Source organism: Bos grunniens, chromosome 10 (genome assembly GCF_055505025.1).
Source record: "Bos grunniens cultivar Pamir isolate PY7600 chromosome 10, Bosgru_T2T1.0, whole genome shotgun sequence".
NCBI classification, from domain to species: Eukaryota; Metazoa; Chordata; class Mammalia; order Artiodactyla; family Bovidae; genus Bos; species Bos grunniens.
Genome location: NC_141174.1, coordinates 58,825,375 through 59,336,406, shown reverse-complemented (window position 1 = coordinate 59,336,406; position 511,032 = coordinate 58,825,375). Strand labels below are relative to the sequence as shown.

The window sequence follows — 511,032 nt, the reverse complement described above, 5'->3', positions numbered from 1 at the left end:
TGCAACAAATGCTATTAAGAAATAACCAGAACTCAGTACTTGCAGTCCTGTGTTATTGGGTAATATATAAAGAAGGTTATTACAGTAAATGATGCTCTTGAAAGAAATTTTCTCTCAAGGCACTTGTGTCTTTATTGAACCCAGTGCATAAAAATGCATAGTTTTGGACTTGTGATGAGAGACATTTTTGAATGAACATTTTAACTCATTTTAGAGTTACCTAGGATATTCTGATTTATCGTGGTAGTTAGAATTCTTTCAGTAAATTTTCCCCCCAGCTTTATTGAGGTATGATTGACAAATTACTTTTGATATGAATCTTTTATTCATAATTGTTAGGGTTTGGAATTTAAATGAATGGTCATATTGAGTATAATTGTAAAGTCCTAAAAGTAAATTTTAAATTGACTATCCTACTGCAGTTTTAGATATGTTGGTATTGCACACCCAGCAACTTTTGTACCTGTTTAAAACTACTGACACTAGAAAAACATTTAAGTTTAAATCGGAACTTTGATAATCTGTAGGTAGTAGATTTAGTTAAACACTTGAACTAACATCTAAACTGTTCCTTTTCCTTTAATGATTTTTTTTTTGTTTGTTTATGTTGATTTATTCATTACAAATGGTGATAATATTAGTACCGGATTGTGGCCATTAATGGAATCAGCTGTCCTTCCTTAGTACCCATTTGACTATGTGTGACATTACTTATAAGCTTGTTTTCATCATAATATCACAGCTCAGACAGGTTGAATCTTGAAAATGAAATGGGTTGACCAAGATTTGATATATCTAAAACTTCTTTTAAATCAAAGCATAATTGAGAAAGTCCTGTTTTAAATTCATTGAAAGTATGCTTCACTTTGAAGAATAACTTTTTTTTTTTAACTTTCTAAGCTTCAGTGTTTTAATAAAGTATATAGTAGAAATAAGGTTGTTAGTGGATTAGACTATATCAACTGAAGTAAGTACTTAAAGTTTCAACATACTGCTACCAAGGCATTCCTAAGAAGCTTTGTTCTGTGTCACCTGAATCAAGTATATACTTGGTTGAAAATTTTATATGCTCTTAACTCTGTCTCTCCTGCCCCAACCCAGCTGATGTTCCTGAAACTACCTGAACAAGTGAAGCTATTGTTCTGTGAGGCTATATCTCATTATGTGTTAGTTCAAGAGTCAGCTCAAATCCTGTGAGTCCTTTCTGGCCCACGGTCATTTCTTTCATAAATAAGCTATTTTGCAATTTTTACCATTTTAAATGCCATACTACTTTCTAGTATTTCTTCTCTTGGATTTATGTATAGCAATTAACTGACATTGAATAAATCATAATACATCTCTAGGCCTCAGTTTATGAGTAAAGTGATTTCTGAGGTTCTCTACCTTCAACAAGATAAACATTGCTGTCATTGGGGGTGAATCTCTTTTTTAATAACCAGCATCTTAAAAAGTATTAGACTATTTAAAAAGTTATTTATTTTGCTAACTGGTCTTAATTGGGTTTTGAGTTGAGAGTTAGAACCCTTACTGTATCCAAAGCACTAAAATCATGGTCCACCCTCAAAGCATGTGTGTGTGTCAGATCACTTTGTTGTCTTAAAAACCTGATTGTTACCTCTTTGAGGCCTGACACTTAGTGTGAGACAAAATATAGTGTTGTGGGGAGACTTCTGGGCAGAAGTCAAGGGACCTGGCTCCAGATCTTTTCTCTGCTCCACATCATCAAGGGATGTGACTGCTGCCTCTCTGGACATTGATTTTCATGTTTGTGAAATGAAGGTGAGTTGAGTAGTCTAGTATTCCCATAAATGACTTGGGGAAATTCTTGAACATTGACGTTATTTGTAACTTTATCTTCCTGGGCAAGTTTCCTAGAATATTAATGCCATTTGAATGAAGACAGTCAAGTAGTAAAGCTGTTAATGTTGACTGTAAGCTATGTGAGTGTCACTAGGAGCTAACTTGGGTCCTTAGTCTACTGAGATGGGGGAGCAGGAAAAGAGAAGACTCCCCTGCCTTTTTACTCTCACGGTTAACACTGATGTCATCCTTCACACCAGAGCCCAGATTTTAAATTCTCCATTTCTTTGCATCCCTGTTCTTTAGAGGAAGCAACTTCAGCCTCACAATGGGCAAATTTAAATCCTATTTTATTTGGATTTTATATTTAGTGAGCAAATTCTTAAATGTCATTTTTGACAGCAACTTGAGTCTTCTACTGAGAATGGGAGCAGTGTAAGTATGAAAGTGATGAAAAAGAATTACCTGGGCTTCCCTGGTGGCTCAGACAATAGGGAATCCACCTGCCATGCAGGAGACAATATAGCCTTGACGTACTCCTTTCCCGATTTGGAACCAGTCTGTTGTTCTTTCTAGTATGTTGTTAAAATATAATATTGTTATTAATAACCAGTCTGTTGTTAGTATAATAACTTTTCCTTTATCATGCTACTCTAGTATGGAATTTTTTTTTGTATGATACCTTATAATTTAAGCTTCCTACTCTATTGTCCTATGCTTGCTCCCTGAAAATATACCAGAATCATCCTATTGATAAACCAAGACTGAGTTTATTGCTACTATATTTGGTAAAGACAGTCATTACATTGATAAGTCTTAGTAGTGTCTCAGATAGACTCAGGTTATGGCGTTCTTTGGGGATTCTCTTTAAGGTGTTTATTTTATGTTTTATTTGAGGGCTTGTTTATGATTGGACATATTAGGGTCAAAGTGAAAAATCATCCCAAGTAAACAGTCATTCAGTGCCATTTATTGTTTTCAGAAGGAAGTATATGGTTTGCTGAGGGTAAGTTGAGTAGTCTAACATTCAGATAAATGACATTGAGAAAGTTCTTGAACAATAAAGCTGTTTACAACTTTAGCTTCCTGGGCAAGTTTCCTAGAATAGTAATACTATGTGAATGAAGACAGTCGAATAATAAAGCTGTTGACGGTTAACAGTAAGTTAACTGTTGGTTTCAGTTCTCAGTATGGTCCCCTCATTGCCATTCTTTGGCCTGAATTGAAGGGTTCACAACTGGGAATGTGATCTCATGATCTTAACGGCAGAACTTCAAAACTATTTGTAGCATCATGGTCATGTGTCAAGTTCCCCACATGGTTGTTTCAATATCCATAAGTGTTAGATTTTTTTGTTCTTTTCACTTGATCATTTTTAAATCACGTGGATGACAGCTGCACGTCATCTATTTCATAGATAAAACTTGTAGTCTGTAAAACTTGTCACCCATCTGAGCCACTATATAACGAAAACCAAGGGAAGGGTTAATGACCAGAATTTGTAGTTCTAATGCATGAGCTACATGCTTGCTTCAGCAGCATATATCCCAATGCATGACCCAAGAGTGCCCCAAATTAAGCTGGAAGAACAGATGTCATTTCTGATGTAATGAGCCTGCAGTACCAGATATGGGATTATTAGCCAAATTACCCAATTTTGTAATTTTTTCATTAGTTTACCAGGTCTCTTAGGTAGTAATAGTGATGCCAGAAAGTTTTACATGGATATAAGCTGCTGTTGTGCCCTGCCTGCGCCAAAAAGGACTTGCTCCTCCTCAAGACACCAGTTATGTATATCTGATGGGCTCATTCCATTCAATTTTCTGAACCTTTTGGGTGATGAGTACCTTGGTGGAACTTTATAGCCTTGGTGGCTTTGTTTAGCTCACCTGTGTCTGCTTTTCTCTGAACCATAGCATTTAAGGTGTCTCCCTACTTCTAGGCCTTTTAGAAGATGAGGTAAAGAGTCCAGAGGAGAAAAAAAGCAATCCAGAATTCCCCAGGAGTTGTTAGGGTTTCAGTTCTCCAGTCAAGGCCCGATTCTCCTCTTGATTAAGTTATCTAATCTCTAAGAGGGAAATTGATGAGTCAGAATGAACCCTGCATGATGTCAGGCTATCCTTAGGGCAGGCTTCCATTTACCAAGGTAACTATCCCCATCCATAGAATGCAGGTTGTAGCCAATAGGCTTTTGTGTTTAAGAAGTAATTGTGTTACAAATTGAATTCTGTGTTACAAATCTAGCCATTGGTCGGGCTACCCAGTCATCTGTTTTTGGTCAAAATACCCCTATGAGTTGTCAAATAGTTTTTTACGGTTTGGAGGCCACCTAAGAAGGCAGTGGCACCCCACTCCAGTACTCTCGCTGGAAAATCCCATGGATGGAGGAGCCTGGTGGGCTACAGTCCATGGGGTCGCTAAGAGTTGGACACGACTGAGCGACTTCATTTTCACTTTTCACTTTCATGCATTGGAGAAGGAAATGGCAACCCACTCCAGTATTCTTGCCTGGAGAATCCCAGGGACGGGGGAGCCTGGTGGGCTTCTGTCTATGGGGTCACACAGAGTCGGACACGACTGAAGCGACTTAGCAGCAGCAACATGAAGACTAGTCTGGCTCCAGGTGATGTAAGGGTCAATAGCTTTTTCTTTTTCACTTAAAGAAGATCCTTTAACACTTCAAGTAAGGTCAGTATCAATAAACTCTTGTTTGAGAAGCTCTTTATCTTTCCTTCAATTCTGAATGATAACCTTGCTGGGTAGAGTATCTCTAATTATAGGTGTTATTCCTTCAGCACTTTAAATATATCATGCCACTCCCTTTTGGCCTGCAAAGTTTCTGCAGAAAAATCAGCTGATAGACTTATGAGGGGGTCCCTTATATGTGACTCTTTGTTTTTCTCTTGCTGCCTTTAGAACTCTCTTTAACTTTTGCTATTTTAATTACGTATGTGCTTCCTGTACCTGGGTATCTGTTTCCTTCAGGTTTGAGAAATTTTCAGCCATAATTTAATCAAATACATTTTTGACCTTTTTCTCCTTTTCGACCCCTATATAATGCAAATGTTAGTATGCTTGATGTTGTCACAGAGGTCCCTTAAAGTTTGTTTTTCTCTTTGCTGTTCTGATTGGATTGCTTATGCCTTGTGTATCACCTAATTTGCTATTAATTCCCTCTAGTGTATTTTTCATTTCAGTTATTGTACTCTTTAATTCTGACCAGTTCTTTTGTTTTCTAGTTCTTTGTTAAAATTCTCACTGTGTTCATCTACTGAAGTAAAATTATCATTTTTATTACATTTGCTTTGAACACTTTATTACGGAAATTATCTCTGCTTCATTAACTTTTTTTTCCCCTGAGTTTTTTTCCTTATTGTTTTGCTTGAAACATATTCCTCTGTTTTCTCATTTGAACTTTTCTGTCTCTATAAAATTAGTTAAAACCATTGCATACCCCAGTCTTGATGGCACGTCCTTGTGTGGAACCTCCCTCTGTAGTCTTCGCATGCCCAGTGGCTTTAGTGAGGGAGCTGAACCTGGAATGAACACTGACTGTATCTCCCCCTAGGGTGTGGTGGCAGCCACAGTCTTGGTGGGAGGTAGGGCTAAAGTTGGAGGAGCTAGAACGAGAGCCAGGTGCAAGCTGGGATTTCTCCTAGGCCATCACCATCCTGTGGAGGAAGGGGGACTGATCGGGCCTGAGGTTCCAGAGCAGGAGCCCCGAGGGAGTTGGGTTTCTCCCAGGTGTGCTGGCAGTGTCTGCCGTGGTTAGGGGCGTGACGGGCACTGAGGGCTTGGGTCTGCATTTCTGTGCTGGTTTCCTTTCCCCTCCAGTGGACGTGCCTTGGTTAGAAGCCAGACTGGGGCTGGAGGGGTTGGTACTACATTACTGAGCTGGTTTCACTCCCTCCCAAGTATATTCACTGATGCACACACTGGCAATGGCTGTTTCCGGCCTGGTCAGAGGCAGGGCTGGGGCCCAAGCAAGCTTCATTTTCTTCAACTGTACACACTCTCCCTGGCAGCCCCCACCTTAGTGGGAAGCAGCACAGGAGCAAGAGGGGCTGGAGTAGCAGCCTGGTGTGGACGGGGTATGATAGGGTGGTCCTGGGAAGCAGGCGAGAGAGCCCCAGTCAGTTTTTAGTTTCTCGCATCCACACTGACTGTGAATAACCAAGTCTGTGCACATGCCCTTGTGGAGTCTTGGTTTTTTACCGTCCTCCAGTAAGTCCCACTCATTTTCTAAGGGGCTTGTCTTCCTGGGGTTGGACCTTGTGGCTGGGATGCCTAATACGTGGATTGAACTTCTCACCATCCCCCACCCCACCAGGGAGGATCCTTGAGCCCGTGATATCTCTCTCCTTTCCTATGTCCTGTACTAGGGGTATGGGTCTCAACCAGACCCCTTGCCCTTCCTATGAGACTCTGTGTAGATCTTTTTTTACAGCCTAGGTGGTAGAAAAGCTGTCCTGCTGCTCCCCAGGTAGATTTCAGTGAGAGTCCCTCTATATGTAGTTTTGAGGTGTTTGTGAGAGGAGGTGAACCCAGCGTCTTCCTACTCCACCATCTTGGTCTCTCCTATAACTATACGTGTTCTACTGGTTCTGTTTCTTTGGAGGACTCTGACTAAGTCCAGTGGCCACAGTGGCCAATATTTTCTTACTGTGGTGAGTAATTTCATGTAAACTTTACAACATTCCATGCTGGGGATACCAGAGATGATCCTTAGTTCAGTTCAGTTCAGTCACTCAGTTGTGTCTGACTCTTTGTGACCCCATGGACTGCAGCACACCAGACTTCCCTGTCCATCACCAACTCCCGGAGCCTACTCAAACTCATGTCCATTGAGTTGGTGATGCCATCCAACCATCTCATCCTCTGTCATCACCTTCTCCTCCCACCTTCAATCTTTCCCAGCATCAGGGTCTTTTCAAATGAATCAGTTCTTCCCATCAGGTGGCCAAAGTATTGGAGTTGCAGCTTCAGCATCAGTCCTTCCAGTGAATATTCAGGACTGATTTCCTTTAGGATTGACTGATTTGATCTCCTTGCGGTCCAAGGAACTCTCAAGAGTCTTCTCCAACACCACAGTTCAAAAGCATCAATTCTTTGGCTTACAGCTTTCTTTATAGTCCATCTTTCACATCCATACATGACTCCTGGAAGAACCATAGCTTTGACTAGACACACCTTTGTCGGTAATGTTTCTGCTTTTTAATATGCTGTCTATGGTGGTCATAACTTTTCTTCCAAAGAGCAAGTGTCTTTTAGTTTCATGGCTGTAGCCACAAAATCTGCAGTGATTTTGGAACCCAAGAAAATAAAGTCTGTCACTGTTTTTCCATTTATTTGCCATGAAGTGATGGGACCGGTTGCCATGATCTTAGTTTTCTGAATGTTGAGTTTTAAGTCAGCTTTTTCACTCTGCTCTTTCACTTTCATCAAGAGGCTCTTTAGTTCTCCACTTTCTGCTCTAAGTGTGGTGTCATTTGCATATCTGAGGTTATTGATATTTCTCCTGGCAATCTTGATTCCAGTTTGTGCTTCAACCTTACGTGATTTGTGTCCAGATTTCTCCCAGCACCTCTTTTCAACTCTGGATCTAATTGCTGGCATTCTGTAAAAGCCTCTTTGAGCTGCTCCAAAAATTGGGTCTTTGGGCATTTCATGGATGCTAGGATCTTAGCAGGAGATGCCTGTGTCACATACTGGCCAGCTGGGGCGTTTTGTTGAGGGTTAGTCATTTTGGAGATGGGCCCCACCTTTTTTAATAACCAGCACCTTAAGTTTTAGACCACTTAAAAAGTTACTTATTTTGCTAACTGATCTTAACTGGATTTTGGTCTGAGGCCAAGAACCTTTATTGTATCCAAAGCACTCTGAAACATGGTCTACCCTCAGAGCATGTGTGTGTGTTCAGTCGTGTCTGACTCTGCAATCCTTAAAGCATATTTGCTGTCAGTTTATATATCAATGCTCTTATCTTTAAATAACCAACAAGCTCTGGTGAGTGTATTGAGTTCTGCCATCTAGGCAAATTTTGTCTCTTGCAAGGGGTCATATTCTAGAGACGAAGTGTTATGGTGTATCTCCGTTGGTGTTTTTTTTTTTTTTTTTTAATGTAAGTCTTAAGATATGATCCATCAACAGAGAAAGTTTGTTTGGATTTTCTAATGAATTAATTTGGAGAATAGATAGTTCACACACAGAGATTAAATGGTCATAAATCTTTCCTTCTCCAGGTAATAGAAGAGTTGTGTTGTTGTTCAGTTGCTAAGTTGCAGCCTCATAGACTGTAACATGCCAGGCTCCTCTGTCCTTCATTATCTCCCAGAATTTGCACAGATTCATGTCTGTTGAGTAGGTGATGCTATTTAACCATCTCATCCTCTGCCATCCCCTTCCTTTTAGTAAAAGGCATCAGGATCTAGCATCAGGATCTTTTCCAATGAGTTGGCTCTTCACATCAAGTGGTCAAAGTATTGGAGCTTCAGCTTTAGCTTCAGTCCTTCCAATGAATATTTGGGGTTGATTCCTTTAGGATTAACTGGTTTGATCTTGCAGTCCAAGAAAATAAGAGCAGCATCGTTTAAAATATTATAACAATGAATGGAACATGTGGAAGAGAAAATAATAGGATTTCATATGGAGTAAGCCCACTTGCTCAGAAATGTGTGTTTTCAGCAAGCAACAAAGATTATGCAGCATGAGACACATCACGAGGCTTCAATAGTACATGAACTGAGAACTTCCAGATGTTCAAGCTGGATTTAGAAAAGGCAGAGGAACCAGAGATTAAATTGCTAACATCCGTTGGATCATCAGAAAAGCAAGAGAGATCCAGAAAAACATCTACTTCTGCTTTATTGACTATGCCAAAGTCTTTGACTGTGTGGATCACAACAAACTGTGGAAAATTCTTCAAGAGGTGGGAATACCAGACCACCTTACCTGCCTCCTGAGAAATCTGTATGGAGGTCAAGAAGCAATAATTAGAACCAGACATAGAACAATGGACTGGCTCCAAATTGGGAAAGGAGTACGTCAAGGCCATATATTGTCACCCTATGCTAATGCTATGCTAAGCAGCCCACCAGGCTTCCCCGTCCCTGGGATTCTCCAGGCAAGAACACTGGAGTGGGTTGCCATTTCCTTCTCCAATGCATGAAAGTGAAAAGTAAAAGCGAAGTCGCTCAGTCGTGTCCGACCCTCAGCGACCCCATGGACTGCAGCCCACCAGGCTCCTCCATCCATGGGATTTTCCAAGCAAGAGTACTGGAGTGGGGTGCCATCGCCTTCTCCGCTATTGTCACCCTACTTTTAACTTATGTGCAGAGTACATCATACAAAATGCTGGGCTGGATGAAGCACAAGCTACAATCAAGATTTCCGGGAGAAATATCAATAACCTCAGATATGCAGATGATACCACCCTTATGGCAGAAAGTAAAAAAGAACTAAAGAGCCTCTTGATGAAAGTAAAAGAGAGTGAAAAAGCTGACTTAAAACTCAACTTCAACTCATGGCATCAGGTCTGATCACTTCATGGCAAATAAATGGGGAAACAATGACAGACTTTATTTTCTTGGGCTCCAAAATCACTGCAAATGATGACTGCAGCCATGAAATTGAAAGATGCTTGCTCCTTGGAAGAAAAGCTATGACCACCCTGAAGAAGTGAAGTTGCTCAGTCATGTCCGACTCTTTGCGATCCGGTGGACTGTAGCCCACCAGGCTCCTCTGTCCATGGGATTCTCCGGGCAAGAACACTGGAGTGGGTTGCCATTTCCTTCTCCAGGGGATCTTCCTGACCCAGGGATCGAACCCAGGTCTCCCGCATTGCAGGCAGACACTTTAACCTCTAAGCCACCAGGGCAGCCCCTAGATATGACCACCCTAGACAGCATATTAAAAAGCAGAAACATTACCGACAAAGGTGTGTCTAGTCAAAGCTATGGTTTTTCCAGTAGTCATGTATGGATGTGAGAATTGGACTATAAAGAAAGCTGAGCACTGAAGAATTGATGCTTTTGAACTGTGGTGTTGGAGAAGACTCTTGAGAGTTCCTTGGACCGCAAGGAGATCAAATCAGTCAATCCTAAAGGAAATCAGTCCTGAATATTCACTGGAAGGACTGATACTGAAGCTCCAATACTTTGGCTACCTGATGGGAAGAACTGACTCATTTGAAAAGACCCTGATGCTGGGAAAGATTGAAGGCAGGAGGAGAAGGGAATGAGAGGATAAGATGGTTGGATGTCATCACTGACTCGATGGGCATGAGTTTGAGCAAGCTTCAGGAGTTGGTGATGGACAGGGAAGCCTGGCGTGCTGCAGTCCATGGGGTCACAAAGAGTTGGACACCACTGAGCGACTGAGCTGAACTGAAGACACATCATATTTAAAGGAGACCATGAAACAAAATTCACAGAAGCCTTCACTGGGTTAAATGCTGTAACTATCAGAGCAGTAGGTTTTGCCACTAGGTCAAAAAGAAGATTGTGGTAAACCTTTGACCTCTTGATTCCCATGAAATTAAGTCAAGAACATTAAAAGCTTGTACACATGGCTATTGTACAAATAGGCAGAGAGATTTATTAGTAACTAGGAAAACCTAGAGTTAGACACTGTCAAAGAGTTCAACTTTGCTGTTGTAGCACAAAGACAGCCTTGGACAATGTATAAAGCAAGTTGTGTAACTGCATTCCAGTAGTGCAGTATTTATAAAACAGATGCCTAGATAAGGACCTTTTACTGGAGAATATAGTCCTTTAATATTTATTGTTGTTACTGATATATTTGGATTTCTTTCTACCAATTTATTTTGTGCTTTGTAAGTGTCCTGCCTTCTTTTTTTAAACGAATAAACTTTTATTTTTTTTAATTTAAATTTATTTATTTTAGTTGGAGGCTAATTACTTTGCAATATTGTATTGGTTTTGCCATACATCAACATGAATCCGCCATGAGTGTACACGTGTTCCCCATCCTGAACCCCCCTCCCACATCCCTCCCTGTACTATCCCTCTGGATGTCCTGCCTTTTATATACATATTTTCTCTTTTCTTTTGGATTGATAGAGATTTAAGAATTAAAAAAAAAAAATTCTGTCTTTCTTCTTTGTTGAATTTGGTGCTGTTTTAATTTTTTGTGGTCCTAACAAGCATGTTTAACTTAACAAATTCGAAATCACTATTTTTGCCCACCTCCCAAATTATATAATTAAAAAATTTTAGTTCTCTATATTTAACCCCACAATTTAGATATTACTGTTGTTGCTCTCTTATACAGTCAATGTTAATTTAGGTTTCTCCATATAGGTTCCATTTATTTTGCCCACCGTTGGGTTTTGCATTATGTACCATGATTTTGGGCCTATTTTACTTCTTCCTGAATTTTAGAAGCCAGTTATTGGACTAATTTTTTAAAGGTAACTTGTCTTTTTTCCTCTGACTGCATATATGACCTGCCTTTTGTTGTTCTGTGGTGTTTAGGTGTGAATCTCTTTAAGCTTTTTAGAATTCATCCAGATTCTTAAATCTGAGGATTTGTGCATTTTATCATTTTTGGAAAATCTTCAGCTGTTCTATCTTTGAATATTGCTTCATCCCTATATTATCTATTAGCTCATTCGAACACTGTTACTAGAGATATGTTAAGCATTATCCCTTTGTTCTCAATGTCTATTAAATTCCCTCTTAATTTTTTTTGTCTCTCTATATTCTTTCCTTATTCAAGTATTATTTTTTCAGACCTATCTCCAGTAGTAATTCTTTCTTCAATCATGTCTAATCTTCTATTTCATCTCTTCATTGAGTTTCTAAATTCAGTTATGTTTTCATTTCTATACACTTATGAAATCTGCCTGTTCATATTTTAAGTACTATCTTTTGAATATATTCAGTGTAATTATTTCCAGTCATTGTGAGTCAGATGTGCTTGTAATCTGTTGAGTGTCAGTCCTGCATGCTAACTTGTTTCCTTCTGTGCCTAAGAATTTTTGATCTGAAGGTCTTATTTATCTGTAAATCTTTGGAGGCCTGGCTTTAAGATATGTTCCTCTAGGATTTGCCTTTATTCCTGCCAGTCAGTTGGAGTGTTTAAGCTAAATTCTCACCATGGATTTTTTTTCCTACGTAAGGGAAGTACAGATTTTTGTCTTTGTGTGCAGGGCCAACATGTGGATGGAAAGTTCCAGAGAAGACTTTTCCTTTCCCCCAGAGTGAAGGTAAAATAGACACATTTTCTCATCATGTCTGTGTTCATCTTATCTCTGAGGGAGTTGTTGGCAAGTCTCGTCTCATCTGACCTGCCATCTTAGGGTTTTTCTCTGGTGCCCCTGTTTTTATAAGGAACAAAATACTGGAAACCAGACCTCCCCAAGGTGGGCAGAGTCTTCAGTGGCAGTTGTTAGCTGTAGCACCTAGCTGTCTCATGGATTCAAGTCTTTGCTTTATGTTTGGCCTGCGGAGCATTTCTCCTTAAATGCTCAGCCATAAATTTAAAGAAATAAAAAACATTTTGTCTGGATCTTTTAGATAACTGTCTTGGGAGTTTTTCTCGAGTTATGCACTCCACTGAATTGTGTAAAACAGAAGTATTCTCCTATTCTTTTTGATATTTTGTAGATTTACACAAAAAAATCTCAAAGTAGTCACCATTACTTTAGCCGTGTTTTGAGAAAATTAAAGATGAATAAAAATGTTTTATTGTGGAAGATCATTTAATTATAATATTTGGCACCATCTTTATGCTGAAGCATAAGGGTGATGTCACAAACAACAGAACTGAATAGTTTAAATTTATAGATGCATCTATAACTGTGTGATGCATTAGTGTGATGCTTTTGTTCTTCCCTTTCATTGTTAAATATATTATTAAATCAGTTGGGTTTGACAGATGAATGTACATATCTAAGGAAATGTTGCTGCACCGTTTCACTCAGTTAAGCTGTGATAACTGATAGTTTCAAATGATAAATTCTACTCATTTTAGTGAAACTTTAAAATCATGCAAAGTAGGTATTAGACCATGGGCTCACAAAGAGTTGGGCACGACTTAGCAACTGAACAACAACAAATGCTTTCTATTATATTAGCTCTTTATTAAATTTATAAAGGTCACAGAGTGATCTTTCATGAGATAGAAGAGAAATTGTAGAGAGAATACTTGGAAGTTATTGTGTTAAAATCTTATTTAGATAAAAATCTATGTTTTGCAGCAGAGGATGAAATAATTAATTAACTTGGTAAAGATAAATTTTGTTTTCCCTTGAAGAACACACATTTGTAATTAATTTTGTGCCTCAGGTTGGATTGACTCAGCAACAAATTGTCAATCCCCATTGTTTGATGCAAACCTCATTTATTTGAATAGAAATGAATAAAGCAAGGATTCTAAACTTGTGATATGGGCCTCAGAAAGTTTGAGAGCCCCTGAAATTACAAACAGTTTGTACATATATATTCCTACAATTTCCTGGGGCCAGCAACCCCTTCGTTGGCCCTCACATCCCCCTGGTGCATTTGTGCAGTGCAAGCTGCATAACTGTATGTGGTGGTTAGATTTCCTAAAAGCTTGCATCCTGTAGTTTGAGAAACTGAAATAGATAAATGAAAGCAACATGATTTGACGTATTGAGGAAAGTCTGTCTCATGGGGATGATAAATCACGTCTAAAGTTTAAGTTTCTAAATCAAACTTACACGTTATCTTCATCAGGTTTGTTAAATATGGAGATGATAAGAGTAAACTCTCAGAGTAAAACATCATTTTTTAAAAAAGGTATAGTTAATTTACAACGTTGTGTTAGTTTCAAGTGTACAACAAAACTCCCTGTGCTATATAGTAGGTCCTTGTGTTTACCTCTTTATATATAGTAGTATGTATATGTTAATCCCAAACTCCTAATGTTTTATTATGATGTATAAATAATGTATAATATGCATTATTTTTTGTTTATACTAAACTCCTTTGGGCATGTGTTTACCTCACCTGGGAGGAGCTATTCATCCCAGGAGAAGTAGCTGTCTTACAAATCTTTCAAACCTTGCCGGATTTCTTGACCAGGTTTAAGATACACTATGTTGAGTAGCAAATAGGAAAAGGAGTATGTCAAGGCTGTATATTGTCACCCTGTTTATTTAACTTATATGCAGAGTACATCATGAGAAATGCTGGACTGGAAGAAACACAAGCTGGAATCAAGATTACCAGGAGAAATATCAATAACCTCAGATATGCAGATGACACCACCCTTATGGCAGAAAGTGAAGAGGAACTCAAAAGCCTCTTGAAGAAAGTGAAAGTGGAGAGTGAAAAAGTTGGCTTAAAGCTCAACATTCAGAAAATGAAGATCATGGCATCCGGTCCCATCACTTCATGGGAACTAGATGGGGAAACAGTGGAAACAGTGTCAGACTTTATTTTTCTGGGCTCCAAAATCACTGCAGATGGTGACTGCAGCCATGAAATTAAAAGACGCTTACTCCTTGGAAGGAAAGTTATGACCAACCTAGATTGCATATTGAAAAGCAGAGACATGACTTTGCCAACAAAGGTCCATCTAGTCAAGGCTATGGTTTTTCCTGTGGTCATGTATGGATGTGAGAGTTGGACTGTGAAGAAGGCTGAGCACCGAAGAATTGATGCTTTTGAACTGTGGTGTTGGAGAAGACTCTTGAGAGTCCCTTGGACTGCAAGGAGATCCAACCAGTCCATTCTGAAGGAGATCAGCCCTGGGATTTCTTTGGAAGGAATGATGCTAAAGCTGAAACTCCAGTACTTTGGCCACCTCATGCGAAGAGTTGACTCATTGGAAAAGACTCTGATGCTGGGAGGGATTGGGGGCAAGAGGAGAAGGGGATGACAGAGGATGAGATGGCTGGATGGCATCACTGACTTGATGGACGTGAGTCTGAGTGAACTCTGGGAGTTGGTGATGGATAGGGAGGCCTGGCGTGCTGCGATTCATGGGGTTGTAAAGAGTCGGACGTGACTGAGCAACGATCTGATCTGATCTGATGTTGAGTAGCTGACTATTTTTCCAGCTGAAATTTCAGATTGGCAAAGAATGTGTTTACTGGCTGACCACAGTCTTCACAATTCCTCTTGTTTCTTCTCAAGGGGAGTAACTAATACATCTTTTAAAGAAAGCAAGCTAATGTATTACCCTAAAGAAAGGAAATTCAGGGAGAGAAGAGCAACAAAAGTTTTGTGTTCCAAATATAGAATAATGTGACTGTAATTGGCATAAATTGATAGCTAGCTATTTTGTTTAAAAAATTGTTTTAGTATCTATATGGCTGAATTTATTTTTTTTAGCACGTTGGATGGAAACTTTGCTAAACTGTATTTCTTTTAGGATCCTCTAATTTTTTTGTTCCTGTGTAAAAAAACCAAGTATTTCTTATCTGGTATTTCACGAAAGAAACCCCTCCCTTTAAAAACTTGTAGGACTTATATAAACAAGTCGGAAATAACATCTTTTTCCTACCCAGGTCAAAATGTTCTCATTTTTCATCTTTGCTGGCTAATAGTGGACTTCTTTCAGAGTTCATGTACATAAAAAGTCCTTGAGCAGTGGTGGTGAAGCCTTTTGACAGTCTTGTTTTCCATGTGGCAAAAAGAAAACCGGTTCCTGAGTTGTCTCTCCTTGAATGAGGAATGCCCTCTGCTTATTCTATCACTCTCTCAAAAAGTTATTACTCCTTCAGGGATCAGTTCACAGCTTCCCTCCATCTGGAACAGATTGTTCACTGGGTAGAATTCTCATTGTGGACGTCTTTATGACTGTTTTATGTACTTGGTAATATACTCCCACTGATTGGTGTCCATTTCATACTTGTGTCTGCAGTTTATACTTAAAGGTAAGCCCATAACTTTCTTAGCTTGTGTCTCTACCATCCATTCCTCCACGCTCCCTTTCACCCTGTTCTCTCTGACCCCCAAAAGCAGAGCTCAGGACAAAACCTGATGAGTAAGTAATTTGTTTGGAAGTGATCCCATTGAGCAAGGATGAGGAATCAGGGGAATTGAATAGGAAGGGAGGGAAAACTAATACAGTGAAACATTATCAAATTTTCCATTCTTGTGGGTCAATAGTGCTCGGTATTAATAGGAGATTTAAACGTGTCTCTGAACTATTTGCCTGGGAAGCAAAAGGGGGAAGCATTTGTTCTCTGGTTTCTGCCTCCTGTTGGTTGAGGCTGACCCATGCAAGTGTTAACTCCATAAGGTGGGACCAAAAGGATTTACATCAGTGCATAAGAAGTGTTCATTAAAAATTCACAAACCTTACAGGCCCCAACTCAGTTTTGAGTGCACAGCATGCACTAGTGACTGCTGAGTTATATTTCTGAAAACATGGAAATAGCACAAATAACTCCTAGTTATTATTCCTAGTTCCCCAAATCTGCTAAATAAACAAATAGGCTCCATTTTATTTTGTGATGTTTTAAACAAAGTATTGTTCTGCTGATGTTTTCTCTGGTGTCCAGTATTTTTCCTACAGAATTTACAAATTATTATCTGCAGAGCAATTTAAGGTCAGTAATTATGAAAAGGTGTCACACATGTAATACTCCAGAAATGTGCCACACGGGCATGTTTTCACTTTACAGCATCACTTCTTAATCATTTAAAAAGATTTTTATTTTTGAAGAAAGTATAAAGTGAAGTGAAGTCGCTCAGTCGTATCCAACTCTCTGCGACCCCATGGACTGTAGCCTACTATGCTCCTCCATCCACAGGATTTTCCAGGCAAGAGTACTGGAGTGGGTTGCCATTTCGTTCTCCAGAGGATCTTCCTGACCCAGGGATCGAACCCAAGTCTCCCACACTGTAGGCAGACGCTTTACCGTCTGAGCCACCGAAAAGACTTATAAAAATAATACAGAATGTTCCCATATACCCTTCATCCAGCTTTCTCTCAGGTTTACACTTAAACAGAAAAATTAGGAAATTAACATTGACACTCTGCTATCAACTAATCTATAAACCTTATTCACATTCAATAATGTTCCCATTAATGTTGAAGAAATTGTTCTGGTCCTGGATCTATCTAGTCCAGGATCATGCATTGTATTCACTTGTCATGTTTCTATTATCTCTCTAATAGTCTTTCATGACCTTGACACTTTTGTAGAATGTCCCTCGTTTGGGTTTGTCTAATGATGTCTCACATTTGGACCGAGATTTTGCAGTTTTTGCTAAGAATATTGAGAAGTTATGCTGTGCCCTTCTAACTGCATTCCATCGGGGTGCATGATGTCGCCATGTCTTGTTACTGGTGACGTTCACGTTGATCGCCTGATTAGGATGTTGTATTGATGCTTTTGAACTGTGGTGTTGGAGAAGACTCTTGAGAGTCCCTTGGACTGCAAGGAGATCCAACCAGTCCATTCTGAAGGAGATCAGCCCTGGGATTTCTTTGGAAGGAATGATGCTAAAGCTGAAACTCCAGTACTTTGGCCACCTCGTGCGAAGAGTTGACTCATTGAAAAAGACTCTGATGCTGGGAGGGATTGGGGGCAGGAGGAGAAGGGGACGACAGAGGGTGAGATGGCTGGATGGCATCACTGACTCGATGGACGTGAGTCTGGATGAACTCCGGGAGTTGGTGATGGACAGGGAGGCCTGGTGTGCTGCGATTCATGGGGTCGCAGAGAGTCGGACATGACTGAGCAACTGATCTGATCTGATCTGATCTGATGCCAGGTCTCTGCGCTGTCAGGTGGCTGTTTCTTCCTTTGTAATCCTTAAGTATCTTGTAGGGAGATACTTTGAGACTATGGCAAAACCATGTTTCTCATAATACTTTTTGTCTACTAATTTTATTATCCATTGATGATGATTCTCTGGAACAGTTACTAGGTACGGTGTTTGCCTAACCCTGATTCTCTGTTTCCATCACTTCTTCTGCATTTATTAATCGGAAGGCTGATTTTCATCAATTGGAGTATAATCAATCACTATCATATGGATTGTTTCGCAAATATCAAAATGTACGTTGTTCCTATCTTAAGCTCCTTCCAGTTGGCTCCTGTATCCTTTCAGCACACCCCTATCATTCTTTGAGCACTCCTTCCTTTCTGGCACCAGGAAATGTTTGAGGTGCATCTCTATTTTTCCTGTCCCAGTCTGGGATCCTGCCATTTCTCCAAGGGGCTTTGGTTCCATTTATTGGAGAGTGGTATTTAGAAACCAAAATTGTGGAGTGAGGTGTGCTCATTCATTGCTTCTAGGCCCTCTCAGAGGATAGAGCTGGAAAATATATGTATGTATATTAACCCATGCACACACACACATTTTCATGTGTTAATATTTTCATAGCTATCCATCTGTACACATATTAAAAAGTATGAGTTCATATGCTGCTGCTGCTAAGTCGCTTCAGTCGTGTCTGACTCTGTGTGACCCCTTGACACCTCCAATTCCAATCCAGTACCATAGGATTCATTTCAGCACTTTACCTCCACTTCCTTATTTGCAATGTCTTTCTTTGATAACAAGAAACCTGGCTCCTATTCATAATATATTTACTTGTTTGTTCACAACCAGTATTTACAACTTGACTAAGTAGAGTACAATATTTGTGCATATTTCTTTTTACTTCTTTTTTAATAGATAGTCAAAATACTGCATCTGAGGATAGTTCTTCCTTTTCCACCTCCTTCAAATGGACACGTTATCCATCTGTAATCCTGTTAAGTTCATTTGTTATTGCTCATTCCATTTGGGTTCTCCCCACCTCCTAGTTTAATCATTTATTTACTTTGGGGTGTGTGAAACATTACATTGTTTTAAATATCAGAGTTATTTAAATCAAAGTATACTCAGAATACTTCCACTCCTCCCATCACTACCCTGTTTCTCTTTCCCCATTTGTTTCTGCCCTGTTCCCAATCACTGTAGGTAACCAATATCACTAATTTAGAGCTTGTTTTTTTGACATTTTCTTTGTACAAATGAATAGATACTGAATTCTATATATGAGTATTTTATATATGTATATATCTTCTTTTCTTTCATGAGATGAGATAAAGGTGTTATGTGTGTGCATGCTCAGTCGTGTCTGACTCTTTGATTCTCCAGGCAAGAATACTGGAGTGGGTTGCCATTTCTTCCTCTCCAGGGGCTCTTCACAACCCAGGGATCGAACCTGCATCTCCTGCAGCTCCTGCATTGGCAGGTGTGGTCTTTACCACTCAGCCACCGGAAGCCCTAAAAGTCAGTTATTCAATTTGGATGAATTTTTCAAAGAGAGTGCTCATGTTTGCTCAGTTGTGTCTGAGTCTTTGCAACCCCATGGATTGTATTCCACCAGGCTTCTCTATCCATGGAATTTTCCAAGCAAGAATACTGGAATTGGTTGCCATTTCCTACTCCGGGGGATCTTCCAACCAAGGGATTGAACCCGTGTCTCTTGACAGGTGGATTCTTTACACTGCATCACCTGGGAAGCATATATATATATACACACACACACACACACACTACACACACATAGCTGATATATATATATATATATATTTACATATTCCCATCTGTCTTGTATGAAAGATAGCATACTATAGATATTCTTGCATTTTGCTTTTTAAATTTGTTTTTTCTGTGTGTCCTGGAAAGAAATCAGTCCATATAAATTGGTCTTTATTCTTTTTTATAGCTGCTTAGTACTTCATTGTATGGATATATCATAGTTTATCCATAGGAGATTTTAGCCACCCTCTGATGTATGGCATTGAGCTCGGTTGCTTCTAATATTTTGCAATAGTGTTGCAGTGAAAAACCTTGTAAACATTCATTTTGTATTCTTGGAGAGTTATCTTCTTCAGAAGATTTATCTATCAGTAGATTCCATTAAGTACATCTATAGATTTTGTTAAGTATTATCCAATTTCCTTCTAGAAGAGTTGTACTAATCTTCATTTTCACCAGCAATGAGTCTTGCCAACCTAATGTATTACCATATTTTCTTCTTTTTTCCAGTCTTATAGATAAGAATTTCAGTCTTGTTTTAATTTCTCTAACTATAATTTTTTCATACATATAAGGACTGTTTTATATTTTTTGGGTAAATTGTCCTTTCTCCCTTGATTTTTAAAGAGCTCTTTACACGTTAGGGATGTGTCTGTTGCAAGGATTTTCTCCCATTTTGTTAGTTGTCTTTCACCTGTGTTTATGGGGTGGTATTTTCCCCCACGCTTTATATTTATTTTTATGTGGTCAGATTATCTATCTTTTCTTTTACTGCCTCTGTATTTTAGGTCGTTGTCTCAACACTGAGATCGAAGAGGAATTTACTTATTTCTAGTACTTGTATAGTTTTATGTTTTACATTTATATAAATCTGATACATTTAGAGTTTATTCTTTTGTATGACATGAAATAGATCTAACTGTACCATTTTTTTTTCTAAATGGTTACCCATTTGTCCTGACACCATTAATTAAAAAGTCCATCTCTGCCTCAGTGAATTAAGACATCACTTTTATCGTATAATAAATTGCTCAGTGTCTCCTTTAAAAAATTAGTTTTTGTTCTTTTTGTTCTTTGTCGTGGTGTGGCTTGTCTTATGCTGTCTGTTCATTGCCTGTGGCCACAAATAGCATCCCAGATTGGTGTTTGTTCTTCTGAAAGTATAGTTAATTGTTAATTATTGCACCAGTAGTCTTGAAAGCTAGAGAAATGTACCCTCTGGCTATGTATTTATAAAACACTGTTACCCAAATTGAACCCAAAGCTATGAGATGTTGCTCCTTCTGTCCATATGTTATCAGTATCTGTTATAATGTAAAATCATGAGGCTGAAATGAAGCTTTCTAAAATTACTCTCAGTGCTACTTTGGAAGCGCTGTCTTGAAACCTTGAAGAATGACCTCAGGAGCACCAGCTTTATTAGGGTTTGTTGTCTTTGGCTCCTTGACTTGTTTTCTTAATTCAGCTGCTGGATCTAGGTAGACAAACTGTAATACTGCGATTACTGCCAGAGTAGAGTCATTAGAATTATGAGGTCATTTAACTTTTGTGTGCACCTGCATCTGGAATCCAAAGTTGCCTGGCAACAATGATATCCTTGTTAAAATACAGAAGACCTGGAACAAAATCCAGACATTGTCCTTCCAGAATGACTTTAACATTGAAGTGAGGAAGAATGCCATCTGACAGACTCCTCCTGTTTTCAAAATAAACAGTGAACAGTTTGGAGAAATAGATTCGTGAAGGCTGTTGCAATATAACCTTTCCCCATTTTCTAAGGTGTTTAATTAGTACTGTAGGTCTGGCTTTGCTTACAAAGCACCCTGAATTCTTGGTCTTCAAATTTCAGAGTGTGAAGAAAGTGCTGGAAAGCCAGAGGAGCCTTAATTTCTTGTCTTTGTGTTGTTCTTTTGATACTGACTTCTTTATTTTTTTTCCCTCTGTGTTTTGGCCACACAGCATGCAGGACCTTAGTTCCTCAACCAGGGATGGAACCTGTTCCCCCTGCAGTGGGAGCACAGAGTCTTAACCACTGGGCCGCCGGGGAAGTCCCGATACTGACTTAAAGTGAAGAAGAAAGGCGCAGTGAAAAATGAAGCCCTGGCGCTAGTACAGTGAATTTTCTTTTACAGGCATGTTATTCATGATCTTGACCTCCAGAGGGAGCAAGAGGGTTATAGTTAAGTAATACTAATTCCTGAAAAAAAAAAAGATTTCCTCTTTCTCCTTGCCTCCCATCCTCTCCCTCCTCTCTTTTTCATTTTTCTCTTCCCTTTGTCTTTTCCTTCCACCCTGCATTTTGAAGAATGATGTGCTCCTCACCAGTTTCTATTTTCCTGGTACTTTAACGTGACATTCACGTAGGTTTCCCTAAATCTTTATTAAGCCTGTCTGTCTCCAGGTTGTCAGACATCCACTTCCTGATGATGGAGATCTCTTACTGTTTCAGGAGAGTGATTCTAAAGGAATCTAGATGGAAATGGGTTTCCGTAGGTGGGGTTATTTCTTTGGAAGTAGTATATTCATCCTTTCACCCCCATCCCTCCACTCTGCCACCTCCCCTTATTTAGTGAGAGGAGGCCTATGCATTCTTCTCCCCTTGCTCCTACCCAGCAACAAAAACGTCTGAGTGTATGGTGAAAAACCAGACCCAGAGCTTAGGTCTTTTTCAACAGTTAGACAACCCAGCCTCCAGGTAGCTTCTGGCTGAGAGGTTGGTCCATAACCAGCTCCTTTTTTGAGAATAAAGGGAGGACGTGCTTTGTTGCTTGTTGGTCTCCTGCTTGCGCAGAGCATTTGCTCCATGATGATAGGTCCCAAATGTATTTGTTGCTTTCTCTGGTATAGACGTCTACAGAATGCATGGCCTAGTTCCAACATACACATGCTCGCTCTCCTCTGTGGTTATCACTAAAATCAAGTGGGTTTGTGTTGCCTGCATCTGCACCTTAAATCTTATGCTGCCTCTGAGAGCTTGCCTTGAGAGAGGTTTGGATTGGGTCAGGATTTCTCCTCCCTGTCCTGACATGGCTTGGCCTACAGAAGCTTCCAGCCCTGGTACAGTCGTGCATGGACCGAGCCTTTTTTCATCCCAAGGTTGGGCTTTATGTACCATCTGTATGTTGGTGATTTCCAAATTATTATTATCACTTCTGACCCCCCATTCTTAGTGGCCTGTTGAACATTATCCCTTGGATGTCTAACTGAAATTTCAAATTAACTAGATGCAAAACAACATCTTTGACTTATCCTACCCCAAACCTGTTTCTTCCCCAGGATTCTCCATTCCAGAAGAGTGGACCACTGTCTGTCTGTTACTCACATAGGAGTCATTCTTGGTTTCCCATTGTCTTCACCCCTTACCTTCTAATTCATCAGCCAATTCTATTAGTTCTCCTTCTGAAATATTTTCCACACCTGCCTACTTTTCTCCCCCTTTCCTGCTCTCTCCTCCACTTCCACTAGGTAGCAAGCTGTACTTACCTGTCAGCTAGACTGTTAAGATAGCTGCTCAACAATGGAATGTAACGATTGGCTCTCTGCATTCCCTTGAGTCTCAGCTAAGATGTCACCTCCTCAGGGAGGCCTTCCCTGACTGCCCACCATGCACTGCCCACGCCTGCATCCTGCCTCCTGCCTTTCACTCTTTGTTGTTTTTGTTTAGTCACGAAGTTGTGTCTGGTTCTTTGCAACCCCATGGACTGTAGCCTTCCAGGCTCCTCTGTCCACGGGATTTCCCAGACAAGAATGCTGCAGTGGGTTGCCATTTCCTTCTCTAGGGGATCTTCCCAATCCAGCGATCAAACCCGCGTTTCTTGCATTGCAGGCAGATTCTTTACCACTGAGCCACCTGGGAAACCCACCTTCCACTCTTTATCACGACGTGTTTTTAATTTCTTACATTACAGTGACCATAGTCCGACACTGTCTTTTGTTTCGTGTTTGTCTCTTCTAACTAGGTTTTAAGCCAAGAGCAGAAGGAATCTTGTCTGTTTTATGCCTCACTGTGTCCCTAGCACCCAGAACAGAGCTTTTATGTAGTAGGCAGACAATAAATGTTTTTTTTGAGAAATGAATGAACTGATTTTTCTGGCTCCTGAGAAGCCTGGATGTCAGGGTGACATGTGTGTGGAGGTGCCACCAGCAAATCAGGAAGTTGTCTCCTTTCCTTAAACCTTCATTACATCAGGTGCCAAGAATATTTCTGAGGTACTATTTGTTAACTAGCTCAACCACCAATACAGGAAGTAGAAAAGATAATAATTGTGTTTCAGATTAAGCTCTTTTCATGCAATCATGGAAATGCATCCTCTCCCTCTGTTGCCTTTAGCCTAGTTCAGGTGTATCCAATCTCAGCTGAATAAGGAAAGCTGGTTTGTGTTTCTTTTAAATCCTGAGCCCATGGAACTGGGGGTGGTGCCAAAAGAATATAAAAAAGCTTCTTTCATGCCAGAAAATGGAGAGTGGGCTCTGAGAGGGCTATGTTGGAATGCTCAGGCTGCATAAAAATACTAAGATGAGTGCTAGGCAGTGGAGTTCTCACCATCAGCTGATGGTCTGAATCACTTGTGGAACTTAACATGGCTCTTGGGCTGCTTCCCAGGCCCGTTGAGTCATACATTCCAAGAGCTGGGTTCAGGAATCTGTACCTTTTAAGTTCTTTAGATACTTGTGGGACAAAGCCAAGTAAGAGCCTCTGGACTGGTGCAGAGGATGAGCTCTTTATCTCATGTTAGTCACTCAGTTGTGTCCAACTGTATGTGACCCCATGGACTGTAGCCCTTCTGGCTCCTCTGTACGTGGAATTCTCCAGGCAAGAATACTGGAGTGGGTTGCCATTTCTTTCTCCAGGGGTTTTTTCTAACCCAGGGATCCAACCTGGGTCTCCTGCATTGCCGGCAGTCTTTACCATCTGGGCCACCAACTTAGTTCCATAATTTCAAGGAACTAATTGTGTTTTTTATCCTAGCTTCTAATTTTTAAAAAATTGGAGTACAGCTGATTTACAATATTGTGTTAGTTTCTGCTGTGCAGCAAAATGAATCAGCTATACATACACATATATCCACTCTTTTTTTAGATTCTGTTTCCATATAAGTCATTACAGAGTACTGAATATAGTTCCTTATGCTGCACAGTAGGTTCTTAATAGTTATCTGTTTTATATATAGTAGTGTATCTATATCAGTCCCAATCTCCCAGTTTATCCTACTCCCTACTTCCTTGGTAACCATAAGTTTGTTTTCTACATCTGTGACTCTATTTATGTTTTGTAAATAACTTCATTTGTACCATTTTTAAGATTCTACATATAAGCAATATCATATATTATTTGTCTTTCTCTGTCTGACTCACTTCACTTAGTATGATAACCTCCAAGTCCATCCATGTTGAAAGAATGAGTTGATCTATATAAACTTGGAGAGATTCTTCTTAATATTTTGTTGCTGTTATTGTTTTTATTGTCCTTAGGTGGGGAGATGAAGATGCAGATAAATATCTGTGGTAGATTCTATTTTCATTAAAGGAATGTTAAACATACTGCTCTCTGACTTCCAGTTTGGTCTGGACAAACTGCAGCAGTTCAGGAGATCAGCAGGTGGGAGGAGCGAGAGGTCAGGGGGTCGCTCCCACACCCCTGCCCATGCCCTCCTTGCTTGGCCCTGGTTTGGGCAGCTGGTCACAGCTCCCTCGAGGCAGCCTCTCTCTCACAGCCATGAGCCTGATATAACGCCATTCCTTCCTCTTGCCCCTTAGGCTTCAGGGTGGTAAACGTCTCCTGCTATTTCCAATTGCTGGTTGTCTTACATTCCCTTAACCCTGCCCACACCTTTTGTGAAACCACACCATTGATAAGCTAATAATGCTCAACCACTAACCACCCTATACCCTGCTTTTTGGTGCTGGGCTGTGACTTTGCAAATTACACCCTTATTTGGGACTGCTCCCCACCGGTTCTATACCTGTGGGGTGCAACAGGGAGCCTTCAGGGGCCGAGGGACCTGGTCCTCCCCTAGCTTACTCTTCTTGTTCCGGGGCCTCACGACAGCCTGTCGCCCCGCAGCGGGGTCCAGCCTTCTGCCTTTTTCTGCCACTCCTAGGACTGTCCTCGGTGCTTTGAAGTGCTGGGTTATAACAACCCCAGGCTTTTCCCTTTATTCCCTGGCCCCAGGAGTGTCAGCTGCTTTTTTATAGTTACTTTTCTGTGTTACCTCACAGAGTCCTTTCACATATTCAGATCTCTAGCCCTTTTTTCATGAGAAGGAGACGGCAACCCACTCCAGTATTCTTGCCTGGAGAATCCCATGGATGGAGGAACCTGGTGGGCTACAGTCCATGGGGTTGCAAAGAGTCGGACACGACTGAACGACTTCACATTCATTCATTCATTCATAAAACACAGAAAATCTATTGTCTTAAACATTTTTTTTCCATCTTAAACATTTTTAAGTGTCCAGTTCAGTGGCATGAAGTGATCTGTTTCCCATTGTTGGAAAACACATCTCCAGAACTTCTTGATCTTTAAAAACTGAAACTCTGCGTCCATTAACCAATAACTCCCCTACCCTACTCCCCCAACCCTGCAACCACCCCTCTACTTTCTGTCTGGATGAATTTGACTACTATAGATACTTCATGTAAAGATTTCTGACTCTTTAAATATTCTCTTTATTAAAATATTTGGCCTTGCTTCTGTTTTCCTGATTGGACTCAGATATATCTCTGTAAATGGTTCCTTCTTTAAATAATTTTCAATTAAACTTGTTAAGGGTTTCCCAGATGGCGCAGTGGTAAAGAATCCATTGCCAATGCAGAAAACGCAGATTCTATCCCTGGGTTGGGAATATCCCCAGGAGAAGGAAATGGCAATCCACTGCAGTATTCTTGCCTGGAAAATTCCATGGATAGGGGAGCCTGGTGGGCTACAGTGTATGGGGCTGCAAAGAGTCGTATATGACTGTGCACACATGCACAGACTCCTTAAATGAGTCCGCTGATTCCTCCTGGGATCCTGACTGATATATTTTCATGGTTAGATAACAGTTGTTAAAATAACAGTAAAGGTGAAAGCACTTTTTAAAGTAAAAAGTACTATGTGTGCTAAGTTGCTTCAATTGTGTCAGACTCTGCAACCCTATGAACTATAGCCCTCCAGGCTCCTCTGTCCATGGGATTCTCTAGGCAAGAATACTGGAGTGGGTTGCCATGCCCTCCTCCAGGGGATCTTCTCCACCCAGGGATCAAACCTGTGTCTCTGAGGTCTCCTGCATTGGCAGGCAGGTTCTTTGCCACTAGCGTCACCTGGGAAGCTCCCCAAACACTGTGTATTATTACTAGTACTAGCAGGGGTAATAGTTCAAAAGAGGCTTCTGCAATGTCCCTTGAAGCACCAGCATGCAGGGAAGAATGATGACAAACACTAGAACATGACTGCAGTCTCAGTTTCGACAGACACTTCATGGCTCTAGGCCTGAAGGTCAGAATGAAAAGCCAAGATAGGAACTCTGTCCCCTTTCCTGAGAGGGTGTGGGGAACATAACAGAAGTTTCATATTTATACTCACAAATTAATGTGAGGAAGAAGCTGGAGCGTCTGTGTCCTTAAGTGATATTGAGGCTCTGGCTTCAATCAAGGCAAGGCTCTGATCCCAGATGTTGGTCCCCAGCGATTCAGTGACACTTCAACATCCTGACTTAAAATGAACAGTCTGGTTGCTTTTCCAGGGTAATAAATGACTGGAAAATCCCCAAACACCAGCCAACTCACAAAGACCAGAAAATCCTGTAGCCATATCCCTGGCCAGAGATTTCCCTTCAGGGCCAGGTCCCCCAGCCTCTTTAAGAGGAACCCTCCTTTCTGCTTGGGTCAGCTGCTACAATGAGGCTACAGTGTCTCCCAGGGGCTGTAAAGGGATGAGAAGGCTGGGCCAGGAGGTATTGTGGGCCAGTCCAGTGAGGAGAGCCTTGGCTTCCTAGACTAGAGTGCCCTGGCTGGCTGGAATACAGTCATCCCCTGCCAGGAAAGAGGGCCTCAAAACACCAAGTCGGAGGGAGAAGAGTGAGGCGTTTCTGGAGCAGCAGTTAATCAAGAAAACCTGGGCAGCAAGGGCAGGCTCTTGCTTTCTTCTGTAACTGTATGACTGGCTTGGTTGGTCTCTTTGTACTTGGATGGGGTAACCGTGAGAAAAATCTCATATATGTGAGTTTTGTGGCCGGATGGTACAGGACACCCACACGAGCTACTCCTCCAAAGTCCAGGAGTTCTGTTGTTGCTGCTGTTGTGCTCAGTCGCTCAGTTGTGTCCTACTGTTCACAGCCCCCTGGACTGTAGCCCGCCAGGCTCCTCTGTCCATGGAATTTTCCAAGCAAGAATACCAGAGTGGGTTGCCTTTCCTTCTCCAGGGGATCTTCCTGACCCAGGGATCAAATCCACGTCTCCGGCGTCTCCTGCATTGGCAGACCTATTCTTTACCACTGAACCACCTGGGAAGCCCCAGGGCCTATAAGCCCCCAAAATTATTTGCAAAATTGTGTGTGTGTGTGTGAGTGTGCACGCATGAGGATTTGGAACAATTTTCTGGGGCCTGTAAATGTCATCTGATTCACAAAAGAGTCAGTGTTGCCTCTCTGCCTCTTTTCCCCAACCCCAGGTTGAGAACAGTCCTAGATTAGAGTCCCTGGAGGGCAGGCCCGTGACTTTCATCCTTGAATCTCAAACAGCATCCAGCGTGGTATGATCTGTGCATAGTCTTTTTGTGTTTTTGTTTTAAAAATAAAATATAGATTTTATTTGCCTCTGGAAATCTTAGTATTTTTGTATTTCTTTTTTCCCTGGAATTGTTAGCTATATATAAAATTGAAAAATGTTATTTTTATGGAAAATCTTATGGGCAATTGCAAGCACTTTTGTTTATCATTTAAAATTTATTTAAATTTTTTAATTGAAGTATACTTGGTTTACAATGTTGTGATAGTTTCAGGTGTATTGCAAAGTGACTCTGTTTTTTCAGGTCCTTAACTTGTGCAGTCTTTTAGTGAGTATTTGCTAAATTGAGCGTATTTTAGCAAACTTCAACTTCTAAGGAATTCACAATAAATACTTTTCACCTTGAGGGTGGACCTGTGATGGGAGACCCTTTCCAGGGTCACAATAACAGGTTCTTCTGTCTGTGGAGTGACTGATCCAACATGAGTCAGCATCAGAGGAGATAAACCCTAGTGTGAGAGACTGAATGCTAGTACTGGCTTCTCCACCAATACTCTATGCTTTTAGTTTTTCCTACTTTCTCATCTGAAAAATCATAGTCTCTTCCTCAATCAAGTTTTATGAGGAATCATGATAAAAATGAGAGGAAGGAATTTTATTTTAAATTCAAAGTCATGGTACTAGCCTAAATAGATGACATAGAAGTCGGGTACTTGCTTTCACTTCCAGGTTATCAGATCAGAGGAAAAAAAAAAAAAGACAAATTGAGGGAGGGAAAAGAGATGTAGTGAGATGATGTCACTAAGACAATTATAAAGTAACATGAGATAGTGTAGGTGAGTAGGGAAGAAAGGTAGCTTTTCCCTCACTTTAAGATAAAACAGTAGAAATGAGTCAGAACAGTGAAAAGACTATATATATCTTAACAATTATCATCTTCTTGCCTGGAGTTATTTTCTTCCTCATTTTAGTTATGACTCCTGGTATAAGTGAGAAGTTAAGATGATGGGATGGGATAGGAAGTGGATACCATATTTCATTGATTCTAAAAGGCACATTTTCTACCTTCTAGCATCTCTGGGGATCAGTTGATGGTGTCAGCTGGGCTCAGTGGAGATGCAGTTGTAAATAGTGCTCCATCTTGGACATAGTCGCTCATGTTGCCATTCATTCAGTCTAATTAAGTTCAGTATTGTTACTGAAGGTGTTGAGTTGCCATTTAAAAGGTCCTTAAAAAGATTACACTATGACTTGGCATTGAAATGAAAAATTACCATGTGTGCAAAAATTTGTGGAAACAGAGCAGCAGGTCTTCGATATGGGTGAAGCAGATATGTATGGTTGGAGGAATGAACACAAACTCATGGTTTTTGCAAAGCACCCACTGAGCACTTTCTGGATGCTAGGAGAGGAAGAGCCATCCCTGAAATAGAAGACACTGGTGCTGAGATCCATGATAGGGTTGCCATCACAAGCAACAGGAGAGAATGTCAACCCTTCTTGAAGGAAAAAAAAATGTCAAAGCAAAGAGAGGTTTGCATTAACTGTGGAGTCTATCGTCAAGCCATAGTTGAATGGACAGTGTGTTTTCTTTCGTGGTACATAAGGAAATGTGTGTCTTAGAATCAACGGTAAATGGTACAAATACATGCTTAGGATGTTCAGGGAGTCACTATCATTTTACAGAAAAGGAAGACAGAGCCCCAGTGCCCTTTGCTGGTGGGCTCACTCTTTGGAGATTTGACACAGAGATGGGAGACTGTTGGCCATGACTGTGAGAGTCAGGGCATCTGTATGTGGGTGAGAGTCCAGGTGGCTAATGAACAGGAGGTAGCATGGGTCTCAAGTATGGAGGGCAAAAACCAGTCCTCCTCTTAGACATGTGACCTTGAGACAGATGAGGGATTAAAAAAAAGGCATGGATTTTTATTTAAAGAAAATGTTAATAATTCTGGGGGTACTTAAAGTAAAAATTAAACCTAACCACTTAAAACAGTGTAGTAGTTTCATACCCCACCACAAATATAAAATATTTTCAAGTCAATTCAACTAGTAAATATTGTTTTGAAGATTATGCTTTTAAATTTGCCAAGCACGATTATGTATGTGTGTGTGCATGCTAAGTTGCTTCAGTTGTGCCCAACTCTGTTTAAACCTAAGGACTGCTGCCCGCCAGACTTCTCTGTCCAAGGGATTCTCCAGGCAAGAATACTGGAGTGGGTTGCCATGCCCTCCTCCAAGGGATCTTTCCAACCCAGGGATTGGACCTATGTTTCTTATGTCTAACCTGCATTGGCAGGTGGGTTCTTTACCATGAGTGCCACCTGGGAAGCCCATGATTATGTATAAGCAGGTTAAATTTTATATAGTTAGTCCATGATTAATATCCCCAAAATAACAAAATCACTTCAGATTAATAAAAGCACAAGAAAATTAATTATTGCACATATCTACATTTCTGCCAAATGTCTATTAGCAAACAGAACATGAACAAAAAGAATAGAGACTTGTGTCCGTATCCATCAAAAAACCCATCCCCACCTTGACTTTCCTCACATGTGGATGAGAAAGCCTCGACAATTCTGGTTCTTAATCCTCCGTCATGTTTATGATAGTTCTTAAGCTGCAACTCAAGAGCAGAGGTCCATGGATGGGCTCCAGTGAGCCTGTGTGCCTCTGAAATTATATGAAAAATCCTGAGTATTATGTGCATTTTGTTGGTAGTGAGTAGAGGGATTCTGGTTGTCATCAATTTCTCAAAAGTGTCCATTTTTTAAAAAAGAATAAAAGAATTCATGAACTGGTCAGCATTGTGGGTCAGTTGTGACCTGGCCCTGGGCCCCTCTTGACTAAGGGCACTTTGGCATGAGTTTTGGCTCAGCAGGAGGCTGGGTGAGACCCAACAGCATCTGAGGGTGCCTGTTGAGACACAAGACACCTGGAAGACGAGCTTTGTGATTCTGTCTTGATTTAGGGAATTTGGCTGCTCAGATGTCCCAGCTCTTCCTCAAAATAAACAAAGACAAAACACTGCATTCCTGTGCCATCCAGGTCTAATCTGGTACTTTGAGCTATTTTAAGTGACAAAAACCAGGTCCTAATCCTTTATTTTTCCTCTGGCAGGTCAGAGATACCCTGACTGTGATAAGGAGAAGCTTGTGGGTGCTGAAGGGGCAGAGATCCAGGCCACTTGCCAGGGGTGGTGACTTTTATGCTCCAATTTGAAAATGTAAAAAGGTTAGTTTGGATGGATTCTCATTGAGTCCCATGGAATTCCTCTGTCTCCTGGGCCTGGTCTGGCTTACACTGATGCTCAGCTTCTGAAAGTTCCAGGTTAAGAGGGCGCTTGAGAGCTAAGACTGACCCACACTTAACCCAATGTCAGAAATTATTGAAGAGCTGGTTTAAAACACAGATTTCTTGAATCACCCCTAGAGATTCTGCTTTAGTAGGGTGTCCTGGAATTGTTACATTTGTTTTATATATATATATATATATATATATATATGTTTTTAAAAGTTTATTTGTTTTTGTCTGCGCTGGGTCTTTTGCTACTGCATGCAGGCGCTCTCCAGTTGGTGGCAAGCAGGGGCTACTCTTTGGTTGTGGGCATCTCGCTGTGGTGGCTTCTCTTGTTGTAGAGCATGGGCTTTAGGGCTCGTGGGCTTTAGAAGCTACAGCTCGCAGGCTGTAGGGCACAGGCTTAGCAGTTGTGTACATAGCTTAGTTGTTGCCGGGGTGGGATCTTTCCAGACCAGGGATTGAACCTGTGTCCCCTGCATTGACAAGTGGATTCTGAACCCCTGGACAACCAGGGAAGTCCTTATGTTTGTTTTTAAAATTAGTATCTCCAAGGGATTTTGAGAAAGGGACCCTGAAGGGTTTTATTCTTCCAAAAGTTGTGAGCTGAAATGAAGAGAAGGATATCTGGGCCCTCAAGCATTCGGTCCTTCTTTGATTCTGTTGGGTCTGGGAGCTCTTCTGCTTGTCTTCAGAGAAGGGAGCCCAGGGCCTATTTCTACCTCCTTCCAGATCTGATGTGAAAGCCAGGATGGCATAGGTCCTGGGGCCATGGCTCCTGTAGGCTCTGCAGCTGGGAAGCTCCTGCTCGGCCCTGCCACCTCCAAGATTTCAGCTCTTCTTGCCACAGACAGAATGCCTCCCCAGGAAGGGTGCTGAGTATAACGTGAAACATCGTGGCTAAATCCATAACCAAGATTTGTCTGATGGGGGCTGCCTTTTTCCCATCCCTGGATCCCACCACGGCTGTGCACTGAAGACTGAAGAAGAGAATGTCCTAGTCAGCAGTTCCTGTGGAAAAGCACCAGTCGCAGAGTACTGTTATTCATTCATTCATTCACTGAACAAATACTTAATTGCTTACCATGTGCTAAGCACTGTGTTAGATTCTGAGATTCAGGGGTGAACGTGAATCATCCATGCCTCCATGGAGTGTTTCCCCCAACAGTGTGAAAGACACTGAAAGACATCTCTGAAGTTTCTCCAGGGGCAGGGACTTCACCCTGATTTTAAGAGAGAAAGGGAGTGGCGTAGAGATAGATCTTGAAGATGATTTTGCGTTGCAAAATGACTGGTCTCCTCTCACGTCGTCTGTTTATTTGGGGTAGGTGGAAAGGAAAAAGCTGATGGGGACTGCCAAGTCGCCCCCTCCCCCAACATAACACTGAGCCAGCATCAGAGATTATCTAATTTATTTAATCATTCATTCAATCAATCAATTGGTTAGTTAATGACAGTTGTTAAGTGCTAAGAAGTATCCAGCATTGTGGGAGTTCTTAAAGGAATCCTAAGTCTGGGATAGGACTCAAGGTAAAGAATTCTTCAACAGCTAACTTTTAACCTGAGACCAGAAATAAGAGGTATGAAATGGAATAGATTGGGTGGTATGCTGGGGCCTGGCCAAAGGGGCTAAAGCTGATGTAACACGATCCTGCAGGGGCCTCTGGAGTTTTGTCTTTCTACTTGTTGATATGTGATCTTGAGAAGGTTTCCTACTTTCTCATCTGGAAAATGGGGGACACATTCAACCTGGCAAGGCTGCAGCAAGGATAGAAAGCTGCCTTGTAAAAAGTAGCTTTCCAAAAACAAAATGGTATGAGTCCTCAGGATCTGACAGGTCAGTGTACTCACTTGAACGTGACAGACTGTTTGGGCAGGAGCCCAGATGGGCCCCTCCTTCGCTTGGACCCTCCTTCACTCCCAAAGCCTTTCTGTGTCAGGGAAGGAGGCAAGCCTGCCCTGTCCCCTCAACCCTGGCCCATGTCTGCTCAGGATCATCCCTGGGCTCAACCAGAGGTGGCATTTCCTCCAAGAGGCTGACCAGCCTCTGCAAGTTTCCCTTGTTTCTGGGTGTGCTGTCGCTTTCATTTACTTTTGTGATTTCTCTGACTTAATAAGATTGTAACTCATTCATTTTGTTGATTTTTAAAAGTAAGTTTGGGTAAACAACAAGGACCTGCTGTGTAGCATAGGGAACTATATTTGATACCTTGTAGTAAATTATTATCGAAAAGAATCTGAAAAATAATATACACACACACACACACACACATACATGTATTTATCTGAATCACTTTGCTGTACACCTGCAACCAAGACTGTAAATTAACCATGTGTTCTTTGAAAAAATGGTTAAAAAAAGTAAGTTTGGGAATAACCTGTGATTAAACAAGCCTGCATTTTTTATAACATTTTATAAAATTTTTTATAAATTTTATATTAATGGAATCTGTGGACATTGATGAAGCAACGTGACATTTGTGGCATCGTGGAGCAGGAATGGAACCTAGCATTTATTTAAATTTTATGTATTAAATACCACATGGAATACAAATGGTCAGTGGAAATGCTTTGATGAAATGAGGATCTGTCTGCTCTTCACTCTCTCTCTCTCTTTAAAGATTGGGTAAACACACACATGCAGAATTTCTAGATTGGACCTGATTGTCTACCCTGAAGATCTTGTCAACTTTATGAGGCTTTATATAACATCCCTCTTCCGTGAACAGGTGTACCCTCCCATTAGCAATTCTCCTTCTTGATTCCGTATGTATTTACTAAGATTTAGTCAGGGAGGAGATTTCTCTGCCTTAATGATAAGGGGTCATAGGAAAAAAAAATCTCGGCTGAGTCAGGGGCCCTGAGTCCTAATGTTGGCTTAGCCACCTGTGTGTGTGTGATACCACTGGGATGCAATTGAGAGCAAGCAACAGAAAACTCTACAAGGAGCATCTTACACAAAGATTAATTTTTTCCCCGTAACGAGAAGGCTAAAAGGAAGAAGTAACTGCTTAATTCAGCTGCCAGCTGAATGATGTCTTCCAGGTACCCCATGTATTTCCTTTATACAGTCCTTAGCATGTGGACCTTTTTTTTTTAAATGAATGCTTCAGATTTTAAACATTTTCTAGCAATTCAAATTTACTTTTATTTATTTTATTTTATTTTTTTATTTTGTTTTTTAACTTTATAATATTGTATTGGTTTTGCCATATATCAACATGAATCTGCCACACCCTGTACCATCCCTCTGGGTTGTCCCAGTGCACCAGCCCCAAGCATCAATTCCAGAAAAATAAATGACCCAATCAAAAAATGGGCCAAAGAACTAAATAGACATTTCTCCAAAGAAGACATACAAATGGCTAACAAACACATGAAAAGATGCTTAACATCACTCATTATCAGAGAAATGCAAATCAAAACCACGATGAGGTACCATTTCACGCCAGTCAGAATGGCTGCGATCCAAAAGTCTACAAGCAATAAATGCTGGGGAGGGTGTGGAGAAAAGGGAACCCTCTTACACTGTTGGTAGGAATGCAAACTAGTACAGCCACTATGGAGAACAGTGTGGAGACTCCTTAAAAAACTGGAAATAGAACTGCCTTATGACCCAGCAATCCCACTGCTGGGCATACACACTGAGGAAACCAGAATTGAAAGAGACACATGTACCCCAATGTTCATCACAGCACTGTTTATAATAGCCAGGACATGGAAGCAACCTAGATGTCCATCAGCAGATGAATGGATAAGAAAGCTGTGGTACATATACATAATGGAGTATTATTCAGCCATTAAAAAGAATACATTTGAATCAGTTCTAATGAGGTGGATGAAACTGGAGCCTATTATACAGAGTGAAGTAAGCCAGAAAGAAAAACACCAATACAGTATACTAACACATATATATGGAATTTAGGAAGATGGTAACAATAACCCTGTATCAGATCAGATCAGTCGCTCAGTGGTGTCCGACTCTTTGCAACCCCATGAATCGCAGCACACCAGGCTTTCCCTGTCCATCACCAACTCCCGGAGTTCACCCAGACTCACGTCCATCGAGTCAGTGATGCCATCCAGCCATCTCATCCTCTGTCGTCCCCTTCTCCTCTTGCCCTCAATCCCTCCCAGCATCAGAGTCTTTTCCAATGAGTCAACTCTTCGCATGAGGTGGCCAAAGTACTGGAATTTCAGCTTTAGCATCATTCCTTCCAAAGAAATCCCAGGGCTGATCTCCTTCAGAATGGACTGGTTGGATCTCCTTGCAGTCCAAGGGATCTCAAGAGTCTTCTCCAACACCACGGTTCAAAAGCATCAATTCTTTGGCACTCAGCCTTCTTCACAGTCCAACTCTCACATCCATACATGACCACTGGAAAAACCATAGCCTTGACTAGATGGACCTTTGTTGGCAAAGTCATGTCTCTGCTTTTCAATATGCTATCTGGGTTGGTCATAACTTTCCTTCCAAGAAGTAAGCGTCTTTTAATTTCATGGCTGCAGTCACCATCTGTAGTGATTTTGGAGCCCAGAAAAATAAAGTCTGACACTGTTTCCACTGTTTCCCCATCTAGTTCCCATGAAGTGATGGGACCGGATGCCATGATCTTCATTTTCTGAATGTTGAGCTTTAAGCCAACTTTTTCACTCTCCACTTTCACTTTCATCAAGAGGCTTTTGAGTTCCTCTTCACTTTCTGCCATAAGGGTGGTGTCATCTGCATATCTGAGGTTATTGATATTTCTTCCGGCAATCGTGATTCCAGCTTGTGTTTCTTCCAGTCCAGCGTTTCTCATGATGTACTCTGCATATAAGTTAAATAAACAGGGTGACAATATACAGCCTTGACAAACTCCTTTTCCTATTTGGAACCAGTCTGTTGTTCCATGTCCAGTTCTAACTGTTGCTTCCTGACCTGCATACAGATTTCTCAAGAGGCAGATCAGGTGGTCTGGTATTCCCATCTCTTTCAGAATTTTCCACAGTTTGTTGTGATCCACACAGTCAAAGGCTTTGGCATAGTCAATAAAGCAGAAATAGATGTTTTTCTGGAACTCTCTTGCTTTTTCGATGATCCAGAGGATGTTGGCAATTTGATCTCTGGTACCTCTGCTTTTTCTAAAACCAGCTTGAACATCAAGAAGTTCACGGTTCACATATTGCTGAAGCCTGGCTTGGAGAATTTTGAGCATGACTTTACTAGCGTGTGAGATGAGTGCAATTGTGTGGTAGTTTGAGCATTCTTTGGCATTGCCTTTCTTTGGGATTGGAATAAAACTGATCTTTTCCAGTCCTGTGGCCACTGCTGAGTTTTCCAAATTTGCTGGCATATTGAGTGCAGCACTTTCACAGCATCATCTTTCAGGATTTGAAATAGCTCAACTGGAATTCCATCACCTCCACTAGCTTTGTTCGTAGTGATGCTTTCTAAGGCCCACTTGACTTCACATTCCAGGATGTCTGGCTCTAGGTCAGTGATCACACCATCATGATTATCTGGGTCATGAAGATCTTTTTTGTACAGTTCTTCTGTGTATTCTTGCCATCTGTTCTTAATATCTTCTGCTTCTGTTACGAGACAGCAAAAGAGACACTGATGTATAGAACAGTCTTTTGGACTCTGTGGGAGAGGGAGAGGGTGGGATGATTTGGGAGAATGGCATTGAAACATGTATAATATCATATATCAAATTTACTTTTAAAAATTTAATTTTAATTGGAGGATACTTGCTTTACAAGGTAGTGTTGGTTTCTGCTGTACAACAATGTAAGTGAGCAGTGTGGGGACTTTTAATCTTCATGCTTGTAGCTTTATTATTACAAGATGCCCACCCCCACACTAGACTACTCAGGCAGAATAAACAGAGAATCTAGTGTCTGGTTTACATTCCCAAGAAAACAGTTTTCCAAGAAACCCTCCTGGTAGATGCCACTGATCAGAACTGCCAGATAGAGACTCAGCTGCAAGGGAGACTGGGAAAATGTTTAATTGTTTCATCTTGTAAAGTGGAAATATCAAGGGATGAGGGGGCTGTATAGGATTAGTCAAGGGGCAGCCTCTGCCCTGGTGTCCTTGGACAATTTATGTCATTTTGGACACTGACTTTCTCAGCTATAAAATGAGGTGGTTTAACCAGGATCTAGGTGATCTCTGGGGCTCCTTTTAGTTCAAAAGCAGGAATTCTCAAACTTTAATGTGCATTCAAATCACCTGGAGATCTTGTTAAACTTCTGGTTCCAGGGGTGGGGTTGGGGAGGGTAGGGTACCCAAGACTCTGCATTTCTAAAAGGCTCTCCCTCAGGTGATGGCTGGATCACACTTTGATTTGCAATGTTCTGTGAATCCTTAGATATCTTTCTGCTTTCCTTAGTAGACAAACTAGCTTAAGGCAAAGACCATACAAATTCCTTAAGTTGCCTAGAGTGACTGAATTCTCGAACTGTGTGTGCACGTTCCTCCTGTTTTTCTCCCCTAGCGTTTCTAGATACAGAAGAAGTGAAAGAACTAGAGCCTCCACCTTAAAGGCAGTATAAGTAGTTAGAGACTGGGGCAGGGGAAAGAGCTTTTCTAATTGAATTTTCACAATAACCCTGTGAGGTCAGTGTCATTGCTCTCATCTCACACATGAAGAATCAGAGACTCAGAGTAAATTACTTTCTTAAGATTGTGCAGCTGGTTTGGATTCTAACTCAGGTCTCTGACTCCAAGGCCATGTTCGTACATTTCACTAGGCAACTTCTTACAGAGGCCCATGTGTGAGAGACAAGGATGAATACAAGTGTGCTGCCAGTCAATTTGGAGAAGGCAATAGCACCCCACTCCAGTACTCTTACCTGGAAAATCCCATGACAAACCTGTCTGTGCTGCTTAGTCTCAATTTTTCTCTCCAGCCCCATTCTCTACCATCCTCTGCCTATCTGGGGAGACTGACCTACTGCCTGGTGGCCTCCAGTTGGGACTGACCAGCAGAATCACCTCCAAGAGACTGGAGTATGGAAGAGAAGGAGGTTGAGATATATTTGTTCGTCCCTTACCCCGTGGTTTGGCAGTCACTCGTTTTCAACTTTAAAGCCACAACTTGGGTGCCCACTTTGTGCCTCTCACTGGTTCCTAGTAAGTACTCCCTGCCCCATGCCCTCGGGCCTGGGGGGTACCTGCTTCCCCCTCCTAATGGTCCCTGGGTGCCTCACTGTCCCTTCGCCCTGCCCACTCCTCTGTAACTGGTCCCTTGATTGCCTTTTTGAGGTGCTGCTTGTTTTCTGATGACATCGTGATTCACTGACTCATTTCCCAAAAATGTCCAGGTAGTGGTGTGTGTGTTTGTGTGTGTGTGTGCTTATTCAGGTCCAACTCTTTGAGAGCCCCTGCACTGTAGCCTGCCCTGGAACCCTGGAATTTTCCAGACAGAAATACTGGAGTTGGTTGCCATTTCTTACTCTAGGAGATCTTCATGATGAAGATATCCAACTTGCATCTCCTGCATTGGCAGACAGATTCTTTACCACTACACTGCCTGGGAAGCCCCAGGTAGTGGTAGAGATAGTCAAATATTTACTACAGACAGTAGCAGGAGATTTGGGAGGCTGCAACAGGCAGATCTTGGGGAGAAGTCAGGGCTTCCCCTAGGTGGTGACAGGTGGGGAGGATTTGTAGAAACAATGGAGACAGAATATTTGAGAAGAGTATCAGGCAAAGGCAAGGATTAAAGGGGCCTGGGGAGCTGCCTGCGTTTGAGGATCAGTTGTATAGTAAGTTGCCTGGGGTGAAACCAAATATGAGTGGCTTATGGTAATAAGAATGCTAACATTCTGCAGAGCTGTGTGTCACTGTGTTCAAAGTGCTTTCCTTGAACTCCCTCATCTCCAGCAGTCCTGGATTAGCCTTGTTTTTAGAGAGAGGGGGAAGTGAGCCACAGAGAGGTTAAGAACCAGTCCAGGGTCACCCAGTTCCAGGATTAACTTTGGTGGTCCGGCTGCAAGCCTGCCCTTGGAAGCACTAGGCTGCGGAAAGCACAGATGGCATCGACTGTTTTGCAGCAGGGCTGAAAGCTGAAGGGAGCCCTGTCTAAGAGAGGGAACCAGGGCATGCTGGGGAGCTGTGCTCTCCCCTTCCCAGAGGGGAGTTTCCGCAGAGCCTTCAAGTGTCAGGGCAGCTGGCTCTGGGTCGCGTGGCAATCAGATTGGTTAATGCTTTTCATCCTGCCGGTTTCTGTATGTGATGACAGAAGTCTATCTCTCCTTTCCACGTGCCCCAGGTCAGAATACTGTTCCTTTACCTCCGTGGCAGGGACAGGGCCTGGAGGAAGATGATGCCCCAGTCCTGGCAGAGCTCCTGTGTCTGCTTTGTGGGGATTTAGAGACAGCCTATTAGGTATTAGCATAATTGCTTTTGTTTTTAATCTGCTCGGAAATGAATTTCTTTAGCAGCCTAAATAGCTGCAATTGGCCAATTTGTTCTCTTTCTAGTTTCCATGTGGGAAAGTAGATTTAACCCGAGTCTAATTTTCTTTGTCTGTAAAATGGTGGCAGTAACACGCACCTGCTGGTCACATGAGTGCACGTGAAGGCCACGTTGCAGAGGCTGCCCCAAGGGAGGAGTTCACAGATGTTGGTGTTAAGTTCTGCCCCAATCCACCTTCTTTCTTTCCATTTAGTCATTGTGAAATGTTAGGAAAGGTATTGGAGGGTAGTTTCTCTCCCTTCCTTCCATCCTCTCCTTCCTTGACACTCCTCATTGGTGAAAACTTTCAAATATACCTAAATATAAGGAGACAGTGAAATGTACCTTCCTTATTATCTAAATTTAATGATATTCAGTGGCTTGCAACTTTTGCTTATCTAGTTCACTTTTGTGAAAGTATTTAAAAAACAATCTCAAATGGCATACATTTCACTTTAAATATATCAGCATGCATTTCTAAAAAAGATTATTTTCTTAACATAATGCCATTAATACACCTGACAAAATGGAACAATAATCCCTTAATAGCAAGTCATACCCAGACTGTATTCAAATATCTCCCGTTGTCTCGTAGTTGAACTGATTGCCTCAGGATCCCAACAAGGCAGGGCACAGAGGAGAGAGCAACCAGTGACACAGGGCCCTGTTTACAGTTCTGAGAGCTTAGGAATTTCTTTGCATTTTGCACAATGACTCAGCGTTGCTGGTAAAGTGCACCCTAACATTTGTGGTTTTGACTGTCTGGAAACAACTGCAGATGTCCATGACATTTAGCAGTGTCTGTCCAGGCATAAATGTTAGTCCTAGACCCTTGTGGGACTGTGCCTGGAGGGAGTGTCCAGTGAGAGTGTGCCTAGTTGGGAGCTGGCAGTTGGCTTTTTAGTGATGCTCTGGTCTCACTTTTTGCTCTTTCCTGATTTAGGATTTCACAGATTGTGCCATTGAAAAAAGATTGGAGTCATACATAGAATGATTGGGTTTTTATTTTGCCAAGTAGGGATATTAAAAATGATCTCCTATCACCCATTATTTCATAAAAGAAAGGGCCTTCGAATACTAAAAGAGCAGGACTGATATTATCTCAAAGTGTTGTCTTCTCTGGGAAATGATAGTTGGCCACCTGCTGTTGAGATATATGTATTATATATACATATGTCTGGGTGTGCAATGTGTGAACCACACGTTCCATGGTTCTGGTTTTCCCATTTTGCATTAACTGGTGAGGACTTTCTCATAGTTTGGTATTTGGGAAACATTCTTCCACTCAAAAGTTAGAAGAATGGATAGTAAAAACTGGTAAAATGATAAAAATGTCATTCTTATTTGAAAAGTAGTCCTTGAATGGGAGATGAAACTGTAGTAAAAGTTGAATACAAAGTAAGCTTGCAATGTGGGGCAGGCACAGGAGAGATGCCACTTTTTTCAACTATGGTTTGGGAAGCATGTTGGAGCCAGGTGTAAACATTTCCATATTCTCCAGTAATTCTGGTGTTGGATCAAGGGCTGCCAAGAATTATTTTCCTAAATCATTATACTTCTTTTGGCTCACAAACATTCTTGTTGATCTTGCTCACATTTTCCAAACCTACATTCCCATCCTAGTTCTGTAATACACACTCCTTGTCCATTGCATGAGACCCCAGCAATTTCCTACAGCCTGACACTGGCACTCACTGTGTATCTCTCAGCTACTCTGATCTGAGCTTCAGACCAATGATTCCACTTGCCCTTCCTCCTCTCCACACAGAGCTCCTGCTCAGCTGCCTCAGTCTGGCTCCCCTTCTTTGCTTCTGCATAAAGTGGAGAAGTTGCTCCTGCCGTAACCTGGGAGTTTTTTCTGACACATCCATCACCCCATATCTCCCCTATTACCGAGTCCTGAAGCATTTACTTCCAAATATATTCCCAGTTGAGTTGGTTATGCTGTGACCACTGCTACCACCTCAGTCTTGGTCACTGTTACCTCTTGCCCAGGTTACTGCAACTGTTCCTGTTGACCTCAAATCCCATCAGTCCATTCTTCACACAGTAGCCGGAATAACGTTCTTAAAATGGAAATTACATCATGATGCACTCCCTGTCCAGAACTCTTAGGAAATCTGGGACAAAATGAGAAAAAGATATCCCTAACATGAGCTACACAGCCCAAGTGGTCTAACTAGCTCCCAACTCTAACCTCATCTCAAACTGCCTTCCTCTCCATTTATCGTGTTTAATTGACACCTGCTGGATGTTGATTGCCTTGAACACTCAAGGCACTTTCCCGCTCCTTTCAAAGTTTCCCACACCCTCCCCACTCTCTGCTCTTGGCCCTCTGCACCGTGCTTCCTGAGGGCAGACCCTTGACTCTTCCTCTCAGTAACGAATAGCCAACATTCAGCATAGTCCTAGGCAGGGGGTGCTTGGCAAATCTCTGTTGACTAAGTGAATGACTCCGCCAATTAATACCAAAATTCTTCCCTCCCTGTAAAACGACAGAAAGGAGATGCTGAATATATTTTAAAAAGAAAAAACCCATATCTTTGCTAGATCGACCAAATTGGTATTGGGCCTTGAGTATTCAGACCAGTATTTATTTTTATAGTTATAATAATGGATCTTTTTGTAAAATAAATCATATTTTAAGTGAGTGCTAAGTTCAGTTCCATTTAATCAGCATTCCCCAAATTGCCAAGGTTCCTGTAAAGCTCCTGTAAAGGATTACCTCTCTGTCTTTAATAGGGTGCTGAATCTATCCATTTCTCTGAGAGACAGAGACCTATAATACATCCATTTAAAAAATCAGAGTGCCTTATTAATACTGGTTATTGAGAAGGCTAAAATCAAACATACTTAAAATGGCCCTGTAACTTAGGTTCACACTTCTATTACAGTTTTAAAAGAGAAGACTCAGCATATTTGTAGAACCATTTTCTAGAGTATTTTTCAATAGATTATATAATTTAAAGTTTTCTTTGATATATCAGAAATGAGATGTCCTCTGAGGACTTTAGGTCCACATTGAACTCCCCCTTTTCTAATTCCCTTTTAACACTTTGTCTGAGTGGCTCCTTTTTAGTACCATATCTTGTTTGCTGATTATCTCTACTTTCCGATTCAGCTTTTCACTACACGCTACTCTGGTCCCCATTTTTATTTTGTGGGTATGATTTATCTCCTCAACTATATTATAGGCGTCTTGTAAATAAGAAATCGGTGTCTCTTTCTCCTTATGCATCCCCAGAATAACAGTCAGGGCAGGCTAAGACATGTAGCGGTAACAAAACGTTCCCAAATCTCAGGGGACTTATTTCCTACTCCATTTGCAGTCTAGCGTGGGCCACAGGGAGCTTCAGATGATGTGGGTCATGGGTCTCTCAGGGACCCAGGCTCATGAAAGGCTTCATCTTGACACTTGCCTGATGAAAACATAAGAAACCATACTGCTGGCTTTTAAAGCTTCTATCAGGATATAGGACGTATCATTCCATAAGCATGTCATTGGCTAAAGCAAGTCACGAAGCCTTGCACGCCTAACTTCAAAAGGGGTAGGCGAGTGAAACCCGACTGTGCGCCTGGGAAGAGCAGACTCAGGAACACCAGAGGAGCTGCACTCAGTACCTGCAGAGCCCTGCTCGGTTCCAGGCTCATGGTGGAAATTATTTGTGTTTGACTGAAGATTGAAAACATCTGAATATATGTGAGTACAGATAAAGGAGAAGCCAGTTGCTAGCTGAAAATGACGGAAGTATTGTTTCAGTGTATCCCTTCTCCTAGTTTTAACTCCCCTCTTAACATCTGGAAATAAAGAAAAGCCCTGGGGAATATCTCAAAATAAAGAACCCAAGCGAATACCTGTCATTATGCAGCCAATAGCCACGTACTGGCAAGTGATCTGGTCTGCCCCCTAACCTTGTACACTTCTCTGCCAATGATTTGAAGGACTGCAGATGCTGACACAGAAAACACTTGCCAGCAAACACCATGAATCTGGGAGGGGAGTGAGGGATTTGGTGAAAGAATTATGATCTAAAACTGGACTCATGGGTTAGAATAATGGGTTCATTCTAAGGGATCATTGTGTGATGTTTGGGTCTAAAGACTAGTTTTGCATAACTACAGGATGGCAGAGCTTTGAACAACAGCATGTGTGAAAAATCTCCAAGGCTTTCTGTTGACATGAATCGTACTGTTATTCATAGTGGAATGGGGTTGCCAAATGAGCCAATGGAATGTCAGTTTGTTGGCAGGGACAGGACAGGGCAGGGACTCAAGGATTCTGCACAGCTAGAGTGTGGAGGCTTGAGCTCAGTTTGGGATGTCACCATCTGAGTAACCTTGGCAGATGAGCTTGCCCAGTGAAGAGTAATGGGGTTGCCATTGGAACAGGAACACTCAAGGACTGGATGGAAAAACTGGATCAAGTTAACCTAGAAAACAGATTGGATTGGGGAAGTACAGGATGAGGGAAGGCGAGGACTACCAAGGAGAAGAGGGAATATACTTTTGTTTTGCTGCTGAAGACAGAATAAGGGTAGGCTATAGGGACACAGATTTGACTCATGATTGGGAAAAGAACCCTGTGAAAGTTAAGTCTCTTGTAGGTTATATCCTTGAGGAGAAGTATGGATCCAAAGAGAGGAGTGAATGGCTATCCCAGCTTGCCCAAGACTCAGATTTTCAGTGTTAAAATCAGAAAAAAATCCAAGGCAAACCTGGATGAAGAGATCACCCTACCAAAGAGGATCACCCTTAATGTCATCTCAGGTCTCTTTCCTCTTAGAGGTTTTGTAATTTCTGGGATAGATACTATGTTGATTTTCCCAGAAGAATTTCAGGCAGAGCAATGAAATACAGTATTTTTGGTTTCTAATCTCTGATTAACTTAATCACATAGGACTTTTTCGTGCTCACTGAACAATAGTCCCACACTTGTATTTAAGATTTAATTATTGCTGCTCAGTTCATGCCCTAAAATTGCATCACATAATCAGGTGAACATTTCCCTGCAAGTTCAAGGTCATTCATTACATAAGTGAGCGTTTCAGAAACAAAGAGCTGCACCTTTCTTAGGAAATCACAATGGATAATTTCCTGATTGTTTGAATTGTTATTCTTAGAAAAAGCATGAAGGAGGTGAAAGGAAGTGCAGGAAGTTAAATATTTCCATTATAATAAAATTTTACTTAGCTTATGCACAATGAAAGAGCTGTGTGTATTTAACACATCCAAGTAAAAAGTTTATTCTTTTAATCATTTATTGTTATTTGTGCTTCTAGGATAAGTTTGTGAAATCAAATTGCAAACTTGCAGTTTGTTTATTCTTTGGGGTTCAGTGTTTGTGCATTTAGAACCAAGAACTCTGCCAAGAGGTTCTGTAGGTTTCTTGTGTTATTCTTCTTAATGATGTGTTACCTACCCGTTCTAGCTGTTTAACTTCAATAAAATCGTAAGTGATAGTTACCAAGGTGAGCCAACTTTCCTAAGTCTTTTCCCTTTTAACTTACTTGATAACGCTCTGTAAATAGAACCCTTTGAGAAGAGAAGAGTAACTGGTGAATGGGCTCTATTTTCATCTGTTTGGTGATTTATGGAGAAGAGGAGTCCTTTCAAGTTCCTGGCTTTGCACCCAAACCCGGAACAGAAACCCACGGAGGTGAGAGGATCATGGAAAGACTCTTGATGTGGCTTAAGGGAAGTGGTGATTAAAAGAAGAGAGGAGAGTAGTGGGAGACCAGCTGCTCATTGAAACCCATCCCACCACATGCTCCCTCCTGCTTTGGTTTGGCATCATGCCTTCTAGGAATTCTCCTTGAGTATGCACCTTACTCTTCTCCCTGCCTCTTGAACACATAGCACCCTCTTTTCTTGGACTTGGTGCTGTTCATTGTAGGTTTTAGTAAGTTTTAGACTACAGAGCCAGGAAAAAAGTCTTGTCATTCATGATAACAAAGGCAATAATGGTGAGTATGGTCTTGGATATTCTACTCCTTTAGGTGTCATCCATGCAAGTGAGGCACACACCATCTTCTTTGTGTAGCACTGTGTATACTGTGACTCTAGAGCCCCTGAAACTCTAGTTGGTAATATCACCTGAGTAATGCAGTGAAGAAGGACAGTCATGCATCCCCTGGAAGGCCTCATGGAGCAGAGATGCATTTGTTACTAGAACCTTCAACCCTACTCACAGTCTCAGCAATCTGTTATTGTAGTTCAGTCTCTCAGTCATGTCCAACTCTCTGTGACCCCATGGACTGCAGCACACCAGGCTTCCCTGTCCTTCACTATCTCCCTTGAGTTCAAACTCAAGTCCATTGAGTCAGTGATGCCATCCAACCATTTCATCCTCTGTTGCCCCCTTCTCCTCTAGATCTCGATCTTTTCCAGCATCAGGGTTTTTTCTAATGAGTGTCAAGTGGCCAAATTATTGGAGTTTCAGCTTCAGCATCAGTCCTTCCAATGAATATTCAGGACTGATTTCCTTAGGATGGACTGGTTTGATCTTCTTGTAGTCCAAGGCACTCTCAAGAGTCTTTTGCAACATCACAGTTCAAAAGCACCAATTCTTTGATGCTCAGCCTTCTTTATGGTCCAACTCTCACATCCATACATGTCTACTGGAAAAAACATAACTTTGACTCTATGGACCTTTGTCGGCAATCTGCAATCTGTTAAATTCTCACAAAGAGCATTCTGGAATATCAAACTGGGCACAGAATTCTATGCTTACCTTGTGCAGATTTCCCATTGATTTGTAAAGAAAGTCAAGACTGAATCTTTTGAGTGAATTCTTCCCTTTTGATCCAACATCTCTCTGAACTTTTTATAAATCAACCTAATTATAGATTTTGGAAATTCAGAAAAAGGCTCACTAAAGGTAAATAGTGTGTTCATCAGTGATAATTAGCTCTAGTTTGTTCTGCAGTATTTCAGCCATTTTTAAACACTCATGAGAATGTGATTGCCCTTTTCCTGGTATGTCTCTGAAGTTGTCTTAATGCAATAAAGGTGGATTCCACCCCACCCCACCCCCATTTCAAGTGATTGCTCACTTCTTCTCTCTTTTCTCTACTCATTTCTCCCTGGATTAACATCCTTGTTTCATACGCTTCATGCTGAGGGAAAGTGAATTTCTTCTCCCCATTTCCCTTGATTGGGATGGAGATGACATGTGGTTGTGTCAATTGAATGGAAACCTGCTTTCCAGAGTGGTAACCCAAAGTGTGAAAAGTTGAGAAATAATTTGTGGGATAAAAGAGGATGAGAGAGACTTCTGAATTTGGGGTCTGAAAACACAGGATGCGGAGGATGATGTGGATGAAGTGACTCCATATCACAGGACGGAGCAGGAAGGTGGTGTGTCTCTTGCGGCAGGCCCTTCTGTGGACCCTTTGTGGTGGGCTGTCACTAACCACCTATCTGTGATCCTCATGTCTTTTCTCATAATGGATACAACATGATCTCAGATTTACTGTGATTATACTTTTCAAAGAACAGTGTTTTAAATTTATGAATTTATTATGAAAGACAATGGATTGAAATTTATACCACCCATTGGGAAATTCTCCTTCACTACTATAAATAAAATAGATACCTAATGAGAACCTACATATAGCACAGGGAACTTGACTCAATGCTCTGAGGTGACCTAAATGGGAAAAGAATCTAAAAAAGAGTGGATATATGTATACATATAACTGATTCACATTAGTGTACAGCAGAAACTAACACAATATTGTAAAGCAACTCTGTGCTAAATCACTTCAGTTTTATCCAACTCTTTGCGACGCTATGGACTGTAGCCAGCCAGCTCCTCTGTCCATGGGATTCTCACAGTGAGAATACTGGAGTGGGTTGCTGTGCCCTCCTCCAGGGGATCTTCTTGACCCAGGGATTGAACCTGTGTCTCTTATGTCTCCTGCATTGACAGGCAGGTTCTTTACCACTAGCATCACCTGGAAGCCCTGAAGCAACTATACTCCAATAAAAATTAAAAACAAAAATTCTCCTTCCCAGGGATGCAGGGCATCACAGAGCTCAGTTATCTCCATGCCTAACTCCTTTCATATCTGCAGTGTTTTCCTATAGGCTACCTGTCAGTGTGATGCTCACATACCACCTGTCCTGTCATCTTTAATCTATCCCATGCCTGAATTGCACTATCAGATTATAAATCCATCCAAAGGTTCTTGTTTTATTCAAACTGGCATCAAGGCAGAATTATCCAAAGACAGCCAAGCTGCTCTTCCTTTTCTTGTTTTCAAAAAGCTTTATAATATAATAACATGCATGGTGTATAAATTTAGTTATTCTAGGAGAAACAATCTCCAAGTTGTTTGTTTTATAACCTTTTCCCTCACAGCATTATCAGATGCCTGAAATAAAGAGCTAACAGCAGCCTGCCCTTTTATTTCTACCCTTCTATTTCCTATGTGATTTTGTCTGTGTTTCCTATATGATTCTCAAGCACTTAAAACAAGTTCAGGCCCCATCTGTCATTTTCATTAAACCTACAAAATCACTGCGGGCGGCGTTTTCTCTTGTACACTAAAGTTTTAAATGAGCTATTAGGTCCAGTGTCTGAGGCAGTCAACACAACCATGCTGATTCCTTTTTTTTTTTTAAATGCCTGCAGACTGCACAAAGATCAGCCTCTCATCTCATTTGTATTTATCATTACACAAGAAGGTTTTGCCAGAGACAGCAAAATTTGCTTAACACTATCTCTTTGGTTCAGAGAATGAGTGTGTGTGTGTGTATTTTAACATAAAGAGAAAAAGTAGTAATGAGAAAATTTTCACCAAAATCATTTGGAATGTAGCAAGCCAGTAGTGTTCCTTAACATAAAGCCAAACTACTCTGATATGCTGTTTTCCTACCACATCCTACAATGGCTGGGTTGTAAACTGGGATTATGTTCTATTGATTTTGTGATCATTGTTAGACCCTTATGCTGATAATTAGCATTCTCTTTATGTGTTTGTGGATTACAGCTTTAACCCTGGACATATTTCTCTTCAGATGAATTACTTTGGGGTATACAGAAGAATTTCTGTGATTATGTATGTTAAAACCTGTTCTGCCATCACTTTTCTTTTTAACTAGCAAGTACTTATTGAGCTTACTCTTGCACATACGAATGTAACATATGAGGAGAATCTAAAACCCATGATTTGTGGTGTGCTCATGAACTCTTGCCTGGCAAATCCCATGGATGGAGGAGCCTGGTAGGCTGCAGTCCATGGGGTTGCTAGGAGTCGGACACGACTGAGCGACTTCACTTTCACTTTTCACTTTTCACTTTCATGCATTGGAGGAGGAAATGGCAGCCCACTCCAGTGTTCTTGCCTGGAGAATCCCAGGGACAGGGGAGCCTGGTGGGCTGCCGTCTCTGGGGTCGCACAGAGTCAGACACGACTGAAGCGACTTAGCAGCAGCAGCAGCAGCATGAAGTTTCCACATGGGTTCACATATGGATTAGAGGCACAAATATGAGATTATTAAAAAGAGGCATTTTTAAACCTGTCAGTGAAATGTTTCTGCTTCCTGTGAACAAGGACAAAAACAGGCACTGCCAATGAATAAGTTAAATAAATGTATTTAGTTAGGTTAAGGTCATGAAAAGTTGGATTGTGCATATTCCTTGTACAAACACACATATGTGCATATATACATGCACACACACACTTATTTAGATCAGTAGCTTTCAAACATATTTTATCTCTTAAAGTAGTAAAGACTGGCTGAAGGGAGGGCAGCAGAAGTCTTACCCTTTAAGCTCTTTATGCCACTTCCTGTCTACATCAAGTAGCCTGAGCTTAAACTAAAAAGCCCTGGCTTGGACTGTTAAATATACAAACATTTATCTTAAAATGTTAAATTACTACAGGAACTTCCCTGGCATCCAGTGGTTAAGACTCTGCACACTTCCAATGCAGGGGGCAGTGGTTTGATCCCTAGTTGGGGAACTAAGAAACCACATGCTGTCTGGCCAAAAAAAAATGTACATTAAACTATTACAGTTGCGATTGATTTACACAAAGATGATTCAGTACACAGACTTGAAGTAGTCCTAGTGGTTGATCACCGTGTTGCTTAAGTGATCTTGTTCTAACGTATTTGCTGCTCCTCCTTAATTCAAACCTTCCACTTCATTCAGCCTATTTGGTCTTCAAATTCTGCTGTCTCTGACAGTTGATGTTTTGGGAGCATAGCAGTGATGATGCTTTGATCCCTGAATTTCCATTAACAGCTATTGTAACCTACTCTTATCTCTTTGATTTTGGCTCTTTCCTCACCTATCTATTAAATGTTTTAAAACTTTTCTTTTTAAACTTTTTCATGGAGTCAAAAATATTTACTGTCAGAAGTAGGATCCTTTTGTAATTTTATTAAAATTGCTAGCTGTTCTCCACTGTGTGAGAAAACTCTAGCAGAGAGCTTGGCACAGTGGCTAGTATCTTTGCCAAACCTGATTGTAAATGGGAAGTTATAGGTTGTAAGATAAGTAGCTTCAGTGGAACTTGGAAGGTGAGAAGAAAGAGTGGTCTAACTTTGTAAAGGGCATGAAGGTAGAATTGTTGTATTTTCAATGTATTTCATTATAAAATACTCATTGTGGAAAATGTGAAATATACCAAGAAGTGGATAAATAAAAAGAGATGTAAAAATCATATAGCCCTACCACATAATCAACTACTTTTACATTTTGGTTAGTCTTGATGGGAGAGTAGAGGGCATGTGACAGATGAACACTGTCAATAAAAGTTGACTTGGGTGGAGAAGAAGGTGAGGTGTCTGTGATGGGAGTTTGAGACTCTGGCCCAATAGATGCTCAGACAATGTAAGGCAAGATTGGGAAGGAAGTTACCATTATAGTTTAGAGGATTCATGGGCTCAAGATGATAAGTGAAGTGGCTGGGATTTTAAAGCCCAGGGCAGGGCACTCCTCTGGTGGTCCAGTGGTTAAGAATCCTCCTTGCAATGCAGGGTGTTCAGGTTCGATCCCTGGTCAGGGAACTAAGAGCCAATAAACATGCCATGGAGTAATTAAGCCCAAGAGAGCCCATGTGCCAGAACAGAAGATATCACCTGCTGCAACTAAGACCCAAATGCAGCCAAATACATAAATAATAAAAAAATAAATGCATGCCAGGGCACTGAACCAGGGCTGAGGAGAGTAAGGAATTTGAGCAGAAGAAGCTGATTTGGAAGCAGGCTTGGATCCAGGACAGGAATATCTCCTCCACAGAATTTCTGTGGCCAGAAAGGGGGGATTCAGGTAACAGTAAGACAAAAATATCATATAAAAAAGGCTGACCTCGAGGCCCAGAGAGAAGAGGCAGTTTCTTCTCCAATGACCCAAAGTATGGCCTCCAAGGTGCAAGATGGTGAACTCATCTGGGGGGAAAAGAGGACTCCAAGGAATGGTGTCTAAAGCAGGACATTCGGACTAGAAATTCAGGGAGTTGGAAGAGGGGAGTAACTCTAGGTCTCTATAATTTATCATCCAAATTAGGACACTCTTGAGAACAAAGGAGTGCTGTTAATAATTGTATCAGGACAACCAGTGAAACCCGGGGCTGTCACCTTAGACACTTATTTTGTCAGTTAAGTACCTCAACAATATACAGTTTATGACATCACTATATAAAGTTTTGTAACCAAATTGTCTTTCGGACGATACATACCTAATTAATTTTTCCTAATAAATAACTGTGCTCAGTTCAAGATCTTATCATTTTTTCTTCTGAGCTTTTAGAAGAACCTCTGAACTAGCTTTCCATTCCCTAAGCTGATAGGTAAAGCCATTCTCTTACTCTTTGTTACCAGAGGGCTATATCTAAATCATTAGTCATGTCTTGTTCCTGTCTGCTTAAAATTTAGTGCTTTGCATAGTCCTTGAGATAAAGTTCAAACTTAGCATGGTATGCAGTTCAATGCGTTCGGTTCCGGGTGACATTCAGAACTCAGGAACCATGTTCGAGACTGCAGCCCTTCCTCTGACCTCTTCTCCCTGCTCATCCCTTTGTGTGTGTGGAGTGATGTTTTCCAGCCTCCATGCCTTGGTACTAGCTGTTCCTTCTGCCTGGCACAGCCTCCCACATGCTTGGCTCATTCTATCTTTTTTTTTTCTTTTAAAAACTCAGCTTAAGTTTCACTTTTTTTTTTTTAAAAAGAATCATTTCCTGATTATTCCCAGGCTAAGGGTGCTTCCTCTGTGTTCTCCCTCTCCATTGAAATATGTGCCAGCATATATTTTTTGTTAGAACTGTATTGCACTGATTAGTAACAATTTTCTGTCTTCTCAAAAAAAATGTATCCCTTTGAGGCTGGGGCTATTTCCTGTTTATGTTTTTCCCCCCCTCTTTATTATACCATCTAGCAAGATGACTCTTCTATATATTTTATTTTTTTAGAAAAGTATGAGCTTGAACCTATCTCAGTATTAATCTCTGAGAGATTCCCTTTGTTATTAACTGAATGTTTGTGCTTCGAAATTCACATGTTGAAGCCCTAGTCCTCATGTGATAGTGTTTGGAGATGGGGCCTTTGGGAGGTCATCATGATTAGATGAAGCCATAAGGCCCCTGTGATGGGATTAGTTTTATAAGAAGAAAAACCAGATCGCTGTTCTGTCTCCATGAGCAAGGAAACACCATGTGAGAATCAGGGAGAGGGTGGCTGTCTGTAGGCCAGGGAGGACCTGCACTGGAACTCAGCCATGCTGACACCCTGAATCCCTCCTTAGCCTCCAGAACTGTGAGAAATTAAATTTCTGTTGTTTAAACCACCTGGTCTCTGGTATTTTGTTATGGCAACTGAGCAGACTAATACATCTTCAGAGGAAAATTCTGTTTTACCATTTTGTTTGCTGTCTTGCTGTAGGAAACATTTCTTTTAGTTCCATGATAACCCAATATGTAAAAACATTTTTTTCCTTAATTAAAAAAGTAATATATGCTCAATGCACAACATTTAGAACATACACATTTACACACACAGAGGTGTCTACACACCCCACAAAGGAAAGATCCCCCAGAATCCAGTACATAGAATAACTTAATATTTTGGGGTTTCCTGAAACTCCTAGAGGAAAACATAGAAACAGAGGTCCTTGGTGTATCTTGGAAATGATATGGGGATATGATACCTAAATCACAAGCAGCAAAATAAAAAATAAACAAGGGCAACGGCTTCAAACTAAAAAGCTTCTGCACAGCAAGAGAAACCATCAATAAAGTGAAAACACAACCTATAGAATGGAAAAAATATGCAAACCATACATTTGTTAAGGGGTTTATATCCATAACATAAAAAGAAATCATAAAACTCAATAGCAAAAACATCAACCCAATTAAAAATGGGCAAAGGACCAGAATAGACATCTTTCCAAAGAAGGTGTGGTGTATAAACAGCCAACAGGTACATGGAAAGATGCTCAATATCACTAATCATTAAGACGATGCAAATGGATACCACAATAAGATATAGCTCACATTTCTTAGAATCACCATCATCAAAAAGACAAGAGATAAATGCTGGTGAAGATATGGAGAAAAGGGAACCCTTGTGCACTGTTGGTGAGATTGTAAATTGGTACAGCCACTATGGAAAAGAGTATGGAAGAGCCTCAAAAAGGTAAAAGTAGAACTACCATCAGTCAGTTCAGTAGAGTCACTCAGTTGAGTACAACTCTTTGTGACCCCATGGACTGCAGCATGCCAGGCCTCCCTGTCCATCACCAACTCCCAGAGTTTACTCAAATTCATGCTATCCAACCATCTGATCTTCTGTCGTCCCCTTCTCCTCTCACTTTCAATCCTTCCCAGCATCAGGGTCTTTTCCAGTGAGTCAGTTCTTCGCATCAGGTGGCCAAATTATTGGAATTTCAGCTTCAAAATCAATGAATATTCTTCCAATGAATATTTAGGACTGATTTCCTTTAGGATGGACTGGTTGGATCTCCCTGCAGTCCAAGGGACTCTCAAGAGTCTTCTCCAACACCACAGTTCAGAAGCATCAATTCTTCAGCACTCAGCTTTCTTTATAGTCCAACTCTCACATCCATACATGACTACTGGAAAAACCATTGCCTTGACTAGACAGACCTTTGTTGACAAAGTAATGTCTCTGCTTTTTAATATGCTGTCCAAGTTGGTCATAACTTTTCTTGAAAGGAGCAAGCGTCTTTTAATTTCAAGGCTGTAGTCACCATCTGCAGTGATTTTGGAGCCCCCCAAAATAAAATCTGTCACTGTTTCCCCATCTATTTGCCATGAAGTGATGGGACCAGATGCCATGATCTTAGTTTTCTGAATGTTGAGTTTTAAGCCAACTCTTTCACTCTCTTCTTTCACTTTCATCAAGAGACTCTTTAGTTCTTCACTTTCTGCCAACAGGGTGGTGTCATCTGCATATCTGAGGTTATTGATATTTCTCCCAGCAATCTTGATTCCAGCTTGTGCTTCATCCAGTCCAGTATTTCTCATGATGTACTCTGTATATAAGTTAAATAAGCAAGGTGACAATATACAGCCTTGACACACTCCTTTCCCTATTTGGAATCAGTCTGCTATTACATGTCCAGTTCTAACTGTTGCTTCCTGACCTGCATATAGATTCTCAAGAGGCAGGTCAGGTGGTCTGGTATTCCCATCAGACTTTATTTTTTTGGGCTCCAAAATCACTGCAGATGGTGACTGCAGCCATGAAATTAAAAGACACTTACTCCTTGGAAGAAAAGTTATGACCAACCTAGATAGCATATTCAAAAGCAGAGACATTGCTTTGCCAACAAAGGTCTGTCTAGTCAAGGCTATGGTTTTTCCAGTGGTCATGTATGGATGTGAGACTTGGACTGTGAAGAAAGCTGAGTGCCGAAGAATTGATGCTTTTGAACTGTGGTGTTGGAGAAGACTCCTGAGAGTCCCTTGGACTGCAAGGAGATCCAGCCAGTCCATCCTAAAGGAGATCAGCCCTGGGTGTTCTTTGGAAGGAATGATGCTAAAGCTGAAACTCCAGTACTTTGGCCACCTCATGCAAAGAGTTGACTCATTGGAAAAGACTCTGATGCTGGGAGGGATTGGGGGCAGGAGGAGAAGGGGACGACAGAGGATGAGATGGCTGGATGGCATTACCGACTCGATGGACATGAGTTTGAGTGAACTGTGGGAGTTGGTGATGGACAGGGAGGTCTGGCATGCTGAGATTCATGGGGTCGCAAAGAGTCGGACATGACTGAGCGACTGAACTGAACTAAACTGAAGAATTTTCCAAAGTTTGTTTTGGTCCACACAGTCAAAGGCTTTGGCATAGTCAATACAGCAGAAGTAGATGTTTTTCTGGAACTCTCTTGCCTTTTCGATGTTCCAATGGATGTTGGAAATTTGACCTCTGGTTCCTCTGCCTTTTCTAAATCCAGCTTGAACATCTGGAAGTTCACAGTTCATGTACTGTTGAAGCCTGGCTTGGAGAATTTTGAGCATTACTTTACTGGCGTGTGAGAAGAGTGCAATTGTGCGGTAGTTTGAGCATTCTTTGGCATTGCCTTTCTTTGGGATTGGAATGAAAACTGACCTTTTCCAGTCCTGTGGCCACTGCTGTTTTCCAGGTTTGCTGGTGTATTGAGTGTAGCACTTTCACAGCATCATCTTTCAGGATTTGAAATAGCTCAACTGGAATTCCGTCACCTCCACTAGCTTTGTTCGTAGTAATGCTTCCTAAGGCCCACTTGACTTCACATTCCAGGATGTCTGGCTCTAGGTAAGTGATAACACCATCGTGATTATCTGGGTCATGAAGATCTTTTTTGTATAGTTCTTTGCATGAAGTGTTCCCTTGGTATCTCTAATTTTCTTGAAGAGATTTCCAGTCTTTCCCATTGTATTGTCTTCCTCTATTTCTTTGCATTGATCACTGAGGAAGGCTTTCTCATCTCTCTTTGCTATTCTTTGTAACTCTGCATTCAAAGGTGCAGAGTTTCCTTTTCTCCTTTGCCTTTGGCCTCTCTTCTATTCACAGCTATTTGTAAGGCCTCCTGAGAGAACCTTTTTTCCTTTTTGCATTTCTTTTCCTTGGGGATGGTCTTGATCCCTGTCTTCTGTATAAAATGTCATGAACCTCCATCCATAGTTCTTCAGGCACTCTGTCTATCAGATCTAATCCCTTGAATCTATTGGTCACTTCCACTGTATAATTGTATGGGATGTGATTTAGGTCATACCTGAATGGTCTAGTTGTTTTCCCTACCATAAAATTCAGCAATTACACTTCTGAGAATACATCCAAAAGTAACAAAAAGACTAATGAGAAAAGATATCTGCACCCCACTCATTCCATCACTATTTACAATAGCCAAGACATGGAAACAATATGAGTGTCCATCAGTGGATAAATAAACAAGTTGTGCTATATCTATATCTATATATATACAATGGAATATCATTAACCAGTAAAAAATGAGGAAATCTTACCATTTGCAACAACACACATAGAACTTGAAGGTGCTATGCTCAGTGAAATAAGTCAGACAAAGACAAATAGTATATGATCTCATATGTGGAATCTAAACAGTAAAAATATAACTCATGGAAAAAGAGATCAGACTGTGGTTCCCAGAGGCGGGGGAGAGGTGGGCAGTGGAGGGGCAACATGAGGAAGGCAGACAAAACTTCCACTTATAAAGTAAATGCCAGGGATGCAACGTACAGTCCGCAGTCAGCACTACTGTATGATATGTAGTGAAGTTGAGAGTAAATCCTAAGAGATCCTATTACAAGGAAAAAAAATCTTTCCCTTTATTCTTTCTTTTTATTGTGGCTAGATGAAAGATGGATGTTATCTGAACCTACTGTTGTAATCATTTCACAATATACGTAAACCAAAGCATCATGCTGTATACTTTGAACATATACAGTAATATAGATCAATTATTTCTCAATAAAACTGATGTTTGGTTTCTAATATTGCATCATTGTACATATGTTATATATTATATACTTATGCACATATTCCACAAAAGTGAGATCATTCTTTATTTATCACTTTGGAGACTGCTTTTGATCCATAGTGGATATTCATATTCTTCAGCAACATCATTTTGGCTACACAGTTTTCTATCCGATAAACATGTAACTCAACTTTAGAAATAATTCTTGGTGTATATTCTTCTCTAAAATGATTAGAATTTTGTTGGTTTAGTAGTCCCCCCAATACAATGGGTATTTCTATGCCCATAAAGTTTAGTTTCTACTGGTTTAAGTCTGGCAGTTTTTAGCAAGAGTATTACGGAGAATCTTACAAATAATTTGCTCATTCACTGATTAATATACTGCGTAAGTATGGTTGTATTTCTGGAGGAGAAAAGTCAGCAGTATGTAGCAAGAATCTTAAAAATATGCATTACTTTTGTTCCAGTTATTGTACTTTTAAAAATTGATTTTAAGGAAATAATCATAGATGTGCAGACAAGATTTATATCATTGCAGCATAGAGAGTGAAAGAATGAATGTGACATAAACCATCAGCAGTGGAGAAATCATTGAAATAATTGTGGTCCATCCATAGGATGCAATAGTTTTCAGCCACTAAAAGCACTGTTTTCAAGAGTATTTAAGGATGTGGCAATTGCTTAAAGTAGAATAAGTTTTAAAAAGTTTACAAAGTTATGCATACAATATGTGATCCTAGTTTTACACAAAACCAAAAGTCTATCATAGAATGTAAGACAAAACACCAGAAGAGTGATAGTGTTTTCTCTAATACCTGGATTCCCACTAGTTTTAATTTTTTTCCTTTATCCTTCTCTGAATTTTCTAGGGTACCTATGGGAAACTGTTTTACTTTTATGATTTAAAAACTTTTAAGTAATTAAAAAACATTCAAGATATTTTATTAATCTTTGAGAAATGGAGCACCTTGTATTAGAATCATTGTTTCATTCTGTCAGATGAAATGCTTCAAAAGCAAACTGAGGACTTGCCTGTATTTATACATCTATTTATATATAAATGTATATATACTACACACTTGCCCTTCAAGCTCCAGGTCCCGGGAAATTTTCTCCACACCCTGCCCTAGCACCACAAGCACAAATCCAGTTTAGCCACCAATCACACTGCATTGCAATGGTATGTCTCTTTTCCTTCCTGGTCTATAGCACTCAGTAAAACATTGAAAGCATGAATGCAGAAGTGAGTGACTCATCGAATGCCAGTGTTGCTCAGTCTCTCTTTGAAACACCAGTATCTGAGCAAACCCAAGCTGGCACTTTGGACTTGGTGGAGTGATATCAGCTTTGCCCAGGAGAAAAGCGACTCAAGGTAGGATAAGGGCTGGATCGTGGCATGACAAGCTCAGTGAATATTTTTCATTCATGCTGTTTATCCTTGCTCTCCCTAGCTTTTGCATTCCCTATATAAGCCTTCACCTTTTAAAAAAAAATTATTTTTATTTTTGGATGCGCTGGGTCTTCCTTGCTGCACGGGCTTTTCTCTAGTTGTGGCGACTGGGGGCTACTCTCTCATTGAAGTGTGAGGGCTTCTTATCGCAGTGGCTTCCTTTGCTGCAGAGCACTGGGCTCTGGGGCTTGCCAGCTTCAGTAATTGTGGCTCCCGGGCTCTAGAGCACAGGTTACATGGTCATGGCACAGAGGCTTAGTTGCTCAGCGGCACATGGGATACTCCCAGTTCAGGGATGGAACCCGTGTCTCTTGCACTGGCCGGCAGATTCTTTATCACTCAGCCACCAGGGAAGCCCAGCCTTCACCTTTCTGAAATAAGAACTGTAAAGCAGAAAGGAAGCTGCCTGCTCTGTTGGTCAGCTTCCTGCATCATTTGGTCTTTGGCCTTGTAGTAGAGTTGCTCTGAGTTCACATACCGAATTGTCATTTCCAAGTGAGTCAGAGGAGGCTGCTGGGGTCCCTCAAAAGCCTAATGAAAGAACAGTCTTAAAGGGACTTCCTTGGTGGCCAGTGGTCAAGTCTTGGCATTTCTAATGCAGGGGACATGGGTTCTATCCCTGGTCAGAGAACTAAGATCTCACAAGCCTTGTGGCCAAAAAAGAAAAAAAAATCAACAAAAAAACAGTCATGTAGTATACACATTGAGAAGAGGGGTAACTGACTAACTTTTTTTTTTTTTTTCTGTGACAGCATAAGATAGGAGTAGGGCCAAGAAGCAGGAACCTTGCTAACAAACAGGGAGCCCTATAGAGCTCTGGCTGCTGCTCTCACGTGAAGAAACAAGAGTCAATGAGCAGATGGCTGGAGCACAGGACTCTTTCTGTTAACTTCAAATTCCATTCCTATGCTGTAGGACTGATTAATAGGACATGGGTCACATTCTGGCTACCAATGCCATGCCCACAACTCCTGCTGCTATCAGTGGGAATGTGGGTTCATAGCTGAGGGCAGTTTGGTTTCCTTGGATGAAAGGAGAGAGAGAGTGAGAGAGAGAGTGTGTGTATGTGTGTGTGTGTGTGTGTGAGAGAGAGAGACTGTATGTATGTGTGTGAGAGAGTGTGTGTGAGAGAGAGAGAGAGGGAGAGGGAGAGAGAGAAGAAAGGAGGGAGAGAGAGAGAGAGAAATACTGAATATTAGTCTTCTTTAAGAGGAAGGACTAAAAGACATCCCTGTGTGTTTGAGATGGTCCTTTTTTTGCTGTTGTTAATGGCTCTACTAATAGAAAGAATTAACAAATATTCCATCTGTCATAAATCTCATTTAATATTCATGCCTGAGGAACTGAGTTCTTGCCCTAATCTGGCTTGCTGTTACTTCTAAACCCCAGAGGAAGGACCATCCCAAAGGGATCTCTTCCAAATTGGAGAGAAGAGGGTGGGGGTGGAGACAATGAGAAGACTGAGTCTGCCTTCCAAGGAGTTTTAATTAATACCCCTGCCCTCTAGCCCTGAATTGCTTTGTGGCAAATGGCTCATCTTGGTTTTCTGAAGCTTACCGCCTCCTGTTAACAAAGCCAGTCAAGGTCACCGTGATTGGCCTTCTGTCTCAAATATCTTTCTCTGCCCAGCCAGGGCAATTCTCAACCTCTATTTTGTCTCCTGATAAGGCTGCCTTTCTGCATGGGATTCTGAAAGACTCATATTTGATACTCAACTCTGGCCTGGAGAATTCCATGGAGTATATAAGTCCATGGGGTTGCAAAGAGTCAGACAGGACTGAGCTACTTTCACTTTCACTTTACAGATTACTGCTGAGAAGCTATTTCCATTGTCCAGACACAGAACTGACTCCTTTTTCTATTTAGTTTAGGAGCTTTTTGTGGAGGGTAGCAGAGAATTCAACTTTATGATTTGGCAAAAACGAACTGACAGTAGATTTGTTATCAGTACCCTGAGGCATTGTAGGGCCTATAAAAGTGGTCCAGGCAAGGTGTCTCCCCTTCCCAAGGTGAACTTTAGTGTCAAGAACTTCCTTTCTTAATTAGTATAACTCGAAAATAAATTTTATCTTATAGGACAGATGCCTTACACCTTGTTTTTCTTCTTTAAAATTGTTTTAGGTATTCTTATTCCTTTATTTTTTTCATATTAATTTTAAAATTGTATTGTCAAATTACAATTAAAATTATTTTGGGTTTTGATTGCACTTTTGTCAAATTTATAGAATAATATGAAAAGAGTTATCCTCTGTAGGATATTAAGCTCTCCTCTTACATGATAGGTTGCTCCATTTACTTAGCCTCCTTTCATATTTTTCAGGAAAAGTTAATAATTTTCTCCATGAGAGTCTTGTACATATTATTCTAGTGAATAATTCAGTACCTGGTACACAGCAGATGCTTAGCAAATTTTTACTGAATGTATATTTTTGATGCTATTGTGAACAGAATGTGTTCAACAACATTTTTGTACTGATCTCGTATCTGGGAATCTTTCGGAAGTGTCAACTCTAATATGGTACATTTTTTTTGCATTTTTCTATGTATATAATAATATAGTCTGAAAATCAAACGTTTGTTTTCTCTTTTCAATCCTATGTATTTAATTTTTTTCATTGACTTATTTTACTTAATATGATCTCCAGGTCAGTGTTGAATGGAAAAGATGACAGGGAATCTGTTTCTTTTCAGATACTTGGAATGATAATTCCCTCATGTATTGCATCTGTTGGCATTTCGCCTTGGTAGTTTATCCATTCCATTTGTTGACTATAATATTTATTTTGAGCTCATTATCACCAGGGGCGTTTGTTTTTGTGTATGTTTTTTTACGGGACATCTGTGAGCCTAGGCAATTTAAATGTCTTTACAGGGAATAGCTAAAACATGTTTTCAGCAAAGTTATATATTTCTTGAGATGGGTTACCTGGGCCTGGTTACAACAGAGAAGAAAGAGCTCGCAGTAACAGAAAGACAGGTTCCAAGTGAGAGAGGACAAAAATTGATAGAGCAAGATCCTGGAGAAAGTGAGAAGCTAGAAGATGAGGAGCCCAGGTATAACTTTATAGAATATAGTAAGACTACTTCTTTTTTGTAACAGGAGGGAAGATTAAACTGGTGAAAATAACAGAGACTTTTTGAGTAAAGAACTTGAGAGAATCTCAAGTTTTCGTAAAAGTAAAACATAAGCTTGTCTTTATAGTTAATCAGTCAAACAGACATATGTCTGGGCAGATGAATGCTATTAGAAGTGACATGTGACAACAGGAAAAGTTAACAAGAAAGACTGTCAGTAGGGGTTAGAACCCAGTCAGGGTTTCAAGAAAGTGGCCACATGGGTCGCTTTGGTGATTTGTCCACATCACTATGAAACAAGGGGAAGAAAAGGTAAGAGTGTCCCAGACTGATGACTGACAGTCCAGCCATAGCTTGGGAAAGAGCAGTCTTCAGGTTCTGGAAAGTATCTTGTTTAAATAATTTTCTCTGGAGTCCAGGATGGATAGAGGGCAAATGGAGCCAGGACACTGATGAATGAGGATGCAAGAGAAGGATCTAGAGAATGGAGGCTCAGAGAAGGCGGGGACAGATGCAGCAGGCATGAGAGAGCTGTCGGATGATAAGTCAAGAAGATTTAGAGCAGGAAGAGGAATTTTTCAGCTTGAGGTTTTGGCGATGGAGTAGGTCACAGTGCTCAGCACACCAACAATCATTTGTGGTTCCTTTATGTCCTATCCTTGCCATCTGGAGGAAAAGTTAGTTGCTCTGAGCTGCAGTATAGGAGGCTCTCAATTGAAATTTCTTTTTCTGAAAAACGTGGGAATAGCCAGGCTTGCAGAACTACTAGTCTACTTTAAAAAAAACAAACAAACAGGAAAAACAAAGGTACATGTTAGGTGCACATCAATTTACAAAAATCTCCAAGGATTGTGTCTAAAATCTTCATTTTTAGATTTGGCTCTTCAAGCCCTTGCCCATAATTCCTGGAATCTCTACCTTCTGGTGAGGCGTCGGTTGAGGACATGTGGCAGATGTTACAGCCACTCCCTCAGAGCGGCCCAACCTCGCCTTGCCTCAGCCATGACTGGCTTTTTCCTCAGTGAGCCAGCTGACCCCTCTGCAGCTGCCTTTGGAGCGCTCCTCGAGTGGTGACTGTCATTGGCAACGCTGTGGCTTGGCTGTTGTCAGTGCCCACTGTGGTTGCATCTGCTCTCCTTTTCCATAAGATGTACTGGCTGGTTTGGTGCTTTACCAAATTGCAGTGGGCTCTGTGGGTCCCTGTCAGCATTTCTTTCCTTTTTTTCCTCTTGATCTGCGTTGTTTCTGGGAGGGGGTAGAACTTTGTCGCTGAGTCATAGCTGGCTGTGATGCAGGAAGTCAGAACAGTTTTTAACCTTTTCCTGTTAATTTGTAACCCCTACGTTACCTCCCAGTGAAGCTCTGAGGGTGCCTTGAGGGAAAAGATTCATAGGAAGGAATTGATTTAATGAGGAGGATAATAGCTGGGGATGGGATGTAATTCCTCGCAGCGTAGGCTTTCTGCCCAACTCGCAGTGGGGAGGGGTTCATACGTGCTACTTCACTGGGACTTGCTTTGGCATCAACATAAATGAGATACATGCAGGAAATGCAGAGATGAGATTGCATTCATTCTTGAAAAATTGTTTATTTGTGACTGACCTACTTAGAAAAAAATGGAGTAGAAAAAGAAGGGAATTTTGATGCAGAAAGAAAAATAAGATAATGGAAGGTAGAAATAGAAGACCACAGTGAAAAGCCAAGCAGATGGGCTGCTTCAGTTTGAAAATGTCCCTGGACAGAACTCCTGCTGGCTGTGCCCTGGGTTTTCCATTCCTGCTGACATTTCCAAGTCATAAGTCAAGGGGACATATTCGAAGAGCCATCTGATTGTGCTGGAATGTGCACGTCCGGGAAAGCCTCTGGGTGGGGTAGGCTTCAAGGTACTGAGATGGCAGCGCGAGAGTGGAACAGCAGGGAGGGGTGTTGGACAGGGTGGCCACTGCCTGTGGAGTCCAAGATCTCTCTTGTTTTTTCAAAGAAACTTTGGGGTTTTGGCCCATGAAGGACAGCCTGGTGAGTCACTTCTGCTGAGCTGGGGGTGGGAAACTGCAACTCTGTGCTCCCTTAGGATTCTAAAAGTCTTTAGGAAATTTGCAACCATAGATGTTTTTTATTCCCTCTTTATTTATTTTTTTAAACTTCACAATTAACAAAACCTTCCCCATTCTGTCCCAGGAGGATCAAGTCCTTTTTCTCTCCTTTAACCCACAATAATCCTTAGCACCATCTAGGTACTTTTCAGATGAAGAAGCTGTGGACTGCCCTCAATCCTGCCCTGAAAATCAGTTTTTCCCCCAGTTTAGGACCAATCCCTGATCAACTGCTTCGCAGTTTCAGGGCAGTCATGGGTTCATTTTTGCATGTCCTGATATTTGACATGGATATTCATCAGAAGGGCTTTCTCTCCGGAGCTCCTTAGGACTATTCTTAATTACTTGTTGCCAGATGGGAATTAATTACGTGATTCCCAGTGGTAAAGAATCCACCTGCCAATGCAGGAGATGCAAGAGATGTGGGTTTGATCCCTGGGTAGGGAAGATCCCCTGGAGTAGTAAATGGCAACCCACTCCAGTATTCTAGAAAATTCTGTAGACTGAGGAGCCAGTTGGGGAGGGGGGAGGTATAGTCCATGGGGCTGCAGAGAGTCAGACATGGCTGAGTACACATACCCAAACGCAGTGTTTTTGATGTGACCATGTGGCATGCTAATCTCTAGATAGCCATAGTTTAATTTTTACACTCTTACAAAGCAGGGATTATTATTATTATTCTCATTTTATAGAGGACTGAAATGAAATTCAACAGTGTCACGAAGGCAACCCAATGTCATGCAGTTTTAAGTGCCCAAGGCAGCCTTTGAACTCAAATCTGTCCTACGCTGAAGCCTAAGGTCCTAACCCCTCTGCGGAAAACTCTCAGTCTAGAGTCTGCCTCTGTCTCCCCTAAATTCCATGTGAACTTTTATGTACGTGTTTTTTTTCTGGGAAGAAGGATCATGGCCTATATCAGATTTTCAAAGGGACTGTGGTCCCACAAGGCACTGAATTATTAGAGTTGGTGGATCAGTTAGGATGTTCTTGGTTGCAAACAAAAGATAATCCACCTCAGGCTGGCCATGTGTTAGTTTTCATACACGATTTCATTAGGACTCCTGCTTCATTTCTCTGTTATGCTCTTGGTTCTGCCCTTCTTCATGTGTTGGCTGGGTCCTCTGGCTTCTCTTATTGGTACCAAAATGCCTGCAACAGTTCCAAGTACTGTTCACCACTGGAGCGTCTCTCAATCCCCACCATCCTACACCACTTGTGAACTTCACTCTGATTAGACCTTCTGAGGTCATGTGTCCCTTCTCACCTGTTCACTGGGGTGGAGACTGTGCACTAATTTGTTGAGGCCTGTGTTCCCTGCCCATTCCTGCATCAATCCCATTTGTAAAGAGATTAAGATTACACCGAGTGCCTGAGGCCACTGAGAACCCACTCCTGGGGCTGGGGGAAGGGTCATTGTTACTCAAACTGAGAGGGTAACAGGCAGGAAGGCCAGGGGTCTCCAAACGGAGGAAATAGGCTGCAAGTGTCAGACATTTTTTATCTCTCCCTTAAGTGGCAGGAGGAAACAAACTACGAGTGTCAGATTTTTGTCCTTCTCTATACAAAATTAAAAGGAGGTTTCTTTTTTCCTTTTCTCAAACCTTGGGCTGATAATAGCTCAACAAACCAGTATTCATATCAATTGTTTTATGGCTGGGGAATGACAGACCTCGTGCCATCCTATCTCAAAAGTGCGTATTGTGGGAGAGGGGCCTGGTGAAACTCCCTCAGCCTTGAGGTGTCTCTCTTATCTGATTAATAGCTTTCTAACAGACATAAAACATCCAGCTAAAGACTAGCAGGGGGGCATTCTTTCTGCCCCCTTCTGATGTCTATGTCAGAAGCTTTGCCTATCTCTTTTATACTTTAATAAAACTTTATTACACAAAAGCTCTGAGTAATCAAGCCTCGTCACTGGTCCCGGCTTGAATGCCTCTCCTCCGGAGGCCAAGAAACAAGGTGTCTTTCACAGCTCAGCAACAACCTTTCAAAACCACATTTCTGTTTCATCATGGTCCAGGGAGGGGTGAAATGGATGATGCGTTGTCGTCCAACAATGCTGATACAGTTAGTATTCTTCCTTGGATATCTCAAAGATCTTAGAACAAGCTCCCTAATCCAATGGGTCAGGATGAAAGCAAATTCAGCTTCTAGGAGGAAGTGTTTCGGCATTTCATTGTTCTCTTTGATTTGAGGAGTTTAATATCCTGCCTTCTCCCATCCCCAATCAGAGTCTATTTAGTGAGACAGGATGCCCTTACCAACTCGGGGATATTTCCTTTTGATGCACTTCTCATTAGAGCTGCTGCTTCTGAGAAGTGCTTTTATGCCCTGAGTTATAGACTCTTTTGGCATATTTTCCCACTTGTTTAAGAGTGTATAGTCTCAGACTCCAAAGGTGGGTGGGAAAGAGGAAGAGCATTTGAAAATGAGAATGTGAAGGAAGACAGCAGTCTTTCTATGAGAAACCAGAGTGATGACTGCATGTGTCTGAAAATATAATTATCCTCTTTTGTTTGCTTGATAGAGTTTTGATAGATAGAATCTTGACAGCTCTGTTATGAAATGTTAAAATGTAATTTAGGTTAAAAAATCATAATTATCTTAAATTATAGTCTGAAGTCATTTTCCAGGCTTTGATCCTTTTATCGTGTGTGAAACAGCAGGGGCTGCGGGCGCAGCAATTCCAGCTGCTGTGTTTGCATAAAAATATGAAGGAAGTGGTTGATTGGCTCACTGGATACCCCTTGGGTCAGGGGAGTTGATATAGGCACAGACAGGAAGCCAATGGGATTCAGCTCCTGCAAGGAAATCCCTGGATGATGCTCTTAAATTAAGAGCCAAGGGGGTATGGGGGTGCTTCCATATATTAGAGAATAAAGCCCAAGCTTCTTAGAGCAATATTCAGGCTCTTGAGGACATGGCCTTCAACCATGTTCTCAGGCTCCAGGAGATTCACAATGCAGTGGGGAAGAGTGTGGGCTTCAGAGTTAGATAGTGGACTCTTACCTCTCCATCTGGTTTGCTGAGCAATGCAGGATTTACTATTTTAGCTCTCTGAGCTTGTTTCCTCTGTTTCCTATGAAAAAGAAAAAGACACACTAACTTTCCTTGTGGAGCCAAATCATGCCAACACACCTCTGTCGTCACCTAGACATCCCCTCCCTTCTTCTCCCTCCCTTATATTCCCCTATTTTTATTTCCTGAGCTCTCTCCCTCACTCACCCTACCATTAAGCAGACTGGACATTCATTGGGCCAGGGGCTGCGTGTCTGCCCCTCCCCTCTTCATGTCTAGTTCCAATAGAGTGATTTGTAACTCGGTTTATGGTTAAGTGCTGGATACAACTTTGTTAAAATGGAAGTTCACTAGCATTTTTCATTATTCACTTGCTCTTCTTAGCAAATGTTGATAAAAATAAATAAAATACTGAAATAAGTCAGGAGGAGAGTGGGTGGGTTAAGGCAAGGCATGACTTCACAGCATGGGCGCTGGAGTTGGAAAGGCCTTCCTAAACTGCAGGCCTTGGCAAGTGACCTTTCTGTTTTCTCTGTAAAATGGGATGATAACAGGACTCATTTCACTGGGTTATATGAGAAAAAGCGAAGATAAATATAAAATAGACTTAGAGAAATATTACTTAACATGTACTGTTAATAATTATTAACAGTAATAATTAGTTCTGTGAGGTAGATTAGTGTTGTGAGGTAAGAACTTTATGTACACTCAAGAAATTCAACGAAGATCTTAAATTCTTTCATGAAATGAGAATGAAAGCAAGAGTGGAGAAAGGCTTTCTCTTCACTTTGCCCAAGGTAGAGGCCAAGATGCATCTCATTGGATGTCTCCCTCAGCCAATCTGAGCATTACTGGTGGGCAGTGGTCACAGGGACAGCTGTGCCCAAGCACACTGCTGCCTGTGTCCCTGTGTCAGGAGATTGCCAGCCTCTGAAGCATGGCCCCTTTTAACATCTTCAGAAGACACTTATCATGAAGACTAAATCCTGCATCCATATTCGTTAGAGTCAAAGATCAGTATTGTACAACAGACACAATGAGCTCATTGTAGCTCAGACAGCAAAGAATCTGCCTGCAATGCAGGAGACTAGGTTTGATCCCTGGGCCAGGAAGATCCCCTGGATAAGGGAATGGCAATCCACTATGGTATTCTTGCCTAGAGAATTCCATGGACAGATCATGGAGTTACAAAAAGTCAAACATGACTGAATAACTAACACACACACATAAAAATATTTAAAAGACATTTTTTATGAATGTTTTTATGTAGGTTAGCTCATTTAATAGTCACAGCAGTCCCTTAAAGTTATTCCTGTTTTAGGACTTCCTTGGCAGTCAGGTGGTTATGACTCTGTGCTTCTAATGCAGGGGCATATGGGTTTGTTCCCTGGTCAGGGACTAAGGGGGCTTCTCTGCTGGCTCAGCAGGTAAAGAACCCACCTGCAATGCAGGAGACACAGGAAACATGGGTTTGATTCCTGGGTTGGAGAAGATCCCCTGGAGCAGGACATGGCAAATCACTCCAGTGTTTTTGCTGGGAAAATCCTATGGACAGAGGAGCCTGGAGGGCTACAGTCCATGGGGTTGCAAAGAGATGGACATGACTGAAGTGACCGAGTATGTAGCACAGGGAACTCAGATCCCACATGCTGCATTGTGCAGCCAAAAAAAAAAAAAAAAAGTTATTTCTATTGTTATCCCAACATCCCAGACAAGGAAACTTAAGCACAAGGCAGTCAGGTAAACTGCCCAAAGTGAGATGGTTCAAGGTAGTGGAGACAGGATTTGCTCTTAGGCTGCCCCACTGTGGCCCCTGTGCTCTTCTCTACTGTCCGCAGGCCCTGCCGCCCCTCCACTCATGATGTTTGCATCCCAAGAGGTAGGTACCTCTGGATGGTGCCCAATCCACTGATACCCAAGTGGGTGCTCTTCACCCCAGTTGATTGACTCAGTCTCTGACCCGCTATTGAATGGTAATCAAAGTTACTGCATCTTTAGACTTTAAGGCCACAGCTATCATTTTGAAGGGAGAACCATAATTTAAAAGAGGCTTAGTGAAGTTTAATGAAAGGTAACTCTTCTCATGCTTGAGGTGAGTTGAAAGAGAATTCAATATAAGCCAATCAGTTGCATGAAATGACTTTGCTTGAGGCCTGCATGGGTCTAGTGAAGGCAACTGAATAGGGCCAAGTGCAGGAATGGGCAGGGACCCATTTATTTCCCTTCCTCCAACACACGGGACATCCTTACTCTCAGTCTTCCCAGACACTCTTCCCACTCTATGACCTGCCCACACACCCCCAGCTCAGAAACCCTGCACACCTGCAGGAAAGCAAAAACCAGTTTTTCAGTAAACACATTGCACGTGTTTATGCAAACCCCAGAGTGGAATCAAGCTTTGGAGGAAGAGAGAACAGTTGTTTACCCTACAAAGTTCTCAGATGCCAACAGACTAAGTGCTAATAATCCTACAAAAGTTGTTGTGGAAAACTGCTTGGCCTCAGGCCTCTGTGTACAACATGCTAAGACACGCAGAAGCATTACTCAACCAGGTGCCAGCAGGATCTAGGGGAGCTGAGATGCCCTACTTAGCTCTGCCCTGCTCAAGGTTTCTCTGTTCCCTTGCTTTTGACCATGGGGCTGTAAATTTGAGAGCTTACTGAGATGTCAATTTTGAGAGGCCAGATTCTGTATAATGCTGCATATGTGATATTCCAGACTTAAAACCTTTAAAATAAATGGAAGTATAAGTACTGGAAGGGCCAAATAAGGAAAACTATGAGCTAAAGAAAGTCTGAAACAAGATGTGACAAGCCTGTTACAAGCTATTCATAAATCCATTCTGATTCATAGCAGGAGCTAAAACAACCTGTGAGCCCAGGACTGCTGCTGGTTGAGTGAGAGTGCTGGCATGATGATTTGATTTCTTCAGCAAGGACAGGGCAAATGGAGGCCTTTGGGAGGGAGATTGCTGCAGCAGATAAAAGTGATCCTCCAAGGCCAAACGGTCTTTTGGCTGAAGAGCTCAGAGATTTGGTAACCAGAGTTGGACTGAAACCACAGAGTTGACTGAGGAAGTTCTCAGCCAGAGGCCACCTGGATAGACTTGTTAGGGGTGGTGGGCCCTTGCCTGCCTTCGCCCACACACTGCAGTGTGTCTCTGGAAAGTGAGGTTCCTAGAGCCCAGTTTTCCTTAGAGTAGGGGAAACTGTCTACTTCACAATTACCTAGACCATTTGTTAAAATGTGCATTTTAGGTCTCATCCTGGACTCCCTGATTGAGAGACTCTGTCAATGCAGTTGGCAAATCTGCTTTTCTAGAAAATACTCCGGGTGACTCTTTGTACTTAAACCACTGCTGAAGTCTATGGGCTTCCCTGGTGGCTCAGATGGTTAAGAACCAATGCAGGAGACACAAGAGACATGGGTTCAATCCTCAAGTGAGGAAGAGCCCCTGGAGAAGGAAGTGGCAATCCATCCCAGTAGTCTTTCCTGGAGAATTCCATGGACGGAAGAATCTGGCAGGCTACAATCCAAAGGGCCGCAGAGTTGGACATGATTGAGCATGCACACGCACCTCACTGAAGCCTAATCGACAAGTCCATTCTTGGGCTTTGGCATAAAATCTAACTTTTTTTTTTTTAAATTCAGAGAGGGAAGGATCTGTAATGGTCCAGGTTGGACATAAAAGGGTAAGAATTTGATGCATCTGAGTAGATTTACTTCGTTAGAACAATGAATTCGCAAACGTATTTTGCTGAGAAATTCTGAACATAGAACAGGTGACCAGTAATGTGTTTATTGATTTGTTATGTCACCACTGAGAGATACCCAGGTCCTGTGGCAGATTCTTGTCCTCCAAAAATTTTCACTATCCTTGATAAGTAAAGGCCAACACTGACAAAACATTTATGGATCCTGTGACATAAAATATAATTGGGTATTAGATTTCCTGAGGTAAATGTAAGCTGGATTGTGAAAAATTGGTAGTTTTGGACTTGAAGAAAGAGAACAGGACATGCCTGGCAAGGAGAATATAATATCTGGTGGCCAGAAGTAGAAGTGGGCTTGGGGGTTGATGGTACAGTAAGAAGACCTGGGTGACTTGAGTTGGGGGGTGGGAAGGTGTGCTGGGTGGTGCCTAGGATGGGCTGGGTCACCAAGGTCCTTAGAAGCAGGTAGACGAATGTGGATGAGAAAAGAGAATTACAGAAGCTATTGAAGGCTGTTGAGTAGCAGAGACAATACAATTTCATGGATCCAGCAGGGCTAGGAGCCTCCCTAAGCTGGGTGTCACTTGCATGCTCATGGGAAAAATGATATGAAGTCAGATACATTTGGGAAGAGTCAGTTCAGAATCTGCATTTGAGTTGGATGCTCAGGGAAGATGGGGCAGTGCAGAGCAATTCTAGGGCTTCTAGGCCCTGGCTGGCTGGGGAGAGAGGCACCAGATCAGCCCAAGATGACCGGAGCCAGATACAGAGTTGAGTCAAGGTCATGGGCTGTGGAATCTACGGTGGAAGTGGCCAGAGCTTCCCAGGCAGGGCAGGAGGCCAAAGCAGACATTGAAGCTAGCAAGTAAGGAAAGACTTGGCACAGCAGAATCTGTGGAATTAGTCTGATTATCCATGGTGAAACGAGGCTCATGGGATATGTTCTTTGGAAATTCCAACCAAAAGTCAATGTCAGGTCTTAAAGGGCCAGCCCTGCCCCCTGCATGGACATGGTTGGGGCAAAGCTCCACCCAGTTGTGGGTTATAGTTACGATTGGTTTTCCTCTACATGGCACCCTGGCAGGACCCATCACTAGTCTGCCCAGAGCTGCAGTGGTAAAGGGCATTGGACTATAGGTGTGCATGACTGCTTTCTAGGAAAGTCATGACGCTCAACTTCCTGGCGATGCTAGCCAGTGAGCAAACCTATCCTTTGAGGCCATCCATGTCATAGAGGCAGAGACAACTCAAATAATAAGGGAGATTTTAGACTGAAGCACGGGGATTGCAAAGATGCTTTTGTCTCCTTTACCAACTGCACTGGTTTGATGGTGGCTGCGTGGAGTCTGGGTTCCACAGGAAAGAGTGTACTGGTTGATCAGGGATGTTTGCCATGGGCAAAGGGAGAGGGAGTGAATTGTGGCAGCTCCTGACCTCCTGACTCATATGTGAGAAGACTGAAGCCCATAGATGGGGAGTGTGTGACCTGCAGCCGCAGAGCTGGGTAGAGCTGGGGCAGAGGGCAGAGCTGGGGCTGGACCCGAGGTCTCCCGACTCCTGTCTAGTGTTTTTCCTCTGGATCACACAGCCTTCCTTCTCTGCCTCTCTCCACAGGCTGTCACACTCACTTCTTTCTCCCAGTCCCACCCTTGGCTTTTGTTAGATTTTTTATTAGGAACTTGGCCACAGAACTGATTTGCACAATGGCTAAACTTGTTTCACATGTGATCAGAACTCTTGGGGAAGGATTCTAGGAAGAGGAATTGCAGATTGATTCAGAATTCCCAAGTGCTGAAGAAGCGATTAGCTAGGATGCTGGCAGGCATTCAGTGAGTGGAGGAGCAGGAATAATGAGGAAAGGTTTTTTAAGGTAGCAGCAGTGGGTCGTCCATACTGTTACTGAGCCGAAGATCAAAAATTGAAGTTGAAGGCTGTGAGCTGCTCAAAGTGGGTGGTGTGGGGGTGGGTGTGTGGTGAGGAGAGGACCTGAGGAGTGGCTGTAAGAGGCACATGGGCAGTGGCTCTGCTGGTATAGGATAGGCACACGGAAAACGTGAGCCAAAAATCCAGCCGTGTTTACTGCATCTCAGTGTCATAGTAACCCTGAAGGTGGCTGTGATTAGCCAGATTTTACAGAAATGGGAAATGAGCTGGGTCTCCAAATGGTTATCTCACTCATGCAGGATCTACAGGTGCCTGATTGCACTGTAGACCCCAAATCTCATCCCCTTCTCCTGGGAGTGAAAATGTCTTCCCAGGTACCCTACTCCTTAAGAGAAATAAAAAGCTCGTCTCTTCTGCTTATTGTCCTGCTATCCAGAGGGGTGAGAGGTGGGGGTGGGGTGGGGAGGACTTTCAGCTTCTAGTCTAGGGAACAGAAATCTAACCTTATTTCAAATTCCTTGAGTGGAGACCAGGTCTGTGTTGTGTTTGTTCTTGAGCTGTGTGCATGTTTCACCGACAAATTAACTTCAGAAAGAAATAGTATCTTTGAAGCTTTCATACCTCTCCATGTCATTTCTGTTAGTGGACCTCGTCTCCTCTCCCCTACACAGTTTTTTGTTTTTGCTAAAAGAATCAGTGATAAACTATTTGTTTAAAGAGATCTGCATCAACAAGGTCCTACTGTATAGCACAGAGAACTATATTCAAATCCTATGGTAAACCATAAAGGAAAAGAATAAATAAAAAAGAATGTGTGTGTATGTATATATATATACATAACAGAATCACTTTTCTGCACAGCAGAAATTAACACAACATTGTAAATCAACTATATTTCAATAAAGAGTAAAATAAAATAAAGAGATGCAGCCTGCTAAGTCCAGACTGCCCTCAATTGCTCGTGGCATTTGGAGACATTAGGTGTTGTTATTTGAAGCTGTTCACAGAGGCTTCCAGCACATGCCCAGCCAGGCATGGCCTCAGGGTAGACAGAGCTCAATTCCACCACTGCCCCCATCAGGGTAATAACAGGGTAATGGCTCCTGTCTCACTCTCAGCTTCAGAAAGTAAATCTGAAACTCTAGGGCCTGGCTGGAAACCACCCTGTCCTTCTCCTGCCAATTAGGAGCTGTGCCCTTGAGGCCTATTGGCAGAGGTAGTATGGCCACATACAGGCATTAAAAGCAAGCCACCTGATCGAAGCTGTCTGTTGCTGCTGGTGCTGGCTGCTGGCAGTGAAGGTGGAACCTAGATGGGGGCTGGTTAAGAGTCACCCCCTGCCCCCCATCTCTCTTCAGTCTTACAACCACACTGTGTCTAGTTTAACTTAGTCTAATGGTCTTAGAGGTCTTAGAGGAACCAGAGATCAAATTGCCAACATCTGCTGGATCATGGAAAAAGCAAGAGAGTTCCAAAAAACCATCTATTTCTGCTTTATTGACTATGTGAAAGCCTTTGTGTGGATCACAATAAACTGTGGAAAATTCTGAAAGAGATGGGAATACCAGACCACCTGACCTGCCTCTTGAGAAATCTGTATGCAGGTCAGGAAGCAACAGTTAGAACTGGACATGGAACAACAGACTGGTTCCAAATAGGAAAAGGAGTACGTCAAAGCTGTATATTGTCACCCTGCTTATTTAACTTATATGCAGAGTACATCATGAGAAACGCTGGACTGGAAGAAGCACAAGCTGGAATCAAGATTGCCGGGAGAAATATCAATAACCTCAGATATGCAGATGACACCACCTTTATGGCAGAAAGTGAAGAGAAACTAAAAAGCTTCTTGATGAAAGTGAAAGTGGAGAGTGAAAAAGTTGGCTTAAAGCTCAATATTCAGAAAACGAAGATCATGGCATCCAGTCCCATAATTTCATGGGAAATAGATGGAGAAACAGTGGCAACAGTGTCAGACTTTATTTTTTTGGGCTCCAGAATCACCGCAGATGGTGACTGCAGACATGGAATTAAAAGGCACTTACTCCTTGGAAGGAAAGTTATGACCAACCTAGATAGCATATTCAAAAGCAGAGACATTACTTTGCCAACAAAGGTCCGTCTAGTCAAGGCTATGGTTTTTCCTGTGGTCATGTATGGATGTGAGAGTTGGACTGTGAAGAAGGCTGAGCGCTGAAGAATTGATGCTTTTGAAGTGTGGTGTTGGAGAAGACTCTTGAGAGTCCCTTGGACTGCAAGGAGATCCAACCAGTCCATTTTGAAGGAGATCAGCCCTGGGATTTCTTTGGAAGGAATGATGCTAAAGCTGAAACTCCAGTACTTTGGCCACCTCATGCGAAGAGTTGACTCATTGGAAAAGACTTTGATGCTGGGAGGGATTGGGGGCAGGAGGAGAAGGGGATGACAGAGGATGAGATGGCTGGATGGCATCACTGACTCGATGGACATGAGTCTGAGTGAACTCTGGGAGTTGGTGATGGACAGGGAGGCCTGGTGTGCTGCGATTCAGGGGGTCACAAAGAGTCGGACACGACTGAACGACTGAACTGAACTGAATGGTTTTAGAACCACACTATGGAGTAGGGAGAGTCCATCAGTCTCATTTAACAGACAAGGAAACCAGGATACAGACGTATTAAGTGTCCTGTTCAAGGCTACATTGAAATCCTAACATTTATTTTTTGCTTTAAATTTGTTTTCTTTTCCAGTTTTATTGAGATGTAATTGACAAATAAAATTGTATAATTTTAAAGTGTACAACATGATGATTAGATATATGTATATATTGCAAAATGATCACTACTCTGTCTAGTTAATATTCATCAACTCACATAATTACAGTTTTTTTCCTTGTGATGAGAGCTTTTAAGATCTCCTCTTTTAACAGTTTTCAAATATGCAGTACAGTCCTGTTAACTGTAGTCATCATGGTGTACATTATATCCCCAGGACTTGTTTATCTTATAACTGGAATTTTGTACCTTTTGACTCCCTTCATCCATTTAGTCCACTTCCACTACTTTGTAGCCACCAATCTATTCTCTGTACCTAAGAGTTTGGTTTTTAGATTCCAAGGTGATATCATACAGTATTTGTCTTTCTCTATCTGACTTATTTCACTAAAACCCTAACATTTAAAAATAGAAACCCAACTTCTCCATGTCTATAGAGGTGATTCTTTAAATGAATAAAAATCACCAAATATTATTTTAATTACATCGCTTCTTTCTGGGAGGAGATACTTGCAATGCAAGTAAAAATGAAAGAAAAAAATTTGAATACTTTACTGCTTTTTTTCTGAGAACCAAATGAAGTCTACCTAATTAACTTAACCATATGATATGTCAACACTAGACTGTCTTGCTTTAAAGATTTTGCAAGTGTTACATATTTTTACTTTTAAAAGACTGAATCCAAAAGTCTTTGCTATAATGATTTTTTGAAAATTTGCATATAATTTTATTAAAAGAATAAATTCACAGTAGAAAACTTGAAAACTGCTATAAAGGCAGAAAGCAAATACCATCCTAAAGTAAAAAGTCAGAAATAACTGTTTACATTGCTATATTTTTTTCAGTCTGTTTTTTTAGGCTTAAACATGTTTCTTTATGCAAAATTAAGATTTTGCTTTATACAGTTTGGAGCCCTAGATGTTTTTCACTTTACATTACATCATCCTGTTTCCGTAACATTAAGATTAAAATATATTATTTTTCTCTTTTTGAAACGTTTTCTTCATTTGGCTGGGACATTTCTCTTTCAGTTGTCATGAGAATCTTCTAAATCTCTTTAGTGAAAGCTCTTCATCTCTCTAATGTCTACCAGTGGGAGGTGCCCCCAAACTCAGTCCTAAGGCCTCAGGCCCCCTCCCTTGCCAGGTGGTCCCATCAGGTACCATGGCTTCAGATACCATCGATCCAATGCCAACTCCCAAATTCTAGCCTCAATGCTAGACACATGTACAGCTGCCTGTTTGCCACCTCCACTTAGATAACTAATAGTCATAATTTATTATGCCTAAGAACCTGCCTGCCAATGCAGAAGGTGTAAGAGACAAGGGTTTGATCCCTGGGTCAGGAAGATCCCCTGGAGGAGGGCATGGCAACCCACTGTAGTATTATTGCCTGGAGAATCTCATGGACAGAGGAGCCTGGTGGGCTACAGTCCATGGGGTCGCTAAGAGTTGGACATGACTGAAGCGACTTAGCATGCAAAGCTAAACTCCTAATGAACACGCACCCCAGGTTCCCCTTCTTGGCAAATGGCAAGTCATCCTTGAGCTGTTCACACCATGTCTGAAATTTTCTGACTCTTTTCTTTTATATCACACAGCCAACCCTTCTGCAAATCCTGCCATCCTTGAACTTCTTGTGGGGATCATTTCACGATGGATGTAAATCCAATCATTATGCTGTACACCTTAAACTTATATAACGCTGTATGTCGATTCCATCTCAATGAAACTGGAAGAAAAAAAAGACCAAAGCTAGAGGAGGAAATAATGTCAAGCTGAGATGAGGACCAGACACTAATAAATCATCTGAGGAAAAGCAGTCCTTGGATATGGACAGCTATACAAGTTCAATCAGATTGCTTTTCTTCTGAAAAATAACCTCTCATGTTGAAAAGTCATCTATCATTATTTCTTGATAGTAATAATCTGATTTCTTGATGCTGGGATTAGTTTTCACATGTATTAGAGTTTCCATGATATACAAGCTCAAATTGTGTGGTTTGACTTAATGTGATATAAGTAATTGGTGTGGGCATCTTCTCTTTTAAGGGTAAATCTTTTAGTTTGTGTGCATAAAAACAAACAGCAGTAGTAAACAGAGTTACTATTTACTTTCTATTTCATTTTGTAAAAGTTTTATTGAAATATAGTTTATTTGCAGTATTGTGTTAGTTTCAAGTATATAGTAAAGTGGTTTATATATATATATGTGTGTATATATATATAAATGTATGACAATGAAAGTGTTAGTTATTCGGTTGTGACCGACTCTTTGCGACCCCATGGACTATAGCCCACCAGGCTCCTCTGTTCATGGGATGTTGTCCATATATATATCTATCTATACTTTTTTACATTCTCTTCCCTTATGGATTATTATAGGATATTGAGTATAGCTCCCTGTGCTATGCAATAGGTCCTTGTCGGTCATCTAATTTATATATAGTAGTGTGTATATGTTAATCCCAAACTGCTAATTTATCCCTCTGCCCCCACCCCTTTTAGTAATCATAAGTCTGTTTTCCCTGTCTCTGAGTCCGTTTGTTTTTCAAGTACATTCATTTGTATCCTTTTTTTTTAGATTCCACATGTAAGCAGTGTTATATGATATTTATCTTTGGCTTACTTCACTTAGTATGATAATCTCCAGGTTTATCCGTGTTGCTGCAAAAGGCATTATTCCATTCTTTTTGTGGCTTGGTAGTATTCTATTGTTAAATATATATACACATACTACCTCTTCTTTATCAATTCATTTGTTGATGGACAATTAGGTTGCTTCCATGTCTTGGTTATTATAAATACTATAGCTATGAACATTATGGTGTGTGTATCTTTTCAAATTATATTTTTCTCCAAATATATGCCCAGGAGTATTTTAAGTAGTTATAAAAGAAACCATCCAAAAGTAATTTGCATTCGCAGATGGAATTAGTTACATTAAATTGTGATATTACAGAAAAGTTTGCCTTTAGTCTAATACAAAGGTTATCTTTACATGAAGAGCAGAGAGACACAGAAGGAAGACAGCCATGTGAAGGTGAAGGCAGAGATTGGAGTGAGGCATTTATCATCAGAATGTTTATTTTTTAAAATTTCCGCATCCTCATATGTAATCTGGTGAATGCATTTTATTGTGACACCTTGTTATTTTAAAAAATAATTTCTGAATTTCTATAAAATCTCTCTTGATTAAGAAAAAATTCCTCCCATTTCTCCAGTTCGTTCTGCCTTTCAAGTTGTCCAGAATCAGATGAAAGTCACCCCTTGTTTCACCTTTACTGCAATCACCCTGGCTCACATCATCTGCATCTCTTGGTTGGATGATTTCAGTAGCTGCCTAAGGGGTCTTCATCCTGATTCTATCTTGGCTTCATGCCAGTTTACACTCAAAAGGATTCTAATCTCACTTCTAGTTAAATACTTGCATGTTCCATCACTGCCTCCATCCCCACCCCGCTGGCCCTCATCCATTCTGCTCTACCCACACTGGCATCTAGCTTGCTGTTCCCCCTGTAGCTTTGTTTGACTGTGTCCTAACTGGATAGATTTTCCCCCAGAGAGCTGCCTGTCTGTTTTCCTTTGCTTCACGTTTCTGTTCAAATACCATCTCACTTGTGAAGCTCTCCCTGAGTAATATTTATATACAGCATTCTCTCTACCCAGTACCTCCTCCCCACACTCATATTTGTTTTTATTTTCCCCATATTGCCTTATCTAGTTAGCATTTGTATTAGTTTCCTAAGGCTGCTATAATAAAGTAGCACAAACTGGGTGGCTTGCAAAGTGTGAATTTATTCCTTCCCAGTTACAGAGACTAGAAGTCTAGAATCAAGGTGTGGGCAGAGGTGGTTCCTTCCAAGGGTCTGAGAGAGTATCTGTTCATTGTCTCTGTCCTAGCTGCTGGTGATGGTCAGCAGTCCTTGTTATCCCATGGTTGATAAATGCCTCACTCCGATCTCTGCCTTCACCTTCACATGGCTGTCTTCCTTCTGTGTCTCTCTACCCTTCATGTAAAGATAACCTTTGTATTAGACTAAAGGCAAACTTTTCTGTAATATGACCACAATTTAATGTAACTAATTCCATCTGCAATGATCCTATTTCCAAATAAGTTCACATTCTGAGTTAGGGATTCAACATATCTTTTTTGGGGAACACAATTCAGTCCATAACAGCATACAAGGCATTTTATTTTTTTATTTGATTAATACTTGTCTTTACCCACCAAAAAGCAAGCAATTTCTTGTTCACTAATGTGTCCTTCATGCCTGGAACAGTACCTTGGACAGAGTAAGAAGTAAATAAATATTTTTAGATGAATGAATGATTATGAATATGCCATTTTCTAATTTTTTTCTCAACTTCTTGCAATTTAGTAGTGTTAGTCCATACTGAGTTAACAAGGAAATGTTATTCATTCAGATTTTTTTTTTAATTTGTGAAGGAAATTTGAAGGAAAGGATTCCCTGGTTCATTTGTGTTAAATATCAGCTAAGTAAGGGTTGAGTCAGAGTTTTAGTGAACAGTAACACCAGATCCCCAGCTGATACACCGCTGAGTTTCCCATCCTGAGCCAGTCCTAAGATCTGTCAATGCTGTGCATGTGTCTGGGCTGCTGAAGAGACATCGCTTATCACAGAGATAGGTGCCATTACTCATTTATTTTATGCACTTTAATCTTATTCTAGCCCCACACTGCCTGGTAATTTCCCTTCATGGTTTCCTTCATGGTTGGCTCTCTCTCCTACTCTTCACAGTGCTCAATTAAATTTTTTTCTACCCTCTTTATATTTTGTCATATTTCCTCTCCCAGAATCTAAGTAAATTTTACCTTCTGCTTCACAGATAAAATAGAAACCACCGAACAGATACTTCCTCAGCGTTCTGACACACACCTGCAAACTAACCTGTGTCCAAATTCACACTTTTTTCTCCCTTCCTGTCGTAGTATGAAAAGTGTGTCTCCTCCTGGCCATAGGCAAGCTTCTTCCATCTGGGACCACAGCTCCTGGCTGTCTTTTCAAGGAACACATTCCTGCAGTTATGCCTCCTCTTCTAGTATCTTTGAACATTCTCTTCTGTTGGTTCCTTCTTAGAAACATCTAAAAGTTATCATCTCTTTCATCATAAAGTATGTTCCTTTGATCTCTGGTTACCCTCCATCAACTACTTTATCTCTGTTCTTCCTTTATAGTCAACTCACTTGAAAGTGTTATTTGTAGTTGTTCTGTGTCCCTCCTCTTCTCCTAAGTACATTTCAACTCATCACAATCTGACTTTTAACTTGGTCAAATTAAGAAAAAAAAAAAAAAAGCCTTGTTGCAAAATAAACTCTGATATATTTTATGTTTTTTTAAAAAATTATTTATTTACTTATTTCTGGCTGTGCTGGGTCTTTGTTGCTGTACACACTCTACTGTAGTTGCTGTGAGGAGGGGCTACTCTCTAGTAGCCGTGCGCAGGCTTCTCAATGTGGTGTCTTCTTTTATTGCAGAGCACAGGCTCTAGGGCACATGAGCTTCAGTAGTTGCAGCACGTGGGCTCAGTAGTTGTGGCTCCCTATCTCTAGAGCATAGGCGCAATAGTTGCTCTGAGGTTTGTGGGATCTTCCCAGACCAGGAATTGAACTCGTGTCCCCTGCACTGGCAGGCAGATTCTTTATCACTGAGCTACCAGGGAAGCCCTAAACTCTGGTATTTTTGACTACCTATTTCTTGAAACATTTTCCCTCCCCATTAATTTGCAGGATATCTTCTCTTCCAAAAAGCAAATACTTTTTTTCTCCTTCAGGTTCATGTTCATTCTCTCTCTCTCCTTCTCCCTCCTCCAACAGCCACCTCTGCCCCCAACCCACCACCCTAGTTACTTTTTTTAATCATTAGCTGGAGTTCTAGTTCCAAATCTCAAGACTTCTTTTCTCTTCTTCTCTATAAGGGATACCTTTTTCCTAACTGTTATTAGTCTGCTTGGTCTGCCATAACAAAATACCATTGACTGGGTGAGTTAAATGACTGGAATTTATTTTTTCACAGTTCTGGAGGCTAGAAGTCAAAGATCAAGGCATCAGTATACTCAATTTCTGGTGAAGACTCTCTTCTTGGCTTGTAGATGGCCACCATCTTCCTGTGTCCTCACATGGTGGAGAGAGAGCAAGCAAGCTCTTTGTTATCCCTTCTTAAAAGGGCACTAATTTCGTCATGAGAGCCCCATCCTTATCACCTTATCTAAACCTAAGTACCTCCCAAAGTCTCCATCCCAAAAAACAATAACATTGGGGATTACGGCCTCAGAATATGACTTTTGTGGAGGACACGATTCAGTCCATAGTACAGACTATCCCTTAATCCTATTTCCCAAGAGTCTGTCCTTGGTTCTCCCCTCTTCTCATACTACACATTTCCATGGCTTCAGAGAATCCAGTGATGGTTCCCAACTCTGTATCATCATGCTTTTACTAATTATAAGTACTATTAACACACACACACATATATCTATATTTTTTCCTACTTAGGAGTTAATTTACCTTTTCCCCTCAAGTTTTTCATAGTTTCATAGTTATTGTAATGGCTGATGATAGAAATTTTAACTTTCTTCACTGATCCTGTATTATAGGTCATTTAAATAGTTTCTAATTTGGGAATATTATGAAAAAAAAAGTGAAAGTGTTAGTTGCTCAGTGATATCCAACTCTTTGTGACCCAGTGGACTGTAGCCCGCCAGGCTCCTCTCTCCATGGAATTCTCCAGGCAAGAATACTGGAGTGGGCCATTCCCTTCTCTAGGCGATCATTCCTACCCAGGGATGGAACCTGGGTCTCCTGCATTGCAGGTGCATTCTTTACTGAGCCACCAGGAGAGCCCGGGGATATTATAGATAACACTATGACATATTTTCAGATATATGTATATTTTTCTCATGTTATTTCTCTATAGAGTAAATTTTCAAGAGTCAAAGAGATTGAATATTTTTATAGTGTTTGATATATATGTCACTCCTTTGAATCACAAGGTCTGGAGGAGATATTCAAACATTTTTAAAGACTATTCACATATAAATCCATCTTTTAAGAAAAATGGCCTCCCAACTTTTTGCCATTGTTATAATTATTAATTAGTTCTTTCTTTCTTAGGGACAGAGCCTCCTATTAACTGGTTACCACCTATCAGACTTGGGCCAGATCCAGAAACTGAAAGCCACGCCGTATGGGCTTCGTGTGAGGGAACCAATCACCTTTGGAAGACTGGGAGAGGGTGTACCCATTAAGTCCCTCTATACCGTGAAATGCTAATCAACTTCCTATTTTTAAAAAGTATGAGATGATCAAAGAAAAGGCCAGTCACTCAGCTGAAGGTTGTTGCTTTGTCTGGAGTAAGAGTAAGCCAATGGCACTAATTATTAATGAAACTGCACATTGCAGTCGGTCCTGAGAATCTATGCTGCTGATGGATAATGCTCCCCCACTGCCTTTTGCTGAGCCTTCACATGCTTCTCTGCAAAAATCTTTAATGTTTGTTAATAACAGGTGCACATATCCTCCTTGTAACCCTGAAGGACTTGACTAGCAAAGCCAGTACACTATTGCTTTACAGAAGGGACATGCCACTTGACAGTTTCACCAGTGATAATATCTGTGGATCACCTGGGTCACCACACCTTATCAATTCTGAAGATTGGCATGGAAACCTATTCGAGAGAGTTCAGTTCAACAACTGTAAAATTGGAGCTCAGGGTTGATTTATTTGATTACTCGTTTGAAAAACTCAGTGTTTAAATGATCTGTAACTTTCACCTTCACTAGTTATTGGAAATTAAGTTCATTCACAAAGAACCTGGCCTCTAGAAAATTAGTCCCTATTGTTCTGTTCTAAACAATATTATTCATTTATGGGAATTCATCTCATATTGATCTCAAATTATTTAATAATGAAATCACGAAACGACCTAGACACAAAAGTCCTGAGATTTACAGAACTGGAGGCTCCACATTGTCTACTGGAACCTCTCATTTGATTTCTGTTGAGGTTGATTCTTAGAGCTGTGACCAACCCAAATGCGTTCATGTTTCTGTGTCATATTGACCCCTATGCAGAAGACAACAGTCCCCTCCTTGTATAATTCCCTCCCCTTGAGTGCTGATAGAGTGTGTGAATTGGTTTTAGCAAACTAAATATGGCAAAGGTGATGGGACAGTCACTCCCACAGTTATGTTACTGTTGTAAAGAATCCATTGCAGCAGATAGGAGAAATTCTCCTTTGGCTTTGAAGAAGGAAGCTACGACATGGCAATGAACCGTAGGCGGTCTCTAGAGCGGCCCTTAGCTGACAGCCAGTGGACCTGGCTCAAAAAATACAGACCTCAGTCTTATAGCTGCACAAAAACAAATCCTGCCCAAACCCATGTGAATAAGGAAAAGGACCCCAAACTCCAGAAAGGAGCACAACTGAGCTGACACCTAGATTTCAGCCTTGAAAGACCGTGGGCCAAGGATCCAGGTTAACCATGCCTTGTCTCCTGACCTCCAGAAACTGAGATGGTAAATTGGGGTGGTTGTAAGCCACAAACTTGGTAACAGAAAATTAATACAGTCTCCTCAGGGTAGTATGTAAGAGGGTGGGTTTAAATCTCAGCTCTTCTATTTATTAGCTATTCAGTCTTGCTGCTGCTGCTGCTAAGTTGCTTCAGGGAAATTACTTAACATCTCTGACCCTCTTACTTTAACTATAAGAATAGTACTTATTTCAGGGTGTTAAAGATTGAATGAAATAATGCATGTAAGTCACTTGGGATGGTACCTGACACATAGTACGTTCTTAGTAATGTTTTTTCTTGCCAACAGAGATTGGATATTTTTAGTTTCATAATGCCAAGCATTTTCATTATTTCTTTCCTCTATGTACCCCATGTTTGGAATATTTTTGTCCATTATATTAATTTATTAAGTAAACATTCATCTTCCCATCTATTTCTAACTAATCAGATGCTTAAGAGCATCTGATCAGCTTGAGATATTCTAAATAGAATATTTATAATTAATATAATTTGGCTAAAAGCAAAGACATTTGATGTTATGGTTAATGCAATTCCCATTAGCTTTTGAAACATTAGAAAGAGTGGTTGAATCTTGTTGAACTACAAGATTTGGAACCAAAATGTAGTGGACTGATGGTAGGTAGACCTTGAGTGACTTTCTGAAGTGAAGCAAGGGTAATCATGCTTTCTTTTATAAGCTATCATATTTGATCATTGTTGAGTGAGTGAGATTGTGGAAAGAAAATTTAAGTTTGAGTAAAAGGAAAAGGTGCCAACAAAGCAAAAAAAGACCTTAGATACAATATTAAAATTATTTAGGTACTTAATGCCTGGAAATTAACTTAAAAATTGTGAAGGTTTTAGGAATTATGCAGTGTGAACATTAGTGTTATGGTAAAGTGAATAAATGGCAACCCACTCCAGTACTCTTGCCTGGAAAATCCCATGGATGGAGGAGCCTGGTGGACTGCAGTCCATGGGGTCGCTAAGAGTCGGACACGACTGAGCGACTTCCCTTTCACTTTTCCCTTTCATGCATTGGAGAAGGAAATGGCAACCCACTCCAGTGTTCTTGCCTGGAGAATCCCAGGGACAGGGGAGCCTCGTGGGTTGCTGTCTATGGGGTCACACAGAGTCAGACACGACTGAAGTGACTTAGCAGCAGCAACAAAGTGAATAAATACATTCTATTTATGTTCACCATTTATATTTAAATGTTCTTATTTTATAACTTATTTTGTGTATGCTGTGCTGTGCTTAGTTGCTCAGTCATATCCAACTCTTTGTGACCCACCATGGAGTCTACCAGGTTCCTCTGTCCATGGGATTCTCCAAGCAAGAATACTGGAGTGGGCTGCCATGCCCTCCTCCAGGGGATCGTCCCAACCCAGGGCTTGAACCAGGGTCTCCTGCATTGCAGGTGGATTCTTTACCAGCTGAGCTACCAGGGAAGCCCTATTTTGTGTATAACACTCGTATTTGAGGTATGATTGCTACTCTTTCATTCAAACTTTATTTCCATTTTGAATATTGTCTTAAAAGCTATATTTTGTTGTATTTATTAGTATCAAGTCCTAATATATTCAGGTTTTAGCAAACACTTTTCAAGTTCATCATAGATTAATAGGCATTTGTACTTAATAGAAGTTTCTTCTTTAAGCTTTAAGTTAAACTTTAGTTTTTTTGCTTTAAGTTTCTGTAAGTTTCTTTTACACAAACCTAGCTAAAATTCTGATGAACAGAAATAGATATGTTATAAGGAACTCTGTCATCTAGTCTGAAAGTATATTAATTTATTAAAATGCAGAAAAATCTTAAATACATATGAAAAGTTGTTTAAACACATAGAATTTTCCAAGTTTATACTCTGTATAAAGTCAGAAAAACACCAGTTCATAGTATAACACACACATAGCACATGCAGCAGACACAATATATACAGTACCCACAGTATACACACACACACACACACACATACACACACACACAGATGGCAACCCGCATTAGCATATTAAGTTCTCTGAGAAGTTCTGCAAGAGGAAACTATTGAACTTTGCTTAGTTGTATTTTCCTGAAATTAATCTCAGAATCCTTCCTCCCTCTTCCCACAAGAAACCTTGACTCCTGATGACTTAGTGCTCCTTGAAAGGTACTTTGTGAATGACTGCTCCAGGAGATTTCCCCCCATGGAGTTAACTATTATATAGGATAACCATGAGATGCCCCCACATTTATGGGTGGAAGATACACACCATCATTAAAGCAATCAACAAATGAGAAACAATACCTCCAAACTATGTAGAGAACGTTGAGGATTATGGAGGGTACTGAAAACTTCCTTCTAGAGTCATATACATATAAAGCCAGATCTGGCCACAGGCAGTCACTGTACTGATGTTTTGTACTCATGTAGGTAGAAAGGTCCTGTTGGCGTCAAAGACGGTCATCTTCTGCAAACTGAGTCAGGAACCCAAAGAGGGGAGTTTCCCCGACTGGCACACTATCAACAGCTGTGGAGTTGACAGCACTATGCTTTCTTCATTCCTGGCCCAGAGAGCCAGAGGCAACTCCCTATCAGCTCGTACTCTGCTCGGTTTGTTTCATGAGAATCAGAGAGGAATATATTTCAGCATTTCAAGAATATTCAGGAGGGCATCTTACTTACTTCAGAGTGCTTACTCTGAAGAGTAAAAGGTTTTGTTTTCATAAGGAAGCTTTACTATTTGCTGTCAGGGTGCCAGACCATAATTCTGTATAAGCTTTCCTTAAGGTCTGATGGACAATTGTTCAGTTTAATTGACAGGGGCCACTTATTGCTGAAGTGAGAATAAAAGGTCTACAGTGTCTAGTCAGTTTTTATATTTTGAATAAAACCATGAGTTGCACAGAGTGACTTCTATTTAAAAAATAAAATATTTTGACAACTCCTAGATAAGCCTTTTAGTACTAAGTTACCTATTTATTAAGGTACAGAGAAATGAAAGAACTTGCTAAAAATAAGTATATTGATTCGGTTTACTCAACATTTGAATACAGGCAAAGTATTTTGCTGGGCACTTTGCCTATGTGCTCCATAAGCAGGAAGCAAATATAGGATACCTTCATTCTTCCAAGATAATTTCTACCCACTGAGGGTCTTATTTGGTGGGTTTTTGCAGGCTGAACACACAATGGAATCAACCTTTCTTCTCAAACACATAGAAATAATCAGGCTGGAAAATGGTAAATAGCACTAAATTAGTATTCTTGCCTGGAAAATCCCATGGACGGAGGAGCCTGGTAGGCTGCAGTCCATGGGGTTACTAAGAGTTGGATACGACTGAGCGTCTTCACCTTCACTTTTCACTCATGTGTTGGAGAAGGAAATGGCAACCCACTCCAGTGTTCTTTCCTGGAGAATCCCAGGGCCGGGGGAGCCTGGTGGGCTGCCGTCTCTGGGGTCGCATAGAGTCGGACACGACTGAAGCAACTTAGCAGCAGCCGCAGCAGCAGCAGGCTGGTTTCATAGAAATTTTAACATGTGAAAGGACAACATCTATTCAGAAATTAGTTTATAATAAAATAAAAAAATTTTCTTTATCTCTAATGTTGACTTGACATTTTCACCAGCCTCTTCTAGCCTTCTTAGTCTGGTGTTTTGAATTGAAACATCAGAGCCTATACTTTGAAATGCACACACAGTTTAAGAAACTGCATGGCTGATAGAATATTCCTGCCCTATCAGAAGTGGAGACAGGAGATTCCTTAGCTCTTTGGTTTGAGATCATTTCTAGAGAGTTGGCCATTTCCAGAGACTCAGGTTTTGGGTGCTGGGATCCAGATGCTGCCTCTCAATTATCAGAGGGTGGGTTGTGATGGGTAATTTTATGTGTCAATTTGGTGAGGCCACAATACCTAGATATTTGATCAAATATTAATCTAGGCATTTCTGTGAAGGTTTTTTTTTTTAAAGACCAGATTAACATTTAAATTGGTAGATTTCGACTGTTGTTTGTTGTTCAGTCACTAAGTCATGTCTGACTCTTTGCCACCCAGTGGCTGCAGCACTCCAGGCTTTCCTGCCTTTCACTATCTCCCAGAGTTTGCTCAAACTCATGTCCATTGAGTCTGTGAGGCCACCTAACCACCTCATCCTCTGTCGCCCCCTTCTCCGCATGCCCACAATCTTTCCCAGCATCAGGGTCTTTTCCAAAGAGTTGGCTTTTCACATTAGCTGGCCAAAGTGTTAGAGCTTCAGCTTCAGCCTCAGTCCTTCTGATGAATATTCAGGGCAGATTTCCTTTAGGATTGACTGGTTGATCTCCTTGCTGTTCAAGGGACTCTTAAGAGTCTTCTCTAGCACCACAATTTGAAAGCACCAATTCTTTGGTCCTCAGCCTTCTTTTTAGTCCAGCTCTCACATCTGTACATGACCAAATACAGACCACATCTGTACAAATAATAAATGTTGGAGAAGATGTGGAGAAAAGGAAACCCTCCTACACTGTTGGTAGGAATGTAAATCAGTGCAGCCATTATAGAAAACAGTATGGAGATTCCTCAAAAAATTAAAAATAGAGTTACCAACAATCCCACTCGTGGACATATATCTGGAAAAGAAGACTCTAGTTTGAAAAGATACCTGCACCCCAGTTTTCACAGCAGCACTGTGTACAATAGCCAAGACATGGAAACAACCCAAATGCCCATTAACAGATGATTGGACTAAGAAGATATGGTATTCATGTGTAATAGAATATTACCAAGTCATAAAAAGAATGAAATACTGCCCTTTTTAGCAACATGGATGGACCTAGAGAGTATTATACTTAGTGAAGTAAGTCAGACAGAGGAAGACAAATATTATATATATTACTTATATGTGGAATCTAAAAAATAATACAAATGCATCTATATACAAAATAGAAATAGACTCAAAAACACAGAAAACAAATTTATGGTTGCCAAAGGGGGAAGGGATGGGGAAGAGATAAATTAGGAGTATGAGATTAACAAATCTTCCCTGGGCTTCCCTGGTGGCTCAGTTGGTAAATAATCTGCCTGCAATGCGGGTGACCTGGGTTCGATCCCTGGGTTGGGAAGATCCCCTGGAGGAGGGCATGGCAACCCACTCCAGTATTCTTGCCTGGAGAATCCCCATGGACAGGTGGACTACAGTCCACGGGGTCACAAAGAATTGGACAAGACTGAACAACTAGACACATACATAAAATTCTTTGGTACTCTGCCTTCTTTACGTTCCAGCTCTCACAATGTAGGTGAGGGTGGTGCCAGAGGATGGATGACTGGATGGCATCACCGATGCAATGAACATGAACTTGGACAAACTCGGGGATGTAGTGAGGGACAGGGAGGCCTGGTGTGCTGCAGTCCATGGGGTCACAAAGAGTTGGACATGACTGGTCAACTGAATAACAACAACAATACATAAAATAGAGAAGTAACAAGGACTTGCTATATAGCACAAGGAATTATATTCAATATATTCTAATAACCTATAGAAAGAAAGTGAAGTTGCTCAGTCGTGTCCGACTCTTTGCGACCCCATAGACTGTAGCCTACCAGGTTCCTCTGTCCATGGGATCTTCCAGGCAATAGTACTGGAGTGGATTGCCATTTCCTTCTCCAGGGGATCTTCCCAACCCAGGGCTCGAACCTGGGTCTTCTGCATTGTAGACAGATGCTTTACCATCTGAGCCACCAGGGAAGCCTCTAATAACCTATAATGGAAAATAATCGGAAAAAAAAAAAGCTGAATTACTTTGCTGTACACCAGAAACTAACATGTTGTAAATCAATTATACGTCAATTAAAAAACCCAAAGAAAACAAAAATAATATATTTTCGTTCTTTCTTACACTGCTTCCTCTTTCTGATGTGTATATAGGATTATTTAGACTCTAATTTCACATACCGTGTTCTATAATCAACGTTTGAGGCTGCCCATTTTATTTAAATGTTGCTTCCCTGAACTTATTACAATTATTCTCAGTGATTCTGGTTAGATGCTTTTTTAACTTTGAGAGGATAAACTTCTCTTGCTGTAATACACTGAAGAAATCTTCCTGAGGTTAAATGAGCCCTTTCCATGCTTCTCTCCCTGGAGCAGACTTCCATTGCCCTTTAACATATTCCTTCCTTTGAGCTTTGGCATGCTTCTCTGTGTCCTTAAATCCTCTTATACTCCAGGAGCCCATGGTATGATAGCGGTGAGGTAGCTTAAAACACAGGACCCTCCAAACAGAATAGCTGCTACCACGCAGCACATTAATTCCTGTTAGAGTTGCAATGTAAGAGTCCTGCTTGCTCTGGGCAGGCAGAGCTCTCACTGTCAGGAGGCAAAAATAGTCAGCAAAGAGCTAATGGAGTTTGACACTTGAGAAAGGTCAGAAAGAGTCAAGAGTCAGAAAGAGAGGCAGTGGCTCCTGATGATGGCTGACGTGGGCACCAAGGAATTAATGGCAAAGTTGGAACCGGAAGGGAGAGCAAGGAGCCAGAAGTGGAGGTAGCAGGGACAGTAAAAAGGTGAGCATAGGCTGGATTTGAGTTCTAAATCCAGGCTGAGAAGACAGGGTAATGAGACCTGGAGGCATTTATGCTCGTGCCAAGTTGCTTCAGTCGGGCCTGACTAGTCAGTCTATGACCCACGCACTGTAGCCCGCCAGGCTCCTCTGTCCATGGGATTCTCCAGACAAGAATACTGGAGTGGGTTGCCGTGCCTTCCTCCAGGGGATCTTCCGGACCCAGAGATCAAACTCGTATCTCTTATGTCTTCTGCATTGGCAGGCACATTCTTTACTACTGTGCCACCTGGGAAGCCGCATTTACGCTTATGCTTCCTCAAAGAGCACTGGCTCTTCTGAGTTGATGTGAAGACTCCCATTCTCTGGGGATTAAAGGCTCTGATTGTACTGCAGCCAGGACAGGGACACTCTTCATACCATTAGTGATGTTTCTGATGACACATCTATGTCCTTTTCTAAAGAAGGAATTTGGATGTTCCTGGAGCATTGAATTGAACTGATGTGAGAAAGAGAGAGACAGAGAGAGAGAAGAGGCTGTAAGCTATCTCTGAAATGCATACTTAAAACTTTAGGCATTTATTTATCTGTTTGTCTCCAATCATAACATTCCATTTAGGAAAGGAAGGAGATCTGTTTCATGAGTCAGAAGTTTTAGTTTAACCATTTCATTTGTTATTCCTCTCACAGCAGAGGAAGGCAAAGTAAACTGTATAATGGAATAATTATATTTTCTTTGCTTGGGTGGCACCTTTGTTCTTTCTTAATAGCATTAGAACAAATTCAATGAAAACTCCTTGTATGAGCGCAAAGGGTAGCAGCTGTTAAAATAAAGACTAGATCTCTGCTCGTGGGAAAGAGGCTGTACCATCCACAGATAAGAGAGATACAGATCTAGAGAAAATGATTTTTGAAGCTTCTTTAAAGATATTCTTCCAACTTAATCTATAATTATAGCATTCCCCACTTATTTTGCTGGTGCTCCATCATTCTGTCCCCTCTAGAGAAGTATCATCTCTTCGATGAGGTATTTAACTCTCTTTTGCCTCCAGAGTTGCTGGGATTCCCACATGAACCTGCATAATTAGGGGCCCACAGAACATCTACATTCCTTCCCTCTTTCTCTCAAAAACGCTCATTCATTTTCAGTTTCCCTGAAACATCACACATGTTCTTGCCTTCCCTTCATTCTGCCCAGGCCCCAACACCCTGCCTCAGGGCTGCACACTTTCTAGAACTTTCCTGAGACATGGCACCTCTATCAAAATGCCTGTGGCCTGAGTTCTGGTAAACAAGGAAAGGCATGTGAGGACCTGTGGGCGAAAGAAGAGTTTTGTCTTTGTGCTTTTTGTCAGTGGGAAGCCAGGAGGCTGGCCCCTTTTCAACCCCTAGACTTTCTTTTTATGAAGATAATGATGATCCCAGAGTCATATTATTGGCCTCCCTGCAGGCACTCAGAGGCAGCCAGCCTGATGCTTTCACGTTCCTTTGCCTTTCATTTGAAAACGGCATGTTGGGGCACATAGACTTGGTCAAGATAATTTTAAGAGAAGAATTTCTGAATTTAATTAAATAATATTTAATAATAGTATCGTTAGCTCATTTGCACAGTGTATTGCAACATGCAGAGTCCTTTCATATGTATCATGCCATGTCATACTTGATATATTGGACCTGTCTTCAAGACCACACAGATATTAGAGCCAATGTTTTCCTCTATTTCCATGGGGAAAGGTGAGAGACACTGAGTATCTGCTCTTGACTCTTGCACTTGCCATCCTATTTTTATGCCTTTCAGTATAGACTAAATCCTTCCTTAATCTAGTGTCCCTCCAAAGCTTCTGGTAATTCTCCTGTTGATAGCCTAGCATTTAAGCTAAACATTAGGATTCAGGGCCTTATGCTGGCTAATATCCTTGTAAGAAGGTGTGTTTCTGTTGTGTTAGCAACCTGTGTAGCTCATTCTTAGTCTGGACTTGCAGCTAGCAAAGTCAGAGAGTGAAAGGAAAGTACAGGTGGGCTGGCCTACAGGCCATTCTTTCCTCTTCTTTTCGGCAACAGCTTGCATCTCAAACAGTCCCCCAAGAGGATTATTCACTGAAATTTTGGCATTTGGAAAATATAAATAGACTGTAAAATGGTATGGACAAGAAGGGAGGTTTTTGAACTAATATATGACAGAGAAAATGAATGACATTGAAATGGGAATTGGATCCATAAACTCAAACTGAAGAATTACTTTCTTTCTCCACTAAGACTTCAAGATACTAAATGAACTTTGTGCCAATAGCTCCTCAGTGGGCTATGCTAAGGAGCTAGGAAGCAAAATGATGGACAAAATGTTCATTTTAATAAAAACCTCTTTTTATTGACTATAACATACGTACAAAAAAATGTGCGTGCATAGTTCCTAGCCCTGCTCATGGAAAAGCCTTAGAAACAGTGACCAACCCAGTGGCTATGATTATCCTTGAAACCAAGGAGGACCCTATGGGGCCCTCAAGGTACAAAAGTCTTTCTGTGTCCACCATATCATGTTTTTAGGAAAAAGGCTTCGGCCTCCTATACCTTCCCTGAGTTCTGAAGGGCAGGTTCAACAGTTACTAATTAGGAGAGAGAGGGAATGCAGAAATAACAGTGGAGGAGTCAAGAAACAAAAGTGCAAGTGAAGCAGGGTCCTGGCTCTTCCTCAGAGGATATATGTAACAATACATCTCTGAGTTCTTCTGCAGTAAGATTCCTGGAACACTGCCCTATCAACCAATCAGAGGAAGGTCACAGGTCCTGCAGCCCTCCCTCAAAATTTAGGCTATAAAAACTCTTCCCTGAAAACCATCAGAGAGTTCAGGCTTTTGAGCATGAGCCACCCGTTTTCCTTGCTTGACCCTTTGATAAACCCTTTTCTGCTCCAAACTCTGACATTTCAGTTTGCTTCACTGTGTAAAGCCATGTGTGTTGGGCACACAGACTTGGATTCTGTGACATCCTTAGTGCCCAGATTTGTAGTCTTGAAATATCATTTCCACTAAAGGAATCTAGACAAATGTCTGTTTCCAGGTTTGGGATAGAAAATATAGGAGATGCATCTGGAACATCTAGTCATACTAGATAGCCATGCAGCTGTCATGTACCACCAAGGCCATGTCAGAAACACCCCAGAGCCAACTTGAAAAGGTTTCTATTAGCCAAAGGGCAAAAATATGAGCTTTAAAAAGAATAATTATAATTACTTGAAGTCCATCAAATAAGTTGAAAGCTGTGACCTCATAATGATATTTTTAAAAATTGACCTCTTTCAGAGGATGGTGGGGAACTAGTTTTTGTGAACACTGGTCGATGAAGAGAAAGAGTTATTTATTCTGTTTTTCCTATATGAATGGTATCATGGGGTACCCAAATAGTAGGGGAGGGAAAATGTGTATACATATATATATTTATTTGGTTGGGCTACGTCTCAGTTGCAGCATGGAAACTCTCACTTGTAGCATGTGGGATCTAGTTCCCTGACCAGGTTTTCAAACCTGGGTCCACTGCATTGGGAGCACAGAGCCTTAGCCACTGGACCACCAGGGAAGATCCAGAAAATTTATATTTATAAAAGTGTTCCAATGAGTGGATTAATAAGTAGAAAAGAAATGATAGAACTAGAATATCATCCTTTGCAACCCCCTTTGGATAATTAGGTCTTGGCATTAAGCACCAACAGCTGCTATCATCACAAAAAGAGAGAAACACACATACCACATGCTCTTGGTGAAAGAACAAATCAGCACCTACAGTCCTGCCAAGAGATCAGACCTAGGACTGACCAAGTGTCTGGACCCAGCTGTCCATTTGCAGGAACTAGAGAGGACAGAGGAGCATGGTGAACTGCCTGCTGTACAGTCCGCAGAGCCCCAATGGTGGGAGTTCTACAGGGCAGATTCCCAAAGAAGTTGTAAGAAAAAGGAAAGAGAGCCTGTAGAATGTAATAGACTTAAAAGGCATGTCAAATTTACAATGGGTAAAGTGTACTGTTGTACCCGGTACTTAGGTGATAAAACTACAATGAAACACAAATATGGTATGATTCTTTTAAAAGTCAGAGTAGCAGTTACCCCTGAGGAGGAAGATACATTGACCAGGATGGAACACATGGAGGGACTTAGGTGGTGGCTGGTAAAAAGCCAGTGGTGGCTCTTTCTTGGCCTGGATGGTGGTTGCTAAGATGTTTACCTCGTTCCAGTTCATTAAACTATCCACCCACTTTGCTTAGTCTTCTGAATCAGTTTTATAATAGAAAATTTGAAAGAGAAGAAGAAAATAAGAACAGCAATTTTAAAATAATTTACATTTCATGAATGCCATGAAGAACTTTGACAGTCAAGAGCAGTGTGTGTCAAGAAACAGTTTAATGGTAAAGAGTGTGGGTGTGGGGGCCATCCTGACAGGGTCCACATCCTAGCTTGGCTGCTTAGCAGCTGGGTAACCCTGGGCGAGTTACTCAGCCTCTTTGAGTCTAGATTTTCTCATCTGTAAAATGAGTGCATTATAGTTTATAAATCATGAAATTTAAATGCAATGGTACATGTGAATGTTTAGAATATTGCCAGGCACATATTAAGAGCTCAGTACCTGTTGCTGCTGCTGCTAAGTCACTTTAGTTGTGTCCAACTCTGTGCGACCCCATAGACAGCAGCCCACCAGGCTCCCCCGTCCCTGGGATTCTCCAGGCAAGAACACTGGAGTGGGTTGCCATTTCCTTCTCCAATGCATGAAAGTGAAAAGTGAAAGTGAAGTCGCTCAGTCATGTCTGACTCTTAACGACCCCATGGACTGCAGCCTACCAGGCTCCTCCATCCATGGGATTTTCCAGGCAAGAGTACTGGAGAGGGGTGCCATTGCCTTCTCCACCAGTACCTGTTAGCTATGCTGTTTCTTCCTGTTTCTTAAAACTCTCCTTATTTTCCTTAGTTTTCCTCACACACTGCAGCACTCTTAAAAAAACCCAGTGATGTGGGGGTGGGGATGTTGTCCCCTAGCCCTAGTTTGTGCCTCTTTGTCCTTCCACCCCCTTGCCCCCCATTCTATATTTAAAGACTCCCAAGGAGGAACCTGGAAAGTCAGGGAAGGAGAGAACCCACCTGGGTAGAGTCAGAATCTATTTAATGGTGAGAGAGAAGGGAAAGAGACTTTTCTTATTTGCCCCTGGCTCTTCAGTGTCTAGGATGGTATATGACACCCCATAGGCGTGTAATAGACTTGAAAGGATGGGTGAGAGAACTTGTAGAACATGATTTAGAAAGAGCTGTTCAAGTTGTTTTTCTTTCCCCCACAAAGAGTCTGAAGTGGTCCATGCTTTATTTCTTCTTCATTTTATCACACTCTAACATTTTCTAATTTACTTACTATGTTTACTTTTTTATTGTCTCTCATCCCCAGAATGTTAGCTCCAAGAGGTTAGGAATTTTTATCTGCTTTTTTATCTTTTCCACTGATGCATCCCAATACCCCAGAGCTATTGTGTGTGTGTGTGTGTGTGTGTGTGTGTGTGTATTCATGCATGTGCTTAGTCGCTCAGTTGTGGCCGACTCTTTGCGACTGCATGGACTGGAACCCACCAGGCTCCTCTGTCCATGGGATTCTCCAGGCAAGAATACTGGAGTGGGTTGCCATTTCCTCCTCCAGGGAATCTTCCCAACCCAGGGATCGAACCCATGTCTCTTGTTTCTCCAGCATTGCAGAGATTCTTTACCCACTGAGCCATCTGGGAAGCCCCACTAGAGCCATGCTCAATAAATATTTGCTGTATGAAATCATATCTCCAGGGTCCTTAGCTCAGTGTCACATGCCCTGCTTCCCCATTTCAGTGTTCATGGCTCTGTATGAGTCAATTAGTCTAAATGTTTCTCTTGGCAAAATGTGTATATTGCACTTGTTCTTTCTTCAGAAAGCCACTTGTTGACTCCAGCCCTACATCTGCCAACTGTCTTGCTGCTGCCCCTCGGAGTGCCTTCCTGCCCAGAAGATCCATTCATTCTGTCCCCTCTCCCTTTATGTTCTTCCTGTCATTGTTCCCATACCTGGCACCTTCCCATCTATGGGAACAGTGTAGCTGAGTTCATTACAGCAAAGCCTTTCTGGACCAGCCTCTTATGGGTAAATGTCTCTGTCTCCTGCTTGTCCAGTCTTTCGGTTTTCCTTCAAAGCACTTACCATGTGTTCTGTTGTTGAATACATGGAGCAGGAAATGGCCATGACAGTACATAACAAGATCCAGATATAATAAGGGAAGTTTGCGGATGGGGTGCTTCCCTGGTGGCTCAGTGGTAAAGAATCCACCTGCCAATGCAGGAGACACAGGTTGGATCCCTGATCTGAGAAGATCCCACGTGCCATGGAGGAACAGCCCATGCACCACAACTTCTGAGCCTGTGTTATAGAGCCCAGGAGCCACAACTGCTGAGTTCATGTGCCACAACCACTGAGGCGTCTTTGCCCTAAAGCCTGTGCTCCAAAACATGAGAAGCCACTGCAATGGGAAGCCTGTGTACCACAACTAGAGAGCAACCCTTGTGTGTGGCAACTAGAGAAAAAGCCCACACATCAACGAAGACCCAGCACAGACAAAAATAAAAAAATAATAATTTTTTAAAAGTTTCAAAATGGTCCACCCACATAAAAAAAAAATCTTAAAAAAAAAAAAGAATGGACATGGGAATGTGAGTTGACTTTCACATTGTCTCTGCCATAACTTTCAGGAAGGTACTAGGATGGTTGAGCTTACTAGTTTCTGGTTCTTAGTGGGTGCTTGGTAAATACTTTGTGAATGAATGGATAAACAAGTGGATAATAGATATAGCCTCAGACTTGGAGTTGGGTGGGTGTTTCTACAAGGTGAAGGATCAGAATCTCATTGAGGAGGTAGAGCAAGGAAATGGGGAATCCAAAGCAGAGGTGCTCACAACCTTAAGGAAACATGTAGTTTTAATATATTGAGGGGGAACACCCCATGGCTTTATCAGAGATGGACTAGAAGACAGGGCTTAGGAACTAGGGCTGTGGCCAAAGCCAAGGACTAGGACCTGTGGATGGTGAGTAGGAAGTTTGGGCCTAATGGGTGCCCAGTGGGCAGTCCTTAAGACACTGACTCTGACAGGCATTTATGAGGTTCCTGAGAGGACTGATGACTTGGTTCCATCAGAGATGTCAGCACAGCCTGCCCTTGACAGGGTGCTATAGAACATGGGGTGGCCTGTACTTGCAGACAGAGTAGAGTTTAGAAAGGCTTGACTTTGGAGCAAGGTCTTAACTTCTCTGAGACTTGGCTTCATTGTCTATAAATTGAAGATTAAAATACCTACCTTCTGTGGCTGTTTTGAGGATGAAATAATGTGAAATGCCTTATCCAGTTTTGCTCACACCTGGCTATGGGGGGAGTTTTGACAAGGCACACACACCTGGGACTGGCTGTTGGCAATTCTGACTTGGTAATTCTGGAGTATGTTCCAAGCATCTGTGGTTTAGAAAGTGTACAGATGGCTGCAAAAGTCAGGCTGACTTGAATAACATTGGATTGGCATAGTAAGGCAACAAGAAATGGTAGTTTCTTCATCCACCTTCTCCACTGCCATCACCTCCAACTCTTTCTCATCCTTTTCTCCTTTTTTTTCCCCTTTGGTATTAGGTGTAGGCATAAGTGGACTCAGTCATGGGATGTGTGGGGAAGCAGGGGAGTGAAAAACAAGTAAAGGCTGACAGCATTCCTGTTGGACATTGATTCTGGCAAATGCTGGATGAAAGGTACAAGACTAAGGTCCTGCCGCTAATTAGTCAGCTTTAAATGTCTGGAACAGTGAAAGTGAGGGTATGAAAGATGGTACTGCCAGTACTTTGTCTGCAGGAAATAACTCTTACACATGCTTTTCCAGGTTTTGTATAGTTAAGAAGAATGATATTCTGCTAGAGAGCTTTAGACATTGCCAAATAAAGCAGACCCATTTTAAGATAAAGGTTGTAGAGTGGTTTAATTTACCTGTGCAATGAAAATTTACCGAGTGCCTACGAGGTACATGCCATGGGCTAAGGACCATGGAGATATTTCATTCAACAAATATTTATTGAGCGTAGCTCTACAGTGTTGGGATGTATGAGTGAAAAAAGATAAAAAAAAAGCAGATAAAAAATCCCTACCCTCTTGGATTCTAATAGAGAGAGAGAGGCAATAAAAAACTAAACATAGTAAGGAAATTATAAAATGTTAGGATGTGATATAATGTTAAAGAGTATTTTATAAAAGATAGCTAACAGCAGTCCCCAGCCTTTTTGGCACCACAGACTGATTTCAGGGAAGACAATTTTTCCAAGGACCAGGGGTTAGGGGGCTGGGTGATGATTTGGAGATTATTCAAGCACGTAACATTTATTATGAACTTTATTTCTATTATTATTACACCAGTTCCACCTCAGATCATCAGGCATTAGATCCCAGAGGTCAGGGACCCTTGTTTAAGAAGATTCATTGAGTGAGTACTTGAAGAAGGTGCAGAAGTTTTACTATGGGGGTACCTGGAGTAAAAATATTCCAAGCAGAAGGACCAGTTAGTGCCAAGGCCTTGAGGCTACCAGAGTATGTCTGAGGAACAGCAAAGAAAACAGGATCGTCTCTGTGAAGTGAGAGAAGTTGGGTAATGGGGGATGAGTTCGAAGAGAAAATGGCCAGATAATGTCACATCTTTGGAGGAGGAAATGGCAACCCACTCCAGTGTTCTTGCCTGGAGAATCCCAGGGACAGGGGAGCCTGGTGGGATGCGGTCTGTGGGGTTGCACAGAGTCAGACATGACTAAAGTGACTTAGCAGCAGCAATGTCAGATCTTGAAGGATATTTCAGGACTTTGGCATTTACATTAAGTGAGATAAAACAACACTGAGGGGTTAGGAACCAGGGGAGGGAGGAGGCTTGGACTTGTACTATAACAGGATCACTCTGTAGCAGCATTGAGAATAGATTGTAGGAGGGCAGGGCTACAAAAGAGGAGACAGTGAGAAGGTTCCTGCAGGAATTAGGGTAGGCTCTCAGAGGGTTGGACTAAGACAGTGGCAGTGGAAATGGTGAGAAGCAGATATATTTTGGGGAAAAATTCAGCAAAATTTCCTGACAGGTTGAAGCAGGTATAAGAGAAAGAGTGGAATTGCTGACACTACATGTTTTGTTTTGTTTTGTTTTTTCGGTTTTGCCTAAGCAAAAGGACAGAGTTGCTTTTAAGCGGGGGACCATGGGTGAAGACATCTGGGGAAAAATACTTAAGTCGGCTTTTGGTCATTGGCTTCTGACCCTCAAGTGGAGGATACTGGATTGTGTGTCGATGGATAGGACATGGATTGACCTAAGGGCCTGGAATTAGGAGAAGCATCTGGGATGAAGGGCACATGTGAGATCCATCAAGGAAGAGATGGTGCTGAAGGCCGAGGACTGTGTGAGCTCATCGGCTGTGCAGATGGAGAGCAGGAGAAGTGCAAGGCCTGAGCCCCAGGCTCCCCAAGATGTCTGGAGGAACCAGCAAAGGAGGCTGATAAGGAACCTCCAGCAAAGTGAAAGGGAAATCAGGAGAGTGTGGTGCCCCGGAAGCCCAGGGAAGTGAGCAGAGAGGGAAGAGGGTGAGAGAAACCACACCAAACATTGCCAGAAGGTCAGGTTGCTGATGCTACTGCTGCTAAGTCACTTCAGTCGTGTCCGACTCTGTGTGACCCCATAGACGGCAGCCCACCAGGCTCCCCTGTCCCTGGGATTCTCCAGGCAAGAACACTGGAGTGGGTTGCCATTTCCTTCTCCAAGCATGAAAGTGAAAAGTGAAAGTAAAGTCACTCAGTCGTGTCCGACTCTTAGAGACCCCATGGACTGCAGCCTACCAGGCTTCTCCATCTATGGGATTTTCCAGGCAAGAGTACTGGAGTGGGGTGCCATTGCCTTCTCCAAGAAGGTCAGGTTCAGTTCAGTTCAGCTGCTCAGTCGTGTCCGACTCTTTGCAACCCCATGAATCGCGGCACGCCAGGCCTCCCTGTCCATCACCAACTCCCGAAGTTCACTCAGACTCAGGTCCATCGAGTCAGTGATGCCATCCAGCCATCTCATCCTCTGTTGTCCCCTTCTCCTCCTGCCCCCAATGCCTCCAACCATCAGAGACTTTTCCAATGAGTCAACTCTTCACATGAGGTGGCCAAAGTACTGGAGTTTCAGCTTTAGCATCATTCCTTCCAAAGAAATCCCAGGGCTGATCTCCTTCAAAATGGACTGGTTGGATCTCTTTGCAGTCCAAGGGACTCTCAAGAGTCTTCTCCAACACCACAGTTCAAAAGCATCAATTCTTTGGTGCTCAGCCTTCTTCACAGTCCAACTCTCACATCCATTCATGACCACAGGAAAAACCATAGCCTTGACTAGATGGACCTTTGTTGGCAAAGTAATGTCTTTGCTTTTGAATATGCTATCTAGGTTGGTCATAACTTTCCTTCCAAGGAGTAAGCGTCTTTTAATTTCATGGCTGCAGTCACAGAGGGCTTATAACAGACTGCCCTACTGTGCATTAGCAGCCTGCCCTGCTGTGCGCCATTACGCCACACCCTGTTACTAGCCAACAGGTCCCACTCAGCCATTGGTTAACACTGCAGTGGGCCCCACCCACAAGCAACCAACTGTCAATGAGCAACCATTAGTGGTCCTGCTCAGCCATTGGTTGGTGCTGCAGTGGGCCCCGCCCACAAGCAATAACTGTCAAAAAGCCACTGTTAGTGAGGGGATTTAGTCAGTGGTTGGTGGAGTGGTGGTCCTCAGGTAGAGAGTGAGGTAAGAAGCAGATCCTGACCTTCTCACTGGGGCCCTCCTTGGGCCAACAGGTGAGCTGGGGGTGGGTGTGGCATGTCCAGGGAAGAGTCTGGGGGCTGTGTCCTGCAGGACTCCAGAGCCCTCACCAAGGCCACCCACTGGCCAGGCCCAGGCTTTGAGGCAGCCGTAAACCTCTCCTCCATCCCTGCCTCTGTGACCTAATAGCAGCAGCCATCTGTATAAAGTGCAGTCTGTGGCATCTGACCCCGAGGAAGCCGCCAACTGAGATATGCCTCCTCTTAGCCATGTCCAGGACCCTGGAAGGTGAAAAGTTGTGCCTGAGGACCTTTCCCTTTATTGTCAGAACAGAGAATAACGTTCATTTGGCAGAGGTTTACAGGAACATGAATACCTGATCGTGACCTGACCTCAAGAACAAAGGATGTGACACCAAGAAGTTTGCCACAACTAACCACGCCCATCCCTCACCTTTCCTATGAGGGCTTTTCTGAAAGTTTTGTAGGAGTTTGGGGTTTTTAAGGGATGAGCCACTCACCCCTCTGCATGGCCCTGAGATTAAACTTTTTCTGTTACAAACTCTGACGTTTTGGTATCTTTTGGCCTTGCTGAGCATCAGGCACTTGCATTTCGATAACAGGTTGAGAAGTGACTGGTAAGTTAAGTCAAGGGGAGGCTATCTGTTACTCTGACAAGAGTGTGTGGTGTAGGGGGTAAGAGACAGTATGGATGAGTTTAAGAGAGGAGTGAAAGTGAAAGTTGCTGCATTGTCCAACTCTTTGCGACCCCATGGACTATACAGAATGCTAGAGTGGGTAGCCTTTCCCTTCTCTGGGGGATCTTCCCAACCCAGGGATCAAACCCAGGTCTCCCACGTTGCAGGCAGATTCATTACCAGCTGAGCCACAAGGGAAGCCCTTAAAAGAGGAGGGGAGGGGAGGAATTGGAAACAGAGTAGAGGGAAGAGAAGCAGCTAGTAGGGGTTGGTGAACAAAAGAGGGTTTTTTTGTTTGTTTTTGTTTTTTAAATGGGAGTGATTGTAGCATTTTTATGTGATGATGAGAATAATTGAATAAGAGGAGGAATTCTTGGTACTGGAGAGAGAGGAGTGGTGGAGCCATGTTCTTGAATAGGTGGGAAGGGATGGATCTAGGGCAGGAGTCCCCAGCCTCCAGGATCTAATGCCTGATGATCTGAGATGGAGCTGATGTAATAATAAAAAGTACACTAATAATAAAAAGTACACAATGCCGTGTGCTTGACTCATCACCAAACCTCCTCTCTCCAATCCCCAGAACCCCATCTGTGGAAAAATTGTCTTCCGTGAAACTGGTCCCTGGTGCCAAAAAGGCTGGGGACCGCTGATCTAGAAAATAGGGGGCAGGGTGAGGGGTGGCAATGGTCTTGGGGTGGGAGTAGGCAGGACACATATTGTTGTCAGAGGGTAGGTAGTGGACTGAGTCAGTGGATTTCTTTTCTGCTGGCTTAAACTTTCTCAGTGAAACAGGAAGCAAAACCATCACCTGAAAGTGGCAGAGAAGACATCAAGATGGTGGAGAAGATATCAAAGGCATGAGGAGAGTGGATAAGGTATTACTTGGTTGTCTCAGAGAGTACGAAACACACACAGTTGCTTTGCAGGGGAAGGAGCTCACTGATGTTCATCACCAGGAAGTTGAAGGAAGAAGCTAGAGGGGCAAGGAGTCATGATGACTGGCCAGGCGATTTCAATGGGCAAAAAAGAGAAGAGGGTGGGGGACAGCAAAAGATAGTAGGATCAATGGATCAGTGCTCCCAGTGACTGAAGGCTTGTAGTTGAGGCACAAGGTGAACTGGAAAACTAAGAGGTAAGGAGTCCAACACTGGGATGGATGAAAATGAGAATGTGGATGGTGTGGTCATTGTTCACCACCAAACATGGCTGGACTACACTTTTTTATTTCTCTTTAGAGTTAATATGGCCAGTGACTGGTTATGGAAAATGAAATGTGAGTGGAAGGGTTCCCTGTTTCTAGGCCTGACCCATAAGAAATTATCTTCTGTAATCCTATATCCTCCCTCTTTTCTGTCTGTCAGCTGTCTGCAGAGAATACAGCAAAAGAACCTCAGACCTGGGAAAGGACTGCACCTCAAGTCAGAGGGTCCCTGAATCACCACATGGAAGGCTCTCCACCCAACCTCAATATGTGATATGCCTTGAGTTAGAAAGAAGCTCAGACCATGCCTATTTTGTTAGATTTTGTGATATTTAAGGGAGAAGGCAATGGCACCCCACTCCAGTACTCTTGCCTGGAAAATCCAATGGACGGAGGAGCCTGGTGCGCTGCAGTCCATGGGGTCACTAGGAGTCGGACACGACTGAGCGACTTCACTCTCACGCATTGGAGAAGGAAATGGCATCCCACTCCAGTGTTCTTGCCTGGAGAATCCCAGGGACGGGGAAGCCTGGTGGGCTGCCGTCTATGGGGTCGCACAGAGTTGGACATGACTGAAGCGACTTAGCAGCAGCAGCAGTGATATTTATAAAGCATTGATCCTACCCTGGCTAAATCAGAAATGCTGAAATTATATTGATCCAGGAGGGTTTGTTCATGGGGGTGAGTGGTTGAGGGAGATGTCAAACACAGTTTATTGGAGGAGAGGCTTCAAGTGCCTAAGAGAACATGCTGGATGTTCCATTTATGTCCACAATTATCTGTGCATGAAATCACCAAGAAAAGGGGGAGAAACAGTGCAGGAGAGAGTGATCATGAGCCAGAAGCTAAAGGAATCCAAAATGAGCAGGTGCAGTCGGGGAGTGGTAGCAAGTGATGGGTGACTGCTTGAGATAAAAGCTCAGGGTTTTAGCAAGGGAGAATGGTATGGAGGCAGTTGTGCAGTCAAGGAGGACATGCACTCCATCTCTAGGCCCAGAAGAAGAGGGGGAAACATTGCTGCCATCTGGGAGGATGGCAGGGGAGCAGTGCTCTTGGGAAGGGCCCCAGGTGGAAGAAACATTCAGAGAAGAGGCTGAGGATATAAGAGAATTGCTGAAGGAGGACTGTGAATCCAGAGGGCACAATGCACCCTGGAGGGGTCTTGTGGTTTGAGGACCTTGTGATTGGAAGGTGGATATCGCATGAGGGAGGTGAAGAGCCTGATGGGAAGTCAAGAATAAGAGAAGTGGGGTGACCTGGGACCCTGGACTTCTTGGGGCCAGTGATACAGACAAGTCTAAAAAGCAAGGTGCAGTTAGTCCTAGGGGACACCCTGGACTGAGTTTTGAGTCCTGTCAGCAGATGCAAGGGAGTCTGGAGAAACATGGGATTAGTCCCACTCAGAGCCCCTTCTCCAACCCATAGGCTCCATCTTCAGCCCTGAGGATGGGAAGAAAGATGGTTCAGTGGAATAGGTCTAAGAGATGTGATAAAGATACTGTCCCACTCTCAGGATGCTCACCTTTAGAGAGAGAGGAAATGGGTGCTCATGCAACGATGCTTCAGTGGACAAACCAGAGCAGAGGTCATTGAACAGTCTGCTCTGTGCACATTATAGAAAGCAGAGTAAGCATGTTGTCGACCTTTGTGTGTGTGGCTGGGCAGCTGTGCATGAGCCCCACCCAGGTGAGTTTTAGCTAATTCCCTAAGCCCTGTTGTTCACCTGGACTGGACACTTGATAGAAATGCAGGAATTACCTCCTAGCTACCCCCTAGCTATACTGAATCAGTATCTGCATATGAACCAGATACCCAGATGATTCATAGGCACAGTCAAGCCTAGAAGCACTGTGAATGCATTTCTTGTTACTAGCAGGGACAAAGCAGGTGCTTCCAAGAAGAAAAGGCCAGTGTCAGAAGCAGCCCCAGGAAAGATTACGTGTTACTCATCAACCTTAAAATTTCAAGTTCAGTGCATTTTTTTTTTGAGCCCTGGCAATGTGTTGGATTCATGTGAACTTCATTAAAAAATAAAACAAACAGAGTTCTAACTTGCCTGACTCAAAAAACATTTCATTGTTTCTTTAGGGAGAAATAGATTAGAACAGACAAAGTTGATTATACTGATTAAGGAAAAAACAACTCTGAACTTTTAACCTGCATGAGTTGTCATTAGAATCTTGGAATCATGGAATTCCAGAATGTAGAGCAGTAGTTCTCCATGTTATCTGTATGTTAGTGTCACCTTGGGAGCTTTCAAAAAGCGAAAACCAACCAAACAAAAAGTCCCCATGCTGAGCCCCAACCCCAGATATTCTGATTGAACTGCTCAGGTGTGAGAACCTGGAGTCTGGGAGTATATAAGAGCTCTGAGTAATCCTAATGCAGCAAGAGTTGAGCCTTACTGGTAGAAATAGAATGCAAGGCACATGTGCAATTTTAAATGATCGAGTGGCCAAATTAAAAAGATAGAAACAAAGTATAGTTTTAGTAATATGTCTTACTTAACCCAATATGTCCAAAATATTCTTTTAACATGTAATCAGTATAAAACACTAATAATGAGGTAGCTTGTATTTCTTGATAAAGCTTCTGAGTCTGTTGTGTGTTTGCATTTATAGTACGTCTCAGTTCAGATTAGCTGCATTTTAAGAATTCAGTACTAGAGACCTGTGACTAATGGCTCTCGTGTTGGACAGTGCAGCTTCAAGGAAAGACAGTAGTGCCCGACCATGAAAGCTAGATTTACATCTCCGGAAGACAAAATGAGTACCCATTTAACATAGATGTGATGGTTCAGGAGACCATGAGGTATAATTCTGTATTATTTCCTGTTTGTCAACAGCCTCTTAAGGATCATTGCCAAAGTCACTGAGGAGGCAGAATTTAGAAACTTTGCAAAGTTTCTTCCATAAAGGGAAATGTTGTCTGGGATTTAAATGATATATACCAATCCTTCCGTGATTCTATATTAAGGTTCACAAATGAATATTGTGCTGAGTTTCTCAGCAGCTACGATACTGGGAAATACCGAGCTTCTACTGATTTTGATCTCAAAAAAAAAAAAAAAAATGCAGTCATTGACTACATTTTCTTTTCCTCTCCTGGAATCAACCAGTGTTAAGGACAAGCATCTTTCGGGATTTTCATATCTGTGTAGCTGAGTCAGTGTTGGAATCAGGGATGTGGAACGATAAAATTGTGAGGCTTGGCATTCCTGGCCCTATCCTCCTCCTCAGAAAAGAAATCTTACACATTGCCATACCAGCTGTTGAATACAATAAATATCTTCCCAGTGTTAGCATTAGATTGGATTCCTAGGGTCTGATTTTTACCATGGCATTGTTTTTCCCTACAGAAATTAGAGAAATCACTTAGCCATTGGCATATGTTAAACTGTAACCAGATCATGTAGCTCTTCTGCACCTGAGGCAAGTTAAGCAGAAAGTGTTAGTGACGTGTGCTGAGAACTAGGTTAAACGTATTTCTCAGGACAGATCACATTAGTTTCCTGATGCTGACAGGGTAGAATAGAGACACTCAGGAAGGTTGGTCATCCCCCCAACCCTGTCCCCTATCTGTCCAAGTGCTTCTGTTCATATTAAGGCCCCTTTTCACTTTTCACCAAAGTATCTTTGCTTCCATCAAAGATACTTCCTTCCCAAAGCTGACAATGGTTTTAAAAAAGAAGACACCCCAGATGGACAAAATTGATCTTTGGCCCATGTAGCCCCTCTTTTGTGCCCTTCCCTCACCTTTGCCAGGAATATTCCCTTCTCTTCTGAAGATCTTGGAGTATTGTGTCTGCTGTCAAAATCCTTCTCAGCAGAGAGTTGTGAACTTATTCACACCATAGAGTAGCCTGTTAACAATAAGGCATACATGACACATAGCTTCTCTCTCTCTCTCATAGCTTCTCTCTCTCATAGCTTCTCTCTCTCATAGCTTCTCTCTCTCTCATAGCTTCTCTTTATTCCCAAAGTAATAAAGGACTACCTGAAGAATATCAGGCATTGGCTAGGTAATTGGGGATTTTTAAAAGATGGATAATTAGAACTAATGGCCCCTGAAATAGCACTGTGTCTATCATATGTCTATCAAGATCAGGAAAGGATGAAATTGGAGAGTCTTCAAGGAAGTATATCTTCACAGGTGGTGCAATGGTAAAGAATCCGCCTGCCAGGGCAGGAGACGCAGGAGATGTGGGTTTGATCCCAGGGAAGATCCCCTGGAGTAGGAAATGGGAACCCACTCCAGTATTTCTGCCTGAAAAAGAGCCTGGAGGGCTACAGTACGTCGGGTTGCAAAGAATCGGACAGGACTAAGCGACTCAGCAGGAACAAGTATGAACCTGCAATAATGATAGGTTGCCACCAGGGGGCACTTAAGTGCCTTGATTGCGGGGCCAAACTATCAGACTTAACCATAGAGAATAAGCTAATTTTTACTTTTTAAAACATGTAGAATTTAAATAATATTACCAAAATTAGGTTTAAATATGATTCGTATTAGTAAGTTCTCATACAAATCAAAACCTAAGAAAAAATTTGCTACCTGCCTCACTACCCTTAGGCTGCTTTCATCATTCAGGGTAATCCTGTTTATAGCACCGGATGTCATGACTACAGTCCTGCTGACTCACACTGATTTCTTATTTGGGAACCATACTCTTTTATTAGGACGAGGGAGAATATTTAAAAGGATTTTCACAATTTCAACAGCCCAAAAGTATTCTGTACCCCTCTCTTTTCCTGTTCTACTGCTATATGGAATGGGAGGGGCAGTTTTCTGCATTAAAATGTGGGGATTATTTTGTAAATGTAATTGTGGAGAACAGTCACATGGTTTTTTTTTTAAAGATGAGGTAATCTTAGCTGATATCTGCAAGATGTTGTAGGAACTTTTCAGGCCAAATTACTTTAAAATCACGCATTAAGATGAGTGTGACAATTGTTAAGACAAAGTGCATGTGACTTAATCTATCTGAAACCTTGCAGTGTTCCCCTTGATTAGAGATGAGGCATAAGTGTTTTCTACTATGGATGAGTGTGGGACACACATAGTGAATTAATTTAAATGGATGCTGAAAGATGGTGAAGACATAAAGAAACCTTAATGTTTTGGTTTAGAAGGTTGCTCTTAATCTGGTTATGTAGTAGGGAGCCACTGAAGGTTTTTGAGTGAGGAGGATAATATTCTTGGAGTGTACTTTAGTGGCAAAGAAAGTGAAAAGAAGGGGAAAAAAAGCTGAAAGGCTTGGTGAAAGTCTTTAGGACCAGGTAATAGAGCAAATGTGGAGACTAAAGAGGAAGGAGGAATTAAAGATGACTCAGATGTTGAGCACAGGAGAATGATAACACCCTGAAAGAACAAGGAAGCTGGAAGTTGTTGAAGAGAAATTAACTTGACCTTGAACATGTAGAGTCTGAGGATCAAATAACATGTGTGAAGCATATTCTCATGTGAAGCACTATTTTCATATAATAAAACAATACCATTAATTGTACTTGGCACAAGTATTTTAAGGGCTTTGCTGGCAGCCCAGAGGTAAAGGATCAGCCTGCCAATGCAGGAGATGCAAGCAACATGGGTTTGGTCCCTGGGTCAGGAAGATCCCCTGGAGAAAGAAATGGCAATCCACTTTTGCCTGGAAAATCCCATGGACTGAGGAGCTACAGTCCATGGGGTCACAAAAGAATCTGACACAACTTAGCGACTGAATAACAACAACAAAGTATTTCAGATGGCTGTCCCAGATAGAGGCTGACACTCATTGTCATGAGATAATCTCTAAGTCCAGGAGGAAGAACCTCTGGGCTGAGGGAAATAGATCCTGGGCTTACTCATCAGTTGGGGCAGAGGAGAGAAAGCATGAGAAAGTAGCAAAGGGCACAGAAGTAATGTAATAGGTTACTCCAAAAAGCACAGCAGCTTGGAGATGATGACTTTCCTGTGGACAAGCACATGGATTTTCAAGTAGGACTGGCTGAGTTCAAATTTAGATTCCCTAATATAACTAGCAAGATTATCTTGGCAACTTACACTTTGGGTGCCTCCATTTCCCCATGTGTGTAAATGGGGCAATTAAAAGTATCTGCTCTTTTAGGGTTGGTGTGAGGATTACGTAAAATCATGCTTGAAAGCATTGAGAACAATGCCTGGAATACAGAAGAAATTCAAAGGCTATTAATGGTGCCAGAGGCTATAGAGGACTCCAGGCTAATGGGGAGAAGACAAAGACCATTCTTTTCATTTGGCAAAGGGGAGGTAAGGAATGACATTTTGGAGGAAAGTTTTCTTGGAGTGGTGGTAGGAGAGGACAAAGTTTGTGTTTAGAATGTTAAATTTCAGCCAAAATGTAGAGTAACAGTAATAGCAACAACAATCGGAAAAATGACTGTTCATTTTTTCAAACTTGCCTTCTGATGGGATTTGTTATAGAATTGTTTTCAGAATTTCTCATGCACATGAATTGAGACTGATAAAAAATAATAATATGTAAAAGTAGATATTCAACATTTATAACACTATGTAGTATGTTGCTTTCTCTCAGAAAAAAAAAATTAACAGTATAATGTGCCAAAGAAAAAGAAATGCAAGAAGGTAAAGTGGTTGTCTGAGGAGGCCTTACAAATAGATGAGAAGAGAAGAGAAACCAAAGGCAAGGGAGAAAGGGAAAGACATGCCCAACTGAATGCAGAGTTCTAGAGAATAGCAAAGAAAAGAAAGCCTTCTTATGTAAACAATTCAAAGAAATAGAGGAAAACAATAGAATGGGAAAGACTAGAGATCTCTTCAAGGAAATTGGAGATATCAAGGAACATTTCATGCAAGGATGGACACAATAAAGGACAGAAATGGTAAGGACCTGATCAAAGCACAAGAGATGAAGAAAAATGGAAACAACACACAGAAGAAATATACGAAAAAGGTCTTAATGACCTGGATAACCATGATGGTGTGATCACTCACCTAGAGCCAGATGTCCTGGAGTGTGAAGTCAAGTGGGCCTTAGGAAGCATTACTACGGACAGGGCTAGTAGAGATCATGGAATTCCAGCTGAGGTATTTCAAATCCTAAAAGATGATGCTGTTAAAGTGCTGTACTCAGTATGCCAGGAAATTTGGAATATTCAGCAATGGCCACAGGACTGGATAAGGTCAATTTTCATTGCAATCCCCAAGAAGGACAATGCCAAAGAATGTATGCTGCTGATACTGCTGCTAAGTCACTTCAGTCGTGTCCGACTCTCTACGACCCCATAGATGGCAGCCCACTAGGCTCCTCTGTCCCTAGAATTCTCCAGGCAAGAATATTGGAGTGGGTTGCCATTTCCTTCTCCAATGCATGAAAGTGAAAAGTGAAAGTGAAATCGCTTAGTCGTGTCCGACTCTTAGTGACCCCATGGACTGCAGGCTACCAGGCTCCTCCGTCCATGGGATTTTCCAGGCAAGAGTACTGGAGTGGGTTGCCATTAAAATAACATTCATTTTGCATGCTAGTAAGACAATGCTCATGGAAAATAGATGGGGAAACAGCGGAAACAGGAGCTGACTTTATTTTTCTGGGCTCCAAAATCACTGCAGATGGTGATTGCAGCCATGAAATTAAAAGACGCTTACTCCTTGGAAGGAAAGTTATGACCAACCTAGACAGCATATTCAAAAGCAGAGACATTACTTTGCCAACAAAGGTCCATCTAGTCAAGGCTATGGTTTTTCCAGTGGTCATGTATGGATGTGAGAGTTGGACTGTGAAGAAAGCTGAGCACCGAAGAATTGATGCTTTTGAACTGTGGTGTTGGAGAAGACTCTTTCGAGTCCCTTGGACTGCAAGGAGATCCAACCAGTCCATCTTAAAGGAGATCAGTTCTAGGTGTTCATTGGAAGGACTGATGCTAAAGCTGAAGCTCCAATACTTTGGCCACCTGATGCAAAGAACTGACTCATTTGAAAAGACCCCGATGCTGGGAGAGATTGAGGGCAGGAGGAGAAGGGGACGATAAAAGATGAGATGGTTGGATGGCATCACTGACTAGATGGACATGGGTTTGGGTGAACTCTGAGAGTTGGTGATGGACAGGGAGGCCTGGCTTACTGCAATTCATGAGGTCACAAAGAGTCGGACACGACTGAGCAACTGAACTGAACTGAAGACAATGCTCAAAATCCTTCAAGCTAAGCTTCAGCGGTACATGAACTGAGAACTTCCAGATGTACAAGCTGGATTTAGAAAATGCAGAGGAGCCAGAGATCAAATTGCCAACATTCATTGGATCACAGAAAAAGCAAAGGAATTCCAGAAAGACATCTACTTCTGCTTTACTGACTATGCTACTGCCTTTGACTGTGTGGATCGCAGCAAACTGTGGAAAATTCTTAAAGATATGGGAATACCAGACCACATTACCTGCCTCCTGGAAACCTGTATGCAATTCAAGAAGCAACAGTTAGAACCGGACATGGAACTGATTCAAAATTGGGAAAGGGGTTCTTCAAGACTGTATGTTGTCTGCTTATTTAACTTCTATGCAAAGTCTATCATGCAAAATGCTGAACTGGATGACTCACAAGCTAGAACCAAGATTGCCAGGAGAAATAACAACAAGCTCTGATATGTAGATGATACCACTCTAATGGCAGAAAGTAAAGAGGAACTAAAGATCCTCTTAATGAGAGTGAAAGGGGAGAGTGAAAAAGCCGGCTTGAAATTCAACATTCAAAAAACTAGGATCATGGCATCCAGTGGCATCACTTCATGGCAAATAAATGGGAAAAAAGTGGAGACTGTGGCAGAGTTTCTTTTCTTGGGTTCCAAAATCACTGTGGATGGTTACTGCAGTCACAAAATTAAAAGATGTTTGCTTCTTGGAAGGAAAGCTATGACACACCTGGATAGTGTTTTATTTTTTATTTATTTTTTAAAATCTCAGTTTTATTTATTTTTTACTTTAAAATATTGTATTGGTTTTGCCATACATTGACATGAATCCACCACGGGTGTACATGTGTTTCCCATCCTGAACACCCCTCCTACCTCCCTCCCCATCCCATCCCTCTGGGTCATCCCAGTGCACCAGCCTGAGCACCCTGTATCATGCATCGAACCTGGTCTGGCAATTTGTTTCACATGTGATAATTTACATGTTTCAACAGTGTTTTAAAAGGCAGAGATATCTCTTTGCAGACAAAGGTCCATATAGCCAAAGCTATGGTTTTTCCAGTAGTCATGTATGGATGTGAGAGTTGGACCATAAAGAAGGCTGAGTGCTGAAGAATTGATGCTTTTGAACTGTGGTGTTGAAGACTCTTGAGAGTCCCTTGGACTGCAAAGAGATTAAACCAATCAATACTAAAGGAAATCAACCCTGAATATTCATTCGAAGCACTGATACTGAATCTACAATACTTTGGCCACCTGATGCAAAGAGCTAACTCATTTAAAAAGACCCTGATGCTAGCCAAGATTGAAGGCAGAAGGAGAAAGGGGCAAGAGAGGATGGGAAGGTTTGATGGTATCATTGACACAATGAGCATGAGTTTGAGCAAACTCCGGGAGATAATGAAGGATGGGGAAGCCTGGCATGCTGCAGCCCATGGGGTTGCAAATAGTTGAACACAAGTTAGGGACCGAACAGCAACAATATGCCAAAAGAAAATAATTATCTTGTTCATTGCTGAATAGCATATTATCACACCTGGGAACTGTATTGGTGCATATTTAAAAATGTATTCTTAATACACAGTTTCTAAAACACTGTGTACTCTGAGATTAGAATACTTTCCCTGGAACTTATACTAGGTATAGACAAGTGATGGAATTTTTTTTTAAACAGATACTTTTTTTTAGGGGGGGACTTAGTCTTTAAATTCTAGTTGGCTCTATGTTAGTATCAAAATTTGGTTTCTTGGTGTGTAAACATTTACTTTTTACAGATTTCAAGACTTGCTTCATTTAGCAAATGTAAAATTAGAAAAATAACACAATCACACTTTTAGTAAATACCAAAAACTAGTTATACTACAATTCAATAAACCACTATAAACAATTAGGAATATTTCTTTCAGATTTTTTAACATATATTTCTTTTTATATAGTTTATATATATTTACATACATATGTATATATCCCATATATGCAATGTTGGCCCTGCTCTTTAATATAAAATTATGAATAAGTTTTAGTTGCTTATATAAGTTGCCTGGTCCCTGGTGGCTCAGTGATAAAGAATCCTGCAATGCAGGTGATGAGGGTTTGATCCTTGGATCAGGAAGATCCCCTAGAGAAGGAAATACAATCCACTCCAGTATTCTTGCCTGGAAAATCCCATGGACAGAGGAGCCTGGTGGGCTACAGTCCATGGGGTTGCAAAGAGTCGGACATGACTTAGCAGCTAAATAACAGTATTGTCACCAAAACCATTGCTTTAATTATTGTATAACAATTTATCATGTGTATATACTATGATTTATTACATTATTCTCTTCTAGCTGGACATTAGTAGTTTTTATTTCCATTTTTACTGTTAAAAGTTGTAGTATTTAACATATTTAAGGGTGTAGCTTTTTCCTATTTAATATTTTTCCTTTTTCTTGGAAGTTGAACTGTGGATCAAAAAGCACATGCATTTACATAGCATTTGGTATATGCTGCCATATTGTTCTCCAAAGCATACACACGTGTGTGTGGTGGGGGTGGGTGGGGGGTGGGTGTGTATAACTTAATAGAAAAAGATGCCTTGGTTTAGTTTGTAATTCTGATTTCTTGTGAGTTTCAAGCCTTTCCTAATTGTGTGCCTCTAAGGTTATTTGCTTGTTCAATGCTTTTGTGTTGCTGGTCTCATTTCTAGGAAACTGATTTTTTTGATTAAAGTTGATTTAAGGCAAATAGTTACAATAAAATTAGGTTGTTTATAGCTTTCTAATATTCCTTATATCCAATCACCAAAATACAGATTGCAATCTACAGCTATGCTTTTTACATGTAACCACAATATCAATGAGCTTTACCAGGTCTAAATAATGTTTGTACTGAATCAGAATAAACCACCTGAAATCCTTCCCTCAAAAAAAGCTTCAGAGGTCCTTGGAAAGAAAGATATCTTTATGAAGCAAAGTGTGATATAATATATGAGTGGCTCAAACAACTTACAGAAAACACTGGGACAAAATAAAGAAAAAAAAAAAAGTAATCAGGTTTTGACAGACTAAAGAAAATCTAAATGCCTTGGCATCTCATGCTACAAAATCAGTTATCTCTTCCTTCTGTGTAAACTGTACCTTTTCCCCATCAAAAAATACAGAGAGGGATAAATGGTGAGTCTGGGGGATGGAAAATGACAAATGAGTGGGCTCTGTATTCTAGTGTTTGCTCCCTGTTGCCTTTGACTCACTTATTATGTCCCTCTTGCCTTGATGTGTTAATCAGTCTGCAAAGAGCAGAAATCAATGCTAGCAAAAAAGCAGGACAAGGGAGAAAGGAGATTTCTTGGCGGTTTAGGGGGATATCTCATGGACTCCAAGGAGGGGATGGGACTAGACCTCAGTGAGAGACTCAGGCTCGGGGCTCTTTGGGAAGACCTCCTCTTCCCCAATCCCTATCTCAGCTTCTCTCTCAATGCCACCTTTTTTCCTTTCCTTATGGTCCTTCAGTCATGGATCCAAAATTCCTAGGAAAGGAACCAGTTGGCTAGTTTTAGTAGACTGTCTACTACCTAATCATGTGCCAGTTGATTACAGCTTGTAAGGGTGAAGACTCCAGGGTACAGAGACATGGCGTTTTCTGCCCTGACTATTTGGGTGTCGAGTGAGTCAGTTGAAGCAGTTTCTAGAAAAAAGATGCATGGCAAAAAATTAAATAGTGTACCTGCTATTCCTGCTCCCCTATTTTCCTTTCTGTCAGCTAACTACAACTTGAACTTTGCACAAACTCTTGGTTTACTCTAACTTGTCTGTTCCACCAGTGGGCTAGATGGTAGGACTTCTAACAATATACATGTGTGCTTATGACATGGAATCTTCTTTCTGTACATTTCCCTCTGTTTATTAATATAAGAAATGTTTTATAAATGCCTATGTATCTATCTTGTATGTGTATAGATAAATAACTATTTATTTCAATTGTGCCTGTGAGAAATGTCTCAAAAAAAAAATGTTCTTTTGTCAATTAAGTCCTAGAAGTAGTTAGCTAAACAAAGATAGACAATTTCTCTATTGCATGACTTCTCAGAGTTATTAGTGTCCTGCATACCAACAGGGGGAGAAGGCAATGGCACTCCACTCCAGTACTCTTGCCTGGAAAATCCCATGGATGGAGGAGCCTGGTAGGCTGCAGTCCATGGGGTAGCTAAAAGTCAGACATGACTGAGCAACTTCACTTTCACTTTCCATTTTCATGCATTGGAGAAGGAAATGGCAACCCACTCCAGTGTTCTTGCCTGGAGAATCCCATGGACGGAGAAGCCTGGTAGGCTGCAGTCCATGGGGTCACAGAGTCGGACACGACTGAAGCGACTTAGCAGCAGCATACCAATAGGAGAGAGAGAGAGAGAACATTAGTTTCCTAAATTTACTGAAATATACAGTGTGTGTATAAGATTTGAGGAATATATGTAAATACCTTGCATATCATCTAGAATGCAGTTTGAGAAATGCTGGCTTGGTTTCTAAAACAAATATGGATTTTCCTTTAGAAAAGGGAGAGAGCAAAGAATTGGTATTTTGTTAATATAAAAAGAGATGCTGATTTGTTAATATAAAAGCCACATGTATACCTGTGGCGGATTCATTTTGATATTTGGCAAAACTAATACAATTTGTAAAGTTTAAAAATAAAATAAAATTAAAAAAATATATATATATATAAAAGCTGAAGGGGAGAGGGATCAGAGGAAATGTGTACCTTTGGGAAAAAGTCAACCAGAGGGAACAGATGAGTTCCAGTCCTTAACGTTTTCCATCGACTTGTAAAGACCTCAGGTGAACCGTGAGCACTACTTCCTCTAGCATAAAACATTAGATGAGAACGTCACTTTTCTGGACACCAAGTGTATTTTTCATTCTGTTTGTAATGACTTATGAAACATTGTGTCATGAAATTTAAGCCCTCTTTGAAATATGTTTCTGTGTAAGTTTAGGGTCCAAGTATTGTTCAGAAGCAACAGTAGTTTTATCTACTCTTTCAATTGAATTGGTTGTATCGTTATAACTGGTAACTAGATCTTTTGACCTCCTTCTCTCTCTCTTTCTGTGTTTACCTGTGTCAAATTCTTTCCTTTCACATCAAAGGAAGGAGCGTTTTTTAGAGGCTACTCCTTTCACAATAAATTCCAGACAAAAATTGAAACTACTGTTTGTAACTTTTGGTGAGGCCAGCTAACAATGGATATATAGGACTTCTAGCAGGAGCCTAGAAGGCTGCACTGCAGTCCATGGGACATGACTGAGAGACTTCACTTTCACTTTTCACTTTCATGCATTGGAGAAGGAAATGGCAACCCACTCCAGTGTTCTTGCCTGGAGAATCCCAGGGACAGGGGAGCTTGGTGGGCTGCCGTCTATGGGGTCGCACAGAGTCCGACATGACTGAAGTGACTTAGCAGCAGCAGCAACAGGAATATTTATCACACCTTAAAAGTTAGCCTAACTTCACAGACAATCATTTCTTCAACCACTGTTTATAGTGTACTTATTATGGGCCTGGCTTTGTTCTAGGCGCTGGGGCTACATGGAGCAATGAACAAGGTCGATGAAACCCTACCCTCACGGAACTTCTGCACCTGTGTGTGTATAGACTGAGTACAAGTTAACAAGCAAACGGACAACATTATATCAAATAGCTGAGTGCTAAGAAGGAACATAAAGCAGGATGAAAGATAAAAAAGTGACTAAAGGTGCTATTTGGGTTAGGATGACAGGGAAGGTCTATTTAGTTAACATCTAAGCAGAGACTGGGAATAAGAGAAGGACTCAGTCACAAGGCTAGGTAAAGGAAGAGAGTTGCAGGCATCTGGGAAACAAGTGCAAAGGTCCTGAGGTGGACACTGCTAAGTGTCTTCCAGGAGCAAGAAGAGGCCACAGTGCCAAGAGCCAGGTGACCAAAGGAAAGAGACATGGGAATTGGGGCATGTGTGTGTGTGTCTTGGGGGTAGGTCTGATCATGAAGAATGCTGTAGGCCATAGGAATCACTTATTCTAAGTGTGACAGGACATAATAACTATAAAACATCAAGAACAGTATCATATACATTCTTGTATTACCCTTTCTTCCTTCAATCACCGTAGCCAAAAATTTCTTACACGAAAGGGAGAAGAAACACATGTACTATCTGGCAAGCAGACTGGGATTAGGGCCACCAGAAAATGGCAGCACTGCAAGTGTGAGAGCCGCAGTGAATGGGGGCCTTCCTAAAGGCACAGGCGTAGCTGCCGCTTGGAGTTCAATTTGTTGTCTATAAATATTGCTGTTAATACAACCCATTAACTTGGTGACAGAGTGAAGAAAGGCAAATTGCACCAGGTTGGAACTACCTAATGATGAGTCAGAACTGCTCTGTTCCTACCTGCACGCTTACAATGAATGGAGAGCTATTTGTAGGCACAGAGAGGGCTTGCTGGCACAAGCTGGGAAAGAGCATAAGTCAAGTGACACTCAAGACTTACTGGTGTCAGGAGCAGAGAGAACTTTTTCTGTACTCTCAGAAATCCACTTAAGATGTACAATAAGTCCCCTACATTATTCAGTGAATTAAGGGTCCACTGTTATACATAATTCTATTTCATGAAATGGCCTTAGAAAACATATTTTCCCTGTACTTATCATCATGAAAGCAGCAGTACTAATAATTTATTGAACACTCTGTGCCATGTGTCATGATTAGCAAGTCCATAATCTTCCAAGGCTGTTTCTTCAATTATAAAATAGAGCCAATACCATGTTGTATTAGAATGTAAAGGGCCCAGCAAAGAACTTGGCATTCAGAAAGCACTTGAGAAATGCAATAGACCTTGGGAAACAGTAAATAGGAACTGAGCCTCCTAGAATTATCACTTGAAGATTGGTTGAACTTCAGGGTAGTTTTTATATACTGCTTGTATTTGAAAAGTTGAAATTTGGCTATAAAATGTGTACAGTTCCTCGTGCTTCCAACTAAACATTCATTTCTATCCTTCTCATTCCAATAGTCCTGCCCAGTTTTAGGAAGACAGAGAAACTTAAGATTTGCTAAATACCTACCACGGACGAGGAGTTTTACATTATCTCATTTGATCATTTGATTCTCATGACATTGTAAAGTAAGCATTATTATCCTCATCCAAGAGTGGAGAAAGCAAAGCTCCTGAAAAACTAAGAATTAAGAATTTACCAATGGATAAAGTGCCAGAGATGGAGTTTCAACCTAGATCTGCTTGAATCCCAAACCTGAATTCCTTCCAGGACCCTGGGTAGTCTCCTGAGAACACATTACCATTAGCAACTACTCAGTGTTACACTAGAAGAATCCTCTGTAAACAAAACATGGGGGTGTGGAGCCAGGGGGTTGACCCTTCTGGCCTGGTCTCTGAATCTCACTGGATTCTGTGAATAATTAGTGTCTCAGAAATGAGGCCAGGTTTGCTGTTGATGATTGAGTATAAATCTGTTCTTGGGCAACACTGGAGAAAGATACTTCTGGCCTGTTTTTTTAAAATCAATTCCCCTTCCTGGCAATCTGGTCCAGAACCCTGCAGTCCCTACAGATGTCCTCATTTTGTGCCTCAATCCCCTTCAGGAGGGAGCCACCACCGCTCCTTAACAGCCCAACCCAGACATGAAGATGATCTTCAGTCCCGCTGTAGACATCTCTTGTATAAAATAAATAGCTCTAGTTCTTTTAAATTTCTCATAAGACCTATTTTCTTAGCCTTTCAAAAATTTTCATAACTCATGTTTTTTGGACACTTTTCAAACTTTCCTTGCTTAAATTACTGATTTCAAAATTGGGCATTTAATTCTAATAGAACTCTGAGAAAAATGAACTAAAGGACCTATCCCCTAGTCCAATAATGTCCATGCTTATGCTGAGCACTATTGAGTTTTTTCCCTCAAGTGGAGAAATACCAACTTTGGAAGAAAGCGTTGAAGTAGGAAATCAGGGATTTTTAACAGTATTTCATAGAGTTACAGATACTGCTAAGGTAATGGTCAACACCTCTACTTACCTTTTTTAATTCTAAGAAGGAACATAAAAATGAGTTATTTATTTTACTAGCATCAAGAACTTACAAGGATGTCAAATAAATGAATCAATTAAATGAACCTTACTATTATTTCTAGCCCAAGAAGAGCAAAATCCTTAGTTAATAAAACAATTTGGGACCCACAGGAAATTAGCAAATAAGCTAAGATAAAGACTGTATAGCACAAGTTTTTTTAAAGTTTTTTAAAAAGTATATAGATTTGAGTTTTTAAATTTTGGGGGAGTTAAAAGGGAGTACTTGGAATAAAGGAATAAGCTGCTTATTTACAAAATACCTACATATATTTAGCCACAGGGAAAGGCTTGTGGCTTACAGTTTGATATTTGAAGGTTTAGTATTTGATTGGGTTAATTGCTTTGAGGTTATTATCATCATTTCTTTAACATTTTCTTTCAGCTTATGGATTAGAAGATCTTTCAAAATTCTTACACGTGATGTTTTGTTGTATCTTTGATCTGTATTTTTTTCCTTTGAAAGTATATTTTCAGTTTCTTGGAGCCAGTGAAAAATAAAATGCAATTTACAGAAATATGTTATCTACCAAACTGATCATAATAAGCAGACAGATCTGGCTATAGATCCCATCTCCCACACTGACCAGCACTGTAACCTTGAGAAGATGATTAAAACTCTCTGCACCTTCAATTTTTTTGTGAGCATGAATGTATGTGAAGTTCTTAGTATAGGCTTGAAACATCTAACATCTCAAAAAATAATATTCTTGTATTTGTTCAGTTAATTTGAATTCTAATCCTTCAAAATATTAGTCATCTCACTATTTTAACAATCTTGTAAGAACATGAAATGTCAAATTAACAACCCTTTGAAATACAGTTGAAATATTGCTTCTTACAAAATTGAACTATTTTTCTTGCCTTTTTTCTGACTATATCTGAAAAATATTTATTATTTCTTTATGAACCATCATTAACTTGTGACATTTCCTCTCTTAGGACATTTATGTGTGCTTTATGTCTGTATATGCTTTTTTGCCAACCAGCATGTCTTGATTTTCATCTATAAAATAATCACCCCCAATCCCCTAATCATATGTTCTCTGGTAGCTCAGCTGGTAAAGAATCCACCTGCAATGTAGGAGATCCTGGTTCAATTCCTGGGTCAGGAAGATCCCCTGGAGAAGGGAATGGCTACCACTCCAGTATCCTGGCCTGGAGAATTCCACGGACAGAGGAGCCTGGCGGCCTACAGTCCACGGCCTCACCAGGAGTCAGACATGACTGAGCGATTTTCACATTTTCAATCATATGTGTGCCTCTTCTTTGCCTGTGGTTCCAGGATAGTTGTTTGTTAAATAAGAACTTCTATTCTCCTGATTTTATACCCATAGAATATAATTTTTTTCTCTCATAGAATTTTTTCTCTGACAATTTTCCTCAGCCAATTGAAAACTTAGGAAACATTGGTATTAAGTTTCTGGCTAATAAAAATGTACAAGTGGACAGTTAATACCAATTTTCCATTTTTCTCTACTAGTGGAAACAAAAATGATCAAACTGTATGGTAAACTGTTTCTTTGGTGGTCAACAGTGAACCAGGATTCCTGGTTCTGGACTTGGCCGTGAAACTGACCATGCTGACCCTGGACTCAAGTCAAGTCATTGTCTTTGGACAATGGGACATTAGCAAGTATAATGCAAGTGGAAGCTTGATAAGTGCTATCATACTTGGGTTTGTTTTCTCGGAATACTTGCTCTTGGAACCTAGCTGCCATGTTGTGAAAAAGCCCAAGAAGCCATAAGGACAGGCTTTGGGAGGAAAGGAATGAGGCTTCTGGCCGACAGCCCTAGTTCAGATCCCAGCTTACAGCCAGCATTAACTTGACAGCCTTGCGAGTGAGTCATCTTGGAAGTGGACTATCCATCTTCAGTGGAACTGCCCCAGCTGAGGCTATATGGAGCAGAGACAAACTGTCCCCAATGGATCCTGACCAAATTACAGAATTTTGGGCAAATAAGTGATTGCTGTTAAGTTGCTATGTTTCTGGGAGGCTTATCTGTGGCAGTAGATAACTGATCATACAATCATTCTCATTCTAGACTGTAAATATATCATCAAAAGAAATTGGCAGCAAATCGACTCAATGCTCTGTTGATGCTTGACAAATGTAAATCTCTCCCACCAAAGGCATAATTAGATCTTGAGAACAAGCAGGAGCTCAAGGCTTAGGTGAGCATCAATTGGCACTTTTCCAGTGGGAGTAATAATGTTATCTCTCCTCTTCCTCCTTCCTTTTTCCTTTTCTGACACATATTCATATGAGGGCCACTGACAGTCAACAAGACACACAAAGTTCCTGCACTGATAGGACATGTTTATCCTCCAACCACTTCAATTCTTTCTCAGGATGTCATCACCTTTGATGGATTGAAGTCTGACTTACTTTCTCACCCCTTGCTGCTGCTGCTGCTAAATTGTTTCAGTCGTGTCCGACTCTGTGCAACCCCATAGACGGCAGCCCACCAGGCTCCCCGGTCCCCAGGATTCTCCAGGCAAGAACACTGGAGTGGGTTGCCATTTCCTTCTCCAATGCATGAAAGTGAAAAGTGAAAGTAAAGCCGCTAGGTCGTGTCTGACTCGCAGCGACCCCATGGACTGCAGCTTGCCAGGCTCCTCCATCCATGGGATTTTCCAGGCAAGAGCACTGGAGTGGGGTGCCGTTGCCTTCTCCCTTCTTACCCCTTACACAATATTAAATTGTTGACAAATGACCAAAAAATGGCTGGGCAGCAAGAAAGAGTGTCATTAGCCCATTTTCAGAGACAATGACGGACACAGATGAGAAGAATTGAGATCTTACATATGCTACATTCATATTTACCAGATAATTCATCCACACTTATATTAACTGAGGGTGGAAAAGCTCTGTACTTTCCTCAGTGGGAGGCATGTCTCTCAATGGTCCTGTGACTCCAGACTTCCCTGTGGAATGTTTCCTGGCATCTCCTGGCTGTAAGGTACGGTGTTCTTCCATACTCATCAAGTCTGTGAGGCCTCCCCAGAGACCACACATGCCTTGCTGTGTGAGAGAGTAGGTGGATTTTCATAGCTGGGGCAGGCCTGAGCAGAGAAGCAGCTTTTGGCTCAAGCTGAAGAAGAAAATAAAATAGACGGAGATTCTAGGTTCCTCCTATGCTGAGCCAATGACGAAAAGGCCTGTTCTGGAAATCCCAAAGAGGAAGGAAAGAGTAGAAGAGAGTCTGTTGCACTATACATACTTTATTGACTCCCAAGCAGAGGAATCACCTGTCATTTCATCAGACAATTGAAGATTAAGATGTTTTTCTTTTTAATCTGTAGGAAGACAATGCAATGTAGTACTTGGAAGAATAGGTGGGCCCTGGGTCAGATGCCAGGTTCTTAGTTATCCTGACATACCGACAAATCCCATTACCATATAAGTTGTTAATATCACTAAACCTCAACTGCCTTAATGTATGAAACAGGGAAAATAATACACACCTCATGAGTTGTTGGGAAGAGCAAATGTGCCTAGTAAATGCTCAATAAATATTACCTGTTAGTATCGGCTACTAGGCCTTTCCCCAAACATTTAGCATTTTCCTTCCATTGACTGAATATGCTGTTAACTCTGCAAAGCACAGATAATCATTCTGACTATTCTACAGACAAACTTTTTTGAATGCATTCTGTTTGCTCATAAGAAACCTTCCAGTTGCAAGTTTAAAATCTTCTAGCTTTAGAATACCTTTATTTCATCTAAAAATACACATTTTTCAAGCCATATCAAAAGCAAAGCCTATTCTTACAGTGTAGAAGTGAAGCTTGTGAGGAAGCCTTGAGTCATCTCTGGCTGTGGGAAGATTTTGATCATGCATCCTTTTTGGAAAAGCCCACTCTCCACGCAGCAGTAGGATCACTATGATATAGAGAATCTTCAAAGAGGTTCTATGTTAAGATCTTTATTGTCAAGCCAGCCAAATTCATCTATATGCACACAGGCCAGTTTATTGACAGAACTGGACAATTCCCTTCCCATTCTCTTTCTCCCCCCACCATCCCTCACCCTCTTCCTGCCGCTTCTCCCCACTCTCTTCTTCTGCCATCATATTCTCCTTCTTCCTTTCCCCCCACCCCTTTCCCCCTCACTCCTCCTCTTATCATGTTAAGCCTTGCATTATTTTCCTTCTAAATACTTGGGGCTGCTGGGGTTTTGTTACCTATAGAACAAGCGACAATGAAAATCATCTCTGTAATCTTTCAACTTTGCCCTGTAAAAGGGAACTTGCCCCCTTCTACACTCCTTTCAAATTGTGCTATAAAGACTGAGAACTTTCTGAGGGTGTTCAATCCTCCTCCTCTTTTGATAACTGAGGCTTGGAAAGTTTGCCCTAGAAGTCCACACACATGCATATGAGACCCAGGGACTCAGTAACTGGAAAACTGTGTTCTCACTTTATAACCACTTTTTATCAGGTACTTCCATGCCCAGGATCCACACAGTGGGGATTTGCTTGTCAGTTCCCTGATCTTGATGTTTCCCAGTCCTCTTACTTCTAGGAAATGGCCCAAGTTGGGTGCCAGATAATGGCAGAGTCAGAAATTTCAAGTACTTGTTTTGACCAGAGATACCTAAAGGGTCCAGACTTTTCTGTTTATTCATAAGTCTGCTTGAGGAGTCAATGAGCAGTCAAGTCTGGCCTCTGACTTGAGAAGTGTCCAGATATTAGCAATGAGTCTGAGTCCTGGAATCTGGAAAAGTGCCATTTGCCTTGACTGAACAGGTGAGAAATGGGCAACTGATGGCTCTAGAAGTGAAGAAGTTTTAATTATTTTCATGATGGCATATATCAGTATTTAACAGCAAAATGCCATGGTTCGTTTGATGTAAGAAGCATGGTAAAATGATGGCTTTTTTTTAACAGATTGTCTGAGTCCCTGAATCACCCCTTCCCAAAGAACTGTGTCTTATTCCTCCCCATGTGCAGCCTTAGAGCTTAGGACAGCATCTTGGGAGCAAGTAGGCACAGAGCAAGTGCTAATTGCCTGAACGAATGTGTGCTCTATTCAAAGCTTCATCAATTGTCATATACTAAGTCATTTTTGTGATTAAGGCTCGTAAGTTTGATGTTGACAGAGAATTTAATGTCAGGTAAATCTCTGGGTAACAGATCTAACTCACCCATGCTCTTTCACTCTCCTCGGACCCAGGGTAATTTTGTCCTGGGATGTGGGAATATAAGTTTCTTGGATATCAGAGTTTGAGGGGAGACTCAAATGAAAATCATCGGAGAGGGGTCAAGGGGGCCACATTGGAGTCCTAAGATCACTGCTAAAAGTGGCCTAGGAAAATGCTCTTCCTGTCAATCATGGTACCTGTTACAGGGCTGGGAATTTGGTGGAATAGAGAAAAAAAAAAGAGAGAGAAAGTAGAAACTTATACTTATGTCCCCTGTGTGACTCTAAGGTTGATCGATGATTGACATCTGTGGAAAGGAAAAAGCAAAGAACCAGGACCACAAGAAAAAACTGAGGTGGTTTTCAGTTCCCTCTCGCGTACTTTCTTTTGTATATTGTCCAGACTTCTCATTGTATAGGTGGGGAAACTGAGGATTACAGTGGCTAAGCGATGTCTCAAAGTTATCTAATCAGCTATAGAGCTGGACCTAAAATCTGGTTGTCAGCTCTCCAGAACATCCTTGTTTCTATCAGCTTCCTATTCTGTCCCTCAGTCCCATTGTCAGAGACTTCCTCTCCCGGTCCCTCTCACCATTATCATAATAACAATCTGTGGAGAATTTGCCACATCCCAGGCACTGTGCACTTTCCATGTATTTTATTATCCTAACAACTTTATAAAGTTGGCACAATTATCATGAAGTTTAGAGAGGTGAAGTAGCTTTCTACAGCTATTAATAACAGTGAGTCCAAAGCTCATGTTGTTGAACACTGCGCCCCAGCATCTCTGCAAGGGGCTTGATTTGCATCTGGTCTCTGTTCCTGTGGAATCAACAGGGCTTGCTTTTTTTCTATCAATAATTCATGTTTGAATGTTTATTTGTTTTCTAGGGGCTTCCCTAATGGCTCAGTGGTAAAGCCTGCGCCTGCAATGCAGGAGACACAGGAGATGTGGGTTCGATCTTTGGGTTGGGAAGATCCCTTGGAATAGGGAATGGCAATCCACTCCAGTATTCTTGCCTGGAGAATTCCATGGACAGAGAGCCTGGTGGGATACAGTCCATGGGGTCACAAACAGTCAGACACGACTCATCAAGTGATCACACACACATTTGTTTTCTAAGGCTGCCATAACAAAGTACCACAAACTGGGTGGCTTAAATCACAGAAATTCATTCTTTCACAATTGTAGAGGCTGGGAATTTGAGATCAGAGTGTTAGTACGGTTGGTTTCTTTCAAGGCCTCTTTTCTTGGCTCCCAGACATCCGTCTTATTCCAGTATCTTTGATGGTCTTCCTTCTGTACATGTCTGTGTCCTAATGTCCTTATAAAGACAGCAGTCATATTGGATCAGGGCCCACCCTAAGGACCTCGTTTTAACTGATTACCTCTTTAAAGACCCAGTCTCCAAGTAGTCACATTCTGAAGTATGGGGGATTAGAACTTCAACATATAAATTTTGAGGGGACACATGTTAGTCTGTGACAGCTGATATGTCCCTTTTGAGATACTTTCATCTTGAAGAAATTCTCTTGGATACAAAAGCCCAAAGCAATAACCTGCAGTGGGTGGTTCCAGCACCAGAACAAATGCAATATGTGTTCTGTTTAGGAGGAGGAGGGAATAATACAGGTTTTAACTTCACTTCCCATTATATTGGCCAATTTTGACTCATAGATAACTGCATTTATGAATTATGAATTCTCAGGTCAACTTAAGGGACTTGGATTATCAGAAAAACAATTTACACAGGTAGTGCCTGTTCATCAGACCCTCGATTGTCAATATGTATTTCTAATAGTCATCCCTTCTGGAAGAATCTGTAACCATCAGAATTTAATGTGATTAACAGCAATTTTCACATTACAGAGGTATCTTGGGTAAATTCCCAGGGTCCAAGAACAACAGTCCCCAGAGCCGTTTACTGTTAGCTTGAGTGCTATTTGCTTCGTGTGCAAATAATCACTGGCTCCTGAATGAAGAGAGGCCAATTTCTCTTTCTCAGGAAGGCCCTCAAGTTCTGTTTATAAGTCCTCTTTAGCAGAAAATCCAGACTCAGAGAGCCTGCAGTTACCCTCTGACTTCTCCCTGTAACAAAGTAAAATCAAGCACAGGATGGGTAAACAGTTCACATGACTGGGCTTCAAGAGCTGCCCACCAACCCAGAGCCCCCAGAATCAGGAGCCAGTGAGGAAGCCTCGGGGCTTCTCCTGGCAGGTAATGTGGAGGCACAACATTCTGTTGTCCCCAGAAGAATGAGGTGCCAGGCTGCTGTGCTGAGAAGAGGTAGAAACCTCTTCCCCTCTTCTCTCCCTGCGTGTCCCCTCCTCCACTTGGCACCTGAACTTGTGGTTCAGGTCTGGCAGGTTGTGCGGATGGCATGGTATTTTATTGGACCCGTCAAACCTGTGTCCAAAAGGTGTCTGTTCAGTGATATCAACACTGACTGACGTTTCTTTTCCCTTACTTCCATTCCCTACCACCCCAAAAGCCCTGGCTTTATTTCCTTTTGAAGAGTACCTCGATTAAGGCTGTTACCTTTAATTTAAACCAATTCAATTTGTCATGATCAGTCACTCAGTTGTGTCTCACTCTTTGTGACCTCATGGACTGTAGCCCGCCAGCCTCCTCTGTCCATGGGATTTTTCAGGCAAGAACACTAGAGTGGGTTACCATTTTCTTCTCCAGGGGATCTTCCCAACCTAGGGATCAAATGTATGTCTCCTGTATTGCAGGCGTATTCTTCATCTGCTGAGCCACTGGGGAAGCCCCAAGATGACATCAAAAATAAAATTCCCATCCTTGGTATCTAATCCCAACTCTTCTGTAACTCAGTTTGCGACCAGCATGAGTTGCTTGAACTTGCTCACCCTCATGAGTCTTCCTTCTGTAAAATCATCTTGAAGTTTCCTTATAGCTCTGTCTCTACCGAGAAATGAACCAGTGTGTGGCTTATCTCCAAACTGAAGACTCTGGGAGACCCAGCAGTCCCTTGTCCCCACTGTTTGTTGGGGACTGTCAGTTGATTCACCCTGTCACTGGGTGAGGTCAGGGGGCAGGGGTGCCACTGGCTGTGGGCTCATCTCTGCCTCCCAGACAATCCTCCTGAGACAAGTCTGGGCTTTTCCCCAAATACTTGTGAAAGCAAGTCAGAGCCTGAGAGATAGGGTGGCCACAGGACAGGGGAGTGTCCACATTTGTTTTTGATCCCCAGAACACAACAGATGGACTTAGGATAACTTGGGATGTGTAAGTGAACATTCTTGTCAAGAGGCCAAAGAGGACAGTGCCAGAACCACTCTGTGCCAGATTGTGCCAAAGGCTGCTGCTTCCCCATGGGGGCTGGGAGGCTGAGGGCTGTGCGCTGCTCCAGCGAGAGGCAGATGTGTAGAAAGCCCCAGCATTTCCTCATTTTGTTCACAGCTTGTAGGTACCTCACCTAGCAAAGGACCAGCCATTCTTCCTCCCTTCTCTCTGTTCCTCCTGTCTTTTTTTTTCTCTTTGAAGAAAGCATTCATTTTCTCTTTTCAAAGCCATAACAAAAATGTTTATTGCTGTTTCTAAATAAGAGGGTCAAACCACAGTGAAAAAAATTAATTACTGCTTCATGGAAAATCTTTTCTGCAAAATAGTGATGTGTCTATGCATTTGAACACTGAATAATCTTTGTTGCATCATTGATAACTGTTTAATGTGCATTATTCAGAAAACCCGGAGAGATTAAAAATTTGAATGCTACATATTTTTTCGTATACTTGAGAAAAGTATATGAAAAAATATACTTTCTGTATACTTCCGTATACTAGATGTTTTTTAGCCATTTATGCTGTCACCGATGTACTCCTCATTTGTAAATAACATGAAATATTTGTTCATAGAGGTGGACGGGCTTTTCACATGATTCATAACCATCTGGTTATATAGCAGGAAATGAGATGTTTGGCAGATTTTTTTCTATCATTTTTTGGCCAGTGCTTCTTTTTTTTTTTTTCTGAAGAAATTAAACATGTGTTCCATGGCCTACGACCTGTAAGAGGCCTCATACTATTTCTCGGTATAGTCTCTAGGCTAGCAGTACACGTGTTGCTAGGAGCTCAGTGACCACTGAATACAGCTGCCTGGAGTTAATGATTCAGGAGCCACCATCTGTGCTGAGTTCTGTCTCCACATTTGCCACGCAGATACGGCCAGAGGCCAAGGCAGTGCTCAGGCTCACAAACCTACATCTTGCTCATCAGAAAATTTCCCAGGGAGAAGTCCAGATTTCGGAATGTTAAAACTTCAGGTGAGTCATTAGAGTCTCACCTTTGGGGAGTCTGTTGGCCAAGTTAGTCAGCCAGACTATGACACGTTAGCCACTAATATGTAACATGGCAAGCCACAGGGGCCTGACAAATCAGTTAGCTCCAACAACCTCCTTTTTTATATGCAAATCCAAGTTTCTCTTTATAGTTGTGCTGAAGAGACCATAATTTGTTCTTGGTAGTTACTGCTACTGCTAAGTCACTTCAGTCGTGTCCAACTCTGTGTGACCCCATACACGGCAGCCCACCAGGCTCCCCTGTCCCTGGGATTCTCCAGGCAAGAACACTGGAGTGGGTTGCCATTTCCTCCTCCAAGGCATGAAAGTGAAAAGTGAAAGTGAAGTCGCTCAGTCGTATCCAACTCTTAGCGACCCCATGGACTGCAGCCTACCAGGCTCCTCCGTCCATGGGATTTTCCAGGCAAGAGTACTGGAGTGGGGTGCCATTGCCTTCTCCGTCTTGGTAGTTAAGGTATTTAAGGATAAGCATTAAAGGCCTCTCATGTGTGGAACTGAAAGGATTTATCCTTTGCTTTGACTCCTTTTTTACTCATCCTGTGTGAATTTTCTTCTAGAAGGGGCCAATATTGGACTGGGAAGATCTGGCCTTTGGGTTGGTGGGTGAGGAGCAGAGAAGGATATGAGAGATGGCATCTTAATCTGCAAGACAGGCTGGACCATAGATCTAGGCAGGCTGTGCACTGAGCTGTCCACCCAAAAGTGTTGGGTAGGTTCTAGGTATATGATATCAGGAAGGAAACTAAGGCAAAAGGAAAGAGTTTCAAGGAGAGGATGAGACGCAGACATCCTGGGTAGGGTTCCCCTCTCATAGCACACAGCTGTGGACCCCTTTTCATAGGGTATCTGTGGCTTATGCTGTAGGCAGGGAAGGAAATGTTAAGATCAACAAATTAGCTCAGATGCCTCCCCTCTGACCCCACAAGATTGCACACAGGTTCAGACCTAGAGCTTGAAACAAAAGATGAATTTTTCAGAATTTTTGAAATATATAATGTGCATATAATAGAGATTTGCCAAGAGAATGCACTAGTCATAGCAAACACCCTCTTCCAGAAACACAAGAAGACTCTACACATGGACATCACCAGATGCTGAATACCTAAATCAGATTGATTATATTCTTTGCAGACAAAGATGAGGAAGCTCTATACAGTCAGCGAAAACAAGACTGGAATCTAACTGTGGCTCAGATCATGAACTCCTTATTGCCAAATTCAGACTTAAATTGAAGAAAGTAGGGAAAACCACTAGACCATTGAGGTATGACCTAAATAAAATCCCTTATTATTATGCAGTGGAAGTGACAAATAGATTCAAGGGATTAGATCTGATAAACAGAGTGCCTGATGAACTATGAATGGAGGTTCATGACATTATACAGGAGGCAGTGATCAAGACCATCCCCAAGAAAAAGAAATGCAAAAGAGGCAAAATAGTTGAGGAGGCCTTACAAATAGCTGTGAAGAGAAGAGAAGTGAAAAACAAAGAAGAAAAGGAAAGATATTTCCATTTGAATGTAGAGTTCCAAAGAATAGCAAGGAGAAATAAGAAAGCCTTCCTCAATGATTAATGCAAAGAAATAGAGGAAAACAATAGTATAGGAAAGACTAGAGGTCTCTTCAAGAAAATTAGAGATACCAAGGGAACATTTCATGCAAAGATGGGCACAATAAAGGACAGATATGGTATGGACTTCACAGAAACAAAAGATATTAAGAAGAGGTGGCAAGAATACACGGAAAACTATACAAAAAAGATCTTCATGACCCAGATAACCATGATGGTGTGATGACTCACCTAGAGCCATACATCCTAGAATGTAAAGTCAAGTGGACCTTAGGAAGCATCAATATGAACAAAGCAAGTGGAGGTGATGGAATGCCAGTTGAGCTATTTCAAATCCTAAAAGAGGATGTTGTGAAAGTTCTGCTCTCAATATGCCAGCAAATTTGGAAAACTCAGCAGTGGTCACAGGACTGGAAATGGTCAGTTTTCATTCCAATCCTGAAGAAAGGCAATACCAAAGAATGTTCAAACTACTGCACGATTGCACTCATCTAACATGCTAGCAAAATAATACTAAAAATTCTCCAAGCCAGGCTTCAACAGAATGTGAACTGTGAACTTCCAGATGTTCAAGCTGGATTTAGAAAAGGCAGAAGAACCAGAGATCAAATTGCCAGCATCCATTGGATCATCAAAAAAAGCAAGAGAGTTCCAGAAGAACATCTTCTGCTTTTTTGACTACGCCAAAGACTTTGACTGTGTGAATCACCACAAACTGTGGAAAATTCTGAAAGAGATGGGAATACCAGACCACCTGACCTGCCTTCTGAGAAATATGTATGCAAGTCAAGAAGCAACAGTTAGAACTGGACATGGAACAACAGACTGGTTCCAAATCAGGAAAGGAGTATGTCAAGGTTGTATATTGTCACTCTGCTTATTTAACTTGTATTCAGAGTACATCATGAGAAATGCTGGATTGGATGAAGCATAAGCTGGAATCAAGATTGCCAGGAGAAATATCAATAACTTCAGATATGCAGATAACACCACCCTTATGGAAGAGAGCAAAGAAGAACTAAAGAGCCTTTTGATGAAAGTGAAAGAGGAGAGTGAAACAGTTGGCTTAAAGGTCAACATTCAGAAAACTAAGATCAGGCATCCGGTCCCATCACTTCATGGCAAATAGATGGGGAAACAATGGAAACAGTTTCCTGGCTCCTCTGTCCATGAGATTTTCCAGGCAAGGATACTGGAGTGGGTTGCCATTTCTTTCTCCAGGGGATCTTCCCAACCCAGGGATCAAACCCGGGTCTCTTGCACTGCAGGCAGATTCTTTACCAACTGAGCTACAAGGCTTAAGAATTGATGCTTTTGAATTGTGGTGTTGGAGAAGATTCTTGAGAGTCACTTGGACAGCAAGGAGATCCAACCAGTCCATCCTAGAGGAAATCGGTCTGAATAGTCATTGGAAGGACTGATACTGAAACTGAAACTCCAATAGTGTGGCTACCTGATGGGTAGAACTAACTCATTGGAAAAGACCCTGATGCTGGGAAAGATTGAAGGCGGAGAGGAGAATGGGGCAACAGAGGTTGAGATGGTTGGATGGCATCACTGACTCAATAGACATGAGTTTGAGTGAACTCTGGGAGTTGGTGATGAACAGGGAGGCCTGGCGTGCTGCAGTCCATGGGGTCGCAAAGAGCCGGACACGACTGAGAGACTGAACTGAACTGATACTGTGTATATTGTCCAAGTATATCTTGTGTACTTGTAGCTGTGATGATTTGGTGGGGGATTGCGGGGGGCTGGAGTAAAACAATTTTTACATAGCAATCCTCTCTGAAGATGGCAGGAAACTGGAAGATTGAGAATAAAAGTCTCAACCAGGGACAATTGGCACCATGACCTTCTCACTGGTCACCTGGTTTTCCTGACTCTAAACCATCCTCCCCACTGCTGCATAAGAGAGTGCCTCAAATGGAGGTCTGCTCACTCTCAGGCTCAAAAAATGTCTGTGGATCTCCCCCTTACAGAATAAAGCCCAACCTCCCTGGAATGGTCTCCAAGTCTCTCTCTGGTCTGGCTGCAGTCCAAGTCTCCAGTCTTGTTTCCCACACATTCGCTCATCCCCACCCAGGATGGGCACACCCTCGACTCACAGGAAGCTGCTCATGGCTCTAGGGCAAGCCATTTTCCTCCACACCACCAGTGCTTATGTGCATTCATCCACTGATGCCCTGGCCCAACTCTGCTCTTGGAAACCTTACCCTCTCTTTATTCCTTGAGTCACAATCAACCACTCCCTCATCTACTCTCAGACATTACAGTGGGGCTTCCCTCTGCTTTGTATTAAATCCATCTGTCTGTGTGCATTTCCCACACCAGTTTGGTAGGCTAGTGCTTTGAGGGACTATTTGTAACTAATCTTTCATTCTTCACAGTCTTGAAAGTGTTCAATCTACTGCTTTCCTGTGGTGGACATCAGCCACTGTCTGAATGTACTGAATCTTTTTTTTATAGGTGTGCATTTATGCCTATCATTATTAACCAATAATTTAGGTTAAAGTAGAGCTACTAGTCTGAGTCAGAAAAGTTATCTGATCACTAGAATATTATTTCTAAAATATAACTATTATTTTTGAATATCTGCAGTTATCAGATAAAGTGCTGTTTCTTCTTGAATTGATCCTGATGAACAATTTAAAATTAAGATATTATAATAGCCTTAACAGTGCCCATCTATGTTTCAAATTCAATAAAATTATTTTTTATAATGACAACTGTAGGTTTTTTTTTTTTAAAGTATACTTGATTTACGGTGTTGTTAGTTGCTGGTGTACAGCAAAGGGATTCATATATATGTATGTCTCTCTATATATAGGGGTTCCCAGGTGGTGCTAGCGGTAAAGAACCCACCTGCCAGAGCAGGAGATGTAAGAGACGCAGGTTTGATCCCTGGGTCAGGAAGATCCCCTGGAGGAGGAAATGACAACCCACTTTAGTATTCTTGTGTGATATGTATTCTTTTTAAGATTATTTTCCATTATAGTTTATTATTACAAGATATTGAATACAGGTCCCTGTACTATACAGTGGGACCTTGTTATCTGTTTTATATGCAGTAGTTTGTATCTGCTAATCGCAAACTCCTAATTTATCCCTCCCTCCAACCTTTCCCCTTTGGTAAACATAAGTTTGTTTTCTATGTCTGTGAGTCTGTTTTTGTTTTGTATATAAATTCATTTGCATCATTTTTTAGGTTCCACATATAAGTGATATATGATATTTGCATTTGTCTGACGTACTTCACTTAGTATGATAATTTCTAGGTCCATCTATATTGCTCTTTTTTATGGCTGAATTATATATATACACACACACACATACATACACACACACACACATACACACACACACACACACACACACATACACACACACACACATACATACCATATCTTCTTTGTCCATTTATCTGTTAGTGGACATTTGGGATGCTTCCATGTCTTGGCTACTGTGAACAGTGCTGCTATGAACACTGGGGTGAATCTATCTTTTCGAATTATTATTCTCTGGACACATGACCAGGAGTGGGATTGCTGGATCATATGTTAGCTCTATTTTTAATTTTTTAAGGAGCCTTCATACTGTTTTACATAGTGGCTGCACCAATTTACATTCCCACCAACACTGAAGGAGGGTTCCATTTTCTCCACACTCTCTCCAATATTTATTATTTGTAGAAATTCAGTAAAATTATCAATACCTAAGTGGATGCTTCCAAAGTGTTTATCTAACTAAGAGAAGTGTTTTCTTTGAATTTTTATTCCAATTCTATTTATATTATTGTTTTGATTCTCACAGAACAAACTTTAGCCCAGGTTTGTTCTTGTCAAAATTAGTGAAATTGTTGAATCAATTTAGATAGAAATACAAGATTTTATTATACAAGGCAAAATAGAAGGGAATAAGAAAAGCGATAACTTTGGATTTGTTATTTCTTTTTATGCTCAAATTTTCAGGGAATATTGGTTCATTGAGTTAGCAAATATTCCTTGATTACACATTATTAATCATTTGAGAAGATTTCATCAAGACTTGTAGTTTTATGCTAGTTTCAGATAATAGTGATATTTCTGATAAGTAAAATAAAAAATATACTTTAGAGTTATGATATTAATGATTAGCTATTTATTATTTATCTTTTGTCAATTTAAATTAATAACCAGAGTTTAGTCATTTGTAGAAGCCAGCTTATATGAAATACATAAAAAACATGTCTATATTTTGTAAGTGCTGGTACATATGTCACTAATAATAACTAACACCTCCTGAATGCTTACTATGTGCCAGTCACTCTTCTAAGTATTTCACATTTATTAACTCACTTAATCTATTGTGGGGGGTGGGTTGCTTCCCTGTGGCTCAGCTGGTAAAGAATCTGTCTGCGATGCAGGAGACCTGGGTTGGGAAGATGCCCTGGAGAAGGGAAAGGCTACCCACTCCAGTATTCTGGCCTGGAGAATTCCATGAACTGTATAGTCCATGGAGTCACAAAGAGTCAGACACGACTGAATGACTTTCACTGACAATCTTTGGAGTAATTTAATTTCTATAGAATTTAGGAAACATGATAAAATTATCATTTTATTTTAGAGAAGAAATAATAGGCACAGAAAGGTTGAGCAATCTTCCTGAAGTCACACAGCTGGCAAGTGGTAGAGCCAGGGAACAAGGGCAATGCTGGCCACAGGTAGGGATTAACTGAAACACCATGGGAGATATAACAGAAAATTCAGTCTTTGCTTCAGGGATCCCATGGTTTAATAAAGAAATTAGACATGTACCCCAAATTCCAAGAGGTGAAACACACAAGGGACATTCAGTTCAGTTCAGTTCAGTTCAGTCGCTCAGTCGTGTCCGACTCTTTGCGACCCCATGAATTGCAGCATGCCAGGCCTCCCTGTCCATCACCAACTCCCGGAGTTCACTCAAACTCATGTCCATCGAGTCGGTGATGCCATCCAGCCATCTCATCCTCTGTCGTCCCCTTCTCCTCCTGCCCCCAATCCCTCCCAGCATCAGAGTCTATTCCAATGAGTCAACTTTTTGCATCAGGTGGCCAAAGTACTGGAGTTTCAGCTTTAGCATCAGTCCTTCCAAAGAACACCCAGGACTGATCTTTAGAATGGACTGGTTAGATCTCCTTGCAGTCCAAGGGACTCTCAAGAGTCTTCTCCAACACCACACTTCAAAAGCATCAGTTCTTCAGCGCTCAGCTTTCTTCACAGTCCAACTCTCACATCCATACATGACCACTGGAAAAACCATAGCCTTGACTAGACGAACCTTTGTTGGCAAAGTAATGTCTCTGCTTTTCAATATGTTATCTAGGTTGGTCATAACTTTTCTTCCAAGGAGTAAGCATCTTTTAATTTCATGGCTGCAGTCACCATCTGCAGTGATTTTGGAGCCCCCAAAAATAAAGTTTAACACTGTTTCCACCATTTCCCCATCTATTTCCCATGAAGTGATGGGACCAGATGCCATGATCTTCATTTCCTGAGCTTTAAGCCAATTTTTTCACTCTCCTCTTTCACTTTCATCAAGAGGCTTTTTAGTTCCTCTTCACTTTCTGCCATAAGGGTGGTGTCATCTGCTTTATGAGGTTATTGATATTTCTCCTGGCCATCTTGATTCCAGCTTGTGCTTCTTCCAGCCCAGCATTTCTCATGATGTATTCTGCATATAAGTTAAAAAATCAGGGTGACAATATACAGCCTTGACATACTCCTTTTCCTATTTGGAACCAGTCTGTTCTCTCATATTCAACTTGATTAGATTCAGTAGAATCTCTCATATCCAATTTTTATTCTAACTTACACTGTACCCCAGGCCATTTATTTTAGATTAAGAAATATTTACCAATCTAGAGAAAGGAATTTAGCATTGTTAAAAGTTTTCTCTCTTATTATTTTACAGTTCTTCACTATCACCGAACTCAACAGCATTTTTAAGAGGATGGAGCTCAACCTTACTCGGTCTTTCTAAAATATCCAATACATTTTTTTTTTAAATAAAAATCTGTCTTTTGTCATGGAATGGTGTACATATTATTTAATTAAATTACATAATTACAGCAAAAGCTGTAACAGCATAAATAGGTTTGGGAACAAACACAACTGCATCCTGGTGAGCATACAACTCACCTAGTGAGAGTGCGAGTGTATGCGTTAGCTAAAGAGGGCTTCCAGTGGTGAAAACTCAGCATGCTGGGGCATTAAACAATACGTTTAGGTAAAGAATAAAGCATGATGGTTAATCCAGGGGGCTATATAGATCTTAAAGAATACTTCTACTATGCAGTGATTTATTTAACCAACTTCCCATGTTGGGTATCTAAAAGTTCTTTTCTTTGTTACTGTTAAAAGTATCCATGCACATAATTCTTTAAGGTACTTTCTTACTGATTCCTGGAACTGGAACTATTGGGTAAAATTATATACCTTTTAAAGACCTTAAATGCACATTTTCAAATTGTCCCCCAGAAAGTCTTCCCTGAACTTAATATTTTAAAACACAATTTCAAATAATTAAGTAACCTTTTAGCAGGGAGTCTAATTAAGCAACCAGCTTCATTTTTCTGCTTGTGGTAGGAATTTAAGTCTGATTTTTAATCCTCAGTGACTTCACTCCTTTCAAGACATGGCAGAAAAAGACCTTCCCTTTGTTTTCTGAGACAATAGCAACAGTTCCCACAGATGACATTTATTTTTACCTAGTAATGCAATCTGCTTGGTTTTAGGATATGACCAGGTAAAATGAGCCAAAAATGCAAGATGAAGGCAGCTTGATTTTTAGGCTGTGTATATAGTTGAGCTTTGAATTTGGCTGACACAGTTTCCATGGTTTGGGAGTTTTTGTTGTAGCAACAAGTTCTTTGGGCAACAGTCTGTAAAATGCAAGGTCCCTCTGTGAGGAACATTTTGAACTTGGAGAGTAAAAGAACCAAATCAGGTGATGTCTTGGATGGATTCTCTGGAATGCCCATCCTACCTCAAGCTTAGGCCAAAAGTAAAACAGTCATCAATTTCTCTGTAGAGTTTTTCCATTGTTTGGAAGTTCCCCAGTGGGAACATTTAACTTGCTAATGTCAGCAAGGCTTAAATGGGGGGACACTGACAGAGGTACATGCTTCATATGATATGAAATCACTATATTACTCCAGTACTCTTGCCTGGAAAATCCATGGAGGGAGGAGCCTGGTAGGCTGCAGTCCATGGGGTGGCTAAGAGTCGGACATGAATGAGCGACTTCACTTTCACTTTTCACTTTCATGCATTGGAGAAGGAAATGGCAACCCACTCCAGTGTTCTTGCCTGGAGAATCCCAGGGACAGGGGAGCCTGGTGGGCTGCCGTCTATGGGGTCGCACAGAGTCGGACACGACTGAAGCGACTTAGCAGCAGCAGCAGCAGCAGCTCTCCTCTATATTGGGGATGGGGAGGTGGGCGTCTGAGGGGGCCAGACTTGTTCCTCCCAAAGCCGTTTGTCTGTGTGATCACTGGTGCTTGAGGCTTGGGAATGGATGATGGAGGACAGACTGAAGGGGGAGGGAAGTTCAAGAAAGTGCTGAAGATGAGGCAGAAACACGTGGCCCAACCAGGTTACCCATCATAGTTCAGTTCAGTCGCTCAGTCGTGTCCGACTCTTTGCGACCCCATGAATCACAGCACGCCAGGCCTCCCTGTCCATCACCAACTCCCGGAGTTCACTCAAACTCACGTCCATCGAGTCGTCATAAGAGCTGAGCAAATGTCAAGAACCAAGGAACTGGGTCAAAACGGTTTGTGTTGTATTTGAAGACTGTTTGCCATAAATCTAAAGTTTGATCTTAATGTATTTCAATTTGATATGCTAAAAAAAAGTACTGAATTAATGTAACAATCTTTTTTTTTAATCAATATTGTAAGTTCAGAATTTAACTGAAAATATAAAACCCAAATGATTTCTATATAGTAAATGGAACTGTAAAAAAAACAAAACAAAACAAAAAACACAGTGTTTGAGCAACCAGGAAAGTTGATAGGCCAGAGGAGATGAGATCTGGGCAAATTCTGCTGAGGTGACACAACATGCCCGTTGAGGCCTTTCCTACAGGTTTGGCTAAACCTGGGTGGGTAAATGCGCATATTTACAAAGTTGAGGAGGAAACGGGCCATAATGGCCTTGAAAAGAATGCCTGTAAATGGCAGTAGGAGAGCTGGGGAATTTTTTTTAATTCCAACTTTGCAAGAAGTGGGAGAACAGGAGAGTCAGAGGGACCTGTTTCTGGGAAGGCAAGTCATTCCTAATATCCACATGTCAGAGGGATGAGAAGGTTCTCTGAATCCCAAATTCCTTTTCAGTCTCTTTCCCAATTGCTTATAAAAGTTTGAAATGTCCTAATAGAAATTCACTGTTTTGAGGAATATGTAATATCTAAAAGTAGCTTTAAAATAAAAGATACAAAATAGGTAAATAAGATAAAATGAAGAGTGAAAAGTAGTTTATCATTGTCTTTAAAGTCCTTTGCAGTCTTTTCCTTCTTAGAGAAAACTGTTATCCTGATTTTCACGTTGATCATCACCTTGCTTTTGCTTAAGATTTTACCTTTTATGTTTAAACATATTGTTTGGTTTTACCTATATTTAAACTTTATATTAAGTGGAATTATACTATGTTCTTCAACTTTAAAAAATCAGTGGTATATCTTGGGATTCATCCATGTTCTTGGTTTGTGTGTGGTTCATTTGTCTCACTGCTATAGGTAAGTGTATTGAGTGAATATGCCACAATTTAAATTGTATTCTACAACTGATGGATATTTGTACTGTTTCTAGATTTTTGCTATCACTAAACAGTACTGCTGTGAATATTCTTTGCATAGGTCTTCTGGTGCATATGTACTAGAGTTTCTCTATGTTTATTATTAGGAGAGAAGATATAGAATCATAGAGCTTGTGCAACTTCAAATTTATTAGAAAATGCCAAATTATTTCCCAGAATGGTTGCACCAATTTAAATTTCTATCAATGCTGTACAAGTGTTAAAATCATCACCAATAATAGTTGGTTTTTGAAATTTTTAATTTTTGCTTTTCTCATAGGCATGAAATGCTATTAATAATTGTAGCACTAATTTGCAGTTTTCTTACTGTTACTAAGTTGATATTTTCAAGTTTATTTTTCAAGTTTATTTTCAAGATGTATTTTTTCTCTTGTAATGTTTATTCAAGTTTTGGCCATTTTCTTTGTTTTTTTATTTGTAGAATCTCTTTATCAATTCTGAATATTAAACATTGTTAGGTTATATATGTTGCAAATATCTTCTCCCAGTAGGTAGTTTATCTTTTTATTCTCTTTGTTGTCCTTCAATGTGTAGAATTACTTAACTTTAATATAGTTGATTCTTGCTGAGTCTTTCCTTTATGGTTTGTGTCTTTAAGCCTTATTTAAAAAAAAAGTTTTCTTATTTCATCATCATAAAGATATTCTATTTTTTTTCCTTCAAATGTTAAAGTGTTGCCATTCTCTCTTAAGTCTCTAATTCACCAGGAGTTGATTTTCACATAACCTGTGTGGAAGAGATCCAATTTGATTAGTTTTCCTTATGGATAACCAATTGTTCCAGAATCATTTTTTTTTAAAGTTCATCTTTCCTTTACTGTTCTGTAATCTCTCTCTGCCATAAACCACATATGTGCTATGTTCTTCATTATCCCTTACTCATACTCTATTGTTTTAACTAAGGTAGCTATATAATAATTCTTGACATGCTATTAGGTAAATTTTTCCACTCCCAAGCAATTTTTACCGAGATAATCCTCACTACTTTTAGTTCTTTGTACTTCCACATGCATTTTAAACACAGCTTAAATACGTACCCACACACTTACAAAAGGAAGAATCAAAAATAAATCTCTTGGGATTTTGGTTTGCTTTGCATTGTATTTATAGATTTTAGGAGAATTGGCATCTTTACAATATTGAATTAAGCAATTCATAACATGGTCTAATGCTATATTTATTTTTTAACTTTGAAATAGCATTTTGTGATTTTCTCTATGAAGGTCTTGCACATTTTTTGCTAGATATATAGCTCTCTATATTTTTATCAATTTTTTATTGAAGTATGGTTGATTTAAAATGTGCTAATTTCTGTTGTATGACAAAGTGATTCATTTATGCATATATATATATACATATATATGTATACATACATACATTTTTTATATTCTTTTCCATTATGGTTTATCATAGGATATTGAATATAGTTCTCTGTGCTATACAATAGGACTGTGTTGTTTATCCATTCTAAACACAAAAGCTTACATCCGCTAACCCCAGTCTCCCACTCAATCCGTCCACCAGCTCTCTTCCCCTTGGCAACCACCAGCCTGTTCTCTATGTCCGTGATGTTTGTTTATTCTCAATGTCTGTTTCTGTTTGTATTGCAGTTGTGTTCATTTGTGTCATACTTTAGATTCCACATATAAGTGATATCCTATGGTATTTGTCTTTCTGACTTACTTCACTTAGTATGATAATCTCTAGTTGCATCCATGTTGCTGCAAATGTCATTATTTCATTCTTTTTATGATTGAGTACTATTCCATTGTATACATGTACTACAGCTTTATTCATTCATCTGTATGGACATTTAGGTTGTTTCCACATCTTGGTTATTGTAAATAGTGCTGCTGTGAACATAGGGGTGCATGTATCTTTTCAAATTAGAATTTTGTCTGGATATATGCCCACTAGCAGGATTGCTGAATCATATGGTAATTCTATTTTTAGTTTTCTGAGGAACCTCCGTCTTGTTTTCCACAATGGCTGTACCAACTTACATTCCCAGCAATGCAGGAGGATTTTCTTTTCTTCACAGTCTCTTCAGCATTTTGTAGAATAATAATTCTACAAATAATTTTGTAGAATTTTTAATGATGGTCATTCTGATCTATGTGAGGTGGTACCTCACTGTAGTTTTGATTTGCTTCTCAGGTGGTTCAGTGGTAAAGAATCTGTCTGCTAATGCAGGAGACATGGGTTTGATTCCTGGGCTGGGAAGATCGCCTAGAGAAGGAAATGACAACCAGCTCCAGTATTCTTGCCTGGCTCAGCCCATGGACAGAGGAGCCTGGTGGGCTGCAATCCATGGGATTGCAAAAGAGTCAGATGTGACTTAGTGACTAAACAACAACAAATAATTAGAGTGTTGAGCATCTTTTTATGTGCATATCAGCCATCTGTATTTCTTCTTTGGAGAAATGTCTAGGTCATCTGCCCATTCTGCATTTGGACTGTTTATTTTCTTGTTACTGAGTTGTATGAGGTATTTTTATATTTTGGAGATTAATCCCTTGTCAATTGCATTGTTTGCAACTATTTTCTCCCATTCTGTAGGTTGTCTTCTCATTTTCTTTACAGTTTCCTTTGCTGTGCAAAAGCTTGTAAGTTTGATTAAGTCCCATTTGTTTATTTTTGTTTTTATTTCTATTGCCTTAGGAGAGTGACTTAAAACTCATTGTTATGATTAATGACAGAGAATATTTTGCCTGTGATTTCTTCTAAGAGTTTTAAGGAGCTATGTCTTATGTCTAAGTCTTTAAACCATTTTGAATCTATTTTTGTGTATGTTGAGAGGGTATGTTCCAACTTCATTGATTTACATTTTTCCCAGCACCACTTGCTGAAGAGACTGTCTTTTCCCCATTGCATGTTCTTGTCTCCTCCATCAAGATTAATTGACCACAGGTGTGTGGGTTTATTTCTTGGCTCTCTATTATGTTCCATTGATCTGTTTTTGTGCTGATATCATGCTATTTTGATTACTGTAGCTTTGTAGTATTGTCTGAAGTCTAGGAGGGTTATGTCTCCTGTTTTTTTTCTTTAGGATTGCATTGGCAATTCTGGGTTTTTTATGGTTCCATATGAATTTTAGAATTATTTGTTATAGTTCTGTGAAAAAAATGTCATGGGTCATTTGATAGGTATCCCATTAAATCTGTAGATTGCTTTGGGTTCAGTTCAGTTTAGTCACTCAGTTGTGTCTGATTCTTTGCAACCCCATGGACTGCAGCAAAGCAGGCTTCCCACACCTGGAGCTTGCTCAAACTCATGTTCATCAACTTGGTGATGCCAACCAACCATCTTATCCTGTTGTCCCCTTCTCCTCCTGCCCTCAATCTTTCCCAGCATCAGGGTCTTTCCCAATGAGTCAGTTCTTCCCATCAGGTGGCCAAAATATAGGAGTTTCAGCTTTAGCCCTTCCAATGAATAGTCAGGACTGATTTCCTTTAGGATTGACTGGTTTGATCTCCTTGCAGTCCAAGGGACTCTCAAGAGTCTTCTCCAGCATCACAGTTCAAAACATCATTCTTTGGTGCTTAGCTTTCTTTATAGTTAAACTCTCATATCCATACATGACTACTGGAAAAACCATAACTTTGACTATACAGACCTTTGTAGGCAATGTCTCTGCTTCTTAATATGCTGTCTAGGTTGGTAATAGCTTTTCTTCCAAGGAGCAAGTGTCTTTTAATTTCATGGCTACAGTCACCACCTGCAGTGATTTTGGAGCCCAAGAAAATAAAGTATTTTACTGTTTCCATTGTTTCCCCATCTATTTGCCATGAAGTGATGGGACTGGATGCCATGATCTTAGTTTTTTGAATGCTAAGTTTTAAGCCAACTTTTTCACTCTCCTCTTTCAATTTCATCAAGAGGCTCTTTAATTCTTCTTCACTTTCTGCCATAAGGGTGGTGTCTTCTGTATATGTGAGGTTATTGATATTTCTCCTGACAATCTTGTTTCCAGCTTGTGCTTTATCCAGCCCAGCATTTTGCATGATGTGCTCTGCAAATAAGTTAAATAAGCAGGGTGACAATACACAGGCTTGACATACTCCTTTCCCAATTTGGAATCAGTCTGTTGTTCCACGTCCAGTTCTAACTGGTGCTAATTGAACTGCATACATATTTCTCAGAAGGCAGATAAGGTGGTCTGGAATTCTTATCTCGTTAAGAATTTTCCACACTTTGTTGTGATCATGCAGTCCAAGCCTTTGGAGTAGTCCATGAAGCAGAAGTATATGTTTTTCTGGAACTCTCTTACACCAAGGCTGTATATTGTCACCCTGCTTATTTAACTTATATGCAGAGTACATCATGAGAAACACTGGGCTGGAAGAAGCACAAGCTGGAATCAAGATTTCCTGGAGAAATATCAATAACCTCAGATATGCAGATGACACCACCCTTACGGCAGAAAGTGAAGAGGAACTAAAAAGCCTCTTGATGAAAGTGAAAGTGGAGAGTGAAAAAGTTGGCTTAAAGCTCAACATTCAGAAAACTAAGATCAGGCATCTGGTCCCATCACTTCATGGGAAATAGATGGGGAAACAGTGGAAACAGTGTTAAACTTTATTGTTGGGGGCTCCAAAATCACTACAGATAGTGACTGCAGCCATGAAATTAAAAGACACTTACTCCTTGGAAGGAAAGTTATGACCAACCTAGATAACACATTGAAAAGCAGAGACATTACTTTGCCAACAAAGGTCTGTCTAGTGAAGGCTAGGGTTTTTCTAGTGGTCATGTATGGACATGAGAGTTGGACTGTGAAGAAAGCTGAGCGCCGAAGAATTGATGCTTTTGAACTGTGGTGTTGGAGAAGACTCTTAAGAGTCCCTTGGACTGCAAGGAGATCCAACCAGTCCATTCTAAAGGAGATTGGTCTTGGGTGTTCTTTGGAAGGACTGATGCTAAAGCTGAAACTCCAGTACTTTGGCCACCTGATGCAAAGAGTTGACTCATTGGAATAGACTCTGATGCTGGGAGGGATTGGGGGCAGGAGGAGAAGGGGACGACAGAGGATGAGATGGCTGGATGGCATCACTGACTCCATGGATGTGAGTCTGAGTGAACTCCAGGAGTTGGTGATGGGCAGGGAGGCCTGGCGTGCAGCAATTCATGGGGTCACAAAAAGTCAGACATGACTGAGTGACTGAACTGAACTGAACTGGAGTGGTCTAGTGGTTTCCCCTACTTTCTTCAATTTAAGTCTGAATTTGGCAATAAGGAGTTCATGATCTGAGCCACAGTCAGCTTTTGGTCTTTTTTTCCCTGACTGTATAGAGCTTCTTGGTCTTTGTCTGCAAAGAATATAATCAGTCTGATTTTGGCATGACCATCTGGTGCTTTGGGTACTATGGCCATTTTAACAGTATTAATTCTTCCAAAACAAGATATTGCTCTATATTTTTAATTCTTGTAAAACACTATATTTAAGATGCTTCAGAATTCTTTGTTTGTGTATTATATATCTAAAATTGTGAGCCTGAACATGCAGCACTGGTGAGAAATGATGATGATTTGAACTCAAGTAGGGGGGGTAAATATGGAGGTGGTGAAATTGTGTGTGTATATTAAAGATCAAGTCACCAGGATTCATGCTACAGTAATACAGTGTGATATTGACATCTATGTATTTGTATGTAAATGGGAAATTTTTTAAATAAGAGCTCATATTTTGAAAACTTTATCTTTGGCAATATTTTGTACCTAGGTCAGAAGTGACCCAGGGATAGAACTGTATCTCTTGTGTTTCTGGCATTGCAGGCATATTCTTTACCCACTGAACCATGTGGGAAGACAAAGTTGAAGTTTTGATTCTTGTTAAAATGCAAATATCTATGCTTGAGATAGCCTCCTAAAGCAGTCCTTCTAACAGTGTCATCTTAAAACTAATACCATAAAAAGTCATCTGTCATGCTTGTTAAAATGCTAATTATGACTCACATTTCCTGATACAAATCTTAGGATGGAAGGAGAAAGAATTTTTACTAAGTGTGCCAATGGAGAATCACATGGTTATCTCTTATACCTTTGTAAAAATTAGTTTCAATACTCTTTTCTGAAACAAATTTTCACAACAACAGATGCTTCAAATACTTGATATCTGGAGGAAAAACACTTTCTGATATGAGACTAATAGTCACCGATTCCATTTTCCCTGACTGCTCTAGTGGGGTGCTGCCAACGATTCTCACCTATACCTGTAGACTATATAGTCTCAAAGTCAGTGGTTGACTTGTTTTACTGGATTTTCTTGAGACCATCCAAGGAAATGCGAAGGAGGCTCATTTTTGAGTCACGTTTATAGAGAAACCATGAAGCCACAGAAAAGTTAAACACTCTTTTTCTAGGAGGGAAAAAAATCCTGTGTACTTTCTTATAAAAATATGTTTGAGGATAACTCCAATTATTCCCTTAGGAGAAATTCTTTGAAATGGATTTACTAGGATACAAGGTATAGATATTTTAAGACTCTCCATCCCCTAATAAAAAATAGTTTTATTGTCCTGATTATAGAAAAGATACTAAAATAAGATCAATGTTAGATATTTACAGGCACTTCATAAAGATTGAGGAAGAAATTAAAATTATCCTAAAGATAATTTAGGATATTATCTAAATTTTCTGCAACCCAAAGAAAATCATGGCTCAACATGTTCATATGTTTTATATCTTGTCAGATTTTTCTCTTATGCATATAAATATTTTATTTTCAGAAACAGAATAATCCTGTTTGTAAACTGATATTTTAAATCAATGTTATATTGTGAATCTCTTTCCATGCCTGTAAATGTGGGTTTTGGAAAAGTGCGTTGTAGTTTGTAGGTGTCCTATACAATGTGCTTAATGTCTAGCAGAACATCTGATACTAGCAACAAATCCTTGTAATCCTACCTGCCATGCTTGTAACTCCTCCTGGGCAGTTGACTGCTACCCTTGCAGAAAGGGCAGATATTAGGCATCCATATTTTATACCGTTTGTTCTTTCTTCAGTCTTTGCCAGTTGAGTAAGAGGTTCATAGAGGCCCCAGAGAATCCACAGGCTGGCCAGGGGACCTAAAGTTGTGGTCTCATCTCATAAGCAAAGGATGAGCTAGCTAATGAGATTCCATTTCTTAAGACTTTAATTTCAAAATATGCAGAAGAAAAAGCACAGCAGGAGAAGAATTGAAAAGTCATCTTAAACTGCAAGAATGGAAAGGTCATAAAGGGCTAAGCTTAGGGCACAAAGAAGCATAAACGGTAAGATAAAGATGAGATATGGAGATGGAAGAAGTCAGTTGGAGTTCAGGAAGAAGCAGTCAGTTCATGGTGGATCACTAGAGCAAAATTTACATCCTCAGTCTGCTGGTCCCTCCCATGAATCACCTCCCACTTGGACTGGGGGTGGCCCATTCTTACAGTGGCTCCTATTGTTTGATTTCTGTTTGATCTCATCTCCCTAGGATTCCAGATATTCTCACAATTCCATCCACTAATTCATCAACTCATAGATTGAAGTTTGAGTGAGTCTCTATTACCTGAGGCTAAAGAATATAAATAAAACAGTTACTCTGATCATTTAAACACAACAGTTACTTAAGGGAATGGATTTTTTATCTTAGGGTTATAGCTATTTCTTATGTAAGTATGTGTGTGCGAGTGTAAACTTTTTGTTTAAATATATTTCGAATTTTATCACAAAATGATCAGGAGGTTTTCTTTGTAGTTGAGAATATTATACATTTCTGCATATGCTAAAGAAATGTGCATTCTCAATTTGAAAGTACAATATTTTATTTTATTCATTTATTAATTTTTTTCCATTAAAAACTTTTATATTGGAGTACAGTTGATTAACAATGTAGTGTTTGTTTCAGCTGTACAACAGAGTGATTCGGTTATACATATATCTACTCTTTTTCAAATTCTTTTCCCATTTAGGTTATTTCAGAATATTGAGCAGAGTTCCATGTGCTATACAATACGTCCTCGTTGATTATATATTTTAAATACAGAAGTGATAGAAGTGTGCAGATGCCAATCCCAAACCCCCAATTCCTCCCACCACCTTCTCCTCTCATAACCTTAAGTTTGTTCTCTCTGTGAATCTGTTTTGTAAATAAGTTCATTTGTATCATTTTTTTTTAAGATTCTGCATATAAGCGATATCATATGATACTTGTCTTGGTCTATTGACTTATTTTACTTAGTATGATAATCTCCTGGTCTATCCATGTTGCTGCAAATGGCATTATTTTATTCCTTTAAAATTTTTTTTTTAATTTTATTTTTTAACTTTACAATATTGTATTGGTTTTTCCATATATCAAAATGAATCCACCACAGGTCTGAATAGCGCATGCATGCGTGCTAAGTCACTTCAGTCGTGTCTGACTCTTGGCGACGCTGTGGACTATATCTTTCATGTCTATGGGATTCTCCAGGCAAGAACACTGGAGTGGTTTGCTATTGTGAATATGAGCCACATTTTCTTTATCCATTCATCTGTCAATGGCCATTTAGGTTACTTCCATGTCTTGGCTATTGTAAATAGTGCTGCAATGAACATTGAGCTGCATGTATCTTTTCAAATTATGGTTTTCTCTAGATATATGCCCAGGATTGGGATTGCTAGATCATATGGCAGCTCTATATTTAGTTTTTTAAGGAACCCCCACTGCCAGTGCAGGAGATGTGGGTTCCATCCCTGGAGAAGGAAATGGCAGCCTGCTCCAGTATTCTTGCCTGGGAGATCCCATGGACAGGATCCCAGGATCCCAGGAGCCTGGTGGGCTATAGACTATGGAGTTAAAAAGAGCTGGGTATGAATTGGTGATTAAACAACAGCAAAAATACTGTTCCCCATAGTGGCTGCACCAATTTACATTCCCACCAACAGTCTAGGAATGCTCCCTTTCTCCACACTCTCCAGGATTTATTGTTTGTAGACTTTTTATAATGGCCATTCTGACTGGTGTAAGGTGATGACTCATTGCAGTTTTGATTTGCATTTCTCTAATAATTAGCAATGTTGAGGATCCTTTCATGTGCCTCTTGACCATCTGTATGTCTTCTTTGGAAGAAAGTCTATTTAGGTCTTCTGCCCATTTTTTGATTGTTTTTTTTTTTTTTTTTAATTGAGCCACATGATCTGTTTGTATATCTTGAAGATTAATCTCTTGTCAGTTGCTTTGCTTGCAAGTACTTTCTCCCATTCTGTGGGCTATCTTTTCATTTTGTTTATGGTTTCCTTTGCTGTGCAAAAGCTTTTGGGTTTAATTAGGTCCTACTGGTTTAGTTTGGGTTTTGTTTCCATTATTCTAGGAGACAGGACTAAAAAAATATTGCTGCAATTTATGTCAAAGAATATCCTGCCAATATTTTTCCACTAAGAATTTTATAGTATCTGATCTTATATTTAGGTCTTTAATCCACTTTGAGTTTATTTTCTGTATGGTGTTAAAGAATATTCTAATTCTTTTTTTTTTTTTAACATGTAGCTGTCTAGTTTTCCCAACACCATGTAATGAATAGACTATCTTTTCTTTATTGTATGTTCCTGCTTCCTTTGTTGTATATTACTCGACCATAGGTGCTTGAGTTTATTTCAGGGCTTTCTATCCTGTTCGATTGACCTATAGTTCTGTTTTTGTGCTGGTACCATATTGTTGTGATAAGTATAGCTTTGTAGTAGTCTAAAGTAATGGAGCCTGATTCTTCCAGCTCTGTTTTTCTTCTTCAAGATTGCTTTGGTTATTTGGAATCTTTTGTGTCTCCATATACATTTTAACATTTTTTGGTTCTAGTTCTGTGAAAAATGCTATTGGTAATTTGATAGTAATTGCACTGAATCTGTAGATTGCCTTGGGTAATAGAGTCATTTTAACAATATTGATCCTTTCAATCCAAGAACATGATGTCTTTCCATCTATTTGCATCATCTTCAATTTCTTTCATCAGCATCTTATAGTTTTCTGAGTACAGGTCTTTTGCCTCCTTAGGGAGGTTTATCCCTAGGTATTTTACCCTTTTTAATGTGATGGTAAATGGGATTGTTTCTTTAATTTCTCTTTCTGATCCTTTGTTGCTAGTGTATAGAATTGCAGCAGATTTCTGTGTATTTATTTTGTATCCTTCAACTTTAAAGTTATAACATTTTAAAATTAACTTCATGAGATATACTTAAAAATACTTTATATTTTTATTTTTGGTTTTCTAATGAGAAAGTAAAAGGTAGTTTGTTAAAGTCTTCACAACTATACTTTTTCTGCCCATCTTTTCTTCTTATATTTCCAGTTACCATTGTATATAATTTGATGTAGTGTTTAATTCCCTTAATTGATTTGCTATTTAATGTCAGTTCCCTTGATACTTTTTGTCTGATGTTAATAATATGACCACCTTGCTTTCTTTTTGTGTGTATTTTTTGGTATGTCTTTAGTCATCCTCGTGTTTTTAAGTTTTCTTTATCACGTTTTTTCCTTACATTTCTCTTATCAAAAGTATAGAGATTTTGTTGACTTTTTTGTTTGGACCTATGTGAATATCTCTGGAATGATTAGGATGAGTTCAGACACTGTCTAGTCTTCTCCAAGAGCATTTGATTTTCTTCCTGGGCCCACAGTTTCCTTTGGTGTTGAGTGTGAGCATATGACTGAGTTCTGGCTAACAGACTATGGTAAAAGTGAAGTGTGTGATCATTTTGCTCTTTCTGGTCTGCATGGCAATTCCCAAGGCCACCTTGTAAACCACACATGAATTGGCAAAGTCTCTATTAATCTGAGTCCCTGAATATCTGCATGGGGCAGAGCCCCTCTACTGCCAACTGGACTGTATGTAAGAGAGAAATAAACTTCTGCTATGTAAACCCACTCAGCTGCTAATATCATGGCAGCTAGTGTGAACTAACATAAGAGATGGTAAAGAAAGTGGGTTCTACCATAACAACAAAACTCAAACACAGAGTACTGTCTTAACAGTTGAGAAAACAGTGATGAAACTGATACTGGAAGTTAGAAGATGGAGACTCGTGATTCACAACAGCAAACTATTTGGGAAAATTTTTGTTAATGATAGTTTTTAAGGTAGATAAAGTGACTAATAAACCATAGTTCTATGGGTAGAAACTGAATAAAGAATATTAGAGCTGTATGCTAGTTGACAGTGACTATATTTTGTAAGGTTTTAGGAGCAAGAGCTCAAGCAAGAACTGCCTGGCTCAAAAATTTAAGAGAGACTAGAGAGAGTCCAGAAATTTGAAGCTTTTCAAGTAGGAAAAGTTTCCTGTCTTTAGAGCCCAGAGGGTGGGAATCTAGGTTGACAGAAGCAACTAAAGTCCCTTGAAACTCAGTCTCTTAAAAAAAAAAAAAGAAGAAGACTCAGTCTCAAGACAAAGAATTCATTAAGGGTGTGATATTCCCTCCCCAAATAGCCACCATTAATTTGAGGAAAAAGTGGAAAGGAGTTGAGTGAGGAAAAAAGTAAATTATATTTGAGAGTTATGTCCAGGAAAGAAATTCGGGTGTGGTTACTGACATATAGAACTTGCTGGAAGTAAGTATATTAGACACTATTAAGGGTTTGGAGAAAATTGGATAGCCAAAGAATCATAAGAACCTGGATGTCATTAGAAACCTCACTGACTAGAGAGGATGGTGGATGGAAGTGATATGTGTGATCGTAATATAGCAGTCAAAGACTAGGCTTTACAGTGGCCAAAGTGGCCAGTCCCAGTTGGAACTCTTTCTAGGCAGTTTCTGCACTGTTTCATAAAGCTGCTGTACAAGAGGCCCTTCTGTCCACACATCAGAGAATCCACAGCACTGGGAGCAGCCCAGGGCTGCAGGCTCTCTCGCTGCTGTGGCTGCACTCAGCCCCGGGCCTTCTGTGTATCTCCTATAGAATGCTGTTGATCTGCATCAGCAAAGAGGTTTCAAGGGAGCAGACCTCATCCATCCTACAGCTGTCTTTCACTGCCCACCCCCACCTCACCCCCTCAGCCAAATGACTAGGGTTCCCTGCAGTTCCCTTTGCTTTGTTCTTTTTCTTTTTAATTTTTAACAGCTTTCATGAGACCTAATTCACACAATATACAATTCACCCATTCAAAGTATACAAGTCAAAGATTTTTAGTATACTCATAGATATGTCCAACCATCACCACTGCAGATCACCTCAAAAGGAAACATGTACCCTTTGACTATCACCCCCTATGCCCCACTCCCTGCTCCCTAGCCTCTGCTGCTGCTGCTGCTAAGTCACTTCAGTCATGTCTGACTCTGCGATCCCAGAGACGGCAGCCCACCAGGCTCCCCCGTCCCTGGGATTCTCCAGGCAAGAACACTGGAGTGGGTTGCCATTTCCTTCTCCAATGCATGAAAGTGAAAAGGGAAAGTGAAGTCGCTCAGTCGTGTCCGACTGCTAGCGACCCCATGGACTGCAGCCTACCAGGCTCCTGTCCATGGGATTTTCCAGGCAAGAATACTGGAGTGGGATGCCATTGCCTTCTCTGCCTTCGCCTCTAAGCAACCTCTAATCTACTTTCTATCTCTATAGACTTCCCAATTCTGGACTTTCATGTGAATCATATAGTATGTGACTTTTTTCACTTAGTATAATGTTTTTAAGGTTCATCCATGCTTAGCATGTATCAATACTTCATTTGTTTTATGGACAAATAATATTTCATTAGATGAATATATCATAGTTTTTTATCCATTGGTTTGCTGATGGGCACTTGGGTTGTTTCTACCTTTTGGCTATTGTGAATAATGCTGCTGTGAACATTTGGGCTCAAGTTCCCTTTGCTTGAAAATTCCTGTTCTTTTCAATGAAGAAATTTCCACATTGCCACCTAAGGCTTTCCTTTAATTTGCTTCCCTCTTCAAGCATGTGGGTACCAGTCAAGATGGTAGAATAGAAAGACACGGAGCTCACCTCCTCCTACACATACTGGGTTGGCCAAAATGTTCATTCAGATTTTTCCATAGCATCTTATAGCCAACCCAATACATTAGGAATTCCCTGAAGTCCTGGCATATTGATGGTACTCTTTCCAGAGCTGACACAGGTTTTCCCCTATTTTAATATTCATTTGGTAATTTAGTTATGATCTGAAAGGGAAAGATTTTGCTGGCTTTGCTTTAAACATCTCTACTACTGAAGTCTATTCTTGTACTCTTACAAGAGGATAGTGAATATAAGTTAACTATTTTTTAATGACCCAAATTTCTCTTCATAAGCCTGAATATTCACTGACTTAATTACAGGTCCACTGATATTCATAATTCTGTTTATTACATGAAATGGCCTTAGAAAACATGTTTTCCCATATATATTATTATCATGAGGGCTTCAGTACTGTCTATTGAGCCTTTAGTATGTAATGAGTCAAGGATGGCAAATGGTAGGTGAGAATAATATTTATATATTTTAAGTCTTCTATGCTATAATTAGGACTAAAATTATACCAATATGATCTTTGAATAATTACAAATAATAATAAATTCTATGAAGGGAATTAACAGGGTGAAGAGAAGAAGGACAAGAGGAAGGAACCTACTTTGTTGGAGCTTTCTGGAAAGAATTAGCCAAGGAGAATTTACCATTTAACTACTTATTGCAATAAAATTGATTTAGTAAGATTAAAAAAATGTTTTAAATCTGAATCTTTTCATTAAATATTTGGGTGATGTTTCAGTGATGAAGTGAAATTAGCAGGCAAGCAGTTTTCAGTTTTTCCCTTCTGGAGAAAAGATTTTCTCAGTGCTGAATGAAGTAGATCCTGACCTGTGGGCAAGCAGGCCTTCCTGTGGTGCAGGTGGCAGTCATTAGCACAGTTCACAAGCCTTTCTGTCCAGGAACTTGGTGGGATTCTGCTTCACTGCCCTTTTGAAGTTGGGCGTGGCCACATGATTTGCCTTGACCAATGAGATTTGAGTAGAAGTGATATGGGTCACTTCCAGGAGGAAGCTTTGCCAAGCACCCAACTCATATAGTTCTCTTTCCAGCACTGGGTGGACAGGCAGCCTTCATCAACTTCGCTATTTGAGTAAGGATGAGCCCTTTGCCAGCCAGCTTCCAATCTGCAGTGTGAGCAACCTAGAAACCCTTATGTGTTAGGCCACTGAGATTCTGGAGTTGTTTAGCTTAGTCTAATTCAGCACATGAGGCTCAGAATATGGTCACTTTATAAAATCAAGAGAAGGCCATCCTTTCTAGGAGTTGTCTGTTCCCCCACATCTTTACACGTCTCCAAGTTTGGGTTTTCAGTGGCTCTTTCCTTACCTGGGTGCCCCACATGGCCATTGCCCTGTGAAAGAACCATGTGCTGCAGCCCTCCTGGTCTGGATGTCCACCCACCACGGAAGGGCTTCTTCTCACCTCAGCCCTTAGCTCTTCTTGCATGGACCTTGAGTCTTAGCCTCTTTTGGCTGGTGGTTTACTGGGACCAGAAGCATTAGTGCTGGAACAGAAACTGAGCTCCTGGGATGACCCACCCTCCTGTCTTTTCATTTCAGAGCAACTTTTCATCTCCTTCTCACCTGTAAGGGGACACTCCTCCCTGGTGGTTACTCTCGTTGTACCAGACTCCGAGAGGAGCTCAGTCTGCTGCATCCCTTTTGAAGGTTGCATGGTCTGTCCCCACCATCTCAGTGAATCATAGAATAGTTCTAGTCACAACCTTTTTTCTTCTGTATCAGCAGTGGGGGATGGGGGTGGGAATCCTTGCTTTACCAGTTTCACCTGTTTATCTAACTTCATCTTCCCTTTTTGTCTTACTAACCACTTCTTAGAGTTTAGTAATAAGCTTACTCATATCTGGAGAACCAGGCTATTATTACTGTATATGAAAATACATCTCTCACTCTCCTGTGCCTTGATACAGGAAAATTTTAAAAGTGAAATGCACAATCCTTGAGTACAAAATGCTTACAATTTTGTTGGAGAAAGAACTTGTGTGTGTGAAATAATGCATGAATGAAAGAGTATTACATTTTAGCATAGCGTCTATACCAATAAATTCTATGTCATATTGTTTAGACAGTTGGACAATTAAGAAGTAGCTGGTTAGGTGCAAACTGCATATGGTTGGTTTTATTAAGGTAAACAAACCTTGCTGAGGTGTTGAAGGAAGAAACTGTTGCATTCTCTTTCTCATCCTCTGGGATGTGAAGTAACAATAAAGCTACTGATTGGATTTCAGCAGACAGAGAGAAATAGAACATTTTGCTTCATTGCGTGACAAGATCTGTACTGAGACAAACCACTCAAGTCCACATGTGTGTACAGACAGACCAAGAACTTTAGTGAAATTGTTTTCTTCAATTTCTGTAAGAATTACTAAGAGCATAGTGAAGGTGAAAAACATGGCAAAATCAATCATTTAAGTTCAGATCCTTGACCTGCACTGTAAGGAAGTTACAGGCTGTGCCTCAGGGTACGTCAGTGGAAAGGCAAATGCAGCCATTTAAAAAATAATAATTTTATTTATTTTATTTTTGACTGTGCTGGGTCTTCATTGCTTCCTGGGCTTTTTTTCTAGTTGAGGCAAGTGGGGGTTAGCCTCTAGTTGCAGTGCACAGAGTTCTCATTGTGATGGCTTCTCTTGTTGCGGAGCAGGGGCTCTAGAGCACAGGCACGACAGTTGTGGTGCACGGGCTTAGTTTTGTGTGGGATCTTCCCGTATCAGGGATCAGACCCATGTCTCTTGCATTGGCAGGTGGATTGTTTACTGAGCCACCGGGGAAACCCAGGAAGTCATTTTTCTTAGCCTCCTGTGGATACCCAGATATATTCCAGAAAGCGTTCTCTCTTCTAAGGATTTGTGACTTGTATACCCTCCTCTTTTGGAAGTCCCCCACAGCATCATGCTGTTAAATTCATCCTTGTGGCTTTAATGTTATTGAAAATAGTGTTCCAAAGGGGAATTTCTCTTTCTCATTCTTGCAGATTTGAAAGTTTTCGTGTGTTGTCTTTCTCTGTAGCAACAATCAGCAAAGCCTATGGGAAAACAAAGTGTCTCCAGGAACAGGAAAGGAAAGTGTGAGAAAAAGCAGTTGTCATCACACTCCTAGCCTTTTTGAGCCATTAATTTAGTTGTAAATTTCTCCAGAGCAACTCCCTTCTCTATCCCTGCTCTACTCACTCATGGGAGAACAAAAGGTCATCATTTTCTGTAAACACATCATGCATTTTGACTTGGGCAGGACTAGCTTTCATGCAAAACAGCTGAAATAAGGAATTCCAGTCCATGTTCTTCTCCTCCAGGGCCATCTGTATTGGCTTCAGCCTGGGCAGCATTTAGCCCAGCCCCTTCTTCCTTTTGTTTCCTGAGGCTCCATGCTTGGCTCTCACCGGTGCTCTCACGGGCACTGCCCATGTTGTTGTGCAATAGACACAGTTTTGGGTGTTCCAGAGGTAGCTACCCACTCTTATTACCTGTCCCAGCTTTGCTTCCTTTATTATCTTTGCCTTTGAAATCTTGCATGAACTCTTATTATTAGCTCTCTCTCCTCCACCACCTTGATTCTCCTCAATTCACAGGTGGACTTGTGACCTCCGATCATTCCTAGGACTGACCCTGCATGCCCCATGATCTTTTTGATCCCATTTCCATGTCTCATGTGTCTGTGTAATTTCAATCCCTCCCCTTAGCTGTTCCCTCGGAAGCACTGCTTCCCCATCCCCTCCATACAGGTGATCTTCTTTTCTGAACTCAAGTATAGTGTTTCCAGTGATGGCTTTATTATCTTCTTTTGTGGGCCCATTGGACCCTCATCTACAGTTTCTTAAATTAACCTTTCCTTTTCCATCTCCCATGTTCCATTTCAGCATCATCTCTATTTCAGCCACATAACTCCCTCCTCCTAGAGGGCATCTCCTCCCCACTGCTCGAGCCCTATTCTAGGAATAGCTCTGCATCCTCTGGGCTCAGTGTAGGGCCACCCACACAGAGAATCTGCCCCAGACCACCCTCTCTGAGTAAGGTCCTCCTCTTGTAATCTCTCTTTTCACTCTGTTAACTTCCACTATAGCAGTTATCACCACCTATGATTATTTATCTTTTATTTGTCTGTGATCTGATTTCCTGAATAAATTATAAGTGCCATAAAGCAGAACCCAAGTTTGTTCTGTTCAGCACTAAATACTCCAAGAACAATGCCTGGCACATAACAAGAGCATCGTGATTCTGTGGTGACTGGATGGATGAATTTCCCTACCCCTCAGACCCTGAACTTCACAGACTTACTGACTTTCTCCTCTTGCTTTCTCTCCATATTGAATCTCAAAACTGTTAACTTTCTTGCACAAAACTTTGCTTCTTTCTGGATCATTATAGTTAGTCTTCTAACTAGTGGTCCACTGGATCTGTTCCCTTTACTGTCTTCATTGCTCATTACTAAAATATTTATCATAACTATTACTTTTCATTTTCAAAAATCTTTACTTGTCTTGCACCTTAGCCAGTCATTGTACCTTAGCCATCACACATCCTCCTGGGCCTTCTATCTAATCAAATTGCATCTCAGTTACACCATTTATACCTTGTCAACTTGTATGTGCCCATGTATTCCATCACATGTACCCTCCTCCGTATTTCCCTATCCATCAATAAGCCCCCACCTCCAGCCAGAGTTAGATCCTGCTCTCTCTGAATTCTCTGAAGATTTTTACTTATGTTCTTCAGTGACATATTACTTTCTTACTTGTACTGTGATTGTTTATGTATACATTGTTTTCCTAAGTGGATTGAAAATATCTCAACAAAAATATCTCACATGTATATTTTTTTGCATTATATTTACTCAGTGACTAGAAATTTTTATATCAACAAATATTTGCTTAATAAGTACACAGATGATGTAATAATCTCTAATGCAGATAAACTACACGAGTGGGATAAGACATGCCAGGCACTGTGAAGTGTGAGAGGGGGAACAAGTAAGATTCTGAGGTTTAGTCCATCATAGCTGTCCTCTCAGAGGATTTATCTTCCGTGGAGATGTTTCTCTTGAGGTCACTGGCTTCTGCTTTCCTTCCTTCTTCTTTGGAACTTTAACTGGCAGTGGGGACCTAAGCTCAGAGACCAGTGTCAGAGATGGAGTCTGAGGACTGGCTTCACATCCTCATATTTCACACCATTAGCTTAGCTGAGAGCCAACAGAGCAACATTTGAATGAGATCAAAATGACCATAAGAAAATTAGATCTGTCCTGGAATTAGTCTGATGGGAAATGGAACAGTTACCAATTTTTCTTTAGCTTCCTTTTCATCTCTCCTTCTCAGACTTTAAGGTCTAAGTTCTGTTCAAATTATAAAACAGAATTTTATTTGTAGTTAGAAAGGTTTCTGAAACCTGGTTGCTCTTTTTTTCCTTGAGGCTCAGAATCCTTTATTAGCAGAGCGTATAGCAGAGTGGAAAGCAGGTTGATCTCATGTACTGGTTCTGGTTAGTTGGTAGAGGCTTCCTGGAGTGCCATTTTTCTCAAATGATTTATCCTCTAGTATCCAAGTGTCATGATTCATTATAAATGTTTGCCATGGTTGCAGTAGGAGCGAGTGGGCACATATGTTCTCCTGTTTGGTCAACGTGTGATTGCTGAGCCCTTGCTGTGTGTCAGGGACTTTGCTGATCACTGGGGATGGGGGGACAAAAGGGAAGGAGTGATTCTGCTCACAGACTTGTGAGGAAGGCAGCCAAGTAAATTCTGCAAGTGTGAAGAGTCTTGAGATAGGAGAAGTTCATAGCGCTTTGGGAGTACATGATTGAAGAAACTTAAAATTTAACCTTATAAAATGAAAATTAATGTGTTACTTATGAAAATTAATAAGTACTTTTATGAAAATTATTGTGTTTTACTTATGAAAATTAATGTGTCCAGGGTCACATAGCCAATAATTTGCATAATTAGAATTTTTACCCAAGATAGTCTTCCTTCACAGCTTCTGTTCCTATTTATTATTGTGATTTTTCACATCACCTGAAATGGGAAATGGTATGCTAGAGTAAGTCTGTGCTGTCTCATGAGAGGTGATTGTGTAGTTTCAGAAATTTTGCACGTTTAAAAAAAAAATTATTGGAGTTTTATTCATTTAGAATATTGTGTTAGTTTCAGGTGTGCATTGAAGAGAAATTTTGCATATTTTTTGATGTAGTGTCAAGCTTGAAATCAGTCCGTGTGGGAGTATTTATACCAGAGAAATTGGCATCCACTCTAAATCAAGTTTTTTCACTTCCCCAAAGAGCTGGTTATTGAACATTTATTAGTATGCCACTGAATGTGCAATACTATCACATTCTTTAAAAATTCACAAAATACAATTGGATTTTTATAAAGATCCAGTGGATCTTCCCAGCCAGTGCTAGTGGTAAAGAATCTACCTGCAATGTTGGAGATGCTAGTTTGATCCCTCAGTTGGGAAGATCCCCTGGAGAAGGAAACAGCACTCCAGTATTCCTGCCTGGAAAATCCTATGGACAGAGGAGCCTGGCAGGCTAGGGTCCATAGGGTCGTAAAGAGTCAGACATGACTGAGCATGCACACACAACAACAGTGGATCTGAAATTTTTGTAACATAGGAATCATTTGGGAATGTTTGTTAAACGGGTTTGGGTTCAATAGGTCTAGACTGAGAAAAGAAATTTGCATTAAAAAAAAAATTCAAGGTGATTAGATGCTGTCAGAAATGAGAACACACTTCGGGAAATAAAGTTTTCAAGTAACTATTTCATAAGAAAAGTGCAGAGTGAACTCCCTAGGTCAATGTGTCCAACTCTGGCTACATATTAGAAACACCTATGGAAGACAATATACAATATCAATGCCTTGGTTCCACCCCAAACCGGATTAAATCAGGATACTAATCATGAAATTGATGGTATGTGCCCATCAATTTCTATGGACAAGTTCGGAGAAGGCAATGGCAGCCCACTCCAGTACTCTTGCCTGGAAAATCCCATGGATGGAGGAGCCTGGTAGGCTGAAGTCCATGGGGTTGCTAAGAGTCGGACACGACTCTTTCACTTTTCACTTTCATGCATTGGAGAAGGAAATGGCAACCCACTCCAGTGTTCTTGCCTGGAGAATCCCAGGGACGGGGGAGCCTGGTGGGCTGCCGTCTATGGCGTCACGAAGAGTCGGACACGACTGAAGTGACTTAGCAGCAGCAGCAGCATGGACAAGTTACTTCCCTATGACTGTTGTTGCCCTCCCTCCCTATGTTTGAACTTGAGTGACTACTGCAATTATTTATCTCAATGTGATCATTATATTTTGAGTATAATGGGTAGAGAGGTTGGCTCTTTAGTTGACAGGTTTCAGATTGAGAGAATCACACCCAATTAGTCTAATCTGTACCCAGATATAATTTAGAAGAGGAAATTCTGGATCTCCAATCTGAGCCTGACACTATAATGAGATGAAGCTATTGGAGATCATGGGACAGAAGGAGTATATTTTGTGTATGGGAGGATTGGAAATAAGAAATGATTGAAGGATGGACTGTTGTAGATTAAAGATGGCCATAAAATCTTTGGTACTCCTTCTACTAAGAATTGGGATCTGTTTTCCCTCCCTGTGGTTCTTGTCTATGACTGCATTACCAACAGAGAATGGCAGAAGCAACACTGGGCCAGTTATGGGCATAATCTTGAAAAGGAAATGGCAATTGCCAGCAGTTTCCTGAGACTTGAACTACCATGGAAGAAGTCTGCCATGTAAGAAGGCGGTAGAGATTCACTGAGATAACATGGGAGAGACCAGATGGGCCTGCACTCCCATTTGTTCCCATCAATGCACCAGGTGAGCGAGTTCAGGCTTCTTGCATCCTCCAAACCAGTCCACCTGCCAGCTAAAAACCATCCAGTAACCCCAGTTGACACCCCATGGAGCAGAAGAATCAGATGGTCGAGGCTTCCTCAGATTCCTATCCTTCAAAACTGTGAGATTTAATAAAATGGCTGTGGTTTTCAGCTAACTAGTTTGTGGTAGTTTGTTACACAGCACTAGATAACCAACACTCTCCCCTAGGTGATTCTAACATGCAGTCCAGACTACTTCAGAAGTAGTCCTACCTGGACACCTACAGTGATTTTTTTCCCTTAACCCCTTATCCATATATTATCCACCATTTACTTCATTTTTCAATTAAGTAATTATGTGGCAAAAAGACATGTCATGCATTTGGGAGAAATAATCCATAACATTCAGTAAAGTGTCATGGACTTATAAAGAGACCAAACACTGGAATATGAGTCTAGAAATCTTGAGTGTATTCCCAGGTTTGACATTACTAGCTCTTATGACCTTAGGCTGGTTGTGTATCTTCTTTCAGTCTTATTTTTGATGTTTGTAAAGTGAGAAAGTTAAACGACATTGTCTCTAAGTTCCCTTTCTCTTGCGGGATTTCTTGACAATATGATGGTGTGTAGCATAGTAACTATCAATAGCGAGAGATTATTTTCATGAGAAACATGCTACTCATTAATCTACTTTTGATCACCCCTGACTCAGTCTAGGTTTACACCCAATATCCAGAGGTGAAAAGCTTTGTGTCTACGTCACTAGCACATCTTCAGGCACTTAACTTCCTGTGTAAGTGTGCCAATCTTAAATGCATAAAGTTCAAGAAGAAAGAAAAAATGAAGTAGAGCATCCATTCTTTCATCCCATGAAATTCTGTAGACTCTTTGTCCTCCATGTGATTATGCTAGTCCAAAGACACTGTGCCATGGGCTCTTCCTGTGGAATGAGAGATACAGTAATGAAATTCATGTAGGTTTGGATTTACGATTTGGCAACAAATCCCTCTGAGTCTTCAGAACTTATCCACCTCGACTTAGTGACATGTTAAAAGCAGAAAGAAAGCCCTCTTTGTGTGAAAAACTGAAATATGCTCCATCCCAGGACTATAAATATAGTCACTCACTTCCTCCAGCTCCAGTTAAGCCTTGCTGACCTTTCCCAAAGTGTTCTTTCTCGGCCTCCAATTAATGGCAGAGGATCTAGCCCACTGCTGTTAACAATAAGCATTACAGTTGTCTGGAAAGATGAATAATGGTAGCTTCATGCAAAGTGAAACAGTCCCTTCAATTCCTTCATTTTTAAAATTCAGACATAACCTTGTGTAGAAGTTCATGTATTCCTAGTAGTTAAAATTAAAGTCAGACTTTTTACATACCACAGGGAATCATCTAAAGAACCTATCCCCACCCCATACCCACTCCCTGCCCACCCCTGTAAATCAAACCAAAGGGACTCCGCAGGAAGAATATTTCTCTCATCTTTTTCTCTGGACAGAAAGCAGCAGTACAAAACACGAACTGCACAGTGTTTGCTTGCCTTGGGTGGCAGCTGCTAGAATGCAACATTGCCATTTGTATTCAAGGGACCTTTTATTCCCAACTGCTTGAGCCAAGCCACAGGGCTTGCAAGAATGCTTGGGATGCTTCCTGTGAACTTAGAACACAAAGGCTCTGTGGTGTGGCTGTGAAATAGGAACCACTGAAGAGAGAAGAGATTAAAAGAACTTTTATTATGCTTGTAAGGCCATTGCCGTTCATGTACAGAGTATGTTGTGTATGCAGAAGATAGCTCATGTGTTTAAGAGGAGATATATATATATATACACACACATAAATATGTACATATATAAAATGTCTTTTTTTGGGGACAATTGAAGTTATTGTTTTCAATGTCTAACCGAAGAGTGTTGGAATGACTCAGTGGGCACTGAGCCATTATACCTATGATTGACCAAGTTCAACAAGGGAATCATAGAATTAAAGGAGCCTGTGTTTTTCTTATTAATGGTTAAACCATGGCCCCTGATAAGAGCTCTTCAAAGTTTACAAATAGGAAAATGGTCACTCCAGCTAGAAATTATTCCAAAACAGACTCCCTGTTTCACATAATACTGAGCGATTTTGGTATGCCAGGGGCTCTGATAGAAGTTGTTTCCTATGAAACATTCAAATTGATAAGTTTCCAACTCATTCTGTCTCTTTTCAAAGGGCTGTGAAAAGGTCACCAGTAGTACCACATGGTACAAAAAGTGAAAGGTGTGGAATATTTCTATTTACATCAAAGTCAGAGAAACCATCACACCTTTACCAAACCATGGTAAAGGTCTTTGAGATGACTAATGCCTGCAGTTACAGCTTCTCTTTCATTAACCAAGGTTGTAGTGAAAAGTGAACTTGAGTTTATAGTTCATGGTCCTTAGCTGAAACATCATAGATTTAGGTGTTTAGAAATATAGCTATAATACAAACAAGACCTTGAATTTCACCTGAAGTCAGTGATAGACTCTGTTAGCTACTTTTCCCCTTACGTATTTTTCCCAAATTATAGCTAGATTTAAGAGCAGTTTGGGGTAACGGGGACCCTGAGGATAGATTAATTTTCTTCAGTGTCATCTAACTGAAAAATAGTGGTCATATGCAAGTAGAATGGTCTTTAGGTGTCAGGTTGGAGTTCTTGGTGAGATTGCTTATGTGGAAAGGAAATGCCTCTTGAACACACTCTCTTTGTGAGCATGCTTTTAAGCTGTGTGATCTGAATAAGGTTTGTACTACAGTACTCCCCTTTCAGGTCTAGAGAATATCAGCAAAGTAAGATTTGCTTGTTTAATTTTATAATAGTGCTAAATAAGAGCAACAACAGCAACAATCTTTTAATTTAGAGAATCAAAAGTAGACAAGAAATTAGCAAAAAAGGATTGAAATTAAGATACAGTAATGGCACTGTTATTCAAATTGATCCAGTTCTTACTGATGCAATATTGAAAAGAGAGTAGCAGAAATGCTGCCTTCGGTAAAGGTTTGGGTTTAGAGGCTGAAACCCAGCTTCCTTTCCAGCTTGACCACATACACAGAGATGGTGCCTGATGTGGATCCCAAGGCTGTTAAAAGTAAACCTGTGATTTATGTTTGCTTTTTTTTTTTCTTCCTAAAGAGCTTTTAAGTGTGATTAATTCAAATGTAACTCAGAAAAATTCCCTTTTCCTTTTGCAGACAGAAAGGTAGAGGAATTCATGATGATCTGGAAATAAATTCATCAGTCATGAGGTCATTCTCCTGCTTAGACCTTTGCAAATGATGAGTTGAATAACCTTTCCCAGCATGAAACATGAGAACTAAGACCTGGAACTCAAAGACATCCAGGGCTCATGTTAATTGTTAACTTCATGATTTCCAAACACAGGGCTTACTCTTAAGCATCTCAAAAAAGTTTTTTATTGACAAAAGGGATGTAAAAATAACATGGCCTTGGATATACAGATCATTGAGCCTGGTCGGGGCACCTATTGAACTACAGAATCAAGGACTCAGTCAGTCTCTGGGAGGACTTGAATTCTGTTTCCCAGGCATGCTGGGGGTATGGAGAGTGCCAAGGAAGCAGGCAAGTCCAAGGTCTCCATGCATGGTGCTCCACCCAGAAGATACTAGCTGACAGATCTGAAAGTCTTGTGACCATTTCTGCTGCTGGCTTTTGCATTCATGAGCAGACAAGTCACAAGGAAAAGATATAAAATAACATTTATACCCACAAAACTGTTTACACTCACTCATAATTAGAGGACTACAATGAAATTAACATCAAGATACCATTTCTTGCCTATTTGATAGGTTAAAATTAATAAATTTGACAAATATTCGGTTGGTGAAGCTCTGGGGAAATAGGCATTCACATACATTGCTTGTTTGTTTGAAATAAAACTACTACAACCTTTCTAGAGTGAAATTTTGCAATACCTTGCAAAACTACATAGGCACTTACTGTGTGACTCAGAAATTCCACTTTAAGAAGTCTACTCCTAAATGCACTTCCCAACAATATGAAAATACATGTGTACAAGGTTGTCCACTGAAGCATCATTTATAATTGAACAGTATTAGAAACAATCTAAATGCCCACACATAGAAAAATGATTGAATAAACTAAGTCATTTACACATGGAGTACTATGTATCTATAAAAAGGAATAAGTAAAATCTATGAAGTGGTAGGTAGTAATTCCAGGATAATATTGTTGAATGAAAAAAGTGAACTCCAAAGAATATCTATAGTATTTTTCTTAATTTAAGAAAAAAAAAACAGAATATTAAGAGCATGTACATATATTTGTTCATTTACGCATAAGTAGTAATACAGCTTCAATAAAGCAGAAGGGAATGAGATTCATTACCTGTAGGAGGTGAATGAAAACAGGGTGGAAAGAATGTGCAATGGAAACAGAGTAGTAGAGACAAGGCATGAACTGCACTTCTCTGAATACACTTTCCTGTATAGCTTTGACTTCTGGAACTTTCCCCTCTCCCCCAGTGATTAATTAAATTCAACTAGGATGTTGGGAGAATCCCAGATAGAACAAGTGGTAAGAAAAGACTAACCTATGCAACTTTGGAAAACTTATAGAGTATATACTATAACACACACAGTTAGGCAAAAGAACTGTACATAGATATTGTAATCTAGTTGATAAATGTGTTTCTCATGGGGCAGTGGTTTAGCAATGCTAAAACTATGTGTCTATTGAGATTGAACAAAAAATAAATACATTGTGAGTAAAGAGAGCTACACTTATCAAAATGGCAACCCATTCCAGTATTCTTGCCTGAAAAATTCCATGGACAGAGGAGCCTGGTGGGCAACAGTCCATGGGGTCGCAAGAGTTGGACATGACTGAGAGACTAAACCACACCACTGCACTTCTCAAAGTAATTAATAGAAAAAAGTTACAAATAAAGAAGAGGGGAAGCCATAATTAACCCAGTGGTTAGAGCAGAAGGTTTCAGCATAACTTGATGACTCTTCGATATATATACATATTATATAATATAGATTACATATATATGTATACATACATACATGGATAAGATGAAGTAAATAGATTGTATATGTATGTGTAATGTAGATGCCAATGTTTTCTAGCTCATATTTCCTATACATGATATCCCAGTAGCAGTGAGCAAACTTAGCACCTGAATCTTGGGTCCTAAATACCCAATACTTCAAAAAAGGAACCTGAGTTCCTTGTAGAACTAGCTGATGCCAAGATGAAGTCAGAGAAAATATAAGATAGTGTGGAATATCTTGTGGGGCCAGAAAGTAAGAAGTACTCAGAAACTGAGGGGGACATGCTCAGATACAGAAACTTGAACGAGCTCTACATGGTAAAAACTGGGACAATTTGAGCAATAAAATAGTGATACTAACAGATTATACCCCATGAAATAAAATATCTATGAGTCCAAATTGATATAATTAATGGAATGAACAATTACATGGGTGAAAAAGGACCACTCTTCCTTGCAATAGGATTCCAATTAATAAATGTAGAAGAAGTGATGGAAATAAAAATCACTATTACACAAAGAATAATAGCTGTTGCAGGCAAGAACCATCACTGTGTGCTAAAATTATTGGATAAAATTATAATAAGAAATAAAGATTATTTGCATAATTTTAAAGTTTCTCTCCTAAAACTTTCTCTCCTACAGGGAAAATTAATGTCTTTTCAGTGGGAAACCTGACAGATGTCATCCTAACTAAATCACTAAAGTTAACATCACCAGTAATAAGACATATGGATATTGGGTACACCTTGATATGGTACACTGAGAAGGGCACAGCATACTTCTGTGGTATGTTTGCAAAAATAATACATAATTATGAGAAATTATCAGACAAACCAAAATTGAAGGGCATTCCACAAAATAAGTGGCTAGTACACTTCAAAGGAGAAGGAAGTGGCAGCCCACTCCAGTGTTCTTGCCTGGAGAATCCCATGGACTGTAGCCTGCCAGGCTCCTCTGTCCATGGGATCGCAAGAGTTGGACACAATTTAGCGACTAAACCACCACCCCCACCACACTTCAAAAGTGTCAAAAAAGACTAAGGAACTGTAACAAGTCGGAGGTAACAGTCAAGTGCAATACATACGGAATCCTGGATTGAATCCTGAACCACATCTTATTTGGATTTGCCCAGTTTTCCTACTTGTCTATAGATTAGTTTGTAGTATTGTGTTAATGTTAATTTCCTGGTTTTGGTAGTTGTGGTATGGTTATGCAAGATGTTAATGTTAGGGAATCTGGGTGAAGTATATCAGGAAACTCTGAGCTATTTTTGTAACTTTTCTTTAAGTCTAAAATTATTTCAAAATAAAAACATAAAAAGAAATCGGTGGTAAGAAAGAACAAAGGGCCATACAAGTAACCATTTTTGGCTTTTATTAGAAACCTAAAGGGGCAAAGTCTTGGATTTTCTCAAGTGAAAATAATACCAACCATATATAGTCATGTTTACCTTAATGTAAGTCATAATCAAAACTATTTATACTAAGAGAATGCCCTTAGCAAAAGTGACCCTAACAGTTTGACTAGTTTTTCCTTACCTGGTGAAACAGAAATAAGAGATAAACCAGAAACATTTTGTGCTCATGTCTCAAATTCTGTGCCCAGAAGTCATATGCTTTACTGCAAGGAAATGCCCTCAGGCTTTATTCGGAACCGGTGCTTTCTCAAGTCATACACAGCTCTATCAAGGCTAGCTCTCTGGTTTTCTAGCTCATAATAGATGAGCAGGAAGTAGTCCTGCATCAGATCACTACAGAAGCAGATACATAGTCATAAACTCCATTAATGTGCTCACCAGATCATAAGGCTGCTAAAATTTGTAAAGATAAAATGTGTTAGCCACAGTTGATTAGGTTTGCCTGTTGCCACTCTGACTTGTCCTCCATGTTTCACCTCCTGTCAGATAGCACTGGAGTGACTGCAGGCATTTCTGAGCTCCAGTTAAGTGAATTTGATTAGGGTTTATTGAGATATATTTGTATATTTTACAGTCACTTATGTGTCTTGTTGGGCTTCTCTGGTGGCTCAGACAGTAAAGAACCTGACTGCAATGCAGGTTCGATCCCTGGGTCTAGAAGATCCCCTGGAGAAGGGAATGGCAACCCACTCCAGTATTCTTGCCTGGAGAATTCCATGGGCAGAGGAGCCTGGCGGGCCACAGTCCATGGGGTCCAAAGAGTCGGACATGACTAAGTCACACACATGTGTCTTGTTAGTTGACCTAGAGTGGGAGTGTCTTGTTAGTTGACCTAGAGTGGGAGTGTCTTCCAGGAATATTTACACTGTTCAATTTGATATCCAATTTTGTACTTGTCATTTTGTATTCTTTTCTTAAAAAGCTTCTCCTTTCCTCCTGCTCAGCAGTGTCGATTTCAGGCCCCTAAAGACTTAAATCTGCTCTTAGCAGTGGCACTAATGTTTGAGGGAAGAGCTCGTTAGAGATCTTATAACAAGGAATTCAGTCAAAGGAAAAAAAAAACCTATTAATTTAATGCAAAGAAAAGATCAAAAAACATAGCACTTTGGGATTATTTAGTGGTGGATTAAGATTCAACTAACTTCAGTAGATCCTATTGTATTGAAGCATATATGATACCTGATATTAGTTGTAATGTTCCTGAGGCTTGAGGTAAAACTGAAAACTATTGAACACATGGTGTTTTTAAAAAAAACAAGATTTTTGTATAAGGATATAATACATTTGTATTATATAAATGTATTATAAGGATATAATACATTTGTATTATATAAATGTATTATAAGGATATAATACATTTAAAAGTATTTATTTTTAAAATATTTTAAATTAAAATGTTGATGGTTATACGTCTAAATTGTCAATGATCCAGAAGACATACCTAAAAGTAATTGTTCATTCAAGGATTTAGATGGCTTGGGTTTCACTGTAATTTGGTTAGGTAAAGCTAGAAAGGTGGGTTATGGCCCTTATTCTAAACATAAAATAGTGTGTTAGACCAATCAGTTGTTTCGGAAATCCCATACTCCTGACCTGAATCTATCCTGTGTGCACTTTTAGCACTGTTCCCATAGAAGCGTTGCAACGGTGGTGGGCCATTCTTAGAAAGCCCTGAAGAACCAAGATTTTTGTGGGGGCAGAGTGTTGTCAAAGAGGCTACTATGGGCCATACAGCCAAAAAGACACAGCCCTACTTGTTTAAAAAAAAAAAAAAGTCAAACAAAGTAGGGCAAATACTATTTCACTTATATGAAGTACCTAGAATAGCCAAATTCGTAGAGACAGAAAGTAGAACAGTAGTTGCCAGAGTCTAGAGGTAAGAGGGAATGGGAGTTACTGGGTACAGGGTTTCACTTTGATCAGATGAAAAATTTCTAGAGGTGGATGGTAGTGGTAGTCGTACATCAATGTGAATATACTTAATGCTTCAGGACTGTATGCTTACAAATGGTTCATGTTGATATATGGCAAAACCTATACAATATTGTAAAGTTAAAAAATAAATAAAAAAACGGTTGACATGGTAAATTTTATGTTGTGTATTTTACCACATTAAAAAAAGAAAAAGCAGCAATCAATTGTTAACACAGATTGACTGCATACAATGTTTAAAGCACTGTTAATATTACTTTACATATTATATATGTTGTATTTAACCAGTGCAATAACTCAATAAAATAGGTATTAGTCCCATTGTGCAGGTGAAGAAACTGAGGCCCAGAAAGTTTAAGGAACTTGGTGAAAGTCAGAGGATAAGTAAGTGATAGGGCCAGTACTCAACCCCAGGCCATATTCTAGAACTTCAAAATTGGACAGACCTAGATTTGATCACCAGCTATATACTTGGGTATACTTAGATATCTATGCTGCTGCTAAGTCACTTCAGTCATGTCTGACTCTTTGCAACCCCATAGACAGCAGCCCACCAGGCTCCGCCATCCCTGGGATTCTCCAGGCAAGAACACTGGAGTGGGTTGCCATTTCCTTCTCCAATGCATGAAAGTGAAAAGTGAAAGTCAAGTTGCTCAGTCGTGTCTGACTCTTTGCGACCCCATGGACTGCAGCCTACCAGGCTCCTCCATCCATGGGATTTTCCAGGCAAGAGTACTGGAGTGGGGTGCCATTGCCTTCTCCTAGATAGATACCTAAGAAATCTTTTTAAAAAAATGATTATCATTATTATTATGTAGACTGTGCATGGGAATTTGGTTCTTTTCTTTATTAACTTTTACCTAAAACTCAGTGATATTTCCTCCAGTGTAGCTGAGGTGCTAAAGCCATGATAAAGGGTCAGCATGGAATTGTGCCTGCAATTTAGGCAACATAGGAAAGAATTAGTTTGGGGTGATAATTTAAATGAGAAGGCAGCTCTTCTTTTTTTCCTCTCTTTAGTGAGCTTGTGACGAAAGTCACCTGAGCTGGCTTTTAGGGCCTTTTTAGCTGGTGTGCAGCCAGGCCTCCACACATACCTGGGCTGCATTTTGATGACTTAGGTTTACTAAAAATTCTTTGGGGCCATTTACAAGGGACCCTCTTGAATCACAGAGTGGATTTAAAGCATTCCAGAGCAGAAAAGCACAGCAGTAAAGTCAGCTACAGAGTCCCACCTTAATTCTGCTGTCGCCAAAGTTGGGGAGACAGTCCCCTGAGGTCCCTGGACTGGAGGCGAGGCTCAGCCTGACAAACCAGAGTCAGCTAACCTTGCCACAGCTAAGAGCTCATCACGTACTGCCCTTCCTGTAAATCTGTTTCCCTTGGCCAACTCATGAGGATTGCCTCTCGTGAGGCTGAACCTTAGACTAAAAGCTAGTCATTTTCTCAAATGGTTGCTAGGCAGACTCTTTAAGTATTTTAACCTAGGTCTTTCACATTCTAAGCCTCATGCTCTAAACCAGTAGCCTTCAACTTTTTTTGCATGTTGATTTCCTCCCGATTATTACTTAATTCTGAATAGAGGTTTTCTAACCAAGCCAGTCATTTAATGATAGAGGAGGGATGAGGTGGTAAAAACTTCCTTTTAAATGCATTGTTTCAAAAGACTTTCCCATCTAATTCACTGAGGCATGAGAACATCCAGGGACAGGTTTCTCCAAATCACCAGCCATTCCCCTTTTGGAGAAATCTATCCTGTCCGAGATCTGTAGGTATCTGTGTCTGTCCTTTGGTCTTCCCTCATTTTGGTCCTGTTTTCAGTCTGCTTGGCCTCCATTCCTCAAGACTGAGGTTTAGAGTTGTAAGTATCTCCTAGTTTCATTAAATAAGGTACAGTTTTTCATTTTTCTATTTCTAGTTCTTTAAAATTTGTATTTGGCTTTAAAGAAGGAAGTTGATCTGAAATACCTTTATTCTGTGATCTTCACGTGGAGGCTTTGATCTAGCTTTACTTCCTGTGCCATAATACTAAGAAAGAGAGAGAGACAGAGAGAGGATGAACGTCTAAATCTAAGCACTTAGAGCTTTGATATTTTCTGCCCTTTCCTCCTATATTGAGGATATAATTAAGTTAAAGAAGTTACATTAAGGTACTTGTAGAACTAGTAAATTTCAGAAAAACATATAAAAATCTCAGTTGTCGGAATAAGATAATGATGCAAAATTGCTTTAGAAAATTGCCATAAATATACAGTGCATTAAATGTGCCTGATAATTGCTACTTAATGACATAATTAATCTTTTCTATCTGTCTCCACTCTGATGAATATAGAAACAAACTCAGTGCTCTATCTGAGCACCTGAAAAGTCAAGTTTCCCAAGGCCCTGCCCTGAGGCAGCCTGGCTGTCCTCTATTTGTGTGTGCTGCAATCTTCGCACCATCAGACAGCCTACGGAGGCCTCCCGCAGGGCCAGGTGCAAGGATCTTTTTAATTTAGCTTATTCTGTGAAGTATAACAACCGCTTCTGATACATTTAGAGAACTCGGAAGCATTTGTGGATGACAGTGACTATAATAATTCTGATATTGGTAGAAAGCACTTAGTAGCTTCTGGCGGGGGGGATGGTGACCTAAGCTGGAGATCCCGTTTTCATCGTAATGCCTGTGTTTCCCTCCCCAGTCTCCCCTTCCTTTCCTCTTCCGAACTTTTCTTTCTCTTCTTTTCTCTCTCCTTCTCTCTCTCCCTTTTTCCCTCTCTCCCCCTCCTCCTTTCCTCCCTTTCTGTCTCTCTGTCTGTCTGTCTCTCTAAAACACACATGCACCTATGCCTCTTTTTTCTAAGCCCTGTCAAGAGTTTCCATACCTTGAGAAATAATAATTTTGGATTGTCCATTATCATGTTGTTTAGCTGCCCAGTCATGTCCGACTCTTTTGTGACCCCAGGGATTTGGATCTTCCAAGCAAGAGTACTAGAGTGGGTTGCCATTTCTTTCTCCAGAGAATCTTCATGACCCAGGGATCAAACCCAAGTCTCCTGCCTGCGTCTCCTTCGTCGCAGGCAGATTCTTTACCACTGAGTCCCCGAGGAAGCCATTGTAGTGATAATTAAATTAGACATCCAAAATGAAGACTAATCTTGAAACTCGAACCTAACAGGCTAAATGGCCTTGTGAGTTGCTTCTCTTTCTGATTTCACCTTGACAAACACCCAGAGAGCCTCTGGCTTTGCTTGCCTCAAGTTTTACTCTGTTCTAATTGCTAAATATTTATCTCCTGCCTTCCCTTCCCATTCATTCCAACAAATATCATAAGCTCCCCAGGGCAGGAACTATGCCTTTTAAATTTATACTCTTCTAGTGGCTGCTTAAGAAATATTTCTTTACATAGTTAACATGTTGACTCTCCCAGGTTACCTAATGTCTATGGCTTGGAAGTAAACATCTCTGGTTGGTTCTCCTGCCTCCGAGGCAGCCTCCTTCAGGGTAGCTCTATGCCAGCCTTCTTAAGTGTAATCATTTTGGTAAGAAGCATGTTGAAACTCTAGGTTCACCTCAGAAGAACAGCAAGAAAGCCAACAAAGTAATGCATCGTTCTGTCAGGAAGACACAGAGTGCAAAAAAGAATTCAACAGTGTCTGGTCTTGCACCCTGATGTTTTCTGAGCTCTGATTCCTGCTGCAAGAATCACTGGATTGACTCTGGCTTCCCTGTATTTAGTAAGATCACGAAGGCACCAGAATGGGATTAACACCAAAGGACTTCAATCTGATGGCCAGTGGCCATAAGCATCTCTCCCTTCTTCCCACCCTTGGCCTAGGAAACACACATTCTACCTAGTTCTCTGTTTTCAACCCAGGTCTCCTAATCTTGTATATCAGAAATATTCAAAAGTCTGGGCAAAGGCTCTTCTTCCTCTGATGTTTTCTTATAGCCAAGACAGCTAAGAAAAACAGCATAGCCCAGAAAGAAGTTGGAAAAGTCCAAGACATAGATTTTGTATTTCTTCTCCCCAAATCTTTCTATTTATATTCTCTGGGTGTCAGAATGGATGTGACTCAGCTGTGATACACCAAAAGATTGGGCAGTGTGTAATTCAACCCTCACTCTCTCTCAGCATATGGCAAGGTTTGTGGCTGCCAAAAATGATGCAGACTCTTACCTCCAAAAACGTATGAACAAAAACCCCCTGTGTTTCATGAAATCAAAGGCTGAAACCTCACCAGTTTACCCTGCACATGTAGTCCTTCTGGACCTGATTAGGCCAAAGATCCAGATGACTTCCAGCACCAGTAATTGGTTTTCCTATGTGGCTTCATGCCATACCCTTCTCTCCGAATACCTGACCCTCTACAGCCTCTGTCACCAACTTTCAAGAGAGAGAATACAAAAGATCTCTCTTTGCTAAGGCCCTTTGAAGCAGCCCCCCGCTTTACTAAACAAACAGGGAAATGTCTCCTCAGCATTCTCTAGCATGCTAGAACCTGGCTTATCTCCCTCTAGCAGAGAATAGCAAAGTGATTGCTTTTGTGGAGAAAACTTTGTAGGTGAGTGTATGGGGTACAGTGGAAGGAGAATCCCCTTCAAGTTATTAAGTTTTTTTCCCCTTGGTGTGAGTTTTTGTCTGACAGAATGTTTTTCCTGGTCAGTGCTGGCCCCACCGTCAAGAGATTTAATGATAATTTTGTGAACATCTGACCCTCTTAAGAGTCTTCTTGAGGGCTGCCTGAGCCTGGGAAGGTCTGAGACACATCCCCACATTGATACATGAAGAATTTGTTGGTTCACGGTTGCCATGAAATGAAATGGGGATTCTGTTTTCGTTCAGTTTTTCCTCTCCTGTTTTTCCTGGGACAATCTGTCGCAATTCAGTTGTTAGCAATATATGTGATAAGCCATTTCATCAAATTCTAGCCCACACTTGTGGGGCTGATGACAGATGGGAGAGAGCAAGAGAATCTGGACGCATGGCCTATCTTTGTTAGGCACTCCACAGGCTCTTTCTGCCTTGGGTGGTGCTGGCGCAGGCCAGGAGGAGAGCCAGCTCTTCTTGGTCCTGGCAAGGAGTTGCTGAGTCCTAGCTTCCCTTAGGCCTTACTCTCCGGATTTCTAAATGGCTTTCTAAAGTGCTTTAGTGAACAATGCTTGTGCAGCTGCCAGGGAGTGGGGGTATCTGTGTGCCTGGGAGCTCTTGATTGTCAGTGTTGGCTTTCAGGGAACCCACAGCCTGGGGTGAAGCAGCTTCTCAGAGATGTTCGTTTTAATTGGGTTTTCCCCCCTTCTTAATGCAATGTGCTTGAAAACTTCAGCGATAATATAATAACCACATTGAAATGCTTTAAGAGCCTGAGCTGGCTCAGCTTTGATTAACTGTTTATTTTCCTATTTGTTTAATGGACCCAGGGAGAAAGCAAGGATTTGTGACTATCCAACTGACCATCCAAGCCTCAGTGAATTTCTTCATAGTTTTTCTCTGTGCTGGGAGAAACTGGGCTATTCTATAAAACAACAAGAGGCTGAATAGTTCTTCTTTAGGTCCCAGCCTAAAAGCATCTTTTTGTTCCTGATCTGAACCCATAGCCAGTCTGATTTGGATGAGGGGTACAGCTGGGCCTCCATAGAGACCTCAGGCCCACCAGCCTTCCTGAGAATCACATGCTCGCTTTCCAGGTCTGCAGAGAACTCTCTGCCCTTTTGTAAAGGTAGTAGTTGGGTCTGGGTTGAGGGGTCTGAGTTCTTCCTCTTTTGTGACCTCAAAAATGAGTTTTAGACTTCCCTGGTGGACCAGTGGTAAAGAATCCCCCTGCCAATCCAGGGGATATGGGTTCAATCCCTGGTCCTGGAAGATCCCATATGCCATGAGGCAACTAAGCCCATGTGCCACAATTACTGAGCCTGTACTCTAGAGCCTGCAGGCTGCAACTGCTGAGCCCCTGTGCTGTAACTACTGGAGCCCGTGTGCCCTAGAGCCCATGCTCCACAAGAGAAGCTCCACAAGAGAAGCTCCACAAGAGAAACCCATGCACCGCAACTAGAGAGTGGCCCTCCCACTCACCACAACTGGAGAAAAGCCCGCATGACAACGAAGACCCAGCATGGCCCAAAATAAATAAATATTGCTTTAAAACATGAATTTCCTATAGGCTTTCCCAGTCCATGAGAAGATGAGTGGGGAGAAAAGCCGCTGAAACAGAAGTGAGAGTCTTTACGAACAGCCAAATCCCTGTGATTCTATAACCATACACTGTTAGTTCCAGAAGGAGCCCTGAAGATCAACTAGCCAAACCATCTGGCTTTGAAGTGGAGGAAACTGAGACCCAAAAGGATTAAGAGACTTAATTAAATAAGGTTTTTTGATACCTGCTAACCAACATCTTATTAGAGACATCTTACAGTAACAAATATTACCAGGAAAAGGTGAGAAAAGAATATTCACCCCCCAAAAAACATCATCTCAGGTGTTTTTCATCTTTTTACCCTCAGAAACTTACACAGAGAAGGCTCTGGAAACTCTGCATTAACATGAAAAAGAACGTCCCTATCAAAGGATTGTCCAATCATGTGATTTCACTTTTGCATGTAATTAATTTAATAAATGGGGCTTCCCAGGTGGCTCAGTTGTAAAGAATCCGCCTGCCAATGCAGGAGACCTGGGTTCGATTCCTGGGTGGCAAAGATCCCCTGGAGAAGGAAATGGCAATGCACTTCAGTATTCTTGCCTAGGAAATCCCATAGTGGGGTCCACAGGGTCACAAAAGAGTTGGACTCAGCTTAGCAACTAAACAACAAAAAAATTTAATAAATACTTTGAAAGTAATGATGACTATGCTAGTTCACCGTTCTTTCATTTACTGTATGTCAGGTATCTTTAATGTATTATTTCATTTAATTTGCACACCAGTTCTGTGTGGTAGGTAGCCTTACCATGTCTTTTGTATTCTAGAAGAGCCTCATCCACCTTGAAGTTCCTGATTAGCCTTCTCACTTTGCTGCCTTTCCTGCTCACAGAAACAACTGTTCTTCTATGCAGTCCAGTGCACGAGCTTGAACACCAGGAAGAAGACATACTTACTGGATGGAGATACCAGAGTCTTTCCATTGTTTCCTATGGCTTGAACATACTAGAACTTCCATGTGTTCTTGGAATAATTTGCTCAGATTTCTCTGTCTGGAGTGCCTCTGCACAAGGCAGCAAGATACCTATGTTCAGATGGTGCCCTGTGTAAGGGCTCAGAGCTGAAGAGTCAAGGGAGGGCTGGCATCTCAGGTAGAGCCTACACTCTGGGCACCTTGCATGGAGCAGCATTGCCTTTGAGGTAGGGCCTTTTTTTTATTTGAACAAAGCATCCTAAAACTAGCTGCCCTGCAGCCCCACTCCCCCAGCTGCCTAAATCCTGTCCATCCATCAGGGCCCAAATCTAGATCACTCCTCAGCTCTGCTACAGTGCAGAATCAACTGTTCCTTCATTAGCTTTCTCAGAGCTCCTTATTTACAACTCGGTTACAATTCTTATCACAGCCGAAATTGTTTTATATGCTTTGAGGGCATATGATACTAGGTTGACAGTTACGTACTGCTTGAAGGTAACAATCCCAGTCTTTTCTGGTTTCCAATAGTGTTGTGGGATGCTAAGGTCATTATAATTGCTCTTTCTTCAAGGAATGTGTCTTTTCTCTCTAGGTGCTTTTAAGATTCTCCATTTTGATATTCATAGTTTCATTTTGATGGGATTATTTGCAGATTTCCTTTTATTTATTCTACTTGTTTTTTAATTTTAATTCCTAATGTTTGGAAAATCCTTAGCTAGTATCTCTTTGAACACTGACCTTTCATCATTCTGTCTATAATCTCCTTCTAGATTTCCAAATAGATATATGTGAGACTTTTTTACTTTTTTCCCATATGCTTTAACCATTTAAAGAATATTTTCATTGTTTTATATCTCTGGATTGCATTTGGAATTTTCTGTATTCTAGTTCACTAATCTGTACTTACCTAAGTAAGTATTTCTGTGCCTAATTCAGACCAACTTACTTGCCTGTTGAGCATGCAGATCAAGAAGCAGCAGTTAGAACTGAACATGGAACAATAGTTCCAAATTGGGAAAGGAGTACATCAAGGCTGTATATTTTCACCCTGCTTATTTAATTTACACGCAGAGTACATCATGCAAAATGCTGGGCTGGATAAAGCACAAGCTAGAATCAAGATTGCCAGGAGAAATATCAATAACCTCAGATATGCAGATGACACCACCTTTATGGCAGAAAGCGAAGAGGAACTGAAGAACCTCTTGATGAAAATGAAAGATGAGAGTGAAAAAGCTGGCTTAAAACTCAACATTCAAAAAACTAAGATCATGGCATCCAGTCCCATCACTTCATGGCATATAGATGGGGAAACAATGGAAACAGTGACAGACTTTATTTTCTTGGGCTCCAAAATCACTGCAGGTGGTGACTGCAGCTATGAAATTAAAAGACTTGCTCCTGGGAAGAAAAGCTATCACCAACCTAGACAGCATATTATAAAGCAGAGACGTTACTTTTCTGACAAATGTTCGTATGGTCAAAGCTATCGTTTTTCCAGTAGTCACGTATGGATGTGAGAGTTGGACTATAAACAAAGCTGAGCACTGAAAAATTGATGCTTTTGAACTGTGGTGTTGGAGAAGATTCTTGAGGGTCCCTTGGACTGCAAGGAGATCCAACCAGTCCATCTTAAATGAAATCTGTCCTGAATATTCACTGGAAGGACTGATGCTGAAGCTGAAGCTCCATTATTTTGGCCACCTGATGGGAAGGTGAAGAAGAAAAGACCCTGATGTTGGGAAAGATTGAAGGCAGGAGGAGAAGGGGACAACAGAGGATGAGATGGTTGGATGGCGTCACCGACTTGATGGATATGAGTTTGAGCAAGCTCCAGGAGTTGGTGATGGACAGGGCAGTCTGGCATGCTGCAGTCCATGGGGTTGCAGAGTTGAATACAACTGAGCAACTGAGCTGAACTCTTTGAGATGAAGGACTACATATATTTCATCTTAGTTGAGTTTCTGTGACATTGCCAGTGATCAATAAGTGTTTGCTGAAATGAATCCATGTATCTGAGGAGTAATTGTTGGCTTGATCTTCTTATTCAATCCAAGATATAAACACGTGCTAAAATGCAAGGTGGTTGTTGACAAAGAAAGGGGGAGGATGGGGGCTCTCTGCTTATGATAATGACATATAGAACTAGTTGGACTGTACTGTTCCATCTGCAGTCGAAAGGGCTGGTTCGGCCAGCAGGAGCACGTGGCAAACTTGCCTACCCGCTGCGGCTAAACCAGGCTCTTTTTTACAAACAAAACTGCCAAATATCCTGATTATGCAATAAGATTGGGGCAGGAAACAAGCCCTAATGCCAAGTTACAGATTTAGGGAAAAGCTGCTTTTGAATTGGGTTACCTCAGCCAGTTTGATGTAGGTTTGATCTTGACATTCTCTCTCACTTAAAAATACATGAAGGAAGGTTACTGTCAAGAAAAAGGAGTACAGTAAGTCTGAGAAGGCTTGTTCAAACTAGTAGCTTATCCCGGGCACCAGGTAATTGGGGCAAGGTAGGCAAACAGTGGATGTAGTCCACCCTTAGAAACACCAGTTGCCGGTATTAATCAGAGCAGTCCATCTTTTAAGTCTCATTAAAATGAAGATTTATGCCTGCAGTCTTTATGTAGCAGATGTATACCCCTCAATTGCTGTCCCCAGCTGTGGCCATGATCACGCACAGGTAGGGTTACAGTCCAGAGAGATATGCATGACTTCAGAGGGAGTTTCCCGGAGTGTTTTTGGCAAGAGGGCCAGGGCTGGTGGGAAGGGTGAGTCTCTCTCTGTGGCATTCAGCATCTGGCAGTTGGCCATCGTTCACTGGGAGGTTCCTGGAGAGAAATAGGAAAATCAGTCTTCAGGGCAGTTCTACAAAAGGACATGTGGTGAAGCTGCTGATTTTGAGATTCCACCCAATGAGAAAGGAATCTCTGAATACAATTAATTTTTCCCTCATGGCATATGTGGTTATCAGACTAGACCATGGCATCAGTGCTGCTATAGAACAGTTTCAAAATCACACAAAAAAAACAACTGGCCCATTGTTCCAGGGTATGCTAAGTGGCTTCAGTTCAGTTCAGTTGCTCAGTCGTGTCTGACTCTTTGCGACCCCATGAATTGCAGCACGCCAAGCCTCCCTGTCCATCACCAACTCCCAGAGTTCACTCAGACTCACGGCCATCAAGTCACTGATGCCATCCAGCCATCTCATCCTCTGTCGTCCCCTTCTCCTCCTGCCCCCAATCCCTCCCAGCATCAGAGTCTTTTCCAATGAGTCAACTCTTCACACAAGGTGGCCAAAGTACTAGAGTTTCAGCTTTAGCATCATTCCTTCCAAAGAAATCCCAGGGCTGATCTCCTTCAGAATGGACTGGTTGGATCTCCTTACAGTCCAAGGGACTCTCAAGAGTCTTCTCCAGCACCACAGTTCAAAAGCATCAATTCTTCGGCGCTCAGCTTTCTTCACAGTCCAAATTTCATATCCATACATGACCACTGGAAAAACTATAGCCTTGACTAGACGAACCTTTGTTGGCAAAGTAATGTCTCTGCTTTTGAATATGCTATCTAGGTTGGTCATAACTTTCCTTCCAAGGAGTAAGCGTCTTTTAATTTCAGGGCTGCAATCACCATCTGCAGTGATTTTGGAGCCCCCCAAAAGTTTTTCATTCTCCTCTTTCACTTTCATCAAGAGGCTCTTTAGTTCTTTTTCACTTTCTGCCATAACGGTAGTGTCATCTGCATATCTGAGGTATTATTGATATTTCTCCCGGCAATTTTGATTCCAGCTTGTGCTTCTTCCAGCCCAGCATTTCTCATGATGTACTCTGCATATAAGTTGAATAAGCAGGGTGACAATATATAGCCTTGACATACTTCTTTTCCTATTTGGAACCAGCTTCAGTATGTCCAATTCTGTGCGACCCTAAGGACAGTAGTCTGCCAGGCTCCTTTCTCCACGGGCTTCTCCAGGCAAGATTACCGGAGTTGCTTACCATGCCCTCCTCCAGGGGATCTTCCCAACCTAGGGATTGAACCTGAGTCTCTTAGGTCACCTGCATTGGTGTGCAGGTTCTTTACCACTAGCACCACCCAGGGCAGGCCATCTGGAATAGAAGGAAGCCCTGTAGTCCCTGATCTGAAATCCTGACTTGGGCATGCTTGTTGGTATCCAAAAGTGAAAGTGAAGTTGCTCAGTCATGTCCGACCCTCAGCGACCCCATGGACTGCAGCCTTCCAGGCTCCTCCGTCCATGGGATTTTCCAGGCAAGAGTACTGGAGTGGGGGTATCCAAAGCGATCCCCAAAAATGTCATCAAATGATCATAGTTAGACTCAGTTGAATTAACTTTATTATTGTTAATAAATACATATTATAAAGCAAAGAACAGAGATGTCTGATAGAGGCAATCATCATAGGATGATGGTCAAAGCCTGGAATTCAGGGACATTGATGGAATTCAATCCCAGTAAAACAGAAACTCACAGCTGGACAATTCCCCGGGTCTGATGGGAGCCACAAACTCTAAGAGTGCAGAGGAACAGATGGCAGCACTAGTAGGTCCGATTCTGATTTCTTCTGCCTGGAAGTCTTCTGCTTTATCTCAGCTGGGGATTTCAGTTCTTCCTGATGCCAGTGATTTCCATCTGGGCCTGTGGTGAAAAATAAACCTCTGAACCATTAAGATTCATAAAGCTGTTAGCAGTTAAGGTGTAAAAAGCTCTCGAGATGTATCTGTGCATGTGATGCTTGTCTGTTTTGTGTGAAAACAATCAGACTTGTGGAGAAAATTCAATATAGGTATAAAATTGAAATCTCTCATGCCAAGACCCTGTGATTTATTGTCCCAGAAATGAAGTAAGAATGTAATGACATAGTGATGGTGAAAGTACTATTTTGAAGATTGTAATGTCACTAATGAAAAAGTTGGCTTAAAACTCAACATTCAGAAAACGAAGATCATGGCATCTGGTCCCATCACTTCATGGGAAATAGATGGGGAAACAGTGGAAACAGTGTCAAACTTTATTTTTCTGGGCTCCAAAATCACTGCAGATGGTGACTGCAGCCATGAAATTAAAAGACGCTTACTCCTTGGGAGGAAAGTTATGACCAACCTAGATAGCATATTCAGAAGCAGAGACATTACTTTGCCAACAAAGGTCCATCTAGTCAAGGCTATTGTTTTTCCTGTGGTCATGTATGGATGTGAGAGTTGGACTGTGAAGAAGGCTGAGCACCGAAGAATTGATGCTTTTGAACTGTGGTGTTGGAGAAGACTCTTGAGAGTCCCTTGGACTGCAAGGAGGTCCAACCAGTCCATTCTGAAGGAGATCAGCCCTGGGATTTCTTTGGAAGGAATGATGCTAAAGCTGAAACTCTAGTACTTTGGCCACCTTGTGTGAAGAGTTGACTCATTGGAAAAGACTCTGATGCTGGGAGGGATTGGGGGCAGGAGGAGAAGGGGACGACAGAGGATAAGATGGCTGGATGGCATCACTGACTCGATGGCCGTGAGTCTGAGTGAACTCCGGGAGTTGGTGATGGACAGGGAGGCCTGGCGTGCTGAGATTCATGGGGTCGCAAAGAGTTGGACACGACTGAGCGACTGAAATGAACTGAACTGAATATTTCTTGTGCAGCCCTCTCTTGGGAAATATATGGGAAGAAATTGGAATTAAGTTCTTTGAGTTTTAAAACTTGAACAACGAATTATAATACAATGTAAAGGGTTCAATATTAGATACAAATCTAGAATGACAGAAAACCAGAGCAGAAGTCATCAGCCAGGGTGGACTTCCTGCTGATCCAAAATGTTCTAGGACCACCAAGATGGTCTCTGACCATTTTCTTTACCCTAAGGAAAAGCAGCCACCCACTTGCTTTGCACAGCATCTGGTAGCTCCCCCCAATAAAACTCAACAACAACAAAAAATTGGTCCATACATCCCATTGAGAAGAAAGCAGAGCAGACACAGGGAACTTGTCCCTGGGGTTTACTGCTCCTTCCAGAGTCCAGGAGGTAGGCTGATAGTGAACTGGGAAGATATGAGCAAATGTCCTTTCTAATGAGGTCAGTACCACAGAAAAATATGAACCTCGTATTTTCAGATACTTAGACTTTCCAAGGGATTTGAAAATTTTAAGTTTTTAGATGAGGTCTCCTGACTTTTAAACACTAGTGTTGAAAAAAATCATGTAGGTCAAATAAACCATGATTATGGGGTGGATCTAACCTGCTGGCTGCCAGTTTTCATTCCAAATAGACGTTTGCATTCCAAATAGAGTTCCATGAATGTCTGTTGAGTTCTACCTGTGCTAGGCGTTTTCCTAGGTGTTGCCCAGGATGTGCCTGTATCTCCTCCTGGCAGTTCACAGTCCAGAGGGAAAGAAAGACCAACTGGCAAATCTGAGTGCACTGTGCGCAGTGGTCTGGGGGTTGGAGGGGCAGCTAGCACACGTCTGTAGACTGTGCATGTCACAGAAAGCCACTTGGCGGAATGATGCCAGAGGAGTTGAGTCTTGAACCTGAGTTGAATGTTGAATGTAAACTAGGTGAGGAAGGCAGTTGGGGTAAAGAGATAAGGGCATGGCAGGAAAAAGTCACAGGAAGAACCGAGGGTGAGCAGCCTGCACTGTGGAGACACCCACACAGCTCAGTGAGTGACATGAGGTGAGGCCGGGGCTGGAGGGACCAAGGAGGACTCTTCCATATTAACATGTTTGGGCTTTACCCCAAGAGCGATGGGTAGCCCATGGAATATTTTGAGCAGGATAGAGATTTGGTGAAATTTCTGTTTGAAAATTCTCTTCAGCAGCTATGTGGAGCATGAATCTAAAGGGGAAGAAGATTGGCATCAGAGATATACTTAGGCATCCAGGGGGGTAAAACAGGCAAGAGATAGTAAGGGTGTGAGCTTGGGGTGGAAAGGAGAGTAGGAATTTGATAACTACTTAGGAAATGAAATTGGAAGGACATGGAGATTGAAGAAGTGAGAAGAGAGGACAGAGATCAAGACCCAGATTCTAGACCTGAAGATGGGTGGGTGGTGTTAGGGGCCATCCCCGCCTGCCTAGGACTGTCCTATTAAGACTGAGAGTCCCATGTGCTGGGAAGTCCCTTCGTCTAAGGAAAATAGGAATGACTGATGACTCTAGTGATGGTTCTTCAACTACAGGAGGAACAGTAGAAGACATAGGTTGGGGAGATAGTAAGTTGATTTGGAGCATATTGAATTCGGAGTGCCCCTGGACATCCAGATGAGGGTTTCCAGCAGGCCCTTGGAATATGAGTCTGTAGCTCAAGAATGGGAGAGTTTTGACCTGGAAAGAGTGGATTTAGGCACCACCAGCATAAATAGGGATTGTTTGGGAATACCATGAAAGTGGGTTTAATCATCCAGGGAATCTCTGTAGAATAAAAGGGAAGTAGATCTAGAATGAAACTCTGGATAATGAAACATGAAAACTCCAACATTTAAGGGGAATATAGAGAAAGAAGGGCCTGTAAAAGAGGCTGAGAAGGAACAGTTATAGGGGTGTAAGGAGAACAGATTGAACATGGAATCTGGGAAGAAGAGTGAGCAGAGTGTGTCTCAGTGTATGAGCAGTCATCAGGGTCAGAGGTAAGACATCCAGTACCATGAGGAGAGAAGACTGTGCCTCAGCTGATGATCTTAGCTGATGCCCTCTTAGTGGTTTGGTGCATAGAAGCCAGGGTTACTCCTGGGAAGGAATATATGTAAGATCAGAAAATGGAGACAGTGACTACTGTCTAACCACTTAGAAACTTGAGGTGAAGGGAACAAGAGAGGTAAAACAAAAGGCAGAAGACCATGTGTGGTCGAGGGGAAATTAGTTTCTTTGAGATGGGTAAGAACTGAACAAGCTTATAAACTAAGAGGGGAAAATTGGTAAAAAGAAGAAAATTAAAGATACAATGGGCAACAGAGGTAACTGGATCAGGACCCACGGGGAGATGAAATGATATGGAATGGACTCAAAGACACAAAGGAAGAGACTGGCCTTAAACATGGGGGAGAAGGATATTACCACCCAGGGACTGTGGCAGAGAGAGCAGGCTGGGATGATCCTAAAGGAAAGGAGGAGTGTCTGCCTGGAACAGGGAAGGCACAAAACAAAGGGTTGTGCTTAATGTCAGTAAGGAAAAAGTAAAAAGTGAAGAAGTATTGAAGGAAGTGATGGAAATGTTGAAGATGTACCTTAGCCGCTACTTTAGAAGAATGCATATAGTTAAAGGAGTCAGAGTATTTTCAGGTAATAGTAGACAAACGATTTTTGGAAAATTTCAGAAAAAGATGTCCAAAAACTGACTAAACACTTATTATTTGATTGAGAGGATTATATACAATTGTTCCCTTTAGAATGAAATGATCTGTTGTTGTTCAGTCTCAGTCATGTCTGACTCTTTGCGACCCCATACCAGGCTTCCCTGTCCTACATAATCTACTGGAGCTTGTCCAGACTTGTGTCCATTGAGTTGGTAATGCCATCCAACCAACTCATCCTCTCTCATCCCCTTCTCTTCCTGCCTTTTATCTTTCCCAGAAGCAGGGTCTTTTCAAATGAGTCGGCTCTTTGCATCAGGTGGCCACAGTATTGGAGCTTCAGCTTCAGCACCAGTCCTTCCAGTGAATGTTCAGGTTTGATTTCCTTTAGGATTGATTGGTTTGATCTCCTTGCAGTCCAAGGGACTCTCAAGAGTCTTCTCCAGCAACACAGTTCAAAAGCATCCATTCTTTGGTGCTCGGTCTTCTTTATGGTCCAACTCTCACATCCATACATGACCACTGGAAAAATGCTTGACCATATGGACCTTTGTCAGCAAAATAATGTCTCTGCTCTCTTTTTAATATGCTGTCTAGGTCTGTCAGATTCAAATAGCATCCATTCATACTGTTAAAGAGATTGGAGTACCAGACCACCTTACCTGTCTCCTGAGAAACCTGTATTTGGGTCAAGAAGCAACAGTTAGAACCAGACATGGAACAACTGACTGGTTCAAAATCGGAAAAGGAGTATGTCTAATTGTATATTGTTATCCTGCTTACTTAACTTATGTGCAGCATACATCACAAGAAATTTCAAGCTGGATGAATCACAAGCTGGAATCAAGATTTCTGGGAGAAATATCAACAACTTCCCTGGTGGCTCAGCTGGTAAAGAATCCACTTGCAATGTGGGAAACCTGGGTTCAATCCCTGGGTTGGGAAGATCCCCTGGAGAAGGTAACGGCTACCCACTCTAGTATTCTTGCCTGGAGAATTCAATGGACTATAGTCCATGGGGTTGCAAAGAGTTGAATATGACTAAGTGACTTTCACTTTTCAGATATGCAGATGATACCACTATAATGGCAGAAAGTGAAGAGGAACTAACAAACTTCTTGATGAAGGTGAAAGAAGAAAGTGAAAAAGCTAACTTGAAATTCAATATTCACAAAACTTAGATCATGGTATCTGGTCCCATCGCTTCATGGCAAATAGATGGAGAAAAAGTGGAAACAGTGACAGATTCTATTTTCTTGGGTTCCAAAATTACTGTGGAAGATGACTACAGCCATGAAATCAAAAGACATTTGCTCCTTGGAAGGAAAGCTGTGACAAACCTAGACAGGATATTAAAAAGCAGAGACATCAGTTTGCCAAAAAAAGGCCTGTATAGTCAAAGCTATGGTTTTTCCAGTAGTTGTGTACAGATGTGAAAATTGGACTGTAAAGCAGGCTTAGTGCCAAAGAATTGATACTTTTGAATTGTGATGCTGGAGAAGACTCTTGAGAGTCCCTTGGACAGCAAGGAGATCAAACCAGTCAATCCTAAAGGAAATCAATCCTGAATATTTATTGGAAGAACTGTTGATAACACTGAAGCTCTAATACTTTGGCCACCTGATGTGAAGAGCTGACTTATGGGAAAGACCCTGATACTGGGAAAGATAAAAGGCAGGAGGAGAAGGGGACAGCAGATGGTTGGATGGCATCACTGAGTCAATGGACATGAGTGGGGCAAGCTCTGGGAAATGGTGAAGGACAGGGAAGCCTGGTGTGCTGCAGTCCATGGGGTTGCAAAGAGTCAGATATGACTTAGTGACTGAACAACACACTGTTATCCACCCCAAATTGATATGTTGAAACCTAATACCCAGGGTGATGGTATTAGGAGGTGGGGCCTTGTTTAAATCATGAGGGTAGAATCCTCATAAATGAGATTAATGCCCTTATAGGAAAAGACACCAGAAAGCTCCCTTGCCATTTCTACCATGTGAGAAAGTGAGCCCTCATCAGACACCAATTGCAATTTCCAGGACTGTGAGAAATAAATTTCTGTTGTTTATAGGCCACTCAATCTGTGGTGTTTTTGTTGTAGTAGCAGAAAATGACACATACATACACACACAAACACACACTCATGCACACATACACATACACACATACACACCTTATATATAAACAATTTACTACTTGCTTGGACTCCAAAATAGGGATTAAACCTCTAAAACTATTGTTTTCAGACATAATCAGGCTGAAGAGAAGTTTTTCTAGTTGGGAAGCCAGTGCATAAGTACAGAAAAGCAATAAAAAAATCTCTTTCCATTTAAACTTGTGTATTCAGTTAGGTTCAATTTAGAAATCATTGAGAAGTCACTCAAATCCAATATTGAGACACATGCTTTGAGAGGAAATTATGGAAGGCAGTCAAGCAATGCTCTGCTCCTTGATAGTCTGTGGGTGAAGCCATTGCAGCATGAAGTGGATAAGTGGGGCCGGTGCTCCGCCAGCAGCCAGCAGGGTGGTCTCCAAGCTGCCCCAGTGAATCATCCTTGCTCACAGCCAACACGGGGAAATGCCATGGCATTTCATTAGTTCTGCTTATTCTGCTCAATGACTAGGAGCCACGTGGATGATGCTTTTCAGCATATGAATTTACCTTCTGCAGCTGCTTTTTTTTTAAAGTAGTAAAACAATTTTTTGCTTTTTTCTTTTTGTTTTGCTATAAAAGGAATATATGCCCTTTGTAGACATTTTGGTCAATGAAGGAAAATAGAACAAAGACCAAAATATCCCCTCTATGTGGAGTAGTGTTCACATTTTGGCCTATTTCCTTCTTGTCTTTCCAATGTGGTTTTCAGACGACAAAGACTGGACTCTTCCTTTCTGAGAAAAGCAGATAATTCCAGGACAGGAAAATCCTCCTGGCAGAGGCACCAAAAAATCCTGGTCCTAATCCCAGCTCCACCAGTGTGGAGTTTGTGGTCTTGGCAGCTGCCAATCCTCCTGAAGCTACTCAGCAAATTCATGAAAAGGTGACATCAGTTGGCTAACCTCTAGAGCTTCTTCCAGCACACAGATGTGATGGGCCTGTGATGGCCTGATTCCCCAGAAAGGTGTGCTTTTCTATATGCTTTCTTCTTGGGCAGTTAGAGCCTCCCCTCTGAAATTCAGAGTCTGCTGAAGCTGTGACTGAAAGACTCGAAGGCATTTTCAAGTGATGTGATTATGCTCCTTTTTGTCAAATCCTAGAAAATTTTAAATAGGACAACTGCTTTACAACGCTGTGTTGGTTTCTGCCACACAACAATGTGAATCAGCCATAAGTATACTTATATCCCCTCCCTCTTGAGCTTTCCTCCTACCCTACCCCATCCCACCTCTCTAGGTCATCACAGAGCACCAGGCTGAGCTCCCTGTGTTGTACAGAAGCTTCCCACTAGCTATCTATTTTATACCTGGTAATGTATATATTTTAATGCTACTCTAATTTTTTTTAAAAAGCATTGAATAAAGATGCATTTCAGTGTAGGGCATATATCAGATATATCATAGAATCTCTATTGACACAAGGTTTATGACCAGCCAGTTAACCACATAAAGCCAGTGGCCGGCTTTGTTCTAGCTAATAATTGAATTAAAAAGTCAAGGATTAATTAAACTGAGTGAACTCCGGGAGTTGGTTAACTAAATCTGGTTCAGAATTTCTCAAACTGTTTTCTTAGAAAAAAGAGGCATTCTCTAGTAAAAGAGAGTAGTGGTCAGGTAAGTTTAGGAAAGATTCCTATAAATCAAATGTAATGGGCTTCTTTGCTGTACAACTTCTTACAACCTGAAATATGCTTAAGTGCATTGAGACTACCAAGGAGGAGATGAACTCTGCCTCCTAGTTAACCTGATCATCGAAGTGGTTTGTCAAGGCAGCGTGATTCACATCTCAGGAGCAGTAATTCACATCCCAGGAATATTGGTATTCCATAGAACACAGCTTGAGAAATACTGTTGTAGCTCCTTTTCAGTTCAGTTCAGTTCAGTCGCTCAGTCATGTCCAACTCTTTGCGACCCCATGAATCGCACCACGCCAGGCTTCCCTGTCCATCACCAACTCCCGGAGTTCACTCAGACACACGTCTATCAAGTCAGTGATGCCATCCAGCCATCTCATCCTCTGTTGTTCCCTTCTCCTCCTGCCCCCAATCCCTCCCAGCATCAGAGTCTTTTCCAATGAGTCAACTCTTCACATGAGATGGCCAAAGTACTGGAGTTTCAGCCTTGGCATCATCCCTTCCAAAGAAATCCCAGGGCTGATCTCCTTCAGAATGGACTGGTTGGACCTCCTTGCAGTCCAAGGGACTCTCAAGAGTCTTCTCCAACACAACAGTTCAAAAGCATCAATTCTTCGGTACTCAGCCTTCTTCACAGTCCAACTCTCATATCCATACATGACCACTGGAAAAACCATAGCCTTGACTAGACGGACCTTTGTTGGCAAAGTAATGTCTCTGCTTTTGAATATGCTGCTGCTGCTGTTGAGTCGCTTCAGTCATGTCTGACTCTGTGTGACCCCATAGACGGCAGCCCACCAGGCTCCCCGTCCCTGGGATTCTCCAGGCAAGAACACTGGAGTGGGTTGCCATTTCCTTCTCCAATGCATGAGAGTGAAAAGTTAAAGTTAAGTCGCTCAGTCGTGTCTGACTCCTAGCCACCCTATGGACTGCAGCCCACCAGGCTCCTCCATCCATGGGATTTTCCAGGCAAGAGTGCTGGAGTGGGATGCCATTGTCTTCTCCATTTGAATATGCTACAGATTCTCAAAGAAGTACCTTTTTGAGGCCTCTTTCAATAACTATATGTGAATGCTGTAGTCACTGTGGTGGTATCCTGAGCTGAGTTTTTAAAGCCCATAATCCCCTTCATCTTTTATACTCTATGTTCTAAGTTTTGAAAGTTCTTGTGTTTGTAGGCCAGTATTAATTTTCTCAGACGCATGTTTATCAACTCGTGCTACCTTGTGCGTAACTCTGTACCAGCACTGATTTTTGCCTCTGTGCACCTATATGATCTTGCGTGATTCATTTAATGCCTTTAAGTAGGGTCAGGTGACTTAGGCTGGGGTCCAGGAGCAGCAAACGCTGGGCGGGGAACTGCTTCAGGAACTGGCAAGCTCAGTGTTAAGATTCCCAGGATTTGAGGATGTTAAAGGAAAAGCAAAGGTCAGGGAATCCTGGTTGGGGGAGGGAAGAGGTGGGGAAGGATGTAAGGCAGAGGCAGAGGGATCTGAGCTGTCTATCCTAATGTTGGGCTTTTCTGAGTCAGGTTGTTGCAAAAAAGGATCTGCAGAGGCCTCATCATCAGGAGGAAAGTTAGGGGTCAAAATTGAGGAGTAGTCTTGGGCTTTTTGGGTCTGATTGACCTGTCACTTTCTAGAAGAGCAATAAACAGGCTGGTGCAGTAGTCAGGCTGTACCTGTAGATATGTGAGCTAAGGATCCAAGGAGGGAAGCAGTTCCATAACAAAAGTTGGAAGTTTTCGATTTGGGGCAGGCAAGGGTGGGGGGGTGCCCCTCTGGGCAGGTGTTTATTTTTACCTAATTCATCATCCTTTGAGAATATTTATAGACTGTACAGGCCTTTTCTAGATAGGGTTTGAGGCCAGCCTGAAGTGAAATAATGCTACTACCAACATGAAGTACTTAGCAACAACATGTATATATATATATATTTAATCAAAAGTGTCTATCAGTGTTTTGGGACATAGTAGAAAAAAGAGGCTTCCACAGATAATTAGTAAAAATAAAAATTATTCTTGACTCTCCCTCCAACTCCTCCATCCTCTCTTCCTATTCTGTTGTCTCTTCCCTGCCTTTGGCCGTGAACTCGCCTCCCACTTCTCTAACTCTGGGGAGAAGTGTGTGCTGTTTCCCAAGGGTCTTGACTCACTTTCATGCCATTTTTGCTGTTATCTAGACCTTTAGATTGATCATATGCTGTGTGCTGTGCTAAGTTGCATCAGTTGTGTCCAATTCTTTGCAACCTCACGGACTGTAATCTGTCAGTCTCCGCTATCCATGGGATTCTCCAGGCAAGAATACTGGAGTGGGTTGCCATGCCCTTCTCCAGGGGATCGAACCCGCATCTCTTATGTCTCCTGCACTGGCAGACGGGTTCTTTACCACTAGCAGCACCTAGGAAGCCCCTTTGATTGATCACAGCCCCTAAACAACCAGACTCTCTGGCTTTGGTTCCTGAACTCCCTGCATCCCTTTCATCCTCCCACCAACTTCGAAGACCTGCTGTGTGAGTTGGACATGGGGCATGAGATGAGCAAGACAGACATAGCCCCGGACCTGGGTCATAGACCTTCTGCCTCCTGCTTCCCCAGGCTCTTGGAGTCTTGGGATGTGTTCCAGGCTGCCTGACCCCCTGACCTCTGGCCTGCCTTGATCCAGCCAGTCTGTCCTGTCTTCCTTCTTTATTTCACTTCTGACTCTGCCCCAGGGCACCTGCTCCTTCATTCCCTCCCCATCAGGTCCTTCCTTTGTCTTCCACCTCCTTTCTCTTCCTTCTGCTTCCCCTCTGTACTAATTGTAGTCTGTTCACAGTTCTCAATGAATTCTAGAATTCCAGCTCATCCTGCTGTCCCTGGCTCTGCTGGGCCTCTGCTAATCTCACCTGTCTTGCTGCTGAGGATTTGTGGCGGGACCTCATTTCCTGGACAGAAGGGGCTCTGTCTGCCAAAGGGGATTCCATTATGCCTTCTGTTCCACTCTAGGGAGCAGCACAACCAGCGGCTGGCTGATTTTATCACAGGAAGTCCATTTCCAGGGGGCTTATTAATTCAGATAAAAATGTACAGAAAGCTTCACGAATTCCAATTTGTTAGGTAAAATATGTCTGAACTAAAGCATTAACATGCCTTAATTATAAGGTATTTGAAATAAACTATATAGCTCAGATGGTAAAGAATCTGCCTGCAATGCAGGAAACCCTGGTTCAATTCCTGTGTTGGAAAGATCCACTGGAGAAGGGGTAGGCTACCCACTCCAGTATTCCTGGGCTTCCCTGATGGCTCAGTTGGTAAAGAATCTGCCTGCAATGCAGGAGACCCTGGTTCAATCCCTGGGTTGGAAAGATTCCCTGGAGAAGGGAATGGCTACCCACTCCAGTGTTCTGACCTGGAGAATTCCATAGACTGTATAGTCCATGGGATTGCAAAGAGTCAGATACAACTGAGTGACTTTCACTTTCACATACATATATATGTATGTATATAAATATATATATATACAGACACATATGTATATACACATGAATTTAAACTTAATAAAGGAAGCTGTACAAAACACTAGAAATACAGTAGAAATGGAAACAGTGTGGACGTGGGGTCTGGAGAACTGGCTTTCTGGGCCCCACTCTGCCTCTAGCTGTGTGATCTGAGGCAAGTCACTTCATTTCCTTGGACTACAGTTCTGCAATCTCCTTTCCCTGCAGTGAAAAGAAGCATTCCGACTATATATAATGTTCCTCCATTTTATAATAACAGTTGCTTGCCATAACTACAAAAATGAACCAGCTAAACCCCTTTGGAACCTTCACAAATAGACAAGTGATGGTGCCATACTTTAGAGTTTTTGCTGCAGTAATAATTGAAAACCCACAGAAGCAATTTTTAAAAAGGCTATAAATCTTCAAGTGTGTGATGATTAGGAAGAAGCATGATGAAAGAGAGGGTGCTATGGTTGCCAAACCATACTAATTTGATGAGCTACAAGTCCCTGTTACTTCAGTTCCTTTCTTTGTACTACATTTATTAAAGCACTTTGGGAACCTTCTATTTTCCATTTGAAGCTAATGATACGGTAAAGAATTAAAAAAAAAAAGTTCTCCATTCTCCACCTTACAAATGGGCTTCTTGAACATCCATCATTATTAAATATCACAACTGGATTGTGCTTTATAAAATGCCCTGGTCATATAGTAAGGCCCAGTTGTTAGGAATTGGGCAGGTTGTACTGTAGCTTCTCACTATAATCAGATGAAGGCCCTAGTCAACAGGTAAAACAATATCCCTTATGGGAGTGTTCGGTAGGGCAAAATGGCTGATTTATAAAAAACTTGAATGCTTTAACGTAGAACAGATGTTTATTAATGTGAAACAAATGGATGAAGTCATGAATATTTTGTAAATCATGGACTCATGTAGCCGAAGACGACCTTGAATGTTTGGTCTGGGCTTGTTCTGACATCTGCTTGGGTTCTAACATGATTGTTTGTTTACTAACCTTCCTAAGGTGCCTTGGAATGTGGGCCAGATAAAGTGGATAAAAAGGAGACTTGCGGTCTATATGAATAACTCGATTCCTTTGTTTAAAAAATTCAGCTGTTCAGTCTTTGACCTATACTGCTTCCTGTGCTGTAATTCTTAATTTTTGAAGAGTGAAAGAGAGTTGTGTTGGTATGATGTGAGAGATCCCTACCAGTAACTCATTGCCCTTACTTTCTTGCATGGCCCTTTTCCCATCCCCTCTCCCCCACTCTAATCTCTTATCTGTCTAGGGAAATGTTTGCCAAATGACTGATTAGACTTCCACAGTAAATTGCATTTTCTGGAGATGATCCTGATAGCATTTTCACAGCTTCCATGGAAGGTTCTGAGATTATGTATCTTATCTTCATACTTTTGGTATCTTTAGTCTAAACCGCCTGGTATCTCTAAGGTTTAAAAAAATTTTTTTAGCATGTTTTAAATGGACAATCCTTTGAAGTTAGGGGCACGGTGCTTCCCTGGTCTTTATAAACCCAGTCAACACCACAATATCTTGTGGTATTTTTCCAAACCACTTTCCAAACCATTAGTGATGCAATTCCAAAACCACTTGGATGATTGATTATTTATAATTAGGAAAACTAGAAGATAAACAATATGAAAACAGAATTGAAAGGGAATCTGAATTGTGTTCTAGTCTGCATACCGATTTTTTTTTTTGGCTTGGCCTGGGGTTGCGTGAGCAAAAGATAAGTCACATAGTGTTCAATTGTACCCAGAGTAGCCATCCCCTGGGATGGACTTTGATTCACAAGCCATGATGTACTCTTGGTCTTTTTCGAGATGTCTGCAACTGTTTTAGCTGCATAGAGAGTTGGTGATGGAAATGAAGAGGTGTGTTACTGAAACACTCAGGCTCCCTGGTTCTGAAACCATGGCTGTGACTGTGGAGCTTGGGCTGCCAGAGAGAATGAAAGAGCTCCCTTTAGCAGGGATGGCAGAGGTCTTCTGAATGAACATATCATCCCCAGTCCTCCTTCCTCATCTCTGCAGGTCACACAGCATCTGAGGTGCACAAAGCAATGTAGGGAAGCACTGAATGGGGCTTGTAACTGGCTAAATATTTGCCCCCCTTGCTTTTTTTCTTTTCTAATTAATTTTTTTATTGGTGTATAGTTGACTGACCATGTTGTATTACTTTTTGATCTACAACAGAGTGAATCGGCTGTACATATATCCACTCTTCTGTAGATTCTTTTCCCATATAGGTCATTACACAGTATTGAGCAGAGTTCCCTGTGCTGTACAGTAGGTCCTTATTAGTCATCTCCTTATGTATAGTAGTGTGTGTGTCTCAATCCCAGTCTCCCAACTTATCCTTCTCCTCTCCCCTCCGACCCCGTAACCATAAGTTCGTTTACTACATCTGTAACTCTATTTCTGTTGTGCAAATAAGTTCATTTGTACACCCGCCCCCCACCACCTTTTTAAGATTCCACATATAACTTCCCTCCTTACATTGACACTCCTATCTATTTATAACTGAAAGTCATTGGTTTTGCTTTGGTTCCCTGTAGCAGCAAAGAGCAAATATTACTTTCTCCGACAATCCCTTACTCTCCTCAGTCTTCCATTATTATTTTTCTGCTTCTCATAATCTCTCAAAGATGACTGTCAGTGATTCTGAAATTCCTTGAGGCCCTGTAATCCAATTCATACTGGCCTGGATTCTTGAGGCCACTTGAAGTGACTAGGCTGTCTCTCACTAGCTCAATAGGCAAGAGCCTATCTGAAACTGAAATTCCCTCTTTGCGTTGTTTGTTTTACCTTCTTTAGGGTTGAACACTGGGCTGCCTTGTTGAATAGCACAGAAGGAAAAAGCCACTGGGCACTTCTGCTTTCTCTCTTCCCTCCTTTATCACTACACCAAATTCCCAAATGAAGTTCTTTGCTTTTGTCCTTGCTTCAGACATATCTTGAAAAAGCAATTAATGGCTCCTTTAAAAAAAGAAAAACAAGTCTTAGACAGATAATGCTCATCTTTAGCTTTTGTGACATTACTTGAACAAGTTCATGCTAAACAACAAAAATGGTACTAGGAATACTATAGGTAGCTTAAATACTCTTGTCTTTCTGTTAGTAGAATTTGACACCCTAAGTGTTTCACTCAGTGTTATATCATGAGAGTCTCTCCAAGTCATCGGAATTAATTTATATATACTGTGTTCACTCATTCCATTAATACTTATTGAGCAGTTACTATGTGCCAGAAACTATTGCAAATGTTGGGATGCATTGAAGAAAACAATAGAGACAGAGCTTAGTGTTAGAAGTTACTAATTACATAGATGCTTAATCATAATAGTGCCACAAAGAAAATAAATACATGTGGATCATGAGAGAGACTGTATGGGGGACACTGACCTAGTCTGGCATGTAGAAGAAGCTCAGTGGAAAAGACCCTGATGCTGGGTAAGATTGAAGGCAGAAGGAGAAGGGGACAGCAGAGGATGAGATGCTTAGACAGCATCACCAAGCCAATGTGCATAAATGTGAACAAACTCCTAGAGATAGTGGAGGGCAGAAGAGCCTGGCCTGCTGCAGTCCATGGTGTCACAGAGCTGGACACAACTTAGCGACTAAACAACAACATTCAAAGTTCAGTCTTTCAACTGATGTAGATTCTGGAGATGTTGATTAGTGGTCTGTGGTAAGTACAGAAATTGAGGATTAAATATTTAAAAACCTCGATGAACATGAGTTTGAGCAAACTCTGGGAGATGGTGAGGGACAGGGAGGCCTGGCCTGCTGCAGTCCATGGAGTCACAGAGTCAGACCTAACTGAGTGGTTGAACAACAACAATGGCAATACGATTATGTGATTTTATGTTAAAAAACTGGAATATGTATGTTGTCTGTTACTTTTTCATTTTTCTCTAGTAATTCATTATTTTTTTAAATTTAAACAGCAAAATGTTTGTTCATGATACATTGGGAGGGAAAAACAAGTCCTCTCTCAAACATAGTTTGCATGAAAGCTAGTAGAACCCCCTTGCTCAAATTTTCTTTAATGGATCCAAAGTTCCCTAATGCTATATAATGATTTTTTTTCCCCTTTCTCATGGGAAACCAATGGAATTAGCAAATTTTAAGAACATACATGTATATTTAAGCCACACAAGATCTGTGAATTCCTTTCCCAGAAAGATAAAGCACACCTATTGCAGCAATTGGGGCATGTATTGTTTAACGAATTTCTGTGAGAAATTTCTCAGTCTAGGAATTGTGTTGCTTGCTGCTTTATTTTTGCCCTTAGACTATAGCATGTTACTTAACCACTGAACTTTTGTGTGTTGAGACAAAGGAGTTATGGTTACATGAATTATGATTAGATGCTACTACTCCCATTTATTTCTTTCCAGGAGAAGTAATGAAAGATGTCAAAAAACTTTCCACCTCTGAAACCTTTTTCCAGTTGTGTCCATAGAGTTCAGCTATGGGTCAGAGGCTGCTACCCTTGTGTCCACATCCCCAGTAACAGAGACCAGAACTGTTTAGACATTTGATATAATGAAGAAATCTCACAGTAAGCCCTGAAGCCACTGTGTATAATACCTGCATGGCATTTAGCACCATACTGGATGGAAAATAAAAGGAACTACAAATGATTTTTTTGTTGTTGTTATTTTGTCTTAAAAAAAATGAAAACTAGACCTAGCTCAGAGAAAGGGCTTATCCATAATATTGAGGAGATATCCAACAGATGAGAACTGTGTTTTGTTAAACATCTGCCTACCATCAGTTTGCTGGTCAGTATAAAAATAAAAGTTTTTGTTTGCTTTTGCTCCGTTTGCATTAAAATAAAGCAAGGTGTAAAGTAATGAATGTCAATTCCGATGTCAGACTGCCTGGGTGTAAGTCCTAGACTCTACATCTTACTAGCTGGTGACCTAGTTTAAGTTACTTCCCTCCCAGTGCCTTTTTCCAACAACATATTGAAGATAATAACAGTAAAAAACAAATCCATGTGAGGTAAATAACACACACTGTTCTGAACACGGCATTCAACAAATGTTAGCAGTTCCTGTTTTCATGATAAAACTCATAAGAAGAAATTCTGTTAAAAGGATGAGGAGGAAGGAAGGCAGTGAAGGAGATGAGGAGGGAGGAAAAGAAAGAAGAAAAGAAAGGTCACAAGGCAATCAAAGAACATGGGATGTGGATCCACATGACTTGGGCTTTGGGTCTGAGCTCGCCATTCCCTTGAGTGTGTGATCCAAGCAGTCATGTGACACCGCTGAACCTCGGGGCCCTCTTCTCGTCTGTAAGTGGAATGGTATCAGTAATATCTGCCTCACAGAGTTGTCGTGAGTGGAGATGAGCTGATATATGATTAGGACCCTTGTGAGTGATAAGGAAGGATGATGAGGGTGTGGTGATGTGTCTCAGTGACTCTTCCTTTGGCAAGGATTTTCTTAGGCATGTGCCTGCTTGAACTGGCTTCTGGAGGAGCTGGATCCTTGAGTTTGGGGCTTTGGGCTGGGCCTTCCCCCTATTCTGGACCTATGTGCAGCAATTGTTCATTGAGATCAAATGCGTAGACCCCACCTACCTGGGTGCTGGCAATGGAGAGGTGAAGATCACTGCTGGATATCAGTGTGTGTGTTTTCTGAATTGCTTCATCAGAACAATGTGCCTATAAATGAAGAAAAGCTTCATCTGGGCCATTCTGCTTTTGGTTTACCAGTGTAACCCTCTTAGGAAATGGAATTGGAGATTGAGCTATAAGTCAAGTTTCTTTACAAAAAAAAGAAAGAAAGAAAGGCTGACTGATGAAGAAACAAGTTGAAAACCCAGAGGCCAAGATTTCCAGTCTCATTTGTGCCATGACTTGCTGAGTGGCATTGGGCAAGTAACTTAATCACTTTGAAGCTTCATTTCCTTGTTCACAATATGTGGCATGACAGTACTAACCTGCCTTGCTAGTTTACTATAAAAATACAATTTAATATTTTCCATGTCTTTTTCAGCACACACTGCTTCCAAGACTACCTGGTTTGGGATAAGTTGGAAATAAAAAAAGGAAAACTCTTCCTACTGCACATCAACTGTATTCACAAGAATATTTTACTCTTTTCTATATGAATTTTCCAAATTTGCTGGGATATTAAGTGCAGAACTTTCCCAGCATCATCTTTTAGGATCTGAAATAGCTCAGCTGGAATTCCATCACCTCTACTAGCCCTGTCCATAGTAATGAGTGCAATTGTGCAGTCGTTTGAGCATTCTTTGGCATTGCCTTTCTTCAGGATTGGAATGAAAACTGACCATTTCCAGTCCTGTGGACACTGCTGAGTTTTCCAAAATTGCTGGCATATTGAGTGCAGAACTTTCACAGCATTATCTTTTAGGATTTGAAATAGCTCAACTGGAATTCCATCACCTCCACTAGCTTTGTTCCTAGTGATGCTTCCTAAGGACCACTAGACTTCGCATTCCAGAATATCTGGCTCTAGGTGAGTGATTACACCCTCATGGTTATCTGGGTCATGAAGATCTTTTTTGTATAGTTCTTCTGTGTATTCTTGCCACCTCTTCTTGGTATCTTCTGCTTCTATTAGGTTCATACCATTTCTGTGCTTTATTGTGCCCATCTTTGCATGAAATGTTCCCTTGATATCTCTAATTTTCTTGAAGAGATCTCTAGTCTTTCCCATTCTATTGTTTTCCTCTATTTCTTTGCATTGATCACTGAGGAAGGCTTTCTATCTCTCCTTGCTATTCTTTGGAACTCTGCATTCAAATGGGTATGTCTTTCCTTTTCTCCTTTGCCTTTCACTTCTCTTCTTTTCTCAGCGATTTGTAAGGCCTCCTCAGAAAACCATTTTGCCTTTTTGCATTTCTTTTTCTTGGGGATGGTCTTGATCACTGCCCCCTGTACAATGTCACAAACCTCCATCCATAGTTCTTCAGGCACTCTATCAGATCTAATCCCTTCAATCTATTTGTCACTTCCACTGTATAATCACAAGGAATTTTATTTAGGTCATACCTGAGTGGTCTAGTGGTTTTCTCTACTTTCGGAAACCTTAGCAGTGGCCACAGGACTGGAAATGGTCAGTTTTCATTCCAATCCCCAAAAAAGGCAATGCCAAAGGATGTTCAAACTACTGCACAATTGCACTCATCTCACACACTAGCAAAGTAATGCTGAAAATTCTCCAAGCCAGGCTTCAACAGTATGTGAACCGTGAACTTCCAGATGTTCAAGCTGGATTTAGAAAAGCCAGAAAACCAGAGATCAAATTGTCAACATCCGTTGGATCATCAAAAAAGCAAGAGAGTTCTAGAAAAACATCTATTTCTGCTTTATTGACTATGCCAAAGCCTTTGACTGTGTGGATCACCACAAACTGTGGAAAATTCTTAAAGAGAAGGGAATACCAGACCACCTGACCTGCCTCTTGAGAGATCTATATGCAGGTCAGGAAGCAACAGTTAGAACTGGACATGGAACAACAGACTGGTTCCAAAGAGGGAAAGGAGTATGTCAGGGCTACTTATTGTCACCCTGCTTGTTTAACTTATACACAGAGTACATCATGCGAAATGCCAGGCTGGATGAAGCACAAGCTGGAATCAAGATTGCCAGGAGAAATATCAATATCCTCAGATATGCACATGATACCACCCTTATGGCAGAAAGCAAAGAGGAACTGAAGAACCTCTTGATGAAAGTGAAAGAGGAGAGTGAAAAAGTTGGCTTAAAACTCAACATTCAGAAAACTAAGATCATGGCATCCAGTCCCATCTCTTCATGGCAAATAGATGAGGAAACAATGGAAACAGAGACTTTATTTTGGGGGGCTCTAAAATCACTGTAGATGGTGAATGTAGCCATGAAATTAAAAGACACTTGCTCCTTGGAAGAAAAGCTGTGACCAACCTAGACAGCAGCAGAGACATTACTTTGCCAACAAAGGTCCCTTTAGTCAAATCTATGGTTTTTTCAGTAATCATAGGTCTGAAAGTTGGACTACAAAGAAAGCTGAGTCCTGAAGAATTGATGCTTTCCAACTGTGGTGTTGGAGAAGACTCTTGAGAGTCCCTTGGACTGCAAGGAAATCAAACCAGTCAATCCTAAAGGAAATCAGTCCTGAATATTCATTGGAAGGACTGATGCTGAAGCTGAAACTCCAATACTTTGGCCACCTGATGCAAAGAGCTGACTCATTGGAAAAGACCCTGATGCTGGGAAAGATTGAAGGCAGGAAGAGAAGGGGACGACAGAGGATGAGATGGTTGGATGACATTACCAACTCAATGGACATGAGTTTGAGCAGGCTCTGGGAGTTGATGATGGACAGGGAAGCCTGGTGTGCTACAGTCCAGAGGGTCGCAAGGGGTCAGACTCAGTGACTGAACTGAACTGATATGAATTTTCTCAGTTCCATTCTGTTAGCTGGTTAGTAAAGAATACTACCCTGGGCTTCCTTGGTGGCTTAGATGGTAAAGAATGCAGGAGACCTGGGGTTTGATCCCTCAGTTGGAAAGATACCCTGAAGAAGGAAATGGCAACCCACTTCAGCGTTCTTGCCTGAATCCCATGGATAGAAGAGCCTGGTGGGCTACAGTCCAGGGGTTGCAAAGAGTTGGCCATGACTGAGAGACTAACAACAACTGACTGAAAATATTTCTTCTGCCTCTAAAAGCCTTGCTGTTTCCACATTAAAAATACATGACCCCTTCCCCAAATAATAAAAATAAATGCCCAGAATGAATCCACAGGAAAGATTCTGGGAGGCTCTAGGGAAACGTTGAAACAGAAAGTGGTGTTGACAGTGCCAGAAATTCTTAACAATGGTCTTAAATTGGTATCAGTGAGAAGTCCCAGTGAGCATGCTGCACACAGGCAGGCTTCTGGGCTTCTAACTCCTCGCTCTCCACCAGACGCATGGATGGCCTTTGAAGAGGGTGTATTGATTCTCTGCCCACAATAATCTCTTGTACTTCAATATTAAAATCATTTTTTCCTTGAGGTTTCATTAGAGAGCAGTTATACTATTAATATTTATCTCTGCTCCAACCAAACCTCAGTTTTAATGACAGTGAAGGAATTAAGTATGTGTAAACCCCGCACAATGAGAACAGAAGAAGAAACAACAGCAGATAAGATACATTTTTGGAAGACAGAAAAAAGAGGAAGTGGTATCTAGCTTGGAACAGAGAAAGCAGAATGTGTGTTTAAAGCCAGCTAATTTGTGCTGGAGAAAGGCTGAAGAATTAGACAGGTTTTTCTGAAGACAGGGAAGCGGGTAGAGCTGTGAGTAGGTTAGCAAAAACTACCCCCTCCCTTAGCCTGTGCAGCTGACCTTCCCCATCATAGCCAAAGGCAGGGATCCTACACCACCTCAAGGGGTGTGGTCTGAGTGGCTCAGAACTTGGGAGCTTCAGACAGAACGTGGGGTGGTAGTGAGATGGGGGCAGGGGGCAGTCTGTAAACAAGAAGGAGGAGCTGCAGAAGGATCTTACCACCTCATCCAACTTGATATCAGAATGCTGGCAGCCAGGGTCAAAACGTGGAGCAGGAGGCCAGAGGATTCCTCTCTAGGGAGACAGGCAAGCCAGGAGAACTGACCTGCAGAAACTGAAATTTAGGATTCCCCAACAAAACGTTGGATCTCTGCTAGATCATTAAATGAAGAAATCTACTTGCGATTAAGCTCATCTTTTGCTACACACACAAAGCTTCCAATCAACCAAAATTAAAGTTACCATTCCACCAGAAATTAAAAGAATGACAATTTTTAAAAAGAAACCAAAATAAAAAGGAAAAAAAGAAACTGAAAGATGGGAAACAATGTAAGGAACAGTTGGAAAATAGGAAGAAAAGTGTAATTAACATTCTTAGAAAATTAACACATATTATCATTTGGTGAAAAAGAAAAAAATGCTATTTTAATTTTTTGACCCACTAGAATGGTTGTTTCTGGTTTTATTCTTGCCACATTATAAATTTATTTCATTATTATGGAAAATAAACTGCATATTTAAAATATACAGTTTGACTTTGAAATTTGTAGCACACATGAAACTGTTGTGACAGTCAAGAAAATGTATATTTCTATCAATCCTAAAAGTTTCCTCAGACTCTTTCATAATTCTGTTCTTTCTACCCATATCTCCAGGTAACCATGATTTTTTTTTTAACTGAAAGTGTAAGTTGCATTTCCTAGAATTCTAAGTAAATGGAGTCACACAGATACTCTTTCTTCGTCTATTTTCTTCCAGCATGATCATTTTAGTTCGATGATACTACATTTATCAACAGTTTGTTCCTTTTGATTGCTGGAATATTTTCAATAATATGGATATCTATAACTTGTTTACCCATTCACATGTTGATGGACTTTTGGGTTGATTCTAATTCTGGGCAATTACCAAAAAAGTTGCAGTGAACATGTTTAAGCCTTTGCATAGACATTTGTTTTCATTTCATTTTGGTAAATATCTAAAAGTGGAATGGCTGGTTGTTTGGTAAGTGTTTGATCATTTCAAATTGTTTTCCAAAGTGGTTGTACTTTTACATTCTGTCAACAGTGTATGAGAGTTCCAGTTGCTCGACATCCCTTCCAGCACTAGATATGGTCAGGCTTTTAAATTGTAGTCATTCTAATATGTGTGTAAAACTTCACTGCGGTTTTAATTTTCATTTTCCTGATGAATTATGATGTTGAATATCTTTCCATGTGCTTACTGGCTATTTGAAGGTCATATTTAGTGAAATGCTTGTTCACATCTTTCATCCACTTTTAAAAGTAGGCTGTCTTGATATTGATTTATAAGAATTTTTTATATACTTTGGATACAGACCTTTTATATGGGTTGTAAATATTTTCTTGTATTTGCATATTTAACTGCTTCTTTTGAAGAGCTGCTGCTGCTGCTGCTAAGTCACTTCAGTCGTGTCCGACTCTGTGCGACCCCATAGCCAGCAGCTCACCAGGCTCCCCCGTCCCTGGGATTCTCCAGGCAAGAACACTGGAGTGGGTTGCCATTTCCTTCTCCAATGCATAGAAGTGAAAAGTGAAAGTAAAGTCACTCAGTCCTGTCCAACTCTTAGCAGCCCCATGGACTGCAGCCCACCAGGCTCCTCCGTCCATGGGATTTTCCAGGCAAGAGTACTGGAGTGGGGTGCCATGGCCTTCTCCGCTTTTGAAGAGCAGAAACTTTTAAATTTGAAAAAGTTCAGTCTATCGATTTCTTTCTTTTGTAATTTATGCTTTGTGAGTATTAAGAAGCCTTTGCCTATTACAAGATCACAAAGGTTTTCTCCTATATGTTTTTGATAATGTTTATACTTTAAGGTCTTACATTTAGGTCTGTGATCCAGTATTTTGTGTTAGCATTTGTGTGTGGTATGAGATGAGGATTGATATTCTTTTTTTTTTTTCCTATGTCTATACCCAGATGATATTGGCAGTATTTGTTGAAAAGATTTTTCTTGCCCTGTGAATCATTTTGGCACTTTTGTCAAGAATTATTTGATCATATATGTATAGGTTTATTTCTGAATTCTCTATTCCATTTATTGATTTATAAAACTCTTACTATTATTGTAGTTTTGTAGTAATTCTTAAAATTAAGAAATCTAAATATTCCAACTTTCTTCTTCTTTTTTAAAAAAGTACTTTGATTATTCCAGGTTCTTTGTAATTCTATTTACATTTTATAATGGATTTGTCAATTTCTGCAAAATAGTTTGCTGGGACTTTGATAGGAATTTCCTTGAATCAATATGGGGATAATTGCTATCATAATAAACATGTTCAATCCTCCAGTCCATGAATATTATTTATCTTTCTATTGCAGTTGCAATCATTGCAATCATTGTTGTCAGCAATGATTTATAGTTATTAGTGCAGAGGTCTTAGAAATATTTTCTTAGATTTACTCCTATTTTATTTTTTTGGCACTACTAAAAATTCAATTTTTTGAAAGTTTATATTTAAATCATTAGCTATAAATATATAATATATAAAAATTCAGTTCAGTTCAGTCACTCAGTCATGTCCGACTCTTTGCAACCCCATGAATTGCAGCAGGCCAGGCCTCCCTGTCCACCACCAATTCCCAGAGTTCACTCAAACTCATGTCTATCGAGTTGGTGATGCCATCCAGCCATCTCATCCTCTGTCGTCCCCTTCTCCTCCTGCCCCCAATCTCTCCCAGCAAAATTCAGATCAGATCAGATCAGTTGCTCAGTCGTCTCCGACTCTTTGTGACCCCATGAATCGCAGCACGCCAGGCCTCCCTGTCCATCACCAACTCCCAGAGTTCACTCAGACTCACGCCCATCGAGTCAGTGATGCCATCCAGCCAACTCATCATCCTCTGTCGTCCCCTTCTCCTCCTGCCCCCAATTCCTCCCAGCATCAGAGTCTTTTCCAATGAGTCAACTCTTCGCATGAGGTGGCCAAAGTCCTGGAGTTTCAGCTTTAGCATCATTTCTTCCAAAGAAATCTCAGGGCTGCTCTCCTTCAGAATGGACTGGTTAGGGGTGAACAATTCAGTTTTTTACCACCATGATGTTAACTGTAGAGTTTTTTTTTTTTTTTTTTTAAGATGATTTTTATCAGTTTGAGAAAATTCCCTGCCTCACAGGTTGTAGTGAGTTTCCTTTTTTCTTTCTATAGTCATCAATAGGTGTTGAATTTTGCATACTTTTTCATACATTGAAACGGTTTTTCTCCTTTATTTTGTTAATTACATAATCATGGTAAATTATATTCACTTTTTAAATGTTAAACCAATCTTGATTTTTGCAATAAAATCTGCTTGATCATGATGTAGTATTCTTTTAAAATATTTATGAGTTTAATTTGCTAATATTAAGAAATTTTATCTGTGTACATGAGAGATAGTTGTCTTTAATTTTTTTTCTGTGACTTTTGTGTCTGTTTTTTGTGTTAGAGTTATTCTGGCTTCATAAAATAAGCTGGGCAATGTTGTCTCCTCTATACTCTGAAGATGTGTGTGTAAGATTGGTATTATTTCTTCAATGAATGTTTGTTGAATTCACCACTAAGATAATCTGCACCTGGAGTTTTATTTTGGGGAGGATTTTTGTAAGAAATACAATTTTTATATAGATAAAGGACAATTCAGATATTCTGTTTCTAATTGTATCAATTTTGGTAAATTATATTTTCCAAGAATTTTCACTTAATCTAAATAGTTGAATTTGTTGGCATTAAGTTTTTCATATTATTCTTTTTATCCTTAAATGCCTGTAGGATCTGTGGTGATAAGCCCCCTCTTTACCATCATTTTAGTGACTTGCATTCTCTTTCTCTCAGTCAATCTGGCTTGGGCTTTGTCATTTTGTTGCTCTTTTTAAAAACCAAATTTTAGCTTTGATAAGTTCCTGTTTTATCTGTTTTCTACTCCACTAATTTCTGTCCTTATCTATTACATTCTCTGATTTTTACACTTTTTCTCCTTTTATTATATACACATTTTAAAGCTCTTTTAGCTGAATTCATTTTCATCCCACTCAAAATATTTCCTAATTGCCTTTATGATTTTGTCTTTGACACATGAATTATTTAGGAGGGTGTTTAACTTCTAGGTATCTGGGGTTTTCCTAGATATTATATTGTTATTGATTTCTTATTTAATTCTACTGTGGCCACAAAATACACAAAATAAAAGCATATTAACCTGTTTTATTGTCCAGCATACGGCCTATCTTTGTGAAGGTACTCTGTACACTTAAAGAGAATACATAGTCTGCAGTTGGTTGATGTGTTTCATAAATGTCAATTAGGTGGTGATTGATAGTGTTGTTCATCTCTTTTGTGTCTCTGCAGATGTTTTATTTCATTTTTCTCTGAATTGCATACTGATGGATGCTAAAATCTCTTGATATAATTGTACAGCCATGTTCTCCTTAATTCTGTCCATTTTTTTGGGTATATCTTGAAGCTCTGTTATTAAAGGCATATACATTTTATTATGTATTCCTAACAAAATTATATTATCAGTATAAAATGCTCATTAATTTTTAAAAAAGCATTCAGAACTCTTGGAAAATGAAGGTATGACAAACTGAAATTTTAAAATATTTGTGTTAAGATTCAAAAGATAAAGTTGTAGAAACCTCCCAGTAAGTGAAATAACAACAGCAAAGAAAACAATGGTGATGGAAAATGGTAGATAAATAAGAATCTGAGAAAATTGCTCTGGGAGATCCACATTCAAATAGTAAGAGGTTTTTGTTTTTTTTTTTTTTTTAAGTAAGTTCCTGGAAATTACCCAGGAACTAATATAAGAACGTTTCCTATAAGAGGACACAGTTTACGAGATCCAAAGGGCCTCCCAGGGTCCAGAGTAGTGTAGGTTGAAGAACTACACCAAGATGCTTGTGAAATTTCAGAATATCTGGGTGGTCTGTGGACCCCTTTCCTTTGCTTGACTGCTGAAGGAATGGTTTTAGCCCTGAGAGAAATACTTGTTCTAGGATAAAAAGCAGGGATCTTTCTTTTCAGTTCCTGAGTCTTGTCCTCAGCTCACTTGAATATACACTCACAGCTGAAACAGCCCCACCAAGAATTCAGAGCAGCCCGGTTCCCCTCACCCAGGTTTTTGGTTTGATTGGAGTCGTGTGAATCTTTGAAATGTCCTTAGTACTCAAGCACTCAGGCGCCAAGAATCTTTGTTTAACCACTTTAGCAAGTTAATCCCCAGATTGTATTTTAAGTCTGTTACCAAATTCATTAAGAATAACGTACTGTATGCTTCTGTAGGGAGAATATTTGCCCCTACATGCGATAAGACCTAATGGCTACCTCTAGAACACTTATGAGTTGATACCCTTGAGCAGTTTGGGAAATAATTTTCAAATTAAGTATAATGAGTTAAGTCATTTTGGAGGCCATCCAAATGAGGGCACCAAGACCAACAGTGGAGGCAGTGGGAAAAAGCGAGGGCCTGGGATCACACCCTGCCAGTGGTGTGCTTATGCTCCCCAGCTCTGGGATAATTATCTACAACCACAGTTTTCTGGGGCCATACCATTAAGGACAATCAGGACTTGGCCTTAAATCATGCTTCTGTGTGGCTCTCAGCCACCTACCTCCCAGTTTCACTTTGGTTTGTCTTCATACCCCATTTCATTTTAAAGGCTTCCAGTGAAGGCGATCTCTACCCAGCCGGTGGTCAGTGTCTGCTGCAGTTTCCAGCTCCAGCCCTAAGCAGCCACCACCACTGCTGCTCCTCTGCTTCCCCAGCTGACTCTGAACCTGACAGCTCAACTCCAGTGATTACAGCTTCTGACCCTCTAGAGCGGTCGGGCCCGTAAGTGAGCATGACACTTCCCATTTCCAGAAGGAGTCTTGTTTTTCCTGTTTGACACACCCTTTGGTTGAGGAAACTTGAACAGGTTGGAACCAGTATCCATTCCATTTGAAGACACTATCTGGAGTCTCCTCAACTACCTCCTTGGCTGGTTCTGGGGTGATGTCCCCAGTTAGGGCATGGGCTTTGGGCTACATCTCAGGGAATTTTCTGCCTTCCTAGAGCAATAGTCTCTCCCCTTATTCTGTCTCTTCCAGCCACACACATGTGAATTGATAGCATCTTTGTCTCCCACTTATTACCAAGGACTGATAGTCCTAGTCTGATGGCTAATTTTGATGCTTTCATTACTTTTTTCTTTTATCCCAGTAAGCCTTCAGATTTTAGGCAATAAAATTTCTCTTATCCTGGAGCTATGCCAGAGTTCTCAAGGAGCGACACAGATAAAAGCATCCCTTGGAACTATTCTTCCATGTGTGGGTGCTGTGCTAAACACGTCATTGACATGATCTCATTTAATCTTAATCAAAGCCCTCTGAACTACCCATTTTAGAGATAAGAATATCCTGGCTTAGAGAATCGAATAAGCTTGCCATAAGAATGTGGAGGAAAAAGAGCAGAGATTTGAATCCAGGGATTCCCTGAACCCAGAACCCATACTCTTAATCACTGTGCCACGTGCTCTGCCTCAGGAAAGACAGAGAATACCACCCACTTCACTGCAAAGAGACTCATAGTAGATCACACCCAGGTCTGGATTTTAACAATGTGGACTGATTTAAATTTCATTTCATTAGAGAAAACTCTTGGGTGCTTGTTTGTTGGCATCACTATGATTAGCACGGTAAGGATAGTTCAGAAGGGAGTTCAGAAATTTCCCTGGCCTTAGAAATTTGAGAGACTAGTAGTGTAGCGGTGTTAGTTGCTCAGTCATGTCCAAGTCTTTGCAACTCCATAGACTGTAACCTGTCAGGCTGCTCTGTCTATGGGATTCTCCAGGCAAGGATACTGAAGTAGGTTGCCATTCCCTTCTCTAGAGGGTCTTTCCAGGGATCGAACCTGGGTCTCCTGCATTGCAGGCAGATTCTTTACATACACAAATAGTTAAACACTATGTAATACAGTTTTATTCAGCTTAGATAATAGAGAAGAGAATGCAGTAATAATGAAGTCAGTAGGAATCTACAATGATAATTTAAGACTAGAAAGGAAGAGTTAAGCCTCAGAATGCTAGGCAGTATATCTGAAATGCAGAAACTAGTGGGTCTAGTGTAGCAGGAGAAGTTTTTATGGAGAAAGGTGGACTTAAACTTACCCTGGAACCAATGAGGTTTTGGTTAGTGGAGAAGAAGAGAGAGAGGGCATTCCAAGGAAGAGAAAGTATGATCAAAGGTAGGGAAGAGGGAATGAATGTAGATGCTTGGGAAGGCATCGGGATGGGCCAAAATATAAAGTATGGAGGATAAGTTTGAGAAGCATCTTGAGAGTAATACTCAAAATTTGGAATTGAGTTTGAAGGCAATGGGGGATCACAGAAGGCATTTGAATATAGGAAAAACAGGCCAAAAAAATTCATGTGGAATATTTTTCTCACAGCTTGGGTCATTTCTCCATATCAAATGACTGTGGCTGGAGTCAAGATGTTAACACTGAACTCCAGAATTAGGGTCTGTTTTCTATTCAGCATTAAAGCCACATTCTTCCTGCCCAGATTTTTTCCCTCAACTGAGAGAAAGCCTCATATGAAAAGTGAGAACTTGCTTACTGGCTCAGAATAAAGGATTTAGATGATTTTAGTAATAGAGTCATCAGTTCTGATCATCTCCTTTTCCAGTACGGGGATGTACTTGCCAGAAGAATGGCAATGCTTGTTAAGCTAGCCAGAACAATTCTGCCTGGTTCAGATCCGGAACATGCTCTGTCTTTTATGCAGGGCTAAAAACTCACCGACAGATTCCTATCCTCTGCTTCCCCCTTTTCTAGAGTCCAAACAGACTAACTATTTTTCATTATTTCTTCCATCAAGAGAATATGCACTTTCCTTGGTTATACATTGAGTGACATTAGCAGCATTGAAATCCTAAGAATGTATATGGATCAAACTGGCTCTTTTTTGGGTATTGAGAAACACTTCAATTTTCTTGTTTCAGTTGAATGAACAAGCTGTTCTCCTTTCTGTAGAATTGGGAAACACTGTAATCTCAGGGGTAACTTTTGCAGGGGACTGATTTCACCCATTCTAAATTGTTAACACTCTCAACTTCAGAGAATTTTCTTACCCCTAGGTCTGGAAAGGTTATGATCGCTTTGCATCTTGTAGCTTTCACTGTCTCTCTGCCTAAAGCATGAGCCATTATGGTGCTATTAGCGTAATTACTGATTTATCTGTCCTTTGTTTTTTTTTAATTTATTTTAACTTAATTTAAAAAATTTTATTGAAATACAGTTGATTTACAATGTGGTGTTAGTTTCTGCTGTATAGCAAAGTAAATCATTATACATATACATATATCCACTCCTTTTTAGATTCTCTTCCCATAGATATCATTACAGAGTATTGAGTAGAGTTCGCTGTGCTCTACAGTACATCCTTATCTCTGTCCTTTGAATCTATAAGGGATGGGAAAATCTCTCTGTGTTTCCCTTGTGTTGCATTCAAAACCTAATGTAGATATGCTATTATGGATTACCTGTACATTTTAGCTAGCAATGTTACAATTTTTTATTTACAAACTACTCTGGTCATCATGAGGAGACAGGTAATATTTGAGATGTTTCATCCTAAAATACCCATGAAACTGCACAGAAAGAGTGGAAAAAAAGAAGGAAAATAAATGTAAATGTAAGATGGAGAAAGACCATGTGCTTAAATCCATAGGGAATGTCTACTACTGTAATTGTCAATGGGATGGATTGAGAAGCATATTCTCAAGATTACAAGATGCATGGCTCACAAACTGAACCAGAGAAGCCCAGCTGGTGCTGAAGGAGAACAGAAAGCAAGTATCCCTGGCTCTCATCATTTGCTCCCAACTACTTCAGGAACTTGGAGATATACTGGCCAGAAAAGCAAACATTCCAGCTGGGAAGAAACTGCCTTCTGAGCCAGCCAGGGTCATGTCCAGAGTCAAACCTCCCACCCAACCCATCAATTTCTCCTCCCATATCCCTTAAAAGACTATGGCTCCCAGTCCACAGCCAGGCAGGATATAGATGGAGACAAGTAGAGGTGGGTTGTGTCCTGGAAGGGCTAGTTGTGTAATAAAAAGTACTGTAGGATATTTTAAAGCAATTATCCTCCAATTAAAAATAAATGAATTTAAATTAAAAAAAAATAAAAAGTACTGTAGGGACTTTCACGGTGGCTCAGTAGATAAGAATCTACCTTCTGACACAAGGGACGCAAATTTAATTCCTGGTCAGAGAACTAAGATTCCACATGTGGTGGGGCAACCAAACCTGCTCATTGCAACGAAGATTTTGCAAGATCCCTCCAAATAAATAATTTTTTTTTTAAAGTACTGTAAATTGGAGAGAGACAAGAAGACGGGGAGGTCAGTGCATGCTTGGAGGGCATGTGATTTTATGTGTTACCCTTTAAAATAAGACAGCAGACTCTGTCATCTCCTACTAGTGTCTCCTACTTAGAGCAAGAGCCCCAATCTAATGCCCAGAGATGTCCATAGGATTCTCTCTCCAGTGGGTTGCCATTTCCTTCTGCTGTCCACAATAGCTAAATATCTGTCAGATCCTGAAAAAGGAGGTAGGCACTTCTGTGAGTCAGTGTGCCCTTCAGATCCGCTTTACTTGTGCCCAAGAGGAAATTGAGGGACAAAAAAGACTTCATCAGGACTATCCACTAGCAAGTGCCAGGCTGGAACATACTGTTCTCTTTTGCAGAGAGACAGAAAAATGCCCAAAAGGGCCTAAGGAAATCTTGCAGAATACTGCAAGATAAAGGAAAGGAAGCCTTTCTGTTAAAACTTGACGTGAGATTATATCACTGAAAATAAATTTCTCCAGGAAGGAGAGAAACATTTTAGCAGACATATTTTTGGTTGTCTCAACAAGATGTGGGAAGGCCTAGCCACAATAAGATCAGAGTCAGGGGCCATCTGGAGAAAACAGACTGGGATGAAGTAAGATTTGCAAAGGCTGAAATGAGAAATGAGGGCAAATAAGTTAAAAGTATAATAGAATTAAACACCTGTATGAATACAGAGAAGACATAGCAGAAATCAAATCAGTAAAGTAGAAGACAAAATAAGGGAAAGGACCAAGATGAAAATGTTGAGAGAGAGGACAGCAAACACAGATCTAATCTGAGAATTACATTTATTCCCAGTGAAGAAATGGAACAAAATACTGGAAACAGCAGTCAAACACATGTCAGAAGAAAACTATTCTAAGCTGGAGATTTGAGACAAAATTAAAATGACCAGACCCATATAGAGGCGTATCTTTTAAAATATCAATACTTGAGTTTCCAAGTTAAAGAAAGAATCTTTCAGGCATTTAGATAGATGTGAACAGGTTACTAATGAAATAAACATCAAGCTGGGCTCAGACTTTCTCAACCCTGAGAACTGTTCCAGAAGGCAAGGTTGTGTCTCAAGAATTCCATATTCACCCAACATGACGTTTATGTTCAAAGGCTGTAGAAATTGATTTTCAGATTTACAAGGAGGCTGTAAATATATCTTGCATGGCCTTTTCTTGAAAAAAAGTATCTGAATTTCCTGTCCAATTGATCAACAGATGAATTTGTATAAGGAAACACACACACAAAATGACTTGCAGAGAGCAATGGAGACTATTCAAAATGTAAAAAATAATAGTTTTAAATGTGATTCCAAAGGTGTGTGCAAAACCTAATACCTACTGTTGAAAAACTATTTACTTGGGTCTAAAAACTGAAATTAGATAAAGACTGATAAAAGAGGGAGGAGGAATATGTTCCAAGTTATCCAGTGTCAGCTGGTGGGTTGTTTTTTTTTTTGTAATTAGGGAGAAATATATAAAATGTTGTCATTTAATGAGAAATCCTGTTTTCTGTGAGTAATTTTAGTTTGACAACTGAATTCTCCAAGAGAATGCTTTTTGGAAGCTTATCTCTAAAACTGGAATTATTATATGGCCATGTATCTGGCTTCAGATCCTGATAAAGGAATCTGAAAGAAATCCTGATAGGAAAATGAAAGAAAATGAAGGAAATCCTGATAAGCTGAAGCTGAGGTGTTAAGAAATTACATAGAGAGACAAGATACATGAATGATTTTCTTTCTTCTTATCTATTTTTTTTTTTCAAGTTAAGAAAAGTGCTGGCATCAGGGAGAGTGAGCAGTAGTCAGTAGAAACTCACCTAGGATGACTTTGGTAAGATAAGTTTTCTTATTTGATAAGTTGTTTTTAAAAATCTGTTTCTTTGTTGATTATGAGAGTTTGCTCAGGAATTCATGAATTGCACTTGAGCCAATATAAGAACTTTGAAATAAATTTTTTTCTTTTATTTTGGCTTTTGTTGAAACTTTGATTTGAAGTAAGAGGGAGAGGAATCTCAGGAATTCTTCCATGTGGTGCTCTTCATGGAGTGGGTGTAGAAATGAGAAACTGGAAATTACGCCTATGCTGAATATCAGAAATAATTATGACTTTAAAAGTATTAAAGCTTCAGTCTAAGTCATAATCTTTTCCTGTCTTTGTTGTGCTGTTTATCTTTGCTGAAGTTCTGTCTATACCAGTTATAGTTGTTAAAGGAAAAAAAAGGTGCTAGAAGAATTTGGGGAAAATCCATCACATTGTGGTGCAAGTATTTGGTTACTTGGGGAAATCTTGCTGCCTCCTGATTTTTAATAAAAACAGAAGATCCAGTTCTTGACCAGGATAGAATGCATAACCTTCCCTGCAACCCTCAAAACATTCTAACTCATTTTGTCATTGATTGCTGACAACTCACCCATTGTTTCCCATCTTTAATGTGTTTCTAAGCATATAAAGGATAGATGCAGTAAGGGCAAGTCAGACAGAATCACTTAACGCCTTCTGTAGACTATGAATTGTCCCAAACCACTCATTGCTGTTCTCTAAAAGGTTTGTTTAGTATTTATTTGCACCTTATATAAACAGTGGTGCCACTCTTACAGGGTAGGAATTTTAAAAGATGCGTAACATTAGTATGTACAACCAACCAAGAGTCCTGATGACTCACAATGCATGCAGACTCCACTAATTGCGTGGAAGACACGGAATAAATATGAATCTTAGTCTCTGCTCTCAATGAAGTGGAAAGCTAGTTTAGGCAGAGCAGTATGACACAAATGAAATGATTAACAAACCATCAGGTGTGAAGCTGAATTGTATTGTCTTCCCTGTGCTTGTGTTTCTTCATCTATGAAATTAGAAAAGCTACTTATAATAAAACTATTTATCCCAACAAGACCTGGTACATAGTTAGTGCTCAACAGTGGTTAGCCCATAATCATTGTTATTTAATTTACAGTTAATTTGTAAATGTAATAGGAGGTAAGAAAAAGAAGTGATCAGGGTGTGCTGCAGCAGTGGAGAATGTTTAATTCCTGATTGTGATTTGAGCTGGGCCTTTGAATGATATGTAAAATTTAGCTAGCTAGTGACTTAAAGCATTGGGGAGGTCATACGAGGTGGGAAAAATAGTCATTGTAGAGGCATGTAGGTTGCTGCCTCTACAGTTAAGATAATAGCCTGATTGGTTCAGTGGGTATGTATAGGACATTGTGGGAAACAAAATTGAATGGATAGGGTGGGGTGAGATTATGGAGGCTTTACAAGTCAGGCAAAGGAGTTCAGATTTTGATAGGATCAGCAATGAATTGTCTCTACTTGAGTGGGAGGAGTGATATAACAGAGAGGAGTCTGGTAGCAGGAGGCAGGATGTTTGGAGGGAGTGGAGTGCAGGGAGAAGGCTATTAACACTGCCCCGTGAGCTGTGATCAGGGCTTAGTTGGCGGAATGGACAGTAAGACATAGAGCCAAGAAATTATAAAGGAAGAAGTGACAAGTAGGGGGAAAATAACAGGAATCAACAACAAGGTTGACAAATATGTGTGTATTCATGAAACAGTTGAGAATGAATAACTGAAGATGCCCCTGAAAATGAGACTTAAAAGGAGCAAAATACATGGCCAGGCAGAGAACAAACACTAATAAAACTGGGAAAGGATGTGAAGAGGGAGCTATCCAATCCAGTATTCTTTTAGTTTATATCTACTGTGTATCTGCATTCCTGCTGTGTAGGAAATGTTTGCTAGGAAGCAAACATTGGTTTAAAAATCCAGGACTGTAATGATCTACATGTGTATATCTTCCATGGGTCTATTGGTGCTTGAGGGTAAAATGGCATCATATTTAAAATAGTGACTGTATCAATTGGGGATAGCTTGGTGTCCTACCTATGTTCAAATCCTGATTCCACCACGTGTAACTGTATACTCCTGAATGAGCTACTGGAACTTTCTATGCCTCATGGTTAAAATGGAATAATAATAATAATATCTACTGTATAGTGGTATTGTGAGACTTAAGTGAGATGATACATGCTAAGTGCTCAAAACAGTGCCTAGAGGGTGCCAGATATTATCTAGGAGGAGTTGTAAGAGTAGTCTTAGTGGTGAGTCACAGTGCAGGTGAGCGCAAGTAGTGCACTTCACCCCGCTGAATGTAAATATCATAACCTTCAGGAAATGGGTCTCCAACCAACATACTGAAAGCATAGTTTTCCAAGGTAACTCCTGTGAAACTACATGTTTAAGACTAGAAGTACAGAGTGAATATTTGGGATTGGGGTTTATCCATTAAAGCCCAAATCTCACGTTTCAGGGAGTGTCACCTGGGTTCATGCAAAGACCATTTAATTAAAGCAGTACTCTGCAGATTGCATTCCTATAGGCACAGCACTTGAAAGGTAAGGGGGGAAATACTAGGTACCTACTGTTTGCAAAAGTATAAAATATAAAAGACTCAGATACTTTACATGAGTTAACAACATCTGGATTCCAAGTTGAGCTCCCTTAGCTCATGTTTTCTCTGTCACTCAAGCTGGATTTTATTATAGCCCTTATGCTGCAGATAAGTTGTATCCTAGGTTGGGATAAGTGGCCAGCTTACAATAAGTGTGTTTTGTCAAAGGAAGATTCCAAGTCACTTGATTGAAAACTGAAAAGCGTTAGAGTGCTTTCTGGCATGTGGGCTTCTCCAAATGCTTTCTGGAGTGGGCCATTCAGCCAGTAAATCAGTAACAGAGATTAGGGCATATGCAGAACAGGCCCTTTTATTTTCCCAGGAACTGGCCCCAATTTGTATTATGTTTTAATTTGTTTGTTCAAATCAAGCTTATAATTGTGCTTTTCCCTGGGTATACCAGAAGGCAAGCAGTATGGTGATGGGAATGTCAACTCTTGCCATTTGTCAAAGGAGTTGGAAGTTTCAGAGACTGTAGAATGGGGATCATTTCAGTATAGAAAGGAAAAACATGTCTAGCCAGGGATGGCCATCTGAATTTGGTTAGTGCTTTCTTTGACATAAAAGAGATGCTGCCTCCAATAGAATTATATGGTTTTGCCTACTTTGGGCTCAGATCCACATGTTCCCTAGAGCTGTTTACTATCCACCTGAAATGTTGATTGGGGCTTTTGTCATGGCATGAGGACAGGACGCAGGCCCTTTTTCTGGAGCCAGCCTGAGCAACATGGTGTAATGGGGACTGAAGAAACTCACACCCACATTTGGCCTTAGGCCACATACTCCCTCCAGGTACCATGGAGGGGCTCCTCAATTCGTGTCTCTAGAACAAAGCTTGAACTGCCACAGAGCAGATTGGAAGAAGGACTCTGCCGGTTTTTTCATACCCCATTTTTTTTCCCAGGGAGTCAGAATTGTAGCTTTTATTCCATCTCTGCTCATTGAGAATCCCTGGGAATAGTAAAATTCAGGCATGCCACAAAAATTCTTACTAAGTGGGAGAATCTGTCTAAACAGAAATAGGCTCAATACAATTATAATGGGAATGTGTTGTTCAGTCTCTAAGCTGTGTCCAACTCTTGGTGACCCCATGGACTGCAGCACACCAGGCTTTCCTGTCCTTCACTGTCTCCTAGAGTTTGTTCAAACTTATGTCCATTGAGTCTGTGATGCATCCAACCATCTTGTCCTCTGTCGTCCCCTTCTCCTCCTTCCTTCAATCTTTCTTAGCATTAGGGTCTTTTCCATAAGTAGGCTCTTTGCATCAGGTGGCCAAAGTATTGGAGCTTCAGTTTCAGCATCAGTCTTTCCAATGAATATTCAGGGTTGATTTCCTTTAGGATCTACTGGTTTGATCTCCTTGCTGTCCAAGGGACTATCAAGAGTCTTCTCCAGCACCACAGTTTGAAAGCATCAGTTCTTGGGCACTCAGCCTTCCTTATGGTCCAACTCTCACATCTGTACATGACTACTAGAAAAACCATAATTTTGACTATACGGACCTTTGTTGGCAAAGTGATGTCTCTGCTTTTTAATATGCTAAGTTTATCATAGCTTTTCTTCCTAGGAGCATACATCTTTTAATTTCATGGCTGTAGTCATCTTCTACAGTGGTTTTTGTGTCCAAGAAAATAAAATCTGCCACTGTTTCCACTTTTCCCCCATATATTTGCCATGAAGTGATGGGACCAGATGCCATGATCTTAGTTTTTCTTGAATGTTGAGTTTTAAGCCAGCTTTTTCACTCTTCTCTTTTACCCTCATCAAGAGGCTCTTTAGTTCCTCTTCACTTCCTGCCATTTGACTGGTATCATCTGCATATCTGAAGTTGTTGATATGTCTCCTGGCAATCTTGATTCCAGCTTGTGATTCATCCAGCCTGGTATTTTACACAATGTACTCTGCATAGAAATTAAATAAGCAGGGTGACAAAATACAGCCTTGATGTACTCTTTTCCCAATTTTGAAGCAGCCCTTTTTTGCATGTCCAGTTCTAACTGTTCCTTCTTGACCTGCATACAGGTTTCTCAGGAGACAGGTAAGGTGGTCTGGTATTCCTATCTCATTAAGAATTTTCCACAGTTTGTTGTGATCTACACAGTCAAAGGCTTTAGTGTAGTCAACGAAACAGAAGTAGATGTTTTTCTGGCATTCCCTTGCTTTTTCTATGATTCAATGATGTTGGCAATTTGATCTCTGATTTCTTTGCCTTTTCTAAATCCAGCTTGCACGTCTGGAAGTTCTTGGTGTTAAGATCTTCTAGGCTTGCAAGGAATTTGAATTTTTCTTTAAGTACCATGAGAAACTTTTAGAGGATTTGAATCAGGGAAATGACAAAATTTGATTTGAAAATGACAGGCAAATACTGTGGAAGATTACTCAAAATTTATTTTTTAATAAATATTTCATTTTTACGTGTTTTAAGAAAAATGAAGGGCATTGAGATTTATTGAACACCTTTAATGTACTCCATATTGTTTTGGATATGTCTATGTTTCACGTAACTTTTAGAACAATTCTAGAGGTAATTCTTAGTATCTCTGTTCATCCTGATGATAAAACTGAGACTTGGAAAGCTTAAGTAATTTACCCCAGCCCACATGGATAGAGCAACCAAAAATCAATTCCTGATGAGGAGTGCCGTGTTGTCGTAGTGCTTGAGTGTCTAGTATAATGCCTTGAACATGCTGCTGCGGCTAAGTCGCTTCAGTCGTGTCCGACTCTGTGCGACCCCATATAGACTGCAGCCCACCAGGCTCCCCCGTCCCTGGGATTCTCCAGGCAAGAACACTGGAGTGGGTTGCCATTTCCTTCTCCAATGCATGAAAGTGAAAAGTGAAAGTGAAGTCGCTCAGTCGTGTCCGACTCCCAGCAACCCCGTGGACTGCAGCCTACCAGGCTCCTCCGTCCATGGGATTTTCCAGGCAAGAGTACTGGAGTGAGGTGCCATTGCCTTCTCCAGCCTTGAACATAAAGGACATCTAATAAATCTTTGTTAAAATATGAAAAGAGCAAACATTTTCATTTAAGAATGTTATCTTCAACATCAAATGCCAAAATGATAGTTTAGCATAAGGAGTAAATAAAAATAATAGCATTAGCCCTACTTCAGTGAGGGTGTGAAAAGTTTTAGAAACTACCTAGAAAAACTCAGGACTTGTATTTAAATTAGGATCTGAGTCAGGGTTCAGTCATGGGAAACGCAATCCACTTTCTTAAGCAGAAAGAAATTTAATCCTGGATTTCAGTACATTCAGAATTGTTGGAGAGTGATATCTGACCTCTTCAGGACTGTGACTGAAATTTGAGAAGTCCTGGCACCTGAGTTACCTGAGAAATTTATGGAGAGTGACATCAGAAAGAAGACAAACTAGATTTTTGGCCCTCGTCAGAGAAACAGCAACCAGCATATACTCAACAGACAAGATGCCTGTGTGAAGACCTCAAAATTGTTGGGAAGGTTGGAAAAGGGGCTGCCAGGCCAGGATTCCCGGCTGACCCCCAGAGCAAATGACTATCTGACCTGCCAGGGGAAGCACCCTCTACCTCCTACTGCTACTCAGGAGCGGGATGTGACTAGAAGTTCATGGACTAGACTGAACACATCACCTTAGCTGCAATCAAACAACCCAGAAAGCTCCACCACCACCACCAGAATAGCCCCTCAGCAGTCACACAGCTGGAGCCTGGAGCCTGGACCCTGGGACACTGCTGAGGAATAGCTCCCATCTGCCAACAGCAGAGTAGAAGCAGCAGGAAAAACAGTCCCACCCTTATGTCCATCTTCCAAATCTCCCACACATGTATCTATTGGCAGGACTGATTTGCAAACCATACCCTGGCCACAAGGAGCCTGTAGAACATATCTTTCAGCTTTCCAACCTCTGTGTCAAAGAAGGCAAGTGGGATGGATGGTGGATACCAAGTTCTCACAGTGACATAGTCTTCCCCTTTCTGCCCAAATGCAGTATCTGCCACTTGGCAAAGCAGTTGTGAAACTCTTTAGGAATGTAGCCAACATGGTAGGGTTTGGGTTGACACCAGTCAGAGCAATGAAAGGCTGCATTAGCAGCTTCCTGTGTGAGAAGCTTCTTGGGTATGTGTTTGTCCTGTGATACTTCTTCTGTCCTCAAAGAGAAATGAACAGAGGATTTAGATTATGCCCTGGAAGGCCCCCAGAAGAACACAGTGTGATTACAGCTCACATGATGTCCCGGCTAATCTTGCCAAGTGTTTAACCAAGTTCATAGCATCTGTGGATGGTTGGATTTTAAGAAGCCTGAGACTATGGGTCTTAGACGGCCTCTCACCAACCACCAGCTTTGAGAAGGTGGAGGATATCTTTCCTTTGCATCACAGCTCCCTTATATAAGAAGTTTATTTTCAGAGTGGACTTGGCATGAGATGAAGATTGGACAAAGCCAGTCTAGTAAGTCATACCATACCTTACTCCTCAGAAGTTTGAGATGAGAAATTTGAGAGCATGCCATGTCAGTTGAGGATACAACTCTTTTCCCCAAGTCCTCATAGAAAGACCTTGACTTGACTCTTGGCTTTAAATATAGAAGTTTGTTAATAGATTCTCATGTGTCTTTAGTGGCACTTGCACAATGCTGATCACTTTCCTGGTCCATTCAGACCTTTGCTTATCTATAGACTCAAACACAGGCTGCTTATTTAATGTTGAAAATGATAACTCCAGTGTTGAGGTTGCTTGTCCTTCTTCTGAAGATGCTGGTGATTCCCTTCTTTGTCATTTGGCATATATTATTATATTAGCCAAAAATCTCTGAACTTGCAGCCCTTAAGAGGAATGCTGTAATGCTATGTGGATGACATGGAAAGGTTGTAAGATACAGTATTAATTGAAAAAAAGCAAGGTTCAGAGTACTATATATAGTATGTATGTATGTATAGTATAAAAGCATCTTTATTTTTGAAGCACTGGTGAAATGTAGCATCAGCATTGCCCAGGAACTTGTTAGAATGCTGATTCTTAGGCCTAACCCCCGCCCCTCCCACCGCCCAGCACCCAGCCATTCTACTGAATTGGAAACTCTGGTTGTGGGGCTGGCAGTGTGACCTCCAGATGGTGAAGAACCACAGCTCTAGTGCGTCCTGTCCTGGGATTGTTTGCTACTATATGTAGTGTCCTAGGGATCGCTAAGAGTCAGACACGACTGAACGACTTCACTTTCACTTTCATGCATTGGAGAAGGAAATGGCAATCCACTCCAGTGTTCTTGCCTGGAGAATCCCAGGGACGGGGAAGTCTGGTGGGCTGCCATCTATGGGGTCACACAGAGTCAGTGACTTAGCAGCAGAAGCAGCAGCAGCAGGGTGTGTATCCCCACTCCCAGGTGGCACTAGTGGTAAAGAACACACCTGCCAAGGCAGGAGACATAAGTTTGATGCCTGGATTGGGAAGATCCCCTGGAGGAGGAAATGGCAACCCACTCCAGTATCTTTGCCTGGATAATCCCATGGACAGAGGAGCCTAGCAGGCTACAGTCAATGGGATTGCAGACTGGAATCATGACTAAAGTGACTTAGCACACACGCAGGGTATGTATGGGTTTTTAACACCTTTAAAATTTGCATATGATCCCAGTAAATGAATTACTTACATTTGTAAAGGATTTTGATTTCATTCTCCCTGATTCATTGTATTCATATATGTCTTTTCTTTACAAAATCAGTAAAAATTTTTAAAAAATTAAATGTACTGAAAAATGCTAGCAACTAGAAGAAAAAAAATATCTAGAGAACTATATATTAGGCCAAGGCTTTGCAGCCTTTGATATCCATACAGATTTCTGGGGGGCCTTATTAAAACGTGAGAGCTGATTGAGGCCGAGGTTTTGCATTTGTAACCAGCTCCAGGCCAAAGCGTTGGTCTGTGGATCACATTTTGAATGGCACACCACTGAAACATCAGCCATGGTTATTTCCTGAAGGTAAAATTATGGGAGATTTTCACTTTGTGCATTTCACCTTTGTGCATTGTTTGAATTTAATTTCTTGCAAAGAGCTATATTGGGAGAGAAGAGTAAAGAATTTAAAAATCTTTCATCAGAATTTGTCTTACTTCTATCTCTCTCTGCTCTGTAGGCTTAGCCTTTAAAATAGCAAAATTTCCAAGAGTATATCAAAACAAAACTCATTTATTGATCATATGCATCCCCATGCCACCCAGCTTATTGTGGATATAAATATTAAAGAGAAATGTTTTTTAAAAGTGGTGTTAGAGGGCACCTGAATAGGACTCATATTAGCTGGAATTTTTTTTCAGTGGAAAGCATCAGAATCCTAAGTAAAACAGGCTTAAGGAACCAAAGGAAATTTTCAAGAAATCCAAAGGAAATGATATTAATAGTTTCAGTCACGGCTGAATCTAAGTCTTCATCAAATGACATCCTTAGAAGTTGGTCTCTTACTCTCTCTAAGCTCCCCTTTCCTCTGCAATGGCTTTGCCTCCATGTAGTCCCTCTTTTCCTAGGGTGGCCACCAGAAGCAAGAGGTTCTATTTCACCAGATTAGCAGCCACAGCAAGATGAGAACTCCTCTTAGCAGCAAGTCCCATCAATGACTTCTGCTGGCGTGAACTCCTCTCTGGACCAATCTCCCCATCAATCTCTGACTAGCTCAGCTTTGCCACAGTTACATTTCTGAAGAAGCCTAAGGGTGGTACAACCCCACCCAAAAAAACTGAGAGGAAGGGATGATTCCCCAGAGGAGAACTAAAATGTTGATGTAAGAACAAGGCAAATAGATACAAAAGTGAGAGATGATGTTATATTACTGTGCAGATCTTGCAGCACAGTATTCTCCTTTTACTTATTTGGAAACCAGAGTAAATCACAATAGTAAACAGTAGACCCAAGATTTCCTATTTCTACCCCTTTGCTGTAGAAACCTCTCTACTGTGTTACCTCTTCTTCTTGGAAACTAGAAATGAATTGAATATGAAGCCTCTATAATACATGCTTACCACTGAAATGTCTTCTTAAACACTGTATTTCAGATATAAAACTTAGAGGAGCTGTAATTGCACATCGATCATCTTTGACTTTCCTACACTGACTGCTCATAGTAAGTAAGAAAACCACATTCCTTCTGTAATAGTAATTCTTGCTCCTCCTTTCCTCCTTGGGCAAACAAGTTAAAGCTTGACTAAGTGTAGCTGCTGGTCTACTTGGAAAAAGTTTGAGTCCTAACCAAGTGATTCCATGAGTGAGGTGGATGCTCTGTGGATGGAGGGGCTCACAGAAGTTTCTGATCTTCTTTTGTGGTATATTTTATCTCAGGAACTTGATTAATAGTCTAGACTTGGTCCTCCCTTTGGGCGGGCTTGCTGTCCTCTCAATTTTCCCAGGCACAGCATTATCCTTATGGACAGGTACAGGCATGCATCAGAAATCTGGAGGCTCGCCCAAAAAGTATGTCTGCTGTTTGTAAAGGAGCAATGTAGTAATTACTTATGACTAATGCAGTGGCAGCTCTTCCATGAGAAATTAAAACTGAAAAAGAAGGCTTTCCTCTGCTTGAAGGAAGGGTATTGGGTGAGCAAATTCTTGCCCTGGGAACTCTCTCTTCTCTTTTCCCCCAAACTCTACCCCTTTATCCCCAGACATCCTTTCTTAAGCACCCTACTCTGGCACTCAGCAAGCCATAGGAATTAGGAAGAATTGGCTGGAAGTAAATAGTCTGCTTGCTCATAGCAATTGCAAGTTTTCTTCTGACGATTCTGGTTCCAGGGGAGGGAGCTGAAAATTAAATCCTGAAGCCTGCCCCATTTGGAGAGCAGCAGCCTGGCTTCTGGTGGCCACAGCAGCAGGTAGGAAACAAATGATTGTTCTTACTTTTTGTTTTTTGTAAATCATGATTTGAAGGCAAATTTCATGTTAAGTATCAATATATTTGGCACAGAATCAACAAAGGATTTAAATAATATGATTTCTGTCCATCAATCATCCCAGACTAATGAGAGGACTGATTTCTTTTTTGGGGAGGGGTTGGCTTGGGTTGACCGATATAATAGTTGAAGTCTGTACCAGGAAGAAATTCATGCCTTGATGAATTAGACAGTCTCTGCATTCTCTGGATTTTCCCTTGTAGTGTGCGTGTTTGCATACATAAGTGTCCCATACTCCAGACAAACACTCACAAAAGCATAGATGATGATCTGGCCAGAAGACAGGCCCCCTCTGATGCATTGTTTTGTTCTAAATTTTTCAAGAGCCCATCAATGGACTTCTTGTAAAACACCACCATACATTTTTTAAAAAGGAAGTTATTTGAGACACCAATGTTAAATAAGTGTCAGTTACATTTATATCAGTTACACCCTCACTCTTTGGGTTGCAAAAAAAGACTTTTATATATTTTGGGGTCATGTACTTCTGTATAAGGGATATAACTTAGTAAAACTAGACAAAAGACCATAGAGGGAATATGATGAGCTGTTACAGAGTTTGTCATAACCAGATTCCGAATGTTGTAAAGATGAAATATGAGGTGTACATGATAGAATGAAGGAATAAAGGGAATATGGAAAAGAACAAAATGGAGTTCTATGAGAATTTTCAGGTCTATATTTTTCAAAGAAACAAAGTTTGAGAGTCAGCAACCAGAGAATCGATTCTCAGAGAAAATATCTGTGAATTGTGTTATGTTATTTTTTTAAATGACCATATATTGAGGTTGCTTGTTGTTTGCCATTTTATGTGTATGTTTGTATGTGTGTGTGAGAGAGAGAAGGCACTTTCCTGATACATGGAGTTACAGATCAGTGCTGGGATTTTTTTTTTTTTTAGTATTAATTTATTTTATTTGTCTGTACTGGATCTTAAGTTATAGCACTTAGGATCGTCCAGCTTTGTTGCAGCATGTGAATTCTTAGTTACAGCGCATGGGATCTAGTTCCCTGACCAGAAAGTGAACCCGGCCTGCTGCATTGGGAGTGTGGAGTATTAGGCAGTGGGTCACGAGGCAAGTTCAGACGCAGGGCTATTTTTCAATGAACTTCAGTAAACACTTATTATGTAAACATTAATTAGTACCTCTGTATTCTGGGCATTGTCCTAGGCCCTGGACTATATATATATATATATACATACACACACATATATACATATATTTATATATATATATATATATATCATGCTGCATTTCCTCTTCAGTAATCTTTTGTGTGTGTGTGTGTGTGTGTACTCAGTCATTCAGTCATGTCCGATTCTTTGAGACCCCATGGACTGTAGCCCACCAGGCTCCTCTGTCCATGGGATTATCCTGGCAAGATCACTGGAGTGAGTTGCCATTTCCTGCTCCAGAGGATCTTCCTGATCCAAGCATCAAACCCATGTCTCCTGCATTGCAGGCAGAGTCTACCATGAGACAGGAAGCCCTCAGTAATCTTTATGGAGTTGTCTTTTTGTTGGTAACACCTAAGACAAAAGTCTTTCAGCCCTGGGATTTCTTTGGAAGGAATGATGCTAAAGCTGAAACTCCAGTACTTTGGCCACCTCATGTGAAGAGTTGACTCATTGGAAAAGACTCTGATGCTGGGAGGGATTGGGGGCAGGAGGAGAAGGGGACGACAGAGGATGAGATGGCTGGATGGCATCACTGACTCGATGGACGTGAGTCTGAGTGAACTCCGGGAGTTGGTGATGGACAGGGAGGACTGGTGTGCTGTGATTCATGGGGTCACAAGAGTAGGGCACGACTGAGCGACTGAACTGAACTGAAGACAAAAGTCAGAAACCTTTACTTTACTTTCCTCTTATTTGTGTTATCAAAAGAAAGAGAACTCCAGAGATTTAGTGCAATTACTGGAACACAGCTTCTAAAGTGGCCTGGTTATCAAAACTACTGTGTACTGATCTGCTAGAAAAGCATATCTTGTCTTCCAGTTGGAAATGACAACTTGAAACCAAACAGTGCCTCCCAGCTTCAGTAAAATCCAGGGCTCTGATGCCGAGGACTAGCAGAGCTCTGCTGTCTGATTTGGGTCCTGTTGTGGGTCTCGAGTTCCCTGGCTGAGAGTGAGGCACTGGTCCTTGACAGGATGTTTGGCCCCAAGGTGGAGGCGATGCTGTCTCTGCACTGTTTTTTCCCCCAAACCCTGTGGGAGTGAGAGAGGTGGGGAGGGGGGTGGACAGAACTCCTGGCCCAGTGGAGGGGTCTTCTCCAGATGTCTCCCAGGGGACCTCCTTCTTCATTGTATATCATGTGTGAATGGCCCGTGTGTGTGTGTGTGTGTGTGTGTGTGTGTGTGTTAGTCATTCAGTTGTGTCTGACTCTTTGTGACCCCATGGACTGTAGCCCACCAGGGTCCCCTGTCCATGGAATTCTCCAGGCAAGAATACTGGAGTGGGTTGCCATTCCCTTCTCCAGGGATTGAACCTAGGTCTCCCACATTGTGGGCAGACTCTTTACCATCTGAGCCACTAGGGAAGCCCATGAATGGCCCCTGAGCCCTCAGCCAGCATGACTGAATCTCCTTGAAGACCAGCCCTGATGCCTCTTCTGCCCTGAGAAGCTAACTTCTAAGCTGGCCGAGACAGACTTGGGAACTAGGCTGATAGATGTGGATGCTGCACATCTGCGCGATGTGCAGATCATTACATCACATAATGATCTGCACAATCATTACAGGCATACTCCCTTCCTCTTCACTTCTCCCCTACAGCTGCCACTTTTTGTGGTTGACATCAATAATACCTAATTCCTCACTCTGGAAAATGTCTGAGTCGGTCATGACAAAGCCAAGGGCAGAATCAGCAACAACAACAGAACAAAAATAATAATAGCACCTACCGTGTGTGAGCACTGGCTGTGTGCCAGCCACTGTGCTAAACACTTTACATACATGATCTCATTTATTCTTTACAACCATCTATGAAGTAGGGAATGCTGGGATCCCCATGATATAGACAAGGAAACTGAGGCTTAGCCATTTACCTGTTGTTGGGAGATTTACATCTGAGTGCCAGATTCTAAAACATTCAACCACAGCTGTGATGTGAATGATGATCAAGTTTATAAACACTTAAGCATTAACTAAGAAAAGATAGAAAAACAGACCTGTGAAGAGGGTGCTGGGGCAGGTGGCCCTCTGGCTCCCTTGGCTTCCCTGCTCTTCCGTGATGCCTCTGGAAAGGTCTTCGAGAGACCACCAGGGAGACCAAAGGGCTCGTTCGGCTGCCTGTGGCTTCTCTCTGCAAGTGGCCTCTCATCCCTTCCTTTGAGGTCTGGCAGCTGACATTTATCTTGGTCTTTGTTTACAAACAGGGGTCATGCATCCTGTTCTTTCTTTGCTATTTGGGGCTGACTTTAATTCCAAAGAAGCATATGTTTTACTTCCACTGTGCTGGTGTTTTTGGAGACAGACTCCAGCCCTAAGAGGAGTCTGAGAGAGTCTATAACCTCTTCTTTCCCTTTCTGAGGGAGTCTATAACCTCTTCTTTCCCTTTCCTTGACTTTCAGCTCATATATTCCCCAGAAGCTACCTGGAAGCTGGAGGAGTTGTCCGATAAGGATGGTTTCTGTTTCACCAACTACCACTGTTAGTACCGTTGGAAATTCCTCTGAGGAAGAGATTGTGGTCTCTAGTCTGTTTACCCGTGGGCTCCACAATTCACAAGTCATGGCACAGGCTCATTTCTGGGGAATACTCTCACATCTTGAACGCTTTCTGTTTTCAACCTGTAGGCAAACTGTTCTGTCTCCCAAGACTAAGGATGCCAGGGAAGGGCTCAAATCAGACACCTGTGCAGTTTCAGGCCTCCACAAAGAAAACATTTGATGGCCCTTTGGTTAACTAGAGCAGCACAGCAAGACCTCATCCCCTTAGACTTACAAACTATTTTTATTGTGTGACTTGGTAATGAACTAGTAAAGGATCACTTTTTTTTGAGATTTGGCCTTAACTTGCTTGTTTCCAGTTTCAAAGGGTTCCCTTTGTCTTTCATTTTATTAGGAGAGATTGAAAGGGTTGCAGATTTGAGGTAACAAAAAGGAAGGGAGCTAATATTAATTGAGCACCTACTATGTGCTGAGTATTCTACTAACCTCTGACATATGCTGAGCTTCTCTGGTGGTAAAGAATCTGCTTGCAATTCAGGAGACCCAGTTTCAATTCCTGTGTCCAGAAGATCCCCTGGAGAAGGGAATGACAACAGAACCAGGCAAGGTAGAAAGGCCCATTTTCAGTTGAAGAAACTTAGGGTCAAAAAGAGTTAAGTTAGTAAGTCTGGTGGGGGTGTAATACAAACATAAGGCAGAATGCAAAGCCCAGGTTGCTTCCTTTATTCCGCACTGCCTCTACCTGGATTCAAAACCCCTTCCCAGTGGACAGGATGGACTCAGATTGTTGATCTCATCTAGTCTTCTGAGACTTAAGTATGTGACACCTATTGGATGAACAAGGAAACCAAGACTCAGAGGGTGTTGCTTGGGTTAATGGAAACCAGCTTTTATTAAGATTTGATGGTTTCCTACTCATCTCAAAGATGAATGACTTCCTGAGGAAATAGTCTTCACATGAAAAGGTTCAACAGCCAAGATCCTAATCAACTGTAATCTATTTGTATCACCTTTGATTTTCCAGACCTTGATCTTAGCAATGTGCCTTTACTTACATATGCCCTACTTTCTGTTTCTAGCATAGTTTTCTTCCATAGACACAGGTCAGTGCCAGTGAAATGACAGGCTTGACACTTATGCTGATATAGTTTTCTGTCCTGTTTCGCAGGCCAATTTCATGTTATTGAGGATTTGAGATGGTTCAAAGATCACTTTTTTTTAATTTGTCATTGTTATTGTTGTATTTGGAGGTTATGTTTTCCAAAGAGGACATTAGTGAATGAAATAATATGACAAATATTTATAACAAATCGCTGAAAAGATTGCTTTCCTCAGAAACCTTACATTGTCATCAGCAACAAACACAGGGACTTGTTTCCTCACAGTTCCATGTTGGCCTGCTTTTTACTGAGCTGAAATCATTTATAGTTCTCCTCTGCAAAAATTTTGGGAGTTCTAATGTTGGAGGGTCTCTCTTCCCATCACTGAGGCCTCTACCTGAGGACCCCGCTGAGTCAGCTAACTGCCTCAATTGCCTTCAGCCAATCTTGGAAGGAAAGTTATGACCAACCTAGATAGCATATTCAAAAGCAGAGACATTACTTTGCCAACAAAGGTCCGTCTAGTTAAGGCTATGGTTTCTCCAGTGGTCATGTATGGATGTGAGAGTTGGACTGTGAAGAAAGCTGAACGCCGAAGAATTGATGCTTTTGAACTGTGGTGTTGGAGAAGACTCTTGAGAGTCCCTTGGACTGCAAGGAGATCCAACCAGTCCATCCTAAAGGAGATCAGTCCTGGGTTTTCATTGGAAGGACTGATGCTGAAGCTAAGACTCCAATACTTTGGCTACCTTATGCAAAGATTTGACTCATTGGAAAAGACCCTGATTCTGGGACGGATTGGGGGCAGGAGGAGAAGGGGACGACAGAGCATGAGATGGCTGGATGGCATCACCAACTTGATGGACATGAGTTTAGGTGATGGACAGAGAGGCCTGGCGTGCTTCGATTCATGGGGTCGCAAAGAGTTGGACATGACTGAGTGACTGAGCGACTGAACTGAACTGACTGAACTGAATCTTGAAGACCTGAAATGCCATGTTCTGTGGCCTGATGAAATTGGAGAGGGGGATAACAGGTGAGGGATAAGTTGAAAAGTAAAGAGAAATGGGTAAAACTCATGATAAATAAGTAGGTCAGAGGAGAAATAGAGGATATGGGAAAACTAGCCTCTTGGAGATTCTTGAAATGAAGATTAGGATATGAAGTACATTTATTTGTTTCCTAATTTATGTTGTAGTCAGCCTCCTGGTGGCTCCTGATGATCCCTGTCCCCTGACATTAGCACCCTAGTGGTCCCTTCCCACATTCCATCAGGGTTGGTCTGTGTTACCAATAGCGTACAGGAGAGGTGATGATAAAACATACTGTGGTTTCCATTTTGATGACTTTCTCCCTCTCCTGGTTCGCTAAATCTGGGGGAAATCAGCTGTCATGTTGTGAGTAGCACTTTGGAGAGGCCCATGTGTTGCAGAACTGGTAGTAACAGCATCACAAGCACAGTAGAATCCAAGTGACACCTCTGCCAGAAAGCCTGTCCCATCTGCTCCACTCTATTCCTTGTTAGACCATGGATAGATATTAGTTATCTGTTGCTGTAGAACAAATCACCCCACAGTAATGGCTGAAAACAGCAATGATTCATTGTTTATCAGGTTTTTTTATTATTATTTATTAATTCTTTGTCTAGCTGAGTTGTTCTTACTATGGTTTTTCCTGGATCTATTCATTTGATTGCAGTCAGATGCAGATTTAAGATGGTGACACCCTCACATCTGGGGCCTAAAATAGCAAGGGATGGAACAGCTGGGGTGGCCTTTCCTTTTGAGCTTTATAAGAGTGTGGTATTCTCAAAGTACCAAGAAGACAAGAATAGAAGCTGTAAGGCCTCTTAAGGTCTAGGTTTGGGGATATTGCACAATACCACTTTACCACATTCAACTGGACAAAACAAGTAAAAACACCGGCCTAGATTCAAAGGGTGTGAGGAATAAACTCTACCTCTTAATTAGAAAATTTTAAATAATGTGTGGTCAATTGTAATCCATCAAGTTCATCCCATGGTCACAATTATTTAAATTCCTCCCATAGGAAAAATACACTGCCCTCCTAAGACCCCTGAGATCTCATCCAGTGACCCCATTAGACTCAAAGGCCATGATCTTGTCATCTGAATCTGGTACAGATACAGATAGGGTTTCTCGTGGATAGCTCCTCTGCAATCAGAAATTAAGGTTAGTATTACAGCCTAACAAGTCCTATGTATTTCCTCTAAATTCTGCCTGTAAATTGAACCATACACCCAACATAAAGTGTTGAAACAGGGGCATGGTAACCCCAATAGATATTCCCATTCAAAAATAACACAATAGGAGACAATAGCAGTAATTGTTCCATAGAATAGCAATTCTGAAATCTATATGGGTACATATTATCAGGTTTTCCAACTCAAGCAGGCAAGCTTTCTTGATAAGGGTCTAGGTCTTCTCTGGATTCAGTCCTTTGGTTCTTGGCTCCATCTTCTGAGATGTCATTTCTTTTTTAATACAAATGGCCTATAATTGCAGCTAAGCAGCTTTCTCAGCCTGCATACTGATTGTAGAAAGTTGGGTGGTCTAGAAGTCTCCTATCATTTTAGATAATTACTTGAATCTGACAGGATTCCTTTAAAAACATTACGGATTTTCTATGTACCTCATTATTGTTCATTTCATTAAATAAAATCTATACCTAAGATACTTCTTGGGACAGGTCTTTTTCTACACTAGTGCTGTCTAATAGAAATATAATGTAAGCTACCAATATGAACCACATACGTATTTTTTAAAGTTCTAAGAGCCACACTTTAATAATGAAACAAATGGAAGTAATTTTAGTAATACATTTTATTTAACTGAATATATCCAAAATATTACCACTTCAATGTTGTAATCAATGTAATGAATTATTAATAAGGTATTTCCCTTTTTTCCTACTATTTTTTGAAATTCAGTGTATATTTTACATGTAAAGTACCTCTCCATTTGGATTAGCTGCACTTCAAGTATGCATGCAGGCTATGTGTGGCTAGTGGCTACTGCACTGGGCAGCCCAGCTCCAGATTACTCAGAGCTATTTTGAGATTAGGCATCTATTTATCTTAGAAGTGCTTTTGTCTAGTTGAAAAGATCTACTCAAAGTCTTTTAAAGGTCATAATAAAGGGTCTTACAGCCACAGTCTCGAGTAATCTTTACTCTGAGACCATTTCTCATGTTGAGAATCCTTTGCCATCTGGAGAGGATGGAAATGAGGAACTGTTTTATTTCTAAACCCAGCAAGTTCCAGGTCCTCCCAATTTCCTCTAAATTCTTCTTTTAAACTCAGTGGTTCCTTCTTTAACTCATCCTTCTCTCTTTGCGTACCTTTTAAAGCAAAGTTAAAAAAAAAAAATCTATTGGTACTTCCAGCATTAAGCCTGAAAATTTCTTTAGCTCAGATCCACAAATTTATTAGATATGTGTTTTTTGCCTTACAAATGACTATAGATTATAGTTTTGAAGATTGTTTCAGCAACTCAGGTGGCCCATTTTCAGCCTCCAAAAAGAAATTCCTAACTGCCCTTTCAGCCTCTGCTAACTCTCTAGTCCCAAAGCCAGTGGCTCATGTTTTTAAGTTTCTGTTATGGAATCACTGTACTCACTAATTTCTGTTTTAGTTATTCTTTGCAGAGTAACAAATAACCCTAAAACTTGGTGACAACAATAATTTATTGTTTCTCATGATTTTGTGAGTTGACTGGCTCTTTTAATTGCTGGTGTTACCTGGGCTTCTTCAAGTTAACTACCTTCAGCTGGAAAACCAGCGAAGGGTGGGGATCAACACAGCCTCTTTCTCCCTGTGCTCTTGCATCCTTAAGGAGGCTAGACTTTGTGACATGGAGGTGGCAGCATTCTAAAGGTACAAGATTTAATGTATAAGCATTTACCAAATTTCTACTAATCTACATTTCTCGGTCCCATTGGCCAGAGTAAGCATGTGACCAAGTCCAGAGTCAATATGGGAGGAGTTACACAAGAGCAAGGGTCCTGGGAGGAATGTTTAGTTGAAGAATAGCTAATGTAAATCTCTTATAGGTATCTTATGGATTATGTGAGAGGATTTATACATAAAGCACTTTTTAGCATAGTACTACTGCTCTAAATCTGTCCAAATACCCACAGGCAGACACTGGAATTTGGTTCCAAAGTTGCTCTTGTTTCATATTTGGAAAGATCCATCCATGTTCTTGTCACAGCCTAACAAAGATCAAGGGTGGAGCAGAGGGAACAGATTATGTCTAATATCAGACACTGTGCAAAAGACATCCACTGTGTTCTCTCATTTAATCCTCAAAGCAGCCCATTTTACAGATGAAGAAATAAGGCACAGAGAAACTAGTTAATGGCCCAAGGTCACACAGAAAAAAAGCCTGGTCCTGGGCCCAAGCAGCCTGGCTCTGGGGGCTGTGCTTGTCATCTCTTGTGATCAGTATTGCACAGCTGTGTACACACAGGGACAGCAGGAGAAACAACGAAAATGCAGGAAAACAAGGCCTGGGGTGCAGAAGGAATCAGGCAGCATCCCAGTCTGTATATTTTCCCCCAGTGTTTGGCCCTTTGGGTTTTCTGTAGAAACTCTTCTTCTAGAACCCTGACTTTTCTTTGGCCATCAGCTTTCCCATTCAGGACAAATAGATAGGGAGGGATTTTTTTTTTTCCCCCCTAGTTGATCTTATTTGATTCTCGTATCTGAACTGAGCTTGTTAAGTTGAAAATCTTCTGATATATTATTATAATAATGGCTTGGTAGCCCTGAATGGTGGCCAGAGTGTGCCGTGTCTCAGAAGAACTTGGCAGGGCTCACTGTCACCCCAGTGGAGAACACACAGATCCCAGCAGAAAACAGCCACTCTGGTTCTGCTGCTGCTGTTTCAAGATTAATGACATGCGAAAGCACCAAGTTTGCACTGTGAGAAAGCAGCAGCAGCTCACATTCACAACTGTGTCTTTTAAAATCTACCCAAATGTTGCTGGTGTTGCACTTTAAAGGGTTATGGCAGTTACACATTTGGGGAAATAATGTGGAAATGTTAAAGAAATAAACAGTCTTCCCAGGTGGCACTAGTGGTAAAGAACCTGCCTACCGATGCAGGAGATAAAAGAGACAAGAGTTAGACCTTGGGTTGGGAAGATTTCCTGGAGTAGGGAATGGCAACCTACTCCAGAATTCTTGCCTGGAGAATCCCATGGACAGAGGAACCTGGCGGGCTACAGTCCACAAGGTCGCAAAGAGTCAGACATGACTGAAGCGACTTAGCAGGCACAGGTGAAAGTACTATAATGGAGTGTGTATAGAGAAAAGCTTTGAAGGAATCGAGATCTGTGCTACTCAACTACTTCTGGAGTAGTTTTTGTTTATGTGAACACTGAAGGGCCTGGGTAATTCAGTTAACAGAGAAAGAAGGTTTATGAAGGTAAAGCAGCATGGAAGCCATGGAAGATGCTGTGTTTACACAGATAGGTGTGAGTCACTCACCTTCCGTGCCCTGAACTTGGAAGCCCATACAGTGAGCAGAGAAGCAAGCTGTTTTGAAGTTAATTTCTATTGCTAGTGTCAACAGTCTCAAAAGTGTTGCCTTACATTACAAAGCTCTTTTGATCTTTGATACTGCCGGGATTTTTGCCATGAATACTTAAAGGAGCCTTGCCGGCTTCTCAGGGTGGCCTGTCATTAAGGAAACTGGTGCCCCAGGGAGTTTCCCTCTTCCTCCTTCATAGAGAAATCATTTCCTCTGCCTGGGAACTCTAACCATTTGGACTTAGAATTGTGTTATGGACTGAATAAAAGATTGGAATCTCTCTGTGTCCTGTTCCCTCTTGCCTTGCCTCCTCCTTTGAGGTATTTAGTGAAAGAAAGCGTTAGTGTTCAGTCATGTCCAACTCTGCGATCCCATGGACTGTAGCCCACCAGGCTCCTCTGTCCATGGAGTTCTCCAGGCAAGAATACTGGAGCAGATTGTCATTTCCTCCTCCAGGGGATCTTCCCGACCCAGGGACTGAACCTGGGTCTCCCACATTTCAGGCAGATTCTTTACGGTGTATCTTGTGTAGGCTCAGCACTGGATGGGAGCCGTTTGTTCCCACGTTCTGCGTTGTTGCTTCGCTGCGTAAGTGCATGGGATATGTTCTCTGTGCCATCCCCCTACACCTCAGATGCCTAATTTATTTAAGAAACCTTTCATTTTTTGACTTGCGGTTAATGACATCCATATATTTGTAACAGGGAAAGCCATTCAGTAATACAAATCGTGGAGCAAAATATTGTTTTTCAGATACATGCTTTCTAGTTAAGTCCTTACTACTGAAATCATAGAGGCGTTGCTTGTTCGTTCATCAGTTTTGGTGAGTGGGGTGCGTCCACTGCAGACTCATTTCCTGATGTGCACGGAATGATGTCCACTGAAGCAGTGGGTGTGGTTGGCAGTCCCTGTCTGATTCCCTGGGCACAGCCAGGGCTGCTTTTCCAGATGCAGTAGGCATCCCTGATTTGATGCAACAGACAAAGAGGGTTTGAAGGGAGCCAGGGAGAAAAATAGACAGGATTAAAGGTAAAAAAGAGTGATTTCTAGTCGAGTCAGAGTAAGGTTTTCTGGGTCTGAAGACAAGCTAGAATGTCAGCTGCTGAAAAATGAAGCTGAGAGCTGACACACATCTCCATCCCTGAAGACTCTCTGAGGCAATTTTAGTTTTTCTAGATAAATATATATTAAAACGCTGAAGATGAGAACCTACTGTATAGCACAGGGAAATCTACTAAATGCTTTGTGGTGACAAAGAGGGGATATGTGTATACATACAGCTGATTGACTTTGTTGTACAGCAGAAACAAATACAACATTGTAAAGCGACTGAACTCCAATTAAAAAAAAAAAAAGATGCTGAAGAGAACAAAGTAGGCTAAAATGACCCAGATTTGTTTTACTGTGTCTCTACTTAAATTTAGACAGCCACTCCCTGTCCTTTTAATTGAGCGGTTCAAACCATAACTGAGAAGACGCCCAGCTGATGGCACCAGGATGCACCCCCTGTTCCTCTTCAGGTCCCGGGGCTTAAACCTGACTCCTGGAAGTAAGTCTCTGGCTGCAAAGCTCTGTCTTAAGGCAAACTAAAGTTATAAATGCTTTCTTCAGAGGCTGGCAGTGCTTTGAATTTTGGATCTCTAACAGCGGAGCAGAGCTCCCAACACAGGGCAGGCTTGGATGGTGGTTTGTTGACATGACCTGGCAGAGCTCAGAAAGGCTTTGGTCCCCCAGATCTCTCCCACCCAGTTGCCACACCACTAAGAAGTCATTTCTTTGTGTTAACAAATACCTTTTAAACAAAGGCTTACTGTTTGTAACATAAGAGAAAAAGCTTTTTTTTTCCCCCAGTTTTTATATGAATTGGCTACATTTGATCTACTCTTTCCTGGTAATGAGCTGGACACCTCTGAGAGAAAGAAAAGGGGCTCACCAGCTGAGGACAAGGACAAAGCAGTCATCTGGCTGTCTAGCCTGTGTGAGGGTGTAGGGACCCCTTAGGGAAGGGCTCCTGGCAATCAGTGTGTGGATTCTGTGTGCCCCTAATCCCCTTGCCTGTATCCATGGCCACAGCAGCTCTCCAGGGTCCCAAATCTATATTTACACTTTCCCTTTGGCTGTATCTATCCAAAGTCAAATGGTCATTTAAGTATAGCATATTCAAAATGGAATCCATCTTTTCTTCCCTTTTTTTTTTTTTTTTTTGCCAAAGTTCATACCTTCTCTTCTGTTCCAGTTCTTCCTGAACTTCTCCCCTGCTTCTCCAACTCAGCTACCAGTCTTGGAAATTGTATGTCACCATTCCTCTGCTTCCTGCCTGGCTGCTCTGATCTCTTTCCAGCTCGCAGCATCTTCACACAGACCATTTCAGCAGTCTTTTTATTGGTCTTCCTGCTTCAGCTGCTCGCTCCCACTTCCTTTCCTCCTTCACACCACTGCCAAAATGAACTTTGTAAACACGCATTTGATCACTGCTGTCCTCCAAAACCCTTCCTTAAGCTTTGTCATCGCTATAGATAATCTAAACTCCACTGTACAGCACAGAGAGCTCATATAAGCCTGGCCATCCCGCCTCCCGGTCACCCTGGAACCCAGGCCTCAGTGACTTTGCTAATACTCTTTCCTCTGCATCAGACGACCTTTTCCTACCCATCTTGCTGTCACCATTTCATCAAATCTAAGGTAACTATCTCCTCCTCCCTGAAGCTGTCATTCCTCCAAGCCGTCCCTCCGCCCCCAAAACACTTGAGATGGTGCTGCTCCCGAAGCATTGACATTCAGCACAGTCAGGGCCCACACACTGGAAGTGCTCCGCTGATGCTCATCATTGATGAAGGAGATGCTAATAGAGAAAGAACTCCAAGAGATGACAGAGGAGAAGAGGAAACACTGAACACTGAGTTCAAACAGCAAATAAGATCTATCATTTAAAACCATCAGACTAAAAAAGATGAAAAAGATTCATAATGCTGAGTGTCCAGGGCAGGGGAAGGGGAGGAAAATGAGTGGCTTCATTGATTTTTGGAAGGATGGAATATTAGTAGAGCTTTGCTTGTGATAGAAAAATTTTGAAAGGATGCATCAGTACCTTTAAAAAGATAAGCAGATTTGACCCAACAATTCTACATTGCAGAATTCATCTTAAGAGAATGACCTGATAAGGATTCAGTGATGTTTATATAAAGACCCTTGTTTCCATCAGCAATAATCTGGTGATAACTGAAATCATCTAACTACAGGCAATTGATTAAATAGATCACAGCACATTTTTATCCTGGGTTATTAAACAGCTGTTAAAAATAATAATATAGTTCTATACTTATGAATGTGGAAGGATAATATTTGTGATAAATTATAGGGTAAAAAAATTTGGTTACAAAAATATATGCATCCTATCATCTCCCATCAAAATATAGTATAAAAAATCATGAGGAACGTGTGCTATCAGGCCAACCATGCTTGTTTCCATTTGATGGTGTTCTTTACATTTTTCTGTATTTTCTGAATTTTTTGAAATGATCAGGGATGAGTTGTGTACACACAGACACAGAGGCTATTCCATTAGCGGAAAGAGCAGAGAAAGACAAAAGCAGCAGTCTAGCCTGCTTCACTTGCCCACCGGTTCCCAGCTTCACGAACAGCCTCAAGGCATCCTGGCTGGTGGACATTTAAGGCAGCAGAGAGGCAAATGTGTCGCATACCCTTTCTGTTGATATCCAAGCTAGCCAAGAATCCACATGAGAGTATCTGGAAGACACTGGGGACTAAATCAGTGGGTGACCCTGAATAATTCATGGCCATAGACCTTTTCCAAGTTCTACCATAGGGGAAAAGTCACTTTTTAAAGTCTCACTATCAGGAACCCTAATCTGAGCTAAAAGTTAGCAAGGAAGTTGGCAGTAGCCTCAGAAGCCGATGGCCTTGGTCCCCTTCCCTCCTCCTTTCCCCACCAACCCGCATCACAGTTCATGGAGTGCCTGCTGATTTCCAGTTCATTAGAAGTGCTCCAGAGTGAGTGTTTGTTGAAAACACTATCCAGCGGAAGCTGCAAGGGGCAGGCTGGGCACTGCTGTGGTGACAGTGCTGAATGCAGGGCCCAGGGAATGTGGCAGCAATCTTTGCCTCTGGATCGTTCCCCAAACCTACCCTATAGCTTGCTCAGATCCCTGGACCAGGCAGGGAGTCAGGAGCTCACCATTAGCTTGGTGCTAGAGTTCAGGGTTGCCTTGCCCTTCAAGCTATTCTGTGCAGCTTGAAATAGCCTGCGCCCTGGGCCAGCTCGTGGGGACTGCCCCATCCTTCATTACTCCTTCTCTGCATTGTGACCATTCAGGTTCCTCCATCTTGGACCTTGGAGCCAGCTTCTCCCCTCGCCAGCCCCCCAGCCTGTCCACAGCTGTGTCCCAGAGGTCTGGGCAACGAGGTGGTTGGGAGAGCACCTAGCCTGCTCTGTGCCTGACCCACCCTGGCCCTGCCGGTGCTGCACTGAGTCCTTCCCTCCTCCCCTCTTGGTAGCGCACCCTCCCTAGGGCCCCCCAAACCCATCTGGAGGCCCCAGGGCCCACACTGCCAGCAGTTTAGCTGGAGTCTGTCCCCAGAGCAAATTGTCTGGGAGCTCTGCCAGTTTCTGAAGAAAATCTGCTTTGTGAACAGGGGAAGAAGCCTCTTTTATATTTCTGTTAATCACTTTATTCACATAAGAGGACTCTGCGTGCTTCCTTCCTTCCCCACAACTCCTGCTCCTCAAGCCCATGCTTCTCCAGGGACCTTGAGGAGACAAGAGCAAAGAAAAGAACAGGTAGTAAATGAGCATCCGAAATACGAGGGCAAAAGCAAAATAAATGTTCTCCTAAAATGTTCAGTTTTTTGAAAGGTTGAGGTACTGTACTAAAGCACATTTTCCCAGAGCAGAAGAAAAAAATGATTGGGGCTGGACTGGGAAGTTTATTGCAGCCCATTATAAGCCCTCTCCCCCCTTCCACAAAACAAACAGCAGTATGAGTTATGTCTTTAAAAGCAAACTATAATTAAGGTCTGTTGTCTACAAGGTAGATTTCTCTGTGATGTTTCTAAGCTGGCTTGATTTTCTCTGCCTCAACTTGCCCTTTTACTTTTGGTGTTTCTCTCTCTTCCCATCCTTTCCTTTCTGCCTTTGGCCTTTCCCTCTTCCTTTCCTTCCCAGTACTCACTATTCCAAAAAGTGAATAGAGGCCCACAGTGCAAGTATGACTATGAGAGAATGAGACTTTTATGTTTAAAAAAATATTTTAAAAGTCAAGCTTAGATGAGGGACATCCTCCAGGTAATGAGTTCAGGAAGTCATGTACTTAACATCATTGTCCACATTATTCAAGATGTTTATACAAATCCTTATTTAGAATTGCCTTTGGGCAATTTGCGCAAAGCCGTCTCCTCTTATCCCCTCTTGATTATGCTTCTTCATTAGGTTTAGCTCTAAATGACAGATTTCTGAAGGGAAAAAATAATTTTAAAGGAAATTGTTTTTGGTGGCCAAGATTGGCTACCAATAAAAACACACACGTATGTATAGCTTAAGTAATCCTTAAGGGCCTTCACAATGGAGATGGTCTAAAATTATTTTGTGAAAATAGAGCAACGCTGGAGTCAGGCATAGCGCCCAGAGAGGCCACGATGGAAAAGATACACTTTCCTGTATCAGTTCAAAGACATTGCATGTCGTTTAGTTTTTATCAGTCTCGTTGCCCTATAGGGAAGGCAGCTGTGACCTGTGAAGTGCACTAACATTTTATTGTGTGCATTCTGTGATGTACCAGACTCCACACTGCGCATGTTTTGTGCAGCATCCTATTTAATTCTCCCAGCAGCCCTGGGAGAAAGCTGAGGCTTTGAGAGGCAGGTCACACAGCAAGAGAGACGCAGACCCAGGACTTGGACCTGTTTTGCTGATTCCAGGGCCGGAATCACCCACTTGCCAGCATGAGTCAGCTCATTTGTTTTCTTTGTGCTCCTAACACATCCAGCTGTTTAGGGCCTTAAATAACATACCACATCATAAACCGCTCGGTGTTACATGAGTGTCCGTGCGTTTCTTATATGGCTGTCTCTCCTGAATTCTCAGTAGTCTCATTACTTACATTTCGCCCCCCTCCCCCACCTCAGGCACTTATTTCTCTATTTTGTCCTAGAATATTATTCATGATTTCTAAAAAAAAAATCCCCCCAATTTTTTATTTCTACAGATTTTCACTCTAGCCATTTGTAGATGTTTCTCACTTGCCTCATAAAGGAGATCTCTGTAGAAATGTTTTATCATTGACATACTACAAACAGTATACATTATTTTCTTTGTAAATCTTAAAAGAAATCTCAATACATAAACATATTATATCATGTATTCAAAGTTCCATCAAATATGCTGGTAATTGGTACCTCATCTGGAACTTGCAAATCTGCATTTCTCTTGGGAAGTAAACTCCTTGACTAACACCTGAAGGATCCACCTTGGCTACCTTCTTTAGTTTCCCCGTTTTCGCATAGCCTTGTGGTGGCAACATTCTCTCTGACCTTTCCATGTGTGTGTGCTTCTCTGTTTGGCTCATCCTTTTTTTTTTTTTTTTAATTTTATTTAATTTTTAAACTTTACATAATTGTATTAGTTTTGCCAAATATCAAAATGAATCTACCACAGGTATACATGTGTTCCCCATCCTGAACCCTCCTCCCTTCTCCCTCCCCATACCATCCCTCTGGGTCGTCCCAGTGCACTAGCCCCAAGCATCCAGTATCATGCATCCGACCTGGACTGGCATCTCATTTCATACATGATATTTTACATGTTTCAATGCCATTCTCTCAAATCTTCCCACCCTCTCCCTCTCCCACAGAGTCCATAAGACTGTTCTATACATCACTGTCTCTTTTGCTGTCTCATACACAGGGTTATTGTTACCATCTTTCTAAATTCCATATATATGCGTTAGTATACTGTATTGGTGTTTTTCTTTCTGGCTTACTTCACTCTGTATAATAGTCATGAAGTCTTGAAGTCATGTATGGCTCTTCTCTGTATCTTGATCTCTGTGGCCCACAGCTCAGAGTGAACCTGGAGGACTGCTTGGCAAAGACTGGTAATTTAGCTGTTAGCTGCTTTATTTATCTTCAACTCTGTCCCAAGTTCCTCTAAGTAGCCCTACTACTTTCTAACCTATCCCCAGGTAGCTACTTCTGATTCCACATATTAAATGAGAAACTGATGTTCCTCAGAGTAGAGGCTGAGATCAATTTTAGGACCACCAACAATTTTGGGTCTTAACTATAGTTTCTTGTTTCTAACCTTGGTGGTGGTTTTAGTACCAGCTTTCCAAAAAAAAAAGAAGAATTGTGACTGGCTCAGATAAGATAGTAACATACAAGCCAGTGGCCATGAACTAAAATGAAGAGGAAGGAAATTCTGATAAAGTGAATAACAGCTTTGATCATAAAAATTCTTTAAAGTTAAGTCCCATATTAGGATAATCTATTTCAAATTATGAGGTGATGCTGTCTCACAGGGAAACATGAGTCCTTTTCGGAGGTTGTAGAACATTCCACCTGACAAGCTGTCAGCACTTATGATGAAGTAACTGTGTGTGCTTAGTCGCTCACTTGTGTCCAACTCTTTGCAACCCCATGAACTGTAACCCACCAGGCTTCTCTGTCCATGGGGATTCTCCAGGCAGGAATACTGGAGTGGGTTGCCATGCCCTCTTCCAGGGGATCTTCCCAACCCAGGGACTGAACCCAGGTCTCCCTCATTGCTAGTGGATTCTTTACCATCTGAGCCACCAGGAAAGCCCAATGTAGGTGTTTAGGGAACCCCATTAAAGATAGAAAAACTGAAACAGAATGGAGCTAAGTTTCTTGAGAGGGAAAAATTGGTTAAAAGGTAGGATTGCTATAGTAGTTTAATTAAGTTGTAAATTCAATATACATATTTTATTCTTCTTTTCTACTAATAGTACTTCACAGTGTGTACATGCATAAGTATCATATGATCATCTTCATCATTTTTAGCCCTCTGTAGTGCTAGACTAGAAATGAGGGACATTGAATTTGGGGTTTACCTCTATGATAAGCTCAGCCATTGAAGTCTAGCCAGGCTGTCCTTCAAGTTTCTCATCTTTAAGTATTGGCACAGAGCTAGGGATGGTAGATGGATAATAATTATGAATGTGAAGGTGTTGTGGCAATTTAATTATTATTTTAAAGTACTTGGAGATCCTTAGATGAAAGTTGCTTATCCAAAGAAAAATTATCTTATGATCCCACCCATGTTCCTGCTCCAGATTTTTGGTCCAAAGTGAAAGGGGTTAATCTAGAAGCTGGGAAGCTCTGTTACTAAAATCGTGATTAGAAGCATAGACATGAAGCTTGTCAGCCCTTGTGCAGAGGGATCATTTATTTTAAGTTGCCACAATGCTGCAGCAAATCACCATGTCCCCAGGAGACAATGTCATATCATCCATCAAGCCTGCCACTGGGGAATTTTCTGCCTCAACAACTGCTTGTACTTAAAGCTGGCTCATACTAAGAAGTCACAACCTCCTTCTGAGGGTGGGTCTCATGAATCCATTTTTTTTTTTCCAAGATGGATATAAAAAACTAGTCTTCAGGATGCAGAACAAATCCTGGTGGGTTCTAGTAGCTGTGGAGGAGAGCAACTGGGAGAAAGAACAGGCTGTAGGTTCCCTCTTTTGTTCCTCATTTCTGGAACCCACTTAGCCCTGCTCGTGTGATTAGAATGGAAGAAAAATAAGGCTTAGGGTTCAGTGGTAAAAAAAACTGTAGCTGCCCTGAGAAAGTTCCTCTCCTGCTGCCTCAGTGTCTCCTGGGTTTGACCACAGAGCCCTGGCCACTGGGCACCTGGAGCACCTTCTCCTTCCCTGCACTGGACATTGGTGTGTGTAGGAAAAGCAGCTATTTGAAGTTTGATGGGAGGCTTTCTACCTGCACCCTCTCAAAATGAGGAATGTCCAATATCAATCCCACCCAGACAGGCACAGTGATATTAGTGGTGGGTTGGGGTAGGGGAGTCTATGCTAGACTTCCCCAAAGTGTCCCTACAGGACCCTAGTGAATCAGAGCCACCTGCAGAACACCCTGATTCTGGGGGCTTGGGACTCTGCATTTTCACAAGGTCCCCAGATCTGTTGTACCTGGAACAGGGAAAGGGCTCAATATGTGATATAAGGTCCCTTTTTATCATCCATTGGCATTTGGATTGCCTCCCCACGTGTCTCTGCCTGCTTGTTGAATCCCGGATGTAGCCAATACTGGGCAGCAGACTCTGAAACACAGTGTAGTTGCACAGAGAGAAAGGAATAATTCTCCAAGCTTTCCCCTACCCTAACACGTTCTTTAAAAGTAATCCCTGTCAAAGATCTTTAAGATATTAGTAAAAGCAGTTATTAAGACTGGTGATAAGGAGAGAGAGGGGTAAATAGAAGATGCAAGACAGATAAAGAAGGCAACTGTGGATATTGCTGTTTTTTTTTTAACCTGTTTTCTCTCCCATCAACCAACCAACAGCAGAGTATTCACACATACTCTGAGTTCCTGATCCTCTGGTTCAACCATGGTGTTGCCTCCACCCTTATTCTAGAGGCTTGTTGCGCCTCTTTTCTTCGATTGTGCTATAAGACAGAAATAGACCCACACCACACATTCCTCCTCATTCAGCCTCTTCCTTCAATGGTCCAATTCTGATAACAAAACTCTGCCCCTTGCTCCCAAATGCCCAGGCACTCCACCCCACCTGTATTCCCCAAACCCAGATCTTAGCTGGATCTGTACAGCTGAGTACTGAGTATCCCAGTACAGATTACTCAGATACAGCTGTACTCCCTGTATCTGAGAGCTGTTTCTGGAACATCCCTTAGTCCTCTTTCTATCACTCAGGCCTGCCCATTGCTAACAAGTCTCTTTGCCCAGTGGCAGAGCCCATGTCCTCTATATGGTGATACAGCCCTGCCTAACCTCCTGAATGTCAACATTTATTGTCAAATTTCTCACTGTTGGGCTCAGCCTACTGTTGGGCCCTTACTTTGAGAACAGCTGGTGCTCCCCTTTGTTGCAACCTTGTACGGAGCTACCCATGCTCCCTGGACAGTATCTTGGTTTCGCAGAACCTCCACTGTCACCTAAGCCTACCTCCCACCAGCTTAAGCACAGATTTGATGCTTATTACTCATGGTCCTCAGTGTCCTGCTCTAGTCAAGGCATCAACTGCTGGGAATCAGCAGCCGAGGGTACAGAGAGTGTGTCATTAGGAGATGCAGAAACTGAGCTGCTGCTGTTTCCAAGGAGACCCATCCACTGGCTCCGTGAATAGCTGTGTTGGGGAAAACCCATCAGGGAGGCTGAATTTTTACCATTAAAAAGCATAGAATCTCCTTACCTAGAGCCTTGCCAACAAAGTTTGAATCTCCCACCCCCCCAAAAAAGCCAGTACTAATACAAATAGAACGTCAGAAGCTTTAGAAAAGCAGAACTTTAAGTTCTAGGAGGCTGAGATGCTGCAGGGTAGTTTCTATAGTAATTCAGAGGGATGGCAGGCTGAAAGGGGGCACTTTCTAATCCTCTGGGCAATTGTTACTGATAACTACTCCCACACATCAGGACAGGTTGGCTGCAGTGCTTTTTAACTTCCTCTCTGAACTGAGTGCTGTGCAGGGCTGAACTGGGGACAGGAGAAAGTAGCTCTACATGGTGTATGGGAGAACATGGAATTTTCTCCCCCTGCCAAAGATCTATCTGCTGGTCAACCTCGTACCTTGAATTCCCTCCACTAAAGACTAAACTCAGCTGTTATATATCCTCAGGATGCATGCTCAGTTGCTTAGTCATATCCGACTCTTTGCGACCCGTCACCTGGGGAGCCTGTGTATCCCAAGACACCCTCTTAAAAACCTAAATGTGTTCCACTTGAGTTGAATAATAGATCCTCTCTGTGCAGTGACTGGTTTTTAAGTTACCACTTTGCCATCCAGGCAATTAGACATAGGCCAGGTTCATTTGCACTGGGGACCCAGGGGAGGAAAGAGTGCAGGCATGCATTGACTGAGGAGTACAGCTCAGGAATAGAAGACATCAGAGACAGGGAGGGAGCTGGACAGTCAGAAGCCAACAAATGAACAAAGTGGCATCTCCAGTTTCCTTCAGAAAGGAACAGAGGCGGTGTGGGGGGGGTGTGTTTTGTTGAGTGCGTGGTAGATGAAGGGAGATGCTAACTTCCATTTGTCTATATTTACAACTCTTTAGAGCCACATCATCTTGGTGTATAAACAAATGAGAAAGTGCTTATCCTTCCTTAAATACAGGCGAAGTGGACTGCTTTTTAGTCTCAGATACATATGAAAATCTGTGGGCTTAGAACTCCGCGTGTTTATTTTTTGATGGCTCTTGGAATAAAATGTTCCAAATTTAACATTTAAAAGGGAACAAAGTAACCCATTATGCAAATGGTATTATGGGATAGAGTCCCTGGGCCAAGGAAGATGAATGTATTCATAATTGTGTTTTAATCCTCTCCACTGGAAACAATTGCTTGTCTATTCTAACCTGGTTTTGCCAATTTTTGAGTCAAGAGATGGTGACTTGAGTCTAGAACTTGATCAAGATGACTATCAATTGCCTAACTATAAAGGATCTTGTAGTTTTACCTCCAAATTATAAAGTCATTTATAATTCCCTTTGTCATTACAGAAAGATGTTGTTTTAAAAGACTGAATGATGAGCTTTGTTCCCTACTTTTAATTATTTTGTTATGAAAAATACCTAAAATTTGAAACTGGGAAATAACAGGGACAATTAAGAAAACAATCTGCAATTGATATACTTCTCCCTCTAAATTACATTTTCCAACGGTTTATTTATAAAAGTTGACCAATCCAGTTTGAGTGTTTCCATATATACAAGGCTATATTTCTCCCCTGAGGAGTTTCCTGGCAGTCAGGCTAAGAACAGTAATGAGTTTTCCAATCCAGACCAGCTGGAATCAAGGCTCCAAGTACTTCATTCTGTGCAAAGAATGCACCACTTGTCACATAGATATAAAAATTCTTAATGAAGCGTTAATAAAGAGAGCTATTTACCCTTCATGAGCTATTATAGAGGCCAATAAGAATGCAGAAATATAGCTGTTTGAGAAAGAGGGATTAATTGAATTTTTCTCAGTCACAGCTCTCAGCTATTGGTGGGAATAACAGAAACTCAAATGTTGCTCAATTACCCAGTCCTGATCCTGAACAAAGTTGAGTTTTCCTTCCTTAGGACCCAATTACAAAGCATACAGTTACACCATTGTCACTGAAGCAGAGGCAAACACACTTCATCTTCTGCAAAGCAATGGCCTGAAATGTAATCCTGCTACAAGATTAATGTCAAGCTACAGTTATTTCACTGATGGCTGTGCTTGCAACTGAAGACTGTTTTCCAAATGCGAGCAGTTCTCTAGTATATCCTGATGTGATAGCTCACACATAGTGCTGCCTCACTTTGCTCCTTGGAGGATTGAACTGGCGTGGTGAGTAGCTCAAAGATCCTTACTCCCAAGCTCCTGTCTACAGCTAACAAGCCAAGGCAATAAAATTCCTTAATAGATGTGTCTAAAATAAGGAATTCCTCCTGGACAAGTATAACATAAAGACAATTTTAGGACAGCAAGGAGATCAAACCACTCAATCCTAAAGGAAATCAGTCCTGAATATTCATTGGAAGGACTGATGCTGAAGCTAAAGCTCCAATACTTTGGCCACCTGATGACTCATTGGAAAAGACCCTGATGCTGGGAAAGACTGAAGGCTTGAAGAGAAGGGAATGACAGAGGATGAGATGGTTGGATGGCATCAGTGACTCGATGGACATGAGTTTGAGCAAGCTCTGGGAGTTGGTGGTGGACAGGGAAGCCTGCCCTGCTGCAGTCCATGGGGTTGCAAAGAGTCAGACATGACTGAGTGACTGAACTGAAGAGAAAACAGTCATCTCAGCAAGTTCCTGTTAACACCTTAAGAAATAGAGTTTGTATAGAAAAAGGAATTTGAGGGTTCACAGAGTCATGACTTCTGTGGGGCTCATCCCCATGGAATTCGGTATCAAAACTTTGCTTAACAATTGAGTTCTCTTTACTACTATGCAGCGTGTACCTCCCATAAACATACACTGTAGTAAGGATAATTTATCTCATTTCTTGGCACACAACAGAGGAATAATATTTAAAAATCATGGGAAACAGAGACTACCATCATGAGACTCTGTCAGTAAGGGGGTTATCCTAGAAAGACAGTAAAGCAGAGTACTAGAGCCCAGCTACTCCATTTTGCTGCTGAACCTCATTTCCAGCAGTATATAGTGGGGGTAGGTATACCAATACTACTTGTGGCTATCTCCCAGAGATATTGGAAAGATCCAGTGCGAAACTGTATATGAAACTGTTTTATAAAGTGTACCAAACACTATTTGTTATAGTGGTAGTCAATATTCTTTTCATTATTGAATTTACCTCAGATTTAATCTAAGAAGAAATTATTTTCTTGTGACCCTCTTCATGTCCAAGGTCTGGTGCATTATCTTCCACTTGTGAAATTTTAACCATTAGGAATCAAAATGATACAAGCCTTACTCAGAGTATTAGTTATTAGTATTAGTATTAGTTGACCTCCTCACTGGGATGTTGGTAGAGATCTGGATTATCATTTTCCTGGAGTGGCTGTAGCTATTTGGTTATAACTCTCCCATCATGAAAAAAAACTTCCATCATAGAAAATATAGAAAACTCAAGCAAGGCAGCTCTCTCTGACATTTTGTTCATGCACACATACATACAATCATTCAGACATTAACTACATTTAGTAAGTACCCATATGCCAATACTGAGCACAGAAGAATGAATAACATTTCTGTTCTTAAGATGCTCACTGTTTCATTAACAATAAACTAAAAGACATGATACACACTACTCTACACATTTCAGGCTTTTCTAGTACCAGTGCTGGGGATATGGTGCATTTTAACAAATACTTACTGAAAGAAATGAATAAAACACAGGCCACTAGTTTTCTTAGAAGAAAGGATGAAGTCACTGAGTTCCAGTTTTGAGAGTCAACAGAAAGTTTGTGTTTTCTGAGTCAATGTATCAGAGATTTCTCTTCCTGAAATCTAGAACAAAACCAAACTTTTAAGTTACTTTTCCAATGCAACAAGGAGGTCATGGTGACCCTTGCATTGCAATGAAAAGGTGTTTGCACTCACTGCCTACTCATCCTTTTTTATGAAGAAGACTTTCCATTGAGATATATTGAAGAGAAAGGAAAGAAAGGAATGAAGGGGTTGTTGAGACAGAAACTTCTGGTAACACAAATTTGGGGTGATATATTGCTGGTGAGTTGGGACTTGATAAAATGGGACTCTTTGCCACAGATATATTATGAATAATTGTGAAATAGGCAACATAATTTGCCTTGGCACAGTATCATAGGAGATACTCCCTACACTTGTTAGCAAAGCTTGTTTGTAAACATAGGTGTCCATTATGTCCTATGGAATGTTATTGTCAAACACTTCTGCTCTTTAAGAAAATGAATTAAGTAATGAATTAAGCATTAAGAAAATGAATAAGTAAACCATGAGATGGGGAAAAAAAACCTACAATATGTGTATCTGTCAAAGAATTTTTCTCCAGATACATAAAGAATTTCTATAACTAAATAAAAGGACAAACAACCTATTTTAAAAACAGGCAAGAGATTTGAACAAATACATTATTGAAGAGATATATGACTAGCCAATAAATACATGAAAAAAGATTCAGCCTCATTAGTCATCAGTTCAGTTCAGTCACTCAGTTGTGTCCAACTCTTTGCAGCCCCGTGGACTGCAGCACACTAGGCTTCCTGTCCATCATCAACTTCCGGAGCTTGCTCAAACTCATGTCCATCGAGTCGATGATGTCATCCAACCATCTCATCCTCTGTTGTCCCCTTCTCCTCCTGTCTTAAATCTTTCCCAGCATCACGGTCTTTTCCAATGAGTCAGTTCTTTGCATCAGGTAGCCAAAGTTTTGGAGCTTCAGTTTTAGCATCAGTTTTTCCAATGAATATTCAGGACTGATTTACTTTAGGATTAACTGGTTTGATCTCTTTGCAATCCAAGGGACTCTCTAGAGTCTTCTCCAATACCACAGTTCAAAAACATCAATTCTTTGGTGCTCAGCTTTCTTTAGTCATCAGGGAAATACAAATTATATGCCATTATGAAACAGCACTATACACCCACTGGAATGGCTTAAATTAGAAAAAATATGGAGCAACTAGTGCTGTTATACACAACTGATGGAAAGAAAAAAATGGTGCAACCATTTTGGAAAAGTCTGGCAGTTTATAATAAAATCAATCACATAGTACTCTATGACCCAACAATTCCACTCTTAGGCATTTGACTCAGTGTTAGTGAAAATATATGTGTACACAAATATTTGTACATGAATGTTCACAGCAGCCTTTTCATTAATAGGCAAGAACTAGAAACAACCCAATGTCCATCATGGTAAAGGAATATACAAAGTGTGATACAGTCATATAATGGACTTAAACTCAGCATTTAAAAGGAATGAACTATTCGTCTGTGCAACAGTGTGGATAAATCTCAAAAATTATGCTGATCAAAAAAGATAAACACAAAAGAATATGCATTTCATGATGCCTAAAAAAGATATATCTAATTGTAGTAATAATTATCATTATTATAGATAGCAGGTGAATGGCTGCCTGGGGTTGGTGTTGAGGAGCATGTTAGCTCACAGGGATTTGAGGAACTTTCTGAGGTGATGGAAGTGTTCTGTATCTTGACTGTGGAGGTGGTTACACAGACTATGGTTGAAACTGCACACTAGTATAGGGGCATTTTGTTATGTGTAAGCTAGGGCTCCATAAAGTTTTTTTAAGACTGATATTATGGAAGGACATACATAAATATATTAAAGTAGGACTAAGAGTCAGTATTTTCATTATGCATAATTTTTAGTAAAGTAAGTATTTTTGGTATAGTTGAATATAAAGAGCTAATATAAGATCAGAGTATATAATTTGAAAGAAATGTTACCTCCACATTCTTTCAACAAGCATAGTGTGATATGTCTCAAAGAATATGAAACACAAGGCACTTGAATCTTCAGGAAACATTTACATATTTATGTCTTTTATCTTCCAATATAGAATATACAGCCTTAAAAACAGACTGACATTGTTCTTATTTAAATTCATGGCAGAAAAGCATTGATTTGTTGATAAGAGGTGGGCAGGTTAAGAAACTTAAGCCAAAACCCTAGCCAAAAGTAGGTCTTAACCTCAACCAAACGAAGAAGAAACAAAAGAGACTTGCAGAGGCCAAGTGTTTTGAAATGATAAATTTCCACTAAAGAGATGCTGTGATAAGATAGATTAGTTTCCCAGGGATGCCAAATTCATTGAGTTACTCTGTGTACTTTGTAGACACAGATTTCAGTCTTGGTCCCATCTATTCCTTATCTTCTCCCTGGAATACATCTTGGGTCTAAGTCTCATATCTGTTCTATGGAAGACCCTGAAATTCTGCTCAGACATAAGCCAGTCTAAGATAGAGACCCACAGTCTACTCACCTTTCTCAGTGGAATCTTGGCATTGGAAGTGGCATGTGGTGAGTTTAATACATATTCTAAAATGATCAGGTCTTATTTCATCCCTAAAGTTCTGTTTCCCTCCTTTTCTTTAATTCACCAAGACAAATTTGTTAAGAGCAAAAGAGATATTTATATACTATAGGAGTTTATCTTTGGACAAATCATATTTTTGACCAGCTCTGGTTTAAGCCTACTTATTTATATAGACCTTTCTCTGAACAGTGTTGAGAACTCAATGCATAATCGAAAATGTAGTGTATAGAATGAATACTTTTAATTGTAGTAATCGCTTTAAATGTGCCAAGATTAAAGGTCATGTAAGTGAATCATCTGTGAAAATATAAACTGAAAAGATGACATTCTTAATTTAGCTGTTTCTTATTCTTTAGCAGAATTTTGAAAGTGACTTAAATACACCATATACTATTTATCCAAGACCACTCATCAAATCAAAAATGTATTCTTACATAAAATGTCTTTTTTCTAAATGTCAGAAAATAATCTGGTCTTAACCTAGAAAATTTTAGGTTATGAATGACATGTAAACAATATAATTTTAGTTGCATATTTTATGTGTGGCCATATTTCTGTGAACACATAAATCCACAAAGGAGGGACAGGAGTCAAATAACAAGATGATGAACAATCCAAATTAGCCTTTTCAAACAGGTTGACATGTTTCAGTTAGCTTTGCCATTCAGGTGTCTGTCCATCATATTGCTGTTATAAAATCCTACAGCACTATGTTTCAGGGGTAGTAGCACCATAATGAGAATGCCTGTTTTTCCCTTCTACTTTTTCAGAAAGGGCTCTAGGAAATGGAGCATGAATTTAAAATTCAGTCACATGGATCTGCATCTCAGTATCGTCATAAAACCATGGATTTGACAAATTTGCACAAGTGCACCCCTTTGGGGATTTGGAAAGAGAATGCTACATGTCCCCCTAGACTGAAAATACTTCCTATGCCAGAAATTTCTCCAGCAACTAGAACAAATTAGATTTGGCCTGGAGGACTCAGACCAAAAAATATCCTGCTGTGGGCAAAGTTAAAATATAATAGAAATTGAAAATGCAATACATAATATAAAATTTAACCTACATTATTTTAGCAGCACGTGTACTCAGATTGGAACAATATGGGGATATTACTGTGGTACCCATAAGATGACATGCATATCCTTGTAAGTGCTTTTCATTGTATAAAAATGTAAGCTAAAAATGTGATCTGCATAGGATAAAAGCTATACGGAGATACAGCACAATGTAAACAAGTAATTACCCTCGGGAATGAGGACTACAACCTCTCTGTATTTTTAAACATTTTAAACAGTGAGGGCATATAAATACATAATCAGAAAAAAACATTTAGATATAAAAAGAAGTTCATTCAAGCTATTTGACTACCTAAAGATAAAAATAGAATTGACCAAAAGTGAATTAATTTTTTTTTTTACTTTAAACAAAATACCTCAGAGAATGATACCTCAAGTTATTTTGAGTACTGAAAGCTTTCGTAAATATAAAATGGTATGCTGATGCCCAGCACACAAAACAGAGAAGAGAGGACTTGCTCTGGAGGGATAGAATAGGAATAGAGGGCGAGCTGAGCCTTCTCTTCTTTTAGCCTCCCATTTCCCTGGAAGGCAACTGCACCAAACCCGGGACACTCAGAGTGCACCTGCAAAACCGATGGCTGTGGCCATGGCTTGTGAACTCGGCAGTCAACTCTTAAGACAGAGCCCATACAGCTGATATCTCTGGCACCTAACACGATGCTCTTGATATGATTGGTCTTCACTACAGTTGCCTGGCTAGCTTATTTCCGTTGCCCGTCTGGTCTTTGTGATACAGAATAGTATGGTAACAATTTCAAGGTCCTTCACAAATTGTTTGCTTTGGACCCTCCCCGCCCAACACCCGATAACTCCTGAGAGGATCAAGGAGGCATTTAGAGCCTCACATCTCGCTTACCAAGTGAACCGCTGGTGCACACCTGCGATTTAGGCTCTACCTAAGTGTAAAAGCAGACTTACTAAAATTGCCTGTATTCAGTGTGTGTAGTCTGGAAGTGTACTAATGACAATGCTGTTGATAGAATTGTGCACAATAAAATGTATATGGTGGGAAAGAGGTGACTGTTACAAAAATGATGTAAACGTACTTTGGAAATTATTTTGTGCTGGCAAGGTCAGGGGTAAAGCCTCCAGAAAAATGTGGCATTGGGGAGAGGGCCCAGCTGCTTAGATCAAGCGTGCTTCTTGCCGGTTTTAGAGTTGTTCATGGTTTTTCCTGTGGTCATGTATGGATGTGAGAGTTGGACTGTGAAGAAGGCTGAGCACCGAAGAATTGATGCTTTTGAACTGTGGTGTTGGAGAAGACTCTTGAGAGTCCCTTGGACTGCAAGGAGGTCCAACCAGTCCATTCTGAAGGAGATCAGCCCTGGGATTTCTTTGGAAGGAATGATGCTAAAGCTGAAACTCCAGTACTTTGGCCACCTCATGCGAAGAGTTGACTCATTGGAAAAGACTCTGATGCTGGGAGGGATTGGGGGCAAGAGGAGAAGGGGACGACAGAAGATGAGATGGCTGGATGGCATCACTGACTCGATGGATGTGAGTCTGAGTGAACTCTGGGAGTTGGTGATGGACAGGGAGGCCTGGCGTGCTGCAATTCATGGGGTCGCAAAGAGTCGGACATGACTGAGCAACTGAACTGATCTGATCTGATTTTCATATACACATGCACATACACAAATTAGCATTTGTGTACTAAAATATACAAATTAACACATGTGGTTTGGAAACAGAGTATACTAGCTGTTAAAAGGCTAATTCTCGATTCAGAATTCTTGAGTTCAAATCTTGCCTTTCCCTCTACCTGGGCATGCATGTCACTTTGAGCAAGTGAGTTTACTTTTCATTGCCTCAGTTTTTCCTTCTGTAAATTGTGGATGAAAATAAAACTATTTATGTTGTAGATTAAAGAATTTAGTATCTATCAAGGTCTTAGAATAGTGCCAGACATGTAGTAGCCACTCAATAAATATTATCTATTGTCATTTTATCATCATATCATGCTATGTTCTGGAAGGAATTTTACAGAGCTTTGCTAGGTGCTTCCTGGGGGAGAGGGTCTGCTGTGGGTCTGGAGAAGTCCTTTCCATTCTGTACTATTCTCTACTATTGGATTTGCTGTTCTTTTATATGGATTACTTTTGGTTTTAAAGAGAGCAGGGGTTTTGGTACAGGGAGAGTTTCACTTTTTCTTCTCTATACCTCTCTATTAAAGAACGCACAATCTAGGATGCTGTTAATACACACCTGCTCAATGCAGCCTAACGTCAGGGAGAGGGGGATGAGCATTTTAGCTCATTTTCTATCAATAAAACAATGGCATAACACGTAAGAAAAAACTAAACAAAAAATAAGAACACACAATCCAGGATGGATAGATCAATAAATACATAGTTGGATGACATATAAATGCAGATTTCTAAAAGTACAAATGGGAGAAGAAATGAGTCTTAGGCTTGAGTTTAAGGGCCCACCTTTCGTCATATGATATTATATTTTTAAAGAAGTAAATATCTCATATTTGTTTAGGCTGTTCTGGGTCTTCGTTTCTGGGTGCAGACTTTCTCCAGTTGTGGTGAGCGGGAGCTACTCTCTAACTGCTGAACGAGGCCTTCTTATTCTGGTAGTTTTTCTTGTTGCGGAGCACACAGACTCAGTAATTGTGGTGCGCCGGCTTAGTTGCCATGTGACATCTCCCCAGAGCAGGGATCAAACCTGTGTCCCCTGTATTGGCAGGTGGATTCTTAACCTTCAGACCACTGGGGAAGCCCTGATGTCATCCTTTTTGCTGCTTGATTTTTAACCCCTGATACATACCTATCTGGTGGACCTCCCTTCCCTTCCTGATATCTCTTTTTGTGCTCACTGCATAATCTCTGACTTATGATTTTCAGCTCTTCTTACACTTCCTCTGGAGCAGGGCACACATTCACATTCTCCCATACGTTTGCTCTAAAGGGAAAGTAATAAAATAGAAAAGATTTCTTTTGTTCCTTTAAAAGAAGGTCACATGCATCACTTGAAAGATTCTCTATTGGGCTCAGACTCTGCCTTTGGAAGTCGAGTCTTTTAAAGGAGAAGGATGAGTAAATAAAAAGTCCAAGTAGATTTTATAACCACCGTTAAAGTAGTGAGCTCTGAGTCCTGCAAGGGAGCTAGGAAGGTCAGGATGATGGCCAAGGAGGATACTCCTTTTCTGAGCCATGAAGGGCAAGAGGAGATTGCTGGATCTTTTGTCAAAGTATGAGCAGTCGGTTATAACTTGATCTTTTCTTCTTAACCAGTCCTCCGCCAGCGCTGTCCCTTCTCTTAATAGCAACTGTTCTCTACTGACTGAAATCTACAGTTAAATGGTGTCTATAAACCAGAGAGTCAAGGGGATGCACTAGAGAATATAGTACTTTGCATTCCAATGGTGATTTTCTTTAAAAGTGGAGCAGTTACTGTGCCCTCTTTATTCAAAGACTTCTTCTGGTGTCTGCAGCCCACCTTGCCACACACTCCACAGGCAAGAATTACTGCCCCCAGGAGCAGTCTCCTCCAGTAGCTCAACCTTGTCCCTTCCGGTAATGGCTCTGCGGTGTGTGTTTCCCCAGAAATGATCCTGGTTGGCCACAATGATAGCTTCGCTCCCTTCCCTGTCTCCCTTTCTTGTCACCCGTGATGCTTTCTTTATCTTCCAAATAAATCTCTTTATAAACCTCAAATCCTTGCCCCAGCATCTGCTTCTCAGGGAACCTGCATGAAGACTCATGAACAAAAAAGCACATTTACAAACAAATAAAGCATCACTTTTAGTATTGGCCCTACACTCCCTTTACTGTCCATTTGACTCTCTCCTCTCCATTCACATGTGTGGCTCTATCTTAAAAAAAAAAAATTACTGGAGTATAGTTGCTTTACAATGTTCTGTTAGTTTCTGCTGTATAGCAAAGTTTATCAGGCATCTTGAAGTCTGATCACGTGTGCTCGTTCCCCCAACTCTCTCTGAATCCTAAGGGCTTTGAGAACATGCATTATGTCTCTCATCTTTGTATCTCCAGGACTCAACACATGCTTGCTAAGTGGATTTCCTCTGGGCTCTGCCATCCTCCTCGAGGAAGGATGCATAGCTCAGAATATTTTACAAAATTCCCAACAAGAGAGACAAGGTAGATGAGTTTGGGGGCCAGTGTCCTGGAAGAGAAGCAACACTGATAACTTTTCCACAGGTAAATTTAACTCTTGCCCTGTGGGTAAAGCATGTGCATTATGATGTTTCAACTTGTTGGTCTCTAAAGTGAGGATTAAATAACACTTGCCATGATTTATTGTCAGAAAAGTGCTTTGAAACTTCAGTGAGACTCTATATGATCAAAATAGTAGCCACTGTTACATCATTTAAATAATCTCATTGGCAAAGGCCATGCATTAATCATCACAGCTGAGTATTTTTATATTCACTGAACATCTTTCATCTGAGAACATCACCATGGTTTATAAACATTAACTCAATGTCACCTTCATGAAAACCCCTAGACTGGTCCTTGCCATGAATTGATAAACCAAGGCCTGAGATAGTTAAACAGCTTGTTCCAAAACATCCAGATTTGGGGGCAAGAAACTGGTTACCGCTAGACAAGTTAGTAATCAAGAGAGAGCCCTATGTAAATATTTGGGTGGATGAGACAAATAGATCAGATAGGCAGACCCAGAAGGAAAGTAGCACTGTCTTCTTTCTCTGCTCTTCATAGGAATAATTGGGGATTCCTGATTGGGTCTCATGAAAAAGCTTCACGAATAACAGGTTTCATGAATTATGAAAACCTTACAAAATATTTAACAGTTGCTTTGTGCCAAGCAGCTACTCTCTGTGCATTCCAAAGAAGCTCTTTCAAGTGACTCTATATATTTTATGCACCTGACAATAAAAATAACTGTACCTTCCAGCCAAACAAAGCGGGAAGGCTGCTGCACCTTTATGGAAGACAGATGGGCAAGGCATACATTAAAACAGCTCCATTACAGTAAAATATGATCACTCCGTCTCAGCATCTGCTCCCCAGAGTGGGAACCTTTCATCACCGCCGGCAATTGCTGACGCCAATGGTCAGCAATTGTTAGTTGCTCCTGCTTGAGCCCTGGGATTGGCAGGTGAATTCCCACCTTGGCCAGCAGGTCACCAGTTGAGAAGTGTGAGGGACCCCATGGCTCACAGATACCGTGTTATCTGTTCCAGACTGGTCCCCAGAGGGCACCAAAGTCAGTAACACCAGGATACGAGTCACAGAGAACTGGGAGCACCAGGAAATGGCAGATTCTCTGCCTGCTTGTGCCTGCTGTGTGGCTTTGGGAAAATCACTTTACCTTTCTGTTTTTCAGGTCCTCAGGTATATGGTGAGGACTTTAAAACAGAACTGTAATTTTCCATCTGTACCATAAAACCCCTACATTTTAGATTTTTCAGGAACCACTGAAAAGGTTCCCAAAGGCGGGTTACCACCAAAGGCCAGAACAGAAAAAATCTTGCTCCCCCTCAAAAAGTTTGAAAACCACTGCTCCTGATATCTGTTTTTTCTAATTTTGAGAACATAAAGGAAGTCGGTCATTTGATTGTTCTGCTATCTTATGATTGCTTTGTATCAGAGTAATGGATCAGATGATAGAGAATCCACCTGCAATGCAGGAGACTGGGGTTCAATCCCTGGGTTGGGAAGATCCCCTGGAGAAGGGAATGGCAACCCACTCCAGAATTCTTGCCTGGGAAATTCCATGGACAGAGGAGCCTGCCCGGCTACAGCCCATAAGGGGTCACAAAGAGTCGGACTTGACTGAGTAACTAAGCACACACACAGAATGGAGTTGAGTCATGTCGGGGCAGAGAGACCTGCCAGCAAAACTGGTCAGTCAGTGCAGGAGCGACCAGGAAGCGTGGTCAAGTTAACCCTCCCACGGCCACCAGTCCCCACTTGCCATGAGGGCTCAGCAGAGCTTTCCCAGCAAAGGGTGCCACTTCCTCCTCCGCCAGCTTCAGTGTGAGGGCCCTCCTGGGCCACAGCCCCCAGGCCTCCTACTCAGAAACTCACTGAAACCATTACAAGCAGTCTTTCAATGGTCTGCTTTGTGGGATGTGCTGGCAAAATAGCCACAGACCTGGGAACACGGTGATTTGTGTTTCTCTTTCATGCCTTTTCTCTGAATGAATGAGGAAGAAAAGTGACATTTTATAGTGTCTGAAAACACATACTAATTATGGTGGTAGACAGCTTGGGTTAATCCTGGCTACTATACTTCCTAGTAGCTTTTTGGCCCTGGGCAAGTTACACAACTGGCCTATGCCTTAGTTGACACCTCTATAAAAAATAAGGATAATAGTAACAACAAACAACAGTAACACCTTTTGGGATTAAGACAATTAAATAAGTTAATATGTTTTAATGGATGTAAAGTACTGCCATTTAGTTAGCGTTACAGATGTGTTTGCTAGTTTAGCAAATACAAATGCATATATACATATGCATACATATACGTATCCTGTATCTATATCGATCGATCAGTCAATACATAAATATAAAAGGGTGCCTACTACCTTGTTCAGATACTAGGCTGGGCATTTTATCAATACTGCTCATATCTGTGTATGTATTATATACCCACTAGCAATCATCCCACCCTTATGGATGAGGTAAAAGAACCAAAATTTCTCCCCAAGCAAGTGGTAAGTATAAAATTAGGATTTTGTTTTCTAGTCCCAGCATCTCACACAGATCCCTCTATGCTGAGAGACACATCTGAAACATCTTGCCTGGCAGAGGTACCTGGCAACGTATCTTAGAATGAAGAACCAACACAACCATTTATACTCCTCTTCTCATTAAAGCACACATTTTCTGTGGTTGGAACAAATGCCAGACAGCAAGGATCTGAGAGAGATTTTGCTGCTCACTCTCAACTTTGTGACAAGATGCCCTGGAAGGGCCACCTGGTTACAGACAACAGCGCCTGCAGTGGTGTCTGGAGTCGCTCCTGCTGGGTCATGAAAGCTGACTATGACATTTTTGGGAATTCTGTGAAGCAGTTGTTATCACAGCCACTATTAAAAATTAAATTTTATAAACTCAAATTTTATTCTAAACAAAAGTAGTAAATACTCATCACTTCCTACTTACTGTATACATTTTACTGCTATCTATGCATTGGAGGTTATTGGCAGCCATACTACACAATGATGTTTCTCTGTGTATCCCTGCCCACCTCCCCTTTCAGTGGCATCACACTGGAAGCTTAATACTAGCCATGGTGGTTTCTGTGGTGAGTATTTACATCATAGAAACTGGCATATGCTACAAATCATAATTTGACTTGTTTTGTGGATTATATAGAGTTAGTAACGGGAAAATATTAATGCAGATTAAACTTAAAAACATGTTGCATCTACCATAAAATACCTTATCAAGTTTTGTAACTTTACAATGTAGAGATCTGGTAGACACTACCTTAACCTTAATCTGACCCTTTGATAAGATTAATATCACCAATAATAAAATATATGGTTATTATGTACTGCTTGATGTCTTCAGTCTGATCCATGTTACTTTTCCAGGTGTAAGTGCTACCATGTCATCTGGATCCACATTTTACCTTCCTGCCTTTTATACCTGGCCATCACTCCCCTCCTTCCTGGAATAACTTCTCCCTTTATCGCTGCTCAGGTTAATCCTGTCCCTTTACCAGGTACTATATCCATTCTTTCTTTCTCCTCTCTCCATGATGGTCTCTGCAGTTCTCCTTCCTGCAACTCCTGTGTTACTTCCTGTACAATTATTTCCTACAACACCATTCATTTGGAGATTACATGACATTTTGGATTGTTAGATTGTGTTTGTGTGTGTTTATGTGAAATCCTCCAAGATGACTTTAAGTCTCTAATTACAGAGACTAACTGCTTCCTTTGCATCCATAAATCATGCCAGAAACTCAGTATGTGTTCACTAAATATTTGTTGACCACTTTTAAAAACAAATGACAGCCACCACCATTGAAGTCCTAGATTTTATTACTTCCTCCCATGTTAAACTTTAATCTTTAAGCAAATTACTTGTCTTTAGGAACTTTTTACATCTGAGCCTTTCAGATAGAAGGATCAACATCATTATACCATATTTATGTAGGACCTGTCATCCACTGGTTTCAGTTTTAAAAGCCACACTTAACCTTCAAATGGTGACGGCAGTAAGAAGACAGAGCTCAGCCTTAGGTGATCCTAAAGCCCACTCAACCTCATTTTGTAAATCTTTGTCAACCCAGCGCTGAGCACACTGGCTGGCTCTTAGTAGGCCTTCAGTAAATGTTGTAAAATTTAGCCCTTTGAGGTCACTGAAGAATGCTTGCCCAGAACTGTTTGGAAAGTGGTATGTCCTACAAACAGTGACTGTATCTCCTCTTCTATGTTTGCCTGTACTTGGGTTGCACACCTTTTAGCTGCTCTCTCGACTTTTCCTCAGTGTAACCCAGTGATGAGGAGAGTACCTTCAGAGGAATTGCAATACCACGTGACCAAAGCCAAGACCCACTTCAGTTTCTATTGCGCTTCAAGAAGCGCGGGAAAGGGCAGGTTGGTGGTGGGGAATTGCTCTACTTAAGAATCTTTGGCAATTACTTCGCAGGGTTTACAGGATTTATTTCTCAAGGTGATTTGATTTACAGAAAAGTTGTCTTAAAAAAAATGCTGGGTAAAAACAGTTTCCACATTGCATTTGTATGAGTTGCCCCGAATGCCATAAATTACTTTTCCTGAGGCCATTAGCTCAGAGTCTGAGTAACACACTGGGATTTTATGGGAGCCAAAGGCAGGGAGCTCATGGCTGCCTTTGCGTACTGCCTGACCTACTGCTCAGTCTCACCACATGCTGGTGATCTTCAACCCGTTCACCACAGTGGAAACCTTGAAGTAATCATCTTCAGATATTTCTACCCTTTTTGTCATACCTACTAAGCCCGTCTTTTAAAAAAAAGAACATCCTCTTGAGCTATATCCGTAAATGTCATGGTCTCAAAATGAGGATGTTGCCAGGTTCTCAGGCCCAGGGTTCCTGCTCTTTCCTAGGCTGCCGTGCATCTCCTCTGTGCCATGTCCAGGAAGCATCTTCTGGGTCCTAGCAGAGGTTGTGCCTCATGTCGCTGTACACTGATCGGCTCCCCCCATTTCCAGTGTTCACTGCAGGAGACTTTGCTCAGTGCAGATCCCTTGATCTCTGTCAATGGCAGTGAGACCCACAGGAGGAGGGCGTTCTGAGGACCAGCAGAATTGCTGCTCCTGGGAGGGTGGGGAGAGAACTTAATTTGAAGCCTTGGATTGACTGGTGTTGTGCTCGGGTGAGGCAACACTGCTAGCTCCTTGCACAACCACGGAGGCAGTCAGTGGAGGGTGGGGGCACAGAGAGAACTCACCCCATTCCTGTCTGCCTGCACAGACTTGTTCACACAGTTCAAATGGCTGTACATCAGTTCATTCTGGAGGCTACTGTTATTTTTCCCCTGAACCACATGCTTAAACCAACTTCCTCCACATAAACAGCCATTACACATTTAATATCACTACTGAAGGAAGGGGGGATTTTCTCCTACCCACCAGCAGTGTATGATTCAGTCATCAGTACATGAATGTCAGTCACAACAGTGCCAGATGGTTGGACGATAAGCTGTTTCTTGTGATGGTTGGACTTTCATTGGAAAAGTACCCAGAGCCTGACTACAGGGAGTTCCTTCCCTGGGGGACCATTGAGATGCTTGCTTTTTAAAACCTTCTTTCTACTTTTCCCATTTTGAATACCTGTCAGGTCTATGTAAATATCACCATCTCTCTCTTCTCTGCCCAGACAGCAGTCACTTTATTTAGCTTTTCCTTCTAAAACATTTTACTTAAAGGGGTTGTCAGTATCACTATGCTTCCCCGGAAACTGGGGATTAAAATTCTCAGCCTTCCAGAACGGGTGAATACTTGCTTTGTCATGAGAAAAATCAATATCTGCCACCACAGGAAGCAGGGCAGGGAGCAACTGGACAAAGCCCTGCTCTTCAGCTGAGTAGCAGGGTCATTTACATGACCCGAAAGGTTATGCTTTCCTGCTTGTTTTACAAAAAAACTAATGAACTGGGCAGAGGAACAAGAGCCCAGATAAGACAAGAAGTGTGTGCCAGGTACTCTCCAGTGGGGAGGATGGCCCTGGGAGCAGCCACTCGGCTGGATGCAGTCCTGCAGACCCAGGGTGAGCCTCCTGAGGGGATGAAGTTCCCACTTCAGGGAAGGGAAGCACAGTGGACAGTCCATCCACAGGCTGTGGAAACCCAGCCTTTCCCCACCCTACGTAAACTGAGCAGTATTTAGACATTCTGGGCAGTTCTCTCTTCCGAGGCTCAGGGAGCTGCAAGGACATTTTGAGCCTGTTCTGTCATATTTTGGTTGAAGCAGGGAAACTTGGTACCTTCTGGCTAGTATATCCACCTTTCAAACCCCACTTAAAAAAAGTTGAGATACTTTTAAATTTATTTATTTTATTATAAAAATAAATTTTATTTATTATTTTATTTCTACTATTTTTTATTTATTATGATTTACATGTGTCAGTTCAGTTCAGTCCAGTCGCTCAGTCGTGTCCAACTCTTTGCAACCCCATGAATCTCAGCACGCCAGGCCTCCCTGTCCATCAACGCCCGGAATTCACTCAAACTCACGTCCATCGAGTCAGTGATGCCATCCAGCCATCTCATCCTCTGTTGTCCCCTTCTCCTCCTGCCCCCAATCTCTCTCAGCATCAGGGTCTTTTCCAATGAGTCAGCTCTTCGCACGAGGTGGCCAAAGTACTGGAGTTTCAGCTTTAGCATCATTTCTTCCAATGAACACCCAGGACCGATCTCCTTTAGAATGGACTGGTTGGATCTCCTTGTAGTCCAAGGGACTCTCAAGAGTCTTCTCCAACACCGCAGTTCAAAAGCATCAATTCTTTGGTGCTCAGCTTTCTTCACAGTCCAACTCTCACATCCATACATGACCACTAGAAAAACCATAGGCTTGACTAGATGGACCTTTGTTGGCAAAGTAATGTCTCTGCTTTTGAATATGCTATCTAGGTTGGTCATAACTTTCCTTCCAAGGAGTAAGCGTCTTTTAATTTCATGGCTGCAGTCACCATCTGCAGTGATTTTGGAGCCCCCCAAAATAAAGTCTGACACTGTTTCCACTGTTTCCCCATCTATTTCCCATGAAGTGATGGGACCAGATGCCATGATCTTCGTTTTCTGAATGTTGAGCTTTAAGCCAACTTTTTCACTCTCCTCTTTCACTTTCAAGAGGCTTTTTAGTTCCTCTTCACTTTCTGCCATAAGGGTTAGGGTTAGGGTTTACAATTCATCCCTTTAAAATATTCAGTAAAGTGATTTTTAATATATTTGCCTATAGGTGCAATTATCACCACACTTAATTTTAGAACATTTCCATCACCTCAAAAGAATAATATCTGTATATTCTGAGTTATATAGATATGTGAATCTGTCATTGAACTATATTCTTAAGATCCATGCATTTTCCTATATGTAAGTATCTCAATTTTAAAAAGATTTAAAAATTGAAAAAAAAATATATTAACCAAAGTTTTCAAACAGCACTACTCCTGTTCTTGAATACACCTTCATTTTATTCTAAACTACTTTTATATTTTAAGGATTACCAGGTTTAATGAAATATTTTTTAAGAATATAAAGAATATGTATGTACACACACACATACAAATGTGTAAAGGAGCTACAGCATGAAAAAAAGCCTCATGAGGAATGATTTAAACTTTGTGCAAAATAAGGTGATTTAGAATACATCAATAAATAAAATAATACGAACTGAAAAAAATTCTACAGAGTTTAGCTATCACAACCCTTTCCCCCCTCCACCCACCCACGTAAGCAGCCACTAATCTACTTTCTGTATCTATTAATTTGCTTACTCTGGACATTTCATGTAAATGGAGTCATATAATATGGGAAGATTCCCTGGAGAAGGGAAAGGCTACCCACTCCATTATTCTGGCCTAGAGAATTTCATGGACTGTTTGATCCATGGGGTCACAAAGAGTCAGACACAACTGAGTGACTTTCACTTCACTTCCTAATATGTGATTATATGATTGTGACTATATTATTTCATTTATTAAACTTCAGTATTTTCAAGGGGCTTTGATGTTGCAGCATGTGTCGGTGCTTCATTCCTTCTTATGACTAAACAATATTCCGCTGTGTGAATACACCACGTTTTGCCTATCCATTCATCAGGTGAGGGACTTTTTGGCTGCTCTCATCGATGGTCTGTTATGAACAGTGCTGCTGTGGACATCATGTATGTGTCTTTATGCAGATGTAAGTCTTCATTTCTCTTAGACTGAAATTGCCAGTATATGGTAACTCTGTGTTTCACTTTTTGAAGAAATGCCAAACTGTTTTCCAAAGTGGTGCTGCCATTTAAAAATTCTGCCAGTAAGGTAATAGGGTTCTAATTTCTCCACATCGTCCAAAATAATGAGTCAACACTTATTATCTGTCTTTAAATTTTGGCCGTTCTGGTGGATATGAAGTACCATCCTATCATGGCTTTGGTTTGCATTTCTTTTGTGAGTAATGATGTTGAATACCTTATCATGTGTTTATTGGCCATCTGAATATCATCTTTGAAGAAATTTCTGTTCAAATTCTTGTCTATATTTTTTTAAGTTTGGGGGAAATATTTTAGTTTCTAGTTTTGATCACTCATAAACCAGCCTAACAGTTTTAGGGAGAACATTTTGCATAGTGGAGTTATACAGGTAATGGGGTTTTTAAATTTATTTGGGTGAGTTTTCTTTTTAAACATACTTTTAAGAGAAGTTTTTAACTTCACAGTAAAACTGAAGGGACCGTATAGTTTTATGTACCTCTTGCCCCCATACATCCACAGTCTATATCACTACTCTCCATCCTCCCTATCCATCCCTTCTTCCTCCAACCCCTGCAAGATAATGATCTTTTGTTTTTTTTTTTCTATCTGTATAGTTTTGCCTCTTACAAAATGTCACATAGTCGGAATCATATAGTATGTAGCATTTTTCAGATTGGCTTCTTTTACATTGGAATATACATTTAGCTTCTTCCATGTTTTTTCATGGCTTGATTGTTCATTTCATGCTGAATGATTTCTATTGTATTGATACACCTCAGTTTATTTATTCATTCACTTGTCGATGGACATCTCAGTTTCTTCTAAATTTGGACAATTATAAATAAAGGTGTCGTAAACATCTGTGTGTAGCTTTTTGTATGGACATAAATTTTGGACTCATTTGGATAAATAACCAGGAGAGCAGCTGCTGGATCACATGGTAAGAGTGTGGTTGGTTTTACAAGGAAGTACCAAACTCTGTTCTAAAGTGGCTGCTGTGTGATGCATGCATGTTCAGTTGTGTCCAACTCTTTGCAATCCCATGGATGGTAGCCTGCCAGGGTCCTCTGTCCTTGGAGTATTCCAGGTAAGAATAGCTTGGCATTTCCTACTCCAGGGGATCTTTCGGAAGAACCTACGTCTCTTGTGTCTCCTGCTTTGCTAGGTGGATTCTTTACCACTAGTGTCACCTGGGAAGCCTATATTCCCACCCATTGAATGAGAGTTCTGGTTGCTCCAGAACATTGCCAGTGTTTGGTGTTTCAGTGTACTGGACTTCAGCCATTCTATTGGATGTACAGTGATATCTTGTTTTAATTCACCATTCCCTAATGACTTATGATGTTGAGCAACTTTTCATATGCTTAATTGCCAGTTGTATATCTTTGGTGAGGTGTCTGTTCAGATTTTTTAATCCAGTTTCTAAATGAGTTTTGTTTTGAGTTTTAATAGTTTATTGTATATTTTAAAGAATAGATCTTATTGGATGTATCATTTGCAAATATTTTCTCCCAATCTGTGGTTTGTCTTTTTATTTTCTTGACACTGCCTTTTGCAGAGCAGAAGTTTTTAATTTTAATGGAGTTTAGCTTATCAGTTATTTCACAGAGTACACTTTTGTTTTTATATATATGTTTTATATATATTTATACTTTTAATAAAAAGTCATTGCCATGCCCAGGGATTTCTTCTATGTTATTTTCCAGAAGTTTTATACTTTTGCATTTACATTTAGGCATATGATCTATTTTGAGTTAAATTTTATAAATGGTGAAAAATCTGTGTCTAGTTTTGTTTTTTTTTTTTCTTTTTGTCGACTCTGCCTGTTTTTAATTGGATTATTGGTCATTTTTAAAAAATTGTTTAATTGTAAAAGTATTTTGTATATTTAGATATAAGTCCCTCATCTGATACACAATTTGAGAATATTTCCTCCCATTCTGCAAGTTGCCTTTTTACTTTCCTGATGCTCTGTTTTGCAGCACAAAACTTTATAATTTTGATGAAGTCCAATTTATCTATTTTTTCTCTTATACTTTGTGAATTCGGTGTCATATCTAAGAAACCATTGCCTGATTTAAGGTTAAAAAGTTTTACTCCCATGTTTTTGCCTCATAGTTTATAGTTTTAACTCTTGGTTTAGGTTGATGATATATTTTAATTTTTTTATATGGTATAAAGTAGAAATCCAGCTTCTTTCTTTTGCATGTGCATATCCAGCTGCTATGGTGCAGTTTACTGAAAAGACTATCCTTTCCTATTAATTTCCTATTAATTGTTAAAAATCAATTAACTGTAAAAGTAAAAGGATTTATTTCCAGATGTTCAATTCTATTTCCTTGATCTATGTCTGTCTTCATATCAGTACCACACTATCTTAATTACTGTTTTTTTTTTTTTACTGTTTTTGTTGTTGTTGTTGTAAGTTTTGAAATTGGAAAGTACATGTCTCTCAACTTGTTTTTCTTTTCCATTGTTTTGGCTATTCTGAGTTCCTTGATTTTCCATAGGAATCTCAGGAACAGTTTGTCAATTTCTCCATAGAAATCATCTAGGGTAGTGATAGGGATTGTGTTGAACCTATAGAACAGTTTGAAGAATATCACCATCTTAATATTAAATCTTCCAATTCATGAACATGGGCTGCCTTTCCATTTACTTTAGTCTTCTTTATTTCAACAACATTTCATAGTTTTCAACATACAAGTCTTACACGTCTTTTGTTAAAATTACTCTAGAGTATCTTATTCTCTCAAATGTTATTGTAAATGAAATTGTTTTCTTAATTTCATTTTCAGATTGTTCATTGCTGGTGTGTAGAAATACAATTGGGTTTCATACATCTTATATCCTGAAACCTGACTGAACTCATCCATCAGTTCTAATAGAGCTCTGTTTTGGTAGGTCTCATTTTGCACCATTCTCCCCCATCTGAATTCTACCCTTTCCAATATTTCACTTTCTCTAACTTGTTGGCGTCCCTCTTGTCACAGGATCTTAATACATGCTATTCCCTCTGCCTAGATCTCATCCTTCTTCTCTGTGTTTCGACCTGATTGACTTCGTCCTTAAGCTGTCTCCTCGAGCTGCCCCCACCTCAGTCCAGATCTGGTCCTTTTATATAACTCATCACAACACTGTATTTTTCCTCGACCAACACAGTTGATGCTGTCTTTTGTGTTACACACTGACCACTGTTATTCTTCAACAGACTGTAAGCCTCTGATTGATTTTTCTCACTATTATAATTCTCATCACTGTGCCTGGCACACAGTGGATGTTAACAACTCAACTACTTGTCGAATGAAAAAATGATTGAATAGTTAACCTTGGAGAAATATGGCCATCATTAAGAACTTTGGGTGGGGTGTAGGGGGCAGTGGGTAGAAGAACAGATTGCAGGTGGGGCACATACCATCTGTATATCCAATCTGTTCTCCTGGGGAATTGAGTTCTGGTATGGAGTTTCCATTGTCTTTGGAGAGCAGAGCCACTGAGTGTGTAGCTGGTAGCATGGGTTTTGCTTTGTTTTTTTTCACATTTAATCTCCTTGCATGGTGATGGGAAACCCAGAAGGAAATACCCAGTCATTTGAGTCATTTGTAGATGATAACCATAGTCTGGCTTCTTATTTGCTTTTTACCTTTTCTGAGGTACAGTTGACTAGTTGGGGAGGGAAGAGTTTTAAAGATTCATCTATTTACTTGCCAAATTAATTCAGTCTAACAAAATTAGGGAAATCCCCAACCAACTGTTCTAGTGACTAGTGAGAAAAATATTTCCTTGGATCACTGCAACAGAAAACACACTTTGTGTGCTGGTCTCCTGAGACAGTGCTCTGGAGCCTTCCAATTCACTGCCCATTCTGAATGCTTCATAGCTATCACTGACAATAGTTAGAACATGTTTTGTTCCTTAGTTGGAATTCTCTTCAAAGCCTGGACTCAACTCTGGTGCTTCAGGTGGAAGTATTAAGTTAAGAGTAATAGAGAACAGAGGAAAGAGTAGTTAAGAGACCTGAAAAATGAAGCAAAGATGAGGAGGGCCTCCAGTTCTGTTGGAGTGTGATGACCTTCCTGTCCTATTCTTGAAACCCATATTCCAGTTGTCAGGCCACACAGAAGGAAAATATTTGCATGTTGTGAAAGAAAGTTGGGAAGTAGCTATTTCTCACTTTGAGCTGTATTTTGGATGATCCTAACACATCTGAAATCAGATTTTATTCCTGGAGTTTCAAGACCTTTTAGATATAGTGAAACTTTACCTTATGAAGCTGCAAGACCATCATGGCGGGGAACACTCTGCTTTGTCTTTTTATCGATGACATCTAACACAATGCCTGGCTCAGAGTATGGGGCTCAGGGAAAATTCAGTTCAGTTCAGTCGTTCAGTCATGTCTAATTCTTTGAGACCCCATGGACTGCAGCATGCCAGGCCTCCCTGTCCATTACCAACTCCCGGAGTCCATCGAGTCAGTGATGCCATCTCATCCTCTGTCATCCCCTTCTCCTCCCACCTTCAATCTTTCCCAACATCAAGGTCTTTTCAAACGAGTTAGCTCTTCCCATCAGGTGGCCAAAGTATTGGAGTTTCAGCTTTAGCATCAGTCCTTCCAGTGATCACCCAGGACTTGATCTCCTTTAGGATGGATTGGTTGGATCTCCTTGTAGTCGAAGGGACTCTCAAGAGTCTTCTCCAACACCACAGTTCAAAAGCATCAATTCTTCGGCGCTCAGCTTTCTTCACAGTCCAACTCTCACATCCATACATGACCACTGGAAAAACCATAGCCTTGACTAGATGGACCTTTGTTGCCAAAGTAATGTCTCTGCTTTTTAATATGCTGTCTAGGTTGGTCATAACTTTTCTCCGAAGGAGTAAATGTCTTTTAATTTCATGGCTGCAATCACCATCTGCAGTGATTTTGGAGCCCAAAAATATAAAGTCTGTCACTATTTCCATTATTTCCCCATCTAGCTGCCATGAAGTGATGGGACCAGATTCCATGATCTTAGTTTTCTGAATCTTGAGCTTTAAGCCAACTTTTTCACTCTCCTTTCACGTTCATCAAGAGGCTCTTTAGTTCTTCTTCACTTTCTGCCATAAGGGTGGTGTCATCTGCATATCTGAGGTTATTGATATTTCTCCCGGCAATTTTGATTGTAGCTTGTGCTTCATCCAGCCCAGCGTTTCTCATGATGTACTCTGCATAGAAGTTAAATAAGCAGGGTGACAATATACAGCTTTGACATACTCCTTTCCCTCTTTGGAACCAGTCTGTTGTTCCATGTCCAGTTCTAACTGTTGCTTCCTGACCTGCATACAGATTTCTCAAGAGGCAGGTAAGGTGGTCTGGTATTCCCATCTCTTTCAGAATTTTCCAGAGTTTATTGTGATCCACACAGTCAAAGGCCAGGCAAAATTAGACCATCTTAAATAAGACAATGCAAGCAAAATCAATTTTGCAAATTAGATTTTATAGTCCAGTGAACTAAGCTCCTTTCCCATTTTTAAAAAATATTTATGTGGCTGCACAGGTCTTACCTGTGGCACTTGGGACCTCTGATCTTCCTTGCAGCATGCAGGATCTTTTAACTGCATGTGGGATCTAGTTCCCTGACCAGGGAACAAACCTGGCCCGCTCCATTGGGAAGTAGAGTCTTAGCCACTGGGCCTCCAGGGAAGTCCCTCTCATGTTTTTTCTTTCATCCTGTTCTCATGCCTCTATTCTGTTTCCTATATCATAGGGTGCAAATATTTAGAATATTTAATTTTAGTTGTTTAGAATAGGTAACTAATTAATTATAGATAAATTCCATAAGTAAATAAGTCAAATCATTGTTTTACTATCAATAAAATAATATTTGCATGCCTGCCTGCTAAGTTGCTTCAGTCATATCTAACTTTGTGCGACCCTATGGACTGTAGCCCACTAAGCTCCTCTGTCCACGGGATTCTCCAGGCAAGAATACTGGAGTGGGTTGCCATGCCCTCCTCTAGGGGATCTTCTCAACCCAGGGATCAAAGCTTCATCTCTTGTGTCTCCTGCATTGGCAGGTGGGTTCTTTACCACTAGCGCCACTTGGGAAGCCCAAAATAATATTTAAAAGACAGCAATTCAGAAGTGAAAAATACATCTTACTAGCTGTGGTTTTACCTTGTCAAAGGAAATTTTACAGTACTAGGCATTTACATTGAAATAAGATGAAATAAGAAGTTTGTGAAAGCACAACACTCAAATGTGTTTATATACTTTCATAGACTGATAGGTTAAGGCAAACACCATGTAAAAGCTACCCTCTCTTATCTTCCTATTTCAAATTACCTCTCTAGTTAAAGACCTAAGTCACAATTAGAGTCCTTTCTTCTGAACTTTTAAAATCTCTTACAATAATATAGATGCAAGTGTCTCAGACCAGAAGTTTTTGAATATTCATGGGAAAGTTTCCAAACCCAACAAAATTCTTTGAGACAAAAATTGTGTCAGACTTCCAAATCAGGATGACTTTACTTGAATTGTACAGTTTGCAAACTGTTACATCTCTAAATGGATCAAGATCACTGAATGTGGATTTTCTTCCTTAGAATTCCTCTACTCTCAAAGCATTGCTTATCATTTATATGCTGTTGTGAGTCCATAGATATTCACTGAAGATTGCTTATGGTGCTCTTCTACATTCAAGGGAAAGAAAAATATTTACTTCGTTTTTGCCTTTTAATTTAAGGCACAAAATTCCTGTTATCATGGAGCTTATATCCTGGTAGAGCTTATTATAATCCTGATCTGGTTAAGAGCTTGGGATCTAGAGGTTGTGTTTGATTTTTAACTTGAACATTTGCTGCCTGTATGACCTTGAGTAAGTCACTTAACAATTCTAAGACTCATTTTCGTTGTAGTAGAATGGAATAAAAATAGTACAGTCTCCTAGAGGTGTTCTGAGCACCAAATCAGGATAGGGTAGGTGCGTGGAAGGCGGAGGGAAGTGGAGAGAGAAGCCACCCAGTGGCTTTTCAAGGATCTTGGCTCTATACAGATTTGAACGGAGGTTAAGGAAGGTCCTTTATTGGAATGCAGAAACATGTACATGGTTCTAGGCTGTGAGGAAGGAAACAGTAGGAAAGAGGATGAAAGCATGAGAGAGGAAAAGGATGTCAGGGGACATACCCAGGTGGTGCTAGAGGTAAAGAACCCGCCTGTTAATGCAGGTGACATAATGGACAAAGGTTCAATCCCTGGGTTGGGAAGATCCCCAAGTTGGACTTGGAAAACATCATTTTTTATTTTGTTAAAATATTAATACGTGTAACAAATGTTACTATTTTTACCATTTAAAAGTGTAAATTCAGTAACAGTGCATTCACCATGTAGTGCAACCATCACTATTTCCAGAAGGAAACCTTACACCCATTAAGCAGTTCCTGCACGTTCCCCGGGCTTCTGGCAACCACTGATTTGCTTTCTGTTTCTGTGAATTTGACTATTCTGGATATTTCCTAGAAATGGAATCATGCAATATGTGAGTTTTGTGTCTGGCTTCTTTCACTTAGCACATGTTCAAGGTTCACCCATTTTGTAGAATGTATCAGTGCTTCATTCCTTTTTCATGACTGAATTACGTTCCATTGTATAATATACCACTTTTTTTTTTTAATCCAGTCATTAGCATTAGCTGATAGACATTTGGGTGTTTCCTCCCTTGGCTATTAGACTTCCCTGGTGGCTCAGATGGTAAAGCGACTGCCTACAATGTCGGAGACCCGGATTCAATCCCTGGGTCAGGAAGATCTCCTGGAGAAGGAAATGGCAACCCACTCCAGTATTCTTGCCTGGAAAGTCCCATGGACAGAGGAGCCTGGTAGGCTACAGTCCATGGGGTCGCAACGAGTCGGACACGACTGAGCGACTTCAGTTTCCCTTGGCTATTGTGAAAAGTGTCTCTATGAATATTTGTGTACCAGTTTTTATTTGAACACTATTTACAATTTTTTTGGTTATATACCTAAAAATGGAATTACTGGGTCATGTGGTAATTCTGTGATAACTTATTAAGGAACTGCCGAACTACTATGCACAGTGGTTGCACCCTTCTACATTCCTATTGGCAACATATCATGTTCTAATTTCTCCACATCGTCATCAACCCTTGTTATGTTGTCATTGTTTTTATTATAGCCATGCAGTGAATGGAAAGTGATATTTTCTTGTAGTTTTGCTTTGCATTTCCCTAATGACTAATGACATTGAGCATCTTTTCGTACATTTGCTTTGCTGTCCGTTCTTTCATCTTCTTTGGAGAAAAATCTATTCAGGCCCTATGCTCATTTTTTTCAGTTGCATTGTTTGCCTTTTTGTTGTTGAGTTGTAAAAGTTCTTTATATTTTCTGCATACTAGACTCTTGTCCAAAATATGATTTGCAAATAGTTTATCCCATGCAGTGAACTGTCTTTTTACTCTCTTGATAGTATCCTTTAATAAAAATAATTTTAATGAAAACCAATTTATCTACTTATTTCTATCCTTGCTTGTGGGCAAGCACCCAAGTTGATTTTTTTATTACGGTTGTACATTAAAGCAATACAATCTTGTACTGAGAGAATTACCAGATAATATTACTCTCTGTTGAGGGTCATACTAGTGCTCAGTTGCTAAGTCATGTACAACTCTTTGCAACCCCATGGACTGTAGCCTACCAGGTCCCTCTGTCCATGGGATTACCCAAGCAGGAATACAGGAATGGGTTAGTATATTCCTAATATTCCTAATAGTTAGTATATTCCTAATATTCCTTAGTCAGATTTTTTAGATGTGTATATATTGGATTGGCCAAAAAGTTCTTTCAGGTTTTTCCTGTGCATTTCAGAGTCTTGAGGAGATAAAAATGTGAGAGGAGAAAAAGATCATGCCAGATAAGAAGTTTCTATAAGGGAATTAAGACCAAAGTGTTGTGGAGCTCTATATAGTCAGCAAAAACAAGACCGGGAGCTGACTGTGGCTCAGATCATGAACTCCTTATTGGCAAATTCAGACTGAAATTGAAGAAAGTGGAGAAAACCACTAGACCATTCAGGTATGACCTAAATCAAATCCCTTATGACTATACAGTCCTATGACTATAGAAGTGAGAAATAGATTTAAGGGACTAGATCTGATAGACAAAGTGCCTGATGAACTATGGATGGAGTTTTGTGACATTGTACAAGAGACAGGAATCAAGACCATCCCCAAGAAAAAGAAATGCAAAAAAGCAAAATGTCTGTCTGAGGAGGCCTTACAAATAGCTGTGAAAAGAAGGTAAGCGAAAAGCAAAGCAGAAAAGGAAAGATATGCCCATTTGAATGCAGAGTTCCAAAGCAAAGCAAGGAGAGATAAGAAAGCCTTCCTCAGCAGTCAGTGCAAAGAAATAGAGGAAAACAACAGAATGGGAAAGACTAGAGATCTCTTCAAGAAAATTAGAGATACCAAGGGAACATTTCATACAAAGAGGGGCTCAATAAAGGACAGAAACGGTATGGACCTGACAGAAGCAGAAGATATTAAGAAGAGGTGGCAAGAATACACAGAAGAACTGTACAAAAAAGATTTTCATCACCCAGATAATCACGATGGTGTGATCACTCACCTAGAGCCAGACACCCTGGAATGTGAAGTCATGTGGGCCTTAGGAAGCATCACTAGGAACAAAGCTAGTGGAGGTGATGGAATTCCAGTTGAGCTATTCCAAATCCTGAAAGATGAGGCTGTGAAAGTGCTGCACTCAATATGCCAGCAAATAAGGAAAACTCAGCAGTGGCCACAGGACTGGAAAAGGTCACTTTTCATTCCAATCCCAAAGAAAGGCAATGCCAAAGAATGCTCAAACTACCGCACAATTGCACTTATCTCACATGCTAAAGTAATGTAGCTAAAGTAATCTCACAAGTAAAGTAATGCTTAAAATTCTCCAAACCAGGCTTCAGCAATACATGATCCGTGAACTTCCAGATGTTCAAGCTGGATTTAGAAAAGGCAGAGGAACCAGAGATCAAATTGCCAACATCTGCTGGATCATGGAAAAAGCAAGAGAGTTCCAGAAAAACATCTATTTCTGCTTTATTGACTATGCCAAAGCCTTTGACTGTGTGGATCACAATAAACTGTGGAAAATTCTGAAAGAGATGGGAATACCAGGCCACCTGACCTGCCTCTTGAGAAACCTATATGCAGATCAGGAAGCAACAGTTCGAACTGGACATGGAACAACAGACTGGTTCCAAATAGGAAAAGGAGTACGTCAAGGCTGTATATTGTCACCCTGCTTATTTAACTTCTATGCAGAGTACATCATGAGAAATGCTGGGCTGGAAGAAGCACAAACTGGAATCAAGATTGCCAGGAGAAATATCAATAACCTCAGATATGCAAATGACACCACCCTTATGGCAGAAAGTGAAGAACTAAAGAGCCTGCTGATGAAAGTGAAAGAGAAGAGTGAAAAAGTTGGCCTAAAGCTCAACATTCAGAAAACAAAGATTATGGCATCTGGTCTCATCACCTCATGGGAAATAGATGGGTAAACAGTGGAAACAGTGTCAGACTTTATTTTTCTGGGCTCCAAAATCACTGCAGATGGTGACTGCAGCCATGAAATTAAAAGACACTTAGTCCTTGGGAGAAAAGTTATGACCAATCTAGACAGCATATTAAAAAGCAGAGACATTACTTTGCCAACAAAAGCCCGTCTAATCAAGGCTATGGTTTTTCCTGTGGTCATGTATGGATGTGAGAGTTGGACTGTGAAGAAAGCTGAACGCTGAAGAACTGATGCTTTTGAACTGTGGTGTTGGAGAAGACTCTTGAGAGTCCCTTGGACTGCAAGGAGATCCAACCAGTCCATCCTAAAGGAGATCAGTCTTGGGTGTTCATTGGAAGGACTGATGTTAAAGCTGAAACTCCAATACTTTGGCCACCTAATGGGAAGAGCTGACTCATTTGAAAAGACCCTGATGCTGGGAAAGATTGAGGACAGGAAGAGAAGGGGACGACAGAGGATGAGATGGTTGGATGGCATCACGGACTTGATGGACATGGGTTTAGGTGAACCACAGGAGTTGGTGATGGACAGGGAGGTCTGGCATGCGCAGTTCATGGGGTTGCAAAGAGTTGGATATGACTGAGCAACTGAACTGAACTGTTGTGGGGTTACAGAAGTAACACTAATGATATCATTAAGGCAGTGGGGTCTCAAAAGAGGTTTTCTGAGCAAGGGAATTCCACAAATAAACTTAATTTTTAGAAATATAACTTTGGCAGCAATGTGAGAGTGAATTGAACTAGATCAGACAAAATTGGTCAGTAAGATCAGTAACAATGGGTGTTTTGGCAATGATTTTTCCCATATCCTTTTTAACAATTTTTATTTTATTAACTTATTTATTTTTGGCTGTGCCAGGTCTTCGTTGCCGCACACGGGCTTTCTCAAGTCGCAGTGAGTGGGAGCTACTCTTCACTGTGGGACGCAGGCTTCTCACTGAGGTGGCTTCTCTTGTTGTGGAGCACAGGTTCCAGGCACACAGGCTTCAGTAGTTGTGGCACACAGGCTCAGTTGCCCTGCAGCATATCGGATTTTCCTGGGCCAGGGATTAAACTGGTGTTCCTTGCATTGCAAGGCAGATTCTTAACCACAAAATCACCAGGGAAGCCCTTCCCATATCTTTTTATTCAGCCCTTAGGAATGCTCTACAGTGTATGAAATATTGGTTTGAGGTGTGTTTTCTTAAACTTTCATTATGGAAAGCTTCAAACATCTCAAAACTCTGACTAGTAAACAGATTCCATGTACCTATCAGCCCAGATTCAACTTTTATCACATATGGCCAATCTCATTTTATCCATGTCCTCTACCAACATCTCCCTCCCCAGATATTTTAAGGCAAATCCTAGACACCATATTATTTCATCTGTAAATACTTTATTATGTGACTCCAACAGATAAGAACTCTTTAAAAATACAATCTCAATATGATTTGTTGCTGTTGTTCAGTTGCCCAGTCAAGTCCGGCTCTTTGTGATCCCATGGGCTGCAGCAGGCCAGGTCTCCCTGTCCCTCACCATCTCCTGAACTTTGCCCAAGTTCATGTCCACTGCATTGGTGATGCCATCCAACCATCTCATCTTCTGATGCGCTCTTCTCCTCCTGCGCTCCATCTTTTCAGGCATCAGGGATTTTTCCAATGAGTCAGTTATTTGCATCGGATGACCAAAATACTGGAGCTTCTGCTTTAGCATCAGTCCTTCCAATGAGTATTCAGGGTTGATTTCCCTCAGCATAATTATCCTACCTAAGTAAACTTAATTTCTTAATGGTATGAGGTTTTAAAAACTAAACAATTGATGTAAATATTCACATATAAAATTGCATCCTATTTCCTAAGAGAACTAGTACCTTTGGTAATGGATAGGGGTATGATCAAGTTTCCTGAAAAATAATGGCCAGCTAAAAATTGACACTTGCCATCTGCCTCTATAAGGATTAAATCACAAGCTGCAATGAACACTGACCTTCAATACCCTCTGAAAGAAGTTCAGGGTGGAGATCAGGAATGAGGCACTCTGTGCTCTGTGAAAAACTGGCAGAATAGGCCTTTAGATAGTTAGATATTTTCAGAAGGTTTTATGAGCCCAATTCTTGCATTTTCTCATCTCTGGAAAAGCAGTAAAATCCTTCATGGTGACGTCTGCTCCTCATGACTAGCAGTAAACTTCTGCAAAAATATATGCTTAATTGCCTGTACTGCCCCCTGCCCCCCACCGCCCCCTGTCACCAAAATCACATATACACTGACCCTACCTCTTTGGAGCAGTTTCTCAAGCTATTTGAAATGCTGGCTCATGGGCTGTAGTCCTCACTTTGCCCCTAGTAATTAACGTACAACTCTCACACTGTATTTTTTCAGTCAACACTAAAAATGATGCTTCTTAAAATATACACAAAATATATAACTCCTAGAGCCACTTTTAGTTATTAGTTTTATTTACATGTGTTTAGAGGGGAAGTTTCTACTTTGTTATAATTTACTGTTTGAAAATAATGTGTATAAACTGAGTTGCAGAGAAATAATCTTTGAGATTTTTTTTTTGCTTGATACTAATTCCTCACATTTGTGCAGTGCCTTGAATTTTCCAAAGTGCTTTTATGCCTGTTATCTAGTGAACACTAATAGCTCTGCTATGCAAAGATGTCAATTATCTAATGTGTATAATTGTTATCAATTTTACTTTGCTGTGGCTTTTAGACTTAGATTGAAATAACAAACAACATATGCAAAATCCTTTACTTATGAGTCAAGAAAGACTGTAGGCAGGCCTGCATGGGTGCTGAAAGGGAAGTACTGTGGGTTATATCTTATCAGTTATAATTTACTGAATTTTCCATAGTATGGGAATATTTGGTACTAAAGCACGTGTGCTCTCTCTCTCTCTCTCACACACACACACACAAGTACAATGACTTTAAATCCATAGTTTTAACTCAATATCTTTCATGGGCTCAAAACCCACATATAAATTTCCTGGAAACCTCTTGGAAAGGGTTGTGGTAAAATTAAGACACATGGCGACACTTGAATTGGGACAGGGTTTAGCGCTGAAACATGCTGATAAATCATCCTTAGTTGGTGCTCCATTCTTTTTTAATCATTTCCTCAATTTTCATTAACATTCCCAGACATACTAGACATAGAAAGATTATCTTCAAAACACTCTGTAGCAGAAGAGCTTGGTGACTATTACTCATAGTTGTTAATACAAATGCTATATTTATTGTAGATTCTTGGCTCTTTATTGGTAAATTATAGAAGACTTGAATGTTCTTTAAATAGCCCCACTAAATATAATTTATCTAAATGCAAAGGATATTTGAAATACTTTGCAATCCCATATGTTTTTCTCAAATAAAGAGTGAAAACCTGCCCCATGATTTGAAAGGGCTGTAGAGATTGGGCGCTGGAGTAACACAGGCCAGGGCTGCCACACTGCTGGGTTTGGGTAAACTGCATAGCCTCTGGGATTCCAGTTCCTCCAGTGTTGTATTGGAGTCTATTGGACTGGTTGCCAAGGGCTAATCGTTAAGTATGCATGAATTTTTCAAGCCACTGTTTAAACCATTGACTGCTTAAAATAAGCTACAGTGGGAGAATTTATACCACAGAAATTGGCAAACTCTGTAAATCAGGGTTTTCTCCCTAAATTAGGTCCCTGGACCTAATTCTAATATGTGCATTGGTGGGATGGGGGTGGTTTCCCTCATGAGTGTGTGTGTGCTCAGTCATGTCAGACTCTTTACAATCCCCTGGGTTGGCAGCTCACCAGGCTCCTCTGTCCTTGGGATTTTCCAGGCAAGAATACTGGAGAGGGTATTCATAACATAAAGTAATTCCATTCCTATTCCAGAGTAACTTCTCCACCCAGAGATCAAACCTGTTTGCATCTCCTGCATTGGCAGGCAGCTTCTTTATTACTGTGCCACCTGGGAAGTCTGGTTTCCCTCATACCAATAAGCAATACTTGGGACACCAGTTGGGTGTCCTACAATTCAACTTGATTCTATCTACCAGAAATAACATCAGATTCCACAAATTGAGGATTTAGTCCTACAAGACTGCCCCTTACCCCCACCTACTTTTGACAGACTGACTTAGTCAGGGGGTTCCCAAAACACTTTCCTCAGTTTTGAATAATTTTCTAGAGTGGCTTACAGAACCCAGAGAAACATTTTACTTACTGGATTACTGGTTTATTACAAATGGGTATCACTCAGTAACAGCAGAATAGAATTGATGCAGATGGCAAGGTTTGTGGGAAGGGACAGGGAACTTCCCTGCCTTCTTGGAGTGTTCCTTTCTCCCCAAATCCTCATGTGTTCACCAACTTGGAAGCTCTCTGAACCCAGTCCGTTCAGATTTTTACAGAAGCTTCATCACACAGCTATGTTGATTAAATTGTTGGCGCTTTTGTGATTGATTCAACTTCTGGCCTCTCCCCAATCCCCAGAGATCAGGGCATGGGACTGAAAGTTCCAGCTCTCTAATCAAGTGGCTGGTTCCTCTGCAGATGAGTCCTTGTCCTTAGGTGACCTAAGTCACCTCATTAACATAAAGTAATTCCAAAAGCCACCTCATTAACAAAGCAAAAGACACCTTAATCACTCTGAGAACTTAAAAAATTCCAAGGGAGCTCTGTGCTAGAAACAAGGACAAAGACCAAATATGTATTTCATATCATAAACCAAAATATCACACTCTCTATCCCCTGGAATTGGCTTGCCAGCACACCACTGCCTCCTAAGTAGGTTTAAGGATAAAATGAGTTAAGGCCAAGCATTTTGCATTTTGTTCCCCATACAGAAAATATTCAAGAAAGGCTACTTACCATCATCATCATCATCATCATTATCATTCTATTAAAAACAAATGCAACCAACTCTCAATTGGTTTACTTATCAAACTGGTAAATCAACTATGTTCTTTTTCTTTTGCCCCAATTTAACAATTTTACTAACAGCACACCAGGAACTATGCTTAAACACAGTTAAAAAAAAAAAGGCAGTGAAAACCTAGTCAACTCATTGAAGTGCTTATTAGCATCTTAATCCTGACAAAATATTTGATGAGAGAGAGAAAGAAAAGGATGAAAGTTTTGAAAAAGGGAAAACAAGATTATATCTAAATCAAAAATGTTCACCTCCCCTGCCCCCACTCTTTTGTCTTCCTTGAGACAGCTCACTGAAATTTCATTATAAGTAGCAAGGAAAAAAATAACAATTTTTAACACCTGGTAGAAAAGCTGACAATTCTGGATTTCTGTAACAAATCCCTGAATTCCTGATCCAAAATATCTAAGGTCAAAAAGTGAATTATTATTTCCAGAAGTAAAAATCCAGGGATAGATATCTATTTTCAAACACAGCTTACTGCAGGGCTTTTACCAGCTTGTGATGCTGAATTTCTTTGCCTTCTACTCTGTGGGCCCCATTCCTAGTCTTCACGGGGCATCCCCAGCAGTTTCAGTCTCCACCTTTAAAGTAGAAAGATCTTTCTGAAATTATGCCCACCAGGAAAGAGAATATGGCTTTTTTAACACTTCCTTCGAAACTCCTGAAGTTCACTCTGATTGAACTACCGCATGCCTGATCCAGTTGAGAGCTCTAATAGACTGTACCTAATAAGGTGGAGATAATTCATCCGTAGGGGTACTATTACACTAGAAAGATGAGATGGAGGCAACAGAAATGTATTAGGCAACCAATTGTCCATGGTAAACCATCTTCACTATAATTGAACAGATACTGATAATAACTCTTGTCCACTTGTAGAGCCTAAGTACACTGCTTCACAATCTCCATCTCAGGCTGGGTTTCTGCCTTGAGTACTTCTGATGCCATTAAAACTTTAATTGTAAAGAAGCATAAATAGAGATAGTATCTTTATAGGGAACTGATTTTGAGAACCCCAGGTGAAAGTGTTCAAAAGCAAATGCTAGCAAAAATTTTTATAACACTGCCTGTCAGGCAGATTTCAGATTGACAGTTCAGATAGGTGAGTCTTCCTAGGACTTTCTTCGTGCCTTCCTTTTTAATTAAGAACCAGAGCCCCTCTGTTCTTAGAGGTTTGGGAAGCAGTAACATAGGTAAATTGAAAGAGGTAAAAACTCTGGATGTTCTGTAATGGAAACAAACCTGTTGCCTTGTAGAAATCCCACAGAGTGTTTGTCAGTTAGTTTTACAGTTTTCATCCCAGGAAAGTAAGTTGTAACTCTAATGTTATGGAGAAATTTAAATATCTACATCAGAAAAAAAAAAAAAAAAGGAAAGCATAAAACCCTCTACCCACAGAGGATCCACCACTGACAGGTTAAAGATTTCTAGTATTTAAGGTAACGTATGGGGCTCTGACGGCTTCCCCAGAGGCTCAGTGGTAAAGAACCCACCTGCAGTGCAGGAGATGTGGGTTGGGGAACGTTCCTGGAGGAAGAAATGGCAACCCACTCCAGTATTCTTGTCTGGAGACTTCCATGGACAGAGGAACCCGCAGGCTACAGTCCATGGGATCGCAAAGAGTTGGACACGACTTAGCGACTAATCAACAAAACATGGGGCTCTGCTTCATGGTCTCTTCTGGGAAGTCGATGCTTCTGGTTCTCTTGGCTGCACGTTTGTTCAGCCTGTACCCAATGGCATCCTGACTCCTAACCCTTTCTTGAAACCACAGTCTGTAATGCTTGAGTCACAGAGGTTAAAATGCAGCCTTTTCTGGTTTATATCATTGGCACATTCTGTAATAGTCTTGGAGTAGCGTTCCATGAGGCATGTCCTAGCCTGGTGTGCCCTAACCAGATGCATCTTCTGGCAATGGATGTTGAGGGCCCTACAGTGCTTATTAGTATGGAGCAATTTAAGTAAACCATTTTTCTATCCTCTGAGAACTTTCCATCTTACGGTGTCCTACTTAAATGTGATTCGTTTTTAATCACTGTGGTGCTCACCTTTATCTTCACCATTAAGTTAACAACTTTTTATTGAAGTATAGTTGATTTATAATGTATTAGTTGCAGATATACAGCAAAGTTATTCAGATGTGTATGTGTATATATATATATTCTTTTTGATATTCTTTCTTTTTCCTTATAGGTTATTGCAAAATATTGAGCATTGTTCCCTGTGCTATATAGTAGGTCCTTGCTGGTTATCATGTATATGTATCAGATCAGATCAGTCACTCAGTTGTGTCTGACTCTTTGCAACCCCATGAATCACAGCACACCAGGCCTTTCTGTCCATCACCAACTCCTGCAGTTCACTCAGACTCACATCCATCGAGTCAGTGATGCCATCCAGCCATCTCATCCTCTGTTGTCCCCTTCTCCTCCTGCCCCCAATCCCTCCCAGCATCAGAGTCTTTTCCAATGAGTCAACTCTTTGCATGAGGTGGCCGAAGTACTGGAGTTTCAGCTTTAGCATCATTCCTTCCAAAGAAATCCCAGGGCAGATCTCCTTCAGAATGGACTGGTCATATATATATATATATATATAGGTATATGAAGTGAAAGTTGCTCAGTTGTGTCCGACTCTGTAAACCCACCATGGACTATACTGTCCATGGAATTCTCCAGGCCAGAATATTGGAGTGGGTAGCCTTTCCCTTCTCCAGGGGATCTTCCCAACACAGGAATCAAACTGTGGTCTCCTGCATTGCAGGTGGATTCCTTACCAACTGAGCTATCAGGGAAGCCCAATATATAAGTGTGTGTGTATATATATATATATATATATACACACACACAAACACACTTTGAACCCCATATATATATATATATATATATATATATATATATATATTTACGTATATAAGCCAAAGACAATATATGTGGAATTAAAAAAAAATGATACAAATGAACTTATATATAAAACAGAAACAGACCCATAGACATAGAAAACAAATCTATGGTTACCAAAGGGGAAAGAGGAAGAGGGATAAATTAGGAGTTTGGGACACATATATATATGTCTTTGTCTGGCTTACCTTACTTAGTATGATAATCTCTAGGTCCTTCTGTGTTGCTTCAAATGGCATTATTTCATCCTTTTTATGGCTGAGTAGTATTCCTGCTGCTGTTGCTAAGTCACTTCAGTCGTGTCCAACTCTGTGCGACCCCATAGACGGCAGCCCACCAGGATCCCCCATCCCTGGGATTCTCCAGGCAAGAATACTGGAGTCGGTTGCCATTTCCTTCTCCAATTAAATATGATGTAATAATCTTGTGACATTGTCAAGGAAACAACAAATAAAAGAAGGGTTTATTTTACTAAAAAGAAGTATATCTGTGCATTTTAGAGTGTGGGCATATTTCCCAAAGATTTTGAGATTCAATTGCACTCTCTGTGGCCCTGAAAAAATAATTTGAGTCTTCTGTAATTGAACTAGAAACTGTATACCAATACAGGCTTTGTAAACAGTATCATAGAATATTCTCTTTAAAGTATAGAGAATGTTAATGAGGTATTGCTCTGAAATCATCTTTTACTTAAAAAATGTGTGTCCAACATCATTTGGTGAAGATCATTGCCAATTTCTTTTATCCTGGGAGAGAATGACACCCAAAGATTTCTGGATCTTAGAAAGAAAGGAATTCCCCTTATTTGCAAAAGTTGCACGAAGGCAGTGCAACTATGACACCAAAGGACAAGTGCCACTTAAAAATATGGCAAAATTAAAAAGAGGTATTGCCAGAAAATAACTGTGAGTGCTCATGACTGCTAAGCCCTGTAAGTAATGTAAACATATCTGGCATCTGTCCCCACTTTTTTTCTGGGATCTTTTTAATGAAAGATCCATAATTCATTCTTAATCACCCACAAGCTGTTAGGTACCTGGTGGCTTGTAGCCATCAGAATGAATTGCAGGTGCCTCTGCGGGTCTGCAGTACAAGACAAACATGATCTTGATGGATTCCTAACAGAGCCTGCAGGCTTAGGGTGATTAGCTCTGGATCCCCACCCCGTGTTCTGAAGTGCTTCTAATTCTCTAATTCTCAGTGGATTTCTGAAGCCACACTCTGCCTTTCTTGAGAGAAAATTGAAGAAGCTCTATGAAATACAAAAACAAACAAAAAAAATTCAACTGAACTCTTAATTTTTGGAAGGGAAAGTGTGGAGGAAGGTAGGGGTTATATATATAATAAGTTAAAGCCTAAACCACTTCTGTGAAGATGTTTCCCTGAAGCAGGATAAGAACAGTGAATTTGGTGGTGGTATATCTACCCTTGAATTTGTGAAGACTGGCTCTTTCTGGTGTACAAAAATCTAGAATTTAATGTCATCTCTATATACTGTAAAATAAAACTTGGCTTTCAAAGCATGGTTCAAGGACTGATGATATAAGCATTAGTGTTTAGGTTAGTGTTAGTTGCTCAGTCATGTCCAACTCTTTGAACCCCACAGACTGAAGCCCTCCAGGCTCTTTTGTCCATGGAATTCTCCAGGCAAGAATACTGGTGTGGGTAGCCATTCCCTTCTCCAGGGCATCTTCTCAACCTCCATTGCAGGCAGCTTCTTTATGGTCTGGGTCACCAGGGAAGCCCTGGGAGCTAATTAGAAATGGGGGATCTTGCTGCCCAGATCTGCATCATAATCTGCAGTTTAACAAGAACTCCAGGTGATTTGTATTGATGTAACATCTGAGAACCCATGATGTATTCACACTTGTGATATTTAATCATTTAAAAAGGTTATCATTATGTCTAGAGGTGCTTATATTCCAGGAATGATTGCCAAGTAGATCCAGATGGAAGTGGGTGCTCTGAAGGCAGGGGCCATGCCCCAAGGTCTTTGGATTCCTGGCACATAGCTCAGTGTATGGCATATTGAGGTGGAAGATTGATCAAATGGATGGGTTAGTGGATGGATAGGAGAATAGATAAAAGGATGGATGAATGGGTGGACAGATGGGAGATTGGATGGATGAAAACGATAATACCCATCCCTAGTCTTGAAAACAAGAGGATCAAAAAGCAAAGGAGAAAAGGAAAGATATATACATTTGAATGCAGAGTTCCAAAGCAAAGCAAGGAGAGATAAGAAAGCCTTACTCAGTGATCAATGTGAAGAAATAGAGGAAAACAATAGAATGGTAAAGACTAGAGATCTCTTCAAGAAAATTAGAGATACCAACAGAATATTTCATGCAAAGATGAGCTCAATAAAGGACAGAAATGGTATAGACCTGACAGATGCAGAAGATATTAAGAAGAGGTGGCAAGAATACACAGAAGAACTATGCAAAAAAGATCTTCATGACCCAGATAATCACGATGGTATGATCACTCACCTAGAGTCAGGATGTGATCACTCACATCCTGGGATGTGAAGTCAAGTGGGCCTTAGAAGCATCTCTACGAACAAAGCTAGTGGAGGTGATGGAATTCCAGTTGAGATATTTCAAATCCTGAAAGATGATGCGGTGAAAGTGCTGCACTCAATATGCCAGCAAATAAGGAAAACTCGGCAGTGGCCACAGGACTGGCAAAGGTCAGTTTTTATTCCAATCCCAAAGAAAGGCAATGCCAAAGAATGCTCAAACTACCGCACTATTGCACTCACCTCACACGCTAGTAAAGTAATGCTTAAAATTCTCCAAGCCAGGCCTCAGCAATACATGAACCATGAACTTCCAGATGTCCAAGCTGGTTTTAGAAAAGGCAGAGGAACCAGAGATCAAATTGCCAACATCTGCTGGATCGTCGAAAAAACAAGAGTTCCAGAAAAACATCTACTTCTGCTTTATTGACTATGCCAAAGCCTTTGACTGTGTGGATCACAATAAACTGTGGAAAATTCTGAAAGAGATGGGAATACCAGGCCACCTGACCTGCCTCTTGAGAAACCTATATGCAGGTCAGGAAGCGACAGTTCGAACTGGACATGGAACAACGGACTGGTTCCAAATAGGAAAAGGAGTACGTCAAGGCTGTATATTGTCACCCTGCTTATTTAACTTCTATGCAGAGTACATCATGAGAAATGCTGGGCTGGAAGAAACACAAGCTGGAATCAAGATTGCCAGGAGAAATATCAATAACCTCAGATATGCAGATGATACCACCCTTGTGGCAGAAAGTGAAGAAGAACTAAAGAGCCTCTTGATGGAAGTGAAAGAGGAGAGTGAAAAAGTTGGCCTAAAGCTCAACATTCAGAAAACAAAGATCATGGCATCCAGTCCCATCACTTCATGGCAAATAGATGGGAAAACAGTGGAAACAGTGGCTGACTTTATTTTGGGGGGCTTCACATTGCTGCAGATGGTGACTGCAGCCATGAAATTAAAAGACACTTACTCCTTTGGAGAAAAACTATGACCAACCTAGACAGCATATTAAAAAGCAGAGATGTTATTTTGCCAACAAATGTCCATCTAGTCAAGGCTATGGTTTTTCCAGTAGTCATGTATGGATGTGAGAGTTGGACTATAAAGAAAGCTGAGCGCCAAAGAATTGATGCTTTTGAACTGTGGTGTTGGAGAAGACTCTTGAGAGTCCTTTGGACTGCAAGGAAATCAAACCAGTCCATCCTAAAGTAGATCAATCCTGGGTGTTCATTGGAAGGACTGATGTTAAGGGTGAAACTCAAATACTTTGGCCACCTGATATGAAGAACTGACTCATTTGAAAAGACCTTGATACTGGGAATTATTGAGGGCAGGAAGAGAAGGGGATGACAGAGGATGAGATGGTTAGATGGCATCACTGACTCAATGGACATGAGTTTGGGTAGGCTCCAGGAGTTGGTGATGGACAGGGAGGCCTGGTGTGCTTCAGTTCATGGGGTCACAAAGAGTTGGACATGACTGAGCCAGTGAATTAACTAATAAATCTTGAAAAAGTGAGTATAAAAAATAAAGTCAAATATTTGGCTTTTGTTATCACTTAAGCTGAGGGCTGAAGAATTGATGCTTTTGAACCGTGGTGTTGGAGAAGACTCTTGAGAGTCCCTTGGACTGCAAGGAGATCCAACCAGTCCATTCTAAAGGAGATCGGTCTTGGATGTTCTTTGGAAGGAATGATGCTAAAGCTGAAACTCCAGTACTTTGGCCACCTTATGTGAAGAGTTGACTCATTGGAAAAGACTCTGATGCTGGGAGGGATTGAGGGCAGGAGGAGAAGGGGATGACAGAGGATGAGATGGCTGGATGGCATTACTGACTCGATGGATGTGAGTCTGAGTGAACTCTGGGAGTTGGTGATGGACAGGGCGGCCTGGCATGCTGAGATTCATGGGGTCGCAAAGAGTCGGACATGACTGAACAACTGAACTGAACTGAACTGAATAATTGCTTGGGCTTACCAGGTGGTGCTAGTGGTAAAGAACCTGCCTGCCAATGCAGAAGACATAAGAGACATGGGTTCGATCCCTGGGGAAGATACCCTGGAAGAGGCCATGGCAACCCACTTCAGTATGCTTGCTTGGAAAATTCCATGGACAGAGGAGCCTGGTTGGTTAAAGTCCATGGGATTGCAAACAGTATAATATAAACTGGCTGAAAAAAATCTTAGGAGATGCACGGTTCTAGGCCTTCATCAACCAGTGTTCTTCATTCACCCAAAGAACAATCTGTGTCCTTCCTTTGTCATCCTTAAATTCGCTTGCTCACTGTGATCATGTCCTTTGAAAGTATGAATAATGTTCTTTTAAACTGGTTCATTTTGTTTCTTTCAAAAAATTGTTGGAAGTTAGAGCCAGAAAAATGGTGGAAATAGGGAGAATGATAGAAATGCTGCCTGCTTCTCTGGCATGGGAGAAAATAGCATTTATGCCTGTGTGTCGATGCTGCCCTCAGGAGAGTGTTCTATCTGAGCAGCATTGCCAGTGCTGGCTTCAGCAAAGAATAGCCAAGAAGGAGGCAATCCATGACTCCAGCTCGAATGGATTCCTGAGACGATGTTTCATGATGCAGAGCTACAAACGGGGCAGTAGAGTGAGTAGGAAAAGCACTAGGCATGAAATCAGAAAACTTGGGTTTGAATTTCAACTCTCCGACTTACTACCTGTATGACCTTGGGCAGCTCTCATAATGTTTATGAAAACACAGGGTACAATGCCTGGCAGATAGGCCATGCTCACCAAATGCTAGTTTTCTCTGCCTGTCTGAGCCTCAGTTTCCTCACTGTGATGAATATTTGATTCTTTAGTACTTGGTGCATTGAACATGCATCACGGATGCTATGCATTCCCTCCCAGTTGGCTGGTCCCTGGTGCCACCCACACTATTTGGCACCCCTTGTGCTGGACCTCCCTGGAGTCATGTGCTCTATTGGATGATTTCCATTTGACCCTCATTGAAATGGTCTGAAATCATGGTCTGTCTCTCAAGCAGACTTTCTTCCAACATCTGCAATAGTTTTTGCCCAACCCTGAGCACCACTACATCCCTGGTTTACCCCGGGACCTGTATCTAGATTCAGAACTTGCTTATCTCAAGTAAGTAACTTGTCTCATTTGCCACAGCTAAGTGACCTGGAGACAAATATCAGAACCAGCAGGCTTTATTCTTGGGGTACTTTTTTTTCCAAACTTCAATATTTTGGGCATTCTTGAAGCAAATATTTTTATAAATAAATTTCTTTAAAAATAACTCAAACCCATATATGAATCCATTATAGTAGAAAAGTTTTTTTTTTTTGAAGGCAACCTGTAATTACCTTTATTTTTTTTAATTTAATTTTATTTAACTTTACAATATTGTATTGATTTTGCCATATATCAAAATGAATCTGCCACAGGTATACATGTGTTCCCCATCCTGAACCCTCCTCCCTCCTCCCTCCCCATACCATCCCTCTGGGTCGTCCCAGTGCACCAGCCCCAAGCATCCAGTATCATGCATCGAACCTGGACTGGTGACTCGTTTCATACATGATATTATACATATTTCAATGCCATTCTCCCAAATCATCCCACCCTCTCCCTCTCCCACAGAGTCCAAAAGACTGTTCTATACATCAGTGTCTCTTTTGCTGTCTCGTATACAGGGTTATTGTTACCATCTTTCTAAATTCCATATATATGCGTTAGTATACTGTATTGGTGTTTTTCTTTCTGGCTTACTTCACTCTGTATAATAGGCTCCAGTTTCATCTACCTCATTAGAACTGATTCAAATGTATTCTTTTTAATGGCTGAGTAATACTCCATTGTGTATATGTACCACTGCTTTCTTATCCATTCATCTGCTGATGGACATCTAGGTTGCTTCCATGTCCTGGCTATTATAAACAGTGCTGTGATGAACATTGGGGTACACGTGTCTCTTTCAATTCTGGTTTTCTCAGTGTGTATGCCCAGCAGTGGGATTGCTGGATCATAAGACAGTTCTATTTCCAGTTTTTTAAGGAATCTCTACACTGTTCTCCATAGTGGCTGTACTAGTTTGCATTCCCACCAACAGTGTAAGAGGGTTCCCTTTTCTCCACACCCTTTCCAGCATTTATTGCTTGTAGACTTTTGGATCACAGCCATTCTGACTGGCATGAAATGGTATCTCATAGTGGTTTTGATTTGCATTTCTCTGGTAATGAGTGATGTTGAGCATCTTTTCATGTGTTTGTTAGCCATCTGTATGTCTTCTTTGGAGAAATGTCTGTTTAGTTCTTTGGCCCATTTTTTGATTGGGTCATTTCTTTTTCTGGAATTGAGCTGTAGGAGTTGCTTGTATATTTTTGAGATTAGTTGTTTGTCAGTTGCTTCATTTGCTATTATTTTCTCCCATTCTGAAGGCTGTCTTTTCACCTTGCTTATAGTTTCCTTTGTTGTGCAGAAGCTTTTAAGTTTAATTAGGTCCTATTTGTTTGTTTTTGCTTTTATTTCCAATATTCTGAGAGATGGGTCATATAGGATCCTGCTGTGATGTATGTTGGAGAGTGTTTTGCCTATGTTCTCCTCCAGGAGTTTTATAGTTTCTGGTCTTACGTTTAGATCTTTAATCCATTTTGAGTTTATTTTTGTGTATGGTGTTAGTGGTCTAGTTTCATTCTTTTACAAGTGGTTGACCAGTTTTCCCAGCACCACTTGTTAAAGAGATTGTCTTTAATCCATTGTATATTCTTGCCTCCTTTGTCAAAGATAAGGTGTCCATATGTGCGTGGACTTATCTCTGGGCTTTCTATTTTGTTCCATTGATCTATATTTCTGTCTTTGTGCCAGTACCATACTGTCTTGATGACTGTGGCTTTGTAGTAGAGCCTGAAGTCAGGTAGGTTGATTCCTCCAGTTCCATTCTTCTTTCTCAAGATAGATTTGGCTATTCGAGGTTTTTTGTATTTCCATACAAATTGTGAAATTATTTGTTCTAGCTCTGTGAAGAATACCATTGGTAGCTTGATAGGGATTGCATTGAATCTATAAATTGCTTTGGGTAGTATACTCATTTTCACTATATTGATTCTTCCAATCCATGAACATGGTATATTTCTCCATCTATTAGTGTCCTCTTTGATTTCTTTCAGCAGTGTTTTATAGTTTTCTATATATAGGTCTTTAGTTTCTTTAGGTAGATATATTCCTAAGTATTTTATCATTTTCATTGCAATGGTGAATGGAATTGTTTCCTTAATTTCTCTTTCTATTTTCTCATTATTAGTGTGTAGGAATGCAAGGGATTTCTGTGTGTTGATTTTATATTCTGCAACTTTACTATATTCATTGATTAGTTCTAGTAATTTTCTGGTGGAGTCTTTAGGGTTTTCTATGTAGAGGATCAGGTCATCTGCAAACAGTGAGAGTTTTACTTCTTCTTTTCCAATTTGGATTCCTTTTATTTCTTTTTCTGCTCTGATTGCTGTAGCCAAAACTTCCAAAACTATGTTGAATAGTAATGGTGAAAGTGGGCACCCTATAGTAGAAAAGTTTTTAAAAATTCAGATCATCAAAAGGAAAAAAAGGACTGATTGTCGTTCTATCATACATAAGGAACTGTTACTGGCACCTTAGCGATATTGAATAGACTTTGAAATATATGTTCATGAACATATACTATAATACACAAATAAATCCACTTTATATGAATAAATTTACAAACAAGTTTAGGTAATATAGGTATATTAAAAAATACATGTAAATATGTGAATGTACTTTGATTATATATGTATGTATTTGTTCCATTTGCCAGTAGCTGTTCCATAAAAACTATCAGAAACTACACACACACACACACAGCACACACATCTATTTTAAAGGTTGCACCCCATTTTTAGTTACTATAAAATATTGGCTACATTCCCCATGCTGTACATACATCCTTGAGCCTATCTTTCACCAAACTTAGTACCTCCCACTCTCCCACTCTCCCACCTCTGTATTTCATCCCACCCCCAACTGGTAACCACTGGTTTGTTCTCTCTATCTGCAGGTCTGCTTTTGTTTTTCTTATATATTCACTAGTTTGTTGTATTTTTAAGATTCTACGTAGGAGTGTATCATACAATATTTGTCTTTTTCTAACAATTCACTAGAATAATGCCCTTCAAGTACACCCATGTCGCTGCAGCTGGTAAAATATTGTTCTTTTTATGGCTGAGTAGTATTCCATTGTATATGTGTCACGTATCAAGATATATGTGTGTGTGTGTATTATTGTTTTGTTCAGTTGCTAAGTCATGTCTGACACTTTGCAACCCCATAGACTGCAGTACTCCAGGCTTCCCTGTCTTTCACTGTCTCCCAGAGTTTGCTCAAACTCATGTCCATTGAGTTGGTCATACCATCCAGCCATCTCATCCTCTGTTGCCCCCTTCTCCTCCTGCCCTCTATCTTTCCTAGCACTAGGTTCTTTTCTAATGAGTCCCCTCTTTGCATCGGGTGGCCAAAGTATTGGAGCTTCAGCTTTAGCCTCAGTCCTTCCAATGAATATTCAGGGTTGAATATTCCCTATTTCCTTTAGGATTGACTGGTTTGATCTCCTTGCTGTCCAAGGGACTGTCAAGAATCTTCTCCAGCACCATAGTTCAAAAGTATCAGTTCTTCATTGCCCAGCCTTCTTTATGGTCCAGCTCTCACATTTATACATGACTACTGTAAAAACCATAGCTTTGACTATATGGACCTTTGTCAGCAAAGTAATATCTCTGCTTTTTCATATGCTGTTTAGGTTTGTCATAGATATTCTTCCAAAGAGCAAGCATCTTTTAATTTCATGACTTCAGTCACCATCAGCAGTGATTTTGGAGCCCAAGAAAATAAAATCTGCCACTGTTTCCATTTTTCCCCCATCTATTTGCTGTGATGTGATGGGACTGGATGCCATGATCTTCGTTTTCTGAATGTTGAGCTTTAAGCCAGCTTTTTCACTCTCCTCTCACTTTCATCAAGAAGCTCTTTAGTTCCTCTTCCCTTTCTGCCATTAGAGTCGTATCATCTGAATATCTGAGGCTGTTGATATTTCTCCTGGCAATATTGATTCCAGTTGTTGGAATCTTTCACATGATATACTCTGCATAGAAGTTAAATAAGCAGGGCAACAATATGTGTGCATGTGTGTGAGTGTATACACGTGTATCACATCTTCTGTATCTTTTAATTTGTTGATGAACGTACTTGGGTTGTGTCTGTAGTATGTGCTCTGCTAAGTCACTTCAGCCATTTTCTGACTCTTTGCAATCCTATTTACCATAGCCCACCAGGCTCCTCTGCCCATGGGATTCTCCAGGCAAGAATATGGAGTGGGTTTCCATGCTCTCCTCCAGGGGATCTTCCCAACCCAGGGACTGAACCCACATCTCTTGTATCTCCTGCATTGGCTGCTGCTGCTGCTGCTAAGTTGCTTCAGTGGGTTCTTTATCACTAGTGCCACCTGGGAAGTCCAGGTTGCTTCTGTATCTTGGCAATTGTAAAATGCTACTGTGAACATTGCGGGGTATGTATCTTTTCGAGATGGTGAGTTTTTCTATTTTTTGGATATATACCCAGGATTGGGATTTCTGGGTCATATGGTACTTTTTTTTTTTAATTCTTTTGAGAAACTTCCATACTGTTTTCCATAGTGGCTATACCAATATATATTCCCACCATCAGTATAGGATTGTTCCCTTTTCTCCACATCTTTGCCAACATTTGTTATTTGTGTTCTTTTTGATAATAGCCATTCTGAGAGATATTAGGTGATATCGCATTGAGGTTTTGATTTACTTTTCCCTGAAGATTAGCAATGTTGAATATCTTTTCATGTGCCTGTTGACTGTCTGCATTTCCTCTTTGGAAAAATGTCTATTCCAATGTTCTGCCCACTTTTCAATTGAGTTGTTTGGGGTTTAGATGTTGAGTTGTATAAACTGTTTATACATGTTGGATATTCATTTCTTATCAGTCATATCATTTGCAAATATTTTCTCCCCTTCAGTAGATTGTTTTTCATTTTGTCGATAGTTTTCTTTGCTGTACAAATGACTTTAAGTTTAATTACATCCCATTTGTTCATTTTTGCTTTTATTTCCTTTAATTTAGGAGACAGATCCAAAAAAATATTGCTGTGATTTATCTCAAAAAGCATACACACACGATCTGAATGTACTTAGGATTTTATTATCTTTTTTTCACTTGATTTTTTGTTCATGGTGCTATTGAATATAAAGGATAGCTTAAACAAGTCCAAGCTTAGAACATTTCTTAGCCTGCAGCAGTAAGTACATATAAATACATATGTGATAAATGAGCAAACATACCCTAATGTATTTTTGTTTTGAGTTTTCTATGTTGGATTTTCATTAAGTGGGGAAATTGTCAAGAAAAGTCTTATATGAAAAAAAAAAAAACCTCATTCTTCACTAAGGTGAACCACCAATAAAAATGGGTCTTTACTAGTGTGAGATGATAGACTGCTATCTATCATAACTTTTCCTCCCAGAACTGCGCACAGATTTAGAATTGGTATCCTGTTTAGACTAACTCAGCACTGTAAATGTAAAAAGGATTTTGTCTGAAATTTGGGGGTTTTAAGTGCAAGGGGCAGTTATGGGGTAACAAGTAATACATAGATTCCCTGCCAACAGGCATAAACTCTGATGCCTCTAGAGACCAGGCAGGGATTTTACAGCAGAATTGGACCGGACATGATGCAGATGTAAACTCACTATAGTCACTCTTCTGAAATACGTCTACCTCCTTCCAAAGGGCAGACACTGCTGAACCCCACTTATGGGGCCCCAGTGGTGCCAGAGCTTCTGATTTTTTTTCCAAAGGGAACCAGAATTTTGAATGTTTATGTGACGTTCCTATTGCTAAAATAATGGAAACTCATTTTGTTTACATTTATTTTTTAAACTACTTCATTAAAGTATGACTGACATACAAAAAGCTGTACAAATTTAATGTATACAGCTTGATGAATTTGGAGATAATATGTTTCCATGAAACCATCACTATGGTCTGTACCATAAACGTATCCATACCTCCAAGATTTTCTTCCCATCCTCTTAATTTATTATTAGTACTGTTATTACTATCCTTAATAACAATATATATATTATTACATATTATATTGTTATTACAATATATATATATTGTTATTACAACTACTTCTATTATTTATAATAAAAACACTTAACAGATACAAGTCAAACAGCATCCACCTGGGAACTTTAAGCTTTCAGATTAGGTTAGAGAGCTGTTTAAATAACCAGAAATGTGAATGCCAGGTGTAAGACTGCTTCAAAAGACTGGCTGTACCTGCCAACATCGAAGGTACAACATGTTATTCTTGTAAACCAGCACTGGTTTACAGTGGCTCTTGCAAGGCTAGGTTAGGTGGATGGAAGGAATCCATAGACACCAGTTCTGCTAGCCAATTACCATAGGTAGGGAGATCAGCCCTGGGATTTCTTTGGAAGGAATGATGCTAAGGCTAAAACTCCAGTATTTTGGCCACCTCATGCGAAGAGTTGACTCATTGGAAAAGACTCTGATGCTGGGAGGGATTGGGGGCAGGAGGAGAAGGGGACGACAGAGGATGAGATGGCTGGATGGCATCACTGACTCGATGGACGTGAGTCTGAGTGAACTGCGGGAGTTGGTGATGGACAGGGAGGCCTGGCGTGCTGCGATTCATGGGGTTGCAAAGAGTTGGACATGACTGAGCGACTGAACTGAATTGAACTGAATGTCGGTCCAATTGGAGGAGACTGCCAACATTCTTGACCTAGCTCAGTCAATTGGCAAGTGGATCAGAGAGAAGTCTTAATATATTGTGAATAAGCTCTTCTTATTTCAAAAAAGATCCCTGGGAAGACATCATAAAAGCCTTTCGATTTACCTTCTCTTGGAGGTCTGCTATAGTTAAGAGTCTGTCTACAGCATTTTAAAAAGGAAGCAAATGTCAAAAACAGACAGATCACAGCCAAGTGATGGGAAATGCCATTTTGGGGTAATAGCCTTAATAGCATTTGCACAATGGTCATTAAAATATATTCTTTCCTATAAATGCCCTTAACTCTGTAGGATGGAGACATGGCTTTAATCAAATGGGTTCTTAGATCAAGTTATGTCAAGATACAAGCAGAGGATTATGTGCTGCCTGATCAACATGGGAAAGGAACCCAGAACATTTTCTTTTAGAGTTAAAATGTTTTATGAAGGAAATGGATAGTTATCATTATTATTCAGCATCTGCAAGTATTAGAGTTAATTGAAGAATGGAAGTTGACAGGTCTCTATCCTGGAAACTTTGAATTTAATTTCAGGGGACAAGGATCATCAATTCACAACTGTAAGAAAAGAATCATAACAAAGCTGCACCCCAAGTAAGTGATACTCAATGGAGTGGCCACTTTGAGGCAATGGGTACACCTGACTCTGCTCCCAGTCCTGAAGTGGCAGGGATACTGTCTAAAGTATTGGGTTCAAGCCTGATTAGGTGGCCAGTTCATGCACCATAATCCATGGCTTCTCAGTGAGGTTGGGTCATAGCTAGGCTGATCCCACAGGACTGGAGAAACTGCAGGAATGGTCCTTTCCGATAGATGAAAGATGCTGGGAGTTACTCCATAGAGAATGTGCCTGAATGAGAACTCCTGTGGAGCTTCCAGAACCACACCAACTACATGCTGAATGAGGCAGGAAGGGTTGCCTTCCCTTAGGTATTCTCCAAACCAAGCACTAGTTAGGGTGTATAATGTATTCCTTTTGACCTAGCCTGTTCCTAAACCAACCACTCAAATGCTTCAGGAACCTAGGGAGTCCCAAATGATTTGGTCCTGTACTTGGGGAGGTTGGGCTGATTTTTAGTTTATTATTGGACACTTTGTTTTAGAAGTGATGGATCTGATGGTTGAATTCCTTTTTTCTTCATTTTGTGGCATTCCTCTATCTGTGTATTCTTTCAATATACTTTCAGTGATTTGACTACAATGTGCCGGGCAATGTGCTAGGTGACAAGGATAGAAAAAGTAATCTGGACACATGCAATTCCTGTCCTTGTAGTGCTTACAGTCTAGTGGAGACATTAAATATTCCCACAAGTGGTGAATAATTAAAATCAGGATAAATGCTATGCCTCTGACACCTCTTTTGCATCTCCCTTTAACATCCTTTCAGCCACACCTCTTATCCAAACATTGCTGTGACAACACATTCCAGACAGCCTTTGACTAACTTTACAGAGGTATAATTGGACAGTGTCTCCCTAGGCCAATAGCTACTTCTTGCTCTTTGCCTACGGCTTCTCTAATGCTAAACTGTGAGAACCTGCTCAGAGTTCACAATTATCCAGCCTAGGGTAAGGGTAAGTTAACACTCGTGGGGACGCCTTTAATCAGTGGGAGACTAAGGCTAATAAATTAATGCCTTCCCTTTTAATCCCATCTGTGGGCAGTTTGGAGATGTTTTTCATAAAACTCCTCAAAATGTTCATGCAGTATTAAGTCTCAGTTGCCTATGCTGCTGCTGCTAAGTCGCTTCAGTTGTGTCCGACTCTGTGCGACCCCAGAGACGGCAGCTCACCAGGCTCCCCCGTCCCTGGGATTCTCCAGGCAAGAACACTGGAGTGGGTTGCCATTTCCTTCTCCAATGCATGAAAGTGAAAAGTGAAAGTGAAGTCACTCAGTTGTGTCCCACTCTTTGCAACCCCATGGACTGCAGCCTACCAGGCTCCTCTGTTCCACGGGATTTTCCAGGCAAGAGTACTGGAGTGGGGTGCCATCACCTATCAATAATATTGACATATCCTTGTACTGGTTTTCCTCCCTCCCTATTTCATTCTCCTAATCCCTAAATTTCTGCTTTCTAAGGTCAGTACCCAATTAAACTACCTTCATGAAGGCCTTTCTTGGGCTCTGCTTTTAAGGTTAAAACATACTATGAAGAAGTATAATGATGCTGAGAGTATGTGTGTGTGTGTGCATACACAAGGGGAACCTAATTTAATCTGGATTATAAAAGAATATAATAATGCTTTCCTTGCTCTATTCCTGCACATTTTTGCTGCCTACCTAATAGTCATGTCCTTCCCTGCTAGTAGAATCTTGATTTTATTTGGCTATCACCCCTCCCCCCACCATCACCCAGGGAAGCTCAGAGATATAATCTATTTGGTCTAAACCAATTATGATAACCCCATTTAAATTACCAATGACTAATCTAGAGGTGAACATGTGACCCATTTGGGATTTGTATCTTCTTATTGTGAGACATAAGAAGTTTTCGGGGGGATTCTAGAAAATATTTCTCATACTCTGAAGGCAAGAAGTATTTCCTTATTGTTTCAACTATTTTAAGCTGACTTTTCAGTTAGCAAGAAAAGATTATCTTACCTAGGAGGTGGATACCTGATACTGCTGTCAAAAGAATTGGAACTGGAACACTTACTGAGTGGGAGAAGAATGGGTCATATTTTCTCTAGGTGTATTTACTAGCTACTTCTAAGAGATACAAAATTTTCTGAAGGGGACGATTTTTCTGGTGACTCTAATGCTGCTTTGTCCCTGAAAGAGCTGCTGTTCATGAATAGCTAAAGAGAAGAAAAGGAATGAGGTTTACTAGGAGGAAGAAGGACAGGCAGTGAACTTAGAGAGTAGGAAAGGAGAGGCAGGACTCCAGGGCATCAAATGGCAAACAAGGGAGCCAATTAAAAGAGTTCCCAATGACCAAAGCTGGAACAATTTGACAACAAAATAAGTAAGGTAGCATTTAAATTATAACACAAAATATAAAATAAATATCCATGAATCCATACTGATATAAATATATGACTGAGTAAAAAATAAGTAGGAGAGAAGAAACAATTTCTCATGCTGAAAAAGTCCATGAAGTTCATGTAAATATTCCAACCTCAAGGAGGTGCAGCATAACTCCCCATTCTTTAAGTGGAGACTGCATAGAGACTTCTTTCCAAAGAGAACAGTATGACAAGAGGGAAAAAGAATAACTTTACTATGAAAGCTTTACAAACACTACCTCAACTGGGTGATTAAGATCGACATCAACAGTGATGTCATCTTGATATTATGTACCCGAAGTCAAGTGGGCCTTAGGAAGCATCACTACGAACAAAGCTAGTGGAGGTGATGGAATTCCAGTCGAGCTATTTCAAATCCTGAAAGATGATGCTGTGAAAGTGCTGTACTCAATATGCCAGAAAATTTGGAAAACTCAGCAGTGGCCACAGGACTGGAAAAGGTCAGTGTTCATTCCAATCCCAAAGAAGGGCAATGCCAAAGAATGCTCAAACTACCGCACAATTGCACTCATCTCACACGCTAGTAAAGTCATGCTCAAAATTCTCCAAGCCAGGCTTCAGCAATACGTGAACCGTGAACTTCCTGATGTTCAAGCTGGTTTTAGAAAAGGCAGAGGAACCAGAGATCAAATTGCCAACATCCACTGGATCATAGGAAAAGCAAGAGTTCCAGAAAACCATCTATTTCTGCTTTATTGACTATGCCAAAGCCTTTGACTGTGTGGATCACAATAAACTGTGGAAAATTCTGAAAGAGATGGGAATACCAGGCCACCTGACCTGCCTCTTGAGAAACCTATATGCAGGTCAGGAAGCAACAGTTAGAACTGGACATGGAACAACAGACTGGTTCCAAATAGGAAAAGGAGTACGTCAAAGCTGCATATTGTCACCCTGCTTATTTAACTTCTATGCAGAGTACATCATGAGAAATGCTGGACGGGAAGAAGCACAAGCTGGAATCATGATTGCCGGGAGAAATATCAATAACCTCAGATATGCAGATGATACCACCCTTAGTGAGTGAACAAGTTGGTTTAAAGCTCAACAGTCAGAAAACTAAGATCATGGCATCTGGTCCCATCACTTCATGGGAAATAGATGGGGAAACAGTGCCAGATTTTATCTTTTTGGGCTCCAAAATTACTGCAGATGGTGATTGCAGCCATGAAAATTAAAAGCCGCTTACTCCTTGGAAGGAAAGTTATGACCAATCTAGACAGCATATTCAAAAGCAGAGACATTACTTTGCCAACAAAGGTCCGTCTAGTCAAGGCTATGGTTTTTCCAGTAGTCATGTATGGATGTGAGAGTTGGACTGTGAAGAAAGCTGAGTGCCGAAGAATTGATGCTTTTGAACTGTGGTATTGGAGAAGACTCTTGAACTGCAAGGAGATCCAACCAGTCCATTCTAAAGGAGATCAGTCCTGCGTGTTCTTTGGAAGGAGTGATGCTAAAGCTGAAACTCCAGTACGTTGGCCACCTCATGAGAAGAGTTGACTCATTCTTCGCAGAAGACTTCACAAAAGACTCTGATGCTGGGAGGGATTGGGGGCAGGAGAAGAAGGGGACGACAGAGGATGAGATGGCTGGATGGCATCACTGACTCGATAGACGTGAGTTTGAGTGAACTCCGGGAGTTGGTGATGGACAGGTGGCCTGGCATGCTGCGATTCATGGGGTCGCAAAGAGTCAGATACGACTGAGTGACTGAACTGAACTGAACTGAACTGATATGATGTGATGAAAATGGTACCACATTTATGGTATTCTTCCCCAAAACCCCTGACCATAGTCTGTTCATGAGAAAAACATCAGGCAAAATCCAATAAAGGGGGATTCTACAAAATGGCCATCAAGGTCACTAGAAACAAGGAAAGTCTAAGAAACTGCCACAGGGAGGAGGAGCTGAAAGAGACAGGACAACCAAATGTAATGTGGTATCTAGGAAGGAATCCTGGAATAGAAAATGAACATTAAGTAAAAAATTAAGGAAGTCTGAATAAAGTATGAACATCAGTTAGCAATAATGTATCAGTATTAATTTGTTAATTATGATAAATATACCATGCTAATGTAAGATGTTAAACAATAGGGGAAACTGGAAATGGCACATATAGGAATTCTCTGAATTATTTTCAGAATTTTTCCGTAAATCTGAAGTTATTCTAAAAAATAAAGTTTATTAAAAAGCATCCTGGGTTGAACTAGAAAACACTAACACTTCATAGTCCGTGTCCTGTGGACTCTTCTCTCCAGTGCAGGATATCTCAAGTAACTTCTTGGTTAAAGGGGCAATGATATGAAAACTTAAGCATCATTTACCTAAGGACTGCCAGATGGCTGGCATCTGGCAAAGGCATAGCACCTTGACTTTCTAGCTGAATTAGATGATCTTTAGATACATGTTGAGGAGTGTTTAACCTCTAAAGTGAAGATCGCTCAGTCATGTCTGACTCTTTGCAACCCCATGGACTATACAGTCCATGAATTCTTCAGGCCAGAATACTGGAGTGGGTAGCTGTTTTTCTTCTCCAGGGGTTCTTCCCAACCCAGGGATCTAATCCAGGTCTCCTGCATTGGAGGCAGATTCTTTACCAGCTGAGCCATCAGGGCTCTAAGGAATAGTTCTACTGCTAATGTCTGTTTAATAATGTGAGAATTTTAACAGCTTTAAGTGACAAGTTAGTGCATATCATAAATATACAATTCAGATAGCTCATAGCAAATTTAAACCAAATTTTATGTTCTATTTTTCATTCAACAGATAAATAATGTGCCTACTATTAAACAATCAACTAATAAACAAGCAATATTAATGTATATAAATATATAATTATAAATATATATAAACAAATAATTGTATTGGATCATTATAGATTTTATTTATTTTATTACTTATTATAATAAATATAGAAATACATATAAATAATATGTCTGTGTTTCTTACAACTAGGTCATGTAGAAATTGTCTTTGGAACAGATAATTCCATGCTCTTATAAACTTGTAGCTTTAGTCAGATATTGATGTGGTTTGCCCCTGGTTACAAAGACAACTGATAAATAATAATGATGTAAAGAAGAGATAATATTGTTGAAATTGCTGTTTACTTAATCACCTGCTAGGCTCAGTTTACTTCCTATGGAAGGTCTGAAATTTGTTGGATGATTTGTTGGAAGTTTCAAACAAGAAATGTGCAGATACTTTATAATCACCCCCTTCTGATTTAGCCACTTCTGATTTAGCCACTACCTCAGCTACTCATAGGGTTTCCCAGTGGTGCTAGTGGTAAAGAACCTGCTTTCCAATGGCGGAAACATAAGAGACATGGGTTCAATTCCTGGGTTGGGAGAAGGGAATGGCAATCCACTCCAGTATTCTTGCCTGGGAAATCCAAAGGACAGAAGAGCCTGACTGGCTACAGTCCACAGGGTCACAAAGAGGCAAACAGGACCAAAGTGACTTAGCACTCACACACGCAGCTGTCATAGCTCTTCCAAGCTGGGGCTAAACATCAGCCACCTTTGTATCTCCTATGTATCTACTGAAGGGTCTTCTGTAAATAGATGGTTCATACATTTCGGTGAATGAATTGAAGAGTTTAGCTCTTTTGATCCTATGACTTAGCAGGCGACTTGATGGGAAGTCCCAGCACACTCAGAATAAATACACCATCTTGATCACCACTTCTCACTCACAGACATCAATGGTAAAATTTAGAGTTTTTATTTGCTTGACTTAACAGATTGACGTATCTTAATATACTATACATTATGTCTTTTAATGCACTTTATTCATTTTTCATATCAATCACTGAATAATTAAAAGGTATTTCTTTTCTTAACAAGTATCAAAACATTTCATAGTACCAGCTTACTCTGCAAAATTTTACATGGTGAATAGGTGATCTTAATGGTCAGAGTCAAACCCAAAGTGCTGTAATTTGCTCTGTGGTAATATTTGCTTGACTACTTTACCAGACGGAAGCTCAGTCAAGCTTGTCTTTCTAAGTAATGCTTATTTTTTTATTCTATTATACAATTAGACCAAGTCCTGGGTGGGCAAGACTTCTGTTCCAAAGGGAAGTTAGTCCCTAATTATGTCCAAATTTCCCAGTTTATAATTCATCCTAGTTGTTATGAGGATTAATGCAGATCTTGTGTATAACACAGTAATGCCTTATTTATCATTAGTGTGTGAGGCCACTCCTTAGTTCTGTCCTGAGCTGCCCTATCCCCTTCTCTACCCTCTTCACTGTACTCACATAGCTTCAACCGAAACATCTACACAAGTGGCTCCCAAATTCAAATCTAGATCTCTGACTTTTTTCTAAACTCCAGGTGCTTGCATCTCTAGATTCTCACATTTTGCTTTTGGAAGAACTGTATTATTTTCTCCTGAAACTTAGCATGATGCCTTGCATGCTATAAGGAAAATAATAAATAGGCAAATGTATAAATGAATATATAATAGGGAAAACCAAAGCTGAGTTTCTCCTCTGCTAAAAATTTAAGCCATTTAATATCAGAAGCCTTCAAAAATGTCATAATTCCATGTTCTATTCAGTAAAATACACTAAAAATAATTTAACCATTTTTTAAGCTTAGAGATCATAATTATGAATATCAGTTGCTGTAACACCCAGAACCACAGTAGCCCATAGGTGTTATTAATCATTAGAGACAATTTGCCCTTCCTCTAAGTGAATCCTTCTGTCCGCCTCTCATATTCTTTACTGTTAGGATGTTAGCCATCATCTCTTGCTGCCTCCTGTATCTGTGCCCCCAGCATCTGTCCCCTTGACCTCCTACTGCACCTCTCCTTGACAAATTTTATGATTTAAACTGCTATGAGTTAAGAAACCCAATAGTTAAGTTTTTAGACATTTCTGAAACAAAACTAAACAACTTTGAAGCAGGGCCCCGAGGATTTATTTTATCAGAACAGTGTGGATTTGCTTAAGTCGGTTTTGTCCACTTTACAGCACTTTTTTGGCCCCACTTCTTAGCTTAGCTGTGTTCTAGATGAATGAGGTTACTATATAACTATACTCATTAGGTTATAGGTTATACTATGTATATAATGAAGTTATCCATATATTAACCTTCACTCAGAAAAGAAATAAGATCTGTAAATTCCCCAAGATAATATTATTTATTCCTCCTATCTTTTTTTGTTTAAAGGTTATGATTTTTGCCTTCCTCTGCAAAACCTCAGCAATCATTTTTTTCAGTATCTTTCCAAGCATGGTCCTTTGGACCAACTGCATCAGAAAGATTCAGAGTGCATGTTATTTGGTGATTTTTGGTCCCAGCCAATCCATTCAGAATCATTCAGTAGTGAATTCCAAGTATTTGCTTTAGGAAAAACAAACAAACAAAAAAACAGAGAACAAAACAATTTCCCCTGGTGATTGATTCTCAGACATACTAGAGTTTACATACCTAGCTCTTGTCTACTCCACATGTTTCACAATTCTCCCACACCTAACTTCCTCCTGTCTCTAAGCTTTCTTTTCCTGTATCATACATTTTGCTTGTTCACTTTATCTTGAATTTTCTCCAGACCCTCCACTTTCAGTATCCTCAAGTATCTTCCTTTGAACATTCTCTATCTCCTTCATTAATCTAATGAAGAATAAATGTGGTAACCATTTTCTTCCTACACATAGAATTCCTGCCATCTGCTTGACCATTTTACTGAGCCTGCATGTATAAATGGGTTACACAATGTTGGAAACATCGAGTGAGTTGAAGCACCTTCATGTTCATAAGTAGAAAGAACCAGACGTAGTTATAGTCTTCTCATTGTAAACACGGATTTATTATTTTTTGTCCTCTCCCCTTTGTGACATTTCTGCTAGTCTTCTGTCTTTACATTTTGAAGTTCCTTTTATCTTAGGACTATGTTTTATAATTCTTTTGTATCTCACGTTTCAATGGCTGCTAGCAATCTGCTATATACTTACTGGGGTAATTGTGTGGATTTATATTTTGCATCATTGTTTTCTATATGCTAATCCAGATGTGAGAAAGCAGACTCAACTATTACGATGAAATGGGCATAACCCAACACAAAACTAGTGTAATTCTGTACTTATTTAAATGCTCTCTGATAAGAAACTCTTAAAACTTTCATATCAGCATCCTACATATTTGCATAGCAAACTGCATACTGAATGGAGCGATCATAGTCAGAAGTGCAGTAATATCCATGGAGGCAGGTAACAGTGTGTTAGGAACAGCCTAGGAAAAAGTTCAACCCTGATGGATTTGATGTTAATATAATGGCCAAGTGGGCAGGTGATCTCTGATGAATCCTACTTCTTTGTCTTGATCCCTCTTTAAGTATCCAAAGTCCTCCAAAAGGGGTCCTTTCCATATCTCTACCCTTACTTGTCCTTCTGTGAATTTCTCCAAACTCCAAATACTCTTGATGCCTCCTTTTTAAACTCCAATCCATCAAGTTGGTATTAGGGAGGAAGTAATCTGATGTTTTCACTTTAAACAACAAATTTATTGACATTTTGGATCATCATATTCTTGAGCCCCTTTCCCCACCATCAAAAGACTACGTTAGCAACTTGCCATCCCAAAATATCAGTTTGGGGGAAGATTGAGATATTCTGGCTACAGATATTTGCCTGCTGAATCTAGATAATTCTTTTCAGATGAAGTCCTTCTGCAAGAGCCATTTATACCAGCTGCCTTCCAAGGATAAGTATGAGGCCTCAGATGAATCTAGCTTGCCATTCACAATTACAGAGGAAAGAAATTAATGTAACTGTGATTCCTTTATATAAATTATAGCATCAATTTCTCAGGCTATCAATATGGTCATTCTCTTGTAGCCTCTAACCCTAACCCTGTTACAAAGAAGACATGTTTAATCATTGGGGATTACATTACAAAATTTTAGTGAAAAGGGACTGCTTTGTACTAGGGCTTGCTGTGGCCCAGAGCTAGGGATGTGTTGTAAACCACCAGTGTGTAGAACACAGGAAAAAATTACCTTCTGTAGACTGCAGAGTCTAAAGCTATGAATCATGCATTTGAGTAACAGAGCTGTGGGCAAACAGCAGTAGACTTGTAAGGAAAGGTAATGCTGAATTTGACAATAGGCTTAGGTGGCTTTTTAATTACTTCAACCTAAGATTGACCTGATGAGCTTCAGAAGCACTTCAGAAGTGCTCTTGAACCAAAGAGCACTTACTTCCCAGGAGGGAAGTTTTCCATGTTAATGGATATGTCAACTTCATTTAGTGAAAATGAAGATCAAAGGCTTCTGAATGATACCTATGGTCCTTTCAGGCTCTTTTAATTGAGTTTTCCAAAATATGATTCATTGAAAAAGGAAGAAACCAGCATAGACTCATTTTTAACCTTATCCTAATTGAAAAAAATTATAATATTTAGTTCATCTTTCCTGGAAAATCTGATCTTGTACAAAGATTCTGGTGTTAAACCATTTTATAAAACTATGTTTCAAGCATAGCCAATTCACTTTACTTTCCTATTCTATAGAATTTGACCACATCTAAAGATTTCCCCTTTAGTCTACATTATTGGTCAGGATCCAAGTTTGGTACCAATTTCTCCTTCAGTTTCAAGATGAGCAGAGAAATGACAAATTGAGAAGTATAGACCACTACAAAGTAAATATCCATCACATACCTCCATATCTCTATCCTGCCCAATCCCCATATCCTCAGATTCTGTGATCTAAAAATGAATATCTTGCTTTCTTGATCAGAATGTAAGTATTAAACGGGGATTGCCTGGATCTGGGGACTTATGGAATAGGTCAGAAGGTTGAATCCAGATCTCATCCAGACCAGGAATCATTTATCAGATAAAGAAGGATGGCCACATGGGACCCTGGGATCTTCAAGGTGGTCTAGGTATATACACTCTGGAGACATAATTTCATGAAAACCCTGGTTCCAAAGTAGTTCAGAATCAGTAGGAATGTAAGTCAGCTGTGCATGGTGACTGTGAGACCTCCCCCCGCCCCCCTCCCCGCCCCCGCCGAAGTGTTAGCCTAGTTGAAGCTTCTCCATTTTATTTCTTAGAAAAGATCATCCAAATCATTTTCCTTCTTTCCCCACAACCAAAATGCAATTTATCTGTAGTGGTTAAATCACACTGGGTTGGGAAAACATACTAAGATTTTATAACCTGAATTGAATTAAACACAAAGGATTAAGAAACACAACTTATATTATAGTCATAATGAATTGTCTAGATACTATTGCTACATCACAAACAACCCCAAAACTCGGCGGCACAAAACAACCATGCATTGCTCTCTCAGATCCTGTGGATCAGAATTCATATAGGACACAGCAGGTCTCTTTCCAGAATGTCTGGGACCCCAGCCTGGGAGACTCAGGAGCTGGACTCAATGACTACAGGCTGAAATGATCCTGAGACTTCTTTCTGACACATCTGGTAGTTTATGCTGACTGTGGGCTGGGAGACTGTGGGCTGGGAGCTCAATAGGGCTGCTGATTGAAGTGCCAACAAGTAGCCCCTCCAGCATGACAGTCTCACAATAGCCAGACTTCCAGCATGGTGGTGAGCTCTCCAAGAGTGAGCTCTCCAAGAGTGAGTATACCAGGAGCAACAGGAGGAAACTGCATGGCCTTTTCCAAGGCAGCCTTGTGAAACATCTATTCCACAGTCATGGGATAATTGCTTACAGCCCAGACTCAAGGGGTGGAGTCAAACATCCCACCTCTCAACATGTCAAATAAATTTAGATATATTTTAATATTTAAAAAAATCATTTCATTTGTGTAAATAATAATAATCAACAACTAGAATCATAGGAGGGAAAAAAGCTACAGTGATTGCAATACAACTTTGATTAAAAATATATCTCAGTAACATTTGGTGATGAGGAAGATGAAGGTCTATAATAAGGACAACCATTGGAAATGCTTGATAAATCAAGTTTGGGAAAGTCTAGGCTTGCTCACCAATATTAAAGTGTTAGAGCTATACACTTAGAGGTGTTTTAAAAGAGCTCTATTTTCAGAATTCCTATAAGATAAATAACTTATAAGTCATAAACTTTCCAGGTTCTAATTCCCTATGTCTCTTGAAAACCACTGTTTCATAACTGATTTTTAAACTTTTGATTTCAGAAAATTTCTTCTTGGAATGTACCTATGTACCAATCGCATTATTATAGCTTTGGTAACTATTTGTACTACGGACTCAATATTACCTCACACTCCACAGAAAGGCCCTCATTTCTTTACAAGCCATATCTGGTCACATTCAAGGTTTACACTCTATTTTATTGAGTCTCTGCACCATATTCATGTTTGCCATCACTTTTAAACATTTACATTCCTAAACCTGCATAGACTTCTCATCAGAGCGAGAGAACATGCATTTGTGTTGGTGTCTGATCTTTGAGGCACTACATGAATCAAGTTTGTCTCAGGTCCTCAATTTCCTCTCTACAATAATGAATTTGGGAAGAAACCTGTATAACCTTGTTTTAGAAAAAAAATCTCTTTCTTATGGTTTTCAAATGATGCGATAAAAAAGAAATTGGCTCCTTTGAAAAGAGACGAGGTAAAATCGAGTGACCTGCAGGAACCCAGGGAGATAAAGCAGTCTCCATTTTGAGCATGAAGCTCTGGGGTCTGAGCAGAGCTGACTGAGGACAACTCTGACAGAGAGATTATGGACTACAGCAGCTCAGAATAATAGGCGGTTTAAAGGATGTAATTAACAACCTTACTCTAAAGAGCAGAACAACAGCCTCAGAGAGAAGGGTCAAGGGCCCTTTTTAAAAGGCTCCAGGTCACCAGCCTTCTTCCAAGCATAAGAGAAAGCAAATGTTTAAATAAGCAGTTTACCTCCTAGTTACAGAGTGACTTCACTTACATGTAGGAGCTTGTATTTGCTAAAATCAGGTACCACATCATTTACAGAAACAATCAACATGTGTAATAGTTTTCAAATTAAGAATATAGGGAAAAATATGTGTCTATGTCCCCTCTGTGTCATGTTTGTAGAGAATAAGAAACACAGGGAGATTATCTTTCATAAGAAGAATAATCCCAGACCTGTTCTTGTCATTGAACTTCTTGATGGTGTATTCCCCAGCTTGGATTCATTCCTGTTTGCAAAGTCAGTAAAAGTCTTGAGTGAAAGTTTCCATGGAAAAGCTTTTATAATTCAAAAGTCATCATTCATTCAAAACCCAGACCTTGCTTTGGCTCCTTGGATGGCACTGTCTTGGGGCCTCCTCCCTTTGTTCTGCTCTGCACACAGAGAGAGGAGGTGGAGCCAAGGAAGATGAAAGTTTTTGACACTAATGCCTAGCAGGACAAGTCTGGCAAGTTTCAGAACAATGCAAATTAAAGGGCCAAATTACTCATTTTCCCCAAACTGAAATGACTTCTTCACCAGAAGTGGTTGTATTTGGTATGAACTTGCCAAACACCACTGTAATCCACTGGAGGACAGCTGTAGTTAAGCTCTTCTTAGGTTTCCAGTGGGGGCTGGATAGTACTACTAGCCCAGCAGGTTCAAAAATGGATGGTGTGAGGTGAGGGATACTCTTGTAGGCTTCCTGCTCAAGGGAAGTTTGAGGTTTATTTTTAACTACTTAGAAACAGTCTTTCTTGCTTTTTGTCTTCAGAAATGGGCAGGTTTTCTTGATAGTGGTGGTAGGGATCTTGGTGGGATGGTTGTCCTTGTTTCATTTGGGCAAATCGCCAAGAACCAGAGAATGTCATGGCAGGAGGGCACCCTGTGGTCCTAGCCCAACCCGTGTGTTCACAATGAAAGGAGGGGCACCTCGGAAGTAGCAGCAGCTCTGGAAGTAGCGAGGCCTTAGATGGAAGTCATGAGCAAGGCCCATGTTAATACTACATCTAACGTGACTGGTTTTTTCTGGATCATATTCTCTTTTATGATAGACTTTTTCAAAATAAGCAAAATCTTAGCTTATGTTTAAACAGCAACCAGGCAAAATCAACTTTTCAGTTGATCTCCATTACTGTTAAAAGTTTAGTTCCTGAGTTTTAGTCCCATGTATGCACAGCGACTTGTGATCATCAAACGATGGAAGTATTGTTGAGTTCTAGTTGGTTGAATTTACTTGTCATCCAGATGGTCTGAAATTCACTCATTCCTGAGTTATAACAGCTGTTGCTGTGAGTTAATCATATATGGATTTTATGTTTCTCACAGGTTCTGAGTTTTAACTTATTTTAAATTATTACTTGGATTCTACAATTAAAGTGCTCCCAAATACACTATATTCCTTTTAAATGTAGCTGAAAATAGATGACATTATAAACCTTATTTACATAAATTATGAGGGAATAATGTATGATGTTTACATACCTAAATTTCTGTGTCAGAGAAGGTAAATGTTCATTTTCCTTTAGCCTATATTCTTCGTACTAAAGGTCAAAGCATGACTAATTTATTTAGATGTTTTGATCAATAGTTTTAAAAAGAGAAACAGAATAGGATGGAATGGCATGTAACATAAAAAGGCAGAAAATGCCAGGATGCATGTAATGGATGTGAATATTGTTACATGTAATTCTAATTTTATTTTCATGTGTAGATATGAAAGTGGATTCTGGGTTACAATGTAAAATTTATGTCTTCTAAGGGTAACAATAAAAAAGTCTTAAATTCTCTTAGTTAGCCACTTGTTGATCTGGACTGTCTCTAGTATTTGCCAAGTTGACTTTATCATCAAGTCTTATGGTTTTTGAATAAGCAATAGAGCTTGAAGAATAAGCCTAGAAATCCAGATATTTTACCCTCACATTTTAAACCAACAACTGTGACTACTGCGAAGAACTACGTGGAGATTCCTGGCACAATTCCATTCCTAATTTCAGTTTCTTCTGGTCTCCACGTCCTCCATCACCTTTCAAACCAAGCTCAGAGTAGCTAGTTCTTTGTTTGAGCTTCTCAAGAAGAGAGAAGCCTGCTAGGTAGGGAAGGGCTTTGTCTAGCCTGTTACAATTGCCTGGTGACTTGCTTAAGGTTTAAAAAATAAGAAGGGAAATAGAGGAGGAGCAGAATAGTATACCAAAATAATTCCAAATGGACCCAAAAATTTTAAGGTGAAAGGTGAAACCATAAATGTGCTGGAAGAAAATATGAATAGGACTTTTTGCGTAAAGATTCTTGAAGGGTAAAAATATTGCCCCTCCCCACAAAACACCAAAACAATAAAAAGAAGACATAAAAGAAAAAGTCAGTAAATTCAACCACTCAAAAATAAAATTTTCTACCTAAGTGAATGTTAAAACAACATTAAAATACACAAGCATGCCAGGAAAAATGTTTGCTACATTTTGTGAAGTAAAAGAGCTAATTTCTGTAGTACGTAACGGACTCTTGTAAATAGAAAGGAAAGAAAGAATGTGCTCAGTCGTTCAGTTGTGTCCAGCTCTTTGCGACCCCGTGGACTGTAGCCCCCCGACTACTCTGTCCTTGAGGTCTTCCACACAAGAATATAGAGTGGGTTGCCATTTCCTCCTCCAGGGGATCTTCCTGACCCAGGGACTGAACCCACATCTCCTGCATTGGCAGGCAGATTCTTTACCACTGCATCATCTGGGAAAAGCCAAAGAAACAGTAATCTGATGTAGACCAAAGAGAACAAATGAATGTGAATTAATGGTCTTTTAAATATGCCATATTCACTTATAAGAGAATGCAAGTTAAAATTAAATTGACATTATCAGATTTATCAGTTATCAGCTGGCTGGAAAAGAGTAAAAAATCAAGTGCAATCTCAAAAACGACAAAATGATCTCAGTTTGTTTCCAGGACAAACCATTCAACATCATAGGAATCCAAGTCTATGCCCCAATAAGTAATGCTGAAGAAACTGAAGTTGAAAGGTACTGTGAAGACCTAGAAGACCTTCTAGAACTAACATCAAAAAAAGATGTCCTTTTCATCATAGGGGACTGGAGTGCAAAAGTAGGAAGTCAAGAGATACCTGGAGTAACAGGCGAGTTTGGCCTTGGAGTAAAAAATGAAGCAGAGCAAAGGCTAACAGAGTTTTGTCAAGAGAACATACTGGTCATAGAAAACACCCTCTTCCAACAACACAAGAGATGATTCTACACTTGGACATAACCAGATGGTCAATACCAAAATCAGATTGGTTATATTCTTTGCAGCCAAAGATGGAAAAACTATACAGCCAGCAAAAACAAGACCTGGAGCTGACTGTGGCTCAGATCATGAGCTCCTTATTGCAAAATTCAGGCTTAAATTGAAGAAAGTAGGGAAAACCACTCATTCTTTCAGGCTGTTATGAGCTTTATGAACTTTCACACTGTTATAGCCTTTATGACCTAAATCAAATTCCTTGTGATTATACAGTGGAAGTGATGAATAGATTCAACAGATTTGATCCAATAGACAAAGTGCCTGAAGAACTATGGACAGAGATTCATAACATTGTATAGGAGGCAGTGACTAAAACCATCCCAAAGTTAAAGTGAAAGTGAAGTCGCTCAGTCGTGTCTGACCCTCAGCGACCCCATGGACTGCAGCCTTCCAGGCACTTCTGTCCATGGTATTTTCCAGGCAAGAGTACTGGAGTGGGGTGCCATTGCCTTCTCCAAAGGTGGTTTTAAAAAGAAATACAAGAAAGCAAAGTGGTTGTCTGAGAAGGCTTTACAAATAGCTGAGAAAAGAAGAGAAGAAGAAAAAAGGCAAGGGAGAAAGGCAAGGATATATCCAACTGAATCCAGAACTTGCATGAAGTGATGAGACTGGATGCCACTATCTTCATTTTTTGAATGTTGAGTGTTAAACCAGCTTTTTCACTCTCCTCTTTCACCCTCATCAAGGTCAAGAGACACTTCAGTTCCTCTTTATTTTCTGCCATAGTTTGTATCATCATATCTGAGGCTTGAGTAGGCAGATTTTACTGTGTACTCCATCCACATGCTCTTGTAAATTTTGAAGTTCATACTATGTGAATGGATCACCAAATGAAACTTTATATGATTTTATTTAAGAGAAAATGGCCAAAAGGAAGGAGTATGAGGGAGAAGCATATAGAAATGTACATGAGTTGTACTTTTAATTTGGGAGATGACAAAGTATTTCACAACCAGAAACCCCTGGTAATCTACCAGTGGATTATAGGGCCAAACAGAAGGAAAATGGAAATTGAATGTGGAAAACCAGAGTAGTCTTCCTGGTGGCTGCAAGTTGAGCATCAATCAGCCCTACCACCTGCTGCACACTGACCATGATGGACAGAGATGTTCAACGTCAAAGCACTGCAGGTCAACCATAAACTCAGAACAAATTATTCTCCTTTTATTCTAGGCACCTCAGGTGAAAAACTGGCATGTTTCATCTTTAGGGAACTTCGAGATAATTTAATATGATTTCCTCATTTGAAGAACCAAAACCAGCAGAGATTAAGGGATCTGCCCAAGTTCATAGAGCTGATTAACAGAAGGGCTGAGACAAGTCCCACTGGGCCAAATAAATACATTTGGGATGGCCTAATGAACAACTGAATGACTATTCCAACACCAGCATGAAACGAATTCCAAATCTGACCTGCTGAGCATTTGGATGCTCCATACTTTTCCTCAGTCATACAATAAGGAACTGATTGTCCACAGTAAATATTCATTCAGAAGTGCCCCATTTTATAGGACATGCAAGGCTACTTTACATATAGATTTGACTAGATTTCAAATATATAAGAACAAATCTTTAAAAAAAAGTAAGTAAATTTTCTGAAAAAAAAAATCCAATTTATCTGCTATACCACTCCAAATTTTCATACATAAAATTTGCTCACATGGGTCTTCCTACACTAAGTGAACTGAAAGAGGTAATTAATAAAGCACCCATCCTTCCTGTGCAAACAGAGCCCAAAAACCCCCACTGTAGAATGTGCATTTTGAGTGGCAATTGCCAGTGCACTTGCAAAAACCAAAGCTCAACTCTGTATGTGTGGTCCATGATATTTTCCTCTGTAGAGTGAGCATAATATTTTATAAAATATCCCTCTGTGTGTAAGTCACTTTCCCTTTCTAGGCTGAGAGGGCCGGATCACTTGTTGTTTTGATTGAATTGGTTGGAGTGGAACATTTGTGACAGCCTCCTGCACCCCACCCCATGCAGGAAGCCCTGCTAACGTATAGCAGGGTTCATGAGCTCAGCTGCCCACAGGCTCCAAGTAGGTGATATTCCCAGGTGGCGCTAGTAGTAAAGAACTTGTTTGCCAATGATCCCTGGGTGGGAAGATCCCCTGGAGGAGGAAGTGGCTACCCACTCCAGTATTCTTGCCTGGAGAGTCCCATGGACAGAAGAGCCTGGTGGACTACAGTCCATAGGGTCGCAAAGAGTCCGATACATGACTGAATTGAATTAGCACGAATGCAGGTAATATTCAAAAGTGAAGCAGGTTAAGTGGTGGAAGCTTAGGGATTGGTACGGGCTGTGGAAACTGGAGAGCTAGTGTTCCATGTAATGGGGGTGGATTTTACTCAACTCTAGTTCATTGTTACCATTTAGAAATGTGGGCCGGGTTTTGATAGACTCTCCACTTTGTTTAAGAGAAAACAGAAATTATACATTTCAATGTAAAATCTTTCAACTTAATGTTGACAGCTAATACAAATTTGTTTTAAAACATTCCAAATGTTGGTAGAAGAAAAAAGTCCTTTGGCCCATTAGTTACCAGTTTGAGACTTCCAGACCCTTACAATGAGATTTAGTGAGTGGTATTAAATTGTGTAAACTTGTGCGTTATAAATAAAACACAGAGAAAGACCACCCATCTTTTTATACAAATCATATGCATCCTTTAATCTTTACCTATTCACTTGTTTCCTAAAGCCCTTCCCAGCTCTCTGACATCATACATCTGTACCGTCTGCACCGCACGGTTCACGTTTAATGATATGCATTCTTTCATTGTTTCTGATTTCACATGTGCAGACTTAATTCTTGCATTTAAACTTCATTGTAAACACTTCCAGGGCAAGAATCATATCTAATACTTCTTTTGTGCCAACCTCAAAGCTCAATAAATGTTTGCAGCTGATACTCTTTTCATTAAGGGAAAAAGAGAATAGTCTTTGCTGACACACAATACTAGAAACGAGCTTAGTGTCTTGAAGTTCCTGAATTTCTAGCCTAGGCAGGCTAACAAGTTCAAATCTGTGGGCACCTTGCCTTGCTGAGCTGAGAAGCACTGACTTGCCATAAGTTTTTTAAAAGAAAGCACTTCGTAAAATAGGTGTGAATTCACCATGGCTCTTCTAGAATAACAGTATTGTAGGATGTATTTAGTCTAATGGAGGTGACCCCATCTTTTACAAGTGTGACTTTAAGTGTGAAATTTTCTGAGCCAGCTCTTATCTGTAGGAAGCCTCTCAGTTTAGGCAGTCAGAGAATGGTAGGCTCAATTAAAGAAGGTCAAACTCACATTTCACAAGTCAGAACTCTGGGCCATATTAGAGTGACTTTGTGGAGCAGAGGCATGAGCTGTAATCAGCCTTAATCCAGAAATGGGTGTGGTGGGGGGAGAATGGAGCTAGCATTGAACTCCCAAAATGACTGACAACTACCTTTGTATCTACATGGAAGTGGGGATGGGGTGGCTGAGATATGACACGTACTGCAAGCCACTTTTTGCAGTGTTCTAGACATCAAAGTTATCTCTATACTGCCAAGAGCAGGCTACAAAGCCAGAACAGGTACACATGTGTGCCAGGAGGCCTGTGAATGTATCTGGGAGTGAGCCTAGCATTTGGTTTGAATTGACCAAAACTATCTAAAAGGGAAGAAGCTGGAAGAAGTGTAGATCCCCTGTGGATCCCTAAGTTCCTTGAATTTGATATGATGGAGATTACAAAGGAAAAGGTGAAGAGACCAACTCTGATGAGAACTGACTCCCTGGCCAAAAAAGAAATTGTATTCTCTCCCTTACTTGTAAATAATGATAAAATACTTTAAAAGTGCTTTTACTGAAAAATCCCAGCCTCCATTTTCCTTAGACTCACAAGCACCATGCACATGTGCCTCTCAGACATTTCTTTGCAGTTCTTATTATTCATCCATATTATTTGGTAATCTAGAAAAGAAGACTTCCCAGGTGGCTCAGACAGTAAAGCGTCTGTCTACAAATAAATCATCAAATAAATAGATCACATCATTGCACTAGGAAGCAGGTTTGGGGATGCAAAAAAAAAAATTGTAATACTTTGATTACTAAAATAAGCGCCTCCACTTGGACAAACAATACTTAAGTCAAAATAAACATTAATTAATGTTTTCCAGAATGTTAGTTGTGACTCTGATATTGTCACTTTCTATTCAATAAAATTTATTGCTAAATCATCAAATTTCCTTTTGTGCTAGTCACTATGTTGATCCAGTTGCATCTTCTTCATTTGCAAATTTAAGTTGCTAATAAAAAGTGAGGTAGAAAATATAACTCATTTATCCTTGGGATAATCGTGTTTACTCAGTCCAAAGTGAATAGTAATTATAATGATAGAGTAATTTATATTCCTCTCTTGATTGCCTCTTATCCTTCTCTCAACAGCCTTTCCATCTATTTCTTTTCTCACGAAGCTTCTTCTGGTTGGAAACTTATCAAATTTCATCAGGTAAGAAGTACTGTGTGAACCTGTAACATATTTCAAAAGAACTCAGGGTTAGGAAATCCAGTGATGGTGTCAGCTTTGGACAAATATCTAGAATGTAAACTGGGGAAGATCCATCAAGACCCCCAAACATTTTAGAGCAGTGGCTCTAAAGTGTGGTCTCCAGACCAACAGTCAGCATCAGCAGCACCTGGGAAACTTGTTAGATGTGCAAACTCTCAGGCCCTTTCTTGTGTTTTTAACAAACCTGCGAGGTGATTCTGGTGAGTTTGAGAACCACTGTCCAAGATAGGCTTCATGGACCAAAGGAACAGAAATCCTCTGGATTGATGGAATTTGATGGATTTGATATCTCTTCTTCCTTTCTTTCCTCCTTTGTCTTTTCCTCCTTCCTGCAGGTTTATCCATTCCTCTTTTAGTAACCAAAATTGGCTTCACAGAATCATACTTCATTACAAACACACCGTCTTTATGACGATGTAAGTGCTATCTAATATGGGACTCCATCAAAACTAAGCATTCAGTAGATGTTATCAACTAATTAACTGATTTAAACCCTTGTTTAGCTTTGAGAAGGAAAGCTTCTGTAAGTTACAGAAGACACAGTTATAAACAGGTGCCTATCTTCTAAGATGGTTGCCTTTAATACTTGGTATCCATGAGACATACTCTCTATAAGGGAAGTTATTATTTTTATGTGGGCTGAAAGCTTTGAATTGTTCCCTCAAGAGTCATTTGCAAAGGATTGTGTTTCCAAAAGGAGCTCATGTTTTCTTGTATTTAGAATGCTCGAGGTCTATACGCTATCCATTATCTCCAATTCCAGTGGCCATTCTAGATAGCTCTCCAGCAGCCATTTCATGTTCAGCCTTACTATAATTTGGTGTAACCTTGGGAATACTTGAGCCACCTGGTGGCTCAGATGGTAAAGAATCTGCTTATAATGCAGGTGACCTGGGTTCGACCCCTGGGTTGGGAAGATCCCCTGGAGAAGGGAATGGCAACCCACTCCAATATTCTTGCCTGGAGAATTCCATGGACACAGAAGCCTGGCAGGCAACAGTCCATGGGGTCACAAGGAGTCAAATATGACTGAGCCACTAGTTAGCATGTAAGTGGCAATGCTTATGAATTATCTGCTAAATCTAAAATGAACGTGCATGAGGATGCTGTCATTCTGAAGTAACTGCTAAATGCTGCCCCCTATAATACCTTTGCTGAAGATACCCCTCATGTGCAAATATATATGTGGTTTATTCTCTATGCCATGCATATTCTTTAGCAAGTAGGCAGCAGAGTCTCTAAAACTCAGTTTCCTCATTTGTAAAATGGAAATAATAGAATCTACTTGTTAGTATCGTAAGAAATAATGGAGGTAATTCAGGAGCACTTAGCACAGTGCCTGACTCAATAAATATTTAGCCATGATTAAAGATCATTTTATTAACAGAATTATAAATTCAAAATTTTCACGTAAAAAAATGTCACTTTAGACTTCATCCTATTAAAAATAAGCACATCAGGGAGAGATAAAGTGTATCTCCCTTGCATGATTCTACCACAAGTACATTGTATTTTCCATGGAGATTTGTTGTTATTGTCAGCTCCTTGCTTTCTGTTCTTCTAGTCCCTTGGCCAGTGCTGGGATTCTAGCATGGCACCAGGTAGAATTAAGCACACGAGTTAAGTGTGGAAATCATCATTCATAGCCCACCTATACAGCTAGGAGACCATGGAATAGTGCCTGATATTAGTTTTGCCCGTTGGAGCAGAATACAAAAGTTCATGTGCAGGCAGCAGAAGGTCAAAGGACCTAAAGAACACCTTGAAAGGTGACTTACCTCCCAGCCTCTATTCAACTTACAAAGCAAAGCGTGTATCCAATTTTTAAGGATTTCTGGAGAAGAGAATTTCCCTAACTTTTCATTAAATGATAATAGAAATAGATAAAAGTTACATATGATTATGAAATCTCATAATGAAATCATTATGAAATCTCATTTTGGCATAAGTTTAAATATTTCTTAGAGAGACTATAGAATATGCTAGCAAGATTCAGTTCCATCTATGAGAAATAGATGGCTTTGGCAAGAGAAAGGATGCAGAGATAGGAGAGGAGATTCTTAGAAGAGAGGTTATGTAAAGCATTAAGCTTATATACATGTCCAATAAACAAGAGACTTCTGAGTTTGAATTAGTGACATGGAGAAATGAGAAACATCTGGAATCGGTGCTTATTTTTCTGGTCAGAAGCACGGTTTTGAGGTCCTTTGTTTAACTGTTGACTTTGTAAAGACTTATTAAAAACAAATGCCTAAGGTGACTGAGAAGAGAATGTAGCTGAATTTGGAACAGAAAGTCCTTAAAGGGAAGGCTTTCATTTTAAAGAGTTTTTATTTTCCATCAGCTCAGCTTAATGCTGTCTCCTCAAACGAGTCCTTTTGTTGCATTTCAATACACACTTGAAGAGTCAAAGGCTTACAGACCATTTTAATTTAATAGTAAATTTTTGAAGAGAGAAAGGGGACTCATTTTCTTCATATGGTTAAGTTATGTGATTTGTCCTTAACCAATCCCCTCCCTTCCACATGCACACAAATAACTGTCTAAGGAAAAGGGGATCTACTAGATGCTAGCCCTTATTTTATTATAGGCACAGCTGGGATTTACAAAGGAGGTTGTTTTCCTCTTTGGTTTCTGAAGAAGATTAGTTCTGTGGACAGATTAGTTCTAAGACTTCTAGCCAGGATAGGCCAAGGAGCCCAGCAATGGGTTATGGGTTAACCCCCCTGGGTCCCCAGTTGACATGCTCATGTACCCTTGCTGGGCCTGGAACTAGTCACTCGCTATAAGAAAAGCAGGTGTTCCAGGCCAATGAGGTGATCGTGTGTTGAGACTTAGAGGGGGCCACCTCTAAGAATTATTTCCTGCTGATGCCCTGCCGTGCCTTTTATCACCCCCTCTGCCCGTATGAAGTGAGGGAGAGGGTGGGAGGAGGTATGGTGAAAAGGGACAGAGGTGACACAGATCTTCCAGGAATACTCTCCTTCCTCACTGATTTGCTACTCTCCTCAAATATTTCACAAAAAAAGGAAATGTTGGAAGGAGCCAGATCTCAGGGAGGCTGTAGGATGGAATTGTACATTTGGCATCACAAACCGGGATAATGAAATTCTGGTAGTGTGCTAAATTCCCAGCATGCTGCTGCCGAGCCAACCTTGTGCTGGTCTTTGTATTCAAGTTACAGTAATAAAGACGGTCCCCATGTCTCCTGTTTTTTATACTCAAGTTATTAAATTCAGCAGTATGGACCCCTTACTTTACAGGAGGCGAGGTGGAGGGCAGATGACCACTTACCAAGACCATCATTCTCATAAAAGAATCAAAGAATTGCCATATGTGGATCAGACCACAGGCCTAGCTGTTTCTCCAGCTAAGTAGCCTGATTCTAAAATGACTACCCGGGACAGTTGGTTGGGAGATAGGGGAAGATAAGCTTGCTTTCTATGAGGCACTCCCAGAATCCCACAATATTTAGTTATTGTTAAATTCATATTCCCTTTAACTTACTTTTTTCTAATGGGAACATCTCTTGTTCCAATGGGTAGCAGAATTACTACCCACTGTGTGAGCTCATGATTTTTTCATTTATGCAAAAGCTGCCTTTGACTAATCTTTGGGGAAGGTCCATGCTGTGTTCACCCTGCCCTGTTCTTTATAGTTTTGTAAATGTCAGTCTTCTTTGCCTTCCACCTTCATCTTTTCAGACTGGAAGGTGCAACAGGCTCTCCCTCACCACAGCAACTATGTAGTTCCCTCTTCTGGACCTGCTCTGGAGTTTATTGCCCAAAGTATTCCAAGCACAGAACAGAGTATATGCAGAAGTAGAATATAAATATTCACAGAGCCTTTAAAAATACCCTAGAAAAAAAGGTCTCTCTTTTTAGATCTATATGCATTTTGTATTACTAAAGTAAAATGTAAACCTATTCTTTTATGTAAGACCAATTTGGAATTTTTCATCATGGTACAGTGCATGTAAAAATAACTTCTTTATGCCTAGAGAAGTAATGCCCCATCAGTGACCCAAAATGGCTACCAGGAACAGGTTTATGAGTCCTACTTCATTGCTGAGAATTGTTTAAATTGTAATTTTAAGATGATTTATTATTTTAATTTTAAAATATGGCTTACATTTTAATTTTAGTGTCCAGAGACAGTCTAAAAATTTGGAGGAAAAAAATTAAAGCCAATATGTGATTCTACCTTATCTAATGAAAGAATTTTTTTTGAAAGACAGGCTGTGACTGTAAAGGTGGCTTTATCTGCACTCCTTGAGCATTAGGACTATTTTGCATCACTTTGGTTGGGGTGGCTTTCACTTCCCTCACAGGTGCTCCCTAGCAGACAGGGGTGGAATTTCGCTTCCCCTTCCAGGGCCTCCTGAGGTGAGGGCTGTAAGAAAGTGTCCTCCAGGGACTTGTGGGATACCTACCAAACTGTTCCCATGTTCACCAGATTTACAGAACTTAAAAGATTTTACGGAACTTTAGGTCACAAAAATGTTTTCTTTGGGAAATGCTAAGGGATTTGCTTTTCCTCTTCACCACAATGGCAGGAATACAGAGCTTTCTCATGATTTTTTAATAGGATACAGCTGCCCAAACTGCAGTGCCTTCTGCTAGGACTCTGCCTCATTTTTCATTTGCAGATGCCAAGAACTAACTCTCCCTCTCTCTCTTTGTCATACCCAGCGAAAGCTCAGGAACATGAATATATCTTTGTAAACATGGACCTATCAGTACGTATTCCCAGATGGAGCAAATGCCACTTTATTTCAGGCAGTTTGGTCTGGTCCGCTCCCACATTCTGTAAGAAAGTAGATGTCCATGGAGACCCCTGTCAGCTCCAGGCAGCTGGCAGCAAGTGGGTGTACTCAGGAGCAAGAGTGAGTCCAGCTTGAGCCCTGTGGTCAGCAGTGGGGAGAGGAGTGGCCCACAGACTGGAGACCAAGGGGAGTCAGAATGAGCCAAGGGTCCGGGCAAGCCTGGCACCCAAGACCCAGGAGAATGGTCCATGGGAAGAGTGTCCAAGATTAGGGCCCACAGAGTCTGCAGGAACCAGAGGGACAAAGCAGGAAGAAGCACAATGCAGGCTTACATGCCAACACTAAAGAAGGCATTCTAATCATTTCCTGCTTCAGGATTTCTCCTCCTTCCTGTAGTGTGGACAGAAAACCCAGTATAGGTGAGCACAGGGTGCCAGGATGGGGTTCAGAGGCACAAGGCATCAGATGTGTCTCCTGGTGACATCATGACAATGCAGAGAAGAGGCCTTTAAAATCACCATCAGAACATTAACATAGTTTGCCAAGGGAACTCATGTCAACCGAAAATTCCTCTGTCTTCTAGCCTCACAGTGCCTATCTCATCCCTGTTTTTGATGTAGCATGCATTCAAAAATTTTTTGATCCTATAAAATTCAACACATGACCTCCTTCTGTGACAGAGGTTTTGTGGTCTCCATAAGAATAAGCATCACCGAGAATGTCCTTCCAGACGTGAACTCACGTCCTCCATCTTTTCTTTCATCTCAGCATGTTGTCCCTTGGCCTAGTCCTTGGGGTTTCCTTTTCCATCATGTGTAAAAACCTCCTTGTCTTCATAGTCCAGATCTGGGCACACTGTGGGCAGGAACCTCTCCAAAGCAAATTAATTACTCTGACCTTCTTGTCTGGCATGTTGTGTAAATAGCATATGGAAAATAAGGCCTGGTCCTGATTTCGTCTTTCATTGGCCATATGCATGAGGCAAGTCCCTCTTTTTCCTGAGCTTCTCCTGCCTACTCCCATGAGCTGATGTAAGAATCAAGCAAAATAATGGAAGGGGGAGGATTATAAATTTTAAAGCACCTCAGAAGGCATTCTTAAAATAAAATATAGACACTTGGCTCATATTGGGGTAGAGCTGAGCCTCCTCCAATCATTTTCTTGGCTGGTTTGTATAACCTCTGGTGAAATGATCATCATTGTCACTAAGTGGCATAGGTTTCAGCACATCCCTTGTTTCTTCTGTGGCTTTCACAGGGCAGTCCCATCTGCTGTGAACTGATACTTCTGTGAAGGGATGGGATAGAAAGGCATGTAGTTAAAAAAAAAATTGAGGCCTCTGATTAAATGAGACACCTTAGGAGTAATTTTGGCTTCTTCAACCCAGGAAAGAATAACAACAGTGATTATTATAAAACCCAGAGTATAAACTGCCAATGGCCTAGCACTGTGGTTCATTTGAAATTTCCATTCATCCATATTCTGTCTCTCATAGCCACCATCATCATGAACATCAAATTTAACTGAGGTCCTGTCAGTTTGATTAAATTTTAACACACATTTTCACCCATCAAATATGTGCCAAGCCCTATGCTAAGTGTATAATGATGAGTAATTTATAGACTTTTCCTTGAGAAACTCACATACAGTTAAGCACATACATAAAAAATCAAGGTTTACTGTGATCTTTGCTATAGGGGAGGTATATTCAAGTGCTATGGGAGTAGAAAAGAGGGAGCAACTCAACTATCTGTAGGATAAGTTGCAGAGGAGTTAATGCACCATAGCTTCAAGGTTGCATGGAAATCGTCTGGAATGAGTACAGTGCAGTAGTTGAGTACAGGGGCTGTGGGGCCAAGCCAACTGGTCCCGATCCTGACTCCACCACTTCCCAACTCTGTAACTTAGCTTAGGGACTTATCTTTTGATGCCTCAGTTTCCTCACCTCTACAATAGGTATGATACTAACAGAGCCTAACTCAAGGGCTCTCATGGGTAGAAATGAGGTAAGGTATAGGGAGCACTCGGAGCAGATTCTGTCATATTGTTAATTACTCAATGAGTAATAGCCATTGTTATTGTTATTATTTGTTCTTCACTAAGTGAACAAGCAGGAAAGAGATTCCTAAAGCTCTTAGAGACTTAGTCTCTTAATTTATGAGATTTATAAGATCATTATTATCATTATTAATAACAAAGTGAACACTTATATACCATGTCCTAGATAGTTTATATATGTAGCTTGACTAAATATAATAAACCTGAGACTCAAAAACTTTATACTGAAATATCAGTGACACCATAAAGAATATGAAGTAAATGAATAATAGGTTCACGAAGGGTGGATGAAAGAGAATTATATAAGGAGGGATATTTACAATCCAACATGAGGGGGCAAAAGTCAAAGAGACTTTTGATTGATGGGCTTAAGCCAAATGAGATCCCTTGCATGATTTTGTGTTTATTTTCATTTTCATTTTGTAGTTTTTCTTGTTTCTTTCTATGTTCACTGCCTCTAAGCAGGGCGTATCCTCTACAGTCTGCTTCCCTTCTCACCTCTCATCTCATGCCCAGCCCTGAAAACGTTTGTGTACTGAAGTTTGTGACGTACAGATGAGGATCTGGAACTTGAGTTTGGTAGTTGCTTACATTTGTTGAATAATGTTTTCATGCCAGGCTCTCTGCTAGGTGCTTACAGACATATGACCCACATAATATCCTAAACGAGTCCATGGGTGAGGAAACTGAGGGTAAGAGAGGTTAAGCCTTTAAAGAAGAACAGGACCAGAGGCATTGAAGCAGGAAAGTGTCGGACTTGTTCTGAGACTTGTTTGGCTGGAAAGGAGGATCCATGTAGGGGACTGGTATGAGTTTAGGCGGAAGCGGTTGGATGACCATGAATGCTAGACTCAGGAATTTGAACGTGGCTACAGGAAGCTAATAAATGATAGGTTTCCTTTTCTTTGCAGCTTTATGAAAACCCACCCACAACAAATATATAGGCTGCCACATGGTTCACTCCAAAGTGAAAGGGGTGCCAGGAAGGTCTGAAGATGGTCAGGTCTCTTTGGAAAATGCCCCATCACAGGCAGGGATAGTCCTTCCCCTCTTAAAAAAACCTAAGGGAGATGGGACCTTCCAATAAATATTCTCAGTTGAGTTTTCTTCATATATTTATATCATTTTTTAAAAATGACCACCCAACTTCCTTTCCTGGATTCCAGTCCTTGACCTCTGATGCTTAAGCTTTGTGTTGCCGAGTGCCCTCAAAATCAAGAACGCATAACCTTTGATTCTGAGAAAACCTTCATGATGTTGTTCCTAATTACCTTTCCTCTCTCATCCTTCTTCACTCCCATGTTGTACCCCAGCCACACTGATCCTACTGCACCAAATTTTCTGCAAAAAAAAAATCTTCATCAGACCACATACTATGCTCTAACCTCCATAATTCTTTACACTTCTAGGGTATGATTTCTCACTGGGAATATGTTTTTTGTCTACATTAGACCATAGGCTCTCTTATGGTAGGGACCCTTGTCCTGTCCTGATTCCTGCCTCTAACAAACACATGCAAGCACATAGTCAATGCTCAACAACAGTTTGTCAATGAATGAGTAAATGAGAGAATGTGTTCTAATGCCCTCGTCCTTATTCACTGTTGGACCCTGGTCTTCAACCTGCTAGGGAGTTTCCCTCTCTGTCTACCTGTCCCCAGACCCCCACCACCAACTTGGTCTTGAATTTCCATGTCACTGTCCGTATTTAATGTATTCCCCGCCCCATTTACAATCTGGCACATGTGCAGACTCACTACCACCAAAAACGACAATGAAACTTGTCTTCTGTCTCCTTTCTAGTGGTCATCCTCTGCCAAAACTCATCTGTCACCCACATGCAGGTCCGAGGCCTCCCAGTTCTCATTTCCCTCTTTTTTTTTTTTTATTTCCCTCTTAAATCAAACAATTATGTTTCCATGGAATTGACTGGAAAAAGAGACAGGGAAAGGAACCCTAACAACATCATGATGTTATATGTAGTTGTTGGCAGCTCCTGGAATAGAGGGGATATGTGTGTGTGCTTAAAGTATGTGTATGTTTGTGATATAGCTGCCCACAGCTGGGAATGGTCTGGTTAAGTTTCAAGGAATGAACAGCCTGGATATATCTGCCTGCCCATTGGAAAGGGACAGGCCCTAGTTGGGCAGTCCTGGCTGTAGGGGCTCAGGAATTCTACCCAGCAGACCAAACCTGATGGTCTAGTAGTAGCAATAATAATTGTAACAGCCTAATTGCCTTTGCCTCTGTATACTCCCTCTGTTCTAATCACTATGCTAAGTTCTTCACAGAGATTAGTTCAATTGTTTCTCACATCATTCCAATAAGGCAGAAGCGCTTATTACTCCTGTTTTATAGGTAAAGAAACTGAAGCATGGAGAGGTTAAGTAGCCTACACAGGATCACACAGCAAGTGATAGAGCCAGGATGTGAACCCAAACATTCCAACATTAGAACTCCATCCAGTATGAAACAGTTCAAAGCAGATGCCCCATGATCACTGAGAGTTACAGTGTGTGGAAATGAAATACACATGCACACAAATGCAATTTGTTTTTACAATAAAACTCTCACAACTGAGGAAAATGGAAAGCTCATTAAATCTTAAAGAATATGTAATAAGTAGAGAAAGGATAGTTAAAAGTATCTCACAAAAAGCTGTACTTCTCAGCATGTTTATACATTTGTAAATGTATTCCATTATGCATATAGAGAGAACCATGGAGCTTAGGGCTGCCACAGTTGTCCTGCATGTGGGCATCCCCTGGAATTGTGCAGTGCACAGACTACTCATCCTTACATGGTGGGCCCCCAAAGCAGGCTTATTTATGCCTGTAAATTAATACAGGGGCCAAATGGAAGACTATTATGAGGCTTGAGTTCAGTTCAGTTCAGTTCAGTCACTCAGTCGTGTCCAACTCTGTGAATTCATGTCCGACCCCATGAATTGCAGGACGCCAGGCCTCCCTGTCCATCACCAACTCCCGGAGTTCACTCAGACTCACGGTCCATCGAGTCAGTGATGCCACCCAGCCATCTCATCCTCTGTCGTCCCCTTCTTATCCTGCCCCCAATCCCTCCCAGCATCAGAGTCTTGTCCAATGAGTCAACTCTTCGCATGAGGTGGCCAAAGTACTGGAGTTTCAGCATCTTAGTGTGGCCTTAAAAAACTAAGTAAAAGAAAGTGTTGAAATGATAAACTGACTGTCACAGGACCATGGAAAGCAAACATCTATCCCAATGTGGCTGCAGAGTCTCTGACACCACACTTTCCCGTTCAGCCACTATACCAATGTACCAGAGTCCCTTAACCTGCCACTGTGCTCCACACACACCCTCCCATACTACCCAGACTGTAAAAATGATCGTCCTTCCTCCTCAGCCTCTCTCCCATCTTTACCCACTACCTCCTTCTTGAAGACCTAGACGTGCATCCATCCATCATTCCTCCATTCATTCAGCCAACATTTTTGGAGCACCTACCATACCCTGGGTCCTGAAGTAGATGCAGAGTAACACAGATGGGGAAGGCACCCTCACCATCAAACTGCACCCAGTTTAGAACAGGGGTTAAATAAAGCAAATTCTCTCCAGGAAGTTTTATAATCATTCTCTCTATTTCCCAGCTAGAGGAATTCTCATGTTTTGGAAGCATTTACAGTGCATATCTTTATGGATAAAGCAACAATTTGAAACACTTAAAGCAGAACAAATACATTGTAGAGAAACAGAAAATATTGTGAAAGCTGTAAATCAGTAAGTTTATATGTCTGTATCTCTTCTGGGTTCATTTTGTGAGGAGGCAGTGAAATGCTAAGTTAAAGCTCAATTGATTTTCTCCCGATACTTGCCAAATTCTTGATATCAATGCCACTATGTTTCCAGGATTCAAGGAGTCAGCTGAGCAAAAGTAACTTATACCACCTCCTCCTAGCCTGGGAATGATTTCTATTTTTTCATTAAATGTGTGAGGCTTGAACCAGACAGCTATACATAGTGCGAAAATAATTTCATCCCCAAAGACATAAAGTAACAAATTACCTACTGGAACAACCACAGGTGAAAGGCTTTTAAAAAAAAATTATTTGTTATGAATATAAAATCCCAGCTGGCCATGCATGTTCCACTGAGACTTGAAGCCTTATCTTAGTAGACTATAGCAAGCTCCTTTAGAGCAGAAGCTATGTCTTATTTATTTGTCTAGCCCAGGCATTCAGCTCAGGGCTCAGTAAGTATTTGTGAATATTTTATGCTACTGATAAAAGCAGAAGTCTGTGTCATTCTCTGATGTCTTGTCAGACTCCCTAATATTCTGGAGAGAGTGGCATTAGAGTTTTTTCTGTTTGGGCTTTTTTGAGGGGGCATTGGTGAGCATAAGGGGAATTGTTTTGCTTTATTTTTTTTTAATTGAAATATAGTTGATTTACAATGTGTTAGTTTCAGGTGTACAGCAAAATGAGTCAGTCACACACACATATGTGCACATATATATACATGTATATTCTTTTTCATATTCTTTTCCATTATAGATTACTACAAGATAGTGAATATATTGGATTGGTCAAAAAGTTCATTTGAGTTTTTTTGTGAAATATTATGGAAAAACCTGAATGAATCTTTTGGCCAACCCAGTAGTTCCTTGTGCTGTATATTTGGACCTTGTTGTTTATTTTATATATACAACAGTGTGTATCTGTTAATCCCAAACTCCTAATTTATCCCTCTCCTACTGTTTTCCCCTTTGGTAACTGTAGGTTTGTTTTTTTAGTGTCTGTGAGTCTATTTCTGTTTTGTAATTAAGTTCATTTGTATCATATTTTTAGATTCCACATATAAGTGATATCATACGATATTTGTATTTTTTCTGTCTGACCTCACTTAGGATGATAATCTCTAGATCCATCCATGTTGCTGCAAATTTCATTCTCTTTATGACTGAGTAGTATTCCATTGTATATATGTGTACTACATCTTCTTTATTCATTCATCTGTCAATGTTTTATTTTTGAGATATGTCATAATCCAGTAGAGACCAGGATGAAATCAGTGACCTTGTCTTTCAAGATAGCTTAGATATTGATCACTGATTATTCCATTTGATGAGTAGGGCTATTAAATGATCTTATCTGCCCTGTGATCAGCACTCAAGAAAATAATTGTATCTCAGACTTTAGTACATGTATTGTTGTTATTCAGTCACTAAGTTGTGTCCAACTCTTTGCAACCCTGTGGAATGCAGCGCGCCAGGCTTCCCTGCCCTTCACTATCTCCGGGAGTTTGCTCAAACTCATGTCAAATGTGTTGATGATGCCACCCAACCATCTCATCCTCTCTTGCCTTATTACCTTAAAGTTTTGCTGTATTTTCAACTCAGGAATTGCAGCCAACCCCTTCTATGACCCTAGACTTCACATCTCTTCTAAAGGCTGTACAAAAGCTATGAGCCTTCTTCTACCCCATGCTATCCCAGCAGTATGCCCTGGCCTAGATTCCCCAGGAAATCCATGTGCAAACAGGAAGTGGCTTATGAAGCCATGCTTGGTCTGAAAAACACAATATATATGTCATCTCACCTTCAACAGAATGTGATATTTAATGTCACAACCCTCTTCCTGTCCAGCTTGGCACTGGCATTTTGTTTGGCATGGTGGTAAGAAATGTAACAAAACTATGTGAAGTTTTCCTTCCAGAGCACTTCTCAAGGGAACTTGGTTGCTTTACAAGAAATTCCTATTGCATAATATTCGTGAAATGCCCCTTCTGTCCACTAATGAGAAGATTCAGGGCAAAATAAACACATTTCATCTTGACCATATTTAGAACCCACAATAAAAAGGAGTAAAAAGATAAGTTGATGAAATTTTATCTTCATATTCCAACATATTATTCACTGTCTCTTTTTTTACTGTAATAACTTCTTAAATGAGCTTCCCAGGTGGTTCAGTGATAAAGAATCCATGGGCCTTTTTGATCCCTGTGTCAGGAAGATCCCCTGGAGAAGGAAATGGCAACCTGCTCCAGTATTCTTGCCTGGAGAATCCCATGGACAGATAAGCCAGGCAGACTGAAGTCCATGGATTCACAGAGAGTCGGACATGACTTAGTGACTAAACCACCAACTTCTTAACATAATGGCATTTATATACATTTTCAGAGGATTTTCATTGTATTAAGTATTGAATTACATACTGCCAGTAAATCCATTAGAAATTCTCATTCCCAACTCTCATGATTTGGCTATAAAGATTCAAAAAGAAACCAAGACATTATGGAGAAGCCAGTGGCTACAGCTGCAGGATCTTAACATTTGTTTATGTCGTAAACTTCTTCCTCTGCAAAACCAAAATGGTTTAAAATTGTGGCATATCATGTTGGTCCTTGATGACTACCTTCAGGTGTGTGTTTGGAAGGGCAGCTGTGGTGGCCATGCTCTGGGTTCCCTTCTCCACCTCACCCCAGCAACACATCCTCTGAACTCTACTCTGTTACTTACCAGGGCAGCTGGAGGAGGCTGCATCAACTCCCTGCCAACGCCCTTCTAAAAGCACAGTGACAAAGCGGCCTTATTGATCTGAAACAAATTTTTCCATTTTTAACTTAAGCAAGTGGTGGTAAAATAGAAGTATTTATTTTTATTTTTTTTGTCCTTTATTTTTTTTAATTTTGTTTTATTTTTAAACTTTACACAATTGTATTAGTTTTGCCAAATATCAAAATGAATCCGCCACAGGTATACATGTGTTCCCCATCCTATGTGTTAAAGATGTATGCCAGATACTCAAGAGTTGTAGGTTTTTAGTTCCTGCTTACACATTATTGTTTTCCTATTTTTTGATCCAGCATAAGGATTAAATGTGATTTTCAGAAAGTCATGGTTAGATGCCTCCTACAAGCCAACTCTTCCTAAAAGAAAAGAATACTCATAAATATAGAACTGATATTGGGTTTATTTTTGTTCTCCTTTCATTTTTCTTGATCCTGCAGTGCAGGTGTTGGAGAAGGCAATGGCAACCCACTCCAGTGTTCTTGCCTTGAGAATCCCAGGGATGGTGGAGCCTGGTGGGCTGCCATCTATGGGGTTGCACAGAGTTGGACACAACTGAAGCAACTTAGCAGCAGCAGCAGCAGCAGCAGGCTCCTCTGTCTATGGGATTTCCCAGGCAAGAATACTGGAGTGGGTTGCCATTTCCTTCTCCAGGAGATCTTTCTGACCCAGGAATGGAACCCAAGTCTCCTGCATTGCAGGCGGATTCTTTATGTCTTCCTGCAAAACCAGTTACAGTAAGATAGAAACGAAGCAAACTGGCATGTGGTACATGAAAGAGATCAGGTGTATTGGGGCTCATTCTTGCAGAATTATATAAAATTGATCTTTATACCTGTTTCTCCTTCCTCTTAAGTATGGATAGTAACTCATTCATTTTTTTCACTTATTTATTTAATTCATATCTTCATTCAAAGTACTAACTAGGAATCAGTTGTTTGCTAGAACATGAAAAAAAATAGAAAAGAGTGACAATCCTTGCTATTTCTTTGGGGAGACAATATCTACATTCATGAAACAATTTAAGATTTATTTAAAATATGTAAAATTTAATTGTAAAAATAATAATAGATGACACTTATATAGCATTTACTGTGTGCCTGAAACTCTTTGGGTTTTATAGATATTAATCCTCCCAATAACCTTGTCAAGTAGCTTCTGTTGTGATCTCATTTTACATGTGCTGAAACTGAGGCCTAGAGAAGTTAACTAACTAGCAAGTTAGTAGCAGAGTGAGGATTTGAATCCACAATTTAATCTGGTTCCAGAGTTCAGGCTCTTTGGCCACTGCCTACCATGCACATTTTTTTCTTTGAAATAGGAACAACAATCATTTTTGAAATACTTTCCTGAATCATCAACAGAGAGGCATTGATTATATTTTAAAATTCAGCCTAAAGGATATATCAATAAATGTGTTACTCATAAATGTTTACCTTTTAAGCTTCTAGACTAGACTGTTTTCTGGTTTGATTGTGATTAACATTTGTGGAAAAAATGATAAAATACAAAATACTCAGGATCTATATAAAATTTATACAAATCAAGTCATCACGGTGTTACTTATTTCTTTCTGCCTCTGTTCTTACAGTTCATGACTGTAATAAAAATAAGTTGTATTTTTATTTAGGGAGAACCATGCACACACGTTTTATGTAGAATGAAACTGTTGCAGCCTGAGGTCACTCTGGGAAGCCAAGAGCAGAAGATATGAGCAGAACCTCAGTGATGGTCTAAGGTTCAGGCTATGAAGAAGTGGTATTAGAATTTTTAGAAAGCCAGAATTGCAGGAAGAAAAGCCAGGATTTGGAAATGAATATAGATACCATGATAGGAAGAACGACTGTCTTACACAATAGTGTGAGAAAACTTTTATAAGCGGCCTTGAGCACCAGGCTGAAAAGTTCAAACAAAACCCCACAGACAAGTATAAAAGCAAAGAATTGACTCATTCATGCATTCATATAATTACAGCACTGGAAGGGACCTTGGATAGCATCCATTCCGACTCCTCCTTTTACAATCATAGAGTCTAAAGACCCAGAGGCCACTTCCAGTGTCACTTACCAAGTGGCAGAACAGTATGCCGCTGTCCTGATTCCTCATTTAAAGTCATTTCCAATGGCCACTCTGGGAAGCTCACCTGGAAGAGGCATTTGGTTCAACTCAAAGGAGAAAAAGAGGCTGGGGGACCTGTGAGGCATTACTGCAAAATTCAGGTAAAACACAAGAGGCTTAGTGGAGACGGTAAACTTCTTGAGAAAGAATTGAGGGAATTTGATTGAGTAACATTAATAAAGAGATGGAAAGCACCAAGGTGCCTCCACATTGGCATAGCTTTGACAGAAATGGGGAATTTGGACAGAGATGTCACTTGGGCATAGAGATCATCAGCTCAGATTAATGCCTGTGTGAGTGAGGTGACATATTACACCCAGTTCATGTGGGATCTTCCGTAACATGATGATCAGATTCCAGGGCCCTCTGCAGTTTCTCCATTAAGCACTTACCACCATCATTAGCATGTGAGCAAGTCCTTGCCAAGACTGTGAGATGACACTGAACTCCATTTTGCTTTGATAACCATTGTCTGCCCTACCCTAGGTATTGGTGGTGGTTTCTTCTAATGCCAGCCTCCTTCCTGTGTGTTCACCTCCCCCAGAGGCTGAACAGCAGAGTGGCAAAAAGGGTCAGCTCTGAAGGCAAATAGACTGAGATTGAACCCTGCCCTACAACTCTTTCCTTGTGTGACTTTGGCAAACTCCTTAACTTCTTGATAACTCTTTCTCCTCATCCCTAAAATGACACTGTGATCAGTACTTACCTTCTAGCACTGTGAGTATTAAATGAAGTAATATATGTAAAAGAATAGCAAACACTCAATAAACAGCAGCTCTGACTGTGGCAATTCCATGATTCCTCTCTGCTCCATTACAGTTCTGGAGGGTTTTTTTTTTTTCTCTACAACAGCCTAGAGCACTAGAACATTTCCTTCTTATCAGGTACCCATTCTCTGCGGCTGCTGTTGTAACCTTAGCATGTCCCATTCATTGCAGGAGTCCCCCTCTGCTTCTCCAACAAAGGTCAGCCTAGGCCCCCTGGATTCTTAGGACATCTGAGTCCCCCACCCAGTGAACCACCTTTCCCCCTCACAAATAGGCAACTCAGGTTTGTTCTGGGAAGGGGAATGACCCCTTTCTCCATAGTCATGCAATCTCACAATGTAAAATTGTGATTAGGCCATCCAGCTTTCACCAAAGGGCTCTCAGATTTGGCAGATCACCCTGTGTTGGAGTTCATCTAGCTAAAGGTTCAAAAGTAAATTCTTTGCCTCTGAAGCAGGACTAAAAAGGAATTGAAAGCAGAGAGGCCCCTAAATTGAGATTCAAATCTAGGCTCCACATTTACTAGCTATGTGACTTTGGATCATGTAGTACGTCTGAATCTTGGTTTCCTTACTTGTAAAAATAGGAATATTAATACTGATTTTCCTATGGTAAGGATGTGAACATGTAGTACCTGACACATAGTAAATCCTCAACAAACTCTGACTCTTGCTATTCTTCTGTTTCTTATCATCATCATTACTGCCGTGACTCCATCATCCCCCAGTTATGAATATACCCAATATTTGAAAGTGGAAACATCTTCTAGCAAAGTGAGATCTTGTTTTTGGCCTTAATAACTCAGCGAATTTGTAGCTGGTGATGACAGGCAACATCCAACATCAGAAGCCATCAGAGTAGAGTGGCAGCCAAACCATAATCTCATCATTTTGATTTCATCTTCAATGTTGGCTCCTTAAGCTAGAGGTGCCAATGCCAGGACCAAGAATTTCAGACTTCTTTGTAAGGCCAGAGAATTTTAATGCCATGGGATGCTGAGCTAAAGCACAAAGAGGAGTTTGAGGAGACTAATAACTACTATAAGGTCTCAAGTCAATATGGTGATACTACTGCCTGCTTTATTTTTCTATAGTTTTTATAAAGATATCATAGATCACACAGTAGTTTTAGGCCTTTTCAAGAGCTCCTTGAGGTACATAAACAGGCCAGAGATGATTTATAGCTTTTTGGTTTCATCTGCCATTGAATTTTAGAAGTAGAGTGAGGTGACCTCTCTAGACAAACAAATGAGGTGGCAGTGACACCCCTAAATCCCTAAACTGTGCAAGTGAGACCTTTCCCAGTGCATGAAGATAGCCAGTCTGAACTGCAGTAGCATTCTTATTCCTCCTCTGTACAGTCAACAGAAAAAAGCTAGGCTTAGGTTTGCAGCAGAATGGCAATTAACTCCCCTGGTTCCCACTAGTCAAGGGTTGTTGGCATTAGAATTCTAGCAGACTATTCTTCATGCAGAGCATCTTTCTTTTTTATTATGTTCTCTGGCATTTTTACCATCTGTATTACTCTGTTCTCATCTAATTTGATCTTAGACATTTTAAAAGATGAAATTACATTAGACCCTCACAAAACTAAGCACTGGGCAAAGTTTAAAATAAAGATGATCTACAGGTTTCTACTCGGTGTAACAAAAAATATAAATTATAAATACAGTGGGCAGAAAAGCTGTCCTCTGATGAAATATTTTCTGGATTCTGTGAGAATAGAATCCAGACAAGTATTCTAGTTCTACTCTCTTTAAGTCAAATTTCAATTGAGAGCCTCAGATCTTCTAAAGCTACTATTGCCCCAGCATGCCCCCATCCTCCCCTCCATCGATCTGTCACATCTGTGCCCGTCACAATTCTCACTTGTTTGGGCTCTGACTAAGCTAAGCTGTAAGGAACTAAATGGAAGGGTATAAAGAAATTCACAGGCTCTACTAAAATGCTAGAGAATGAGACTCAGAATCCAGGTAAGGAACAAAGGAAGCGCACAGCCCAGCTCTCACATCACATAAGCAGCTTGACTCTATCACTGCCATCACTAGGGACTATACGCCATGGCTGGCATCACTACCATTGATCAGAAGGAGCCCCAAACTTTCCAGGCTTCTCTGTGCACTCACTCCAGTATTAAAGCCCCCCCGTGGGGACACCCAATTGGCCTCCTACCAAACACACAGTAGTGATGTCCTCAAACACAGAAAAGAGATTCAGAGGATGGGCAGCCAAAAAACGATGTTCCCTTTCTCTTCTGTCTTCCTCTAACTGCTCCCATTCTACCTTAAATTTAGTATAAAGCTTCTTTTTTTTTTTCATAAAACCTTTTTTTTTGATCCTTATTTTTCCTGTTTCACAGATAGGAAACACAAGCATCTTAATTCGGACTTCCATAACAAAATGCCATAAACTGGGTGGCTTAAACACGAAGCATTTATTTCTCACAATTTTGGAGGCTGGCAAGTCTAGGATCAAGGTGGCAGAAGATTTGCTATCTAGTGAAGACACACTTTCTGGTTTATAGATGACCACCTTCTTGCTGTATCCTCACAAGGCAGAGAGAGCTCTGGCTCCTTCATCTTCTTATAAGGGCACTGATTCCAAGGGGCTCCACCCTCATGACTTCATCTAAACTTAAACACCTCCCAAAGGATCTACCCCCAAATAGCATCACATTGGGGATTCAGTTCAGTTCAGTCACTCAGTCGTGTCTGACTCTTTGTGACCCCATGAATCACAGCACGCCAGGCCTCCCTGTCCATCACCAACTCCCAGAGTTCACTCAGACTCACGGCCATCGAGTCAGTGATGCCATCCAGCCATCTCATCCTCTGTCGTCCCCTTCTCCTCCTGCCCCCAATGGCTCCAAGCATCAGAGTCTTTTCCAATGAGTCAACTCTTCGCATGAGGTGGCCAAAGTACTGGAGTTTCAGCTTTTGCATCATTCCTTCCAAAGAAATCCCAGGGCTGATCTCCTTCAGAATGGACTGGTTGGATCTCCTTGCAGTCCAAGGGACTCTCAAAAGTCTTCTTCAACACCATAGTTCAAAAGCATCAATTCTTCGGCACTCAGCCTTCTTCACAGTCCAATTCTCACATCCATACATGACCACAGGAAAAACCATAGCCTTGACTAGACGAACTTTGTTGGCAAAGTAATGTCTCTGCTTTTGAATATGCTATCTAGGTTGGTCATAACTTTCCTTCCAAGGAGTAAGAGTCTTTTAATTTCATGGCTGCAGTCACCATCTGCAGTGATTTTGGAGCCCCCCAAAATAAAGTCTGACACTGTTTCCACTGTTTCCCCATCTATTTCCCATGAAGTGGTGGGACCGGATGCCATGATCTTCATTTTCTGAATGTTGAGCTTTAAGCCAACTTTTTCACTCTCCACTTTCACTTTCATCAAGAGGCTTTTTAGTTCCTCTTCACTTTCTGCCATAAGGGTGGTGTCATCTGCATATCTGAGGTTATTGATATTTCTTCCAGCAGTCTTGATTCCAGCTTGTGCTTCTTCCAGTCCAGCGTTTCTCATGATGTACTCTGCATATAAGTTAAATAAGCAGGGTGACAATATACAACCTTGACGAACTCCTTTTCCTATTTGGAACCAGTCTGTTTGTTGTTCCATACCAGTTCTAACTGTTGCTTCCTGATCTGCATACAAATTTCTCAAGAGGCAGATCAGGTGGTCTGGTATTCCCATGCTTCATATATGGTTTTTGGTTTGGTTGTTTTGGATTTTAGGAGAACATAAACATTCAGTTCATAGTACTAAGCCCCAGAGAGGTTAAGTGACTGTAGAAGTTCATGAAAAGTGAAAGTGAAAGTCATTCAGTTGAGTCTGACTCTTTGTGACCCCATGGACTGTAGCCTGCCAGGCTCCTCTGTCCATGGAATTCTCCAGGCAAGAATACTGGAGTGGGTAGCCGTTCTCTTCTCCAGGGGATATTCCCAACCCAGGGATCAAACCAAGGTCTCCTGCATTGCAGATGGATTCTTTTACTATCTGAGCCACCAGGAAAGCCCAAGAGTACTGGAGTGGCTAGCCTATCCCTTCTCCAGGGGATCTTCCTGACCCAAGAATTGAACTGGGGTCTCCTGTATTGCACATGGATTCTTCACCAGCTGAGCTATCAGGGACAGAACGGTACATATCACTTCTGGATTGTTGCTACATGTATGAACTTTTTAAAACACTACTTTGCTTTGTCTTTTATTGTTGCTTTAAAAAAGATATTCTGTTTTTGTTTTGCCAGTGGAACCTTTGAAAATTTTTCTAGTGAAATTTATGAGACATCTCAATTTCTTAGGTAAACAAAAGCAGAGCTGCTTGGGTTGAAGAGTAAAAGAGCACAGAAGACAACCTGCTCAGAACCCAGATAGGGAACAAAGGAAGCTCACAACTTAACTGGCACAGAACATAAGCAGCTTGGCTCTATCTCTACCATCACTAGGGACTACACACCATGGCTGGTACCACTGCCACTGATCAGAAGGAGCCCCAAACTTTCCAGGCTTCTCTGTGCCACTCACTCCAACATTAAAGCCCCCAGTGGGAACAATCCTTATTTCAAACACACAAAGCACATAGAGGTATGAAAACTGCTGTTGCTTCACTCAGTAAGAAAGGTCGGCCATCCCTAGTCCATTTCCTGTCACTGCCCCTCCAGCCCTGGACTCAGGGACAGGAAATAGCTCTGAGTTTAAATAGAGAAGTAACTGTTTGTACCCAAATTTGTCCATGGCTGTGGTCCAGCATTTCTCAAAACATGTTCCATAGAATGCTTGTTCATCAGGATATTAATAAAAAATAACTGAGAAGAATAAAAATGTTTCATTGGGTCTCTCACCTTGGCCAAGTTTATGAAAAACAATAGTTTTGTAAAAATTAAAAAAGTTTCTTACCTATGAGGAAGGACTTTCAGTGTTGTGACACTCCAAATAAGAGGTATAAGTGTCTAGAATTTTCCACACATTTGATCAAAAACCTATTGCATTTCTTAGAGCCAGCCTCTGGAATTTTTTGGTTTAATTGTACTTTTTAATGCTTACTAACCATTTGGCTATTTTTAGAAGCAGGATGAGTTGGTTCTTATGCAGCCATTTTTCTTACAAGAATTCTTATAAAACTTGTAAATCCCAGAGGAATTGCTAAATTCACTCAGGAAAGTGAATTTATTTATTGCGCCCTTATGTCAGTACTCTTGCCTGGAAAATCCCATGGATGGAGAAGCCTGGTAGGCTGCAGTCCATGGGGTCGCCAAGAGTCAGACACGACTGAGCGACTTCACTTTCACTTTTCACTTTCATGCATTGGAGAAGGAAATGGCAACCCACTCCAGTGTTCTTGCCTGGAGAATCCCAGGGACGGGGGAGCCTGGTAGGCTACTGTCTATGGGGTCACACAGAGTCGGACATGACTGAAGTGACTTAGCATAGCATAGCATATGTCTGAAGGACCTGGTTTAGGTAGGAGCATTTCTCTATAAGGTAAGGGTATAGAGAGTAGCTCGGAAACACTCAGAAAATCTTAGGCCTGGATACTCTCAAGATAGTAACAATAATATTACAACTTGCTAATTAAAGAAGTCTGTAAAGTGCAGTTATGAAACGCAGTGAGGTGAAGGGAAATTTGCTTTCAGATTCACTCTTTTTAAATCCTGGTGATTATCCTTCAAAGGACGTGGAGGTGTCTGTAAAGGTCTAATTGAAAGGCAAGAAAGGACCAAAATTCTAGAAAAGAAATGATTTAGCCAGGTGGAAGGCATTGAACTGCCCAGGGCAATCTATTACATCCATGAGTTATCATTTGACCCTGTTGAAGTCAAATGTGTAGCCTGATTTATCAATGTCTACAGTACCCTATTGCCTTTTGCTTCAGATGAAACTTGCTCAGCCTGGCATCTAATCTCTTCCTCAGCCACATCTTTATCTCAGCAATTCATTTTTTACCTTAGATAAATCACTTACCTAATGCAAGCCTCAAGGCTTTTTTTTTTTTTTTTTAGTATAAAATTGGAATAATCCTAATTGCTCTGCCAACTATCAATTCTGAGGTTGTGTTGAGAATCAGTCATGTTGATTGGGACCAACACTAGCCTATGCTGAACCTTTGTGCTAATTAGGAAAAAAGTGCCCTTTCTGGAAGTATGCAGCCTTCTGGTTCAGGCTCAGCTAGTGGCATAGACTAGATTTCAGTCCCACATACCTTGGAAATCTTGTACCACCCACCTAATTGCATATCTATTACCAATGGATGTAGAAGAATTATATAAACTGAAAAATGCTTTCATCAGACAGTTTTATAGAGTGGTCAGTGGCAGGACCCAGAGATCTGGGTTCATTGCTGGCTATGCCACAACAGCTGTGTGACTTAGGCAAACTCAGGGACTTCTTTGAGCTCCATTGTCCTTGTGTGTAGGAATGGGAATGACAGCATCTAAGAGTTGAAGATTGAGATCATGCTTGAAAAGTACCCGGAATATATAGTAAGCACTTAATAAATACCAGTTATTACTATTATTATTTCTTAAAGCTTAGGAAAATGGACTTTGGGACATTTTTATTCCAACATAGATCCTACATTCTAGCCAAATCTTCTACTTCTTCTTGATATAACAACATACACCAGACAGTTTGCACCCTTCCCTGTGCTGCTTCTTAATGGGAAGCAAGTCACTCTGCCAGTCCATAGCTCTCTTTTATCATTCCCTTGGTATTTTCCCAATCACATACATTATTCTTCAATATTACTAGAGAGTAGTAAATAACTTATAATACTAAATTTGAAAAAGCAAGGTATAAAATTGTATTTTCATGACCTCAATTTTGTTAAAAAAAAATAACTGAAAAAAATATATATACACAGGCAGTCCATGCTTTACACAGCTTAATATACATAAATTTCAGTTACCATGGGCTAGGTAAATAGCAGTGATCTTTCAACAACTCAGTTCAAATTTCAGTTAATCGAGCATATTAACTGTGAGTGATTCTTTAAAAATTCACTGCTAGCGCTTTAGTCCACAAATCATTGTGTAAATGACAGATACATTTCATGATCAGTAGCCAGTCATATCACTGCTTTCCATGTCTGTCCATCATTGGCCACTGTGCTTGTTATTCAGTTCATGTACAGATAGCAAAGTGTATGGTTGCGCTGCCTCCTCGTCTCCCAGCAACAAACTCACACAGCATTTTAAAAAAAATGAATAATTGAAGAGGAAGTTGGTTAAGAGTGATGCAAGTGCCCACATAAATGAAAAGTGATAGCAGTAAAATTTGAATTAATGTAACCGGAGTTATAGAACTATCTAACCAGGGGATGTTGACCCTGCTGCTGTTTTAGAGACTCTAGATATGGCCACAGCCAGAGCACCTTAGGGATTGTAAAACTGACAAAAGTGAAGAAGTTAGAGAAAAAAGATGGAAATGTCCCAGGAAAAGTGATGATGGCAAAAAATAAAATAAAATATGATAACAATGACAACACTTTACAAGAAAAATTCTAAGAGATATTTTCCATCATTGAAAGTGCAAAGGATAAAATGTTGGAAGCTGATCTAAGCTTAGAAGGGAGTATGACAATTTGCCAAGGCAGAGTAAAAATGATTGATCTGTATCAAAGCTTTACAATGAAAAATAGGTTAGCGTTATTCAAACTGCAAAGAAATAAAACAATGTAATTCTCAGTGTTTCTAATATTTTAAATTACAGAGTATTAAAATATTTTAAATTTCTATTTTCTATTTTCCTGTACATTTTTAACCAGCAGTAAGAGAGTTTTCAATATTTTGACCCAAAATGCTAAAAGTCACAGAACACTTGGATTTTTCCCACTGATGATTAAAATGCCCTTGCATGATTTTAGCTTGCATAGTCACTTTTATGGTCAAACACTTACATGAAAAAGCTATCTGTACTTATATCTCTATATAAAAAAATGACTAGATGAAAGTACACCAAAAAGTAAACATTGGTATTAGAACTACAACTCATAGAATTTTCTACCTTGAAATTGTTCTTTGATTAGCATATATTACTTTTATAATCAGAGAAGAAATCATTATTTACCACAAGACTGGTATAAGTATAACCCACCCTTGGTTGGCCCTCTCTGCTCTTGGCTCAGAACCTCTCAATCAAAATATACATAAGAAACCTTGTTGCTGATTAGTTCTTTAAAGGCCTTTGGGTTATTGTCTGTGATTTTTTAGTGATCTCAACAAGACAGACATTTCTTTATGTACAGAGACAGTATATAGGAGGTGTTACCTTCTCTTTTCCTAGAGCCCTGAACAGTGTTCTGAATACATAATAGGTGCTCAATAATATTTCTAGCCCAGCTCTCAAAACCTGCCAGCAGTTGCTGGGGGAAAATTTAAACCCAAAGCAGCAAGGAACAATTAAATGATATTTAAACATGTTAAGAAATTTCATATAAAAGTTGTTAGGTATTGTTGTTTAATTAAGAACTAAATTTTTTCTTCTAAAAATAACACAATGGTTGAGAATCTAGAGGACCCTGTATCCTGATGGGTACTTTAATTCAGTCTCAGAGTCTTGCCACATTTCTTTGGATTGCAAGAAATGGAGTTAAATTCTTTATCCACATATACATAGAAAAAGAAAAATTATGATTGTTACAGAAACCACTACTTCTATTTCTTAAATATCATTCATTAAAAACTAACAAACTATCTCACAAATGACTTTTTAAATGTATGTCCTTTGTTAAAAATAGATGAAGTGCAATGAAAGACAAAATTTCTGTCTTCCTGGTTGAGACACCTGACTTCTTTTTGCAGATTTCACTCTCCAAGTCAGTTCAGGCATGGGAGCCGAGGGATGTAGGCAGAAGTGGCAGGTGTATAATGCCATTTCTGTCACTCGATTCAGTACATAATGCATCTTGTAGTTTCTACTTGAACCCCCTTTTCATTTTCCATGGTATCCCGATAAACTGCATTTCACTACCTTGCCCTCAACTTAGAGGAACATCACTGAGGCCTGTGTCATCACATTCTGCCTCCAGAAGGAGGTGAATTGGGCAGAGGAAGAACAGGCAGAGGGGCCCTCATGTGCTGCCAGAAAAGCACTCCAGATTTTCCCTTTTGACAAAGAGGTTTTTGTAGTATAGCTTCTAACCCAGCCAAAGAAACTCTACCTTCCATCAGAGACTTTATCATTTACCTTTTCCTAAAGAATGGGAACAAGGGAAAACAAAGGCAAACGAATTCTGATTTCAGAATGTATCTGGAATTTTTAGCTTCCCCTACCCCCAGCCTTTTTTAAGAATAGCAGCCCCCTTCTCCAGAGAAGGCAATGGCACCCTACTCCAGTACTCTTGCCTGGAAAATCCCATGGATGGAGGAGCCTGGTGGGCTGCAGTCCATGGGGTCGCTAAGTGTCAGACATGACTGAGCGACTTCACTTTCACTTTCCTGCATTGGAGAAGGAAATGGCAACCCACTCCAGTGTTCTTGCCTGGAAAATCCCAGAGACGGGAGAGCCTGGTGGGCTGCCGTCTATGGGGTCGCACAGAGTCGGACGCGACTGAAGTGACTTAGCAGCAGCAGCAGCCCCCTTCTCCCAGGCTTGCTAAATTGTACCTGTCACAATATGGAAATAAACGACTGTTTGCAGAGTTGTGTCCATACCAGCCGGTATTTGGCTGCTGCACGTAAATTCCAGTACATCTCAGGGGTCTTTCTTCAGGTCCCTGCCCTCAGCCTTGGGAGGCAGCACACAAATGTATCAGACAGAGTGAACTCCTGCTTTCCAGTGGCAAATCCAGTTGATTCTGTCTGCCCTGCTGGAGTTTGTGAGTTTCATTCCTAGACAGAATAATCTGCATAAACCCTGACTCCCACTCCTGGATACCAGAATACTTGTTTGATATTTTAAGTACAAAACTGAAGATGACAATTTGAAATGTGTTTAACATACATTTATGAAGCCCACCTTGCACCTTTATGAAATTTCCATTCCTCTGTCCCAGAATAGAATCCCCATACTTTCCAAACCAAAGATAGGTCCAAAGAGGTTGGCATTCACACATGTACATTTGGGGACAGCAACACAGGGTGTGCGAAGTGGAAATACCAGACTGCATAATTGATGGTGCCTAGATGAACTCAGGGCATTTCTTATACCTCTTCCAGGGACTTAATAAGAACAAGAAGTGAGTACATGATGTAACCCTCTTTCACAGCAGGAACCCATCTCACCATTACACTTGGAAATGGGAAATTAGGGTAGGGAAGGTCTTTGTGTTTTAGAGGTGGCAGGACTTGAATCAGAGGTGGTAAGCAAAAACAAACTGCTTTGAATTTTCATTTCTTCAATTGAAGAAGGTGCTGTAAAAAAAAAAAAAAACCTGCCAGAACATGTATGGAAGAGAAAGAGCTGAGTGATAACCCATTGGGTTGACTCTGGAAAATCTAGTCTCAACAGAATAGAGTCTGGAACTGTGTTAGAAATGGAAAGAGGGAGTTTTGGGGTGTTCCTGCAGCCTTAGTATCCCCATCCTCATATTATCCCTGGAGCCCATGTGGACCAGTGAACCAAGATTCTTAAAATAGACAGCACTAGATAGATGCCTATAAAATATGACTTGAGAATTTCTGATAGACCTGTCTTGCCAAAGCTACATCAGTCCCCTCACTCTGAGAGCCTGAAATTGTACCTTCTAGAGTTCCAGTTTTAGACTCAAGGATCATTACCAGAAGATCCTTTTGAACTCAAATTTGTTTCTGAGAACATAATGTATATTATTATCTCCCATTTCTCCAGATTAGCTTTGAAACATTTGAACTTCCCTTTTACAGAGACTGGGGAAAAAAAGCAGTATGGAATAATGGGACAGGAGATTAGTAAATTTTTATTATATTAGAAAGGATGAGAAGAAAAGCTGTTTCCAAAGAGAATAGAAATATGAAAGTATCTTTGACAGTGTGAAGTTTTGCCCCTGGAGTAAAGTGTCAGAAAGAAAAAGAATATTTAGAGAGGAGAGCCAAGGGTGAAGCCTGACAGCACCCAATCCAGCTGTATCTGCCAAATCAAAGCAGGCAAGGGGAACCTGCTGCTTCACAGAAAAGGCAATTGACCAGAATGAACTGAAGGTAATGTTTATTTATTGTCATTTTGATGCTGGCCATTCTGACAGGTGTGTGGTGATATCTCATTGTAATTTTGATTTGCATTTTCCTGATGATTAGTGATTTGAGCATCCTTTCATGTACATACTGGCCAACTCTATGTCCTCTTCAGGAAAATGTCTATTCAGAGCCTCTGCCCACTTTTTAATTGGGTTTGTTTTTCTCATGTTGGCTTATATTACCTTTTTGTATATTTTGGGTCTGAAAGTGAAAGTCCCTCAGTCGTGTCTGACTCTTTGCGACCCCATGGACTATGCAGACCGTGGAATTCTCCAGGCAAGAACACTGGAGTGGGTAGCCATTCCCTTCTCCAGGGGATCTTCCCAAGCCAGCGATTGAACCCAGGTCTCCAAAATTGCAGGCAGATTCTTTACCACCTGAGCCACCAGGAAAGCCCATATTTTGGATATTAAGCCCTTATTGGATATATCCTTTGCAAATATTTTCTCCCATTCACTAGGCAGTCTTTTCATTTTGCTGATAGTTTCCTTTCCTGTGGAAAAACTTTTTGGTTTAATGTAGTCCCATTTGTTTACTTTTGCTTTTCTTTTCCTTGCCTGAGGAGACATATCTAAAAAAATATAAGTGAGGTCGCTCAGTCATGTCCGACTCGTTACGACCCCTTGGACTGTAGCCCACCAGGCTCCTCCATCCATGGGATTTTCCAGGCAAGAGTACTGGAGTGGGTTGCCATTTCCTTCTCCAGGAGATCTTCCCAACCCAGGGATTGAACCTGGGTCTCTCACATTGTAGGCAGACACTTTACCATCTGAGCCACCAGCGAAGTCTAAAAAAAAAAATTATATATTTATATAACTGATGTAAAAAAGCATACTGCCTGCATAGAATTTTTGTTGTTTCAGTTCTTACATGTATTAATCCATTTTAAATTTATTTTTATGCATGGTTTGAAGAGTAGTCAAGTTCTGTTTTGTTTTGGTTTTTCTGGCATGTAGGTGTCCAGTTTTCCCAGCACCATTGTTGAAGAATCTGTCTTTCCCCCTTGTATATTCTTAATGTCTTTGTCATAGACTAATTGCCCACATAAATGCAGATTCATTTCTAAGCTCTCTATTATGTTCCATTCATCTATGTGTCTGTTTTTATGCCACTCTCATACTGTTTTGATGACTATAACTTTGTATTACAGTTTGAAATCAGGGCATGCAATACCTCCAGTTTTGTTCTTCTTTCTCAAGATTGTTTTAGCTATCTAGAGTCCTTTGTGTTCCCATATAGATTTTAGAATTATTGGTTCCTGTTCTATTAAAAAAAAATGTTGTTAGTATTTTGATAGCGATTGCACTGAGTCTGTAGATTGCCTTGGGTAGTATGGTTATTTTAACGATATTAATTCTTCCAATCCAGGAACACAGTATATCTTTCCATCTGTTTGTGTTGTCTTTAATTTCTTTCACCAGTATCTTACAATTTTCCAAGTATAAATCTTATACTTCCTTCAGTTTATTTCTAGTTATTTTATTCTTTTTGATGTGACAATAAGTCGGATTATTTTATTTTTTCACTTTCTAATACTTTATTGTTAGTGTATAGAAATGTGTGGATCACAATTAACTGTGGAAAATTCTGAAAGAGATGGGAATACCAGACCACTTGACCTGCCTCTTGAGAAACCTATATGCAGGTCAGGAAGCAACAGTTAGAACGGGACATGGAACAACAGACTGGTTCCAAATAGGAAAAGGAGTACGTCAAGGCTGTATATTGTCACCCTGCTTATTTAACTTACATGCAGAGTACATCATGAGAAATGCTGGGCTGGAAGAAGTACAAGCTGGAATCAAGATTGCTGGGAGAAATATCAATAACCTCAGATATGCAGCTGACACCACCCTTATGGCAGAAGGTGAAGAGGAACTAAAAAGCCTCTTGATGAAAGTGAAAGAGGAGAGTGAAAAAGTTGGCTTAAAGCTCAACATTCAGAAAACTAAGATCATGGCATCTGGTCCGGGAAACAGTGGAAACAGTGTCAGACTTTATTTTGGGGGGCTCCAAAATCACTGCAGATGGTGATTGCAGCCATGAAATTAAAAGACGCTTACTCCTTGGAAGGAAAGTTATGACCAACCTAGATAGCATATTCAAAAGCAGAGACATTACTTTGCCAACAAAAGTCCATCTAGTCAAGGCTATGGTTTTTCCAGTAGTCATGTATGGATGTGAGAGTAGGACTGTGAAGAAAGCTGAGCACCGAAGAACTGATGCTTTTGAACTGTGGTGTTGGAGAAGACTCTTGAGAGTCTCTTGGACTGCAAGGAGATCCAACCAGTCCATCCTAAAGGAGACCAGTCCTGGGTGTTCTTTGGAAGGAATGATGCTAAAGCTGAAACTCTAGTACTTTGGCCACTTCATGCGAAGAGTTGACTCATTGGAAAAGACTCTGATGCTGGGAGGGATTGGGGGCAGGAGGAGAAGGGGACGACAGAGGATGAGATGGCTGGATGGCATCACCGACTAGATGGATGTGAGTTTGAGTGAACTCCGGGAGTTAGTGATGGACAGGGAGGCCTGGCTTGTTGCGATTCATGGGGTCACGAGGAATCGGACACGACTGAGCGACTGAACTGACTGATAGAAATGCAACCAATTTCTGTATATTAATTTTATACCCTGCAATTTTTAAAAATTCGTTGATGAGTCTTAGTAGTTTTTTGATGATATCTTTAGAATTTTCCATGTATAGTATTATGTCATCTGCAAACAGTGACAATTTTACTTCTCCCTTTCTGATTTGGATTCCTTTTATTTACTTTTCACTTCTGATTGATGTGGCAGTGACTTTCTTTACTATGTTGAAGTATGTTCCCTCTACAGGCTTCCCAGGTGGCTCAGATGGTAAAGAATCTGCCTGCAATGCAGGGGACCCAGGTTTAATCCCTGAATCGGGAAGATTCTTTGGAGAAGGGAATGGCTACCCACCCCAGTATTCTTGCCTGGAAAATGAACAGAGTAGCCTGGTGGGCTACAGTCCGTGGAGTTGCAAAGAGTTGGACATAACTGAGTGACTAACACTAATACACTATGCTCCCTCTATACCCACTTTATTGAAAGTTTTTATCATGAATTGATGTTGAATTTTATCAAAAACTTTTCCAGCATCTTTTGAGATGATTATATGATTTTTATTTTTTGTTAATATGGTATATCATGTTGATTAACTTTCAGATGTTGAATCATCCTTCCATCTCTAGAATAAATTCCATGGTAAAGGATCTTTTGATGTATTTTTCTGGCATGGTATAGGATCTTTTGATACATTGTTGGATTCAGTTTGCTATTATTTTGTTGAGGATTTTTGCATCTATGTTTATCAAAGATTTGGGCCTCTAAGTTTCTTTTTTTGTGTGATATCTTTGTCTGGTTTTAGAACCAAACGATGCTGACCTCATAGAAGGAGTTCAGAAGCATTTCTTCCTCTGTAATTATTGAAATATTTTGGTAAGGGTAAATTTTGGTAGTATTTACCTGTGAAGTTATCTGATCCTGGACTTTTGTTTATTGGGAGTTTTTGAGCTACTGATTCAATTTCACTACAGGTTATTGTTCTATTCATATTTCTATTTCTTCCTGGCTCAGTCTTGGAAGATTGTGCATTTCTAGAAACATTCTGAGTTTAATACCAAAATGTTGCCAATAATTAATGGTATTTAAATGTGAATGAAATATAAGTTCTCAATCTTCAGTTTATAGTTTTTTTTTTAGACTTCACAGAATTTTGTATGTGTTTTGGTTTGATTTGTACTTGTGAAAAATGTTTTACTTCCACTAGTGATGAAATCATAGCCACCCGCTGTTTCCTGTAGCTATGAAATATTATGTATTGCTGCTTGCAAAACTAATGTTCTTACTGATTTTCCTTCCTCACCATTTTGATTAAAAAACAGCAAGAGCAAGCGACAATGCCTGAGACTGAGAGTTGCCCATTATTTTTATGTCTTCTCTTGTCACAGTAATTCTCAACCTAGACTTCACATCAGATTAAACTATGCAGCTTTTTAAAATTGTGATATTTTCAAGGGGAGAGCCTGCCTTGTGTGTGTGTCTGTGTGTGTTTTAAATTCCACAGGGAATCTTATGCACAGAGAGTCAAGAACTCTCACTTTATTGACGTCAGTGAATATTTGCAAACAGTTTAATTCTGGGGTCAGGAGTTGATTTCAACCTCTATTTTGAACAGATTCTTACTATGTAGGGATCCTGCCAAATGATCAGATCAAAATATTTTGTGTATGCTCCTCTGCCTGGTTGTTTCTCCTGTTGCTTACACAAAAGTAGGAGGTGTAACCTCCTTCATAGGTCACCTGTGTAGCTGAAGATGCAAAGTATCATCAGGAATGACTTTTTAAATGCACTACTTTATACAAGGGAGGAATTGTTTTGTGAGTGTTGGTCTGAGCTGTGGCTGAGCCCCAAGCCTTATGGTTAAGCAGTGACGCTTCTGTGGCCTGTGAACATAGCTCACTGTGTGGACACATTGGTGGATGAGAGAGTCGCCCGGAGCGGAGCCTCACTGCCCTGGTTCAAAAGTTCATGGGCCCAGAAAGGGTGGTGGTAGAGTAGAGGCCAGACAGAAATGCTTTCTTTCATACAAGGGAATGCAGAGAAGCAATGTGACTCCTGGTTCATCTGGGTAGACAGTGCCCTGCATGTATTGATATACACGAGGGTCCTCAGATTTCTTGCTGTGTTGGTACAGGTTTATACCCTCTACAAATGCTTTCCCCCATGGGAAAAATTGCATATCATTTGACAGGTATTGTAAAAATCCTAAATATGTATTTAATATAGCCAATGAGCTTAATTCTATTAAGTAAAAGGAGTCATCAGTTTATGAAGTAACATAATATATAGTGTGCATATTCATTCAGACATTTTCTCTGACATGATGAATACTGCAACACAGTAAGCTCAAGTCACAAGCTAGGAAATGAGCAAGCACAGAGATAAATCAGATATGCATCAGATCAGAGTGCTTAGTTAAGATTTGAAAGATAAATGCTTATAAAGGGCAGAACATGGCACATGCTACCCAGCACAGTTAAAGTTCTTGCTGTTTCAGAATAAGGAGATTGACCCTCACTGAAGGCAATCAGGAGAGGCTGTCTGGAGGAGGCAGCCCTGGACCATGAGCGTGGGGGGTTTGGACAACACTGGACTCGGGGGGTGTACAGCCGGGAAGTTTTCCAGGCATAAGGCAGAAGATCTAGGGCATATACAGCAAATTTGGCCAGAATATGAAATGTGTAAAGAGGCACTTCTGAATCTTCTAGAGGGCCATCTTGGGTACTGAAGCTCTCTGTGCACGGTTTCCTCATCCGTAAGAGGGGGATGAAAATAGCGCCTCCTTCAGAGGGTATGTGAGAAACAAATGAGTTAATGTATGCAATGTATTTAGAACATCCTTTGGTACACAATGTCCTATAAGAGTTACAGAGTTAAAATGTTAGACCTGTGTTATTATTAATGAGAAGGGTAAAGAGATTCCAAGACCAGATGGCTCTAAGGTCCTTCTATCTCTAAGGACTCAACATGCAAACCCACTAAGAGTTTTGAGTGAGCTCCTGAAGGAGGATGCCAGCTTCCCAAAGCTATTGCACCACCAAACCTGGAGACAGTTTTGGAGAACAGTGTGAGAAGAGACAGAGGCCTGGGGACAGAGAAGGCTCTGAAAACACAGGGCTGCTGTACCCAACTTTTGCTGCTAATATGGAGTTGAAAGAAAAGGAAAGGAGGCCTGTTAGGTCATCCCCCTTTCTCCCCGTGGAAAATTTCCTATTTTAAATTTCCTTTGGCTCTTCTTTTGTGTCTTCTTTGACAAATAAAGGATTAAAAAAAGAGAGAGAGAGAAACAGTTTTTCTGTGGATAAGAGAAAAAAATAAGAAAAACAACCAAACTAAAATGGAAAAGCAAAACATACAGAAATCATCATTATAGTCTATAGTCACAGACACAGAAAGTGGCCCCAAGAGCCAAAGCTTCATCCTTTCCTTTCATGCCCACGGCAGAAGCCCAAGAAGAGTAACTGAGCACCAACAAGTCAGGGTGTCTGGTGCTGGGTGTGAGGCTGTCCCCTCTCCCTCGCTTGTTGTCCCTTGTTGTTGTAGCTCTCTGCCTTTCCAAGGCGGGTATGGGCTTTCTCAGTCACTTTTGGCCTTTTTACTTCAGGCTTGGGAGTCAGGTTTTAAATGATAAATGAGCTCCCAGGTAAAAATTCTCTTTGTTAAATGCTGAAAGAAATGCCACTGAGACCCTCCTAGTTCACTGGGCATGAGCCCTTTGGAGTCTGCTCTCCCGTCTGAGTGACTGCCAGGCCCTCAGGGTTCAGAGAGGAAGCCCGGAGTCCTGGTCTCCATTTCCGCTCCCATGACCCTTCTGATCACCATCACACAGATTGCTGACTATTCTCACCTGCAAAAAAAAAAAAAAAAAAAGTTGTCAGAGGACAAGAAGGCCCCAGGTCTGAAAACCCCTACACTTTATAACTACAAGGTGACACTGTTACCGTTCTAATTTTAATTACAGCACTCTCAGTTTTTTCTTCCAGAAAAAGCTATAAACAGGAAGACAAATTTGGTTTGTATTTTTTCCCCCTATCTTACCTCAAGCACTCCTTTAAATTGCCAAGGGGAATGGGTTACTTGAGCATAGACAGAGTTATTATAGTGGATAGCAAAACAAGATATGCTAAAGCTCAAGGACTTAATTTTTTGCTTCATTCAGTAACATATTTCAAAAGAGCAGCAGTGATTGGAACATAATTTATTTATCAACAGGGATCTGGATTACTCCCTTGTAGTTGACTCTGAAATACATTTGACTCTTGCAGAGTCCTATAACCAAGGTGAAAAAGGGTAGAAACAGACCTAGAATTACAATTAGCAAAGGGAGAAGAGTTCACCATGGATATTTATCTTCACTGGCATCTGGCCACCAAACTCTGGGTCTTTCTTCACAGCTCCTGACACATCCATTTGCAAAGCAGGTTAATAATAGCATCATACCTACACCCCCACAGTTACAGCTAAATAACCATTTCCATGATAAGCCTTTATTTTCCAGCAATTTAGAATTTAAGACAGCAATTGTATCTACAATATCTAAGCCCAGAATTTATTTTTGGCTTTCTCAAAGAAAGTTGTACCCATTTAACACTGCCTGAAATGAGAGGAATATGTTTTTAAAAACTACAGAGTTTAATTAGCTCACCAATTTGCCTTTCTCTAAACCATCAATGCTCTATGCTATGGGAGATCAGTGGAGAAATAACTCCAGAAAGAATGAAGACACAGAGCCAGGGGAAAAACAATACCCAGTTGTGGATGTGACTAGTGATGGAAGTAAAGTCCAATGCTGTAAAGAGCAATATTGCATAGGAACCTGGAATGTTAGGCCCATGAATCAAGGCAAATAGGAAGTGGTTAAATAGGAGATGGCAAGAGTAAGCATCGACATTTTAGGAATCAGTGAACTAAAATGGACTGGAATGGGAGAATTTAACTCCGATGACCATTATATCTACTACTGTGGGCAAAAATCCCTTAGAAGAAATAGAGTAGCCATCATAGTCAACAAAAGAGTCTGAAATGCAGTACTTGGATGCAATCTCAAAAATGACAGAATGATCTCTGTTCATTTCCAAGGCAAACCATGCAATATCACAGTAATTCAAGTCTATGCCCCCACCAGTAATGCTGAAGAAGCTGAAGTTGAACAGTTCTATGAAGACCAACAAGACCTTCTAGAATTAACACCCCCAAAATATGTCCTTTTCATTATAGGGGACTGGAATGCAAAAGTAGAAAGTCAAGAAACACCTGGAGTAACAGGCAAATTTGGCCCTGGAGTACAAAATGAAGTAGGTCAAAGGCTAACAGAGTTCTGCCAAGAGAACCCACTGGTCACAGCAAACACCCTCTTCCAACGACACAAGAGAAGACTATACACATGGACATCACCAGATGCTCAATACCAAAATCAGATTGATTATGTTCTTTGCAGCCAAAGATGGAGAATCTCTATATAGTAAGCAAAAACAAGAGCAGGAGCTGACTGTGGCTCAGACCATGAACTCCTTATTGCAAAATTCAGACTTAAATTGAAGAAAGTAGGGAAAACCACTAGACCATTCAGGTATGACCTAAATCAAATCCCTTATGATTATATAGTGGAAGTGAGAAATAGATTCAAGGGATTAGATCTGATAGACAGAGTGCCAGAAGAACTATGGACAGAGGTTCATGACATTATATATGAGGCAGAGATCAAGACCATCCCTAAGAAAAACAAATGCAAAAAGGCAAAATGTTTGTCTGAGGAGGGCTTACAAATAGCTGTGAAAAGAAGAGAAGTGAAAGGCAAAGGACAAAAGGAAAGATATACCCATTTGAATTCAGAATTCCAAAGAATAGCAAGGAGAGATAAGAAAGCCTTCCTCAGTGATCAATGCAAAGAAATAGAGGAAAATAAATGGGAAAGACTAGAGATCTCTTCAAGAAAATTACAGATACCAAGGGAACATTTCATGCAAAGATGGGCTCAATAAAGGACAGAAATGGTATGGACTTAACAGAAACAAAAGATACTAAGAAAAGGTGGCAAGAATACACAGAAGAACTATACAAAAAAGATCTTCATGACCCAGATAACCATGATGGTGTGATTACTCACCTAGAGCCAGACATCCTGGAATGCGAAGTCAAGTGCGCCTTACGAAGCATCACTATGAAGAAAGCTAGTGGAGGTGATGGAATTCCACTTGACCTATTTCAAATCCTAAAAGATGATGCTGTGAAAGTGCTGCACTCAATATGCCAGCAAATTTGGAAAACTCAGAAGTGGCCACAGGACTGGAAAAGGTCAGATTTCATTCCAATCTCAAAGAAAGGCAATGCCAAGGAATGTTCCAACTACTGCACTCATCTCACATGCTAGCAAAGTAATGCTCAAAATTCTCCAAGCCAAGCTTCAGTGGAAGGTGAACCATTAACTTCCAGATTTTCAAGCTGGATTTAGAAAAGGCAGAGGAACCAGAGATCAAATTGCCAACATCTGCTGGATCATTGAAAAAACACAAAAGTTCCAGAAAAACATCTACTTCTGCTTTATTGACTACGCCAAAGCCTTTGTGTGGATCACAACAAACTGTGGAAAATTCTGAAAGAGATGGGAATACCAGACCACCTGACCTGCCTCCTGAGAAATCTGTATGCAGGTCAAGAAGCAACAGTTAGAACTGGACATGGAACAACAGACTGGTTCCAAACTGGGAAAGGAGTACGTCATGGCTGTATATTGTTGCCTTGCTTATTTAATTTCTATGCAAAGTACATCATGTGAAATGCTGGGCTGGATGAAGTACAAGCTAGAATCAAGATTGCCAGGAGAAATACCAATAACCTCAGATATGCAGATGACACCACCCTTATGGCAGAAAGTGAAGAACAACTAAAAAGCCTCTTGATGAAAGTAAAAGAGGAGAGTGAAAAAGTTGGCTTAAAACTCAAGATTCAGAAAACTAAGATCATGGCATCTGGTCCCATCACTTCATGGGAAATAGATGGGGAAACAATGGAAACAATCACAGACTTTATATTTTGGGTGTCCAAAATCACTGCAGATGGTGACTGCAGCCATTAAATCAGAAGATACTTGCTCCTTGGAAGAAAAGTTTGACCAACCTAGACAGCATATTAAAAAGCAGAAACATTACTTTGCCAACAAAGGTCTATCTAGTCAAAGCTATGGTTTTCCCAGTAGTCATGTATGGATGTGAGAGTTGGATCATAAAGAAGGCTGAGCACTGAAGAACTGATGTATTTGAACTGTGGTGTTGGAGAAGATTCCTGAGAGTCCCTTAGGCTGTAAGGAAATCCAACCAGTCCATCCTAAAGGAAATCAGTCCTGAATATTCATTGGAAGGACTAATGCTGAAGCTGAAACTCCAATACTTTGGCCACCTGATGCAAACAACTGACTCATCTGAAAAGACCCTGATGCTGGGAAATAGTTAAGGTGGGAGGAGAAGGGGATGACAAAGGATGAGATGGTTGGATGGCATCACCAACTCGATGGACATGAGTTTGAATAAGCTTCAGGAGTTGGTGATGGACAGGGAAGCCTGGTGTGCTGTGGTCCATGGGGTTGCAAAGAGTTGGACACCACTGAGCGACTGAACTGAACTGAAACCATCAAACCCTGGCCATTGCCAAAGGCAGGGAGCCAGATGAAATGGAACCACAGTGAGATACAGGAAGGCAATATAAAGGGTTTGCAGTGAACCCCAATTGCCAATAGCCTGGGTTAGTAATACACCTATTATTTTAATGACCTGTTAACACTTGTCATTGAAGTGAAAATTGGGTGATTTAAAAAACAATAGGATATTCTAGTAGACTATATAGGGAAAGTGCATTTTTCACTGTTTGCTTTCAGAAGCAGTCTGATGCTCAGGTGTTGACCTTCAAGCTGCCTCTCCTGGCTCTGAGGCTTCCTTCCCCTGGCAATTCCTGGGCAGACCCTTCCCAGCCTCCCCTGCACTGGTGTAGCTGAGCTCTACCTCATGGCTGGGGTTGAGCAGATGGCAGGCAAAGATCACTGCAAGGGAAACCGCTAGTGTATAGCCATTCAGTCCAAGCTTGGTTTTGTTTCTCAAGGCCACCTTTTTGCTCTGCCTTTCTGTGATACCTGTGAGAAAGCTTTCACTGCCCTGAAGTTTAGGCTGTGTCTTTCAGGAAAGAAGGTTCTTGTGACTTTAGTAACTTCTTGTGACTTCTGGGTAACCTACCTTCCTCTACCTCTTTGGAGAGAGGAGACCTTTGCAGGAGATGTTGTCACATCAATCCCTGTTGCCCTGTTTCCAGTTGCTTGTCCAATGGTTGCCTTAGAGTTAGTGGTGAAACTCCCCGGCTCAGTAACTAAAGGGCTTCTGAAGGCATTTCATTTGGTGCTTTACAAATCTCTGGCTATTTTAAGGAAAGGCTTAAGAACTGCCTCCAAGCTTGGGTTGCTGTTTCATACAGTAACACCAGTAAAAGGATAAAGTAGGGACTCTAACCGGATAAAAGCCATGAGCCCCTGGGGATGCTGTGAACTCATTATCCATGAAAGGCAAAGGGTAAGGCCCTATGCTTACCAGTGAACAGAGTATACATAGAAAGGTCCCCAAATTTCTGGGCTTGATACTATTGGGCAATTATTTAAGTCACTAACAGAGCGTAGCCATTTGATTTATTTACCAGTTCTTGACAGTTAATAGCCTCTGGTTTGAATTTTTGACTTTCTTTGCTTCCCCAATTATAGTTGACCTTTGAACAATGGGAGTTAGAAGGGGATTGGGGCATTAACCCTTATAGTCAGCCCTTTGTATCCACATGCTGCATTTATGGTTTCTCCATATTCACAGTTCCATCCTCAGATTCAGCTAGCTGCAGATTGTGTAGGATGATAGTATTCACTATGAAAAATAATCCACGTGTGTGGGTACCCTCACAGTGCAAACCTGGGCTGCTCAAGGGTCTACTGTAGATAGTAAGTTCCCAGTAGACTGAACATCTTAGTCTTCTTGGCCAGCCTCATAACAACCAAAATCAATAACCTGAATGAAGAACTAGATATCCTGCTACTCAAAAGTGTCTTCCCAATATCCAGCTACATACATCTGTATGTTTTCTTTTAAATGGAAGTTCCCAGATTTTCTGGGAAAATTCCCTGCCAATCACTTCTTAATGTGAACTACTTTAGTCAGATTATCAGATGCTCCCAGAAAGAAAATTCAGGAAAATGGAAGTAAGTTTTGAACTTATAGAAGAACTCAGGGAGCAGGTAGCCAGCCTGTAAAGAAAGGACTTTGGGGCAACCAGATGTGTGTGTGTGTGTGTGAGAGAGAGAGAGAGAGAATATTCATGTCAAGAGGAGAAGGAAAGGTTAGAAAGAGAATTCTTGTTGGTTCTATAACATGGCTCTGGTGATGTTCTCCAAGCCTGAATGGATGATTTGTAGCAAGGGTGGGCAAATTGCAGGCCATCACCTGTTTTTGTATGGCTCACAGGTCAAGGGTTGTCTTTATATTTTTCAATAATTTTTAAAAATAAAAAGAATAGTATTTTATGACAGATTAAAAGCATGCAAAATTCAAATTTCAGTGTCTGTAAATAATCTGGTTGACACATAGGCACACTGATTCATTTATGTATGATCTGTGGCTACTTTTGTGCTATAATGGCAGACTTGCCTAGTTACAACAGAGACCATACGGGCCACAAATCTGAGATATTTACTACCTGCCCCTTCATATGCAAAGTATATCAATTCTTGACTTTGATAAAGCTTTATGATTGGTTCTTTTTAGTTTTAATGCTTTTGAATGGCAGCCTTTTATCATTTATAAAACAAGCAAATAATATTTCTTTGTTTTCATGGCCGACCATTTGGTATTGGTTTAAGTGCGGTACAATCGAACACAATCAAATGTTCTGGAATCATTTATTGGCATAGAACTTTGTCCAACATTAACTCTTTGCATGAACTCATAAAAATGGTTCCAATCAAAACTATGTTCAAAGATCCATACCAAAGTTTAGACTTGCTATATCTGAGTGCTGGGATTACAATTGATTCTTTTCTTCCTTTTGTGTCTCTGTATTTCCTATGCAACTTTCAGTGAATAAATATTACTTTTATAAAAGGAAAAAATATTGATATAATGAAAAACTCTTTGTCCTCTGATGGATAGACAAATAGAACAAAATTATAATACATTAGGTATTTTTCATCCTTCTCTAAGGGAAAAAAAGTTAGTTTCCCTGGGAGACATTGAAGAAAGGGCCTTGGCATCAAATCCCCACTGGGATTCAGAAACCAAGTTTGTGAGTCACTAGTTCTGTAATCTGGAGTGAACTGCTAACTCTCCCTGCAACTTAGTTTTTCTCCAGTAAAAAAAAAAATAAAAAATAGAAATCCTCTTGGAGCTTTTTCAAGCATTAAATAAGACAATGCTTTCAAAACAACTAACAACTCATGTAGTGACAGGCACATTAGCATTAAAAAAAACTGCCAGTCTCCAGCATATTTTATGGAGAATATTTTCTCTAAAGATGTCCTTCCTTCTGCAGCAGCATCTTTGTGGCAAGTCCCTAAAGTGAGGCACGTAGATCAAGGAGCAGGGGAAAGGGAGGCATGGGCAGGAGGACAGCAAGGGCATGAGATGGCCAACTCTCCTGAGGACGAAGGAAACGGAGTGGTTCAGAAGAGCCCTGGGTTTTGTATTTTGTTCAGGAGGCTTCCATTTACATCCATAAAAGTTGGGGACAGCTAGCTCACTGAGGAGAGAGAGGGTGGATGTGGGCAAAATGTAGGCATGTGTGTGATGGATCAGGTCTTGGAGGAAAATTGTTCCAACAGTTCACCGTGGAGCTTGAGTGTTTTGAATGTCCATTAGAAGGAAAGTGCCAGGCATCCTGGACTTCAGAGCAAGTTACAGTCCCTCATGGTGGATTGAGAGAGGGGACTTTGGGGAGAGATTTTGGGCAATTGATCACTTGTGCATTCACCACATTTTCTAGTTCAAGTAAATGGCATTCCAAGGAGTGCTTTCACACTCAGGCTTAGCAAAAACAAAGATTATTACAACAATAGATAGATATAGATACAGATATATGATGTGGCCACACCACATGACATGCGGCATCTTACTTCCCTGACTGGGGATTGAACCCATGACCCCAGCAGTGGAAGTTCAGAGTCTTAACCATGCCTCTAGACTGCTAGGGAAGCCATACAACAATATTCTTAAAATAACCTTGTTTTGAGGAAGTGATTGAGTCAGGGATAAAAAGAGTCACTAAAAAATCTAAAGATAAGTTAGGGTGCTAGATGTCAAGAGCTTAAGAGAATGGGGAAAGGTGAAGAGAAGGTTAAACATCAAGGAGCAACCCTTGGGTGGGATAATGCCAAGTGGAAACTACAGTGTGCCATGTTCTTATTCACCCTGTCCTTCTTGTTTCACAGGGAAAAGCTCACTTTCCACCTTTACTCTCTGCTGGGCCCTCTCCATATCCATTTGTTCCCAGCCTCCTAGACTGGTGCTTACTCTTAACACTGACATGTGAATATGGCCCAGTCCTTGAAATTCTATCCTTGACATGACAATGGCCTGTATGAGCGGTGGTCTTGAGATACCTGAGGGGTGAAACAAAAGAAAACTAGCCAAAAACATAACCATTTTTCATAAACTTCACTCTATCTCTCCTTGCCCTGCATGGCCACTCATATAATATATTACTCAGTCATTTTTCTCTATGCTATATACTTCTCTGGAGATTTCTTTACATATATTTTTAAATAATATGTTTCTTTACATACATTATTCTAATTTTAGGATGGGTCAGGCAGGCCTTTTCTATATCAAAGAAGAGAAATAAATCGTCTTCTCTTGATGCATTCATGTCTGAAGTAGAGTCTCTGTTGCTCATGTCTTATTCCAAAAGATGCCTGTTCTTCTTAAATATTTATTCTCTCTCTGTATCTCTTGAGGATGCAGAGAGAGAATATATATCATTTTGCAAAAGGCACCCCATTGAGGTGCCATACCCCCATCTGCAGGAAAGGTTCCCAGTAGACCAAGACTGTAGGCTTTACTTAGTTTCTACAGGATCCAGGAGAGGGCTCTTTCTATAGCCGGGCCCCTCTATGAATGGAGGTGGTATGTAGACCTTACAAGAATTGGTAATGAGACAGAGATTGTATTATATACTCAGAAACCTGTTGAAAAGAAAGGTACCTAGAGTCACAACTGTTAATCCATCTGTAAAGGGGATGAAGGTGGGTGTGTCAGAAGGAGCTAGACCATCTGGCCCAGAACTTGTGTCCTTCCCACTGCTGAAGCTGGATAATCTGAGCCCCTCCAGGGTGACTGTAAATTACCATTTCCATGCTTTTGTCTCCAGAGGGTCAGAGTAGGGTTTTCTTCATGGAATATTGACAGTATGAAGTATGTCATACTGAAGTATGATGGCTCAGTTACCAGAGGCGAGTGTGTTCCCTCCACGGTAAAGTAAAGACTGTTGTCAGCCATATCGCTGAGTCACAGCTGGGTACCTGGAAGACCTCTGCAGAGGAGTCAGGAATGTGTTGAGGTCTTCAAGCACCTTGCCACATCTCTTTAGCCTTCTGGCTCAGAGAAAGAGAGATCCTCCATTCCACACACACACTTACACACACACACAGACACACACACAGATTCATACATTCAGTAATCGACATATAAACATTCACAAACACACACACATACACACACGGACTCACACACATTCAGTAATAGACATATAAACAATCAGAAATATACACACACACCCTCACACATATACATAGTTACCCACATAAACACACACACAAACATTCCAATGCATACATACTTACGCACACATATTCAGACACCAGCTGGGTACAGTGCAGACCCTCTTCATAGAACTGTTTCTAACCCCCAGCCTTCACCCACCACCTCTGCCCTAATGATATACTGGTCTTGAGCGAGTATCCGAGTGACCTGGCTCTCCTGGGTTCACTCTGTAGCTCTAGAGTTAAGTCTCTGAAACCAGAGCTGAAGAGCAAAAAGGCGGAAGTCAGGAAAACCACAAGGGCAGAGGAAGGCACTGTCTTCCCTTCGTTTATCTATAGAAATGTTGGCCCCAATGATCTCTTTAATGTCAATGTTCAGTAGGCATGGGAGATGTACTATGCATCCTGTTTAAAGGTGAGGGAACAGCTGGAATGTTTGTCATGACAATCAAAGAAGGAATTGGCAGTATCACTGAAGCACAAATTCTGACTGACAAAGAGACAACAGGGGTCATCTCTCACTTTCTTTTTCTCTTGTTTAAACCTACTTGGTTTTGCTTATTTTTCATTACCCAATAATACATGATTATCATAGTATTGTGAAAACTTCCAAAAAATAAGGGTTAAGCCAACATCTCTCCAGTATCTGGCCCCCTCCTCTGAGACAGTTTGCAGACAGTGTATGGTCGTCTAGACAGTAGACTGTCTGTCTGGTGGCATTTTTTCCTGACACAAATGGTACCCAATGCACAAACTGTCTTAAAACTTGCCTTCCTCCCCCCTTAATTACATGTCTTAAAGGTCTTTTTATTAAGTGTTTTATTAAGTGATATTTTCATATGAAAGAAGTCAGTGAACTCCTAGGGGGTGGGGGCTTTCCTCATCTCTGCCAAATGCCACGCTGTGCTTGCGGTTCTGTCTGAAATTCCCAATTCTGGGCTCCTGCTTTTTCCCATCTGATGGTTACAACACTCACTTTGCAGTGCCTCTGGGCTCCTGCCTGTCTGCTGTGGCCACGTGAAGGAAGCAGAGTCGTCTTACTGTAATTATTTGAGGTTCTGGGCAGTTTTCTGTGCATCAAATCCAGTAACACAAAACAGAAGAAAACCATTATGCCCCAAACCCAGCTATTTACTCTCCCACACAGCGTTTTCTGGGAAAGGGAGCCTGCAGTCATTTGGGAAAGACTCAGCATCTTCAGCGGGGTCCCCTAGCTGTGATACCCAGCAAGAGCCAACCTCTGGCAGATGGGACTTTTTTCCAGGAATACTAGCCCAGTGATTAGAGCCACACAGATCCCAAATCCATTTTACTAGCTCTAGAACCTTGGGTTAGATACTTATGTGGACATCTCATCTTTTCATTTAGAAAACGGATGCAGTAAAAATTGTAGCTATTTTTGTAGGGGGCTTATGAAGGGTAAGTGAGGGAATGCATGACAAGTCCTTAACGCAGGGTCTGGCACGTAGTAATTCCTCATAAAATATTAACTGCTGGCTGAGCTCTCCCCTCCCCTTTCTTCTCAGTGGATCCACCCACTTGTGTCTGCCCTGTTTATCACCCTTTCCCTGTTCAAGCAAGCTCACAATATCTGGGAACCTGCCTGCTGCTCCAGTCTGGCCCTTTCCCTGGAGGAGTACCCCCAGGATCTGCAGTCACTCAGCTTTTCTACAAACCCCAGAACTTGTTACTACAGAGCCTCGCTCAACCCCGAGCACAGCTAAAGCTTGTCTTCACTCCTTCATGTGTTTATTGTTATTTCTTTAAATATATATGTGTGTTAGCATCTACTCTGTGCCAAGCACTGTGAGAGGTGATGGGGCAGAAAGAGACACAGTCCCAGCTCTGAAGGAAGCCCAGCTTACTGGGGGTTAGAGATCCATCAACTGGCCATTGCAATGCAGCGTGACAGATACATGCTCTGGTGGGAAGGCATGTCCAGGATGCCTCAAGGAAAGACATGCATACCAGCCTTGGGTGCCTTCTCCACTTTCTAAGAGTTCTTCTAACTCTCCCTTCCAGATCTCCTACTGAATTTTTTTTGTCATCAATTACATTTTTAATTTCTAAGTCTCCTTCCGTGTTCTGATTATTCTTTTTTCACAGTCGTTCTTTAAAAATGAGTAGGAATCAGCCAGAAATGTGCAATTGGACCAGGACAGATTCTAATAACCTGAGCAAGGAGCCTGGTTATGAAGATCCAACCTCTCAAGGTCAGGTTCTCTGTAAGATCCAGCGAGACAAATGGCCAAGTTGATAAATGCAGTCATTCCCTCCCATGCTTTCTACCCAGTCAATTCACTGCTCCAGTGTTATCATAGTCTGCTGTTGCGGGTTATGGTTTGGGTGGTGAGGGCATGGTCTGTGCTTTCAAGAGTTCACTGATGAATGGAAGAAAGTAGCATAGGAAGAGTTGCAACACCAAAGCTTAAGTGCTATGTTCACAGGTGAATGGAATCGATTAGGAAAACATGGAGGAAGAGACTGGGCCTGTGAAGGAGGCAGTGGGCACAGCAGAAAAGATGATTTTATTGCTGAGTCTTAAAGGATAAGAAGTATGCACCATTTAGAGCAGGCCCTGAGGAAGTGGCAAAGGGGGAATAGCATTCTTGGCAGAGAGAAAGGCGTGTATTAAATCAAAGTTGTAGTTAAGAGCGTATGGCTCTTGAGACTGGTGAGAACGTCTCTGACTGGAACCCAGGGTTCAGTGAGTGAGGGAGGATGGACGGGGAAAGGACACTGGGAGAAGATGAGGCTCTGGAGAGGCCAGTGAATCTGGACGTTCAGAACCTCACCTGTCATGTTAAGGAACTTGTTGTTTGTGGTTCTTAAGCACTTATCATGGACCCTTTTGAAAACATGATGAAAATTATAGACTTTCTTACCCCTGAAAAATGCACACACACACACACACACACACACACACACACACGAGCTTAAAGGATCTGAAAATAATTCTTATCCCTCAACTTTGGCTGTGGGGAAGCCCCAGACAATTTCAAGCAGGAATGTCCTATTCAGATGCATGATTGGGTTCTGCCTCTTCCATTTCCAGCTGTGTGTGGCTACTGCGTCATCTCTGGTGCCAGCTGCCCATCCCTGCAGCCCACCTCGAATTGCAGCAGCAGTTGAGATGGATGGTTCTGTACAAGCTCAGACATGTCCTCACAGTGGCAGTTATGCCCCCAGAGACCTATACAAGGCAGATCCTGACCTAGGGACCTAGGGGAGAGGGGGGTCCTTGCATATATGCCCCCGGCTTCCGCTTGTCCAAGTCACCATCCTTCCAACCGCTTTCTGTCTTCCAGAAAATTCCAGAGTATCTCATAAGCTAATTTGATACATCCATCCCATTCTCTTTATACCTCAAAAAAAAAAAAAAAAAAAAAACCACTTTAATGTGTTGTGGTTATCAAGAGGAAAAAGAAGTAAGTGCTTGTACTCAGTTGGCAATGACTGATGAGACATCTGTTTAAAATTTTTTGTACTACTTAGAGTAGAAAGTTTAAAATATAAGCTTTTAAAATAAATGTTTAAATTTAAAATAAATATAAAATTGAGGTTAAACATTGAAATAAATTCTGGAGAAGGAAATGGCAACCCAATTCAGTATTCTTGCCTGGAAAATCCCGTGGACAGAGGAGCCTGGCATGCTACAGACCCATGGGGTTCAAAAAGAGTTGGACATGACTCAGCAACTAAACAACAACAAATTGAAATAAATTAGAACCAAAATGGCTAAAATCAATAAAACTGGAATTAAAGATGAAAACATTTAAAAATCACTTTTCATTGACCAAATAATAATGCCATGTGCCCAGTGTTCCATTATAACATTCTCTACAAAAGGCAAAACATTCAGAGTATGTGCTATGATCCTAGTTTATGTAAAAAGGGAAAAAGTGCTGAGTCCTAGTTTTGAAAAAGTGTATCCTCCTCCTCCTGGTCCCAGTATTCAGGATGGTTCAACACTCCGCAGGACTAGAGGGCCAAAAGCTTCCAAGTTAGCTCAGGTGTTTTTTTAGTGGTCAAGCCATTGAACAGAATACTGAGGAAAACAGTTCATGGCTGTGACCTTGACTTTTCTGTTAACCTAAAAGAAAGTTGTGTCATTATGTAGAAAGAAGTTCCCAAATCCTCTGGCTTGCCCAAATACAGACATATAGGAGAAATTGGATTTGGGGATTGAAGGTAGGAGAAGGTGCCAGAACAAATCAACTTAAGGAGAAGAATTCAAGAATTCTTTCTGCTGCTTCTTGGTTCTGTGATATAGGAAACTTGCTTTTTGTGGTCTCTGAGCAGAATCTCCAGAATCTGTCATAGACAGGAATCTCTTGGGAGAAGACCATGAGGGAGAAGGAAGCTAGGGAGGGCTGAAAAGAAAACATAAATGGGAAATTTAAAGAACTTTTAAATTTTCTTAAAAGCATTGTGAGGTCTTTGTTTTCATTGTTGTTCTCTTTCTCTCTCTCTCTTTTTTTTTTTGCTTTGTTTAGTTTTACCAGAATTTCCCATACAAATGTATAGGATGACCTTGTAAAAGGAACTCCAGCACTAGGGAGAGGGAGCTGCTGAAACATCTCATCAGTTTATGGTAGGGTCTCAGTGCCTTCTTCTGTGGCTTTTGAGCAGGTTGAAATTACCAGGGTAGCATTAAAAAAGACAGATGCTTTGGTCCCCCTGCTAGAGAGTCTGATTTAGGCTTGAGTGCGACCAGGACATCAGTATCTTGAAGATCTTTCCATGTGATCTAAAGTGCAGCCAACGTTGAGAACTCCTGTTTTCACATACTATCTCATACATATTATGTAAACACAAATCACCTGGGTTTCTAGTTAAAATGCAGATTTGAATTCACTAGGTCTGGGGTAGGGTTTAAGAGTCTGTTTTGCTAACAAGCTCCCAGGTGATATAGATGCTGCTGGTCTGAAGACAATACTTTGAGAAAGATGGACTAGAGATCTCTGAGGTCCTATTGAGCTATTATTCTACCAAGTTGCTGGATTTCATGCTTTTAAATATCACTCGGTTAGGACTCAAACAACTCTGATTATTATGGTATAATTAGTTCATGGACTGTTATGCAGCCTTGAAAAGTTATAATTATATAGTAATAATGAAGGAATGTTCTTGTCATAATGGAAATGAAAAATTATGGCAGATTAAAATTTTATATGCTCACAAACATGTCAAACAAATAAGAATTGCATCATTGTCATAATGTGGTCCTTCCCACTAAAACATTCTGTTTCTCTGTGAAAATATCATCTTCATGTCTGTTGAATAACTCAGGGAGCATCTCAAATTGTAAGTAGTTATGTGAGACAGGAGAATGATGACTCAGGAAAGTACAAGGATAAATTCATGTGTAATTTCACCAGGTAATTAGCTATCTACGTGACCCTGGGCACATTGCTTAAATGCAGTGAGGCTTCATTTTTCTCTTTTGTAAAATGGGTATTAATAGGAAAATCTACTTCATGGAGTATCATGAAGATGAAATGAGACAGCAGGCACTCAATAAGTGATGACTTATGTCTAAGCGTCTTGATTTGCTCATCAGGGAATGGGAGAGTAGACTAGAAAATCTCTAAGATTCCTCAAACTCTGACTTGTGAGAGCGGAGAACTTTACTTTGGGAAGATTTATAGAAACAAGATTATTTGGAATTGCTCTGGATATCCAATAAGTTCTTATAGTTTTTAGCACTGTACTAGGCAGCACAGACAAAAAGTGAATAACTTGGAGGAGCTCACAGTGAAACAATTCAATACAATATGATGTATGCCCTAACAGAGGCATATACAAAGTGCTTTGAGCATCTCTAAGTGGATGTAGAAGAGATGATGATAACGTAGGTCTTAAAAGGCAAAGGGAGGAAAAAGCATTCAAGCAGAGAGAAGCACATGTTCAAAGACTCGGAGGCATGAGAGAAGATTGTATGTCTGGCATGGCTGGAGTGTATATGGGTGGGGCAGGGGTTGGGATATAAAGGTGAAACCTGGATTAAGACAGTTTATGGAGCACACTTTTAGCTACAGTGAAGACTTTGTGACTTACTCTTTGAACTAGAAAGTAATATAGTCAGATTTCTGATTTTAAAATGAACTCTGCATTGAGGGAGATGATCTAGAAAAATGGAGGCAGGTGGGAGAGTATGACAATAATCCAGGCAAAGATGGCAAAAAAACACAAAAAGGCATTTTAGAAAGATTGAAAGGCCTTAATAGTTGCTTGCAGCACTGGTGTGGGCAGGAAATGAGAAGAATTCAAAGATACCTGTGACCCAGATAGAAAATCACGAGGGCAAGGTTGGTGTGAAAAGTGCTACAGCAGACATGTTTCGTTGGAGAATCCAGGAAGACAATGCAGATTTGTGGACATGTGTCCCTCTAAGACTGGAGGAAGAGAGATTACAGAATCTGTGTGCCGATGGTGAAGTGATGGGTGCATCAATGTTTGTTTCTGGAAACATCATCCGTGTTAGAGGTTTACACAGCAGCCTGTCTCCAGTGTTAGCCAAGGATACCCTCACGAGCGTCAGGGCACCCAGTGCTGGGCTGTTTGCTGAGACAGAATCAGCAGGACGAGAGATGAGCATTTATATCTCAACAAGTCTCTCTTTGCTCTAAGAAAAAGAGCTCTTTAAAAACTGATGAAATCTATAAGCACAGTACTATCCAATAGAAATATAAAGTGAGCTAGTAGGTAGTATTGGTCTTTCTAGTGACTATGTTAAAAATTATAAAAATAAGCAGGTAAGATGAATTATTTTTATTTAATGGGATACATACAAATATTATAATTTCAACATTAATCAATACAATAGTTATTAGTGAAATATTTTACATTCTTTTTATAACTCTACATCTTCAAAATCTAGTAAGGATTTTTCTTAAGTTATTTATTTCTTTATTTATGCCCGTGCTGGGTCTTCATTGCTGCATGGGCTTTTCTCTAGTTGCAGCCAGAGCAGGGGCTACTGTGTAGTTGTGGTGTGTGAGCTTTTCTTTGTGGTGACTTCTCTTGTTGCTGAGCACGGGCTCTAGGGCACAACGGCTTCAGTAGTTGTGGCATGTGGGCTCAGCAGTTGTAGCTCCCAGGCTCTAGAGCACAGGCTTGATAGTTGTGATGCATGGGCTTAGTTGCTCTGTGGTGTGTGGGATCTTCCCCGACCAGGGATCAAACCTATGTCTCCTGCATTGATAGATGGATTCTTTACCAATGAGCCACTAGGGAGGCCCTTCAGTAGGGATCTGAACACAGCACATTTCAATTGAAGCTGTAATATATCAGGGACTCAAAAGCTATGCAATAGTGGCTACTGCATTAGACTGTGTAATTAAAAATACCTTCCATTCCTTTGCTCTGAAAAAAATACATACACACAAATTTTTTCTAGAATTTCTAAGGATGCTTATATCTCCTGAAGCATATCTATATTTGATTAAGAACTCATGTTTTTCAGGTCTTTGGGCTTTTTGAGACTGATTCTGAAAATAGATGGCTTTCTTCAATATTGTGAGGTTGATTTTAAATATTTTAGTCATGTAGAATCGGAGAAGGCAATGGCAACCCACTCCGGTACTCTTGCCTGGAAAATCCCATGGACGGAGGAGCCCGGTAGGCTGCAGTCCATGGGGTCACTAAGAGTTGGGCACGACTGAGCGACTTCACTTTCACTTTTCACTTTCATGCATTGGAGAAGGAAATGACAACCCACTCCAATGTTCTTGCCTGGAGAATCCCAGGGACAGAGGAGCCTAGTGGGCTGCCGTCTATGGGCTAAATCGTCTATAGCAATTTAGCAGTAGCAGCAGCAGCAGTCATGTAGAATATAAAGAAAGGCACAGTGAAAGTGAAAGTCACTCAGTAGTGTCTGACTCTTTGAGACCCCATGGACTATACAGTCCATAGAAGTTTCCAGGCCAGAATATTGGAATGGGTAGCCTTTCCCTTCTCCAGGGGATCTTCCCAACCCAAGGATTGAACCCAGGTCTCCCGCATTGCAGGCAGATTCTTTACCAACTGAGCCACAGGGGAAGCCAGTACAGAGTGATAAGAATTCATTCTTGCACATTAGAAAGGATTAGACAAAGCTTTTTGTTTTACAGTTCTATAGTGGGCTGCTGCTGCTGCTGCTAAGTCATTTCAGTCGTGTCTGACTCTGTGCGACCCCATAGATGGCAGCCCACCAGGCTCCCCGGTCCCTGGGATTCTCCAGGCAAGAACACTGGAGTGGGTAGCCATTTCCTTCTCCAATGCATGAAAGTGAAAAGGGAAAGTGAAGTCGCTCAGTCGTGTCAGACTCTTAGCAACCCCATGGACTGCAGCCTACCAGGCTCCTCCGTCCATGGGATTCTCCAGGCAAGAGTACTGGAGTGGGGTGCCATCGCCTTCTCTACTCTAAAAGGTGGGTTTTTCATTTTCACAAGACACACTGTTGGTTACAGTCTTGACTTATTAACTCCGTGGATACTGTTTTCTAGGCTGGACAGAAACAAAAGGTTAAAAGCAACATTTTCTAGGTGGATCATTTTAAACACGCTTTTTAATTCAATGAATTTAAAAAATTGGTTTAGGTGGTTTTCTTCCCACTCACCATGATTATAGACATATCTCAGAGAAATGGCCTGAGGCATCGCTCCTTTTCCAAACTCTTATGTACCGTTGCTTTAAAGCAGCACTCTTATAAAGAAGACTTCTTTCTGAGTCTCAGGCAGAAGTATTTTTAGAGAAATCATCACGTTGTATTCGAAAGAATGACCCTTCCTGTAATTGGCCTGTTGGGATGATTTGGTTGTGGTCTCACATAATTACAGACCCGTGCCAACGGTCTGAGGGCCATCAGCATATTTCCAAGGCCTCTAAATCAAGGGTATTTGGTTAATTGCTCACAGGTGTTTTCCTGTGCTTATGAATACACACAGTCTATGAATTTTACAAAACTTGGCAGAAGGAAGGGCCATGCAGCCAAGGAGTTTCTTAGATTTACTCAGCTAATTAATCAGGCAGGTTAGGGATTTGGCTATTCTGTTGAGGGAGCTAAGCATTCGGAGTCCGACTGAGGAGTAACCTGTGCTTTTGAAGGAGAGTTTAAGAGGAAAACAAAAGAAAATAGGAAAACTTCAGTAAGCGGCCGCCGGCAGGAGCTCAGCATGGTGACGCACCCTGCTCTGGCAGTCTTGCACAGCAGGGTCAGCTCTGCCTCTGCAAAGAAATGGTGCTGGCTTCTAAAATAAAGCAACTGTGTCAGGGTGTGAATGTTAACTTCTAAAACTGTATCTAAAGTACAAGCCACTGTGTTGACTCTTCTTTCTTCTGGTTACCCAAGATCATTATTGCTTGGGCAATGGCCTTGAAAAGTGTGGAAATTCTGAGCAGAGGATTCCTATATCATATTTGTTTAGAAATTCATCCTGTACAAGTAAATATGACAGTATTCTGTGGCATAATGTGAAATCCAAAAGAATGTCTCAATGATTTCTGTAAGTCCTTTCTATGACAGTCATTCATGGGAAAAAAGTGTGGGGGCCTGGTTGGATGAAATTCATCTCCAGCCAGCCAGACCACATCATTCTGCCAAAGAAACTAGACAGAGACTAGTTTTGCAATTCACTTCAACAATCATAGGTGAATTCCTACAAAAAAGCTAGGAAAGCCAGATACTGATGTTAACAAAGATGAAAAGGACATGGTTTCTGTCCTCAAGGCAGTTACATTTGAGGGGAAAGGAGAGAAAAATGTTTCAGAGGGTCAATTGAATGGAAGAATCTTTATCCAGAGAGCGAATCTGGGACCCTCTTGTGGAGGGTGTAGCAACTGTGTCCAATTATGAAAGATTAGTAAGAGTACAGCTGAGAAAGTTTGGTATTCAGGGAGAATATTACAATAAAACAAAGAATGCAACTCATACCAGAATGGTCAGAATGCCCATCATCAAAAAATCTACAAACAAAAAATGTTGGAGAGGGTATGGAGACCCTCTTGCACTGTTGGTGGGAATGCAAATTAATACAGCCACTATGGAGAACAGAAGGGAGATTCCTTAAAAAACTAGGATTAAAACTACCATGTGACCTAATAATCCCACTACTGAGCATATACCCTCAGGAAGCCATAATTGAAAGACACATGTCCCCACTGTTCATTGTAGCACTATTTACAGTAGCTAGGACATGAAAGCAACCTAGATGGCCATTCACAAATGAATGGATAAAGAAGTCGTGGTACATATACACAATGAAATACTATTAAGTCATAAAAAGAAATGAATTTGACTCAGTTCTAGTAAGGTGGATGAACCTAGAGCCTATTACACAGAGTGAAGTAAATAAGAAAGAGAAAGACAAATTTCATATATTAACATATATATATGAAATCTATAAAGATGGTGCTGAGGAACCTATTTGCAGGGCAGCAATGGAGACTCACACATAGGGAACAGACTTGTGGACACAGCAGGGAGGGGAGGAGAAGGTGGGACAAATTGAGAGAGAAACATTGAAACGTACACATTGCCATATGTAAAATTAGATATCCAATGGAAATTTACTGTATGACACAGGGAGCTCAAATCTGGTGCTCTGTGATAACCTAGAGGATGGGGTGGGAGGTGGGAGGGAGGTTCAGGAGGGAGGAGACATATGTATGCCTATGGCTGATTCATGTTCATATATGGCAGAAGTCAACAAAATATTATAAAGCAATCATCCTCCAAGTAAAAATTAATTAATTAAAGACTACAAAGAACTTAGTGGAGAGTGGATAGATGTGAGGTTGGAAACAGAGATGACAAGCTCCATGGATACCTTTTCTAAGATGAGGTGGACTTAATCTTGCTTATAATCTAAAGGGGAAGATCCAGTGGAGGGGAAGAGATTAGAGATACAAGCAGGTCTTGGAAGGTCTTGGAAGATACGGGTATAAAGGACATAGTTGTCCTGAAATAGAGGGGTGGCTCAACTACTAAGACCAGAGAGAAAGACAGCAGGGTGGAGATGCATGTAGAAAAGCTTGTGAGCAGATAAGGAATTTGAGATGTTGGTGCTTTACTGCCTCAATTTTCTGATGAAATTGGAAAGTTCTCTTCTTTAAAGCAATGGTTCTAATCCTTGGCTGTACACTGGAATCATCCGGGGAGCTTTAAAAGCAAAACTGATGCTTGAATCCCCTGCCAGAGAGTCTAATATAATTGGCCTGAGATGCAGTGTAGGCACCAGGATTTTTAAAAGGTCCTGGGGTGATTTTAATGGGTTGCCAAAATTGAGAACTCCTGGCTTAGACTAGGGTAAGGGGGCCAAGGAATGTAGTGAAGAGGTCTAGAACAGCTGTTAAGGTCTGGAAAAGGGAGTTGAGGAGAAGCAAAATAATTGTGAGGCAACCTTAAAGCCAGGTGAAACTTAATATCTTACCTTGTGAGAGTCCCAATCTTCACCGGCTGAATTCTTCCCCCAGTGGCAGAGTTATGCTAGCCATTAGGCTGCTTGTGGGGCTTGTCCTGAGGTGGGCTTTACACAGGCTCTGGGCAACAGAGAAAGGGATCAGGTCATTTTCTGTAGTCTAGGATGGGCTTGGGGGAAAGTGAGGCAGGGAACAGCCCAGCCCAATTCCACCATAATCCTCTATTTCTACTAGTTGACATTGTAATGAGCAGGAATTTGGACCAAAAAATTAAAACCAAGTAAACAACTCCATTGGGAGAAGCCAGGGGACCAGACACCCCAGCACATATATAACTAATTGCTGAATAACCTAGAGGTGAGTGTACACACTGACTACAAATATGTATGCAATTGCATGTCAGGAACTCATTTCATGCCCATCATTCTTTGAAAATCACCTTTCATGCCCATGAAATAAAAAGTCAGGATGTGGGTGCTGGTGGGTAAGGCTCTCCCATTTGTCATAGAAAGCTTATCCCAGGTCACAGGAGAGCTGTGTGCCAGCCCCCTTATTTCCCCTGGGGATGAGCAGCATTGCTCTCACGAGGGCAGTGACCTATTATTGAACCGTTTTGCATGTACACAGTGAGTCATTGTTCTGGCAGAATTCCCCGCTCTCCACACACATTTTTACCCACCTTTGGAATGTGGGAACACTGACCATGTATATAATAGCCTGGCAGAAAAGTGGCTCTGTCAGAGGTTTTCCTACTAAACAGCCGGAGGGGAAGCCAGGAACAGGAGAAGGGATGGGAAGAGGGAGGGTAGAGAGAGCCAGGGCAAGAGGTATAGAAAGAAAGAAATTTCAAGAGGAACCAGAAATCATGCTCCCTGCAGTGTTTCTCACCATAGGAACACACTGACTGGGTAAAACTCAATGTCAGCAAGATAACCAACATGATTATGTATGTAGAAAGCATTTACCATAATGTGCATATGTATATATTTAAGATCCTGGGCAAGTTACCTAACATCTAGTTTCTCAAAAAAGGAATATTACCTACCTAACACAGTTGTTATAGGGATTAAATGAGTTAATATTATTGGAACATTCCTGGAATATTGTAAGAGAGCAAAAAATTGCAATCATTGCTGCTGTTGTTATTATTTTCTATGTATTAGGCAGCTCTGAACTTGAGGACACTGTTACCCTTCCTAAGTTATTTTTTTCTTTAAATCTATTTTACTATCTGTAAAAGGGGGATAAAATCATCTGGTTAATAGGTGCATAAATTTAAGGGGATTAGAACACGTATGCCCCTAAAACTAAAATAAAACATGCGGTGTACAAATTCATTACAATGACAATTCATTTATCCACAAGTAGTTATTATACATTTATTATGTGTCTGCACTGAGCCAGGACATGCATGGTGTCTGCCCACATAGGGCTTATAGTCAGCAGGAGAAGCTAGACTTTACATACAATAGAATAATAAAATGTATATTATATCATATTATATTATAAATGTAAAACTTTATAATTGTGATAAGGTTTTGAAAGAAGAACCAGTTGTTTTGTTTGAGCATTACAACAGGAACTGCATTAGTTTGGGTATAAAACTTTTCTGAGTATGATATTTAGTTAAGACATGCTTGATAAAGAAAGTAGATAGAGGTGGGGGTGGAGGGGAGGAGGAGGAAATGTCCCGATCCGTTTACACACCAAAAAAGGACCAAAGGCAGCTAGGGTTTAAGCAGCCAAGTAGCAAGAGATCTAGGCTTACATTAAGGAATTTGAAATAAGAGCACATCTTGCTCCTGTTTTTTTTTCTCTGAAGGTCACCCTGGTTGTTTTGAGGAGAACAGATTGGAGAGAGAAGAGGGTGGAGGAGAGAAACCAGGTTGGGGAAAAGAAATGATGGTGGCCTGGGAAAGCTGGAGTAGATGGAAATGAGGAGCAGCATAGGCAGAGTCAAAACATATTGTGGAGGTGAAATTGGCAGGACTTGGTGATAGACTGAGTGTGAAGGGCGAGGGCTGAGAGGCGCCGAGAATGGCTACCAGATTTCTACCCTGAGATGTTGAGAAGATGGCACAGCCAGCAACAGAAATGAGGAAGTCTCCTGGAGGAACAGGTTTGGTGGGGAATATGATTAGTACCTGTCATTTGTTTTCAAAATCATTTCATTGAAATGCAAATTATTTTCATCCATTGCAATCAGTAAAGAATTATTATAGTACAATTATTAACATGTTTTTAGAAGTTGTAATATAAATATTATAATTGGACTCCATTTGTATAAAGAACTTCAAGTAATTCGTTGTGAGGTAAAAAATAGAATCAATCATCTGGTGACTTAGTACCCTTTGACTATTGTTCTGGTATCATTTAAACTTAACGATTATAGCTCTGCAAATAAAACCAAAATTTCTCATGACAGGAGTTCTGTGCTAAAACCTTCTAGCCTTGATAATTTAGAAAATGAAGAGTCTTCTTATATTTATATTAAAAGATGAATATTCATAATATCAACATGAAAGCTGGGCAAAATGAAGGAGCCTTTAAATTTCATCTATGCACTGAGTCCAAGGCTCAAAAAGTGAACAACAGATAACAGTATCTCTTCCATAAGCTGTGGCTGTGAGTGACTGTTCATTAAATCACAGTCGAGCTTTGAGGTACGAGGAGGAAAAGGAGGAGGAGGAAGGAAAATAAAGAGAAAAATAAGGAAGATAAGTAGGAGGGAAGGGAGAGGGAGAAATGAAGGGTGGTAGTAAGTAAGGAGAGAGAGAGGGAGGAAGGAAGAAAGAAGGAATGAAGGAAGGAAAGAAAATGAAGGGGGGGAAAGGAATGAATGAAAAAAAGAAGAGAAAATGCCAACTTTTACTTCTAATGAATCTGAGGCCAATACATAAAGGAAAAAATACCAGGAAGAGTTGTCATAAATATGACAAGAAAGATTTCTTCCCCAATACTCCATAAAACAAACCTGCCTACCATCCACCACCTTCAGTAACTACTCTTCAAGTACCAATGACAGACGGAGAGTCAGAGAATATTCCAGACTCAGAGCATAAAGGTTTACAGCTAAAGGACAATTTATGACTGGAACTTAGGACACAGATCAGTCCAGATGTTTTGGGAGTTTATAGTTTCCAACAGCTGGTCCCCTTACCTACCAACATTACACCATCGACTTTGTATACTTTTTGGAATATCTGAAATTTCTCATCAGCTGGATTCCACATGTTCTCTTCAGGGATGTAACATTACTCCATGAAAACAAGTTAAAAGGTGAAAAGAAAGATGAACTTGAGAAAAATAGATCAAGCTTTTGCTTATGACAGCTGTACTTAATTTGCCCTAGAAGATAAGCAGATATTTTCCCTGTAGTCAACAGGGTTGCCTATGCCCTTTTCACTTTCAGGGGTGACTGGTGATCAGGCAGATTAATTCACCTTTACGAGCCTCAGGTCCATCGTTGTAAAACAAAGCGACTGAACGAAATGGGCTCCATGAGATCTCTTCCAGGTCTGTCCTTCAACTTTGACTAGCCTTCCTGGGAGCACTGTGTTTAAACCTCATGGGAATTGGCTTGACTTCTCTGTGGAGGTCATCCAAACCTGATTTCCACTTAGCTTGTCCTGTGACTTCTAGTTTTAAGTTGGCCTGGGAATTTCTCCTCTAAAATTTACAACTGGATGAAATAAATCCATCAAGGGCGGCTAATTAGAATGAATATCACTGCCAGCACTAACTTATGAAGGAAGTTCTGTGAGGATAAAGGGAAATGATTCTCCCCAGACACAAGGAAAGTTCCACTGATCTGGCACAAGGGTGGGGATCTGGTGCCAGGACGTGGGGCAGAGGGGTGATTACTAGGTCATTTTTCCCTGAGAAAGGCACGATTCCAAAGAGGACAGGGATAAAAGAGGCCCTGTGTCATTGTATTTAGGATGCAGTTAAATTTCAGCAGTCGGATATTTGCCTGGACCCCTGAAGGCAGGGCTTCCGCAGCCAGGAGCAAAGAACCATCATCTTTACTTCCAGGGATGTCACCCTTCCCAGGAAGTCTTTCCCACATCACCAGCCTTTCTCAGGCTGAATTTCTCCAGCGTGCTGAGCAGTGACTGTGCAGCCTCAGCAGAATCCAACAAGACAAGGTAAGACATAGACTCAGGCCACTTCCACTCCCATCAGCCTCAGCTATTTTCCAAAGGCTCCCACTGAACATGAGTGACCACAGCTGCTATCGGCCAACGGCCACAAGCCATGTCTCCGACATGTTCTTGGTTTTTCCTTTCCCAGAGACAATTCCCAAGTAAGAGGCAGTAAATTCAGGGAGAAGCAGGATCTGGGCCAACTGACTTACCAGTTTGCTGATAGAATCAACTTTGCTGCAATGGGGCTTTCACATCACCACATTCCAGTGCTATAGTATAATTACTTTAAACACAGAGTGGCATCTAACCACGCCACTGTTTATGTGCCCAAATCAGCACTCAGAGGACACTTTTTGCTGTTACCTCGACGTTGCATGTGACTTTGGCTGGGAAAATAAGCCTGATTTTTTGTGCTTGACGTCTGATTCAGAGGCTCTGAAGTGGCGTGTTGGATCCGGTAGCCTGCCCACCACAGAGTTGTGCTGTCGTCCTCACTGGTTCAGTCTGCAAACCAGCTCCATGTGGGGGCGGAGCTTTCCTTCCTGGCTTTCCTGCTTGTCTTTCTCTAATAGTGACAACTGACACAGTGTGACCCACCAAGGCCAAGCTATTTCCGGATAACACTTCCTTAACTCCACCAGTACATTCAGATGCAGTGTTTCACCCAAGGGCCAGACACCCAGCTGATCTTTTTAACTAGGCCTGACTGTCTTACTGCTCCACCCTGTAGGTTGCTGAACACGGGTGGATCTTCATGAAAGCATAACAGAGAACTAAAGCTACTGGATTAGATAGTATTACTTACAGATTCTTGGATATCTAAATGAAAGAGGGCTTACACATCTTTGACAAATTTGTTTAAGTCTTAATTTATATAATACCAAAGCAATGGCTTTTAAGAAGATAGAAAATACACAATAGGAACCTTCCTTACAACTCACAATAAGTAGGTCAATGTGATTGTCGTTGCTAAGTTGTGTCTGACCATTTTGCAATTGTGTCTGACACTTTTGCAACTCCATGGACTGTAGCCCACCAGGATCCCATATCCATGGGATTTCCCAGGCAAGAATACTGGAATAAGTTGTCGTTTCCTTCTCCAGGGGGTCTTCCTGATTCAGGGATCCAACCAACATCTCCTGCATTACAGGAGGTTCTTTACCTCTGAGCCCTGGGAAGCCCAGGTTAATGTGATTACCCCCACTTTGAGATTGGGAAACAGATATTCTGCCAGACATACTTGGGGCAGAAAGGTGATGAAGATGCTAAAGTTAGAATTGACAGCCCCCACCCGGGACCAGTTTATGTGGTCACAGAGGTATCCAACATAAATCGGGTGACCATACATTTTATCAGGCAAACCAAGACTGTTTTTTTCAGAATGAAAAGGAAGTTATCAAAATTTAAAAATGGACCCATGTCTTATACCACTCACAGAAATTAACTTGAAATGTTAATTTCATTAAGATCTAAAACCCGGAACTTCCTAGAAGAAAACATAGGAGCAAAACTCCTTGACATGCATCTGATAACAACGTTTTGGATTTGACACCTGAAACATAAGCAATAAAATATAAAATAAACAAGTGGGATCACATCAAACTAAACAGTTTCTGCACAGCCATCAATAAAATGAAAACACAACCTAAAAAATGGGGGAAATATTTGAAGACCATATATCTGATAAAAGGTTAATTTCCAATGCATATAAAGAACTCAAAACCCTGAATAACTCAATTAAACAACAGGGAAAGGATCTGATTAAACTTTTCTCCAAAGAAGACATATGAAAGGTCAACAGGTGCATGAAAAGATGCTCAACACCAGTGGTCATCAGGGAAATGCAAATTAAAACCACAGAAACATCACCTCACATCTGTTAGAATGATCATCATCAAAAAGACAAGGGCTAACAAGTGCTGGTGTGGATGTGGAGAAAAGGAAACCCCTGTGCACTGATGGTACACTGTGTAAACCGGCATAGCCACTATGGAAAACAGCATGGAGGATCCTGAAAAGACGAAAAACAGAACTTCCATATATGAGTCCCTAGTTTCCCTTCTGGGAATATATCTAAATGTAACAAAAACACTAACTCAAAAATATATCTGCACCACCATGTTCATAGTAGCATTATTTAACAGTAGCCAAGACATGAAAGCAACCTAAGTGCCCATTGACAGATGAATAGCTAAAGCAGTTGTGATGTATATATATACAATGGTATATTATTCAGCTATAAAAATTGGAGAAAACCTAACATTTGTGACAACATGGAAGGACCTTGAAGGCCTTATGCTAAGTGAAATAAGTCATACAGAGAAAGACAAACACTGTATGATCTCACTTGTATGTCGAATCTGAAAATGGTAACAATAACAACAAATCAGACTCAGAGACAGATCAGACTTGTGGTTACTAGAGGTAAGCGGGGGATCGGGGGATCGGGAGACTGGGGATTGGAGGAAGGTGGTCAAAAGATACAAAGGTCAACTTTTAAGATGAGAGAGTTTAATACTTAGGATGTAATGTACAACATGACTACTGGTAACACTGCTGCCTGATGTTTAAGAAAGTTGTTATAAGAAGATCCTAAGAGTTCTCATCACAAGAAGCTTTTTTTTTTTCCTTTATTCTTTTCTTGCTGCTTTTTATTGTAGCTAGAGGAGAAGGTGGATGTTAGCTGAACCTATTGTGGTAATCATTTCACAACTTATGTAAATCAAACTATCATGCTGTAAGCCTTATACAGAGATGTATGTCAATTATTTCTCAATGAAACTGGGAAAAATACTTAAACAAGAATGACAGGCATAACCTGGGACTTTCTGGCAAACCAGGACATACATCCAAATCATCCTCCAGCATCTTCTGTCAGTGGTACTGCATCTGGGTGAACCACGAATCCAATGAAGCGTAAGTTTCAGGCTGCTCACTTGCACTGGTCCCTGTATACGCTGGGAGGAAAGCAGGCTTGTAGTGTTGAAGGTTGAAGGGAAAGGTTGAAGGGAAAGCGAAACACAAGCAGGAAACATCTGTATGGAAGTGATGTTGGTAACTCTCCTAAAGATATTTTAGGAAAAGTCCCAGATCTCCAAGGCTTCAGGTACCTATTAGGATTCATTTCCTAAATAATTATGTATTTCTGTATTTAATATTGGGCTTCCCTGATAGCTTAGTTGGTAAAGAATCTGCCTGCAATGCAGGACCCCAGTTTGATTCCTGGGTTGGGAAGATCCACTGGAGAAATGATAGGCTACCCACTCCAGTATTCTTGGGCTTCCCTTGTGGATCAGCTGGTAAAGAATCTGCCAGCAATGCAGGAAACCTGGGTTGGGAAGATCCCCTGGAGAAGGGAAAAGCTACTCACTCCAGTATTCTGGCCTGGAGAATTCCATGGACTGTATAGTCCATGGGGTCGCAAAGAGTTGGACATGACTGAATGACTTTGAATAATTTTTTTTTCTTGAGTATCCTCCTTTCCACCCCTCACCTCTACCCAAGTTATCTAAGCCTCAGGTTTCATATTTAGTGCCAAGGTGCCTGCTAAGGTGGTGCAGTCTTGGGAGAGAAGTAGGAATCAACAGCATCCCACAGGGTACAATCCCCTGAATAATATTCCATTGTGTGTGTGTATATATATATAAATATGCACCACAACTTCTTTATCTGTTCATCTATCAATGGACACTTAGGTTTGTGTCCATGTCTTAGCTACTATAATCATGCTGCTATGAACGTGGTGGTGTAGATATATTTTTGAATTAGTGTTTTCGTTACTAATAGATGTATTCCCAGGCTGTTTCTTACCTTCATCATGTTTATACTAATGGAATTAGGATGAAATGATCACTAAGGACTGCTCAAGAGAAGAAAATCTCCCAGCTGGAGTTGAGGGTCATAGATGACAGAAAAGGGGTAGCAGTCCTGGTTCCTAATCCTTAGTTGTAGGAAGAAATACAGAAGAACATGGTTTATTATATGTTTGTGAGCTTCAAGTCCTTCTGTAGTCCCTCTCATAGAGTTACTTTCTGCCTTAGTGCTTCACTCAGAATCAGTCCCTGATCCAGCTTCTGCTGCTGCCCAAACCTCCTCTCTAATAAGCTCTGTTCCTGTCAGGGTATTGGCTGACATATTCATAGTATTCTAGTGGTTCATCCAGTAAAGAATCTGCCTGCAATGCAGGAGACCCAGGTTCGATCCCTAGGTCAGAAAGATCCCCTGGAGAAGGAAATGTCAACCCACTCCAGTATTCTTGCCTGGAGAATTCCATGGACAGAAGAGCCTGGGCTGCAGCCCATGGGGTTGCAGAGTTGGACACGACTGAGTGACTAAGCATACACACACTCTATCCTAAAGATTCATCCCCAACCAAGTTTGGGGAGCCCTTCAATCTAATCCTTTCTCTGCACTGACTCATTTTGTGGCTTTGTCATTTGTCATACAATCCTCAGTTTTTTTGAATGTGCAATGAAAATAAATAATGCCAGCAGCTCCTTGAAAAAAAATAGATCAAAATTTACAATCAGCTGATCTTCATGCATTAAAGCAGCACCTTAGGTGCATGGAATATGAGAAAAGAATATGTGATTGTCTTGGCGGACTTCCTGATCCTACTTCAAGAAATGAGGTGAGATACTCTTGTTTTGTCACCAACTGGATACTTTGCAGTATCTTTGCCTCAGGGAGTTATGCATTTTTAGCCATGCTGCCAGCATGTTTCCTGACTGCCAGTCAAGGAAATGTCCTTTTAAACAGGCTGGGGAATGCCACACATCCAAACACTCAAATTGATGAGATTGTGAAAACTGTCTGAAAACTGAAAGCTATGATTCTGCAAATCCCTCACATCTCTTCCGCTTCTGGCTGTCTTTCATATTTTTGCGAAGATCATGCATGTTTTCTCATGCCTCTGGACATGTTGTTTCTCCAGTTAGAACGCTTCTTTATATTTTCTCCGCTTGGACCACTCCTCGTTATCCTTCACAGTTTTCCCAGCTATCATAGTTTTCAGGAAGTTTTCCTGAGCACTGCTGCTCTCCACCCATCACCATTAGCACCTAGTTCCTGATCACATCACCGGACTCCACACTGTTTGTTATCTGTCTCCTCCACTGGACTAGAAACAATCAGAGTATGGGGCTGTGTTCACTATAGTACTCAATAGTCAAAAAATGTTGAATAAATGAACAAGTGAATGAAAGCAAGAAAGTATTGTCGATCATTAATACGACATGAACTCTGGTTTAGTGGCTCCAGAAATAGATTCAAAGAATTTCCTTTGAAACTTACTTTGATTTATCCCCAATTTAGAGAATGTAGCCCTTATTGGGAACACCATAAGGACAAACTATTCATAGATTCAAATAAAATCTCAATGGTCTGGGAGACTCTGAATGATATATAAACAAGTAAATTAGACTCTCATTTCCAGCTTTTAATAGTATTGTCCTGCTAAAAGCAAGATGGATCAGTAGGGTGTGGATGGGTATATTATCCCTTGATGATATCTCTCTCTCCCTCTCTCTCTCCCATTGCTCTGTCCTTTAATTTATTTATTTTTTCAGATTAATTTCTCAAAAATTTCAAAATTTCAAAAAAATTCATTTTTATTCTTTTGTTTATTTATAATTTTTTAGTTTTCAAATAAAACAAAGATGAATTTTTTAATGATAAAAAGTACGATTCACAAACAAGATAGACATCATAAACCATTAGACACCTAACAACAAAGAAACAAAATTACATAAAGCAAAAATCAGAAGAAACATAGGGAAAAGAAATATATATATAATCATAGTGAGCCATATTAACATTTCTCTGAGAATATTTGATGAAGTGCAGAAAAAATAAGAATAGGAGCATCTTGGATAATGTCATTAATAATTTAAATATAATAGATTTCTATTTACATTGATTTATATTATATCATACACAAATATACTTAAAATTTTGTATCTCATATGTTGTTAGTAGATGTCCATAAGACATTTAGAAAAGTAAATGGCAAAAAGATAAAGAGCTCTGTGTTTTTAAAACAGTCTCTGCTCAGCACTGCTTAGCCAGTGAGTGCAAACAGAGTCCAAGGCTTCTTCCATCCAGCCCAAGAGCCCAGAGAGATGTTTTTCCCTTGCCCTTCTAAACTGCAGCACCGTGATAGCTAAACATTAGCACCAAATATTTTATCCTCAACAAGTTAGTAAAATGAATTTTTTAAGTCCAGATTAGAGCCAAGGGAGCTTGGGAAAATTTGTCTGGAAGGCTAACTTGCTTTGTCAAAACTCACTTACAGAATTGTTCACCCTAATCTTGCACAGATTAAAAACGGTATAATTAAACACATTAGAAAGTTTTCAAGTTGTCCAGGTAGCAGGAAAATCGTAATGACAATATTATATTGTATCTAGAAACTGTGCTTGAAGACTATAAAGACAGTTAATGCTATGTCTTCCTGTTACACTAAAAGACGTCAACATTCCCATAATTTAAAAACTACATTATTTACTGCCCACCCTATCTCCAGCATAGTATGAGCTGTAAAATAGGAATAGGGATGCAGCAGTGAAGCAGGGCAGTCTAGGGGTACTTCATTACTAAAATCAGTAATGGGAAAAATCTCCTGTCTCCGACAATCTGCATACTTAGAATGGGATAAATTTGCTTGTGTGTGGAGAGAAGTGGTGATACACTTTTTTCCCATTTAGCAGAAACTGATTCAGAAGAGGTTGAGTAATTTCTACTGTTGCATTTCAGAGAAGAAATGACTGAAAATGAAAACAGAACCCAGAAATTCTGACTTCTAAACCTATATTTGTCCCATGACCCTTCTGGGATTCCCCTTATTTTTTTTTTTTTTCTGAATGGGGGCAAAAAATAGACGTATTTCTACTTATGACAAGAAGCCATACCTTGGATAACTATTCCCTTGACCCAGACTAGAATGTAACTTCTTCAGTTTTATAACAAGCTGCTATAGGATAAATCACTGTAGTGTTAGAATCCTTTTCCTCCCTAGCACCATCACACCAACCAGGCTGGTGTCCTTGCTGTTCTGGGACTCGGCATGCTCACTCCTTGTTCCAGGAATGGTCTTCCCTCTCTTCTCTGCTCATCTAAACTGTGTCTTCTATCAGATTCACCGAGGCCTCACTTCATTTAAGGAGGGTACTCCCCTCTCATCAGCTCATAACTGGGCCCCTCTCTGAATTCCTCTAGCACTTTCTAAATCATTCTTCTTAGAACTTCATTCTCTTCTCTTTTTGTCTTCACTAAACTGTGAACGCCTGGAGAGCAAGGTCCATGCCTTACTTTGGAATATTGTCCTTTCCTATATTCATTAGGCATTAAATAGGCAACTTACAAATCGTTGTTCAAACAGCCCCCAGAATCATCTTATCCTTAGTGGTACTCCAAAGCTTGATGAAGAGTGAGTGAGCATGATGGGAAGCACATGAATTTTGAGTCAGACAGAATCTTTTAATCTTTCTTGGTCCTAGTTTTGTCTTTTTTTTTTTTTTTGCTATAAATAGAATTAAGAAGACCTAACTTGCCAAGTTGTCCAGATTAGAAATAATGTGAAATGTCAATTACAGTGCCTTCTGTATAGTAGGCTGTTAATAAATGGAAACTGTTCTTGGTTATATAATAAGAGCTGGAAAAAAATTATTTTATTTTGCATTCATTTGCAAAACAGATGAGTTTTGATATTACTCTCATCAAAGGAAAATAAAAATTATTTGGCAATATTATTTGAACTCATGATTAGAGAAGTGTGGAGGGAAAATGGGAAAGATTTTGGGCTGTGTGAATGTTTTTTTACTTATCAACATCAGGCTCAGAACTGGGGTTCTCTGCATTGAACATACCAGCAGTCACATCTTCAGAATGAAAAGTTTTAAAACATATTCCTCTGCAAATTATTTCACTCTGTTCTCAGGATTTGTCAGGCTTCTCTGCTACTCTTGCCTGATGTCAGATTAAGAAGATAAACAATTTTAAAACATACCGAAGGAATGTTTTAAAGGAATTTTGTATATAATGATTTCTCTTTAGCCAAATGAATAGTTTTAATTACTTAAAATATGTGCATAGATCACCATGTGAGAATGTTCTTGATCCATAATCTCCTGTCTTTTCCTCAGTGGAACAGATGCCAAAATCTTTGCATTGACTGTAAACCAAACAAAGTTGCTACTTAATTAGCTCTAGTGACCTGGTAGCCTGAACACAAATGGTCCTTTTATTTTCAGCCACTCCAGTGATTTCCAGCAAATGAAGAGCCTGAAACATTCTGGCTGTCTGGAGAACCTATAACTGAAAGTCAGGTGAGTACCCTCTAAAAGAAGAGAGTCCTGTTCAAGAGAGTCTTATAACCTCATGAACAATTTATAAAACACTGAAGAGGAGGCCCACAAGCCTCAAAGACAGAAATCTATGAAGAACTGACTTGATGCATATTCTTGGGTGAGTCCTATGCCCTTGTCCCCTTGTGGCTCCTCCATTTGTAAAAATGAGGATGATATTTTTATGAGATATTATCATGAGGTCTATTTAGATGTGTGGCACAGTGACTGAGGACACTGGCTTGGAGTTGGAAAGACCTGAACTTAAATCCTTGGTTTATTACTTATCAGTGGTCACTTTGAGCAGAAAACCTCTTTATATTTTACTTCTGTTGTTTGTAAAATTGGGGTAGTTATTGTTCCTATCTCATAGGGTCATTATGAAGATTAAATAATATGCCTGGAATATCACAATAACTCAATAATTATTAGCTATTATTTATAGAGTGCTCTATGCTTCTTATAGAAAAAACCATATAATTCAAAATCCAAAATATTCAATTGGCAGATAGATTTGGGAAGGCATTTTCAGTTTTCAGTAGATTTAAATAGGCTTCCACTTTCAATGAGTACTATATGCCAAATTACCGTAATTTTCTGTGTGAAATTCACACATTTTCTGGTTATTTTTTATATGCTTGTAGAATTACAACCATCAAGATTATGTGATTATGTGTCACATTCATCTCCATAACATTGCTCCCTCTCTCGTGATAATTTCCCTGTGAAATACTAGGACTAGATGAAGTAAAAGGGAGAATTATTAAATTATCAAGCCCTGAACTAGTCAAACTTGACTGTTCTTTGAGATTCTCACCTACATTCATTTTCAATAATGTAATTTCAAATTAATGATCTTAGTTTTTGGGTATATGTTTATGAATGAGACCTAGAAAGAACCTTTATAAGTAACTGAAAAGTGATGATTGAAAGATACAGTTTTCCTTGGTTTGAACTGTTACCTACAGGTGTTAAGATACTTCAGAAAGTCTAGGCAGATAGGACACGCTGGTGCACAGATGACTGAGGGACAAATAGATGGAGAAGCATAGCCCAAAGGAAATTGGAAATGAGAAAAAGCAGGATTGGGAGAGGGTGGCTGCTCTGAGAGACTGCTGGCCAAGACAGGAAGTGGATGGATGGGCATATTGGTTTGAAAATGATCAGTCCATGCAGATGTGTGCTGCCACCTCTGTTTCTGATGTCAATGAGCAGAAGTAGCTCCAGTCTGCTCCTCTTCCCTCTGTGTCCTCTCTTCTGTGGCTGACATCACCCAGTCCTGCTTCCCTCCTCCCCTCATAGCTCCATGCCTTACCCAGCTGGAAAGTTGGTGCATTGGAGTTGTTTACCATTAGAATCAGAGCATAATGAATATTTGAGCTGAAAGACAGATGCATGCCTATTCCAGGAAAACACCCTGATTATCATATTCTCCACAACCTCTGAATGCTACTTTTGATAAGGAGATCACCACATGAATTGCATATAATAATAAGCTGCTTATTTTTAAACAGCTTTATTGAAGTTTAATTGACATATCAAAATCTATTTTAAATGTACAATTTAATGACTTTTTAAAATAAAGTCATAGGGTTGTATAATCATTACCACAATCCAGTTTGAGAACATTTCCAACTCCCCAGAAGATCTCTTATGCTTGTTTTCAGTTATTCCTCATTCCTACCCCTAACACCAGGTGGTCACCAATATGCCTTCTGTCTCTATAGATTTGCCTTTTCTAGACATATACATGAAGTCATCAAATATGTCTTTTGCATCTTTCATTTAGTATAATGTCTTTGAGTTTCATCCTTGTTTTTATCATACATCAGTAGTAGTAGTTTTCTTTTTTCTTTTTTTTTTTTTTGCTAAAGAGTATTCCATTGTCCAAGCACACCTGATAGACATTTGAATTGTTTCCAGTCTTTTGCTACTACAAATAATGCTGCTGTGGACATTTACATATATGTCTTTGTGTAAATATATGTTTTCATTTCTCTTGGGTAGATTCCTAACAGCAAAATTGCTGATTGAGATGGTAGGTTTAACTTCTTAAGAAACTGCCAAAAGATTTTTCAAAGCAAAAAATAAATTTTGCATTTCCACTAGCAGTGAAAGAGGGTTCCAGTTTCTCCACATCCTTGGCAACACTTACTATTGTCTGTCTTTTAAGTTATATCCATTCAGTAGGATCGTAAGCATCCTAAAATGACCAGACATCACTTATCAACTAACAGGACCTTTGGTGTCCATTTAAGAAGAAATGGAATGCTTATTTGCTATTTCTTGTTTTGGTCAAACAATTAGAAGAAGTGTGTGGGTGTGTGTGTGTGCACACACACACACACACACGCACACACACACACACCTCTCTAGCTCTTGATGTGAGCAAAGGTAGAGGCTTGGCGCTGATTTTCTTCTCCCCGCCCAAGAGGCCAGCTTCTTCTCCTATACAACTCCTCCTCTGTTCCAGAAAATTGAAACAGATCCCTTTAGGCTGAGCCTTTCATACCCCATGGTATTATTTCAAAGAAAACAATAAAAAAAATTTCAGGGAAGTCATTTATTGATTTTGTTCCCATAATGATGGAATTAGGTGATAAATAATGCAAGCAGAAGCAAAGAGAATAAAGTAGAGAACCCAACATTTGTCAATTGCCCATGTACTGAATATGGGATAAGACTTTTCATATTTTTCACATCAGGAAATTCTCATAATCTTTGATGTATTTTATAAATCACCATTTCATGGTCAAGAAGTGAAAGCACAGAGAGATTAGGTCAATTGCATAAGGTTGCACAGTGAGTGAAGTTAGGTTTTAAGCCCAGGTCATTAGTTCTGAACTGATTTTCTTTCACTACACCAACTGACAAGAAATAAACAGGAAAGGAAAATTTTAAGGAACAAAGAGCAAAAAGTTCATGTAAATGTTAACTACTGAGAGAATGTAACAAGATTTATAATGGTCTAAATTATACAACCAACGATCGGTTTGTGGTACAAGGGTTCTGTTATTTCCATGCTTTGATGCTTATGACATATACAGAGTTCAAACCCTGGGGACTAGGAATCAAACTCGAAGCTTTAGGAAGGATGGGGAGGTATGGTATTCCTGCTTATTTTATTTTCTCCCAGCTAAGAAAAGATTGTTCATTCTGAGTACTTGCCCAGATAATGCAGAGAAAATCCAGAGACATTTTTACCACCCAGAAACTGAGAGGTTCCTGAATTAAACTAGTACATTTTTTTGAGTAACAGTTCTGCTTCCCTTGGATGAGCAGAATCTTTGCTGATGTCATCACCACCCACCACCACCTGGCATCCCTGCATGGTGGTGGTCAGAGCAGTGGAGAAATGGGTGGAGCATTTAGAAGAGATTACTTGGAGGAGATGTCTCAAAGAATCACATTTACAGATTCTACAGAGAGGTCTCCTTAATCTCTGTCTTTAGGAATAACTGATGTATGTGTCTCATACACCATCTTTTTCCATGAACGTTTATATGGTCATCATGAAAGGAAAAGTGATAACTCATCTTTAGGATGCCTAGTTTCAAGGGAAATGGCACTGCCTCCTTTAGTCCTTCTGTTCCTTTGAGCATCAGGTTAGGGGTCGATTATGCTTAGGTTGGGGATATGCAGAGGGAGAATGAGAGATGTGAATATGAGCAATATTCTGTGAAATTACCTTTTCTCTAACAGCCAATACAGCTCTAGTATTTGGGGATTATTTAGATTTTTGCCAATTAAAGTCTTCAAATTTTAGGGCTTTAAATTAAATCCTGCCTGACAGCAACTTGTTACTTAGCTCATATTATCGATGTGTACTTAATAGCTCTTATCTTTGAATGGTAATAAAAATACCAGTGTATGCCACAGGATCTCAGAGTGAGAGGAAAAACTAGCAAAAGCAGTTAAAAGGTGCTTTGCCAGAACAAATGTTTATTGATGTACCCAATAAAAATACTAATAATAGTAGCACAGATCAATACCACTTCCCAAACTAGGTTCCAAAACATATTAATAGGTGATCTGGGGTGGTGGGAAAACCCAACTCTATAATCAAAGACATTTGGGAAACACTGAGTGGAATTTGTACAACACTAAAGAGACTTCAATGTATTAAATGTGCATTATCAGCCTTCAAAAGGGGGATACCATATGGGGATTTTCTGAGCTGCTTGAAAAGACAAACATTTAATCACAGGAACAAGACGTAAAACATTTGGGGTAAAGATAACATGGAAAATTTGCTATTGCTTCAGGGGTATATTTCGTTGTCTTATCCAAAGTTCACATATCCAGACCACTCTTCATTTCACCTACCTTCTGCCTAATATCTCCAGGAAGGACCCAGATTGGTAAACATATAGAGCATAGGAAGATACTGAAAGAGGAATGGTATCCATGATCCTTTCTAAATCCGAATTATCTTCTGAAAGCCGAGAGCCAGCCTGTTTGAGGCACTGGTTAATGGTGGTTTCATGTGAAAAGGAAATTCTTCATTAAAAAACAAAACTAAAAAGCAAATAAACAAAAACTAATTTATATAATAACTACATGCAGTGCATGGGACTTGTTTGGATCTGGATTCTAACAAACCAAGTATAAGAAAATATTTGGGGGATGAGTGGAAAGTTTGAAGGCTAAGGAATTATAATAATCATGTTAAGCATGATAATGGTACCTGGTGCTCTAAGGACATATGCTTAGTAGTTTAGTGTGGAATATCATGATGTTTAGGATTTACTTTAAAATAACCCAGGGAATTCCCTGGCAGTCCAGTGGTTAAGACTCCATGGTTTCACTGCCAAGGGTGCAGTTTCAATCCCTGCTGCTGCTGCTGCTAAGTCGCTTCAGTCGTGTCCGATTCTGTGCAACCCCATAGACGGCAGCCCACCAGGCTCTGCCGTCCCTGGGATTCTCCAGGCAAGAACACTGGAGTGGGTTGCCATTTCCTTCTCCAATGCACAAAAGTGAAAAGTGAAAGTGAAGTCGCTCAGTCGTGCCTGACTCTTAGCGACCCCATGGACTGCAGCCTACCAGGCTCCTCTGTCCATGGGATTTTCCAGGCAAGAGTACTGGAATGGGGTGCCATTGCCTTCTCCGATGAGGAACAAAGATCCTGCAAGCCATAAGGCATGGCCAAAAAATAAAAATAAAAAAAATAGAGGAAGCAAATATGGCAAAATATTAATAACTGTTCAGTCTAAGTAATGGAATATAGAGAGTTTTTATAATTTTTGTTAGTTTGAATTTTTTTATGATAAATAGTTTTTTTTTTTTTTTTCTTCTTAATGCAGGTTTGTCAGTGCAGATCTACTAAAATCAAACTCTCTAGAGACTGGGCCTAAAAGTCTGCTATTGTTTCCCTCCTCCTCTCTCTCACTCTCTTTTTAAAAAATCATATGTAGTATCAGCTAGCTGAGATGCTAGCTTCCTCTGGACTGTGATAACCTTTGCACATTGCCCCGTACTTCACAGCCCAGTACTTGGCAGTGAGGTTGGTGTGTGAGGTGATTTTAACACAGGAGAAAGCCTATTGCAGTGCTCCTGAGCAGTGGCTGGTATGAAGCTTCAGGTCTTTTCCAGTACTGAGTAGGCAAAGTCTGGCATGGTCCAGTGTGTAGACCCAGAGCCATTTTGAATTACATGAGCCCAGGTACTCATATGCAAACAAAATCATTGGCATATAAGCAAAGGCTTTTGGTTTTTCAATTTTACAAGAAGTATATTTAGAAAGCAATTTTAAAATGCTCTCATTTCCTTTAAAATTTTAAGTAAATTTTTTCACAAGTCTGTACATTTAGCTGTTAAGAACTATTCTCTGTAATACACAGTTGCATATCTGAATTAAGATTAAAAAAGTGAATAATTACTTGTCATAATTAGAAGGTAACTATAAAATTATAATAAAAAGTAATATTATATTGTGCAAGTACAACATTTTAAAGCAAACAATGTAATAACTCTAATCAATTTCTAACATGGGTACCTAAAAATTAGTTCTTTAAAGAGAATGGCCACTGTGAGTGATTAGCATAATAAAGTTATATATTATACTTCACATACTAAATGACTGTCAACCTTCAGAGTTGATGTTTTGATATATCTTTTAAAAGAACACAGTGAAGAACACAGAAATTCATTACCTGCAGAATCCATGCTATTAACCCATACCATCTATACTCTCAAAACCCCATATCATCATAACTTTCTAAATATTCTGGCAGAAGGCTTACAGAACAGGCCTGAGTATCATGCTGTGGTGCATATGGTCTGCAGAAAGTGGATCACCAACATAATTAGCCATGTTCTAAGACATCACATCCATTAAATATAGGTTTGTGAGCTGTTTTCATTTTTCTAAAATACACTGAGATGGCCTCATAGCTGCCTTTTTAAATGCTTATCTGTTACCATTTAAAATCATGTAGCATACCAGAAGGCAATGGCACCCCACTCCAGTACTCTTGCCTGGAAAATCTATGGAAAGGGGAGCCTGGTAGGCTGTAGTCCATGGGGTCGCTAAGAGTCAGACATGGCTGAGCGACTTCACTTTCACTTTTCACTTTCATGCATTGGAGAAGGAAATGGCAACCCACTTCAGTGTTCTTGCCTGGAGAATCCCAGGGACCGGGAAGTCTGGTGGGCTGCCGTCTGTGGGGTCACACAGAGTCGAACACAACTGAAGCGACTTAGCAGCAGCATACCAGATGTGGTACCTTTAATACACCTTGGGAAGCATCAATCTAATTTAAGTGCAGCAAAATTATATCAGATCCTTTACTATTAGGAAAGAAAGGGGGAAAATGATTCCTAAAGGGGAAGAAGTATGTCATATATATTTGTTTGACTTGTATCTAGAGCAGTGCCTAAAACAAATAGGCATGCAGTACAAGTTTGTTTGAGTAAATGAATGAATGCTCATCATGTCTCCAAATTATCTCTAGCCCCTATTCTCAAAACCAATTATTTGTCAAGATAAAGGCTTTAATCAGAGCGCTTAGCCCATGAAAATTAAATTGCTGAACCTGGCCCCTTTGTAGGAAATGTAAAACTCATGAAATTCAAGTACTCTTGGGAAATCCAAACACATTTTCATTTACCAGTGTATATAATTGAGGCAAAAATAAATTAGATAAATTTATTTAAATACATGGATATTAGCTTTTGATATTTCCTAAAACACTGGAAAAGGAAATGGAAAATTCTCTCTCATGAGGATTTGGAGGCTGCTTATTGTAACTGAAACAATGCAGACAGAAAGCCTGGGCTCGAATCCTGACTCTGCAACTGGTTAGCAGTGTATAACCTGGTAAAGTCGTGTATTCTCTCTGAGCTTCAGTACTCTCACTTTATACAATGAGAAGGTGAGACTAAACTGTCTATAAGTTTCCTTCCAGCTCTAAAATTCTGTTTTCCAATTCTTCTTCTCCCAGAGACTCCTGAGCAGTGCTTGGTACGAAGCTTCAGGTCTTTTCTAGTACTGAGTAGGCAGAGTCTGGCATGGCCCAGTGTGTAGACCCAGAGCCATTCTGAATTACATGAGCCTGGGTATTGGCAAACAAAATTATTAGCATATATGTAAAGGCTCTTGGTTTTTCAATTTTGAAGCAAGTATATTTAGAAAACACTTTAAAATGCTCTCATTTCCTTTAATATTTAAGTAAAATTTATCACAAATCAATACATTTAGTTGTTAAGAAATATTTTCTGTAATCAGATTGTTCGGGAGTGAACTGTAGCTTTAGAACTTGGACACTGATAGATGTGCTAACTAGTCTTATTGTGGTAGTCATTTCACAGTATATATGTCTACCAAATCATCACCCTCTACACCCTCAACTTTCACAATGTTATATGTCAATCATATCTCAAACCTGGGGAGAAAAGATCTTAGCAAAGGGACTTCTCCATGACTCAATTACCTTGTCTTTTTAAAGTCATTACAAAAAGAAAAAAAAAAATGCTATCTCCTTAAGGGTTTGTGGGAAGCATAAGAATTAAACGAAAAACGAAACTTGCAAAGCACTTCGGAGAGCATCTGACCTAGTAATCACTCAATGAAGCAGCTACAACTGGTTTTTTCCAAATATCCTTTATCTAGGAAACAACTTTTTTATTTTAAAGAACACAATAAAAGTGTTCGTTTGGTATGTTCCTACCCCTTCACTTTGGAGAAAGAAATGGCAACCCACTGCTGTATTCTTCATGGTCCATGGGGATGCAGAAAGTCAGATACAACTGAAGTGACTAAGCATGTACCCCTTCACTCTGACCTATTTTTGTCACGTCTGCAGAATAAGTGAGGAAGGCAGGCAAGGATCATCACCTGACTGCTCCTGGTCTCTCCGACTCTAGAGTTCTGTTCCTCTCTACAACTAAATAAATTGCTTTAGTCATCAAATTTGCCTAAAGTTGACTGTCTGGTTGCTTGCTATTGACCCATTCTATGCAACTCTACAGAAGTGGCCATGTGAAATGCCAACTTGGGTTGAAAATGATGGTTCAGGAAGCCCGTGTCCTGTTTTTATGAGGCCCATGAGATAATAACTGTGGTTTAAATGCTGCAAAATGCTTTTCAAATGCCACTTATTATACATAAGGTCCAATTTGAAGATAAAATCTAAAGGGAAAAGGCCAGATGTGGAATGTGACCTCTGGAAGATCTCTCATTATGATAAGGCACAGTGCTCATGTCCTATGGATCCCGGAATGGTTGTCTCTCTGTACTGATTTGGCATAATGAGAGGGATGACCTGCAGGGGAAGAGGAGAGACCCCATTCCCCAAGAGCACTGGGAACAAAAAGAGGAGACGACCATAGGGAAGAAATGGCCAGGTTCATTCTGAACTATTACCTCACATTCATAAACATTTTAAGTAAACAGTAATTGTATTTTACATTTTAAAATAAATGTTTTTCTTTAAAATAACTGACAGGAAATTCTTATGAATTTGTCTCCTATTAAAGGGAAATTCTTATGAATATGTCTCCTTTTAAAGGAAACGAATAAACATTTGAATTAACAGCCATTAAATCAAAATTCTTTAAAAACTCTATAACTGATGTTTAGAGTAAATGTAGATGAATAATGTCAAATATATGTATCATTCCTTTATTTTAGAAACACATTTTTGCCATTTTTTTTTTTTCTTTCTTAGAAGCAATACATAAGAGTGATACCACTGACTGGAAATAGTTGCTGGGGGAAAACTCTGACATCAAGCAAAAGGCATGTAATCAGCCAGAACAGTACAATTAGCAGCAGTATTGTGCCCAACCACACAAACTTGCAGTGCCCTGTACCTAAAAACAAGTTTTGAGGGAATGCAGAACAAGGAAAACGTGTTTGGGTTTTTTTTCTTCCCTGTTAATTAGCATAAGTCACAAAGCTATAAGGATTTTAGTTTGAAATAGGAATTACAGATAATGGGGAAATCTCAAAAACAGGATAAAGATTAAATTCACAAGATGAGTTGATATCTTTATATCTTCATGAATGTAATCCATAAATCCATCTAAAACCATTTTTTAAAAATCATTCCAGTTTAACTATCTTTCCCCAAATCTCTTTAAAAAGTTTTAATGCCTGGCTTTTCCTGAAACTCAAGGATGTTTAATTCTCCAAGTTGCCAAGAGTAACAGAGAAATCTTTGATTTAAGAAATGGAACGTTTGCCAAATTCTTTCCATGGGTTTGGAGTGAGATAGGATAGCATGGTGCCTTATCCTCATCTTCAACATCAGTGGGAACAGTAATTCAGTCCCTACCACCCCATTCAGATGGGGAGCCTCCAGCTGTGGGTGGTTCTGCATTTTTCGAATTCCTCCTGGAGGGCTGACAGTCACCCTGCTAGCCACAGCTGACAGTAGACTCCTGTCGCATGCTGCATTTTACTGCTCAGCTCTAGCAATGATAAACAAAACCAGGGGGACTAAAGGCAAAGGTGATTTCAGGACAGCCACCAGTTCCCCACATGGACCCTGAACTGTCCAGCTCTCTCCTTTATGCTGTGTTTATGGCTCAGATGAAGTAACTGGAAACTTGGAAAGGAAAAGCCAAGCTGCCAATAGAATGGGGAGTAAGTAGCAGCTTACCTGACAGCTTTGTCATTCTTTGTTCAGTTTATTAAGTTTATTAAACTTATAAACTTTGTTCAGTTTATAAAAACCCAGGCAGACTTAAGCTGTTAGGGTGGAAGGGGTGCTATCAACCACTGCCCTATTGACACCTTCTTGTTAAATGACATATAATTCTTTATAAATTCATATAATTCTTTATAATTATTTAAAAACAGATCTATCCATTGGAAACAGGACTGTGGATTTTGTCCCCAGCCTTTCTTCTCTCAAATCTGGGTTTCCATCTGTATGAGTGGGCACATATCTTGGGTACTTCTCAATGTTTACTGATACCTACCTTGCTCTTTGAAAATTAAATACTTTACTAAAAAAGTGAACACTGCAGTGTCAGGTTTTTATTTAATTTAATAAATCTTGCTATACCTCTGCTGACAAAGAGGATGTGTTCTACCACCTTAGAAATGTTATTGCCAGACATAGAAATTATGCTAATACAAACAATGCTTTCAACAGATGAAAGTTTATCCTATTTTCTTTTCCTCTTCAAAGTCACTGTATACTCAAAGAAGTGATACAGGACAGCATAAAATGTGTATCAAGTCTTGGGGCTGAGAAAGAGATCCAGGTAACGTTAGAAGAGTAAATGGAGAAACTGAGCCCAAATAGGTCCCAAATGATCCCTCATCTCTAGCGGTTCTTTTCAACAGACGTTCAGCAGGATCAGCTAGCATCCTTGGATGGTAGCCTCCCTTCAACCCAACTCACAGAGCACCTAAATGTTCCAGTCAAGGTCACCCTTTAGATCAGCAGTTCTCAACTAGGGGCAATAATTCTTCTTCATGAGGTGCCCTGCACTGTAGAATGTTTAGCAGCATTTCTAGCCTCTATCCACCAGATACCAGTAGCATTACCCAACTCAGTCACTACCATCACATTATGACAACTAAACATGTCTCCAGACACTGCCAAATACTCTTTTAGGGGCAAAATCACCTTCTGATAATAAGTGGCAAAATAGGGGTTTGAAAATTGCATGATCTCACGAATGTGTGTGCATGCTAAGTCGCTTCAGTCATGTCTGACTCTTGACAACCCCATGGACTGTAGTCCACCTGGTTCCTCTGTCCATGGGATTCTCCAGGCAAGAATACTGGAGTGAGTTGCCATGCCCTCCTCAATCTTAAAAATATCTCTCCTTTTAAAAATGCTGAAATTCCTGTAATAAGGCCTTGTGTCTTTCTTTCCACAGTCACAGAATACAAAGCTGGCACTTGTACCTTTTCTTATAGAGGTACCAGTGTGAGGTAACTTGGTGAGAATGCACTTCTTTCACTGAAGTGCAACTAGTCAGTCAATAATGAAAGAGGTTGGTTTTCAGAACCTTCCCAGTTCTTCTCAGACAGAAAAGTGTTAAGAGCTAGAGACTCATCTCAAATGAGCCACTTTTCAGAAAGAAGACTAAGAACAAACTTCCAAATCTTGATGATCTTACCTGGAATTGTTCATTCACCTATCCAACACATACCTGCTGCCTTGTAAAGGGTGGTGTTGAATGTAGTATGAAATAAACAGCAACTTCAACATTCTGTAAGTGGGAAGAAGGGTCTAAGAGAGGATACGATTTTGGATATTTAATAGGGAGAACGGATAATTAAAATTTAACTCCAAGGTGGGAGATTAGGTCTCGTTTACCTCTGTGTCCCCAACACCTAGCCCAGAATAGGTACTTAATAATAATTTGCTAAATGAATAAACAAATGCATGATGGATAAGGCCCTCAAGCAGTGGGGGGGGGGGGGGGGGGACTTGGGATACAGTTTTGGTAGGAGGAGATTGACTGAGAAGAGTCAGGAACAAATGGCCCAAGAGGAAGATACATGGAAGCTTGAAGGTGGAGGGGATTAAACCCCAAGTGAGAAAATGCCTGATCAACTCTGTACCAGCAGCAAGACAGTTTAGAGAGAAACCGTGAACTTGAATTCAGATTTCCTGAGTTCAGATACAGACATAACCACTTGTTTCCTTTGAGATCTTGGGCATCATAAACCAGGGATAATGACAGTATCTCCATCAAAGGGCTGTCATGAGGATTCAACAAGGTAATACTTATAAACCTTTTAGACTGGTGATCAGCCAGGAGTCAGTCTAGATCGACCATTGAGAAGCGGCAGTGTTTCAGAGTGGGATGAGGGTCTTGAGAACCATAAAAATCTAAATGGTTATCATGGTGAAAGGAAAAGGGAGCTACCAGGAGTGAGTAAAAAGTTGACCAAGTATTTGTGAGCGCTCCAGTGAGGCAACCGTTGTCTCGGCGATGTGACTAATAGACTCATTTATTTGATTTTCTTTAATCTTCCTCAGTGACTTTAAAGCAAAATGGATGATTAAGTTGACCTGAATTTGGGGATTGTTAAGACTGCATTAAAAGATCAAGGAGATATGGGACAATGAAACTAGAGGGAGCATATATTCAAAATTGTGAGCCCAGGCATTAAGCTCAAAGGGAAAGAAGGGAAGCCAAAAACAGCTAACAAACTGAAAGAACTGGGGGCAGGGGGTTGCAGTGACTGAAAGTCTCAAGGTTAAACAACAGCTCTGGTGGAAGAGGTGGAGGGTAGGATGTGGTAGACAGAGCAGTTTCCAGTATTTAGAGATGGAGCAGATGACACAAGGGCCAGTGAAGCTTACATGGAGTTGAGGGGACTGAGCAAACAGAAGCAAGGCCACTTAGGTTCCCCTTGCTTAACTCAAACCACTCTGCTCCTAAGGGTATCTCATCAGAACGTTTTTGCTAGCAAGGAATCCAATAACTGATCAACCACTCTAGCAAAATCTTTCTAACATTCTTCTTAGTATTTCAAAAGGCAGGGGGCAGGCTCACACAGAAATATAATACACATTAAGGAATATCAGTAGAGATAAAATATTGATGATCCAATATAAACATTAAGTGAACTGGCTGATGTATGAAGCTTCATTCAAATCAACCAAAAGTCTTCTTAAGGGATTGATCTTTTCTCATCATTATCTGAGATATCTCAAAAAATATTAATCCTCTCCAATTCTCATCTCAGTGCCTACTCTCTTTTCTCTACCCTACTCTCAAGGCAGCTGTGTATACACACACACACACACACACAAACACACACACACACACACCCTTCTTACACATAGTTTATGGGATTCATTCATTCAACAAATACGTACCAGACTCTGTTCTAGATGCTGGGGCCATGACAGTCAGAGAGGCTAGATCTGTGCTCACATGAAGCTTACATTCTAAACAGAGAGACAGTTGACGAACAAGTGGACATATTTACAAATAATTTCAGATAGTGAAAATGCTACCAAAAAAAGTGATGATAATAAAATATTTTATATTCATTTGTATATTGTCTGTATGTCTATGAAATTATCACGTAGTAGGTATATATCCCCATTATCCTTTAAGAAATTGGAGTTAAAGTGACAAAAATATTATCCAATATAGAACTACTGGCAGAAGAGGAAGTCATTAATTTGCTGATTCTGTTTTTCTGCTCAAGAAATCACATAGAATATTTGGCTTAATGATAAATGAATCACAAATACTTTATTAAAAGTTTTTAACAGAAAGCAAGTTTAAGAAAGCCTGCCTAATCTCCCCCAACCCCAGAGGGTCTTACCTTCAAGGCCAGATCTAGTTAAGAGTGCTACCTACCAACCAGCACCTTATTCTCCTGGCCTGTCAAAACTGAACTTCAGAGTCTGAGGTCCTTTGGGAACAATCTAAAATCTGTGATTCCTAATTCCAACTCCAGTCTAACTACCAGTGTTCCTTCTTCAAAGAACTCGAGCCTAAGAATTCTGTTTAGGCTAATAAAATGATACATTAAGACACCCTTGAAAAAGAAAAATGGAACCATTGCTTTGCCTGTAGAACTTCTTAAGATTTTTTTTTTGGCATTGAAGTTCCACAGCCAAGCTAAACAACAGTGAATGTAGGTTTTGTTTCTAAACTAGGATCAGGTTAAAGGGAAACAGGACTCTAATGTGGGTATTCACAAATACTTTTTCCTTTTTATCGTACCAGTTAATGTAACCTTGTGTTATAACCAAAATCCCAGCCACTGCAGATGGGTAGGGTGTCTCTTGGAAACCTTCAACAAAGTCCTTTAGCCTCAGTGAATTTCCTGTGAAATTCCAGAGCAACTACATCTTATTTGCACCTTTGTCCATCATTACTTTTTTTTTAAATTTTATTTTATTTTTAAACTTTACAAATTGTATTAGTTTTGCCAAATATCAAAATGAATCCGCCACAGGTATACATGTGTTCCCCATCCTGAACCCTCCTCCCTCCTCCCTCCCCATACCATCCCTCTGGGTCGTCCCAGTGCACTAGCCCCAAGCATCCAGTATTGTGCATCGAACCTGGACTGGCAACTCGTTTCATACATGATATTATACATGTTTCAATGCCATTCTCCCTAATCTTCCCACCATCATTACTTTTTAAGCAACTAAAATCAAGCTTAAGAGCATGTTTGTTATGCCTACAATCTACTCAAGGTAACCAAATTAAAACAGACCAGACAGATTTCATAAATCTTCTTCATAAATGGAATTTCCGTCAAGAAGACCAGCATTGACCAGGCTGTAAGTCTGTGTTTGTTTCCGCATTCTAGTTCAGTATGTTTCATGTGTTTCAGGCACAAATCAGTAAGATGGCATTACTACATACAGAAGAGAATTTCAGTGACATCTGTACTGTTATAATTTCTGTTTGAAAGTGATGCCACCCAAGATAAAACTCATCGGAGTGTGCCTGAGGCATAACTCAGAGTAATTCCTTTCTCATCTGTCTCCCCTAGTAGGGAGTGGAGAGTGTTGCCTCCCATCTCTAAGGGTTAGGAATATTTTCTTTTAGCTTTTTGTAGAGTAATCAAGGAATCTGGGCTGAAAAACTGCTCTAGGACCTTAAAGGCCCATTGCATAAACATATGAGTGACATACATCAGGTTTTATACTATCAGGACTCTCCCTGCTTATCTTGTTCTTTCTGCTAGACATGTTTTTTGTTCAAGGGCCCTCTGCCTGTCCCTCAGTCTTTCTCTAGGATGTGAAGCCCATGCATAAGGCAGCAGTGTTCTTTTCACACTTAATTCCTCACCCTGTTTTAGTGGGCAGCAGTATCTCAAGCCAGCACTGTCTCTGTCACTGTGCCTTTCAACTAGAAAACCTCAGGGCAGTTCTCCATGCTGGCTGGCTGGCCTACCTCGTGTAGCTCAGGTCTCCCCTGCACCCCTTAGAACAGCCTCTCCTGAAGAGTGAATGGCCTGGCCCGTGAACCCCCGCACCGCCCCCCACCCCAGTCTCATGGAAACTTTTGTCTGGAGTATTCAAGTATTCAAGCCCTCAAGGAACCAGAATGTGGTGTTTGTGGTCAAACTAAAACCATACTGGAACAGAAAGAAAGTAACTCTTCAAATATGTCTCCTGTAAACTTTTATATACTGTATTAAAACCAAACTTTGTCCCAGGATAATCAAGTTAAACTATTTTAAAATAGTGTCTCAAAACTTGATGGCCAAGAGAACAGAATTTAATGAATTTAAGTTTTTGTTTCAATTTTGTATCTGTAAATTGGGTGAAGGTAAATCTTTCTGAGTTAGATTGGTACATAATATTAATTCCAGTGCTGTGCTGCCTCTACAAAATACAGCTGACCCTTGACCAACAAGGGGTGGGGTAGGGTGTAGGGGTACCCACCCTCCATGCAGTAAAAAATCAATGTAAAACTTATAGTTGGCCCTCCAAATATATACATACGCCCTCAGTTGTCCATATTTGTGGTTTCTCTGTATCTGCAGTTCCATGTCTGCCGCTGGAACCAACAGTGGATCCTGTTGTTCAGTCATTCAGTTGTGTCCAACTCTTTGTGACCCCATGGACTGCAGCACACCAGGCTTCCCTGTCCTTTACCATCTCTCGGAGCTTGCTCAAACTCATGTCCATTGAGTTGATGATGTCATCCATCTTGTCAACCATCTTGTCCTCTGTTGTCCCCTTCTTCTCCTGCCTTCAATCTTTCCCAGCATCAGGGTCTTTTCTAATGAGTCGGTTCATCGCATCAGGTGGTCAAAGTATTGGAGCTTCAGCATCAGTCCTTCCAATGAATATTCAAGATTGATTTCCTTTAGGACTGACAGGTTTGATCTCTTTGCAGTCCAAGGGACTCTCAAGAGTCTTCTCCAACACTACAGTTCAAAAGAATCAATTCTTTGGCACTCAGACTTCCTTATGGTCCATCTCTCACATCTATACATGACTACTAGAAAATCCTGTAGTACTGTAGTATTAATTAGTGGGGAAAAAATTCACCTATAAGTAGACCTATGCAGTTCAAACTTATGTTGTTCAGAGGTCAACTATAATTCTTTCTATTCCTGGTTAGGGACTCCTAGTACATAATAATGAGACAGCTGGATTAAATGACTGTTAATCAATTGTCCTGACTTCCCTTGAGAATTAAAATCTCTTTTGGTGTTTTATTTTACAGAACATAAGTTATATACTCGCTGAGAATAATAAGGAGTGCACTTTGAGTTTTTGTCAGTGAAAACCAGGACTACATCCTTGTACTGTTTGTTTCCATGCATGATTCTTTTTTCTTTCAAAGTAATATATGTTAGCTAAAGGGACATTTGGGCTTCTCTGCTGGCTCAGTGGTAAGGAATCCACCTGCAATGGATGGATTACAGGAGACTTTTACATCCATTGCAGGTGGATTCCAGGAGACTCAGTTTTGATCCCTGTGTTGGGAAGATCCTCTGGAGAAGGGCATCGCAGCCCACTCCTGTATTCTTGCCTGGAGAATCCCATGGAGAGAAAAGCTTGGCGGGCTACAGTCAATAGGGTCGAAAAGAGTTGGAAAAGTGACTTAGCATGCATGCAAAGGGGCATTTAAGACCTTCGAGTAGAACTTTTAAAGCAAATTTGCTTTAAAATGAATAGTTTTGCTTTTCCAATGAACTTTAGTAATTACCAAAGAGAAAAAGGAGCTTAATTTCTTTATTATGACCTTCAGTCAGAATGATGAACAGAATTTAATTTGGAGAAAGTGTTCTTTAAAAGCTAATATGTCAATTTACTGGCTTCTTCCTTTGACTAGAATTTATATTTCAGCATTAAAACATACTGTAAGTTCCAAATTCTCTTGAATTACGTGTAAAAGATGAAAAAGAACTAAATTATTTTCTGCTAACATACTGAACTGAGCTTAATTCTTAAGGTACTCTTTTGGTGTTTGGAAAATACTTTGTATAGGGATGTAAATTATAGCAGTTCACATCTCTTCATTTTCTATGTAACTGTGTTTCTTACATAAATATATGTAACTATCACCCACCAAAGCTTGCTGCTGTTGCTGCTGCTGCTAAGTCGCTTCAGTCATGTCCGACTCTGTGCGACCCCATAGATGGCAGCCCACCAGGCTCCCCCGTCCCTGGGATTCTCCAGGCAAGAAACTGGAGTGGGTTGCCATTTCCTTCTCCAATGCATGAAAGTGAAAAGTGCAAGTGAAGTCGCTCAGTGAAGCATGTTCAGTTACAAAATGAAGCTACAGCCATTGTCCTTTAAAACTATGCCTCTGTGTACCTGCTCATTCTGTGCTCTTTTCCCGAGATACTGTAACCCATAGTTCCCACATGTGTCTCCACATAGAATAATATGGGCATCTTGAAAACATCCCCAAGTCCAGGTCACATCCTAGGCTAATTAAATCATATTCCTGGAACACAGGCATCAGGAGTTTTTAAAATCCCTAGGTGGTTGCAATGTGCTAGCAAGTTTGAGAAACACCACTTCAACCAACTTGTTCTCAAACTTTCATTCATCCTTCCCATCTCAGTTGATAGGGTACGTCTGAAGCCTGCTCTTGGCCTTCCCATTATCCCTCCTGCATCTCTCTACTACACCAAGCATAAAGTTCATCCGTTCCCTCAAACTATAATAAGATGCTATTTTTAGGTTTAAATCCCAGAGTCTAACCCTGGGCTTATGTAAGGGAGTACTCAATAAATAAATTTATGGGACGAATAACCTCTTCCTAATAAAACTAAAGCAAAAACATACAAGATTTATATTGCTATGGAGAACATTTAAGATGTGTTTTAGGATAATGTTTCACTTGGTCAACATCTCATATTTAGGAAAACATCTCATCATACCAATGAAAATAAATCCATACCTAAACATCAAAGAGAATCATAAAATATAACTTTAATTACCTACAAAACTGCATTATTTATTATAATAAGCACAGAAAAATGTTTCCTGTGGTAAGAAACATCTAAAACAACTCATCCTTTCTCAGTTCCAGTTCCATCTGGAGTGGATTGTATTGTTTTCCAAAGCAGTCCTTCCTGAATTTTATGTTGGTTCAGGGGTTTCTAAAACTGATTTTTAAGAATTTTAGAGTACTTAGTTTACAAAGTGTAAGATGTGAAGAGTCTATGTTTATCATGGTATTCATACTAATAACATGATCTTTATGATTTTAAAAATTCATATAGTAAATTTTGCTATAATAAAATCCTAGACAATAAACCCAATCTTAAACACATGTTTTTTAAAAGTAGTTTAAAATATTTTACTCCCTGGGTTACCTAATTACTTCAAATTTCAGCAATGCTTCACAATCCAACGTTATTCTTTATCTGCTAGATTTTTATGCATGAAGCCTGAAAAAATAATCAGATTTAGGAACTGTTTTCCATGATAGTGTTATATTCCTCACTTGTCTCATTTATCTTCACATATGAAAACTTGGGTTATCTCATTAGATATCAAATTAAGACCTTGTCAACTATTGTTCAATATGCACTGATTCTGAATGCATATTAAAGTCAAAAATGAGAGGAAAAAGTATAAACCTCCACTTTTAAATGTCAACGTTGTAATCAACTACTAAACAAATTTTTAAATTTAGTCTATTAATTAAACACAACTAATTCAAACGGCAGTCCTTGGAACATACTTCTTGTCTTCCTTCCCACAATGGAGTCATGACTTTAAATCATGAGTGCAATAGCCTTAGAAACTGTTTTGTTTTATCCGAAATAAGCTCCGAATGGATATATAGATTGCGGAAAGACAAAAAAGATCACCATCCCCAATATTCAGTTCCAATGTCATTGTTCCCAAAATGTAAAAGCTGTGAATGAAACAACTATTTCTAGTAAGCTTCGGCTGTGAACACAAAACGGAATTTCTTTTGCCATGTAAACAAGGCACAGAGGCATACCTTCAACAGGTAACTTTATTTTTGGGTCAAAAGAGCAGGGCAATTTTAAAGCTGGCTTCTGTTAGCATAAATCTGATTTGGGGTAGTGTCCTTTGTCAGGTCCTGTTTCCTTGTCTCCTTGTCACTTCCAGAAGCACCTCATCACTCCCTTAGTGAGGGGCCCAGTGGGCGTTACTGCCGCCCCTGGCGAGGGCTCACCGGATTAGCAGGCAACAGAAGACCTAGGAGGGTAGAAGCCCCGGCCGGGAGCGGGTAGTTCTGTGGCTTACGGGCCTGGGAGCCAGCTGGAGGCTGGTTCTTCTCTCTTGTCTCCAATCCCCAGAAGCTGGTCCAAGTGGCGCAGGCTGGCTGGAAAGGTGTAACCTACTCCTTCCCTAGACCCAACAAATAAAAGGTGACCAAAAAAAGTCTCCATCTCCTATCTTGAGTCTTAGTGCCCTAAAAATACCTTCCCCTGGCCTTTTGCATCACTCCCTCGGCTACCATCGAGAGCAGAGCGGGTAAAAATAATTTCCGAGAGGTCACTGGCGCTAAAACCACAGCGGACAGAGGCTGTGTCTACCTGAAGACCTGGAGAGACAGTTAGCGGGGAAGGCTTGACTTCCTCGGCGGGGCCTCCTCCATCCAGCATAAAACCGGCGAAAGACCGGCGTCCCGAGTGGTGGATGGGCAGGTGGGTGCGGGACAGGAGGACTGGAGAGAGTAAGGAATCGCTAAATCGCCTCGGCTGGGACCGCCTCCTCGCCCAGTGGCCTCCCCTGCGTTGTTCCGAATTACCAAAACGAAGCTCAGGCCAAACTGCCGCCCCCGGCCAGCCCGACTGAGCTCGGGAGGCAGAGATACAGGGGAGCGAAGGCCGGGTGTCAGAGGGGGCCATTAGGCAAGAACTGGGGGGAGCTGACAGTGTCCCCTCGCGCCTCCGTCTCCGTTTTGCTGGGAAGAGCCTAGATGGCTGCGGTCCTAACATAGCATCCATCTGCGGCTCGCCTCCCTCCCCGGGACCCCGGAGGCGTGGCGAGCTCGGCTTTCTCCCGCCTCTGACTCGCGGCACCCCTCCGCGGGACTCTTGGTTGGGCCCGGGGCGGGGCCTGCAGGCGCTCCACGTGCGGTCGCGAGCTCCACGCTCTGCTGCAGCGGCTTTGCCACTGCCCCCGCCACCTCGGGGCGGGCTGGAGGCGGAGCCTCAGGGGGCGGGGCGGGAGGCGTGGGCGGGGCGGACGCGGAGCGCTCGTCTGGCTGCCCAGGGCAAGGGGCTGAGAGAGTGGGGCAGGCGCGGCGCCGACAGGAAGGCAAGGAGAGCTGGGAATAGTCCGACGCCCGGTGCTGCGGACCTTCTCCGAGGTAAGAGCAGGAGCCGCGTACCCGGGGACTCCCTTAGCCAACCTCCAAGACTGGCCACCGCGCCCCGGCCGCTCATTCTGCCCCCTGCCGGCCGGGCGGCGGCGGCGGCGGCGGCGGCTGGACGGGACCTCGGGAGGGCTTCTGGAAGTCGCTAGCCCCAGCCCAGGCGGTGTCCCCTTCTCCGCGTCTTTCTTCTCCTTCTCCTCGCTCTCTCAGCTCTGGGCGTCGGGCACCGGACTGGAAGGAAGGTCGCTTCTCGGCGAGTCGGAGCTCGCCCACGCCAGGAAGGGAGGACGGGGCCTCGGGGCAGCCGAGCCGGGCAGCGAGGAAGGCGCAGAGCCTCGGGCAGCCTCTGCGGCGAGGGGGGAGGCCGGCCGGGACTGCGGGCTGCGACCCCGGGATCGGTGCTCGCGCTCGGCTCCCGGGTGGTCGGGCTGGGGACGCCTGCCCGTCACGCCCCGTTGCTGTGCCCGGGCGGCGGGGCCAGCTCTTGAGTCCCGAATTCCTGGGTGCCGCCTGTTGTGCGCGCGCCGGCCCGGGCAACCCGGCTGCGGGAGGGGACTTGAGCGCGGCGTCTGTCCCACAGTCCCCGTAAGTCCCTGGTCGGGGGAGCCGGAGACTGAGCTCGCTCTCGGCGACGCCGGAAGGGGGCCTCGGTGGGATGGGAGTGGGGGGCGCGGCCTGCAGTAGTTGGGTTCCTGGAGGAGCTGGCGACGCGCAGGCCCGGCTCCGGGCCGAGGAGACCCCCCAGCTTGTGCCCGAGGAGGGCCAGGAGCTGTCAGGGATGGACAGCTGGGGGCCATCCTAGTGAGGTCCACGGGAATTACAGCAGCCCTCTAGTCCCGGGACAGCATAATCTAATGGTGAGGGCGTTTTCTTGACGGCAGGAAGAAATGGAAAGCTGTCAAAACAAGCACATTTTAAAGTTGAGGTGAAAGTTGGCGAATTTTCAGGCCGTGCAGTTATTTAGTTAGTGTCCAAAGCAATATTAGCTCCTTGACATCCTTTTCGTTTGGAATTCTAGCAAAAATCTGTTTTGCCAGTATTTCCCTCAGGAGTTGTGCATTGCCCACAGCAGGGAAGGAAAACTTCAGCAAGCATTCTCAGGTTGCTTTTAACTTCAAGTTTGTGCTGTCTAACCTTTTAGAGTGTTCAGAAAAAGTACCTCTTGCTGGATTTCTCATGTAGGATTCCGTCCCTTTTTCTCTGGGACCTGGCAATGTTTGTTTATTGGTTTTTATAAGCATCTATATAAATTTAGTCCTTGCACGAAATACTCCCCCGTTGCCACAGGGTGTAGTTTAGGGATTAGAGAATTCTATTGGAGAAAGCTGCTAGTGGCTTCATTTTCCAAGAATGTAAGTCATTTCCTTTCTGTGATTTCAGGGAGTTGATATTTCACAGCATCAAAACTTTGTGGGGAAAATTTTCCGTAATACATCTGTCATTAAAAAGGCTTTTGACTTTTGGATTTCTCATCTTAGAACAGAGCATAAGTTTAGGCTTAGCACTGTTAAAGGATCAGAAGTTTTTCAGAATCTACAGCATTATGAAACTATTGTAGAAAGTAATTTTAACAGGCACCAAAACCTACCGACCGCCTGCCGGGTAGAAGGTGGGGGAGGGGAGAAGAACAGAAGAGAGAGGCAGGAAAACAGATGCCTGTGCTGTTGTCCTTTGTAGTAAAAAAAAAAAAAAAAAAAACCTTCTAGCACTTAATCATTTTTCCTTGGGTGTGGTTTTGAGAAATAGAAGTATTATGTTAAAAATGAAAATACTCCACAATATGAGACAGCTGACATTTGAATGCTCTTTCAGTATGTTTGTAAATATATTGGATTTATATTTCATATTAAAATGGACTTCTGGGATTATTAGATGAGAAGGGTCCCCCAGGGAATATCTGCTATCCAGTTATCTGCGGGATATCTTTTCCAGAAAGCAGACTGTCTGTAACATGAACTAATTCTCCGCGTCCCGCCCCCCCCCCCCCAGCCCCCACTTTGAATTGCTTGTAAGAGTGCCTGAGATCTGACACTGATGGACCGAAGTAATCACCAGTTCTTGCAGGGCCCCAAACACTTCAAGGGACAGGAAATCTTTCTCTGCTTCTGCACCCCTCCTTTTTGGGGAGCAACAGGGGTGGGTAAGCTACTAGCTTCAAATACATAATTTGAACTTGAAAATTAAGATGCTCCTGGCTCTACCAGAAAACCCAATGGGCCAGAATAAAAACTGTTGCTTCTGAAAGGGAAATGTCCATGTGCTAGGTAATAAGTTTTAGCTACGACTTATTTAAAAATTCATTCAAATGGACTAGCTAAATTGGAAGGGGACATGGGGAAGTATAGAGCCTTTTGAGATTCTGAACTTTGTTTCCACTTTCGACTACACTTATAAAGCTTTTGGCTTTCAAAACTAATGACATAATAGACTCTATAGCCCTTTGTGGCAGATGCTTGAGATGAAAGTTTCAAACAGAATTGTTTTTGACTAGGCTATCAAGTTCAGAGTTTAGTGTAAATGAATCCTGTCTCACAACTAACTTTTTTGATAAAGGAATTCTTTGTAGTTTTCAACTTGGATGTTGCACATTTTGATTTCTGAGGCTGTGGGTTTAAAAAAAAGCTAAAACCTGCAAACAATTATTTTAATACATGAAAGCCCGTACCAAGAAAAGATTCAGTCCAGATGTAAAAATGTATGTGAATTTTAGATTTGTATGATCTCAACCAGTTTCCCCTTTTGTTGATGAGGCTGCCTGGATCCCAGATGGCATTTGCAAATTATCCCTTAGGTGGTTTTCAGAGTTCAGAGCTAAATTTCACCGGCCTTCTCCAGTCATTTTAATATTGTCTCAAGTCTTCTAGAGGATAGAAGATTTTCTGCATTTATGGAGAGATGAGTTTTTCCTACTACTCATTAATACCAACCCCATAAATGCCCTGGTTTGGTAGATGAAGACTATGGGGAAACTGGAGGTATTATGTAATTATTATCATTTAAAAATAATATATTAGAAATACATTATTAAAAGGTACAGACCTCCAGTTTAAGTATTATGTATCCTTTGGGCAGAGTATAGAAGCTTTGGGTTTTGTTTATACAGTTACAACTTCTTTTAAGGAAAAAAAAAGTTTTAAGTGTATTTACAATCTTCAATAGAATCTTGTTGTAACACGGTTTGAATGGTTTCTGATATAGCAATTGTATGACATTCTCAATAAGAAACAAGAAGCACAACTTACCAGAAAACTCAAGTGTTTTTTTATCTTGTACTCCCAATAACAGTTATAAAGGGTGTGTGTCATACATTAGCAATGATATATTTTTAGGATATCTTTGTATGATTATAGAATTATACATTTTGAGTGTTTGATTACATTGTAATTGTGTGTGAAACAATCTAGTGTACGATGAGGGAAAGGAAAGATTTAGTGGAGAAATTTATGAGTGGTAAAATTTTAGTTAAAAAGTATCTTTCCTGAAACCCAAACAGGAAAAATGGTATTGTTGGCCTCTATAGTTAAACTTTGGTATAGGGAGTAGTTGAGAGGGCCTGTTGAATTGCACATTATCCTGAGGAAGAGGCTTTGGGGGCCTATAAAAATAAGTAGGAACAAGTTAAAGGGATAATTTGAGAGGAAGGAAGAAGTAGAAAATTGGGCATTGAATTGCAAGGAAAATCTAAACTTAGAAGGATGAGTATTGAGGTAAAGACTGAAGTAGGGAAAACTTTATATTTAAAAGTGGAAATTAAAGAATAAGATCTTCTCCGCTGTGAGAAAAAGGATTAGAACTGAGGTGCACTATAAGGTCTATATACAACATGAAGTAGTGCTCCTGTCCTGGAAACCTTGCCTGCGTTTGTGTTGAATCACTAGTTTGGTGTTATAAATATTGCATTCAGAGATTGGATGCTTATCTCTGTCCTTTCTTCCCCTACACCCCCATCCCACCACTTCACATTTCAAAGGCTGGAAGCATTTTCCATCTAAACTCTGATGATTTGAGAAATATTTAATTAGTTCTCTAGCATTTGGGAGATCTGCTAATGCCTACCCGCTATGCTCTGGGTCCAGAGGGACTCTCCAGCTGTAAGGGCTGAATTTATCATTAAGTTTTGAGTGAAAACAAGCAATCTGTGGTTCCAATTATCTTGTATGATTTAGTGGTGTCATTTCTTCCCATGGAACTTTGTGTCCTATCACTTTTCATATGTATCAAATGGACCAGTCATGCAGTATACAGTACTGATCAAAGAGGGATCACAGAACACTGGGGAAGGGAAAGAAAGCAGTGATCTGACAGCTGGTTGTATCACGTAAGGAGAAAAATGTGCCGAAACATTCACAGATGAGCCAAACCCTGCACAAAGGAGATGGCATTGTTTCTCCTTGGTGTTGTCTGGATCACAGCATTTTCTGGAATGCCTTTCCCCACCTATGTGACCTTACCCAGCAGAGTTTATCTATACAGCAAGAATCTAGGTAGAGATGTAGTCATTAACCAGGTCATTTCATTAATGCGATATAATGATAACTCTTGACCAAAAGTATCTACTTGGAGCCTCACTATTCCAATTAGATTATCTTTTGATGTTTTCAGATGTTTTCTAATAACATTGCCTTTGTTCACAGATGTTATAGAAGTTTGAGCAGTAATATTTTACTAGCATACGAAGATACATGGAAAACCAATATTTTATACTCCCTTACAGCCACAGTTTCATGTGAAGGAGGAAGTCATTATAAAAATCAAGCAAATTCTGCATGAAGATTTTAGAAAAATTAATGAAGCTTCTCATTTAACTTCTCAGGTAGTTCTTTGTCTGATTCACATTAGATGAAATGTAATTAATTTTCTCCCCCTCTGTTAGCAGCACTTATGCTGCCCAGTTTTAGTACATGGTTTTTGTTTGAAGAGAGTGGGTGTCCCTGTGGCTTTATTTCTTTGAACTTGTTACTCAGTAATTACATACAGCCAGAAAAATGCACTGATCAGAAGTATATAGTACAAAGTGATCACATTTAGGCAACCAGCATCCAAATTAAGAAACAGAACTTTTCCAGGTACACATCCCCTGCCCCCATGCTTCTCCATGCAGTCTTAAACCTTGCCCCAAGGATGACCACTATTCTGACTTTTATTGTCATGTTGTCGTTCACTTGCTATGTCCGACTCTTTGTGACCCTGGGACTGCAGCATGCCAGGCTTCCCTGTCCTCCACTGTCTCCTGGTGTTTGCTTAAACTCATGTCCATTGAGTTGGTGATGTTATTTTAACCTGTTATTGGGCTGCATTTAAATGCAATCAAATGAAAGTTCTTTTTCGTGTCTTCTTTAACCCAATATAGAGTCATGTCCAAATTGATCTAGGTAGCAGTACTTCTTTTTTCTTTTATTTCTGTGAATAAATATACTGAGTTTATCCATTCTGTTGGTAGACATTGGGTGGTCTGGGGCTGATCTGTGGGTCATGACCTTTTGATGGCTCAAGAAAGAGCACTTTGGAATTGAAAGAATAACCTTAAAATTAAAAAAAAAAAAGCGGGGGGCAGGGGAGAAAGAAGAGTAAGAAAAAATGCATCAGAAACATGAGAGAAAAAAATACAATAACCTAGAAACACTGAAGACTCAAGTGTCTAGGTTCTGTCTAGGCCCACAGAATCCTAGTGTTTCAGGGACACATTTTGGAATATACAGCTGGTTGTTGCATTTCACTTGAGAGTTGGCAAGAAGGAAGGGACCTTAGGTGACAGCTAGCCCCTTCATGTTTTAGAGGTGAGGGGAACTAAAGATCCGAAAGACTGAGTGACTCGGAGTCTTACAGCTCACGAAAGCACCAAGAGTGGAAGCTGCTTCTGACTTGCAGTTTCCTTTAGACTACTGCCATCTGAAGGCTGGAACTCAGCCCCTGACTCTCTGGTCCAAGCAGTGAATCCACTGGCCTGGAGGATGGGGTGCCCTTTCCTGAGCCACACAAAGATGTCCTATGGCTCTATTTGGATAGAGGCAGACCTACCCAGAGGAAAGGGAGCTGTGGCCAGTGAAGCAGAATTGCACTTCCTCAAGCCTGCTGTGTCTCTGCCCCCTACACAGAACCCTTGGAATTTTTCTTTAATCCCCTTTTCCTTCTGCCCTCTGTCTTAGGGCTCTCCAGTGAGACTTTGGGTTGTAAATGCCAAGTAGGTGGTATCTTGAGGTCCTTCCTGGCTCATTGTTTTATTCATCCATGAATAGTCTAGCGTGCATGCTAAGTCACTTCAGTTGGGTCTGACTCTGTTCGACCCCATGGACTGTAGCCTGCCAGGCTCCTCTCTGTCCATGGGATTCTCTAGGCGGGAATGCTGGAGAGGGTTACCATGCCCTCCTGCAGCGGGTCTTCCCGACCCAGAGATCAAACCCACATCTCTTACGTCTAACCTGCGTTGACAGCACGTCCTTCACCGCTAGTGCCACTGGAAAGCCCATATGGTCTAGGATGGACCCTAATTTCAAAGGACTGCTTTCTAAATATTTCCAGAAGTTTATTCTTGGGAATAAGAATATATGTAAATACACATACATTTTTGCTTCTTCTTGCCCTTATGTCCCCTCTTCTATACACTTTTCTCCTCTATGCCCCCTAATCCCATCAACTTATCATTTCTTAAATATCCTTGGAAATATCCAGTTTCTGGTTTCTGTCTACTGAAAACAACAGTGAATATCTGATGCTGAACTCTATGGCTATCCCCAGGAAGAACTTATTGTAAAGCATAGGGTTATGAGAAATCTAATAGATAAAGTGCTTGTGAAGGAAGACTTTTTTTTTTTTTCCCCCCGCATGTGTCCCTCAAGAGAAAAAATACATTTTCATGTTTTAAGAAAAGACTCAGAATTTCAACTTAGGCTCATTAGCAAGATGGGGAAAAGGTTAAAAAAAAACCCACAAAACCTGAAGTTTTATAAATGGGAGTAAATAATATAGCCTGCCCAGATCAGATATTGCTTATAAAAGCAAAAACAGCATATATGATTTTAAAAAATAAAAGATACTTGGGAAAAGAATGTTCAACATAGGGCCTGACAAGCTATTCACTGAAATTACTACAGAAAAGTCTAATAAGTTCTGAAGGCAAGATGGAAAAGAGGCAGTAAAATATAAATGTTAAGAACAAGATTTTTGAGATTAGTTCCCTGGGGTCCAAATCTAGGCTCCACTGTTCTCCAGTGTGTACTCCTTAGGGAAGCTATTTCCCTCTCTAAACCTCTTTTTCCTCATCTATAAAATGAAGATAATAATAGCAGCTATCTCATAGGCTTGTTTTGATTAAGTGCAGTAACAGATGTAAAGCGAGTGGCAGTGCATGACATAGTAAACGAAGTTAGTGCTTGTTTAAGACAAAAAGAAATGATGTATAGGAAGATTTCTAGTTCTTGGAAGTCCCTAAGTTTCTGTTTACAAGCAATTGTTCACAGGTTTTGTATTTTGATCACATTAAATAGGCAACAAATCGTAATATTTCTCAGTCACAGATGTTGGGCAATCTATACTGTTGCACTAAGAACAGCTGGCCTGTCCCACTGATCTCTAATTGATCAAGTTATTTTTCTTAACTCCTATTTCCAGCAGTCTCATTCCCCCAACTTCTGCCTGCTTGCTAATGATTTCTTTCCAGCTGCCAAAAAGTAAATTCACAGAGTTTAGAAATTCTCTTTGTAACAAATAACATTATACAAAGTACTTTTAGACTTAAAGAGTACCAGTGGTCCATGTCTTTTTATCTTGTACCCTGTAGATTTCATGTGAGTCCTTTTTAAGAAAGCCACTATTACTGGAATGAGGCAATTATTATTCCTCCAGCCCCAACCCCTACCATTATCACAGTTTATATAATGTGGGTCAGACCACGTTACGATTTTCTGTTAGGCCCAAAGCTTAAGATTTTTAAACCATTCATTCAAGAAAAAAATAATAGTCTGAAAGTTTCAAAGAGATATTTGAGAAAAACAAATTAAGCACATTAAAAAGACATTTACATCTAACTAGCATAGTTACATGCAGTACTCTTGCCTGGAAAATCCCATGGGTGGAGGAGCCTGGTAGGCTGCAGTCCATAGGGTCGCTAAGAGTCGGACACAACTGAGCGACTTTACTTTGACTTTTCACTTTCATGCATTGGAGAAGGAAATGGCAACCCACTCCAGTATTCTTGCCTAGAGAGTCCCAGGGATGACGGAGCCTGGTGGGCTGCTGTCTATGGGGTCGCACAGGGTCGGACACGACTGAAGTGACTTAGCAGCAGGAGCAGCATAGTTACAAACCCAGTCAAAATAGGCACAGGATGCTCCAGAATAATCATGGAGTATCGTTCATTAAAAGGAGAGCATATACCTCAGATAACCCTGTGCCCTGTTACGTGTTGTATAATATCTTAAACTTAATAAACCTAGTACTTTAAAAATGTTCACCAAGTCCATCAAAAAACAGCTTTTACTTCTGCATGAAGTACTGAGTACTGTGCTGACTGCTTAGTGCAAATCCTGCAGAATTGTTTCTTATCTAGGTGGGAGAGTGAAATATATGTGTTTGGAGATGTATTAGATGTTTCCCGGTAAGGACTAAGTGGACTCCTGGAGGAGAACTAATGGCCAAAGGCTTAGTGGCTCTGGCTTCCCTGGGGCTGCTGCATTTGTGTTGGGTCAGGAGGTCAGGCTCGGATCTTTGTAGTCTTCAAATACAAAGAAATTTTTTTAGGAGCAACAAAAATGTTCAGGATTTGGTAAAAGTCTCAAATTTTAGAAGAAAATAATGAAATTGAAATTATTAAATGTTTAATTAGATTCATTCATTCATTTAACATAATACATGCCATCTGTGTGCTAGGCATTGTTCTAGACCCCAGAGCTACAGACAGTGAACAAAATAAAGAAAAGAAGTCCGGCCTTTGTAGAGCTTATATCCTATTAGGAACTAAACACTGAACATAACGAAGCTATATAGTAGTTTAGAGAGTAGTAAGTGTGTTTGGAGAAAGATAAAGTAAAGCAAGGTAAGGCACATTAGACGTGCTGAAGAAGAAAAGCAGGGCCTTTGGCAATTTCAAATAATGTGGTCATGGTAGGGCTCCCTGAGAAGGTGATTTGAGGGAGGAAGTTGGCCATGCAGAGATACTTGGGCAAGAGAGTTCCATCAGAGGGACCAGTGAAGGCCTCGGGCAGAAGTGTGCTTGGTCTGTTCCAGGACCAGCGAGAAGGCCACGAAGTAGTAGTAGATCACGTTATGGATGTTTGGGGAGCTCATCATGTAGGTCTGCCTGGTGGACCATTATAAGAACTTCAGCTTTTACTCTGAGTGAAACGAGAAGTCACTAGAGAGTTTGAAGCAGAGAAGCAAGGTGCCTTGACTTGCATTTTAATAGAATCACCAACCACTGTGTTGAGATAGAAAAATAGAGTGGGGTGATCAAGGCTGGAAGCAGAGACAAGTTAGCAGCTGTTCGCAATAATCCAGTTGTGAGACACCACTACCAGTAGAGGAGGTAGTGAGAACTGACCAAGATTTATTTTACAGGTAGAACCAATAAGATATCCTGGCCAACTCTTTGAGGAGTATCATAGAGAGATCAGAGGAAGGATAACACCAAAGCTTTTTGTATAGTTATGGAGTTGTCATGAACGGAGATGGGGCTCTAATGGAGGAATTGGTTTGGGAAAGATAACCAAAAGCCATTTGAACATGTTATGTTCAGCTTCCAAGCAGAGAAGTTGAGCAGCTTGTTGGATTCAGGAATCTGGAGTTTAAGGAAGAGGTCCAAGCTAGAGATAGAAATTTGGAAGTCGCCAGCAGACTTTGGATGAAATCATATAGGGAGTGTATGCAGACAGGGAAAACAGTCCATGAACCAAAGCTTAGGTCATATCAGTATTTATAGTTTGTGGAAAAGAAGAAATTTCATAAGAATGTACCTTAAGCCAAAGGAAATATGCACATATTTCTGACATAGTGGACCTAATTGTTTCCATTCTCTAAGTAATAGTGTTATTATTAGTAGATTTTAATTCTTTTGACCCATACTATGTGAGGAAGGAACTATGAGTTACCTTTTCTGTGATGAAGGACTTGGGCTGAGCCTGAGGTACTTCAGGCTTTAGAGGGTGAGTTGATAAGGTGCTAAGTTGCTTCAGTCGTGCCTGACTCTTGGTGACCCCATGAACTGCAGCCTGCTAGGCTCCTCTGTCCATAGGATTCACTAGGCAAGAATACTGGAGCGGGTTACCATGCCCTGCTCAGGAGATCTTCCCATCCTAGGGATCAAACCTGCCTCTCTTACATCTCCTGCATTGGCAGGTGGGTTCTTTACCACTAGTGCCACCTGGGAAGGAACAAGTAAAGATTACTGAGAAGGAGCAGTCGGAGGGACAAGAGGGAAATTAAAAGAATATACCTGAAGTCAATAAAGAAGGAAACTCAGGGAGGAGAGAGTGAATCAGTGATGTCATGTCAAGTAGCTTGAAGACTGAGAGTTGCTTATTGGATTTAGCAACCTCAGGGTCACTGGTGAACTTGACAAGAGTTATGATAGTGGAGGAATAGGGACAAAAACCTGATTGGAGTGGGCTCAAGAATGAAAAGCCAAGCCTCAGAATGTGAGAAAATAGTAACAAATGAAACAGAGGATTAATTTCCAAAATATACAAGCAGCTCATAGAACTCAATACCAGAAAAACAAACAACCCAGTCAAAAAGTGGGAAAAAGACCTAAACAGACATTTCTCTAAAGAAGACACACAGATGGCTAACAAACACATGAAAAGATGCTCGGCATCGCTCATTATTACAGAAATGCAAATCAAAACTACAATGAGATATCACTAACACCAGTCAGAATGGCCATCATCAAAAAGTCTGCAAACAATAAATGCTGGAAAGGGTGTAGAAAAAAGGGAACACTCTCTCTGTTGGTGGGAATGTAAATTGATACAGCCGCTGTGGAGGGTGGTATAGAGATTCCTTAAAAAACTAAGAATAAAACCACCAATATATGCTTAGGAGTGGGACCCAGCAATCCCACTCCTAAGCATATACCTGAGGAAACCAAAATTGAAAAACACACAAGTATCCCATTGTTCATTGCAGCACTATTTACAATAGCTAGAACATGGAAGCAACCTAGATGTTCATCGACATATGAATGGATAAGGAAGGTGTGGTACGTATACACAATGGAATATTACTTAGCCATAAAAAGAAACACATTTGAGTCAGTTCTAATGAGGTGGATGAACCTAGAGCCTATTATACAGAGTGAAGTGAGTCAGAAAGAGAAATATCGTATTCTAACACATATATATGAAATCTAGAAAAATGGTACTGAAGAATTTATTTACAGGGCAGCAGTGGAGAAATAGACATAGAGAATAGACTTATGGACATGGGGAGAGGTGAGGAGAGGGTGAGATGTATGGAAAGAGCAACATAGAAACTTACATTACCGTATGTAAAATAGATAGCCAATGGGAATAGGGGCTCTGATCAATCTAGAGGGATGGGATGGGGCGGGAGATGGGAGGGAGGTTCAAAAAGGAGGGAATATATGCATACCTATGGGTGATTGATGTTAAGGTTTGACAGAAAACAACAAAATTCTGTAAAGCAATTATCCTTCAATTAAAAAATAAATTTTAAAGAATCAGAAAGGAAGAAGTAAAATTTAAAAAAAAGAATGAAAACCTTATTAAGACAATTCTTATTTTCAGTTAAATTTCTTACACTACAAATATTCAGTATTTTAAGTGAATATATTTTAATATGTCTGATAAAATGTGGGTAGGGACTTCAGAATGCTGGAGGCTATGAGGGTCTTCAACAGGTTCTGACAGAAATGGGGAGCCTCTGAGTTTCCCACTAATAGAGTTATGGTAGAATCATTTTGTTTCTAGTGACATGTTCTTTAATTCAACCCATGATCATTTCTTATTGAAAGGATACAGTAGAGCCAAGGTGACACATGTGCTTTAGCTTTTTTTCAGTGACGATGATAGATTTGAGTTGACCAGTCTACACATCATGGTACCCCTACAGGCCTGAAAACTTTCATTCATGGAGTGGATGACTCAGGTTAGGGGTTCCCAGAGACCAGAGCAAATTGAGTAGTAGAAACATTGCTTGTTTAATGTTTCTTTTATACTTTGATGACTTTCATTGTGAATATTATTTCAAGGCATGTGATTAAGCAATTTTCATAGTTCTGTATTTTATATCATAATTATGCACTAAGAATTTTCTCACCTGGGAATTACCTTTGAATTATAATTCTAACTTTCTGTAATACTGTCATCAAAACGAATCAACAAGTCTCTGATACTAATTATCTTTTGTTTCTCTAAGCTTATTGAAATGCTAAAGCATAGGCCTTTAATGCTTAAGTATTGTTTTTGGATAGTTAAAAGCTTATAGTGATTGGTAGAATTAAAACATTGTTACATTTATTTGAGCGCTACTTGGTAATAAAAGTATACTGTATAGTAAGTCTTTAGAAAGTTGCTAATTATGGGAAAATGCTGGAAAGGGTATGAACTTTTCCTTTGTAGTAGATTATGGCACATGTTTTTTGAGAAGTGGAGCTCCAGTGATTATATGTGTGTTTCTAGTGGGTTGTGGTATACACATATAATGTCAGCATTCTCTTAGGTCCTGCTCATCAACACTGCTTTGTTTTGTTTTGTTTTTTTTATCAACACTGTTTTATTACTGTCATTTTGAATGTTATTTCAGCTGAAGCTTATAAGTCACTTTTCAGTTAATTAAATGAAAGAAATTGGCCTGTAACAGAGAAATACTTACACAAGGCCAATGTGAAATAATCTGGCAGTGCTGAGTGTATTACATGATAAATACTGGAGTGTGCAGAGGTATAAAACTAAGCAAATTATGAAATAAATGTGAAATCTCCTAAGTCAGTGACTGCAGGATGAAGTCCAGATCTCTCGTCATGGAATTCCACATGGCAAAGCAGTGTTGCGAGCCTGTGGTGCACCAGCAGGATTGGCTGCAAACATGTTTTGGTTTTAACATGGTGTTGAAAACATTTATTTTCTAGCATTTAAAAACTGAGAAATTTTAAATTAAAAAAAAAATGAATTTTACACCTTTTGTTAAAAAATTGGGAGGTGTGTCAGCGATCTGTTGGAGCAACATAACAGCTTCCCTTTTTATATGGGTGTGTGCTCCACAGTCCCCACTGTCCCCAGCAGAGATCCTCTTGCTTCCAACATTGAGGCCAAATGGCTGTTGGTGTTTTTCATCCTGCAGGCTTCACTCCTTTGTTAACTGCTCCTGTCAGTGAGTGAGTTTGCTAACCTTCTGTTGTAGATACTTATTTCTAGTGTCATCGCAAAGCTCCTTGTCTATCCAAATTGTTCTCCTCTTTGTCCCGTCCAGCACATACACACTTAGTCTGGGTCCTGCGTCCTCCACTCCTTCTGCTGAACTGAGCTGTTTATTGCCTGTATCATTTCGTGGGAACCAAGCACGTGCTATTGTGTACAATCACATATACAACCTTTTATATGTATATACTGACTTCTCAACTGTGTTAGAAATCTCTTGAGGACAGCAACTGTATCTTTCAATTTACTAGTGCCTATCAAATTTTTAGATTTAATAGATTAACTATTGTTCAGATTTAGCTTCCAGTATATGGTCATGTATGATTATGATGCTGTAAAAAGATGAGAAAATAATAAAATCTTGTATACAATCTACTTCTTCAGATAAGCTTTTCTTAATTTACTGTGTCCATTCCTCTGTAGCTTTGTAACCACATTTATGTACTCTAATTGAGTATTAATTCACTAAACACCTCATTTACTGCCAATTCTCTGATTCAGTGACATAGATGGATGAAGTTTCCAAGTATATAGGTCGTTATACATACCATTTTATTTATTTTAGACCTGCCTCTGAAGGCTATTGTTTTGCACATCTTTTTTTCCCATTCATTTGGCAAATAGTGTGTCCACTATATGGGAAGCCTTGCGGGGGTGTGAACCTAACCAACATGATGGTACCAGCTCTTCAGAAGCTTTGACCCTTCAGCTGGAAAGGCAGCTTTAAATAAGGGAGTATATAATTGTTCAATTTTGATAAGGGTTACTAAGAAGTAGGGCATTCTCTGAGATCTTATAACAGAGCACTGTGATCTGGAGGCCAGGGCTATATTGCGGAATATGACACAACTGAATTCTAAACTCCTTGATTTTTCATAATTCCATAGCAGTTTGTAAAATATTCTGAAGGTTAAAACTTTACCTTAAAACAAATAAATAAAAGGGCAATTTCTTTAACAAAATAAGAACTTAAAAAAAAAAGTTTTCTAAAGGATATACCATTGGCTATAGATCTTTCATTAATGATAAGGAATTATAATTTATAGCACTTAGAAGGCAATGGCAAGCCACTCCAGTACTCTTACCTAGAAAATCCCATGGATGGAGGAGCCTGGTGGGCTACAGTCCCTGGGGTCGCTAAGAGTTGGACACGACTGAGCGACTTCACTTTCACTTTTCACTTTCACGCAATGGAGAAGGAAATGGCAACCCACTCCAGTGTTCTTGCCTGGAGAATCCCAGGGATGGCAGAGCCCGGTGGGCTGCTGTCTATGGGGTCGCACAGAGTCGGACACGACTGAAGAGACTCAGCAGTCTTTGTTTGATACCTAAGTTGAACTCTGAATATATAAGCAAAAAAAAAAATGGGTTGGAAATTTCAGAAATAGCTAACTTGCAAAACAATTTTTGTTTTATGAAATGGGCTTTCAAAAATAATATATAAAAAACTAAACTGATTTATTCCCTTGAGACTAGTTAGTGGATAGTACTTTTATACTTCCAAGCCCATGACTGAGAAATATGAATGGGTTTATCTGTCTGATCTTGGAGTGAGGTAACGTGGTGTTGTGAAAACCCTTAGCTCTACAGTCAGTGACAAATGTGAGCCAAAAAAGAGTGGAATTTTGTGTGGTTGCATATATTTTATTACAACAGACATGCTTTAAGTATTTTTTTCTAAAAAAATAGAATTTTATGCTTAATCTATTGAACATAGTGGTAAAATTTAATTGTTTGCATGGTTTATTGTCACACTGAAACAAAGGTCAGCTGCACTGGTGCCATTTCTGAAGTCTTTGTTAAGAAACTCATGTTACTTGTAATTATAGAAGATAATTCAGAAAAATCAACATGATTAAGGAAATTTTAGTTCAAATAAACTGAAGATTCTTAAATGTGATCTTAAAGAAATGCAAGGCGATCAGATCAGGGAGACGTTTTTAAGAAATGTCAAGCGTCCTGTGGAATTTAAAATAAATTCCAAATAAGTATGTTTAAAATAAAGTCTTTTTATCTTCAAATATTGATTAACTGAGCCCACAATCATTTTCAAATCAGTGGAAAGGCTGTTGAACTGATGATTTGTAATTTACTAAATTATTTGCTTTTACTGATGCCTGGAAAGTGAAAGTGAAAGTGAAAGTCGCTCTTTCACTTTGGGGCCCTGTATAGTCCATGGAATTCTCCAGGCCAGAATATTGGAGTGGGTAGCCTTTCCCTTCTCCAGGGGATCTTCCCAACCCAGGGATCGAACCCAGGTCTCCCACATTGTGGGTGGATTCCTTACCAGCTGAACCACAAGGGAAGCCCAAGAATACTCAGTAACCTATCCCTTCTCCAACGGATCTTCCCGACCCAGGAATCGAACTGGGGTCTCCTGCTTTGCAGGTGGATTCTTTACCAACTGCGCTATCAGGGAAGCGCAAATAAATAAATAAAGGAAGGTAAGCATTTCTTTCCTTCAGCTAGATTTTCTAGCACCATAGTAACATATCTGTAGCACATTTTGTATTTTAAGTGGAACTTTTGCTTGTTTACTTTATTTGATCCTCAAAGTACTAGTCTCCATGTTATAGATAAGGAGGTTAAATGACTTGTATGACTTGATGCCCTTACCTGATTCACCTCGTGACAAAACCAGAACATGATACTCTTCTGTCTCTGAGATCTGAGCTTTTTTTGCCACCTCAGTCATAGCCACTCTGTTGATAAAACATTTCGGGAGTGTTTGCAACATACGATACAACATTTTGATTTGTTGTTGTTGTTGTTTGTTTTTTAGCCGCCTTATGTAAGTTTAGTTTCTGCCAGATACTAAGTCAATTTGTGGTCCTGAATTAGCTTACACTAATTTTACCATAATTTTTGGGTCACTCTGAGCTAGGTAGGAAAATCTTTTCAAACATATTCTACTTCCCATGATAATGCATTAAACCTGGCACAAAATTCCAGATCATCAGATTTTGTCTTAATAAAGCAAGATATGCATGAAATTGCACACTGTCAATCCTTTGTTCAGAACAACTATTATCTTGGAAAAAAAACTCTATTTAAGTTGTAGGATTGGTTAATAAAAGAGAAATTAAAATATTTTTTTTGAACGATTGCACATTATGTATTTAAAGGTAAGACATTAAATACAGTTGCCTGATTTCTCTTTAGAACTTTATAATCTTTAAATTGAAATAAAGAAGGCTCTGAAGCTTGAATGAATAGTGCTAATGTTTCATGGAAGCATATCTACTATACTCACATCTGTAGGGAGTTTTACTTACATGTGGACTCTTTAGAAGAAATATAATTTAGCACGAGAACCTCTGCAATTCATCTTTTATTCAACGATCATTTATGTGCCAAGCAGTTTGCTGGAAATTCAGTGCATGGACGTGTCCTCTATATAGCGGTCCCCAACCTTTTTGGCACCAGGGACTGGTTTCATGGAATACAGTTTTTCCCCAGACCTGGGGAGGGTGGTCTGGGGATAACTCAAGTGCATTACCAGAGAAGGCAATGGCACCCCACTCCAGTACTCTTGCCTGGAAAATCACATGGACGGGGGAGCCTGGTGGTCTGCCGTCTATGGGGTCGCACAGAGTCAGACATGACTGAAGCGACTTAGCAGCAGCAGCAGCAAGTGCATTACATTTTTGTGCACTTTGTTTCTATTGTTATTGCATAAGCTCCACCTCAGATCAGTAGGCATTAGATTCCAGAGGTTGGGGACCCCTGCTTGTAGAAGTTAGAGCCTGAATGATGAGAGGAGAAAGACAAACAAATGAACACTTGAACCATGCAACAAGTGAAATACTACCTATTAAAAATTCTGCTATTGCAATTTTTGTCTACCAAGAAATTTTCTTTTGCCTTTCCAGAATTCTTACTGGATGATAAACTTTGTAAACATAAAAGACCAACATTTATTTTTACTTAGTATTCTTTAAAATTACAGATCTATTTTCAAATCACTGTGACTTCCTACATTTTAATTCTAAGGTCTGTTTTAAACTTTTTGAAGCCATTGATTTAGCCAGTTTACCTAATGTATTGTTTCACTTTTGATTATACCCTGCATCATCCAGCAAAGGGTTTGGGATGATGTATTACTTAACCCCGAAGGCACTTTAGTGAACATGTAGATTCATTAAAATTTTTTAAATCAACTTTATTTATTGTAATTATATACAATAAAGTCCACAAATTTTAAATAGAAAATTTTGTGACTTTTGACAAATGTATGTAATCAGTGTCACAATCAAGATAAAGATAATTTTTGTCATACCAAAAAGTTTTTTTACAGCTCCCTTTTAACTTCTCCTCACCACTACCCCCCCCCAACCACCACTTCCTCTCTGCCTTTTCTCCTTACCTCCCCATCCCTGACAACTTCTCACCTTTAGTTTTGCCTTTTATACAATTTTATATAAATAGAATCATGTGGCATGTAGTTTTCTCTGCCTTCCTTTTATATCTGGCTTCTTTCACTTAGCAAAATATTTTTCAGATTCATCAGTTTTGTTGCATGTCAGTAGTTCCTTTTTATTGTTGGATAGTTTTCAGTTGTTACAATATGGTTATTCATTCATCTGTTATTAATGGATATCTGGATTGTTTCCAGTGTGGAACTATTATGAATGAAGTTACTATGAACATTCATGTGTAAGTCTTTGGTGGAATATCTTTTCATTTCTTAAGGCAAATACCTAAGAATGAGATATCTGAGTTACATGGTAAATTAATTTAATTTTATGAAAATTGTCAAATTGTGTTCCAAGGTAACTGTACCATTTAACATTCCCACCAGTGGTATCTAAGAGTTCTAGTTGCTCTAAATTCTCAACAAGACCTGGTATTCAGTCTTTTCATTGTAACCATTCTATTGAGTGTGTAGTGGTAACTCACTGTGGTTTTTGTTTACACTTTCCTAATGACAATAATATGGAATATCATTGCAAATGTTTATTTGCTGCTTCTATATCTTCTTTGGAGAAGTAACTATTTAAATCTTTTGGCCATACTTTTAAGAGAGTTATCTTCTGTTGGTTGTAAGACCTATTTATATATACTGGATTGAGTCTTTAATCAGAGAAGAGATTTTAAAATGATTTTCTCAAGCCTGAGGATTGCCTTGTTATTTTTATGTGACTTTCAAAGAGCAGAATTTTTTATTTTAAAGAAGTCCAATTTCTCTTTTTTTGAAAATGTTTCATGATTTTTTGTCCCCTAAGAAATAGAGGAAAACAATAGGATGGGAAAGACTAGAGATATCTTCCAAAAAATTAGAGATACCAAGGGAACATTTCATGTAAAGATGGGCACAGTAAAGGACAGAAACAGTATGGACCTAACAGAAGCAGAAGATATTAAGAAGAGGTGGCAAGAATACACAGAAGAACTATACTGACCTGGATAGCCACAGTGGTGTGATCATTCACTTAGAACCAGACATCCTGGAGTGTGAAGTCAAGTGGACCTTAGGAAGCATCACTATGAACAAAGCTACTGGAGGTGATGGAATTCCAGCTGAGCTATTTCAAATCCTAAAAGATGATGCTGTTAAAGTGCTGCACTCAATATGCCAGCAAATTTGGAAAACCTAGCAGTGGCCACAGGACTGGAAAAGGTCAGTTTTCATTCCAATACCAAAGAAGAAGCAATGGCAAAGAATGTTCAAACTGTCATACAATTGTGCTCATTTTACGGGCTTCCTTGGTAGCTCAGACGGTAAAGCGTCTGCCTTCGATGCAGGAGACCTGGGTTCAATCCCTGGGTTGGGAAGATCCCCTGGAGAAGGAAATGGCAGCCCACTCCAGTATTCATGCCTGGAAAATCCCATGGACCGAGGAGCCTGGTGGGCTACATACAGTCAGTCCATGGAGTCGCAAAGAGTCAGACATGACTGAGCGACTTCACTTCACTTCACTTACATGCTAGCAAGGTAATGCTCAAAATTCTTCAAGTTAGGCTTCAACAGTACATGAACCGAGAACTTCAGATGTACAAGCTGGATTTAGAAAAGGCAGAGGAACCAGAAATCAAATTGCGAACATCCATTGGATCATAGAAAAAGTAAGGGAATTACAGGAGAAGGGGGCAACCGAGCATGAGATGGTTGGTTGGCATCATCCACTCAATGGACATGAGTTTGAGCAAACTCCGGGAGATGATGAGGAACAAGGAAGCCTGGTGTACTGCAGTTCATGGGATCACAAAGAGTCAGACATGACTGAGTGACTGAACAACGGGCAACAAGAAACCCAAGATCACAAAGATCTTCTTCTAGAAATTTCTGTAAGTTTTGTAGTTTTAGCTTTTACACTGGGATCTGTAATCCATTTCAAGTAATTTTTGTATATAGGTTGAGGTTAATTTTTTTCCATGACGATGTCTAATTATTCCAGCACCATTTTTCGAGAGTTCATTCTCATTGAATTTCCTTGGCACCTTTGTCAGAACTCAAATGACTTTTTATGTATGGCTCAATTTCTGGACTGTTTGTCCCATTCCATTGATCTAGATGTCTGTCTCTAGGCCAATATAATACTGTTTGGTTTCTGTTCGTATCCTTTATAATAAGGCTGACAATCAGCTAGTAAGTCTTCTAGCTTTGAATGTGAGTTGTGAGAGCAGAAATCCTTGTCTTGTTTCCAGTATTAGGGGAAAACCATTCAGTCTTTCAGTGTTAAGTATAATATTAGCTGTAGGTTTTTCATGAACTGTCATGACTTCTTACACTCTTAGAGCAAATAATTTCCAAATTCTAGGCAGATTAATTCCTGACCCTAACTGGAAGATGTTTTTGAAAGAATCTTGACAGAATTTCAGCTGTATAGAATTTTATCTCCTGAATTTCCTGAGACTTTTACTGAAGTTGGAAAGCCAGTAGATAACTTACAAGTTTCCAAATCTTGTGTTAGAAAAGGAATTCTTCTCTAGCCTTCCCTAGAAAGCCTGTGTCTAGGACCAATACCATGTTTTTTTAATTCACTCTTCCAAATAAGAGTCATGAAGCAAAAGAAACACCTCTCTTCTAATGAATGTTTTTTGAACACTTGAATAGTTTTGCCTCTGGACCTAAGATGAGATGATTCCACGGCAATTATTGGCAAAATATAGCCTTTTGTGGGGCGTAATGCAGTGACGTACTATTGGTCTTATTCAGTTGTCCTGCTAGAAGTCTTTCTCACAGCTTTAGAGGATGATTACTGTAAGAAGGAGTGCTCTCTTTTGGCAACAAGCAAGGGGGTTACACAGCACAGACCAGAAAATCCAATGAATAGGCAGGTTAAATGGGTTATTTAGTGATTCACTACTGGGGTTTGTTGACTTCACACACCAGGAATCCCAGAGGTTCAATGTTAAGTGGCTTTTATTTCTATTCCCTTTGGAATATGTGGGTAATAATTTAATTGACCTTGGTTCTTATTTTATTTCAAAGTCCTAGTTGAGAAGTTCCAGAAATAAGGCCTGTGGATTGGTATATGGGAAATAGAATGTTAGTATATAGCTAAGTACCACTGGAAAGTGAGATTGCACACTTGATGAAACTGACAAATTCATGGTAGCTGTCTTCCAGAAGCTATGGGAATTAAACACTGGATGGCAGGTAGAGGAGAGCCAGCTTCTCATTGATGATTCCTTTAGGAAAGACCTAAGGCTGCAGCCCTGACTCCCAGTGAAGTTCCCCATATCAGTCTTAACAGTCTTGGATTCATGTTTCTCCAGAATAATACTGGCCACTTCCATCTCCTTAGAGTAGATTGGCTAATGATTTGTTGATGCATCAGGGGAATGGGGGGTGGGGTTGATGTGGGTTATTGTTGTTCAGTCTCTAAATCCCACTCTTTGTGACCCCATGGACTGCAGCATGCAGGATTCCCTGTGCTTCACTATCTCCTAGAGTTTGCTCAGACTCATGTCCATTGAGTCGATGATGTCACCCAACCATGTCATCTTCGGTCACCCCCTGCCCTTAGTCTTTCCCAGCATCAGGGTGTTTTCCAGTGAGTCAGCTTTTCGCATCAGGTGGCCAAAGTATTGGACCTTCAGCTTTAGCATCAGTCCTTCCACTGAATATTCAGGGTTGATTTCCTTTAGAATTGAATTCCCTAGAGTCTTCTTCCTAGAGTCCAAGGTGTTCCCAAGAGTCTTCTCCAGCACCACAGTTTGAAAGCATCAATTTCTCAGTGCTCAGCCTTCTTTATGGTCCAGTTCTCACATCTGTACATGACTACTGGAAAAACCAAAGATGAGGTCAGCAAAGTGATGTCTCTGCTTTTTAACATGCTGTTTAGGTTTATCATAGCTTTCCTTCCAAGGAGCATGCGTCTTTTAATTTCATGGCAGCAGTCAACCTCGAGATAATTTTGGAGTCTAAGAAAATAAAATCTGCCACTGTTTATACTTTTTCCTCATCTATTTGCCATGAAGTGATGGACTGGATGCCATGATCTTAATTTTTTGAATGTTGAGTTTTAAGCCAACTTCTTCATTCTCCTGTTTCACCTCCATCAAGAGGCTCTTTAGTTCCTCTTCACTTTCTGCTATTAGATCAGATCAGATCAGATCAGTCGCTCAGTCATGTCCGACTCTTTTTGACCCCATGAATCACAGCAAGCCAGGCCTCCCTGTCCATCACCAACTCCCGGAGTTCACCCAGACTCATGTCCATCTAGTCAGTGATGCCATCCAGCCATCTCATCCTCTGTCGTCCCCTTCTCCTCCTGCCCCAAATCCCTCCCAGCATCAGTCTTTTCCACTGAGTCAACTCCTCGAATGAGGTGGCCAAAGTACTGGAGTTTCAGCTTTAGCATCATTCCTTCCAAAGAAATCCCAGGGTTGATCTCCTTCAGAATGGACTGGTTGGATCTCCTTGCAGTCTCGAAGAGTCTTCTCCAACACCACAGTTGAAAAGCATCAATTCTTCGGTGCTCAGCCTTCTTCACAGTCCAACTCTCACATCCATACATGCTATTAGGATAGTATAATATGCATATCTGAGGTTATTGATATTTCTTCTGGCAGTCTTGATTCCAGCTTTTGATTCATCCAGCCTGGCATTTCACATGATGTGCTCTGCATATAAGTTAAATAAGCAGGATGACAATATACAGCCTTGAAGTACTCCTTTCCCAGTTTTGAACCAGTCCATGTCTGGTTCTAACTTGTTTCTTGACCTGCATATAGGTCTCTTAGGAGGTAGATAAGGTGGTCTGGTATTCCCATCTCTTGAAGAATTTTCCAGTTTTTTGTGGTTCACACAGTCAGAGGCTTTAGTATAGTCAGTGAAGCAGAAGTAGATGTTTTTCTAGAATTCCCTTGCTGTTTCTGTGATCCAACGGATGCTGGCAATTTGATCTCTGGTTCCTCTGTGCATATATGTGCTCAGTCACGTTCTACTCTTTGCAACCTCATGGACTATAGCTCACCAAGCTCCTTTTTCTGTGGGATTTCTTAGGAAAGAATACTGGAGTGGGTTGCCATTTCCTCCACCAGGGATCATCCCAACCCAGGGATCAAACTTGCGTCTCTTGCCTTGGCAGGCATATTCATTACCACTGTGCCACTTGGGAAGCCCTTTGTAAATTCAGCTTGTACATCTGGAAGTTCTTTGTTCACATACTGTTGAAGCCTGGTTTGAGCATTTTCTTGCTGGCCTGTGAAAATGAGAGGAATTGAATGGTCGTTTGAACATTCTTTGGCATTGCCCTTCTTGGAAATTGGAATAAAAACTCACCTTTTTCAGTCCTGTGGCCATTGCTAGAGGTGGGTGGGACATGTTTTTAAAGTTTAGATTGTTGGTCTCTGGTAACTGAAATGGTACTGAAATCTTTGTTAGAAATGATGTCTTTTAGTGTGTCAGAGATGAATCCCTATATGACAATAGCAGTGGTAAATATTTTATAAAACTATAATAAATCTAGAAAAGACATATATATATATTGCATATGTATATTGCATATATATATATATATGTATATTCTGCATATATCTAGAAAAGACAAAAACTAGTTTAAAAAGATACGAGCACCCAAGTGTTCATAGCAGCACTATTTACAATAGCCAAGACATGGGAGCAACCTAAGTGTCGAATGGACGTGTCCAATTAATGGATAAAGAAGATGTGGTGTGTACACACACAGAGACAGACACACATACACAATGGAATATTAGTAAACTATGCAAAGAATGAAATAATGCCTTTTCTAACATATGGATGGACCTGGAGATGGTCATACTAAGTGAAGTCAGTCAGGCAGAGAAAGATAAACATTATGTGCTCTTACATGTGGAATCTACAAATTAGTACAGATGAATTTACTTACAAAGCAGAAATGAATTCACGGACATAGAAAACAAAGCCATGGTTACCAAAGGAAAAGGGGAGGGATAAATTAAGAGTCTGGGATTAATAGATACACACTACTATACATAAAATAGACAAATAACAAGGGTTTACTCTATAGCAATGAGAACTATATTCAATATCTTATAATAACCTATAATAGAAAAGAACCTGAAAAATAATATATATGTAAGTTTATGTATGTTTAAATATGTATTTAAATATACATGTATAAATAACTGAATTACTTTGCTCTACACCTGCAACTATTACAATATGGTAAATTAGCTATACTTCAGTCTAAAAAAGGAAGCCATGTGTAAAACAAACATTTATCGTTTCTCTTAAGGGTCTTTCAAACTGTAAATCAGAGTTCTAAGAAGGGTTTTTTTATGATTAAAATAATCATTGTTTTTCTTTGACTTTTTAAATTGATATTTTCAGGTGTTTTTATGTATTTGTGTGACAGTTTGTTTCTAACTTACATAGTTATGGTAAAACCCCCAAAGGAATGTTAAATTAAGACTTCTGTAGCACTACAGAGCCTCATTAGAATGTCCAGAGGAATCTTTTACTTTGAAGTCTATAGACTGTGCTTTTGATCTTTTACTGTAGAGTGTGCCTGGCCCTGTGAGTCTCATGTCACACCATTCTGCACATTTAACACATGCATAGTATGTGTGCGAGTGTGAGGGTGTGTCCAGGTAATACTGCTCATTTGGGTGTGCTCAGCCGAAATAATTTTGGCCCATAATTTATATGTATAGGTGTAAAATTGGATTCTTGGCATTTCAAAGTCCTTTTCTGGCTTTGTAAAAAAATTTTTTGACATATAAAATTCTACAACTAGTAGGATTAGAGGCAGGTTTTGCTAGCATTTGGATATGTTTACTTGAGTGAATCATTTTAGCATGTTTCTTAACTTTTTACTCAAATGTATAAAATATGAGCTCTCTGAAAAGAGACTAGTTTTAATTGTTTCTTCCCCATGAGAGTTTTTGCTATAACTCAGAGAAGAAAAACTCTGGAAAGAAAAGCACACCAGCTCCCTAAACCTACTGGTATCATCTTGGCCCAGTCATTCTCTTGAAGTGTGTTTCTTAACCTATAAAATTAAGGAGTTGGACTGCTGCTGCTAAGTCACTTCAGTCGTGTCCGATTCTGTGCGACCCCATAGACGGCAGCCCACCAGGCTTCCTCGTCCCTGGGATTCTCCAGGCAAGAACACTGGAGTGGGTTGCCATTTCCTTCTCCAATGCATGAAAGTGAAAAGTGAAAGTAAAGTCGCTCGGTCGTGTCCAACTCTTAGTGACCCCATGGACTGCAGCCTACCAGGCTCCTTCGTTCATGGATTTTCCAGGCAAGAGTACTGGAGTTGACTAGGCCATCTTTAAAATCTGATTCATTGGTAAGATTTTCATTTGATTGTATTTTATTGCATTGCTTTTTCATTTAGTAGTAGAAGCCCATGCACAATCCATTACTGACATAAAAACACACAATGTGAGAGTTGTGAGTTTGTCAGTTTAAGTTTTATTCTCACTGAGAACTGTATAGCCCAGGAAATAGCCATTCGGTAGCTCTGAGTAAACTGTTCTGAAGAGGCAGGAGAGGAGCCAGTATATATGAATTTGGGGGCTAGGAAATACAGATAGTCAAGCATATATCTTGGTAAAACATTACTACTAATCACAAAAAACAGATCAGATCAGATCAGTCGCTCAGTCGTGTCCGACTCTTTGCGACCCCATGAATCGCAGCACGCCAGGCCTCCCTGTCCATCACCAACTCCCGCAATTCACTCAGACTCACGTCCATCGAGTCAGTGATGCCATCCAGCCATCTCATCCTCTGTCGTCCCCTTCTCCTCCTGCCCCCAATCCCTCCCAGCATCAGAGTCTTTTCCAATGAGTCAACTCTTTGCATGAGGTGGCCAAAGTACTGGAGTTTCAGCTTTAGCATCATTCCTTTCAAAGAAATCCCAGGGCTGATCTCCTTCAGAATGGACTGGTTGGATCTCCTTGCAGTCCAAGGGACTCTCAAGAGTCTTCTCCAACACCATAGTTCAAAAGCATCAATTCTTCGGTGCTCAGCCTTCTTCACAGTCCAACTCTCACATCCGTACATGACCACAGGAAAAACCATAGCCTTGACTAGACGAACCTTTGTTGGCAAAGTAATGTCTCTGCTTTTGAATATACTATCTAGGTTGGTCATAACTTTCCTTCCTAGGAGTAAGCATCTTTTAATTTCATGGCTGCAGTCACCATCTGTAGTGATTTTGGAGCCCAGAAAAATAAAGTCTGACACTGTTTCCACTGTTTCCCCATCTATTTCCCATGAAGTGGTGGGACCGGATGCCATGATCTTCGTTTTCTGAATGTTGAGCTTTAAGCCAACTTTTTCACTCTCCACTTTCACTTTCATCAAGAGGCTTTTGAGTTCCTCTTCACTTTCTGCCATAAGGGTGGTGTCATCTGCATATCTGAGCTTATTGATATTTCTCCTGGCAATCTTGATTCCAGCTTGTGTTTCTTCCAGTCCATCGTTTCTCATGATGTACTCTGCATATAAGTTAAATAAACAGGGTGACAATATACAGCCTTGACGTACTCCTTTTCCTATTTGGAACCAGTCTGTTGTTCCATGTCCAGTTCTAACTGTTGCTTCCTGACCTGCATACAGATTTCTCAAGAGGCAGGTCAGGTGGTCTGGTATTCCCATCTCTTTCAGAATTTTCCACAGTTTATTGTGATCCACACAGTCAAAGGCTTTGGCATAGTCAATAAAGCAGAAATAGATGTTTTTCTGGAACTCTCTTGCTTTTTCTATGATCCAGCGGATGTTGGCAATTTGATCTCTGGTTCCTCTGCCTTTTCTAAAACCAGCTTGAACATCAGGAAGTTCATGGTCCACGTATTGCTGAAGCCTGGCTTGGAGAATTTTGAGCATTACTTTACTAGCATGTGAGATGAGTGCAATTGTGCAGTAGTTTGAGCATTCTTTGGCATTGCCTTTCTTTGGGATTGGAATGAAAACGGACCTTTTCCAGTGCTGTGGCCACTGCTGAGTTTTCCAAATTTGCTGGCATATTGAGTGCAGCACTTTCACAGCATCATCTTTCAGGATTTGGAATAACTCAACTGGAATTCCATCACCTCCACTAGCTTTGTTCGTAGTGATGCTTTCTAAGGCCCACTTGACTTCACATTCCAGGATGTCTGGCTCTAGGTCAGTGATCACACCATCGTGATTATCTGGGTCGTGAAGATCTTTTTTGTATAGTTCTTCTGTGTATTCTTGCCATCTCTTCTTAGTATCTTCTGCTTCTGTTAGGTCCATACCATTTCTGTCCTTTATCGAGCTCATCTTTGCATGAAATGTTCCTTTGGTATCTCTGATTTTCTTGAAGAGATCCCTAGTCTTTCCCATTCTGTTGTTTTCCTTTATTTCTTTGCATTGATCACTGAAGAAGGCTTTCTTATCTCTTCTTGCTATTCTTTGGAACTCTGCATTCAGATATTTATATCTTTCCTTTTCTCCTTTGCTTTTCGCTTCTCTTCTTTTCACAGCTATTTGTAAGGCCTCCCCAGACAGCCATTTTGCTTTTTTGCATTTCTTTTCTATGGGAATGGTCTTGATCCCTGACTCCTGTACAATGTCACGAACCTCATTCCATAGTTCATCAGGCACTCTATCAGATCTAGGCCCTTAAATCTATTTCTCACTTCCACTGTATAATCATAAGGGATTTGATTTAGGTCATACCTGAATGGTCTATCAAAAAACAGATATCACAAGTTAATGATTTTAGTGCCCTTGTAAGAAGATACAAGAATCTGGGGTCATTGAAATTCTTCCCGAGATATGCAGCTAACTGTCTATGAGTTTGTTTATCTAAAACAGGGAATGCCTCCTTCTGTTTTTTCATCCTAAATTCCTTTCAGGATGCATTGTTGGTTGGTGACTACCTGAGTTCTGACTTAACTCTTGTATAACTTGTTGTTACATATCTTTTTAATCAGTAGTATGTGGTTATTCACAGTATTTTAACATCAGTACCTCTGACTTATTTAACTTTGCTAAATTGTGAAATGTACATAGTAGAGTGCATTTTAAGCAGTAATAGTTATGAAAGAACACCATTGTATTTACTTGTAAGCTTAAGAAAAAGACTTTCTGTAGCACCTTGGCAGTCCCTGCCCGTTTCTGTAGACATTCCCTACCCCAGCCTCTTACATCCCTCAGGACCACTATTGCAATTTTAAAGTTAATTGTTCCTTTGCCTTTCTTTGTAGTCTTACCATACAAACACACACACACACACACACGTATTCCTAAATGAATCATTGATTGTCTGTTTTTGAACTTTCTCTTCATAGAAAAGTATCATAGCATATACAGTCTTTTGCAAGTTGGCTTTTTTTGTTCAACACTGTTTTGGGGATTCATACTTGCTAATGTACAGCTGTAGTTCACTGCTTGCTGCTGAATTGTTTTTGTGTACTGTACTTTTTATTTTCCTATTCTGCCAATGGATTTTTACATTTCCAGTTTGTATGTTTATTTCGTTCTTGTTATTAAGAACCATTTCATGACATGTAAAATCATTTCACAGTGTTATAAGAAAGCTAGCAACTTCTCAAACACTTAATTCATTCTTTAAACATCTCAACCAGATAATGAGAATTTCACAGCAAAATTATTATCTAGAAAACTGCAGTTCCTGTGTCAGAGGGAATTGAGTGCAAGTCCCATGAATGAAGGAATCAAAGATTTCATTGTGGAAATTAGAAGCAGATGCTTCTAAGTTGGGGGATTTTCCCTGAGAACAGCACTTTTTGTTGGCTGTGTCATGCTAAAAATTCATCTTGGCTGAAAGGAATTTTTGCGCCTGGTTGCTAAACCTGATACGACTTTTGAATACAGATGACTATGAAAAAATAAAGTTTATGTGGTTTGAAATTCATGAATTTTCACCGTTGCCTTTTTTCTTCTTGTTGGTTGCTTATCTAGCGTCTCCCCTCATCTTCCAACTTCCCAAAGGTACCCGTGTTTTTGTTTTGATGTCCACGCACTTCAGGGGAAGTTGCTCCCACCTCTGGCTCTGGAAGTGGGCCTTGGGAGGCCTCAGCTAATCTGCAGAGTCCATGCCCCTCTGTCCAGTGATAGAGAGCTTGTAACCCAAGACATCCAGTCAGATTGAGTATCAGTACTCTTGTTTGCCTCTGCATTCTGGTTGATTAAGCTACTCTGAGAGATGCCAGCCTTAAAGTGGAGTTATTCCAAGGTACCAAGAAGAAACTAGGCCCTGGATGACATATCAAGCTACCATATCAAACCCCCCACAAGCTTACCCATCCTACTTCTAAGCTTTAAGTTACTTTAGTTTTTATAAATTCCCCTTATGTCATTTAACTAGTTTAAATATCAGTAGGTAACTCTCATATAGGGCTTGCCATATGCTTTATAGCATCCTTTAAGGTAGATACAGTTATTATTTCTATTCTACAGATATGGAAGCTGAGATGTAGAGAGGTGAAGGGACTGGTCCAAGATCATACAGCTAATAAATAGTCCAACCCAGGCAGTGTGGCTCCAGAGTCCAAGTGCAATTTAGGTATCTTGGATACTTGCAACTTAGTGCATCCCACCCGATGTATCTTTATATATGTTTGCTTTCACACAAGTTGGCTTACCCTGATACACATGGAGACTTTCCCCCAAACTACTTTGTTGACAGTACTGACATTATGTTTGTTCACTAAATTTAAAGACAAGGAAAAAAAAGGTGCCCCCTTTCACCTGTAATTAACATAGAGAAAATATTCAAGAAGCTGTAACCAGTATTGACACCCTTTGCTGGGGTGGGTTCTTCTTAAAGAACCTAATTTTAATCTTAATTGCTAAGGAATTCATTCACATTTTTGGTGAATTTCTAAATAATTTACTCAACACAACTCAGTAGTGTAATAGTGTTAGTCGCTCAATCGTGTCCAACTCTTTGCAACCCCAGGGACTGTAACCCACCAGGCTCCTCTGTCCATGGAGTTCTCCAGACAAGAATACTGGAGTGGGTTGCCATTCCCTTCTCCAGGGGATCTTCCTGACCCAGGGATCGAACTTGAGCCTCCTGCATTGCAGGCAGATTCTTCACCATCTGAGCCACCAGGGAAGGGCACCTTTCCTGGGTGCTTATTACAGACCCAGGACTACTGTAGGCATTAGAAACCTAGAGATGCTAGCAGATTCTCCCAGTACTCTTTGGGAAGCAGACTCACCAGCAAGCACAGAGGTGATTAGGAATGCAGGAGAAACACTCCTCAGCTGCCTGCCGATGTGGAGACGTGCTTCGCAGACCTGTGTCTTGAGTTTTCCAGGGAGAACGAAAACGCTTTGCTTTTGTTCTTTTGGAGATGGGTGAAATAATAGGCAAGGAAACACCGTGGTCAAAAGCATGGAAATAAGAGAGCAAGACTTGCTCAGGGAACCATAAGGAAAGAATTTTGACAGTATACAACTTGAGCGGTCACACTGGGGAAGAGGGGGGTCTGATGATGGAAGATGGCTGTGCCTCAGAGTTCAGGTGCTGTCCTGTGGAGCTGCTGCAGCGCCGAAGTATGTGAGCTGGGTGTGATGTGCAAGTACAGTTTCATGAGGTTCACTCTGGCAGCTTTGCGGGGGTGATAGATTTAAAGAATGAGACAAGACGTTTGGAAATCTAGATTAGAACACAGTGAGGAGGTATAGCAGAGGAGGTAACATGACTAGAATGAGACTAGACAGAAGGAAGGTCTGTTTTTTTTTTTTTTCTTACTAAGTTTATTTTTTAAATGTATATATAATGACTAAATCTATCCCAGTGTTTCAGCCATTAAGGATTACTTGTTATCCTTCCTCTCTCCCACCTTCCTGGGCTTTAGGTTTGGAAAAACTGTCTATCAAAATAAATTTCAGTCATTTGTTTTCTTTCCTTTTTTTTTTTAAATCTGGCAGGTAAAACTAATTGTGCTGTCAAAATAAGCACTTAAAATGATATTAGGTTGATGCAAAAGTAATTGTGGTTTTGCACTGTTGAACTTTGCCATATGATATTGGAATAGATTCTTAAATACATGTGGTTATGTTATACATCATTTGAATGCACATTTCTCTCTTTATGTTTTTTTGCTAATGACTTATTACTTGCTGTTTGTATTCTATTAGACTGTAGAAATGATGTTAGACAAAAAAAAAAATGCAAGCAGTTTTTTTATTCAGCTTCAAGCTGGGTTGTAAAGCAGCAGAGACAACCCCCAACATCAACAACACATTTGGCTCAGGAACTGCTAACGAATGTACAGTGCAGTGGTGGTGGTTCAAGAAGTTTTGCGAAGGAGATGAGAGCCTTGAAGATGAGGAGCACAATGGCCAGCCATTGGAAAGTAACAACAACCAACCGAGAGCCATCATTGAAGCTAATCCTCTTACAACTACGTGAGAAGTTGCTGAAGAATTCAATGTCGACTGTCCTACAGTCGTTTGGCATTTGAAGCAAATTGGAAAGATGAAAAAGCTCAATAAGTAGTGCCTCCTGACCTGACCAAAAAAAAAGGTCGTTTTGGAGTCTCTTATTCTATGAAACAACAAACCATTTCTTGATTGAATTGTGATGTGCAATGAAAAGTGGATTTTTTTAAAATTTTATTTAATTTTTAAACTTTACATAATTGTATTAGTTTTGCCAAATATCAAAATGAATCCACCACAGGTATACATGTGTTCCCCATCCTGAACCCTCCTCCCTCCTCCCTCCCCATACCATCCCTCTGGGTCGTCCCAGTGCACTAGCCCCAAGCGTCCAGTATCGTGCATCGAACCTGGACTGGCATCTCATTTCATACATGATATTTTACATGTTTCAATGCCATTCTCCCAAATCTTCCCACCCTCTCCCTCTCCCACAGAGTCCATAAGACTGTTCTATACATCACTGTCTCTTTTGCTGTCTCGTTCACAGGGTTATTGTTACCATCTTTCTAAACTCCATATATATGCGTTAGTATACTGTATTGATGTTTTTCTTTCTGGCTTACTTCACTCTGTATAATAGGCTCCAGTTTCATCCACCTCATTAGAACTGATTCAAATGTATTCTTTTTAATTGCTGAGTAATACTCCATTGTGTATATGTACCACAGCTTTCTTATCCATTCATCTGCTGATGGGCATCTGGGTTGCTTCCATGTCCTGGCTATTATAAACAGTGCTGCGATGAACATTGGGGTACACGTGTCTCTTTCCCTTCTGGTTTCCTCAGTGTGTATGCCTAGCAGTGGGATTGCTGGATCATAAGGCAGAAAATAATAGCAAATGAAGCAACTGACAAACAACTAATCTCAAAAATATACAAGCAACTCCTACAGCTCAACTCCAGAAAAATAAACGACCCAATCAAAAAATGGGCCAAAGAACTAAATAGACATTTCTCCAAAGAAGACATACAGATGGCTAACAAACACATGAAAAGATGCTCAACATCACTCATTATCAGGGAAATGCAAATCAAAACCACTATGAGGTACCATTTCACACCAGTCAGAATGGCTGCGATCCAAAAGTCTACAAATAATAGATGCTGGAGAGGGTGTGGAGAAAAGGGAACCCTCTTACACTGTTGGTGGGAATGCAAACTAGTACAGCCACTATGGCGAACAGTGTGGAGATCCCTTAAAAAACTGGAAATAGAAAAGTGGATTTTAAATGACAGCTGGCAACCATCAGCTCAGTGGTTAGGCCAAGTAGAAGCTCCAAAGCACTTCCCAAAGCCAATCTTGTACCCAAAAACGGTCATGGTCACTGATAGTCTGCTGCCGGTCTGATCCACCACAGCTTTCTGAATCCCCGTGAAACGATCTCATCTGAGAAACATGCTCAGCAGATTGATGTGATCACGGAAAACTGCAACACCTGCAGCCGGTCAACAAAAAGGACCCGATTCTTCCGCGTGACAATGCTGAGCCACATGCCACGCGACCAGCACTTCAAAAGTTGAACAAATGGGGCTACAGAGTTTTGCCTCATCTGCCGTATTCACCTGACCTCTCACCAACTGATACCGCTTCTTCAAGCATCTCAACAACTTTTTGCAGGGAAAACGCTTCCATAACCAGCAGGAGGCAGAAAATGCTTTCCAAGAGTTCACTGAATCCTGAAGTATGGATTTTTATGCTTCAGGGATAAACAAACCTATTTCTCCCTGGCAAAAAAAAATGTGTTGTTTGTAATGGTTCCTATTTTGATTAATAAAGATGTGTTTGAGCCTAGTTATAATGATTTAAAATTCCTTGTTCAAAACCACAATTACTTTTGTACCAACCTAATAATAAAGTTACTTAAGTGAATGATCTTTTAATTTCCCTTGAGATATCACCATGGGTACATATGCCAATTTTATTAGACTTTTAAAAATATTTAAAATAACTCTAAAGATCTGCATTACTTCTTGTATGAACTCCGGAGGGAAGCCATTGTAATTATTGATTAAAAGAATTATGCTTATAACTGTTCTGTTTAGGGAGAGTATACCAGAATGGTGCTTTGCAGAAATATGTTTTTAATCTCATGTGTTTTTAAAAAAGTGGGAGTTTCATTTCCCCTAACATCACTGTTACCATTGTCCTTTGCTTTGCCTCTGTAATTGAATGGATAAAATGAGTATGGTCATAGCAAAAAATAATGCTAAAGAAGGAGAAATTCAAAAGCCTAGGGTTCTGAATACCACAGAGCACAACTTTGAAAAAAACGACCCACTGTGTGATGTTCCCATGACTCAGAAGCCCCTCAGGGTACTGAAGAAAGTGTCTCATGATGAGTTTTCCATGACCTGATTTCATCAGGCCTTTCAGGCTTGTCTCCTACCTCCCTCCCCACCCCAGGGTCTTAACTTTGTAGTTCTCCACCCTTAATTCTTTCTCTACTGGATACAAATCATTTCCCCTCCCTCCATGAAATTGGCCTAAATGCTGCACTTCCCTCAGTTCTCAGCCTTTTCTCAAATCCCACAATCTTTATTTTACTGCTCAGTTTAGCATTTAACTTAAAATACAATTGTATTTCTCTCTATTGTTTCTACTCTGTTAATTTCAACACTTCAAAGAGATTATAAAGTCTCTAAAGGCCAGAGTTTAGAAATGGTGTGAGAGACAAAAAGTTGTAAACTTTAATGAAGTGCTTTGGACTCAAATCCAGTTGGATTATGTTTGTTCGTTGACTGACTGCTTGTGATACTTGTCATCTTTTTTTTTCTAAGTTCTTTATTCCTGAAAGTTCTGTTCTATAAACAGAACTATATATGTAGTGAAACAGGGTAATTTTTGGCTGTAGTTGGTATTTGTGATTTGAGGGGATTGTGCTGAGTAAATGCAGTTTTTTATTATTGATACTACTTTAGATATACCATAATTTACTAATCCATTGCTGTTGTTAGACTATTTAGATTTTTTTCCCAGTTTGTACCCTGATAGATAATGGTTCCCTGAGTGCTTTTGATCAAGTGTGGTGCTTTGGTTCAGTTATTTCCTTCTTATACATTTTTCAAGTTGGCTTACTGGATCAAAGGGTAGGAACATTTTTATGCTTCTTACTACAAGCTCATGCTGGTTGCAGTAATTTACAGTGCTAACTGCAGCTTATGAATACATGATTTTACTTATTTTTTTTCCTTATTGCAATCCAAGGCTTCTTTGCCTGTCTTGCCTATATTCTCCCTTTTCTATAGCCAAAGACTAGCCATATAATTTTATTCAGTAAAGTATGATGAGCGGTACTTGGCACCAATTCACATCTACTTCAATTGGAAGGTTCTTTCCATTCCCAGCCCCAAGATACAGCAAATCTCATCGGTTAAATACAAAAATGAAATAATCTATTAGCTACTAATAGGAGAGAAATACTGTTTTTTGTAGAACTCAAGATATGATGAATGACAGCATAGATAATGACCAACACATATTACCAAAAAGCAATTATTCCACTTGTTTTCCATAATAGGAAATCAGGAATGTTACCTCATAGTAAATGAGTAACCCAATTAATAATGTCCACAACAGTTCCATTTCAGAAGTGAGAAAAATTGACATGAGGAAGTAAAGAGTCTTGCCCAGGGGCAGTGGCAGGTGTCAGGGCTGGCATCCAGATTGGAGCAGTCAGGCTCCAGGGGCCAAGCTTAAGCAGCACATTATATTGCTTCTTTCCTAACCTAAACTTTCCATTGATTCAATAAATGTTTTCAAGTGTAGTTATTGCTTGTATTATATATACATATTTACAGATACATGCTATTTATGTAAAAATAATATGGTTTCCCAGGTGGCTCAGTGTAAAGAATCAGCCTGCCAAACAGGAGAAGCAAAAGATATGGGTCTGATTCTGGATCAGGAAGATCCCCTGGAGAAGGAAATGGCAAACCACTCTGGTGTTCTTGCCTGAGAAAGTCCCATGGACAGAGGAGCCTTGCGGGCTACAGATCATGGGGTAACAAAAAGTTGAATACAACTTAGTGACTAAACAAGAAATACGTATACTTACATATTTAAAATAGATACATACATGCGTTTACATATTTTCACACCTTACATACAATAACTGTATATTACAATAACTGCATTTCATACACAGCTACTTATATAGTGTGTTGTTTTTGTTGTTTAGTCTCTAAGTCATGTCCTTCTCTTTGCGACCCCATGAACTGCAGAAGGCAAGACTTCCCTGTCCTTCACGACCTCCCAGAGTTTGCCCAAACTCAGGTCCATTGATTTGATGATGCCATCCAACCGTCTTGTCCTCTGTCATCCCCTTCTCCTCCTGTCTTCAATCTTTCCCAGCATTAGGGTCTTTTCCAGTGAGTCAGTTCTTTGCATCGGGTGGCCAAAGTTGTGGACTTTCAGCTTCAGCCTCAGTCCTTCCAATGAATATTAAGGGTTGATTTCCTTTAGTATTGACTGATTGGATATCCTTGCCGTCCAAAGGACTCTCAAGAGTCTCCAACACCACAGTACAAAAGCATCAGTTCTTTGGTGCTCAGCTTTCTTTATGATCCAACTCTCACATCCATACATGACTGCTGGAAAAAATCATAGCTTTGACTCGATGGACCTTTGTTGGCAAAGTAATGTCTCTGCTTTTTAATATGCTATCTAGGCTGGTCACAGCTTTTCTTCCAAGGAGCAAATGTCTTTTAATTTCATGGCTGCAGTCACCAACTGCAGTGATTTTGGAGCCCAAGAAAATAAAGTCTGACCCTGTTTCCATTGTTTCCCCATCTATTTCCCATAAAGTGATGGGACCAGATGCCATGATCTTATTTTTTTGAATGTTGAGTTTTAAGCCAGCTTTTTCAGTGTCCTCTTTCACTTTCATCAAGAGGCTCTTTAAAAACACATAGTGGTCTTTAATAAGAGAGGACTATTCACCCACAAATTAGTATTCAAGATGAGATATTCTTTTGTTGCTGAAAATTATTATCATGAATTAGTTGTCCTGTATACTCGGTCTGCCTTAAATGAACGTGTGCATTATACCCATAAAGCACTCGCTCTATGTAGTGCTCTTAGAGAGTGGTGGTATCTGAACAGCAACTCAGTCACCTAAACTTTTCATTTATTCGGATCTATTTTTCCGCCTTTTGTCTTCTCTACTAATAGTGAATAATCTCCTTTGTTTTAGAATCGAGAAAAACTTTAAAACTTAGGGAAGTGTCTTTTTCAAGTAAATATTGGTACAGGTAACCAGTGATAGTAGGCATTCAGTGAATTAATGAATGAATATATCAAGCAGTAAATCAGCTTGATTGAATGGGCTGTATTAGAAAAGACTCATTTAGTTGCAAGGGGCAGAATTAGCTGAAGAGAAAGGATAGTTTATTAGTTTTACATATGGGAATTCCTTGGGATAGTTTGTGGCTTCAGACATAGCTAGACATAGAAGTTCAAATGATGTAATCAGAATGCTTTCTGAGCTTCTCTTTCCTCTGTGATGGCTTTCTTCTTCAGGAAAGTTCTTACCACATAAAGATGATTGCCAGCAGCTCTAGGGTCATATCATTCTCACAAACAGCAATCCAGAAGGAGGTGCAGCCTTCTCCGTGTGTATTACAGATTTCATGGAGGAATTCTGGTCTTGCTTAGGTTATATGTTCACCCTTTAGACCAAGCTCTGTGACTGAAGAGTGATGCAGTCTGTTAGACCAGCCTTGAGTCACATCCCTGCCGAGATCATCTCTTCACTCTTCCACAGAAGAGTATACACTGTGACTGACAGCTCCCCTGGAAATACTGGGTGGAAGAGGGGTACTCCCCAGTCGAGAGATGGTACCAAACAGATGGAAACAGATGTTTTTTACGTCCTGTCCTATGGTCAGCCAGCACACACTTTGAACTTATACACACATACATACATTTTCTTTTTCAATATATTAAATTTCAAAGGAGTTATCACCTTATAATATGCAGCTGTCCCATTTACAACCAACAATACACTTAACTTCCCCACCCCAAAGTAGACATTCCAAAGTTTAGCCCTGACGCTGCATCTGGCTCTAAATTTTAGATCTCTAGATGATATGTATTTTTGTCAGTCACTTGTAGACGTATCTTCTCATGAGCTGGCAACTCATGGCTGTTATTTTAGTGAGTATCCCCCCAACAACCTGATATCTAGTGCTTTATAATCATTATCTTGTTTAATCTGACCAATAATCCAAGCAGGCCAATAGTACATATTTTACTGATGAAGAGTCAGGCTCAGAGATTAGGTTCCTTGCCCAAGGTCATACAGCTCATATTGTAGATTCTAGATAGGATTTAGGTTTCACTGATTGGGGAGGTTAAGTCTATCTCCTTAATCAGTATTCTGCCCATATTGTTTCTAAACATTTGAGGCTCAGTCATATGGGAGGTGATCTTAAGCTTTTCACAGTCCCTCATTTATCTACCGGAGAAGGCAATGGCAACCCACTCCAGTACTCTTACCTAGAGAATCCCATGGATGGAGGAGCCTGGTAGGCTGCAGTCCATGGGGTTGCGAAGAGTCGGACATGACTGAACGACTTCACTTTCGCTTTTCAGTTTCATGCATTGGAGAAGGACATGCAACCCACTCCAGTGTTCTTGTCTGGAGAATCCCAGGGATGGGGGAGCCTGGTGGGCTGCCATCTATGGGGTCGCACAGAGTCAGACACAACTGAAGGGACTTAGCAGCAGCAGCATTTATCTACCAAAACAGTGGTTAGAGGTGAGAAAGAGACAGCAACAGAGTATCTGATGTTCTTTGTAGAGGGTTTGGCTCTGGATAGTTGATAAATATCAGCTACTTTCTTTTTTAGGTAAAGCAGTAACTGCAAAAGAGGGCATGAAGTAGAAAATGTTCAGTTTACTTACTCGTGAGGAAAATAACTCTGTGGGTCCAGAATGACTCTTATAAGCAAATTACCTTACTTAAGAAAAAGAAGTCCTCATAATACAGAGTGTACAGACAAATTGATGCGTACAGACAATTGATAATCAGGTATCATTTATTTCCAGGTCAGTTTTTATATTTCTAGGTACTGGGATTAGACTATAGGACTTTCCAACAGCGAGTACCGGTAATAATGGAAGTCTGCTTACATGAGAAGTTTGGCAATACACTGAGTTAAAACTTGAAGTTTCAAGAAGGCTAAATTTCAAAGCTGTTATGAAGCTAGTGGCCGTGGAAAAATTTAAGGTTCAAGCCAGATTTCTAAGTTTGAAACTAAGTTGCTGACATTTAGTTGGAAAATGTGTGTTTGGTAGGAGTTTGATTCCCTGGTAGCTCAACTGGTAAAGAATTCGCCTGCAATGCAGGAGATCTGGGTTTGATCCCTGGGTTGGGAAGATCCCCTGAAGTAGGGAATGGCAGCCCACTCCAGTATTCTCACCTGGAAAATACCATGGACAGAGGAACCTGGTGGGCTACAGTCCATAGGGTCACAAAAGAGTCAGACATAACTGACTAACATTTTTCTTTCACTGCTTAAAAATTAACTGGATGGTAAGAACAGCCTGTTGTGACTCTATAAGGAAACTTGTTCTCAACGATTGGTTCTGAGCAATGGGTGATTTTGCCCCCAAGTTGATATTTGGCAATGTCTGGTGATATTTTGGGTTGTCACTACTGGGAGTTGAGGGGGATTCTCCGTGTATCTAGTGGGCAGAGATCAGAGATGAACACTGAACATCCTGCAGTGCACAGGACAGCCCCTGACTACACAGAGTATTTGGCCCCATAATGTCAACAGTGCCAAGGTTAAGAACCCCTGCTGTATAATCTTCCTTGTCCAAGGACATGTGTGTAGTAAACCAGTCAAGCCACTTTTAATTAGTATATACGGAGAAGGCAGTGGCACACCACTCCAGTGCTCTTGCCTGGAAAATCCCATGGACGGAGGAGCCTAGTGGGCTGCAGTCCATGGGGTCGCGAAGAGTTAGACATGACTGAGCGACTTCACTTTGACTTTTCACTTTCATGCATTGGAGAAGGAAATGGCAACCCACTCCAGTATTCTTGCCTGGAAAATCCCATGGATGGAGGAGCCTGGTGGGCTGCGGTCCATGGGGTTGCGAAGAGTTAGACACCAATGAGCGACTTCACTTTCACTTTTCACTTTCATGCATTGGAGAAGGAAATGGCCACCCACTCCAGTGTTCTTGCCTGGAGAATCCCAGGGACGGGGGAGCCTAATGGGCTGCTGTTTATGGGGTCGCACAGAGTTGGACACAACTGAAGCGACTTAGCAGCAGCAGCAGCATGTACCTGCCATTGAAAATTAAACATATACACACACACACTCATACTCTCACAGACTAGTGATCCTGCTCTAAGAAGATCTGAATAGAGGAGCTAGACCAAAATAATAATACTAATAACAACAACAACAACTACAAGCAGAGGCAGAGCTTTGAGCGTGAGCTAGTCAGAGGGCCAGCTCAGATTCAAGAGAAGAGGGAAATAGATCCTACCTACCTCTTCATGAGAAGCATGGCAAAGAGTTGTTGGTTTTCTTTAATGTACCATGAGTACTTAACATCAGCATTTGGCTCAGTGGTAGAGAATCCACCTGCTGATACAGGAGAGGCAGGTTTGATCCCTGAGTCAGGAAGATCCCCTGAAGAAGGAAATGACAACCCACTCCAGTATTCTTGCCTGGGAAATCCCATCGACAGAGGAGCCTGCAGGGCTATAGTCCATGGGGCACGAAAGAGTCAAACATGACTCAGCGACTAAACGCGACAAGTATGTAGTCAATGTTAGCTATAGTTTTTACTGTTATTTTACCTTTTCTGAAGCATCAGTGAGCTTTGGCACTTATTGTCCCCTCTATTTGGAAAAAAATTTCCCTGGGTTGGATGGGGGGAAGAAGGGAGAGAGGGAAGGAAGGAAGAAAAGAAAGAAGGAAAGAAGAAAGGAAATAAATTACATCGCTCTCTTAATTCTTATATCTGCTCAAATATTAGAAATGCTTCCCCTGAGTACCCTGTATGAAATAGCATCCACATGACCACAGTATCTTCATCAGCTCTCTCACCTACTCTGAATTTATTTTTCTTCACAGTACATGTCACTATCTACATTATATATTGTCTGTCTCCATTAGAGTTGAGTATTTGTTTTATTCATTGCTGTGTATTCAGCACTTACAACAACACCTGTCACAGAGTAGCTGTGTATGCTGAATGAATAAATGAACAACAACAACAAAGCCATTTTGATATCACTTTTAGGAAAACATTGAGTAAAAGACTATGTACTTTTTATTCCATAGTGACGTTAGCCACAGTATTCATACACCTAATGCTGTCATCGGTTATGTCTTCCCAGAAGTGTCCATCGGAGTCTGTGTGCTCATGGGAAGGAGGGACACAGTATCACCATCCTAAGCGTCCTGGCCCTGTGATATCCCTAACCTGATGTGAATTCGCGGGAGTAGGGGCACATCTTCCATTGCTTTAGTGTTCCGCTTTATGCCAAGCAAATACTGCAACGCTGGTGTATATAATTGGAGTTTCATGAATCTGTAGTGATTAAATTAAAAGACAGGGCTGTCTGCCACCCAGCTTTTCAAGATACCATTTGCCTTATTTTTGTTAGGTAATAAAAATACCTTATTGACTGTTGAAATATGCCTACTAACCATGCTGATGTTATAGTAATTTTCTTATCAAATTACCACCTAACTTTTCTTAGGGTGACAGTCTCAGAATTAAGGATCTTCCATTCAAAGTGAGACTATACCTGTTGTATAAGGAGTAAATTTCTGGTGACCTAGGGTTTTTTAAATAAACTTTTTAACTTTAGAATGCTTTTAGATATATAGGACAGTGCATTTTAGATATACGGGACAGTGTTCCTCTGTACCCATGGTACCCACTTTCCCTGTTGTTAACCTCTGGTAAGAGTATGAGATCTTCATCACAACTGACAAACCAACTGATTATACTGAAGTAAAGTCCAAACTTTTACTCCAAGGTGACACAGTTTTAAAGGCTATATCCAGTAGTTTCTAAAAACTGAAAATCAGTATTGAATGTCCATACCACGTGTGAGATTCCTGATTCTTTTTTTTTTTTTTTTTTTGAGATTCCTGATTCTTAAATGAAGTAACTTTATAATTAATGGGCTTATCAGGAAGTAAGGAACTTAAAATAATGTGGGTTTAAAGTTTGAGTAGGGAAATTGACAAGTAATTGAAACGTGGGTATTCATAAAGATGTCAGGAGAAACATTAACAACCTCAGATATGCAGATGACACCACTCTAATGGCAGAAAGTGAAAAGAAACTAAAGAGCCTCTTGATGAGGGTGAAAGAGGAGAGTGAAAGAGCTGGCTTAAAACTCAACATTCAAAAAACAAAGATCATGGCATCCAGTCCCATCACTTCATGGCAAATAGAAGGGGAAAAAATAGACACAGTGACAGATTTTCTTTTCTTGGGTTCCAAAATCACTGTGGACAGTGATTATGCAATGAAATTAGAAGATGCTTGCTTCTTGGAAAGAAAGCTGTGACAAACCTAAATAGCATATTAAAAAGCAAAGACATCATTTTGCTAACAAAGGTCTGTATAGTCAAAGCTATGGTCTTTCCAGAAGTCATGTATGAGTGTGAGAGTTGGACCATAGAAAAGGCTGAGCACCAAAGAATTGATGCTTTCAAATTGTAGTGCTGGAGAAGACTCTTGAGAGTCCCTTGGACTGCACGGAGATCAAATCAGTCAATCCTAAAGGAGATCAACCCTAAATATTCATTGGAAGTACTAATGCTAAAGCTGAAGCTCCAACACTTTGGCCACCTGATGTGAAGAGCCAACTCATTGGAAAAGATGCTGATGCTGGGAAAGATTGAAGGCAGAATGAGAAAAGGGTGGCAGAAGATGAGATGGTTAGCATCACTGACTTAACAGACATGAACTTCAGCAAACTCCTGGAGATAGTAGAGGACATGGAGGCCTGGTGTTCTGCAATCCATGGGGTCACAGAGTCAGACATAACTTAGCAACTAAATGACAACAAAGATGGCAGGGTGGAGCTTGATCACCATATTAGCTGTTCTTTTGTTGTTTGGGAAATATGGTATTATAACATGGTTTGCTCTTCATAGATAATCTATCTCTAGATTATTGAACACAAGGGCTGCCCTGGAGTAGGAAATGTGCCCTCCTGGGACTGCTTCGGGACTTAGGATACAGAAGAAGTAGCCTATGGCTCAGAGACTAAATTCTGTGGTTAAAATTGTTAAAAATTTAGTCTTAAGTCTTTCCCCTAGGACTCTCTAACTTTAAATTTTATACTGAAGCGTATTAGAGATACGGGAATTTTGCTATTTCAGTGGAACCTTTTAATCAGCTTTAATGCAGGCTTGGGTAAAGTAAATCTTAATACTCTCTCTCTTTCAGGGCTTTGCTAGTTTGCTATCCTCAAAGCAGAAAAGCAGCAATGAAGCAGCACTGCTTCTTAACTCTGCTTTTATTAAATTTTCTTTATAATCCTCTTCTAGTCCTTTTTTATACTGTACTATTGAACCATAAACAAACTAGTAAATAAAAATTGTACTCATGGAATTTTAAAATTGTTTTAATGAACCTCTGGAAGCATCCCCATTTCAGAAGATATTTTTCCCTAGTTTGTTTTTTAAATTCTAGAAAGTAGGTCAGTAGAAATAAACCCCCTTTAATTGGTTTAACTAGAAATGGAAAATTATATGAGTAGCTCAATTTGAAGTATAGATTTAAATAATTTTACTGGGATTAATATCACTTAATGGTTTGAATTTAAATAAGTTGCATTTAATCATAGCTTATAATTTCTTGAAAAGATTTTAATATCATAAAAGTGAAAGTGAAAGTCACTCAGTCGTGTCCGACTCTTTGTGATCCCATGGACTATACCGTCCATGGAATTGTCCAGGCCAGAATACTGGAGTGGGTAGCCTTTCCCTTCTCCAGGGGATCTTCCCAACCCAGGGATTGAACCCTGGTCTCCTACCTTGCAGGTGGCTTCTTTACCAGCTGAGCTATTAGAGAAGCCCAAGAATACTGAAGTGGGTAACCTATCCCTTCTCCAGCGGATTTTCCCAACCCAGAAATTGAACCAGGGTCTCCTGCATTGCAAGTGGATTCTTTACCAACTGAGCTATCAGGGAAACTCCTATTAAATATCTCATATTTAATATCAGAGAGGAGGCCTAAGTGTTGGAATATATCTATGCATAGGGAAAAAAGTTTGCCATGAAATATAATATTTGACTATGAAATTATTTTAGAACTGTATTTCTCACATAGTATGCCTGAGACTGTTGTTCTTAGCTCAGTCGCTCAGTTGTGTCCAACTCTTCATGACCCCATGGACTGCAGCACGCCAGGCTTCCCTGTCCATCACCAACTCCTAGAGCTTATTCAAACTCATGTCCATCAAGTCGGTGATGCCATCCAACCATCTCGTCCTCTGTCATCCCCTTCCTTCCTGCCTTCAATGTTTCCCAGCATCAGGGTCTTTTCAAATGAGTCATTTCTTCACATCAGGTGGCCAAAGTATTGGAGTTTCAGCTTCAGCATCAGTCCTTCCAATGAATATTCAGGACCAATTTCCTTTAGGATTGCCTGGTTTGATCTCCTTGCAGTCCAGGGGACTCTCAAGAGTCTTCTCCAACCACAGTTCCAAAGCATCAATTCTTCGGCACTCAGCTTTCTTTATAGTCCAACTCTCACATCCATACATGACTACTGGAAAAACCATAGCTTTGACTGGACAGACCTTTGTCAACAAAGTAATGTCTCTGCTTTTTAGTATGCCATCTAGGTTGGCCATAACTTTTCTTCCAGGGAGCAACCATCTTTTAATTTCATGGCTGCAGTCACCGTCTGCAGTGATTTTGGAGTCCAAAAAAAATTAAAGTCTCTCACTGTTTCCATTGTTTCCCCATCTATTTGCCATGAAGTGATGGGATCTGATGCCTTGGTCTTAGTTTTCTGAATGTTAATTTTAAGCCAACCTTTTCATTCTCCTCTTTCACTTTCATCAAGAGGCTCTTTAGTTCTTCACTTTATGCCATAAGTTTAGTGTCATCTGCATATCTGAGGTTATTGATATTTCTCCCAGCAATCTTGATTCCAGCCCAGTGTTTCTCATGATGTACTCTGCATATAAGTTAAATAAACAGGGTGAAAATATACATCCTTGACATACTCCTTTCCCAATTTGAAACCAGTTCATTCTTCCATGTCCGGTTCTAACCTGTTGCTTCTTGACCTGCATACAGATTTCTCAGGAGTCACGTAAGGTGGCCTTGTATTCCCGTCTCTTTCAGAATTTTCCACAGTTTTTTGTGATCCACTCAGTCAAAGGCTTTAGCTTAGTCAGTGAAGCAGACGTAGATGTTTTCTGGAATTCCCTTGCTTTTTCTGTGATCCAACAGATGTTGGCAATTTGATCTCTGGTTCCTCTACCTTTCGTAAATCCAGCTTGAATATCTGGAAATTCACAGTTCATGTACTATTGAAGCCTGGCTTGGAGAATTTTGAACATTACTTTGCTAGTGTGTGAGATGAGTGTGATTGTGCGGTAGTTTGAACATTCTTTGCCCTGCCCTTCTTTGGGGTTGGAACAAAAACTGACCTTTTCCAGTCCTGTGGCCGCTGCTGAGTTTTCCAAATTTCCTGACATATTGAATGCAGAACTTTCATGCATCATCTTTTAAGATTGAAATAGCTCAGCTGGAATTCCGTCACCTAAACTAGCCTTGTTTGTAGTAATGCTTCCTAAGGCCGACTTGAGTTCACACTCCAGGATGTCTGGCTCTAGTGAATGATCACACCATCATAGTTATCTGGGTCTTTTATACCTTTTTTGTACAGTTCTTCTGTATATTCTTGCCACCTCTTCTTAATATTTTCTGCTTCTGTTAGGTCCATAATGTTTTTGTCCTTTATGGTGCCCATCTTTGCATGAAATGTTCTCTTGGTATCTCTAATTTTCTTGAAGAGATCTCTAGTCTTTCCCATTCTATTATTTTCCTCTGTTTCTTTGCATGGTTCACTTATGGCTTTCTTTGCTTTGGAATTGTTTAAAGTGTGCATTCTACAGCTGAATGGTTGGATTTGAAGTGCAGTTAGTTTGTGTTCATAGAACACAAAGGCTAACCATTCTAGCCATCCCATACTGGAGAGAACTGTAGCACTGACCTCTGGTGACCCTGTAAGGTGATGTACTGGCTACAGCCTAATGTGAAACAATTGCCTTTATGCTTTAAGAAATGTAAAATACTCCTAAGGGTCTTTTGGTCTCCTTCCTAAGGAAATACTGTACATGTTTTTACTTTAGTTTTGAGTAGCTCCCTGGTAGATGGTATTTTATTTATACTTTAAAAAAAGAAATACTAGTTTACATTTACTTGTGGTGCCATCTAAGAGTATATTCTCTCCTGTCTTCTTGCTGATAACAGATGGACATTGCACCAACAAATAAGCCAAGATTCTGCCTTATTTATGGTTTGATTTATATGAGCAGTGATAATAGCTCTTCTAATAAAACTATATGGTTATGCTTTCTGCCTGATAAAACTAATCCATATTCCTGGAAATTCCTACATATCCTACAAATGTAGCTGTAAAGGAACAATATAAATGATTACTACTGGTTTGACAGGCAAGTTGTCTTAACATGAAAGAAAGTGAAAAAGTGAAGTCACTCAGTCGTATCCAACTCTTTGTGACCCCATGGACTATAGCCTACCAAGCTCTTCCCTCCATGGGATTCTCCAGGCAAGAGTACTGGAGTGGGTTGCCATTTTCTTCTCCAGGGGATCTTCCCGAACCAGGGATCGAACCCTGGTCTCCTGCATTCCAAGCAGACACTTTAACCTCTGAGCCACCAGGGAAGCCCAGAAGGTATGTCTTAACATACCTTGGTTGAATAGTGTTGTATTAGGAATAATATATGAAATACTAGACACATTCATTAAAAGTAGAAAATATCCACCCGTGTTTTAAAATTATTCTTAAAGTCTTGCCAGTGCAGTGAGACATGAGACAGAAATAAAAAGTTATTGAAAATTGAAAATTGGTGATTGAGTCTTTATAACTTGCAGGCAAAATTGTTTACACTGAATATCTGAGAGAATTTAAAAAGTAAAATTACATGGTTTAATAAACTGGTTAGATATGAGAAGTATCCAAAATCCACCATATAAAATAAATACAAATATTTATTATATACTCTCATGTTATTTCTATGTGTTAGCTGGTTGGTGAAATAACAGAAAAATAAAGTTTGCATTGTCAGGTTAGGGAATGAGAAGAGAGGGCAGCATCATAAAAACTCAGGGAGAAAAAGGTTGTAAGGAGGACTTAAGAGCCTTAGTAAGTGTTGTACATACTGAGGTCAATCAAAGTGAATGCTATGGTTTCTCCTCGTGGTCTTGAGATCACTGGCTTCCTCTGGCAAAGCCACGCTGGTTAGAAGAAGGAAATGGAAGCCAGACCACAGTGGTTGAAGAAGGAATATAATGTAAGATCCAAGACATTTCTTTGAGTTTGATTGTAATGGAAGAAAAAAAGGAGAGGGATTGAGAGTTATGTTGTTATTGCTGCTTTGTCATTTTGTTCATTTATTCCAGAACCCTTCCATATGAGACTGGAAACTTCTCAAAGGCAGGCTCTGCTTTTGAAAGCCCTGCAGTACACAGTACCACCTTGAATGTAGAGACACTCATTGGCTTTATGTTAAATTCATGACTGTGAATGTAAGTTTTAAAACACTTGGCAGTGGGCCAAGTACAGAGTATGTGCCCATGCGTTTTCAGTGATTAGACGAGGCGGGCCTCACTGTGAGATGTGCTGTGCCCTGTCCTGCTGCAGCTCCTCTCCCGTCTGTCTATTCACCAATCTTACCATCTTCATTCACCACCTCCTTCCCTTTGGACTTTCTTTTTTTTTTTTTACAGCTATGAAACCTACGTAGTCGAATATCACGATGCTTCTCCTGTAGGGAGTGTGATGAGGAGCAGAGTTTGGCTTTGGAGTACTCGGAACCAGAGGAATTGCCGAGGACTCGAAGCCCAGCCCTGACCACTAGAGAGCCCACAACACAATGAACAAATTGAACTTCCATAACAATAGAGTCATGCAAGACCGCCGGAGTGTGTGTATTTTCCTTCCTAATGATGAATCTCTGAACATCATCATAAATGTGAGTAGATCCTACTTTAGAAATGTTTAAATGATGATGTTCCACCAGTGACCACATTCAAATTATGACTTGGCTAATGATGAGATCCTCACAGAATGAGACCATTAATAATGCTGGAGAATTGGGGTATTAAGGCTGTCTACACAGGTATAAATTTGAATGATAACTTAAGTTCAGCTGTCTTTACCATTCTCTTGTTTGGTAAAATTAGAGAATATCTGTTACTATATTATATATAGAAAAATAAACACTTTGCTTTTTAAAAAAACTTTTATTGAAATATAATTTTTATGGATATCTGAGTTTGCTTTTTAAATACTTTTGAGTTGTCCCCTACACACATGAAATGGTAATACATAGTTGCTAACTTTTTAACATGCATCTTGATCATTGTTTTGATAGTAGGCCGTAGCCTAAGTCTAGCCAATTTCAAGAATAGGCTGTGTATTTACTCACTAAACTTGCTTATGGTTCATGAGCTGGATGGAGTTAACTCTCTTAGTTAACCTGGACATTGAGGAATATAATACATTTTCTTTTTTGTTTTTACTTTTAAAGTTGAGTTATAATTTACTTACAGCAAAGTATAGGAATATTGAGTGTGCAGCTCTGACTTTTCCCCAGTGTATACATCCAAGTAACCATCATTCAGCTTGAGATATAGTAGATTTCTAGTGCCCCAGAAAGATCTTTTGTGATCCCTCCTAATCAATAATCTCTACCAAAAGATAATATCTATTTCCACTTCTATCACCATAGAGTAATTTTCTTATTTCTGAATTTCATGCAGCTAAAATTATGTGGTGCTCACTTTTATATCTGCTTATATTTTATATACTCAATATTTGGCCTGTGACAGTTATCCATGCTGTTGCATGTGACAGTAATTTTTTTCTTCATTTTTATATTTAATTGTATGAGTATGCCTAATTTCTTCTCCAGCTATTATTGATGGGTATTAGGTTATTTTAAGTTTTGGAGGTATTACAAATAAAACAGTTACGAACATTTTATGTGTATACACATATGTATATGGGCTTCCCAGGTGGCTCAGTGGTAGAAGAATCAGCCTGCCAGTGCAGGAGACATAGGAGACATGGGTTCAACCCGTGGGTCAGGAAGAAACCCTGGAGGAGGAAATGGCAACCCACTCCAGTATTCTTGCCTGGAAAATCCCATAGACGGGGGAGCCTCACGGGCTACTGTCCATGGAGTCATAAGAGTCGAACATGACTTAGCAACTGAGCACACACACATGTATATACATGTCTGGACTTATACCTGGAAGTGGATTGTGAGTCATGATGTATGCACATGTTGAGCTTTGGTAGAGACTGCTGCACAGTTTTATGTGATCGCAGTCATGCCTAGCATTTGTCAACCCCTCCCTGTTGTCAACTTTCATGTTCTTTCTTTGTATTCTGTTGGAATTAAGGAAAAAATTTCCTTAGTTCATGTCTTGAGTTAGTTCTTCTTGCTACTGTATTTTTAACCCAATTGCCACATGAAAAGAAATTTCTAAATGTTATATGGAAACTATATGACATTTAAATAGCTCCATTAAAAATTTAGAGGAAAAGATTCTGCTTATCATAATTATTTTGGTTTCATTCTATCAGTCACCAGAGTTCCTTGATTTACTAATGTAGCCTTGTTTTTGCTTAAAGGAATTGTCTGAGTATCAAACCTGCCTATTGAGTGAATTTTATCAGTCTCTTAGGCAGAATTTCTATTGATTTAGCTCTTCTATACTCAGATTACTCAAAGTTGTTTTGGATGTGTGAAATGATAAACTGTTATTATTCCAGCATTTGGTTTTTAAAACCTAGTTAAAGTTGGCAACATTATCTCTCTTCTTCAGTTTGGGCACTGTCAGAATATATTAAAAGATAATTTACGTGTATACATGAATATGTTGTTTGAGTTCTTTTAACAGTTATATAGAGAAGGTATCAACTAAAATTTTAAAATATACATAAACATATAGTATAAGCACTTAAGAAACTTCTCTCAGTTCCATTTCTGCCTTTCCACCTGGTTGAATATGTATAAATGTGTTCATATGTGTGTACACACAAAAAGTATATGGAACAAAACCTTACTGACCTCAGGTAAGTTAGAAGGAAGACTAGTCTTATTTCATGAGGAATACTAGGAGCTGGCTATAATTTTCTAAGAAATTAATTTATACTGAAATCTCAGTTGAGGAAGATAGTTATGGAGAACTGACAGACAATCCATTTGTTCCTATAGATCAGTGATTTTACAACTTGATGTCTAAAAAATTATCTGGAGAGCTTGATAAATACTCAGACTATTGGACTCCACTCCTTGGAGTTGGTGATCTAATAAGTCTAGGGCGGGACACAGGGATCTATGTTGAAATCCCTACTTCACATCTGCAACCTTGGGCAAAGTAGTTCTTTGCTTTGGTTTCCTCTTCTATAAAGTGAAAATAATCTGCTCTCCTCACAGGGACATTGTGAGCATATACAGACATAAGAGGCTTACTTGCTTACTGCCGTGTCCGGCCTCAGTGAGTGAGCACTTAATAGAGTAGCACTTGTTTTCATTTCTTTGAGCTGTATGCTCCCTCTATTAATGAAACTCAACTTCTGAACACCATGTAGACCTGTTCTTATTCCACGGTCCGTGCATAGCCCTGCCATGTCCAGACTCCTCATTAGCAAGCGAACTGCTGGACCAAAGAAGGGAGGAGGAGGAACTGGGTTAAGTAGCTTGGGGTCCCCTCACTGCTACAAAGCCAACTCAGGGCTGCCAAAAGGCATGTCATTTTCTACAAAGTGTCATTTTTGTCTTCAGAAAATAGCAGTGATGTTTGTAGAGTTGTGGTAGAACAGATTAACTATAACAAAAACTATTTCATTAATGGTCTCCTTTTTAAAAATCATTTCTAAACATTTTTTTTAAATGGAGAAAATCTATTCCCTGAGAAGTGTAATTGATAGAATATTGCCTTTCTGCATGGGGTAAATGTAGTTTTGATCATTTTTGATTTTCCATGAATTGAACAAATAGGGATTGTTCTAAATTATTTTAATCATCAGATAAATATTAAATATGGAAACTTGGAAATTTTTGGAAACAAAGTTATGTTAATGTAGGAGTCACAACATTTTAAGTGATATAAATTGTGGCTAAGAGATTATATCTCTTCACTGAGACGAGAGTGAACAGTTCTTTCTCTGTAGCATATTTTAGACATTCTTGCTCAACAAGCCATTAATATTGAGAATTAGATGCTGTTTTTATTAAAAAGTTCCATACAAAGTATATTTTTAGATAATGCTTTCATTCTTATCCCTAATGCCTCATAGTCTATGGCACCTTTTAAAGTTCCTATTACTCCTGAAGATTAGAGAACTTGAAAAATTTTCAGTCAACTAAAACATAGCCTTCAAGACTCATAATATGCAAATGCAAAAAACTCAAAATTGTTTTCACAGTAGGTAAGACTTCAGAGCCACAGCCTTACTTACTTGCAGTTTTTAAACAAGAACATTGTCTTTCCTTGATAGTTGTTAAAGAGCTTTATTATGCTCCAGATACTTGATTTAAAACTAGCGGAACAATAATAATTATATAGGATGTATGGATGTATGGAGATTATTTGAACAACAGTTATACAGAGGTACAACATATTTTGTATACAGCGTGTGGTTTGGAATTTTTCTTTTAACTTTTTAATCGTATTTTATCCAAAGTACTTTGTATATGACATTTTAAAATACAGTCAAAGCTAAAGATTAAAGTCCTAGACTTGTTTAAGTCTCAAATTTGTAGTATATAGTTCAGTTTTATTTAACCTTAAATACTTTTCCCATTACTTTATCATTTTCTTTATTTAAGCTTATTTATAAAGTGCAGTTTCAGTAATACAGAACTCAAATCCAAAGTCTTTTTAGTGAATGAAAGTGACACTGATTTCCTGTTGGCAAATGTATCCCCTCAGTGGTGTTGGTGGACACGTATTGATACAAATTCTTGAGTGGCACAGTATTAAATGATCTGCTCAGTGGGCCAGAGTACTGTAGTTTGTAGTCATGGACCAGAAGGAAGGTAAGAAACCCACAGGAAATCAGATCCTTGGCTTTCATTCATCAGACATTTACTGAATGCCTGCTGTATATTCTGAGTATAGAATAAGACACTGTCCCGGCTTCACGGAGTTCCTGTTACTTCTAAACAGCTGAAGTGGTGCTATTTGGCCTTACATATATACATTTTGCACTTTCTAGTGGATAAAGTGCTTCAGATTGCATATGTTCCCAGTCCCTTGGTGTGTCTGACTCTTTGCAGTCCCATGGACTGCAGCCCACCAGGCTATTCTGTCCATGGGATTACCCTGGCAAGAACACTGGAGTGGGTTGCCATGCCCTCCCCCAGGGGATCTTCCCAACCCAGGGATCGAACCTGCATCTCCTGCATTGCAGGCAGTTTCTTTACTGCTGAGCCACTGTGAATTAATAGTGAATGTGGAAAAGAGCCATAAACCTATCTTTCTTACTCCAGTTGACATTGTCACCATTCTGAATTGTTTGACTTTCTATTATTAAGAGATCTCAACATGTTTTATTTTCTGAATCTAAGTTATATATTAAAGTATGATAAAAAATCATTAATTCAAAGTTAACTAAGTTAAGATTTGTAATCATTAAAACTGTAACTGGCATGATTATTGAAGAAAGAAGTTGCAAGTTACTAGTACAAATAAGAGGAGAAATGCTACACATAATATAATGAACTGTCAGGTTGCACATATTTTAATAATATTTACATACAAAAATATTATAATACACAAATGAGCAAAGTTCTGAGTTACTGTCTCTGATAGTACTAACTACATGACTTCAGGCTCTCTGGGTTTTCCTTTATATGTCTGTCAAATGAAGAAATTGACCTATATGGTCTCTTAATGTCAATCCTAACACCAATAAGCTTTAGTGATTCTGAGTTCAGCAAGGCAGACTCATTACAATTATGTGTCCCCCAAAATGCTTCATTCAGTATTTGAAAAGTCAATAAAACTGTGTCTTTTAAAGACTGTTTTATCTTTCAGCATGTGACTTTTCAGAATAACTTAACCTTAACTCCATGTTCCAAATTAACATGATTTTATTATTATACTAGGACTCAGAAAAGAACCTGGTTTAGTACTTAAAAGATATGTCAATGAAAGTGATTGATTAAAGTAAATAAAAGCTAGGTATTCACTCATTGTGTGGTACATGAGCATTTTGTTTAAACCACCATGATGAAAACTTTCCTTGTAAAAATACTTGCCAAATTAATAATTTTGATAATTAATAATTTTGATCATTTGATTAGATTATTTTGGTTTCCTTCTGAAATACATATTTATCATGCACTATGGCTATAGAGTAAAGCCTTGTCCATGTGTCCTCAGATTTGTGAGTCTTGTACAAGATTGCACTGGTACTTTATTACCATGTTGTAGAAATTTGTATTGTGATCATCATTACTGAAACAGCTGTAGTGATTTCCATAAACCAACTGTTGTTTTGCTAGTGTCAGCTTGTCCCTTTGGCATATATTTAGGATGCATTACATTGCCTGATTGTGGCTCACTGTTTGGACTTGGCTGAATTATTAAGTTGTGTTTGTTTTATTTTTGTCTTTTTTCCCATAGGTCAAAATTCTGTGTCACCAGTTACTGGTCCAGGTGTGTGACCTACTCAGGCTAAAGGACTGTCACCTCTTTGGACTCAGTGTTATACAAAGTAAGTCTCAGTCCCGTCTCTGATGGAGTTAGCCAACTCTCCCTGAGGAAATGGCATTTTATAGCTGTAACTTAATTGAGCATATTGTTATGTAATTGTGATTGTCAAAGTACTTGTAATCTTGGCTTTTAATCTAGTATTCATATTTTAAACTCAACTGCTGTGTATTTCTTCTATGATTTAGAATTTTAGGTCTTGAATTTATTATGGTTTGAACTCAAAAACTGGTTCCTCTTTACAAGTTTAGATTTTATGCATTTGCTCTTTTGTGTTTTAATGAACCCAACTTGATTTTTGTTTCTTTGCACTATAGGAAATTACCTTGGTTATTTTTGTAATTTAATTTGTTTTGTAATTTTTGACATTAAAAGACATGTAGACATAATAAACCTGACTTTTCTCTATTCCAATTCTCTTACTGTTGAAGATTTAGTATAACAAAGTGATCTATTAATTTACTCTTATTTTCTTTTTTCCTTCCTTTATCCCTTCTCTTTTTTTTCCAGTCAAAACATATAACTCGGAGATAAGGGATCGGTTTCTTCTGTATACTTTACATGGAAAAGATTTTCAAGTAAAGGGCTCCATATAAGCTTTCTCTGCCAGTGACACCTTAGTTAGAGTTAAGTTCCCAGAGTTTAAGTATAGCCATTCCTTAAAACTTTTTTCTTTCAAATCATACTTTAAAATTTCTCTAATTTAGTCTTCTAGATGCCAAAAAACCTTTCAGATCTTTGCTCAGTTTTTCAAGGAAACCTTTTTTGTGAAATGTTGCTCAGTTTTTCAAGAAAACCTTTTTTGTGAAATGTAGCTGTATTTTGTATTTGGATATGAATTATTTTCTACTACTGAAATTGGTTTCAATTTAAAGGTTTATGGTATCTTGAGAATCTGGTTAGTACCATAAAATGCTCAGATCTCCCAGATTGGAAAGTATATCATGATGAGCTGATCAACAAATTCAGCTCCAAAATGTGAGCTGTTTTCATTTATCTAAAAAGACTGCTCTAAAGAGGCCAGAGACCGTGGAGCAGGGAACACGTCAAGAAGAAAGGAACCATCTGTATGTCTTCTTTGGAGAAATGTCTGTTTAGTTCTTTGGCCCATTTTTTGATTGGGTCGTTTATTTTGCTGGAATTGAGCTGCAGGAGTTGCTTGTATATTTTTGAGATTAGTTCTTTGTCAGTTGCTTCATTTGCAAAACCACAATGAGGTACCACTTCACGCCAGTCAGAATGGCTGCTATCCAAAAGTCTACAAGCAATAAGTGCTGGAGAGGGTGTGGAGAAAAGGGAACCCTCTTACACTGTTGGTGGGAATTCAAGCTAGTATAGCCACTATGGAGAACAGTGTGGAGATTCCTTAAAAAACTGGAAATAGAACTGCCTTATGACCCAGCAATCCCACTACTGGGCATACACACTGAGGAAACTAGAATTGAAAGAGACACGTGTACCCCAGTGTTGATTGCAGCACTGTTTATAATAGCCAGGACATGGAAGCAACCTAGATGTCCATCAGCAGACGAATGGATAAGAAAGCTGTGGTGCATATACACAGTGGAGTATTACTCAGCCATTAAAAAGAATACATTTGAATCAGTTCTAATGAGGTGGATGAAACTGGAGCCTATTACACAGAGTGAAGTAAGCCAGAAAGAAAAATACCAATACAGTATACTAATGCATATTTATGGAATTTAGAAAGATGGTAATGATAACCCTGTGTGCGAGACAGCAAAAGAGACAAAGATATATAGAACAATCTGTTGGACTCTGTGGGAGAGGGAGAGGGTGGGATGATTTGGGAGACTGGCATTGAAACATGTATAATATCATATGTGAAACGAATCGCCAGTCCAGGTTCGATCCAGGATACAGGATGCTTGGGGCTGGTGCACTGGGATGACCCAGAGGGATGGTATAGGGAAGGAGGTGGGAGAGGGGTTCAGGATTGGGAACACGTGTACACCCGTGGTGGATTCATGTTGATGTATGGCAAAACCAATACAATATTGTAAAGTAATTAACCTCCAATTAAATAAATTTATATTTTAAAAGAAGAAGAAGAAAGGAACCAACCATTTGCTCTTCAGTTTCTTCCTGTGATAGTGGAAGCAGTAAAAACACAAATGCTCAGCTCCATCTTTATATTAGTACACACCTCAGTCATTCTTTCAAGGAAGAGCCTGGGGGAAATAAGATGCTCTACAGAGTTAATTCTTCTTACTTCAACTACAGGCAGTCTGTTGATCTTTGCTGTTCAGCAAGTCAGTCTCATAAAATCAGTTTTCTTGGTTTTCAAAATAAGAGTTTTTGAGATGTGTTTTTTAGAAGAGAGATTGCAGGATGGTGCAAGAACTTTGGAACAGGCATCAGATGACCTGGTTCTGATTCAGGTTCTACCACTAGCTAGCTGTGTGGCTTTAGACATGTCCCTTGCCTTCTCTCCATTTCAGTTTTCTCTCATGTCAAATAGAAATCACTGCTTCACCTGCTTTGCAGGACTGATGTGTGCTTGAGAAAGTATACAGCTCTGGTCAAACTGCTGGATGGTAGAAACACAGTGGTAGTTTATAAAACTATGCGTGTGCCATCATGGCGAGCAGTCTCAGTTCTATTCATTATGTTGCTTCTTCAGACAGGAACGCAAGCCAAAAACAAATCAGTTTCAACAGGAATGTTGTCTGATCTTGTCCATTTCATGTTTAATTGGTACCATAGTAGAAATGGGAGATGGTTTTAGTTCATGTGATAAATGGATTTTAGTAGCATCTTCTTATCTCTCGGACTTCTTCTTTGCCCCTTTCATCCACGCTGGTTGACTTATTATGACATTCATTGACAAAGAGTGGCTTTACCCTTCCTATTCTAGTCAAATGTTTGACTTGTTCTGTCAAACTGCAGTATTCAGTCATGAGTGACAGTGTGGGCATGTGTTATCCTTGGAGTAGTCAAAGAGACAGAGTTTTCTTCCACAACAAGTACATTTTTATGCAGGACTTTCCATGAGCATGACCCCAGGGTGATGGTTAGAGGAAAAGGAAGGAGTTAAAAAAAAATTTTTTTTTTGAAAACTTTGTACAAGATAGGAATACTTTTCATATGAAATATCTGTCTTTAAAAGAGTCCATTTGGGAAATCTGAAAAATTTTGCACTTTTTACCAGCTAGTTTTCACATGTTTAGATCATTTTTGCATGAGTTAGTTAGCAGTCTTATTTTCTGCTCATCTTAAGAACATCATTCCCTTGAAGAAATATTTTGGCATCCATTCTTGTTTCGCATAAGATTATTTTCTTCTTCCCACAAGATCAACCCCAAAAGCAGCGCAAGTAATGCTTTATCATTTTGACATTCTGGGTTTTATGTGGATAGCGCAGAGAAGGAATAGTATTAGAGACTTCTTTTCACAAAACACATGGGTCAAGCTGCTCACTTGAAAACAAATCGGTTATCATCAGTTTTTTTTAGTTTCTTACATAGCAATTAAGATGCTGTTTCTGCCCTTTTTTATTACTTTGCACTTATGAGATGGATCCTCTGTGAACCAAACAAAAGCATGTTTTTCTAAGACTAACACCACAGTGTTGGAAGTTAAACTATGTTATAATGACCATGGAAACTAAGTAAAAGCAAGAATAGGAATCTAGTATTTCTTCTAAGTGTTAACATTTTCAGTGATACATGTTCTGTATTGCGAAAGCAAAATAATAATGTCATTAATAGCTATCCCACAGAACCTTGTATCTTTTTACGTTTTCGGTTTTCTTGGTGATATGTGACTTTAGAGTACATTCAGAAAGCTTGAGGCTTTTTTTGAAAAACCCATTTCTTTGTATATTCTTTTCTTTAAAAAAAAAATCTATCCTTTATCACCTGGTCTCCTTTTTTTTTTAATGTGCAGATAATGAACACGTGTATATGGAGTTGTCACAAAAGCTTTATAAGTATTGTCCAAAAGAATGGAAGAAAGAGGCCAGCAAGGTACGACAATACGAAGTCACTTGGGTGAGATTATATTTATCAGCAAAATTATTTTGATTTTTAAAAAAGGTTTATTTTAGCTGTTATACATTAGGAAAACATCTTAACACTTTATACAGTAAAGATTTGGAAAGGGATATGAATTATAAGTTCTAAAATATCACATTAGTGAAGGATTAATAGCTTATAACATGTAGCAAAAGATTTTGAACATCTGCTAAAATAGTATTGGACAATAACTTTTCCATAACCTTGGGATAATGTTTTGAAATGAAAATCATGGGAAAAGTATTTGTTCCTCTTCTTTGGCCACATTAGTTGTCAAAACTGACTGTCTAGAAGTTATTAGTCATTTTAAAATCTGCTTTTACTATCTTTACATTGATATTTTATTACTTTATTGAACCCGTGCCTTGTATTTGCATAGGAGAGCATCACTGGGAATTTACCTAGTGTTCTCAAGATTACCCTCACAAAATAGTAATAATCCCCAGTGTGTAATCCTTGATCCTCCAATTTGTATTTAAGAATTCTTGGAGTAAACTGAAGGCTACTTCAAAGCCAACTACAAAGTAAGGAACATGAATGTCTAAATAAACAAACAGCATGTTAGAATTTGGTATGTGGAATGTCAAAGGAACAGGAGAACATTGTAATGAGGAGCAAATGGTCACCACAGGGGACAGAGCTGGGAGAGGAGCTGGATCTCAGCTAGAACTTTCCACTGGCATTTATTTTTATCTTCCCGTATGTTGTCACTGGCATTACAGTGAATGAGTATCAGATAGTGATGATGCTTTATAACTTCCTGTTTCTGCATGGACAACTTTATACCTACTGGAAGCCCCTACTCATTAGAAGTAGATCAAACCTTTCAATGTTTAAAAAGTGTCTTAAAAATGATATTTGTTGTTTTTGAAACCCACTTTTGAAGTAACTAAAAACAGCCTGATTTTTACACGTGTCTTTGTTTAGGGAATTGATCAGTTTGGACCTCCTATGATCATCCACTTCCGTGTGCAGTATTATGTGGAAAATGGTCGATTGATCAGGTATGAGGACAAGGAGAAATTCCAGACCTTTCATTTTCCACAGTACTCATCTTCTAATGTATCAATTAAGTACTTCTGTTTATTGTTTGTCTCCACCTGCTAGAATATAAAACAGCAGGGAGATTTTCTTTTTTAATTAATTTACTTGGCTGCACAGGGTCTTAGTTGCAGCACACAAGCTCTGAGTTTCAGCTTGTGGGATCTTAGTTCCCTGACTAGGGATCAAACCTGGACCCCCTGCATTGGGAGCACAGAGTCTTAACCACTGGACCATCAGAGAAGTCCCAAGAACAGGGTTTTTTTTTTAAAAAAAAAAACACTTTGGCACACACATGTATCTTCAGTCCCTAAAACAGAGGTAACAGTAGACACTCAATACATATTTGTTGAATGAACGAGTTGTTAGACTATCAGTGAAGTTGTTAACAGTATCACAGCTCACATTTTCTCTTCTCTACATTTTCTATAACAGATCAGTCACTGAAAAGGTACTTCCTTTAAGGAAGAACTAGCACTTTTGTGAAAAGAGGAGAGGTTGGTTAATGCATTGTATTCTTTTCGGGTGGTGATGTGAGAAAAGGGACAGCAGCAAGAACTCTGTCCTATACAAATGCATGGGTGTTTATATCGCCTGGTTTTCTTTTCACCTTCGGGGTCTTGCTTCTGTTCTTGGCAGTATCTTTAAAGCTAAGATTACACCCAGTGGAGCTATCCTCTGAGAATCTTAGATGCAGTTCGGCGAGGGCAGGTAACTGATTCCTTTTCTGGAGGTGGGTGCCTGAATACTACTCTGCACATGATACAGACCCAGAAGTCACCAGTTCAGAAGCTCAGATTAACATTTTATATGAGGTTACAGTGCTGGAAGACTTTCAGAGGTGATTTTGTCACCTGGTAGAAATTACTAGAAATGTGAACTCTGTTTTTCACTTATTTTAAAATTTTGAGAAACCCTATGTAAAAGGGACAAAGATACATTTAACTAATGAGTTGTATCTGAGATTTGCTCTTAATATTTATATTATTGCCACATGCAAATTAAAAAGTAAAAAATATGAGCCCATAAAGGATGTTTTTAAAGGCAGAGAAACCTTTTTAGTTATTCTCAGTTAGTATAAAATCTTCACTCAGTGTACTTAATTGGAATGGAATGTGCTAGAAAGAAGAAAAATATAGTATTGAGCCATTAATTAGCCCCCTGGGAATAATGAATGTTTCATTAACCCCTATACTTCTGCCCTTTTCTCCAGTGATTAGCTAGTCCAAACGCTGTGTACTCAGCATTATACAAAGAAGTGCTCTGAAAAGTACTCTGTCCCAAGAGGGAAAAAATTACATAAATGCTTTATTTTTAAATTCTTCATTCTTAAACATGATCTTGGTTAAAATAAACCCATATGTTTTTATTATCATCAACTAATGAGCTATGAATCTCAGGTAAACATTCAACCTAAAATAATAGGGAGGCAAATACTCATTAAATACATAACACAAACACACACATTTTTCCCCCTTGCATTTTTACTTTGATCACAGAGGCGTCCTGTTTGCCTGTGACATTTTTTGGAGCTTGACTGTGTTTTTACCCAGTCAGCACTCTTTAGTGTATTTAATGGGGACTATATTTATTTCTGACCTCAACAGATTGTAATGAGTGCACTATTACTGTTTCCGTTTGTGAGGACTATTATGATTTTGTGGCTGCTGCTGCTGCTGCTTAGCTAAGTCGCTTCAGTCATGTCCGACTCTGTGCGACCCCATAGACGGCAGCCTACCATGCTCCCCAGTCCCTGGGATTCTCAAAGCACGAACACTGGAGTGGGTTGCCATTTCCTTCTCCAATGCATAAAGTGAAAAGTGAAAGTGAAGTCGCTCAGTCACGTCCAACTCTTTGCAACCCCATGGACTGCAGCCGACCAGGCTCCTCTGTCCATGGGATTTCCCAGGCAAGAATACTGGAGTGGGGTGCCATTGCCTTCTCCGGATTTTGTGGCATGTACCTATAAAAACACACCCATAAAGTAACATCTGCTTAATTTTAAAAAAAAAAGGATTTTAAGAGAATTTTCAGTTCATTCACTTTTAGAGGGAAAAAAGCTATAGTCAAGCAAATTTTTTCCAGTACAGCATATAAATAGAAATATTTTTTAAAGGGCCTAATGTATTTGTAATTTGCTCAGATGAAAAACAAAACAAAAAAGGACACATGACATTAAAACCAGGATTGTCCTTATTTATGTTGCGTGTGCAGCATCGTGGTACCAAAGTTATTTTAATACAGACAACGAATGCCTAGGCTTCTCTTCTAATACTTGTTCAATGTAGTATTTATTTACCACATTGGAGTGGCATGATTTAGATCTTGTTTCCATCATCAGAATGAATCAAGTGCTGCAGGCCTCAGGAAATGTTGCTTTTGCAGTCTGGGTCGTCTGGCCTGGGGTCCTGTCTCCCTGAGGCCTGAGGGAAGCAGCCATCAGGCAGCCATCAGGTGTTGACACAGCCTCCCCCTCTTCAGCAAGTGAGGCGGGGGAGGAGGAGGGGACAGAGCAGAAGAGCTCCCGTCCCCAGACGGGCAGCAGGATTTGCGCTCTGTTTACATGCGTTTAGATTGTTCCATCAAAATGTGAGTTCTGCTTTCTTTTGTTTTCCTAGTGACAGAGCAGCAAGATACTATTACTACTGGCACCTGAGAAAACAAGTTCTGCATTCGCAGTGTGTGCTCCGAGAGGAGGCCTACTTCCTGCTGGCAGCCTTTGCGCTGCAGGCTGATCTTGGGAACTTCAAAAGGAATAAGCACTATGGAAAGTACTTTGAGCCCGAGGCTTACTTCCCATCTTGGGTAGGCACTGTTTTCAGATCTAAAGCGTTTGCTCTAGCACATTTCTAGTTCATTGTTCTAGTTCAATAGAGACATATCAACCCCTAAAATGTCTACCCTCTATGTTAGACACATTGCGAGGCGCAATGGTAATGACAAAGAAACTAGTAGCAACCAGAAATAGTCAAGCTACTCATGCAGCTTCAAGAACTGGGAAGCCAGGTGTTGTTTAATGGCCCACACACCCTCCATGACACCCGGGTACACATTTCACACTTGAGAGCGTGGCACACACAGTCTCTCCACCAACTCGACCTGTACGTGGGTAATGAGGAAGAGGATGGCTGTCCATCCTACAGATGCTGGAACTGGGAATTTGTCAGCCTTCTTTTGAGATTTACTCAGCTTTGACTTTCTTATTTACTCTTAATTCAAGCAGCATTTTTCCCCTTCAGAAGGAGAAAAACACTGTTCTTTAAAAAGCGACATCATTCACAACTTTTCCTGTGCTGAGAAAACAAATATAAGTGAACTGCTTGTGCCTTCCACCATCTCCTTCACTATCAAAGGAGGAGCCACCCCCTTCCTTCAGCAAGAAAATACAGGTTATTTGAGCACTGACTGTCTCAGCCATGTTTCCTCCACCATACTCTGCTGATATCACTTCCCGTTCTTCCTCCAGGTCTCTGCTGAGGCATCTCTCTCTCCTGTATCTTCAGCCTCTACTTGAACTAACTCGGTTCACACCTTCCTATCTTCAGAGGAGGAAGGAGGGAGGGAAAGAAGAGCTGCCTATCTCTCCTTCCCTTCTCAGTAAAGCTTCTTGAAAAAGTGATGTGAATTTGATGTTTTAACATCTTTACTTCGACATGTACTCCTCAACCGACATCTATCTGCCTTCTTTCCTCACCAGCCCCTCCACTATGGCATTGTCCTTAGGGCCAGCAGTGACCTTTAAGTTGCCAAATCCAGTGGACACTTTTAACATCTTTTCCTGGGTTTCTCTGCTGTGATTGACACTTAGTCACTCCTATCCCAGGAGACCTCCTCCAAATTGATGCTTTTTACAACCACATATGTGCTGGCACCTCCCAAATCCGCTTCTCTCCCTTATGTCTGTAAGACAGATGTTTACCCATAGGCACCTCAAACTCACAGTGCCCCAGATCAAATTTATCTGCTTCCCACCTCAGTTCTGTGTGTTCCTACCTCTGTGTTCATAACCTCAGCCAGTGGCCCTGGTCACCTAGAAACTTAAGAGTCATTCAGGCTCTTCCTTAACACTCTTCTTTTACCTTGCCCCATCTAGTCAGGAGAACATCCTCTAATATAAACCCTTGATTCCCCAGCACTCAACTTAGGAAATAAAATTCTCTTGTATTTTTGTTGCTGTTAACTTCCTAAACATTACTGCATCCCCACCCCAACCCAGGTCATGACTCCTCCCATTTCCCAGGTGCCAGCTCTCGTCAGCAGTCACCAGTGGACACTTGTCCCTGCTCCAGGTTTTACTTCACAGCTTGCAGAGAAGTCGATTTTGCTTCTGATTTAAACCTTCACCTGCAGAGTGAAAGCCTGAGTGCCAAACATGACCTAGGAACTTCCCAGCTCATGGTCCCTGCCAGATTTTTCACCTTCCTCTCTGGTTGTCCTGCACCTCATGTGTTGTGCTCCAGCAACACTCAGCATTACTGTGTCTCCACAACTCCTGTAGTTTTGCACTTTGGGCCTTTCTGCCTGCAGCTTCTTTAGCTGGTGAGGCACCCTCCCTGTTTTACCTGGCTACTCCTGCTCATTGGCCCAGGTGTGTTCTCTGGATGGACTGTCTAGGTGCCCAGGGCCCTTCCTCTGGACTCAATAAGACCCTGAACAAAAGTATTTTATTTTCAAATATTCTGCTTATCTCTTGCACCCAGTAATCTGAGTGTTTCTTAAGATATCCTAAAGAACAGGTGTAAACTTAACCTTTTCTGTTTCTTCAGCATTTCACATCATGGTGCTCAATACAAGCTTTTGTTCATGGGCTGACTGTGCTTCAGTTGTTGAAGAAAAACCAGAGGGCATCAAGCTATTACATAGCAGTGCCTGTGGGACCAAAAGTAGCCAGTATTTCCATTCTCTAGTTGTCATCAGGTTCTCATGGACTCTTGGTCTTTAAAGCAGAGCTTCCCGATTAGTGTGCCATGGCACCCAGGGTACTGAGACCAGCTTCCTTGACCCTTGTGATCACCAGAACCACCTATTACATATACCTCACTGCCCTTTCAAATACTATTTTCTATGGGTTATTCGACCTGAAAAAGGTTGATAAGCACTGATTTAAATGATCTCCATGAAAAAGGAATCTAGAAAGAAAAAATCTATAACGAGTTATCAGCAAAACTTGATTATTGGCCAATAATTCATCATGTTTAATTCTCCTTAAAATATTCATAGGAAGAAAAATATGTCAATAACTATAAAAACTGATAAAACTAAAAATTCTCTAATTTTTAAATTCTGATCATTTTGAGCACTAAAAATGCTTTTTGTTCACTTTGCATACTTCTTTCCATCTTTTATAATCTTCATGAAGTCAGCTAAGACTTTTAACTTACCAACACCTTTTTTTTGAGCCTGTAGCTACTGGGCACTATATATTTTTGAAATCTGAAAGCTTAGACTACTGTCTGATGAAAACTGAAGTCGCAGTAAATTGTAATGAATATTTGAGTGAAATTGTTTTCTCCTAAGCATTTGAGTAGAGTGTTCTTATCAGCCTCTTATGCAAAAACCAGAAATGTTTCTAAGAATTCCTTGCAGTCCTCTGCCTTCTTTGGATTAACATTGAGAGCCTCCCACTTTGTGGCTGTAATTTTAGAAGAGTTAAGTAGGATCCAGAACCTGAAGATGTGCTAACAGTAGCTGTATTTCATGGTACCAATAATTCTGCAAGTATAAACAATGATGTGGGCAAAATTGTGCAAGTTTGCATGGTTTTTCTTTGTTAGTGATTTTAAAGCCAAGAGAACATATTTTTCCCATTTCTTATGATTTTTCTTCTTAGATATGAAGTACTACAGCTAAACTGACTCTGTACCTTCTAGTATTAGCTTGTTCAGCCTAGTAACGTCACAGATGGTCAAAAGAGTATCAGTGTGAGAATTTCCTGGTGGAAATCAGCCAGTTTCAAGGGCCTATTTTCGGTTCTCGGCCTTTCATCATTTGCGGGGTGAGGGTCGTGTTATACTTGAATCCTTCCAACAAATGTTGCATTGCGCTCCCCTTGTATCCCAACAGGTTGTTTCCAAGAGAGGGAAGGACTACATCCTGAAGCACATTCCAAACATGCACAAAGATCAGTTTGCACTGACAGCTTCTGAGGCTCATCTTAAATATATCAAAGAGGCTGTCCGACTGGATGACGTCGCTGTTCACTACTACAGATTGTATAAGGTACAAAACTGCAGTAAGTCTGCAGCTGTATCTTCTTGATCAGGAGAATTTTTTTTTTTAAGTTTTGGTTGTTTTTAAAATGGGTTTTTAAAAGAATTTTTATTTGAACTGCTGTTTATCATCATAAGTCAGTCTTGGAGTCAGTGATGTTTTTCTTTGGGCCTGGAAGCAGGAGTGAGTCTTTTTCATGGTTCTGATAATTGAGATGACAAGTGGCTGTAAATTGTGCTTTTGATTTTTCAGTGATTATGAAATAGTTATTCTCCTCCTTCCCAAATCTGCATTTCTGCCTTGGGGAGTAATGTTTACTACTTCTTTGATCAGTAATTATTTAATAAGTGAAGCCACACCTGCATTGTATCCATTAGTAATAAGAGCACCACCACAGCAGCTAATGTTTATTGAGTTTTGTATTTATGGAAACACTTCATATCTATCCTTTTTGAAAAAATACTCATAACTCTATAAGATAGGACTGTAATCTTCATTTTACAATCAGGGATACATACCAAAGATCACAAAACTAGTAAAAGACAGGAGTCAACCCATGTCTGCTTACAAGAACCTTTGCGCCTGAATCACTGACTTTCTTGCTGCTCTCACTCTAAGTTTGTTCCTTCTTTTGTCCTGTGTCCTTGTGTTCTGTGTTCTTGTGTCTCTAGCTTCACTTTTCCATTCTGAGTCAGAGGTCACACATCCAAATAATAACTGGGGCGGGTCTTGCGGAGAATCACTGGCAAAAGTATTCACCACATTCTGTCTTCTCTCCCTCTTCTCCGCCACACTCCTCTCCCTATTCCACAAGTATCACTTCCATGGTACGAACCCTTCAATTCCCACCTGAGTATTCAAAGGCATATTTATTCTCCAACCAAATAGGATGAGGTGGTTCAGAGTGTGGTCTGTTGTATCCAGCTTGCTGGGATTAAATCCCAGCTTCAGCCCTTACTGGGTAACCTTAGGCATGTTACTGTGCTTTGGTTTCCCCACAGATAAATGGAGATGGTAACAAACCCAATAAATTCTGAGGTTTATTAAAGACTAAAGGAATTAGTGGGTGAAAAGTGCTGAAAACAGTGCCCAGCACACATTAAGTATGATGTTAAATGTGTTTCTGTTACCACTGTCTTTGTTATTATTAGGTTTGTTATCTCTGCTACACCCTTGTGGTAAGATAAGCATAATTAGGCCATTAGAGACTGGACCACAGATCGGTTATATTGCTGGGTAATTTTCTTGGCTGGTTCAAAAAACTTAAAAAGAGAGCAAAGGATGTTATTTTTTCCCTTTTCATGCCCAAGAGATGCTTTGTTAATGCCCTGTCATCTTTGAAAGGCAAAGACTTCCACAAGATCTCTTCAGTTAAATTCCTAAAAGACTGAGTTCTTGTTTTTCTTTTAAGAGTTCATTGTGACACCTCAACTTATAAGAGAAAATGAAAATTAATGACAGTTTTGACAATAAGTTTATATTTTAAAATGTATTAGAAGTATGAATGATACATTGGAGAGAGTATGGCTTTAGAATCAGATCATCAGTTAGAAACCCTCCGCTGGCACTCACTCTTGCTGGGATCCTGGGGGTCTGTCGCTGCAGTACTGGGCATCTGTTCAGTGGGAATTATCCTATACATGCCACAGGTCAGGAAGGATTCAACAAGATGATGAATCTGAAATGGCCAGATGGCATGCCTGGCACATTAGTGAGTGCTCAGTAAATATTGGTTGCTTTCTATTTGCTACAGAAGCTTTGGTATTTTTAAGAATCCTAGTAAGAATCCTTTAGTAGATAAAGTAGATATCTCTAATTTATCTTTCATGTAAAAATTAATTTTTCAATTTGCTCAAAGTGTGCTACTTTTACATGGCATAAAAATCACTCTGGCCTTCTTAAAACAAGATAAAGCTAACGAACTGAGGTGAAGAAACAGATTTTTTTTCCTTATGGAGAGAATTTTCATTCTTTAAAGAAATTGTGACTGCCATTAAAAGTGCTTCATTTAAGACCTGTTTATAAAATGGAGACAGGAGATAGGAAATTTAAAACAACAGCAACAACAAACCTCTGTACCTCTTGCCCAGTGATACATACCTCATACACACACAACCAGCATTTTTATGAACACAGTCTTATTTCTGGAAGCAATCAGAACAGCCTTGAAAGGGATATTGGCCTAAAGTCATAGTGATGAATTGGTTTCTCCTGTTAAACCTATACTGTATGTGCCTTTCTTGATGTAAAGAATATTAGTGGGGGGGAAAAAAAAAAACAGCCCCAGTAGTGAATATAGGCTCTATCTACTATGCCAGCTGAGGATACATTTTCTAAAAATACTTCTTTTCATGATCATGCAAAAACTGGCACTGAACATAATAAAGAGCTGTACATACTCATTTTTTTAACTGAGAAATCTCATACTGAATATACTTTAGTGACTTAGCAATTTTATTTTCTATTTTGAACTTTACATCATACAACCACTTGTTACAAATAGTGCTTAAAAGCTGTGGCTAAGTACAGTATTTTTCCCTTATACTTGTTGTGGTGTATTTTTTTTTTTTCAGTTTATGGTTTAGCTGGTTGAATGTATATCATATTGGCAGGTGATAATTGAACTTCTTAAAAATAAGTGCTTTTTCCAAACTAACATAATGTAAAGCTTTATAGCTTTCAACTATCTTCATGAGAGAGCATTAACTATTCACTTCAGTTCAGTTCAGTTTAGTTGCTCAGTTGTGTCCAACTCTGCGACCCCATGAATTGCAGCACTCCAGGCTTACTTGTCCATCACCAGCTCCTGGAGCTTACTCAAACTCATGTCCATTGAGTCGCTGATGCCATCCAACCATCTCATCCTCTCTTGTCCCCTTCTCCTCCTTCCTTCAATCTTTCCCAGCATTAGAGTCTTTTCCAGTGAGTCAGCACTTTGCATCAGGTGGCCAAAGTTTTGGAGTTTCAGCTTCAGCATCAGTCCTTCCAATGAATATTCAGGACTCATCTCCTTTAGGATGGACTGGTTGGATCTCCTTGCAGTCCAAGGGACTCTCAAAAGTCTTTTACAACACCACAGTTCAAAAGCATCAATTCTTCAGCACTCAGCTTTCTTTATAGTCCAACTCTCATATCTATACATGACTACTGGAAAAACCATGCCTTTCACTAGACGGACCTTTGTTGGCAAAGTAATGTCTCTGGTCTTTAGTATGCTATCTAAGTAGGGAAGCCCATTAACTATTCAGGCTTGCCTCTAACTTTTGTTTCAGAGTTGGGAGATTTAACCAGTTTTAAATACGCAAAATCTACTGCACCTCAGAATATAACTATGACATTATATTCAAGATTCTAACATCTGAGAAAAGGTGTTAGAAGGTTAAAAGGGGCTTCCCAGGCAGCACTAGTGGTAAAGAACCCACCTGCCAATGCGGGAGATATAAGAGGCACTGGTTTGATCCCTGGGTAGGCAAAATCCCCTGGAGAAGGGCATGGCAACCCACTGTGGTGTTCTTGCCTGGAGAATCCCCGGCTACAGTCCATAGGGTCACAAAGAGTTGGATACGACTGAAGTGACTTAGCATAGCATAGAAGGTTAAAAAAAAAATGGATGTAAATGTAGCAAATAGTCTTACCAGAGTTCTCAGTAACACACGAATTTAGAATATTGTCAGATATGAAAGTATAATAAAAACATTAAAACTCTGAAATCTCAGATTTAAAAAGTAGAAAATATCATTATTGATTTAATATGTACCCATGATTTTCTTGTATCTTACAGGAAAAAAAAGGATGCAGAAAGGCAAAGCTATTTTAAGTAAAAAGCTTTCTAATACTGAAATTTATCTTTCATTCTTTAGTGCTGAATTGTTTCTTATGGAAGAAAGATACGCTTTTTCATATAATTTTATTCCTACAGGATAAAAGGGAAATTGAAGCTTCTCTGACCCTTGGATTGACCATGCGGGGAATACAGATTTTTCAGGTTAGTTAATGGGGAATAGGTGTCAAATGGTATCTATCCACTGTGTCTTTACTCTGACAGTGTGCCTGCCTGGTCCTGTGCTATGTCCACTGGTCGTATTTCCAGCCATTGATTGGTTACTACTTCTTATTTGCCCAGCACAGATGTGGATAATGTGGGATAGACAAAGTGAAACAGTCTGATCCTTGACATCAGTAAGTCCTCTAGAACAGGAAACAGCAAACCAAAGATTGGCCCACATTTATCACTCATAGATCATTAATATCCAGACATTTTTCTCTGTGTGTCATTAATTTTTAGCATTCTTTTTTTTTTTTATCATCTGGTGCATCTGTAACTATAGAAAGAAAAATGACTTTGTGATAAAGTATCTGACCCAGACGTTTTAATTTCCGTTACAATTTCTGATAAAACTCATCTGTTGAGTAAGCGGTTCCTGTCATCCTTCTGCAGGTGGGATGGTGTTATCATCCCGCCATCAACAGGGGAAAGAGGAGGTCTGTGAGGCCTGGGAGGGTGCCTTATCTTTGGTATAGGCAAAACACCCAGTTATGAACGTCTGAGTGCCTTATCTCATCTCTCGAATGCCTGAGTCTTCTGGACTTTTTATTTAAATTTAGAGATGGGCCAGAAGGGAACAGATTACCTTGAAAGGCAACGTCGTCACTGAGGAACCCAAAGTGGCAGAGTTGTATCATTTCTCTTTTAATTACTGTCTGCATGTCTCTAAAGAGAGTTGGGGACCTCTTTCAGATTTTAATTACTGTATGTATTTTAGTTTTCTGGGAAAGAAGTTAGAGCTATTTTAGAGTATCTGTCAGTTTCCTCGGTAACTCTATGTGCATAACTTAGAGTTATAAGTAACTCATCATTCTTTCCACAGAATTTAGACGAAGAGAAACAATTACTTTATGATTTCCCTTGGACCAATGTTGGAAAGTTGGTGTTTGTGGTAAGTTTAAAATAACTGACTAAAATACTCATCTGTTTGTTTTTGTGGATTTTTGTTTTTTAAACAAAATATTGTTTCAGGCACAAAACTTGATGTTTTCTCAAAATTGAAGATGAAAATAGTTAGCTTTCTTAGATTCCTATGCATGCACTGTAATTATAATCCTTGCCACTTTTCAGTAGTGAACCTGAAATCACAGAGTCTTACAGCAAAAGAAATCACCAATTTTAATTTGTGTGTCTGGTCCCCACCACTCTACCCTAGTTGCAGAAAAAATGTGATGGGAAAAGTTCAAGATGAATTCATCAAACAGAATTATTTTAAAAAATGTACAGCAAAGGGATTAGAAAACAGAAAGCTGTAATCAGAGGGTAAATTATTCTTAGCTTGGGGGTTGGCCCGTTCTTTTGGAAGTTAACTTCTCTTGAATAGAGAATAAAGAGTGATATAAAAAGATGTTTCTATTAATATCTGTCTGTTGAAAATCATCATTATAAGGAAAGGGCTACAACTCTTAACAGGAAAAGTACTTTTGTTTTTAGAGTATTGAGAACAATACACTTTCTTTGGTCAGAGCAAATTCTTATTTTTTCCCAGCTGTTTCACTCTTTTGCCAGCTGTATCCATTTTGAGGAAGAGTTCAAAGAATTACAGTTAATTATATGTCTTTCTAGTGGTCATTAAAATTCATAATTTTGCTTTGTTCCTAAATTACTGGAAGAAATACACAAAAAGAGGAGGAAGATAAGGATTAAGACACATGCTTCTTTCCAGCAGGAAGATGGCCTATATAAATAAAGAGCTCTATTGCCAGATCGCATTTGGGCACTGATCCCACACTGCCCTGTGAGTTAAAAGACCTGTTTCTGACTTTAATTCCTTGGGCACAGTTCAATCTGATTTCACTTTACTCATACATTAAATGGGGCCTGAGCTGCCTCCTCCTCACTGGCTCTTTCTCCTTCAAGCTTTTTGTGAAAGGAGTGGAGTTATTTGTAAATGAGAAAATTATTAACCGACTTGCCCCCTTCATGTCTCCAATTAAGTAGTAATAAAATACATTTATAGAAATTGAATTTTTAAGGGTCCTGCACCAAGTGGTTCCTGAATCTAGTTGTGCATCACCTTCTTCTGAGGAGCTTGTTGAGATTTCTGGGCCTCACCCAGGAGATTTTTGATTCAGCAAGTCTGGGGCAGAGACTAGGAATCTGTTTTGGCAAACTTCCCAGATGATTCTTTTTGCAGCCAGCCCAGCCCTGCCTAGTTGTATGACTCTGGGCATATCACTTAACATTTCTGTGCCTTGGTTTCTTCCTTACAAAATGGGGAATAATGGACCACCCCCTTGGGCTTCCTTAGTGGCTTAGATGGTAAAGAATCTGCCCACAGTGCAGGAGACCTGGGTGCTATCCCTTGGTCCAGAAGATCCCCTAGAGAAGGGAATGGCTACCCACTTCACTATTCTTGTCTGGAGAATTCTGTGGACAGAGGAGCCTGGTGGGCTGCAGTCAGTGGGGTTGCAAAGAGTCGGACATGACTGAGTGACGAACACTTTCACTGGCCATAGACTTGTGAGGACTGAGTAAGTTAATACATGTTTAGTGCTCATGAAGTGTAAGTTACAAGCATTCTATCATAGCATTGAGATCTGGTGGTGGTTCCTTTTAAAATGGAAAGTCAAGAGGTAAGAAATTCCATCCATGTCTGAATTGCTTTGTGCTGACTTTCAGTGTGTAGTTAAAATACACCTCCCTCTTTGCTTTACCTGTCGTCTCCAGCTGAGAATCACTGTGTCTGGAAGACTCCTTTCTGTAGTCCTGCTATCCTATTCATTGTCAAAAAAGTTAAAGGAATTCATAATATTCTGTAACTGGAAGGAACTTTGCCACACCCTCTCCCTCAATTTCGGAGAAGGCAATGGCACCCCACTCCAGTACCCTTGCCTGGAAAATCCCATGGACAGAGGAGCCTGGTAGGCTGCAGTCCATGGGGTCGCTAAGAGTCGGACACGACTGAGCAACTTCGGGTTAATGATCCCAAACCTGGTGAATGAGATTCCTCCACTGACAGAGAGATACTTACATACCACTTGCATATCTTATTTCTCCTTCCTGTCTCATCCCTCCAGCTATCCATCTGGCTTCCAAGTCCCTCTTCTATCTGACTAAAGAGTTTTTCATTTTTTTCTAACCCCCAAATAGGTATCTTGTATTGTTTACTATCGTAACTCCTTGTTTATTTCCACCCCATAATTTATCATAAGCTGTAGTTATTTTATGTGTTTATTCACCCTCTTTAGCACCAGATTGTAGCAACAGGAGGGTAGGGACTTGGTCATATATGCACTACTGTTTTCTCAGGAACTAGAAAAGTGTTTGACATCTTGTCAGCGTTCAACAAATATTTGAATGCATTACTCTTCTAGAGCTTGTGGTCTTGTTTACTGAGTTAGGGTGTTGGGATTACATTTGAGAATGCTTTCATGATGGCCTTTTCTCCATTACGTAAATAGCCTGGCCAGCCAGAGAAACCACAGATGGAACCGGAAGACCCTGGCTTGGCATTTCCCTGAATTTTTGGTAATCCTCTATCCCATGACATTTTTGAAAGGGAAGACAGTAATATACCCCTCAGGGAACTTTGGATGGAGCCTTAGGCATCTATTTCTGAGTCTGTAGTTTTCCTTACTTACTAGGAAAGAAAGTGGACCTTGACACATCAGAGACTTGTCTTCTTGACTTGTTCCTTCCCTCCACAGGGTAAGAAGTTTGAGATTCTCCCAGATGGCTTGCCTTCTGCCAGGAAGCTCATCTACTACACGGGGTGCCCCATGCGCTCCAGACATCTTCTGCAGCTCCTGAGCAACAGCCATCGCCTCTACATGAACCTGCAGCCTGTTCTGCGCCACATCCGGAAGCTGGAGGAAAACGAAGGTATTGCAAAACCTTGGCCGGGAAGCAGGTGGTACTTTTGCCACCCGTGGCCCCTTACTCGACAGCTGCCAAGAACTGGGGCTTTAGTCTCCTGAAGAGTGGGACCTGGGGACCCCCAGCCTCTCCAGGTCCCCAGCAGCGTTGCTTTTTCCATCTCAGCAGTCCTGGAAAGCCCACCCACAGGCTGGTCAGCATATCTGAGATTATCCTTGCTATTTAACTGTCCTAGCAAACAGTCTCTTTAAAGTTTCCCTGCACTCAACTTGAAAGTCCAGAAAGCCACTACGTGGAAGCACAGCTAAGGTTTATCTGCTTACCAGCTTTTATCTGCATCTCAGAGTCTTGTTTATACACTGGTCCACCTTGGGGCTGTTATGTACAGGCTCTCTGAAATTCCTTGCAGTGTGATTATTCCTTATGTTAGAGTGACAGTAAAGGTGGGCCACAGAATATCTCCAGCCTCTTGTTGACAACTAGGAAGCCCCTTGTCTGGCTCAGCAAGAAAGACCAACAAAGGAGAGAAAAGTTTACAATTGAGGATCTTGTTAGCCTGTCCTACTGGGGCACCGGGGCGGTTTGCTGAGACACAGAACAGAGCAGTGCATTTGGGGCTTCAGAGTTCTGAGCCATGAGAGGGCAAGTCTTGGTGAGGAGAGGAAGACGAGGTGGAGGCTTCTAACAGTAGACTTCAACTTCATAGTATTAACCTGATGGTTAGCTCTTTATCTCCTGTGGTTACTCTGTACAGCACACTCCAGTTTCACACCCAAAAATGCTACTTTGCATATTTGGTCTTTCAGTGTCTTCAATTTTTTTGCAAACTCATGTTATAGTAATTGTTGGTAATTTTATTAGATTTGATTTGGGGTATTTGCATAAATTAGGATTCAGATTCATATTAACTTAGGTCCATGTCGGAAACACATTTTGACCTCTCAGACGTCACATTCCCTATAGAAACAAGACAAGTACCTGTCCTCTCTTAACAAACAAAAATCCTTATAGAGGTTTAAACACAATCTGATGGATGTTTCTCAAAAGCTGCCTCTCAATTTAAATGAGGCCCAGTTTGGAGATGCCATTGTAATTTAAGTAGCAATTAGAACATGAATCATTTTCCACTGTCTGCCACCAAACTGCATTTGTCTTTGGAGAGAATTAGTCTCACTGTCTAGTGTATTGGCTTCCCCTGCTGCCAGACTGCCAGTTCTTCCCCATGATGACTTATCAGTATAACAAGTGCATGTATCTGTCTGACGCTGACATGAAGATTAGGAATTTAAATGGGCAGAAGCACCAGGAAAGCTTGTGAGAATAGGTGACTTAGGTGCAGAGCCCATCATTTGCCAAGTTGGCTTCATTCCTGAATGGCCAACTCGCAACTTTGGGAAATTCATTTATTCCAGCAGCTCTCTGCCCACAGCATTTTAGTAAATTCTTGTTTAGGTGACTGTAATGTGAGCCCCTTGTACCCTGAAAGAATTAATGAACCTCCCCTATAGGTTCTAAAGAAAAATTACAAAGAATGTTGAGTTCTTAGGGGAGGGCTTTGTTATCACGTGCATGTGAGGGCTTATGTGAATGGGGCAGTGAGATTGACAGTGATGCAGATTGGATCTTTGATGTGGGTATGCGTAGATACATTTTGCAGATATGGCTTTTTTTTTTCTTCCCTATCTTTACTTTCTTCTGCTTAGAAATCCCTGCAGATCTGAAGAAAACCTGAAACTAAGTTCTTTTGGATTAACCTTGGCCTGAATTCAGTTATTTCACCCACACTTAAGGATTGCAACATTTTAAACAACAAAAAAAAGCTATTAACATTAGCCAAAGTCACAGCGTGAAAAGAATCTGTATTTTTCTTAATTAGATTTCATCTAGTGTCACCTTGTCTGAAACACTATTTTTGCATTTTGTAGTAAAAATGATCACAAGAATCCTATTGTTTAAAAAGAGATGGATAAAAAATGCTTTCTGTCATTAAAATCTTTTTTCAACTCAGTTTTACTCGATAGCTAGGGCTTATTCTTAGGTTTTGTGTCAAGAGGGTGCATTGACTTGCATTATGGTCCAAAACAACACGAAAAGTTTGGTGTTCTGTGGGCTTTTACAACAGATGATTGCATTGTTGACACCAGTGATTACTAGAGGGTGAGCGGTTGCATTTTGTATTTCTTAAAATAAATTTCAAAATTATTTCAACATTTTCCTCATTTTGTAACTGATCGGTGTGAAACTCCTTAAATGTTTGCAGAAGGTCTAAGAGATGAAAAGCACGATGACAGGAGCAGAAGCCGGCACGTGGAGCACCAAGGCTGTGCTGACATGTTGACACGAAGTAATTCAGGCTAGGCTCTTATTAGCTAGAAGACAGGTTGGCAAAGTACTTGTTTTCTAGTAACTATGTGTGTGAGTATAGAATAACTAGTTTACTCCAAATCTGTCAGAAATTTGGGAGTAAAAGGGCTCTTTTTAAAGATACAGAAAAGTTTTTTTTTAATTATTAGAGCCGCTGTTATCAGTTGTCTTAGGGCTTAGGACTTTTTTTTTTTTTTTTTTTTTTACTTTTTACCCTTCCAAGGGCCATGTGCCTATTGCATTAAAACTACAACAAATAGAAAGCATATGGGAATTTTGCAAACCCCTTTTAGCTCTTCATCTCAACTCCTGCTTTCTTAGAAAATAGGACTCATTAGAACCCAGCCTAGCCCTAAAAAGATGGGCTGTAGATGGATGTACTTTTGTAGCAGTGATGTGTGGTTAGGCCCTGATATCTGGTTCCATTCTGCCTCACTGTGAGTATGGCTGCACACACCTCTTTGCTTCAGCTTGAGTCCTTAGAAGTAAAATAAATAGGCTGGAGCCCAGAAGTGTACACACCATCGTCTCCAAGCATTGTTGCCATTTTGCATCCTGGAGTACATATCTTCTCTTTCTGCTGATGTTCCTTTCTTCTCTGGGGAAGCCTGTGGTGATTATACTTCAGGCTGGATTCAGACATCAAGAGTACACGTATTTTTACTTAACCAAGAGACAAGACAAATCCATTAGCAGACCCTTGAGAACCCAGTCTGGTTTAGTTAACAGTTTCTGAAATAGTATCAATTCAACATTCCCCAAGTGCACTCTTCCTTTTTAACGTTGTTTTGATGTGTTATTTCTCATAAGTATTAAAAATACAAGGCTCTTTCTTTGTTTTAAATTTCTGACCTCAAGCACAAAAATAGTGTGTTTGTATCAGTTGTATTGGAGAAGGCAATGGCACCCCACTCCAGTACTCTTGCCTGGAAAATCCCATGGACGGAGGAGCCTGGTGGGCTGCAGTCCATGGGGTTGCTAAGAGTCGGACATGGCTGAGTGACTTCACTTTCACTTTTCACTTTATGCATTGGAGAAGGAAATGGCAACCCACTCTAGTGTCCTTGCCTGGAGAATCCCAGGGACGGGGGAGCCTGGTGGGCTGCCATCTATGGGGTCGCACAGAGTTGGCAACGACTGAAGTGACTTAGCATAGCATAGCATATCAGTTGTATACCTGTAGCCCAGTTGTAAGTTTGTGCCTTTATGTAATAGTTAGTTTAGCATTTGATAAAAGGGACTTTCCAGTATTGTGTCTTTGTCTGCATTAAAGATCTGTACCAACTTGTTAAATAACAGTTTTATCAGTCAGAGGCTAAGTGGGTATATATCATCAAACCAGAGTGATTACTATGTTTTCTTAATAGATCGTGAAGTCTCATTAGTTCAGCCTAAATGGAGAAAAGCAATCTTAATCTGTGAAAATCTCAGTTCTGGAATTTTTTGAAAGAAATTCTCAGAAAAATAGTTTTATTTTAAATTGTCTTCAACAGTTAGAGCTAAGTTAACAATGGACCAAACTGAACAGATGAACAAATCAAATGAAAGGCAGTTAGTATAAGTGTACTTATGAAACCATTTCTGTAGCAGAGTTTCGGAAATTATCTGTGGGGAAGAACCAGATTTTTCAAAACTTCTAATCCACCATGCACTGATACTTTTGCAAAGTTCAAAGTCTCATTAGTGGATGTCCTGGCAATATCAGATCGCTCTGAAAGTTTCTAAATGTTTATTCTCAATTCCTAAACTTATTCCATTGTGGACAAATAACAGTTTTCAGACAAGAAGTGGTCTTTTCATCCACATTGAGTAGCATTCTTCTGCAGTGTTTGAAACTTTAAAAGTCTTCAAGTAGTCAAATACCTGCCTCAGATCTATTGTACTGGGTTTTATTCATTTTGCAGTCTTCTTACATAGAGTTCCTATCAGAATTATCAGCACTTTCCAGTCACTCACTTCTGAATGTGAAATTGTACTCGTTCGTGGTCTGATGCCTGCCCTGGGCTAACCAGCCATTCCTCCTGCCTTGGTTGACTGTAATGACGAGCTGTGTTCCTCACCACACAGAGAAGAAGCAGTACCGGGAGTCTTACATCAGCGACAACCTGGACCTCGACATGGACCAGCTGGAGAAGCGGTCACGGGCCAGCGGGAGCAGTGCCGGCAGCATGAAGCACAAGCGCCTGTCCCGTCACTCGACCGCCAGCCACAGCAGCTCCCACACCTCGGGCATCGAGGCCGACACCAAGGCCCGGGATGCGGGCCCTGAGGACGCCTACCCTGGCAGTGCCATCCACCACAAGCTGAAAACCTGCAGCTCCATGACCAGCCACGGCAGCTCCCACACCTCCGGGGTGGAGAGTGGCGGCAAGGACCGGCTGGAGGAGGATTCGCAGGATGATGGTAACCTGCCCCCCAGGCCCTCCAAGCTAACGGTGCTGACCCATCGTCAGGGCCCCTTCTGCTTTTTCTTTCCCAGTGCTTCCCCAGTGTTGGTTCCATAGGATTGATGTCGTAATAGAGAAGAGAGCAACACAGCATTGGCTGCTTCACCCTGGGTTAAGGAGATAAGATGAGATCTATAGCCTGTATCAGCATTTGGGTGCATCTTTTTTATTGTTTTTCTGTTTCAAATAATTGCTGTAGCATTCAAGTTTGGGGGAAAGATATACTGATTCCATTGAGGAAAACTGAAAAACATATGTGTGCTTACTATAGAATTCATGTGGATCTCAAATCTCATTGTTAAATGCTCCAAGAGATGGCAGATGTGGGAGACGGAGAGCTTCATGCACTATTCATTCTGTCTTTGTCAACAGTCTGCTTTGGCATGAGCCAAACGACCCATCAGCCTCCGCTGGCCCTTTGTCATCACAGCATGCTAGTACAGTTTTTCTTAAAGAGAAAGAATAATTGATAGTCAGATCATGGCATTAGCAGACATGTAGATAACACAACAGTCCTGAGAAAAAGAGAAGCAGGATCTAGTCGAGAATTGTCACTGGAATTTCCTATTGTAGAGTCTCATTAGCAAATTTATTTTTACATGTAAATAATTGCATAACCTCCCTCAAGGTGTGGCTGTGAATGGTAACCATTTCCTTTGTGTCACTAAATGTCTTTCCCTTCTTCAGAAATAGAGATGTTGGTTGATGACCCCAGAGACCTGGAACAGATGAATGAAGAGTCCTTGGAAGTCAGCCCAGACATGTGCATCTATATCACAGAGGACATGCTCCTGTCACGGAAGCTGAACGGACACTCTGGTGAGCTCCCGCAGAAGGGACCTCTCCTTACCCAGGGAGTGGTCCTGGACTGGGAAGCAGGCGACCAGGAAAATAGAAGGGTTGGGTTGGGGGCTGCACATCAGTGTCACAGACTGTGGGACCGAGTGCCTTCTGTGGAGGGAAAGGAAAGGGAAGCTGGAGAAGCACTCAGCACTGGAATTAGCATCCTCTACCTCAGGCTTTGGACAAAGCTGTGTAATTGGGTTTTATCTTTCCCTCTTTGCTCTTTTAAATGATAATCAGAGAGTTATGTGATTTATCTGTTAAGAGGCTTGGAGACCCTTCAAACTGGCCTCCTCCTTTCCATAGACAAGAAAACCCATGGATTAGAGAGGACAAATGCTGGGTGGAGAAAAGCAGCAGTCAGCTCTCCAGGTTTACTTTGTTTTGGTTTCCCCCATTCTATTTTATACGGACTTCCCAGGTGGCACAGTTGGTAAAGATCTGCCTGCCAGTGCAGGAGACATAAGAGATGTGGGTCCGATCCATGGGTCAGGAAGATCCCCTGGAAGAGGAAATAGCAACCCGCTCCATTACTCTTACCTGGAAAATCTCATGGACAGAGGAGCCTGGCAGGCTTCAGTCTATGGAGGTCACAGAAGAGTTGGACACAACTGAGCGTGCACACACACACACACTATATCATATAGAATGTAGGAATCTGGAGAAAAAGCGTTAAAAAAAGGTTGGCGTAAAAAAACTCTTAAATTCTATGTTTGATGACATCTTTAAATGTATTCACTATAACCCTTTTATAGAGTTATATAATAATATATATATTTCTCTCAAATGAAAGTTGTCATCTTATAAAAAAAAAAGTAGTTTTTTTTTAAAAAAAAAAAACCTCAGACTTGTAATTGCTTTTGTCACATGTCATGAATTAGTCTCTGTTCTATAAAGAAAATGCCTTAGGAGCCAGCTATCGAAATGACTTCAGTGCTAAGTGTCTTGCCGCTGAAAGCACTGCTTCAGTGAGAGATCCTCCTTCAACTGGAGTGACCTGGCATTGGCCTGTCATGACCCACAACCTCTGATTGTGATCCTCTGCCACGCATCAGGGGCAGGGAATTAGTGATGAAAAGGTTAACAGACACAGTCTTTGTCATTCTGGCAGCTCTCTAAAGAGTAAGAGGAACCTTTGATGACAGAATTCCACTTGCTAACCTAGCAGAACCATGGCCTTCAGAAGCTTAGCCAGAAACAGACCTGCCCATGATTGCTGAGAATCACTCTGAGCAACAAAGACCCAAGAGGCTGATTGCTCTAGTCTTGTACCAAACTTTGCCCCTTTTTGTCCATTTACTTTATTATGTTTAATTTTTTTCCTTAAAAATGTTTTAATATATATATGCATATTATAGCTGTATAGAGAGCATGTCATCACTCACTCTGTGTGTGTGTTTGTGTAAAGAAAATTGTCTAAAGTGGGCCTCTGGGAAGGAGAGATGAGGCAAGCAGACTTTTACTTTCTATTTTTTTTATTTCTGTTTGATTTTTATAAATTAATTTTGTAATTTTAAATAGAAATTAAATTTGTTTAAAATTTAAATAAGATGGCTTTTGAAAAGATTTATATATAAAAAATGTGTATTGAAATGTCAAATATAATAGCAAAAAGAAAAAAGAAACTAAAGTTTAACAATGAGTAAAGTTATGTTCTGTTCATTAAAGTGGAATATTATATAGCCATTCAATAATGAGATTTTCTTTCAGAGGATACTTAATAATATAAGAAACATAGGTAAGAAAAACAGTATAAATTGTTTAAATAGCATGATCTCAAATTATAAAAATGTTTATACATATATGATAAAAATATTAGTAACCTTTTTGCTGGATAATGGGGTTATGGATGTTTTTATTTTCTTCCTTGCCTCATCCTAGTTTGCCCAAATCTCTATAATCTGAGCCTTTAAACATTGTTTTAAATACACAGAGCTAAGATTGAGTGGTGATGGAGTGTACTGCTCTATCCTTCACTCTTGTGGAAGTTGGCAGGAGCTAGTTCAATGTTCTGATCATCAGGCTTGATGCTGAGTTTTCTAGTGCTGGTTCTGGGTTTCAGAGCAGGTGATTTACAGGCAACCAGGGCACATTTGGGCTCCCCTCGTAGCTCAAACAGTAAAGAATCCACCTGTATATGCAGGAGACCTGTGTTCAATCTCTGCATTAGGAAGATCCCCTGGAGAAGGAAATGGCTACCTGTTCCAGTATTCTTGCCTGGAGAATTCCATGGACAGAGGAACCTAGCAGGCTATCGTGCATGGGGTCGCAAAGAGTCAGACACGACTGAGTGACTAACACACACACGGGCAGTTTACAAGGAAATCCAAAAGGAAGCATACCAAGTGCCAGCCAGTGCCCTAGTCCGCATCTTCTTCCTGTGAAGATTCACTCAGAAGTTTAATGCTGGGACTTCCCTGGTGGTCCAGTGGTTAAGAACCCGCCGATTGACACGAGTTATATCCCTGGTCTGGGAACTAAGAGCCCACATGCCGCAGGGCAGCTAAGCCTGTGCACCGTAGAGCCCGTTCTGTGCAACAAGAAAAACTACTGCAGTGAGAAGCCCACACACCACAACTTGACAATACCCCCTCTCTACACAACTAGAGAAACCCTGCACAAAATAGCAAAGACCCAGCACAGCCAAAAATAAGTAAATTTTTTTTTTAAGTTTAATGCTTTTTAAAAGATTATGAGCTTTCTAGAGAAAGATCTTCTGCTCAGGCAGTTGGTACCAACCCCAAAAACATGACTGTCATCTGAGAATAAACTGTCTACATATAAGCCAAGGAATGTACATATATCATTTTTTAATTGAACTAATCATCAAACACTTAATACATGCCAGACACTGAATTATCATGAGACCCTTTTAAAGAGATAGAATACAAAAAGTCATTTCTATGGATTACTAGCAGTGGCTGAATAAAAATCATATTACTTACCCAAGGTTCTTTTCTTTATCAGGTGGAAATGTACTTAAGCCATTTAGCCTTAAGGCTCTGGGGCTTGACCTTCACTTGCTCCATCTGTTTGCAAGAAACATGAGTGGTTTTCACTTACATCGCCAGTTCTTGTTGACAGTTTTACCTCCTTAAACATTTTTTCTGGATGCTTTATTCCTATGCCACAGTCCCTTAGGAAAGTTTTAGCCCTGGATTTCTGTTTCTAAAATACCATCAGGCCCCCTGAGCCCTCAGTGACAAGGGGCTCTGGTGATCTCAGAGGTCCAGAGCTGACTTCTTACTGTAGCCTCCCATTTTTGGTGTCAGGCCAGTAAAACCTGACGCAGGAGGCCTGTGCAGTGGCCCCATCTTCCCAGAGGAACCTCTGGAACGGAGTGTGTTCCATATGCAGGCCCTGGACCTTGCCCTTGGTGGGCATTTGCTCTTCAGTTGGATGGGTGCTGTGCTCAACCACATTTGTAAGAGGACACTGGCCAGGACACACAGTCCTTACTTGCCTGGACCCAGTTTCTGCCCATTTACCCACTGCTCATTTAAGCAGAACCAAACCTAGAGGCTGTGTCACTGTTCAGAGAGTTATATTCAAAGTCAGTGTTGTATGGAGAGTAGGGGAGCTTTAGTGATACAGTAAAGAAACCACTTTCACCTCCGGCCTTTGTTTTTGTTTCTAACTGCATCCTAAACAGCTTAATTAGAAGTTTGTTTTAGAGAATGCAGTTTTAACCTCCATGCCATGCTCTAACCCCTCATGGATCTCACCACTCCCTGCAACACAAGGAGTGGTTGTGATCCATGCCTGTCGTCAGCCACCAAAGGGCCACAGGGAGGGAGATTCATCAGCACTGGCTAATATTTGCACTTTAGTTCTTGGTAGTAGGGTCGCTCAGCGGTAAGGAATCTGCCTACATTGCAGAAGACGCAGAAGACCCCGTTCAATCCCTGTGTCGGGAAGATCCCCTGGAGAAGGGCACAGCAACCCACTCCAGTATTCTTGCCTGGAGAATCCCCATGGACAGAGGAGCCTGGCGGGCTACAGTCCATAGGGTCACAAAGAGCCAGACGTGACTGAAGTGACTGAGCACAAGCACACAGTAGTTCATGTCAGATGCGTGGCAAGAAGGATGAATAATTTGAGGTCTTCACTGGTTTTTCCTCTGTGTTTTACTTTAGGATTGATTGTGAAAGAAATCGGTTCTTCCACCTCCAGCTCCTCAGAAACGGTAGTCAAACTGCGTGGCCAGAGCACCGATTCTCTTCCACAGGTACGGGAGGAGTTGAAAAACTTAAATCAGGAGCTGAAGTTATAGACAGTTTTAAATAGGGGCTTGCATTTATAATTATGTAAATGAGCAGAAATTTAAAACCTTCAGGAAATGATTCCTAGTAGATACATACTTTCCAGTTTTAGTCTGAATTTATTTCCATTTATTTGCTAGTTCCATTTCTCTTTGGGATTTTTATTTGGATGAACTGTGTACTTTGTTTCATACTTCATATGGGTGAGAAGCCTCTGGTCTTTAGGTTTCAGGTTAACTCTGTGTGTGTGTGTGTGTGTGTGTGTGTGTGTGTGTGTGTGTGTTGATCTCAACAACTGGGAGAGTAATTTTCTTGTCAGGTATGTTGTGACAGAAGTGTTTCCACACTCTTAATTATTCTATTCAGTTTGAATTTTCAAACTGTGCTAAGCTAGTGTGTTTGATAACCCATAATCACTGGTTAGACGATTAAGCTATCAGAAGATACAGACAAATTAAAATACTCTGAAACTCATTGTTGCAGGATTTGGATGGAATCTACAACTGATACTCACTTCTGACTTCTGACCACTCTCTTTCTCTCTCCTTATATGCTGTCTGTCTTGGGTGCTCTGTGGGTCTCTTGTTTTCTTCACTCTATTATCTTCCCTCTTTTTTCTTTCTTTCTCTTGTATCTGACAGTCTTTGCCTTTTATATTTTTCTCTTTCTTCCCTTATTAACTTTTGTCTTTTTTTTTCCTTCCATTTCAGTAGCCATAATATGAAAGTGACATTTTATGAAATATTCTTCTAGCACTTCCAATAAGTGGTATTTGTAGCTGTACATGTAGCATGATGATTAGGAGTACAAGCTCCAGGGTCAAACTGCCTCAGTTTGCACCCCACCCCTGCCACTCGATGTTTGCTCTTAACTGTACATGAACATTTGTGGGGTACAGCTAAGGATCAGATTCTACACTCAGGAGATGGGGAGATGGGTGCCTGCCTTGATGCTTTGTGGCGATGACCTGATGAATTCTGTGTGAAAGTCTTGGTGGATCCTCAGAAGACACCATCAGTACGAGGATCATCATCTTTGGGGGGCTCTCAGATATGGCAATTCCAAGTAAAATGTTGTTGAGCTCAGACTCTGTTCTCTTCTGCTGGTAGCAAAAGTGATATCTTATTCTAACAAAGCTAGCCTTTGTGGTTTCAGCAGCAAAAGTAGGTTAGAGCTGTAATGGCTCGTTTCCATAAGTAACCCATTAAGGATTTTCTATTCATGTAATTATTGGAACCATTTTTTAACCTGCTTATATTTGCAGCCAGTACCACCTCTTGGGATAATGAGTTTGGAAAGTCTGTAACCTGCTGTGTGCAGCATTTGGTAGAGTACAGCCTCTTGCACTGTTTAGGAGCCACCTCTTCATCCTGGGGCTGCCTCCCAACCTTTTCTACACCAAGAACACTTCATGTTATTTTTCTACCCAAGAATTCTAGTTTTTTAAAAAAATAGTGTTTTAAATTGTGTTTCTTGCATAATAATTGGTTTGTTTTCCCATCTCGTATTAAAAGAATAACAGACCTCATCACAAGAGTGTTGCTATGCCTAATTGCCATAGCCTCATGGAAAAGCAAAGAAACAGTACCTTTACCCGTGCAACCTGATTTTAGGAGAACTGCTCGGTTTCTGAGATGCTGGAGACAGTTGGATTCATGTTGCATTGACTTCTCTGAGCCTTGGGTTATTCTTCTAGGGAGTGGGTGGGGAAGGTCACTGAGTTCCTAGGGCCTAGCACATGATAATGGAGAAGGCAATGGCACTCCACCCCAGTACTCTTGCCTGGAAAATCCCATGGATGGAGGAGCCTGGTGGGCTGCAGTCCATGGGGTTGCTAAGAGTCGGACACGACTGAGCACCTTCACTTTCACTTTTCACTTTCATGCATTGGAGAAGGAAATGGCAACCCACTCCAGTGTTCTTGCCTGGAGAATCCCAGGGACGGGGGAGCCTGGTGGGCTGCCAGTCTATGGGGTCGCACAGAGTCGGACACGACTGAAGCAACTTAGCAGCAGCAGCACATAATAATGGCTCAGGAGATGTTAGCTACTATTATTGGTGGTGGTAGCATTTTTTCCTCACAGGGCTTCAGGGCCCAGAAACCACAGATTGGAAGCCACCCTCTAACAGCTAAGGATTCCTTAACATTTTCTGATTTGGCATCTTTTCTCTGTGCAGTACACAGAGTGATGAACTTTCACATTAGTCTATACTCTTAAAGTCGTTTCAACCTTCCCTTGTTTTGTAGACAATATGTCGAAAACCAAAGACCTCCACCGATCGACATAGCTTGAGCCTTGATGACATCAGACTTTACCAGAAGGACTTCTTGCGCATTGCAGGACTGTGTCAGGACACTGCTCAGAGTTACACCTTTGGGTGTGGCCATGAACTGGATGAGGAAGGCCTCTATTGCAGCAGCTGCTTGGCTCAGCAGTGTGTCAACATCCAAGATGCTTTTCCAGTCAAAAGAACCAGCAAATACTTCTCTCTGGATCTCACCCACGATGAAGTTCCAGAGTTTGTTGTTTAAAGGACCTCTGCGTGCAGCTGTCCAGACAGCCTGCTGCTTGCTAGAGGCTGTGAAAGCCATGGGTTCTTTCTTTACCTATTACTTGTGCCATATTTTCTTCACCCCAGACATATCTCTTTCTTTATAATAGTTGTGATGGAAATAAAAGCCGTGGGACAGTTGCACTTTAAGTATTAACACAGGAGGAAAAGGACTACAGAGAATGTACAGCAAGACAAGTGCCCGGAAGTTCACTGATCCTTTGAAAGGAAATGTGCTTTACTGGTTACCAAACCTTCAGGATATCAGACTGCGGTGTGTGTGTTCATTGTTTTGTTTTCCAGTTCAATTACGTGTAACATCACTTTTTTTTTTATCATGTGAAAGATGTTGTTGTGTTTCTTTGTTTGCTTGTATGTTTTTTTCTACCACTCCCTCATGAAATGCTGGTGGTTTGAGGGAGGAGAGAGAGAAGAAGCTCTCATCTTTTTAAGAGAGGGACAGTTGCCCAGTCATAGCCATTGCCACCCCTCTGAGGCTGTCCCAAAGTGAACAGGAATGAAGCGGTTGAATCACGTGGTTCCAGCATGCCAAAGATGCGTCATCACAGAAGTGCAGCCCAAGGTCAACAAGATGTGAATCAAGCAATAACCAAAAGATGGTGTGGTGAGGCCTGTGACTGCTTCACACTGGTCAGTGCCGTGTCCTTCTCCTGCTCTTCCAGAAAGCTCTAGGATTCAGCCGAGTCCTTTGTCCAAGTAACAGATCGGTTCATGCCATAATGAATTTTGTGGAGTTTCCAAAACCAGTTTCTGTTAAAACTGTAGAAATGTCTTAGAATATGTTTATACCTGGTGGTTTGTTTTTTTTAATCAAGAATAAATTATGGTAATGTTGGTTTCTGCTTAACCAAAATACCCCAACTATACATATATGTTATACATATATAAATACATAAGATTGTGTGTTTATGTGTGTCTGAAGCTTACCACCTTTTCATCTATGAAAGATAGACAGCTCCCATGTCTATCTTACATACATGGTCTTTCTTGTTTGGTGCAGAGGATAATGATGTTTGGTGTCACTGAATGAATGATGCCTACAGACAATCAGTTGATAGATACACAGTCAAGAATGACTGTTTTCTCATGTGTCTTTTGCCATAGTTCTCAACCCTCGTTGTATCATGGAATTATCTGGGGATCTTTGAAAAAACTAACAATGTCTGGGTACCACCTCAGATGAATTAAATCAGTATCTTGTGGTGAGACCCAGGTGAAAATTGCCTTTTCTTTTCAAGTTTCCAGATGGAGCTAGATGTAACAGGATTGAAAACCACCAATCCCGAGGATGTCTTTTTCATTAACTTTGACGTATATAGAAAGTGTTAGTGTTTGAGAAAAGGCCATTTTTAGGACAGTTACTGCCACTGCTGTTAGGATATATAATAAAATCAAGTCAGGAGAGTGAACTTACTCACCTTCAGATGTACAGTAACAGTGTTGCTCGCACTTCAGGAAAGTACTTTAGCACAATGTCTTTCTACAAGATGTTTTTAATGATTTCATATATTTACAACATTTGTTTACCATATTTTGATATACCATTTTTTCTATCTACCAAGTTTTATTAAAAAAACTATATTATTTTCTAAAGAAACAGTCATATTTTTATACAAAATTACGTTTTCAGGTAACAGAGAAATAGTCTTAGGGTACAGCAGAACCTACAGTGTTCCCCGTGGATGGGGGTCAGTATTATAAACACGTGGCGAGTGAGAACAAGCGCTACCTGTGTTGCCCCTCACATTCCGCCCCCGCCGTGGATATGAAAGGGCAGTGGGTACACACAGGCCGGTCAACTTGGTTTAACTTGACACTTTAAAAGGAAAAAAATGCTAGAGTGCTATAGTCAGGAAATTATTTTGCTTTTATCAAATGTTTGAAAGAACCAAAGTTTCAGATATCAGAATGTATTAAAGTATCTCAATCTTTGTATATAAAAGGATGAAAGTATGAAAGGATCATCTAATGACTGTTACTTATAAGTCATTAAATAATCCACCATTTCTTATAGATGCTTAAGAGACAAATTCTGATGAAGTTTGACCCTAAAAAGCCCAGATCATAAATGTGGTGTATTTCCTTTAGCTCTTAGTGTTTCTTGTTTAAACATCAAAAAATACATATTTAATTAAGTACATAATGCTTTATACTTTTATTTTCTCTCTACTTCAAACAGAATCAGGTCTTTAGGGTTTTGCCAGCATCGTTAGTGGTTTTGCACACCCTCTTTCTAATTGGATTTATGAACAGTCTTGTGGGTTTTCAAAAATGAGACATGCTAAGGACATATTTTTGCTTTTTGATCCACTGCGGCAGAATTATATATATGTATATGAAAATCCCTTTTGAATATCTACATTTTTGTATTTGGAAATTGTTTTAAAAAATAAAGGAAAAGTATAAACCTGATATTTATTCTGCATTTGTTAATATCCATTGCTAGTCAGTATACCAGTTTGGTATATATTGCCTCTACACGTCTGCATTTGTATTTGCAACAATGAACTTTATATCTGCATAAATTGTAAATAATCCTTTCTGTGAAAGGATCATCATGTTAAGATGATACCAAAAGTGTGTTTAAAAAACTGCATTATTTTGTAATTATTCTTATAAGGATTTCATGGTAAGATTAGCAGTCAATAAAGTTACTTTTTATTTGTCTTTGAAGTGCCTTTTTAAAAATTATTATTAGAGTTCTCCATGATGCAAGAGTGACTGTTCTCTTTATGTTCTTCTTTCCTATAATAGAGCACATTTAAGGACAACCTGATAGAATTCTGAGCAAAGTAGCCCTTGTGTTGATGCTAATAGCTGATGCCAAGCCCTGCCGCGTGCCAGAGCCTGCTCCACGTGTGTCAGAAGCTCGTGTGTTAACTATTGAATCCTCGTATTCCCATAAGGCAGGTACTGTTAATCTTTTCAAGTTAGAGATGAAGCAAACAAGGCTCAAGGGTGTGGCAGTCAGCCACTATTCAGTCCCAAAGTGTGGAGCATAAAGGTCTCTACTTCTTTATTTTCATTTTTTTAAAGTAACTACTTTAACTTTTGCCCATTCAACAGTCATTACTGGAGTGTTCTAGTTTCAGAAAAATGAGTGGTTGCATTTAAAAGCATGCATTCACGGATCGAATGAATGTGAGGGTAGCATTGCATAAAGCATAGAGCCCAAAGCTTAAGAGTCAATAGACAGGATTCTGTAAAGCCTGGCTCACCTCCTAAAGGAGAATCCAGTGTCTTGTCTTTGCTCCAGCTTTCTTGGCTATAAAACAGGAATAATTCAAAGGACTGTTGCGGATTAAATACAGTAATAGGTATAATATGCCCCTGGTGACTAGGGTGGGAGAGAGCAGGGGTCTCAAATCTTCTAACAAACATTTAATTTCTGTAGAATTGAGCCATTTGATCATTTTGAAGCAAACAGTACAAAAACAAACTTTCCAGTGGGGTGTCATTCATGAACTTTGCACATAGCTGGTAAATTGTAAGTTGGAGGCAAGGGGAGAAAATATATGGGCACTGTCTGAGTGTCTGATATTACACACATATCTAATCCTCACAACCCTTCAAGGTGTTGTCACCCACATTTTGCAGCTAGGAAATGGTTCAATTTGCCCAAGATTCTGAAGGTAGTAAGTGATAGAGCAAAGTTTTCAACCTAAATTTGTCTCCAAAAGCTTTGCCTTTTTTTTTTTTTTATTGCATACACCATGTTACCCACTTACAGAAAACTCAGAATCTAATAGGAAGGACAAAATTACAATTTTGATAATGTGATAAATGGAATTTGTTCACAAACTTTTTTTTTTTTTGAGCACCCACTATCTGCCAAATATACATAGGGCTTAATCAGACATTGCTTGGCACAGACAGTGAAGACCTCGGAGATGGGAGTGGGAGGTGGGAAGAGCAGAGAAGATTTATTCAGAAGAGCCTTGAATGGAGACTTCTGGCAGAATGGGTGAAGTGCAAGCTGTCCAGGCAAGGGCTTAGAAGCTGGAGATAGCAATGCTCATTCAGGGACCTGCGAGGGACCCTATAACTCAAGTAATGACCTCTCAGCCTACTTGTGAGAGGCTTTGAATGCCCAGATGAAGACACTTAAGTGTTTGCACAGCAGGGAGCCACTGGAGGGGGTCATATGAAGAAAGAGACAAATGTCTGGAGTTTGAGAGAAATAATGGAAACAGTGCAGGTAGAAGTGGAGACTAGGGAGAAGATGAGGGTTTGAATTAAGAATGTGGCAGCAGTCAGGAAAAAGAAAAGATTCAAAAGCTGCGTAGGAAGCAGAATAGCAGAATTTTCTCTCTCTCTGTGTCCCTCTCTCACACACACACAGAGTTGTCACCTCCAAAGCTAAAAACTGGAGAAAGAGGCAATTTTGCCATACTTGGCAATAATCTTGAGAGGACTGTAGAGTTAATTACTGCTTTATATGATGAACTAAAATCTACTCTGCAGGAATACTTTGAAAATTGGCACAATGGCTTCAACTACTCTAGTCTCCAGCAGTGGTTCTCAGCCTTGATTGCACATTAGAATGACCTGGAGAACAATGCCTGGGGCCCAGACCAGAGCTGCTGATTGATTTGGTCTGGGGTGGGCATGGTGCTGCTAAAAGTTCCGCAAGTGATGCTAATGTGCATCAGGGTTGCAGCCCCATGGTCTATAGATAAGCCCAAGCAATATGGACCAACCAGTTATCTGCTCCTGAACTGTGATCCCCACTTGGAATGGGTTAGGTTTCCAGTGTGTCCAGGTGTGTTGCATTTTGTGAGAGCGACATTGATTTCTTTTTGCCAACATACCTGTCAAGGAGTGAACCTGTGTTAAGTGAAGTACTGAACCCGTTTCAGAAAGTCTGAATGCACCCCCATTCTAGAGCCCTGGGTGTTATATATGTATGTCTGTCTGTCTAAGTATGAGGGTGGAGTTATATGAATACCAGGAAAGTATTGGAAAATCTCCTCCATGTCAGTGTTTTATTTGCCTCACTATTTCTGACACTTTGTACAAGTCGATCCCCACACAGAGGTGTAATGAAAATAGTAAGCTAAATTCCACTCAACGCTTTGATTCTTACATCATATATTTTGACTTAATGGAGCAGCCTGTGCTCTGAAACATCCTGCTTAGATGCTATGAGCCAATGTAGGTGATGGAGTTATGTATGCTCAAGAGATTAATCAAAAGTCTATAAACATGGCACAGCTATAATGAACCAACTCATTTAGGATGGGTGTTTACCCATCTGGTATCAACTGTAGTCAGTTAAGGTCTCTTCAATTTATTACTGTCATTATGGCAAGAGGTGGATTTCATAGGAGGAGGTAGTTCCTAGCTTAGGAATGAATTACATTCCAAGTTTGCTCCTAAATTTGTTGTTTGATATTTAGAATAAATATCCCCAACTTCCATAATTAGCCCACAAATGCCTGTTTATCCTAGAAATATTATGAGATGATTTATTTTCTATGCATAAGGAACCATCTATCAAAGGAGAGGCCCAATGTATAAATAAGGCAGTTGGAGTGACCCCACAACCAGTAGACCAAAAGTTCAGTCCTTAGGTTCTTCTCAGAGTACATTCGTGCCCAACTATGCATAGAAGCAAGCTTCAGGCAAACCATGCCAAAATGGAGCAACTCTAAGCAAGTTTCTCCCTTGGTTTGCATGAGGCATGATTCTAGTGTTTTCTCATGCATACCCCAGGCTCCATTCTCAAGCTGCTCAACCCTTACCTGCCATCATGAAAGAGTCAGCTGGATTGAAGCCAACTCTTAAGATCAGGTCACAGGCTCTCTTCTGATCTACAGGCATGGGACGAAGTGGGTCATTGTAGGAGCTTCTTTGCAAAGCAGAAGCCCCTGGTCTTCTTAGACTCTATCCCTTATTTGCTACAGGGTATTAATAAGGTGCTATAAGAGAGAAGTCAGGGAGTCTATACTGGGACCTTTAAATGCAACATCAGTATAAATGTGGAAGACCATAAAATCCACTGGAGAAATTAAAAGAAGGCCTAAATAAATTAATATATCATGTTCCTAAAAGGAAAGACTCAATAATCTGTGTTGATTTTTCCCATCAATTCCAATCAAATCCCAAATGAAACTTTTTAACCGTAGTGGAATAATTGGAACCAGTTTTACCCTCTTACCTTAAACAGATAAAAACCCACCAAAGGCATGTTAATGTTTTTTAAACATTCAACAATAGATAATGCAGTAGAATAAAGCCCCCAAAGGAGAAACAGACAAACCTGATCACTGCCCCAGCTTACTGCCTGGAAAGCATTTCCGAGCCACAATGAGGGAGGAGGGGTCTCCCTGAGAAGGCAGAGTGGAGAATTTGGGAATGCTAAGGTAACTAGAATTACTCTGGACAGAGTATGAAAGGAGAGAGCAGTACAAAGCAGGAAAGGGGAGGAGAAAGAGTGTGCTCTAGAGATTTGCAGAGGGGTCCCCTCAAGCTTTCAGCTGAGCACTGATCAGCATGTACGTGTGAGGGAAGCACTGTGGGAAAGGGACTAAACCATCTCCTTATATAGGACCAGAAATAGTGTGTGTTCCCACCAGCTAGAGTGAAAACCCTTGCAATACGTGGGGCACCTTATAAAGTTCTCAGAAGGGTATTTTCTAAGACTAAAGGTTGTTCTGGCCCTCCTAACAAAGCATAAAAAGCAAGCCCTTTTCAATTTTGAAAGAAAAGTACTGTTAACTTAGAAGTCTATACTCAGCAAAAGTCTCTTTCAAAGATGAAACTAAAACTTTTTCAGGCTTACAGATGATGAAAGAATTCAATACGAGCAAATCTGCACAAAAAATGTTAATAGAAGTCTTTGGGGCAAAAAGAATATATCAGATGAAAAATTTTATCTGCACAAAGAATGAAGAGCCCCAGAAATGGTAAATATGTGGTTAAATATAAAACACAAATTTTCACATTTAGATCTAAAAAGATAATTGAAAATAATTGATAATTGAAAAATGTTAAAATCATTGATGATTTAAAGCAAAAGTAAAAATGATGTAGTGTGGGGTTTAAAACACATATTAAAAGTAAACTGTATGGCCATAATAGTGAAAAAGACCAGGCAGGGGAAAAAAATGAAAGCATACTGTTATAAGTTTCTTATACTATACTGTACTTGAAGTGATATAATATTATTTAAAGGTGGATTATAATAGCCTAAAGGCATATCACATAAACTCTAAAACAACCACTAAAAAAAAAAAAAAAAAAAGCTTAAGAGATAAAATAGAATAATAAAAATTACTAAACTCAAAAGAAGACAAGAAAAAAAGGGACCAAGAACTACTAGGACAAGTAAAAAAAGCAAATAGAAAATTGGTAGACTTAAACCCAACCATATCAATAATCAATTAAATGGAAAATTCACCCAAACACATTTTTAAGGAATAGCCAAGAATTTTTTAAAATACAGACCCAGTGAGAAGATCCAGCTGCAAAATACACAATAGAGGTCCTGTTATTGATAATACTGATGCAAGGATTGGCTTTTTTTTTTTTTTTGTAAAAGACCAAATAAATATTTTAGGCTTTGTGGGCCATATGGTCTGTGTTGCAGTTACTCAACTCTTCCATTGTAATGTGAAAGCAGCCATAGAAAATATGTAAAAAAATGAGCATGGCTGTGTTCCAATAAAACTTTATTTACAAAACAGACAGCAGGCTGGATTTAGCCCACAGACTGTGGTTTGCCAATCCCTGATTTAGAGCGGAGGCCAGCAGTGGGCCAATATGTAAAAAAAGAACTTAGTGTATAAAATAGGTGGCAATTCAAATCATAGGATACTAAAGGATATTTAGTAGTTAGTGTCAGAAAAATTTGCTATTTCTTTTTAATCATTCTCAAAAACAATTAAGAGATAAGCATTAAAAGTGAAAGTGAAAGTGTTAGTCACTCGGTCGTGTCTGACTCTTTGCAATCCCATGGACTGTAGGCCACCAGGCTGCTCTGTCCATGGAATTCTCCAGGCAAGAATACTGGAGTGGGTTGCCATTCCCTTCTCTAGCATTAAAAAAAAAACTATAAAAGTAGAGAGTGGAGAAAAATCTATTTATTCACTTGGGGTGGGAGATGCATTCCTAAAGTAAACACAATAGTCACAAGTCACAAAAAAGAGTTGATAAATTTGAATACAAGAAATATTTAAAAAAATATTTTTAGACTTTCCTGTATACCGCCTAAAGGTAGGAGAGACAAAAGGAGAAAATACCTGCAACTTTTTTTAAAACAAACAAATAATTGGCATTTATAGTATAAAAAGGCTTCTATAAATCAATAAGAAATTGCAACAGTAGAAATATGGGGGAATTATTATTGGGAAATTCCTAGAAGGAGAAATTAAAAAAAACAGCTAATATAAATACATGAAAAATTGTTCAACCTTACCAATAACAAAGTAACCCAACCTTAATTAATATACCTTTAGTCTTTTTTTTGGCAGGTGGCAAATTGGCTGACCAAATTGGCAAAAATTAAAACAATTGATAGTATCCAATATTTGTAAGACTGTGAAGAAATAGATCCTTTCATAATTTTTTACAGGCGTATAAACTAGCATTATAGGACAATGTTGAATAAAGTTAACCTACAACCCAACCACTTATTTCTAGATATTTATCCTATAGAAATAAAACATATTTTAAAATAAGACTTAACAATTTTGATCTGAAAAGAGAAACACATAAGGTGATCTGAATGTCAATTAAATATTGGCACAATCTTATTTTAACATAGTTTATAATAATAAATAGTTTAGATATACAGACATTAAAAGATCTTCAGCATATGTTAAGTATGAAAACAAAGGCACAATGCAGCACATTAGTGTAGCATGAAAAAGGCAAGGTATGTAATTATATGTACATGCTTAAATTAACTAAGTGCATGAAAAATGACCTTGAAGAACATCTAACAAACTAAACTATGGGTAATTCTGAAGAGGAGAGTGATTAAAGACAAGGTAGGAATGGGGACTTAGCCTTTTTTGTTTAAGTCCATACTCTTAGAAAACAAACAGAGACACTGCAGGGATTTTTTTTTCCGGAAAAAAACAATGTATTGTTAGTATTCTCAGAGAGGGAGAAAATATTGCACTCAGAAAATTGGAAAAAACTATGAAAATAGACATAGAATTGTAAGAGCTCTTTGAAATATGATAGCCAAAATAAGTGTTCCCATGAGAGGGAGCTGGAACATAAAGTAAATCTCTCAGAAAGCAAAATAAAAACATCCTATCATAGATGTTAACATACCTGCATACATATGAATAGTTAGCTTATGTACATACGTGAAGAAAAAAGAAAAATTGTCAGAACCAAACATGCATTTCCAAACTGGAAAAAAAAAATGCAAGGAATGCCCATAAAATAAGTAATAAAGACCAATCCAGGACATACCATAAAATCTTAAATACTAGGGATAAAGGAAAGATCCTAAAAGTATCCATGCATTCCCTCCCTCACCCCAGTTTGACTTTATTGGGGTGGGGGGTAGTCTTAGGTTAACAGCAAAACTGAGGGGAAAGTACAGAGATTTCCCATATACCCTCTCCCCCAACACATTATAATTCTCTCTCTCTCTTTTTTTTTTTTTTTTTAGGAAAAAAGGAAGGCAAGAAGGAGGAAGAAAGGGAGGGAATAAGGGAGGGAGAGAAAGAGGGGGACAGGGGAAGGAGAGACAAGAGAAGGGAGAAAAAGACTGAGAGAAAAAGAAGATAGTCATATGTAAAGAATCCAGATACATAGTGAAATTAGTGTTTTCAACAGGAACACAGGAAACTGGAAGCCAATGAACAACGCTTTAAAAATTGAGGGACGACTTCCCTGCTTGTCCAGTGGCTAAAACTCTGCGCTCCCAATTCAGGGGGCCTGGGTTCGATCCCTGGTCAGGGAATTAGATCCCACATGCCTCAATTAAAGGTCCTGTGTCTTGCAACTAAGACCCAGTGCAGACAAAGAAATAAAAATAAATTTTAAAAACTGAGGGAAATGTTTTCAACCTAGAATTGTAAAATAAATTAAGTGTAGAAGTACAATAAAGACATTGAAGTCTTTTAAAATTTATATTCCATATCTTCATACCTAGAAAGCTACTGAAGGATATACTCCCACAGGATGGGGAAGTGAGTCAATTAGGAGGAAGATAGATGAGAGATCTGGGAAACGTGAAACCAGTACAGGAAAGAAGCAGAGGGAAGACATAGACTGTCAGCCATGCAGCAGACTCAGGGAGCTGCTCATTCACATAGAAACAGGAAAATGGAGTATTCTAGGAGAAGCGTCTCCAAGGAGGAAAAGAAACTGCCGGCTTACTCAGTGACCAAGTAGAACCAAGTACAAGCCTATTTTCTTAAAGAAGTAAAACTGTCTTTGTTCACAAAAGCCATGAGTCTTACATATAGAAAATCTGAAGGAATTCACTGAAAAAACTTAGAATAAACAAGTTCGGCAAGATCATAGGATACAAGAGCAACATACAAAGTCAATTATATACATTAGCAACAAACGATCCAACAATGAAATTAAGAAAACAATTCCAGGAGAACAAGATGGCAGAGGAGTAGGTGGATGTGCAGTACATCTCTCTCCATGGATACATCAGGAATACACCTTCAGACACAGAAGTGCCTGCAGAACACCAGCTGTGAGCAGACAGGAGAAACTGACAGTAGAAAAGAATAGATAGAACCACACAAAACTTGGTAGGACAAAGGAACTAGGGGAAAATCAGGAGTGTTAGTAGGATTGGACCTGCCCTCAGTGGGTGGGGGAACTGAAGCAGGGGTCCGATCTCCACATCGGGACAATTGTCTGAGTGAGAGGAGAAACATTTAAGGCTGAAAGTAAAACAGCTGATCTGTGGCAGCCTAAATGGAATGAACATCAGACAGTCCTTGCTGTAGCCATACATACCCCGGATGGGGACACAAGTCCCCTGGAAAGTGCAGCAGCTGGGAGATGGAGTTTAGGGATTGTGGAGCAATCCCAGGACAAGGGCTGCTGTTGTCTGTGGAGAGATGGATTGAGGGGATGTGAAGGAGGAGATTGTGGTAGGAAATGCCTGTGGAGGAAAGCTAGGAAGCCATGGAAGCAAGGCCATAGCACTGAGTCATGTGTAGAGGGTGGAGCCATCACCATAGCCTCTCTCTCTCCACACTGCCAGCATCAATGGCTGAACAATAGAGAGGCTGGCCCATCAATGCCTGACCTGCTGATCTACAGAGTAGGACTCCAGCCAGGGGAGCCCCTCTATGTGCCTGACGTGCTGAGCAACAGAGAACGACCCCAGGCAAGGGAGCCCTCTAAGTTCCTGAATGAGCAGAGCTATGGAGAAAGACTGACCAAAGAGGCCTTCTGATTGCCAGCTACAAGAGGCTCGAAAAAAGACTCTGATAAGGTCATAACTTCTGCAGTGGAGGCAGTCAGTGTCCCTGTACACTTGGCACCTCCAGGGTCCCCACAAGCCAAGCAGCTGCGCCACCTTCACACTCAACTCTCACTGGGGCAGAGCTGCCACAGGCAAAAATTGTTTTGCATCTATGCATGGAGGGTTGCTTCGGTAGTGTCTGTTTGTGACCCTGTAGACCGTGGCCTGCCAGGCATCTGTGTCAGGGAGGGGGGATCTCCGACCAAGTGTACTGGAGCGTATTGGCCAATATTGGTTCCCATACCCTTCTAGAGCATTATATATCCTGCTGCTCTAGCTGCCAATTCCCCTTAGTACCTGGTGCTGCAAGAACCCCTGCAACCCAAGCAGCCACACCGCCTCCACACTGTCTCTCACAGGGGCAAACCCAAGTTCTCCAGGGCAGCCTCAGGAGCAAACCCCAGTGGACGACCCATGTACAGAGGTGGAAATAAAACCACAATTGAAACCCAGGGGCAATGTGGAAGAAGGAAGAAGACCCAAAACCTTTTCACCAGCTGTATAAGCTGCAGATTAAATCCACACGATCAACTAGGCAGACTCTGTGTCTATGGAATATATAAAAGGTCATTGAAAGGTCCCACAAAAGAAAACGCACCAGTTCTGATAGCTGTAGACATTGGAGGCAAGAACACACAGGAGTAGGACCAGGTTAGAATCTGAGCTGCCCCCACAGCAGGTCCAGAGATCAGCACAGTGTTGGAGGGCATCCTAGGGAGGTGAGGTGGACTGTGAGTCCCAGCGAGGGAAAGGACTCTGACAGCAGTGACTGAAGGAAAACATTTTTTATTCTTATGTTTTGACTTGTTCTGTAGATTCTTTTGGATTTTTTTCTTTTTCTTTTCCTCCCCCACCTCTGTTGTAGTTGTTGATTTTATTGGCACTATGAAATATAATTGAGCTTTTGATCTTTTTTTTTTTCCTCAGTCACATTTTTTTATTGTTGTTATAAACCTCTGCCTTACATTGGGCTTTTGCAGTTCTGATGAGTTTTCCTTTTTTTTCTCGCTCTTTTTTAAATTTAAATTTTTAATTTTTAAACCTATTATTATTTTTATACATTTATTCCTTTGTTTGCCTTTCCTTCTGTTCATTTCCCCTTGCAGTTAATGTATATAACTGTAATGTATATAACTGCAATTTAATGTATATAAATCTTCTTCATCTATCTCTGTTTAACTTTGCATTTCCTTTCTTTCTTTCCTTTTCTCTCAACATATTTGTTAGTTTTGTTTTCATTGCTTTATTTCCCACTTGGCACCTTGCTTTAGCTTTGTTTTCCAGTATGTGCTTTAGTTAGTTTTGTTCTTAACTGGTAAATATAATTTTTTATTTCCTTTGTTCGCCAGGTCAATCTACTGTACTTTATTTTTTGTTGGACTATTTTGTCTTTGCTCATGGGTGTATATGTGTATATACCATTATTTTAATTATTATTTGCCTGATTTTGTAACTGCCATTTGTCTTGGGTTTATCTTTGGTTTCTTGTTTTTGGATATTTGTTTTAATCTCACTTAATACCATAACAAACCACTTGTGGAATCTTTGTTCCTGACCAGAGATCAAACCCTGAGCTTTTGGAGTGGGAGCACTGATTCCCAAGACTCTAGACTAACAGAGAACTAACCCTAGGGAGTATCAAATAGTGAGAACTCACACAAAGGAAACCACTTGAATACAAGCCCTGGCATCACCCAACCACCAGTAGCACCCTGTGCAGGACGCCTCAGCTAAACAACAACAACAAAAAATACAAACCCAGTCATCAGCAGATAGGGTTACCACCCCACTCAGCCTTGACCATCAGAGGAATAACAAACAAACAAAAACTCAGCACAAATCTCACCCTATAGGAAGCTTACACAAACCACTGGACCAAACTCCGGAGGGCAGAAACCAAAAGGAAGAAAGAATTCAACCTTGAAGCCTTGGAAAAGGAGACCTCAATCTCAATAAGTTAAAAAAAAATAATGAAAAGACAGAGAAATACTACACAAATGAAGGAACAAACTAGAAACACAGACGTCCAAATAAATGAAGAGAAAATAGGCAAACTACCTGAAAAAGAATTCAGAATAATGATAGTAAAGATGATAAAAAAAAAAAACCTTGATAACAAAATGGAGACAATGCAAGAATCAATTAACAAAGACATAAAAGAATTAAAGAATAAACATACAGAGACAAACAACACAATTACTGAAATTAAAAATACTCTAGAAGGAATCAACAGCAGAATATCTGAAGCAGAAGAATGAGTCAGTGAGCTGGAAGACAAAATGGTCGAAATAACTTCTGAAGAGCAGAATAAAGTAAAAAGAATGAAAACAACTGAGGATAGTCTCAGAGACCTCTGGGACAATATCAAACACACCAACATTCGAACTATAGGGGTCCCAGAAAAAGAAGAGAAAAAGAAAGGGTATGAGAAAATTTTTGAAGAGATTATAGTTGAAAATTTCCCCAACATGAAAAAGGAAATAGTCAATCAAGTCCAAGAGGCACAAAGAGTTCCATACAGTATAAACCCAAGGAGAAACATGCCAAGACACATACTAATCAAACTGATGAAGACTAAACACAAAGAAACAATATTAAAAGCAGCAAGGGAAAAGCAACAAGTAACATACAAGGGAAACCCCATATGCTTAACAGCTGATTTTTCAGCAGTACTGAAAGGGAAAAATCTACAACCAAGGTTACTGTACCCAGCAAGGATCTCATCCAAAATTGATGGAAAAATAAAAAGCTTTTCAGACAAGCAAAAGTTAATAGAATTCTGTACTACCAAACCAGCTTTATAACAAATGATAAGGGACTTACATAGTCAAGAAATACAAGAGAAGGAGAAAGATCTACAAAATCAACCCCAAGCAATTAAGAAAGAGGCCATAGGAACATACATATCAATAATTACTTTAAATGTAAATGGATTAAATACTCCAACCAAAAGACACAGACTGGCTGAATGGATACAAAAACAAGACCCATATACATATGCTGTCTACAAGAAACCCACTTCAGGACCAAAGATACATATAGACTGAAAGTGAGAGGATGGAAAAATATATTCCATGCAAATGGGAAGCAAAAGAAAGCTGGAGTAGCAATCCTCATATCAGACAAATAGACCTTAAAATAAAGATGATTACAAGAGATAAGGAAGGACATTACATAATGATCAAAGGATCAATCCAAGAGGAAGACATAATAATTGTAAATATCTATGCACCCAACATAGGAGCACCTCAATACACAAGACAAACACAGACATAAAAGGAGAAATTAATAGTAACACAATAATAGTAGGAGACTTTAACACCCCATTCACACCCATGGACAGGTCATCAAAACAGAAAATTAATAAGGAAACACAAGTCTTAAATGATACATTAGATGAGATGGATCTCATTGCTATCTTCAGGACATTCCATACAAATGCAGAAGACTACACTTTCTTCTCAAGTGCACATGGAACATTCTCCAGAATAGACCACATCTTGGGTCACAAATCAAACCTCAGTAAATTTAAGAAAATTGAAACCATGTCAAGCATCTTCTCTGACCACAATGCTATGAGACCGGATGTCAATTACAAGAAAAAAACTGTAAGAAACACAAACACCTGGAGATTAAACAACATGTTTCTAAATAACCAACAGGTTACTGAAGAAATCAAAAGGGAAATAAAAAAATTTCTAGAAACAAACGACAATGAAAACACGACAACTCAAAACCTATGGGAACAGCAAAAGCAGTTCTAAGAGGGAAGTTTATAGCAATATTATCCTACCTCAAGAAACAAGAAAAACATTGAATAGACAACCTAACTTTACACCTAAAACAACTGGAGAAAGAAAAACAAAAAATCCCAAAATTATTAGAAGGAAAGAAATCCTAAATATCCAAGCAGATAAATGAAAAAGAAATGAAACAATAGTTAAGATTAATAAAACTAAAAACTGGTTCTTTGAGAAGATAAACAAAATTGACAAACCTTTTAGCCAGACTCATTAAGAAAAAAAGAAGAATCAAATCAACAAAATGAAAAATGAAAAAAGCTTACAACAGATAATGCAGAAATACAAAGGATTATAAGAGACTATTATGAACAACTATATGGCAACAAAATGGATAACCTGGAAGAAATGGACAGATTCTTAGAAAAGTTTAATCTTCCAAGACTGAACCAGAAAGAAATAGAAATTATGAACAACCCAATTACAAGCACTGAAATTGAAGCTCTGATCAAAAATCTCCCCAAAAAACAAAAGCCCAGGACCAGATGGCTTCACAGGAGAATTCTATCAAACATTTTGAGAAGAGCTAACACCTATCTTTCTAAAACTCTTTCAAAAAATTGCAGAGGAAGGAACACTTCCAAACTCATTCTATGAGGTTACCATCACCCTGATACCAAAACCAGACAAAGACAACACAAAAAAAGAAAACTACAGGCCAATATCTCTGATGGACATAGATGCAAAAATCCTTAAGAAGATTTTAGCAAACAGAATTCAGCAATACATCAAAAAGCTCATACACCATAATCAAGTTGGGTATATCCCAGGAATGCAAGGATTCTTCAATATAGGCAAATCAATCAATGTGATACAACATATTAACAAATTGAAAGAAAAAAACCATATGATCATCTCAATAGATGAAGAAAAAGCTTTTGACAAAATTCATGATTTTCTTCAAAAAATGGGCATAGAAGGAACCTACCTCAACATAGTAAAGGCTATATATGATAAGCCCATAGCAAACATTATTCTCAATGGTGAAAAACTGAAAGCATTCTCTCTAAGATCAGGAATAACACAAGGGTGTCCACTTTCACAACTATTATTCAACATAGTTTTGGAAGTCCTAGCTACAGCAGAGAAGAAAAGAAATAAAAGGAATCCAGATCCAAAAGAAGTAAAGCTCTCACTGTTTGCAGATGACATGATACTGTACAAGAAAACCCTAAAGATAGTATCAGAAAATTAATAGAGCTAATCAGTGAATTTAGCAAAGTTTCAGAATACAAAATCAATACACAGAAATCACTTGCATTTCTATATACCAACAATGAAAAATCAGAAAGAGAAATTAAGAAATCAATCCCATTCACCACTGCAACAAAAAGAATTAAATATCTAGGAATAAACTTACCTAAGTACATCATGAGAAATGCTGGGCTGGAAGAAGCATAAGCTAGGATCAAGATTACCGGGAGAAATATCAATAACTTCAGATACGCAGATGACACTGCCCTTATGGCAGAAAGTGAAGAGGAACTAAAAAGCCTCTTGATGAAAGTGAAAGAGGAGAGTGAAAAAGTTGGCTTAAAGCTCAACATTCAGAAAACGAAGATGATGGCATCTGGTCCCATCACTTCATGGGAAATAGATGGGGAAACAGTGGACACAGTGGCTGACTTTATTTTTTGGGGCTCCAAAATCACTGCAGATGGTGACTGCAGCCATGAAATTAAAAGACACTTACTCCTTGGAAGGAAAGTTATGACCAACCTAGATAGCATATTCAAAAGCAGAGACGTTACTTTGCCAACAAAGGTCCGTCTAGTCAAGGCTATGGTTTTTCCAGTGGTCATGTATGGATGTGAGAGTTGGACTGTGAAGAAAGCTGAGCGCTGAAGAATTGATGCTTTTGAACTGTGGTATTGGAGAAGACTCTTGAGAGTCCCTTGGACTGCAAGGAGATCCAACCAGTCCATTCTAAAGGAGATCAGTCCTGGGTGTTCATTGGAAGGACTGATGCTAAAGCTGAAACTCCAATACTTTGGCCACCTCATGTGAAGAGTTGACTCATTGGAAAAGACCCTGATGCTGGGAGCGATTGGGGGCAGGAGAAGGGGACAACAGAGGATGAGATGGTTGGATGGCATCACCGACTCGATGGACATGAGTTTGAGTAAACTCCGGGAGTTGGTGATGGACAGGGAAGCCTGGCGTGCTGCAGTTCATGGGGTCGCAAAGAGTCGGACACGACTGAGTGACTTCACTTCACTTCACTTCAAACCCTTTTATAATTATATAGTAGTAATTCACTGGGCAGCTATACCATAATTTATTCAACCAATCCCTCTCTAATGAGCATTTGGATTGTTCTTAGTCTTGACATTACAAATACTGTTGAAATAAATAGCCCCGTTTCTGCTTTATTTTGTACTTTTGCTAGTGAATTTTGAGGATTGAATCACAAAAGTAGGATTGCTGGTCAAAGGGTAAATCACACATCATTTTGCTAGATATTGCTAACTTCCCCATAAGGTTGTAACATTTCTGACAACCTTTTACCTACTTTCCCTTTTCACTCTTGTCCACCTACAACTCTCTCTCCATTGTGTCTTATAAAATCTTGTAAGATACAAATTGGGTCATGTGACTCTTGTGCTTAAAACTTCAGTGGCTCCCCATTGCATTTAGAATAAAATCCAATCTCTTCACAGTACCGATAAAAACTTAGATGATATGGATGCTTCCTCTCTGTATCAGTTAGAGTTAAGTCTGGACTATTAGCAAAAGAAACAAAGAAACAACAGCTTAAATAAAACAAATTTACATCTCTGATACATAAGTCTGAAGGAAGACCAAACAAGACTGGTACTGGAGTTCAGCTTCAAGAACCCCTCAGAGGGACTTCCCTGGTGGTTCAGTGGTGAAGAATCTGCCTTCCAATACTGGGGATGCAGGTTCCGTGGTTAAGGACCTAAGATCCCACATGCAGCAGAGCAACTATACCCACACACCACAACTAGAGAAGCCTGTTCTCTGCAACGAAGTACCCGCATGCCACAAGGAATGACCAGCAAAGAAAAAAAAAAAAAAAAAAACCATGAGGTCCTCAAGGCACAAACTCCTTCCAGGCCACACTCTGCCATCCCCAGGACCTGACCCCAGTGACCTAAAAAAGCAGCCAGAGAACCAGTCTTTATGTACATTCAAACAGCAGAGTTGGAAGAAGAATTACAAAGGACAAGGGGTCCATGCCTACTGTTTATTAAGAAGATTCTTTGAAGATCTATACAACACTTGCATTTTTATGCCATGGGCCAGAACTTAGTCATATGACTATATCTACCTATAAGAAAAACTAGAAAATGTCATCTTTATCCTGGGCAGCCACATGCCCAGTCAAAAACTGGAAGATAAAACACCATGGCAGAAGGCTCTGCTGCACCGTCTCTGTAGTTGCATCTCATATATACCACTCCACCCTTACTCACCATGCTCCAGCCACTCACACTCCGTTTGTTTTGTTCAAAGAAGCCAGGCTCTCGCCCATCTCAAGGCCTTGGCTCTTGCAGTTTCACCTGCCTAGCACACACTTCCTCAGATCTTCCCACAGCTGGGTCCCCCTCATTATTCAGGACTCAGTTCAAATGTCACCTCCTCAAAGAGAACAGGACATTGAGAGGGGCTTTATAGTTCTGTGAGGAATATGGGAAAGTTTGTTGCTCTACATACAGAACAACTGAGCAGACAAAAAAGAAAATTAACTCCAAGAAAAACAATGAAAGAAAAACGTATCATAATATTTTGCAGTTGGCCCAACAACACTTGCATAAGCATAAAAATAAACATTGTATAATATTGATTTAACAAAAACTATGATGTCACTATAGGGAGGAGACAGTGGTGGGACAGAGTCAATGTAAAAGCACTTTCTCCTCATCTTCCATGATAGGAAGTTGACAGAGAATATTCCTGATTGGAAAAGCAGTATACACATAAGGATGTTATGTGGAAATATGAAGGTAAACACTTTTCTTCTTAAACCACCTTAAGAATTGAAAGTGTTAATTTAGCATTTATGGAGGGAAAGAAAAGTGTTGTTTTTTTTTTTAGAAGCTTTAAATAGCACATTCTACTGTCAAATTATGTAAATGTATATTACTTAAATTTTTTTAAAATTCTTTTAAAGAAGATAAAACTAATTTCAGTCACCAGTGTAGAACCCTGGGTTCCTAGAGACCCTAAAGAGTACAGGACTCTTCATTTTGAGCACTGGGTTGTAAATTTGAAGAGAGTAATGGGTGCCGAGCCCAGAAGGCAGAATAGGAGAGGGAGAGCGAGGTGGTTGTTCTGTGGACGTGGGCTTTTCTTGACAACGCTCGCAGGCTATTCTGGAGCTGGAGGGAGTCACATGGGAATTGTTTGCAGTGAAGGCACCAGAAGGCGGGGTGGATCTCCCTTCCTCCCACACTCACGCTGGCAAGTGTGGGGCCGATGCCCAGTGAAAGTGATCTGGCCCCCGTTTCCTTGGTGAGGACAGCCAGCAGATGGGTGTCTGATAACTAAACGCCTTCATTGAACAGGCCCGAGTCAATTGCTCCACCTGGCCTGGTGCTGACTCAGGTTTCAGCCCCTGGGGGCTAAAGACCGAGAGTGGGGCGGAGGGAGACTGAACCTGAGGGAGCCGGGAGACACGGAGGCTGTCAGGATGGAAGGAGAGCTAACTAGGGGACTATTGGTCAGTTTGTACCCTAATTCAAGGGTTCACAAGCCTGAGTGACTTTCAGAAAGACTCATGGAAGCCTTGTGGAAGGATTCATGTATTCCCAGGCCTCACACCACACCTGATCAGAACCTCCAGCGGTAGAGCCCAGGATGCGGATGCCCACGTTCATCCCCCTCACCAGCCGTGGGAGCCCTAGTGCAAGCTCCTTCCAGACCAGCCCTGCCCATGAGGCCAAGGCAGTCCTCACTATATTTGAGCCGTTCCTCTCCTTTCTTTCTTATGAGCAGTTCAGATGCGAAAGGAAATCTCTGAAACCCAGGAGGGGATGTCAGCTTTTTGCAGGGGTTTTCACAGCATGTCAGGTATGAATTTGTGCTGTAGGAGAAGCAGCTGCTTCCTGGGATGCGCAGGAGCAAAACTCTCCTTTAGACTGTTTCCAACTTTATTCCCATCATTCATCTTCAGTGAGAACCTCTGAAAGGCGACTGAGAGATTCAGAAACAAATATTTCTTTCCCTGTGACAGCCCCCAAGGTCTGAGAAGTGCGGGCAGGGGGCCGTCGGGGGCTGTGTTTCTGCTCGGCACCAGGAGGGGGCACCAAAGATGATGATGCGTGTATGGACCAGATTCAGTTCCAGAAGATGTGAGCTCTGTCTCTGGAACCGTCTCTTCTCACCCAGATCTCACAGTTCGGGATGATACGAGGAGAACGCTGAGAGCCAAGAGCCACAGTTGGGTAGGGAATGGTGGGGATTTTTTTTTTTTTTTCAGAGCCCCCACGTGCAGTATTCAGGCTCTTGAAGGTTTTACCACTGGGTCCTAGTGTTTGTGGTCGTTAAGCTCTCCCCATCAAAGCCACCCTAGTCCACAATCTAAAATATGTATCTTGTGATGAAGAAGATAAATGGCAAATGTAGAAATAGAGGGCCAGCTGAACTTTATCTTTAAAAACTGCACCTTGTTGTAAATTTATTGAGGGTGGAAACCATGTCTTTCTTGCTCACAACTGCATCATGAGCATCCCCTGGCATAGAAAAAGGTGATCAATAAATGCTGAGCTCAGCAAAGGATGAAAAGTCTGCAGCCATGGGCCAAGGTGCCAGACAGGCTTTGTAGAAACCACATGAAAGCCGTCTCCACCCAGAAAGCTCTTCTTGTTTTCTCTTCGTATCAGTCTCAGTTCCATGTTGTTGTTGCTCAGTCGCTCAGTTGTGTCTGGCTCTTTGCACGTCTGTGGACTGCAGCACGCCAGGCTTCTCTGTCCTTCACCATCTCCCAGAGCTTGCTCAAACTCATGTCTGTTGAGTTGATGATGCCATCCAACCACCTCATCCTCTGTCACCCCCTTCTCCTTCTGCCTTCAATCTTTCCCAGCATCAGGGTCTTTTCCAATGAGTAGGCTTTTGGGATCAGGTGGTCAAAGTATTGGAGCTTCAGCTTCAGAATCAGTCCATCAGTGAATATTCAGGTTGATTTTGTTTAGGATTGACCCTTCCTCAGAAATGGCCTCTGAACACCCTGTCTGAAACCAGCCTCTCCGTTACATCTCTACCACACAACCCTAATTGGTTCTCTAATAACAAATGTCACTATCTCTAACTCAGATTCCATAATTCATTTTTTATTCTTATTTGACTACCTGCCTTCTACACCATCACAACAGCACCACTCAACCCTCCGCCCACAGCACCTGGAACAGGTTCTTGGCCCAGCAGGCAGGCACTCCGTGAGTTCGAGTTGAATGAACAAAGCAGCATTAGATTATGAGAACAAGAGAGATACTTTTCTCCATTTTATTGATTCTGGATCTGTGCTGCCTCTTACAGCATACGTGTGTATGTGATGTTGCCTTTCACTCCCATCCTCCCTGAAAAGCTGTGAGTGCATCAGGGTGCTCATGTTGTAGACTGTGTCTTAGCACCGGTGAAAGTCAACAAGCATTGTCCTGAGCTCTCTAGCTTGGCTGCCTCTAAATCCAGGATGCTTTTGCTGAGCAGTGAGGAGGAGGGAGGCATGTCAAAGAGGATAAAATAAGGAAGCCAGAGCCCAGAAATAGAAGGAATGAGGGACACACAGGGCATCTGGAGAGGGTGTGGTGGGCTGGCAGCAGTCTTCCTCTGGCTCTGGGTAGTACCAGTTGTCCTTCTTCTCCTGCCTTCTTTCTCCCTCTCTGGGTGTTTGTTAATGTGCCAGGAGTAGCTGCATCACTGGTGATGTGCCAGAGCCCAACACGTGTGATGGCTACAGCCCCGGTGTGGCAGGGGACGTGGGCCTGGTCCTCTGCCTCTCGGAGTCCTGGACATGATATGGGGGCAAAGGCTCCACGTAAGAACAGCTTGGGTCAGAACAACAGCTTCAAGCATTCTGCCAAAGTGTGGTCCAGCAGTGCCTGCGTCAGAACTAGAGTTGGCCCACTGCAGATTCTCAGGGCCACCCCCCCTCCCCAGAATCAGTTCCAAGAATCTGCTTTTTCATAAGCTCCCCCCACCGAGACCCTCCCACCACCCCTGCTGCACGATTCTTCAGGTGAGTGATTTTCAGACTTAAATGAACATGAGGGAATGATATAATCCGCCTGGGACCTGTCCCAACTCCAGGCAGCTCCTCTTACAAACGGAAAGGGAATCCCACAGGCCACTGCTGATGCACGGGGTTGGGGCTGGGTGAGCTCCAGGGCAGGCAGGGCAGGGCCTGGGGGACCAAACGGAGCTTGGCTCTGGGGTGTCCGCTGCCTGTTCCTGGCTCTAGGCTGACCCCTGGTGGTCAGAGCGAGTGGTTTGGTAGGAGGGACCCAGAGTATTTGCCGCAGGGGTAAGTTATAATAAACTCCACCTGTGTGTGCAAAGGCTCTATTGCCAAAACTGGGATGATTTGAGGAGGGGGTGATACGCAGGTTATAGATTTTCCAGATTCCTTGTTTTGCCCCTTTTGTCGACTCATCTTGTCAGTGTTCCTCCCCAGTCACCTCTGGGTATTATTTTAGCTGCATTTCTGCATCTCATTGGAGAGGGCAGAGGGAGAGAGAAAAGGACAAAAAGTTGCGTGTTTTCACAACACAGTCTCTTTTTTAAGGTTGGGGGCGTGGCCAAGGTAAAAAAAAAAAAAAAAAAAAACTGGCAACCAGACACAGGTGTGCCTCATTAGCCCAGGTCCCTCCCACTTTGCCTCTCTGACGGGAGCCTCTGAAGCTACTGAGGATGGAGCAAGATGGGCAAGATGGCTGCACCGCTCCAGTAGACCTTCCTCTGTCCCTTGGGGTCTGGAGTGACTCACTCAGCTTCTGGGCACTGAACCGTCAACTTGCTGAAACTCAGTCTCCCCCAGGATGCAAGAAGCCATAAAAACAGGTCATCTAAATAAGTCCCTCCAGTGCTGTGTTGCCGTCTCCTTTTCCTTTTTAATTCTTGGACATTTATAACCAACAGAAAGAGATCATTTTACTTAAATGGTAAATAATAGTTTGCTTTTGCATTTCCAGAACTGAAATACAGACCCAAATCAGGGAGTTATGAGCCTTTCATCCAGTGACCGCAAAGCAAGATGAGTTAGTTTTAAAAGGGTAGCAAACGCATAGAGGAAAAAGCTCGATCCAGAGAGTCAGGAAGGGAAGTGACTTGAGAAGCAGGACCCCAAACTGTTGCAGGATTGACCATATGCAGTCCAGTTACTCGGACATTTAATACACATGACCAAGAGCCTTCTATGAGGAAGAGACTGAGCTGGAGGCTAGGAAGACAGAGAAAAGTAAAATGTCTGGCTCTACCCTCAAGTTATTGTCAGTCTTTCAGGAGACAGTGAAAAGACACATAAGCCAAAACATCAAACTATCTGGACTGTGACTTTATCTGGAGTGTTTAGGTCTCTGATTTGCTGTGTGATCATCATTGTTACTCACATTCACCAAGTGCATAAAATTTCATATACTTCTCACCATAATCTTTCCATTATTTATTATTCTCCCCATTTTATAAATGAGGAAACTGAGTCCTTAGATAGCATGCCCAAGGTCAAATAGCTGGGAAGTGGGGGAACTGGCATCAACTTGACCCCCAGAGCCCATTGTCACCCACCAGGTGACAACGTCCTCCGGGGCCTCCACCTCTAACCTCGTTTCCTGACACTCTCTTGCTTGAGTCCACTTCTCACCTCTCACTTACACTTATCTCTTCCCACTCACCCACCCTAACATCGTGTCCTCCTGTCTCCAAGGATAAGGCACACAGCCGTCACAGTTCATTCATCACTCCACCCCTTCTTCTCCAGCCCTTAGGACTGTCCACTCATCTACTTTCTCCTTCACCCTCAGTTCATCACCTCCGCTCGCTGCTTCCCCTCAGCCCCCAAACGTGTCAAAGACTCTCCTTTGCTAAACCCACAAACAAAACAGCACAACAAAAGCTTCCTTTATCACATACTTTACCTGGGTCTCCTACATTGCAGGCAGACTCTTTACCATCTGAACCATCAGGGAAGCCCTATACAGCTATTAGAACACCTGTTAAAACAGCTCAAATGAAGAAGTAACAATACCAAATGCTGGTGATTATATGGAAAAGCTAGATCCCATAAATTTCCTGGGAATGTAAAGTGGCATGGCCTTCTGGGAAATAGCTTGGTGGGTGACACTAGTGGCAAAGAACCTCCTGCCAATGCAGGAGACGTAAAAAACTCCTTTTACGGGTTCGATCCCTGGGTCAGAAAGATCCCCTGGAGAAGGAAATGGCAACCCACTCCAGTATTCTTGCCTGGAGAATCCCGTGGACAGAGGATACTGGCAGGCTACAATCCATAGGATTGCAAAGAGCCAGACACAACTTAGCATACGTACACATAGAAAACTAAACATATACCTGCCCGATAGTACAGCAGTTGCATTCCCAGGCCTATATGCCAGAGAAATGTGAACTTACGTCACAAAAGTGTCTACATGATGTTCATTGCAGCTTTATTTCTAATAGCTCCAAACTGGAAACAACCCAAATGTTTTCAGCCAGTAAATGTCTAAACTAAGTGTGGTGATAATCATATAATGGAATACTACTCAGTAATAAAGAGAAACAAGCTCTTGATACTTGCAATGGTGTTGATGGATCTCAAGGGTATCATGCTGACTGAAAAGAGGAAGCTGGTTTTGGAATGTTACATTCTATATGGTACCATTTATATAATATCTTCAGAATGACAAAATCATAGGTAT

The 511,032-nt window shown here is 40.5% G+C and overlaps 2 protein-coding genes, 1 long non-coding RNA gene and 1 other non-coding gene across 10 annotated transcripts; 3 read left to right on the top strand and 1 right to left on the bottom strand.

Moving 5' to 3' along the window:
- The first annotated feature begins 180,108 nt into the window (after positions 1 to 180,108).
- Positions 180,109 to 185,232, top strand: LOC147364617 (uncharacterized). Its single transcript, XR_015134766.1, has 2 exons — positions 180,109 to 184,121; positions 184,225 to 185,232. It is a non-coding gene; the product is annotated as an uncharacterized LOC147364617 (long non-coding RNA).
- Positions 185,233 to 221,261: 36,029 nt separating this feature from the next.
- On the top strand, positions 221,262 to 488,578 carry FRMD6 (FERM domain containing 6). Of its 7 annotated transcripts, none has more exons than XM_086321534.1 (16): positions 221,477 to 221,616; positions 313,550 to 313,613; positions 380,241 to 380,315; positions 448,261 to 448,505; positions 454,177 to 454,267; positions 458,173 to 458,252; positions 459,228 to 459,304; positions 461,960 to 462,146; positions 465,405 to 465,560; positions 469,471 to 469,536; positions 470,420 to 470,488; positions 473,247 to 473,421; positions 477,847 to 478,182; positions 478,914 to 479,045; positions 483,206 to 483,297; positions 485,580 to 488,578. In XM_086321534.1, exons 4-16 carry the CDS (start codon positions 448,407 to 448,409, stop codon positions 485,862 to 485,864), a joined length of 1,845 nt encoding a protein of 614 aa, XP_086177660.1. In that variant the 5' UTR covers positions 221,477 to 221,616; positions 313,550 to 313,613; positions 380,241 to 380,315; positions 448,261 to 448,406; the 3' UTR covers positions 485,865 to 488,578. The 7 variants fall into 7 exon arrangements, with proteins under 7 accessions (XP_086177658.1, XP_086177660.1, XP_086177657.1 ...); XM_086321531.1 differs by having other exon boundaries at positions 458,173 to 458,276; XM_086321532.1 differs by lacking the exon at positions 313,550 to 313,613 and having other exon boundaries at positions 221,262 to 221,616; positions 458,173 to 458,276.
- Positions 399,705 to 401,124, bottom strand: LOC147364616 (uncharacterized). The gene is made up of 3 exons (XM_086319041.1): positions 401,070 to 401,124; positions 400,270 to 400,889; positions 399,705 to 400,081 (listed from the first exon to the last, which is right to left on the bottom strand). The coding sequence occupies exons 1-3, from the start codon at positions 401,122 to 401,124 to the stop codon at positions 399,929 to 399,931; spliced, it is 828 nt and encodes a 275-aa protein (XP_086175167.1). The 3' UTR covers positions 399,705 to 399,928.
- On the top strand, positions 420,128 to 420,199 carry TRNAR-UCG (transfer RNA arginine (anticodon UCG)). Its single transcript has one exon. It is a non-coding gene; the product is annotated as a tRNA-Arg (tRNA).
- Positions 488,579 to 511,032: the final 22,454 nt, after the last annotated feature.

What these genes read in the sequence shown, in the direction of transcription:
- LOC147364616 (XM_086319041.1), bottom strand. Translation starts at nt 401,124, where the DNA reads ATGAGCGGCCGGGGCGCGGTGGCCAGTCTTGGAGGTTGGCTAAGGGAG. An exon ending in TTGGCTAAGGGAGTCCCCGG is followed by an intron (nt 400,890 to 401,069) that starts GTACGCGGCTCC and finishes CCGCCCCCTGAG; the next exon opens with GCTCCGCCTCCAGCCCGCCC. An exon ending in CTGTCTCTCCAGGTCTTCAG is followed by an intron (nt 400,082 to 400,269) that starts GTAGACACAGCC and finishes TGTTGGGTCTAG; the next exon opens with GGAAGGAGTAGGTTACACCT.
- FRMD6 (XM_086321532.1), top strand. Translation starts at nt 448,407, where the DNA reads ATGAACAAATTGAACTTCCATAACAATAGAGTCATGCAAGACCGCCGG. An exon ending in ACTACTACAGATTGTATAAG is followed by an intron (nt 465,561 to 469,470) that starts GTACAAAACTGC and finishes TTATTCCTACAG; the next exon opens with GATAAAAGGGAAATTGAAGC. An exon ending in GGAGGATTCGCAGGATGATG is followed by an intron (nt 478,183 to 478,913) that starts GTAACCTGCCCC and finishes TCCCTTCTTCAG; the next exon opens with AAATAGAGATGTTGGTTGAT.